We start from the raw sequence: 576716 nt of genomic DNA on the forward strand, positions 1-576716 counted from the left end.
CCCCATGGTTATCATGGCAGCCATAAAGTCCTGAACCACCCCAGAGCTAATCACTTTGGGCCTTCAGCATGGATGCTAAGTCCCCCAAAACCAGCAGTCTGGGAGTCGTCAACACTGCCTCCAAGATCAGCTCTGACAGCTCTGTCAGGGAGACTGCTGGGCAGTGGGGTGGGTGGTGAACCAGCAGAATCCCTAATCTGCCCCGATTGCCTAGTACCAAGAACACACACTCTAAATCCCATCCCAAACTGGACACACAGAGAGAATCTCTATAGAACACAGAAACTCTGCCTACCTTCCCCTCAAGTCTGCCTTGATGCTACCCTGAGTACTTAGAATATCCAAAGGTGCACATTTAAAAGAAAGGAACTACATATGTGCATGTGCAGTGAGGTGTTATGTCATTTCTACCAATGTTTGCAGGGTGTGGAGGTGACGCTGCTGCACTACTTCATAAACATGCCCATGTACATGTATTGGGACAATGCACTGTAGGCAACTTCCTTACATGAAGGTATGCTCAATTTCAAAGGCTCTGCACAAAACTGTTCTGTCAAAAACCTCAACCCTGTGTATTTCAAACCCTATGAGTATACATAGCCCTAATCCACAAAACTGTAACCCACCATAGGTTTGCTAACCTTTAGGGTGCCCGGAGATGCTTTGTTGTTGTTGTTTTGCTACAATGGACTAATGCAGCTCCTCTCCTGGAAATTCAAAAGAAGAGTTTATTAACAGCTGTCAAAAGTGATACATGATCAGTAGCAGTATATCTATGAGTATTGGATGCTGGAAACTGACAACTAGCCTAGGTGGGTTAGTTTCATACTGTGAGGCTTGTAGGCTTCCCTGAAGTCAGTATATTGTGGAAGTGATGTGAGCACATACTGAAAATTTAGGTTTGCACAATTAAAGTGGATTGAAGTGATCTGTTGCACATTCAGAACAAATCCACAGCAATGCACCTTTTGTAGCTAGGAATGCAACAGGGAAATGCAGTGAGCAAATGTGGAATGGAAGTATGATGAACTAGAAGATATATAGACACAACACAGGCAAATCAGTTTGCATGCTCAGTGTCATAGCGAACATAAGAAGATCAGGCTGGATCAGCCTAATGGCACTTCTAGTCTACCCTCCTTTCTTTACAGATCCCAACCAGATGCCCGTGGGAAACCTGAGTACAAGAGCACTCCCCTCTTCCTGGTTTCCAGCAATTTGTATAACCTTCCTGCAAATGCTCAGTAAAGCATGGGCATAGCCTAACCCCATTTGAGCTTTTGCGCAAGGAAATCAGGATGAATGCCCAATAAACAGCTTGCCTTGTAAGAGACTCTGGAAGCATGTAGAAAGGGATAGGCCTTTGGTTTGGCCTGGTATGGCATTCTTATGCTTTTACGTGCTAAGAAAACACTGGCGGATTTACAATACTATGCAGATTATGTATGCCAAACAATGGTAGTTTTCTCAGGCCACCCTGCCTAATGCAAACCAGCATCCCAAAATTATATCAGTTACATGAACCCATTTGTCAGTGTGGAGCTGATTGCAAGGCTAAATGGTTAAGGAAGGTTGCTCTGCTCCTTTAAAACCCTCAATTTTCCCCTTGCCTGGCTTAAGTGCACATTTGCATCTTCAGAACCCCCCCTCCCTCCCCTCCCTTCTCCAATCTGACATCTCTAAATAAAAACTCTCTGCTTGGACTAGTTGCCTCTTCTCCTGCCTTGGGAAAAATCTGTCCCGGTGCTCCGGGAGATATTCATTGCCACTTTAAATCATATTACAGCGTGCAAAGCAAAAATATGTGGGGTGGAGGGGAAGAATAAATAAAAATAAACCAGTGGTCCCCTTATGAGCTGACTGTACTTTGCATCAAGGGGATGAAGAATACTAAGGAGGGGGGAGAGTGAGAAGCTGTATATTTATGTGTTAAAAATAATATATAATTGGTTTCCCGCCCCCCCCCCCATCATATTGCAGCTGTTGCCTAGGCATAAAGAGCAGAGCGAGAGGTGGGATATATATATATATATATATATGAATGTGTGTGTGTTGATATTGTGTGTGTATATATATTCCTCCTTGCACAGATAACCTCTTTCTTAAAGGGAAAGAGAGAGATTTTTCAAAAAGTTATTATTGGGAAATAGGAAAGCGGCTGGTATTCTCAGCGAACCGAAGTCTGCAGAATTGCTCCGCCCTTCTCAGCTTGTTGGAAGGGGTGTTAAATTCTTGAGCATTGGGAATGGGAGCAGAGGCTTCACGCTCTCCTTTCCTCCTCTCTCCCCCAGTATCACTACTGACCCCGCCTCGTTTTCTAGTGAGATGCGGTGCAGACACTAAGCCTTAAAGCTCAAGAACGTGCCCCCCGAGAACAAGACGGACTAGTCACCTAGGTCAGAAGGACTGCTAGAAGCGTTTTCTCCTTCTCCTCCTCCTCCTCCTCGTTCGCCCCCCGCCTCGCCTGCCTTCCACTCTTCTCTGCATTACCTGGACGCTGAGCATCGCTCGCTCTCTGTGCGTTGGGGGGGGGGGTCCAGCTCCATCAGAACCTCCAGTGATCCATCTCGGGATGACGCGACAGGGATCCCAACTCCTCGCTTAAAGGCAGCTTCGTTTAGGAGGCAAGCGGTGGGCTCCGGAAGGGCTTTCCCGCACCCACATCTTCTTCCTATTTATTTTTATTTCCACCATCTCCAGCTGGCTGAGTAGGAAACTGGACGAAGGTACGGTGGCACTTCTCCCTCCCTCCCTCCCCCGCCAAAAAAGCACCCAAGCTAGGAACGGCGCGGTTGGTGGGGTGGTTTAGCGGCGCGTATTTCTTACTGGTATGGAGGACAGGGGTGGATCTGTGCCTGTGATTATTTTGCTTCTCCCTCCCCGCCAAACTAGGTATTCGTCTTTTTTCGTGTATTAAGGGATAGAGAGAGGTGTCTGGTGTGGGGGAGTGGAGTTATTATTATTATTATTATTAGGAGTATAAGAAGTATATTCGGTTGCGTGGACGAGGTCTCTGGGTCTTGAGGTTTCTCTGGACTTTATGCAAAAGAGGATTACTCAAAGCGCAGAGGGAGAGTGCGTGAAACTCTCCTGCGGTTGGACTGACGGACCTAGAGCCGCGGGCTGCCGTCTAGGTGGACCTGCTGATAAGCGGCTTTTGTGTGTGAGAGAGTGTGCAGGGGGTGGCAGTGTGTGTGCACGACCTCCAGCGGCGTGTGGCTCACCATGCGCCCTTCTCTCCAGGCCGTGCGGTCGTGAGAACGCGCGATCCTCCCGTGCAACGTGTGGATATATATTTTTACCGGTGTAACCTTGGGGGGTATGTGTGTGCGCGCGTGCGCCAATGTCTCCTCGCCTCCCCTCCACGGTTCGTGTCCCTGCATTAGCTCGGCGTATATGTGAGAGTTTTGCATGGAGGACTGTCGGTCCTGTTTCTGTGCGTACGCGTATCTTCTCTTGCACTGGGGCTGTAGCCTGTGGCTCGCGCGCATCTTAAGCGCATCTCTGGGCTGCGTCTCTCAAGTGCGTTTTGGACGCCGGGCGCTTGTGTGTGTGTGTGTGTGTGTGTGTGTGTGTGTGTGCGCGCGCGCGCGCGCGCGCCTTTGCGCACCTTCTGCTCTCCCTGCCTGCTGGTGTGTGTGTGTTTAGCTGGTTCCTTTCCTGATCCGTGTGTTTGTGTGTGTGTGTGTGTGTGTGCGCGCGTGTGCGGGTGCGCGCTCGTGCGATTCGTTCTCTGTGTGCCCTGCGTTGTGTCGCATGGAGAGCTGGCGCTGAGTACGGGGCTCCGTAGCCTGCTTGGGTCTCGTGTGTGTGTGTGTGTGTGTGTGTGTGTGTGTGTGTGTGTTTTGGGGTGGGAAGAGAAGAGAAGAGAAAGCAAGCACACACACACACACAAGTCCCCATCACGTAGAGAGACAACCCCAGAAACTGCATAGCAGAGAAAGGGGGAGAAAGACAGAGGAACCAGAAGCCGCGTTTGGGTAGCTTGAGCCGGCTAAGCAAGGTAAGGATGGGGGGGGGGGGTGAGAGAAAAGGGGTAGGCTTCTGCCCAAGATAAGAAAAGCGCGCGGGGGATGGAGATTGCATGCATTTCAGCAATGGGGGGGAGTGTGTGCAGAGGGACGGTTTCTCCTTTGCAAATGGATCTTTCGCTTGCAGTTCTCTGTCTCACCCCCTCCCTATTTCCTCTGGAGATCCACGTGAAAGGGGTTTGTTTGGTGAGAAAGAGAGAACTGATTTTGGGAGCGACGGGGTGGGGGCGCTTGACACTGTCTTCCACCCACCCGTTTCCCCGCCGGCCCTCCGCTCTGATATATCTATCTATCTCCCGGGCGGGCCGCGAGGGTATGAAATAGAGGAGGAGGTGGAAAGAGAGACCCTCTTCCGAGCGCCCCGAGGGAGCTGCCCGCACGCCGGAGGCAGGCGATCCGGGAGCGGCAAGGCTGCGGCAAAGCATTGCGGTGGAGCACCCCCCGCACCGCACCGCTGCCGCCGTCCCTAGGGAGAAACCGGGCAGGGAGCCTGCCAGCTTCGGATGGGGGGGGGGAGGCGGAAGGCAGCCCAGCTGTGGGTTCTTCCTCCTCAAGTCATAGCCTCCCTCTTCCATCTCATAGCAGTCAGCTTCTCCGTTCCTCGATCCTGCCCCAGAGGCCTCCTTCAGTGCCATGGGAAGGGTCCTTCTACGAATTTTTCAGACCTCCGTCCATCATCCATATTCCCCACGCCACCACTTTCTCTTCCAAAGAATCCCAACGCTCCCTCAACCTCTCCCACGTTGCCCAGTCCTCGCTGTATCCGTCGCCCCCAAAAGATCCGAGCCTGCATGTTCCTCCCTCTTCCATCCTGCCTTTTCTACTCTTCTTTCTGATTCTCTTACCCCCGCTTCCGTCTGCCACACTCTACCCCTATTCATCCCTGATTCCCACCCTCCTCTCCATTTTTCTTCCTTTCTGGTCTCCCATGACCTCCACCTTCTCTCCAGGCTCAGTTTTTCCTTACTCACTTTCCTTACACACTCCTGTCTTGGTCTAATCACACATATACTTTCCTTTCTTCCCCACCGGACACAGATTTCTGCATCCTTTTCATCCTTCAAATTCTCCTTGGCCTTCCCTTCCTCCCCCATTTCTTTTCCTCCTTCCTTCTTTTTCTAACACCGCCCGCCCCAAGTTCCATTCTGTGATCTTCATTGTTCTCCAAGACAACTCCTGGACTTCCTTAGCAACCCATTTTATTTTATTTTATTTTATTGCAACTCATTTTTCTTCTCTTCTCTCCCTCTTCCTCTCTCTCTCCTTCATAAAGAAGGCAACCCAAATGTTTAAATGTCACAAATGCGGTTCAGCAACTTCTTCCCCCAGGAGGTCAGGCAGGGTCCTGTGTTGAAATAAAACTTGAATGCACATCTGCTGCCAGATTAGGCCATAGATGTGTGTGTTTGTGTATGTGTAAGATTCATGGAATCCACCTCCTGTGAGAATGCAGAGGTTTGGGGCAAATTATATAAGGTTCTGCATGATAAAAGTTGCCGGACAGTTTGGATGGATTTCAGCCTAGTGAATTATGACTTTGGTTTGCTCTGCCGATTAAGGTGCCCTTTTGGGATGGTGGATGCTCGCGCACGCATACACACACACCGATAATAAGCACTGTTAATTTGTAAATGTAGAGAGCTGTAGCCTCTGGGTTATGAGGGGGAGTAGTTAATGTTCCTGGGTTGCATTTTTTTTGGGGGGGGCTTTTTAGCATAAATCTAAAAAAAGAACAGGAGGCACATATCAATGGCTGGCACAGAACTCAGAATCAATAGGGGGACAGCATGCATTTGCAATGAGCATTGTGTAAGAGCAGATGACCATCTTCTCTTCCCTAGATTCATTCCTTGCTCACTCCCGCTTGCATCTTTGCCTTTCTGTGCTAGATTGTCTCTCCCGCGCCCCACACACTGCCTCTCTTTCTCCTGCCTTTGGAATGGATTATGCATTGCTTCCAAATACGTGATCCAAATCCTTCTCACTATGTGCAAAATGACCGGCATTGGAATGCTAAGCATACATTACAATGGAAATGCAGTTTAGCGGGGGCTCATTCTGTTTTGGTATTCACGCCGTACACAAGACAGAGTAATGCACTGTATCCATGTATTGTGTGTATTTGAAAAAGAGAGGCTGAAGCTATGGATGGATAGACACTGATCAGAGTTATAATTTCAAATGCAAGGTACATCTGTGCCCTTTTTTGAATTGCCGCAATACATTTTATGTTGTCCTTGTACTGTACCTATTCTTGTTCAGCAACAGTAGCTCAATGTGTGCTGTTCACCTATTTACTATTAGTACTATTTTTATTTTTTATTCCTGGAATTATTACTACTGAAACATATTCTATCTTTGTCCTCCTTCTTTTGTAGATTATCTGTCTTTGTTCAGGAGCAGTAGGCTTGATTGCTGATCCTAAAACAAAACAAAAAAGATGCTTCTGTGGTTCTTTCTGGTGTTGTCCAGCCCAGCTTCTTCTACGGATCCAGAGACTGACTCATCTGTGGAAATTTGCAATGTTTGCTCCTGTGTGTCGGTGGAGAATGTACTTTATGTCAACTGTGAAAAGGTTGCAGTCTACAGACCGAACCAGCTGAAACCACCTTGGTCTAATTTCTATCACCTCAATTTTCAGAACAACCTCCTCCTCCTCCTGTATCCAAATACATTTCTTAACTTTACTCATGCTGTGTCCCTGCAGCTGGGTAACAATAAATTACAGAACATTGAGGGAGGAGCTTTCTTAGGTCTCAGTGCGTTAAAGCAGTTGCACTTGAACAACAACGAATTAAAGATCCTCCGAGCTGACACCTTCCTTGGCATCGAGAACTTGGAGTATCTCCAAGCTGACTACAATTTAATCAAATATATTGAAAGAGGAGCCTTCAATAAGCTTCACAAGCTGAAAGTCCTCATCCTTAATGACAATCTGATTGCCTTCCTTCCTGATAATATTTTCCGTTTTGCTTCTCTAACCCACCTAGATATACGTGGGAATAGAATACAGAAGCTGCCGTACATTGGAGTTCTGGAGCACATTGGCCGCATCGTCGAGCTGCAGCTGGAGGACAACCCATGGAATTGTACTTGTGATCTGTTGCCTTTGAAGGCATGGCTGGAGAACATGCCCTATAACATCTACATCGGGGAAGCCATCTGCGAGACTCCCAGCGATTTGTATGGGAGGCTTTTGAAAGAAACCAACAAGCAAGAGCTGTGCTCCATGGGAACAGGGAGTGATTTTGATGTGCGCATCCTGCCTCCATCACAGCTTGAACCTGGTTACAGCACACCTAATGGCCATGCAACACAAACATCCATGCACAGATTGGTAACCAAGCCTCCCAAGACGACAAACCCTTCCAAGATCTCAGGGATAGTCGCTGGGAAATCACTCTCCAACCGTAATCTCAGTCAAATAGTAAATTTTCAGACCAGAGTGCCACCTCTGACACCTTGCCCACACCCCTGCACTTGCAAAACACATCCTTCAGATTTGGGATTAAGTGTCAACTGTCAAGAAAGAAATATTCAGTCACTGGCTGAGCTTACCCCCAAGCCGCTGAATGCTAAGAAACTCCATGTCAATGGCAATTATATTAAGGATGTGGATACGTCTGATTTTGCAGAGTTTGAAGGGCTGGATTTACTCCACCTGGGCAGCAATAGGATCATGACCATTAAAGGGGAGGTTTTCCGCAACCTTACAAACTTGCGGAGATTGTATCTAAACGGCAATCAGATTGAGAGGCTGAGTCCCGAAATGTTTGCTGGCCTCCACAATCTCCAGTACCTGTATTTGGAATACAATGTCATCAAGGAAATTTTAGCAGGCACTTTTGACCTCATGCCAAACTTGCAGCTTCTCTACCTGAACAACAACCTGCTACGGAGTCTGCCAGCCTACATTTTTTCTGGGGCTCCCCTTGCTCGGTTGAACTTGAGAAACAACCATTTCATGTACCTGCCTGTAAGTGGTGTGCTCGATCACCTGAAATCCCTGACACAGATTGATCTGGAAGGGAATCCGTGGGACTGCACTTGTGATTTGGTTGCTTTGAAGCTGTGGCTGGAGAAGCTCAATGATGGCATCGTGGTGAAGGAACTGAGATGTGAGACACCCGTGCAGTTTGCTAACATGGAGCTGAAGACACTAAAAAATGAGATCCTGTGCCCCAAACTTCTGAAGTCTGCTGTTTTCACTAGTCCTGCACCCTCTGTCACATTTACAACACCATTGGGCCCCATTCGTAGTCCTCCAGGTGGTCCTGTTCCATTGTCTATCCTCATCTTAAGCATATTGGTAGTGCTCATTTTGACTGTCTTTGTAGCTTTCTGTCTTCTCGTCTTTGTCCTCCGTCGCAACAAGAAACCGTCAGTGAAGCACGAAGGTCTGGGGAATCCAGAATGCAGCTCCATGCAACTTCAGCTTCGGAAGCATGATCACATGTCAAACAAGAAGGACACTCTGGGGGCAGAGGCCTTCATCCCCCAAACCATTGAGCAGATGAGCAAAAGCCATGCCTGTGGCTTAACGGAAACAGAAACAGGCTTCATGTTTGCCGAGCCATCAGGGCAGAAGGTCATCCTGCGAAACAACAGTGAGAAGGATAAAGATTTATTGCACATGGATAGCAGGAAAAGACTTAGCACAATTGACGAACTTGATGAGTTATTCCCAGGACGGGATTCCAATGTCTTTATTCAAAATTTTCTTGAAAGTAAAAAAGAATACAACAGTATAGGGGTCAGTGGCTTTGAAATACGGTATCCAGAGAAACAGCAAGACAGAAAAAACAAGAAATCTTTAATAGGGGGTAATCACAGCAAAATAGTCGTTGAGCAAAGAAAGAGCGAATATTTTGAGCTGAAAGCGAAACTTCAGAGCTCACCAGACTACTTGCAAGTCCTTGAAGAACAAACAGCACTGAATAAAATGTAGGTCATGCAATCTTATATCCTGCAGAGGACCTGTATTTAATGATGCAAGTGCCTTTTGTTGACTTTTAATTTCCATATAGATATTCAACCAGTAGGCATAGAGGCAGGTGATCTTATGGGTGTGTGATAAAACTTGCTCCAAACAGATATTATTTCATGAAACTCTTGCGCTGTGGAATCCTGTAGGGGTTTACTGCAAAACTCTATTGCCAAAGTGTTGCTTTATACACGTATTACACTGAATTTAACCTCAAGAGGCATATATGTTTTGTACCCTAGTTGCAAAACTCTTCATCACTTTGTGATTTGTTAAAGCAAATGCAAAAGTGAACAGGAACGAAACTGGTACCGCTGTTAGTGTACTCAGCTGAGTCATCCATCTGCACATGGATTAAAAAGTTGGTGGAGGAACTGGAAATAACCATTCCCTATGGTGTGTGATGTTGTAAGCAGCACTGTTTTAGAGAATACCTGAAAAAAAGTTTTTACAAAACAAAAAACTTTTAAAAAGCATGCAAAAGAAAGAACAGTCGATAGTATGTGTAAAATTGGTTACCTTTATGGCCTGCATCTTGAAACCGCTGGATTTATAATGTTAAATTGTGCAGAGATCTTTGTTTAAAATATACCATGCATTGCATCCCTACAAATCAATTTGACCATCTGACGCATACCACAAATTGGCATAAGATGGAACCAACTCAACCCAAGCTGATGAACAAAACAAAAATGGTGGTGTACACAATTGGAAGAAAATACTTGATGTGGGACTACTCTGTGGCTTCTCAACCCCTGTTAACCCATTCTCAGTGATGTGAAACTCCTTTCAAACCCCTAGAGGTTATCCAAAATTTTCAAAAAGATTGCTTGCTGTGTGAGCGTTTCAGAAATTATTTTTGTAATATAATTCATATTTATGAAATACTTTGTATACTAAATAGGAAAAAAATTATGTACTCCTCAATATGTATTTAAATATGCCTGATTTGTTTTCCTGGTCACAAAGGTGCATTAATCATTCAGTATAATTTAAAAAAAGAACAATATACCAAACAGAAACTGTTGATGAAATGTATAGATTTATTTGAAAGTCAATGTGATCAGGTCTAAGACGAATAATAATAATAATGATAATAAAATTATGTTCTGTACTACGCTTGTGAAATTAGCAGGTGATCTTACTTAAGATTTGTTCCAAGAGAATTGTACAGAGTTAGGTAGATTTGCTCTAAACCTTTTGATATATCATATGCTTCTGGTTGCCGCTAGTGGTTTTGAAACACCCGGACTCCATTAGGTTTTCATTTTGTTCTTAAGTCTACTCAGATTGGGTGTTGGGGAACTTTAGCCCTGCAGATGTTGCTATGACTCCCATCATCCCTGGCCATTGACCATGTATACAGTATGAAGATTTGCAGGCAGATGGGGAAGATGTGGCCCTCCAGATGTTGTTGGACTTACTCTCATCATCCATAACCATTTACCAAACCGACAGGGATGATGAAAACATCTGGAATCAAACAAAGGAGGGCCATGACTTCCCCATCCCTATTGTAAAGTGTAATGTTGATTGTAGTTTGTCAGATGTCTGTAAACCATCACTGGTTGTTTTTTTCCAGCTTCAGGCTGGAATCAACAACAGGAGGTTTTCCAAGACTTTACTCGGAGGGTTGCACACAACCATACATGTAAATCGTGTGCACATAGGTCAAATAATCCTATGAACTGTAGTTGTTCATGGTGCTGGGTTCTGTGAGGGGTAAACTACAGTCCCCAAGATTCCTGGGTGGGTGTGCTTTAAATGTACAGTGGGTGTGCACAGCAATTTCCCAGGGACAGTGCTACTCTGTTTTCCAGTTCCCGAGAATCACTTGGCATGTCTGTGTTCCTATTTTTATGTCGTTTGGTGGTGCTTTCTTAAACCTTTAGTTAGTGTCAGTTGCTAAATATGTTCAGGGTTCTGCAACCTATCCTGATCAGTAAAGTTCTGTAAGTGGAAGAGGGATACTTTTTGCCTCTAGTGCACATTCATGTATGTGTGTGTGTGCATCATCAACCACTGCACAATGCAGCTACCAAGGTATGTTTTGAACTGTTGATAACCTAGTTTAGGACAGCCTTTTAGCATGCACTTAATGCAAAGGACAATTGGCTTTCAAATCAGTGGAGCAACTGTAGCCATGCAATGTTGTTGGTCTCTATCTCCCATCATCTCTGGCCATTGGCCATGCTGTTGTCCAATAATATCCGAAAGGCACCACAATGCTGGCTACCTATGGTCTAGGAGGATTGCTGAGACACACTGAGCCCATTATTTAGCTAGCCACTGTTTGCAAAATGAAAAAGAAAGTTGGGTTAGATGAGGGACTGGGAACTTGTTACCCTCCACATGTTGCTGGACTACCAATCCTATCACCCTTGAGAACTGATCATGCTGCCTGGACTGGAGTTGATGGGAGATGAAGTCCAACATCATCCTTTGAGAAACAATTTGCTCAATCCCAAAGTCAAGCAATTGGTGAAGACCAAGGTGCAGTTTTTGTGTTTGTGTTGGGGCAGTTCTTAGGTACTGATCTTTTCTCCATGGAATTGTTGAAGGATATGCAGTTTTCTGTGCATCCCATGTGAGTCACATTCCACTTGGTAGGCCGCCATTTGTGCAGGCTGAGTTTTGAGATATCACTAACTTAGCAGAGTTGGTGATATGCAGTGGGTTTTAATGATAATTTTGTAACACAGAGGGTCTGCTCCACCATTAAGCAGAGACAGACCCTTGAATGGAGCAAGCAAGAGGAAAGACAGCCCAGGCCATGCAGTCTATCACACATTGTACATGTACATGCACTACTCTGCTCATGCAATGTATGCTTCTATTGCCACCAGCTTGCAGAATTAGTTTGATAGTGTAGCATGCAGGTGCCAGGTAGAGCAGTGAATGACTGACAGTGAAGTATTGGAGGACAGAGCTGTGTATGTTTCAGGCAGTTTGGACTACAGTGTTAAGCTAGCTTTCATGTTGTTTTGGTCAACATTTAACTCAGGCTTCCTCAACCTTGGCCCTCCAGATTTTTTTGGCCTACAACTCCCATGATCCCTAGCTAGCAGGACTGGTGGTCAGGGATGCTGGGAACTGCTGTCTCAAAACATCTGGAGGGCTGAGGTTGAGGAAGCCTGATTTAACTGCTCATCTGCTCAGCTTCTGTATGTGGAATGGGTTGCTATCTGGGTCTTTGCATTGAGCAACCAAATGTAGTTGGTCAGCTTCACTCAGGTTCCTTAGTAGGCTTCTCATGGCGTGGGCTCTATCCCATCAGCTGTGTTCCTTAAGAATGAATGACATTTTAATTCTATGCCTAAAGCCACATAGCAGGCATGAAATGTGCAACCAGTATACAATTGTAGTCCACAGTCTACAAGTTTAAAGTGGTGTCACACTTTTGGTCAGATATGTTTCAGCTCAATCTATTCCTGAACCTGCTTTCAGTCCCTGTGATGTCTCAGGCCTAGCTGAGGTAGTCAAATTTGAATCATATTTTGGACGGATGGGGCAGAGGAGATAATGCAAATTTTCTGTTGATTTTTCCTCTGTGCTTAATTTGTATTAGCATAACAGACTGAGCAAAGAGCTGTAGAAATGTTAAAAGATGTTTTTGATAGCCAGTAAACAGGTATTGGTGTGTCTACAGAAGAGAGACTGTCTTGCATTGTAGCACATGCAATCTTTTTAACGCACTGCTTGAATTTCTTCTGGTGTCATATTATGGTGTGGAGAGTGCAGGTTAGAAGGATGCATGTTGATGCAAGGAAGGTCCTATCTTTGGAGAAAAGTTTTGAGCAGATGGCTCGTTGATGACCGGGTTGTCACAAACAGTAGATGGAATGACAATAAACCTGTGACTGGCCTATATGCCTTCAAAATGCAGGTGGCAGCCCACAAAGACAGAACCTTAGAATTTCAGGATGAAGGCTTTGCTAGATCCTTTTCTCCTGGCATCTCATCAGCTATATGCAGCAATTCTGATTTTAAAAGTGTCTGTGAAGGAGCATCCCATCAAACAAGTGGTACCCTCCAGACACAGCATTAAAACTCCATCAGCTGTTTGTTGGAATTAGGTCTACACAGAGCTATTTTCTGGTGATTATGTGAAAAAGAGAAGACAAAGTAGATGAACTGTATCTTGAATATGTGTTTGTGGGTTTCCTGGACCTCCCTACCACCACATCTTAACGGAGCTGGCCTTGATTTTTGCTTTAGCAGAGCTCTCCACAGCCTGGATCCCTCCAGATGTTTTAAGACTGTTTCACCCCTGAGCATTAGCCATGATGGATGGAACTGGTGAGTGTTGCAATTGCAAAATGTCCACAGGGCACCAGGTTGCGGAAAGATGGGAAAGTCATCAACAGTTGAGTGATCCAGAGGAATCAAATGATTAAAGGTGAACGTGAAACAGTACATAGATAGCACGGCTTCATATTCTCTGTGATCCTTCACACAGAGGGGCCCATGGAGGAAGCAACAGATGAGCTGGTGCACCCACATTGAAAGGCATTTTCCATCCTTCTCACTTGCATACATTTCTCTAAAGAAATGTCAGGGGTCAGTCCACATTTCTCTGAGCTCCTAGATTGCTTCTCCATATGACTAAAGTCCACCAGGCTGTTCTGCATCAGGGGTTGGCTCCAGTGGTTGGGCATCACTAGGCACTTGTCAAGGCCCACACCCTTATAGGATGCCCTCTGCTGACCCCCCCCCCAAAAAAACCCCTCTTTTTCATGCTGTTTCTGCTCCTTGGTTTCCGTTTGCATCTCTGAGCATTCAGTGAGAACGAGGAAGAGATGGAGCAGGAACACCTTGCCCCCCCCCCCCGGATGAGACCGAGGGGGAGAGGGCAAGCAAATGGAGAGTGAAGGCATTGGGGCAGTGGAGATTAGGGCAATTGTCACAGGTTTCCAAATCCTGGAGCAAGCAATGTTCCTCTCTTCATGGAGAATTTTAGAGTATATAATCCTAACCACTATCCATGGTCTGCTTTATGCATGTAAACATTATCTGTTACTTTATTGTTTGCTACTTGGTGGTTTTTCCAACTGTAGGGGTATGGACATTTTGTGCAAGTTGATCTGATACATGCTTTGTATCAGGACCTTAGGCTCAGTTCCCCAACATCTGCAGGTAGGGTTTCTGAATGAAACCCTGGAGAACCATTGCAAGTCAGTGTTGAGGAATACTGAGCTAGGTGGACTAATTAGTTTGATTTGGAATAAGGAAGCTTTTGAGATTCTGACTGATCTGAAGGCCCATTCATGAAAATCATCACTTGATGTTGCAGACATCAAGAAATCGGCATGTGTATATAAAGCAGGACTGAACCCCACTTGATAAATGCATGAGTTTCACTGCACACTTTTTGAACAATAAATGGTACAAACGAAAGTTTTTCAGATTAGTTTCTGAGACAGAATTTATATTTTGTCTTCATTTTGATTTATCCATATGAGTTGGGGAGATGATGATGATGGTGATGATGATGATGATTTATTATTCATACCCCGCCCATATGGCTGGGCTTCTTGGCCCACTCTTGGCGGCTTCCAACAAAATATTAAAATACAGTAATCCATCAGACATTAAAAGCTTCCCTAAACAGGGCTGCCTTCATATGTCTTCTAAAAGTCTGGTAGTTGTTGTTCCCCTTGTCATCTGGTGGGAGGGCGGGTGCCAGTACCGAGAAGGCCCTCTGCCTGGTTTCCTGTAACTTGGCTTCTCGCAGTGAGGGAACTGCCAGAAGGCCCTCGGCGCTGGACCTCAGTGTCTGGATAGAACAATGGGGGTGGAGATGTTCCTTCAGATATACTGGACCGAGGCTGTTTAGGGCTTTAAAGGTCAGCACCAACACTTTGAATCATGTCATATGCTCTAAAGTCTAATGTTTAAATGTACCACAGCCATGTACATAGCAAAATGTAAATATTAGAAAAAATATATGTTGTATAAGAAATGGAAAAAGAATAGATCCCCTTTGATGTGCATGAAAGAGATTATATCTCAAATGAATAGATCTAAACAAGTAAATCAATCCCAACAGAAAATCCATTGTAGGTTGAAGAAAAACCTATAGCCACCAACAGTTTAAATGAATTTCAATGGATTTCAGCTCAGGCTTTGTAGATGTTCATCCAGCATAGTGTCTTGTTGTATCTATTGCTCATGGAATATTCAGGTAGTGCAGAATGCAGTGGCTAGGCTGCTTGTGGTGTCAACCTACAGCCAGCATACACCTTAATTATGGGATTTGCATTTGCTGCCAGTTTGCTCAGTTCCAAAGATATCAGAAGCCCTTTCCACAATAACGTGGAGCAAGGCTTTCAGTATTGTTGCTCCTGTTCTGTGGAACAACATTGCTGTCAAGATACAACAGTAGAAACAAAATTTTAAAAATTCCTTCCAGTAGCACCTTAGAGACCAACTAAGTTTGTTATTGGTATGAGCTTTCATGTGCATGCACACTTCTTCAGAAACACTGAAACAGAAGTGAAACAGGTGCCCACTCTCAGCACTTTTGGAGGGGAAAACTAAATACAGTGGTACCTCCGGTTACAGACGGTTCAGGTTACAGACTCCACTAACCCAGAAATAGTACCTCAGTTTAAGAACTTTGCTTCAGGATGAGAACAGAAATCGTGTGGTAGTGGCGCAGTGGCGGCAGCAGGAGGCCCCATTAGCTAAAGTGGTGCTTCAGGTTAAGAACAGTTTCAGGTTAAGAATGGACCTCCAGAATGAATTAAGTTCTTAACCCGAGGTACCACTGTATACCCAGCATTCAGAGATATGGCATTTGATATGTTTGCATTGGTCTCATGAACCTAACCCTCCAGCCCCATATAGGGGTATAACTCTTTTTGCTAGCCAGCTGTTAAGAAATGTAAAATAGGCCAAAAAGTGGGGGTTTGACTTCCTTTATATCACTTGCTTTGGCAGGGGAAGTTTGGAAAATTTTGTAATTTTGTTGGTACAAATCAAAACTGAATTAGGAACCTTCATTTTCCGTGTAAACAACTACCTTCCCTTTACTAATAGTTTGCCACCAAGATTTGGTCAAATTCAACATCCCCACTGTAGCAGATCCGTCATAAATTCCCAACACAGCATTTATATTTCTTGGTGGGGATTTTAAAGCCTGAACTGGGGCAACTGCTGAGGGTCTTTTGCTACTTTTAGGCTTAGACTTTGAATATATTTTCCTGACCTCTCATTGTTCTTTGGACAATAAATATAATGTACAGGGCCTGAAATGGCTGGAATTTGTATTCTAGTGTAATGTATTTATGTTTCATGGGAGTCTTGTAGACATTTCTATGGGGTCAGTATACTAACATACAACACCCCCATATAGTTTGGGACCAGGTAACCTGAGAGGCCACCTTGCTCCTTATATGCTCAGAAGGTCTCTGTGTTCTTCCAGGGAGACTCTCCTTGAAGGCACTAAAATATCAGAAGCTGTCTCCACAGCAACTCAGGCAAAGACTTTCAGTGTGGCTGCCTCTGTTTTGTGGAACGGCATCCCTGTTGAGATATGACAGGCTTTGACTATTTGAAGTTTCTGGAAACAATTGAAGACATTTTTGTTTCAACATTTTTCCACCTGGAGGAGGAAGTGAGGGGGATGAAGATCTCTGCCTCGAGAGTTTATTTGTATTGTTTTAATGTTATTTTTAGTTTTTATTATGTAGTGGTTAATCAACTAGAGACCTAGTTGACCTTATTACAGTGATAGCTAGATAGCTAGATAGATCAAGTTGCAATAGAAAATAAACCTTTCATCCAATTCATGAATTTCAAACAGAAAATATGCCAGTGAAGGCTGAAATTTGTTGTGGCTATGTCAGCTTTTTCTCCATGATCAACTGCTAATTTCCGAGTTTTCAGATATATGTTTCTGGGATGGTCCTGGGCAGAAAGCCAGCATTTAGAAGAGTCTTGCTGCAGAAGAGCAGCAAGTCCGTGCTAGTCCAGCATATTGCTTCTTAAAGTAGCCAAGTTAGAAAATCCTAGGTGGGCTTGAAGGCAGAAGCTCTCCTTTTGCTATCTGCCCCCAATTTTTGATACTTAAGATATATGCTGTGTCTGAAGAGGAAGGTTTAATTTAGCTGTCATGTCTAATAGCCTTTGATAGGCTTGTTATCTTGTGAATCCATCCAGACCTTCTGAAACAGAAAAGGGAAACCTGCTGTGCTCCTTCAGATGTTTCTGGATTCAAACTCCCAGTAATCCAAGCAGACAGCATGACCAATGGTTAGAGATAATGGGAGTCTACCATGATTTAGTACCATTTTGGTTTAGGTTCTGGTTTCAGAAGCAAATCAGCTTTTGTCATCCAAAGCCATCCCTGGGAAGAGACCAGGGGTGAGTGACCATGTTACTTTTTCTCAACCTCACAATGGCTTTTGATACCCTCAGTCATGATATACCTCCGAACAGCCTCTCTGGGGGTGGATTTTGGAGGAACTCTTTTGCAGTGGCTCCAATCCTGCCTATGGGGTTTGGTCCAGAGAGCAGCATTATTGAGTGTGTGTCTCTTGGCCCAATGGCATTTGTGTCATGGGGCATAACAGGATGAGATGTAACATTTATATGAAGCCACTGGGAGTGGTCATTAGGAGTTTGGGGACAAGGTATAACAAGTATGCTGATTACACAGAGCTCTTATTTCTTCATTACATCAGAGTGAGATTAGCCCATGCAACATCTGGGCTGGTGCCTAGATGCAGAGGACTGCTTGATGATGGCCAGCAAATAAAATTATATAGCTTGGCTAGAGGGAAATACTGGGAATGAGTGGTTCTCATGTTGGGGGATAGGTTAGTTGCCTTTTCTGGACAGGGTTGCACTCTGATTGAAAGAGCAAGTATGCAATCTGTGTCTACTCCTGCATCTGACTTTGCTCCTTGTGGCTTGGACTGCCTTCAGCTGGTGAGCCAGCTGTGACTGTTGCCGGTGGTTCATGCACTGGCGATCTCAAGACAGAGTGCTATAATGCAGAAAAACCTCTTAAGTGCTGGCTGCCATCAACATATAACACCTGTGTTGAGGGACTGCTCTGGCTGCCAGCACACTACCAAGCTCTAAACAACCTGGGATCAGTATATTTTTTAAAGACCACCTTATTCTGAACAGCTTTTGCATAGTGCCACTGAGGCATGTCTGATCATGCCCGGCAGCCTCTGGCTGTCCTGAACAAGAAATGGTCTGCTTAGTGCAGTGACACTGGTGTTATGGAACTCTTTACCTGATGGAATCAAGCTTGGGCTGTCGGTAATGAGTTTTACACATGAAGTTGAGATTGTGTTATTTTGGCAAGGCTTTTTATGAAAACAGATTTACTGTTTTTATAATCTGCTTGGCAGATGACCATTCAGTACTTCTGTTTCTTTGGTGTATTTTTGCTGTGATGTTGCTTGCTGTGTTCTTTTTCATTTTCGCTGAGATCTTGCATGTTGCATAAATATATATTTTATATGAGCTTGCAGAATAGAAATACAATCCTCTTTCTTTCCTCCTCCTCTTCCTCCTTCTCCTCCTCCACATCTGGTGGGCCACAAGTTCCCCATCCTTCTTTTGCTGTTGATAGCATCTGTTTATTTTATTAACTATATTCATAGGCCGTTGGACATCTAAAAATCTTTAAGTGGTGTACAAATGGATATAAGGCATGCAATGGCTGCCAGCAAATTAAATCAGCTTAGAATACAGTTCAAACTTTGCTGTGATCAGATACAGTAAAATGCATGACCAACAGCTGCTCTAGGAAAGATTGGGCAAGGGGAACATGGTATTTAGCATGCACCAAGTGTTAAAGCCTGGTAGCAACCACTATATCATGGGGCAGTGAATTCTGTAAGTGTTGTGTTGTGTTAAATACTTCCATTTAAAATCCATGGTCAGGCAATGCCTTTATTAGGACTAATCAAAATGTTGCAAACAGCAAGCAAAACATTGCAAAATAGTGAGAATATGTTGAAGGACCATAGCTCTGTGGCAAAGGGCCTGCTTTGCATGCGGAGATTCCTCAATTCAAGCCCAGGTAGGGCAGGGAATGTCCCATCTGAAATCTCAGTGAGTCACTGTCCATCAGAGTAGACAATACTGAGCTAGATGAGTCACTGAGATGTCTATGTTCCTGCTAAGCAAATGTTAAGGATAAGATAGGGGAAGAATGCTGGTTTGAAACCCAAACCAAAAAGTCTGAATTGTGTCAATGTCTCAAGGTGGAGTGTGGGAGAAAATGGCAGGTTTAGGGTACAACTCTGTGGGTCCTTGAGAGGGCATCTCAGCATACATTGGATGTTGTAGACCTCTCCTGAAGCCCCCCCCCGGCCCTTAGTGGGTTGTGGCTTTTTTCTTTCTTTCTTTTTTGGTTCAGTGATGTTGCCTGCTTTTATTTTGTGTATGTTCTATTTGTGTCAGGGTGTGTATAGGTGTTCTACCTGGGTGCTTCTTGGCGGGGGCGGGGGGAGATTTGAGCATTTACTGTTTTTCTTCTGTGAAATGAGTATTTGCTGGTGCCAACCACATATTTTTTCAGATATCCAGTTGAGCCCTTGGACCCCCCAAAAGGTTGAGGATCCCATCACTAAAGTATTCCTTTGGAGAGACTATGACAATCAAAACGAGCTCAACATTGTATTGCAGGCACTGGATAATTGCTAATTTCAACATCTTCTTTGCAATTAGGTTATCTGATTCATCTGAATTAATTGCTGACAAAACAAATTTCTGAACATTCTGGTTGTTTCTGTGTTGTTTTGATACCCTTCTGTTTCCCTGGCTGCTGCTGCTGCTACTTCCTGACATTATTTTTCTTCTTCGCCTTTACTGCCGTTGGCCTCATTAGCCTTCACTGTGCCTTCATTTGCCCTCAGTTTCATCAACAGGGCAATCCTAGATGTCTACTGAGAAATAAACTCCATTGAGCTCAAGGCAGCATACTGACAGGTGAGTGTACATAGGAAAGAAACATAAATCTGATCAGCTAGGACATCCTCTGTGATGGGATTTTTCTCAAAATCCAAGAAGTCTTGGGTTTCTTTTTTAACTGTTGACATTCACTAGTGAAAACAGGGTTGGGGAATGTTTTTTCAATCCAAGGGCCACAACCCTTTCTGAGATACTAACTGGACCTACCCAGAACATTCCAGTTCTGGGTAGGTCCAGAGGCAGGAGTGGATGGAGCAACAAATGCATATTTTACCTGTGTACAATAGACTAGTTTTCTACGCCTACCCACACACCCATCTCTTCTTGTTTGCATCTGTTGGCCACAAAAGGAAATGGAGTGCATCTCCAGGGGTGAAGTCAAACTACGGTGTTACCAACACCAAATTGACATCAGACTGAAAGCTGCCCAAATGGACATGACCCAAAGGAAAGCAGAGCAATACATCTGGCACCAGCTTGGCTTGATGGCAGGAATTGCCAGAAGGAAGCATACAATGTGCCATCCAACTGTCTTAGGGACTCTACTCTGGATTTGTGTAGGGTTTACTCCTTAGCATTTTCTTCTCCTGAAGATATCCCACAAGGCAGCAGAGGTTTAGGATCAGAGTTTTCTTTCTCCCAAATGGGCTATCTTCCCAGGTTCACAAGGTCCACCTGCTCCTGACTTCCCTCTACAGCACATGCAGAATCTGCCTTTTTGACCATCAGACCCACTATTGGTCTCATCCACTCAATCCACTGGAACCTGTCACACTCAAATATTTCACAAATCCACCAGGCAAGCAAAAGGTGTTATCAGAGTTTGAGGACACATTCCAGAAAGGCAAAAAATCTTCAAGGGGAGTTCAAAGCAAGGTAATTTGAGAGGTTTGGCATGATGAGGAAAGTCCTAAGGACTAGCAAGAGAGGCTTGAAGGGCTAGATTTGGCTTCAGGCCTTAAATTTCCCCAACCCTAAGCTGGAACATTAGCAGTCCTAAGTGAACATCTAACACTAGCATCACTGTCTGTAGCAAAAAATATCATGAGCTGGAAATACCACTGCAGCTCTGCCAAAGCTGGGGAAAGTGTTTTTATCTTTTTGTTTTAATGAGATATGTATTGAACATGGTCTGAATGCCAAGCTGCTGCTGCTGCTTTTCTTTTTTTACAAAGCTGAGCAGTTAAATATTGATCTGTGCAGCAACAACAAAATCATTCCAGAAAAGAATGTAATGCAGATATTCTAATATTTATTGCCCTACATACAGAGAGCAATAAATATGAATGACCAAATAATTCGAGGTAGAGCATTCAATATGCTGTTCTACTGTACTTACTGTTCAGCTCTTGGAGAAGGGATGGAATAATCTCTTTGTATTGGTGTCTCTTGGTGTCTTTTTTATCCCAGTCTTAAATTCACCCAATCTCCACATCAGCTTGCAATATCTGCATGCAAAGCTGTATGGTTGTTGTTGTTTTTTAAATGCAACCTCCCCCCCCCCCACCAATTTTTTGTGATCAGTTTCCCCTAATGGAATGCATTTTGTATGCTTATTCTTCCTGGTACTTGCATTTCCAGGCACACTTTCCCCTAATACATGCCTTTCTGCACAAATTTATGGTTGGAAAAAATGTTGATTTCAAAAGACAGCTGTTTCAGAGCAAATTAGGCAGGCTTGCAAAGCAAACAAATATCTCTCCCAGCTTTATCAGGAGCTCAAATTGGTTACCCTAGTCCAGGCATAGGCAAACTCAGCCCTCCAGATGTTTTGAGACAATTCCCATCATCCCTGACCACCGGTCCTGTTAGCTAGGGATGATGGGAGTTGTAGTCCCAAAACATCTGGAGGGCCGAATTTGCCTATGCCTGCTCTAATCTTTCTATTGATGGTGCTAGCAGTGGAAGTAGTGACTTGGGGAAGCAGGGTTCCAGGACCTCTTTGTTATGCTTAAATTCTGATTCAAATTTCTTCACAAATTTTAGTATCTCAAATTTCTTGCTTATTTAAGAATCTTATGTTGAACATAAAACATAGTTGCACTGCTCACTCCAGGCAATTCTCAGTACTTGACAGCCTGAATTCCAAGTGTTCTCACTTATTGTTTGATGCAATGGTTTTATGCCTTGTGAATTCAAGACGAGGGAACCAGCATATGGTCTTTAATGTCCCTTGACTTGGCATTGCTTATCTAGTCTCTTCCGCATTCAGACCTGTATGAGCAGGCACCACAGGTGTATAAACACTTCTTACTGGGTAGATAAGCAAAACATAGAGCTCCCTGACAGATTTTGCAGATAACTCAATGGAAAAAACCTGCATGAAGCCTATCTCCCTGCTCCTTGGCAGAATGGCAAGAATTCTGCAAGCCCATCATAGCATGATACCCTTTGTTATTGAACAGCAAACACAAGGTTTCAAGGGATTAGTTTTTTTGAAGTCGATTCTACCCAATAATAATTGGGTGAAAAAGAGGGAAGGAAGGGAATATGCCTCCATGTTTAGACAACTCAGAGTTCAAATGTATTTCCCCATATTTAAACCTAAAACATACACTAGGCTGTTGCACATTTTTGGGTGGAAGGAAAATGCTTTTAGAAATTTGCTAGCAAAGACCAAATAATATCTATAGAACCCCACTGCTCGTACAGAAATCTCCCTTCCTACAGCCTGATATCAGGATGCAATAAAACATAATACAGTATGTTTTAACACTGATTATAAGCCATTTGAGGAAGAATAAAATTAAAAAGTGGCCCATAAATTGAAGTAAGCAATAAAACAAAATGGCATTAGTCCTCCAGACGCTTGAATAAATGTTTGCTATTATTGCACAACTAATTCTCCAGTTTTAACAGGGGACCTTCTTCCCACAAGCAGCAGCCCTCCCTGCTCCAGCCAAATGGCAAACCAAATAGGACCACCACCAGCAGAATGAAGGATCCTTCGGCAACAGCTTATGTTTGCAGATGTTTGTTACTAAAGCACCAGAACAAAATAACATTGTGGCAATTTTATGTACCCCCTGCCCCTAGACTGCTTTTCTGCGGTACTTTATACCAATGGGTACATTGAAGTAGAGGGGAAATGAAGACAGAAATGAACTGAAGGAACGGAAGCCTGAGCTGAATTGTGCATAGGGCACTCTGGACAACACTGGGAAATCATCATTAAACTCTTCTTCATACAGCACATATTCTATAGTAATGGCCAGTACCTTATATAGCTTTAAAATTTTAGACCAATACATGGTGACTATGCTCTGCCTTGATGTCTGGAGGCATTAATGCTAGAAATTGCAGTAGTGTGGTTGCAGAAACTGCCAGTTGCTAGAAATTGCAAGGGTGCTCAGCAGGAGGGGAAAGGGTTTAAATCCTACTTGTAAGTTTCTCACAGAAAGCTGGTTGGCCATGGTGAGAAAAGGATGCTGGATTAGATGGGTCCTGACCAAGCAAGCTCTTCTTGTGTTCTTATATCATCATCATCATCATCATCATCATCATCATCATCATGCAACAGAGGAATTTGGAGTCCTCTGCTTTGGAAGCAAAAATGAATAATTCAGAGCTCCAAAATCCAGGGAGCTTTTCAGATAAGAATTTAAGAAGTATCCCTAGGAATACTTGAGGAATTAGATCTTCATGAATTCTGATATGAACTCACCTGATCTGTACCCCCTAGATTAATGTGTGGTTAGGAACATAATTACCCTTCAGATTTTGCCCTTCTCCATGCACTTCTTTGCTAAATAAAATGAAATGAAATTCCATGTCCCATCACCACTGTGAAAGCTCCGTCACAAGGAATCATACATGTGATCTCTATCAAGGAAAATATTTGGGTGAAAACATTCTCAGTACCCCCACACCCACCCAACAGAAAGGCACTAAAAGGAGATGGCATGGATATTGGGTTGGGTCTACTTTTCTTTTCCTTAGATTAAAAACTCCTGCCAAGCATAATCAAGTCCTTAAGCATACCCAGTCTGCCCATTGAACGGTAGTCAGCACTGTGTATATTTTTTGAGCCTTCAAGCAAACCTTTCTTTTTCAGCTTCAGGGAAGGGCTGTAGTTCAGTAGTGGAACATTTGATTTGCAGCCAGAATGTCCCACGTTCTATCCTTGCCACCTCCTAGTAGAGCTGCAAGAGACCCCAATCTGAAACTGTGGAGAGCTATTGCCAGTAAATGTAGCCACTCCTGAGATTGAAGGTCCAATAGTCTGACTCAGTATAGGGCACCTTCCTGTGTTCCTTGTATTCTCCACACTTTGAAATATCTTTGTTGGAAGCAAAATAAACAAATAGATGTATTTCCAATAATGGTGGTTTTGTAAGAAAGTCACTGACATGGAGAGTTGATTGACATGTACAGTGTTAATTACTCAGCATATGGTGGATGATTTCATTCCAACCATTCAAGGCTATTCCTGTAGAATTTGCAGCTTCTTCTGCCCTTGTGTTTGGGAAATCCTCATTCAACCTTCACCTTCAAGACTCAGAAAATCAAACAGGACTTTGCGCATGGATTTTTTCTTTTTGCCTTCAAAATCCATTAAATTTAATAGCTGCAAACTTTGTTGTGAATATCCATCTCAGCTCTCTTCTAATCCTGTCTCTGACACATATTCTTTCTCTCTGTAGCTTTGAGGAAGCCGGCAGAAACATCCGACATCGATTTTCCTATCTGAAAAACAAGGATAATAATGTTCAAATGCTTGAAAGAGGGTGTTGTGAGGCCTCATTTATATTTGTAATATGCTTTTTGAGATGAAAGCTCTATGCAAATCATAAATATTATTGGCACCCAGTCAGTTTCACAATAGGGATACCACTGGCTTGTGTGAGAGCATTTGCTTGTTCATAAACAGAATAGGCACAGGAGATGAATGGATGTCCTCAGCCCATTCTTGCTATACACATTTTCTTTTCTTCTCGGGGTTTAGCCACGAAAGCTGACAATGTTCCCTGTCAGGAAGAGGGAAATGCATATGCTTGAACTAGCCTGAATTGATTAAAGAAGAGCATGCAATAATGCAATCCAAACCATGTCTACTCAGAAATAAGTCCAACTGAACTGAATGGAGTGTACTCCCAGGTAAGTCAGGTTAGGATTGTAGCCCTAGAGTTGCTGGGCAACTATTCCTTTAAAAGGGGGTTGGCCAATAGCCAACAATGGCCAGTTGGTGTCACTTCAGTGGCTGAACGGCAGCCAGTAGCTACCTATCAATAAATAAATAAATAAATGCATGATTGGCCAGTAGCTGTAAATAAAGCAAACAAATGTTGTGTTTCCAGTGCTTTGCTTACCAATGGAAAAACAAAACTGGGTTGTTCTGATCCTGTAACTTTTCCCCACCACCCCAGGGAGAACACACAACAACAATATTTTGTTGGGTGGCAAAGCATCTGTCCTTAACAATTAGGGCACTTTGAACATAATTGTCTTCACTTTGCATGGAATTTGATGTATTTGGAAGTCTGTTCTATTTGATTGGCACTACTATCCCACTGGCAGCATATCAACATCACATCAGTTTCTCTTCCATCAGATTAGACGACAGGGGCTTCCAGCCATGCTGCTGAAGGTTTATGGGTGAAGGTGGTTTTGGATAATCAGCTATCACAGGAAGGAAAGAAGGAAGAGCTCTCCCATGAACATTTACTTTTGCATAATCACCAAGTGAGAGAAGAATTCAGTTGAGCCAGATTCAGAAGGACTGTAACTCCGTGTTAGAGCACCTGCATGCAGAAGGTCCCAGGTTCTGTTCATGGTGAGGAAAATATAGGTATAAAAGGAGAATTCCTGGATGTTGAGATTCAAGTGTTGGGGCAAGTACTCTTTGCTGAGGGGAAGCCCAGCAGAGATTTAAAGTCACAAAGTATGCAGCAAAGTAAAGCATGGGAATAATATGCCCTTTCAAGTTCTTTCAAAAGTTTCCATTTCCCCCTAGCATAGAAAAAGACCATACATTTGGTAAGTTAGAAATGGTTTGCTTACAAACTCCACAAAGGTCAGATTCATGTGCTTTTCCATACAGCATTCAGAAAAACTGCACAGACAGTAAAACTTAATTCCAAAGTGGCAAAAGTTACTATATTATTGGTATTGGAGCTCGAGTGGCTTGTGGGAGCAATAAGAGCTCAGCTGCACCAACCAGCTCAAACCTCTTCACACGCTGAGCTTCTCAGGTAAACTGAAGGATAACAATAGGCCTGATTATCTATTTCCTCCCAAGGTAAGGGCAATGGACATTACTAAGCCTGGCAGGTCAGCTTACTCTATGGTTTTAACCACTTCATGCATTAATTAGACTTAAGCATGTTGGTTATCCCACATGTTCAATCCGTCCAGGTTGGGCTGGGAGAGACTCCAGTCTGAAACCTCAGAAAGCTGCTGCCAATCAGTATAGACAATACTGAGCCAAAGGGTCCAATGACTCTCTATAAGGTAGTTTACCATAGGAGATCCAACAGACCACAGGCACTGATACTGCCAACTGGACAGCATTGTCAATGGGATACAAAAGGAATTTCATTTCCTTTAGCAGCAATATGATGTACAGAGAAATCAACAGGTTACTTTTTTCCACAAGAGGGTAAATATTCCCACCAACTAATGTGTGGTAAAGATACATCTCCAGGAGCCAAGTACATAAGAAGAGACTTGCTGGATCAAGTCATAGGCTCACTCTAGTTCAACATCCTGTTCTGACAGTGGTGAGCCTGCATGAGGCCTGCAAACAAGTCCTGAGTGTAACAGCAGCCTCTGTACTTCTAATTCCAAGCAACTAGCAAGCTGTTGCAAAAGTTGGTAACTCTATCCAACAAACTTTGGGCAATTCCAAATGCATCTCAGCCAAATCTGTTTTGAGTCAGATTTCTCCAAGATCTACACTGATCAGCTGCAGATTTAGGTCTGCCTAAATAAATGACTTATACACAAGATGTACTGGTGGCTATGGTTTGGAGGGCTTTAAAGCAGATAAGACAAATTCATTGGGGAAGAAGAAGTCCAATTTCCAGCTATTGCCATGGTAAGTTAATGGAACTTTAAGATTCAAAATCCATTAAGGATTATTTTATTTGGAGGTGGGAGAGAGACAGGATGGTGCTACTGCATTCATAGTGCCCTTGAGCTTCTTGAAAACATCTTCTTGGTCAATATGGGAATACCTGGAGTGGATGGATACTTGGTCTGATATAGCAAGATTCACATTATGTTTTTATTTTTCTGAATAGGTTATGAATGCATCCTCTATTGCATGCACATACATTAACATCCTCCCTCTCTTGCCTCATGAGTTCCCTTCTCTTTCCAACATGCAAGTCTGACTGCATTTACTTACATAGCTGAAATGGTGCTGTCCAGACAGTGGAGGGAGGCACCAGCAGACTCAGAGAAAGTCAAAATTAATCCATCCATCCATTCTCTCAATCAGTGCAAAACAGCTTTCCAATAATGATAGAACAATTGCTAGAAGAGGCAGGCTCAGCAGTTAAAAATGAATGAAATAAAAGACTGCCACAATAATAAGGTTCCAAATAATTAGCAAAAAAGTGGGGGGATGCAAAAAAAAAAGTCTATAGTGGGAAAACAGCCCAGTGAGAAATGAGCATGGTCTATGAACATGGAATGATGGGTGAGAATGAAAACTGGAAGGGGAATGGGATGGAGCCGCATGGAAGTCTCCAGAGTGTGACTGACATCATCTTGCAGATCTGACTTGCAGACCCAAATAGTAAGAATATTACTCAGCACAGATCACTTGTGAGGTGGTTATTATTTTGTAATGAAAAATCATTAGGCAACAGCCATCAGTGAGCTTACTAACATATCTTGCTTCAGAAGTCAGTGCACGACAAACTTGTACAGTGTAGATTAACTGAATAAATCGAGAAGAACTTTCAATGCAGTCTAAAATGGAATGGGTAGAAATTATTGGTGTGAGTTACAACAGCTTACAAATTCGCAAATACCCCTACCAGAATATGTTTATATGTGACCTGCTTTCTGCACTGCAGCTGTGAACAGGCTCATCTAGTTTACATAGGAACAGAGGAAGCTAACTTATACCGAGTTGGGTCGTTGATACACCTAGCTCAGTAACATTTACACTGACCGGCAGCAGCTCTCCAGGGTTTCAAGCAAGGAGTGTTGCCCAGCCCTACCTGGAGATGCTGCCAGGGACTGAAACTTGACCTTCTGTGTGCAAGCCAGATGCTCTGCTAACAGAGCTCCAGCCCTTCCCCAAGTTTGTTTTTTGCAAAAGCCTTGGTACCTGTGACAACACGTTTCAATGTGCAGTGGTCCTGCTCAGGATGCAACCCATCGATGCTCTTTTTCAGAATTCGCCATTCCATTCCCCTCCCTATATATTTCCATGACCACCCCAAAAGTCAGTGTTCTGTGCCTGCTGAGCATCTGCAATGGGAATTTTCCAGACTGCCCCCCTTTAATGACTCCCTAACAAATGGGTGGTGCTGTGGGTTAAACCACAGAGCCTAGGACTTGCCGATCAGAAGGTCAGCGGTTCGAATCCCCACGATGGGGTGAGCTCCCGTTGCTCAGTCCCTGTTCCTGCCAACCTAGCAGCTCGAAAGCACTTCAAAGTGCAAGTAGATAAATAGGTACCACTCTGGCAGGAAGGTAAACGGCGTTTCCGTGCACTGCTCTGGTTCGCCAGAAGAGGCTTAGTCATGCTGGCCACATGACCCAGAAGCTGTACGCCGGCTCCCTCGACCAATAAAGCGAGATGAGCACCACAGCCCCAGAGTCGGCCAAGACTGGACCTAATGGTCAGGGGTCCCTTTACCTTTACCTTTTAACAAGTTCTATTTTCCTACTGCCACCCTTGGGATCCCCCATGGTCTGCTTAAACCCACTTCTAATGCATGTAGATAGTGTTGTTTGGGTTTGGCTAAGTAAGAATCCACATTCTGAGAACAAGTTTGTTATTAGTACAGACAGAGCCCCTGGCCACACAGATGTTTAAATCAGGTAAGCCTCGCCCTCTAGTCGACCAGATTGGTCAACCATGGGGCATGATGTAGCCGGGACTCTCAATGATGCAGGTGGCATTGCCACACACACACACACCCCCACTGTACATGGGGAGTGCTCGTGGCCAGCCTGCAACTCCGCCCCCCTGGGAAGGTGAGTGGTTATACTGTACAATTCACCCCCTCAAAATAGTTTTGCTATGGAAAGCATAAACTTTCATAATGGTTTCCATAATCTAATGGTTTTCTTAACCCAGTTCTCACTGTACAATACTTTAGTAAGCACACTTGGTCCTGTTGTTCTTTTCTTAAAGCACTCTGATGTATTGATAAAGACTGGTGCAAAGAATAGAAACAGAATTCCTCTGCCCTTAACTGTTCAGCTAAATGGGGAATGCAATTAAATGCAGACCACATCATCTTTCTTTTTCATCAAATGCAAGAAAAGTTGTCATTGAAAATTGATTCCATCCTCTCTTCTAGAATGGCTACCACCACTTTTTATAGACTATATTTCTGCAGATGTCTGTGATACATCCAGTTATCCCCTCCCCACCACCACTGGAACAGTTTGGTATTCCATTTACAATCAAATGGGACAGATTCTGGATTTTCATTTCTTTCTGGGGTTACAGCTCAGAATCTTAAATACACAACTACTACTAACAACAATAAACCTCCAATGTTATGGGCGGGAGGGAGAATCAAAATCTACTTTGTATAATGCTCTGAAGATGGCACTGCAGTAACAACTTCTCCCTTAAAATGGCTACAAGATGCCAATGTTTGTTTCTGGGACCTAGAGTTTTAAAATGCATTTATTTTCTTCAGCAAAATGTGATACTGAAGGTCAGTTTTTAGTGTAGCATCAACCAATGTTGGTAGTATAATTAAGGATGCATTGATGTGGGTTTTACTTAATTCAGTGCACAAGGCTGATGCAGCCGCATCCTGTATTTCCCGTCCTGTATTTCTATACAGCTTAGCATTGATTGATTTAATTTAGTACCCAGATTATTATGTATTTAAAACACAAAGAAAACGCTGTTCTCCTGGTGGAGTCTATGGCCTAATTGCTTGAAACAGGAAATGCAATGGTCAAGTTCTGCCTGGTCTATTCCACTTCCAACTCTATGTAGGGGCTCCTGCCACTGAATGTTCCTCTATTAAAGCAAAATTAATAATAATAATAATAATAATAATAATAATAATAATAATAATAATAACAACAACAACAACAACAACAACAACAACAACAACAGCAACAACAACTGCAGTAGTAATTTCAGGTGCACAGGCAGCTAGCATGTCAAGGAGATTGTGCAACCATTCCCAATACACTAGAATTCCATGTATTTTATTTTTATTTTGTATAGAGAAGCATCCAGATTTTAAACCTCTTCACCTGCTGTTTGAAGTGGTATGATCCAGAATCTAAGAGTGAAAGTATCAATCAGTTTCAATCCTCTCTGTTTCATCCCCCCAACCTAAAATTCATTTCACCAGATATCTGCAGGAATTTGCATTTTAAAAATGCTCATGAAAATTCATTAGCATTTTAGTGCAAATTTATTCTAATGAACACAATAAGATTACGCAAGGCCTAACCCTGTTTTATTTTCCTTTGGGGAAATGCATGATATTTCTTCAAGGCCTTTCTTACTGACTCTCACATGTGGCTGGTCATTATCATAGAATCTTAGAGCTGTTGAGTTGGAAGGGACCACGGATCATCAAATCCAGCCCCCTGGACTTGGGGCAAAGATTAAGAGTCTCATGTTCTAACAACTGAGTCATGTGGGTTTTTGCTTTGCTTTACATTCATGAAAGTCTCATACCTCCCCATGACTCCCTTCACTTCTACCCCAGTGACCTCTCTGGTGGAAGCCCAGGATTCATGAAACAAAAATGCGAAATACAGTGGTACCTCAGGTTTCATACACTTCAGGTTACATACGCTTCAGGTTACAGACTCTGCTAACCCAGAAATATTATCTTGGGTTAAGAACTTTGCTTCAGGATGAGAACAGAACTTGTGCAGCGGTGGCACAGCGGCAGCAGGAGGCCCCATTAGTGGTGCTTCAGGTTAAGAAAAGTTTCAGTTTAAGAACAGACCTCCGGAACGAATTAAGTTCTTAACCTGAGGTACCACTGTACTTACTACTCTGCTCTCTCCAGTGTACCTCCAGCCAACCATATTACAACTACAATGATACTAATTATAGAACAGAGCACTGAAGATAAGTGAACACTTCAGACCTCATGCCACTATAAGGTACCAACCAACCGTGGGACATGGGTGGCACTGTGGTCTAAACCACCAAGCCCATTAAGCTGGTAAGGTCAACAGTTGGAATCTGCCTGATGGGGTAAGCTCCTGTCACTTGGTCCCTGCATCTGCCAAGCTAGCAGTTTGAAAGCATAGCAGTACAAGAAGATAAAAAGATAAGAAGATACTGCTGTGGAGGGAAGGTAAACGGCGTTTCCATGCTCTCTGATTTCCGTCACGGTGTCTAGTTGCACCAGAAGTGGTTTAGTCATGCTGGCCCCATGACCTTGAAAGCTGTCTGTGGACAAATGCTGACTCTCTCAGCCTGAAAAGCAAGACGAGCACCACAACCCCATAGTCGAATTTGACTGGACTTACCCTCGTTAGGCCAGGACGCTCCATATTTGCAACAGCTTTATGATCCCCATCTACGCAGAGCTCTTTCTCAAGCAAGATTTAACGTCTTACCATCTGCAGTTTTGCAAGTAAGATTATAAAATAACACACACCATATTCTGAAACACACTGCCCTTGTGGCACAAAGCAGGTCGAATCCATAACACACATTTTATTTCATTGCCCATTTTATGAAAAATATATATGATACAATGTGTCCTCCCTAGAAGAGGGCACATGTTGTGTCGAGACCTGGAGACCGACCTTCTGGTTGTGGGTGGATATATTGGACAGCCACAACTCCCGACTGGTAGGTTCCTCGTTGCTGGGTTTAATTTGGCTAATGGGGAGCTGTCTAGATGGGCTGAGGGACCTTTATATGCATGTGACCCAGAGCTTCCTCTTTCGGCTCATGCATCAGAACACCCGCAGACCTCTCCCTATATTTAGGGCATTTTGTGATTGACCTTGCTATGCCATCATGTATCGTCTGTCGTTGGGACAGGGGCACGGCAGGAATTTCCCCCACTTGGCTGATTGGCTGCTGCCAGTAGGGTTTTGCCTGCCGCATAGCAAATTGTCACATCTTGTAAGGTTGCGGATAGGCACTAGTTCAGGTGATAGGGATGGGAGAGCGGTCTCGCCATCCCTATGTGAAGGGTATTCTGTTAAAGGAATCCAGGGACTCAGCTTGGTTTGGTCAACCCCTGAGAGGGGGTTGTGCCCATGCCTGTGTACAGGGAAGCATCTTGGGTGTGGGCATAGTCCGTTCCTGGGCTTTCCACCTACCTCAGGTGTTCACCCTTGGCAGACCTATGATAGAGCTCTGGGTCAGCGCTACCTGCAAGGGTGCAGGGAGCTAGTCGAACCAGCGCCTATGTGTTAGGTTTCCAAGGGCTTGCTCGAGAGCAAACAGGCAAGTACCTCCCTGCTCGGCTGTGAAGCCTTGCTTTTGATGCAAATATTTGGCCTCCTTATTGAAGGAGGGGATTTATCACACTGACTCTTCCAGGGTGTCTTATCTGCTGAACAATTGTAGGAATGACATTGTGGAGAATGTGGCAAGATTTTTGACTGACACTATGAAATTATGTCACCATAGGTCCTAAAAGCCATTTCCATACCTCATAACGTTTGGACATCTCCTACTATGTTTTGTTAACTGTGTAGTGGTCTGATCCATGTGATCCATATGATGCGCTTTTTACTGGACTTAACCATCCAGGGGTCCTCTACCTTTTTTTTTACCTACCAACCAACACTTGCAGCTGGGCACCTGTTTTATTATAAAGAAAACAAGGCTGTGTGCACACCATGAATTTAAAATACAGTTTACACCTAACAGAGCTACAATTCCCAGCACCCGTAGCATGTGGGGGAAGTAATGTGCTTTAAATGTACTTTAAATTATGGTGTGTGCACAGCCCGCAGGAATAGTTGCCAATGACGACAGTTCCTTTTGTGTTTATTTAAGGAAATGCCTTAAGTACTCACAGTGCTCAGGGCAGCTTATACCACCCCATATGCAGTAGTTACAAAATAATTAATAACAGCAACCACAATAAATATGTGTGGTGCATTATTTTTGAAACAGGAAGGAAATAATTAAAAAGCGGCAAAACAGAAATAGGTACAGAAGGTTGAAACAGCTTCTATGCTTCTTGTTTCCATTTCGGAAGCACTCAGTTCTAAATTCAAATTCTAGAATGAAAATGTAATAGCTAGAAGGCATGGAGAGAAGGGGAAATGAATCTACCAAAGCAAGGGGTTCCATAATGTAGGCATGGCTACTGATTATGGGTTGCAGTCAATGTTCTACACAGAGCTTACCCATTCAAATTGATGTGCATGACATATTGATTTTGAGACTTTGTAACCCTCATTTGAATACAGCCCAAAGTCTTCTCCAGCATCCCAAACAGTTATGTCTAGGTTGGCATAGAGGCAGAGAGAAGAGCAAACAAGCTGGAAGAGGAGAAGGTTAGTTTATTTTAGTTGGCCTGAGCTGAAGCCAGCTAGAACTTTAAATATAATTGCAATCACTTGCAGCAGGAGTGGCTGCATCTGATGCATCAGCCTAAACTGGGAGCCAGGGTGTGTAATAATTAGAGTTTTAGACATAGGCTAGGAAGACCAGGGCTCAAATCCCCATTTAGCTGCAAAGTTCCATGGGTGACCAATCACTGACTCACAGCCTAACCTACCTTGCAGAGTTGTTGTGAGAATAAAACAGAGAGGGGGAGAATGGTTAAGGATTCCCTGTCTGAAACCATGGACTACTGCTGCCAATCAGTGTAAAATAATAATAATAATTGTTGTTTATATGCTGCCCACCTAACTTGGTTGCCCCAGCTACTCTGGGTGGCTTCCAACAAAGTAAAACAAATTTTAAGGACCAAGACTGAAATGAAGACTTGTCTGTCTTCATCAGGAGACAGACCACCTGTGAGTGCTCAAGGAACCCGTGTCTTCCCTCAAATGATTGTTTTTTTCTGTCCACATGTCTGGTCTAATATCTGCAAAACACCAGTCCTTTGGGGAAATAAAACATCTAAAAATCACAGGGATCTGCTTCTCAGTCATGGAACCGAATCTCTCAAACAATGGTGAATTTACAAGGGTCCCAGAACAAAAGGCAGGCTCTGGAGCTTTTCAGTTGGCATCACAGCTGCACTGCTTGGTTTGTCAGAGCTGGACTCGCTTTTCCATAAGGGCTTCCAGCTGCTCTTGAAGAGTGGCCAGCTGAACTATGTGGACCATTGGTCTGACTCAGTACAACTCAGCTTCCTGTGTTCTTGTGTTGGAGGAAAGGGGGGATATCAACATAATAAGGAAAAAAATCAAGCACCTCTGGCTGTCTTGACATCCAGTAGTAAAACAAGGCATTCCCAGACTCCAAACCTTGCTTTCCAAGGGAAGCACCATCCCATCCAAAATAGGCTGAATATCCCCCAAGACTGGTCCCTCAGATAATACCTGCTTGGATTACAGTGATGTCTCGGGTTAAGTACTTAATTCATTCTGGAGGTCTGTTCTTAACCTGAAACTGTTTTTAACCTGAAGCACCACTTTAGCTAATGGGGCCTCCTGCTGCCTCCGCACCACGGGAGCACGATTTCTGTTCTTATCCTGAAGCAAAGTTCTTAACCTGAAGCACTATTTCTGGGTTAGCAGAGTCTGTAACCTGAAGCATATGTAACCCGAGGTACCACTGTATATTTAATTGCATTGGCTTTTAGCCAGACCATGACCATCTTCATCAGAACATCAACAACTTCACCTGGAATCAGTTTTGTGAGGGGAAGGGCCCAGTTGATGTTGAACCTGGAGAAAATTGTCTTGAACAGAACCAAAGTGGAAAGTGGGGGGTAACTGTAATTCAGTGGTAGAACATCTGCCTTGCATGCAGAAAGTCCCAGATTCAATCCTTGGCATGTCCAGGAAGTACTGGGAGAGGCCCCAGCCTGGGAGAGACCCCTGGAGAACTTCTGCCAGTCCGTGTGGACAATACTATGCAGTATAGTGGTACCTCGAGTTACAAACACCTCAGGTTACAAACGCTTCAGATTACAAACTCTGCTAACCTGGAAGAGTTACCTTGAGTTGAGATCTTTGCCCCAGGATGAGAATGGAAATCATGTGCTGGCTGTTAAGCAAGAGGTCCCATTAGCGAAAGCACACCTCTAGTTAAGAAGAGTTTCAGGTTAAGAACGGACCTCTGGAACAAATTAAGTTCATAACTAGAGGTACCACTGTATAGCTTCCTATGTTCCTAACCAATTCAGCCACAGTTCAACCTGAACTAAACATTGACTCCCTGGATGAGATGCTTGTCTTCTTCCTACCTGCAGCAATAAGTATGTAGGAAGGAATCACATTTTGAAAGGAGAGTTTCTTACCTCACTAATATGCCAACAATCTCTCTCTCTCTCTCTCTTTCTACACCAGTGTGGTGTAGTGGTTAAGAGCAGTAGTCTTGCAATCTGGGGAACCGGGTTCGCATCTCTGCTCCTCCACATGCAGCTGCTGGGTGACCTTGGGCCAGTCACACTTCTTTGAAGTCTCTCAGCCCCACTCACCTCACAGAGTGTTTGTTGTGGGGGAGGAAGGGAAAGGAGAATGTGAGCCGCTTTGAGACTCCTTAGGGTAGTGATAAAGCGGGATATCAAATCCAAACTCCTCCTCCTCCTCCTCTTCCTCTTCTTCTTCTCTCTATGGCCAGAGGCAGATCTACTATGAAACTAATGAAGCTTATGCTTGAGGGTGCCTAATCCCAGAGGGACCCTAGAAGTAACTGTAGTCCACATTGCTTAATTTTTTTTTTGATCTAGTAGACCCAAATTGATTCATTTTGTGTTAATCAAATTGATATTATTATTATTTTTTATATATTTCAACAATCTCAAAGTTTGACAGTCAGCAGCACAGATGTTGTAAAGGTGTGGTGATCTGTTGTGGAACAACCGATTTGAAAAAAAGATAACAGCAGTTACCCAAACCTCACTGCTGGTTACAAAGCAGTTCCCATGACAGTTCAAGATTCAGCGCCCCCCAAATGTAGGTCCACCACTGTCTATGTCTTCTTTTTCTTTTTTTTTAGGTTGATGGATAAAATCTCCAAATACACAAAAGGTAAGAACCTGGTCATCACACATCCTATTGAATTATGTATAATATTTACTCTGTAGGGCATGAAGCTGTCATACTTCTACCTCCACTGTCAGATGCAGTAAATCACAAGTAGGGGGCGTGTCCTTTGCTCGTGCTTATGGGCTTCCCAGAGGCATCTGACTGGCTTTTATGAACAAAGTAATGCACTAGATTGACTTTTGGCATAATCCAGCGGGGCTGTTCTTATTACAGAAGAAGGGTGTGTGTGTCTGTGTGTGTGTGTGTGTGTGTGTTCTACAGCATTCAGAATTTATCAGCTTCTACCTCTTTCAAGTCTCCTCCTTGCCCAAAAGCTTAAAAAAACAATAATATATAATATTGTTGTCTTTCTTTGAAGGGAAGGTACTTCAGCATCCAAGTTGCCATGGTTGCTCTTTTCTGACTCCTGCTCCAAGCTCTCAAATATCCTCTATTTAGTCTCTTTTTTCAAATTGGAAAAAAAAAATCACTGCACATGGTTCCTGATCCTGGGGCAGTGGGTGGTATCCAACTAATGTGCCCCAGGATTGGGGGAAACCCTTGAATAGAGTTGCCTGGTTTGGGGTAGGGGGGGATCCTGTTGTGCAAGTGGAATCATTGTGCTCATGGGAATGTGACTTGGTGCTTTCTTAGATACAACCCAAAATGTGCTTCTCTCTTTTCCAAATTATAAGAATATAGGAAGAAGCTATCTGGCTCAAAGGCCCATCTAGTCCAGCAAACCAAATACTTAGAGAATTAAAAGTCTCTTGTGAGCACTCCACTTTTTGTCATTAAGTAGACATACTTGGGACGCGGGTGGCGCTGTGGGTTAAACCACAGAGCCTAGGGCTTGCCGATCAGAAGGTTGGCAGTTCGAATCCCTGCAATGGGGTGAGCTCCCGTTGCTCGGTCCCTGCTCCTGCCAACCTAGCAGTTTGAAAGCAAGTCAAAGTGCAAGTAGATAAATAGGTACCGCTCCGGCAGGAAGGTAAACAGCGTTTCCATGCGCTGCTCTGCTTCACCAGATGCAGCTTAGTCATGCTGGCCACATGACCCGGAAGCTGTACGCCGGCTCCCTTGGCCAATAAAGCAAGATGAGTGCCACAACTCCAGAGTCGGTCACGACTGGACTTAATGGTCAGGGGTCCCTTTACCTTTACCTAGATATACTTGATAGTTCTTTTTCAGTCCACCTTTTTTTTTTTTTTAGCAAACTGACCTGATCTACATGGACCTTATCCTTTTTTCTGTTTGTTTTTGTTTGTTTTTGCAAGACAACACAAAATTTTGTGTTGCATATGCCAACTCAAGAAGAAGCCTACCAAAAATATGTTTTCTAAAATGGAGATTTATATTAAAATGCACACAAATTCCTCACGAAAAAGTTGGGGATGCCTGAACACATTACGATCCAGTCTGCCGAAGTTTTGCATAGGGACAAGCCTAAAACTTGGAGTGGAAGAAAAACCACGCTGCCCACGCTCACCATACAATTCCTCACGAAAACAATATAATTGCATCAGGTCTTGTTGCTCCCAGGGAGACTTGCTCTATTCTATTCAAAATGTGCAATGGCAAGAACTGTGTGCCAGCTATGAATGGATGTATAATTTCTGAGGCTTTTTAAAAGGATTTTTGTTAATGGACAGAGGCTGGAGCACGGGAACCCTCAGACTGCCTCACAATGGGATTTACAGGACTGCAGATTCTAGAGCAGATAAAAGTGAGTTCATGATCTGAGTTATGCAGATTTGTCCTCCATCCCTAACTAAAATGTATACTGAAATATTTTCAGTAACAGTGGAGAAACAGGGATGGCGCAGAATTAAGAAGAACACACATGAAATGGATATGGTTTGGAAATAGACATATCCAACTACACCCGCTCTCGAGAATCTTTTTTTTGGGGGGGGCTTGGGTTTTTCTGCTCCATGTCACCAGAGAAGCAGCAGAGCAGAAGTAACCATGACTTCAAGTCATGTCATTAAACAGGATCCAAGGTGGCTTCATTCTTCTTCCTCCCCACCACCCTGAGTCATTGCAGCAAATAGGTCGAACTCTTTGTTACAAGAGATGCTGTCTCAGGAGCGCAGGCAATAAATCCAGGAGGTTCCTTTATTACAGCTTCTTCCTCTCAAAACACTATTGTAAAACAAAATGAGCACATATCAGAATGCCAACCTCCTGGAATGCATTTGAGCATTAAAAAAATAAATAAAGAGCTTTTGAATTCCCCAGCACTTACGCCCACAGATCAGATTTATCTGAAAAGGCTTCTTGGTTTTAAAAGGAAAGGAAAAGTCACAAACCCATTGATGGAAAACCTGCCTATCATCCATCATATAGCAGGAGAATTGAGCATCAGGCCCATCTATTTTAGGGGTGGGGAATGCTTTTCAGGCTGAATGCCACATTCGTTCGTGAACAATATTCTAGAACCTGCAGGATGGGCAGGGCCACAGGCAAATGCGGAGAGAGCAGTAGATGTGATTCATTCTTTTGTGTGATAGGCTACATTGCATCCATGCAACAGCCATAGACTTTTACACCACCACCCATGAACATGATACATCTTGTCTGCCTGTAGTCCAGAGAACATAGCTCAAAATCATAGCTCAAGAATGCCTTCCAGCCGAGAAAATAAATAAACAAAGCATTCTAGGGGTCCAGAGCAAGATCAGTGGTGGTGGGCTCAAATCATGGTGGTGGGCTCTAGGGTCTTGGCCAGAGACATGTGACACCAAACTGTGATCTTGCAGTTCATTAAACAGAAAAATATCAAGCTTCACATAGAGTGAAGTGTACATGCATGCTAACAGAGGTATAAGTAAAGGTAAAGGGACCCCTGACCATTAGGTCCAGTCAAGACCGACTCTGGGGTTGCGGCGCTCATCTCGCTTTACTGGCCGAGGGAGCTGGCGAACAGCTTCCAGGTCACGTGGCCAGCATAACTAAGCTGTTTCCAGCGAACCAGAGCAGCTCACGGGAACGCCGTTTACCTTCCCGCCAGAGTGGTACCTATTTATCTACTTGCACTTAGACGTGCTTTCGAATTGCTAGGTTGGCAGGAGTATAGTGAAGTATTAAATCTGCCACAACCATGATGCAGTGCGACCTGAAGCAAAACATACATGTGTGGGACTGAAAGTGGGCATATCGTCTTAAAAGCAACAAACCTCATGATACAATGTGTCTGAGAATAACATTGCTATCTGCTCAAACACCGAGGACCTTTAATTGAAATGAGGAATGGGCAATGTGGAGAGGATGGTAGAAACAATTTAAACACTGAATGCTCAGATAGGCAGATTGGTTTTTCACAGGAAGATACATCTGCTTCAGGGTTTGGAACATGGAAATAGAAACAAAACATCTCCTGCAGGTTTCAGACCTCACTAATTTCATCCTGCTTCCACAGATAACCACAATACTTCTCATTTCTAATCCCAACTGATCAGGAACACGCTGCTATGTGTGTATACACTGCCATTGTTTCTCCTCCAGATTCCATTCTCTTCTGGAACTTGCTTCAGCTTCCAAGGAAGGGTTTTTCATTTGCTATACCTAATTACTGTTGCAGGTTAATTGTGAAGAACAGAGATCAATTGCCCCAGTTTAAAGGACCCTTTTGGATATGTTTGCATAAATGCAGACTCTCCAAGTGTCCCTATTTTCCAGGGGAAGTACCGAATTTACAGAAGCAGTCCTGGTTTCTGATTTGATCCCAGAATGTACCACTTTTCCTCAGGATGTTCCTGTTTTCATTGAAGAAATGTTGGAGGGTATGGAGTTATCTGACTCCTAGCTTCTAAAGGCAGTCCTGTATAGGGAAGGTATTTTAATGTTTAATGTTTTATTGTGTTTTTATTTATGTTGGAAGCTTCACAGAGTGGCTGGGGCAACACAATCAGATAGACAGGATACAAGTAGTAAAGTTGTTGTTCTTGTTGAATAGGAGAAATGTTGGAGAAATGCTGCAGATGCCATCCTCCAAGGAGGTCCCTCCTGCATGATTTCAGAAATGACGGGCCTTTAGTGTAGGGACACCTATCTTTTGGAGCACCCTCCCACTGTGGAACAGAGAGGCTCCCTCTGTTTGGTCTCAGTGCCTGCTAAATATTTTCTTCCTTCAGCAAACCTTCTAACATATTTATTCCAGTTGGCAACTGAATTGAACTTATGTGTTTGCTGCTGATGTTTGAAACTGCTTTTGTAATAATTTTTGCTTATATATGAACAATTGTTTTAACACAGAGCCTAGGGCTTGGCAATCAGAAGGTCAGCGGTTCGAATCTCCACAACGGGGTGAGCTCCCGTTGCTCAGTCCCTGCTCCTGCCCACCTAGCAGTTCGAAAGCACATCAAAGTGCAAGTAGATAAATAGGTACCATTCCGACAGGAAGGTAAACGGTGTTTCCGTGTGCTGCTCTGGTTTGCCAGAAGCAACTCAGTCATGCTGGCCACATGACCCGGAAGCTGTTTGCAGACAAACGCCAGCCCGCTCGGCCTATAGAGCGAGATGAGCGCCGCAACCCCAGAGTCATCCACGACTAGACCTAATGTCAGGTGTCCCTTTACCTTTACTATGTAATTATATTTAGTAATCACTTTAGGAATGTCTCACGGGAAGTGATCCATAAATGGAATAAATACTTAAATAATATTGAAGGTGCCCATTCTTTAACACAACAACTTAAAAGAGAGACTCCAGGGTGAAAACGATGAATTACAATTCATCAAAACGTTCAGTTCTATCACCTCTGCCTTGAATTTGGATAAAGTGCTTCTCTTTTTAAAGTTTCACTAAAGGTGTTAATTAACTTGCCAGTGTTAGAATGTTTTGTGAATGACCACTGTTAATACTGTGATCATCACTGTTTGTATTTTCTGCATTTTCCTTCCCTCTGACCTTAGTGTTTTACAGCTCTTCCCACAATTGTGTGATTATATTCCCATTAACATGAAATGCCAGACTGTCACCACACAGCCCCATTGGAGGATTTGTAGTGCTGCATAGGGAAACTACATAGAATACAGGTTACACAACACCAGTGGCTATCAGATGATTTTCTCTTTAAACAACAAAGCTGTTACGATCATTGCTAAGGGCATTGGTATTTAGATATTGGGCCGTGATCTTTGGGCTGGCCCTCTAGGGTTGCTGTATGTTCGGAATTTCCTGGACATACCCAGAATACTGTGGTCGGAAGCAGTGTCCGGGTGGAAATCAGCAAAATGTCTGGGAAAATCCAAACGTATGGCAACCCATGTTGGCAGTGTTGTTGTTGCCAGTTTCCCTTAAAAATAGCTCAAAAATTGCATTTTTGGATGATTTTGCCAAAGAAGCTCAACAACTCAAAAAACATAGAAAAAAACAAAGTTAACCACCAAGATCTTGGAATTATTATTCTTTCATTAATGTTTGCATTGGCATTATAGAATAGGAGGAGGAATCAATGGAGGTTTTGTAGGTAAGAAAGGGAAAGGCTTTACAAACTGCGTTCTAAGTAGGGATTTCCAACAAAAATGGAAACAGGGTAGGAATGGCTGGTGTTGGCTTATTCATCCCATGTCCAAAACAGAATCAATCCAGTGAATATGAAATGTGTTGGCTATTGTCATTCCTTTCAGTTCACAAACAATGCATGATTGATTACATTTGCATTTTGTTTCCTTGGCATCAAGATGAATGGGGTTGAATAGTGTAATGACAATGCAATGCATTTAATTAATTAATTACATAAATATGTTAAAATGTGTAATTAATTGATTACATAAATTATGTGATTTTGCCACCACAGACAGTGAGCTATATGACATAGTATTTGGGAAAAGGTGAATTGCAGCGGCATGGAAACAATGCTGCATGTGACAAATACAGGGCGGGACATAAAGTGACACCTGCTTACATCCCTAGTTCCAAGTATGGATGGACAGGTCACTGTGTTCCTAGTCCATGTCGTCGTCATCATCATCATCATTATTCTAAAAACACTTTTATTACCAAAGGAGCTGAGGACAACAAACCAGAAAGCAGAAACAATGCAATTAAAAACAAGAACTGAAACATATTTAAAAATTTAAAAACAAAGCAATTTTTCATAAGTTCACTCCCTGAATTAATACTAAATTATTTGTTTTTAATTACAAAATGCATGTTTAAATATGTACATAAATATGTATTTTTATCACAAAATACAAATCTAAAAATACATTTTTATCTACATATATGCATCTCTAAATGTATTTTATTTAAAGATAACTAGCTTTTTAAAAAAATAAAAATTAAATTATTTTGGTACTTCCCCCGCCTTTCTTTTACTATTGAACTCTCTTGCAAAATTCAAAGAACAAAATCCAAAGAATAACATAAAGGTAAAGGTACCCCTGCCCGTATGGGCCAGTCGTGTCCGACTCTAGGGTTGTGTGCCCATCTCACTTAAGAGGCTGAGGGCCAGTGCTGTCTGTAGACACTTCTGGGTCACGTGGCCAGCGTGACAAAGCTGTTCTGGTGAGCCAGCACCAGCGCAGCACACGGAAATGCCGTTTACCTTCCTGCTATAAAGCGGTACCTATTTATCTACTTGCACTTAGGGGTGCTTTCGAACTGCTAGGTGGGCAGGAGCTGGGACCGAAAGACGGGAGCTCACCCCGCCGCGGGGATTCGAACCGCCGACCATGTGATCGGCAAGCCCTAGGCACTGAGGTTTTACCCACAGCGCCACCCCGTCCCAAAGAATAACATAGAGGTGTGCTAATAGGATTTTGTGTTTGCTATGCCATATACAAATTGAGGCTTCTAACCCCACTCCATGCAAAAGAGAAGACAAATTTGCAGAAAGCTTGCAATTTTTTGTCCTAAATGAACCAGGTTTCCCTTCTCAATTTTCTGAATCTAGAGATAATATCTAGAGTGACTCATGCATCAAGGAAGACCCAAAATCACACTTAAAATGAACCTGGGAGTTATTTCTTCACCTTCTGGAAATGACACTTCCTAGATAAGTTTTAAGCTGGTTTGGGGTCTTCCCTTTGTAGCACTAGGCAATCACAGCTTTAATTCATCAATAAGCTAAGTGATTCATCCGTAAGCTAAAAACAATGAAAGGCAGGTGTAGGCTCATGTCTCACAAAGCAATCATACTGAATGGTGCCTGCACATTTTGCTTCATAACTTTTGTTCTAAAAAGATTTACTTTTTAAAACAACAACAACTAAAGTTCAGAATCCAGGGCCCTGCTGGGTCTGGGCCCAGCACAGATGCTCCTCTTGTATCACTTCTTGGCAGTACTCCACCTGAGGCCAGGTTTTCTTTAAGCAGACAGTGCTGAATTAAAAAAATTGTGCCATCTCAGGGGAGTGTTGAGTGTGCTCTAGGACTCCTGCTCAATGTGAAACATAAATGGAGCCTGTGCCTTTGAGCACTTTCCAGAATCCTTTGCAGCCTGCAGTGGGTCCCTAGCAGACATGCTGAAATGGAAAGAATCCCTGAAACTAGAAAGTTTGAATCCTGCCATGCCAAACATTTCTACAGTAGCAGTGTTGGGAGAGAATGTTATCTCAACGTGAAACAGGGTGGATAATTTAGGGATTTAGAAATAAGAAGCAATAAGGCAAGAGCTAAAAAAAGAAAAGAGAGAGGGGGAGAAAAGCACCCCTCACATCACACATTGTGCTTACTAAATCTGCCTTCCCTTTTAATCATGTATGGCCTGCTCCTCAAAGCACTCAATTGGCATTCTGACTGCTAAGCTTTCTTGATCACTTAAAAGTGACATTGAGCAGAGGAAGCAGAAAGAAGCAGTAGGGCGGGCATTCCCAGAACAAAGCTGATCTACTAAATAACTTGTCAATTTCACTTGTGGGGAAATCATGATATACCCTCCAACATTTCTCCAATGAAATAGGGACGTCCAATTCCATAATGATAATTTTGCTATTTATACCCAACACATTTTACTGGTTTACCACTCTGGGTAGCTTCCAATTTATATTAAAACATAATAAAACATTAAACATTTTTTTTAAAAAAACCCTTCCTTATACAGGATTGCCTTCAGATGGCTCAGGGGTCAGATGACTCCACACCCTCCAACATTTCTCCAATGAAAATAGGGACATCCTGAGGAAAGGTGGGTTATTCCAAGATCAAATCAGAAACCAGGACTGCTTTTCTAAATCAGGTATGTCCCTGGAAAATAGGGACACTTGGAGGGTCTGTCATGATGTGCAGATCTATCACAAAACAGTTTCACTCTATGTCTCATTTTCCAATCATCTCTCTCATGGTTACTAATGTTGGTCAAGGCCTGCATTGATTAGCTCATACATGCACTAGATTTACAAAATGGCCCTGAAACCTGGTGGCTGAAATCTTAAAGTTTAGTTAGCCATGCTGCAAATTTAATTTGGCTTGGCAGCCAATCTCTTGCTCAAGGTGGAGGAGGGACTTGGGCTCTATAGAGAACTATAGTGGGCTAGAGAATTTAAGCAGAGAAAACAACCAGCTGTTAAAGTATGCATAACTATATTTGTCATGACTTTACTTATGGGCCCCTCTGTTTGATAGCTTTAGAAGAATATTAGATGAATTCATATACAGTGGTACCTCAGGTTACATAAGGTTCAGGTTACATACACTTCAGGTTACAGACCACTAACCCAGAAATTGTACCTTGGGTTAAGAACTTTGCTTCAGGATGAGAACAGAAATAGTGCTCCGGCGGCACGGCAGTAGCAGGAGGCCCCATTAGCTAAAGTGGTGCTTCAGGTTAAGAACAGTTTTAGGTTAAGAACAGACCTCCAGAACGAATTAAGTTCTTAACACGAGGTACCACTGTACAGGTAACTTGCAACTTAAAGTTTTATATGCATTGCCAGATCTTATTCTCTCTTTTTTTTCATGATGCAAAAATAGTGCAAAAAATGGCAAGCACAGGAAAAGGGGTGGCTGTGAGAGCAGGGGGAAAATGGGCAGAAGCCTTGGGTGCATAAGATGATACGATCAAGGCTGAAACAGTGAGTGTATGCTGGCTAAACTTGTGAAAGGAATGCATACACAATTTCAAGGGATTTCTAAGCATTGCCACTGAGGTAGAGGATATTTTACATATGGCCAGGCAAGTAGGTGGTGGTGGTTTTGTTGCCCTCATCTAGGAAGAAGTGGAAGAGCTGATTGAAGGCCAGTGGATGGTGGCTTTTGAAGATCTGGTCAGATAAAGTTCAGAATGCAAGGATGTGGATGAGGACGACGAGCATGAGCAAGATAGCTGGAACATGCAGCAATTGTTTCAGCTCTTCCAAGTCATAAAACACCCAATTTGTGTGCTTTATGACTGGTTGCAGAGTTTGAGCCCTCCATAGAACACAGCCTCAGAATCACAACCCTGAGAATTACCTGTACAACACTTGTGGGGACCACTTGACCCTCCAGATGTTGATGGGCTGCAGCTCCCTTCAGCAGGGAAATGATCTGGGATAATGGGAGTTGTGGTTCAGCAACTTCTGGATGGCCAAAGGTTCTCCACACCTAATATATGAATAGGCCTCTGAAAAGCAGCAGTCAGGTAGCAATAACACACATAACTGCTGCCTCCCGTGTTGTTTTTGCTGAGTTTGTGGTACCAAAGTGAGGATAAGGGGATTTTCTGTATGCTCTGTTTGAGGCCAGGGGTGGATGAATCTGTTGATTTTGGTTTCTTAAGTTTCCAAACTTACATACAGTTCATCCCATTTCAGAATCAGTTTGAGATTCCCCTCCACCTACAAAATCCATTTAAACCCATATGCATTTCAAGCACATTTCTCCTAAGAGACACACTTTTAAATATGTAGTTTTGCCTACATATACATTTCTACAAGCTATTTCCCCTAATATAGCATCTATTTTTATGTTATCTCCATTAACAACAAACCCTCTAAGTCTCCCTATTTTCCAGGGACAGACCCAAATTTACAGAAGCTTTCCCAGTTTCTGATTTGATCCCAGAATGTCCTGTTTTCCTTAGGATGTCCCTATTTTCATCGGATAAATGTTGGAGGGTATGGAGTTATGTGATTCCTGATTCAAGGAAATATGTAACTATACAACTTTTAGGAGACATCTGAAGGCAGTCCAGTATGGGGAATTTTTAAAATGTCTTTAATATTTAAAACACAATGTTTTGTTATGTTTTTATATATGTTGGAAGCTGCCCAGAGTTCCTGGGATAAGCCAGTCAGATGGGCAGGGTATAAATAATAGAATTGTTGTTTTTGTTGAATAGGACACCTCTGTTTTCACCAGATAAATATTGGAAGGTGTGATATAATGACTGGGCCATAGTAACCATGGATAATAGGTATTTGAGCCCTGGTCTCCCTGGTCTCCCTGGTCTAGCATTCTTGCCACTGCACAACATTGGCTCTTTAGTTTTCAGTGAAAGCACCCATTTTTTATAGTGGCAGTTATACCTGCAGTGTTTGGCACAGGAAAAAATTGCAGTCTAATCTGCTGAGGAAGGAAAGCAGCAACAATTATACAGGAAACACTCCTCTCCCACCCTCCTCCCAAGTACACACAAAGACTGTGCAAACATTACACAAACTTTTTGTTTTTGCTGTGTTCTATACTTAGAGGATTAGGTTGTTTTTGCCAAGCTACACTTTATCACTATTTGCATAATTTCTCCAAATTTCACCCAACATGTGCAAAAGCAACAAAGTTGCTTCTACTGCATTGTGCTTTAATTCCTAAGAGTTCATTAACCACAAGATGAAATTATTGGGGGGGGGGGGAATCTTCGTCCCATTCCCCCCCCCCAAACCCTTAAATAGCTTTTCAGATACAACTAGTGTGAGATTTAGAAACCTTGAATTCCAGCAGGGCAGTAAAAAGAAGAAGAAGAAGCTTACAAAAACAGCCTTTTCTTTTTCAAAACAACTAAGTTTACATCCTTTTTTCAACAGATGATCATACTGTAAGAAGGGATATCTTCTGCATAAGATCCCGGTTTCCAAGGGACAGCTTTTAGTTCTCTCCCTCCTCTGTCCAATGCTAACAGGAATGAGCTCTGATAGAGGATGGTAAGTCACGTGTTAATGATGGTTTATGTCCTCCAAGAAATGAACAAAGAAGCCCTGTGAATGATGTAGATGTGGAACGTGCTAATGTTACTGAGCAACTGTACATGTTGTTGTCAGCATAAGCATACATCAATTCTGATGAAGGGGGCAACTATCACGTGACATACAAACGAACATGACTTTTGGTCTTAATGTCTGGCTGCTGCTAATTTAAATTCCTTCAGAAACTAGGGGAGGAGAAAAAGCATATATTATTCATAGCAATAACATATTGGATTGATATAGCATTCCTTCTGCCCCCCTCTGATCAATAAATAAAGTTCAATATATCTTGCATATTCAAAAGAGCATAGATTTTCACAGCGACATCAGCAGCAGAACTCCTACAAATAGCAGCTGAAGTGGGTTTGAACCAAACTGGGCTGTCATTCAGTTAAAGAAAACAGAAGTAATCACATGTGTTTTAGGTGATTAATGGATTAACCAGCACACAGGTTTTAGTTGATTAATCAATTGTCTGCACAGGTCTGAATATAGCTAAAGCAGGGATGGGGAATGTTTGGTCTGCTAGACTCCAGTTCCTGTCACTCTCCAGCCAGCATGGTCAGGGATGATAGGATTTGTGGTCCAGGGGCAACTGGAAGGCACTACATTAGCTACTCATGACATCACTGATTAATTGATTAAAAATTGAAGCCCCAGAGCCAAGTACACACAATAATTTGAACAATTTGTACATCTGAATAAAGTCGCATAATTGAGATTTGAATGTGAGAAAACAAATGTGAAATGCACCACCAGAGATTCAGGGAATCTTGAATTCATTCTTGCCTAGTTCTCACATAGATGACTTGCTGTGTTAGTATTGGGTTGGTTGTTCAAGTTAACATAATGTTTTAGGAAATGTTTGATGCGCAAATCTGTTGGAAGCATGTTCGCACAGGTGAGAATTTACTTGATCTTACAAAAATCAAAAAATGAGTGGCCAGTCCCTATTTACCCAGAAACAGGTGTCTTTGAACGCACAACACCTTGATGGGGGTCACCAGGGACAAAGGTAGGAACTTTCAGTGGGGTAGGTGTGGTGCTCCTGCAAGGTGAGTTGCCCATGGGAACATCGCTCTGTCAGTCATGTATAGGGATGAGTGAATCTGGTAGTTCCAGTATATCTCCATTTCACATTTGTCCAGTCTTAGGTTCTGTTCTCCATATTTCCACATCAGTTTGGTTATTCCTTTATTTCAAAGTCCTCATGTTAAAATTCATCAAACGTTTCTCCTAATATGTACATTGGTGTATGCTATTTTACTCAGTTTTGCAACATATATTTTCCCTAAGGCAATGCATATTTGTATGCTATTTTCACCAATATGTGCATTTACCTGAGCATGTTACTTGGTTAGAGAACTGCAATGCAACTCACAGAAATGTGAATTTCAAAGGACAGCTGTGTTTTGGTTTGCTTATTGTTTTGGAAAGTATGAATTAGGTAAGTTTGCCTTTAAATAGAAACAAATTTTAATTTCTTTTATCTCCAGTGCTGGTTCTGAGTTATAAAGTCTTAAACAGCACACGACCACAATGCCTCAGGGACTGCCTCTCCCATATGAACTAACCTGGATCTTGCATTTACCATTTGAGGCCCTTTGTCATATGAGAGGTCTGGAGGGCAGCAAGATGAGAATGGGCTTTTTCTGTGGTAGCTCCCCATTTGTGGAATGCTGTCCCCAGGGAGGCTCACCTGGTGCCTTCAGTAAGGGCCAAGCAAAAAACTTTCTATGTCTCCCATGCCTTTGGCTGATGAACATGCTATGGCTTTTTAAGTGTGTTTGGGGGGGGGGGTTGGTTACTGGTTTGTTTTTTGTTTTATTATGTATTTTTTCATTTTGTATTTTTATGTTGTGAACCACCCTGTGCCTACAAAAGCTAGCTATTGGACTCTTTTTGGCAGGAAACTTCTTTTGAAAAATGGGGAAAAAACACTTTTGGGAAATTAAAAAGCAGGCTTGCTACAGCACTATTTCCCATCTTATGGATACTGTAGCAGGTATTTAATATGAAACATGCCTGAATAACAGAAGTGAGTTAATGCCAGGAGTTATAAAAATTCAGCTGTCATTTCCCCCTTTCAGCCTTCCATGGTCAGCTCATTAGTCAAAGACATGGTTGCTAATTGTTCAAGCTGTGTGAGCTGCAGGGACATCCATACTCCACATGGGAAAGAGATGGCAGTCTCACATCTTCAGGCTGAAATCTGCTGGTATTTTAGCGTCCTTCCTTACATTTTGTCATCCCCCCCCCTTAAAAAATTATGGAGAAAGGTATAATGCATATTCATTGTTAGATGGCTTTCTCTTTTGTACAGGGAGAGGGAAAATATCAAGCAAGCCTTGTTATGCTTCAGGCTACCATTTGCAAAAGTGCCAGTTATTACAATACACTGAAACCTCAAGGTACCTCTAGAGGAGTTCCACTGCAATCTTCTTTCAGATAGTGAATATTACACACTTAATAATTGGGCTGGAGACCTGGGAAGCTAGTTAATAGAGTTGTTATGAAGGACGCAACAGAACGTGAAAAATAATTAGTCAGTTTGACATGAGGTGTCATAGCTTCTTTGGAGATATACCTGGATTGGATGCACAGAGATGCCTTTCCCCAAAGAGAATACTAGATTGCTATAAGTATTATCCTACCTAATTCTTGCTTTTCCACAACTCTACTCTTTGTTGCTATTCCCCCCCCCTTAAATGCTCAGTTAAATTTGAAATGTTTCCAATTGTTTGCATCTTTCAGCCCAGTTCATCTGGGGAAACCTATGTGTGCATGCATTTCCTAGCTATGAACAGGTTCACTCACATACCCCGGGTCATATATCAAAACTGAATGTGTGTTCACATTCCATGTTTATATAATGTGTATATACTCAAATATATATGTACTCAAGTGGTTGAGCTGTACACTCACACAGTTATTCACATGTAGTATGCAATGTAGTATGCAATGAGAGTACAGTCTTTGGGCATAATTGTTGAGCTTGTATAGACACTTGCAGACTGAGATAGTTTGTGTTCTGTGTAACAGGTCTAGAGTTCTTAACACAGGAGGAGAGGGATTTTTGTGGAAGCTTTTAGTACACACAGGAAGTGTCTCCCTTTCAGAGGTTTAAAAGGAACATAAACAGAGGCCAAAATGTTCATCCCACTGTGAATGGGAGATACCTGGCAGGAAGGTAATATACTTGAGAAGCTCACCAAACCTTTATCTCTGGGAAAGAAGGCAATGGAATAACTTGCAGAGGAGGAAAAGAAACAGGAGTCACTTCCAGACAACCTGTTTATTGAGCATTCATCCTCAATTGTTCCTGGGGAAAAACCCTTTCCTTATCACAGAATCTCCAGATTTACGGGGAAGTGAGTTCATTGCACAAGAGCTTCCAATCAACTTTCATTGTTCAGTTTCTGAATTTGCTGGCATGCGATTGAAGCCCATCTGGGATTAGCAACAGTCTGGAGGGGCCCAGGAGTGTAACCCATCTTCCTCAAATAGGTTAATTGGCCACATTGGTTGGGAGATGCAGGAAGTTATGAGGCAGTTCAGGCTTGGTGAGTACACTTGGGTACTTTTAAAGGGGAAGACTATAGCTCCAAGACCTGGCTTCATGGCTGTGGGACTTGATTGCATCAGAATCATAGAACTGAAGAGTTGGAAAGGATCATGAGGGCCATATAGTCCAGTCCTCCACAGTGTAGGAATCTTTACTTGTGAAGGAGCACCTGCTAGGAGTGTTGTGGCCACAGTAGAGCATAGGCCAGGAAGGCCTCTCTGCTCTGTTGAGTATGGGCTGAGGCCTTTGGTTATTAGTTAGATCTTGCACCTTGTCACCCCATGTGCAGATCAGTTCTGGGTTTAAATAATTAAATAAATGTGGGCCAGTCCACCCAAACTCTACATCTTGCCTCCCCACCCATCCACCATGTGGTCAAAATCTCTCATCTACATTTATCATCACTGCCACTATCATCATTAACATCTGTATGACGCCCTTTCTCAGGGTGGCATACATAGGCACAGGCTGCATTTAACCACCAAAAAGCCCTGTGAGGTAGGTTAAACTGAAAGAAATTGATGACCCAAGGCCATGAATGGAGGAGGGGTGTTAACACACATCTCCCTGGATAAATCACCCAACTCTAGCCGCTACACTGCACTGGCTATCTGCACTACTGTAGAGTAGTGGTTAGAGTTTCAAGTCAGGCCTAAGGAGAACAGAGTTAAAATCTCTGATAGACCCTGAAGCTCTCTGGGTGACCTTGGGCCAGTCACCATCTCTCAGTGTAACCCACCTCACGGGGTCATTGTGAGGGAAGAGCTTTGTACACCACCCTTAGTTCTCCTTGGAGGAAAAGTGGGATACAAGTGTAAAAATAAATACATAAAGGGTTTGACTGGCATTCTGAGATACCTACAGTGGATGCAGGAAAGGTATGGTATGCATATTAAAAAAACAAAATGAATACATTTATTTATCTATCTTGATTTTTGCACTGAAAACTGTACTTACATGAAGACCGAGGCAGGACTTAAACAGTTTATGTTCCTCTGTATTACCTTTTTCAACTGTCTTTAGTGATGTCTGTAATTTTCTCTCTCTTTCTCTCCTTATCTTAACACCAGCAGGTGATATTGTTGTGACATTATGTTTTCTTCTTCTTCCAGGTAGTGCTAGGGATGACTCTGGGTAAAGAGCACTGATCTTTTGTTCTTTGAGTCACTGTGTTCTTTTCTTTCTCCTTCCAGAAAACAGGATTGGGAGAAAGCAAACTCAAATGAAGAGGAAAAGAAAGGATCCAACCAACACACGGTGCAGAAAATTGATTTTGGCCAGTAATGAGGGAAGCAGTGGTATCTCTCCTCTTCAAATTGTAATTAAATCAAGAATTGTGTTTGTCATGCTATTTTTGAAGCTGTCATACACTTCAGTAATCAGTGATGCTACACTGCAGGATTACTAAATAATATAAAGCTCTCACTCCAACACACGTCAGCAGCAACACCTGTCCTGGTGGTTGCTGTTCAGAAAGACTCAAGCTACTAGTTTGTTTTGTCTTTTGAGGAAGGAGAAATTGCAGGAATCAGCTAATGCATTTTTATAGGAAATATTGTTTCTGCCAATTGCACTGAAAAGAAAAATACAAAACGACTCTTACAACTTCCTTAAGACTAGTGTGGTGCACTCCCCTCCCCCAATTTTACATCAGTCAATGATAGTGAAATTCTCCATGAGTCTGGAGCACATTTTTATGATTCATTTACCTGTCTTTGGAGATGGCTAAGTCGTGTATGTGATTGTCCTGTCTTTCATTCTGAAAATGATCTCCTGCTGGTCTCTGGTTTGCAGACCTCCAAGGTGCATGCACTTTAATAAAGACCAGGGGAGGTAATCAAGAGGTTTGTCCTTGCACAGGGCTTTTCAAGATCCAGAAGTGTGAGCAGGCAAGGAGGCTGCAGAATGCTGGGGAAATCTTAAACATGTAAAAATAGCATATACACCAGCCAGGGGCCACTTAGGTACACTTAGATACACTTCTAGTATACTATTAATGCACCACAATGAGAAACAAGGGAGAAAACTCACTTCTATTTTCCCTCTTCCTGTGATTGCACTGTTGCTGCCTTTGGAAAAGGAGAAGAAGAGAAAGGATTGGAGGGCTTTGTGGGTGGGGTGGGGTGAGGGTTGTGTCTAAAAGAGTGGGGAGGACAATAATTCTTCTCCAGCTCAGAATTAACATCTTTTCTGGGGCAAGCTGTATGAACCCCCAAGGATGCATTCATGTTATAATTATTTAAAATTCTAAACCACCCTTCCTCTGAAGGCTACAGGACAGTTTGCAATATAAAAACACCAAAATACATGCCATAATAACAAACAAACACAACTCACCCCTCTCCAACAGTTAAAAAGGCCATGGGTTAATTAGCCAAAGGCCTGGGAGAAGAGGAATGCTTTTGCCCGGCACCTAAAGATATGTAACTAAGGTGTCAGGCAGTTATTACATGGCAATTTCTTCCATTTATGTAATATTCCCCTAACTGCTAATTTCCACGTTATATTTCAGCTTTCACATGACAAGAAAAACCACTCTGGAAAACTAATGGAATATATTGCACATTTAGTGGGAAAAAACCCATGTTCATTGCTTCCACAATAAATTTGATTCAATCCCTATTAACGCAGAAAAAAATTGTGGGAGTGAAATGATGTAATCTGGGGTGGCATGCAGTTCTTTCCTGCCATTTTCATGGATGACTCGTGGGAGGAGAAACACATGTGCGTGCAGGAAGCTTGTGGAATTGGCAACATTGTCCAATGATGTCCATTGTTGTGTCACACCATGTACACTGGTGTGAATGAGATTTGGTGCAACATGCAGGTATAGCCATTCAGAAAGCTACCATTCCATAGCATTACACTGTGAAAGGAACACCAGAAAATGGGACAGAAACACTAGCATTAGAATCAGGAAAACTAGCACAATATCTCCAAATGCATTCTAAATTTTGTATCTTGGTCTCGATGAAGCGAGCTTTGCCAACATCCCTAAAGGCAGCTCCTTATTGGGGCTTACTTACGACAATATTTTATGGGCATTATTTTCCTTTCCCCCTCCTTCCCCTGATATGTATTTTCCCCTTCTTTGTAATGCCAGGCTGCCAATTTTTGCCTATGATGCACGAGACCGCTTGTGAGAAAGGGTCTCCCTCTGTGTAATGCAGTCTGTCTTCTATATCAGAAGGTGCAAAATTTGCAGAGCGAATGAGGTTCCTTGGGAGTTGTTTGTCTGCCACAGTCTGGAAGACATTGCACGGAGGAAGGCTGGGGGTCGTGAAACGGAATGCAGTTAATGAGCTGCACTGAGCACAGACACAAGAGAGCAGTTTTGAAAACATTGGCCGCAACGTGGGAACGATGTATCCAACATGTAGTCCTGCTGGCTACAAAGTAATAGGGACTCAGGGGGGAAACTTTCTGGCGTTTGCTGAAAACCTCTTCATTTCAGTGTTGTTGCCAGGAGTGAATTGCGCAGAGTTTAGCATTAAATAATTCATTGAGATTTGGGTTGTTGTTGATCTTTTTAAAGGAAGGTGGGCTTTTGCAAGGTAACCTGGTGGGCTCACTTAACCTGGAAGATGAATAATAAGAAAAACCAATAAATCTAGAGAAAAAGCAAATAAGGGGAGACATGACAGAATAAAATTATGCCTGGAGTGGAGGGTGAGTTTATTTCTTTTCCCTTCCCTCATAATGCTCAACCATCAGACCATCCAATGAAGTTGAATGATGCGTGATTTGGACAGAAAAGCAAAATTATTTGGAGGTCCATGTGGTTCAAGAGGCAGACCAATTGCCTGTTCTTATTGGGGTTGCACTCCTTCTGAAAGGAGCATGTTTGCAGCTTGGGATTCACCTTGATCTGTCTTTGTCACTCCAGGTCCAAGTGGCCTCTGTGGCTAGTAGTGCCTTTTTGCCAGCTTTGGCTGGTTCTCCAACTATATGGCCATTCCTGGACAGGGATAGCTTGACCACTGTAGTTCATGCATAGGTTGGTTACTGAAATGCACTCTATGTGGTGCTGCCCTTGGGTCTGGTTCAGAAACTCCAGGTGGCATAAAATGCAGCAGCCAGACTGCTGATGGGAGCATCCTGCTGACAAAATGTGACACTATTGTTAAAGCAGCAGCACTGGCTTCCCAATTACTCTCAAGACAGGGGTGCACTTTGGACTTTAAAATTTCAGCAGTGCCTTGGGCAGCACCAACATTCAGCAGCCCCCTTGCCTTCTGTTGTTCATCATTTTTACAGCACCCCTTGAGACACCCTCTCAGCTTGGTGCCCAGTGTGGGTGAACTGGTTGTGCTCCCCTACATCTGCCTCTGTTCATGGACCTTGCATTCATGGACAACATGAGTGCAGGTTACGTCAGGGTTTACCCCAACTCTTATATCCCAGTTTGATCACTAAAGCCATCTGCAGGAGTATCGTTGGTCATTCTCCAAATTGGTGAGGCTCATTTGACAACAGCAATAAACCGAGTCTATTGTGTGATTGCCCCAGTGCTGTGGAAAACTCTGCTAATAAAGATTCAGCAGGCACCTTCTGTGCCAACTTTTAAATGCTTGCTGAAAACTTTTTGATTCCACCAGTCCTATGCAGGCAATTAAGAATGCATTTGTAGTGGACCCACCACTTAATACCACCAATTAATAATGCAGTGGAGCCACTCCCACTAACTGCCCCCAGTTAAATATAGTGCACTCACCTCACAGTACACCCATTACACAAATTTCTACAATTTACCACAGATTATCTAGTGTGGGACATGTGGGAGGGAAAACTTAATGATTAGAGTCTCATGCAGGAGTTGATTCAACAAACAAGAAAACTTTTGTTAAACAAAAGGGGCTTATGAAACAGAGTGGGTCAGGAAATGTGCTCTTTCAGGTAGAAGTTAACTTGTTTACTTTAACTAACTCTAAGATGCTTCAAGCTTAAACACACCACTACAGGCACAGCTCTTCTTAATCTTCAGTTTAAGATGATTAGCTTGACTCAGAATCAGTTCTCCTTACCTCACTCCCTGTCTCCCAACCTGACACCTGTTTAGCATCTCAAATCATATCCCTCTTCTCTAATCCAGCCCTAACTCTCATCTTAAATCCAGCCCTATCATCATCATCAACCTTTTTATTCGACCGTCAGTCAGAAAAAAAAAATACATTTGTCAATACACAGTTAAAACATCCAGGAAGATTTTAGAACTTAGCCAACACTAAAATGGGCTAAACAGATAGCCCCATATCAAAACAGTCAATTATAGTCTTGCGACGCTTAAAAGCTAAAAAAAAAATTTGGCCACCAAGAAAGGTATAGCTCTAGTGACATTATTCAGCAAGTGTAAAACCTGCTTTTCTTCGGGTAGGAAGCTAAATTGACATAGGAGTGGGTCTATAAAATTTTGTCTAAGCTCTGCATAAGAAGGGCAAGTCAAGAGAATGTGTTTGGTGGACTCAGCCACACCCATGGCACAATGACACGTTCTCTGGGCATATGGTACTCCCCTGTACCTTCCCCACAATATCACATAGTCAAGGACATTTAATCTAGCCACTGTAAGAAGTCTGCGGTATTCCACATAGTGGATTTCTGCAAGGTAGGGGGCTGTTATGGTCCGATAAATCTGGTCCCCTAGGACCTGGTTTTACCTGGGCTATGTCCTCTTGTCTGGTAATGTCACTCAGTCTCCGGGAGATCACAGCTCTAGCTTGATTGTACGTCATAGACTCAAAGTAAAGGTAAGACAATCCGCAGGATTGAACCTCGTTAATGACCTCCCTTTCCCATGATGATTGGAAATCGTCCCTCAATATCAAGGGGGCAATACCCACTGGTTTAAAACAAAGCTTGAGCCATAGCCAGAGCTTCGTCTTCAAGGCCACATACCGTAGAGCTTGCCAGCCAACCTCTAATCTCATAACCGCACCCGCTACCAAGGGGGGAATCCTAAGGATGGCTCTAAGGAATCGCGTTTGAATAGAATCCAGTTTCAAAAAATCCCTACGGGAGCCTAAAGAGATGCCCACCAAAAGAAGGGGGAGGACTTTCATTTGAAAGAGTCTCAAAGCTATCTTCACTGATTGAGCCTGATTCTTAGCATACAGAGATCTAATGTTGAGTGGGAGCCCTCTCAGCCCTATCTAACTCGCCCCCCCCCAAATGCTGTTCATCCCTTTCTGTGGCTAGCTGACTTTGCAGGCCATCAGAGAGAGGCTCCAGCACTCTGGTGGAATTTCATAGGGACTGCATCACCAGGCTCTGCTCTGGCTCTGCTGTCAGTCACAGTATCCTTCCACAGTAAACTGCAGTCTGTTTTTTTAACCCTTAATAGCCTTTTATGCTTCCATTGTATATTTTCATTGTTTTAAACTGCTTTGATTTCTTCCTTTTTTATATAAATAAACATGACTCCCTTATGTATTAATTATTATATTTGTCCACACCTCCATTTGTCCCTTGCTTAGAAAGCATGGGGCTGAGAGGGCTCCCACTCAACATGTGATTTCTAAGCCCCGCTTCATTTGCCCCACTATTTTCCCCTTGGGAAAAGCCACTCTTTACTGCTGAATTAGAGTAAATGTCAATTCACAGAAAACCTGATTGATGTTTGCTCCAATTCAGCAGGAAATAGTGGGTTATCCCTGGGGGTTGGGGGGGGGGGCGGCAAGTCAAGTGGGAGTTTTGGACCAGCCCTTCATTGCATCACAATTCTGTTCTACTGTTTTATGTTGTTGTTGTTGCTAAACTTCACTCTAGGAATGAGGGAGAAATTTGGTTCACTTTTCATTCAAAGACAAACTCACTTTAAGAAACAATACACAAATAAGTCCCCCCCACCCCCGCCATGCCCATACTAGAGTGAAGTGTGCATAGTGAGAAATATCAATATTTGGGAGAATCTACTTTGCAAAAATGTTTATTTTTGGATAATTTGCAGTAAAACACATTTTCATTTTTACAAAAACAGCAGCAGCACAAACTCATGTGGAAAGGTAAGATTTGAAAACTAATAAACTGAGAGAAACTGAAGTTGGCACAATTGCCTATTCCTTCATTGCTCCTCTGATCATCAGCTCAGAAAACTGTTGCCTTGTTTATGTTACAGCTTCCTACTGCCTCTTGACTAGTGGTTCCCAATGTGGGCAGTACAATCCCTGAAAGGTGGGATTCCCTAGGGGGGTGCACTGAGAGGCAAGGGGGCCACTGGAGATGACTATCAGACCTTGAATAGGTCACAGGATGAAATCCACAGGATGAAATCCACAAAGTTTTTTGGATTAATTAAACTCAATAGTTTTTACTAAGGTTTGAATAAATATTGACTTAAATGTTACTGTTTTGAATTTTAATGTTTCATTGTCAGCCATAGTGGGTTGTGAAAACCAATATGCTTTTGATAGGGTAGGGGAGCACTGGGGATGAGTTAATGCAACCAGTGTGGAGGTGGCCTAAGAAAGGTTTGGGAACCACTACTCTAGGCCTTAAGGCCAGTTACTCCCAGTCATGTATTTGGTCTGGGTCGGTGGAGGAGATTGGAGTATTTGCTTTGCTCAGCCGGTGTTTCCTCCTCAGTCCACCCACCTGCTTTATGTACAATTCTGACATCCATATCTTGCCTTTTGCTCTTGACAAGGATTCACAAAGATTGTTTGCTCAGCAATAAATTATTCCTGAGAGTGTGTGGGCGTGGGGGGTGGGGGGATTCCTGAGCAGCCTGGGGATCCTTATTCCTGTTTGACACTTGTTCAGACTTTGTAAGTAAACATATTCCACCTGTGACAGCCCTTGCTAAATTGTCGGCAGGAGTATCTTGTCTGTTGTAAACAGATTTTACTTGCTCCCTTGTGTGCATCGTGGGGTTTTTTCTTTTCTTTTCTTTTCTTTTCTTTTGTTTTTTGGAAGTACATATTGTTCAGGAAGTGTCATTCACAACCTGGTGCTTCTCTAATACATCCATTGCAGTTGTCAGTTACTTTACTCTGCAGCAAGGCCGCGGGAGACCCCTGAACACCCAGTACCTCCAAAAGAAAATACCACGCTGGATCCGAGGGTGAAAAGCAAAGACAGAAGTTGTTTGTTTGGTTTTCCAGAGGCCCTATCTCAACATGCTGGGGACTGAAACTGGGACCTTTTCAGAGCCTCTACCAGATTACTAGCTGGGGTTGCCTTTAGAGCTCATGCAACTCTTTCATAAAACATCTGCACTGCCTGCCAGTTTGTTTCGAGGCCCATACCAAAGTGCTCATGTTAATAGTTAAAGCCCGGAAAAACTTGGGCCCCAAATATCTAGAAGACTGGTGTTCTTTCCCTGCAGAACCTCCTGGGTGTTAAGGTCAGCAGAGGGGCCCCCATGGTAGGTCCACCTCCCTCTGAATATTGGGGTGCATGGTCTAGGAGAAGGCATTCTTTGTGGCAGCCCCTAAGTTGTGGTATTACCTCCCCACAGATATGTGTTTGGCATCTTCTCTATACAGCTTTTGATGAATGCTGAAGGCAGGGCGGTGGGGGTGGGTTGCCCCGGGTGTCATCACTGAGGGGGTGATATTCGGTGCACCACCTGCCCGTAACTCCCAAGCCTAGCCCAAGCAGTCAGGGAAAGGGGTGGAACTGTGCCTCCTTGCCCCTGGGTACACAGCATGTGCGCCTCTCCAGGTGCCAGAGCAGCTAGCTCCACCTCTTGCTGAAGGTAATCTTTCTGCTGGCCTTTGGCATCTGAGGTGTGTTTCCAAGGCCCAACATATTCCTGTGATTGTGCTCTGTTCTAGGACTTGCTGATGAAGGGCAGGTAAATCATAATATCATAATAGGGCATCTGCTAAGGATCAACCCCATAGTCAACTTCCAGATGCCACTGACCATACTACCCTTCCATCCTGCTGTTGTTGCCTTCTTATCTGCACTCCTCACACAAGTGAGCAAGGATAAGTAGCAGCAACCATGGTTTGCCCAAATGTCTTCTCCTGAGAAGTATTGCAGATTGGATCCAATAGGAAGGGGTAAGTGAATGGGCAGCCATTTTGAGCACTGGTTTTTCCCCCAAGCGTGGTTCAGCTGATTCCTCCAGGGCCTGTGGCTCTTTCTCCTACAGGCTGAATAGCTCGCTTTTGGCATTAGCAATCCACTGTGTATGGATTAACTCACTTTAGTGATTATGTGCAGGAAGGGGAACTGTGAGTTTCAGCTAGGTGACTGCCTGAGCCACATTTCAGGGTGATCAGCAGGCCCTGAGACATGCTTTCTAAGCCAGGGGGTGGGATAGGGACTATCTCCAAGATATGAGGCCTGGAAGGTGGTGATGCAAGAAGGCCTATCTGCTCACCTTTGGGGTGTGAACTGGGTAAAGGAGGTGCAGCCATCCCCCCATTGTGCATTGACAAGGGTTTCTGACTCTTTATTTTTGAGCTAGTTCTCACACTTACAGTCATCGCCTCCTCTCTCTTTGCTTTGTTTAAAATCAATAAAGTGCCCTTTGTTCAACCCACCCTATGGTATCTAACTCTTTATTAGGCCATCCGGGTGCAATCTCTGACTTGCCAAAGCTAAACACTCATACTTCTATAAGTCTCCATCATTTCTAAAGCCCATGACAATAAACCTTAATTAGGACTTGGCAAAGGAAATTCAGCACTAATGCATCATATATTTTATGAAAGAAAATCTGAATTGAGTAAAAATGATTGACGTTTTTAATCAGCTCTGTAACTAGAGACTACTATGGTCATTAATTGGCTGCTTATTGTGCTCTTGTATTGCCAAATTGCGTACCTTACTGGGGGGGATGTCCATTTCCACTGAGAAATTGATATTTCAAGACAAATATACCTTTGATTAAAGCCCCCTTTACCCAAACACTTTCTCCTTGAAACCTGTTAAATCATCTCATTCATTTCCAACTCCTATTAATATTAATGCAAGTGAGAAACCATAAAATGGGTAATTAGATTGGATCCCACTAACATGACTATAAACTAATGAAATGCACTGCAAACTAGAGTAAATTTTACTAAAAGAAATAAAGCCAATAGGATAAAACAAAATCACAATATTCCATAGGGGGGTTGAATGTCCACTTTCAGTAGTGTTTACCCATGAAATCCATCAGGATATATCCATGTTAGCAGCCATCAAATCCATAATTCATGAAGAGAAAGCAAATTAGAGAAACACACCAGCTTGTACTGAGGCTTTTAAAAAAAAACCACAAAAGCCTGCTTGTGTAATGCAACTCCCACAAAGTATTTATGCTGAATGGAGAGTGGAATAAAAGATAATCAGCAACTGATTATATCTTGCACATTCATTTCTTGTCTCTGTGATCGAAGGAAGATTTATCAATATTTTCTTCTTACAACTTTTATAAATAATCCATCAATGCCCAAACACAGCACATGGATGATCAAGATTCCTTTGATGTCAGCTGTGAATCTAGAAACAGGAAGGGGGGCGGTACTGTGCTCATAAAGGCCATAATGCTGATTATTGTGGTAACTGGAGACCATTGCAGCACAAACTACAAAAAGGTTTTGTGGAAATTTAAAGACTGATAAGTGTCTTATGGGATGTGATTTTGTGGTCTCAAGTGCGGACTGTTGGATAACTCTGATGTAAACAGAGACAAATGTGACAACTGCCAATGCCCCTCCTATCTGTTAGTGTGCGAGTGAATTTGCAATGCCCCAACTCCCCTCCCAATCAGATTCAGTTGGATGGGTCCAGGGGGGGAGTTTTGTTTGGCGAAATGGAGAGGAGAGGAGAACATGGCTGTTTAAGCCCTCTCCTCCCCAAAGGACACAGTCTGTTCCTTGCAGTGCCTGTCCTCCTTTCCTAGGAGAATGGGCTTTGCTAGTAAACCATTTGGGGGACTGAGTAGGAATGTTGAGCCAAGCCCTAATTTGATTCAGGACTCTCTTTTTTTTTGCCTACTTCATACTGTTGGGAGTCATGTCTTTCAGCAGCATAGTTTTGACTGGTGTATTTGGCTGTTAACCTGCCTTTCCTGCCTGAACTAAGGGTTGCAGGGTATTCAAATGAGGCAGTACTAAGTTAAAGGCACTGTTTGCTGCCCAGCCATGCATCAGACCCTCCAAGTGCCCTATTTTCCAGGGGCAGTCTCAGATTTACAGAAGCCACCTGGGTTTCTGATTTGATCCTGGAATGTCCCTATTTTCATTGGAGAAATATTGGAGGGTATGGAGTTATGTGACCCCCATGCCAAGGAGATAAGTAATTATACAACCTTTGGGAGACATGTATAGGGAAGTGTCTTTAAAAAAAAATGTTTAATGTTTTTTTGTGTTTTTTATATATGATGGAAGCTGCCCAGAGTGGTTGGGGCAACCCAGTAGATGGACAGGGTGTTAACAACAACAACAATAGTACCTATTTTCATTATAGAAATGTTGGAGGGTATGCTGCCTTACTTGGGATCATTCGCAGTGTCCTTTAACTTGACATTCACACTGGGGCCACAATGCATTTGTCAAAGCCATACATACATTCAAGCTGCTCAGAACAAGGAAGGGGGATTCCTTCCAATCCTTGTCTCTGGTGCCACAGGCAACACCTGTAAAAATGCTCAGTAGCATGGAGAGTCTATCCCTCCTGCATTAGGTAGCCCCCCTTCCTGGACTATATTCGATTTGGTTACTATGGATTAGATATTTTGCAGATCCTTGGAGATGTAATATTTTAATAAACATAACATTTCTCCTATAAGTTTGTGTCCCAAGTCTTTTGTCAAGGTGCTCATTTATCCCATGTCTCAAACAGAAATAAGGTTAGTATTCACTATTGTTGCTTTCGGTCCACAAATGATTGGTAATCAATTGCATCCCGCCACCATTTGCGTTGAGTTTCCTTTGCACTGCAATGAATTGGGGTAGAATAATGTGAGTACAGCATAATTTAAGCATTAATTACGTAAGTTATGCAAGTTATGCAATTTTGCATCACTAGATGAATAACTTGGTCGTTTGGCAGAAGACAAACTGCTGCAGAGCAGAAATAGTGCTGCATGTGACAAAATGATGCATGAAACCTTGTCCTGGGCAAAGATACTTGCTTCTCAATACAGTCATACCTTGGGTTGAATGTGCTTCGGGTTGAGCGCATTCGAATTGTGCTCCGCAGCAACCCGGAAGTAACAGAGCGCGTTACTTCTGGGTTTCACCACTCGTGCATGCGCAGGTACTCAAAATGACGTCACACGCATGCGTGGAAGTGGCAAAACACGGCATGCACAGACACACCATTGCTTGTTACATTTGCTTCAGGATGCGAACAGTGCTCCAGAACGGATCCCATTCACATCCAGAGGTACCATTCTTCTATGGCATTTTGTACAGCCCTTGCAAAGCGCATGGATGTAGAGAAACACAGATGTATAGTACATCTTTAAATTGCTTTCCCCATCCCTAGTTCAATGGAGAAACTAAACTTTTTTTAAAAATGCAGTTTATCACAGTGCTTCCTCCCTACTCTTCTGAACAAGAGGAAGGATTTCTAGAATTATAATCGGAAGACTTTTTCTTTGAAACTCCTCTCTTTCTCCATTGAGGAGATGGGGGGAGTCTCCTGGCCTTCTAAAACACAATGCATGGCAATTTGTTGTACTTTTGCTTCTTGGCTGAAATTAAGACATATTTTGTGATTCACAGCATGCCATACATTCTTATTACAATACAGCTGAGATTTGGGCCACCCCAGAAACCAATATGGATACGTTACATGCTTGAACGCTTTTCTCAGCACATTATCTACCCTGTTATTAAGCTGTGTACTTAACTGGAAACAAAGAGTATTGGACAGAAGAGAAACGAGGCACAGCAAGGCTGGAAAAGACGATGAGCCAAGGGGTCTCATACTGGTAGGAAATAAGGAGCTTAAATGTGATTCATTAGCAGCAGATAATTCAGAGGAGCTGAATAGTACCTACCATTGTAGCTCACACTCTGAGGATGGCTACGGATGTTTTGAACAAGCATGGGGAGAGGAACCAGAGGTTGCACTTCCCATCCTTTTATTTATCTATAATTTAAAAACATATAAAAAGCTAAATAAAACAAAGCTAATGGAGGAAATTAGAATATGAAAGCAAGCATTTTAACTGACCTTAACAGAGAAGGGTGCATACACATCATGAATGGTACCATCAACAAAGTATAAATACAAATGCAAACCTTTCAAAACATGCTAGAATCTGTAAGATTGCCAGGTTTTCCATTAAAATAGTTTTGTTTTTGCTTTTAGAAAGGATATTTACTCTTCCAAAACAATGAACATTACTTCCAATGTGTTTTAAAAGAAATCATTGCACCCTTGCAACTTGTCCCTGTGTTTTTTGACTTGTGGATAATGTATTGCTGCTTGTTTAGAATGCCCCAAACTTTAACTTTACTATTATTGTTTACATTTGAACAATGCCTTTGGGCTGGGGAGAATCAGAAGCAGGTGTTCAGCTTGTATTTTTATATTGTTCCAAACTAAGCGGATTTGTTCCAGAAAATGGGTGAGTTCTGTTTTAGATGTGCAGTGCCAACAACTGGAGATTAAATCCACTTTGGGACAGTCTTCTCCATTTGACCTGCCCATCTTTCATTCCATTGACAATGTACTGCTTCCCCATCCAGGTGCATGATCTCCAACCATTATTTGGAATCTTAACTGATCTACAGGTCTGATTCTGCTGACATTTGCATTGCCCCAATCCCCAGGACTTCACAATAAGCCTAGTCCTCATTAACTACTATTCCATTTTCAAAGTCATGCAAACATCTTTTTTTATTGGCCAACTGGGTTCCAAAGAGAACGGCAAACTTTAGATATACACCAAGAAACGTGCAGTTCAGGGGGGCAGTGAAGAAGCCAGCAGCTCTGAATTATTTGTAGACTCATTCGATGACTTCAAAATGCGCAAGAAGCATACCCAGATAGGAAAATCAATCCTGCAGCCAAGAAAGAGCATTGCCCACCAATAAAAGCCATGTTTTGTTATAGGCAATAAAAATAAAAGCTTCATAACAACTTCTTGAGCTCCCAGCCATTACGGACAACCACAATTTTCCCTTTGTGTGTCTGTCTATCAAAGCTCCTTCCCTTATCTGAACTCCAGTATCTGTATGATTTTCAGACATAAATCCTTGTCTAAAAGAGTTCACTCTCACAATTTGTGCTATTCTTGTGTAGAAAATGGAGTGTGATAAGGCCACATGCCATTATGGGGGCTTCTGTGAGTAGAAAACTGAGCTGAATTCTCAATTCTCATGGCATGCCAAAATCAATTCAAGAGACACTGTCTCCCACCCATTTCTGAAAGCTAATGTGATAGTGGAAATACTGGTTTGGATCCAAAAGAACCATAAGGAGGACTGCTGACAGCATTGTTACAAAAGATTTTGTGCAATTTTTCACTCCTCCAGGTGATCTATTTATTGCATTTGTCCTGATTTGCTTGCACAAAGCTTACACAGAAGTAAGATTATATTTTATTGTCAATGAGCATTGGTTATTATTTATTTGTTGGGAGCTGATAGGACAATGTGCATTTGCCCTGCAATAATCCACTTTGGATATGCAAACCTAAAGTTCTGGAACTCACTTCAAATCCCTCCTGCAAAATAGTGGCGGTCTGGATGCTCATGTGTTCTATAGCAATTGCTGTTCTTCACAAATTTTGGGAGTTAGATTCACTTTTCTCACACAGTACCCTAGATTGTCAAATTTGCCTTCTTGTAAGCAGAAAATTCTAGATATATCCCACCATTATTGGTAAAGTCCACCATATCCAAGCCAAAACATTTTATTAGTGCTACCAGTAGACCACGATTTCTTACATTTAATCACTGGGTAATTGAGGGGATTTGGTAGAAGCAGCATGTGAGGGAGAAGCAAAAAAGGCTGGACCTGCTGAAAGTCTGTGGAAGTTGTTAAATGAAACATTTATGACAGGAATGGGGAATCCTTTTTGGTTGTAGAAACTCAACAAATGTAGTCCTGGGTCAGGGTTGGAGAGCTTTTTGCAGCCGTGGGGCCACATTTCCTTCTGGTCATCCTTCCAGGGGCCACATGTTGATGAGTGGTACAAGGAGCAAAAATGGGTGGGGCAACAAATGCAAATGTAGCCTTTTTACAGTAAGCTAGTTCTCCATCAAGGCAAACAAGAAGCATTCAAGGACACATTCCAATTTGGCTAAACCAAACTCAGAGGAGGGAGTGAAGCTCAGAGGTGAAGTTCTGTGAACTGGGGAGAGGAGAATATTTCACCTGGAGAGAGTCCCAACAGTCCCCTTGGCCTGAGGTTTGCCCCTTGGGCAGGAAATTCCCCAACTCCAATGAAAGGCATAACGTGAGTCAAAGATGATGCAAAACATATTTTAATCCTTCTTGGGTGTATGGATGGAGCTATTCTTATTGTAGGTTCCTAACTATTTCTGGGCAAGTGAGTTACAGACACCAAAGGGACAACTTTATTTTTCGGCTTTCTCTTTAGCTTTTCTTTGTTTTCCCCTGTTCTTCAGTGTTGTTTGTGGGGAAAGTTGGAACGTTGCTTCGATCGATCCAGAATCTGCTTCAGCAGCCAATGCTGTCTCTTCTTTCGCTATCTGGCCGCCAGCAATTATCGGCATTTATTATTATGAATAATTAATGCCTTTGTTCACTTTAATCTGTTATTGATTGCTATCCACCTTTTAAATAATGGAGGCGGCTCTTGCGAGCATTGCCAAGTTTTAGAAGCTTCCTTTTCTCCTCTGAAGTCTTTGGACAAGTTCTTTCCTTTCCTGGGAATGTCTGGTCAGTGGAGATGCTGCAGCCCTGATGCACACGTTCATGTTCATTATTGGATCACTGCAAGATCAAGGGACGTCAATGGCCTGCCACAGAGAACAACATCACTTGAACTTTCAGACTACTCACAGAGGTAAAGCTTTTCCATAGGTGTCAGTTCATACATTTATCTGCCTGGGTAATGTGGGGAAGGGTTCCTGCTTAGTGTTGGATCATTTACTTTGAATGAAGAAGGTCCCAGTTTTCATCCCAGAGATCTTCAGGTATGGAAAGACTCCTGCCTGAAACCCTGGAGAGGCACTACCAATCAGTGTAGACAATACTGAACTAAATGGACCAGTTGGTTCATTTAGCAGCGTTCTGTGTTCCAGTGAACAACTGCACTCACAGGCTCTACAGCTAACCTCAATTTGTTCAAGACTCACTTCATACATTTAAACATTCATGCTTATAATAGGTTTAGGATCTAATTTTTTTTCTCTCACATGCATTGCTATTCATTTTTTTAAAAAAATCAAAGTGGTTTGAAACCACACTGCATACACGCAATAAAAACTATATGAGATTTTAAACTCAGAGATCAGCTAACTATTACTGAAAGTTATCTTCTAAATTGCCTACATAAACTCGCTACTGTCCACCTTTATGCTATGCTGTGTTCCTTTCAGGATTAAGAATAAAAGCAGAAAATATTAAAAAATAATATTTAGTAATAAACAGATTTTTGTATTTTAGAAAACAGCATGTTTCACCCTTCCCTAGTAATAAACACCATTTACAAAAGTTTAGGCTTTTTTTAATGGTCCATATTAATCCCATGCCATTCCCCATCCACATGCATCAGCACCATATGCAGAACATGAATACATCAAGACTTTCAAGTGCATTTGGGACCAAGTATACTGAATTAAATATTACAACTCATTACATGGTCACAAGCCATCAGTTTCCCATTTAAATGCGCAAGAGAGAGACTTTGTATTTCACAAGCATGGTGGGGGAAACGTACTCATGGAAATCTTTTTTATATTTACAAAAAAAAAAATTAATCAGGAAATGGTGAGCTTCACAACCCCCTCTTATTTATGATGACGGATCATTAGCTTCTGTCAAATATTTCCAGGCGCAATCCTCAGTCTTATTTGAAAAGGCACATGTTGCTGTTTTGGCAGTAAGTGATCTCTGGTTTCCTTCCCTCTGTCCAGTTTTTATTTAATGTTAAAGCATTTTAATTTAAACCCTTTCAAATGTGATCTCCCTCTGCTCTCTGCTTGGCACCTGTAGTCCAGAGTACTTGATATATGCCTCAGATGAATGAAGGCAGACTTGAAATGTTTTTTCCTTACAGAAATGATTTCAGTATGCATAAAATGCTACATTTGAATGCATTGTAATTAAAAGGTTTGCATTAAGCACCAGAGGTTCATCTCTTGCAAATGTGGCAAGGAGAGATGTCTTATCACCAGAAACTGAGCCACAATCTCTCTGCAGGAAGATGAAACCTGAGAGTTCAGCATCTTAGCTCGTTTTGGCACCAGCAGCAATAGGAGCTAAGCTCTAAAATGATGAACAAGCAAGATGATTGCATAGGATCTCTCTCTGGGATCAGTGAGAGAAAAGTTTACTATATTAAGGATTTAAAGAAGATGGGATGACCACATTCTTTGCTGGTTTAAAATCAATTTGTTACTTTGCATTTAGTAACATTTATTTGTAACTATTTTATGACTGCTTGCAGTGGAGCTTTGTAAGTCATTCATGTGGTGAAGAGCAAAATAAATTTTACTCTGCAGAAGGTCCAGATCAGGGATTCCATTTGCAGTAGCAATACTAACTTTTTTTTTAACCAACTGTGACTGGTTAGCTGACTCTGATTCTAAGCAGAAAAGCATGGAACACAGATGAAGTGGGTTCTGCTTAGGTAGTGCATCAGGGGCATCAGGCTCAGGGGTCAAATACAACTCTACAGGTGTCTATACCTAACCCATGGGACTGTCTCCAGGCTGCACCCCTCCTGGGTCCTGCTTTGCACCCCAAGTGTTTTTGCCTGGCTGGATATGTGTCCTCGAACTCTAATAACAAGGTATCTTGCTTAAATGGATGGCTGATAGAAAGGTGTGTGTAAGTATGCAGAGAAACCAGTCTACTTACAAAGGTCAAATATGATTTCAGGCATGGAGTCTTTCTCCATCGGACCTGGAGATCCCATTGGGAATTAAACCTGGGACCTCTTCTGCTTGCAAAGCAGATGTTTGATCACTGTGAGCTACTTTTGTTAGCCACCTGTGGAGGAAAACATTCTGAAAGCTGGGATTAAAATGTCTAAAATAGCATAAATATATCACACCTGCTCCATCTGTTTTTATTTACAAGGGGGTATCTCTGTTTCCTGGAACAGGAACTCTTATTTTGTTTCCCTTGCTGCCTTTTAGAAAGATATTTTGGATCTGCTTTAATTATGAGCTAGAATTCATCATGTTTCAGTCACCTTCCATTAGACTTCAGATAGAAACATGGCTACATCTGAACACAAAATCCTCTTCTATATTCTTTCTCTTATAACCACCAAACCACACCCCCCCAAAAAAAACCCCTCCACTGGAAAAGCCCATCTAATAATAAATGCTGCTGAAATGTGATTGAACTGAGGTTTTAATAAGTAGGGCTGTGCACATCCTCACAGCTTGGGCCAACTTGGGGATCACTCATTCCAGATGTGGCCCCAAACCTATTCAGGAGTGGGGGCAATGTTTTATTAGAGTGTCTAAAACCCTAGTAAACATACGGTTGGGAAGGGCAGGGGATGAAGGGAGAGTACTGCTCTGCTTTGAAAAGGAACACCCTGCAAGTCACAGGACTGACTCTTCTGCTCACCAAATGCTTACAGCTTTCCTGGCTGATGTCCCCACCCCACCCCACCTGCACCCGCCAGTGCCATATAGCTCTGAGTGATCTGACATAGGGCAATCTGGGGATGTCTCAGCCTGTTATGGTTTGGGCTTTGGCCAAATCTAGTGCAGAGCCCTAACAATAAGTACCAGATCCATTCTGAAATTAAATACACTGCTAAATATTTTTTAATTGTAATGAGATGACATTATTATGGTGAGCATGAAAACACGTCCTGGTTCAGGAATCTATTCAGGATGCGCTCTTGCACAATAAGCAGCAAGTTAAGCTGTAAGCCAGGCAGAAAACAGCAGCCTCTGGCAAAATTAATGGGCAAGGGAAGAAGGCACCTGCATAGTGAGTGCTGTGTGAAAAATAGGTGATGGAGTTCTCAAACATCTCTGTTTTCACCTGTGAAATGTTGAAGGGGATGATATAATGCATAGTTATTGCTTTTTGCCTTCACAATGGGCTTAAGCTGTTGTTTCTAACAAGTTTAACAACAGCAGAAAGTGTGAATACACATAAAGGAGTTGAATGAAACAATTTCTGCCCTAAATACCATCTTCTCAATACCTCTCCAGATGATTTTGCAAGGCTAGCTGGCAAAATGTTGACAATTTAAGGAAAATGATCATCCCTTGTCTTCGTCTTCACACTGGTTCTCACAAACCACTTGATTGTAAAAGAACACCATAAGAAATAAAATCAAGGGGGAGGGGAATGCAACCCCACTTTGAAACATACAAAAGTTAAAATACTAAAATAGATTAAAATTACCGGTACCTCAACTTCCTAAGCATCTGGGTAGGCTTGCATAAACATGAATGTTTTTTAGCAGATGCCAAAAAGAGTACAGTGATGGCCCCTGCTTTCACTAGGCAGGGAGTTCCAAAGTGTAGATGCTGAACTTCCCAGTTTGGTGCCATCTGCAAACTTGAAAAGCCTCCCCTCAATTCCTTCATCCAAGTCATTCATACAGATGTTGAACAACAGTGAGCCCAGGGCAGAACACTGTGGCACCCCACTTGCCATTTTTTTTCCATGTGATAACTCCTTAATAACTCTGTGATTAAGCTGGGATGTGAACTTAGGGCAAACCCAACGTATTAGCCACCAGATTGCAGTATGCAGGATAAAAGATTATGATCAAATGTAACTTTAATGATTTGAGATAACTAGAAACTGAAGTGAGACAAGAGAAGGATGATGCAAGGAACTCAGTGGCCAAAGTACAGCAATAGAATCCTTCAAAGGATGCCAGAGAGGGCAATTTAATTTGGAGCTCAATTGAAAAATTAGTGATGCATCTTCTGGGTTGCCTTTTTTACAACATGACAGAGACTAGAATAAGTGCTACATTTTAATGTAAATTACCAAGATTAGGCTGCTATCAACCAGTAGTCCTTATTAGTTTAATCTCTTTGAGTCCTGTCACCTTCCATCTCAGAATTGATTTAAAGAGGGAGAAAATTGCTAGGGCACAGTGGTGAAATTTGTCATTATTCATTAGCTGATGCCGCCTGAGCGCCCCCCCCCCTTAATAGCTAATGTTGATCAGCAACATTGCACCAAGAGTCAATAAATCACTACAAAATAAACTTAATTGCAACAAGAATTAAATAAGCAACTGGTGAAGGAAATTCACTAGTTTCTGTTACTGTGGTGATCTTGATAAATAAGGTTAAGAGGGGGTTGTGTAGCTCTTGCTCAACATGCAAAAGGTCCCAGGTCTGAACCTTGATGTTTCTAGGTAGTTCTGGATCAGACTGACATATCTGTAGAGCTGCCACCAAACAGTTTAGACCAGGGGTGGGGAAACTCAGGCCTGGGAATCAAGTGTGTCCTCCAAGACTCTTCCCAAGGCTGCACCCTTCGCCAAGACCACACATCTCTTCCCAAGGCTCAACCCTTCACTAGATGTGCTCTGAGGCGTCTCTAAGTATTCTTGCCTGGAAGGAATGTGTCTGAATTGTGATGATGTCTCTAGCTTGCCTAGGTGGGATATGAAGAGATAGGGAGTATGTGTGTGCTTAGAACCATCTGGCTGCTATGTAAATTGAATGTATCCTACTATGGAAAAGTAAGTGTTACATTTGTTTCTCCCCCCCCCCCCCACTTTTTCCTCTGGCTCCCTCACCTTTTGCCTTTGATCCTGCATGCCATTCCTGGAAAACTCCCATGAAGGAATGCAACCCCCTTTCTGGAAAAAGGTTCCCCATCACTGGTATAAATAATACTGAATTAGGTGGCCCTATGTTTTGGCTTGATATAAGGCAACTTCCTGTGACCTACAGAAAACAACATGTGTACGTCACATATAATCAATATTGTCAATGGCACTTTCAATTCACACAGATGTTGAAGGTATTAGAACTAAATGTGGCAATTTTGAGCACTAACAGAATAAACACACATATGGCCAGGCTGCTATTATTCTTCCAAATGAATCTGTCTACCCCCAGCTCTATTCATGCACAAAACAAACAACTTGCATTTTGAATCGGTAGAGGACCAGCTACTGACTGGCAAATGTATATAGCACATAGTAGACAGAGGAGAGCAATTTGCAACATTCTTTGGGAGAAGCCTTGGTATGAGAATATGAATGATACAGGTGTGTCCTCATCTCACCTCTGAAATTTTGGAGGGTGTATTAATCTTTTGCACCAGCTGGTGCTACTGGACTGGGCCCAAGGGTACTCCCACCTAAAGTGCATTCCAGTAATCATAAAATGACAAACTATCTATTTGTGATTGCCAACCAATGCCAAAGGCTCAGAATGGAGTCCCTTTAAGCAGTAAACTAGTGCAGCAGTGGAGTATGAGCCCCCAAAAATGGCACTTGGGCCTTTTTACTGGATAATGACACCAATTCAATCAACTAAGCTGGCATTTGAGCACCCACATGAATGAGACGTGCAACAGCAGTTTTATAGGGAGGCAATACAACCAGATTAGTGAGCAGGCAATAAAATGTTGTTGTCAATTTTAACATTACAAGGACACACAACAACCTCATAGTGATGGACTTCATTAGCAAGGGGTTTCAGAATTGGCTGTTAGCAAGAGAACAGTACTACATTCTATCATTTTTTATTTTTTATTATTATTTTTTATTTACCACTTCTAAGAAAATTTATAAGCATAAACCAAATATTGTATTCTTTTATACTGAGTACTTCACAAAAAAGGATGTCAGAAAGCATGGCTTTCCATTCTGCCACGTATTAATTGCAGCCAGTGTTGTTTCCGTTTTGCATCAGTTCATCTTCCGCAACCCCCAACTCCCCGCACATTATGCGTCTCTCACTGTCAACTCTAACAAACTATCCCACCTCATTTATTTCAATGTAAAGGAAATGCAATGCAAATACTGGGGGGAGAAATTAATTGTGCACCATCTACAGACTTAAAGCAACACTGTGTTTCTTGGATTGATTTCTGTCCCAGACACGGGACAAGTAAGTGAACAGTTTCCTCTCCCATTTCTTTTTTTATCAAAATTGTCCAACATCCTTGTCCACATATTTTATCTTCCTTCAGCTATTTAGAAAGGACTACAATGCAAGAGTTTTGAGGAGACTCTCTAGAACCACAGTTGTTTTTCTGATGCACTGCATTGTTTTGTTCTCCTTGTTGTTTTAATGTATTTTTATCAAAGATTTCTTGGTTTACAAAAGGATGTGCAATATCTCTTTTTTTCAATTTACATTTTCTACAGATCAGTTTCATTTGTTGAGATGTTAGTGTTACATTAGGAAGAAAAGGGGGAAGAGGTGGGGGCATAGTGAGTGGGGGGTGAGGTTGGGTGGCAGTGTTTGTATTTTACCTAATGTATGTGTGGGGTTTTCTGTCAGCATCGCTTGTGCAGGTTCTCTTTGCTATTTGCTTGTGTTCCTTTAGTGGTGAGAGAGGATGGGGTTGGCCTAGGGTGTGGTTGTTTGTTTGTGATTGGCTGTGGTGAACTTTGTTTTCATGTGTGAGTGGGATGGGTGGGTGTTTTTGAGTCAGGTTAGCCATATTGATTTGTATGCTGTTGGTGGATTATTGTCATTGTCTTGTTGGGCTGTGAATGTGATAAAGGGGAGCCATACCGGGGTGAAGACGTCTTCTTCTATTTGTCCCCATGTCAGTTTCAGTTTATTGGTTAATTTTTCTAGTAAGGCTGTTTCCCATACTATTTGGTACCATTGGTCCATGCTTACTCCAGACAGATCTCTCCAGTATCTGGTTATCATGTTTCTGGTTACTGAAAGTAGGTGGGTTTTGAGTTCTTTGTGATGTGAGTGGGCATTATTGTCTTGGAAGATGTTTAGTAGGGCCAGTTCTGGGGTTATTTCTAATACTTGCTTAGTTATTTTGCATATTTCTTTTATGGCTGTTGTCCAGAATAGTTGGATTTTGGGGCATTCCCACGACATGTGGAAGTATGTGCCTGTGGAGGTCTTTGTTGTTGTTTTAAAAAACATTCTAACACATGTAAAACATTCTAAATTAAATTATGTATCTGCTGCTCTATGCTCCTTCAGGAGGAAGGGCTGGATCTAAATTAAGGACAAAACCAACGCACTACCGTTGGGCTTAGGATGGCATGAGGAGCAAGTCACTAATAAGAACCCCAAGTGTCCATTTCAAGAGCAGAAGTCCCAGAGCTGAAACAAAATTTTCAGATGTGTTCTGAACTTGGTGAACCTTTATTGAATTCGGAGTTCAATTTGCACATGTTTCAGATTTCACTTGTTTACTTCAATTCCTATGGGTATCAGAGGGAACCATACAACACCACACAAACCTTAAATGGAGGCAATAAACAGTATGTTATAACTTTCATAATCCAAAATCACAATGGGCTACTCAGAAAAGACCCATTGAAATTAATGAATCATCTAGTCACATCCATTAACTTCAATGGGTCTACTCTGTGTAGGTCCAGCACTGATTACCACCTTATCCTCTCTTCTTCTCTGCCACCCGAACGTCTGAAATCACCAAATCTATTAGAATTCATGATTTGGAAAGTTGTCAATTTAAAAAGAGGGAATATATTTAAAAATTAGCATTTGGCAAACCACTCCAAGTTAAAAGAATTAATTGCTTTTGCCATTTTTCGTTCCTCACAGTTCATTTCAGCTCTATAAAAATTTCAGTACTCTAGATCAATCTCCACACTAGAACAAAGGTTCACTCCAAAGCTCTTATCAAAAATACTAAATTAAAGATAGCAGATTAGGAGGAAACCTATGCCAAGCACATGGTAATGCTTACATGCATTATTATTATTTTTCTTGAGAAGATTGGTGGGCTATTTTTTTTGTTCTTAATGCAAATTAATCCAAAGCTGATGTTAACTCCAATGAAGCATAGCAAGTTCCAACCCCTCTAACAGACAGCTCTATACTTACCAATATTTCACAGTTTGGACACGATGAAGATTTCTAATTGGAAAATTATCCAATGTACTATGACTCAAATATTATATAATCAGATCCTTTGCAGCCTGGACTTGAAAAAGCAATGTTGTTGTTGTTGTTGTTGTTGTTGTTGTTGTTGTTGTTGTTACTACTACTATGACTGCTACTACTCAATGAGAAAACAGAGCAGGGCTTTCAGCGTTGCCGCCCCTGATCTGTGAAACTGTGCCCCATTAAGATATGACAGGCCCCACAAGTTGTACATTCCAGAAACAAATGAAGACATTTTCATTTCAACAAGATTTTCCAACCAGATGGAAAGGTTTCTGCCTATTCTGAATTGTTTTTAAAGCACAATTTCCATTCCACTGCAGTGCATCCTCTGCCATTTTGCTTTCTGCTGTAGTGGAATTATGAAGCTTATGTAATTTATATAATTAATTGTGTAAACTATGTAATTTACCTTGTCATTACAGTGGTACCTCAGGTTAAGAACTTAATTCGTTCTGGAGGTCTGTTCTTAACCTGAAACTGTTCTTAACCTGAGGTACCACTTTAGCTAATGGGGCCTCCCACTGCCACTGTGCAATTTCTGTTCTCATCCTGAAGCAAAGTTCTTAACCCGAGGTACTAGTTCTGGGTTAGCGGAGTCTGTAACCTGAAGCGTCTGTAACCTGAAGTGTCTATAACCCGAGGTACCACAGTATTCTATTCCAACCAATTCATTGCAGTACAAAGGAAATACAAATGGTGTGGTGGTGGTTGTATTATTTGCATACCATGACCATCAAAACAGTGAATATTGATCTTGTTGGTGGGATTGATTTCTGTTCTGGATATGGGATAAATAAGCCAATACTTGTAACTTCCACTCCATTTTCTGTTTTCATTCAAATTCTCCAACATGCCAAGTTAACATGCCAGGTAATTGGAAAGATTCATATCTTCTAGATGTTACATGTGTCAGTGCCTTCATAATTTGGTTAACTGATTTGCAAATCTGCTATATTTATTAAATATAATCAGAATTCCTTTACCTCTTGAGTCTTCTTCAGCATGAGTATGTTGGAAAACAACTCCCTCCCTCTTAAAAGCCTCAAATATCCAACCACAAAGAGATTACATACTGAAACAATTTCCTCAAAGGAATAACAGACAACCTTATTGCTATGTGTGTGTGTTACTTTGGGCTCCTGAAGTATTCAATTATTTAATTAACGTAGTTACTGTGAGATGCTTACAGCACTCTCACCAAACAACACTATACCTCGGCTGATGGTTTGGGCAATTACTGCAAAAGACAAATGAAATAATAAAACCAGCAGAACTTCACAATCTGGAAGACCAGAAGGCAAGGGGAGGAAAGCCCCTAAATTTATTGGGTTTGGTGAAGAAGAAGAAACTTTATTCCCAGTTGTGTACTCCTGGCTCCCTGCACACACACCATCCAAGAATTAGTGCAGAGAATGTACCTATGAGAGACTCCATATATTAAAACACCAGGTGTGCAATAAGTAAATTATAAAAGCAATAATAATAAATGTAGAAAAAGAGATCAATAAAATAAAAAGATGCATATCCACAGTCTCCCCAGAGCATCCTTAAGACACTTTTCAAAGATAGTACAACACAAAGAACAATATACAGAAAACCCATTTCTCTTCTGGAATGCGAAATACACGGGGGCTTACCAATATTTGCAACAGAGTTTCCCTGTGGAGCTTTTAAGATGTGTGCTGTGATTATGAGCTAAGAATGCTCAACAGAAATGCAACTAAATCTTAATAGGACTATTGATAGGATATTAAGCTGGCAGGAATCTGACTCTATGGCTTAGGTTTAAAGATATACTTCAAAGCCAGTGGAAATGAATAAGGAAGGAGAGAGGAAAAAAGATTGAAATATTGCACCTTATATAGGACATGCAGCAGCCATGGCAGCTGCTGAAGGTTTTCACAGTGCCTCCCATAAAACTATAGGCGGGAGGAGTCCCCACGCAAGTGAAAATAGGAGAGTTTTCATTTTGGAGGAGTCTGAAATCAAATTTTAGAACGCAAGAGGTGTTAAGGGCCAAGTGGCACATTATCAGAAATGCAGAGCTTGACACTGAATGCCATCTGAATCAAATTTCTCCCTAATATCCCTGCCAAAGTTTTCTTCTTCTTCTTCTTCTTCTTCTTCTTCTTCTTCTTCTTCTTCTTCTTCTTCTTCTTCTTCTTCTTCTTCTTCCAAAATAAGCTTTTAAAAAGGGGGAAAGAGGGAGTTCTGAAGTCTAGTGCAAAATACCTGAGGTTTGGTCCCCCTGGACCACTCCCTTAGAATGTCCCTGGACTCAGCCATAATAAAAATTGCTACTGGCCCAAAGGTGGGAGGATAAAAAATAGTCCTACAAAAGATCTCTGGCAGAATAAGCTAACAGAATATGTGGAATTAACAATGTTGACTGTAAAGCTAAGGAATCAGGATGAATCTGACAAAAGAGAAGGGTGGGAATACTTTGAGGACTATTTAAAGAAATACAGTAACCAGATAAATTTCCAAGCAGGGCTAGACATGTGAGCAGCAGTTAAAAGCAACCAGAGGAAAGGTGGTAATTAAGGAAATGCAGCATAACGAGAATTGAACAAGAAGCCATGGAGGAGTGTGTGTAGAAGTTCAAGAATGTAGGATAAATGATAAAAAACTGTATAATGGATGTATCAAATAAATAAATAATGAAAATAATAAACATTGCTACTGAAATATTTCCTAAGGAGCTCTTTATTATCTGCACTGACTATCTGGAGGTTCTGGAAATTGAACCTTGGACTTTCTGCATGCAATACGGATGCTCTACCTAGTGCGCTACGGCCTGTCCCTTTAGGTCACAGTGAGGGGCCAGTGTATTTGGGAGTCACATCCATTAGCCAGGGTCACAATCTATATCTCTTTCCCCTGCAGTTTCTCTCCTCCCATCAGATTCTCTTCCTATTAAAAATGAAAAGGATTTCCTTTGCACTTAAAGGATGAAAGACTGCCCCAGTAAAACGCAAATTCTTCAAAGCTTTAAAGGGATTTTATGGCAAGGCATTACATTTTATAGTTTTCACAGTGAGGGTTTTTATCAGCTTTCATGCTAAATCTCTGTTCTGTCAGCAGCTAAATAGGTAGTAGTATATGGGAATACTTTCTCTACCTCAAAATTAAGCATTCATCCTGAGAAGGGTAACTTGATGAATCCAGCTACTCTCTTTGGGGAAGGCTTGCAATTTGGCCACCACCACAATTTCACCCCAAGATTATGGATTATCTCTGTGCTCAAGGTTATGATAATGGGAGTAAAATGAAATGTAAACAAAATGGCATACCAAAGAGAGCCCTGGACACAAACCCACACCCTTTTATGTGCTCCGCAACACACTCTTTAAACTTGGTGGTCAATGATGCCACTAAGTATTGCCTGGAAGCAACTAGTTTCTTCAGTTTGGTTCAACAGACCTGTAAATATTTCTCTGCGTAGACTCAGTGTTGGCAAATTCTAACTATCTATGTATCAGACATAGGTATAACTGTTAAGCCATTGAGCAAAACAAGATGGGAGAGTCAGATGTGTGTGTGTGTGTGTGTGTGTGTGTGTGTGTGATGCTTTAATAGTGATCTTTGATAACCCATGCCTAAAAGGTTTACTTGGACTTACTTCCTGAATCAGAAGCACTGGCTTCTCCAGAAGGTTGGGGGAATGTGACATCATGTGGTGCCCTGCGATGTTGAAGGAGCCAGGGGGTGGAGCTGAATATCCTCTGAAAATCGAGGGGGCCCAGTTCCCTCAAAAAATACATTGCACAACATCCTTTTTTGAACGTACCCTTAAAGGTAAAGGGACCCCTGACCATTAGGTCCAGTCGTGACCGACTCTGGGGTTGCGGTGCTCATCTCACTTTATTGGCCGAGGGAGCCGGCGTACAGCTTCCAGGTCATGTGGCCAGCAGGACTAAGCCACTTCTGGTGAACCAGAGCAGCGCACGGAAACGCCGTTTACCTTCCCGCCGGAGTGGTACCTATTTATCTACTTGCACTTTGATGTGCTTTCGAACTGCTAGGTTGGCAGGAGCAGGGACCGAGTAACGGGAGCTCACCCCATCGTGGGGATTCAAACTGCCAGCCTTCTGATCAGCAAGTCCTAGGCTCTGTGGTTTAACCCACAGTGCCACCCGCCCTTACAAGCAAGCTATTAGGAAATAAGGAAGTGGATTTAAATCAGCTACAAGCCAACTGCAAGTGACCAAAAATTACCTTGCGGGCTGCAGAAGTGATGAGGGCTTTCAACAAGTTTTGATAGATGTTACTGAGATGGCAAAGTAGTTAGTAATGCAACCAAATGTGGAGATGAAATAAGTTAGAAAAAGGAGAAAGAAATGGCAGTTTGAGTATGAGACCCAAGAATAGGCAAGACCCAAACCAGAAATTCAAAGTGGGTTTCTACTACACTGTCTTACATGGGGCCAAACAATCTGTTGAAGAGAGATTCCAACAGCTACAACTATGTAATTCTCTGTTAGGCTTCTTGTATTTTATACTGTATCAGCAAGAAGATCTACCAAAGATGTACTTAAGGCCTGCAAGAAAGACAAGTTGGCTTAGTAACCATATCAGTTAAACATGCACAAGCATCTGCACTTGACCTGAATGCATGGGTGACAATACTTGCAAAGTAAAATGCACACAAAGTGAGATTTTAATATGCCTGAAATCAAAACTTTAAAGAGCCTTAAATTTTAACATCACAACTCACAAGATTATTCAAAATGATTTGTTTGCTAGAACATATTCTTTTGTATTTTTTATTATTTCATTTCTATACTGCTTTATAGTTTTAAGGGGGGGGGGAGATCTCAAAGCAGTTTACAACCTACATTAAAACACCAAATAAAACAATCCAGAATGAAAACATTACTAAAGAAAGCCAAATATAAAGTATACATCCAAAGCAGCATAAATAGCAGGGAACTTAAATATTATCTTGAAGATTTCAAAATAAAACATTACAAGGGAAGTGAAGATTTCAAAATAAAACATTACAAGGGAACTACAAACACAGCTAAGTTAACAACAACAATTATCTTAAACATTTCAAAAGAAAACATTGCTAAATGAAGTCAATTATGATATGCATACATAAAGCAGCATAATTATCAAGAGAATATTACATCGACTACCACTTTTCTCTCTAGGTCACCTCATCACCACTGCATTCCTAAAACAACTGCTTTCCTTTTCTCTTTGCTTACCATCTCAGAGCTCAGGGAGGGGCTCCCCCATTTGCCAATAGGGCCAAGGATCCAGAGTGCAAGTGGTTGCCCTGACTGATCCAAGCACCATGTCCACATCCTTGGCCCTTAGTACTTGAAACTCATCCAACACAACAGGACTAGACAGTGCTCTGGACATCGTTTGTGATTCATCTGTTACAACAACAGAGTCAAGATCCCAGTGGATGCAAGGATTCCCCTCCCCCAGAAAATTTATTTTGCAAACAAGTAACAGAGAACTACCACCTCATATTACTTATTCTAGCAATTTAAAATAGTTAATTTATTTAAATTTAGTGTTAATTTTTCGTAATAAACACATCTTTGTATGCAGTTCTGACTAATGTACCTATTTTTGAAAGCAATTTTCCCTTACACCATGCATTGTTTTATGTCATTTTTACTAATGTTTTCATTTCCCCATAATATATGCATTTTTGTAAAGACATTGCAAAATTCAGGGAAGTTCAAATTTCTAAGCATAGATGTGCTTTGGTTCTTCAGCCATAAAGTGTGAATTAAATAGACCTGTATTTCTCCTCCAGTCTTAAGAGGGTCTGGTTGTGTTTGTTCTCTACAAAAAGGAAATGAAACAATCTCTGTTTCCAAGTTGTTTCAGCAAATTCTTACAATGGGTATCCATGCAGCACATCACATAAGAACACCTTCTTCAATGTTCCCTGCTGCTGATTTAGAAAAGGTAGGGGAGGAGAAATTAAAACTTTGCCTTACTCTCTCTCATATATATAGAAAGTCTTTTTCTCAAACAGACTATATATATAGTTTGAGAAAAAGATCCATCCTCAGTAAGCTTTGCAGAAAAACTCAATTCATCACCCTCAGGAAGACAAAGAGCTGAGTCAACTTGGCTGTGATTCCAATAAAGGAGCTGATCGAATCATCAAAATTGTCAGCTTCCAATGTGCAATGGTAATGTAATAAAGTAGGGACTTCTATAGCACTGTTGTCGGCTTGGAAACCTCAGAGCTTTATGAAAAGATACAGAAGCTATTTATAGGGATTCCTTGGTCTACAGATGGCACAGAGACATCTACAGGGATGAACTGTGGAAACTGTAGACATTATCCGTATCTTCCAACAGTCCTTGCTTCTCTTTCCTCCTTGATGGGAGAGGAGGTGCACCTTGGATCCTGATACTTTCTACATCAGGCAAGTCATAGAAAGGTGGGTCAAATGAATACTGAGAATAACTTCCATGACCTTAAAGAGACAGGCAATGCCTCCACCAACCATAATCCAGGTACAGTGGACATGAATTAAGTTAGGACAATTGACATTCAATGGATGGGGTCTTGAGTTCCATAAGTCCATTTTACATTGCAGTTGCATGGGTCCATCTCAGTGCTTCTGCCTAGATTGTGAAACAAGCCTCATGAAATCCAGGCGGCACCTTCCATCACTGATTTCAGCTGACAGCATCCTCAGGTGCCCAGCACTGTTGATATCACAGCACTTCTTTTTCTCAGGCTCCGATGAACAATAGATGAACAATATTTCAATGTTCTGCAGTGTCCTATAGCAATGCTTTGTTTCTCTGTTGCTTTGGTCCCATGGCATGATCTGAAAGCACATGCTGCAGCCACATTGTTGAGGTTAAGCAGATCTTGGTCACAACAGTATCTGGATGGGTGACACAAGTCTTATAGCAGAAGATACAAAGGATATAGATGTAAGGAAAGAAATAAGTTCACACAGTTACAATGGCAGCCACCTGGTGCATCTCTAAGGGACGCTACACCACTGCTGCCATAATGTCAGAGAAGTTCCTTCACTGACACATAATGTCATTTTCATCCTCTGCTAGACTCTTGTCTTTCTCTCATATCTGGTAAAAATGGCCTTCGCTGTGCTTGCACCCAGATTATGGAATATGCCTTATGAAGTGTGCCAGGCACTTCTTGTAACTGTTTTTGGAGACCTTTTATTACAATTATCCCAGCAGGCTTTTACTTTATGAGGTAAACAGCTGTTTTTATGATTTTTTTAAAACTGCTCTTTTGCAATTGTTTCCCTATGTTTTAATGTAAATATAATTTGTAGACACTGTAAGATGCCCTGAACGGTGTAATTATTACACTACAGGGGTAGGATACAAATGTGCTGATAAATAATATAATGAAGTATCACTGGCTTTTCCCTGAAGGGGATTTAGTCATTGACTTTTGCGTTTGTTTGTTTGTTTGTTTGTTTGTTGTTGTTGTTGTTTTCCTCCCCTTTAAAAAATTATGGGTTGGCTGGCTGTTTCATTAGTTGGTGACCTCTTGACATTTTATAGTGAATAAATTGTATTTGTTTACTGGTGTTTTATTGCAAAGCACATTAAAGGAGCCTGCTCTTAAGGGTGGCATATAAGTAAATAAGCAAAAAATAAGTGGTGCAGCATTACATAGGAGAGAATTGTCAGTTTCAGAGCAGTATTCAAGGAACCCTGTTAGACTGTGAGATATGGAACAGGTATCTCTACTTTTATTATTCTTAATGAAATTATTTAGGTTTATTTAAACAATTCCACTTGAGCAATGCTGGGGGACCTGTTGCTCCCTCTATGACATTGAACTGCATCTCCCATCATCCCTGATAATTGTCCACACTGGCTGGGGCTGATGAGAGTTGGAGTCCAATGACTGAAGGGCCACACGTTCCTTACCTCGGCTCTTGAGGAAGAATCCTGAATATTGTTTCACATTACTGTCTGGCTGGAATGTGGACAGCGGGATGTAGGGCAGGTGGGGGAGCACCTTCGGCCCTAAAGATGTTGCTGAACCACAACTCCCATCAGCTCCAGCCAGCATGGCCAGTGGCCAAGGATGACAGGAGTTGCATTTCAGCAACAGCTGAAGAGCCAAAGATTTCCCACACATGCTGTAGGGGAAAATATATGATTTTGCCCTCTGACCATGCATTCAGAAATACATGAATTTTGCAAATCCGTGCTTAATGCTGTGGGTTGGAAAAATGTACTGAATCCATGAAATATTTCATTATTATGTCATTGCCAGGATATGTATTATACATCATATCCTGTTGGACTTTGCGCTATAAGCACTGCCAAGAGAGTTTTAAAATTGTCTTGTGGGCTGGCTACATATTATAGATGAATGTGTGTAACAGAGCTCTTTTTTTAATGTTTTGCTTTAAATGAAGAGGCTTCAGCAGGAAGGGATGTAGGATAAAGTATAATAAGATAGAAGGGAGATGTTTAAGCTGCATCCTCTCTTTCCTCTGTAACTGTCACAAGGATCAACCAGATTCTTGACATCTTAAGTGACCTTTGAAGCATAACAGTGTACTTTGTCTCAATGCTACTTTGCCCTGCTTGCAATTCCTTGTTCTGTCCCCCCACACTGTACATTTGAAACAACCAAAGAAAGGCAGAAAAGACAGGAGCGTTACTGAGCTTAGTTGAGGGCAGGAAGCCATCTCACCCAGAGGTGCCTTAGTACCTCTGGGGGGAACTCATTGCAACTCACATCCCTCGACTCTGGCCTCTTCAGACATCCCACTATGGTGAAAACAAGTTCTGAGGTTCCCAGAAGTTTGGACTAGAACTCAAAGGGTTCACTGGAAAAGAACATAATAAGCTGCCTTATAAGAGTTAGGTCATTGGTCTAGCAGGCTCAATATTATCAACACTGACTGCATTGGTTCTCTGAGCTCTACATGGAAGGATCTCTCCCAGTCCCACCTGGAGATGCCAGTGATCAAAGCTGAGACATCTGCGTGCAAAGCAGATGCTTTCCTGAGCTATGACCCTTCCCTGGAGCTTTCTCCTTCATTGTTTGATTAGAATTCCAGTGCCAGTATTATTATTTCCATATGGACCTCCTGACCACTGACCAGACCTTTCACAAATTGGCCTAAAGCTTGTGTGCTTCTCATGTTCATGAACTTCCTCTTGCATTTCCTTTGTTTTGTTTTATCTCTTTAAAATATGATTCATTTTTATTTCTCTGAGTCATGAAGGCATTCTGAGTCATGAATGATCTGTTACAGCTTTATCTATACTTGTGCTGAGAGGTGGCATCCAGCTGCCCAGCCCGTTCCCTGGTCTCAAAGAACATGTTGTGTGCCAACAACCCCCAAAGGATGCTGCCATCATGGACTGGATATGTTCCAGCTGCTCAGCCCCACTTCTGTGTCTCTGAGAATCCTGGAGAGATCTGTTTCCTGGCATCTGCCACCAACTAGGATGGGTGAAGTGAGATCCAACTGCTCAGCCCTGCTCCCTTGCTTCAAAGTGTTCTGATGGGAGCTTCTGCCTAGCATGACACTAGGAGAACAAAGACCAAAATACTGCCCAAACCATTGTCTTTTCACCTGAGTACACACCATTCATTTACAGCACATTTAAATCACATTACGTCCTCCCAAATAATCCTGGGAATTGTATTTTTTGAAGGGTGCTTTTACTGTGTGGAGGGGGCCTACAGTTCCCAGGAATAAGCTGGGGTTGGCAGGTGAGGCTGTGTTGGCTGCCATTGGGGGCTGCTCGATTGGCACTGACCAATGACAGGACCTTTTTAGTGGTTGTTTCACAGTTGTGGAATGCCCTCCCTAGTGAGGTGCACTTGTCTCCATCATTTTTTTTAATGTTTAGGGGGAACATGAAAACATTCCTGTTTAACCAGGCACTTGGTGGCTGAAGAATACTTTTCCTGGCAATCCCAAAATCACTGGATGAAAGAATGTTTAAAGAGGCTTTTAATGCTTTTAACTCAAATTGTTTTTAGAATGCTTTAACTGTTTTAGAATGTTTTACTTTTTTGTAAACAAGCAAGCAAGCATGCAAAAAGTGCTATAAATTCTTGATATTTATGCAGTATTCATAGGGACACCATGCAACTTTGGTTCTCCTACCAGATTTGAGTGTGGTTTTCTTTCAATAATATTTTGTACCCCTTTCAAAGCCTCTCAGGGCTATAAAGTGAGGTATGAGCATTCAAAATGAATGAATGAATAAATGAGTTATATTGTGCATAGTGGCAGATTAGCTATAGGAACACAGTGGCAGATCATTAATTTCATGAATCAAAAATCCCAGGCAAAAGATTCAGGCTCTGATCTTCTTCTTCTTCTTTTGGAAGCAACAGACAATTTTGCTGCCTTTTCTTTCCCCTGTAACTGTCACAAGGATCAACCAGATTCTTGGCATCTTAAGTGACCTTTGAAGTATAACAGTGTACTTTGTCTCAATGCTACCTTGCCCTGCTTGCAATTCCTTGTTCTGTTTTTCTTTTCTTTTTTCCCACCGTACATTTGAAACACCTAAAGAAAGGAAAGGAAAAGGGGAGAGGGGAGAACACCATGCAAGCACCTTTATGGCAAAAGTGAGATTTCTTTTGCTGTCCTTAGCCATCCACATCAGGTTTAAAACTGATGGATGTATTTGTCATTTAAAGTTAGTTAGAAGAATTACTCATGCACTGTCTCCTTTGATTAGCAGATATTATGATAACATTGCAAGCAGAACGGTGGGGCATTCCTGAAGGCTAATGTGATTCTATTTGAGGGACTGGCACACTTTTCTGTTGTTGCTTTATCAAAAAGCTGATCGGCATCACAGAAGAAAACGCTATACTATAAGGAATGCATTGCTGTTGGTGCATACTTTTCTTTTCTTCGGCATCCCACTTTCCCTCCTGTTCTATTCTTTCACCCCAGATTATTACTGATGTTCAGGAATTCTGTCAGGGGCTGCCTTTTTATATCCCGTTCTGCAAGCGGAACACAAACAACATGACAGCTTTCAGGGCTACTTGTCACAGTGCTCATACTTTGCTCCGGGCGATGCCATATACAGAATATTACATCTCACCTCCTATTTGCATCAACCGAACACTTTAACAATAATGCAAATCATATCAGGGAAGTGTTGATTTCACTCTCAGCACCGGAGAGAGCAGAATAAAATTATGTTCCCCTTTCGCCTACTCATCTGCACTTGGCTTCCTAGCACTGACGGCTACAGAGAATGGCTGCAGTCACACGGCTTTGCACCAGCTGAGAATCTGAACAAGTCACAATTTCTTTCTAAAAAGTACTGTGACATGATCTCCCCACCACCATCACCACTTGTTACTGCTCACATAGGCAGTTTGACAAGAGACTCTGTGTAGGAGGTAGGACTTCTAGCTAGGGCTGACTTCATCATTAGATAACTTGCCTTTTTGCCAGCTAGGGATTACTGAGGGGGCCCAATCTTTGTGAATTCTGGTGTAACAAGGGATGGGAAATCTGTGGCCCTCTAGATGTTGTTGGACATCAGCTTGCATCAGCCCTAGCTAGCATGACCAACAGTCAGGAATGCTGTGAGTTGTACACAATTTACATCTGGAGCCCCAAGGTGCCCCATCCCTGCTATAAGGACTCGCCTAATTCTCAGGTTCTGGATTCATGTGTGGAGCAGACCTTATTTATCCCCTGGGTTCTGCCTTTCTGATGCAATTTTCCTCTATAAATAAATAAATGCATGGTATTTTGCGAGGAAATGTTTTTAAAATTGACTCTTAGTGGCAGGTTTTTTGAATGTGTATATGTGGGTGTAAACTCTAAACCACTTTAGGAGTCCTTTTCAGCTTCAGACCAGTGTGCGTGTGTGTGTGTGTGTGTGTGTGTGTATTTAAATATATACAATGTATGTATTTAAACATGAATTTTCATCCAGGTACTGCAGTGACCTGCCCTGACAGAAGGAAGATTCCTCCTTCCCCACTCATTCACACTTCCTAAAGAATTCCTTTCACCTTTAAGAGTGAATTGTGCTCCCAATTTTAATGGGGGGGGAGAGAACATGTGTCACCTATATGAAGTTTGGAAAATGCTGAGTAAAGGTCACCAGGGGAATCAATGCTCCAGAGTTTGAAAAGATGGGCAGAAGCCCAGAAGGTGCTGCAGTAGGGTGCCATTCATTAGCCCTCCTGCTCTCTCAGCACAGATGCAATTTGTTAAGTTAGATTCTGAATGAGTGAAGGTTTGTAAATAATGCATGCACAGCTTTGCCAGGGGCATGATAGCGAACAAGTGAACAACTAGGTAATTTCCCCTAGGCCAGCAGCTTCTTGTTGCAAGAATAATGTGCAATAGATAGATAAATAAATAAATAGGTCACCAGGCAGATGCTGGTGCCCGATCACATCACTGCTTACACTTGGGCTGGGTATTGATTCTGGAGGATTTCCAGCCTGAAATAACTGAAAGTTCAATGGGATTTACTTCCAATAACAGTATGCTTAGGATCGCAGTTGTCATTGCCAATTACTGTCCTGTTCTGGTCACAAGGAGCAGCTCATGGAGCAAGACAGTAGCCACCACAGCACCAAGGACAGCTCCTATTGAACGATGTGTTCAAACTACATCTGCAGCCGGACTGAATGCTTTGACATCCAGGACCCTCTCTTAGGTATCTTCCTCTCCTAGAAGAGGAGATTGCCTTAAACGGGTACAACCTTGGTCTGGAGCCAAATACCCCATCATCTCTCAATGAGCTCATCCTGGGTCACCTGTCTGAGGTGATGCATTGGCTCTGTGGAGTATAAGTCATTCAAGGAAAGTCTAATCTCCTTGCACAAAACCCTTGATGTCTTCTGTCTCTAATTCATGAGTCATTGGCATCTCAGTCCCAGGGGTCTGCAGCTCAGTGGGGAGGTCTGGGGCCTCTTCTGTTGATGCCATTGGCCCCTTAGTCTCTAAATATGTCTTTGGGTCATTGCTGACCTCCAGGGTCATGACAGTAACAGAGTTCTGTTCCCACCCCAACACAATTTCAAGTCACATTAATCAAGCACCAGTCATTTTATTTATGCACGTTGTCTTGCCCTTTGTCCCCAGGGACTTCCTGATAAATTCCCAAGCAACTCCAACATTCCATGACACAGCTTGAAAAATGCTACATTATTGGGGCTTAGTGGTTGATTTTTGAATGCACAATGTCCCAGGCTCAATGCCTGGCATCTCCAGGTGGGGTTGGAAGAGATTGCTGCCTCCAGTCCCAGAGAGCCACTTACAGTACAGGCAACGCTAGGCAAGCAAAACGTCTGAATCAGGATAAGGCAGCTTCCAATGTTCCTATCTGAATCTGCTTCCAGTGTGTGCAAGTTCTTGTAAACATAAAAGATAAAAGGGACTATCCAGTATCCTGTTCTTCCTCAGGGTACCAGGCCTTGTGCTGGTGCAGCTTGTGATCTGAAGCTGATTCAGCTGCTGGAAAAGTGATTTGGGGAAAGGTGGGCTAATCTTATGCATCTGAAGGAGCCCCTGGGAAATCTCATCTCTCAGAACAACAAATTATAAGCATCCCTGTGGCTTCTTTAACTTCTGCCATAAGGAAATCTTCATTTTTTCCCCTCTGTCTCTGGAAACTGAGGAACTGTAATGATGGCTTCAAGCTACATTTGCCTCTTCTTTGCTGTTCTTACAGATTTCTTTTAAGAAATAAGAGCCCTGCTGGATCAGACTAAACACCCATCTTGGCTGCATTCACATGACACTTTATTAAATTTTGCTCACATTTCCTTGCTAATTCCCACATTGTATTTCAGCTTTCAGACAACATGAAAGCCACTTCTGAAAAATTAATGAAATGTAGGATATGTTTAGCGCTCAGTTCTATGCTATTTGATTCTCCCAAAAAAATCTGTTCGCATCCCCCTTAACCCAGAAAATCATGGGAGTAAAAGTGGCCAAATTTGGAATGGTTTACTGGCATATGTTTCCCCCCTGACATTTTCCTGGGTGAATGATAGGACAGCAGAAGTGCACATGTGTGGAATAGGTAGACGATTAACAACGTTGCTTGATGACATTTGCTGTTGTGTCCACTGGTGTGAATGACATTTAGTACAACATGCTGCTATATCAGTAAAAAAGCCACCATTCCATAATGTAACAGGTACTGTAGTGTGAAAGAAATGTTAGAAAATAGGACAGAAACACTAGCATTATAACCATAAAAACTAACACAATATTCCACACATCTGAATGCACAGTTAATCCATCATCTTGTTTCCCACAGTGGCCAATCAGATACCTCTAGAATGTTGTTCTTCCTCATAGTGAGGGGCATGCCGATTCTGAGAACAGAGGTCCTGAATGGCTCCTGAATGTATGACATTCATTGCCATACCCTCCATGAATGTGTTTCATCTAATCACTTTCAGAAGTCATTTAAACTGAAGGCCGCCACATATTGAAATATCAGGTTCCATAGTCTAGCAATGCACTGAGAGAAGAATTACTGTCCTTTGTCTGTTCGAAATCTGCCACAATTCACCGGGTGACTCCAAGCTCTAGTATTCTGAGAGAGGAAGAAAAGCTTACATTTATCTACTTTTTTCATCCCATGCATTATTTTATTGATAAACCTAACCTCCCCTGTTAGAGGCAACATACCTCTGAATACCACTTGATAGGAATAAAAGGTGGGAAGAGAGCTGTTGCACTCAGGTCTTGCTTGCGGGCTTTGTATGGACAGCTGGTCAGACACTGTAAGAATAGAAAGCAACATCTGGAGGACACCACATTGAGTACCTCTGCCTTAGATCAATTTGCTAAATGGTCTTCTGTAATCATCCCTACAATCCATATTCCCCTTTTTTCCCTATAGTGAGTATTGCCATACTTCATAATGGGTTGGCTGGGACCGAAGCTCTTTGAACTAAGAAACCACCCAAGAAAGCCATAAACTGCAATTCTGTAATACTAATAATATATGTCTTTAAAATATTATCTAGCACTATATGATTTGCATAGTGATTTATATTGTCTCGTTCCTCCAATGGAAGTCCATCTTCTTGAAGAGTTGCTTCAAATCTTTTGTTCCTCCTAAGCACAAATATCAACCAAACCAAATGAGTCACCACCCACACAAAACTCTTCTCCAATCCCACAGTTCATACAGAATATCCATAGTTGTAAATCACCTGCCTTGTTCCCTTAGAAAATACATATATTCAAAGGAGGTTGTGTGTGCAGAATAGGATTTCTTCATAATATCGCCAAACAACTTTATCCATTTGTGCTTACATTTAGCAACCTATTTATCTACCATGGGAGTCTTGCCCAAGCAAGCCATTTCTAAATGTAGAATCCTGTTCATTTAATTGCATCCTTGCTGTACTTGTTACTTTTATCTATCATTGAGAGCAAAACTCTATTTACTCTTTAACCTCTTCTCAAAGGCCTCTAAGCATGCAGAATATATAATGTGATTTAAACAAAAAGTAATGTTGTATGATGGCAGAGAGATGTGTAGAAACAGTAGTGATTGGGGGAGTTTCAGCCCAATACATTTTGCTGAGGTAAAGGTCAAGATCCAGTTCTTCCCTGCTCCACCAGGGTGCCAACTTGAATAAAATATTGGGGGGGGGGTGGATAGCCCCACCCTGCATAAGCAGTCTCATGACACAGTGCACACACCCCAATTGAATAGCAATGCCTATGAACTCTGCCCCCCCTTGCCCCCTCAAATATTTTATTGGGGGCATGAAGGGACCTCAGCCCCTAGGAGTTGGCTTTGATGCCCTCCACATCCTATTTGCAGAATCTGACCTGACTGCTATTGAGTCTTGCATCAACACTGGCGATGGGACATCGTTCTCCACTGTACCTAAGGCTAGCTTGGAGATGGAAAGCTGGATAGCCCACACCTGCCTGTCTTATTACCTGTCCAGAGGCTGGCACTGACAGATTGCTTCCTCCTCCTTGGCCTCAGTGCTGCCCTTGTGGAACTCACCAGGGAAGAAGATGGGGCCAAACCTGGCTTTGCAATGCTGCACACTACTGCCTAACTGTTTCTTTCTCCCTGATTCCATGAACTCTAGTGGTTATATAATGGGAAGCAATATTGCGTGGAAATCTGGGTGAATGACTGATAGGGTAGTAGTAGTGGTGGTGGTGGTGTGTGTCTCCAGCCCATTTAAACCACCGCTGTTTTTGTGTGTGAACATATACCTAATGCTGTGGATAGATGTTTGTCACAATTTGGAAGGAAGGAGGGACAAAAGAGTGGGGTTTCAGCTGTGAGAGAAAAGGCTACATGAACTAATAAATAACCAGCAAAGTAAGACAGGAGTACACCTGGCTGTTTCCCACCCAAGCCTCTACTGAAATGGACAAGGGTGTTTCTAGGGCCTCTATTCCAAGGGTAGTCCACAGGGGTTCATGATATGAGACTCAAGCTCCCATCAGCCCCAGCCAGCCTGGACACTGTCAACTGAGCAACATCTGGAGGACACACAGTGTATTTTCCGGCTCTGTACATAATAATAATAATAATAATAATAATAATAATAATAATAATAATAATAATAATTTATTTATACCCCGCCCATCTGGCTGGGCCTCCCCAGCCACTCTGGGAGGCTTCCAAAAGAATATTAAAATACTGTGATACATCAAACATTAAAAGCATCCCTAAACAGGGCTGCCTTCAGATGTCTTCTAAAAGTCTGGTAGTTGTTGTTCTCTTTGACATCTGGTGGGAGGGCGTTCCACAGGGAGGGCGCCACTACAGAGAAGGCCCTCTGCCTGGTTCCCTGTAACTTGGCTTCTCGCAGTGAGGGAACCGCAGTGAGGGAACCCTCGGTGCTGGACCTCAGTGTCTGGGTAGAACGATGGAGGTGGAGACGCTCCTTCAGGTATACTGGACCGAGGCCGTTTAGGGCTTTAAAGGTCAGCACCAACACTTTGAATTGTGCTCAGAAACGTAGTGGGAGCCAATGTAGGTCTTTCAAGACCGGTGTTATATGGTCTTGGCAGCTGCTCCCAGTCACCAGTCTGGCTGCTGCGTTCTGGATTAGTTGCAGTTTCCAGGTCACCTTCAAAGGTAGCCCCACGTAGAGCACATTGCAGTGGTCCAAGCGAAAGATAACCAGAGCATGCACCACTCTGGCGAGGCAGTCCGCAGGCAGATAGGGTCTCAGCCTGCGTACCAGATGGAGCTGGTAAACAGCTGCCCTGGACACAGAATTGACCTGTGCCTCCATGGACAGCTGTGAGTCCAAAATGACTCCCAGGCTGCGCACCTGGGAGCACAGTTACCCCATTCAGGACCAGGGAATCCTCCACACCTGCCCACCTCCTGTCCCCCAGAAACAGTACTTCTGTCTTGTCAGGATTTAATCTCAATCTGTTAGCCACCATCCATCCTCCAACTGCCTCCAGACACTCACACAGGACCGTCACCGCCTTCACTGGTTCTGATTTGAAAGAGAGGTAGAGCCGGGTATCATCCGCATACTGATGGACACCCAGCCCAAACCCCCTGATGATCTCTCCCAGCAGCTGCATGTAGATGTTGAAAAGCATGGGGGAGAGGACAGAACCCTGAGGCACCCCACAAGTGAGAGCCCAGGGGTCTGAACACTCATCCCCCCCCCCACTTTCTGAACACGGCCCAGGAGGAAGGAGCAGAACCACTGTATGACAGTGCCCCCAGCTCCCAGCCCCTCAAGACGGTCCAGAAGGATGTTATGGTCGATGGTATCAAACGCCGCTGAGAGATCCCGCAGAACTAGGAAACAGCTCTCACCTTTGTCCCTAGCCCGCCGGAGATCATCAACCAGTGCAAACAAGGCAGTTTCAGTCCCGTGATGAGGCCTGAATCCCGACTGGAAGGGATCCAAATGGTCCGCTTCTTCCAGGCGTGCCTGGAGTTGTTCAGCAACCACTCACTCAATCACCTTGCCCAAGAATGGAAGATTTGAGACTGGGTTATAGTTGGCCATCATGGCCGCATCTAAAGATGGTTTTTTAAGAAGCGGTTTAATAACCACCTCTTTCAGCGGGTCTGGGAAGGCTCCCTCACGGAGGGAAGCATTCACCACCCCACAAAGCCCATCGCCCAGCCCTTCCCGGCTAGCTTTTATAAGCCAGGATGGGCAAGGATCAAGGAGACAGGTGGTTGGTTTCACTCGTCCAAGCAGCCTGTCCACATCCTCGGAGGTAACAGATTGGAATTGATCCCACACAATTTGACTAGACAGGACACTAGCACTGTCCCGCCCCGGCCCTGCTCCCACGGTGGCGTCTACCTCTTCCCGAATCTGAGTGACTTTATCTGCAAAAAACTTTGCAAAATCATTGCAGATTATGTGGCCCGTACTGGGCCCCAATGTAGCAGGTGGTTCCGCTAAATTGCAGACCACCTGAAAAAGTCACCTGCTGCTGTTTTCTGCAGATGCAATAGAGGCGGTGAAGAAAGTCTTCTTCGCCGTCGCTACCGCCACTTGGTAGGCTCGACGTTGAGCTCTAACCTGTGTCCGGTCAGCTTCATAATGGGTCATCCGCCACCGGCGCTCTAGCCGTCTCAATGATTGTTTCATTGCCCTCAGATCCGTGGAAAACCACGGGGCTGTCCGGGCTCCATGCAATCGGAGAGGGCGCTTCGGAGCCAGTCAATAGCCCTGGTTAACTCCACATTCCAGCGGGCCACCAGGGAATCAGCTGAAAGGCCATCAACATGGGATAAAGCATCCCCTACCACTCTCTGGAAGCCATTTGGATCCATTAAGTGGTGGGGGCGGACCATTAGCGTGGAACCTCCTGAGATGATTAATGCTCTCATCAGTTTTTCAATTCCAATTGAAATTCCACTTCCTGCTTCCCAGAAGTTGCAGCAGTCCTCCTTGGCTGGCAGCTATCTCATCTCTCATCCCCTTTCTGCCTCTCCAACAGCCTTCCCAGTTAACCATTTGTTTTTGAGAAAGTTTTCCATTTCTGGAAAAATACTTTGTCCTAATCTTTCCTGGTTATTTTACAAGGGCACTCCACTGCCAAGGCTACACTACCCAAGTTACTCACATTGTGTCCCTATGCATTAATCAAATATGATAGTTTCTGGACTACTCTACCAGACTGACAGCAGCTGTGCTCCAACAGAATAGTGCCAAAGCTGCAGTGGGAATTGGTTCCCTTCTCATATTTGAACTAAATTCCCTGTACTTGTTCATGTTGTAGGAGAGCTTACCCCCTGAACACAGAGCAATAGTTTGCAGATATGTATAGACACATGTTCTGAGCAAGTAAAAGATGCATGAGAATATTTTTCATTCTATGAAATAATAGAATCAAGACACTTTTATAAGGGGTTGGAACCTGTCAAACCACAGCCTAGCATAAAAGGAGGACAATGTGTTCCTCAAATTTGTGTGGGTTTTTTTCTGTAGAAGCGGAAGCATGTTAGAAAATTTTGATGTTTGTGATTTTCCTCCAGGTATAAACAAATTTTAAAAATCAACAAAACGTCTTTTAAATTCTACATTGCACTGCTCCTAGAAACAAAATACTTTATTTTTCAAACAGGAATAACAGGTGGAAAGGAGGACCTGTGTAGCAGGTTAAGCTGTCACTCAGAAAGAGGAGCTCAAGGCCAAATATTCTGCTCTCCACACATTTTCCATATATATATATATATATATATATATATGCAGGTTTTGGTGTCCTCGGGTGTCTTCCCGTGTAAAAGTTGGGGTGTCTAGGCGACGTTTCGACGAGGTCTCACTCGTCATCTTCAGGCTGGTGCTTTCGGCTTCTTGTTACTGGAACAGAGCAGGATCTCAGTGTTTGAGTTCCTATAAATACTGTTGAGGGGGTGTGGTGTATAGCCTCCAATGTTCTGGGCAGAGAGGAAGTTCCCAGGCTAGTGTGCCTTTTCTTCTTTTGTTCCTTAATTACTTGAGGGATATCTTGAGTGATTTCTTGAGTGATATCCTGAGTACCACTTAGGTGGGTCATTAGGTGTGGATTAGTTGCTAAAGTCCACACCTAATGACCCACCTAAGTGGTACTCAGGATATCACTCAAGAAATCACTCAAGATATCCCTCAAGTAATTAAGGAACAAAAGAAGAAAAGGCACACTAGCCTGGGAACTTCCTCTCTGCCCAGAACATTGGAGGCTATACACCACACCCCCTCAACAGTATTTATAGGAACTCAAACACTGAGATCCTGCTCTGTTCCAGTAACAAGAAGCCGAAAGCACCAGCCTGAAGATGACGAGTGAGACCTCGTCGAAACGTCGCCTAGACACCCCAACTTTTACACGGGAAGACACCCGAGGACACCAAAACCTGCATTCCTGTACCCGTGAAAATCTACGAAAGCAAATATATATATATATATATATATATATATATATATGCTTTCGTAGATTTTCACGGGTACAGGAATGCAGGTTTTGGTGTCCTCGGGTGTCTTCCCGTGTAAAAGTTGGGGTGTCTAGGCGACGTTTCGACGAGGTCTCACTCGTCATCTTCAGGCTGGTGCTTTCGGCTTCTTGTTACTGGAACAGAGCAGGATCTCAGTGTTTGAGTTCCTATAAATACTGTTGAGGGGGTGTGGTGTATAGCCTCCAATGTTCTGGGCAGAGAGGAAGTTCCCAGGCTAGTGTGCCTTTTCTTCTTTTGTTCCTTAATTACTTGAGGGATATCCTGAGTGATTTCTTGAGTGATATCCTGAGTACCACTTAGGTGGGTCATTAGGTGTGGATTAGTTGCTGAAGTCTTTGTGTCTTGACCTCTTGAACTTTGTGAAGAGTTTTTCTGAGAAGATGGCTGTACTGCACTTAGTTGTGCTCTGGCTTGGCTTCGTGTATAGGGGCGAGCTGACACCAGATCCAGAGGCACACAGAACGCCATCACCAATCAACCACACCAGACCCAAACCCAGACCCTCTCCACAGATAAATTACAGACACCATCCAGTAGCCAAACCATGGTGGCACCTCCGGATGCTGCACCCCCCTGCAATCCCTACACAGATCTGGCTGACACAAGCCACAAAACCACAGCTCGCCCCTATACACGAAGCCAAGCCAGAGCACAACTAAGTGCAGTACAGCCATCTTCTCAGAAAAACTCTTCACAAAGTTCAAGAGGTCAAGACACAAAGACTTTAGCAACTAATCCACACCTAATGACCCACCTAAGTGGTACTCAGGATATCACTCAAGAAATCACTCAGGATATCCCTCAAGTAATTAAGGAACAAAAGAAGAAAAGGCACACTAGCCTGGGAACTTCCTCTCTGCCCAGAACATTGGAGGCTATACACCACACCCCCTCAACAGTATTTATAGGAACTCAAACACTGAGATCCTGCTCTGTCCCAGTAACAAGAAGCCGAAAGCACCAGCCTGAAGATGACGAGTGAGACCTCGTCGAAACGTCGCCTAGACACCCCAACTTTTACACGGGAAGACACCCGAGGACACCAAAACCTGCATATATATATATATATATATGCTTTCGTAGATTTTCACGGGTACAGGAATGCAGGTTTTGGTGTCCTCGGGTGTCTTCCCGTGTAAAAGTTGGGGTGTCTAGGCGACGTTTCGACGAGGTCTCACTCGTCATCTTCAGGCTGGTGCTTTCGGCTTCTTGTTACTGGAACAGAGCAGGATCTCAGTGTTTGAGTTCCTATAAATACTGTTGAGGGGGTGTGGTGAGGCACCCGAGGACACCAAAACCTGCATATATATATATATATATATGCTCTTCTCGTTCCTTTCATCTCTCTCTCTCACTCACTCACTCTCACTCTTTCTGTGTGTGTGTGTTAGAAAGAGAGGGAGAAGCAGAGAGAGGGAGAGGGAGAGAAAAGCGTGGAGCAGCACTTCTTGCAAGGTCAGATACGTCCCGTCACTGACAGCGGCTGAGAACGCTGGCAAGCAGGGAGAAGAGATTAGTCTGGAATGCGGAAATGGACAAGAGGAGGCAAGCTGCAGTAGTAACCTGTTCTCCGAGAACAGAGAGCAGGGATGGGGGAATCCAAGGGGGAAAACACAGTCTGTCAGTTTAAGCTCGACTCAAAGTCGGGGAAACCGGAAATAGCCTATCCAAAAACTCATAGGCTCGAGATAGTTTGCGGGAGGCGCGAAAGGGAAAGAAAGCGAAAGTGGGGGCTTTATTGTTGGAGAAGGAAGGGGCAGATCTCAGTCTCAGCAACTACAAACTCGGAGGAGGACGCTGAGTGACTAAGCTCTGTAATGATTTGTGTGTTTGAGTAATAAATCTGAGAAAATCACTGCCGAAGTTGTCTCGCGTCTGTGGGAGAGACCCAAGCCATTACAGTTGCTCTGGATCTCTTTTAGGATTCAGTTAATCTCTAAATTAATGTTGCTGTGATTAACAAAACAGAATATTTCTTATTTCTGTGGCAAAACGTTTCAGTTTCTGCCTTCTTCAATCCACTGTGGTGAAATTTTACATAATTAATTATGTAACTAATTACATTATCATTACATTATTCTACATGGTTCATTTCAGTGCAAAGGAAATGCAATGCAAATGGGAAAACGAAGTAATCTATTGTGTATCATTTGCAAATTGAAAATGACAGCAACAGTGAATTCCAGTTGCATTCACTGTATTGATTTCCATTCTGGGCATGGGATGAGTAAGTAAGTGGCATTGCCTAATTCCAATTCCATTTCTGTTGAAATTATCTGACACCCCTACCTATCACAGGTATAGTACCTTGCAACTTTCTGTAGTTTATTTCCTGCATCCTCTCTGCAAAATGACCACCATGCAATCAACAGGTGACCTTAGATTGCCTCTATTACCAAGGGCTCTATAAGGAATATTAGTGGGCAGAGAAGAAAAATAAAAGAACTCATTCAAAATCCATTGCAGGAAATCCTGAGGCTAGAGTAGATAAGCAAACATGAGTTATTCAGTCTTGAGCCTCCTACTTAAAACCCAAAGACATGTTTCAAAGCATGGTATTTGACCTTTCAGAGTCAATATTTGACACCCCAAATCCATCATCAGATTTCAAATGAACAGCCACCTAGCAGCAGCCATACCACCAGGCTGAAGAGCATAAGGAAAGAAGTGAAACAAGGCATCCCATCATCCATGTTGAGAGTCTATTTCCATCTGGCTTTCCCTCAACAGTCACCAGGGGACAGCCATTCTCCCTGAATGGTTGACCATTCTAAGAACTGTAGGTTTAAGAACACGTGCCTGTGATTGATATTCTTCCTTCACCCAGACCAGCCCATTTTCCTTTTGTACTGTGTATTTTAGATTTACAAGCCTGAGAGCTGGGACTGTTTTACTATGTTTGTTTGGAAACTGCTCAGGGTGACTTTTCAGTGAAACAGTGGGGTAAAAATGCTTTTGGTAACTAACTAAATAAAACTAAATAAACAGGTAACTAAATAAATAGTACAGTGGTACCTCAGGTTCAGTACTTAATTCGTTCTGGAGGTTCGTTCTTAACCTGAAACTGTTCTTAACCTGAAGCACCACTTTAGCTAATGGGGCCTCCCGCTGCTGCGCCACTGGAGCCTGATTTCTGTTCTTATCCTGAAGCAAAGTTCTTAACCTGAAGCACTATTTCTGGGTTAGCGGAGTCTGTAACCTGAAGCGTATGTAACCTGAAGTGTATGTAACCCGAGGTACCACTGTATTTATCATATTGTTCTGATGTGATGCATGGGTGTAGCCAGGATGTGTATATTTAGGATAAGTCACAGAATCACAGAATTGTAGAGTTGGAAGGAACCATGAGAGCCATGTAGTCCAATCCCTTGCAATGCAGGAATCCTTTTGCCTAAAGTGGGGCTTGAACCCACGACCCTGAGCCTCATGCTCTTATCAGCTGAGCCATCCTGTGCATTAGGATTTTTTAAAAGGAAAATCAGAAATGGGGTGATCTGATACAGAAATGTGATGAACTGCAATTAAGATTGGAAAAAAGGAGAAACTGAGATTGAGTGATTCACCCATTCCTAAGGGTTACCAAAGGCCAAACTGGATGTCACATGCATTATGCTATAAGTTGATGAACAAGTGGTAACTGCAGTTAGGAAGGGGCTCTGCAGATTAGCTTTGGGTGCCCTGCTGGAAATGAGTCTTGGCAGCTTCCTGACACTGCTGACCGCTGATGTAAAATGAAGTATGCCTCTTACTTAGCCAGAAGAGAGGTCCAAAAGCTGAGATTGGCCCTGTGGAATAAAAACCTGCTGGTTTTTATTAAATAAAATCTCTATATAAAAGATAAAGATAACAAGCAAGGTTGCATGGCTGTTTGGAAAACAGTGCATTCTTTTGCTTAGAGAACAATAATTGTGTTTCCTCCCCCCCTTCTTCTTTTTTTTACTAGCGTCATTAGTAATAGAAAATTCTTAGTATGTAGTCCAGCTGAACAGGAGTTATTTGAGCAACGGGTTTAGATCATTTAGGACCCCAGAATGAAACCTGCATATTAAGTATCCTGAAAGCCTCCTGTCCCCTCTCTCCCTCTCTCCATAGCAGGCTGTAACCACTTATAGAAGAGTGGAGAAATCTCCCTAAACACATATTTGCATAATATATCCTAATAGCTTTGAAGGCCTATTAGAAGCCATTGGGTTGCTAATGTTCACTTAAATATCCATTCCAGAAAATAAAACGCAAGGGTGAGATAAAGGCTCAGGACACTGATGAAGACATCTAGACATCTGTAGGATGGGGAGCACTGTCTAAGCAGTTTCTGCCTTTACCACTGCAAAAAGATAGGCCCCTCACATTGTAGGAATGAGTACAATTAAGAGTTTTGACTCATACATTTATGAGCCTTCCTTTCCATTTGCTCAATTATGAATGATCACCATATTTTTTGCTCCATAAGACACACTTTTTTCCTCCTAAAAAGTAAGGTGAAATGTGTGTGTGTGTTATGGAGCGAATGCAGGCTGCACAGCTATCACTAAAGCCAGAAGAGCAAGAGTGAGAGCTGTGCAGTTCCTCTTGTTCTGCTGGCTTCCCAGTGAAGCGGGAGGAGGAACGGAAGGGAGCCCCTTCCTTACGGAGTGCCTTCCATCCCTCATCCTGCTTTGCTGGGAAGCCAGCAGACCAAGAGGTGCTGCACAGCTCTCACTCTTGCTGTGCTGGCTTCAGCGATAGCTGCACAGCGCCTCTTCAGCGAAGTGCGAGGAGGAACGGAAGGGGCTCCGTAAGGGCTCCCTTCGGTTCCTCCTCCCACTTCGCTGAAGAGGCGCTGCACTGCTCTGCTGAACCCAGCACAGCAAGAGTGAGAGAAGGTACAGAGGGCAGCCTGTCAGTCCCTTCTCCCACCTCCTGGAAAAGCTGGGAGCTGCGCCGAGCAAGCGTGTCTGTGTCTCTTGCTGGCTTTTCTTGTTTTCCTCCTCTAAAAACTAGGTGTGTCTTATGGTCTGGTGCATCTTACAGTGCGTCTTATAGAGCGAAAGATACAGTAAATGAAAAGCTGCACTGCCCACCCAAGAAAGCTCACAATATCTCAAAAACACAGAAGGTATAAATAATCTCAAAATTGATACAGGTATCCAAATTATTAACCATTATTCAAAATGGACAGAATAAACCTTATTTTACAAAAAGCTTGAAAAAAAATAGTTTTAAAACAGGAGCAGCTGCAGTGTAGAGGCCATGTGTACCTCTGATGGGAGGGAGTTGCATAATCTGGGGACCACCAGAGTGGAAGTCTTGTTTCTTAAGACTGCCAAATGCATTGACTTCACAACTGGGCACACAAGTAAGGCTTCTGCGAATGAGATCAGTAGCTGGGCAGCTATGTATAGATGCAGTTCTATGGCACATAAGTGAGCACGATTCTACTCAGTCCTTTGCCAAACATTCTGATTTCCTATTTGCAAAAAGGGAGGGGGGACATTAAGAAATATATTATTTTCTTTTTCACTTGCTTTGTTTTACTTGAAATATTTATATATGCTTTTTAGGAGATCATCATAAAGCAGATGGCATGGGAACATAAAACAATGCATATCAATTAGAGTTATATACTATAATAGTCAAGGAAATCTGTAAGAGTTTGTGTGGCTAGGTGAAAGCATAATTTCTCCTCCCCTCTAGCCAGGATGGTTCTTGAGTGGAAGTTGAGGGAGGGCAAAGCCACCTCAACCAAAACCTTGGAAATTAGATAATGGGCATCTCTCCCTGCTGTTTGGTCTTCTCTCTACTCCCTTCAGAACAATATGGTCCTTGAGTTCCCTTCTTAGTCACTTTTGCTGCCATAGAAGTCATCTTTTCCCAAGCTGTCACCAAATCAATCTCTCCTGAGAACTGCTCCAGATGAACATATATGGTTCTCCACTTCTCCCTTCATTGTTGCTTCCTAGCCTGGCTTAATCTGATTGAGCCCTTTTAAGGAGCTCATTTACTTTCTTGAAGTGTTGGCAAAACTTGCAGGCAGTTGCCAGTCTTAACTATAGAAGTGATGAAGCAGTCAATTCTTCTTTCTGGTAGTGCAGCAGTCCATTTGTAAGCTCTTCCCATTTCTTACCACATGAGCATAAAATGCCTTGCTGCATCCAGCTAAGGGCCCATATGTCCTTCATTCTTTTCTCATATTTTCTCATAATGACCAATCAGGTGTTCATGGCAGGTCCATGAGCAGGACTGCCCACCTTTGCATTTTAAAAATTAAAAAAAACCATTGTTTCAAGATTTATTTTCAAATATAGTACAGAACACTGTTTAATTACATGTTGGTGCACCTTTCAATTACTTGAGCTCCTTTGCATTTTTCTTTCTTCTGAATTACCAATGCATACATCAGCAAGAGGCTTTAACAGAGGATTAAACAAATTCATGGAGGTGAAGGCTATCACTGATGCTGATCTTCCTCCATAGAATTTAGATAATGCTTCTGAACAGCAGCTGCTGGAAACTACAGGAGAGCAGTGTCCTCTTGTGCTTGGGTCCTGCTTGTGAGTTTCCCACAGGCTTCTGGTTGAGCACTGTGAGAACAGGATGCTGGACAAGATGAGCTAGCAGACTCTCCTTATGCTATTCATAAAGGTTATGACCGTTAGGTCCAGTCGTGGACAACTCTGGGGTTGCATGCTCATCTTGCTCTATAGGCTGAGGGAGCCAGCGTTTGTCCACAAACAGCTTCCAGGTCATTCGGCCAGCATGACCAAGCCACTTCTGGCAAACCAGAGCAGCTCATGGGAATGCCGTTTACCTTCTCACCAGAGTGGTACCTATTTATCTACTTGCACTTTGACGTGCTTTCAAACTGCTAGGTTGGCAGGAGTGGGACTGAGCAACGGGAGCTCACCCCGTCGCGGGGATTCGAACTGTGGACCTTCTGATTGGCAAGTACTAGGCTCTGTGGTTTAACCCACAGCACCACCCACATCCCTCTTCATAAAATACTGCAAATACAATAGTTAAATACCAATCTTGGCAATGATCAGATTGTGCAGAGCTCTACCAATGCACACATGCACGTCTATGTCTTGGATGGCATTCAACAAAGTTTTGCTCTGAATAGAGTGTACAGTAATTAATAGACTTAACTTAGGCATGTTCACTAATTTCAATGGGTCTACTTTGATTAAAACACATTTAAATACCACCCATTCATAGACCAACCTCTCCAAAAATGGAAGAAAAAGAAAGATAAATTTTATGTAATGGTGCAGTCACTTGCATCAAGATTCTTTTAGCGATGTGTGAATTCATGCTCAACATGCTATCCCCTTGCCCAGCAAGGCACTCCACCATGTATAATCTGTCTCAGAGAAACACCAGCCCAGAATGTTGTAAGAGAAGAAAGGAATGAACAGTCTATAAAACACAGAGCTGGGGAAGGAGTTTTGTGAGACAGTAGGTGTCCACATGAAGGATAGGTTCAAACATACCTTTTATTTCCCACATCTGGTATTTATCCCAGATTCTTGCTTTGGGCTATATTTTTAGCCCAGCATTAATAGGAGTTGCGGAAAGCTGTGTGCTTTGTGCTTAGAATACGCTATTAAATCTTATTTATGGCTTAACTCAACCACACACAAGCACTCCCTTAGAACTTCTTGGATCCTTCGTTTGCAAATGTAAGAGATGGCAGCCAATTTCTAAAGGACTGAAGTGCAAATTACGACTGCCAGTGCCATCGCTAAATATTTATCGAAGCACTGATGGTGCACTCGGAACTGCGCCTAACTTCAAAATGACACAGTTGCTGCCCACAGGGGCTTACAGCAGACAAGCCAGAAGAGAGGGAAACAAAGACAACGGGAAATGGGCAAACACAAATGGTCCTTTACCAAGCAGTGACTGATGACAGTGAGTGCTTAGCCACTTGGGGACCCAGATTATCAACTTTGTCATCCTGACAACTGATGAGGAGTCTGTAGGAGGGGCATACACCACACCTGATGGATCTGATGCTCGTGGTCCTATTTCAGATGGCAAATAGGAAGCAGCCTTCAAGTGAGCCTGCACAGTAGCCCATCTCGCTCAATAATGTGCCAGAAGACCGAACACATAGCATCCTCTTTCAGCCAATCCCTTCCTTTCCATGCCCTAGATTAGTTGTTCCTTCCCATAATACATAAGATTTTGTTATGACTTATCCCTACTTTGCACCTTTGAAACCTGATGCATTAACAGCCAAATCTGTAGCTACTTCTGGGACCTAAAATTCAATCTGAATTTTGAAATGGGCATTTTTCACCTTGCATGCTGCAACAGCCATAATTGTGAGCACACAGGCGCGCGTGTGTGCATGCACACACACACGTTCTGTAAGAGGCAAAAGAAGAAGTCCTGAGCATTGCTTGTTAAAGGAATCCCTTAAAATGAGGATACAGTGATGCCAAAGCAGAGGAAGATAAAATACTCTTGACTTATTTTGCTTCTGACAAGGTCAGAACTCTAACTTGCATGCAGTAGTTTATTTCCCCGTAGAATAAGACTGTTTCTTGACACTTGATTTGTCCTCTGGAGGGTGATCTAGCCAGATGGCTGGGAGGATGCTGCTAGGTTTGAAACAGTGACGACTAATTTAGGAGGATTCAGAAACCACAGAATGGGGTCATCTCACTATCCCAGAGATGAGTCTTTTCCCCACCCCACCCCCACCAATACCGTTATACTGCTTCACTTTAAGCAGGAAACTCTGGTTCGTCTTTCAGATTACACTACAGACTGGATGAATTTATACTGGCATGCTTGCTTGTCAGATTTAATTATGGCAAAGTGAAAGACATTATTAATACGATTCATATACCAATGCAAAGCGTTTGGAGCGGACAGAGGGAAATTAATATGTAAAAGAATCTAATTTGAGCGCAATTCCTCTGATGCTGGGAAAGGTGGGAGGGTTGCTAATTTCCAACTGCTGCTTGTGAGTAATGTTCATGATTATTTTGCTGAGGAAGGGGGAAAAATGGAGAATAAGCAGAAATGGCAGTTCTGGAAATTGTGCCCTATAAATTATGCTGATAAAGAAGGAAAATATAGTGTTCCTTTTCCTCTTGGTATTCACAATGCTGGAATAAGAAACAGGGATGGATATAAATGAAAGCACTTAGCACACAAAGGTGCAGCATTGCATTCATTTCAGGTGTCAATTTCCTTGCTTTCATTGTTTGTTTGTTCAAATATTTATAAGCTGCACTTTCATTAAAAGAAATAACAAGGCAATGTTCAAAATACTTCTACAATAACATCAATAAAAGAATGTGCCACTATTTACTGTTTTATTGATGTTTTTTACTGATGTTTTAATTTATGGGTGTGTTTTTTTACTGATTTTATTATAATCTTGCATGTTATATACAACCTTGCTACACTTTTATGAATATGCGTGCCATATACACTACTGTGAGATAAATAAATATAGAATTTCAATAAAGTCTGGTTGGTGAAACGGAGAGAGACAGAGAGTCCAAAAGCCTGTGAAACAGTACAGTTTTCAAAAGACATCTTAAAGAAGGCAGGGATCGTTCCTGCTGGTCATCTACTTGAAGTAAGTTCCACAGGGCAGGGCCACCCCAGAGGCACAGGCAGCCACCAAAGATTGACACATCAGAAGATTTCAGTTATCATTGTGGAGCATAAGGAATCAGAAGTTCCTTAAAGATTGTTTCAAACCAAGTTGCTTATGGATGTGCTTTGTGAATAAGCATCAGAACCTTGAACCTGCCCAGTGGCAAATTGGCAACCACTGCAGCAATCTCTGTAAAAAGGCACCATATCACCAGTAACCTATTCCTGTGAACAGTCTGGAATCTGCATTCTATGCTAGTTGCAGCCGCTGAACCAAATGCAAAGGCAGCCCCATTTGAAGTGTGTTATGGTAATCAAGTCTTAAGGATATCAGTGCATGTACCAGGATGCCACATATTATAAAGAAACAGTTGTAAAAACATCTACAGCCAATAAAAACATCCTAAAGATCCCAGGCCACAGAGAGGTTAGGCTGGCCTCAACTAGAGCCAGGGCTTTCTCAGCCGTGGCTCCAATCTGGTGGAACGCTCTGTCACAAGAGACTAGGGCCCTGCGGGACCTGACATCTTTCCGCAGGGCCTGCAAGACAGAGCTGTTCCATCAGGCCTTTGGTCAGGGTGCAGCCTGACTCCCTCCTCTGGCAATCTGCACAGAATTTTGCTTGATGGTTGCCATTAATTTGATCTTAATTTGATTTTAATGAATTTTATAATGAATGTTTTTAGAATGTTGGACTATTTTGATTGTTGTTAGCCGCCCTGAGCCCAGCTTCGGCTGGGGAGGGCGGGATATAAATAAAATTTATTATTTATTATTATTATTATTGTTGGTTCTCCTCACAGAAATGTTAGGTTTTATGCAGGAAGTCTTGCATTAGGGGGCAATTGGTACTGAGTAGGGGCAGTGACTTGTCTCTCACATGGGGGGGTCACGTGACACGTCCTGCCCAGTGTGCAAGCACTCATGCACTGGGCTGGGCCATGTGGGTGTCCCACCCTCATCACCCCAATGCTAGTGCTCGCAGGGCCGTCTTACCCATAGGCGCTAGGGGTGTGGGGCACCCAGGCGCCGGGCTCTCAGGGGTGCCAGGCCAAGAGTCCAGGGAAGAGCCTGCCCGTCGGTCAGAGCGCCACGGTGGGCTTTTCTGCTCCAGGCGGCTCTGCACCGCAACTTTGGGGGCGACTGAGCCAATGAGGTGCTGAGGCGGCTGGCCAGTTCCACCAGCTCCTGTGTGCCTGGAACTGCATGCCTGGGGGAGGGGGGCCCGGGCAGATCTTTACACCCCAGTGCTGCATATGCTTAAGACAGCCCTGGGTGCTCATATGCCGGTTGGGGAATGGAGAGTATGGAGCTGGGCTTCATGCTCTGCCTCCTCCTCATGCAGCATTGGGCAGGGAGTAGGAAAAGCACAGAGGGCTATTTTTGACCTCGCTTGTCCTAGCTCCCTCCCAGCTCCTGGTTGGGTGCTGGGGTGCATGGAGGGTGCCTGACGGTGGTGCAGGATGTCGGCGCCCTCAATATTGGGGCGGCTGGTCCCCCTGATTCAAAAAGCTGCAAAGTGAAGCCCACAAGGGACATGATTTGTAGAATAAAAGAAAAAGGACACTCACAATCATCCCTTGAAAGTAATGCAGGAGTAGAAAAACTCTTCACCCCACCATAAGAACCTCACCAGTCCCCCCTCCCCCACTGCTTTAATAATTTTCAAATTAATAAGAATCTTATTACTACCTTGTTAGGAATCCATTTTCACTTACTATCAGTCTATTGGAAGGCCTGTTTTTTAGGCAGAAATGGGGGATAAGAAATATAAACAAAAGGAAAGGAAACAAAATGGGAGAATATCATGTACACTATCACCCTTTGTTGGAGAAAGAAGAAGAAAAAATGAAACTGATTTAAAAACAAAACAAAAAGTTACCCATAAGGATTTTTCATAAGTATACTTTGAAATGATTATTATTATTTACTTGACAGCTCTAATTGTATATTTAAAATGAAATAGCCAGAAGGAAATTGTCAAAGGGTTATCAAACACTCAATGTGCACTTCTCATTTTATTGAGATAGTCTAAGTAATGGACGTGGGCTTTAAAAAAACAACAACAACAAACATGTAACTTTCCATCATTTTAAATTTGCCAAATACCTAAGTACCTGTTTTACCTAATTATTCCAACTATCCATGATTCCAAATACAAATTATCAGGTTGTTACTATCATCATTTTTCTCTCTAGATGTTGTTGGCATACCCAGCATGGTGATTATTTTTCAACAGCTTTTCATTTCATATTAAGGGCAAACACTCCTCTTTGATGGAACTCAGCATTGGAAACTTGTTAGACATTTGTGAATAGCCTTCATGAGAGAGGAACCGATGTGTGCATTTAAAAAAACCCACATTATTTCTTCCTTTGTGTCTTCCTTTGATGTTTTATTATGCTTTATATTTGTTAGAAGCTGCGCAGAGTGGTTGGGGTAGGACAGTCAGATGTGTGGAGTATAAAATGATGATGATGATGATGATGATGATGAATAATTTATTATTTATACCCCGCCCATATGGCTGAGTTTCCCCAGCCACTCTGGGCGGCTCCCAATCAAGTGTTCAAAACAGTACAGCAGTATACAACAGTACATACAGGAATACTTCCTGTATGGCAAATCAGAACTGAATAGACAGACATAGCGGAGTTCTGAAATCCAGATTTCACATTGAGCTCATACTGACATTATGCATTAACAGTGCTTTCCAGACAATTGTAGGTTGCTTCTGAATTTTGGATTTCAAACTGAAATCTGGATTTCTCCGAGAATTCTGCAGTCCTGAAATTAGCTGATCTGGTATACCTGTGCATTAAAAACTTCTCACTGTTCCATTGTTTATTTCTAAATTTGGCACAGGGCGCTGTATAAGTTGCTGCAGCTTTCAATTACTTACAGACTTTTCTCCCTCTAAATTGCCATTACACACATCAATAAAATACTGCATAAAAACAATATTGGCATGCTCATACACACAATCAAGCCGAGTGCTACCAATGCATACATGCGCTTGCATACATTCATGGAACACCCCCCCCCCCACACACACACACTAAAGCATTAGCTGGAGAAATAACTAAGTGGTCTCTGAACTCCTTGATGGGTTGATAATTAACTATGGTTGTTTTCTGCTAGCTAACTTGTATGTGTTTAACCTTAGACCAGGTAAGAAAGGTATTTGGTTGCAAATCTCCATTTTGAAAGTAAGTTGGCTTTAGTCTTTGTTTCCAGGCTCTGTGGAAATAAGGATGTGTAAGTGACCGTCTCTAGTGAGGGAAAAACAGCTCCAGGCAGATTGGAGTCTGCAAGGAGATACAGACCTCTGATTTTATATCTGTTTGTAGTATTTTATAAGAAGTTGAGCCTGTGCTGAACTTGCACATCAATATTTTGGATATATTATTTACTGTTCTCTGTTATGCTTTGAATAAAGTTCTGCAAGTAAAGCTTTCATTAGACTTATGGGCTTTGACAATGTTTTCATTCCAAAAGGAGTCAGTTTTTATGCATCCAGTCACTATAATCTATGTGATTTATTCCTGACACCTGCTCCTGACGTATATGCAGGTCTTATCAATAAAACCCCTCACTAAAAGAATTCCAACATAATCACACAAAGAGAACAATAAGACTGACTCTTTTTGCTGCAGTGTTTATCAGCGCTCATGTGCCCTTTGATAAAATAAAGTGGAGAAAGAATTAAATGAACTGAAAGACATGGAAACTGCAGCAACCTGTACATTCTCCAGTTCCAAAATTAATTTTATGATTTCCCCTGAGTCTTTTTGCAAGAATTCAGCCTGGGAACATGAGAGAAATAATGTTAAGGAGGCTTGGAGTGGAGTGGGGTAAGCATGTCCAGTATGTCAAAGTGCGCTTTAGTTAAACTGGAATCAAAGGCAGACCTTGGTAATATGACACTTTGAGCAAGGCCAAAATTTGATGCCTTCACCCAGCCCCAGGCTGCCTTCTCAAAGCTGGGTAAGGGAGGTGCTGGGCTTTGGGAATGAGGCACAAGGCTCTAGCAGGGTCCTCCTGCCTCCTTCTCAAAGCTGGCAAGCTGGTATCCCCTTGGCCCCTGTACTGGGGAAACCAGTTGCACTGCCCTAAATACTCAATGTGCTAGGATTCAGAATGAGTGGCGTGAAAGACAGAGCAAACCAGGGAACAAATAATACATGGTTTCAGCCCAATGACTCAATAGGTTCATGGAGAACCTTCTCCTGGCCACTTTTCAATGCTTGTGAGATCAGAGACATAGGTGAGTGGAGCAACAGCTGTGACTCTTGTCTTTCCACATTCCAACCATCAGGGGTTCTTACAGACACCCCTCTACATGCAGGCAAGCAAGAGGCATTATCACTGTTCCACACCTTAAGAGGGTCCAGAGCACAGCCAGTGAGGGGGTGGGCCCATCTAGGGAGGGAGTATTGCATAGGAAGAACTCCAAAAGATGGATACAGAGACTTGAAGAGCTATACTTGGCCCCCCTTGGCATTCAGGTTTCTTATTGCTAAATTTAGGAGTGCATCATGAGACACCCTCTAATCCTTTGAGACTGCCACATGCACATATTGATGTTTTCATCCACTTAATATTTAAAAGCATGCAAAAAGAGAATGCCTTTAAGACTAAAGGGCCATGACCATTACAAAGAGTTAAAATATAATGCGAGAATAGCAGTTTGCTACATAAAATTACCAGCTGCAGAATTTCCATGAAGTAGTCAGTGGGGTTTAACAGATGTAAATGAGAAAAGAATCTCACTGATTTCTTATCTTTCTTTTTTCTCTCCCCACCCCCTTAAAAAAGAGAGAGTGTAAAATTGTATTTGCTGGAACTGTCTCATGAGACAGACGTCTCATTTGCATTAGGGTTTATCTGTCACTATTAAATTAATTTAAAACTCAGCTTGATTAATTCAATTCCATTTCTAATTCTGAAACTTTACTTTAAAAAAAAACCCCTTTAACTTCGTCAAGTTAAATATAAAAAAATGAGCAAGGGGGAAAGATGTGTTTTGAATTGGACCTCCTTCTACACTTGTCAATTAAATGGAAATTCACTAATTTCCCAGTCATTTTAAATTAAAGTGTAATTATTGCGCAGATGACAAAGAAATGCCACAGATAATTCTCTTGGAAATGCAAGCATTGCGAGCACAGAGGCTTGCAGCCAAATGGACAATGTGTCATTGCAAGCCTGGGCCTCATTCTCTGCAGGGAAAGGATGCTAAACTTAGCTTGATATAGCCTTGGGTACAATTGCCTGCCATGCTTGCTTAGGAAGAAATATCTATGGGATGGGATTTGTCCCAAGGACTGTGTGCAACAGAGTCCATACTAGAAGCTTCTAGCAAGGAGAAGAAAAAGAGAGGTGACTAAAGTATGGTCTGGTCCCATTGTTTCTCATCTTGCCTCATTTCATCTCCAGGCATCCAGTGTCCACTATGATTAGGGATGCTGAGGAAATGCCTGTGAATTACAGGTCAAGACAATATTCATATAACTGTTTCTTGCAGAAAACAGATATTGTTTCTCTTCCTTAGGGAGAGCAGCTCTTTGCGGTTGCAGAAGGGCTCCTCACAGACTCCCCTTTCCTTATTAATGTAAAGTGATAGTTCTGCTGCATTAGGTCATAACAAAATAGGAAGCGGGTATACACTGAGTCAGGTCATTAGTCAGGGCTGGCCCAAGACATTTTGGCACCTGAGACTGACCTCAAAATGGCTCACAACTAGGGAAGGAGTAGTGAGGGAATATCTGTATCAGGAACATGGTGGGAAGAAAGATTGATATCGGGATCTGCTGCACAAGTGAATCCACCGCACCTGAGGGCAGGTTGGTGCCTGCTCTGAATAAAGATCTATATTGGGATCTGGATGTCAACTGTTGAGCAGGTCGCCGACAGTAACGTACAGGCAGATCCTGCTGCCTGAGAAGGTCATCTCATCAGATTCTTATAAACTGTTGGTGCAGGCACTGAAGAAAAATAAAATTGAATTTAGATGGGAATTTCCCGAGGGGTTATCCTTTACATATAGAGGCAAGAGGCATAAGTTAGCAAACCAGGAGGAAACCGGGAAATTCCTGAGGAAATATAAAGAGTTAAGGGTGGAGACGGATGGAAGGGGGGGAGCGGAGGGAGGAACTTCAGGAGAATCAGAAACAAAGGAGGAGGAGGAGGGGGGAGGGAGTGGACCGGACGAAGAAACAGAGGGAGAGGCAGAAGAGGAAGACCCAGGGAATTTATAAAGAAAAGGAAAACATAAGTGAGATCTAGAAACAATGGGGTTAAAAATCTGGAGTTGGAACATTAATGGGATGAACGAGAAAAAAAAGAGGAATAAAATTGAACAATATCTGAAAAAGAAAAACCTGGACATTATTTGTCTCCAAGAAACGCACATAGCTAGAAGACACAGGAAAGTATTAATTAATAGGAGGTTGGGAAATGAATTTGAGTCCTCGGATAAAGAGAAGAAAAGAGGGGTAGTACTATATATTAAGAATAAGATTGAAGCCAAAATAATATTTAAAGATGAAGAGGGCAGAATAATAGGGGTCCGTATCAATTGGCAAGGGGAGAATTTGGTTGTAATTGGGGTATACGCCCCAAATGACAGCAAGTCGGAATTTTTTAAAAAAATGGAAGAGAAAATATGTGAATATGCCGACCAGAAAATTGTTTTGATGGGAGACTTCAATGGGGTGGTATCTATAGATGCGGATAAGTATAGGGAAGGAGGAAGCAAGAACGGGAAGCTGCCAAAATCCTTTTTCTCAATGGTAGACAATGGTAATTTGATAGATATCTGGCGCCTCAAACATCCGCTAGACAAACAATTTACCTTCCATTCCGAACCAAATCAGTCGTTGTCACGCATCGATCAAATATGGATCTCGAGTGAACTATGTCCAAGAACCAAACTAATAGAAATAAGACCGAGTGTAATCTCAGATCACAACCCAATAGAGTTAGAATTAAAAAGCATTGAGCCAAGAACTTTCAGATGGAGACTAAAGGACTATCTTCTGGAGGATCAAAAAATCGTTGAAATCACGCAGGAAAAATTAAAGCAATACTTTAAGGAAAACTGCGGTAAAGGAACAAAGGCTAGTGTAGTATGGGAGGCAAGCAAGGCAGTAATAAGAGGTTATTTTATCCAGCAGAATGCAATTAAAAACAGGAATAGGGAGAAAGGAAGAGAGGAAATTCTGAAGCAGATAATGGTATACGAACAAAAATTATCCCAGAAACCCAACTGTCAGAAAGCAAAAGAAAGAATTAAAATCTTGCAAGCCCAATTTGCCACAATAATAAACAGAGAGGTTGAATGGAACATTAAAAAATTAAGACAAAAAAATTTTGAATTTTCAAATAAGTCAGGCAAATGGCTTGCATGGCAAATTAAAAAGAGGAAGGAAAGGAGCACAATAAATAAAATAAAGGTAGGAGAGGAAGAGAAAACAGACCCTAAAGAAATTAGAAGAGAGTTTCTTAACTACTACAGAAGACTTTACTCCAATAATGAGAGAATTAGTTTAAGAAGAATAGAGAGATTTTTGAAGGATAAAGGGGTGCAGAAAATCACAATGGAGGAAAGACAACAGCTGAATACCCCAATCGGAATTGATGAAATAGAAGACGTAATCAAAGAGTTAAAGAGGGGGAAAGCCCCAGGTCCTGATGGATTCACTGCAGGTTACTACAAAGAAATGAAACCCATCCTGGTGGGTCCTTTGAAAGAAACTATGGATAATATCTTAAGGAAGGGAGAATTCCCAGAGACTTGGAAGGAGGCATATATTACGTTTATCCCCAAGCAAGAAGCAGATCTGACCCAGGTTAAAAACTATAGACCGATCTCACTGTTAAATGTAGATTATAAAATATTTGCAGGGATTCTAGCAAGGAGGTTGAGGAGACTGCTATCAGAAACCATTCATAGGGACCAAGCAGGATTCCTGCCAGGGCGGCAGATGAGAGACAACACAAGAAACATAATTAATATGTTAGAGTACTTATCTGTCAAGATTAATAAACAGGTTATAATGATGTTTGTGGATGCTGAGAAGGCATTCGACAATGTCATTTGGGACTTTATGTTGAAAAATCTAGAGCATATGGAGGTGGGGAAAGACTTTTTTAGTGGAGTAAAAGCTATATATACAGATCAGAAAGCTAAACTGATCATTAACAACATAGTGACAGAAGAGATAAAGATACAAAAAGGAACAAGACAGGGATGTCCGCTCTCCCCGCTCCTGTTTATAATGACTTTAGAAATCTTATTGAACTCTATAAGGCAGAACCAAAAAATAAAAGGAGTGTTAGTCGGAAAGAATGTACATAAGATCAGAGCATATGCGGATGATGTAGTTATAATGACAGAAGAACCAACAGCTGCAACAGGAGAGATACTAAAGGAATTAGATCAGTTTGGAGACGTAGCAGGGTTCAAATTAAATAAGACCAAAACAAAAATAATAGGCAAAAATTTAGACCAGAAATTAACAGAAACAATTCAACAGCAAACACAAATAGAGGTGGTGAAAAAAGTGAAATATCTTGGTATTTGGATAACACCTAAGAACATAGATCTATTTAAAAATAACTATGAACCGACGTGGAGGGAAATAAGAAAGGACCTGGAAATCTGGGGAGGGTTGAAACTGTCATTCTGGGGAAGGATCAACACAATTAAGATGAATGTGCTCCCAAGGCTGATGTTCCTATTCCAAACTATCCCTATAATTAAAGGAAACCGAACTTTTAAAGAGTGGCAACAAGTGCTTTCGAGATACATCTGGCAAGGAAGGAAACCCAGAATCCAGTTTAAACTATTAACAGATATAAAAGAAAGGGGAGGTTTCGCCTTGCCGGATGTGAAACTGTATTATGAGGCGGTTTGCCTATGTTGGGTTAAAGATTGGGTAAGGTTAGAGAATAGGGAACTACTGGACCTGGAGGGCCATGACAACAATTTTGGCTGGCACGCCTATTTATGGCGGGATAAATGGAAGATACATAGGGGATTTGGGAATCATATTTTCAGAGGACCATTAATCGAAATATGGGATAAATACAAGAATTTGTTGGAACCAAAAACACTGCACTGGCTTTCACCTCTAGAAGTTATGTGTGTGAAGGCTATTAATATGAGAAGTAACTGGGCAACATACAGTCAGTTAATAATTAAAGAAGATGGGGAATGGAAAGTACGACCATACGATCAGGTCAAGGAACATGTTTATGACTGGCTACACCATCTCCAGGTGAATCAGATGTTCAGGAAGGATCTTAAAGAGAGAGGTTATGTAGAGAAGGAATCTAAGTTCCAGATGGAGATCATAAACAAAGAAGAGAAGATTGTATCGAAAATGTATAGGATACTGTTGGATTGGCATCTAGCAGATGAGGAAGTTAAGTGCGTGATGACTCGCTGGGCAGAGGATGTGGGACATAATATACTATTTGAAGATTGGGAAAAACTCTGGAAGGAAGGATTAAATTTCACGGCGTGTGTAACGATAAAAGAGAACATAATGAAGATGTTCTATAGATGGTATTTAACACCCATGAAACTATCGAAAATGTATAAGGTGGATAATAAGTGTTGGAAGTGCAGGGTTAGTGAAGGCTCCTTCTATCATATGTGGTGGGAGTGCGGAAAAGTGAAACAGTTTTGGGAAAAAAATTATATAGAACTGAAGAAGATTCTAAAATACACGTTCTTAAAGAGACCAGAAATTTTCTTACTAGGTATACTGGGTCAGGAGATAAAAAAAGAAGATTGTAGATTAGTGTATTATGCAGTCACAGCAGCAAGAGTTATGCTTGCCCAGATGTGGAAAAGGAAGGAAACACCAACGGTGGAGGAGTGGAGATCTAAGCTGTTAGATTATATGGAACTGGATAGACTTACAGGTAAAGTAAGATATATAAGAGACCAAAAGTTTACCAAGGATTGGGGAAAATATGTTGATTATCTGGAATTTATTAGTCAAGGGAAAATAACGCTAAAGGGATTCAGAGACACACTGTGAAAAAAAGCATGAGTTATTGTTTAAAGACAAAAGGAGATTAAATAATGTATAAGGATAATGTACATTAAGAAATAAACACAAAGAGACACAATGACAACATATACTAAGAAATGTGTAATTTAAAGTATTACTGCGAATGATTTTCGGGAAAGCTAAAGGAAGCCTTGAAAATGAAGACCAAACAATGTGGTTAATGTGAAAACTCAAGTCTGTGTATACTTTGTATGTATTTTTCTTTTCTATTGTAACACCATTCTTCTCGGTGTAACACTTTCAGTTGTGTTTGTCTATATATGTTCTATTCTTATGTCTTACTTTCATGAAACAAAGCAATAAAAAATAATCGTGAAAAAAAAAAAGAGGTCATCTCATCTTGCCTGATGGGTGGACCGGCTGTCATTGATCCATCTAGTTCAGTATTTTCCACACTGATGGGTTGCAACTCTCCAGGGAGCATTCCCAGACCTACCTGGAGATGCTGGGATTAAACCTCACTCAAAAAATTTACTGCCTTTTGATAAATTTCCAACGCAATTAATTGAATGGGATAAATTCTTGACACGGTGCTTAGAAATTATGGAAAGGGGTGTTTTATATGCTTGTGTGCTCCATCTATGGAGCCCCTTCCAACTCTTTGGTTCTATTATGCCCCCTTACTTTGGAGGTCTAGAATCATACATCATCATCATCATCATCATCATCATTATTTATAATTATTAGTTATACCCCACCCAGTCACCCTGGGCGTCTTCCAACAGAATATTAAAATACAATAGTCTATTAAAGATTAAAAACTTCCCTGAACAGGGCTGCCTTCAGATGACTTCTAAAAGTCCTCTAGTTGTTTTCCTCTTTGGACATCTGGTGGGAGGGTGTTCCACAGGGCAGGTGCCACTACTGAGAAGGCCCTCTGCCTGGTTCCTTGTAACTTGGCTTCTTGCAGCGAGGGAATCGCCAGAAGGCCCTTGGCACTGGACCTCAGTATCCGGGCAGAACAATGGAGGTGGAGACGCTCCTTCAGATATACTAGACTGAGGCCATTTAGGGCTTTAAAGGTCAGCACAAACACTTTGAATTGTGTTCGGAAACGCACTGGGAGCCAATGTAGGTCTTTCAAGACAGGTGTTGTGTGGTCTTGGCGGCCGCTCCCAGTCAACCAGTCTAGCTGCCACATTCTGGATTACTTGTAGTTTCTGGGTCACCTTCAAAGGTAGCCCCACATAGAGTGCATTGCAGTAGTCCAAGCGAAAGATAACTAGAGCATGCACCACTCTGGTGAGACAGTCTGCGGACAGGTAGGGTCTCAGCCTGCATACCAGGTGGAGCTGGTAGACAGTCACCCTGGTCACAGAATTAACTTGTGCCTCCATGGACAGCTGTGAGTCCAAAATTATTCCCAGGCTGTGCACCTGGTCCTTCAGGGGCACAGTTACCCCATTCAGGACCAGGGAGTCCTCCACAAGTGCCTACCTCCTGTCCCCCAAAAACAGTACTTCTATCTTGTCAGGGTTCAACCTCAATCCGTTAGCCACCATCCATCCTCCAACTGCCTCCCTACACTCACACAGGACCTTCACTGCCTTCACTGGTTCTGATTTGAAAGAGAGGTAGAACTGGGTATCATCCGCATACTGATGGACACCCAGCCCAAACCCCCTGATGATCTCTCCCAGTGGCTGCATGTAGATGTTGAAAAGCATGGGGGAGAGGACAGAACCCTGAGGCACCCCACAAGTGAGAGCCCAGGGGTCTGAACACTCATCTTCCACCACTACTTTCTGAACACGGCCTAGGAGGAAGGAGCGGAACCACTGTATAACAGTGCCCGCAGCCTTAGCTGATGAGTGATCCCATGATCTACAGAGGTCATTGGGTCTCCAGTTATAAAGATGGTCCACTTAGCACCCCTACACTCTAGGGAAAGTATAACCCCACCCGAGATGGATACTCTTCACACTTAAGCTATGAAATTCTCTCCCACAAGAAACAGAGATAGGCACCAGCTTGGACGGCTTTAAAAGAGGATCAGGCAAATTAATGCATGATAATTTTATTAATGGCTGCTGGCCACAAAGCTATGTTCTGCCTCTGCTGTTGGAGTCAGTATGGCTCTGAATAACAGTTGCTAAGAATCAGACGGGGGCAGAACACTCCTGCACTCAAGTCCTGCTTACATGCTCTAGCCTGGTTGGCTACTGTGAGAACAGGATGTTGGGCTAGAAGGGCTATTAGCCTGATTCTGCAGGCTCATCTTATGTTCTTATGAGGTTCCTCGGCTGTCAGCATGACTGAATCACCACCTTCCAAATTTAAGGCCAGGAGAAAAGGATGTGTTTACTATCTTCTAATATAATGGCTTAAAGGCTTTGATTCTTTTCTGATCAAAGAGCAGAGCTTAATGCCATTTGATGAAGCATGAATTCATAGATATAATCAGCAATGTGCTTTCTTTTCTTTTTCTTTTTTTAGTGTGCTCCCACAATAAGCGTAAGTTTCATTTGTGCTGCCGAGGGCTTTGGTACGTCATGCTAAATTTTCTGCGTGCTAAAGCAGGACTATTCCCCACAGAGTAGAAGAAGCAAAAGAGGGAAGCAAAAGAGAAAATGTTCATGCCAGAACTAAACAAGAATCAGGTTGTAAGCAATATTTGCAGGGTGGTGGGGGGAAAGGTGCATTATTAACAAGGAACAGCAATAGAGGCACCTTGAACAAATGGCAGAAGAAATTAGCTTTTCAACTCAGGTAGCGATGCAATGGCAAATACCAAGGGAACTACCAGTCTCTGCTGAAGTGTGTTTGAAAAACTGAAATAACAGAAAGAAGGAAACACAGTCGACTGGTATTTGGAAATAATTGAACACATTATGAGGGTCGTATCCTCAGCAGGTGTAAAAGAGAGTAGCTTTGGGGTGTTAAACAAGTTTATCATGACATCAGTGTTTTATTTCCTTTAAACAGGGCACGTAGAATGTCATCTTCACCCCAGGTGTTGCTTGGTAGTAAATTGCTTGACAATTTTCTATTTTTGAAAAGGGGGGTATCTTTCAGCAGGACTATCTCTACTATTGGACAGAGTGAGATAACTACCTTGTATGGGATGTGGTGGTGAGATATTGGTAGATAGAGCTGCATTTGTCATGTGACCTGCCTTGCAGTCCCTAAGATCACCTGCTGCTTTCAGGTACTACAGAAGATGATGCAATATAGTCAGTGTTGAAATGAGAATCAACAGCCCCCACAGCTAGCTTTTGTAAATCAAATTGGTGAGGGGTGCTGTTTTATCTTTTGCTTCAGGTAGCAAATGTCTTGTGCCATGTGCTTCTATAATGAATAATACCTATTGTGGAAAAAATGGCGATCTAGATATGTTTCTAACTATACAGCCTCGTAATTTTGACCTAGGTACAACAAAATCATGGAATTGTGGAGTTGTCGTAGAGTTGGAACAAACCCCAAGAGTCTTCTAGGCCAACCCCCTTTAATGCAGGAACCTCAGCTAAAGCATCCATGACTGATGCTTAAAAAGCACCCAACCAATGTTTAAAAACCTCCAAGGAAGGACAGTCTACAACCTCCCGAGGAAGACTGTTCCATTGTCAAATAGCTCTTACTGTCAGAAAGATTTTTTCCCATATGTTTAGTGGGAATCTCCTATCTTTTAACTTAGAACCAAGATGCAAGCTCCTCCATTAGGATTTCTTTCTGTATTGACACTCCAGCTTGACCCACCCAAATTCAAGAGGCCTCACTATTGACCCACTTAAACCTGTGTAAGGCATCAGCTTGCTCATGCTAGAGACCTTGCACCATACTCTTTGCATCACTGAGAGATTTCACGGGGCATAGGATTGGCTGGCCTGTTGCTCCACAGAGCCTTACTGACAGTGGCTGGAAAGAAATGTTCAACTAGTCAGCCAGGAAGAATCGGGTGAACTGGGTTGCTGATAGAAACCCTGCTGTTCTTACGTAAGCCATGCCTTACTATTGTAACATGAATTTGGAACCGACATATATTTTGGCTTAAAAAAAGCCCTGCACAAAACCCCTTGGCTTATTTGAACAACATCTTTGCCCTGGAACCTGCTGCGTTCTTCATGCAATCCACCCAAGCTCATTTTTTAAAAAAGGTAAATAGCAAAAGAAAACAGAAAGAAGAATAGTGCTTTGCTGAAATCAGTCTCCACTCCACCCCACATTTCTCAATTTCTACCTCATTTTCAAGGAACTTCAGATTTATTGATTTATATTATAATTTTTCCGAGTGTAGGGTTTTTGGACTCACTGTATCATTGTGGGGTGGCCAAGGTTAGTTTGTGTTTTTCTTTCAAATAAATATAATCCCAACGCTATGGAAGCCCTCTGGCTGCCTACTCTTTCTGATCTGCATTGGAGGCAACAGCTCATGATGTTTTTCCCGGGCTTTAATTGAATCCCAACCACCCAGGAGGGCAGAGGAGTGCAAATCAATGATGAGGAGATGTGCTGGAGAAGAGAAAGGACACCCCTTGACCATCTCAGAAGTAAAGTAAGTGCAACGAAAAAGCCCAGTGCCTCACCTTTGGAAATTTCAAAAAATTATCGCCGTTAGATAAATTTTCAATGCAATTTATTTTCGCATTAATTGATGCAGAATAGTCAGAGGAGTGGGAATGGGAGGAATTCTTGACACAGTGCTTAAAAAAATTATGGAAAGGGACGTTTGATATGCTTGTGTGCTCCATCTATCAATGATGTGCCTACTGAGATTTAGCTGCGAGCTGAACCAGATTATAAAACTTTAATAATTGTCTGCCATTCCCTCAAAGCACTGAAGAGGCCACGTTGTACTCCAGTTTATATTTGATGTTCGATGCTGCTGAAGTTATTCCATTTTCAATCCAACTGGGAAGTCAGTGAGAAGAGAGAAAGTAAGCGAGGCTTTTCCCTTCTACCACGGCAATTAATGTCAGCTGGAATGATTACAGTTTGGAGTGCACTCTGGATTCTGCTTCATCTAACTAACATATCTGCACATGCTCTCTGCTAAAATAATAACTTCTGCAGCTTGCTTTCCCAGAAGAGCCTTCCTTCAGCACACTCAGTAAACTAAAAAGCCAGTGTGCAGAATTACAGGGCCTTTTGTTGTAGGGTTGTCTCCTTGTTTATTTTGCATGCAATTTACATGGTTTAACATGTATACCTAGTGTTCAGGAAGATTCATGGCCATTGTCAGAGTGTAGTAAAGATTGTGGCCCCTTCTCTTCAAGGATGGAGAGCAAATGTCTTGGGCCCGGTCTTATTCAACATCTTTATCAACGACTTGGATGATGGACTCAAGGGCATCCTGATCAAATTTGCAGATGACACCAAACTGGGAGGGGTGGCTAACACCCCAGAGGACAGGATCAAACTTCAAAATGACCTTGACAGATTAGAGAACTGGGACAAAACAAACAAGATTAATTTTAACAGGGAGAAATGTAAAGTATTGCACTTGGGCAAAAAAATTGAGAGGCACAAATACAAGATGGGTGACACCTGGCTTGAGAGCAGTACATGTGAAAAGGATCTAGGAGTCTTAGTTGACCACAAACTTGACATGAGCCAACAGTGTGACGCGGCAGCTAAAAAAGCCAATGCAATTCTGGGCTGCATCAATAGGAGTATAGCATCTAGATCAAGGGAAGTAATAGTGCCACTGTATTCTGCTCTGGTCAGTCCTCACCTGGAGTACTGTGTCCAGTTCTGGGCACCACAGTTCAAGAAGGACACTGACAAACTAGAATGTGTCCAGAGCAGGGCAACCAAAATGGTCAAAGGCCTGGAAACGATGCCTTATGAGGAACGGCTAAGGGAGCTGGGCATGTTTAGCCTGGAGAAGAGGAGGTTAAGGGGTGATATGATAGCCATGTTCAAATATATAAAAGGATGTCACATAGAGGAGGGAGAAAGGTTGTTTTCTGCTGCTCCAGAGAAGCGGACACGGAGCAATGGATCCAAACTACAAGAAAGAAGATTCCACCTAAACATTAGGAAGAACTTCCTGACAGTAAGAGCTGTTCGACAGTGGAATTTGCTGCCAAGGAGTGTGGTGGAGTCTCCTTCTTTGGAGGTCTTTAAGCAGAGGCTTGACAACCATATGTCAGGAGTGCTCTGATGGTGTTTCCTGCTTGGCAGGGGGTTGGACTCGATGGCCCTTGTGGTCTCTTCCAACTCTATGATTCTATGATTCTATGATTCTAAGGAATGAGTAAATAAATGCAAGCAAACAAGCACCAACCAACTTTGGTTGCTGTAAGGTTTAGGAATTCAATCTTTGCAGATTCTAATGTGTAGTGACCTGATCCACACCTCATTGACTAATGGGCTTATCAGAACCAGCTTTCACACTCCCTGAATATTCCAATGCAGTGCTTATCTCTTTTTTAAAAAATGTAATGCATATTTTGAGAGAAAATGTTTTTAGAAATCTGTATATATTTATTATTTTTATGCTGTCAACACACTTGGGTTGTGGGTTGGTATGTAACACATTTTAAAATATGTATCTAAATGTAATTTTGTGCTTAAAAAATGAAATTATAAGTTAATAAAGAAAGAGAACAGATGAAACTTCTGGGTGAACAGATGTGAATGTGACATGGGTTACATGACTTACTTATGAGTAGACAGGATTAGGATTGCACTGACAGTCTATGAGAAATGAACTGATTTTCCCATTCCTAAAAGCCCGCGTGTTTACACTCTGTCTCAACGATGTCTACACTGGCTAGGTCATGTCCACAGAATGGAAGATGGCAGGATCCCAGGAACCAGGGCTTCCAGGAACCAGGCCCATTGAAAGACCAATTCTGTGTTACTAAGATGTCTGCAAACATGACATGAAGGCTAACAACATCAACCCCAGTATGTGTGAATCCCTTGAAGGTGGTGGCAGAGGAAGGGGGTGGGGGGCGGTCCGCCCCTGGTTCCATCTCTGAGGGGGGTGACAAGAAGGCACCCTGCGGGGGGCTTGCCCCACCACCCTGGGTGAGGAAGCATGTTCCGCCATTGCACAGCCACAGCAGCGTGAAGAGTATCCCTCCACCGCTGCAAGCAGAGGACCGTGCCGCTGCCACTACACCCATGAGTGGAGGATTCCGTACAGCGCATGCGTGGCACAGCTGTACATAGTGGTGCACGTGCATGCACTGTACATAGCTGCACATGCGCCGCTGGGCAGTTTGATCCGCCCCTGTGGGCTGTTTGCCCTGCCCCTCAACACCTGCATCAGGTGCCAGAGAGCCTTCCTTCGCCTCTGCTTGAGGGTGATCATAGCACCTGGAAACAGACAGTCAGGTTGTGCATCCGTAGCAGTAACCAGAGCATGAATGAGTGCTGGGAGGAGCACAGAGAGAAGAAACACTGTGGTGCATCTTCAGCAGCACAACTGGGCACCTACATCTGTCCCAGCTGCAACAACACATGTCTCTCCTGTATCAGTGCCTACAGCCACGGCAGGCACTGTAACACTCCGGTCTGAGCTCACCTCAAATGCACACTCCTCCATTGTCTCCCTAGACAGATGGATGCCTATCTATCACCAGATACAAACTGGGGGGGGGGGGGAATCTTGACTTAAAAGGCTTTCTGGGAAAGGAAGGGCATCCCGTATATACAGAGCTCATATGGTTAGAGCATGGTGCTGATAATGCCAAGATCATGGGATTGATCCCCATATGGGTGCATATTCCTGCATTGCAGGGAGTTGGACTAGATGATCCATAGGGTCCCTTACAACTCTATAACTCTATGATTCTATTTATCATTCTATCAAAAAGATAGTGGGAATGGTACCTGTTTGATATGTGGTGGGAGTTACAAAGAGTAAATGCGGGCATGCTAAAGACCCAGCTATATCATACAGAAGGGACCTTTTGGAAGAAATTATATCTGCAGGAGGCTATCTTCACAAACAGCAGTCTCCTTCACAAATTGCAGTTCTCAATATTCTTTGGGAGAAAGGCATGCATTCCAAATCTGTGTTGGATGTGCTTTAACAATATGACGCTCATCTGCAGATTGTCAGGATCCAGTCCATTCCTTTTGTTGCTCTCCGGCACTGTGGTCTAAACCACAGAGCCTAGGGCTTGCCGATCAGAAGGTTGGCAGTTCGAATCCCCGCGATGGGCTGAGCTCCCGTTGCTCGGTCCCAGCTCCTGCCAACCTAGCAGTTTGAAAGCACGTCAAAGTGCAAGTAGATAAATAGGTACCGCTCCGGTGGGAAGGTAAACGGCATTTCCATGTGCTGCTCTAGTTCACCAGAAGCAGCTTAGTCCTGCTGGCCACATGACCTGGAAGCTGTACGCCGGCTCCCTTGGCCAATATAGCGAGATGAGCACCGCAACCCCAGAGTCAGTCATGACTAGACCTAATGGTCAGGGGTCCCTTTACCTTACTCTTATAATATTGTATTCTTCTGTTTACATTTTAGCAGCAGCTGTGGGCAGACATCCTGCAGTAACACACCTTATAAATAGTGAAATAAATACCCAAAGAAGGATGGGGGGGGGGGCTCCAGCCTTACTAGCAGAGATTTCTAGGCAGCAAACACTGAAGGGAAGAAAAGAAAAGAAAAAGTCTGATCCCCCCCCAAAAAAAGGCAACGCGCAATCAAACCTCATTTCCTTTCAGAACTTTGAGAGGCTGCTTTAAAAGCAGGTATTTGAAAACCCTTTCGTCGTTAAGCTTCCTTGATGGGGTCCCGTTTTAAGCAGACAAATGGCTTTAGAAAGGTTTGAGGAGAAATGTAAATAGCTAATCTTGCCGATCACACAAGAATGGCAGCAGGCAAAACAATGAACTACACTGCAGGGCCTTCAGACCTGAGGAGAAACCCAGACGAGGGGAAAGCTTTGTGGACTGAATTAATGAGCAAACACAAGCTTGTTTATGAACAGCTCAGGCTCCTGAAGAACACTCAGCAAGTCAATACCCAGCAAGTGGGGATACTTGAATAGCAAAGGGTTGAATAGCCATGGAAAGACAAAAAAAGTGCCTAAGACTTCTCAAGAACAGCAATGAGGTGCTAAACCTGCTTGACCTGAATTTCTTCAGTTCGCAAGGAAGGGGTTAACAAATGGCTTGCTCCCCCATGGAAGGGTGGCAGTGGTGGAATTGTGCACACAGAACATTTCAGTCAGTATGAACAATACAGAGCTAGAAGGGGGCAGTGGTCTTTCTCAGTATAAACTATTCCTTGTCCTCTTAAGCATCCCACAGTGTCCCTGATACACCATAGCCCCATGCCATTGTGGGAAATTAGAATAAGGACTACCAGAACTGGGGGGGGGTATGCTCAGTTCAGTTCCCATTTAAAGGCAAACCTACCTAATCCACACTTTTCAAAATTATCTGCAACCCAAAAGGCAGCCATCTTATGAATATTCACTTCTTTAAATTCTACTATGTACTTTTCAGTCATGTGGTCTGAACAAAAATGCATATATTAAGGTAAGGTGTGAAAAGAAATACACTTTCCCCCCTGAAAATGCATTCTATTAATATAAATTATTTGCAGAAACAAGAGCATTTAGTACTTCTTGTCAATGCGTGTCAGTTGGGAAAACACATGACATCACCATGCTTTGAATATGTGCATGAAGTGACATCACAATATGCATCGTCCTGCCCCAATTCCAGTATTTATTATTGTTTAGATTTTATCTTATTTTATTTTACTTTACTTTATTACCTACCCTTCACCATAACATCAAGACTTGTTTACTACAATGTACTCTATGTGAGGCTACCCTTCTGCATGATAACAGAAGCTCCAACTGGTGCAAAATGTTGTGCCTGGATGTTTGGTGGCGACGTACTACTGCCAGCACATGACTGTGGTCCTTGAAAGCTTGTACTGGCTGCTACATGCTACCAGTGCAGATTCAAGGTCCTTGCAATAATTTACAAAGTCATTAACAACTGAGGACATTCCTTATAACCCTGCCTAGTCAGATGTGTTAAGCCTGTCTGTGACCCCCCACCCCCATGTCTCAGATGCATGGGTTGTATTCAGTATTGTAGGCCAGCAAGGATTAGCCAGGCCTCATCCATGGTGAACTCCATTTTAGGCACTTAGAATCACAGAATTGTAGAGGTGGAAGGGACCCTGAGGATCATCAAGTTCAACCCCCTGCAGTGCAGCTGCCCTGGATGGGGATCAATCCTGCAACCTTGGCATTATCAGCACCACACTCTAATCAACTAAGCTCTTTCTATTTCAGGCATTTGAAGGATGTTTTCATGATTAACTGTAATTGATTTTATCTATAGTATGGTGTGTGTGTTTTATAATCTTTATGTGCATCACCTAGATTAGAACCTTTGGTGATTAAGTGGTATATAAAAAGCTGAATTTGAAAAAGTGCCAAGGAGGCTTTACATTCTAAAAATGCAAGGCTATAGCTAATGTTAGTATTACTTAGAGTAGACCCACTGAAATTTATGGACATGAATAACAGGTCCATTAATCTCGATGAATCCACTCTGGGTAGAATACAACCCCTGAATACAACCCCTTATATTAAAATTATTTGAAATAATTCACAATCAGAATAGGATGGGTCCAATTATTCACCAGGTGTCAAAGGCCAGGGTATTGAAGTGTGTTCAGCATATGACAAAAGCCATGCAGATAAAGTGCCAGGGACACCTCTGTAAAAAGGAAATTCCACAGTTTAGGAATTAGGGTCAACACACACATGGGTGGTACCACTATAATGGGTGAGAAAGTACTGAATCAAAATCTGAGTCTTGGTTCTAATGTCTTCTAAAATTCAGGCAACTGGTTAATTAAACTGAAAGAACAACTCAGATCTGCTTAAAAATCTGATTCATTGTTTGTTTTTCAATTTCAGTTTGGGCTTGCTCTCATTAAGATAATAACTGTTTGCCACTCATTTCTTCACTTAATACATACAGTCTGTGAAAGGAAAGCTTCTGTGATGAGATGCTAGTAATTCTAGAAACACACACATCCACAAATGCGCACGCATGTGCGTGCGCACACACACACGCACACACACACACACACAGAGAGAGTTTTACATAGATTGGCAAAAACTAGTAAGCCCTGCCTGCACTGTAGGAAGTTCAGGAGGTTATTGTAAGAATCACAGTGAGCTATTTGGCTCAGCAGGTAGCCAAAGGTTGTGCTTTCCATAATCCCTTCAAACTGACCTAGCTCTGTGGCCATTGAAGTCAATAGCAAATCTTGAAGAGAATCACTACAAACTTTGGATCTTTTCAAATGTTCCCTCCCATATAGAAATAGGCAATAACTTTTGTACTCAATGTGAAAAGCATTCCAAAATAGATTTGAAAATGAATGGCTGCCTGCTTTGATTTATGGCTCAAGGCTGCTGCTTCTCTAGAACGTAAAGGTAAAGGGACCCCTGACCATTAGGTCCAGTCGTGACCAACTCTGGGGTTGCGGCGCTCATCTTGCTTTATTGGCCGAGGAAACTGGCGTACAGCTTCTGGGTCATGTGGCCAGCATGACAAAGCCGCTTCTGGCGAACCAGAGCAGTGCACAGAAACACCATTTACCTTCCTACCAGAGCAGGTACCTATTTATCTACTTGCACTTTGACGTGCTTTCGAACTGCTAGGTTGGCAGGAGCAGGGACCGAGCAACGGGAGCTCACTGATGTGCTTAATGTTAAACAGTGGTGGTCAGTGATGGGCACATTTCCCTCAGCTCAGTTTGAAGTTGGGCTTGACAAAATGAGGAGTTTTGCAAAACCAAAAGTGTCACAACTCTAAATTCAGAACTCCTGTTGATCTTATCAGAATGGTGAAGGAGTCCATACCCTCCAACATTTCTCCAATGAAAATAGGGACATCCTATTCCATAATGATAATTTTACTATTTATACCCCACACATGTTACTGGGTTGTCCCAGCCACTCTGGGCAGCTTCCAACATATATAAAAAACATGATTAAACATTAAATATTAAAAAACTTCCTTATACAGGATTGTGTAGGGTATGGAGTTATACAGGTCAGATAACTCCATACCCTCCAACATTTCTCCAATGAAAATAGGGACTTCCTAAGGAAAAGTGGGACATTCCAGGATCAAATCAGAAACTGGGATGGTTTCTCTATATCAGGGACACTTGGAGGGTCTGGGAGACTGAACACTTCCACTCTGTACAGCCAAACACCCCAGGCCACTAGAAACACATAAACCCCTCTTGCTTCCCTTCTCATCTGCAAAAGTAAGCCAGCAACAGTTGTGACTGGCCAGTAAGTGCAGTGAGGCTGCAATGTGATTTCTCTGGAAGTTTCTGTCCTGTGCCTCTTAATTCCCTCTTCCTGGCACCTAGAATACTGCAGTGGCAGCACCCCAGGTGCCAGGAGCCTTAGAAAATTAGTTTGAGGGACTATGGTACCTAGAGAACCACTTCTCCCAGACTTCCCAGTGCCTGGGATGCTGCCATTGTAGCATTCTAAGGGAGGGAAAAGAGAACTTTCACAAAGACCTCAGGCAACTGGGGCTGCATTCATTTTTATATGACATTTTACAAAACTTAAAAACCCCTTCTGAAAATGTAGAATGTAGGGGAAGTTTAGTGCTTCTTTCCATGTTATTTGCTTCCATAAAACACATGCTTATATACCCATTAACTCAGGAAATAGTGGGAGTTTCATTTTGTAACTTCATGTGAAGAAATTTGGAGTGGTATTCTGCCATCCAGTTATTTCCTGTCATTTAAAATTTTGTGTGGAAATTATCAAGTAAGGACATGTTGGGGAACTGGAATTGCATCTTGAGGCCCCAAGCTAGCCCCCCATGAAATAACTACACATGGACACAGAATTAAGGTTGATGGGTAGCATTAAGGTCACAACTTTATTGATTGCATATTAAATGTGATATAAGACTATAACAGACTATTGCCCCAGTTGACAGAGTCTATGTAGGTAAACCCATAGGGGCAGTAACATTGGGGTTTTGGCCAACAGAAGCTTACCGCGAGGTTCCTGTGACCCGGCATGGCCCTAGCCCATCAAGCGGACTTCGGATGAGATGCGGGGGGCCCAGATTCCTTTAACGGAATACCTTTTGATCATTGAGGGGCAGGTGATGGCCACACCTCCCCTCCACACACAAAATTAAGCCAATGCCTAACCATCAAACCTGGAAAGTTGTGACGATTGCTAAGGGGGTAGGCGATAAACCAAGTGGCCAGTGCCAATTTTCCAAATGGATAAAAATTCCTACCCGTCCCCTGTCCCAAGACAGGTGATTCACACAAAGTCCAAAGCAAGGCTGAGAACGTGCACTAAGAGTGGGAGGGCAGGTGTTAAGCGGTGCCAATCCAGTGCCTAGGGCACTCTTGCACTGATCCTTATATAATTCTTTAACCACCCCTACTCCTTTCCTGATTGGCTGTGACCCGTGATACCTATTTAGAGAAATGAAACTTAGACCTAGAAACGAAACCTAATTAGTCAGGGGTGTGTCCAGGAGCCCAGTCGCAAGGACTGCCTTCTAAGGATGATCCCATTAAAGCACTGTCTGAATGCAACCTATATTCATTCTTGAACTAGATAGCTTTTTGAAGAAATGACTCCTACAAACAGAGGGCTCTCTCTCTGTAAAGTGCAACTCAAATCAAATCAAATCAAATTTTATTAAATGGTCACAGACCAGATTAACTCGTACAGCTAGTCAGCGAAGCATAACACCGGAAAAACAAAGGACAATTTCAATACAGATTAGGCCATAACAGCAATTTAAAATTAGACAGCATAAATAAAATTAAGTATTTGCCTTCGCCTGCATATTAACATTGGAAACTCTTGTTTCCTACGCCTAATAGCGGCTACACAGAATTTGGCAACATTGATCGTAATTTCAGGAACCTTATCTTCTACCAAGGCTCTCATACGTTGGAGTTCTGGTTCATTTTTAAGCTTTTGTAGAACTGGGGCAATAAAGGTCAGGCGTAGATCCTCGTAGTAACTACAGTGCAGCAATACATGCAGACTTGTTTCCACTTCCGATGAGCCACATGGGCAAACACGTGACTCATATGGTTTGCCCTCATATCTGCCTAGCAGCAGGGCAGAGGGCAGAACGTTGAATCTGGCCAGGGTAAAGGAGTGTCTGTACTTAGGTATTTGTAAATCAGCCAGATAATTTGCGGGTGAAAACCCTCTCCCAAAGTCTCTGATTGTGGCATGTTTATCCATTTTGCCCATATGACATTGCAACTCTATGTCCCTAATGCATTGAAGCACTTGACTTTTGGCTCTCTCATATCCTGCCGCTATCAAGATCTGTGGGGAGAATCCCAAGCTTCTTATCTTTTCAAACAGGGAAGCTTTCCAGGTAGAATGAAAGGTGTCTAAGAGTGTTAAAGGAGCCAAACCGGCCGGGGGAAAAATAAGTTTTAACCAATAGTGTATCTTTAGAATCCACAACCGCGCGTTAACGGGTGGTTGTCCAACTTCTAAGTGGACAGCTATATTAGATACACAGGGGGGGGGATCCCCAATAGACACCGATAGAATTTTGTTTGAAATGCCTCCATAGGCACAAAATTTTTAAAACTGCAAACCTGGGATCCATAAGTGAGTTGTGGGAGTATTTTTGCAGCAAAAACCTGGGAGGCTGCCAGAACGTATTTACCCCCTTTCCCGTGAAAAAATCTTGTAAGGGCTTTACTGGCCCTTCCTGCGTTGGCAATGGCGTTTTTCATCTATTGGTGCCATGAGACCCTTTCCTGAAAAGTTATTCCCAGGTATTTGAAAGTTGCTACCTGGTCAATAGGTTGACCGTTTATTCTCCATTTGTGTTTCCTTCTCTTTTTTGAAAACACCATAATTTTAGATTTGCTGTAATTTATTGATAGTTGTTCCTCTTGACAATAGTCAGCAAGTGATCTCAAAAGCTTCCTCAGGCCAACGCAGGAAAATGAGAGTAGGACTGCGTCGTCTGCATACAGAAGCACCGGGAGGGCAAACCTGCCAGTTTGGGAGGGTGGGCATTTTCTTTCGCCATATTAACTGCTAGAGAGTTGATGTAAAAATTAAATAGCGTTGGCGTGAGGACACATCCTTGTTTAACCCCATAGTGCGTTTGAATTTCTTTAGTTAGATGGCCTGACCGATCGCATCTTACCCTCACCCTGGTGTTTTCATATAGACCACGAATAAGGCATAATAAGCATTTATCTATGTTTGTAGCGCCAAGCTTTTCCCAGAGTCTATCCCTTGGTATTAGATCAAAAGCTGATTTAAAATCGACAAAAGCTGCATATAAAGACCCCCCTTTTCTAGAGTATTTATCTGCTAGGTGTTGAAGGATAAGGGCCTGGTCTATAGATGAACGCTTTGCTCTAAAGCCAGCTTGAGCTTCTGATAGAATATGCTCTCTTTCCATCCACTCCACTAATTTATCACATAAATGAGCAGCGTACAGTTTACTAATAATACTTAATAGACTGATTGGTCTATAGTTAGCTGGCTCAGTTCTGTTTCCTTTCTTGAATATTGGAATGATGATGGCTAAACCCCAGTCCTTGGGGATAATAGCCGCTTGATTTATACTAGTGAACAAGGCGGCTAGCACAGGGGCCCACCATTCAACATTTGCCTTAAGAATTTCTGGTGGGATATTATCAGCACCCGGGGCTTTCCCTGATTTAAGAGATTGAATAAGGCCAGTAATTTCTTCTGTGGTCACAGGGGGCCAAATTCACTTGAAGCAGGAAGCAGAGCTGGGACCAGTTGATTTGATGAATATAATGAGAGGAAGTAGTCCTCCCATGCTCCAGCGGGTATAGAGTATTTGATTTCAATTGGGGAGTCTCTCCAGCTTTTTGCAATTGTTTTCCAAAACGTGGCAGAATCTTTCCTTCGGGAGGCCTCCACTAGGCACTGCCATTCCTCCCTTTGTGCCTGGAGCTTTTTCTTGTTAATCAAAGCTTTATAACTGTGTTTTAACTCAAACCAGTCTAATGGAAGCGAAGGTAAGTTCGCTGCTCTATAGTTCCTGTACTTATCCAGCAGGAGGCGTTTCATAGCCATGCATTCTTGGTTGAACCAAGGTTTGGATTTATTAGAGTGTAGAGATTGCCGTGGCGTTTTTTTGTTGGTCAGATAAGGTTGTAGGGACGAAATCAGTTCCCAGAACATGTCTAATCTAGCCTCAGGAGTTGGGGAATTAACGAGGTTCTCCTTTCTAGCAAGAAAAGTATCTGAGTGAAGTCTTTCCGATATTTCATCACTCAATTTGCTGGACCATTTGATACGTGAGTATCTTAGCTCCATGTTTTCGAAACATGGGGCTACAAGTTTATCAGAGCAAAGTAAATCTTTTCTTACATCCAGTATTAAACAGAGCGGTAGATGGTCGCTGTCAACCCTCTCCACCACTTTACATTCCCGTGCTCTGCTCAAAAGGTTAGATGACACCAGGACGTAATCGATAGTGGAGGCTTCCATGTTGGATATAAATGTAAAATCCCCACTGGGTTCTCTGTCGACACGACCATTTAATACAGTCAGATCCAGATTGTTGTAAAAACGTAGAAGGCATAGGCCTGCGTAGTTGCAGCCCTTGTCTTTTGAGAGCCTTGGGGGAATAGAATGGGCTTCTTCAGAAATGGGAGGTACGTCATGGAAATGAGCATATAAAGCTTCGTCTGATTGGCCAATTCTGGCATTTAAATCCCCAGCCAGCAGCACTGCCGCTGCAGGAGTTTGATTCATTAGCTCATCGACATATGATTCTAGCCTATGCCAGATATTTTTGATAAGCTGCTTGCCTCTTTGGGGAGGGGCATATATATTAATCAATAGAAGTGTGCAATATCTGCATTTCATTAATAATGCCATGGCCACACTGCTCAGAGGCTCCAGCTCGACGAAAGATGCTCTCAACTTTGTGGCCCTCCCTTAACTCATCCCCCTTTGTTGCTTGGTGAACCTGCGAGCGAAAATGAGGCAAAACCATTTACATCTAAGTCCCCTGTTAGCCATGTCTCTTGCAGGAAGACTATATCATGATCTTGAATAAAATTGACAAATGATTGGTCAGTCGCCTTGTTGAGCCAACCAGCAATGTACCATGATAAAAATTTAAGATTGGCTTTATCACAGTTGAGTCTTTGTCAATTATTAGCTAACGTACTTTTAGGGTTTGTCGCTCTATGTATTGGTCGCCTATCGTCTTTGTATGGCGGGCTATCCAGCCGCTCTATGATTTCAATAGGTGGATGCAAAGTGCTCACGTTTGTGAACACCGGATCTTTATTATGCATAAATTCCTTCTGTGGATATTCTGTTGCGGCCTGATTTTGGCCCAGTTCTGTTTCATCTAGGTATCTCATTTTGTCCCATACGTCTGGTGGGGTCACCTTAGGGATATTTCTCCTTCGGGGGGGGGGGGTGTGATGGAGTGCTCTCCTTGAAGGGTGGCACATTCTCTCTTGGTGGAAAGTTAATCTCCGCTTTAATCTGAAGGTTACGTGTTGTGGTCTTTTTTTGGTCCCCCTTAATAACCTCATTGCCTGGAGCTCTCTCGGCCAGCTTATCTCTTAGCTTGTCTAGTCTTCCCAAGATGTTAGTTTGTATTAATGGTGGGAACATCCAGAATTGGTCAATTAGGATATTTTCTTCCATAGTAAAGAAATCCTCACCTTTGTTCACAAGGCATTGCGGGTTCTGTTTGTCAGGCCAGAATTTTGAGAGTTGTTTCCCCTTTCTAAGATTTGCCTGCTTAGTTTTCAAAAGGGGGCTCAAAGGAGCCTTATTTTCAAAGAGCCTAAGTATTGTTATCCGTGCTTTTAAGAAGGCAGGTCTTGACCTAAAAATAAACTTGGCCAGGTTCTGATCCCTAAAAGTGGTCAGTGCTCTCACTGAGTGACCGTCATAATGTAGATATTCCACCAAGGTGATGTCATTAAAATTAAACATTCCTGGCAGTATGTCATTTAGGCTAGATACAAAGTTTGTTATTCGCTGTTTCAGTGCAACTCTGTAATTGTGTTTAGAGCAAGACTTTTTAACAGGCCTTCCTGTAACATAAGATCACACAGCAGCAGTATTCAGAGAAAACTATATCTCTCATATTCACATTACTTTAATTATTGTTTTCATTCTTATTGCCAGTTCATTCATTCATTCTTGATATTTCAAGAATCCCAAAAGGGCTTGAATGAAAACAATAAAGTTTTGGAGTGTGGAAAGCCAATGAAATAGAAAAGAAGACAAGATATTCACAATAAAAGCAGCAATACACCCAACACCTACCTCCCCCAGCTTGAACATTAAAAAGCCTGCAAATATATAAGTATGCCAGGCATATGTGTGCTACAATGATTATTCAAAAGTATGGAGTTGGGCTGATGAATGTTGACAATGACCAACGGATGGTCCTTCATCTCCATTGACCTATTTCTGGGTGATTTTTCACCTGATGTATGCAAGAATGTCAACCTTCCATTGAAACTGCTAATATTTTTGGACACTCACTGCAATCCATAATGGTGTCGTGTCTGAAGCACCACCCAACTGCATTTAAAACTGAAGTGGCCAAAGAGTAGAAGCATATGGCCTCATTTATTCAAAAGATGTGGCTCTCTTTTTCTTTTTTTTAATGACCTGTGCTACCGGGGTTTCCATAAAGCAACATCTCCCGAGCGTCATATTTTACACTGCTCTGGTGTTCCTTGCTTTTCCTGATGATTTAGTACAGCTGCAACGAGGCAAACAAAGACATCTATTTTGTTGTTATGAATTGATCACCCAGTGGATTTTGATAAATCATTCCTTTCTTCTTATATCATGGAATTACTGGATGCTGAATATGCTCATGCCACCGAATAATGCCTTGTAATATATCTCTTGTGTTAATGCTAATGCAGACTAAAGAATAATTATTTGCTCTTTTTATAAAGCAAAAAAGCAAAAAGCAAGCTGTCTGTATATAATGCTTTATTGTCATGGCAAACCATTTAGGTTTCAGATTATGGCAACATGCTGAGCTTCTTTTCTCCAAATTACTGAAAATACCTTAAGAATTTAAGCTATTAATTTAACAGAGCTAATAATTCACAGTTAATCAAGTTCATGGTAAGAAATTAACTGCCATTTTTAAATAAAAAGGCTCGGTTGAATATGCATGTCTATCTACATGGGTGATTCCTATTAAGTGCAAGGGGGGGGACACACCATGGAATTATTAGTTAATGAGTCAGTATTTCTAGATGCCTTTCCAAAAGGGTGAAAGAAAGAAGAAAAAGCCCTAAATTTCCAGTGAGCATAATTACCAAAAAAAAAGTGCTGTGGCAGAACAATCATCTTTGGAAAAAAAAGACTTGAAAATAGGTCAATGCAATTCAAAAACCCATTACAATGAAGCACAGATTTAATATTTCAACTGTAACTCGCAAGAGATTTGTTCAGAATTATGGGGTGGTAAAAGACAAGCTCTGGAGTGAGACCAAATAGCTAAGGACTCTACTAGTGATGTCAAAATGATGGAATAATATGATATAGGTGTATCATGTATAGGGAACTAATTTGGTTCAGTTTGCATTTTAATGTGAACATCCCACAACAATATGTAAACTGAAAGACAGCTTTTCTTTGAAATCTGCACTTCTCCAAATATTGTAATGCAGTCCTCCAAACAAATATAGCTGTCAATTTTTCCCTTTTCATGCGAGGAAACCTATTCGGAATAAGGGAATTTCCCTTTAAAAAAGGGAAATGTTGACAGCTATGCAAACAAATAACATGTATAAATATGTGTATATTAAATTTTGCTATAAAATGCTTCTGTTAGTGAAAATAACAAAGAGACATGCATTATATTAGGTTGCTTGTGTATCACAAAGGGGAAGTATCTTCCAGCTCGGAAAAACACCAGGATTTGCAAAAGTACCCCCAAAAAGGGAAGGAAAAATAGCAGTGGCAGACTTTGATCTCAACGGTGCCTTGTGTGGCACTAAAATTTGAGGGGGGGGGGAAGTGCCTCTCATACACCATTCTACAGCATTGATGTGGCACCCCCTGCAGCACAGCACTCATTGTGACCACACCAGCCATACTACCCTAAAACCACCTCTGAAAATAGGCAGCTGGAGTTTCTCTGACTTCATGCAAATTCAAGATTGTGATACAGCATGACAAATCCTCTAGTCAGGGCTGTGTAATGACAGCCATGTGTGTGTATACACAGTTACAAAGGTTCTCTGTCACTCCACAATCTCTGCTGAGCTGCAGCAAGATTCCAGGGGGGTTCCATGAGCTCACCCAGAACTTGTGTTCCTCCGATCATCTAGACACAGCAAAGACTGGAGTAGCTTGAAGAAATATGATTTATTCACATATTTCTGCCTGAATTTAGATGGAGGGAGCCCAGATCTTAAAGCGTGGTCTTCTCAAGAGGGGTTCCAGCAGTGTAGCACTGGAGTCCAAGGCATTTTCTCTTAGCTTCATGAATTTATGAGTTTGCTCAAATTCTAGCTCTTTGTTAAATCTAGAGAGTCTGCCCCTCCCCCAAACACTCTCTCTCTCTCTCTCTCTCTCTCTCACACACACACACACACACACACACACACACACACACACACATCCAAGTAGCCTTTTTAACCACCCAGCTTAAATATTATGGCTCAAGTGGTAATATTCTTACAGCAGTACCAATGATCTAGAAACTAATTCCTTCCTGTGACAGTGATACATCACCTTTCTGTTCCACGTTACCACAGGACTGAAGCTATTAATTTTTCAGGCTACAATGATATTGAATCATAGCAAGACTTTTGTATGGAATTCTCAAACATCTTAATTATTTGCCAGGTTTGTGTGAGCGAGTCACTGCTTTTCCACAAGGATTGGCAATCCCCTCTTTTTTTTCTTTTTTTTTGCAGGATGAGGATGGGGAGTTGCATATGCATTTGGAATATCCAAGCAACTTCACATGCCCACTCTGGAGATATACCGAAGCAGCTCTGGAGAAACCAGACTTTCAATAACCTATGGAGTTATTTATTTGTTTATTTTTGCAGCGCTGGCGATGGGACAGTATCATCCACCATACCTGAGGACAGCAGGCTGTCTTAGAGCAGAGGTGGGAAAGTTTACTTCTGGGAACGAGCTATCAAGGACCACATGCCAACAGGGGGTGGGGCCAGAGGCAAATGTGTGTAGAGCTAGAGAGACAAATTACCTTTATTCAGAAGGCTAATTTCTACACACACTTTCACATCCTTTGCTATTGTCTGTCCTTGCAACAAAAAAGGCATCATCAGAGTTGAACAAAGCACAGTTTGGTTCTCCATCTCTCAAGTTCTGAATCTGTTTGTGATCTCCTCCTCCTCCTTCCCATGAAAATTCATCAGCATGTTTGTGCAAATTTCTCCTAATATGCACATTTTTTGTATGCACTTTTGCCTAATGTACAGATTTCCTTTGAAAACATTTCCCCCTAACATAATGGGTTTTCTGTCTGTTCATTAATATAGTATGCATTTCTATGCACACTGTATACTTTTTTCTTTTTCTTTTGGTACACATTACTTGGTTGGAGAACTACACAGCGTCTCCACCCCCATTGTTCCACCCAGACACTGAGGTCCAGTGCCAAGGGCCTTCTGGCAGTTCCCTCATTGTGAGAAGCCAAGTTACAGGGAACCAGGCAGAGGGCCTTCTTGGTAGTGGCACCCGCCCTATGGAACACCCTCCCACCAGATGTCAACTACCAGACTTTTAGAAGACATCTGAAGGCAGCCCTCTTTAGGGAAGCTTTTAATGATTGATGCATAACTGTATTTTAATATTTGGTTGGAAGCCGCCCAGAGTGGCAACGTGTCAGTTATGAAGTGTTGTTTCCATATTGTTTCATAAAGTGTGAATTAGGTAGGCTCATCTTTAAATACTAACTGAACTGAATTTCCCATGTATCTATCCTTTCCCCACTTGGGATTCCCAGCAACTGGCATTCAGAGGCATAAAAAGAATGAGTACGACTTCTGACCATGGTTGGGGAAGAATCCAACCAGATGAGAAGTGTGCCTGGTCAGTCTGTTGCTCAAGTGCTTGCTGCTAATGCAGCTCCCACTTCTTATGGTACTTTAAACTGGACTTGGACTAGACATGGGGTACCTCAAATAGAGGGCAGCTGTCTATGAAATAGGACACAAAGCATTCTATTTCTGTGGCATGTACTCTGTAAAACCAAGAACAGCCCTCTTTCCACTTGCAGGCACAATAAAAACTTCAGGGAAATTCTGTACAAAGATGTCTCTCATACACACTCACACACCTCCACCCCACACTTTTAGACAGCATCAGTTAAGAATAAGGCATTTTGTTTTGCATTAACTCTTATTATTGCTATTTTTCTGCTAATCTCAAGCAATTTATTTTCTTCACAAGTAACTCTCTGGCTTTTAATAGACTAAATCCAGCACTCGGGAAAACCAACAGTTAAGTACTGTGGTGCAGCCTGTGAAATTCAGCAATATATTCAGCATTAAGACTCTTCCTCTACCACTTGTGCAGATTATCAGCTTTTTAAAAATATGTTGTCATGGTAGTTGCTGAATGCAGAAATGAGTGAACGAAAGGTTCTGTAGTGCTGCAGTCTTATATTCCGCTATCTGGGACCTGGAGTAAGCCCCATTCAACTCAATAGCACTTAAATATATAGAGAGCGCTAATAAAATATTGAAAACTGTTTACAAAATCAATAATGGAACAGACTCCTCTCCCTCCCCCCCCAAACACCCCTACCTTAATTTTATGTGGTTTCTTTTATTTTTGCAAATTCACTGAATACATTAGGAGATGAAGAGTGGGATTGTGTTTAAATTATTAAGGGTGGTCACATTTAAAGGGTAACTGATTGATTGTGGTTTCTGTGGGCTAGGAACCTACTTTATCATTTGTATTCGGTGTGCATACTCCATGTGGGACTTAATGTTCTCAGAGTGATTTAAAACAAAGGCAGGCAAACTAAGAAACATGATGCAAAAATGGAAAAGAAATGAAGAACGAAGGTGGGAACCAAGCAAAATCTAGGTACTGATGTCAATGCAGCAAAAAAAATATTGGCAAAGAAATGCTATTTGGAATGTCTCCCAATCTACAGCAATTTTCTGCACACCCCTTCACATCAGGGAAAAGACTTGAGATAGTCTTTTCAAGAGAAGGGTGTTGAGAATCACATGGCCTTTGGAGCACAGTGGGAAGGGGCATGTAGCTGACTATTTAAGCTTGTCCCACCCCTAATGCCTCGTGCCTGTCCTCTGTGGTGCCCTCCCTCCCCTGCTATACTATATGGCTTTGCTAATTGCCTTTTGTGGGGGATGTATGGGAATTTTGGAGGAGCCCCTTCTTGACTTTTGGGCCTCATCTTTTTTGCCTACTCCACACAGTGGGCCTCCCACCTTGATTTGCTTGATTTCCTATTCCTATTGTGTTAATTATTTGATTTGTTTGGCATTTAGTGTAGGCAGGGAAAGGAAGTTAAAAACCTAATGGACTGGCACCCTGAGGCATGATTAGCTTAAATGCATTATTAGGTCACCCTTGACCTGATCTGATAGGGTTGTGTTTTTTTGGTAGTGTCTTTAGGCCTGGTGTGGGCACTTTGCTGAATGCTGAACTGTGAGGCCTGTGGGTGTGAGAATCCCACCCCACATCTTTGTCTGGGAGCCCATAGAGTGCAGCTCATAACATGACCAGTGGATTGAAGGGGTTCTCCCCTCCTAGATCTTTATTCAAACACATCAGCCTGTATTGTAATAAGTTGGTTAAAGAGCTTTACAGATCTTCCATTGCTATATTCTGTAAATATAACCATTTAACCATCTTAGTGTCACAAAAGAAGTTCAGAAACAACATAACGATATGAGGTTTTGTGGAGCCCTGATCTAACCGCGGGGTATTGAGATCATACTTCAGCTGAGGATAGGGGAAAGATCCATGAATGACATCGATTCACTAATTATTCACTGCCTTCAATCCATTGTTAATTAATCAGAATAGAAAATTGAAATAGAACCATTTTCAACGACAGGGAGCGCATTGCCAACATAGCAAGATGTCCATTGTCACTTTTTAAAATGCATTAATTTTCAAGAACATATCCTTCCACCTTCCACCACCCACTCGATGGAACAGGAAAAAAATGCCTGCCATTTGCACTAAAGAGGTAAATTACCAGAAAGGTGTGTTAATGCCATTCTTCCCAATGTGTTGCAGATGAGTACCTACCATTAATCTAAAAGACTTAATGTTGTTGTTGTTGTTGTTTAACTTTCTCTTCTTGGGTGGTCAAGAAAGCGGTCCTCACCAGAGTAAAACCTAAAATGCTGGCATCTGTGAATTGATTTTCTTTCATTCCCCTGCTGCAGCATAACTGTTAATGAAGTCGCTGGGTCTGTTGAGATTCTGGAGATTTATTTGTTGTACAGAACTTAATGTCAAGATGAAGTGTTATTGGTAGCTTTACTTTGATGGTTTTATTCATGGAGCAGAATCCTGGAACGCATGGCAGTGGAGCTCAGCTCCATATATCACTCCTGAAACAGTTAAGCGCCTAATTTTAACTTCACTTAAAAGGAAACAATTACATTTAACATGCAAATATTTTGTAATAAAAATGGTTTTAAAGATAATTTACAAGAATTATTCAGCCGTATAATCGCAAAGTGAAAATTAAAGGACTGTTTTCCAAACCCAAATAATTGGATCTAGCAGAAGTTGATGCAGTGAATCAGCTTTTTGTGTTACCACTCTCTCCACAACGCACACATAACCAGTTGTGAATATACTTGTAAATGCTGTGTTTTGATTTGAATGCCCAAATCAAATCGTATGTGCGCTCTCTCTCTCTCTCTCTTTCATTCAACAGTTTTACAACAAGCAGAAATCAATAGGGAAACAATTCCCTGGTTTAGAAATGCAGTGACAGGAGAAACTTCCCTTCTTGATTTCTGCCATCCCTGTTAAAGGAACAGATCTTCAGTATACAAACAATGGCAACTTGAAATCAAATAAGACATATTTAAACTACAGTGGCACCTCGGTTTAAGAACAGCCCTGTTTACGAACTATTCAGTTTACAAACTCTGCAAAACCAGGAGTAGTGTCCTGGTATGCAAACTTTACCTCGGTCTAAGAACAGAATCTGAACGGTGGAAGGCCTCATTAGGGAAAGCGTACCTCAGTTTAAGAATGGTTTCGGTTTAATAACAGACATCCGTTACAGATTAAGTTCATAAACAGAGGTACCACTGTACTTCATATTCTTTCAATAGCCTAAGACTCAGATATACATCTGCAAATAAAGCATTTTAAATGTGTTGTAAAGTGCAATGCACAAATATTACACTAGATGACGAAACTGAGCTATGCAAAATTCAATGTATTTTTCAAATCATTTTTTTAAAAAGCATTTTCACAGTGTTTTTTTATATGTGTGTAGTTTCCACCCTAGTTTTTCATGACCTCTCGATCTCTGGTCATTTTATGGAGGAAAATTAAGATATGGTTCACATGTGCATGCATTTCAACTAAAACAAGGGCACAAAGTCTCTAATGATGGGGTCTGGAACCAGTGGCTCTCTGAAAATTGCTGGACTGCAACTCCAACCACCCATGTCCTTAGGCCATGCTGCCTGGGGCTGATACGTCAACTATTATTGGGAGTCAAATTACATCTGGAGGCTTCTTGTATTAGTTTGTAGCTTGTAGAATAGGGATGTTGGAGAACTCTGATGGAAATTAGAGCAGAAATGGCCATCGTCAATTTATTCATCCCATGTCCAAAATGGAAATCACTCCAATCAGTATTCACTCTTGTTGCTGTTGTCATTGCTTTCAGCCAAAAAGCAATGAAAAATTGATTACCCCTCCCCCCCAAATTTGCATTGCATTACTGTACCTTTGCATCAAAATGAATGGGGTGGGATATCATAAGATAATTTAAATAATTAGTTATGTATTTTACATAAATTGCATAATTTTGCTGCAGCAGACAGAAAGATAAATAAGTGAAATTTGCCGTAGAACATGAACTGCAGCAGAATGGAATCAGTGCTGCATGCGACAAATCTGATATTTGAAGGTGCTGCTCAATTCAGTATTCTCACTGGAGGCCCATTTGGCACCAGTGGCAAGGAATGTCTTTTTCCAGCTTCAGCTGGTATGCCTTCTGTGGCCATTCCTGGATTTGACTTCAGTACATTGTAATTTTTTTTCTACCTCTCCAGACCAGTATTCTGAAACGCTTTCCCTTCTCTGTTCAAATGCATTACTTTGATACCAGGGAGAAATAAATGAACATAACATTGCACAAAATAAGGACATCATCTTGGCCTGACTACTTTTTTTTGTCCTCTTAAGAATAAACAAAGAAACAAAAAATACGTAATTAGAGAATGTATATGCTATTTTCACTTGTGTGATGAATTATCTTAGCAGTGTTCCTATGAAACACAATACAATACAATATAAGCTCCAGTCATTAAAACAAAATCAAAACAGTGGAGGAATGGGAAGCACAGCAAAAATGGCCAAGAAAATGCTGGAACACTTCAAGATCTGATCTTACCTTTTTTTTGTAAAGGTGGCTGGGGATAGGGCTGGCGCAAGATACTTTGGCATCTGAGGTGAGCTACAAAATTGTGCTCTCCCCATGAGAGAAAAGGAGTGAGTGAAGATCTACATCAGGAAAAATGGAATGAATGAAAATCTACATCAGAAATAAGTTGGGGAGGGAAGAAAAGCTTACCTGACTGGTAGGGAGCTTGGTTGTAGCCAGCCTCTCCAGGTTCCCATGCCCCAATTAAAAGTCCTGGGGAAGACATTATTTCAGTTTTAATGCTCAGGGGCTGGGATGACAGCAGAATACTGTAGAAATGCTTAATGTAGAGTGGAAAGATACAGTGTCAGCCCCCCCCCCATGAGGCAAGGTGAGGTGACCATCCTGAGTGACAGAATCCCCAGAGTCAGCAAATGGCCCCCAAAGGAATACATCGCCCACTGCTCTTGCCTTTGCTGTGGTGGCAGAAACTGCTGAGGAACACTCCTTGGAGGCTGGTTCTGCCTCCTCCTTGGCAGCCCCCTGCCATGCTGACTCTAGGGATGAAATGGTGGGAGCTGACCTCTGGGGTCCCCTGGGCTCTGCAACCACTCAGTGTAATTCAGAGCAGCCCCAGTTTCCCCCAGTTTTAAATTATGTATTCCATACTTTGTGCTTCAATAATCATTTTTATTGTAATTTCCCTTGGGTTCCTGTGCCTTTGTCTCCCCCCCTTACATTTGGTCACCCCCTCATCTGTTTTTTGTTCCTGTATTGCTATAAGATAAGGCAAGGCATCATATCCTTCCTTCCCTCCCACTAATCTGTCCTCCTCCATCAATTTTATTGTAATAAACTTTCTGAATTTTGCTTGCTTGGTAATGAAATTCTAGATGCTGCAATTGCAACCACCAAGTTCCTTCCCATTTTTAACACACTGTATAACTATTTAGTAGCAGTCTATTCAACAATCTTCTGAGAACCCACCAATCAAAGCCAAAAGCCACTTACAATGGAAGAATGAAATGGAAACTCACCTATGCCCAGACCTTATGCTATGCTATATATATTTTTTAAATTACAGAAACAGTTAAGCCTTCAGTGGTAGCCAGACTAGAGAACTATTGACAGCTGATAGGGAAATTACTTTTGCACAAGCTCTGTAGAGTTCTCTCACCTATTAGGCCTTGGTGGGAAAAGGGGATAACTTTACTTAAAACTCATTCTGGGCTTTGTGCCAGAGTTTGACAGAGTTTACTGGAGAAAATGAGTCCTGGCTTTCCAGTTATTCAAATTTGGATTTGGTGTTTGACAATGTCCTGCTGTATGTGAGTGTGGAAGGAAGGCAGGAGGAGGGAACAAGAGGAATCATTGACTTTGATAACACAAATCCTCGAAGGGTGGTACCTCACCAAGAAGCAACTTAACAGGACAAAATGTGGACATTTCTGGAGATGTATTTCACTGGAAAGGAGCAGTGAAGGTCAATTGAGGTTGGAATCCTACACAAAGTCATCAGAATATACTAGGGGTCAGTTCAGGTAAACAGCCCCATGATCATTCTCATATTCTAACCCAGACTTCATCAACCTGATGACATCCAGGTTTTCTGGACTACAACTCCCAGCCAAAACACCTGGAGAACATGAGGTTGTCAAAGGCTGTTTTAGCTCAGCCCTTCATTCTAACCCAAGAACTAGCATGGTGAAAAGGACGAAAGAATTAACTTAATGAATAAATTAGCCTAGACTGCATGCTTAAAGGGTCTCATGTGAATACCTGCTACCTCTCAGACTCAGTTTTAAGACTCTTACAAGATGCAGATATGGGTGGCTTGAGCAAGAGCCTTTTCTCTCTCTTCATCCACCTTGCCTTTTTTTAAAGAAAAACAAACATATAACCTCATGAAGAGCTTTGTAAAACTCACTGCAGGTTGCATCCAACTACTCAGAGTAGACTCACTGAAGTCAATGGACCAAAGAGATTCATGTTCACTAATTTCAAGGGACCTCTTAGTAGGTCTTGCATTGGAAGCAACCTTTACTGTCTGACCTTATGAAGGTATTGCACTAACGTGTTTCGGATTTTCTCTAATGGGACCAAACCATTTGCCTTCACCTTTCATATGTATTTGTTGAAATAATTGCAAGGCTCCAGCAATTGCAGGTAGAGGGAACCATGTCTATCTGTGTCTAGGGATTCTAGATTTCAGCCCCTAGTAGATTTCATATCATATCATAAGTTAAAATAAAGTACCATGCCTCTTTCTTCATATCAGCAGGGCCACCTTCTAGGAAATCAGATGTAATTTGTTTCTCTGTTGACAGAGGAAACAAAAACATATTGGGAAGCTTGTCATCAATAATGTACTGGATTCCCCTAGTGGTGCTGTTTCTTGTCCTGCCATGCAGAATGTTTACAGAGCTGTATACATGTACGGCAGCACCCGCAGTGGAAGTGGGTTGCTGTGCATTGCTTGCACGGGAGACAGATTTCCGTAGCTAGTACCTTTATATGCTATGCTTCATTATTTCATACCAGCATAGGGAGAGAGAGGGAAAAAGAATAACTCTCTTGGGAAATTACTCTCCTTCGAAACAACATAAGTAGCACTCACTGCACTGCCAACACATTTATAAGCAGACACGGCCAACTTCTTGACATGCGGGCATTCCATTCAGGTCGGCATGTGGTGATTTAAAATGGTCTCCATATTTCACCAGCCTCTAACAATGGAAGCTGAATTCACAGTGTATCCTCTGGGTCTCAAACAGGTCAGCAGAACAAGGAGGTACAGCCACATGGGTAGTAGCTTGGTCTCTTCTCATAAATCAAAGGGACTCAAGCCAGTCTGAGGCTGTTTTATTGGGACAGACAAAACACCATTGGCCTTTTGTGCCACCTGACAAGCACATGACAGTAGATGGTGGCAGTTCCTGCAACTAGAACTCCAGCCTAGTTCAGCCCTCCCTGACCTGGCAGCTTTCAGATGTTGAAAGACTACAGCTCCCATCATTCCTCACCATTGGCCTTGCTGGGTGGGGCTGTGAGCATTGCAGCCCAAAAGCATCCAGAGGGCATGAGGTTGATGGAGGATGCCCTATGTAGTGCTTCATTGTGGAACAAGAACAGCCAAACCAGTGATCTCAAGATGTTGTTGGACTATCGTTCCCATCTGCCCCAGCCACCATGGCCAATGGTCAAGTGTAATGGGAGGTATTTTCCAACAGTTCCTCAAGGGAACCACGTTAGCTACTCCTTGTATAGTGGATAGCAGACAAGCACCTTCCTCTTCTGATGAGCTACCTCAGTACAAAGAGAGAAGGGAGAGCACCAGTAAATGAGGGAGAGGAGCTCTCCAAGGTACAGTGAATAATATGTATTTGCCTCATGGTGTGTTGATTTTCTTTTGTTTTGTTTTGGCAAAGTATTGAAGACTGTATGATTTACACTGGGCAACAATTTTTTACTTTTTTAATGTTGTCTAGATTTCTACAACTGATTTAGGGTATTTTTGCACTGCTGAATCAGGAAATGGCATCCGTTTCTCTCCATCAGGTCAGGTTTTCTGTAAACTGAATGGTGGGCATTGATAAAGGTAAGTACACGTAAATTGCATGTTGCTTCACCATTTTTCAAACTTCAGGGCTTGAACTTCCGTTTCTTGGAACTCCTGGAATGCTCAGCGGCAGGGAGTCTCTCTTCAGAGTCCAACAGTAGTCAGCCATCATGACTGCATCCCAGCGACCCTGATACCTGGTCTCCATCTCTTTCATGTCCTGATGGAATCTCTCCCCCTGCTCGTCACTCATTGAACCCAGGTTCTCAGGAAACCGGTCCATATGTGAAAATAGGTAGTGCATCTTGACGCTCATGTTGCAGCCCAGGTTTCTGAAAGCAGTCAGCATGTTGTTGACAAGTTATGCGTAGTTTCTGGCCTTATTGTTGCCAAGAAAGTTCTTCACTGCCAGAACAAATGCCTTCCACGCTTCCAGTTCCACTTCGTTCATTGATTTTCTGAACTCTGGATCTCTGATGAGCTGACGGATCTGAGGAGCGTCAAAGATGCCAGCTTTCAACTTCTCCATGGTCAATCCTGGAAAAGCCTGGCACAAGTAAGTGAAACAGTCACCATCCTTGTCCAGAGCCTTGGTGAACTACTTGATTAAGCCGAGCTTGATGTGCAGCGGTGGGAAGAGTATTCTGTCTCTGTCCACCAGAGGGTCGTTGATGACATTCCTTTCTTTGCAAGGCACCAATTCCTCCCGCACAGGCCAGTCCTTCTTTGTGTAATGCTGAGCACAGTCCCTACTATCCCACATGCACAGAAAACATGGGTACCAACAAAAAGTTCACCATCTTCAGGTCAACACAAATAAACCACTTATGCTGATCATAACCAATTTTCTCCAGCACATACTTCACCGCTTCATAGTTCTCCTTCAGTGTACTCGAGTGAGCCAGGGGTATAGAGGCCAACTGGTTGCCGTTGTGTAGCAGAACACATTTCAGTGATCGCTTGCTGCTGTCAATGAACAGTCTCCAATCTTTGGGTTCGTACTGTGGCACTCCAAGCTTGAGCAGAAGCTGTGCAATATCTGCACAGTACACCAAGTCCTTCTCTTCCAAGAAAAAACGGAAGTACTCTTGATGCCTGTTGCGGAAGAAGCTGATGCAAGCAGTGTCAGATAGGAGGTATTTTTCCTTCAATCTGGATGCCAACAGTTCGGCAGAGTCCTTTGACAAGCTGAGGTTGCGAATTAGATCATTCAACTGCTTTTGGGGAAATGGATGTGGAGCATCATCTTCAAGAACCACTTCTTCTTCTTCATGTCCTTCAACACTGGAGGCATCTTCGTCACTAATGGCAGGAAGTTCTCCAAAGATAGGCACTGGAATTTCATCACAATGAGCTACAGGACGACGTGCTGATTGAAGATCAGGATACTTTGTGGGGCAGCTGCCCCATTAACTTAGTTTTGATCCCCCAACTTTATGCTTTGCCGCACCAATTTATGGAAGATTTCGAGGTTTTATGACTTCAAACTGATCCCTTTTCGACATAATCACCCAGAACTATTGGACCTGAATACTTCTTGTCATTAAAATAATCATTTCCAATCAAAACAATTATTTGACATGGCATTTTACCCCCACCAACTTCTTCTAAAATGCTCCACACAAGCGTACATGTGAACAAAAATGTAAAAAAAGACATGTGGCCATAGCTCAAAAAACTTGACCTGATTGAGCAAAACCAATGTGATTTTTGGATTCAGCGCATCAGATTCATCCTAAATCAACTGAAAAAACGCAGACAACAAATTTGTTGTTGACCAGTGTTATCCTTTGAGGAAGGACTGGAGCAGAGTGGTAGAGCGCTTTTCATACAGAAGGTCCCAGCATCTCCAAGCAGGAATGGCCCTTTCCTGAAACCTACAAAGCTAAACCAGTCAGAGTAGATAGTACTTAGTAAGATGGACCATTATATAGGACAGCTTCCTATGTTCCATTAAATGGATTAAACCAGTTGTTGGAATTCATTGGGCTAATTGATTATTTACGGTGTCACCCAAATATATCAAAGCTGCCTTACTCTGAATGAGGCCATTTGCTATCTAGTTCAATATTGCCTACTCTGTCAGGCAACAACTGTCCTGGGTTTCTTTCCTCCATATTAGCTCTATATTACCATTTTATCAGTCTAAAAATGGTCTGGTGCAAACAAAAAGTTACCACTTTGGAGAGAATTAAATTTCTGGCCCTGTTTTCATCGGTTACATGTTGGCAGGTCTGACAAACACAACAATGCTATCCATACATAGCTGTCAACTTTTCCCTTTTCTTGCGAGGAATCCTATTCGGAATAAAGGAATTTCCCTTTAAAAAATGGAAACTTTGACAGCTATGTATCCATATACAAAACAAATTTAAGGAAACACACACACATTCACACGGTCTGCCCCTGTGACTGTTTTCCAAAACATTGGCTTATACAATGATATGAACTGTAAACCTGAAATCTAAAACCTGTCAGAAAGATGAGTTGTTCCCGCTGGGGAAAATGTTGCCACTGGAGATTTCATTTTAACAGGGTCCAGCACCTTGATTTGCCCTGTATCAAAACAATAAAACTGTTTGAGCAATGACTCGTCATGTCATTACCCTGGGCCTTCTGAGCCACCATGCAATATTGTCTCATAGAACTCCACATCTAGAAAGTATGCCTTATTCTTTCAAAGTTAAAAGTTAATGCCATTTGAAGCTGTTTATCTGTTTAAGCTAAAGTGACATGAAACATTTTTTCAATATAAGAAGATTTAGACACCTATTTGTGACCACTGTCAAGGAAAATTCCTGCATTGTCAGTCTGAGACTACGTGAGAAAGCCAAGGCCCCAGTGAGAATTTCCTGCCACTAATAAAGAAGTATATTTCCATCGATTGTCACTGTGTGTCAGCCTTTGAAATATTTCCCAACAAACCTTTGCTATCAAGTCAACATAGCACAGGTAAGATTTGTGCCACTGTGAGCAGCCGTCTTAGAGATGGATTTTATTATTATTATTATTATTATTATTATTATTATTATTATTATTATTATTCTGTTCCTCTCCACCCCCATCCCCTAAATACGGCAGCTGGCTTCTACAGAGAAAAGAAAACCCACTCTTTTCACTGCCAACAAAAGTGTCTCGGGAGATAGCTTGTATTCACCAGTCCCAGGGCTTGAATCCCTTTCAAGGAGAAAGAGAGAAACTCAAAGATTTAAAATTAATTATGTAAGAGAAATTGACAGTGTTTAAAGTAGGACCAACTTGCATAATTGGGGAAGGGGGATTCATTCCGGCTAATTTACACTTCTTGAAACAATAAATGGACTGAAACCAAGTTATCCTTTGAAATTTACACTTCTCCAATTTCATAATATGGTTTTACAACAAGAACAAAAGCCATGCAAAATGTAAATATTAAAAGAAAGCGTGCACAAGAATGTTTATATCAGGACAAGGGAAGCTAATGTTGTGCCCTCCAGTTGTGTTTGGATAACCCCACTATTCTTGGCTAACATCTGGAGGGCACCAGGTTGTCTATCCTTGATAGTAGAGGAAATCATGTCTAAAAATAAATTGCGTGACCAGGCAGCGACTGCCCCAGCCCCCAGGGACCACCAGAAAGGAATAATGACTCATGACGTGTTATGGAATTAAAATTTGGCCACAACTTTATTAAACATTCAAACTTAGGAAGACATTGGCTTAGGCATTGAGCGTGTATCCCTCCCAGTCCCCCAGCTGGGGGGGGGACTGGGGCTCATAAGGGTGAATGGGATATGGGGGTGCACTGAAAGATGTGTGTGTATGCAGGCAGACCACCCCATTTTCCCAGTGACAACCTTTCAGTGTATGGCCAGAGACGCCCATATTATAACCTCTATAAGAGGGGACCCTGGAATCAATGCACCGGGGGGGGGGGGTGAGTCACTACTTCACACACACACACACACACACACACACACACACACACACACACATTTTACAGAAGAAAAGACTAAAGGATTCCACCAAGGCCTTAAACCACCAAAGTTGTGACAAATTGCTACGGGGAAGACAAAACCTTCCAATGCAGGAAAATTTCTTCCCGGCTCTTCAACAGCAACCAGTCAAAAGACCATAGCAGTGCCCACTAAAAAACAGGAAGTAAAAGGTTAACCTGTAAACAAGAAACATAAAACAAAGGGAGGGTTGGGTGGTTGAAGCTCCTGAGCTGACTACCTGGATGCTGCCAGCTCTTCCCCCTATTTATGGGACTGGGCCCCCCTCCCAGCAGTGTAACTTGACTACTGAGGCTGGGTGTGAGCCCCCAAAGAATAACACTGAGAGGCAGGCCAGCCCACACAAACTGGTAAGTTCTCTGAGGTCCGAAGCACCTTGCGCGATCCCGCAAAGGGCACCCACAGCATAAAGTGTGAGTGCTCATTATATCAGGGAAATTGCTTGCAAAAAATGGATATATTTGGCAAAATTGTGTGCAAAATCAAGGAAGAATCAGGCTATTTAAACAAGCACCACCCCCACATTTCCCTCTTCTACTGGTAGCCACCCCCTTGCCCCATAACTTTACAGTATGGGATTTGCTAGCTGCTTTCTTGGGGGGGGGGGCTGAGTAGGAATTGTGATTGGGAGTCCCTGATTGGCCCATAGGACTCTCCTTTATTGGCTACTTAACATACTTGGGGTGTGAGACTGGAAAAGCATTTGTTTTCTGAATTTGGTGCAAATTGCATTTAGGCCTGGATGGTGAGGTTATATAATAAATGGCTGCTTGAACACCAGAGGCATTATTGGGTTAAGGGCAATCTTTAGTTACCCACCCCCATTGAATTTCCTCTGGGGTGGGGCCCTGGGGTACCCTTTATTCTGGCCAACAAGGTGGATTCTGGCCAACAAGGCCATTGTGTGCATGTTAGGTTCACATTCCCACGCTTTCCAAACCTTGCTGTGTGGCCACAGAGTGCAGCTGTTAACATGCCCAAAAGATGAAAGGACATTATTCCCCCGCTACCTTGATAATTTATCTACCTAGATGAATTTTATTTGGTTAATTTGCTTTTTATGCAGCTCATCTAATTTTGTTACATTTTTATAAATATAACCTATTTGCCCATTATTGGTCTTCCTTTGGATGCAATGACAAACCAGAATTCAGAGCCTCACTTGCAAACCCATTCTATCTCATTTTCACATTAGTTAGACATATACCCAAAGAAGTGCTTTTCCCGATATCCATTTGCCTGTGTCCTAGGATCTGTGGAGGAGCAACTTCACACTCCACTGCTAAGTTTGTTGAATGTTGGTGCAGGACAGTATATTCTCTGTAGAGTGTTTTCTCTTTTATAAGCATATCAGGTACCACCATTTCTTTTTGTTTCCGCGCCAACTTAAACCTTACTTGTTTGCTGGGCTTTAAAAATATTTTTTAGTGAGTGTGAAGACTGTCCTGCTGCTTTTAGCTGCTTTCATTTTTGTTCCAGTAGTGGCACCTGCTCTTTTGAATTCCTTCCTGTTGGATATTAGTCAGGCATTCTCTATAGTCTCTTTGGCAACTATGGAAGATGTTCCTTTTCCAAAAAGCCTTTTATGTGGAGAACCTTCCCCCAATCTGCATCTACATTGGATTTGAAATTGGTTTTACATGTGGGGTTGTTTTTAATTGTATCTAATGGATCACTAAGTAGAAGTCACCAATGGTGCATTCCAAATCAAGATCACACTAAGCATCCTACCCACAGGTTCAGAGAGGAGAAGACTTGTTCCTACAGCCAGCAAATTGGGAGGGTATAAGAACTGTAAAATATAAGCGCTATAGACTGTTGGGGTACCTAATCCCCCTTGGATAGAATCACCACATATTCTAGGCCTTGCCTTGCCTGTCAGCAACATTCTGATGAGCTTGCAGATTCCATATTATCCATCCGGCACCTCTGATCAAGGTCATTCCCCAATAAGACCAACCCGCCCTGGCCTAATCTGGTGGCTACCCACCCTGGCACAGATCCATCCCCAAAGCAATTTGGAGACCAGAGCTAAGGCTTTGTTCTGTTTTCCTTTTTTTAAAAGCCTACCATAAATGTGTGTTTGGGATGAGACAGTGTCTCCTCCTCCCCTTTCCATCCAACTGATGAGTTCAGTCTGGTGTGGTGCTGTTTCAAGGGGCAAAAAGGGAGTCCTGGTGGGAAAGGCATTGCCCCATCCCTAACGTCTCCTGCAACAATGCATTTGTCCAGTTGCCTGTTCCTTTCCATACTGTCTCCCTCTTCCCACCCATGCCTGCCTCTCCTTCTTGTCTTCCAGCCCTAGATTGCTCTGGAACACTCAGCCCAATCCACAGTGATCTGGGGCTATCTCAGCCCAACACAGACAGTGCCTGGATCCCTCCCAATAATCCCAATTTGATTCAGGCCTTGACCAAATTTAATGCACAGCTATATTTATTATGCTTATGAAATTCTTATTTATCTAAACCCGTGTGGACTTGTTCAGGTGGCCCTCAGTGCTATAGTCTATCCCCTGGCTGGTATTCCATAACCTTTTTGGATAGGCCAATGACAACAGAACCAGCTCCCTGTATAAAAAGTGTACAGGCATGCATCAAAGTGGGTGCTTGACAGAGAGCAAAATGAAAGCATGGCTGCAGCATGCATCGCTGAAAAGGAGGAAAATAAAGTAAATGAATGAGAAGTAAACAAAGCTATAATTGGAGGGAGGAGGGATGAAATAGTGATACATGTTGAAGGGAGATTGAATTAAAGGAGATGAGTAAAATACATTGATAGGCAAATTCTGGTTAAAAAGGAGAAACTCCAGAGCCAATGTTTGTGCTGAGTTTGAAGAAAGCTGAGCAGTGAGACTCCCTGCCACAAGCAAATAACTTTGGCAAAAGCATTTACCGTAGCAATTTCCAAAGAGGGATTAGATAGCAATAGAGAAGGATGAAGGATGGAGAGTGGTGTATGTCTAACTACACACATTTTTGCCTCAATTACCCTTGGCCCCATAAAGATTGCCCTGAGTGGGTATGCAGTCCTCATACTGAAAAAGTTTCCCTACAGTCCATTTTGAATGAATGGTAGAGTCTTTGAAGTATATGGATACATCAGAACTTTTTTCACTCATAAGAATGTGTTGGTTTATATTCTTTATGATTTACCCCACAGGGTGTTGTTGTTGTTTAGTCGTGTCTGACTCTTCATGATCCCATGGACCAGAGCACGCCAGGCACTTCTGTCTTCCACTGCCTCCCGCAGTTTGCTCAAACTCATGTTAGTAGCTTTGAGAACACTGTCCAACCATCTCATCCTCAGGATAACTGGGCCATTTTTAACGCCCACATCAGCTATATAGGCAGCACATGATAAAATGAGGCTGCATTGAATTTTCATGAGATCCATTTTTCACAGGAGGAAAACAGACATTTCAGGAGGCACATTTTTTCACTGAAAAAGCAGAAAATATTGCGCTTTGCAGCAAAATTAAGGATACACACACACACACACACACACACACACTGAAAGAACATGTGAGGTCATGGCACCATGTGTGTTAACCTCACCACTGCTATCAGCCATACTCCTGCCCACATATTACGCACATACTGATGAAGACAAGTAGAACTCTTCTACATGCAAGGGTGCTCTGAGTGGGCCAGAGTCAAATGAGGTGGCTCTAGGTGTTCACATTGATACGCTTGCAGAGTCCCTTCACATGACATCTAAACATGTGAAGACAGTGGGGCAGGGGATGTGACTAACCTTTAAATCCTCACAACCCAGGGGTGACCTGAGGTGTTTCAGCACCTGAGCTGAAAAGCCACAGTGCTATCCTTGCAATGGGGGCACAGCCTTTGTAAAGTGTGTCCCTCACTGGGCTGAGGGGTGTAGATCCTTTTTGAATTCCCCCCTCCCACCCACAAGTGGGGCTCTGCATCAGCCCCTCCCTTCAAGAGAAGCTGGTGAAAAGCCACATAACTGGGCAGGGGGAGATCTCCCCCATGCTGGGCGACAAAGTTCATTGACTCAGCAGGAGGGGAGTTGTTCTATCACCCAGATTTGCCACCAGTCCCTCTCCATCCTAGAGGCTGTGGAGACTGGTGGCAGAGGTGGGCACTGGAACAAGCATACTACCTCTTGGGGAGGTGCCACCTGAGGCAGCTACCTCTGCCACAACCCCACTCTTGCATAGTTTCAGTGAATAGGAGTGGGTGTGTTCCAAGCTTCTTTAGCTGTAGTAATGCAGTGTGCTCTTGAGATGAGTGTGTGCGTTGAGAGACAGAAAATTGGGTTTTTGTGTTGAGTGCATTTTGTGTGCTTTATATCAGAAGCACAGTTTCCAACAGCAATTGCCACACAATAGATAATTTCTTTTGGCCTTCATGGGTTGTTGTTGTTGTTGTTGTTGTTGTTGTTTTGCAGTGGGTTAAGCAGAGCATTTCAAAGATGTTCTTCTCAATTCTAGTCTTGTCTCTTTCTGTCCCTTAATGACGGTTCAGCAAGCATCTTTAGAAAACAGGGAGCAGGGCAAGGAGAGAGATCCCACAAAGACTATAGCAACTATTTGTGATGAGATGCTTTTAACATTTCCTAAACAATGTAAATGGATAAGGCAGAAATAAAACACCCCTCCCTTTAAGGTGGAATACAGTTGCCCACACATATCTTGCTTGCTTCTTGAAACTGGTAGGGCATAAAAGGTACTTCCCTTGCTAGGCTGTGCAATATGTAACCTATCTATAATGACCCCCCCCCCCAACAACAACATGCACAACATTGCTGGATGATTGGAAGTGACTTGGGTGTGTTGTTGTTGTTGTTGCTGCTGCTGCTGTTTTTGTTTTAAAGTAACTTTCTAATGCTTATTGACTTTCCTACTGTTATTCTACTACACAGTAACAGTTTTTTTTTGGGGGGGGGAGGTTGATAGTATGTGTTTTTCCAGTCTTTAAAGGACAAGGAATCATTCTGAGTATTAAGATGGAGGAACCTTTATTTAAGAAAATTAAAATATTGAGAAGTTGCTTTTAGAAACACACCTGAATAAAACACACTTCTGTGAAACAATGAAACTCTTTGTTGTGCCCCCGGAAATGCCACTGATGTATAGCTGAAAAAATAAGTGGTGATTGAAGCATGAACTGTTGCTCCAGGAGCAGTGAGACACTTCCCTGTCCTTTATCCGGCTGTCTTGCATGATGCGCCTGCACCTGAACATCTTGACAGTTGCAGAGATGTATGTTTTCTCTCTAGCCCTTCCAGGGTTCTTCCCCCCTACACACAGCTGCAAAATCTGAATTGAGAAATTGAAGATTGGAACTAGCCTGTCCATCTTTATTTCCTGTCTTGTAACCTGAGATGTGGCCCTAAAAATCATTCCCAGCTCAATTCTGGTTGTTGGTGGCTTCCTAAGAGTGCCCTTCTTAAATTGTGAGACCTGCTTAAACAATCATGTTTAAGAGAAGGAACATGAGTTATTCACACTGTTTCCTCCATTTCATTGTAACATCCATGTGATACAAGTTGCTGCCTTATAGCAGCTTAAGACTATTTGCCCATTTGGCCTAATATTGTCCACTTCAACTCACAACAGCTATCCTGGGTCTCAATCAGAGCAGGAACTTTCCCATAACTTGTTTCCCATGCCACTTTTAGCTAGAGATACTGAGATGCTACATTTGACCATTCTTTATGCAAAACATGTACTCTGCCACAGAGGAGCATCCCATGACCTAGGCCCCATTCACACCTAAAACTATCATCCCACTCTCATGGTTTCCCCCCAAAGAATCCTGGGGAATGTAGTGTCTTAAGGGTGCTAAGTGTTCAGAAACCCCTCTTCTACTTGCAGAGCTACAATTGCAGAGTGGGTTAACAGTCAATCCCTCTTCCTGGGGAACTCTGGTCATTTTAGTTCTGTGAAGAGAACAGGGGCCTTTTAACAGGGCCCTTGGACTCTAACTCCCATCAGCCCCAGCCAGCTGATGGGAGTTAGTCATGAATGAAAGGGGTTGCTGGGACACAGGTTCCTCTTTTCCTGGTGCTGTGCTATGGTTTGAGGAGAAAGAGGCAAGGTTAATCTAAGGTTTTTAGGCCATGGTTAGCTACAAGTGAGCAACCTGATCTAACAAAGGTGTGTGTGTGTGGAGGGGTAATCTGAGACCTTTTAAATGTCTCTAGACTACCTCCTCCAAGCTGCATCCCCTTGTTACAGAGCCTTAGAAGGCCAACCCTCTGGCCTGAAGATGAGCACTCCTCCTCCATTCCATAGTTTCCCTCCTGGTGTGCTCTCTGGCACTGGGCCAGTAAGGTAGGAGGCACATAGTTCTTCAGGTCTGGGCTCAGGTGGTCTGGGAGATTCATCTGGGGCTCCTGTTCAACAGCCTCAGTTGCAAGGGATTCCCAAAATTCCATAACCTCTGGGTCCTGAACCTGACCTGCCTCCCCATCTGGTCCTCCTCAAGCCTCTGACTCTGAGTCTAAATCACTGATAGATTCAAGGGTCATGACACCCAGTTTAAAGGTAAGAATGACTGGGATGGGAGGAAGTGGCTTTGTGGCTAGGAGGGGTAGAAGCAAACTTGAATTTTCTGGCTCAGATTTTAATTCAGGCTAAAGGAGTGAGGGGAAGGATTCTAATGCTCTCTGAGATGAGAACATTGGCTGCCTGCCTGCCTATCTCTTAATTACATTTATATCCCACCTTTCCTCCAAGAAGCTCAAAGTGATGTAATTGGCTCCCCACTTCCCATTACATCACCACAGCAACTGTGTGATGTCAGTAAAGCTGAGAGACAGTAACTTGCCTAAGGTCACCCAGTGAGTTTCATGGCAGGAATGCTGACACAAAGGATCTTTCTGTCATACTGGCTTCCAGTACTGAAAGAGAATGCTACTCACCACTACCAAATTAACTGTACCACTTGGCATAATTGCTTGGCCCAACAAGCAACAACAGATACCTCCACATGAAAAGCAGCTATAAAGTTGTGTTAACTATCGCTCAGCTTACTCTCTCTTTTCTTTTTGTAATCTAGATAGATACTCTGATAGCAACCATAATGAATAATCCAAGTCATGTTCATTTAAAACCAAAGACGAGTCTAGCTGTCCAGAGAATTGGAAATGATGGACTGATCCCAAAAGCCTTGAAATAAGTTAATTAGCAGGACAAATGCCACCTGGCAATGCGGTCTGGATGCACTTGTTATGATACCCAGCCTTGTATTTCAGCTTCTTAATAATTAGTGATTGGTAGTTAGCCAGAAGCAGGTCAGGAAAATAGTGGCACACCACAAAATTATTCTGTCCAGCTGGGAGAAAGTCCTGAGCAGTAACTACATAAACGTTTGTGCACAGAATATTGATTAAGGGAGCTATCCTATGGCAAAATCCACCAGGATAGGAAGCTGAGGATGCGGTGGATCTCTGGCTCAGCTAGGTGATTCCAAGCTTAGCTAAGTCTCCAGCCCTAGCTCAGCTGAAAGTAACACCAACTGAGCCAAAACTGGCTGAGCAAAGGCTGGTGCAAGCCCCTGAAAGGGAGCATGGTGTGAGTGGGGTCAGAGAGGAGGGATTTAGTCTGGATCCTAAGCAGCAGGCGTCTTTGAATGTGGACTATATATCCAGATCATTAATGGTGTATTCTCCAGCTCAGGAACAAATACATTGGTGCCTCGGGTTACAAACGCCTTGAGTTACAAACACTTTGGGTTACAGACTCTGCTAACCTGGAAGTAGTACCTCAGGTTAAGAACTTTGCTTCAGGATGAGAACAGAGAGTATTGATGTAAAAAAGTGAAGGGTTTCTGGCAGATGATCTATAATGAAATGAAAAAGATGTTAAAATATACATTTGTAAAGAAACCAGAGACCTTTCTTTTAGGAATTACGGGGAATGAAATTAGAAGAAAAGACTGTAAACTTTTCCAATATGCAGTCACAGCAGCAAGAATTCTTCTGGCCCAGAAATGGAAACAAAAGGAGATACCGACAATAGAAGATTGGAGAATGAAGCTGACTGACTATGCAGAGTTGGACAGATTAACCGGAAAAATTAGATATCTTCAAGACCAAAAGTTCATCGAGGACTGGGGGAAATTTGTTGAATATCTGAAAAGATCATGTGATGTGCAAACAACACTGGTGGGGTTTCAAGAAGCACTGTGAAAACAGAGATATATTGTTAAAAAAACAAACAGGAGTGGGAGGGAAGTTTAATGGCAATATAAACAGAGAAATGCGCAAACTGAGAAGTAAATATGGATGATTATCAGAGAAGCCGAAGGAAGTCTAAAATGTAACAAATTTGTAAAAATCTGTGAAAATTTGGCACAAGTGTATTTTTTTTTTGTATTGGAAAATAATGAAAATTATATTTAAAAAAAGAGAGAACAGAGAGTATTGGAAGACACAAGATTTACCCACCTTGGAAGAATGGCAGATGAAGGTGATAGACTATATGGGACTGGCAGAAATGACTGGCAGAATCCAAGACCAGGGAAGAGAGACGGCGGAAGAAGATTGGAAGAAATTTAAGGATTATTTTAGGAAATATTGCAAAATTATTGAATGTTAGAATGACGTTGGTTTAGAAATTAAGTGGTTTTCAGCTGTAATGATTAAGTAAAAAGAAAAGAAAGGCTAAAAATTAAATGAAAAATAAGGGAGAGGATTTGCTGAATTAATAATTAGAAATTGGAATACAGAAAGGGGAGGTATGAGGAGGTCGGGGAAGTAAGTTATAAGAAAATAAGGGATTGAAATTATACTTGCTTTTGTTTGCATTTTGTGTGTATTGTTGTTTTGTTTTTATATAATTTTTGAAACTTTAATAAATATCTAAAAAAAATATGAATGTGGACTATATATCCAGATCATTAATGGTGTATTCTCCAGCTCAGGAACGAATACATTGGTGCCTCGGGTTACAAACGCCTTGGGTTACAAACACTTCGGGTTACAGACTCTGCTAACCTGGAAGTAGTACCTCAGGTTAAGAACTTTGCTTCAGGATGAGAACAGAGAGTGCGTGCCAGCAGCACGGCAGCAGCGGGAGGCCCCATTTGCTAAAGTGGTACCTCAGGTTAAGAATGGTTTCAGGTTAAGAACGGACCTCCAGAACGAATTAAGTTCGTAACCAGAGGTACCACTGTACTGCCGCTGAGAACAGCCCTAGAGGGAGAAAGCCAAGTGAAGAGGCAGCCAGTCTAGGCCACACACTCCAACAAGCATCACACATGTGTACATGTTGTTGTGTTCACAGATGTGCTACTGCTCAGTGCAGCATTTGTTTGAGGGGTTAGCAAACAGGCTCCAAGTAGGCTCGTGAGGAAGTGTGGTGAGATATTCAGCAGTAGCTGATGCCCATTGCGATTGGTTGGGGGGAAGGCAGGGAGCCCAAACAGTTGATGGGGCCAGAGCCAATAAGCGGCAGAGCCAAATAATTCTAGTTTTCTTCCAACCTCCTCTTTGCTGCTGTGTTCTACAATGGCAACACTGAGGCCAAGGAGAAGGAAACTGATGACTATGCTCTGCCTCTACAATCCGAGGCAATGCTCTTGTGTTTGCGCTTGCTGGTTTCCCACAGGCATCTGGTGTTGAATTAGATGAGCTATTGGACTGCAGGCTCATCTTATGTTTTGTTTTTGTTTTTATGTTCTGATGTTTGGTGTTCTGATGGTCTGGTGTTCTGGATGTTTAAAAGAAATAAAGGTTGGGAAAGCCAACACTATATGTCAGATACCTTCATGTTTGGAAGAGCAACCCATATGCAAATGTCTCTATGGTTCAGGATGCTGAAGTGATTTCAGGAATAAGACAATAGATTAAATGTTCCCTTTCCTTCCTTCAACAATCCTGAGAGAGAGGGAGAGCTGTGAACCAGAAAACTAAGTAAGGTACTGTTGGGTTGAAGTCAGCACAGAAGACTTTTTTTCCATTTCAGTTGCTCATGAGTGGTTACTTAAGGATTCATAAGATTGCTAAAATGGGACTCTTGAAGGAATAAAGATCAGTGGGAGGAAAAAATGATGCTTTACACTATCAAACCTGGAGAGAAAAGGACACCATTTATTGTGTCTCATAACACAAACTGTAAGAATGTAACATAGGAAGGCTATTAGAGATCTGTTCTAGTAAATGAAAAGTTTATTTTTGGTGAGTTGAACCCTCTTCAACTGCAACATAAAAACCACATCTGTATATCCATGCTACAGACAGGACTTTTCAGGAAAACCCCTTTTCAATCAGCTTCTCCTTTGCATTTCTTTATATTTTTTGTGCAAGTAAATTAGATCATCAGGAAGTGCTCATTGACTCAGAGATTGCCTTGTGCATCTTATTTGTACTGCTTTTCTTGATATTGCTAATGAGTCTAAGCAACACCTTGAGGCAAACCCCGATTAGCCTGTTAATTAAGAGGCTCCTAGCAGGCCTCTTTAGGTGATAGTTTTACTCCCATGAACCAAAGATTTCTTCTTCTACTGCTATTTGAATGAAGATATCAAGTTGAACTCTCTTCCCTCAATGTTCACTTCTTCTCCTAGGACACTGAAAACTAGCTGATGCTTGCTTCGCACCATCATTCACTTGTTAAAGCATTTTAACCAGAGCTGAGCCAAAACTTCAGCTCAGCATTATTAACCCATGTGTGCCCTAGATAAAAATATGAGCATATGAGGTGCTGGGGTGCAAAGATCCACCCGGTGCCCCCCTCCAGGTTGCCCAGTCCCAAGCACGCAGGAGGGCCGAGCCAGTCAGCCGCCTCAGCATCTTGCTGTCTTAGTCGCCCCTGAACTCGCAGTGCAGATCCACCCACAGCAGAAGAGCCTGTCATGGCATTCTGACTGAAGGGTGGGCTCTTTCCCGGACTCAACTCTTGGGCCCCAGACTCTCAGCCTGGTGCCCCTGAGAGCCCGGCGCCTGTGTGCCCCACCCAGCGCCTGTGTGCCTATGGGTAAGACGGCCCTGGAGAAGACCATGAAATTTTGACTATCTTTTGCAGAAGAAGGAATGCCTTATCTTGAAAAATAACATAAGAAGTGCTAAGGACTTACTCTTGCTTGCTTGCAAAAATGTAGATACACGTTTATGGATCGATGAATCTGTCCATTTTGATTTTCTTCTTTGCTTATTTTTCCAATCTTAAATTCAGTTCCCCACATTTCTACAGTAATTTGTGATTTATTTTTTCATTTATAAAAAACCCTAATGAACATTTTCTAGTGTTTTAATGAGAATTTCTCCTAATAAGCTTTTTTTGTAAACAGCTTTGACATATACTAACCTTTTGCAAGCAATTTCCCCTAATACAATGTATTTGGTGCTATTTTCACTAATATGTGCACACTTTATACTAGTATATTCTACTATAGTTACCTTGTATTATACTTACGTTTTTTACTGTTTGCGTTTGTTGTTTTATTTTTCTTTTCTTTTCTTTTTTCTTTCTTTGCGTATTCAGCAGAAATGCCTGTATTCTTTTTTGGTTTGTATTTGCATAATAATTCAATTTTTAATAAGGGTATATACTAGTATATTCATTTTTGTACTCATTGTTTGGTTGGTCCCTTATCTTTCCTGCCCCGACCTGGCCAAAGGGATCCATGTGTCAGTCACCTCCAGGCTTGACTACTGTAATTTGCTCTACGTGGGGCTGCCCTTGAAGCTGTCTCAGAAACTCCAGCGGATGCAGAATGCTGCAACAAGGCTCCTCACGCGGTCCCTCCATGGGAGCATATTCACCCAACTGCACTGGCTCCCAGTGGAGTACAGGGTCAGATTTAAGGTGCTGGTTTTGACCTTTAAAGCCCTTCACGGCCTAGGACCCTCGTAACTACAGGACTGTCTCTCCCGGTATGCCCCACGGAGAGCCTCAAGGTCCATAAATGGCCACACCCTAGAAGTCCCAGGCCCTAAGGAAGTCTATGGACAGCCTGGTGGACTGTCCCTGCGGGATCTGATTTCTTTCCGCAGGGCTTGTAAGACAGAGTTGTTCCGCCTGGCCTTTGGCTTGGAATCAAATTGATCCCCTCCCCCTCTTCCCTTTTCCTTTCTTCTTCTGTGATGGAACTCCTATTTGGGGACTTCGCTGGCTTTTTCTAGCCCATGTAGGACCAGTCTGGATAGTTGGCCTTGGTGAAGACTTGATGTTTTCATCCCCCAAAAAGTTTTTGATTTGAGTTCCTACTGAAATGATGTGGCATTTCAATGTTGTATTTTAATCTTGTTTTTAGGTTGTATTTCAATCAATTGTTTTTATACCGGTGTTAGCTGCCCTGAGCCTGGTCTTGGCTGAGAAGGGTGGGGTATAAATAATATTTAATAATAATAATATTAGGAAACTGCATTACAAGATTCATAGAACTACAAATTTTGAAGGATGGCTGTATTCCGGTTCCCATCTTATGTCAGAAAGGAGAAATTGGGTAGGTTTTCATTTAAATGCAAATTGAGTCACATTTCTCCTTCACCTCCAGCCACTGCAGCTCAACACCACAAAGATCAACAACAGTATCTGTGCCTCCATGAGTTCCACAGAAGAAGGAGGGGGGAATGTAATGTGATAAATAAAACAGAGTGGGGTTGTTAAAATACTATTAGCCTCTCTAGGAATGGGCAAGGCTAAATCAACATCTCTTTAAAGACCACCAAAAAAGGCAGTCACATTTCTTCCCTGCCTTGTATTCTGAGGAATCAGCAGCGGTTTCCAAACAAGCTGAAGCAAGCTTTGGTTGCACTCTTGAGCAATTTATATTCTTAGCGGTAGCCCTGGTTCTTAGGGAAGAGGCAATTTTATCACTGTCTTCCAGAATCTTCATGAAACACCCTTAAAAAAGAGAAGAAAGGGATTAAAAATGGATTATCCCCCACTTTCCTTAGTCTCAGATGTTGAAGCTACAGAGGTAATAGTGGAGGTGATGATTTTGTTTTCATCACATTATTTAAAAACTCCTCAAGATGACTTAAAGCAGGAAGTAAAAAGCAAAGAGCAACTAACAAATAAAATAGAAATTTCTAAGAACAGTAAAAATAACCAGGTACCAAAATGCCATCATTCCGCTAGCCCACAACTTCAGAATGGTCCCTATTATAATAGCAAAGCTGACAACTAGCACTTAAAAGAGAATTAATTATCAAATGCCTCAGAGGTAAGGAAAGGCTTGATCTTGTGCCAAAAATTAAGTGAAGCTAGTGCCAGGTGGGATTCCCTGGGGAGAGCATTACAAAATAAGGAACCACAGGTGAAAAAACCCTCTCCCATGTTTCCACCTCCATACCTTTGTCATCAGGAGCAGCCACCTCCGAAGAATTCCATAATCAATGGTCCTGAAAGCCATTGGGAGATGCTGGAGACAGTTTCAAACTTCTCAAGTTGCTTGCCCGACAAAGTTAATCACATGGAGCAACCAAGGTAGTTTCAGTGCAGAATGAATTGCTGGTGGAAATGGATCCAGAAAATCAGTCTCATCCAAAGAGCAGAATCTGGCTGGCAACCATCTGCTCCACATTTTGCCCAGAAGTGGAACAATTTTGATGGGTCAAAAGTTATTCAGAGCTTCTGTGCCAAGCATGGTTGTCTTTAGATGTGGTCTCACTGGTGACTCTTTCAAGTTCCTAGGGATCCCTGCCGGTCTCATAAGGAGGTACTGATTACTCACTTGACCCAACCAGAGGTTCCCTCCCTGCTAGCAGAGGAAAGAGACTTTCAGTGATAATGCCTTGACTATGGACTGCCCTTCCCAACAAAAGCCAATTGGCACCTCTTCACCACTATCCATTTTGTGGCAAGCAAAATCTGTCATGCTTATGAAAGCCTTTGGTAGTTAGTTTTAATTGAATTTAATGACTGAGCTGTCAATGTTTGTTTTGCTTGCTTGTTTGTTTGTTTCTAATCAAGATTCTGGTTTTGTTGCAGTGGTTGTTTTATTTGGGAAATTAATGAACCTTTCAGCTGCAGTTCCCTGGGTATAGTTAAAAGATTAAAATGATGCAATTAAAAAAAATAAAAGAGAGAGAAAATGTTATTTATTTATTATTTATTTAGCTTTAACCCACCTTTCCAAAAATAGTCAAGGCTGCTGAACTAATGCAAAATTGGATAAAACATCTTATGTAAAACAGCAATGAAAAGAGAACCAACAGCATCCATTTGATAAGCCAGATTGAACCATAACACTAATTAAAACAAAGTATTGTACCTGAACAAAGGAATACAGGAGGATGCCTGACACCAAGTCAGGCCATTGGTTAGTCTAGCCAAGTACTGCCCACACAGGCTGGCAATGACTCTCCAAAATCTCAGGCTGGGCTCTCTCCCAGCTTAGCTGTAGATGTTGAGGTTTGAACCTAGGATGTTTGGAATGCAAAGCAGATGCTCTGCTGTTGAGCTATGTCCCTTCCCCCGAGTAGGGGGATGAATTAATCACTCTTTTTGTTCAGGGATGGTCAAAAGAAAGACAACTGGTCAAAACAATTCCCATTTATTTTACAAAAGGTAAGGATGAGTTGCTGTTTCCTTAACACCAATGTGGTAGAGATCACAGCACTGGGAGCTGGGCAATCTCTATCTGTGTTCTGCAGCTGTCAAAGGGCACAAGTCAAGGCAGTAGGAGCAAGATGTGAAATGAACAGTGATCCATCTAGCTGGACAGTGGAAGCAGAAAGAGTCACACAGTTCAGGCTGATTTATACATTCTAAGTCTTGGTATGTTGAGTGGGGTGTGTGTGGGAGATTGAAGGGAGAGATAACAGAGACCCAGAAAAATAATGGAGGTGGAAGACAGAAAAGAAATAAGGTTAAAGGAAAATGCGGGCAGCAGTGCAAGAAGGACAGACAGAAAGAAGGAGGGAAGAATATTATTTTGAGCAGGAATCCATATTATTTTAGGCAAAATAAAAATGGCAAATTTAATTAATTATGCAGTATCCACGTAAGTGCTGCTTGTAGTGCTAGGATTTCTGCTTGTGCAATTAACTTCTCCCTCTTCTCCCTCGATGTGCCCTCCCCAAATCTGCACTGGAGGTTTTGGGTGCTCTATGGGGTCTCTTAATGTGATGATTTTGGGGAGACTAAAAACAAGAAATGTATTTTGGACTCAAAGCCTGCTTTCTCTAATTGCATTTCTAAAGGTGTCTAAGCAAGTAGCCAACACAGCACAATATGCTTCATGAATAAATATTTTCTCTCAAGCTACTACTGCCCTTCTATTTCACTGTGGATCCTGAGTTCTGGAGAGAGAAACAACCCCATGAGTACCATGTAAACAAATGCACACAGTAGCACTTGAAAAAATACCTAAAACACAACTTGTGATGTCTTATGCACTCAGATCTGTACCATGCAATCCTTTGAATGTTTATTCAGAATGAAGTCCCATTCTGTGAGTGTGTGTAGTTGCTCCATAATAAGTGTGTTTATTGAATTTGGATAGCCTGAAGGATGTAAACACTGTCAACAAAAATACAGCACAATCAGTGGAGCAATACAAAGTTTCAGTTGGGTCTACATTTTAGTTAATGATGTAGACCAGCAAGGGGCAGTACCAAGGGAGGGGGGTACTGTTATTTGGTTGTCTAAGGACCCAAAAAAACTAGAGATGGTCCTGTCCTTCACTCAGTTTTTAATAGATCAGCTCCCCCAACTCCTAAGATATCTGCATTAAACAGATTCTGAAATTACAAGATGCAAAAGAGTCTGGGGAAAATTGCAGTGTAAACAGTTTTTGAGATTTATCACAAAGTGAAGCAGCTACAGTTGTTTTTGACGAAGATGGTACCATCAGATGCTTTTATTTGAGGGAGGGGGAAGGAGAGATGGTGGTATCTTGCCAGCACTAAATTCCATGCTGCCATTGCAAGCACATCCAGTGAAATTTATTTAATGCATTAAATTCAGGTTAGAGAGGAAAAGACTAGGGAGTTAGTGTACTTAACTTTAAGAAATATGAACAGTGGTTAGAATATGCAATAACCTTACCTTCCCAAATGACAATGTGAAATAGCATAGTGGCTGGGAATAGGGGAAGAGAGAAGATTATATCAAAAAAATTCATTCTTGCTATTAAAATCTTATTTGAACACTTCAATAAGAATCAAAATGACTCCTCTGTTTCCTTTCCAGACAATTGGCAGAGTGGAAAAGAAGTCTAGCAAGTTAATGGGGCATGGAGAGATTGGTAGATAAGTGGGAACGAGAATCATCCAGAAGGATATTAAGGACAGATCTTTGTCAAATATAGTCCTGCTTTGATTTTTTGGGTCTGAAATCAGCAGTCACACAGAGACACACATGGCATGTCCTATTGCTTCCACTTGCTAACTGCAACTGGTGTTTTACCACAATTTCTCTACCTTTTATTCATTTTTTATATATATATATATTTATAAAATATTTGTGTGCCTCTTTGCATGTGTGTGTGTGTGTGTGTGTGTGCAGTTTACAGCAATAAAAACATGAAATCATTAAAAAAAACCATAAAAAACAGACACCAATTAACCATTGTGGAAGAATGCATTCTTAATTGCCTGTATAGGCCTGGCAGAATAGAAAGGTTTTCAGCAGATGTTTACAAGTTGGCACAGTATATATATTGGAACAGTATTCCACAGGATTGGGCCAGTTACACCAAAGGCTCAATTTCTTGTTGTCAGATGAGCCTCACCAAGTCAGGGAATGCCTCAAACAATTCTCCTACTGGTTATCTCAGTGACCAAGCTGGGGTATGCAGATTCAGGCAATCACTAAGGTACGCTGGACCTAAGTGGTTTAGGGCTTTGCAAATTAATAGAGGAACCTTGAACCTGGCTTGGTAGTAAGTAAGCAGCCAGTACACCTGTTTCAACAATGGTGTCACATGTTCTTGACCAGAAACTCCCATCAGCACTCTGACGGTTGCATTCTGTACCAGCTGGAGCTTCAACCCAATTCAAGCAATGTAATCAAATCAAATATGCATGGGCAGGCATGTTTTAAGGGTTTTGATTGCCTCCTTCACACTGGTAATTTCTGAAAGACTGGTTATTTCTGAAAGACAATAACCAGATCAAATATTATTAGAGTCACATGTAGTTTATCCCACATATTTTAAAGAAAGGGGGCACTTTCTGCCACGAAATGCAATAAGGAATATTGTCAGGGTAGAATCCATACCCATTTCTTCAAGACATCATTAGCTCCCTTTCATGGAACTTGAATGCCACCTGGAAGTGAATTGAAGGAAGAGAAATACACCTGCATCTGTTCTGATATTCATGTGGAGCAGCTGACAGAATGATTGTTGGTGCTCTTGACATCTCCCCAATGTTTGTTTTGTCGTGTTTGTCAAGGATTTGTCGCAGTTGAGCAGTGGTAGGAATAGCAGTGCTCTGACAAAGCATGGCTTGGTCATTGTGGTGCAGTGAAAGTTTCCTTAGCCATGTCAGAGAAAGCAAATATGTAGCCAAGGCTTGTTTGCTGAGAACCGGCTGGTAGAGTTTGTCCTAGGAAATAGCACATAGAACATTTCAGCACTTAAAATTGAGGCTGAAAGAAGTCAAATACACAGTTCTTCTGAGTTTCTAGGAAGTAGAGGTAAAGGTACCCCTGCCCGTACGGGCCAGTCATGACCGACTCTAGGGTTACGCGCTCATCTCGCTCAAGAGGCCGGGAGCCGGCACCATCCGAAGACACTTCCGGGTCACGTGGCCAGCGTGACGAAGCTGCAACTGGCGAGCCAGTACCAGTGCCGCACACGGAAACGCTGTTTACCTTCCTGCTATAAAGCGGTACCTATTTACCTACTTGCACTTAGGGGTGCTTTCGAACTGCTAGGTGGGCAGGAGCTATGCAAAAGCACTGGGCCAAGGAACCCATCAGAGAAGGCCTCCAAAAGAACATACCACCTCCCCTGCATCTTATGAACAGGCTTCCTCCACAGAGCCAATGCTTCAGGCACACCTTTCTGCACATAACTACTGTATATAAACCTGCAGTTGGCTTCATACTAGTGTTCCTTGCTACTCAGTGAACATGATAGCTCCTTTTTGTTTTGCATCCTGCTCCATAGGGAGCTAACCATGATCCTTGCCAGTTGCTGCCAACTAATACTGTTCTCATGTTTAGCTAGAAGGCACCTATAGGCCTCAAGTTGGAATGAGAGAAATCCAAACCACAGCAAATAGTTTTGATTTCATTAACTTAAATGGAAAAGGAAACAAGAAAGCAAGAGCAGTGTTGGTTTCTGTAATAAGCACCACCCAAACTGAATGCTTCACCACTTCACTCATTCAGTGGACAATTACATTACAGGTCAGTTCTAACACGACACATCGTACTTACAGTTTTGGACTGATCATGTCCATCCTACAACTGTAAACAGTTGCCAGCAACCAAGAGGAAGTGCATATTGCTGAAGATGACATGTTCTTGTCCAGATAAAAAGTGGGGAGATGACAGTGGCCCCAAAGAGAGCCAGAGACATGGGCTAGCCATAATAGCATTAGGCATGATGCTTCATGTCACACATCCTGATTTGGACAAATAACCAAATAACCAAAAGCTATGTGAAGAATGTATTTAGACAGCCATATCATATTGCAAGAAAAGCACCTTAAGGTAGGATTTCGCTGTACAAGTACAAACACTACAGTGGTACCTCAGGTTAAGTACTTAATTCGTTCTGGAGGTTCGTTTTTAACCTGAAACTGTTCTTAACCTGAAGCGCCACTTTAGCTAATGGGGCCTCCCGCTGCTGTCGCGCCACCGGAGCATGATTTCAGTTCTCATCCTGCAGCAAATTTCTTAACCCGAGGTAATATTTCTGGGTTAGCACAGTCTGTAACCTGAAGCATATGTAACCTGAAGCAAATGTAACCCGAGGTACCACTGTATTATCATGAGGACTTAACATTTGTATAGTGTGTTCAAATGTTTTACCGGGGTCAGCAGCCTTTTGGGGATCATGGACACATTTGTGGACATGAGAAATAGTTGTGGGCACCACGCACAAATTGCAAGTACACACCCTTTAATCACTTGCAGCTGAAACATGTACACTCATTGCAAAAAGACTTGTAAACAATAAATCATTGTATTTCTGGTGAGGGAGGGTAACACACTGGAGGTAACTTTACCCCTCCCAGGTGAAACCTTCCGCAATCTCCCTAAGTTCTTTAGAAGAAGCTTCTATTAGTTAATTTCCATTGGAGTGAGAGGATGGATTAAAGGGAGCCCACAGGAGCCCCTTGAGCTCAATAGGACTCCCTCCTGAATAGCCATGCAAAGACTGAGTTCAATGGGACTTTACACCCAGGTAAGTGGGTATAGGCTTGTATCTGTGGTGAGTTCATTACAGAGGCAACTTCTTGATTCACAGCTCACCTGCTATTTCTTCCTAGTCAGGTTCTACTCTAGGCAAATCAAAGCTATCTTGTCTTGCTCTATCTCATGTACAATGCAGAGGTTGCCAAGAAGATGATTTTCCCCCTCTTTACTAACACCATTTATAATTTTTCACAAATACTTAGCAAGTGTCCTACTAGCTCATTACCATCCAATTTGTTATGCCTCCAAGTACCTGTTGGCCTAGGAATTGGCACATTGAGACTATTAGAGTCAATTCATTTCTTTTCATGATGTGCTTCAAGGACGCTTGTGTGCTCTCAACACTCACATGCTGTCCTTACAGCAGGAATGTTTGAAATGCAGCATTCAGTCCCAACAAAGCAAAAAAGGGGGGGGGACAGAGGCTCAGTCGACATTAATCAGCTCTGCTCCTTCGAAGTTAACAGACGCTAGGCCCTTTGGTGCTGAGAAAAAAACTGACATGAAGCTTCTAAAGAGTCATCATACTGTAAACAACTTTTAGGTTGATCTTTAAAAATATTCAATAAAACATTAATGAAAGGTGTATTTTTAGCTATCGGGAACAGGATAAGTGAACTGATTTTAAATCCCCAAACATACGAAATGAGCCCTGCTGGACCCATCATCTGGCTGTGGTTGCTGGTCAGATGGCTCTAGGAAGTCAACAATTAGGATATGGTGGTAATAGTCATCTTCTCATGTTCATACTCCAGTAACCAGAGGCAGAGATGAGTTATTCATGAGAATACGTTCTCCATATTCTTCCCCTTTCATTTGTTGGAAATGGAGAGGAGCACTCAGAATTAAAGCAAGGAGAAGAATCTATGTCAGAAATCTATTTTTAAAAAACCCCAAATTATTTATCATTACCATTGATTAATTGCCTTGTAAACAACAGTTTTGAGATGATTTACGTGTAAATTATTAAAAACAGCTAAAAGAACATTCAGCTTCATTGGATGTCCATGAGAGAGGGAGAAACACTCTTCTCAAGCCACTTGAGTTGCATCACATCGTACCTTTTCTCTAAACAAAAAATCCCAAACACTGCAGACTTTCTTTATAGTTGCTTGATCCCCTTGATCATTTTGCTTGCCCTTACCCAAACCTCTTCCAATTCCACAATATCCTTTATGAGATAGTGCAACCAGAACTGTACACAGTATTCCAAGTGTGGTCACACCATAGATTTATGTACAGTGGTACCTCAGGTTAATTACTTAATTCGTTCCAGAGGTCCGTTCTTAACCTGAAACTGTTCTTAACCTGAAGCACCACTTTAGCTAATGGGGCCTCCTGCTGCCGCTGCACGATTTCTGTTCTCATCCTGAAGCAAAATTCTTAACCCAAGGTACTATTTCTGGGTTAGCGGAGTCTGTAACCTGAAGCGTATGTAACCTGAAGCGTATGTAACCCGAGGTACCACTGTAGTGGTGTTATGATATCGGTAGTTTTATGGAAGGGATTTCTCCTGTTTCACAGATGAGGAACACTGAGACTGAGAGATAAATAATTTGGTTAGGTAGTTGTAGCATTTGAGAGTTAAAAACCACACCTTGCAAATCAAGAAGAGATTACCAGTAAGCTTCAGTAGTTAATAATATAACTACAACATCTAGATTCCACAGGGCATAATTGTGCAATGAGACAGAATATGTAATATTGTTCTGTATGTAATGAACAGATTTCCTCCCTGAACAGTTTTACTGGGTGACAACTAGCAACATGCTGATGAATGTGCAGGAACCATGTTTCCAGATGTCTCTCCCACAGGTTGTGTCACAATATATTTACTAAGGCTTCTTCTTTATTACAGAAAGAAGCATTCTTCCCAAGCAGGGAATGTCCTTGACAAGCACTGAAGAACAGCCTTGTCTTCATAACAAATGACATGCTGAGACGGCTTTCACAAGAAACAAATTGATTTTTGTTTGTCACAACGATGTGCATTTGGCATGTTCAAAATGTGATCTTTTAATGCTCTTGGAACATTATGCCTCCATTAGCCAGTGTAAGAGAAGGCAGACAGGAACAGGGAAGCCTGGAAGCTCTGTTTGGCAGTGGCAAAAAAATGGCAACCAGCAATGCTCCAGCATGATGGGCCCTATGTCTGGCAGCATTTGGGGCCACAGGATTTTTTGGATCTCCTTCTCTGCAGTTAGAGGGGGATGTCTGCTGTCATAAGTCTCCTCCTAGCCACTGTTGTTTTGACACTGGAGAGGGAAAGGAAGTGGGGAGAATTCCAGGAACATGTCAGGGCAGATCAAGGGTGGCTCCTGACCTAGCATCTTATTTCCTCTCTCACTGAATATATAATATCACCAAATTGTGGAGGGAAATGGGTAAAAACACTTTCTTTCTTACTCCCTTCTGCATAATGCCAGAAAATCTGGGGTTTCATGGTTCATCTACCATAGCAGCTCCTTCCCAGACTCCATAGGGTTGCTCTGGCAGTCTTAACAATATTTTCCACACCCACCCTTATTACTTTAGACCATCTTTTTCCAAGATAGCTTCCTGTCATTGGGACTGGTACAGCAGAAGACAGGAAGCCCAATGGTAGACAGAGGCGGTGTCAATGACAGACAGAGCCAACTCATTTTAATTTTGCTTCCATCTCCTTCTCTGTTTAGTTCTACAAGGCCAAGACTAAGGAAGATGACAGTACCATTCCCTGGACTGGAAAGATGACAGTACCATTCCCTGGACTGGAAAGCAGGCAGGTTGGGCTGGCTATGAGGAGGCTTGAAGTACTTTATTATTTTATTTATTCCATTTATATCCCGCCTTTCTTACAAGGAGGTCAAGGTGGCATCCATGCCCCCACATTTTTATTCTCACAACAATCTAGCATGTGAGGTTTGTTAGGTTGAGAGACAGTGGCTGGCTCATGATCACCCAGTGAGTTTAATGGCTGAATTTGAATCCTGGTCTTCCAGGTCCTAATCCAGCACCGTAACCTCTACATGCTCCCATGCATTTCTGTTCAGTGTGTGTTTGGAAAGGCAGGTATCTTGAGAAAGATGCTGCCAATCATTTATATAATTTTAACTATCCTTAGGCTGCCTTTAAGTCATTGGACAAGAATATAATTCTACCACACACCTGGAGCTCCACAGAACAACCAAAGGCTAATGAGAACAGGTGGGATTTATGACACTACATCCAAATGCCTATATGTATAAGGCCTAGGAAAAGCCCACTAGCAATTCATTCTGGGGATGTAGAGCCACCACAGAAATGGCTGTCTCCCTCATGTCCACCAGTCTAGCTACTCTCATAAATGAGTCCATGCAGAGGGCCTGCACTCAGTGTGCAGATAGGTTGGTATTTTAACATTTATTTTCTTGCATTTATTTCCTGCCTTTCTTCCACCATGGAACCCAGGGCAGCAGGCATGAAGACTGTCCCAGGTCGTAACTCATCTGGTCGCTGACCAGACCAGACCCAGTAAGGTGGTAGCCTGAAGGAAATTCTTCATATAGCTTAGGACCTATCATTATCAGACAATACTAGGCTAGGCTGACCAATGACCACATTTATTATCCCATTTTAATCATGTAGCATGTTGGAAGGAAACCTGTCTCCTTTGCATACAGGCAATAACTGCATACAATGCTACTTTTCTAGAAAAAGAGGTTCTGGAACTCACCATGAATTCCTCCCTTGTTCTCTTATAATGGCAATGGTGCCTGCTTGAGAGGCACAAGAACTGAGTTCCAGCGAATTGTGGCTGAAAATAAGCCCTGACTGCATATATTTAATTTTGCTTCTATACAATTAGGCAGCTTCTCTCCGCCCTGCTCCCATTCACCATGTTCACTCTACGGTGAATTGCAGATGGGTTAAATTGTGGTCAATTACAATTATGTACTTGTGTCCCCCAGATCAAGATAACTCACATGAATCCTTTCAACCCGTTTATTACTTAATTTGGGTGTCAACGTGTCGTGTCAGAGATGTAATTCATTCATGCAGCTTTGTGGGTTACTGGCAAATAGCTCTGCCTTTCCCCCATTAACTTGCAGAATTAAAAACCCTGATTTATTTACTGCAAATATTTGGTTTTATTCCTCCTCACCCTTATCAGCCAATATTTATTTTTCTTCCACTTGCACCACTAACCTGAATGTACAATCAGATGTACTGCAGCTGGACGTAGCAGCCATTCATGCAATAAGAGGTATAATAATATGCAATCATTATGCACCATGCAATCTATTTGAAGTCTTTTAACAGATCTCATGAGGGAGACCAAAGACAAATAAAAAGAAATTTGCTTCCTGGCATCAGAGTAGTTTTTTGAGATGTGTTAAACCTTGCATGTTGCCATAAGAATTAACTTTGCATGAAATCTTGCATTCCAAGTCTAAATCAAGACACACACCCCTCCTACCAGCCTTGTCAAAATTAGCAGACCAGTAGGGAATATAAACAAGGGAGGAGAGAAACATCACATGGTATTTAATATTGAAATCTATTTAACATCTTTAACAAGTCTCTTTCTCTTACCAAAAGGAGCATAATAATTATATTGAAAAACCCTCTTTGAAAAATGCAAAACCAAGAAGAGAATAATCAACTGAGCACAACAGAGTTTTCCAAAAAATGTTGGGTTCACCCCTTAAGGGCCCTACAATGTTTTATGATCCTTCCGTTTTCTTCTGGTTGTGCCATATGCTCAGAGTTGTCTCTCAAGACATACCCACGACACCATCACATTTCCTTCATTTAAATCCTTCCTCAATATCCACATTTTCTGCAAAGCCTATGGCATAACCTTCTAGATGCCTTTTCCTACTTTAACTTAGCCTACAGTGTACACAGAGATGAGTGCTGTTTCCATGCATTTACTCTGAGGGGAGGGACATCCATAGAGCTGAGTCGATTAAACTAAAAACATGACTCCTTGTTGACATGAGTTTTGTTTCTGATCCATAAGTGACCATTAACAATGCTTCCCCAGATGAATTCAATGATTGACTTGCAACAAAGTGAGTAAGGTATCCCATGCTTTAGATGTTCAGGGCTCTAGTACAATAACCTTGGACCTGGCACAGCAGCAGATGGTGGGGCAGAAAGCCAGTGCAAGATTTTTAGAAATGTTGTTGTTTGTTTAGCCTAGCTAAAAAAAAAAAAAAGTATTCAGCGCCACTTGGAAACAGGAAAGAAGGGACCCCATCATAACTTGCTAGGAAGGGCATCCGAAAAGTTTAGCCCCTCCACACAAAAAATGTACACAAGGTGCCACTAATGACCACCAAGATGTTTAACCTATACAGTATGGTCCAAAATATGGCTAATCAGGGTCTTGCAGTTATACAAAAGTTCTGATCTGTTCCTGAATTCTTAATTCCTCTTTGATTTTCATCATGGGCCTTGTCCCGTGGACAGTCTATTATGCATTCAAAGAGCATCACAATGATGGCTGTTAACAGTTTCCTAAACCACATGTCTATAAAGCACTCAGCTGGAAAATAGCAGGTGACGATACAAAGGGAAGAGACAAGGTGTTCCTAATCCTCAAAGTCAACCTTTAAAAACCAAGGGAGATCAGATATATTAAAATGTCCATTAAAAGAAAGCAGAAATTTTGCAGCCATAAAACCACTACACTGGGGCATTTAAATGCTGTTTCTTTTTTTACAACTCAAGAAAAAGTGACTCTCATGTAGCATACCACACGGCTATAATTTCCTTTCTTCATTTTAGAAGGAGAGCTATTAATGCCTTAGAGATGATCGAAGTACTTGGTTCAATTATGCATTTTAAAACAACTTCTTTCTGATGGGCTTCCCCCTCCCCTTTCAGTCTGATCACTCAGATGCTGCAAAAGCCTTGATGTTTATCTTAAAGACCTACTTGGAGAAAAATAGGTGAATCTGGGGATTTCCGCCCCCCCCCCTCCTTCAAAAAGAAAGTAAAAATTTGGAACTGTCATTCAGGCTTCCATCTCCTCTGCTTACAAGACTAAAAAAAGTGCAGTTGTTGAGCATTTGCTTTAAAAAAACAATGACAAGGAGCCATTGAGAGCAAATAACTATATTTGTTACCATATTTTGAATAATTCAAGGACTTTTTTAGGTTGCATAGACACTTGACATGATCATTTTGAAAGAGCTAAATTAACTACTATGTAAACTCTCTGCAGGGAGACAATGCGAGAGATGGAATCTTTATTAGCTTCCTTGTATCCTTTGGGAGCATTTGGATCCTTCTATCAATGCCTTAGCTCATATCTAGCCCAGAGATCAGTGAATATTTCGGTTTCTGTTTCTCATTTCTTCAGTACTAAATCCAGTTCTTCCACATCAATTTGCATTTAAAAACAAACAAACAAAAGAGTTAAAACAAAAAAATTCCTTCCAGTAGCACCTTAAAGACCAACTAAGTTAGTTCTTGGTATGAGCTTTCGTGCGCACGAAAGCTCATACCAAGAACTAACTTAGTTGGTCTTTAAGGTGCTACTGGAAGGAATTTTTTTGTTTTGACTATGGCAGACCAACACGGCTACCTATCTGTAACTGAAACAAAAGAGTTGTCATTACAAAAAGTCATCAGCATTTTGTACAAATTTTTCCTACTAGAGGCATTTTATAACCAACTCTGCACATTTTCCCATAATAAAATATGTGTTTGTATGTTATTTTCACTAATATATGCATCAGCATGCACACTTTAAATGCATAGTATATTACATGGCTAGAGAACTGTTTGCAAAATGTGGAAAACTGTGAATTAAAAATGTGAATTCAGTAAGTCTGTCCTTAAATGTGAAGTGAATCAAATTCCTCCTTCATCCCTATACTCTCTCCATATATGCTTCCCAGAAACAAGCAATCAGATGCTTTTCTTCCCCATTCTTATTTTAGACAGGATGCTGCTGACAGTTGATGAAATGGATACAAGGCACCTTGGTCCACCATTTAAATGTTGGCTCATCAGTTGGCAAATGGTGATGCTGATGTGTGTAGGTAAGATACAGCTGTTTTGACCTGAGGTCCACATTCCCCTTTGACTAATCCACTGGAGACTATATGCCAGTGGCAGATATGACTGAATGTCCCACTTATGTGTTTGCGTTTTACTGGTGGAGTTACTTTTAAGTTCTCTTTGGGACTTTTTTCTTTACTGTGTAATTGCTTTGAGAGAAAATTATGATGTTACATGGGACTGGAGGAAGCATGACTGTCAGCAAACACATCCTAGCTGTCTCAAAAGTCATGCTTTGGATATTTTGGTGCCACTTCTTGAGCCTCGTAGTCCAACTGCCATTTCTTTCTGTCTCTCTTTTGTAATGTTTTGTAACGTTGGTAATATTTCTAGCCCCTTTGCAATCTCAGTAGCATCTTTCACAATTTGTTGAAAACCCTCTTCACATATGTAGCCCACAAGGCAATTCTTGGTCACTTGCAATTGGTTCATAGCTGAATTTAGATCAGCTCCCTTATTTTGTAGTAGCTTGTTTGCAAGATTGATTTCAAAAAGGATAGTGTACCATGTGCCATAAACTTGATCTTACACCAGCAAGGGTGTTAGCTTCAATTAGATAAGCATTTTCAGGCCTGTGTCATCAAATATCTCTATCAAAGCATCATATATACTACCCATAGGATATCTCAGTGGTTTCACTCCCAACTCTCCCACCTTGCTTTGTTCTATGGCTTAACAGTTATACCTATGTCTGATACATGGCTAGTTAGAATTTGTCAATGCTGAGTCAATGCACAGAAATAATTATCAATATTTTGAACAAAACTGAAGAAACAAGTTGTTTAAAGAGTGCATTACAGAGCACAAAAAGTGTGTGGGTTTATGTCCGGGACTCTCTTTTGTATCCCATTTTCTTTACCTTTTATGTTACTCCCATTAACATAACATTGACCATGCAGATTCTCAACTGATAACCCCATTTGCTCAAACTGCCCAGGAAGAGTTTCTGTAATAAAGCAGCTTTAATCTCTTTTATGTAGGGGTGCATTTAGATACCAGGAAAGGATATATGGTTTAGATTTTATCCTTCCTTGCTTACATTTGCGAGATCAGCAGAGTACCATCCTTTTCAGCTTAAACTTGGAAGATAATGTTTATTTAACCTTCTACAAAAATAATCCAGGATGCTTAAAGCAGATTTTTTTAGCTGAACAATAGATAGCAACAACAACAACAACAATTTTTGAGGTTGAATATATCAGCCATTGATGACACAATTTGCTAGTCTCCTCTCATTATTTTGGTAAACAAATATTCTGTTCCTTCAGTCTTTGGGGAAATCATGTGATACAACCTGCTGTTGTCCATGTTGTATTATAAACTGCCACAAATTATCACAGCAATAGTCTATTTAGCAGGGTCCCTGTAATTCGAGTCAGGCACAATACCATCTTCTTTTTAGACTTTGCAGTTCTCTCATTTTTCTTGACATCCTCTTTTTCCTCTGGTGTTTTCCAGAAATGTCTCTAATTTGTGAAACTTCTGTCTTATACTTTATATCATTTGTAGTATTTCAGGAAGAACCCTCCTTGCTTTGCTCCTTTGCCTCTTCTGCCTTTCATTTGTGGTAGTGAGTTCAAGATGGTCATTCTTTATCACCTGTAGCTTACTAGAAAAATGAATATATATTCTAAATAAGAAAAATATATAACTGAAAGATTAAGCAGATTTTCACTTTTTGTGTACATAGATATAGATATTACATCACCTCCATTCAACTCTATGGTATATGTATTTCATACATGCATAAGAACAATTTTGATGTCTGAATTACATAAGAAATGATAAAAAGGTATAAAATAAAAGTAAATTATTATCATAAATTTATAAGATATAACAAAAACCTGTCTGCATAAAACTGTGCCCTTCAAAGGTTAGTATTGCACCCTTCTGAGGTCAGCAGTCTAGGCAGCTGCCCAGTTGGTCTAATGTAAGCACTGGCCACGTGAGTACCTCTTTAACCAAATACCAACTTTCTTTATAAAGAAACCTGGGAGTCAATCAGCAACATGATGTGAGATGAGCTCAGAACTTTACCAGTTCTTGCTGTTTTGGGAGACAGACTGCAGAAAAATGAACCCACATTGTGCTACATGAAGGCTCCCAATGCAGCAGGAAAGGTGAAACAGTTGCATGCACTGTGAGGGTAAGCCTACTGAGATACTTTTAGCCTGAGATGCAAAGCTTATGCAGCAACTGAGTGAAATAGAAGCTCAGCTTGAAGAAAAGAGAGAGAGATGAGTTGGAAACTCCAGATGAATTTCCTGCATTGGCTCTTCATGCAGGGTGAATAATTAACTCAGTCAGGTGGACCAGGGACCAGGACATCAAGATGTGATGCTAATAAACCCTCCCCAAGTAAAATTATTGTTTTGTTTTTTAAAAAAAGAACTGTGCATTTGTAATTTGAATTCCTTCCAAAATGAAACTCAACACTTATAAAGTCATTAGCGAAAATATTCAAGTTCACAATTTTATCAGCAATATCATCTTCTTTTCTTCCATCTATATATATTCATGCCTTCTGCTTTGGAATATAACAAAAGTGAAAACAAAAGCATTGTTACTTTCAGTCATTTTTTTTTTACTTTTGCCACCCATTTACAATTATTTTTTTTATTCACTTACCAAAAAAGGGTATCATTCAGCTTAGTTATGGTTCAGGATAAGCATTCTAAAATTACATGTGGGTATTGTAATTCAGAAACATTACCTCACCTTCATATTAAATCTAGATGTTGAAACATCTCAATATATTTGCATTTAGATTTTTCACTTTATACTATGATTAATATAATCCTATTGATCCTTTAGCTGGTTGAATTATTCTCCATTTTCTGCCTGCAGTTTCACCTAACATGCATCACATTTCATTAATGGTCACAGTTGAATTCACAGGCTTGTCTGTCAGTGAAATATACTCTGGGAACAGTTGCTTGAGCTATCCAAAGCCATTCCCAAGGGGTTCCCTTACATTGACCTTTGCTGCTTTCCCCTTGCCCCCAAACCCTGTGTCATGGCTCCCATTGCCTGATGCAGTACTCAGGCTCTCAACTCAGTTTATGTAAAAGGCTGCAATGCATTGGTCACTATAGTACATAAGCCAGGTTACAAGCCACAGGCTACACCAGGTGCAACAGAGGTTAAGATACAGTACATGGCTAAGTACAAGGCAATACTTTACAGTCCTCCTAAGCTCTTTTTTTGAACAGTGGGTTGGGCACAGTGGATATCTCAAGTCATGGGAGCAGGCAAGCCAACAGACACTCCTTCGTGTAAACTTGATTTTCTAAGTATGATAGTGCTGGCACCATCATCTGCTTGGCATCGGAGTTGACAAAGCCAGTTCCTGTTCTTGTTGGAGGGCACCTTCCTGATGAGAAGAAGCTCTTCGGGGGCAGGTGGCAGCCCTGACACCACAACAAGCTGCTTTGATATACCACATGAAGTGTCTGATGGCACCAAGCCAAGCTTCTGACCTGGCAGTCCACTTGGCCCCTACTGGGGTGTGTGTCAGTGCTCTTCAACCTGATGTTGCCTTCTCCAGAGTTCCATTACTACAATTCCCCTTCATCCCCTCATTCCTTCCTTGCCCTCTGACCAGTCCCACCAATATATCTCCATGGGGTTCATGACACCCTGTGCCCCAGCTCCCCAGCTCAGATCTTCTGGGAGGACAAAGAGATGCCCTATATTTTGTAATAATTTATCACAACCAACAACAACAATAGCCCAATCCCCACCTTCTGTGGGCAAGGCAATTTCATAAGTGGAACTCCAATCAGCTTAAAAAAAAAATTGGGGGGGGGGGAGAAGAAGAAACGTTAATGGAAGGAGGAAAACAAGAATACTCCTCCACAATAGGGCTTTGGATAATGGGGAAGTGCCACTTTTGGTTTAGTTTCCCATTCTCCAGATCATGAGAGTGCAGCCGTCAGAACCTTTCCTACCATGTCCCAAAGGCTCAAGTGATCGGAGTATACTAGAATATATGTCCTTTCTTTTCTTTTCTTTAAAAATAGCGATAAAATAGAGTGCTAGTTTCTACATAAGCTTTTCCATATAAGCTTTATAAACTAGAGTTTCTCAGCTCATTCATTACAGCCCATGAGAGGAAATTGCTGCAGATGTGAAGAGGTTAATGAGCATGAGTGACACAAAACAGCTCCAACAATGTCAAAAGAGGACACCTAACTCTGTCTCCTAAGCAACTGAAACACACAGAGAGTGTGAAAAATCATTAACTTTATAATAAGCCAAGGTGAAGAAAACCCCTAATTATTACACTGAACATGATGCTATTAGGCAACACATTTATTCCATCATTTAATTGTTGCAAAATCTGCCCTGCTTCTCTTGTTTTTTAAATCATGCTTAATATCCAGTCTCTTTTCATATAGGTCCAGTTGAGAACTCTTTCCATATGCTCCTCAAGATTCGCTCAGAATTTAAATTCCTGTAGGCTACTTCCTTTTGGGAACAGGATGTTATAGAATGTGCAAAATGCATGATTTCTAACAATTATCAGTCCTTACCCCCAGAGTAGGCATGAGATGAACAACTTCTTCTCACTCTAGGAATGAAATTGTCAATCTTGTTTCTCCCAATTTCTCATTTTTCCAATCTTAAATTTAGTTTGCCACATCAGTGTGATTTAAAAAAAAAAAACTTTTTTTTTTAAAGTCATCATGAAATATTGTCAGCATTTCAGTGCACATTACTCCTAATATTTTCATTCCCTCTCTGAAGGCAGCATGTATATCCTCACCTCCTCCTTTGCAAAGAGGATTCCAGACTTCTATTTTCCAGCCTTGTGTACCCATCTGGATTCTCTCCTCCTCCTCCTCCTCTTGTATCTCGGACCAGCAAATCATATTTGGTCATGCCAAGGGTCCCATAACAACCTACTGCTTTGGGTTTGAGCTGTTTCTTTGGGTGAGCTTTGCTGATTATCACATACAGATTGAGGCCCAGTCACACCCTTTTGCTACTTGCCTGTGTGTGGCAATGAGCATTGGAGAAGTACCGGTATTCCATTTGCATCCCTTGGAATCTTTGCCATGCTCTGTGTGGGATAATTCAAAACTATCAGAGCACAATTTAATTTCCATTGACTCCAACAAAACACTTGATATAGTCACTCTTCTCCAAATCATCTTATAACTCAGACTGACCTCTGAGGTGCATCATAATAAGGGGTGTTTCTTTCCTGGTTGTAATGTAATTCCAAGTGACTTACTCCAGCCACCCATTGCAATATAACTAATCTCCTTCTCGTGTCACAGTAATTACCAGTGACGTCCCCTGCATATCTTAATATCATTTCTGTGCCATGCTGACATTAGGCTCATTATCTTCTGGCAGATTATAAGATGAGGAATCCTGCTTCCAACTGTCCCTGACAAGAACTTGTTTTTGAATCCATATGTCAATGCCTAGAGCTGAGACAAGGGGTCCTTCTGACCTCCTGAAGTAGAAATACGGCAGACCTCCTTATTAGTGCTTTGTATAATGCACAGATACTCAACCATTTAAGCAGGCTCCTGGTTTCTGAAGTGAAGGCGCATGAGTTTGCCACATTGATTAAGGTAAGCAGGTCCATGTCTGGTGAAAGCTTGGATATGTAACCATCTGGTAGTCAAATCCATGTTGCTTTGGGCTCTATGACAGAAGACAGTCAGGACATGAAATAATGAAATAATAATGATAGAAATATAGCTAATTGTTCAATGGTACAACACTGGTGTTGTCAATAGCTCTTACATTTTTAAAATGGAACTCAGATCAAATATTACAGTTCCAGTACCTGTTCTGAAAATGCTGGCAACCAGGCTAAAACCTACCAAGGTGAACCTAGTGTATGTTATCCATTTGCCATGAAGATTCTACTGCTGTCATACAAAATAGCATGGTGTTATGCATTTTCATGATAAGCTCATTCTAACCACTCCCATCAGTTTCCATGATAGCTCATGTCCTAGATTAATGAGGATGGTGTGGTGTGCTTTTTGCTAGCATCATCCTATGCTAGTCCAGTAAGATCACTGAACAGTGTGATCAGAGTTTGAGCACTGGCCAATACTCACAATGATTCTATCTATCTACCTGGCAGAGACTGGCAGGAAGTCAAGGAGACAGGGGATGTGTGGACAGAGGAATGGGAGTGTGAGGAGGAGAATATTGGGTGAGGGGCCAATGATTCCGTGACTCCAGTGAGGAGAAACCTTCAATTCCTTCTCCAACACTGTCAATATCGACAGGACAGTTACCAGCAGAGGCAGGAGAAGTGGAGTGGGAGCCAGATACTGGTCAGCAAGAGCAAGGATGAATGGGAAGGTTCAAGAGATGTGAGATGGGGCTCCAGGGATCCCTGAACTCTTAATTTGAAGACCCAGTTGAGACAAAGACTTCAGAATCTCCTGGAACATCCCCGCTGCACCTGCTGTCTCCTCATTAGAGAGAAGTTTGAAAAGATGAAAACAATTAGAGCAGCCCCTAAGAGGCTAACAGTTACTCAAATGTAACATGTCAGTCAAGGGCTTTCAAGAGGAGTGACTGGTGGGAATAATCTGTTGCTCCAACTCTCCAGGACTGGCACATATCTCCAGTAGCAGTTTGCTTAGAGAGTTAATCAGTCAGGAAATTTGCTGCATATCACGTGAACATTAGGAGCTGATGTAACCCAGTTATTCACCAATAAAGAACCATAAAAATACAGTTTCTTGTCCTTGTTGGTCCAGGTGTGGGTCAGGAAACAATCTATGAATTATATTGTCTGCTTCCCCTTACCCTCCCCCCCAGAAAAAACCATGACAAAGCAATGCAGAGTTATACACAAAATATAATCAAACAATTTCATAAAACCTTTAACCAATTGAGATAAAATCTTAGCAGGAGAATATTAAAACCAAGAAAATTGCACACAGAAAAACACATTCCCTACAGCCTAAACAAAGCTGTGGAACAAAGCATTCAGCTATCTCTCAATGACTGGCAGAGGCCAGAACCAGCTCTATCTTTGACGGGCAAAAGACTGGACAAAGTACATTCTGGTGGACTCTATTGGATCCAAAACTCTCCCCTTCCCCCAACACCTACCACTCACAGGGATGGGAGAAAGTATGGCAGCCGCGGAGCTTGTATACTTCTTTTTCATCCAGCCTCCCCCCTCTGGGTCCTGATTTGGCAGTTCTACCACCAAGCATCTGTAAGACAAGTACTGGAAATTAGAACCTGATTATTTCCTTGATTACACTTCCATATTCTTTGTCGTTGTTAATTTACCTCCTTTTAATTAAGCTAGTGTGATTTTGATTGGTGCTTGTGTGTGTATGTGTGTCCTGATAATTCATATTTCCTTCTTCATTACTACCTTGGATACAACCAGGTTTCAATATATGTTTTTAGCTTGCTATGTATATATTTATCATCACTATGTATGTTAGAATTGGTATATATTGGTATATATGTTGCACACCACTTTTAAATACTAAAGTAAAATAAAGTAACTTAAAAGTAAGATTGTTCTTTGATGCAATAAACAGTGACAACTGTTTATTCTTCTATAATTTTAGAGTGGTTTAAATTCCAGTTTATTTTATTTTATTTGTTTATAAATATAAAAACCCCATAAAACATAAAATTAAAATAACATAAATCTAAACCTCAAAACTTTCTTGGGCTCCATGATCATTGCAGATGGTGACAGCAGCCACAAAATTAAAAGACGCCTGCTTCTTGGGAGAAAAGCAATGACTCTGGATTTGTTTAGGGTGCACTTTTCTTCTCCTGAAGAGGTCCTGCAAGTCAGTGGAGGTTTAGGAGTTTTCCTTCTCCTAGGTGGGCTACTTTCCCAAGTTGACAAGCCCCATCTGCCCTTCATTTCCCTCTACAGCGTGTGCAGAAACCAACTTATTGGCTGTTGGACCCACTATATGTCTCACTCACTCAGTCTGTAGACCCATCAGCTACCCTCACCTGGTTCAGCTCACTAGTAAAAGCTGTTCCTGAGGTGTGGCTGCTATCACATGCTGACAGCTTCTAGGAGGCCCAGGTGAGAGATGAGTGCAGGGGGGCAGGAACCAAGGCTGGACAAATTACTCAAGAAGGAGCCTAAAGTGTCCTCTACCAGATGTACTACCCCTCCCCTAACACCCCATACATGGTGTTTGAAGTAAAGATTCTGAAAATAAGTCCCAGAATATATCACACAGGAATTCTCCTGTGATAGATGCATTTGTTTTCATCTACTAAAATATGTATTTCTGCTGTGGAGTCCCAGGAAAGTGATTTCTTAAAGCTAACAGATAAGAATCTCTCCTCTTTGCTGCTGAGAATAGAAAAAAATGACAATTTTAATTCTTTTCTCTCAGTTCTCCTTGCAATCAAAAGGTTGACATTCACAGTGTTTTATTACCCAGGTCCCCTTATTAAAATGTGCCCTCTTGTGTGTTGCAGGCTATAATTCAGTGTATTTGTTTATTGAGAAGCTTGAATAAAAGAGGGCTGTTTTGAGGAGGGTTTTTTCTTCTTCTTACAGTGATGTCCTTTATGTGTCCTTTGTTGCAATCTAAACTGATCATGCTGAGGGGAAGAATAGAAAAGGTAATTTTCAGATAGTTCCGTCTCAGAATGCCTTAAAAAAAACAGCTTCTGGACTGCAATATTAGTTTTCAAGATTCATAACCTATAAACACATTGTGGTAGGACAAAGTAGGTATTTCAAGCCATGTTTTCCCTGTTATTGCTCATATTTTGACAGCTCTGATCAAAGGGCTGTTTTACATGGGCATGTTCATCATTTGTTTTCTGTGACATCCAAGGATTGTTTGCATATGTCTCTGGTTCATGTAACCTATCTAACCTTCACATGGTGGTGTGTGGAAGGGGGGAGAAGTGCTCCTCCACACCACAAAATTTTCACAAATAGACTGTGCCCATGTGGACTGCCCCCCCCCACACACATAATATGAGCAGGGCCACTATTGATACCAAGCTCAGGGCTCAGGAGCCTATTTTCTATGAAGCCCAATTTCCTACTTTCTGTGCCTTTGTGAAATTAAGCCTAAGGGATTGTTGTGCACCCCCATATCTCTGTATGGTGAAATACTTCAGGTGTTCCAGTGCTTACCCACGTTTCGGGTTCCTTGGAATGAAGGTCACTGGTGTCTTTTGGATATATGGTTTTTATATATGTATGTGTGTGTGTGTGCGCGCGCGCGCAACTTGAGCATAGGATAGAAGTGCTCACAACATTAACCCTCCAGCACATCTTGCCTCCCTATTAGTTTCCCAGGGGGAATAATCAAGAGAGAAGCTTGAAGACACAGAAGAAATGAGGTAGAATGAAGTAGAACTTTATGAACCTACCAATGGGTAGAAGGCAGTTTGCAAACATATTGGAACAGATAATATGTGCATAGGAGATGTGGAAGGGAATGTCCAAGTTGTGGTGGGTTCCTGCACATGGTATGTGTCATGGCATACTTCCAGAACTGTACCTGTCTGGTTGCTTATTTGCATATATGTACAGATCTCTGCATTTAAAATCATTCAGTAGCCTGCTTACAAGTACATGTATCTTGGGTGAACCAAGTCTGCTGACTAAAGAAGATTTTAACAGGAGCCTTAATTGCTACAAGCACCGCTGGTATGAAGAATTAATGTGCGAAGAGCTGTTTCATTATGTTTAAGCTTCCATTGTGTAATTGAATTAAAAGATGTTGCATCAAAACAACACGCAAAAATGCTGTACTGAGCAAATCTGACTTGACAGCTGATGAAATAAGTGACAGACTCATATAAAATACAGCAGTTATGGGTATTGGCATTCTGTAGTAATTTGCATGTGCTGTGCATATTTTGTTTCTTCCAGATTTATTGCGTAGGAGGTAGGGGGAAATATACGAGACCGACAGATGTGGTGCATGAGAAGTCTTCATTTATAAAATGCTAAGCTTAGAAGACTCCAACACTCTCTCTTTTTTAAACAACAACAACAACCTGTCCACCCCCAGCCTCTGCCATTTGTATTTTGATGTGGCTGTTGGTGTTATCCAGGTCTCTGCATCTGGTTCCCAATGTTGCCCTGAGGGTGACTCACAATTGAAGAAACTTAAGGTTACTTTCCTCAAGTGGAAACCATCTACACCTACTTCCAAACCTTAGTGGCCTGAGGACATTGTCTTCCCATTAGCCTCAGAATCCAGGGATGATTCCCTGCAGCATCTCCCACTCCATAGTGGGGTGAATAAGCGCCTCTCTGCTTTTATGATTTTTTAAAATTGAGTTATTATTATTTTATTTTGTTGGAATGAAAAATGCAAACCGAACATCCCACCCCACTCTCTTTACCCTACCAGAAGGCACAGTACCTGATGGAGAGATTCTGAAAGTTGCTGATATAAATGAAAAAAACAAAAAAAATTCCTTCCAGTAGCACCTTAAAGACCAACTAAGTCAGTGCTTAGTATGAGCTTTCGTGTGCATGCACACTTCTTCAGATACACTGAAACAGAAGTTTCCAGACCCTTCTATATAGTGAGAAGGTGGGGAGGGGTATTACTCAGAAGGGTGGTGAGAATGGGTGATTGGCAGATAGCTGTGATGAGCCTGTTGACGACTCTTAACGACTGCAATAGGTCTTACAGGAAAAAGCAAGGGGTGAAAAGGTGAAAAATGGCTTTGTCATGTATAATGAGATAAGAATCCAATGTCTTTGTTCCGACCAGGTTTCTCCATGGTTTTAAGTTTGGTGATAAGTTGTAATTCAGCAGCTTCTCTTTCCAGTCTATTTCTGAAATTCCTTTGTAGTAAAACAGCTACTTTGAGATCTTGTATAGAATGTCCTGGGAGATTGAAGTGTTCTCCTACTGGTTTCTCTGTCTTGTGATTCCTGATGTCCAATTTATGTCCGTTTATTCTTTGGCGTAAGGTCTGGTCTGTTTGTCCAATATAGAGAGCTGAAGGACACTGTTGGCATTTGATGGCATACACAATGTTAGACGATGAGCAATTAAATAGTCCCGAGATGGTATGTGTGATGTTGTTGGGGCCAGTAATGGTGTTGTCCGGGTGTATGTGGCAGCAAAGTTGGCATCTGGGTTTATTGCAGGCTCTGGTGCCAGTGTCCGTGTTAGGTCTGGTTGTAGTATTATTGTGGGTTAGGAGTTGTTTAAGACTGGGTGGCTGTCTGTAGGCAATGAAAGGTCTTCCTCCCAGAGCTTGAGAAAGAGAACTGTCATTGTCCAGGAGAGGTTGTAGATCTCTGATGATGCGTTGTACTGTTTTAACTTGGGAGCTGTATGTGATGACTATATTGGACAAACAGGCCAGACCTTACGCCAAAGAATAAACGGACATAGATCGGACATCAGGAATCACAAGACAGAGAAACCAGTAGGAGAACACTTCAATCTCCCAGGACATTCTATACAAGATCTCAAAGTAGCTGTTTTACTACAAAGGAATTTCAGAAATAGACTGGAAAGAGAAGCTGCTGAATTACAACTTATCACCAAACTTAAAACCATGGAGAAACCTGGTCGGAACAAAGACCTTGGATTCTTATCTCATTATACATGACAAAGCCATTTTTCACCTTTTCACCCCTTGCTTTTTCCTGTAAGACCTATTGCAGTCGTTAAGAGTCGTCAACAGGCTCATCACAGCTATCTGCCAATCACCCATTCCCACCACCCTTCTGAGTAATACCCCTCCCCACCTTCTCACTATATAGAAGGGTCTGGAAACTTCTGTTTCAGTGTATCTGAAGAAGTGTGCATGCACACGAAAGCTCATACCAAGAACTGACTTAGTTGGTCTTTATGGTGCTACTGGAAGGAATTTTTTTTGTTTTGACTATGGCAGACCAACACGGCTACCTATCTGTAACTGGATAAATGAAAAAGTTAGCACAACTATATATTATGGAATGCAGAAGGTACAGTAGAGTATTTGTTCATGTGCTGGCCATTATACAAGTCTCTCCTTTTTGTTCTGTTTTTGCCCTCTAGCCATATAAAGTTTTTGTGTCAGTTTTTCAAAAAGTGCTATGTCCCAGTTTTCATTATACCATCTTTGGACTTGCAAAATTATTTGCTTATTTATAATTTCTAGCTATTAATATTCTTGCTACCATTAATAAGTAACTGATTGAATGTTTATATAACAACCCTTGGTTGTCTCCACTGAATATACCCAACAATGCTATTTTGAGAAGATTTTAAAAACAAATTTTCCCAGTATTTATTATTATTATTATTTCTACAAATATATTGTCCCAGAACTGGGAAACTTTGGCAGTCTCATAACACATGTGAGGAGGGACTATGAGGTCTACTCCCTCCCAGCATGCAGGTAAGATTTATCAATTTAACTATTTTTGTGGACATTAAATGGCATTTCTGTATTATTTTCAAAGTGTTGTCTTTTAACCTGGCTGAAATTGTTTTATAAGAATTCCCACTACCACATGGTTGCCCAATCTTCAGCCATAATAGTTATATTCCAGTCAAATTCCCACACTCATTTCAGGGCATCTGTTGATCTCATGACTGCTTTAAGTAACATTATATATATGATATATAGTGATATCACACTAATCATGAATAGATGTATGTTTCTGGGTAATAGTTTAGCATCTATAGAAAAATATTGCAATTCATTTAAATTATTTTCTTCTTAGGTGTCAGAGCTGCCTCCAGGTCCCAGCTCACAGAGGACCAACGCTAGCCGGTTGTAATGTACAAAAGTCTTTATTGAAGTTCAGTTTCCATTTACAAGCCGCAGGGTGCAGCTCTACGTCTAGAACCTAGACCGGCGAAGCTCCGTCTGAGTCTCTGCCCCTATACACCAGTTTAAGACCCTGGCCTTACTCCACCTCTTCCGTTGTTCTTTCCTCCTCTGGGTCCGTCTGCCCCCCGGGGTCTCCTCCTTCCTGGACTCCTCTGATGCTGACCCCCCTGACTCTTGTCCCTCCTTTCGGCGGGCTTTAGGACCTGGTTCCCTATCCGGGCTACCTGCTGTGCCGCTCGCCTGTACATTTGAACTTGGCGCGCGCGCCCAGTGAGCAACCTTCCTCTTGACCGTTTCCGCGCTCTCCGATGGAGGCGTGGTCAATCCTGACTCATCTCCTCTCGCTGGTGGTGAACACCCTGGTCCCGATACCTGGGACTCCTCCCCCCCACTGCGCTCTGGTGGGGAAGCTGGTCCTGATTTCCAACTGCTGCTCTCTGAGTCCCCTCTGGCCCCTTCCTTCTGGGGTGTCCCCCTTGGCACCCCCCTTGCCCTGGCCATAGGCGCCCCCTTCTGTGAATCTTCCGATTCGCTGGAGAGACTCAGGGAATCCCTAGGACCACTGTCATCACCTACGCTCCCCTCGGATTCCTCCCCCTCGCTCTCCATTTCCTCCCTCTCCTGTGCCTCTGCTCCTGAGCCCCTGACATTAGGCATTAATGTTTATTTCCACATTAAGGAGCTACTTTAAGTAGGATGGGCAACCCTCCCAGCAGAAGACAATCACTGGAAGGGAAAGCTCTGTTTTTAAAGCCTTCAGATGACTCTAGTGCCTAGCCCTTTGCTGAGACAACATTTTTCTCTAGCTCAGCTAGCCAAGTGCACTTGGCAATATCTATGTTTCTCATCGCTGCTCTCTGGAGGCTTCAGTGACTAATTCAGTAGCAAACTGACTTTCCTTAATTTCAGCTGAACCTGCCTGACTCAGCCTGCTGCTTCCCTTGTGATCACCTGCTGCTGGCATCCATCTGTCTCAGAAGACAATGAAAGAGTGCACCTTAAGGGGTGAAGTGAAACCACTGGAGAGTTACAGCACCTGCTGTAGCTATAGAGACTGATACAGGAAAGATATGTTTTGTTTCAGCTGGGGCAGATGAAGACTTTCTCTCAAGAGCAGTTACAGATCTTGCACTACAGATTCCAGAGCCAGAAGTGTCTCGGTATCTCAGCAACAGATCTGAGAATTGGCCTCAGCCTTGGTACTCACCTACAAACAAATAAAAATGGTTTCAAAATCAGTGGATGACATTTAAACAAACCCAGAAATCACAACAGAACAGGATAGCCAAGAATTTAGAACAGGTTTATGTAACTACAACACAAGTAGTAGAGAGCGGAAACTCAGTTTTTGGCTTCTAGGCTCATAATGAAAGGGAGTTGCTCACAAATAAACTGCGTAAAGACCCTGACTGCCACTCATTTTCATCAATAGTGGCTTCCTAGTTTTAAATATGGATCACAAATAGTGTGTGTCTGTTCTTTTGAGGGAGCAGGTAAGGGCATATGGTATTTAACAGATTAATACTTTTTTCAGGCAAGTGCAGGAAAATTGTTGTACACTTTCTGTAAATTTGGCCTAGACCACTGAAATAGCACATCATTATAAACTGCGATGCTCATTTTCCCCCATTTGTTTGCACAAGAACTTGGTCAGGCAGTTTAGGCTGTGTTTCAGGAAGAATTAATTTGACGCTGCATCTTTCTGTATTGACGCAATAGGTATGTTTCCAACATGGCATCGTGTTGTGAAGATGGGAGGTGCTAGAGAAAGGAAATAAACGGAACATTAATAGCACAGAGGTGTATCCAGTAAAGTCATTGTGCAAGTAGAACAACATCCACTTAAGCAAAAGAGTACTCCCTCCCTCCCCTTTCCTCCCCAATGTCCCTGCATTTCCTAAACCTGCTCTCCTCATATACTCAATCCCCACCCCATATAATGCATTTATGTACATTGTTTTCATGAGCATATGTATACTTTCCCAAGTATACAAATGTTTATATATCTATTTGGGGTTGGAGAACTGTATCACAAGATTTGGAGATGACTGGGTTTTGAAAGATAGCTGTGTTTCAGCTTGCAAATTCTTTGGGAAAGTGCAAATAGCAGCAGCAGCATCAAAACAACAACAATTTACTCACACATCAACTTCAGGTCCTAGGGTGTGTCACAACAAATAAGTCACAATATTAAAAACAGCTTAAAGCTACTTGCAATCACAGAAATAAGGTGGTGACCGTAAAAGGTTAAAAATATGGAATAGTTCACAAATTTGGGTAAAGGAAAAATAGCCAGATGTCAAAAATCCAGGGTAATCAGGTGCAAATTAAGCATTTGCAAAAAGCAAGAGTGTCAGGTGCACCTCTATGAGGAGGGAATGCCACAACTTAGGAGCTGCCCCAGAGAATGTGCTCTTGTAGGACACCCCCTGAATGCCTTAGGGTGGTGGAACAACCAGTAGGGACCCCTCTGCTCACCTCACCCCATGAGCCTACCACCTTGTGGAAACTAATCAGGTCCAGGTATGGTCAATACCTGGATAGAAGGTTGTCTTGGTTTCCAACATTGAGAGGGGGGATTTACATATTTGGGTGTTGGGTTGGGTTGTGTGGGTGTGTACTACTAATGGGCAGCATAATTGGGATTTTGGCACACCAAAGATGAATGTCTTTGTGAGGAAACAATGGCTCAGCCAATGTGGATGTAAGAAATGAAAAGCTGCCTCTCTCTCCATTTCTCAAGAATCCACCCTCCCTTTTATCTGTACTCCCTGCCTTCTCTTCTATTTTCCTCCTAACTTTTAAATTACTTGACAGAGATGTGGATGAAAAGAAACTGAATTGTGTCTCTCTGTGTGAAATAGAGTATGTATGTGATTGTGTGTCGCTTGTGTTGTCTATTGCATTTGGCAAAGGAAGGGTTAGCCCATCCAGGCAGGTGGCAAGCATTTAGGTCTGCTATGCTGCCACTAGCAGACAGGAAGCTGATGTTCAAAGAATTAGACACAACAGGTAGCACATTTTAAAGGGATTAGTCCATGCTTCAAGTACGCCATCATACCTTGGGGCTGAAGGTCAAGTACTGAGAAGAAAAATAATCCCCCCCAGAAGAGCATCACCTGCAGTGATTTATTGCTAGTCCAAAAAAGAAATTATTCAAGAACCATTGAGAGGCATGGGGAGAGTTCGATATATATTACATGGGATGACATTGCACACTGCAAGTCAAAGGTATGCAGAAGCTAGCATTCAAGGCTTTTTAAACAAAACACCTCTCAGAGCTGATGTCCCATGGGGATATGGGTGATTGAGTAGGCAATCAAGGTGTTTAACCAACAATGAAGCCACAGATTGCTCAGATCAAGTCAGCATCAGCTGCTTTAGATGGCCCGTAATGGGCAGACCACCATCTGGCAAAGTTTGGGTTGGTAGTAGCAATTTTTCCCTGCAATGTTGGTAGGTCCATTTTGATGATCCATCCACAGAGACTGGTGGAACCTGATTGATTCCTGAATGCTCTGGAGAACTTTCCAGTTGACAAAGCTGCTGATCCTGGTCTTGCTGTGGAATGACTGGGAGAGATAGATGACTGACTCAAGCATCTTCTCCATCACTGCAGGCCCCTAGTGGGGAAAATGCAGGCTCCAAAGCAAGCCGGATGAAGTCCAGAGTGCAAGTGGGGCAAGTCTTGTTAAGGAAAGTGGGAAAGGGTTATTTCTCCATGAGTCAGAAGAAAGGCCCCAACTCCCAGTGCAGCTGCAGACATCTTGCAACTGTCTAATCTGTGTTGCTCGGCACTTTAGCACAAGCACTGAGTAGATAAGATCTCAAGTTATAGTATTCATTGTTGGGAAGTACAGGAGAATCTGTTGGAGATGTGAAGATTGTTGGAACAATTCTTTCAAATACTTTGTGAAGAGTTCATCCGAGGAAAGTTGGACAACTTGCAAGACTTCTGGACTCAGAGAGCTCTGGCAGTTGCAGGACTTTGTTAGCAACTGGACTTTGCACTTGCTGGGTAGACTTTGTCTCAGCAAGGACTTTGTAATCTTGAATCCTCTCCTGGCTTAGAGAGCGAAGGCTTTTTTGTAGCAATTGTAAATAGTGAGTGTATATAATGTATTTATTTGTTTGTATGTGCCAAGTGAAAGCTATCTCTGCTACACAATTATTTCCTATGGTGAGCTTAACCACTTAACTGAACTTCTGTGATGCATATACAACACCCAACAAGTCTCTGGTCAAATGAACAATGGATAGTTCCCATAATTTTGCCTACCATGAGGCAGTACAGATGGCCATGGAGGCATATTTTGCAGCCTGCATTATATCTTCAACTAGCTGGCCAATGGGACTCTTCCAGATAGTTTAGAGGTTAAAAAGGTAAAGGTAAAGGTACCCCTGACCGTTAGGTCCAGTCGTGGATGACTCTGGCATTGCGGTGCTCATCTCGCTTTACTGGCTGAGGAAGCCAGCGTACGGCTTCTGGGTCTTGTGGCCAGCATGACTAAGCCGCTTCTGGCGAACCAGAGCAGCACACGGAAATGCCATTTACCTTCCAACCAGAGTGGTACTTATTTATCTACTTGCACTTGACGTGCTTTTGAACTGCTAGGTTGGGAGGAGCTGGGACTGAACAACGGGGGCTCACTCTGTCATGGGGATTCGCACCGCCAACCTTCTGATCAGCAAGCCTTGGGCTCTGTGGTTTAGACCACAACGCCACCCACGTCCCTGAAACCAATTGTGTTTTAAGGAGTTGTGGAGGCCCAGAGTTCCAACGTGCTGGACAGTTGAAGAGAGAGTCACTCAACTTTCAAGAAACCTTAACTCTTCATTTGCTGCAGTTCTAAACAAAGTGCCCAGTGCCACAGTAAGCAACGTGTTGGAACCACTTCCAATTTATGCAGCCTGATGATGTAAGCAAGACCCTGTCGGCATATTACATTTCTGTCTGCCAATTTGTTACCAGGCCATGCTCATGGTATTGTTATTAATATATAAAGCCCTCAACAGCTTACGACCAATCAATGCATCCCATAGGTTACGCCATAGATATCTCCGTAGTGAAAGAGGTTGTGGGACTGCGCATTTAGCCACTAATCACAGTTGCACTATTTCTCCTGCCCCTATTATTGCCATTGCCCTATTAAACATAACTTCTGGGGGAAGGGGACTTATCCCTACAGCATTTATCCCTGAGCAATTGAGAGAGAGAGAGAAAGAAAGAAAGAAAGAAAGAAAGAAAGAAAGAAAGAAAGAAAGAAAGAAAGAAAGAAAGAAAGAAAGAAAGAAAGGCATTTGATTTAAAGGTGGGAATGCTGGCTATAGCAAAGTTTCCTATATTTAAATTTACTTCTCCTCCCCTCCCACGCCCCACCATATCCGTTCTTACTTTCTCTAGATGGGAGTCTTGAACACATTATTAGCTGGTTTTGCTATTAGCATGCCATATGTGTGCTTCTCTCCAACTGTCATGCTAAAAAGGTAGAAGAATAAATTAAACTGCAAAGACAACTTTATTTTATTTTTATTTTTTGGTGATAATCAAATAATTTACGTACAGTATACTTAACAATGACAATGTTTTATGTACTTTCCATTTTGACTAAACTTAAACAGCAAGGTACTACATTTTGATAGATTTGTTTTATCATGGCTTTCTTTCTTTTCTCTCCCCCGCCCCTCCCTTTCTTTTTTATCAGCCAGTTGGTTTAAATAGGCTGCCATGGTTCCTTCCAAATTCTATTTATTTATTAGTTTTATATCCCACCCTTGCTCCCAAAGGGGAGGGGAGCAATAGAAGCAGCTTCAAAACAGTTTCCATGCATATCCAGACTGGGAAAGATCTCAACTTAAAAAGCTTGTGGAAGGAGGAAGGACTACAGTAGGTGCTGCAAGAGCAACAGAGATGGTTCCTATTCCAAAGAGGAGATGCCACAAACCTAAAGGCACAATTCCTGCATTGTGTGGAACAGACCTCCTGATAAGATCTGCAGAAGGCTCTCACCTGCAAAGTGCAATGATGGATTTGGTCTATAAGAGGTGAGACGATCTTTCAGGCTTCCATGTGCCAAAATTCGTAGGTGGTTATACACCTAAACCAGCACCTTGAACTTAGCCCAGTAGGAGTTGGCAGCCCGTGACCCTGTGTTGCTAAGTTAGATGAGATGAAGCTGAACAGGCCTGGATTTTGTCACTATGTGGGTGGGAGGCAACTCTATGTACACTATCTCTAGTTCTGCAGAAGAAAGAAATGAATATGTACAATATATTTAATATCTACTATATATTTTGGAAACTAGTTAGTTGGTTTATCCATTCATCCATTTGTTTTCTATAGGTTCAGCCACCTCTTGAGATATTATCAACAGACTTGGAACAAATGTTCCCAAGGTGGGGGCAGTATGCTTCATCAATTTTTTGATGCTAGTCTCCATTTTTAAATAGAGATGGTAGGATGAAACTTGACTGCGGTGTAAGTGACTTGCTCCATTTTTATTTTTACATATGTTTCTCCACCTCTTGAGATATCATTGCTAAACTTGGCAGAAAGATTCCCAAGGTGGAGGTGGGGTTCAGCCTCAATGTATGGGTGCTGGGTAACATTTTTTATTCAAGATGGCAGGCTGAAATGTGACTTTGGCATGACTTTTGAGATACGTTTGGCTGCTTCTCAAGATACAGTCTCCAAACATGGCACGGGGCTTCCAAGTTGGGTTTGGTAGTCTTCACTGATGTGTGGAGGTAGCAGGCCAAAATGTGAGTTTGGCATGCCTTCACCCCATCTTATGGCATGATGGGTTCAAACTCACAAATTACACTAGGCATTTAAAAATCACCCCCCCACACACACACAAAGTATCTCTGGGCTATGCTGGGAACTTCGTGTGTGTGTGTGTGTGTGTGTGTGTAGGAATTCTGAGGCCTGCTGCTGTATTATATTATCTCCTGTGTTGTCTTGGTTTCTAAATAAATAAATGAATAATCTCTGAACAAATGTGTGCAGCATATCAAAAGTAACACACTTATTATTCCAGGCCATCTGTAGACTTGAACAGAAGTTAATAATTATCAAGCTACAGAACAGATGCATTTAGTTTGATTTAGAAATAGGACCCCCCCCCCCCATTTAGACTTTAGGTATTCTATTCTATTCTATTAGCAATAGTTTTTTCCCAACTGACTTTGCAACAGAAATTCTAAACAGACAACTATTCAGTTTTAATGAAGGAGAATATATGTATCAATAGCCTTATTTGCCTATTGAGAGACAGAAAAAGTACAGCCATTGTTGGCTGAGACCATCTGCTGGAGTTTAATGTTCCACACTGCAAGAAGAAAAATAAGAGAGAGAGAGAGAGAGAAAACTGTCTTCCTTACTCTCAAATTCGCATGCCACAAAGTCAACTTTCAGTGCTCTGTCAGTGAAACAAATGAAATTGACCACCAAATTGAAATCTTCTTAAAATGCAATACACAAATTGTCCCCTAAATGAGGTAAAAGTCCCTGTGAATTCTCTTGATATCTTTCTCCCGTGATGTGAAGTAAGACAACTATTATTATTTGAGGGTGGTGAGACAGGGGCGTAGTGTGGGGGAGAAGGAGCAAGATTTTTAGGGGGTGTGAACCAGGTGCCCCCACGTAGGGAACCCCATCCTGTCCTGCCTGCCTCCAGGGGTCTTTGGGCCTAGGAGCCTGGCATGGTTTCACTGCCAGCCTCCGAAGCCCATCGCTGAATGGCTGCCCAGCCAGCGTTGGGGAGATTTGCCTGCCAAGGGCTGACGGGGCTCCTCCCTGCATGCGCTGGCGGATGGCACAGCGTGACCCCACTTGACTCCTGTGGTGAAGTATGGGCTGGCATGCAGGCTCCGTGAACCTTCCATGCCATGTATGTACCCGCCCAGGGTCATTGGTGGTGAGGGCTGTGCTGGCATGTTGGATTCTGTTCACCCTCCATGCCCTGCCCTCGCCCAGCATTCACCTGTAACCATCTTCCTCTCATTCATTGAACCAATGCCCAAATCCCCTGCCTCCTCCCTAGACACCCACCCAGCAAAGATTATCTAAACTGCTTCCATTCCCTCCCACCCATATGTTTGGCTTCTACTGTTGGTCTGGTGGCAGCAGCAAGCGGGTGTAAATAGAAAAGAGACATTTCCCCTTTATCAGCCTCTCCATCACTAGTAGACCTGGGAAGTGTAGTTTCGCAGTGGATATTGTGAATGTTGCTCTAGAGGAACATTAAGGAAGAGATGGCAATCATTTAACAGCCAAAATTCTAATAACTTTACTATTGCTAACTCCTTTTCTGGAACCAAATGAAGTAGATTAAGGTTTACTACAGCTTCAGGATAAATAAATTCACAAATTCATCATACATATTATCCTCAACAGTACTCAATATAAATCCTGGTGTGTAGAAAACAGCTGGATGGACTTTCCTGTGTCCATTGTGTGATGAAGCAAATTATCCAAATTGTGCTTAAAAACTGAGGGGAGGCATCTGCTACATCCTCAATTCCATTGCCAGAAGCAAACCTTCATTGATCGCACAAGAAGTGCCTCTTGAGAAAAGAAATGTTGTCGGCTTTGGAATGAATCCTTAGATGGAAGTGGAACATGACAAAAGTCCTGGAATGATGCTTCCCACACACAACCAACCAACCTGGCTTGGTATGTTTACTTGTGAGTCTCCTGGGCTCTTCCACACACTTTCCAACAGCAATAATCACACAAATTGCAATTCACCGATTTTTATTTCTCTCAGCTTAATTCTATTTCCTCTCAGTGAATAATGCCCCTTCCATATTTTCAATCCACACTCATCTTTTACTCTTGTCTATAATTGCGCTACCATTAAGCTTCCCTCAAAATCTCTCAGATTCGTTGCACAGAAGGAGCATCTGAAATCACCATTTTTGCTTTGCCAAATTTTAAGCAGGGAATCTAGCAATGCTCCAGCCTGCTTGGAATGCACTCATCTTGCTGGTAATGCTGAGATATGCAAGAGTCTTGTGCCCACTCCATCCTCATGATGCCCTTTCCTTTCATGCATGACAACAGGACTTCCTAGGATAATCAATCAATGTTTCCCATGACATGCTAATCAAGAAACCATGGTTACTAAGATCAGAACAAACCAGGCTCTGAAACTGTCATTGGAATTTAGTTTCAGTGTCTGGTTTATTCCAAACCTCGTAACCATCATTGCCCTTTCTTGATGTCTTGGGAAGCCAAGGGTAATTAACCCAAAATATCCTCTTTTTATGAGGTTACTGCACTGTGGTTTGCTGCCCTCATTACCTTCAAAATCCTCCATAACCTTGCCCTATACTCTTTCTATTCTCATATTTACTGTATCCTTTCCTGTGTCCTCCAAATGACCTCTTTATTGACCATCCATTCTAATTTGCTTGCCCACAGTTTACGCAAAGGTTCAGTCTTTATTCAGCATTCATTGTGATTTTCATATACCATACTTTTCCGTGTATAAGATGAGGTATTTTTTCTCTAAAATAATGTAAAAACAGTGGGGTTGTCTTATATATGGATAGTGCATGGGGGGGGGGACTGGTGATTCGTTGCAGCTGTGTGCTGCAGCTTGTCATTGCTGATTTGGTGGATGATTGGTTGCTGCTACAAGGTCTGCTTTGGATTGGCTGCTGCTGCTGTAATTGGGTGGGTGATTGGTTGTTGCATCTAGGGGTGCTGTGGATTGGCTACCACTGCAGGAATTGGGGCTTCTGCGGAGTGAGTGTCAGCGTTTGTCTGTCAGGTTAGTGATTCTCTGCATTCACCCCCCCCCCCCAAAAAAAAGCTCCACAACTATGGTCAATCCTCCCCCCAAAAAGCTCAACAACTTTGGGTAATCTCCCCCAATTTTCTTAAATTTTAGTCCCCCAAAATAGGGGGCATCTTACACACGGGGGCGTCTTATACATGGGAAAATACAGTAACTTCCTCCTCAAACCAACCAGGGGTCATCTGGATCTTCTTGCATGGTTTTTATACATCCTTCTGTTAATCATTTATTCATTGCACACATTTCAGTGCCGATCCCCTTCACTTTCCTAACCCAAGATGTTCGTTTTTTAATTGGATTGAATGCATCTGTTTACATGCCCAGGGGAACAGAGGGATGCTTCCCTCAGATATGACAATTCAAACCCACCTGCCCATACTTAGATAATTTGGTTGTTGTTTGGCAGATCTTCTGTTGTTATATTTGAATTGATACAGCCTTTCCAACACTACTCTGTCCCTTGAGCCTTCTTACGTGTTATGTTGGCAAAGTGTGAATTATGTAGGTTTGCCTTTAAATCTGAAGTGATCAGATCCCCCCCCCCCATCCCCACTTCTGCCCCCATATTCCATGCCAACATTTTACAGGAAACATCCAAGAAAAAGCCTTCTGGTCCCGGGCCATTGCTTTGCTTTCCTAATCAGATGAACAGATCCTCCCCACAAAGAGCTGCTTGTCTTTTATAAGCAATATTTCTCCATCTGTCTCCCCCACTCAGTAATCTGCATTTGGGAAAACAGATGCAAAGAAGCAACAAATTGCTACCAGAGCATAACAACAGAAGGAAGACTTAATGTCTCAGTGTTATCCATGTGTCAATGCTTGTTGGAGGCACATGGATTGCAGATCTGACCTTTATTGTCTAGGACACTGGCATCTTTATCCTTCTTTGTACTTCAAGCTAAATGGAGCTGGGGTGTATGTGTGTGTATTGCACCATTCCTGGAAAAGGGTATCAATATACAATAAAATAAAAACATTCTATAGTATATTATATTACAAGGAATATACAGAATATTGCAGATATCGAGAGCTCCTGCTCTGGGGTCTGAGAAAGCTTATACCTCAGTCATTTCTGCAACATCCTGGGTCTGGAATAAAACTCTACAATATAGGGGGTGAGGCTATCAGTGGCTATTAGCTACACTGCCAGAGACAGTGTGTCTCTGAATAACAGTTGCTGGGAGTCACAGGTGGGCAGAGTGCTGTTATGCTTGTGTCCTGCCTGCCTGCTTCTTACAAGCATCTGGCTGGCCACTGAGAAGACAGGATGCTGGACTAGATGGGCTGTTGGTCTGATTTTAGGTATGTTCTTAGGTGCACTCTCTGCCAGAAATGTCTAGTTCCTTCCTCTCTATCTTTCAGACATATAGTACAACTTACACACACCCTGACACCACTATGCTATACATTTCCCATCGCTCACGAATCAATGATGTGGAGCAAGTTGTATCCACAATGCATAGCATCATGGCATGGGCTGAAAGCACACATGCAGAAACAGTGCATTGGATTTGAAATGTCACAGAATCATATAAGTTTGTGAGCGCCAAAGCACACTCCCCTCCTGAATTTTCAGCAACTGCCTTCTATCATAGAGACAGAGCATAGCCATCATGACTGGTAACCATCAATAGTCTTCACCTCCCCAAATTTGTGTAATCTTCTTTTAAAGCCACCAAAATCGGTGGCCATCATTGCCATCTGCGGGGACGAATTCCATAGTTTAGCTATGTGCTGCATGAAACACAGAGGCATTTTTCTTATTGACACATACATATTCATCGTAGAACAATACCACCTGCCCTGATCTAGAACATCATACTGCTGTTGCTGGGTCCTTTGAAAAGCCAGAGAGAGGCAGGGAATGGATAAGTGGAAAGAATATCAACTTGCCAATTTCTTATTCCAAGATAGCAGATGAGCATGTTCTGTTGTGTGGGAAGGTGTTGGGTGTTTCTTTCTTTCTTTTTAAAGTCATAGGGATGAAACTGATTCCACTCACATTTGTGTCTCAGCTGGAGTGCATGCATCTCCCACTGATAACTCATTTCCAGATGTGGACAAGGTCTGGCCTTAGGAAGTGTTTCAGCAGACCACACTTCCCCTCCCCCTCTTCCCTGTCTGCTCAGTGAAACAGAGTGAAGCCGCAACAATGCAAAATATGATCCATGGGGAACAGCATCGCTTCTGATTTTGAAACTAAAAAATAGTGTAGGTCTTTCAAATGCATGATATGCAAACCATGAGCAGCACACAGCTCCAGGAAACAAATGCATGAGCACAGCTGATATCTGAAGTCAGCTGTTAAGATCCAAATACACTGGACCCCAACACTGATGTTTACCCTGGGTCATCTGGCTTGGACCTCCAGGATGTGTCAAACTTGTTTTCTGCTGTTTGTTCAGTAGGTCTTGAATCAACAGATTCAAAATACAAGGACGATTATTCTGATGAAACATTGGGAATAACATTCTGATGGCAAGAGCTGTGGTAAGGGAAGTGGAACGGACTACCTCAGAGGGTGGTGGATTCTCCTGCCTTTGTGCCTTTTAAACAGAGGCTGGATGGTCACCTGTCAGGCATTGTGTAGCAATGATTCCTGCATTGAAGAAGGTTGGACTAGATTACCATTGTAGTCCCTTCCAACTTTGCAGTTCTATGATCCATAATTCCCATGCTGAGCCATTGCATCCTGGCATTTCTGTGCTGAGTTTCCCACAGTGTCCCAAGGCAACATCATCTCTGTCCTGTAAAAGAATGGCTGTAGTTCGCTGGAAGAGCTTGCCCTGGGTTCAGTCTGCAGCAACTCCAGGTAGGGCTGAGAATCAAGTCTCTCTGAAATCCTGGTGAGCCATTGCCAGCCAGTTTTAACCAGTAGTGGGGAATCCTTGGCCCTCTAGATGATACTGAGCAACTCTCATCAACCCAGACAGGCATGGCCAATGCTTAGGGGTTGATGGGAGCAATAGCATCTAGAAGACCAAAGGTAGACAGCACTGAGCTACATGGACCAAAGTTTTGACTCAATTTAAGGCAGGTTCCCACTTTTCTGGGTCCTTGGGGTTATTTGTGGGAAATTCAAACAATGCCTTATCTGAATTTGCCAGGTCTTCATGACTGACTTAAGCAATGAAGCCTTTGTGTACACATATGTATTCCAGGTTTTATAGAAGCCTGCATGCAGTGACACTGCCCCACCAACCCCAGTCTGTCATCAGTCAGCCTTCATCTGCCTTGCTTCTGCTTACAGCCAGCCGAGGGCATGGCCCTGGCAGTCATCTTCCTCCTTCTTTATCTCATTGTTGTAGCGGAAAGAAGGATGGGGACAAAACTATGAAAAGTAGGCTTTATCTGTCACTGGCTGTGGGTCCACCTACTGTTGAGCTTTCTTCCTTCCACCCTACTATTCCCAATGTGTGCCAGCTACCACTGCCTACATGCATACAAGTGTGCACATGGAGGCTGCATAACTATAGATGACACACTGTTTGCATGAAGAGTTCAGGGTAAGGTCACTCAGCCTGCTCCTTCTCCTAAGCTGACCAGCATAGATTCCCAAATAGGGCTACTATGTCTGAAAGAACTGCCCTTGATCATGCAGTGTTTCCTTCTTTCATGCTGTCTCTCTAGACTGTGCACCCATGTTGCTGTAAATAAGTGCTTGATGTAATAAAATTTTGCAAAAGGCAACAAGTTTTTAAAACAGGTTTCACCAGATTGGTGTATTTTCTGTCCTTTTATTTCCCTTGTGGAAGGCATATAGTTTGACCTTGTGAAATAAAATTATACAGTTCCAGGTAGAATTTTTCTATCCCCTTTTCTGACTTAAAGAAACCTCAAGGCTTTTATGAACCCTGTTGTGTTTAATTCTATTTAAGCACTTGCATTTCGTGACAAATAGATTGCTAGTGATTATGTGCCAGCCATCTTCGGTGCAAAACCTATGGGCAAATTATTAGCTTTTAAGGAAAATTACTTACCTCACATTGCTTTAAATAGTGAGAGGTTTGTTTATGGAGCATACTTTGGGTCACAGAGGTGGCATTGACCAGAACAGGAAGGATTCTAGCAGCAAATGCAGAATGCAAATCAAAGCAGAATATAGGGCATCCTCTATGGGGTTTCCTAAAGGAGACGCTCCAGTTTCCAGGTAGTGAAAAGCATCAGCAGAAGATAGGAGTGGCAAAAACAAGGTTGAAGGAGATGCGGCTGTGTATACTCCCAGAAGTAGATACTAGCAGAAACAGTGGCATACAATGATATTGTGTTGATAAAATTTACAGGCACCTGTAAAAGCACTGAATGGAAATGATAGGACAACTGGAAAATGCTGGCATTGATTGAAATAAAGAGAAATGAAGAAGTTGATATCAGAACAGGAGGTCACCTTCTTTCCTTCTTTTTGGTATCAACTTTTTAAAGGCAGCTTAATACTAAATCATTTTTAATATAGATAGTATTACAATAAAATAAAAGAAGAAGTTTTAAAGCTTGCTTCGTTTCCAGGAACAATCTGACATTTTATAGAGAAATGGCCCAGGTAATAATAAGTTAACATGCGTGCTATATTGTCTGCAAAAGACTAAGACAAACATATATTCATCATTTGTGACAAACAGGAATTGAAAAGAAACTCTGGAATGGAGAGATGATAACCTAAGAACTTTGAAAAGCAATCTTCTTAATGAATGCCCTTGGAACTCATGTCTTGCCAAGACCCAATATTAATGTTAGAGTTTGACAAGTGGGGTCAAACGTTAATGATAAAACATCACTAATCCCTTTGCCCCCACCATCACCTTCTCCCTCTCTGCAATCTGGAATCTTGCCTTGGATTCCTGCTTTGTGTAAACATGACTTGAGAAAGAAGAGAAATAGCACTGAGAATGTGTCCATAATGAATTGCTGTTATTGCTGCTGCTGTTTTATTTTATCTCTTTCCATAACATCGGTGTGCTTGGTACTATGCAACAACCCAGGAGGAAGGGTTCAGAGTGGATAGATGACTGGATAGATTATTTGTCAGATGGAATGGACCCTCCCAAGCACCCACTGAAGCAGGGATGTGGGAGAAATTTGATTATCTTTGCATTTAAAGACAAACCTACGTAATTCATATTTCCTGAAACAATATGTAAACCACAGCCATCCATCAAAATTAACTAAACTGTGCATTAAAAATACATATGTTAATGAAAATATCATGCAAACATGCATTACATATGGGAAAATTGCTTTGCAAAAAAAGTATCTATTAGGCAAAAAAAAGTGTATATTAGAAGAAATTCACATTGGTGAATTTCCATGAGGATTTAAAAATAAAATGGCAAACTGATATGAAAATGTGTTAACCCAAGTTAAGACTTGAAAAAATGGGAAACTGAAATTGATAGATTCTTCCATCACTAACCATGGCACAGAAGGTCTAATATAAATGTTGTGCATATGAATCAAGGATTCCAGGGCTTTACTTGGGGACTCCAGATTAACCTTAAATCTTATGGAAAGCTCCAACAGCTTACTGGAGGGAACCTGGGTTGGGTAACACACTCCAGAACAGGGCTAAGATTGAACCCACTCATGGCCCCTAGTTGCACTTGACAGTATTCTGCAAAGTCCTGGTTTTGTAAAATGCAATGCATATTATGCACACATACTTTAATTGAAAGAAAAATTGACTTCAGCCTTGCCACATCAGACTATTAAATATGTTCAGAGGGCTGACGGCTGCCAACTCTCTCTTTTTGTAATCATATTTCACGGGCCGACATCAAAATCTATCTGAATTCAATCATAATCTTTTTTAGAAGGGTCCAATTTCCCAATATAGCACAGAATCCATACAAAGAAAACAGTTGGAGTGCACAGTGTGTCTATGTGCGTGTGGCATAAATGCAGTGTGAAGTTTTCACTGACCTTCATCCACTTGAAGAGATATTGGAAAACATAGATCCCCTCTGGCTGTTTATAGGTGAACTTTGAGGACCTGAAAGCAGCTTCTGCAAAATTCAGCTAACAGTGGTTTATACGCATCTCAGTATCATTTGTGTATCAGTATCTTCATGCAACGCTCAAGATAAGGTCCAGTGCCGCAATGGAGAAAGATTAAGTGACCTGCTTCAGAAAGCACCGCAATGTAATGCTATGGAGGAGAGGGAGTTATTATTAAAATTACAAAGAATCTTCAATGAGAATTACATATTGCTTAACCAACAAAAACCTCTAAGCAGGTTTATTTTCAAACAATATAAAAAATACATAAGGGGCGACTGATAAAATCAAACTTTAAAACAAGCAGACATAAAATATATCAAAATATAAACAGGCTGGGAGGGGAGGGGGAAGCACATAAGATTACATGTCTGGGTAGGCTTGCCAAAACACAAAGCTTTCAGCAGGCACCAAAAACAACACAACTGAAGTATGCCAGGGGTGTAGAGAAAGGTGTCAAAGAGAAGTTTCTCTCTCTCTTCCATAAAAGTAGAACATGGGGTCATCTAATGAAGCTGAATGATGGCAGAATTGGGACAGGCACAAGAGACTACTTCCTCACACACTGCATTATTAAACTATGGAATTTGCTCCTACAAGATGTAGCGATACTACTAACCTGGGCACCTTGCAAGGGGCTTAGACAAGTTCATGGAGGACAAGGCTTTCAATGGATGCAGGGTTCCTCTTATGTTCTTATGAGGAGGGGATATTTGAAGACAGGAATTGTTATATGAATGGTGTCACACTTCTGAAAAGTGTGATGACTGTCCCCCCCACCCCCCTTTAGAAGGCCAGGACTGCAACAGATCACAAAGGACAGACTGACACTAGTTTTGCTTGTTTTCTTTCAAGGAATCTCATGGGAAATGTTGTTTGGAGGAAGTTCTTCTCATTCTACACCATCCACCTCATCTCAAAATATGTGTGAGTCCTTGTTATGTCATTATATTCAGACATCTGGCTTTGCAGTTGTGTGTGGGGGGGGTATTTTGCAGCAATGGTCCCCATCATAGAATTCACCAACTAATCAACCAGAAGAAGGGCAACACAGCAAATATGCTTCCCCAAACAACAAACAGGAGGAAAATAGAATCAGTCTTTTGAGGGTTTTGTTTTTTTTAATCTCTAGGGCATGCAATATAACTTCTTTTCTTTTGTTTTGGTTAATGCTTATCATTAATGTATGTTAACATGTGGCGGAGTGTTATAAATTCAATTAAATGTTAATGTGAGCATCTGTTCAGCTTCACTTGCATAGCGAGAGTGAGAAGTGTTACATTTTAACACTAACAGGAAGAGCTTTTCTCCCCTCAGAAAAAAAGCTCAGGGTCAGGTGCACAGAGCAGAAAATGTCAGTCCTACTGGGCACCTGGAAGTCTTGGAAACTACTGGAATCACTGAAACTTAAAAAAAGAAAGAAAGAGGAAACTGTGACCCAAACAATTGCTGTCACAAAAAGCAATGGCTTGGAGAAACCGTTGTCAGAATACCAACAGCTATTCAAGGTACAAAACAATGACACTTACAAAGGGGATGTGCTGGGCATTGTAATAGGGGTGGGGAAAGAAGAAGCAGAAACTGGTAGAAAAGGACGAGAGATATGTGAAACCTTAGGGCATGTCCCACTTGTCAAACTATGACATTATTATCTGATGGACTCAGGACACAAAGTGTCTTCCCCCACAACCTGGAGATATTATCAAAAAGGGAAGAAGGTGAAAGCAGGAATGCCTTGAATTGTGTTCCCTGCTGCAAGAGGAAGAAAATGTAAATGGCAGCACAGATGGTAAAACCAACCAAATGAGGCTTGGAAACATGTTGAAATGGTTTAAAACATTAACTGGGATGCTTAATACCTGCTCTGTTGTTTGGGGTGGGGGGTGAGAGGAAATTAATCACCAAAATGGCTTCTAAGTGGCTTACTACTGTAAAACCAATTATATATTACTCTATGAGGTGTTACTACCTTTGCTGGGGAAAACATTGTAGTCTTTCTGGGGTAGTTTCTCCACCTTTGGTCCCCACCCTGCGCTCAGTTCTCACCTGTGGTGCCAAGAATCTGTCAGCATGCAACAGCAGCCACAACTCGGAAACGGCTTCAACTGGTTGGCTAAACCAGGTGAGGGTAGCTGATGGGTTTCAAACCCTCAGTGACTTAGAGACTTTTCTTGCATGTGAGACAGGTTTTGGTGGATTGAGTGGACAAGATCAATACAGTGGTACCTTGGGTTACAGACGCTTCAGGTTACAGACTCCGCTAACACAGAAGTAGTACCTCGGGTTAAGAACTTTGCTTTACGATGAGAGCAGAAATCATGCTGCGGCACAGCAGCAGTGGGAGGCCCCATTAAGAACAGTTTCAAGTTAAGAACGGACCTCCAGAACGAATTAAGTTCATAACCAGAGGTACCACTGTAGTGGGTTCAAGAAGGCGGTTTCTACACATGTTGTAGAGGGAAATGAGGGGCAGATGTGGCTTGTCAACCTGGGAAGGTAGTTCATCTAGCAGAAGGAAAACTCGGATCCTAAACTTTCCTGCCTTACAGCTATACTCATTACTTTGGGAGTAAACCCTGAAGAAAACTATGTACCCGCTGCCTTGTGGGACAATTTTGGGAGAAGAAATGGCTCAGGAGTAAACCCTACACAATTCTGGAGTGGAGTCATTAATGGTTGAGTGGCACCTTGTAGCCTCCTTCCAGCAACTCATGCAGTCAAACTGGTGCCAAATGTATTTCTCTACTTTCCTTTGGACCACATCAGCTAGGCTGAGAGTGGGATCTTGTCATCTGGGCAGTCCAGGACTTCCATGCACACTGCCAAGGCTTGTGCCCCAGGGAGGTCACTTCGGTGCTTGTGATGCAGCAAAAACAATGTAGGAGGCATCAAGTAGAGTTACCTGTCTCTGCAGTCACAGCAGGCACTGTGATTCTCCAGCAGTTTGACACCCCGCCATAAACATTGTCTCACACGACAGCCAGTTGCCAACAAATATCATTTATCTATCAAGATGTCTATCAAGATATCTATCTATCTATCTACACACAGACACAATTAAACAATTGTATTAAAAGATCAAAATAAAGATCTGCAATTAAAATGCACAATAAAACAAGCCAATTGAAACAGCACAACAATTAAAACAGGAAGCTTGTTCAAACAGGCACATCTTCAAGAGCTAGAGAATTGCAGGTACTGGTGGGACTTCTTTTATTTCAGCGAGGAGAGCATTCCACAACATTGCTACCACCAGTGAAAATGTTCACCTCTATGTAACCAAAAGCTAGGAATAATCATGATGCCAAAAGATCATGACACCTAAATAAACAAGAGAATAAAGTTTGGGAATTGACATGGGGAAATACCAGAACTGCCACCTCAGTTACTCTCAGCAGAACCTTCTGATCCAGGACCTTCTGCATCCTACATAGTAATTTGGTGTGGAAGTTGGAATGTCCCAGGGGGCTGTGTAATTAGTAGGATTAATGGCTATGTAAACTAATAGGATTAATTAGACTCTAACAGGATATTTCCTTATCAACCTCAGGTTTAGACAATAGGAGGCTATGCACAGGGCTCTTTGCTTGGGCCTCCTCCACAGGGAAAACATGATGGTATCTATAAACTGGGAATGCTTTGAATTGTAAGTTGCACTGTAGTGCAGTGACTAAGAGGCAAATCTATAAACCAGCAGTCCTGGTTCAAATATTTTCCTCTGATGTGAATTCACGAGGCAACATGCCATGCTCTCACAATCAAGAATAGACAAATAGTTTATTTTTGTTTCTCATTTCTTTTCAAGCTTATGTTCAGTTTGTCCCATTTACACATTGGGCTGCATTCCCCTCCCTCATTCCGTGCACATTTCTACAAATTTACATATGCAAGCAATTTTACTTAACATTTTAATGAACAACCCCCCCTAATATAATGTAGTTTTGTATTCTATTTTTACTAACACATGCATTTTTGTGCATCATTTGGGGTTGGAGAACTGCATCACAACATTTAGAGAAGTGTGCATTTCAAAGGATAAGTGTGCTTGTTTGTTTATTGCTTTTGTAGCCCCCATTTTTCTCCATGGAGCTCAAGGTGGCACACATGGTACCCCCCTCCTCATTTAATCCTCACAACAACTCTGTGTGGTACGTTAGGTTGAGATGGAGTGACTGGTGCAAGGCTTCATGAGTGAGTGGGGATCGGAAGCCTGGTTTCCCAGATCCTAGTCCTAATCCAACACTCAAATCACATTGCTTGGGTTTGCTTATTCACCTGGAAAGTCCAAATTAGCTAGGTGGGAATTTAGGTTGCTTGATGCCTTAGTAGAGCAAGTATGAAACTCTTCATCATGGAAGTGTTAATCTTCATTGCAAAGTGAAACTTGTATCACTTTAATAAATCCTCCGAACCAAATGGATCAAATGGCATTAAGTTCATGGCAATGCCAATAGTTTTGACAGTCTTTTAACCTTGACCAGCCAGATATATGATGTTCATTCTGTTCTCTCTCCCTGTCTCCCTGCAAGCATATTCAGGGTGGATATTAAAGTGTTCTGTACAAGCAGGTCCTCCTGGCAGAGGAGGAATGAATGAAAACAACCAAATCTGCATGTGGATCTTTTATGTGTGGGTGCTCACACCCAGTTCCTCTGGATCACAGCTGCAGTCATTCGCTCACATAAAAGTTTCATCCTGTACTCTTATGCCCTTACTGAGGTGTTGTTTATGCAGAAACAACAGCACTAACAGCATGCCAGTTCAAAAGGTCCCTCTTATGATTATGCTCCATTCCCCCTTCAGCTATTTTCCAATCCATTAAACCATAGTCCTTTTTCTTCTTCTCCCTCAGCTGTTCAACTTGAACATTAACTTTTGTAGCTGGCCACAATCTGTTAAATACATTATTCCATGCAATGTGCTCAATCCATGTTGCCAAAGTATCCCCCCACCCCAATCAAAAGAGATTAATCCTCTCCGGGTTTCTGGGAGTTACATCCCCAAATAGAAGAGGGATGCATCTTCTAGTGTACAAGGACATAAATACACATTCATGGACACTAAGGCACATTTCCATCCTGAGCTAATATTCTTATATTCAGAGAGGAAACATTGCATGATTTGCTTTATTCATATATATATATGAATGCACCAAATATTTAAAGGAGGTAGTGACAACATAGGAGCTAGTCCAACCCAATGGATGCCAACATGGACACCAGTCACACTGCCTTGCCATCATGTGTTTGGTGACAGTCTGAAGGGGGCCTACATGAGTACCAATGAATGTTCACTCCATGCTAAGAACATGGAACATGTGGACTTCCAGATGTCATTAGACTACACTTGCCATCTTTCTGCACCATTGGCTATGGTGGCTGTGACTGATGAGAGTTGGAGTCCAACAACATTTGGAATGCCATGAGTTACCTATCACTTTCCATTAGGGATCAGAACACTGATCAGTCTCTTTTGATGTTGCAGAGGAAGCTGCCTTATACTGAATCATGCCATCAGTGATGGATCTACTATGAAACCTATGGAGCTTATGGGCCACTAATCCCAGAGGGACCACAGAAACGACTTTATTCATGCATTTCCCTAATTTTCATCCTTTGCATAACTTGAAAACTATAAGGCATAGGAAATATTTACTCACACCAGTTACTTTGACGTGAGATAATTCAGTACAGCAATTTTAATCAAAATCTGAGTTATTGAAGTTAATTTAAAAAATAAGTAAATGTGATCTATTAAGGAACCCTATTAAGGAACACCATACTGAGACCTAGATGATGGGTATGATGAGGACCCCATAAAAGTTCAGGGACCCCAAAATATAGGTCCACTACTGCATGCCATTAGCCTATCTAACTCAGTAATATGCAGTGGCTCTCCAGGCATCAGGCAAGGCCTTCTGCATGCAGAAAAGATGTTATACCATTGAGCTTTGGTCCTTCCCAAGGATGCAGCATAATGGGGACATTTGAAATGGTGAGAGCCATTTCATGGTCTGAGCCACGGTTTCCAGGGAAGCCCACTGCCATAAGGGTGAGTGGGCAGCTATTGGTGGGCCCTTCTAGCATGCCTGGATGTCAGCACCTACCCTCTTTCGATCTCTCTCATGTACATGCACAACACTGAGAAGCTGAGAAGTAGGTGTGGCAAGCAAGGAGGGTATGCTGTCTGAACTGGTACAGTCCAAAATGCAGGTTGACCACCTCAACTGCTGCTTGTATAAAATGGGTCAGTCATCTATGCCCCAATGTAGAGCTGAAACACACTTATAAAATGCTCCTGTAATTGAAGCAATAAAGAAGTGTCTCACATATGTGCAGTGGTTGGCACTTTCAAGTGCTGCCTTTTGATGTATATTAGATCTCAGTAAATAATAACGGCATCTTCAAATTCAGTTATTGTTCTTCTCTTGTGTGTCTGATTGAAAAAGAAGAAAAAGGAGGAGGAGGAGAAAGCAGCTATCAGGAAAATCGAGTTTTCCAGTTTATTTGTGAGGGGACTCAAAGCAAATCAACCCCAGTCTTGTGCCTTTTGCCTGCTGATAAATCGAATTGACTCAGACAGAACTGAATTAAAATGTAAGATACAGACAAAACAAAAAGGCTTTGGGATAATTAAGAGTAGTGGCTTCAAACCACTAGTCTTACTTTTTAGAGTTGTTTGCAAAACCTTAATGCAAGCTCATTAAAGGGGGGGTAGAAATGCTTATTTTGGTACACTGTGATGATTTTATGCTCATTCAGAGCTGGAGTATGATGTATGACAAAGCTGCATGGATGCTGTGACTTTGTGTGTTAGTGTTTATATGATTTAGGGCACCTTTCATAGATGGCACACAGACTGGCTTCTTTGTGGAGGGTAGAGTTGTTTGTGGATGTGGTTTGGAAAACACCAGCTTCACACCACTTCCCTCTGACCAATGTGAACTGTCAGTTTGCAAAGTCAGTTTGGGGGGAAAGATCTGGCAAGAGATGATGGGATCTGTTCAAAGTACTGCCTGTGACAGCAGTCAATATCTGCAGGCTAACTTTTATCACAATAAACCAATTTTGCCATAACATAGGGAGACACATAGTTCCTCTTATCCCCTATATCAGTGTTTTTCAACCAGTATGCTATTGTACCCTCGGTTGCCTTGAATGATCATCGGGGTGCCGCAGGCAGCACTGGCCTCTGTCCCTCTTTCTTTCCCTCTGGGGCTGCGATTAAAGCCACAGAACTTTCTGTAATTCAGGCAAAACCTTGCACTAGTTTGGAAGGGACAACTCACACTCACTTTCTAAGTGCAGTGACCTATGGCCAAAGGTGTGGATAATCAGCTACAGATTCACACTTAAAATGTCAGATCAAACAGCAACTATACAACTGCAAGCAGTAAGTGCAGAAAGGGTGTTTATCTTAATTTACCCATTTTGCTCCGATAAGGCTGCCAACATTCCACACATAATCTCAAATCCAATACTGATGGTAATCACAGAAACTCTTGCTGTCATACCATTATCACTTTCTCGTGTGCAGCCATCACATCATAGATCAGTGATTCCATTTCCATCACAACCAGAGCAGCCAGTCGTCCATTAATGGTTCCTAATTCTTTGTGATATACATGAAAGGAGCTAATAAGGATAAGGGGAAGGAAGTCATTCAGAGTTGGAGGGGGGAATCTTTTAATCCTTTCCTACATCATCTGCATTCTATGAAAAATAAGTGTGCCAACCTCTCCCTCACTCTCGCATGCATGCACACATCTTATATTTCACTGAATAATTCTATAATTACATTAATGCACACTTCAGGCTTTGTCAACTTTTAAAGCAACATTCACCAGACTTTTTCTAAGAGGGTCACTGACAGCATGAAAAATTGTTCAGAAGAAGAGCCCTGTTGACTCATGCTTTATTCACTGTTAGTGTGGGCTTGTTTGGATCTTGTGTGCACCTTCATGTCCACACTGCATCCTCATGAGGAAACAGTTATATTGTGCACACTGGTAGCATTCCCTCTATTAGCAATGATTGGGGATGAGTGTCAGTGATCTTGTACCCAAAACAACACCACCACTTCACAAGAGTGAATTGTCAGCATACTCAGAGGAACCCGGGATTTGCAGAAGTAAAATAAATAAATAAGGAGTTCGGACAGCCAGATGAGGACTTGTGTATGCTCAGTGGGCACATAATGCTGAATATCTGTCCAGGTGTTTGCGTGGGGCAAGAGAGATAACTGAGGCTGGTCTGTGGAATGGACTTTTTTGAGGCAGGGCAGGAATGGCTTGCCAGAAATTGAACAGCAGTACCCTACATGGAAACATGGGCAGAACATCGCCAAAATTGCCAATGTCCTGCCAAATGGGGTGATCTTCAGAGGTGTCCAAGTCAGTGTAGTTTAGCACTGTTACACCAAAATTTGGGTGAAGTCATTCCAAAGTCATGTTTCAGTCTTAATTCAAAATGTTAGCTGGTGGCACAACATTGATGACAACCATTGCTCCCACCACAATAACGCTTGTGTCAAGTTAGAAGTCAGCACAGTCAGCCAGCAAAAACTGGTTGAAGTCAAACCAAAGTCATGTTTTGGACTGCCATCTTGATTCTAAATTGTTTTTGGTGTCCCTACATCAAGGACAACTGCCACCTCAACCTTGAAATCTCAAGAGATGTGCAAATTCATAGAGAACAGATAGAATTCAGAAAGAAAACTTGTTTACATGTATTTTTCCTTGGGAGCTGGTCGCTATTTTTGACAAACACAGTTTTCTAAACTATATATTATTGTGTTGTTGTTGTTGAATATGATGACAATGTTGTTGCTGCTGTTGCTGCTGCTGCTGCTGTTGTTATTTAACAGTAAGGCTCAGTGTGCTGAATGATGCACCGATTAGTTGTTCAAATAAGCATCTGGTAGGTACGCCCCTGCCCAAGCAGGTTTTTAATATAAAAAGAGAGCTTTTAATTGGTTTTGCAAACTGTTGCTACTCCTATACTGTGAGCTGCAAAATCAGATCCAACTAAACCAGGGCTTGGGGACCTGAAGCTTGGGGGCTGAATGTGGCCCCAGACCTTTCTATCTGGCCATTGGGTCTTTGTTCAGGTCACATCCCTCATGACTGTATCCTGTGCCCTGTGTGTCCCCTCTAGTGATTTTATCTGTTGTGATATCTTTTATTTGTCTGGATGGACTGTCATGCCCATTTTTGCCACATCTGTGCAGCCCCCTGAAAGTCATTCACAAAGGAATGTGGGTCTCTGACTGAAAAAGGTGCTTCCATCCTTAAGCTATACCAGGCTTCGCACTGCCAAAAGACTGCCAGTCCTTCTGCTACCTGAAGAAAGCCAAAACCATTATGCTCCATTTGCAGGTCAAGGACCCACCCAAGAAATTAAATCAAACATTCAATCCTTCATTGGAGCTATCATCTGCATGCAAAAAAACCAACAAGGAAAGTGGCAAGCAAAACACACAAAAACCAACAAGGAAAGTGGCAAGGAAAACATACAAAAACCAACAAGGAAAGTGGCAAGGAAAACACAGAGCGAGAGCAATAAACACAACAGGAACAACTATGTCTATTGGCAGGAAAATTATGAACGGGTTGGTTTTCAAATAAAACCTTTATATGTCTGTATTCCCCAGGGAAAGCTTCCCATGCTCTGATCAGCATAAAAACTGTGTAAATATACACACAAACATTCATAAACATGAATACAAATAAAGCAATCGGTTTAAAAGGAAGGGAAAGCATTCTTAAATTAACTTTTCATCTCATTTGGAAGAATTCTTTGTAGGAAAAAAGCAAGGATGGATGGAAAGAAAGAAATTTCTTTGGAAGAAGTAGAAGATGACAACCCCCCCCCCCAAAAAAAAATAGACACCCACACATTGTAACCAAGATTTTCTATTTTAAGAATAAATTTTTCATTTCCTTTATCAAGTCTGGAGAAATATAGATATTTCAGATGAAATTATATATTAGCATAGATATTTTTATAGTCCCCCTCGACTGAAATTTCTACAAACAGGGAATATAAGGCCATAATGCTCTAAATGAAAGATCAGAAAGAAAAAGTAGGAAGACAAAGTTGTGGCAGTTGCTTCTGGAGGCTGAGAGAGGTGGTACTTTCCACACTCGTGTTGTAAAGGCATTTGTTTCCAGCAATTATTCTTCCTCCTCTGCATAAGCATCACAGCCGTCACTGTTAGCTACACACAGGAGGCGTCTTAAGCACCAAATGCCTTTCCAAAACAGCTTGAAGGTTACTTGCCTGATTCACAATAGATTTATATTAGGGACGGAACATATATGCAGATGTTACTATTAGAGTTACATTCACGTGTGGACCACAGTTTGGTGGTCCAATACCTATACCTTGCCCTTCACTTGACATTGCTGGACATCCCTTGACCCACTTTACACCTTCCTCTGTCCACTATTACCTGACCCCTCTCCCTATACTGGACTGAATCATCATACAATTTGTTCAGCAATTCCTATCCTCTTTTCTTCTAGATCAGAAGACTCAAGGGAGAAAATAAAATAGTTTTCAAGCTGTCTCCACTGCAACCCTAATGATGTTAACTATAACCTTGGAACACCCCAACAAACACTGAATAATCAAAAGCATTATCACAGCTCTCCTCTGGTGCTAAACAATAGGAGATTCCCCTCCTCCGCTCCCCCCTTACTAATACTGGCAGGTAGAGAATTGGCTTGGTGTTAACGTTCTTTGTTCTGTTCTTAAGGGTGGCAACAAATGTCTTAACTCAGATTCATTCCAAGAGAGCTAAAGTATTATTGTGTGGAGAGAGGCGTGGAACAGGAGGAGAGAAATGTTTACTTCTCCACAATAGTGTTGCATAAGGATTTAACTTCGGCTATCTCTTTCAAGCACATAGAAATATAGCTACAGGTTAAAAGCAGCCTAGTGTCAGGTGTCAACATGGTAGGACACATGCCCAGGGCCCAGGGGGCACTGTCTGGTACCACTTGCGCCTACCACCCTTGCTGCCATAAGCATCTCAGATGATGGTGATGGTGATTAATCACTCCAATATATCAGGGCATGTTACAACATTTAAACCGCAACATAAAAAGCAGTGTTAAAAAAAAAAAAGAACCTTATGATCACAATGATAAGCTGGGTCTTTAGAATATACACCTCAGGTTCAAAAGGGTGTATCTTCAGTGTTTGCCCAAACCTATACAATGAAGATGTCTGTGGAGAAAGACATGGCTTAGGGGCTGCCACAAAGAATGCCCTCTTCTGGGCCACCTCACTCTTGAGCCTCTGAGGATCGTGGAACAACAAAGAGTGCCCCTTTTGCCAGTCATAACACCCAAGGCCTCTAAGGAAGGAGGCACTTCTTTCAAGTGTTTGGGGCCTGAGTTGTTCAGGGCTTTAAACCCTAATGTTAGCACCTTGAATTAGCAGCCCATTGGCACAGCACACCTGCTGCCACCCTTACCACCCTTACCAATAACTCACGTAACTCCCACCCACCTATTTGACACACCCAACTAACATGTTTTATTATTTATCATTAATTGCATTTATATCCCAACTTTTTCTCCAAGGAGATGAAGGTGGCACAGATGTTACTCCCCTTTCCTATTTTATCCTCACAACAACCGTGTGACGAAGAATAGACTGAGATGTTGCAACTGATCTAAGGTCACCCAGTGAGCATCATGGGATTTGAGTCCTGTTCTAAGCATGGCACTACATTGGCTCTCCAGTGTGTTTGGTGGGCAGTGGCAGCAACACTTCTGTACAAGAACTGAACTGGAGCATATCTCTACATGTAATACAGTGGTACCTTGGGTTACAGACACTTCAGGTTACAGTCACTTCAGGTTACAGACTCAGGCTACAGGCCCAGAAATAGTACCTCGGGTTAAGAACTTTGCTTCAGGATGAGAACAGATATCAGGAGGTGGCAGCACTGTGGCAGCAGGAGGCCCCATTAGCTAAAGTGGTACCTCAGGTTAAGAATGGACCTCCAGAACGAATTAAGTTCTTAACCCGAGGTACCACTGTAAAATGCACCACTCTGTCCAGGTGAACAAGAAGACTCAACAGAGTTCAAGGACACATGTCAGCCAAGGGATTGGGAAACATATAGGGTGAAAAGCTAGGCCAATGAAGAGGGTGCCATGGGGAGATTTCTGATGGCCAAACAGAGAAGCCTCAGGGCCACATTCACCTTTTGGGGCCTGAAGATCCCCACCCCTATTCAGATGGAGACCAAAATACTCCTACAACCTTGTGCGAAGGTAATCATAATCATAATCCTGTACTCAAAGCAAACACAAAAAGTCAGTTTGATCATTTTTTTATGTTTTAATGATGCAATCATTATGTCAGCAGCTACTGTATTGCTTCAGATTGTAGAATCTTATCCGACCACCATAGTGTATGATGCAATCATTACATCAGCAGCTACAGCATTTCATCAGCTTTTGATTCGACCACTGTTCGAGATGGATGTGACATCTAGGAAAAGTACGAAGATTGTAACTCTGCACAAACACACAGCTAAGATGTATCAAGAGATTGCTTCAGCGGTTGGTATGAGTTTAGTAACTGTCAGCTGTGTCATCATGTTGAAGCAGGAAACCGGATCAGTTTCTCCTAAATGTAAAGGAAAGTGTGGTCATAAGAAGAAAACAACTCCTAGTGATGTCGCTTTCTTGCTTCGACAAAGCAAAAAGGATCCCCGCAAGACGAGTGACGCATTGAATACGGATTTGAAGGAGAAAGGAATTCAAGTCAGTTCCCTTGCAATTCACAGGCACCTTATTGCAGTTGGACAAAAAGCTAGAAGACCTGTCAATAAAAAGCTTTTAACCAAAAAAATGAAAGAAAAGTGGTATAAATGGGCAAAAAAGTACAAGGAATGGATGAAAGAAAAGTGGAGAAAAGAATCTGTGGGCTATATACAAAAGTCGCCTCTGTGCTGTAGACTGTACGATTATGGAGAAGCTCATTCAGGCACTGATTCAAGTGTGGTAAAGGTAAAGGGACCCCTGACCATTAGGTCCAGTTGTGCCCGACTCTGGGGTTGCAGCGCTCATCTCGCTTTATTGGCCGAGGGAGTTGGCGTACAGCTTCTGGGTCATGCAGCCAGCATGACTAAGTGGCTTCTGGTGACCAGAGCCGCGCACGGAAACACCGCTTACCTTCCCACTGGAGTGGTACCTTTTAATCTACTTGCACTTTGACGTGCTTTCGAGCTGCCAGGTTGGCAGGAACAGGGACTGTGCAACGGGAGCTCACCCCGTTGTGGGGATTCGAAGCGCTGACCTCTGTGGTACAGGGATCCAAAAATCAACAGTGACTGTTCGAAACTAGTAGACTCCATGCCAAACTGTGTTCAAATGCTGCTTAAAAATAGCAGAGGTCCTATCCGTTACTAATTTACGTATATGTGAGCTTTGTACATGTATATGTGAATTTTGTACAATAAACTACTAAATTCATTGTTTGTTTCAATTAATTCGCACAAGGCTGTACACTTGTGTTGCAGCTCACCATCTGCTTTCCTTCCTGCAAGGACTCCCAATAAGGCTGAATTGTTTGATAACTTAGAGAGAGAGAGAGGGAGAGAGAGAGAGGGAGAGGGAGAGGAGAGAGAGAGAGAGAGAGAGAGAGAGAGAGAGAGAGAGAGAGAGAGAGAGAGAGAGAGAGAGAGAAAGAAAGAAAGAAAGAAAGAAAGAAAGAAAGAAAGAAAGAAAGAAAGAAAGAAAGGTCTGCAAATCATCCAGGTACAATATTATCACAGTCCAGACGTGTGTGGATTAAACAGGGCAAAGTGAACAAAGATTCTTTCATTTTCAAGGTCTTTCATTCTAGTAAATCTAAGCAAACATGAATTAGATTTCCCCATGGTAAAGCTGTACAGAGAGATATGCCTGTTCACACTCCTTTTTCTTTTGTTCCTTCAAAATATACCTGGATTCTAATTGTCTAACAGGCTATTCAGGATAACTCAATAACAATAGTAATAACAACAACCTTTAATGCAATTTAGTTCCTTTGTTGTATCTTTCATGCTGAAGTTGTGCACTTAACTGCAGCATGTGCACATCTTAGCCTGCCCAAGAGACCCTCTCAAACCCATGTCCCACTAGCATCCCTATTATCATCCAAGAAACTTTAGAGCAAATTTGGTGCCCTCAAGATGTTCTTGGAAGCCAGCTCCCATAATGCTTGACAATTGGTCATGCTGGCTGAAGCAGATGGGAATTGTAGTCAAACAATATCTGAAGGGCACAGCTATGGCAATCCTTGATTTTGAGCTTCTCTCTTAATGAAATTGCATGTGGTCAATCTGCAGAGCAAACAAATGTAGAGCTGCTTTTTCAGATTATCAGGGACTAATCCATAATAGTTCAATCTTTCATCATTATTATGATATTTATCATCATATTTATTTATTGATGCTGGTCTAAAATTAGACCTAGGCACTGCACGATATGTCAGAGAAAATGATGGCCCATCCAACCGAGTTGCTATCTAAAATGCTTTAACAAAATTTATATGCCTCTTGATTGTACAAAAGTTTACAAAAATATAAAATAAAATACTAAAATTTTCAATAAAAAGATTAAAAACTGGTATTTAAAAGACTTTGAAAGAATATTAACAAAAAAAGATAAAGCACTTCTAAATGTCTGAATAAGCTTACCCAAACAAAAATATTTTCAGCAAATACTGAAAAGAGTACTGTGAAGATTCATGTCAATCAGCAGGGAGTTCCGCTGTATATCTTCTGTCATGTGCTGAAGACACACCAATTTGCCTTGACCTTTAACATTATATACATTGGTACCTCGAGTTACAAACACCTCAGGTTACAAACGCTTCAGGTTACAAACAACGCTAACCTGGAAGAGTTACCTCGAGTTGAGAACTTTGCCCCAGGATGAGAATGGAAATCATGTGCCGGCGGCGCAGTGGCAGCAAGAGGCCCCATTTGCGAAAGCACGCCTCTAGTTAAGAACAGTTTCACATTAAGAATGGACCTCTGGAACGAATTAAGTTCATAACTGGAGGTACCACTGTATTCCTCTGAGTGTAAACTGTTTAAGCTTTTTAATATTGTATTTTAATTTTGTTGTTAGCTGCCCTAAAGGGTGGGTAAAAGTAGTAGTAGTAGTAACACAGTAATACCTTAGGTTGAGAACTCTACGGGTTGTGCGTTTTCGGGTTGCAGACCGCGCCGAACCTGGAAGTACCAGAATGGGTTACTTCCGGGTTTCAGTGCTCGTGCATGCACAGAAGCGTCGACTCATGTCACTTGTGTGCGCAGACGCGGTGCTGTGGGTTGCAAACGTTGCAGGTTGCAAACGTGTCTGCCACAGACCACGTTCGCAACACAAAGTATGACTGTAATAATAATAATAATAATAATAATAATAATAATAATAATAAATAAATAAATAAATAAATAAAAATAAAAACCCTCATGTTGTGAACCGTTTCCTGTTTTCCCCACTAAGCTCTGTGTTAGTGAAGAAATAGGAGCCAATAATTCAATGAGATAAATGCTTACTTTGGCATGTTCATATGATAGCTTATTATTGCAAGCTCTTTGGAACCAAATCTGAACTTTCATTTTGTGTTTGTACAATATTTGGCAAGTAGGAATCTTGGCTCATCTATGCAACATTCCTGGACAGTTACATACAGTAGTCTAAATGGTCTAGGGCTTATAAATGCATGTTGGAAATGCTAAATCACTTACTAGCCCCGCCTCCAGAAGTGAGTTTGGGTTCAGAGGCTCTTTACAGGTGCCACCACTGTCAGAGAAAATGGAATAATTCAGCATAGCACTAAGCTAAAGTCCCTTCACAGAGTTTTAGTTGTGCTAAAATTTGGCCAAGGAATAACCAAATCTACTTGCTATGGTATCTCTGTACTATCTCTGTGCATGATTTGCTGGCCATCTGGCAGTCTACTGAATGGTTTCCATATTTAACAGTATGCAGAAAGGAACAATATAGGAACCCATTATTTTGAAATAATGGCCATGTAGTGCCCTTCAGATATTGTTGGACTATGATAGTATTCACATGGCAGTTTATCAATTTCCCTGACATTTCAACCTACTGAAGGAGGGAAGGAGTAGCATTATATGTAAAGGAGGTGTACTCTTGTGAAGAGATCCATGACATGGAGCATGGAAGGCAGGCTGAGAGTACATGGGTAAAAAATGGTAGGAGACGAAAACAACAGTGACCTTTCTGGGAGTGTCTGCTATAAACCTCCAAGCCAGACTGAGGACTTGAATTATGCCTTCCTAGAGCAAGTTAACAAACATTTAAAAAGGAGAGACATAGTTATCAGGGGAGATTCAACTACTCCAATATCTGCTGGAACTCAGACTCTGTAAGGAATGCAAGGTCCAACAAATTCCTCCATTGCCTCACTGACAATTTCATTTTCCATAAGGTGGAAGAAGCAACAAGGGGGTCATTTCTCTTGGACCTAACAGGGAGGAACTGATAAATGAAGTGAAACTACTGGGTACTTTAGGAGGAAGTAATGGTGTTCTCTAGGGTTTCATTATACAGAGGCAAGGAAAAGTTGAGTGCAGTTGGACATGCACTCTGGACTTTAAGAAGGCTGATTTCAAAATGCTTAAGGAACTGCATGGTCAGAAATATTCAAAGACAAGGGAGTCCAATATGGATGGGAGTTTTTTAAAGGTGAAATAAGGAAGGCAATTCCAACAAGAAAGAAATGTGGGAGGCATCTAAAGAAAAGGATGTGCCAGTTCTATGATACTATTATTGCACAACTCCCATTATATTTGAGCTGGCAGTATGCATGAAAGATAAAAACATCAATAGTTTACTTAGTAAGGCCAAACTGATTAATCAGTTAAATACATACGTGTATATCTGGAACAGAAGTCTCACTTTCAATTGGGAAAGCAGATTTCAGTGCAAGGATATATCTTTGTTGTAAACCAGGCTTTGTTATCATGCAAGGATTTCATTGTGGACTTCACTTTAATGTGAGGGTGATAAGTTCCTGGCAAAAAGACTGGATACAACCAATGGGCTCTACATTATTGATGATTCTTTAATTCCTTGCAAGAAAACCAGAACACATATTGTGGCATTTAAGGATTAAATGAATATAACTTGGCATGAGCCGGGGTAGTCAACATGGTACCCTTCAGCTGTTGTCTGGCTACAACTTCCATCAGCACCAGAGATAATGGAAGTCTGAGGCTGCATTAACTAGGCCGTTTTTGTCTCATTTCCCCAATGTTTCCCTGTCTATTAATTTTTATATTACGTTGTACTGCAATACAGTTCTTTTCTGCTGTTTTCAAGGGTAAATCACAGGGGGACAGAAGACTGCATGTGCAGAAAGAGTAGGGGCGTAGCAACACTGGTAAATTACATTTGTTGTTGCATCACACTATGCCCGCTGGTATGAACAAAATCTAGTGCAATGTGCTGGTATACCAGTGAAAAAGCCTTGTTTCACAATTCAACAGGTGTTGCAGTGTGAAAGGAATGTTAGAGAACTAGCATTATAATCAGGAAAACTAATGCAATATTCCCCATGCATCATTCCTGAATATTGGCCATACTGTCTGGCACTGATGTATTCCATAACATCTTGATTGTACCCTGTTATCTCTCCCTAGAGTAGACCATGCAATCCACAAAAGGCTTTAGTTTAAAATGGACAGCTCGACGAGATGGACTCTTAAACTTGACCAGGAGTGCAATTCACCCATTCTTACATCCCAGCTTTTCACCCTCACTTCCTATTAAACCTAAAGAATGAAGCAGCATTTGGGCTTAAAATTATGATGTCTTCTTCCTTTGGATTGGCTTGCAAAATATATTAGCCACAAAATATATTGCTGGGAGTTGGGAACCCAAAGGCGTACACAATAGGCTACAAACATTGACTGTCATATAAATGATAGTCTGGGAGCTCATAGCTGTAGATTGTGAGCTATATACTGCTACTTGCTGATGAGATAAGTAGTCTCAAAGGAGGGCAGGAAGGGAGGCACATAAGTTACCTAATTGGTTATGTGGAAAGGGTTTTTTTTAACCACCATGCTCAGAGGTCTATAAATGATGTGGCTGCCATGCAAAGGTTGTTTGCTTGAGTTGCTAATATATATCTTCTGGAATGATGATACCTTTGGAGAAATTGTACTCCAGTCAAGAACGTTTATCACACGTTCCTTAGTGTTAACAATGGGCAAGTTTCTGTCAGGGGCTAGAAATCTGATTGCTCTCCATCAGGTGATGGAGCTGAGGAATCAGAACCTGAAGAGGACTTGCTATCAGAAGAACTTGTGGGGCCCCTGCCTCCTGCCCCAGCCCAAGAATGTGACTATTCCTCTGACTTGGAGGACTTCACAGTGTAAGACTCTGAATGAACTGAGTCTCCCTTGCTCTGTGGCAGCAGGAGATTGCTATAATAGCCTGGGCCCCTTTATGGCAAGCAGCAAACTACAGTAGAGGTAGTGGTAACAATCAGACTGCATCTGCTGCTATTACAGCACAAGAGCTCAGCTCCAACCTGCTCCTTGCTTCTTCAGTGCTCTTTGTTGAACCCTTTATTGTCCTTTGTTCGGTCTGAACCTCACCTTGTCCTGAATCTTGGTTGAGCCCTGTCATATAGCAGGGCAGGGCAGTATCTGCTGTAAGGGTCCCACAGCAGAAACTTAGGGTCCAGTCCTTACACCACCCATCTCCAACAGATTGGAGTCCAACATTATCTGTTGGGCACTGGTTTGGGAGGAAGGTTGCTGTGCAATAGAGGTAGGAAGCCTGCTGTCCTCTTGAAACTGCTGGGCTGCCATCAACCCCAGCCAGCATCACCAATGTTCAGGGACAGTGGGAGTCAGATTCCAACAACCTCTGGAGAGCTAGAGATTCCCTTCCCTTGCTGAACACACACTCACCTGGGAGCATGTCCCGTTGAAGTCAGTAGCGTTTACTTCTAGATAGACACATATAGGAAAGCACTGCAAATCACTTGATTAAGCCCCCAGATCTTTCTCCATGGGCAGAGTGACCTTAAGGCAGTGTTTCTCAAACTTGGGTCCCCACCTGTTGTTGGACTATAACTCCCATCATCTCTGACCACTGGTCCTGCTATCTAGCGATGATGCTAGGAGTGCTTCAGCAGATAAGCCAATGAGAAAATTCTTCCCCAATCTTAGACAGTTGGGGAAGAATTACAGTTCCTAGAAAGTTCAAAATATATCTGTATTTGGAAACAAATGCTCTGTTGAAAAATAAATCATTAATGACCACCACCACTAAGCAAAATAAAATAAAAAGGTCCTTATTTGTTTATTTATTAACCCCACACAGCAGAGATTTGACATGCACCCTTGCTTTGGACTTTCAGGCATCTCTGGAAGACCCCTTTATGCTGAAAATTCCTGGTGCAGCAAAGGACAAATTGTCCTGATCTGGTTGCCACATATTGCAGCCACAGGGTACAGGCAGAGTGTTTCTGCACAACAATAGTTTCCACATCCCACCTTGAATCCCACAAGACTGAAGTACTGCTTCTGGGGGACAGAGGGTGGGCAGGTGGGGGGGGGCTCCCTGGTCCTGAATGGAGTAAATGTGCCAGTAAAGGACCAGGTATGTAGCCTGGGAGTAATTTTGGACTAACAGATGTCCATGGAGGCGGAGGTCAATTCTGTGTCCAGGGCAGTTGTCTACCAGCTCCATCTGGTATGTAGGCTGAGACCTTACCTGAATACTGTCTTGCCAGAATGGTACATGTTCTAGTTATCTCCAGATTAAAGGTAAAGGTAAAGGTACCCCTGCCCATACGGGCCAGACGTGACTGACTCTGGGATTGCGCGCCCATCTCGCTTAAGAGGCCGGAGGCCAGCGCTGTCCGGAGACACTTCCGGGTCACGTGGCCAGTGTGACAAAGCTGCATCTGGCGAGCCAGCGCAGCACACGGAAACGCCGTTTACCTTCCCGCCAGTAAGCAGTCCCTATTTATCTACTTGCACCCGGGGGTGCTTTCGAACTGCTAGGTTGGCAGGCGCTGGGACTGAGCAACGGGAGCGCACCCTGCCATGGGGATTCGAACCGCCGACCTTTTGATCAGCAAGCCCTAGGTGCTGAAGCTTTTACCCACAGCGCCACCCACGTCCCATCTCCAGATCGAACTACTGCAATGCACTCTATGTGTGGCTACCTTTGAAGGTGTCTTGGAAACTACAACTAATTCAGAATGTGGCAGCTAGACTGGTGACTGGGAGTGATCATCAGGACCTTATAACACCAGTCCTGAAAGACCTACGTTGGCTCCCAGTATGTTTCCGAGCACAATTCCGAGCCTTGGCCCTGTATACCCGAAGGAGCGTCCACCCTCATTGTTCAGCTTGGACACTGAGGTCCAGCTCCAATGGCCTTCTGGCAGTTTCTTCACTGTGAGAAGTAAAGTTACAGAGAACCTGGTAGAGGGCCTTCTCAGTAGTGGCATCCACCCTGTGGAATGCCCTCCCATAAGATGAGTAACTATATAACATTTAGAAGATATCTGAAGGCAGCCCTGCATAGAGTAGCTGGGGAAACCAGCCAGATGGGCCAGGGTATATATTGTTGTTGTTTGTTTTATTATGTTTTTATATATGTTGGAAGCTGCCTAGAGTGGCTGGGGCAACCCAATCAGATGGGCAGAGTACAAATATTATAATTACTACTACTCTTCCTCCTCCTCTTTTAAATATGAACTATGGTGCACTCGTTTACCTTGTTGGAATGCCAGGATTGCATATGCATATTACTTCAGGGGGGAGTGGTGTATAATCCCATCTGCAAAAGTGGTGCCAGGTTCTAGGTGGCACATTCCTGTTCAGGTTTATATTCAGTTGCTGTTGCCTCATGGTCAACCTCCCTTCTGCACTGCTCAAAGCCCTCCACAGCCACCACTGAGGTTGTCTGCTTTGCTGGCACACTGGGGGCAGGAGCCAGCATCCCTACCCTCACTTCCAAATCAGGGTGGAAACACCTCCTCCTCAATCCTAAGCCCCCACCATTCAGTCCACCCTCAGTTTCTTCAGACACTGCCGATCCAAGCCTGATCCCAACATCTCTTCAGGACTCATGACAATGTCCAAGTTTTTGGCTTTCACAACATCATGTGGATCCTACCTTTGTGGTCGGGCACACTTTTTACAAAAATCAACCTAACATGCATGAGTAAACATGCATGGGATCAGTCTGCATATTTCCCTGAAAGCAATGGAGTTTCAGCTAGTCAAGACCAAATTATACCATTATAGTGGTACCTCTGGTTACGAACTTAATTTGTTCCAGAGGTCCATTCTTAACCTGAAACCATTCTTAACCTGAGGTACCACTGGGGCCTCCTGCTGCCGCCACGCAATTTCTGTTCTCATCCTGAGGTAAAGTTCTTAATCTGAGGTACTACTTCTGGGTTAGCAGAGTCTGTAACCTGAAGTGTTTGTAACCCGAGGTACCACTGTAGATTCAACTGATCTTAGTCCCAACTAACTTTAACTGCACAAGGCTCCTATAAAACTCTGAGATAGCTAGCTGGATGATTTTGCTGCTATTAAAAACAGACAAAATTAAACCAGTTTTTAAAAGCAACAAGAGAAAGATAAAGGCAGAATCACAGTAAGCTCTAGATAACAACAATCACACAAAGGAATCCAAGGCTGGTCCCCAAATGACTTTTAAAATTATTTGTGTCTACAGGCACATGAGATCTGCAGCGGTAGCAGGAACTTGGGTGTAAACCAGCTCAGGCAGTACTTGTTCCCTTATGAACTAATTCTGAATAGTTGTGAAATACTTTTGATCCAGTTCTAGATTATGGTGAATCTGATCCTACTGGTGGGTTATATGGAAGCCTTATGTGTGGGTTGCCAAAGTAGGAGCAAGCGCTTTTGTGAGGGACAAGTAAGACAGAACCCAAACAGCCTCACTTGCAATTTCTTCTAATTCAGATGTATAAGCATTGCTTTGAAACTCAGAGACTTTGATTTTGCTGATTAATGCCTACTTCTCCTCTCAACATTCACCCACAGGGCTTCATATTTGCTTCCAAGTTCAAAACCTTTGAGTCTTTGCTTGCAGAATTGTGCCATCTATGTTTTCCCAATCTAAATCTGAGTCTTTTCTATATTCAGTTCAGTTCAGTGCACTAACTGTAAGGGGGGATGCAGCCTGCCCTAATGTAGAGCTTGTAACAAGAGCTGAAACATCTCCCAAGAACTCTCTTTGCCTTCTAGGGCTCTGTATGATTCAACATAAATTATCTTCTCCAGTAATGCCCCAGATATCTGTGACTATGCAAGCATATCTGCTAGTATCCTCCTGAACCACTTCATGAGTATGGGCAGAAAAGGGAATTCAAGGCTCAGGAGTAGAGGAAGGCACTAGAACAGATTTGAAGAACATGTGAGTTTTCATCTGGGGCAGAGACTCCCTCTCATATGCCACTTTCTGCCTCCAGGAAGCAGCAAAAGCTCTCTCCGTGCAGATTTATTTTTGAAAACAGCAGTTTGAATAGCCATATGGGAAAGGCTCTTTTGTGCAAAGCTAACAGTCACTATGGGGATGTGGGTGGCACTGTGGGTTAAACTACAGAGCCTAGGACTTGCCGATCAGAAGGTCAGCGGTTTGAATCCCTGCGACGGGATGAGCTCCCGTTGCTCGGTCCCTGCTCCTGCCAACCTAGCAGTTCAAAAGCATGTCAAAGTGCAAGTAGATAAATAGGTATCGCTCCGGGGGGAAGGTAAACGGTGTTTCTGTGCGCTGCTTTGGTTCGCCAGAAGCAGCTTAGTCATGCTGGCCACATGACCCGGAAACTGTACGCTGGCTCCCTCGGCCAGTAAAGTGAGATGAGCACTGCAACCCCAGAGTCGGCCATGACTGGACCTAATGGTCAGGGGTCCCTTTACCTAACAGTCAGTGCTATGTGTGACTTCAGTGCTATGGACAGCAGCACAGAAAAAGGCTCTCTTTCAGTGGAGGGCTAAAGGAAAGAATGGACAGATTTATTAAAGCCTAATCCATAGAAATTTCTTACAGGGGACAGGATTATGTCCACCCCAGCAGGTTTTCTGGTAGATTTTTAATGAAAAGTTCCTTAAAATTGGCCTGTAAGCAAACCCTAAAATGTACTAATGAGTCATGATGTGGTCTGAGGGTTGGACTCTTCCTCCATCACCCCACAATTTCCCCCTTCTAAACTTCAGAAAGAGTCAACCCAGCCACCCACAACATAAGTAGCTGGTGTGTGGGGCTTCTTGCTGCTTCACTCTTTGATCCACCTACAGCAAGCCCTGCTGCCCGAGCTCCAAGACTTGATGAGTCTCCATTGCTCCCAGGGAAAATAGCATGTAGTCTGGTGGGTTCCTTGTAATGGAACCCACCCGACTACAGAGTTTAAATTGAACATTGGTCCAACTGTGGTCATGATCCATCTTGGCCATTTCAAAGGAGTTTGCTTTTGAATCAGAGTTAGGGTGGATTCCACCTGCATCCCTAGTTAAAGGTCATTATGACATTAGCAGCCGTTTTGCTCTGACCTCTGCTCTGTTTGAAAATCCAAGCTGAGAAGGGCCAACTGAGCCATGCTGAAGTATTTGAATGTTCTCACTATTGGATGAGCATCTCTGTATTTCTGGAGGGCTCTTTTAATTTTAGAAGAACATGCTAGATTCAGTTACCAGAGAGTGCAAACACTTTGCCAGACAGATGCTTGGCCATTCTCTTGATTTACAAAGGGTAGCTAAGGGACCACATTCTGTTTCATTAAGGGCATCTGGGAAACACAACGATGGCAACACAGAGACAGAAACAATCATTTCAATAATTGATGAATGTCAACAAGAACTGCACAAACATTTCCAAGTCAAAAGAACTAAGTGTCAGGAGAGGATAACTTTTTTAGTTTGAATATTGAAATGCCCCCTTGATATACATTTGGAGATCTAGAAGAATTTCTTTTTGAAATTTGAACTAAATTTATTGCTTTAGTGATTAGGCAAATATTTCCTAATGCTAAATTTAATTATCGTAGAGCCCCCAAACCCCAACCTAGTCTGAACTCATAGCTGGCTACATAGGGTTTGTGTGTGTGCGCGCATGCACGCGTGCACAAGAAGAACATAGACCAAGAACAGCCCATAGGAAGAAGTGGTTAATGTTTATACCAAATCTCCCATACTAAAAATGGCAAGAAATTTGTAACTAGGGCCTAGTGCCTGAGTTTGCTTCTTTCCTCTTTTCTACCAGTTCCTTTTCCTTTTGTGCCGTAACTTTTAGATTGTAAGCTTGAAGGCAAGGACTGTATTAATCATTCTAAGATGCTCTGGCAGCCTTTTATGGCTGAAGAGGCATAAAAATCCATAAAAAGAGGGGGGGTGTTAGGTGGTGACAGGTCAGAACCTAACAGCTAGAAATTGATCGTGTATATGGTGACCTAAGGCTTCATAAACCATACCACAAATCTTGTCAAGACCCCGAGACAGGGTTGTTGTAGGCAGTACCATGGACACCTCAGTGTGAAAGAGCTCTGAAGGCTAGTCGTAGTCAGCACCATGGGCAGCTCAATGTAGACATTATTAGAAAGCCAAGGGAGAGGACAAAAAAGTAGCTGACAAGCTGCAAGGTTGGATGTTCTGTTGCTCTAGCAATAGCTTAAGTCCCACAGGGAGTTTAGCTATTCTTCAGAAATAGCGGGTTACTCATGCTCTATCTCCTCAGAGGAATACTAGATTTAAACAGGAATGCAATATTTCAGTGATGGAGAACCTGTGGTCTTCCGGACACTGCAGAACTCTAAACCCCATAATCTTGAACTAGCTGGGGCTAAGGTGAGTTGGAGTCTAGAAACATCTGTGTGGCTATAGGTTCTCCATGCCTGTATTATGCTAAAAGTGTTCATTCTGATTGAACTGCTGTCCTGCATAGGCTCCAACCCATAGGAGTATCTGATGGGATAGTTACTTCAGAAACTCAGTCCCAAGGTGGTTCCTGAATCCAAACCTTCCCAACTTTCATGACATGGCATTCCTCCTTGGATAATTGGGATCTTGACAATGGAAAGTCTTGCTCATTGGGGGAGAAGGTATGGGTATTAATGGGTCAAAATGAATAAGGATAGCACCTGAAATGTTATGAATGGAGCCCAATAGGATTTGGTAGCTCCTCTCAAGTGTTGCACCTGTTGGATTCTGCCATTTACTGGCTTTTCAAACATCAATAATGCTTGCTGGACTGAACATGACTACTTCTGCCAGACCATTAAATGTCCAACTGACTGGTTAGCAATTCTGACAAGCAACTGATGGGGTGGGGGATATTTTCTTAAGTCACGCATGCATCCCATAGCAACTTGCTTAACTGACTCATATTGTCAAGGTGGCTCAAATCCTGCTAAAATTAGAAACTGCTTATGTAGGCAAGCATTCAGTTTTTCAGCTGCTAGGATGATCATCTGCAATTCCACCCAGTGGAAGACAGAGACAGGACTGCTCAGAGGCAAGGGGTTGGTGCAAAGATGTCTCTGGCTCATTTTAAATATGATGCTCTCTCCTATTTTAAATCAGAAATACACTATTTCTGGTTTACAGAGTCACCAGTTCTGTAAAAACACACATGTTCAGCCATAGAAAACAGAAGGCTTATTGCCACACACACAATTTGGCACTACTAATTATTGGGAAAGGGATTATAAACAAAATTTGCTGGTATTGTATAACTAGGATGCAGCAACATTTAGAATATTGGTTAACGTTCTGGTTGACCTACTTTATATTTTTTTTTAAAAAAGCTGTTGAAGATATAGAAAAAGCATAATTAGGCTTATTGGAAGGAATTCTGAAGGATTTATGCCTTTTCCATATAAAAAGATGAAAAGAAGTTGAGTAAATGCATGCAGAAATGATAGGTGCTTGCACAAATATGCCTGATATTGGTGGGCACATAGAGAGGATTCCCAACTTCCTATTTCATCTTGTCCTGCTTGCAGGCTTCCCATAGGCACCTAGTTGGCCACTGTAAGAACAGAATACTGGACTAGAGGGGTCATTGGCCCAATACAGCAGAATTCGTCACATATTTTGTAGGAAACTTGATTCAGGACGAATGAAATTATATACCGGTACACCCCCAGTTGTGCAATGGACCCTACCTCAAATGAATTGAAAAGAGGGTTGGACAAATTCATGGAGGATAGGTCTTTCAGTACCTAGTAGCCATGATGGAGATGTGATTCCAGAGCTGTGAATAACAGTAGCTGGAGGAGGATAAGAAATGGAAGACGCCCATTGCTTACAAACCTTTCTGATGGACTACCTGGGGATTTGGTTGAACTCTGCAAAAAAGAGGATGCTTAATGAGATGGGCCTTTGATTTGATCCAGCAGGGCCCCATCATTAATCAAGACTTGCTATATGGGAGCTGCTTTGGAATAATTTATGATGTAAAGTTGTGTATACCGGTGTGCAGAACCTCTGCTCATAGGCCAAATGCAGCACCTAAGTTCTCTCTATCAAATCCTCATGAGGACCATCCCCAGTACACATCCTCTCCCCAAACCACACTTCTTTTTGGCCAAAGTTGTCCCACCAATGAGGTAGGGTGAAGCACATGTCCCAGGCAGTGGAAGTACAAGAGTCGGGACCCCACCAACCCCAACACTTCCATCGCATTGCAGAATGCTTCCTTTACTCACCAAGTTCCCTGGGTTGGGAAGACAAGTGGGAATGCCTTGTGGAACACTACACACACACACACACACACACACACACACACACACACCAAGTTTGGCGAGAGGCAAGAGCATTCCAGAACATGTAAGAGGTGTGTTGGTGGGGAGCAAGGGGGAAATGGGTAGCACATTCCCATTTTGCCTCAGGTGGTGAAAAAGAATGGGTGACCCCTGTTACTGGCCTTGCTGCACATTCTCACAACCTCCTTAGATGGAATCCAAGAGTTCCATGAACTCTGACAAAAGCCTCTTTCTTGTCTTGATAGAGGATAGAGAAAGGTATGAGTGTGTGTGCAGGAATTAGCCTACTGTACAGAGGTACAGCCCACCACCAGGATTTGGCCCCTGGAAGGGAGTGTGACCTTCAGGTTAAAAAGGTTCCCCACCTCTGGTGCATATGAATATTAATAAAATTAAATCAAATCAGTGCTTGGACTGCATTTCACCTGCCGGACCATAGCTCTCTTTGCCAGAGCAAATTTGAAAGCCCTATTTTCACAGTTAAAAATAACCACCTAACTCTCTCCCAACTCCTCAAGTTTGGAAGCAACTTGAACCAAATATTTGAGGGGCTGTCGGCAATTTTTAGCTTTATTCCTCCGGGCTCCGAGTGTGTTTCAGTTGGTTCACGCGGAGGAACAAAACAAGGAGTGTATTAAAAATTCAAGCACTGGAGAAAATTACTGCGCTAATTATCTAAATGAGTTTATTAAAGCTGCGGGAGGCTCCTTCTGTGAACACAAAAGAAAGAAGGAGTAATATCCTGTTTAAAGAAGGCTTATACATTATTAATGGCCGTTTCTCAGAAAGTAGCAGTAGCAGCAGTGACCTTCTCGGGGGGAATATGGGGGGGGGGGAGAACAGAATCGATATTTACACATACATTACATACCAAAGTGGGCTAAGAAAAAAAGTAATTTACAAGAGATCAGGCTCAGAACTATTTGAGGGAGGGGTAAACTCAATACAACAAGACTTGTTTATTTAGGACACAGGTCCTTGGGACTTTCCTCAGCTGAGTAAAACTATGAGAATGCCTCTTACTTGCCTGGATGCAGGACAGAAAGTGTGTGTGTGTGTGTGTGTGTGTGTGTGTGTGTGTGTGTGTAAACTAGCCTCCTGACCAGAGGTAAAGTGTGCATTCATTGCTCTACCCACTTTTGCCTCTGGAACTGCCCGCCACTGGAATGTGGCTTCCAGGAGTTTGCCCAGAATGGAATGTGGTCCTTGGGTTGAAAAAGGTTACTCATATTTGATTCAGATAAAGGGTGGGGAATCTTTCTCAGCTTGAAGCCCACATTTCATTTTGGGAAAATCTCTAGGGGTGGGGAAAATCTAAGGCCTTGGGGGGAGTGTATATGCAGGCACAGTTTTAATCCAAACTGCACCTCCAAATGTGCAGTTTATAAAGGAACCAACAAGAAGACTGTGTGGATGGACGGTCCCATATCTTCTGTGAGTAGACAACTAACATACCATTGCAAAATTTCAGTTAAGAGACTAGATCTAGTGATTTTTAACAATGTCATACTTACTTTTTAACACAGAGGGGGAGTTCTGCATGCTCAAAAGCTGTGCCTTTAGGAATACTGAAAATGTAAGGTGCCTCTGCTTCAAGAGAATGGTATGCAAGTTCTCTTACGTACTATGGAACTTCAATGAAAACATAGCATGAGTCACTCCAGAACAAGTTATTGGATATCCAAATAATGTTTTCCATGTACGTACACAGAAAAAAGTAGATCTTGCAGAAAGGCAACATGGAGAGCTGCAGTGATAGTTGAATTGCATCCCTGATTATAATTATTGCATAATAAAGGGCATCACTATGAGGGGCCATGGCTGTGGCTATCGTGAAGGGACCCTGAACTTCTGACTTTGTGTGCACACCTTACATTGTGTGCACACAATACTGTTGTGTGCACACCTTACATTTAAAGCATACAAACCCTCCAAGATCTCTGGGAATTGTAGTTTGTTGAGAATGGTGGGAACTGCAGCTCTGTAATGGGTACACTACAGTTCCCAGGATCTTTGGGGAGAAAACGCACTTTAAATGTACAGTGTGCATTCAGTCTTATTCTTTGGGGACACTTTTTTCCTGTAGAAAAAGACTCATTCCAACCCCTCTCATCCATTATAGTTGATCTTATTATGTCATCTCCAGCAGACAACAGAAGCTCAGTAAATAGGCAGAACATTCTTTTGGGAAATGGGGTGCAAAGTCCAAAGCACTGTATATGCCTTGCCACACAGTAGAGATTTTCATTCAACCACTGCAAGCTTATGAAACAGTCATCCCCTGCCCCCACCTCAACACACACCTTCTCTATTCTTCAAGCTGCACAGATCATTCAAATGTCAGTTCACTTTTACACTTAAGGAAATAGTGGGTTTTCTCAAAAGAAAAATAAAAAAGATGATGGATCACACTGTAAACATGTGTTTGTTATGCCATCTTTTCAGACTGATGCCAAGCTGCCCTCCACCTGCTTCACTGTCAGCGAGAGCTCAGAAAGAAACCTCATTTTGAGATGGTTTTTGTCGTTGTTGTTTTAGAAAATGAAAAAATAAACTTCTTTTCTTAGACACCTTGGGTTTTTTTATATACTTTGGCTTCCCATTTTAACAGCCCCTTAAGGGAATATATAGCTCAGAGCCTCCAGACAGATGCCAGATGTAGCTGGGATGGTGAACAGATTGTGCTGCTGCTCAGAATATGGCTCAGTAGAGTTTTCACGCTGCAAAAACGGTCAGAGGAAAAAATCAGAGATGCCATGTGGGATTGTTAAAAAAGTTTCTTCTGCCACAGAGAGGTAAACCCCAGGCTGACACATTCACTCAGTTACCTGCTGAGTTTCATGTAGGGGAGGGTCCCAGAGCTTAGTGATGGAGTGAATGCAATGCCCCGTGTTCAGTCTCCAGTCAAAAAAATAATAGTGGGCTGCAATGCTACCTGGGAACACCTAATGCACAACACTCTGAATTCCATGATGTTATCCTGAATTCCAGGATAAAAATGTGAAATGCCTATTTAACTTGTATTCATGTATTTTGAATATTCATATCCCATCTAGGCCTCAATCGGCTTACTACAATTAAAAAAAAATAAATCAAAATTCAAAACTTAAATTAAACTAGCACGCCAGAGCAATACCTTTGGCACCAGCTTGGTTGCAGGTATTGCCAGAAGGAGGTGTACAAGACAGCATCCAACCACCTTAGGGATTTGTGTATCAACACTCCGGGTTTGTGTATCTACAAGAAGACAGATTCATAGAAAAACAATGAAAACAATGAAAATAGGGCAATGAACAATTCATTATGGAACAACAGGCTATAGATCCAATACCAGATCTGAAACCAGATATGTCCTAATTAGTCTTAAGTCCTTGGTAAAGGTTTTCTCAACAGTCTCCTTGTGGGAATGTATCCAAATAATTCCTCTTTATACATCAATGGCTGATAAGAAATCTCTTAATTGAAGAGTTTTATTGTTCTTGTTCTTGTTTGAAGGTGCAGACTAGTCTGAGATGCAGACTAGGTGTTGGGGCTTTTGCTTTGTTTGTTTTTTTATGTAAAAAATTGCCGTTCACCTTTTCTTCTTAAGACAAGATAGGCTGTGAAGCTGCTGAAAGTGTCAGGTCGAAGCCTTTCCAGCTTCCAATACCATTCCCCCCCCCAGCTGGGGCATCTGAAGCAGCATCTACTGAGATGTGTGAGCTCAGTCAAGGCATCAGACCGTCCCATATCATACCCCTCCAGCCAAGCTATGCTACACGGGTCTGGGCATGTAGACCAAGGTGTCGTCCCCATAGAATTGTTGAAGCATATAGCTGTGCCCAGTGCACAATGCTGTGCCCGCAGATGTACACTTTCTTGCAAGCAGCACCTGAAACAGACCAGCACAGGGGAGGGGAGATAAGCTTTTAGGCCATTCCAAGGAGGACATAACTCTTGCAGGCAGAGAAGTGCCAATGACCCAGATCTTTATCTCAGCTGGGGAAAGACCTTACTTGAAGGCTGAGGTGGCTGCTTCAGTGATGAAACAGTGGGCAACACAATCCATGGGGTAATGGCCACAGGCAAGGAGGGCCTTCCTGAAAACTGCCATGAGCTGACCCTTCAATAGGCAGGCTCCATTGGTGTGCATGAAGAGGGGGCCAGGGTCGGTAGGCCTACAGGCAAGAATCTTCCTTGTGTCAGTCACCAAAGAAGGTCCAGCACCACCCCCTTGCCATACAAGTTGGTTTTGGAAAACCATACACACATCTTAAGGGAAGTCTTGGAAAGCTGAAGGTCATTTAACCTCAGCCCCCAGGTGAAGAATGACCCTGGGAATCTGTCCATGCACTCCCTAACTTGTTGGGTTCCCCAAAAGGCCAGGGAGTAAGCAGCCTGAGAAAGTTTGGTCCTGTATTTTGATCAGCAGGTGGAGCCTATAGATTCCCAGATTTCCCAGGGAAGCTCATATGTAACTAACCTCCTACTATCTAGGACTGGAGGGTGGCACCTACAGCAGCCCACCAGCAGCTTTCATACATGGAAAAAATCACAGGGATTAGGGAACCAGAATAATTTACATGCAAGGACATGGTTTCTGCAGCTAACCCCTGTTCCTTCAGGGGTACTGCAGAACTCCTTCCTCTGATGTGGGGTGGGGTGGGGTGGGGTTGCAGGAATCCAAGCCCACCCTGACACAAAACCTAAAGGCTTCAGAGGATGTCCATGCCTTGGAATATGCTTGAAATGTGGACAGAGCAATGGGTTGTAATACTCCCTGCATCGCAAGATGCTTCCAAGTGCCCACAGGTCCTCATGAAAGCAAACCTCCTGAAATCAAGACAGAACATTTGCTTTGCTGTTATTGAGGCATGGAACAAAACTGGCTGAAAAGGAGATGTTAGCCAGCAAGCACTGGAGCACAAATGCCCACAACTTCTTGTCATCAGCCTACATGCTGCACAACCACCACTGGACACTTTTGGCCTCTTCCTAAACCCTTCTCATTGCTGCAACCAACTCAGACACTGCCATCTTTGGCTGCTGTGGAGGCCTCTTCAGAGGCATCATCACTCTCAGAACCCAGCAATGACTGAGGATAGGGCTTTGCACTGTTGGACCAGAGGGACAAAGTCTTCCCTCTGATCTGCTCCCCAAGCAACACCCCCTGGATCACCTGCAATTGGTTACAACTATGGGTGAGCCACAGCAGCCAGTACAATAGATGAAGTGACGTCCTCCCCCTTTGTCGCGCCAGAGCTAGGAGGTGGCTCCAATACACCACAGTTGTGATATCCTGCAACCCTGCTCCCCCTGCCCTCAAAACTGGTGGTAAGCAAACTATTCTGCAGTATAGACATTCTAAAAGTAAATATATGTTTGGGTGAGGAGGTAACATTGGCCTCTGAGTCAGATGAAACCGTGTCTCAATTTCCTCACCAGGCTAAAGTAAATCAGAAGAAGAACTGAATGAGGCACACAATCATATTTTGCTGGCCTTCTATATATTCAAGCGAGGCCTGCAAGTTCTGAACAAACATCTCCTTTTGCTCTCTGCTCTTTGCATTGGAATCCAAAAGGGCTCCTGCATTGTGAAGAAAGAAAAAGAAAAAGAAAACCTTTCACAGGACTAGGCTGAAATTAAAGAGATACTAAGGAGAAGAAGAATAAAACAAAGAATCCACTATTTTATTTTATTTTGAGTTGGTTCTGAAACACAGCTTGCCCATCACTTCCCCCAGAAGCACAGTGGAATGGTAACATGGGTGATCAGCAGAGAAGCTGCCGGGAGCTGTCAGAATAATCTCCTATGGCTTTTAGCCACTGACAGATATGACAGGTACAATTTCTCATAGCTCCCCCTCCCCCCGCCCCATTACCACCGAATAGAAATGGGATAGAATGAAATTCCCCAACCATCCTTAAGTTGCCTGTGGCACCTGGCTAAGAAACATCTTTGTGCAAGCAGGATGGGCAGGCAAGGACAATGAGTGGAGAGGAAATTTCCTGTTCCGCCACAAGCCAGTGCAGGCAATTGAGAGCACACACCCCACAATGGGCTATTGATGTTTGCTTTTAATTTCTTTTTTTGCTTTTAACTTTTAATGATTTTATTGTTCAGTTTTGTGGGGTTTTTACAGTGTTGCAATCTGCTGTGATATATCTTTATGATACAGCAGAATTGAAATAATTTTTAAATTTTAAAAAAATACTTTGTTGGGAGCTGCCCAGAGTGGCTGGGGCAACCCAGTCATATGTTGTTGTTGTTAAAATGCACTCCAGACATTCCAGCTCAAAAGGGATCTGTATCTCAGTGACAAAACTTGGAAAAGTGAGCAAAATGCACCCACTTGCCTTTGAATAAGGGTGTGTTCACACATTCCATTTTGCGGGTGCATGCCTGAGATGTCTATAAGATATCTAGGAAAGTGGTTTGTCTGTCCATTTTCTGTGCACTTGGAAACCTCTTACGATATTGTAACCAAATTTTGCACAATGGTTCCTGAGATCAAGGGGCAGATTTTCCTATTTGTTTGGATACAACTGGGTGCTATTTTGAATGAAGGTGGTAAACTAAAGCTTCCAAAACTGATTTTAACCAAATTTTGCACAATAGCTTTTGAGTTCGAGCGGCTGACTTTCAACTCTTTGTATACAACTGGATGCCTTCTTGCATCAAAATTGCAGACTAAACCTTTCAAAACTGTACTGATTACAATCATTTGTTTATTTTTAACTGCACTGAGTCTTCTGCTTCCTTAGAATTCCCAAGCAGCACCAGGTAGAAGGCTGCTAGTAAGAAATAAAGAAGAGTCTGGCTGTTGGGAAAGGCCCAAGTTCTACCTGGTCCAGCATCTTGTTCTTGCAATGGCCAACCAGATGCCTGTGAGATGTCTACAACCTTGATCTCAGTGAGATGGTGCTCTCTGCTCTTGTGATACTGCCTTGTATCATGGGCTGAGAACAAAAATGGCCCATTATCCTTCATTCAATCTCAGAAAAGAAATCTCACTAATGGTTTTGGGAGTTTATATCATACTTCAATGAGATTTCCAATGCCTTGAGGGTGTGTGTGTTAGAATGCAGACCCCAGATACTATTTGTGTCTGTGATGTCGGGTGAGGTGTGCTTGACAATATTAAAATGCCTAGAGCCAGAGGAAATATAATTTTCCTGTGTGATTTGCCCCTACATATTGAGCAAAGAATACAATTTTCATTCCTTTAATAAGGTATGGTTTTTATTTTCGATCACAAACAATTACAAACAAGAAAAAGTACATTTTAAAGTAAGAATGAAAATACTGTTAAAAAAATGAGAATTGTCTAGAAAAAACAACAACTGTATTTAAGCTGAAAAAGAACTTTAATAGTTTTTCTGGGGGTGATTCTAACTCCATTTCTGAAAACTGTTCTTCATTAGATGTTGTTGTTTAGTCGTTTAGTCGTGTCCGACTCTTCATTAGATAGCAGCCCCCAAATCATGATATATGGTTTGTGCCAACTGACTGAAACTTTCCTATGGAAAAATATGGGGTGTTTTACTATACCAATCCAATAACATTGACTGAGATAAGAAACACACCCTAATGACAAAACCCAATGCATTTTAGGGGTATTTAATTTCATATGTGTTTTTCTTTTTTATTTCCAGTGGTAACTGGCTGCAATTTGAGGATATTGTACAGCTGACAATTAGTGAGAATGTCCTGGAAAGCCAACCCAGTGGGTCTGCTTATGGGTTTGAGTGGCTTGCCGCAGAAAATTGGACAAAAATTAAACATAGGTCTATACCAATTCCTGAAACCACAACACTGAAGCAAGGCTCTCCCTATTTGCTCAGGGACAGAGCATCTGTTTTGCATGCAGGTGAACACTTGTCAAAGAAGCAGGACTGACTACAGCTCCCAGCTGAATATATTCAGTAAGAATGTTTGGTTCAGGACTCTATCCAGGGCTGAAGAGACCCTTAGTAAAGCACCACCTACTGGGACTCCTCCTTCCTCAGTGACTCTCCGGTTGTAGATTTACATGGCATCACTGGTGAAAGTTGGGAATAACTTCCATTGTAAATACCCCCAGAAGAGATAATTTTCCAGCAAGCTACACCTTGCTAAACACCATGATTAAAGCTCCTGGATCCCTATTCTCTTTTCCATCTGGTTGTCCTAATTTGACCTGGGGGAAGAGCCAGCACTTGGCTCTGTTTTGCTGCCATGGAGCTGAAAATGTGTCAAAATAAAATGGGTGCTGTTATGTGTGCCGGCATGGTTGCTTGAGAGCAAACAGGCAAGACTCCCCGTTGGTCTTTTCAAGGCTTTATTTTCTGTCCAAAATGTTCACAATGCAGATCAACTCAATTCCATGTCTGCTCAGTCGCTAGCAGAATCTGGGAGTGGGCGGTCCTTAAACCTTCCCCAGCAGAGTAGTCTTTTGACCCCCATCCTACGCCTCCCCTCTCTGCATGAAAACCGTCTGTGCAAAGAGGGAGTGGGCAGAGGGGGACCTGACTCCCCCCCGCTTTGTTCATGCTCAGTGCTGTGTCTCTCCCTTGCACCCTCTGAGCCCTGCACCCCTTCCCCACTGGAGGCGTGGCTTCCCTCCTCCGCGGAGGAAGTGCTGCCTCTCATGATCTTTGGAGGCTCCCTGTAACCCAGCTGCCCTTCCACCTCTCGCCTCTGAGCTGATGGCAGTTCCCTGACAGGTGCATTCCCAAGTCTTTTTTCTTTATTTCAAGCAGACATCCTTCTTATAAGCAATTGAATATGTACCACATTGCTTTTTAGGTAGCAGATGCACCAGACAGGCTGAAGGGAGGATGGAACAGACTTTTAACATTGAGGGGATAATAAATTAGTCAGTTTTGGGTGGAGTCTCCTTCTTTGGAGGTCTTTAAGCAGAGGCTTGACAACCATATGTCAGGAGTGCTCTGATGGTGTTTCCTGCTTGGCAGGGGGTTGGACTCGAAGGCCCTTGTGGTCTCTTCCAACTCTATGATTCTATGATTCTGTGTTACAAGGAGTAACTAACTTTACCGCTGCCTAAAAGTCCAGGGAAAGAAGTTGGCAATCCTCACAGCAGATGTTGAGAGATCACCTACTAACTATCAAGTGAATCGATGCTCACTCCCATACATATGTTTTCAGTGGCTCGTGGGTATCTGACTGTGACCTATATATCAGAGCTCTTTAAAAATGATAGCATTGCCATCTGCATTGCTTAAAGTTTCTGAACTTATTCTGTGAAGTCAAGTTTATTGACAGAAAGCTTTTGCTGGGCTACTAGGGAGTTGCAAAATGATGCCTTGGTGTTTTCCAGGCAAGTAGCTTTAGATTAATTTATCCTACAAGACACAGCAGCATAAACAAAGTAAAGCACTACCAGGCATGAAAAGAGAGTGGTTGCCCAGGCTCCTGCCCAAAATCAGTAACAGGTGTGTTTACTTGCAAGTAAAAAAGGAAACCTTTATCATTTATGAAATTCATCAGTCGTTTTATCTTGCCCAGGGCAACCCAAAGTGACCTAAAACAAAACAAATAGACAACAAACCCCACAAAGATACAGCAAAATCAATAGGAAAAAAGAAATGCCATAAAAACATCTCACTCACTTCTAAAAGGCCACAGATAGAAGGCCAAAGGCCTGGTTATAGAGGAAGGCTTTTGACTGGTGCCTAAAGATATATAACAAAGGCTCCAGGTGAGTCTCTCTGGGGAGAGCATGCCACAATTGGGAAGCCACTGCAGAAAATGGCTGTTCTTGTGTTGCCACCCTCCAGACCTCTAATGGAGGGAACACATGAAGTAGAGTCTCAGAATGTGAGTGCAGGGTCTGGGTTGGTTCATATGTGCAGAGGCGGTCCTTGAGATATTGTGGTATTGAGCCATTTAAGGGTTTATAGGTCAAAAACTGCACTTTTGAATTGGGCCTGGAAACTAATTTGCAGCTAGTGTAGCTTGTCCAGGATTGGTGTTATATGTTCAAACCGTCTTGCCCCAGTGAGTAACTTGGCTGCTGAATTCTGCACCAGCTGAAGTTTCTGAACTGTCAGAGGCAGCCTCATATCTAATATGTTGCAGTATTCTAATCTATAGCATTCTTACCAGAGCATGGACAACATAAGTTAGATCATCCCTATCCAGATGGGGTGCACCTGGGCACATTTGGAAGGTACTCTGTGCCACAGAGCATCAAGGGGCAGCCATGGATTCAGAAGTATCCCCAAGGTGCATACCCACTTCTTCAGAGGGAGTGTAATCCCATTACAAATAGGCAACCTCCCACCTATCTGGTCTAGGGAACCACCCACTATTATAAACGGTCTAATGGTATAAACTCTGTGGCTAGGAAAAAGCAGAATCTACTCAAGGTCTTGTTACAAAGCAAAGGATTAGCAACAATCAGTTTGATCCAGGAGCAAGGAGCAAGGTTCAGGAGAATGACTTTAGGAGAAAGAGTTCTAAGGCTGCATGGGAGCTGTCAAGTTCTTCCAACAAGTTTCCCTACCTGCCAAGTTTTTAAACGGAGGCAGAGAATGTTCAGTTACTTATGAAAATCACTGTGGGAATCCCTGGTCTGCAGGCAGGCACTCTGTCTATTGAGGCGAGTCTCCTCTTTTCTCTTGATGTGCTGCCTCTCCCTGGGAGACAGAGCTGGACTCAGCTTCTCCCATGCATATGCCAGAAGAATGGGCTTCATCAAGGGAGCTTTCCTGCATAGTTTTACCACCCCCCCCCTTCCTCTCACACAGATTCCTTGTTCTCCCACTCCTGGTCTGAGACAGGAGTGCTCAGCAGGAACCATGACAGTGGCTGTGGTGGATGTAGTTAGCTCCTCTATCCAGTGAATCCAGGCTTTTTTCAAAGGAGGACTCATCATTTGCTGGAATGCCAGGGTAATTGGCAGACCTTCATTGCCCTGGTAAATGAATGAGGTGATAAGGAGGCTTTCAAGTTTATTTGTAACAGATTTGCACACAGCAAGTCGTAAAATAAGAGCAATTGTCAAGCTGAGCCTGGGTTCAGCTTTCCATTCCTTTGATACAGTTCCTACTTCACACAAGCAACTTAAATAGCAACACTTCTTCACAAGACTGATTTCATTTCTAATTAAGAGGTTGCATTTCAGTGGACTAAAATAGGTTTTGGTAAAGCTCAACATCTTTTAAATGTTGAATTAATGCTGTCAGAAATATGTTATCTGAGCTTACTCCCAGAAAACTGTGTATAGGCTTGATATTTTGCTGCTGCTGATAAATTGAATATTAAGCTATGAACAGCTTCCCTTTGATGCGTGTGCATGTGCAAAAACAATAGATCAACACAGCTGCTTGATTTTTGGACTTTCCCTGGAGATGTGGTGATAGGGAATATGAAGATGAGCTCCTACATGCTCAGATTTACGAGCACGGCACTGCTTATAGGTGTTCCGGAAGCTGGTTACAATATCCCTGTCTTCCTTATTATCCTCATTGTATTATCTATAGAGCAATACACTGTGTGCTTTCAAAGTGCTGATGAAGCTTTCAGCAGTGATTGGCTGAACTGCTTGATGCACTCCCTTGCATTTTTCATAATCTGCAAATACAGCATAGATGAACAAATGGGATTTGCCCTGAACCCCACTCTAGATCTCCCTTAAGCTGCTACCCTGCACCCTCCTAATGATGAAAAGAGTCCCCCAGATGTGCATTATGCAATGCCTGCATGCTGCCCCTTCAGACAAAAATACAATAGGTAATGTCAGATATAAAAGCCCCGAAATCCCACCGCTTAGACACACACTCCCTCTTGTGCTGTAACTCTCCCCCCAACAAAACATCCTTGTGTGTCACTGGGATGTCATGCCTCTATCTTCCAGCAATTCCATAACATAGTAGAAGGCATATTCTGACTGATGTTTTGATGTCTCTTTATGAAAGAAATAAAACTCCTTTTTTTAAAAAAAGCAAGCCGCAAAACCCCAGAGCAAGCCTCCTAATCTTGCCCACACATCCTTCCTTCTGTTCCCCAGAGAGTGTCCCTGGGAGAATCCATACACAAAAATAGACAGCAAAGCTTCAAATCCCACTTCTAAGACCGGCTTGGCTGCCAGTATTTAATGATCACTACCTCTGCCACCATGGAAATTGAATGACTCATCAGTTTATCTTTGCAGGTAGCACCAAATTCAAAAGTCTTCCTGAGATCAGTAAAGTTTCCTACTGGTTTCAGCAATAACAAAATCTGGGGATGCATAACAAGCAAGAAGCTTATGAAACTCCTTCTGTGTTACAAAGTACTTGTTCTCAGTGAGCAATATAATCAATAGACCGAGTTTAGAGTCTATTCCGCTTCGTTTTGAAGGTTGCTCTATTTCAAATTCATCTTAGATTTTCCAAAGCCTGTTTTAATTTCAGCACCTTAGCATAACTCGGCTATTTGTGACTGTGTCAGTTAAGCCCTTGTGGCTGAGTTTTGCAGAGAGAAAGGAGATGAGGAACTCAAGTCTCAGCTGTCCCTTAAGAGTGGGGTTTAACTAAGGATTTAACTACTGGGGAGGGCCATAGCTCATTGGTAAAGCACATTCTTTGCATGCAAAATGTCCCAGGGTTCGCTTTGCTTCAGGCTGAGTCTCAATTTGGTTTGCTGAAACATCAGGTGTCTGTCCGCTACGCAAGTCAGTAGAAACTGTCCTGTCTTCATGGGTGTATAAGGGAAGAAATAAAATATGCACCCCATATAAAGCCACTAGGGGGCAGCAAGGACTCTGATACCTCAGTGGTGTTTGGTGCCTCATTGGTCCTTGGTAGAAGGTAGACTTATCCTTCACCAGCCACTTTGGGGGGGGGGTACAGTCCCTCTCCCACCTTGTGCAAGGTGATCAAATGATTTCTAGTTCCTTATGGACATTAAACTGTGTAGATCCTCAAAGCCTGAGTAGCCAGTGAGCAGCCATTTAATTTAATAATTGCTCAGTGTTGCTTTTACATGTTTCTATGTTGCTGTATACTGCCTCAATATTTTGCACTAAATAAAATATAATTTATAAAAACTTTATGAAGCCATTGGTTTTCCATTTCATAGAATCATAGAATTATAGATTTGAATGAGACCCCAAGGGTCATCTAGTGCACCCCCCCTGCAATGCAGAAAACTCAGCTGAAGCAGCCAATCTCTTCTTAGAAACCTTCAATGAAGGAGAGATCCCAGCCTCCCAAGGGAGTCCGTTCTACTGTCAAACAGTGTCATGAGACAAACGTTTTTGAGAGCAGAAGCAGTAATGCCTACAAGGCATAGACAATCATTCAAACCTGCTAACTGCTAACTGTTAACAGCAAACCATAGCCATAGTAGCATTTGAAGGCATCATTTTCCATTCATTGTTTCCATTCTGCTGCAGTTTGTCTTCCACCAAGGCCTATGCCATTTGTCCCACTGTCTGCTGTGATGAATGTATGCAATTTCATAGTTAATCCATAAATTATGTTACCGCATTATTCCTTCTCATTCATTTTGAAACACAATGTGAGTGCTGGGAAAACATAATAAATTATGTTGCATTTGTGGATGGAAAGCAACAGCAACAGCAAATACTGATTGCATTCTCTGGCTATCTATTACAGATGTGGGATAAAGAAGCAAACATTGGACATTTCCACTCTGACATCCCTTTTCTTTATGATTCTCCATTGTGTATTCTGTCATTTTTGAGCCAAACATTTTGCCTTAGCAGGTGGAGTGTGCGAGACAGCAGGCTGTGTTCTGCCTGGTGCCTTAGTGTCTACGAGCATTGACTTGTGTGCATATGTGCTAGGGACAAAATATTTATTTACTCCCCTACAACAGATTTCTGTACCAATGACACAGAGGAAGGTCCTGAGTCTTGAACACTAACAATGGTTTAACAAGGCATCTCAAAATAGGTTTAAAATGAAGGTAGTGAATTACAGAGACCAGGAAACAAATAAAAATAAAAATAGACACTGTGCCTGGTAAACAGAGATGGCTGGAGTGCATGGCCTTCATACAAGGCCCCATAAAAATATTCTGGCTGCTATAGCATCATTCAAAAAGGCAGCAGGGGAGGGGATATCCACTTCACAATAAACATGTTGCCATAGACTGTTTCCAGCTACAGCATTCGGTGGGTAATCATAAATACACACATACCCACTTTGGGATTGTGTGTCCAACAGCAAAGGTCAATGCCGTCAGAAAATAACTTGTGCCATGTTTTTCTAGAGATTGATCTCTTGGCATATGGGAAAATAAAACTGCACAGACCGAAAGAAGCAAAGGAGGAGGAAGGAGGGGAAGGAGGAGAAAATCCAAAGTAAATGGATTTAAATCCAAAATTAAAATTTAAAATAAAATTTAAAAAGAATAAAATAAAAACAGCAGTCTCACATTACATTAGCCGCAAGTCCACTCACCTTTTCTGGTGGGCTGCATTGCAGCCAGCAGCCTGGACTCTGCAGTGATCTGGCAGGGGCTGGAGAGTTGACACCCCCTTCCATGTTATCCTGGCCACATCGCTGGTGTTGGGCGATGGCCCTCCTCTCTTGCCCTGTCACCAGATCTGGTTGGATCTCCTGTGTTATTCTGCAGGCTGCATTTACTCAGATAACCAATAAAGTAGCCAATAAAGTTGTGGCCTATTTGAACCCATAAACCAAAATGCTTGTGCCCTTGTGTTTATTATCCATTAGGGAACTGTGAGTTATGGGTCGTTGGCATGCAATCCATCTGTACCCTGTAGCTTTTAATGAAATATTCTTCCTTGATTCTCTTTTTTCTCAAACCAGCTTCCATGTGATTCAGAAATGGAAACCACAGTTCCGTTGTGGTGTGAACAGTTCAGACAGCTTTTGCCCACAGGTGGATGAAAACGTCGCTGAATTGGATTTCAGCAGAGGTACAGACAGGTGCTGTTATCCTCGCCCCTGTTCTGGTGTGGAAAAGTGACTTGGAAATGGGGGGGAATGTTGAAACATTGCAAGCTGCTAATGTGAACATACCCTAAGTCAATCTCAATTTAAGCCTGTGTTAATGGGTGAACTTTCAAAAGGAGAGGTGGGTTGTTTTTAGTTAATGTTGCCTGTGTTATTCCTCAGCACATTTAATGGAGGTGAAGGGTCAGTTTTGTTAACACAAAAGGCCAGGGATTTGCTCCCATTTTCCAATTTCATAGTTACAATGCCGATTGATGTAAGGTAATAAATCCCCTAGAATCTTTTGACATTTGCTACATTATACAGTACTTAATCCTCCTTCAGGCTCCCTTACTATTTCCCCCAGAAGCTATTTTCCTGCTAGTGCAGTCCAAGACTTGAAAAGTCAGCTCAACCACCCAGGTGTTACAACTCGATAATGGATGGGTGATGTGCTATAATAAATAAACAAACACTTCAGAATTCTATTTCCTTTACAGTTAAGGCCAAGACATCTATATAAAGACCTTTGGATCCAGCAGATTGGTTCACAAATGTAAGTATCACAATTACCCAATAACTTGTGCAATAGGCAGAAGGTTGTAATGCAGTGCAAATATTTCAAAACACATCCTAGCTACTGCGGGGGGGGGGGGTGTCTGAAAGCAATACCCTTTCCTATAATCTTTCAGCTATCAAGGTATGAAATCTGCCCGTAACAAGAACAGCAAATGGCCAAGCACAGAGTACATCAGGACCCATGTGAGACAGAAAATTGAAATGGAATCCAATACAACCTCAGAATGGGTGATGGAAGATTTGCAGTGGCAGCCAGGAAGGTGATTCTTCAAATGAGTCAAGTTACACATGCATGTGACACCTTTCATGCATTGAACGATCTTGAAATTAGCAGAGGATATTTTTTTTTTCATCCCTAAGAACATAAGAAGAAGCCTGCTGGATCAGGTGAAAGGCCTATCTAGTCCAGCATCCTATTCTCACAGTCAACAAACAAATGCCAATGGGAAGTGTGAAAGGACCTGAGCCCAACAGCACTCTCTTCATTTGTGATACCCAGCAGCTGGCACCAGTTGCTACCCGGAAAGTGTGTAAGAGGGCAGGACACTAATAGACATAATCAGAGAGGCTGAAGCTAATGGAAATGAGCTCACACAGAAAATTCCCAAACTTGATGGGTCACAGCTCAGACTTTCATGGGTACATTGCCCTGAACTTGAGTAACCAAATGTTTTGATAGGACCTCATTGATCCAACACCACAGGTGGAAGCACACCAGGTGGGAGACTCTGGAAAAAAGGCCAAGTGTCCATCTTCAAGGTAAAGTGATGTTCATTTAAGAATCTTAATTTAGCAACAAAGAGTTAATCCTGGTATAGCTTGTCTTGGGTTCTATCTGCTCTCAACATTTGTTGGAGGAAGTTGCTCACCCAGAGCTATATGTGATCCTGTATTTAGCACATTCCTATGTTCTGTGACCTGAATGTTGATGAAAATCCAACACTGAGAGCAACAACAAAAGGGACTTCTAGGAACTGAGAAGCCTGGTGATCCCATTTCCCCTGTACCTTAACAGATCAGAAGTTCTCATACAGAGCTGTTGTGAGAATAAGTGAGATAATGAAAGGTTGATATAGGTTCTGAACACTATCCACACCAAATTGCTTGATTACCTGGTTTAAAAGAACTAAAGTATAAATCCTGAGCCCACTGACGGCCACACTTGTGGTAGTTGCTGAATTCTGAATATCACTGGAGCTTGTTGGCCAAGCTTTGTGGTACTTTGAGTCTAGTGCGAGAAACATTTGAATCACAAGTGAACACTGGTTTGAAATGGTGTAGCACAATAGCTAAGAAGCTGAGGAGGTCCTTATTTTTAATTAAACCTCTCACCAGGATTGAATTTACAAAACTGGATAAAGCAAATTACCCTTAAAGGTAAAGGTAAAGGTACCCCTGCCCGTACGGGCCAGTCTTGCCAGACTCTGGGGTTGTGCGCCCATCTCACTCTAGAGGCCGGGGGCCAGCGCTGTCTGGAGACACTACCGGGTCACGTGGCCAGCGTGAGATCGCTGCTCTGGCGAACCAGAGCCGTACACGGAAACGCCGTTTACCTTCCCGCCAGTAAGCGGTCCCTATTTATCTACTTGCACCCGGGCGTGCTTTCGAACTGCTAGGTTGGCAGGCGCTGGGACCGAGCAGCGGGAGCGCACCCCGCAGCAGGGATTCGAACCGCCGACCTTTCGATCGGCAAGCCCTAGGAGCTGAGGCTTTTACCCACAGCGCCACCCGTGTCCCTGAATCGAGGGTAAGCAAATTACCCTTGCTTACCCTCAATTCTACCACTCCTGCAGTAAAGCTAAAATGATTGTGACCTACCCTATGGGATAGTTGTAAAGATTGCAACATAAACAAATATACATGGATTGCTATGAACACTAATCACAAAATATAAATGTTTGATGGAATTCGCATTTGTTTTATTTTTCTTTACTATATTTTTGCCTGCCTTTGATTTGAACTCTAATCTCTGCAGTTCCTGTGGTTGATCAAGCACACAGTCCTGTTTGTTCAAAAATAGCTTGCTGGTTTGGTTGTTCTTGCAGATTTTGTGCAGATTATTGCCTGTCACATAAGTACTAAATCAACACTTTCCCATCTTTTATTGTTTTAACACAGCAGTTTATGCTGATTTTATTATCCCCCCCCCCTTGGATCAATATGAATTCATTCTTGATGGAGAAAATGAGTCATGTCACAAGGTTTCTGCCAGCTAATGACGTTGTCAAGCTCTGAACAATGCCTTTCTTCATACATGGAGTGAGCCATTGAATATCCTTAAATAGACTATTTGAAGTACAGTGGTACCTCGGTTTATGAACTTAATCCGTTCCGGAAGTCCATTCTTCAACCAAAACCGTTCTTAAACCGACGTGCACTTTCCCTAATGAGGCCTCCCGCCACTGGTGCTCTTCCACTGTTCGGCTTCTGTTCTTAGACCGAGGTAAAGTTTGCAAACCAGGAGTTTGCACTTCCAGTTTTGTAGAGTTCATAAACTGAGTTGTTTGTAATCAGGGCTGTTCTTAAACCGAGGTACCACTGTATACTCAAGTGTGAACTGTACAGGCCTTAGTCTTAATCGGAGGGGAGGTTGCAAGCCTTTGCCTGTCCCTTTAAGGAAACAAGGTATCCCATTAAATGAATTATTTAAGAGATGCTCCTGTTTGGACATCCAGTTGGGGTCTGGGGCCATAGCTCTCCTTTTAGGCAATCTCTGTGTGGAGTTCTTCTTTGATGTATGTCATAGGTCTCCCTAACCATTGAATTTAACCCCTGGGAGAATCAACCAGCAGATGGGCTGGTTATGCCCATCTGTTATGCCCAATACCTAATCCAAAGACACTTATATATGTAATCAATGACACTGGAGCCTAATTTGCACCAAAAGAAGGTTGTGTGGTCATATAATCCCTATTGCGGGGACGCAAGTCCCGGCACATGGGCATGCAAGGGATATTCCTATTCTGTGAGCAGTTCCCATACTGTGTTGGCTACAACCCTATGTATTTAAATACATAGTCTGGGAGAAATTTTCTAATGCAGATTAATGCAGAAATGGAATGTAATCGAATTATGGGCAAAATGTACCAAAATAACGTGAAATCAGAATAGCATCATCCAGCCCTGTTTTGTTTTTTGTGGCTCCAAAATTGCTCCTCTGCCTCTTCAACCTCTTTGGTATCTCAGGATATCAGGATACTTACATTTAAAATATTTCTTCTAGCAATAACTGTACAAATAAGACCCATTTTATTGGCTTATTTTAATGTTTTGCCTTTATAATTTTTCTAGAATACCCTTTATAGAAAGAGGCTGTCCATGCAAAGACTCAAAGGTCAAATAAGTCTCTGATGTGTTCTTTTATTGTACTTTCTGCCTTTAATCAGGAGGTTAGAGAATGCATAATTTAGCACATTATGAGCCAGTTTCTCAGCTGATCTTCAGTATTTTCCTTGAGAGGAACCACTGCATTATTTCTGAGCAGGTGGTCAAATCTCTGAAATCTGCCATGCTTTGCCTTAGGTCTGCTAGGATTGTTAGTTCTTAGCTAGAAAGAAAGAAAGAAAGAAAGAAAGAAAGAAAGAAAGAAAGAAAGAAAGAAAGAAAAGGAGAGTTTTCTTGAGTCTGTTTTTTTACACTTTGTTGTATTTTGTCTTATGGAACAGCTGACCAAAAACACCTGACTGAATGACTGACTAGTTAGTTAATTAATTGCATTAGTCAATTAACTGATAAAATATTTATAAAACTGAAAAAGAGCTCTCCCTTGCTAGATCCAGGCAACTTATTATTACTGCTTTGGGGTTAATCAAAATTATGGAAAATCCTTTTTATAAAACACTTCTGCAGCAAATTCTAATTTGCTTTTCCTGTTTGGGCAACAAGGTACCAATAACAGAACTGCTAAATTGCTCCCTGGTGTTAATGTCTCAATGGCCTTTTCACCTGCAGATCTATCATGTTATTCTTTATAAAATAATGTATTACACTGTCCTCTTTCCTTTTTCAGACATGCTAAATTGTTTTGTGTCATTCGCAGGCATATTTCATGATTACATTATCAAACTGTTGATGCCTTTGGAGGAATCCCAAAGCCATGAAAAAGCACACAGAGATGTTCCTTTCCTCTCTCTTTTTTTTTAACTGGTTATGTCAAGTGGTTAATACTGCTGTTACTCAGATAGCATAAAAGCACATATTGTATGAAGCACGTACTGCATATGATTGAAAAGTGTAATGTTTTTATCTTGGTTTGCAAACTATCAGGAGAGAATATTAATAAATGGGCATATTGGTCTTTTAGAAAACAACAAGGATGAAAAAGGCTGAGTGTCTCTCTCTCTCTCTCTCTCTCTCTCTGCTTGAAGCTAAGCAAAAAGAATGGGTCCAGCATTTCACTAGAGCCTACTTGGAGCCTTGCCAGATTAATACTGGAAAACTGAGTTTGCTATGCAGTAAATCTTTTAGGGGAAATTTATAGGGTCTTATTTCATTCTTCTGGGATTTCAATTGGCACATATCAGCTTGTCAGCAGAAAAGGAGTTTGGGTTACCTGTGTGATTACCCCACCTTACCCCAGAATTCACAACTGTAAGGTAGAAAACCAAACAAAAAGCAAATGCCTAACTTTTTTATATCAAGGTTTGGCATGAAGAAAAGAAAAGAAAAACCTTAGGCAGGGCAAAAAAGCAAGCTGTGGCAATTTCAGACAGGAAGATGACCCCAAACCAAGAAAGCTTTACTGACAGGGAGAGAGAAAAGAGAATGGAATTCCAGGTCCTGGGAGAGCAGTTCTTTCAGACCCAACAAACCTCATAAACATTCTTTTTTGAGAGCACTATAAATATGAGAAATATGGTGTGTCATCATTCCCCCCCCCCAAAAAAACCCCCAACAACCCCAGAGAGCATTAACGTTAACAATGAACAATACCTTAATGGTCCAAAGCAGAATCCTACTAGAAAAATAAAATCCTGTAACACCCTAATTTAAATGAAGCCTTCTGAGGAATGGTTGAGGAAATTGGATATGAGTCTGGGAAAGAGGAGGCTGAGAGGAGACATGATTGCCATCTTCACATGGAAGAGGGAACAAGCTTGTTTTCTCCTGCTCTGAAGGGTAGGGCCCAAACCAATGGCTTCAAGTTACAAGAAAGGAGATTCCAACGAAACATCAGGAAGAACTACCTTACAGGAAGAGCTGTTTGGCAGTGGAATGGACTCCCATGACAGGTGGTGAACTCTCCTTCATTGGGGTTCTTCAGCAGAGGTTGAATGGTCATCTGTCATGGATGTCTTCATTGAGATTCCTGCACTGCAGGACGTTGGGCCCTTGGGGTCCTTTCCAACTGTATGATTCTATGAAATTGTGTTATTCTCAAAGGACTGATACTAAGTCAGAGGGGAGAAAGCCAATAAGACAGGAAAAAAATATCAATTCCTTCTCCCCTCTGAGTCTTGAATTATTCCCTAGAACCAATAGTTTGGCATATTACAGGCTGCAGCAATTAGGGCAATTCTTATTTGTGATGAGCAACTTGATCATGAAGGAGAAAAGCTCTGCCAGAAGCATGGAGGGAGCGTCTAAAAGATAAATCTCTGCAGCAGGCCATCTCTTTAAACTTGAAGAAAGGCATTTTAGTGACATGTCACTGCTGCTTGCATGAATGTTGCATGCAGAACATAGAGTTAATAAAATATACAACACCTGCTTTGGGTGAGGCTTGGTATTCTTAGTTCTGAACCGTTCCAAAAAGGCTGCCAAGTGACCAGGTGTTCTGTAAGTGCTGCAAAATTGGTAAAATTATAGCCTCTCTATTTTAGCAAAATAAAATATCCTAGGTACATTTGGAGTGGAGCACTTATGAATCTCATCTAGATGAGTGAGTAGACCCATTAAAAGCAGTAGACTTCATTTGCTCATGTGCATTGATTTCAATGGGTCTTCTATGAGTGTGAGTTATTTTGAAACAGCCTACTGTTTAAGATTACATTGTTGAGGGGATCCATTTAGGGTCATCTTCTCTCCAGGGTCAACTTCTCTCCAATTAGTTCCAAGATCAATTCTTCTAGGTTCCAGGTGTTAGACAGATAGATAGATTTTTCCTTTTAGTATTTAGCATGTGCACTTACCCAAACCATGTGAATGCAACTGATGTCATTCATGAGTGCAGCATTGTATCATTTGAATGCCTCTCTGATTTCATTTTCCATCTAATGAAAACCCTGAGCATTTGAAGAGCAATAATATATATTCAGTATTAAAATGCCTACAGGGGTATTTGGTGATGGAATTTGCTACCACAAGATACAGTGATGGCCCATAAATTAAAAGAGAATTCAAATTAATTGCTACTAAACCTGATGGCTATATGTAACCTCCAGGACGTGTGGCAACAGGAGATGTCCACTGCCAGTGTGATGCAGTGGTTAAAGCATTAGACTAATACCTGGGAGATCAGGGTTCAAATCTCCACTGAATGACCTTGGGCAAGTCACAGTCTCTCAACCTAACCTACATTATAGGTTGTTGTGATCAAATGAGTAGACAAGGAACCATGTATGCTACCTCGAGATCATTAGAGGAAAAAGTTGGGATATAAATGCATTTTTTAAAAATAAAATAAAATGTATTGCTTGTGAGCTTTTCCAGAGACTACTGGCTGGTTCCTCTGAGAAACACAAGGGTGGGCCTAATTGGCCTTTAGTCTGACCCAACAGTGCACTCTTATATACTTTTATTCTTATTCTCTGAAATATATTTTCTTTAGCCATATCCTTCTTAATGGCTTCAAGAGAGCAGGAAAGGAGGGGTGTGACCTTGTTCCTGCTTCTGGATCTCTCATTGACTTTTGATACCATTGACCATGGTATCCTCCTGGACTGGCTCTGGGGAGTGGGAATTGCACTGCAGTGGTATCAACCCTAACTTCACGACTGAGTCCAGAGAGTAGCATTTGGAGAATGCCTTTTGGCCCCCTTGTGGCCATGCTATGGGGTGCTACTGGGGCTATCTTATCTCCAGTACTCTTTCATATCAGCATGAAGCTATTGGGAGTGGTCAGTAGGACTTTGGGGGTGAAGTGCCAGCAGTATGCTGATGACACTTGGCTTTATTTCTCCTTAACGCCTGAAACAGGAGAGGCTGTGCAGTCATTGGGCCATTGCCTGGAGTGAGGAAATGGAAGAGGAAGAACAAGTTGAACCTGAATCCTGGCAAGACAGAGGCACTGTGGATGAGTAGCCTCCATGTCTGAGAAATTGGCCAATTGCCTTCCCTAGATGGCGTTGTGCTCCTCCTGAAATACTCTTAGTAAATAAATAAGTGATCTGACATTTCTGATTTGAAGGAGTAATCAAATCAGCCATGAACAAGTATTCCAAAGGCAGAACGCTTTTACTGGCTTACCTCCTCTTCTTTTTTAAAAAAGGAACTCTCCTTAATCGAGTCTGTCTTCCCCTATCTAAGCTGATTGATTATATGCATTTTTCTTATCACTGGCTTGTGTATGAACACTGGGCTGAATTGTGGCTACATTTAATGAGGCAGAAATGCCTCTCATAATATATCAACTTACACCTTTTGGCTGCTCTTATTTTATGCAAAGCTCTCTCCCCTGCCCTAGCACACTGACTGGTCTTGCTGTGACAAAACAGTATCAGATGCAGGAGTCAGCATTTCTTTTATTTCATTGGGGTGGATGTCTGCATTTCAAAAAAACAAAAATCTAGTGCCACAAATGTAAAACCATTACCGGTATATTACAGCCATCTGAGTTCCAAAAGGCATTAAAAAAAAAAAAACAATGTTCACCATTGCTAGTGTCCTTGCAGGATCTAGGACTGGGCTTCGGTCAATATGGTGTATAGATGGAATAACCAATATAGTGCTTTCCAAATATTGTTGGATTACAATTCCCAAAATTTTTGACCATTAGCCATGCCTAACCATGGATGAGGCAAGGTGAGGTGGGGACCTTGAACAGCAGAAGCCCAGGAACAAGCATCTGCCTCATATGTGCAGTTCATTCCCAGTGGCCTTCATCCATGAAATCAGTTACCTGGACTGAAAGTCCCGCCTTCCCACCACCCTCTAAGTCACCTCCTCTCCAAGGCATTCCCCAAGCAATTGGAGGCTGTGCCTGCATGCAGCCTGTCACTGCTCCGCCTGTTTCAGCCCTCTTCTGGTTCTGGGAGATGTCAGGAGGAGCTCGTCACAGCAGAAGGGGGAGACTCATCTCTGCCTCTTTACCTCTCTTCTCCCCTGCTTCATCTTCTGCCCCTGATTCTTGACTTCTCCCTGCCATAGCCTCTCCCAGCTCACTAAGCCCCTTCTCCCTCTGACCACTCTTTATTTTCCCACCACCAATCCCTGGGCTCTGAGCCTTCTTCTCTTAGTGATTCACCAAGTGGTTCTTCCCACCATTCCTCTGTATCCAACCAGTCCCTGATACTTGGCTGGAATGTGTCCTTGGACTCTGATAATACTTCTTGTTCACCTGGGTGGACGATAGAGAGGGATGTGTGTGTGTGAAGAAACTAGCCTCCTAAACAAATGTAAAGTTTACATTAAGAATGATAGAATTGTACAGTTTGAAAGAACCCAGACGGTGATCTAGTCCAAGCCCCTGCAATGCTGTGCCCAGTTTTGCCTCTGGCTCTGTCCATTACTGCTATGTGGCCTTTGGAAAAGAATGTGGTCATTGGGCTGAAAGAAGTTTGACATTCCTGCAACAGAGTTCCAGCTTCCCAGTGTAATCATGAAACCAGGTTCCCCCCTTAACTTGGTTGACTTTTAGCAGCCTCCAACATTATAGATCCTTCTCCATCTAGGACAAGGTCACCTCAGACATCTGTGTCAGTGAACCTTTAACGTGGAACACAACTTAGAACATCACACTCCAGGTTAATTCAGAAGCTTATCAGTACATTCATCTTTGGCTTTAAAAGACAATCTTCTGCCCTCTAATAATAAATTTAATTTTCTTTCTTTCTACAAGAGATGTCATCTCTGGGGGGAGGAAACCCCTAAAGTTAATAGAAAAACTGTCTGTCAACTAGTACAGAAATCTCAGCTGAGCTGCAGGAGAGCAGATATTTAAGGAGGCATATTCCCTCTCCTCCACCTCATACAGTAAAAAGTGGAACGAGAAAGAGAAAAGTTTTATGGCACCAAATTTCTATGAGGTTCAATTTTCAGTGGGAGGAAAAAAATGCCATTGAGGTCACAGGAAACATCACACAAATTCACTACCTTCAGAAATGGGGGGGGGGATGAATGTGGCCATACATCTTAATGGAATGATTGACAAAGCAAGCAGTAAGAAAAACTAACTTAAGAACATAAGAAAAGCCTGCTGGATGATATCAGTGGCCCATCTAGTCCAGCATCCTCTTCTCACAGTAAGCAAACAAATGCCTATGGGAAACCTACAAGCAAGACCCCATCAGAAGAGTGCTCTCCCTTCCTGTGGTTTCCAGCAACTGGTATTCAGAAGCGTTCTGCCTCTAACTGTGGAGGCAGAGCTTAGTCATTGAGCTATTGATAGCCCTCTCCTCCATGAAGAAGATAGGAGAGTTGGACAGGTTCATTTTGTTATCAAGAACTAGTGTAACTGGGGCCTCAAGAAGCACCAGCTTCACAATAACTTTCCTGGAGGCACTTGATATGTTGAGATGGAACAATGCATTGGTCTTCGCATTATATTATGCAAATAGGTATAAGGACATAGAAGGCAGCACTACATTCCAAGCAAACCAAAACAAACCTAACATGACTTCTATGTATTGTACTTTTTTCTGTAGATGGTGGTGGCTCAAAACTATGCAGTGCTGCCTGTGAGAGGTGTCCTCTGAGCCAGAGAAGTGATGCTTTGGCCTGGAGAGACTGGTAATGAGAGTCACCAGCTCCATACATTATACGTTCTCTTTTTGCTGTACTCCATGTCGTATATTACAGTTACAGGAAATGTATCTAAATTTGCAGCTATACATATAAATATGCATATGCAAATGCAAATGACATGCAAATCTGAGTCCTCTCTTTCAGTTCTGGATTTTGTGTGTGTGATACATTAGTGGCTGTGTTGAAGGGAGATTTTTTTCTCCTTTTTGCAACACAGAGGGGGTAGTGATTATTTTTAATTCCCCAAATATTACATTTGCACAATCAGCTGCATTTTGCAATCACACCACTTTATATTAGCCCTTCTTTGGGCAGACCAGTCTCTTTTCTTTTCCCACGAAACCTGCTACACTCCAGCAAGTGTGACTTTACCTCATCCCCTTGAATGTTCATTGTTTGGATGTGTGTTGCTCCCCTCCCCTCCCCTTCAAACTGTCTCCTTGCTACTCACTTTCTCTGCCACTCATTGGCCATGATAGACTCTAATCGGTTTTGATGACCAACTTCTACGTTGCGTAAGAGAGAGGCAAGGTAAGCCTGTAATTTGGACTACTATTGCAGAGTGATTGTAAATGAACAGCATGAGAGTAGCAAGAAAATGAATGCTGCTTTGGGAAATCTTGCTATTTGAGCACAAGAAAAAGTTTAGTGAGATGAAGGGAAGGCAGGAAGTTTAATACAAACAATAACAATAATAATAAACCAATTTTCAAAAGGAAGCTTTTGGGCTCCATGTTGTCTTATATTCATTTGTTTAACTTCTATCCAAGTTTCATGTGTCTTGCATTGAGTTTCCAAGCATCCTATGCAGGAAGATACACAGGAACCTGCCATATACCAGTGCAGACTGTTGGCTCACCTAGTATAGCACTGTTTACACTGACTGGCTCTGGTTCTTCCAGATTTCAGACAGGATCTTTCCCAGCCTTAGCTGGAGATGCTGGGTAGTGAATCCAAGATCTTCTGCATGCAAAAGCATGTGCTCCAACACTACCATATGGCTCTTCATCACACTTCACAGTATACAATTTTTAAAAGCATCTGTCCTAATTCTTCTGCATTTCATAATCTAATAGGAATGGAACACTTATGAACTACTGTAGAATCAGATGTTCATGTTCTTTTGCACTGCCCCTTGTATCAGACAATTCAATTCAATCTGTTGGTTGTTAGCAGGGAGTGGCAGTCAAATGAATGCAATGTGGCCTTGCTAATGTTTACCCTGGATGGGGATAAGATGGAGATAGCAGCCAGGTTTCTGCAACATGCAATGAGGATTTGTGAATGTCACACAACAGTATTTTAACTGTTTGATGCAGATTTTGTTGAGTGATTTTATTCTACTAAATCTTTCTGAATTTTGTCTATACAGTGGTACCTCGGGATGTGAACAGGATCCATTCCAGAACCCCGTTTGCATCCTGAATGGAACATAAGACGCAACTGTGTGCGTGCGCGGGTTGTGTTTTGCTGTTTCTGCGCAAGCATGTGATGTCATTTTGAGCGTCTGCGCATGCGCGAGCAGCGAAACCTGGAAGTAACACGCTCCATTACTTCTGGGTTGCCACAGAGTGCAACCCGAAAGCGCTCAACCTGAAGCACATTCAACCTGAGGTATGACTGTATACCAATAAAGGTTTGAGACTAAGATCGAGCGACCTTCTGCATGTTCCACCAGTGAGCTGTAGGTTCTCCCTTAGGGTTAGGTATCAAAGCAAATTGATATTGAGATTTCATAGAATCGTAGAATGGTAGAGTTGGAAGGGACACTGAGGGTCATCTGGTCCAATGCTCTGCAATGCAGGAATCTCAACTAAAGCACCCATGACAGGTGTCCATCCAACCTCTGCTTAAAAACCTCCAAGAGAGGAGAGTCCACCACCTCCCAAGGGAGTCTGTTCCATGGTTGAACAGCTCTTACTGTCAGAAAGTATTTCCTGCTGATTAGTTGGAATCTCCTTTCTTATAACTTGAATCCATTGGTTTGGGTCCTTGTCTTTGGAGCAGGAGAAAACAACCTTACTCCATCTTCCATTTGTAGGATTCCTTGGGAGGAATTCAAGGTAGCGTTAAATTAAAATTGATTTGTGGCATATGCGTTGCCCTAGTGGAATGGCTCTTGTACAGTAGGAGGCACAGGAAGCCAGTGTGATGGTTCTCACCCATGCTTTTTCTCTTAAAAAATGTTTAGGGGTATTCTCATTTTCCTATTCATATTGAAATACTGCCCCTCAATGAAGTTGTTACAGTAAATGCCACATTGTTAACATGTGGGGGGGGGGTGTTGGTACTGTGGATCCTTGGGTACCTTCAGAATAACAGCACTGCTGGCACCTAATTAAAAATGCTGATAAAATTTATTAGTACATCTACAGTCTTACTTTTGATCAGGGCCAGGATTTCTTGCACTTCCTTGCAACTGGAGAAAAAGCTCCCATTGATACCAATAGGAGCTTTCCTCCTATTGCAATAGGAGACATGGAATGGCAGAATTCAGTTTGGGATCACAATGAGGACAGTTGAATCTCGCCTCCCTCCCTTCCATAGTCCCAGCCCAGCTCTTCCCCACCTCCCATGAAAACTTCTTTAAAAAAACCTAAAAACCCCGACCCATCTCCTTCTGCCCTTACTGAAAATAACATCACATCTAGTTTGACCCTGACATGCCTATGGTTTGTTCTGCTTTCACAAAAATGATCTCTTTGCCTTACTAGAGCAAAGGGAAAGGTAAATCTTTAGAGGGGATCAAAAACTGAAAAACAAAAAGGAGATATAATATAGAGACATCAGTGAGAGAAGTGGTAGTTTGCCCCACCAAAGGCAAAAAAAATAAAATAAAAATGAAATGAAACATTGCGCGACCCCATCAACACAGAAACCATGCCTCCAAGCGGAAGCTAGAAATAGATCAAAACCTTTGACAAATGATCAAAGCGATCACAGAACGAGAAAGTCATTCATTTAACTGGCGAATTCCTAAACTGGCAATCTTTCGCTATTTGTAGCAGATGAAAATCTTGGTAAAAGCTTGTAGCAGCCCAAATTGTAGATGGTTTTTTTTCAGCCTCAACACACAAAAAAGGGGGATGAAGAAAAGACTATTTCTCTTTGTTGTCGCCACGCTTTATTGCTTTTGACATATCAATGAGCTTTTCCACAACTTGCTCATCTAATAACATTGTCATTGTGGAGACCTGACAGAATAGAGGGGTAGTAAAGCACACACATACACAGACAAAAACACACATACCAAAATATGGTAATGTAAATAAAACTGGGTCATCTTGAAAGGCACCACATAGAAAATCTGAGCTGTGCAAGATTTCAGGTGTTCCAGGTGGTTACCCAGGGTTCATATTTCCTTTTGGCAATGGGGCTCAGTGGAGACTGTGGTATCTTTCTGATATATGGTTTATTTACAGATATATACAACCTGAGCCTGTGATGGAATGGTTCAAATCATCAGCACCCCCAAAGGGTCTTGTTTCTACCATAGCAACAGCCTTGGATTGAAGCAGAGATCCAGCATGGTTCTCTCTCTCTCTCTGCTTGCTGCTTTGCTCCTTGGTCACACCACTGCTCCAAAAATCTACTTCAAACAGGCTTTGTCTGTTGAGGGAGGGGGTTCCACCCATTTGCCATCTCACACTGAGCCCCTTGATCCTTCGTTCTCTTAATGACTCAACACCCAGGTGATCTCCGCACCAGGAAGCTAGCTTGACTTGATTAGATTTCAACACTTGCTGAATACAGGTATTAGAGGGGTCTGGCACCCACAAATGCATACTAATAACACCCAAGAAGCATCTGTTGGACCTTTGGACATTTGCACTGATGTAGCAGGGCTCTTCTTGTGTTTTTAAGCTTAACTCAAAACACTACTCCAAACACTACTTTTGGAGCTAGATGAAGGCCTTTGTCTATGCATTATGCACATGTAGCACATAGTTGCGTATTGTGGGGTAAATAACTTCAGGCTTAGGGACAAAGTGTGACTCCCTTGGCCTCTCTCACTGAGGATAGTGGTGATGTTCAGGCAAAATTTGCCCAACCCTCAACAACAGGAGTGTGCTGGGCATTGCAAGGATTTCCCCATTTACATGTAGGGCTGAGCCAAGAATTTGTGGCATGAGAAAAGGAGATTTGTGGACCCTCTCCAAAAATAATTGGTTCTGTGAGATCACATACACATGCCCTGCCTTCTCCTTGAATGATAGAATATTTTAATTCTTCATAGTCTCCTGTTCCCCTCCCAGAGCTATAGTTTCCAGAATGGCTTCACTCACAATCTAAGCTTTTCACAGGGAACACTGATTGTTGTAGCTCTGGGAGGATAATGGGAGGGGGCTTCTCCTAACAATTATCAGCACCCTTAACAAACTACAGCTCTCATAATTCTTTGGGGGAAGCCATGTCTATTCAGAGTGGTATCATAGTCCTTTAATTCTATGGTGTAAATGTGGCCTTTATCATATTCTGTTTATTTTCTATAATATATATTAATTTCATTATGCCTACTCTTGAGTAGAATTAGCATTGGCTACAGCCATGGAAAACTGTAATAATGATTTTTTTAAAAAGCAAGAAAGGAAAAAGAAGTGGCTCTTTGAAAATAAAAAAATGACTGAAAAACTAGGAGACGTTAAATATAGGAGAATCTATGGTGGAGCCTCTAAAAATACCTGGAGAACAAAAAATTCTTTGGGTCATTTAAAATGTTTCAACTTTCCCTCCTGCCTGCATAGCTCACAAAGCAGCCACATCCCCCAAAGCCAAATACATGTGGGACTGATAGCCAGAAAGGGAGGGGAAAAAATTGTCATCCTTTTATTAGACATGGGGAAAGGAAAGGGGTGTGTGCGGAGAGGGAGGGAAGAGAGATCAGACTTGTCAGATCAGAAAGAACCTGAATGGAGAAAGAAGTCTGGGAGAATCCTGTTTGAAGTGCTTAGATGCTTTATAGTAAGTGTTTGGTTTCTTTCTTCTTTAATGCTAAAAATGATGCAGGTTGAATAGCTGAAGGTAGAACAGGACAGTGACCAAGTAAAGAAGTTTAAGGGCATAAAAAAACTCAAACCACTTTCTGGGGATCTTAAAGGGATACACACCAGAATAGTAAACAGCTAAAACAGGCATAGGCAAACTTGGCCCTCCAGATAGTTTGGGACTACAATTCCCATTATCCCTGACCACTGGTTCTGTTAGCTAGGGATGATGGGAGTTGTAGTCCCAAAACATCTGGAGGGCTGAGTTTGGCTGTGTCTGATCTAAAACAAGTTTCTAACAAGACTTATTATAGACACTGTCAGGAAAACTAGGTGAGGAGGTGATCAAAGAGAGTGGCTTTAGCTTTTTGAAGCTCATCTTCTTTGATTACCGTCTTTAATTTGGGAAATAGTTTTGTTTTCCTGTCAGTTTGCAATGAAACCTCAGAGAACTTGGGTGTGAAAGGGTATAGATCAAGATCTCTATTCTTCCTTTGATTACTTTAAGGACATAAGGATATGCCATAGATGTAGATCAGCTCCATATACCAGTTTATCATGGCTTCCCCCAAAGAATCATGGGCTGGAGGAGGAAACTGAAGATTAACTGTTAAATACCTTTACCCCATACACAGCTACAGTTCCAACTATCTCCTGATAATGGGTGTGGGATGTAAAACACAGGAGCAGTCAATGACAACATTCCTAGAGTGTACATGTTAGAACATGGGGAGGGATGTCTGTCCAGCAAGCAGGTAAACTTCCTGGGGACGGACTTCCTCCACATGTGACCAGAGGTGGGTGTGGCCTCACCTGTGCAGGTAAATGATAAAAGCACAGGGCAGGCAGCCATCTCTCTCTCTTGCCTCTTGCCTCTCTCTCTTGCCTCTCGCTGCCATCTTCCTTCCATGAGGAACATCTAAGGATGCTCTCTTGGCTCCCAGCCAAGAGAGGAGATAAGGACTATCTTGCTACAAGATAGATTCTAAATGTATTTTACCTTTTTAAGTCTGTGTGCCTTCTGGGATCATATTGTGAACAGAACGTGAGTAAACTCTTTTATACTTTTATAAAGACTGTGTAGTGTCTTGTATTTTAAGAGGGATCAAAGGGGAAATTACCAGAGTAATTATTATAGAGGTTCTAGCGAACCTGTGCACACGTTACCGTTGCAAACTAAAAAGGGAATGTTTATAAACTCTGCTGATATTTTGGGAACTTGTTAGCACAAGTTGGATTAGGATATAATCTTACAATATATCCTCTCCTGCACCCCAGAACATTCCCACAAAGGGTTATGGGCCCAGTATTGCATATTTCTGCGTATTTTTGAAGGATTGCTTTGGATTGTGATTTTGAGTTGAGTAGTATTTTTCTGAGTTAACTTCCTGGTAAGCACATGGTCCTTTGTTCCATTGTGCAGTGGGGATTAAGCAACCCCCCCCTTCCCTCAGAGTTCACAGTGACCCAAGGCAGTGAAGAATTATTTTGAGATTTTTGAGATTTTGATTTTAAAATTTTGAGAAATTTTGAAATTTTGAAGAATTTTCAAATTTTTGGATTTTAAGATGGCTAGAGCAGCTTTTGATACTGATGCAAAGCTAGGAATGCCTGTGCTGAATGAACACAATTTCATACACTGGAAGCAGCGCTTGATAGCATGTTTAGATTATAAGCACATTTTGGAAGCTTTAAAGCCTCAGCCTACAGGATCGTCTGAGGAGGATTTAGCCAAGATAAGTGCTTGGAAACGCATGAACAGCGAAGCTAGACACATAATTTTGAGTGGACTTCGCGATGAGCAGCTATCATTAATAAATAGTACAGACGATGCATCTCAAATCTTAAGAGATATTGAGCGCGTGTATGGAGAATCTAGCATAAACTGCTTCAGAAACTTGGTGTGTAAATTAACCAGATTGAGGATGAATTCAAAAGAGGAATTCACAGAGCACATCAACAAGTTTACTGAGATTATTCAAAGAATTGATTTGACTCCCAAAGCTTTTGATGAAGATACAAAGATAGCATTTTTGTTATCATCACTTGGACCACGCTTTAGCGCATTTGTAAGTTTGATGGATCATAGACAAGGTCTGACTTTTAAAGACTTGATTGGTTATTTAAAAGAAGAATGCAGAGATAGAGCTGAATCTCCAGTGAGAAATGCTAGAAGCAAAGACAGTAGTTATGCATCTAGGCAATTTACAAAGTCGAAAGAGATGCCTAAGAAAGTGATTTGTTTCAATTGTAACAAAGAAGGACACATTGCAAAGAATTGCAGGGCTCCTAAAGCAAAGAAACCCCACCCCTTTCAGCCAAAAGGAGAAAAGAAGGGGAAATGTGAATGCACATGGCTACTGCAAGAAAGGAATTTAACAGTCCAGAATCGTGAGAATAGACGTAATAAATGGATTTTAGATTCAGGTGCCAGTTCACATTTTTCATATAAAAAGGACTATTTTAATGAGATAAATGATGAAGAAGGATCTGAAATTGAGATTGCAGATGGCAACATTGTTAAAGCAAAAGGTGCAGGTTCCATGAGTCTGAAATGCAATATAAACAATGAATGCATTGAGAACACAATCTCTAGAGTTTTGTATGTTCCAGAGCTGAGCTGCAATTTAATTAGCGTGTCCACTTTGGACAAGAAAGGTTTCCAGATCACATTTGGAAATGGAGAATGTAAAGTGACTAGAAATGGCAAAGTGTTTGCTCAAGCAAAGCTAATCAATGGTGTATATGAGCTTGATCTTTCAGAGAATCAGTCTGCAAAAGTGGCACATTCCAGCCAGAAGGATGAAGCAGATCTGGACCTATGGCACAGAAGGCTTGGACATAGAGACACCAACGTCATTCTGGATCTACAGAAAAGAGATCTTGTAAGAGGTTTGCAGGTAAAGCAGAGCAACAAAGCTCCAGCAAAGTGCATAAGCTGTATTACTGAGAAGGCTGTAAAACCTTCATTTCCACGTTGTGCAGAACAAAGAAGCAACAAAGTGCTTGACATAGTGCACACTGACATATGTGGACCCATGAATGTTCCCTCACTGGGAAAGAATAGATATATTTTAATATTTCTGGATGACTTTTCAAGATTTTGTGTTGTATATTTCCTCAAAGAAAAGAGTGAGACAGTGGACAAGCTCCAGGAATACATTGCCATGGTCAAGAATAAATTCCAAAGAGCTCCAGCTGTGCTAATGAGTGACAATGGAGGTGAGTACTGCTCAAATGAAACGCAGGCTCTCCTGGCCAAGGAAGGAATTGCACACGTAACCACAATTCCTTACACACCACAGCAGAATGCCATAGCTGAGAGAAAGTTTAGGTCCATTATGGACATGACAAGGTGCATGCTAAAGGATGCATGTTTGCCACAGAAGCTGTGGGCCGAAGGAGTGTACACGTCGGTCTATTTGCAGAATAGACTGCCAACTAAAGGTGCAGAGCGCACACCATTTGAACTTTGGCATGGGAAAGCTCCCAATCTTTCGCACATACGTGTGTTTGGAAGTCCGTGTTACTTCCACGTGCCCAAAGAACACAGACACAAGCTTGACTCCAGGGCAAAAGCAGGTATCCTTGTGGGATATGCCTCTGGAGGCAAAGGATACAGAATTATGGACTTACAAACTGGTAAGACAAATGCATACCATGCGGTTTATTTTGATGAATATGGAAAAGTAGACACTAAGAACACTGTTGTGGATTCTTCAGATGAGTCAGAAAGGACTCAAGAGTTTGTATATTTCCCTTTTGAGACCCCACAAAGTAATAATCTGCCTTCGAGTATTACAGCGCCCCCTACAGGCAACACACTAGAAGACGCAGAGGACCAGAACCCTGGCGGCACCAGAGACGAAGATGAGGACTCAGATGGGGACATGCCTGCGTTGGAGGAGGATGAGGAAGCTGATGCGGTTGCAGAACCAGAGGTCAGACGCTCGTCCAGAACCAACAAAGGTGTCCCACCATTACGGTTGTCCTACTTTGCAGGGTCGGCGTTTCCACAGGAACCTTCCACTTGGGAAGAGATACAGGAGATGCCAGCTGCAGAAGCCAGTCTCTGGAGGAAGGCCGCGCAGGAGGAGATGGATGCACTGCATCAGAACAAGACCTGGACACTCACTGAGCTGCCTCCCGGTAAGAAGGCCATTGGCAGTAAATGGGTTTTCAAGGTTAAGAAGGGGTCAGAAGGAGAAGTGCAGCGCTACAAAGCTAGACTTGTAGCACAGGGATTTTCACAGCGTTTTGGTGAAGACTATGATGAAGTTTTTGCACCAACCGTGAGGTACAGCAGTGTAAGAATGCTTTTAAGCATTGCAGCCTCCAAGAAAATGAGAGTGAAACACATAGACATTGCTACCGCTTTTCTACATGGGCAGATTTCAGAAGAAATTTATATGAAACAGCCCAAAGGTTTTGTGAAACCACATGAGGCGCATTTAGTGTGCAAACTCCAGAAAGGACTTTATGGACTTAAACAGGCTGCTAGAGCCTGGAACCAGAAGTTGCATAAAATGCTGACGCAACTTGGGTACAAGCAAGGCGACGCTGACAAGTGCTTGTACAGTAAGTCAAATAATGGACAATTCTCATATATTCTAGCATTTGTTGATGACCTGATTATTGCCACAGCAAGTGAAAAAGACTATACACAGATAGTAAAACACCTTAGCAAAGAGGTGGAGGTCAAGGAGCTAGGAGATGTCCAGTACTACCTCGGGATCCAGGTGGAAAGAGAAGAGGACGGTTCATTTCTTCTCAGCCAAAGACAGAAGATCCACGAGCTAATTGAGCACATGCAGATGCAAGACGCACATCCAGTTGCTACACCGATGGCTACTGACTTCCTGAAGAATCAGCAGGATTCGAAGCAGTTGCCAGACAACAATGACTACAGGTCGGCGATTGGTAAACTTTTGTATTTAGTTACCACATGTAGACCTGACTTAGCTAATGCTGTGGGGATTCTTAGCAGAAAAGTGAATTCTCCCACTGAGCATGATTGGGCAGGTGTAAAGAGGGTGGTGCGATATTTGAAGGGTACCATGAATTGTAAATTAAGGTTACCAGCCGTCAGAGACTCTAAGTTGGTTGGGTATACTGATGCGGATTGGGCTGGGGATAATGCTGATTATAAATCAACAAGTGGTCATGTTTTCATGTTTGGTGATGGACCTGTTGCATGGGGCAGTTATAAACAGAGCTGTGTAGCATTATCTTCCACAGAATCAGAATACGTTGCAGCAACAGAAGCCTGCAGAGAGATCGCCTGGCTTGATCAACTCATAAAGGACTTTGGGTTGGTGAGAAAAGGGCCTGTCAGCTTGCTGGAGGACAATCAAAGTTGCCTGAAGCTGACACAGAGTGAGAAGTTCCTGGCCAGAACAAAACACATTGGGGTTAAATACCACTACATACGCCAGATGATCCAGGATGGACTTGTGGAGCTATCCTACTGCAGAACCCAAGAGATGACTGCTGACATCCTGACGAAACCCCTACCAAGAGAGAGTTTCCAGAATCTACGTGTCAAGCTGGGACTCTGGGTGGTTGAATAAAGTTGTTTATATTTTGTGTATGTTGTATTGCCTGAGAAGGGGTATGTGGGATGTAAAACACAGGAGCAGTCAATGACAACATTCCTAGAGTGTACATGTTAGAACATGGGGAGGGATGTCTGTCCAGCAAGCAGGTAAACTTCCTGGGGACGGACTTCCTCCACATGTGACCAGAGGTGGGTGTGGCCTCACCTGTGCAGGTAAATGATAAAAGCACAGGGCAGGCAGCCATCTCTCTCTCTTGCCTCTTGCCTCTCTCTCTTGCCTCTCGCTGCCATCTTCCTTCCATGAGGAACATCTAAGGATGCTCTCTTGGCTCCCAGCCAAGAGAGGAGATAAGGACTATCTTGCTACAAGATAGATTCTAAATGTATTTTACCTTTTTAAGTCTGTGTGCCTTCTGGGATCATATTGTGAACAGAACGTGAGTAAACTCTTTTATACTTTTATAAAGACTGTGTAGTGTCTTGTATTTTAAGAGGGATCAAAGGGGAAATTACCAGAGTAATTATTATAGAGGTTCTAGCGAACCTGTGCACACGTTACCGTTGCAAACTAAAAAGGGAATGTTTATAAACTCTGCTGATATTTTGGGAACTTGTTAGCACAAGTTGGATTAGGATATAATCTTACAATATATCCTCTCCTGCACCCCAGAACATTCCCACAATGGGGACCATAGATTATAGAAGTCCTTTTTTGTTCCTTCCATTGCCAGGACCTTGAATTAACTAATCCTCCACTCCTTCCTTTCTCTTTGCAGAGAGCATTTTAATAAATTGCTTTTAGCTCCAACAGAAAATTCCAATTCCTGACTCACATTCCCCACCCCCTTCCTTTTGTACTTATAATCTATAGGGCTCAAGGGATGGGTGAGAAATTAGTTTGCATTTAAAGGTGAATCTCTCTAACTCACACAGTACTAAACAACCCGAGAACTGAAACACAGCCACATTAGATGTATATTAGGGTAAATTTACACTGAAATGTTGATAACTTTTCATGAAGATTTCTTCCCCTGCAGCACAAATTGCTGCAGAAATGTGGAGAACTGAATTTAAGACTGGGGAAAAAATGAAAAATCGAGGAAACAAAAAACCAGAGGTACTCCCAAGCTACCTACCTGCTGCTTCAGATGGTGTGCTAGAGCAGGCAACCTCCCATCTATCTGGTCTAGTAAACCACCCAGTAACAGCGTCTCAGCCTTATCTGGGCTGAGCTTCTTTTTTTTGCTCTCATCCAGTCCATTACCAAGGCAGGACAACAGTCCAGCACAACCACTGCCTCACCTGCAAATGTACAGAAGTAGAGCTGCGTGCCATCAGCATATTGCTGAAATCATACTCCAGACCTCCAGATAACCCCACTCAAGATTTCATGCAGAAGATAATCAGCATAGGGGATAAAATTGAACCTCGAGGAACACCACACTGAAGGCTCCACGGGGCCAAAGAACAGTCCCCAAGCATCACCCTCTGGAAACGTCCATCCAAGTAGGACTACAGTGCAAAGTGGTGTCACCCACCCCTAAATTGGACAGTTGCTCCAGAAGAATATCATGGTTGCTGGTATAGGAAGCTGCTGAGAGGTCAAGGAGAATTAATAGGGACACATTTTCCAAGACTTTCTCCCGACAGAGGTACAGGGCAACCAAAGAAGTTTCTGTGCTGAAACCGGGCTGAAACCCTGTTTTAAATGGATCTAGAAAATCAGTTTCCTCATGAGCTCCTGGGTCTGGTGCTAATTAAATAACCAACAGTTGTAAGGAAGTAATGCTACTCATTATGCATGGAAGTGGTGTGTGTGCTCGTGCACACACACGTGCATGCATGCATGCATAACAACCCACACTGCAATCTCCAGGAGAATTCTAAATCAATACCACCCAGAGGAATGGAGCGTGTTCACACACTTCATCTTTGCTTGGCAGCAGTCTCTTGATCACCTTTTTGATCTGCTCACCCCACCAGCAATTTCCTTGATGCCTTTATTGATTTTTTAGCAGATTTCAAATCTCTTTGGCATACACAACCTCTAGAAAGTAAAGCCTAGCATATTGCTCCCCTCTATATCGTTTCCACTTGCACTCCATATGTGTCTTATATATTGATACTAGTGCTGAGTTGAATGGTGTCCAGGTTCGATTTTTCCTTTTAAAGTAGAAATTTGTGTGTGTGTGTGGGGGGGGTAATCTTGCTTTGCTTTATGGGTGTTTATAGTCACTATTTTCCTTCTCTGCTGTTTCTTAAGTACCCCTTTCCCCCTTCATTCATCCTCAAGTATCCCAGCCAATCAAGGAGAATCTCATAGATGTGATAGTTTTTCTGGGACTTCCCTCCAAGGTGCATGGAATGCAATTCTTCTGCACTGGGGTAGCTGCTTCTACAGCATCCTGGGGGTTTTATGAAGAACAGACAAAGGAATTGACTGCTAGTGTTCAGGTGTAGATAAGAAATATGTGCGCCCATCCCAGGGACATTCTGGTACCAGTAATCTTTTTGGGAGCAGGTTTGGCTCATTGGGCACAATATTATGCACTGTGGTAGCATCAACTTAAGACTTCATCTTAGGCCCACATGTCTTGGGTCTCTAGATGGTCCAAACTGCGTCCCCTGATTGAAAAGCAGATGTGGCATTGTGAGCCCCATAAAATGCTGGTCATCTATCTGGAATAAAATGACCTGTGTTCCCACAAAGGTGTGGCCATCACAGGTACTTCAGGAGCCTGACCAATGGCCAGTCACATTGTTTGGTCATTGTGGATGCAGTCCTGTCAAAGGAGGGGATCTTGGGAGCCCCACAAAGTGGATGTGGCTTGATGGCAAGTCAACAAAGTGGTGGTATGCTTTGCCTTGTGATCCATCACCCCCTGTTCAAGCCTGAGCACATGGAGTACACCTCTTGAGTAGCAGCAATGATACTTAGTTAGAAGATATTTGTTCAGGCCTCCTAGATTGGCTGCATAGATAGGTGGGGTTGGTGTCAGACTGTAGCACCATCCTTCCTTTATCATGGAAATGACATTGGGCAGGATGAATGTAGTAAATAAGGCCCCCCATAAGGGACCCGAGGAGAGGATTTGCAATGGCATGCCCTAAGCTTGAGTTGGAGTCTCTCACTCTTGTCATGCTGTGAGATCCTGCATGCTTGGCTTGCACCATGGCAGGGTTCAATTCCCATGGAGGGAGTTTTGATGCTTTCCAACCACAATGGAGTGCATTCCACCAATGAGCAGCTAATCTACTACTGCCATGCCAATCTCCCTACTGCCATGCCAACCCTTCCTGCATGCTGCAGTCAAGACAGATTTAGCTCAGTTTTCACTCAGCTCCTGGTGTCCTGCTCCAGTTATTGTCCCCACTCTCACAAGCTACAGAATGCACCTGCCAGGGCAATACAAAAGTGTGTTATAGTAGGGGAAATAATCTTCAATAACATGTATATTAGGCAAACTTGCCTACAAAATTGTGTACATAAGGAGCTATTTGCAGTAAAAGGCTGATTGATTTTAATAAGGACTTCGAGTAATAAAATAAAAAGGTAGACATGTGGAAAACTGAACTTATGGTTGGAAAAATGAGAAACTGAGAGAACCCAAAATTGACACATTTACCCACCTGTAGGTCATAATAAAGTCATTTCAGTTCAATCCTTGCCATTGTGTTTTAATTAAATCTGGCGAATGCATGGCAATCAAATAACCAGGAAAAAGCAATGATATACCCCTGAATTTGATTTTAAGCATTGAAGCTGTCTCCTTAGCTTGAGAAGCAGTCATCGGCAGTGCAACACAATGCATCACACATTTGACACTCCTTGAAGAGTGTGCTTCTAAGAATGACAGCAGAGGGACATGAATTATCGGGAACTCTGAATCTTTGGGGACTGACAACATCTGTAGGAGTCAAGCTCCAGCTCCTCAATTTGGAAGGAAAGCAATTAATTAATTCAAAAAAGGGGGGGTGGAATCTGACAATGTTGATGCTTATAGATTATGGTCCCACTGGTTTTTAAATGGATGACACATCAGAAGCCTTCTGCCAAAATATGCAAAAATATGTATAGGAGATAAAGTGAGGTCACCTACTCAGCTAGTGTGATTTGATGTTCTCTGAATGTAAGACTTGCTTATAACTACTGCAACAAAGCAATTTATTAGAGGCAGTTATTGCTGCTAGTAGCTCAGATGCCTTGCAAAAATGCAGTGTGCATAGATCGTAAACTGCAGGTGTGCATATTTAATCTAAATATTAGGAAGAATTTCCTAACAGCAAGTGCTGTTGGGCAATGGAACAGCCTGCCTCAGGAGGTGGTGGTTGGTTCTTCTTTGCTGCTTTCCACATTTAGTAGAAAACATTAATATTACTGAAAGCACCCTTCTGCTTTTGCACCTTATTACCCTTTGTCTTTTCATAAGTTTTTCTACCAGGGCAAGAAATCAGGCTTTGGATGACTATCTCTGCAATGAGAACTGCATGTACTTCCAGTGATGGGCTAACTCAAGCCAAGTAGTGACCATCGAATACAATATTAGTTCTTTGTAGACATCTGGTTGACCACTGTGAGAGCAGGATGGTATCCCCACCTCACAGTATGCACACCTTTTGTCCTTTCTTTTTCTTTTGGTTAGAGATCTGCATACAAAATTCACAGAAGCATGAGTTTTAAAGGTTAGCTGTGATTCAGTTTGTGTATTGGTTCAGGAAGCACCAATTAAGTAGGTTTGCATTACAATGCAAATGGGGGGTGGGGAATCCCCTATTTTTATCTCAGCTTACTGCTGGCAAATCCATTCTGGGTTTCTGAAATCTACTACTGGAGTTTTGCTGAAACAAAATAAATTCATTCCACGCAACACTTTCTATAATTTTGGGCACAGCCTTGGAAGCTGCCTAAGATTGTACAGAGAGCTTTTCTGTTTCAGAGATTCATGGTCCACACGTACTTAAGTAACTTAACCAATATTTCAGCCAAATTCATTAAAGCATATATGGTAAATGGGTCAACATAAATGAACAACTTAATGAAGCTGTTGAATAAGAAGGAGAAACTGGCACCACAAATTATATTAAGTACCAATTAAACAATTTAAGTCAGGAGTTCCGAGGCTTACCCTGGATAAAATATACCTTTTTTTGCAACAGCTCCAACCCAAACTAAAATATTGCCATTTTATAACGAATTGGTTGAAAGTCAGATTTCTTGCCTAAGTAGTTCAGAAAATGCAAAGTGGAAGAAGCAGTACTTGGGGGGGGGGAGGTTCTGATATTCATATACAGTGGTACCTTGGTTCCCAAATGGCTTAGTTGTTGAACAAATTGGCTCCTGAACACCACAAACCCAGAAGTAAGTGTTCTGGTTTGTGAACATTTTTCGGAAGCCAAACGTCCGGTGCGGCTTTCACTTGACTACAGGAAGCTCCTGCAGCCAATTGGAAGCCGTACATTGATTGAACAGACTCCTGGAAGGGATTAAGTTCGAGAACCAAGGTACCACTGTATTGTCAAAAGAGCCACAGATGCCAAACCAAAATGGTTGCTGCTTCCACAGGAGGCAGTGATGGTGTCACCAACTTGTAGGGCACCTGCTTTTAAGTCAGAGAGACAGATTGGGAATGCAGCTGGTCTACTGTTGCCCAGCAATATCCCTGCTTTGGCTGGCTAAGGTTTTCTCTGGGGTATTGTTGGAGGACCCCAGGCAATACTCCTAGGTGACTTCAATATCCATGTGGAAGCTACTGCCAGCTAGCGACTTAATGCCCTCTATGACAACCATGGGTCTCTCTCAAATGGTCATTGGTCCAACACATAAGGCAAGCCATCCACTTGAGGTCCTATTCATCCAAGTAATATGAGGGATGGAATCAAGATAGGATAATCATAGAATTTTAGAACTGGAAGGGACCCCAGGGCCATCTCGTCCAACCCCTGAAATGCAGGAATCTCAGCATATTGTCCCTCATCCAATTTGAATCCATACCAGAACATGCTTAGCTTTGCAGATGTGCTGGTGGTTTTATTGCTGCACCACTAGGTGCACCTCCACCTGCTGATAGACTTCAAACACCATCAGTAAAGCCCCTATGGCCAGTGGATAGGAACTATGGGGGTTGTTGTTCAACAGCATCTAGAGGCACAGGGTTGGGCTACTTTAGCACCACTCTTCTGTACTATTCTCTGTTCCCAACATTTAGTTTGCCTTCTTTCCACAGCCACTAGTTCTTGCCTCTAAATTAGGGTTGCCATATTTCAATCAGTGAAAATCTGGCCACAAAAGCTGTTGAGTGTTTTTGTTTCTTTGTTTGGGTTTTTTTGTGTTGGGTTATTTTTGGGGGAGGGTCAAAGTTTTTTAGCTATTTTAAAGGAAATTCACCAAAAATGACACTGCCAACGTGGATTGCCATGTCTGGATTTTCACGGACATCCCCCCCCCAATTTCCACCTAGACACTGCTTCCAACTGCAGTATTCTGGCTATGTCTGGGAAATTCTGGACTTATGGCAACCCTATCTAAACCTCATTCATTTGTTGATGCCACAGCCCCCTGACTCTTCCAAACATAGTTCCCTCTACTACCTTGTTTTTCTATGAAACCCAGAACAACACAGTTATGGCAGAAAGGCTGAGATAATAGGATGTAGGTGAGTTGCTGGCAGTGTTTGGATGTTCATTTCTCAGCTTAATAAAGATATGAATAAGCCTTGGGTATGTCTCTGCATCTACTTCCATTCTTCCTTATTGGTGTGTAGGTCTCCTATGAATGATGATTTTACCCAAACTGGGAAACATTAGTTGCCAATTTCAGAACAAGCCACAACCTTAAACTGCAGCTTCGAGCTGGTTTAGGGTCCTGGATTGTTCCCAAGCTAGTAGCTATAGTTTGCTAGATGAGATGAAACAGGAAAATGTGGTTAATTGCAAACTTTTGTGCTGCATTCAGACACACTATAAAAGGGGAATAGAAAGGACTGCATGTACTGGCATGAGACTCATCATATTTCAGACTTTTATGGTTGTTCAAAGTGGGACATTGCCATGCTTAATATATTATTATTATTATTATTATTATTATTATTATTATTATTATTATTATTTATAATTATTTTCTTTTTACACAAATTGTAATCATCACAGAAATACCAACAAGCAGAAGGAAGCAACAACAGCTTCCTCTGATGATGAGAAAAATGCTAGTAAAGCTTACATTTTCACTCTTTTATTAGAATAATATAATAATAGTTGGAAGGGACCCCAAGGGTCATCAACTCCAAACCCCTGCAATCCATGCCTCCTTCTTAATATTCATACTCCTGGAATTTAAAAAATAATAAAATGGAGCTCCATCCTCTTGAGCTATGGTTAGCCCTTGTACTATATACAATATTGTTGTACTATTACTGCACAACAATAATGAAGTCATCATTAAGCTTATTGTTTGGATGATGGATACTGAGAGCTGCTCCTGGGCTTCCATGGAGAAGAATATACTTGTTATTGTCTATACAAAGGACATTGTCATCATTTGTGTTTCAAGAATTCAATTTGCTTTTCCTTTCAGATTCCTGGAGCAGTGGGGGGGGGGGCGGGAAACACTTGTAAGTTATTCCATTAAATGTTAATAACATCAACTAGAAGTGTTGTGAAATTGCTTTTTCTTTTCTGCTTCTGCTGGTCCTGGAGACAAATTTATCTCCATGTTATCTTGCAATCAAAGGAAGGAAGGAAGGAAGGAAGGAAGGAAGGAAGGAAGGAAGGAAGGAAGGAAGGAAGGCAAACCCCTAGCAAAGTTTCACGGCAACCAGCATCCTCTTAATGCATATTCTTTTCAGGTGTCAACTTCAGGCTACATGTCTTCAGTGAAGACAAAGTAGGGTTCCTCTAGATGATACAATGGGTATGTACCCTTTCCTGATGTTTTGTCAGTATATAATCCAACAACAGCTTTTCTTCAACCGGAACTCATCAGAACTCAGTTGCAGCACCTCTCAAGTGGGAGCTATTGCCATTATAAGAGAACAAGGGAGGAGTTCATGGTGAGTTGGAGTTCATGGTGAGTTCTAGCACCTTTTTATCTAGATAAATAACCCTGAATCCAACCATCAACAATGGTGCTTGCAATTATGGCTATTTTGCTTGTAAAATGGTAATCACTTCTGTATGAAACCTGCCCTCTATTCCCCCCCCCCCAGGTTTTCTTCTCTTTATTTTATTTTTATCCTGCCTCTTTCTTGGAGTGCTTTAGAATATATTTAGAATATCTTTATACTTTTGGCAGCTGTAGGGTTAAGCTTCCCTCTCTGGTACAATGTGGCTGAGAGTGGTGCTTACACTTTCCTTCCATTCAGCCGTTTTTCCAGGGCTTTGTGTTCTCCTCAGATGACCACACTTCCTGATCCAAGGTGAGGAAGCACACAGGAAAAAGCTATCACACAGTCTCATCCACTGGGCTTTAGTTGAAGCCCAAGGAAGCTGGTGATTCTGGTTATCAAGTGCAGGGAAGGCCATAGCTTAGTGGTAGAGCACCTGCTTTGCAAGGACAATGTTCCAGTTTCATCCACGGCATCTCCAGGCAAGGCTCAGCGCAACTCCTGCCTGCATGCAAAAGCTGGGTAACTGCTGCTAGTCATTGTAGATAATACTGAGATAGATGGATCAATGCAGCTTCCTATGCACCTGAGATCAGAGAAGTCTTTACTTTTAGTTTCTTTGGGGTGGAAATCAATCCACACTGACTTATTTGAAAGAAAAATAGAATTTCCTCAACAAAACAGCAACCAACAGCTGCCTGGAACACAACTGACAATTTCACTAGCTGCTTACAGATATGTCCTGCCCAAACTATCATAGGATTTTCAGGAAGTGTGGGCTCCTGGGAATGTTGATGAATGCAGACCACCGGAGAGATGATTTACAGAAAGAAGAAAGCAAGACCCTAAACCATTTTGAAATTATGCTATGCACACAGATAAAAACACCCCACACTTGACCCATGAGAATTCCACCTACAATTTCTCTCACCTTTCATAAGTCTCAAGCAAATTTATTTCCTTCTTAATTGAGGGAGAATGGCAACACACACCATTTTCAGCACAGCACTAATTATAATACTTAGCAGACCTTTCAGACAGACATCACAAGGATGTGAGTGGGTGGAGACTAGAAGAAGCTCTTAAAATGATTTATTGAAATCAGGGCTTTCGGTGTTCAGTTAATAGTCACAGGACAAACCTTTGACTGAATAAAGCTTTGCCAAAGTAAATCAATTTGAGTTACTGTCCTCCTTCATCTATGCCTGAATCTAGAAACATGTTGCATTCATTGTTTGAACATATTCTTTCATAATTCAACAGTTTGCTCCCCCCCCCCTTGTTTAGCTATGGATATGTGTCATCTTTTTATTTATTTTTAAAAGCAATTGCCTTAGCAGGATGAAATCTGGGAATGTTTAGTCAGGATGTTGATTGCTCCTTTTGGAAACATCTGGCCCAATTAAAGTCAGGCTGTGGATGCCATCTCATCTGAGTGGCACAGGGAGGTTAATTTGAATGTGCCCCAAAGGCAAAAATCTGTTTGGTGCCTTTGGCGGTGGGGAGAGTCTAATCAATAAGATACATATTTTTGTGATGGATGCACACTTTTTACAACTAGATAGAAACAGCTTGCCTCTTTTTGTTTTCAAATAGGCCTCTGGAGTTTGAGCATACTTTCAATAGGCCATGGCTGTGGGATTTCCAAATCCTGAAAATTGAATGATATCTTAGGAATCAGAGGTGCACCAAAGTAAGGCCTATTGCATCTAATCAGGCACCCAAGTCAGCATGTATAGGATTTCACCATACATTTTTGTCCTCGTGATTTTTAATTGCATGATAATATTTCATTATTATTGTTAGCCACCCAGAGAACTGGGCAGGGCTCTTCTTGTTTTCTTCTTTTATGAATTGGAACTAGTGGTGCTGCTCAGGGGAAGCTCATGGAGGTAAGCCCCAAGTTTTTTACAGTACCCAGATCCCATGCCCCTTTCTCTTCCTTTTGTAACTGAAAAAAAGATTTTATTCTTTATACTTCAAAGTCCACCATCTTCACTCACTGGATACATTTATTGCACATCTAATTATCCATATGCAAATTCTATGCAAATTTGACCATGTCCTTAAAGTCCTTTAAGTAGTACCAAGTACCTAAGACAGGGCTGCCACCCGTCGGGACAGAAATCAGTAAGATGTCTTCGTCAAAAAAAAAAAAGAAGAAGCAGCTCAACAACTCTGGGCAAAACTTTAAAAAGCTCCACACTTTTTGAAATATGGCAACCCTAACCTAACAACACTGGTTGGAATCCAGCTGAAAGGACGAATGGCATACCTAAGTGCAGTCTGGAGTGGAGCTATGCACTGGATGCTAGTACTTCTTTTTACTAGCGCAGGTTGTGCACGGGTGAATGGGACATTGCATTAGCTCCTCCTTACATGCAGGAACATGACTGGGATGCCAAGTGTGGATGCAGACAACTGCACACATTTTTTGTTTTGAAAGACAACCTGACATTGGGGACACAGGTAAAAGCAAGGCCCGCTGCAGTCTGCAGGAACATAGTAGCACAGTGGTACCTCGGTTTAAGAACAGCCCTGTTTACGAACTATTCAGTTTATGAACTCTGCAAAACCGGTAGTAGTATCCTGGTTTGCGAACTTTACCTCGGTCTAAGAACGGAAGCCAAACAGTGGAAGGGCACTGGCAGCGGGAGGCCTCATTAGGGAAAGTGAGCCTTGATTTAAGAACGGTTTTGGTTTAAGAACAGACTTCTGGAACAAATTAAGTTCGTAAACCAAGGTACCACTGTAGTCTCATAGTGATATAGGTTTGGGTCCCTTCCAAACCTGTTATCCTTTGTTAAAGCAATGGTATCTTAAAGAGTTAGCTAAAAAGAGATGTGTGGCCATAGTGGCAACTGAACATTCTTCCAGAAAGCGATAGGCATTTCTCCACCCACCTCATTTGGCTGGAGACCATGTCATCCTAGAAAGGAAAACAATAGGCCAATGGAGTTAGTTTTTGTGTGTGGATTTTGGCTGATGCTGGAAGCTGGAGACACAGATGCTTGTAGTGCTCTGTGATGAACCCAAAACTCTGTTTTGGGGATCCTCTGGAAATTTAATGGGGAGGCAAGATCTGTTGAAGGGTTAATGCTGTGAGCCCATCCAACTTGTGCTCAGATGTTTATACACACACACACACACACACACACACAAATAAATTCATATGCCCTAAAGACACCACATAGAATTGACCTTCATTCTATGGAAACTGAAATCTGAGTAAGTGCTAGAACCCCTGGCTCAGAGATTGGGGTGTGTGCAACAATAGGAAGCTGCCTTATACTGAGACAGATGATTGGTCCATCTGACTCAGTGCTGTCTATAGTGGCCCAGCAGCAGCTGTCCAGGGTTTCAGACAGGAATCTCTCCCAGTTCTACTTGAAGATGCCAGGAATTCAGCCTTGAATCTTCTGCATGCAAAGCAGGTGCTCTGCCACTTTGCTTTGGCCCTTCCTGTACTTGGAAATGCCCTGCCCATGAGTGACACATGCAAAGGACATGAATTACAGACCAAATGTATGCTCTTTATCTTGAAAGGCCTCTCTCTGCCCATCTAAATTAAAGTTGGTCATTTGTTTGTGTGGTTTCCCATCTCTCAGTATGATGTCATCAAGTTCTAAAAAGACATAGTCCTGACTTTCTTTTTAGGCAACAAGAATGGAGCCATCCCTCTCATAACCAATTTTGAAGCTGAAAATACCTTTAGACCTCATTGGAAACTTGCATGTAACTGGCTGTTTTGATCTTGAACATCTTTTTGACTCTGCATATCATATTCTGTTGCGCTCAGGTGCACCTATAACTAAGTTAAGTCTTAAAAGTTCTCTACCAGAAACAAAAATTGTCTGAATAGTAATCATCATCATATCATCCAAAACAATAAGATAAAATCCAGAAATCTACATTTCAGCCGCAGAACAGTGTGTGAATGTGAATGAGGGCCAATTGGCTTAATGTTCACACCTCTATTGAGGAGAATCTGTCCCCCCCCTTTTTTTCTCTTTGATGCAAGACATCCAGAGCAGTCTATGAACAAGCTTGAAGGCAACATTGATTTTGTGATCTTTTCTTTTTCCTTGAGAGAATTGCTAGTGCCAGCTAGTAATTGCATAGGGAGAAGTATTGGAACGATTTATATATCCAGAGGATTCCCTTCCTATTTGTGGCTAAAATGAACTAAAAACGTGTTTCCTCCCCCACACTTTCCCACCAGTGCGATTGCTTCACAGATACCTTAGATGATCTTCAGAAAACTGATAAACCTGAGGACAGTTCAATACAACCAGAGATGTTGCAGCATTGAAATCCATGCTGGAGACATGATACTAAGTGTGTTATGGTGCCCACAGTGCTGCACATGGAAAGCTGTCTTATACTGAATCAGACCATTCACCCATTAGTATTGTCTGCACTGACTGGCAGCTGCTCTCCAGGGTTTCAGGCTGATATCTTTCCTAGCTGTGGGGAGATGGTTAGCATTGAACCTGGAGCCTTGTGCGTGGAAAGCTGCCAGCTTTTCCAACCATTGACTGTGGAGACCATGCAGGAGTAAACCACGTGTTTTGCCCTGAGCATTCAGGAGGAAGAATACAGATACAAAACAAGAGTAATAAATAAAATTCCTTTCTATTTGTGTTTTTTTGGGGGGCAGCCACAGTCCTTCTGTAGTCCTGCCTTCCACAGTTCAAACTGGTGTGGAGATGAAATTTTATCCCATGGTTTTCCTCAACAATTATCCAGCAATTAATGGGAAAAGAAACTACATTTGAACATTGTCAAAGAAGGGGAAAAAAGTCTTGGTGAATTTTACATGGATGGGCTGCAGAATATTCATCATTCTTGCCTCACTTCCAAGGTGGTGATGTTTGTCAAGGAATGTATTTTCTTTCATTCTGCAAATCATCTCAACAGTAGTTTCTGCTTGGCAGCCTTACTGCAGTTTCCATCCCCATCATTCAGCCCGGAAACTGAGGTCCAGTGCCAAGGGCCTTCTGGCGGTTCCCTCACTGTGAGAAGCGAAGTTACAGGGAACCAGGCAGAAGGCCTTCTCGGTAGTGGTACCTGTCCTGTGGAATGCCCTCCCAGCAGATGTCAAGGCAATAAACTGACTTTTAGAAGACACCTGAAGGCAACCCTGTTTAGGAAAGTTTTTAATGTTTGATGTTTTATTGTATTTTTAATATTTTGTTGAAAGCCGCCCAGAGTGGTGGGGTAATAATAATAATAATAATAATAATAGGTGCCTGTGCTTCCTGAAGAGCAAACAAACATGCTGTCATCAGCTGTACTAGCCTGCAAGTTTATCAGGTCCTGTTTGCAGGCACTCCAGATAAATTTGGTTGGACATTGTGAGAACTGGACTAAGGCCACATTCACACCATACATTTGGAGCACTGTGATACTACTTTAAGCACTCATTACTATATCCCCAAATCTCTGAACCATACAATAATAGTTGGGAGATGTGAAGAACATTCAACACTATTTGTTATGATGCCCATTATATACATCCCCTAGACAAAAATTCCTTGATTACATCCTTTGCTCTCTCTCCAACCGACCTCCCCTTGAGCAAATCTCTATTTTGCTGGCTGGCAGTAATGTATTTATTACTGCACAGGTTGCAAAATTTGCCTTGGCTGCAAGTAAGTTGAGAGCCAGGCACCAATAAAAGTATCATAAGGGGGAGTGTGAGACGTGGAGAGCTTAACTTATGCAGGTGTGATTTTTGCATTTTTATATGTTTGCTTTGCTGTTGTTGCTGTTCAGTTTTAAATTAAATATTTGTATTTTACGCTTTGTGACCAATTGTGACAGCTTATAGCTTTTAGCAATAAAGATTTCATTCATTCACTTTAAGCAGTCACTGCTTCCACCAAACAATGCTGGGAGATATAGTTTGTTAGGGGTGCTATATTAATATGGGATTTTTTTTGTAGTGTAGGTTTGAAATGATTCCTGCTTTGCTTGTGCAGTGGTACCTCAGGTTACATATGCTTCAGGTTACATACGCTTCAGTTTACAGACTCCGCTAACCCAGAAATAGTGCTTCAGGTTAAGAACTATGCTTCAGGATGAGAACAGAAGTGCTCCGGCGGCGCAGTGGCAGTGGGAGGCCCCATTAGCTAAAGTGGTGCTTCAGGTTAAGAACAGTTTCAGGTTAAGAACGGACCTCCAGAACGAATTAAGTACTTAACCCGAGGTACCACTGTCAGACCCTTTGAGCATGATTTGTATTGGGGAGGGGAAGCAGCACACAAAGAGAATGAATGAATGAATGACTTATAGGTAAAGGTAAAGGGACCCCTGACCATTAGGTCCAGTCGTGACCGACTCTGGGATTGCGGTGCTCATCTCGCTTTACTGGCTGAGGAAGCCGGTGTACAGCTTCCAGGTCATGTGACCAGCATGACTAAGCCACTTCTGGCGAACCAGAGCGGCGTACAGAAGCGCCGTTTACCTTCCCGCTGGAGCGGTACCTATTTATCTACTTGCACTTTGACATGCTTTCAAACTGCTAGGTGGGCAGGAGCTGGGACCGAACAACAGGAGCTCACCCCGTCACAGGGATTTGAAACGCCGACCTTCTGATCGGCAAGTCCTAGGCTCTGTGGTTTAACGCACAGTGCTACCCACGTCCCTGAATGACTTAGAAGGAGGCCCTTATTTCCCCCGCAGTTCCTTGTAAAGAGGGATAGTTAAACCACTCTTTGAAGGGAACAGCAGATCTGCTAACAACTCTCATCACACTTAACAAACTTCAGCTTCCAACTACAGTGGTATCTTAGTGCTTTAAATGTATAGTGTTAATGTGGCCTTGATGGGCTTTGGGCCTGATCCAGTAAGGTTGCTCTTATGTTCATATGAAGAGATGAGCCAGACTGATGGTGTGTGTGTGTGTGTGTGTATGTGTGTGTGCATTTTCAGTTGACTCCAAAGAGGAAGTGATGCTGCTTCACGCTGATAGCTGCTTGACATGCGAACAGCTATGCTCTTCCGTGCTTCCTTTTTACTCCCTATTTGTGGTATCAGATTATTGGCAGCAGAGAGTATTGCCTATCACATGCACACATGCAGCATCCTTAAAGCCCTCTGGCTGTTCTTTTTTTCTGTCTTTGACTGAAATGTGTCAAGTCAGATTTCCCTTCTTTTCACCCCCAAATAGAAAGTCATTTTCTCTTACGCTTGGCATTTGTGCAAGTGACTCCGGGTGACATGTAACCCTCCTTGTTCCTGTCTTGGTAAAAAGCGAGCCAAATGCAATTGGTGGAGGGGGAGGAATCCTCTCCTTCCACTTTCATGTGGGAAACACTGCTCTCTCCAGCCATATTTAAGACAAAGGGTTATTCTGAAGGACTTTCACTACATTGGAGTCGTGGTTTAGTAATGGGGCCTGCTTTTGGGTTCCTCAGTTCCCTGGCCCAAATAAATATACCTTGGCTTCATATCCCCATTGACCTACCTGGTGAATTGCTGAGTGATAAATACATGCCAGCCTAGCATCTGTCCAATTGTGCTATCAATCAGCTGTGCCCTCTCATTTTATTGGTCCTATTGCACCCCCCCTGAATTATCAGCAGCATTGCTTAACCTTGCCACAGTTTGCTTCAAGAGTAGGACACCAATTGTAAGTATTTTTAGAGGTCCTTCAAGGTAGGAAGTGACTGACTCATAACTGATTGCACTGTATTAAATTGGTTTTAAAACACAACTACCTGGGCTCAAGAGATGGTGCTTGATGGACTAAAAAGCCAATGACTTAAAACAGATGTAAGTTTAAAAGTACTCTTTGCATGTGTGCCCAAGCTCTTTAGGTATCCTGAGCTGGATAAGAGTATCCTGGGTTGCAGTACTTACTTTGTCTTTGAGCTCGACATTACAACATGTGAATTCCTGCGATTTCCCTGGGGGTCCCAGGGAGAGTAAGATAAATCGGATCTACCCCTCTGACACTGCATTCAGAGCTCCAAACAGAGAGGTGGGTCTGATGCTGGACCTCCCTGCCAGCACCATCTTCTCAAACATGCTGGCCCAATGGACATTTGAGTTCTGCCATCAGCAGGGTCAAAAAAGGAGCTTCCAGAGGCATTCTGAGAAACAGCTTGGATCCAAAGTCCTCTGCCCTGGTCTCCTGACATGCTGCCCCAAACCTGGGCAGAGATATAGTCACACTGTTGAGCATGATTGTTTCCAATGGAAAGACAAACATTGTATAGCAGAACTTGAGGCTTACATCATATATCCCCTTTAGGATCACACTGTAAGAATTATAATTCCATGTAAGGAACTGTGGACCTTGACAACATTATTTCCTGCAAGTGCTCCACTCCTATGTCAGGAGCAAGCCAGTAGTAATTCACATGGAGTTAACTCTTTATTAGAAGAAGCAGGATCTGCGCAGGAGTGTCAGGTCTTCTTCAGTAGGTCTTGCCCCTACAAAGCAGTTGAGGAGACTGAAGGTATCCACCTTCCCATAACTGTCCCCTCCTCCCCAGAAATATGAGACTGTGCCTGCATGCTTTTCTTTGCTCCTCCCATTTCATGTCTCTTTTAGTTCTGGGAGATCTGGGGGAAAGGGAGCTTATTGCAGAAGGAAGGCTAGACACCCATGCCCCTTCACCAGCTGGACTCTCTGCCTCTTGGTCTCTCTCCTCTCCTGCTTCTGCTTGTTTCTGCTTCTAGACTTCTCTCTGCCACAGACTCTCCCTGCTCACTAAGGCCTCTTACTTCCTCAGCTTCTGACACCTCCTCCCCCAGTCTTCTCCCTCTGATCACTTATCATCGTCCCACCACCAACCCCTGAGCTCTAAGCCTCCTTCCCTTGGGTGTTCCCCAGCTCATTCCTCCCACCATTCCTCTGCGTCCAACCAGTCCCTGACACTATGCTCTTCCATATGAAATGCACCTGTGGTGGTGTGTCCTAAATACTGTGTGACATAACCAGTCCTCTAATTTCTCAGTAAGTTTATTTTCTCCCATGATAGAGGAGTCTATGTTTTTGCCATGTTATCAGGATGCTTTATAATCTATTCAGAATTTCAGTGGGTGTGAAACTGAGCGTAAGCTATTGTTATAAGGTGCCTATGGGTAGTGTGCATTTTCCTTCTATTAAGCATTTCTCCAGCATTCTTCAGATCCCTGGCTAGCTGTTCTTCATGATGCAAAGAAACCCAACCCCTCCACCTTTAAAATAACGTGACCACAACAAAACTCTGCATCCCACCCATGAATATTTCACTAAAAAATCATGTCCCCTTTGATAATTTTCAAAGACTATTTCAAATGCAAAAAAGGGGGGAAATTTGGGGAAGACACTAATTCTAACTCTTAGGATGAGCAAAGAACTTCCCTTATCAATCCCTGAACACTGTCTCTGCTCCTTGTTCAATTCCTCTCCCCCCCCCAGTTAGATTCCTCCGCTTTAATTATTTTTTTTACCTGAAACTGATTTTCTGCAACTTAACACCCACCCACCCCCACTTCTAATTAATTTATGTAGCTCCAATGCCCTGTGATGCCTGGAGAAGCCAACTAGAATCCTGTATTTCCTCCAAACCTCTATTCTGGCTTGAGTCAGCAGTTTCTGACATTAATTTTCAGCGAAGGTGAGGCTATCTCATTGCAGAGGCACTGCAGCAGAGCAGTTAGTTATTTGCTGATGCCCAGACCCTCTCAATCACTTCTCTGGATGGATTCCCCTTCCTCTAATGCATGCATGTCACATCTCAAGAAAATGGCAGTTTGCCATCTCCCTCATCAACAGAGCAGGCTCCTGAAATTCAGACAGACTCTTCAAGGTGGTGGTTGATGAGTTTTCCAATTCTTGGTTGAAAACTGCATTTCAAAATTGTACACTTAGGATAAACAAACACTTGCTTGTCCCTCCTGAAAACTAAAGCTTGTCTGTACCAGGTTTGCCCTTGACGACTAAACTTTACTGTGATTTTGTCTGTAGGTGAGGTAGCCCTTTTCCTGGATGACCCCGTGCCCTGTGAATCACCTGCTTCCACCTGTGTTGTGCTTCTTCACAGAGAATGCAGAATAAGTCAAGCAAAAGTAGTATTGTGTGTGTTCCCTCTTTGATGCCGGGGACTAGAAATGTTGTCCAGACATCCAGAGTTCTGTCTTGGGTAAGATTAACAGCACCAATCCACAGCCCTAGGAGTCTAGGAGCTCCCGATTGTATAGTATTGTTCAACCCAGATAGGGTTGGCCAGAGTTGCTATTCTAGCCTCAAGGCAGGTGGGTTGCTGTTGCTAAGAGGAGGAGGGTCATAGTGATGGGGAGGCTAGCACAGTGCAAATGCATCAGCAGGAGTGCTGGATTGGCCCTGCCAGTGTGCATGCACTGCACTGACCTCTCCTCCACCTCCCTCCCTCCCTTCCAATAAGCAACAGTGACCCACCTGCAAGAAAACGAGTGTAGCAGCAGTGCCCCACCTGGTGAGACACTTCTGGTTCAACCAAGCATGGACTTAACTGTCACCTGATGGGAGACCACTGGGATGAGGAGCAATTTTTTATTTTTTAAAAGTTAAAAATACTGGTTCCCTTACAAAATGCCAAACAACGCCAACTCTTCCCCAACCCAAACTCAGAATCTCAGCTAAAGCATGACAGGTGGCCATCCAACCTCTGCTTAAAAACCTCCAAGGAATGAGAGTCCACCACCTCCTGAGGGAGTGCATTCCACTCTCAAACAGTTCTTAGTTGGTAGTGGTAGGAGGAGGAAAGAGTCACAGTATGACTTCCCCATAGACAGACATGTAGCAACGGTAACTAGCAGGGATGTTCCCTCCACATGTGCTTGGGATGGGAAGGGCCATGACTCAGTGGCAGAACATCTGCTTTGTGTGCAAAAGGTCCCAGGTTCAATCCTCAGCATCTCAAGGTAGGGCTGGAAGGCAACCATATAAGAAATCCTGGAGAGAGCTGCTGTAGGCAGTTTTTGCTTGATGGACCAATGGTCTGACTCAGTACAAGGCAGCTTCCTATGTTCATTACGCTAATGGGATGCATTAGGACCCATAGAATAATAGAATCATAGTATTAGAGAGATGGAAGGGAACCCAAGGGTCCTCTGGTCCAAGGCCCTGCAATATTGGAAATCTCTACACATGGTCCCTCATCCAATTTGAAACCATACTAGACCCTGCTTTGCTTTGCTTTGCTTTGCAAATGTACTAGTAGTTTTACTGCTGCTGCGCCACTTTTGCTGAGGGCCCCTTCAAACTCAGAGCTATCTTTGCACAGTGCCACTCCATAGGAAGTATGCCAATGCTGCAGAAGTGCATTCCTCAAACTTGATTCAAGCATGACTTATGCCATGTGTTTTTCACTTATTGCCATCAGATTTACACTGGAACTGGGATGGATGACTGGAGGTCCCATCCACATTGGAATTAATATTATAGGGGATAAAACAGCACCTTATTGGGTTATATGAAGAAAGTCATGTCTGGAAAGGATATTGCCCTGATAGCATAAACACAGTGGAATTAGCAAAATTAGAGTTTGGAAGAGAATGAAAAACACCAGGTGTCCCCACCAACACAAAGATTTAAAGGAAATTGTGGAATGTGTCAGGCATATCACATTATATTTGTGGCCCACACACCTTCTGGTATGCTCTTCAGGAGCAACAGCCATCATTGATGATGATAGTGGTGGGGCTAATTACCCAAGTAGTCTTTTAAGCAGTTTATAAAGTATGAAAACCAGTTGCACAAACATTAAAATACAAACATCCATAATTAAAACAGACAATAAAACAATCCTATGAGAAACAAAAACAGCAACTAAAACAGGACAGTCAGGTTGAAAGAGCAAGAGAATGCTTGTTTAATCAGGTACATCTTCAAAAGCCAGTGGAATATTTTAGCAGGGAGTACATTCCACAACTCTGGTGCCACCAGTGAAAAATCCCACCGCCACATCACCACAAGTCCCATATCACCAAACTGTTGCAATACTAACTGGGCTACATATGTTGATCTTACTGTTCCTACTAGACAACGATGGGGAAGTCAGCCTTTCAGGTTATCTGGTCAAGAGTTGTTTAGTGTTAGATACAGCTGACTTACATAATTCCAATTCAAAGTGCTGGCGCTGACCTATAAAGCTTTACACAGCTCAGGATCTCAACACCTTTCTCCATATGAACTGACCCAGACCCTGCACTTGTCATCTGAGGCCCTTCTATATGTCCCATCCCACTCACATCCACCCTGAGAGATTCAGAAAGTGGCAACATGAGAATGGGCCTTTCCTGTGGGGGCATCCCATCTGTGCAATGCTGTTCCCAGAATCATAGGATCATATTTGGAAGATACTCCCAACGCTCATCTAGTCCAACCCCCTGCAATGCAGAAAGGCTCACTTGGCGCCATCATTACGTGTCTTTTGGCACCAAGCAAAAACATTCCTCTTTATCCAGGCCTTCAAATATCAAATAATCTATGGCCTATTAAATGGGGGTTATTATTATATTATTATTATCATTACACTGCCTAAATTAGATTTATAATGTTGGACATCACCCTGTGATCTTTAGATAAAGGGTGGTATATAAATAAAATAATATAAATAAATAAACAATAAATAATATAAAACAGAATTTTTGTGTGGGTTAGAAATGGCCACCATTTTATTGATGCTGACAATGGAATGGTTTGCCATGGCAGAGGGCAAGGATCCCAATCTTGATTAGTCTGCCTACTGTACAGTGGTTGCCACCCGGCTCTTCTGCTGGGTCACCACTAGGGAGTTGATCACTTGGGGACCTTGATTGTGTCCTGGGTGTGTTGGCTCAGTCTCCTCCTTGAGTAGCAGCTAATGCCACAGTGAGACACACACATCCCAGGACTCCTTATGTGAATCCCTCTTAGAGATCTTGCCCAATAGATCCCTGCCTCACCCAAGGTTTTTAAATAAAAGAATGGGATGTGGGTGGTACTGTGGTCTAAACCACTGAGCCTCTTGGGCTTGCTGATCGGAAGGTTGGCGGTTCGAATCCCCTCAATGGAGTGAGCTCCCGTTGCTCTGTTCCAGCTCCTGGTTAGGGTTAGGGGGTTAGGGTTAGGGGGTTAGAGGGTTAGAGGGTTAGGGTTAGGGTTAGAGGGTTAGGGTTAGAGGGTTAGCGTTAGGGTTAGAGGGTTAGAGGGTTAGGGCTAGGGGGCTAGGGAGTTAGGGTTAGAGGATTAGGGTGAGGGTTAGAGGGTTGGTTAGAGGGTTAGAGGGTTGGTTAGAGGGTTAGAGGGTTAGGGGGTTAGGGTTAGGGTTAGGGGTAGAAGGTTAGGGTTAGAGGGTTAGGGTTATGGTTATGGTTAGGGTTAGAGGGTTAGGGTTAACCCAGCTCCTGCCAACCTAGCAGTTCGAAAGCATGCCAATGCAGGTAGATAAATAGGTATTGCTGTGGCAGGAAGGTAAACGACATTTCCATGCGCTCTAGTTTCCGTCAGTTTTCTGTTGTGCCAGAAGCGCCTTAGTCCTGCTGGCCACATGACCTGGAAAGCTGTCTGTGGACAAATGCCAGCTCCTTCGGCCTGAAGCAAGATGAGCACCACACCCCATAGTCACCTTTGACTGGACTTAACCATCCAAGGGCCCTTTACCTCCTTTACTTTTACCTACCTATTGATTAAAAAATACAAAATTGAACTCATTTATACAAGGGTCTTGCTCAAAGGAAGGTGAAAATCTCACACTGGCATGGCCAGCTCACTTGAATGCAGCCCTGATCCCAATTCCACGAGGGAAACAATAAACAGAAGCTTGCTCTCGTGAGTGGATTCCCCTTTCCTGGATCAGGACCTATGCATGCAATTCCATGCAAAGATAAGTGGTGCTTCTTTTTCTAGAGCACTGTACATTTTACTGTGTCTCTTCAAACAGGAGGCATTTATGAATAAACTCTTCAGAGCAAGCAAGGTTTCGTCAGTTCTGGGGATATGAAGGGCAGATGGTCAGTGTATTAATCCGAGACAGAAAATCTGAGCACAATTCTGGCAGGATATAAAGTTCTGAAATGAGAGAACAGGAACAAGATGACAATTTATCTCAGCCAAATCTGGTTGGAGAATAAAATACCAGCAGCAATTGCATCCTCTGTGAAGTTAAAGAGATTTTTTGTAAGTGCTCTTGGAGAAGGGGAACAAAGGTCTAGCAGCTGAGAATTCTTGATTCTGGATTACCAGGTGAGTTTTATAGATAGACTGATTTTTTTCAGACCAGTGATGAATTTCATAACCTTGCATAGAATTTCCCTTTGAAGCACCAGGGATGATCAGACTAACCCAGAACTATTATCTGATATCTCACCTAAAGTTGTGACCAAACAACACATTGAAATATAAAAAGAGAAGAAAAAAAATATTTAAATTTCCTGATAAATGGTAGCAAGATAATGCACGCAAACCTGCTTCTTTCTGAATCTCTTCTCTGAGTGCATGTAATGGCCTGGGATAAAAGGCACAAAGGATTTCATTTAATATTATTTACACTCAGAATAAACAAATTAGAATTAATGGATATGGCTAACTTCTTTTATTTAAATGGACTAACCCTGAGTAAAACTTAGTTGGCTATAATCCAAGTGTCTGCACCAGTGCTCAAGCTCACACAAAGTGACTCTGGTCAGGTTGGGGCAATTACCTTCATCCCCTATAGCCCCCTATGACACCACTGATGGGGGTCTGGAAGGCTCCTGGGAAGGCTATCTGGGATGTTTAGGGGGCATGGGTGGGAGGCTGGGGCATGTCATACCCACTGTGAAAACACCATTCCACTTAAATAAGCTTTGGATCCAACCAGAGGTCTTGTGGTTCACCTTTTACCTTGGAATTTCTGTCAAAGAAGCAGATTACAAAGTTCAACAGGTGTTTCACCACTGAGCAAAATTACTTCCAGAATTCCTACCTCATAAAAAATGCATCTATTCCAAGTTTGGACCTGATTGGTATTCTAAATGTTCTTAAATGCTAGAATTGTGCAAGGCCAGTTTTCTTGCAATTGCATTTTGTCTAAATGGAAATGTTGATGCAGTTTTGCATCTGCATGCACTTGAAACATTTGCGTGGACAGGTGGAGTCCCCAAAACCCCAAGCGACCCCCGAGCGGAACAATGTGCTATGCGATTGAAATTGGCCACAACTTTATCAAGTTTCAGATGTAGGGAGACCTTGGCTCAGACATTGGGCGTTTATCCTTCCCAGTCCCCAGCCGGGGATCTGGGCGACTTCATGGTTATCCAGAATGTGTGGGGATTGGGCTGGCTCTGGAGAACATATGTTCAAACAGACAGCCCGCCCCCCATTTTGCCGCCATTGGAGGGGAGAGCAATGACAACCTCTTGGCGTATGACCAATGCCTCCCCTCAAGACCCCTTTAACGGAGAACCCTGGGAACACCTCCACAAGGGGGGTGTCACCGTTTCACACACCCTCCATTTAGGAACATAGACTAAAGGATTCTGCCCAAAGCCTGAAACCACCAGTTGTGACGTTTTGCTACAGGGAAGGCAAGACCTGCCAATGCAGAAAAATTCCTTTCTGGCCCTTCAACAGCAACCCTGACATAGCAGCGCCCGCATACCAGTGGAGAAGAGGTTAACTTGCAAAAGAAGACTTAACTGAGGGAGGGGAGGGTGGGAGAAGCTCTGGAGCCGACTGACGCTTAGCAGGTAAGATTCACCTTCTGTTGTGTGGGCAGGACGGTGCCTCCTCTTACCTGGCCAATCCCCTGGCAACGCCTCACCAGACGGGATTGGGAGATTGGCTGAGGTAGGCGGAGACCTCCAGGTATCTAGCCTGGGGAGGGCGAAGCCAGCCCGTACTACCGGGAGCCACACTGGGATCCAGGGGGGCTCCGTGCGACCACGCAAAAGGTGCCCCCATTTGATGTGGGGAGTGGTCATTGTTGAGGGAAGCATTTCTTAAGCTGGGAAGCAAAGACTGTGAGATAGGCTGTTACTTAAATTTCAAGACCACTTTAATTGTCATTATTCTCTCAGCTCAGGATTTTTACTTCATGATAACCACGTGAAAGATGGTAGCTCATCCAACATCACCCAGTGAGTTTCTTGATGATTGAATGAATTGAACCCAGATGCCTGCAGTCCTAGTCCACACCATGACCATCACTCCACACTGGCCTATCTCATGGGGAGATTAAAAAAAATAAATGTTGAACTACTTTGCAAGCCTCATCTAAGGATAATTTGGATGATTTGTTTGATGCATTTCAAATACTTTGGGAACAAGTGTTAACTTCAGCAATGTGGTGGTGATGACAATAGATGTGATCCAACCAAAACTGAGCACATTTCAAGTCTAATTAATTTTGGTGAAGTTATACACATCCTTACATGTTGTCCAGTGAAATAAATGACACTTTAAAAGTGCTTTACTTGGATGGTTCATATTTATGCACACTAAATAAATGTTATTATCATGATCTTGCTGATTTGGGCTGCAGATGCCATCTTAATATAGAAAAGGAACCTTTGATTTAAATATTTTTGATTTGCTGATGTTTTGGCACCAGAAGGGGGTGGGAAGCCTATGTAACTACTCTAATTTCACATTGATTTATTAGTTTGCAAGGAGTTAGCCTGGAGGCTGTGCCAACAAGTTTAAATGTCCCTAGGGCAAAGGGCCAATGTGCAACTGACCCCTTGTTCAACACTACAGTTTGACTCTTGGAAAGTGAATATCAGTCAATATTTCTTAGTGTCTGAACTAATGCAAACTCTTAACCCTCCTCTTGGGAGGTGGTGAGTTGAGCAGTTCATGTCTCTGTGAACCTAGATCAATACACTTTAACATGGCTGTGGCCATAAAAAGTTCAGGGGAAATTCTGCCTTTAAAAAAGTGTGTGATTACACAATCTGAACTAAATCATGCCTTATATACAGGGATGCAATCGATTGCTTTGGTTCAGGAGAACTGGATGACATCATTATCAAGAAATAAGAAGGAGATAATTAATGTGGTACTGAACCAAAAACAGGTTATTTCTTATTTTATGACCTCCCTGCCAATTTGGATACAATAAAGGAACTGGAGGCCCCTCGACTGTCCTCGGGTCCAGTATTGAACCACTTTGACCGGATATCCCCAGCCGATGTGGACAGACTCCTCCAAGCTGGAAAGCCCACCACCTGTCCTCTTGACCCGTGCCCGTCTTGGCTGATTAGAGCATGTCCAGACGAGGTGCGGGCCCCCCTGGGTGATATCATCAATTTGTCCCTTGGCACCGGGATATTCCCAGGGGAACTGAAGGAGGCAGTGGTGCGCCCGCTCTTAAAGAAAACACCATTAGATCCCTTAGATCTATCCAATTACCGCCCGGTTTCGAATCTTCCATTCCTGGGTAAGGTGATTGAGAGAGCAGTTGCTGAACAGCTTGGTAGGTTTCTGGATGAAACATCGGCTCTGGATCCATTCCAATCCGGCTTCCACGCTGGTCATGGGACTGAGATGGCTCTGGTCACCCTAACAGATGATCTCTGCAGGCAGCTGGATTGAGGCGGGTCGGGGCTGCTGATTCTTCTAGACCTGTCAGCAGCCTTCGACATGGTCAATCACGAACTCCTGGACCACCGCCTTGCCGATGTGGGGATCCAGGGCACAGTCCTTCAATGGCTGCGCTCATTTCTCTCTGGTCGGGGACAGAGGTTGGCGCTTGGGGGGGAATTGTCATCGCTCCACTCCTTGGTGTGTAGAGTGCCTCAGGGTGCGATTCTCTCCCCGATGCTTTTTAACATCTTTATGCGCCCCCTCGCCCAGCTTGTCCGGAGTTTTGGGCTGGGTTGCCATCAGTATGCCGATGACACCCAACTCTATCTGTTGATGGATGGCCATCCTGACTCGGCCCCAGACACACTGACCAGATGTCTGGAAGCTGTGGCTGGATGGTTACGTGGGAGCCGGTTGAAGTTAAATCCTTCGAAGACAGAGGTTCTCTGGCTGGGACGGAGCGATATGGGATTGAGGGGTCAACTCCCATCTCTTGCGGGGGTGCAATTAGTGCCAGCATCGTCCGTTAAGAGTTTGGGTGTAATCTTCGATACCTCCCTCTCTATGGAGGCGCAGATTACACCTATAACAAAGGCGGCATTTTTTCATCTCTGCCAAGCTAAGCAGTTGGCTCCTTATCTCTCTCGCCCTGACCTAGCCACTGTGATCCACGTGACGGTCACCTCCGATTATTGTAACTCGTTCTACGTGGGGCTGCCCTTGAGACTGACCCAGAAACTCCAGCGGGTGCAGAATGCCGCGGCGAGACTCCTTATGGGGTCTTCGCTGCGAGATCATATTCATCTGGTACTATACCAGCTGCACTGGCTCCCGGTGGAGTATAGGATCAGGTTTAAGGTGCTGGTTTTAACCTTTAAAGTCCTATATGGCCTAGGACCCTTGTACCTACGGGACCACCTCTCCTGGTATGTCCCACAGAGAAATTTACGGTCTGCAAATAAAAACATCCTGAAGATCCCAGGCCACAGAGAGGTTACGCTGGCCTCAACTAGAGCCAGGGCTTTCTCGGCCGTGGCTCCAATCTGGTGGAACGCTCTGTCTCAAGAGACTAGGGCCCTGCGGGACCTGACATCTTTCCGCAGGGCCTGCAAGACAGAGCTGTTCCACCAGGCCTTTGGTCAGGGCGCAGCCTGACCCCCTCCTCTGGCAATCTGCACAGAATTTTTGTTTAATGGTTGCCATCAATTTGATTTTAATTAATTTTATAATGAATGTTTTTAGAATGTTGGATTATTTTGATTGTTGTTAGCCGCCCTGAGCCCAGCTTCGGCTGGGGAGGGCGGGATATAAATAAAATTTATTATTATTATTATTATTATTATTATTATTATTTAGAAGGTATTCTGTAAGCAGTTGCCAAAGGCATAGATCAAACTCCCCCTACCTTTTCCATCAGCCCCAGCCTGGAAAGTTGACCAGATTGTAGAGACTGGGGATATGTAGATAGCCTGCAACCATCTTTGCTGCTGGATGTGTATTCCACAGAAACAGGATGGGTCAATTTCCAAAAGGAGGCTAGTCTCTTTAAAGTCCAAATGAACTGCATGCGTGTATTCTAAGTATTCTAAGAAATAAAAATAATAAGTGCTGTTTGGGCATTATTGATTTAATAATAATAATAATAATGATAAATTTTTATTTATACCCTGCCCTCCCCGGCCAGAACCGGGGCAGCTAACACCAGTAAAATTACAATAAAACATAATAGGGGGAAAACCAGTTAAATAAAATACAGGTTAAAATGCAATTTAAAATCCAGCCTCATTTTAGTAGTAGCCCATAAATCAAAACCATAAGGGGAGGGAAATATAAGGGTCAGAATGAGTCTAAATCAAAAGCCAGGCAGAACAGCTCTGTCTTGCAGGCCCTGCAGAAAGAGGTCAAGTCCCACAGGGCCCTGGTCTCTAGTGACAAGGCGTTCCACCAAGTCGGGGCCTGTACTGAAAAGGCCCTGGCCCTAGTTGAGACCAATCTAACTACCTTGCGGCTTGGGACCTCCAAAGTGTTATTTGTGGACCTTAAGGTCCTCCACCAGACGTATCAGGAGAGGTGGTCCCGTAGGTAAGTGGGTCCTAGGTCACATAGGGCTCTGAAAGTCAAAACCAGCACCTTAAACCTGACCCTGTACTCCACCGGTAGCCAGTGCAGCTGGTAAAGCACTGGATGAATGTAAGGAGCCTCGCCATGGCATGCTGCACCCGCTGAAGTTTCTGGGTCAGCTTCAAGGGCAGAACCGTACCTCCAGAATCAAGCCTGGAGGTAACCGTCACATGGATCACTGTGGCCAGATCAGGGCGAGAAAGGTAAGTGACCAACAGCTTGATACGGCGGAGATGGGAAATTGCCACTTTTGCTGTGGCAGCAACCTGCACCTCCATGGAAAGGAGGCACATAAAGATATTGAAAAGCACCAGGGAAAGGATTGCACCCTGCGGGACTCCACACACCAAGGAGCGCTGCGGCGACAACTCCCTCCCTAGCGCCACCTTCTGTCCCCGACCTGAGATAAATGAGCGCAGCCATTGTTGGACTGTGCTCTGAATCCCCAAGTCAGCAAGACGGTGGTCCAAAAGTTCGTGATTGACCATATCAAAGGCTTCTGACAAATCTAAAAGAATCAGTAGTCCCAACCCACCTCGATCCAGCTGTCTACGGAGTTCATCTGTTAGGGCAACCAAAGCTGTCTCTGTTCCATAACCAGGGCGAAAGCTGAACTGAAATGGATCCAGAGCCAATGTTTCATCCAGAAGTCTACCAAGCTGTTTGGCAACCGCTCTCTCAATTACCTTACCCAGGTACGGAAGATTCAAAACCAAGCAGTAATTGGATAGATCTAAAGGATCTAGAGATGTTTTTGTTAGGAGCGATGCACCACTGCTTCCTTCAACTCCCTGGGAAAGTCCCCGTGCCAAGGGATCAGTAAAATTTTGAAAGGCTCAGTCTGCCATCTTGATTCAAAGCACCACCCAGTTGTATCCAAACAGAGAGGAAAACCTGTTCCTTGGTCACAGGAGCCCTCAGGCAAAATCTGGTAACAAATTTGCTGTCCAAATGTATACAGAACAGACAGATAGACAACTTTCCAAAATATATTGCCACCTATAGAGAAGATAAAACTGTAGCAAACATGTTTCTCTCTTCTAAAAATAGTCCCATATGCAAGGTGGAAACACTGAACTCACCAACATTTCAACTCAGCTCTCATTTTCATGGTGTGTACTCAAAATTATGTGAGTCCCATTTGTCGGGAACATTGCTAATCAACTCCCCCACCAACCAGTAATAATAATAAAAATTATCATGAGGGTCACAAAAACCAGCTGCCCTTGAGACTTGCCTAGGAACTAATTACTAGTTATGTCTCTCCCTGGACCGATACTAATTCAGGAAGGTTATTTATAGTTTCAGTCATAAAAGATAATCCTCTGGATGGCCATACGGAAAACCCACTGCAGCAATTCTGCTTCTCTGGTGAGCCACCTGTGGGTGTTAAAAGGGCATATGCAACACGCAACAGACCGAAGGGACAGATCGCCAGCATGGAAACGAGACAGTTGAAATGATTGTCTCTGGATGTAATATGTCACTGTACAAGGAAGCCAGAGACACATATTCTACGGGCCTCACAAATGTGCCACTATTAATTTCATTTTAATATTTCTGCCTTTCTTGTGTTCCATTTCCTGTGCAGTGTGAAATTGTGCCTCTTTGCTCACATCTAATTCATCATGTGAGCTGGACTCATTAATCTCTGCCTCACATTTCAAAAGATATCCCAAATTTAATGGCTATATTGTATAATGTGAAGCAAAGGCTCTATTGTCGGCATTTTCCTCCCACCTCCCCCCCAAAAAAAACCTGGAAAGTCTGCAGTTGCACAACCAGGTTTATTTTGGGAGCTAGATATTTTAAAGTGCTAAAGGTTCTACCTAAACCTTTGAGAGCATTCTAGGGGTGGGGACGGAGAGAAGAAACTGGCATTGGCAAACACAGATTTTTAATTTATTAATGTACCAGCAGAATTTGGGGACACAGTCATGAGAACATAAGAAGAGCCTGTTGGACCAGGCCAGGGTCCCATCTTAGTCCAGCATCCTGTTCTCACAGTGACCAAACAGATGTCTGTGGGAAACCCATAAGCTGGACCCAAGCACAAGAGCATTCTCTCTTCTTGCAATTTCCAGCAACTGGTATTCAGAGGGATAATGCTTTTAACAACGGAGGTAGAACATTTCTACACAGAGAATACATTTCTGGGCAAGTAAGTTTTCATGACCAGAATCAAAGTTATGGAGTGGTGCCCATTTTCTCAATGAACTTGTACTTAATGGGAGATGGTTAGACCTCCCACTCAATGCCATAATTGCTTCACTTCTAATCTAATGCTTGTAGAGCATTTTGGAAAGTTCCCAGCAAAAAGAAGCCTAATACATAAAAAACAGCAGGTGTGCATTCATTATGGATATCATTATGGGGATGCCTGCTCTGAAGCAACATTCAGAGGGTGATATTATTATTATTGCTATTGCTATTGCTACATTTAGGTCTGACTAAAGAGAGGTAATTACATTGCAGTCTCTTGGCACAAAAATGGACAAGAGTGTGGCTGCTTGTTGAATGGAGGGCGATTTCATGAAATAACTATAACATGTAGCAAACTGAGGTGTCTGGTAGCTTACAGTGAACAGGGCTGTTACATTTACTGGCCATGTCAAAAGACTTAATGACAATATATTTCAAAACAATAACTCCCATGAGTAAAGCAAGCTGCTTTTACAGAGCCACCATATACAATATTCTAGCAGAGAAGGCACAAATCCAGCAAGTTCTGCCACATGTGATCTGCATTTGCCTGCCTGTGTTGCATAACCATAGTTGACTCATTGATTTTTTTAGAACTGGACAATTTCCAGAGGAGACAGGGGAACAGGAGAGCTGGTGGCAGGAGGAGGAGGAGGTGTGGAAGCTCTTGACTCTACACCAGCCTAGCCTACCTCTCCTTCCTCTTGTTCTTCCCTCTCCAATCCTACAGCTTCTACTGCCTCTGCCTCTTGTCTCCCAGCTGCTATAGGTTCTCCCAGATCACCGATCTCTTCTTCCAAGTCAGTCTCCAACCACATTTCTCCTAGTGCTCACTCATCAGAATCCAGGCAAGGCACCATTCTTCACTGTCCAGCCAGTCCCTGACACTTAAGGCCAAAGACCAAATGCAAAAGAGGTCCTTCTGGACCTCTTTGTCTCATGCTTGGGACACTTCCCAGACTACACACCCTTTCAAGCCACAGCCTTTATCACTCCTGCTTTTCACCCTCCTTGAGTGTTCTTCCCAGGCTGGAAGATGTCCTTGAAAACTCTGATAATGCCCCTTGCTTGCATGGGTGGAGGAAAGAGAGGATTGTTTGAGTATGAAGACCTTAGCCTATTGTACAAAATGCCAAGATTTCATTTGCTGCTCTGATCAATTCTCCCACCGCCACCAGTGACATGTGACTCTTGGAAGGTTATCCAGAAGGTAATGTGGTTCTCAAGTTGGAAAGGGTTCCCAACACCTGCTATGAATTTGTATGCTCTAGGTACATTTAGGAACCCTGAGACAGGGAGAGTTACTGATCATTCATACAGAGACATATATAAGTTCCAGTCATCAGATGGACACATGGAGGTCACCAGAGCCAGCAGATGATTCTCACACACTAATTGGATGTGTGTAAAGGGCTTCAAGTGTCAAAGCCACAAGGAGAATACTCTTACCCTTTGCATTTGGGTTGTGGAGTCGGAAGCTCACCCACCCATACTCTGGAACAAATTTATTTGGGGGTAGATTCTCAAAGCACCTCAACTGACTGTAGCTCTGTAGAAGCAACCTAAAAGCATGCTAGCAATTTCCCCTTGAGAACAAGGATTTCACCATTGCCCGCTAGTACTCAAACAAAAAACATAGCGAAACAGAGGAGGAAGAGAAATAAACACTTCAAAAGTATTGAAAGAATTTCCTCTTGCTTTATGAAAGGGAGGCTGACAGAGTTAATGTTCACTTGTGAAAAAAAGATTTCCATTTTGCACTGCCCCCCCCGTCCCCCCTTATCATGAGGTAACCTTGAAATCTGAGAAGCCGCTCAGTTTAAAGAGAAACAAATTGACATGGCTGGTAAAATGAAATCCAAGGGCTCTCTACCTGGTCTAAATTAGAATTTGCTCAGTAATATGTCTCGTGGCCCTCCAGCTCTCCATTGCGATGAGTAATTTCCCCAGTAATTTTAAGTAATTTTCCTAGACTGCCTCAGTGTGAGTGTCCAGCTTACAAATGCTGAAAAATGATTCTATTTCATGGCTAAACCAGAAATGATCCACACATGCCCTTTAAAAGAGGCGGTGGTGGACTTGATCATGCAATTGCAGCTCTGCAAACTAACTCAGGAATTACCTTGGAAATACCAGTTGCTTTCTTCAGTAATTAAATTTAGAATTTCTATAGTAACGTACAATGTTACTACATGGTTCTCACTATAAACCTTCACAAAAATTATAGGGAAACAAGTAGTCCTTTGTAAATCATTGCAGAAGCACTGAAATCAGACCCAGGGACTAAATATAAGGTTTAGAATACAGCCGTACTTTGGTTCTCGAAGCAATTGGAAGCTGTGGAAGCCGCGTCGGACATTTGGGTTCCAAAGAACGCTCACAAACCAGAACACTCACTTCCGTGTTTGCGGCGTTCGGGAGCCAAAACGTTTGAGTTGCAAAGCGTTTGAGAACCAAGGTACAGCTGTAGACTGGAATATACAGTCTAAAGTTTCCCCCACACACACATTTATATTACTATAATGTAATATACGTTTTGTAAGTTTTATAAGTTTTCAGATGCATTGCCTTTAATTTTTTTCAGTGCCTACAATTCATGCCATACTTGTCTTGTTCTCTGGCCACAATTCTCCATCCAGCTCAGATGCAGGAGCAGAGGTATTGCCAGGGGAATCATGGCTCACTGCTCCTAGACCGCCCAAGCTGGAAGATATGGCCTTCCCAGCCTCCACTACTGGACACCCTACCAATGCCTCACTGCCTCATCCCTCACTGCCTCATCTTTCTCATCCTAAGAGCTGCATTTCCTTCTGGTGTCAGAGGAAAAAAGAAGCAGGAGCAATCCATGTAAAGTTTACAATTACACATAGGGTTGCCATATCTTGAAGAGCAAAAAAGAGGATAGCTTGAGTCGCTACCAGGCTGACTCAGGGAAAGAAGCATGTGGGCATGGATGGGCGCATGCTGCACCCACACCCATGCGCCTCTTTCCCCAGCTCAGACGGGCAGCAGCCACAGTGTGAAGAGCAGCCGAGCCCAAGCCCCCACCCCAAACCAGGACATTTCCTTTAAAATATAAAAATCCACCCAGATGGGCATGTTGGTCCCCCAAAAGAAGACATGTCTGGGTTTCTCAGGCATATGGCAACCTTACATCATGATAGGTTATTTTACACATATTCTCAGATCCCTGCCTATCCCTAGCCAGGCAAGCAAGGTGCACGTTCCAACTGTGCAAAAGCAGTCAAAGTGTGTGAAGGGAAAGTCCTGAGAGCAATGGACCCTCCAAGCGTCCCTATTTTCTAGGGACAGTCCCAGATTTATAGAAGCCGTTCCGGTTTCTGATTTCACCCTCAGAGAAATGTTGGGGTTATCCGAAGGCAGCCCCGTAGAGGGAATTTTTTAATGTTTAATGTTTTATTATGTTTTTATATACGTTGGTAGCCACCCAGATTGGCTGGGACAACAAGGTCAGATGGTTGGGGTATAAATAATAACATTATTAGTAGTAATAGTAGCCGTAGTAGTAGCAGCATTATTGAATGGGATATCTATATTTTCATAGGAGAAATGTTGGAAGGTTTGGAGCAAGACAGAAGCACTGGTTTTTATTTTATTTGCTTAATAAAATAAGCATTGCCTTCAGGCCTGAGGTCCTCCACCACTGGGTGACAGAAGAGGGCGATTGCCCTTTAAAAGAGCAGACCATTCCTCAGGAGGTTCAGGCTGGCCAGCTTTCAGAAGGCCTCAGAAATCTTCAGCATGCTTCTGAGTCAATGGCTCTGCACAAGTGCTTTCTAGGCATAGATCCATCCTTTAAATCCCCATGTCCAGGTGCCTTTTCATTGTGTCTCCCCCACCCCCGCTGCTTTCCCCATGAAAACCCACTCTTTAATGCTGAATCAGAACAAACAGCAATTCAACTTTTCCTTGGATTGCTGTTTGTTCCGATTCAGCAGTAAATAGTCTGCTTTCAAAATGGAAGCCACCAAGAATGGTTGGGACAACCCAGTCAGATGAGCAGGGGCAGGGTAGAAATAATAAAATTATTATTATTATTATTATTATTATTATTATTATTACGGTATTATTATTATTAGAGTTACCAGCAATCCACTTATGCATTCTCTTGGGGAAAATGTTCAGCTGCCAAAAAACATTCCACCAGTGGAACAATTATACCTTTAACTGACTATAATTGTTGAACTACAACGCCCATCACCCCTAGCTAGCAAAGCCAGAGCTCTGGGCTGATGGGAGTTGTAGTCCAACAACATCTGGGGACCCACAGGTTGAGAACCACTGAACTAGAATATGAAACCTCCTATCAGGAGTGCCAACATGGCCCTGCGATTGTGGGTGCAGTGTGCATGGCCTGACACCGAAATTTGTGGGTGCCCAGGCAACCTGGGAGTTTGCACCTATGCCTCTTATAATCTATCCTGTCAAGGAGGATTCACTGGCCAGCTTGGGTGGATGGAGCATCTCCAGTCTGAAGGTCAGGGGTTCACCACATGGGGCAGTCAGATGTGCCAATATTTCTCGAACACAGTTTATGTTCCTTCCTAATATTTTGCATTTACTTCATGGCATAAGCCTCTGCCCTCAGTGTTTTCCTCTCCTCTTAAAATAGTTTATTTTTACCTATCCATGAAACCATCTTCTCAATAGAAGGAAATGTGCTAATTCAGAGGTCTAAAGTGAATGGAGAACAGGTGAGAAATAGTGCTATGTTTTAGAGCATGAATTACTGATCTGGAACAGACACACAAGCATTAATTTAAGGAAAGGGGCATTTTATGTCAAGGGGGAAAATACTTGAGTCTCATTATCTGGAGGCTCTCAAACACCAGCTTGAAAAGTGCTCAGGAGCCCTCTTTACTCAGGTGCTCTTTTTAAAAGAGGGAGAGAAAGAGAGAGCGAGAGGGAGAGATGACATTTCAGAATAAATGAGGACTAAGAGAGCTCAGTCCATTACATTTATCCCAATTTCAAGAAAATAGAAACACAAGCACATCCTAGCTTGAAATCAGTGCACTCCCAGGGTGCCAACTTCATTATGCAACTAGCTGACCGATGATGGCCTTTGAGCGTCATTCTAGGGCAGTCCAGTGTGGAGTATCTCAATTTAGTGTTGCACCATAAATCCATGAGGTTAGAAGGGCAATGTTTCTGATGGATTATTTTTTGTTGCTCAGGTGAACTGAAAACATAAAGGCATGCATTGGATTAAACCCAGTCATTACACTGCCTCTCTCTCCTCTTCCCACCCTCCTCATGTCTGTTTATTTCTTCATTGCTCTGAGCTTTATCTCAGAGGTGTGGAACAACAAGCCGGGAGATTAAATACAGCCTTTTGAAGTTTTCTTGTAAACCTTGGAAAGCAGAGGTTTGGTGACCCTCTATCATGGATTCCTGATTTTTTTTTGGGGGGGGTGGACTAGATGACCCTCAGGATCCCTTCTAATTCTAGTTTTATGATTCCCTGGGTCATATCCCCTGTCCCCAAGCCACACTTATCACTACCCCTGATTTACATGATATATATTTTTGCCTAGTGGGAAGATGTCTTGGAACTCTGATTATGCATCTTGCTTGGGTGGATAGATGGAGACAGAGAGGGGTGTGTGGGTTTGGGTGGAAACTAGCCTACCATACAAAGGTAAAAATTGCATTCATTGCTCCATTCACTTTTGCCTCTGATCCTGCCCAGCACTGGCATGTGGCCCCTTGATGGTTACCTAGAACAAAATATGGCCCTCGGGCTTGAGACATTTCCCAAGCCGTGCCCTGTCTGGAGAGTAGTTTTCCACTCTTCCTTCCCATAGATTTCATGTCACTGATCAGCATGGCAGAATGAGCTACATAGCTGCTAAGGGACATATTACCAATTTATCCCTATTCCACTAAAAAGAAACACGGGAAAATGTCGATAAACCCCAGTCTTGAAAAGGACAAGGTTTGTACTGTTGAGCCGAGGCACCAGCACAAAATAGCTTTGAGAGTTCTGTCTTGGGGAGGGTGGATATATCTTTATTTTTAACAGAAGAGTTTTATCCCCATCTAAGCTCTTTGGAGCAATTGAAAAGCAATGATGTACAGGCGTTTTTAGGCAACCTGTGGTTGCTATGGGCATTGTATTATGTCTAACTGCTTGTATCCAGTATAAGAAAGGAGGGAGAGGCAAGGAAAAGTCCCCACTGTTGTAGTAGCTTCTGTAGCAACAAGAGCTATGGTGGCCTATGACTCTGTGCAGGGTATCTCAAAAGCAAATGACTAAACAATCTGTCACATTGGGAACAATGAAAGGAAAAACCAATTTTCACTCGCAACAGTACACTTTCTGCAAATGATGACTATTCTATCTTAGTCTTGGATTGCATTCAATTTTACAGCACCTCGTAGATCTGTTTTGTTCATCCAACAATAGTTATTTTCGTGTCCTCTGGACCAGGACCAAGAACAGGTTCTTCACTGCCAGGGACTCTTGAGCTTGAAGAGACTTTGCATCTTAAAGTTGGGAATCAGCTTAGTTAACTAAGTGAGGAGGTGGAGTTTGGAGTTTTTTTCAGGCATGGGACAGAATCAGACTGAGCAGCACTGGTGTCCTGGCACGGGGAAGTTGATACTGGTCTGGTAATAAGTGCTAGGAGTTTAGTCTTCCATCCTTGCCTGGACAGCTGCCAGCAATGAGCTTATAAGCTCTTTGCAGAACAAACAGGCCAGTCTATACAGATCTGGTATCATAAACTAGGGCGGTACACCAGATTCAACTGAATGTCGAGCCAAATTGGGATTATGGGGGGGGGGGATCTGGGCTTGAGCCAAGTCAGGTTATCCCTGCATTGTAGGGGGTTAGATTAGATGACGCCTTGGGGTCCCTTCCAACTCTATAATTTTAAGACAGGCTTTGGACTGATTTAGGGCTGTCGGGGATGAGCTTTTGGTTGGGATGGGTTCTTCTCCAGTATATTCTCAAACATGCAGGTGTTAATGCTCCTTCAACAGGGCCTCCCCTGAGGGGAAGCGCTTGTGAAGGAGCATCCCATAGGATAAAATCTCTCACTCATTCTATAATGCTGCTGTGATGGCACAGCAGCTCCCAGAAGCCTGTCGTCACATTGTAGTTCATAGCACCATCTGTCAGTGGACAAGTGAACTGCTGGTTGATGACAACCTTATCTTTTGTATTATATTTAAGGGTTGGTAGTTTGAATGGTCATGGTTACAGCCTTGTAATGGGTGATACATTAATGTACAGAATATACACAGCTGCTGATTCAACCACACAGAGACAGGTTCTTCCATAAATTAAGGTGTGATCTGAAAAATACAGAGTTTTCTTTTCCTCCATTTGTGTTCTCTGTAGCATGGAAACCAAGTGTGGGTTGTATCAAGTACCCACTTCCCTGAAAATTATTTGCTTCACATTGCCCATCCCCAAACTGATTTTTGTTTTGTTTTAATGAATTAAAGGCCACTGATATGAGTATCATGCAGTTGCATCTAATGTCTAATTAATTAACTCTGTTAATTTTTTCCAATGGGATAAAGCAGAAATGAGCGCCATCTCATTTCCTCTTAAGTAGTGCTGGAAAATGCCCCTTTCCTTTCACATTGGCCTCAGCCCCAAAAAGCCACTTTATCCACATCCTCAGCCACTAAGTGATGCTGAAAATGCCCACAAACCAGATAAAATTAAGTGGGAGGCCATACCTGATTTCCACATTGAGATTCACCTATCTTTGTTTATGGCATCTGGTTCCAAATTGAGTAGGCCTGCCTAAGATGTGCATCAGTGGTTACAAACCATGTGTTGAAGTGATATACTCTGCAGCAATTATGCATTCAGCTGTGTATCAGTGTGGGGAGGGGGTGTAACTAAACTACTGTGAACACTTAACACTTCTGTGGCACTTAACATCTTCAAATCCTAGGTGAGATCATTAACTAGTAATTAACAGAGTGCTTCAATTATTCTCACTACAAATAAGGCAGGTGATACAGTCCTCACCGCCAGTCCCTGATAACATTTCTTTTTAATGACTTCTCTCTGCAATTCCTTCAGAACTGCTAATTAATTTACTATCTTCTACACAGTTATGTTAGAAGATACATAGTGTTCTTCCACATGTATGGTTTTCTAGCTAACCTAGGATGAATGAAGATATTGGCAGATACTCATCTAGGATAAATGAAGATACTGAGTATGTACTCAGTAAAGAGTATCAGCAAAGCACATCCTCCTTATGAGCTGTACCTACACAATATTTCCTTCTTTTTTGCAAATATGTTGGTGACATTTGCACCATACATTTTCACATATATGGTAAAAAAACAACAACCTTGAGGTGTACATTTCATAAAAATGTAATATGTGAAGTGGCTCCCTGCGCCAATCTGAGAAGCTCATACAACCTATAACATATTGTTACAGAGAAGTGATGCACTTCAAATATGAGCTTTGCAACTGAACAGGTGGTTTATACAACAGTGACCTACCACAAATTGAAGATGAAACATCAACATTAGTGAATATGAGGGACACCAGGTAGCCGAGCTGAAGGCAATTTTATTTCTTAACTAGAACTGTGATGTGCCAGAGCCATCTTCAGAGTGTTGGGAAAGTAATTACCAGAAGGCCCGTCCTACTCTCATTTTGCTCCAAACGTGAAAATTAAGACATGTCAATCGAACATGTACAAAGTGCTTTTCCTTACCAGTGGCATATCCATCTCTAGAAATCTTCTGGCTAACCAAGATGGCAGAAAATTCAATTCAGGCACGTGCATTCATTGGAATTAATTTACCCAAACTTAATTAATACACATGCAGCAGTATGTCACACTCTTTAAATGGAGAAAATTGTGTGGTATATATTTGGGCCTCGTGGCTCTACATTGCAAAGGATGAAGAAATAAATTGCTCTTGGGAGGATATTAAAATAAATTTTCAAATGTGGAATAGAATGAAACTTTCATTACTGGGTAGAATGTTGACCATTAAAATGAATTTATTACCAAGGATGTTATTTTTGTTTCAACCAATACCAGTGATTGGCAACACACTGTTTCAACAAATGGCAAAAAGATATTTCTAAATATGGGTTGACTTCCAAATATTATAAGACTTTAAAAGACTGGTTAATACAACCTTTGAAGGAAGTCTGTAACGAAATTTTGGAGGGAAAGAAGCACCTGAAATGTGGAAAGAGGCTTTCATTACGCTTATACCGAAGACAGAGACTGAAAAGACTCAACTTAAGAACTACCGCCCAATTTCTTTATTAAATGTGGATTACAAAATATTTGCTGACATTTTAGCTAAGAGACTGAAAAAAGTTTTGATGGGGGAGATTCATAAGGATCAATCGGGCTTTCTCCCGAGAAGACATCTATCAGATAATGTAAGGAGTATAATAGACATTTTGGAAATGCTAGAAGTAAATATAAATACAAAAGCTGTTCTGATATTTGTGGATGCGGAGAAAGCCTTTGACAACATTTCTTGGACCTTTTTGAAGAAGAATCTCCATGGGATGGGGGTAGGCAAAGGTTTTGAAAATGGTATAGGCGCAATATATTCTCAACAAAAAGCAAAGTTAATTGTAAATAATGTAGTAACAGAAGAATTTAAGATAGAAAAAGGGACACGTCAGGGGTGCCCAATTTCTCCACTTCTTTTTATTTTGGTCCTGGAGGTTTTGCTGAACATGATAAGAAAAGACCAGCAGGTTAAAGGGGTGCAGGCCGGAGCGAAACAATATAAACTGAGAGCATTTGCAGATGATTTGGTACTTACATTACAAGAGCCAGAATCTAGTACCAAAAGGGTTTTGGAATTAATTCAAGAGTTTGGTCAAGTGGCAGGATTTAAGTTAAACAAATCTAAGACTAAGGTATTAGAGAAAAATCTAACAGCAGGGGAGAAGGAGAGGTTTCAGAATGAAACAGGTCTAACAGTAGTTAAGAATGTAAAATATTTGGGGATTAATATGACAGCTAAAAATATGAACTTATTTAAAGACAATTATGAGAAATGTTGGAATCAAGTGAAAAAGGATTTAGAAATTTGGTCAAATTTGAAGCTTTCCTTGTTGGGTCGAATCACAGCTATTAAAATGAATGTATTGCCTAGAATGTTATTTTTGTTCCAAACATTGCAAATTGTTGACAAGATGGAGTGTTTTAAGAGATGGCAGCAAGATATTTCTAAATTTGTCTGGCAGGGCAAAAAACCCAGGATAAAATTTAAGATTTTAACTGATGCAAAAGAAAGGGGGGGATTTGCCCTGCCAGATTAAAACTTTATTATGAATCAGCAGCTTTCTGCTGGTTGAAGGACTGGTTGCTTCTCGAGAACACAGACATTCTAGATTTGGAAGGCTTTAATAATCTTTATGGGTGGCATGCATATTTGTGGTATGACAAGGTTAAGGTTCATAAAGGCTTTAAAAACCATATTGTCAGAAAAGCATTGTTTAATGTTTGGATTAAATACAAAGATTTGTTGGAGAATAAAACTCCAAGGTGGCTGTCACCAATGGAGGCAAAGGCACTGAAAAAACTTAACATGGAGTCTAAATGGCCAAAATACTCTGAAATTTTAGAACAGGAGGGTGATAAGTGGAAATTGCAGAGTTTTGAGAATCTAAAAGATAAAGTGCGAGACTGGCTCCACTACCATCAAATAATGGAGGTTTACAAGCTGGATAGGAAAATTGGTTTCCAGGTGGAGAAGTCAAAATTGGAAACAGAACTGTTAGAATCCAATACTAAGAATTTGTCAAAAATGTATAACTTGCTGTTGAAATGGAATACGGAAGATGAAATGGTCAAATCAGCTATGATTAAGTGGGCGCAAGATATCGGTCATAACATTATGTTTGCGGACTGGGAAAGGTTGTGGACCACCGGTATGAAATTCACGGCATGTAATGCCTTGAGAGAGAATATTATGAAAATGATTTATAGGTGGTACATGACCCCAGTCAAGCTTGCAAAAATTTACCACTTATCGGATAATAAATGTTGGAAATGTAAAGAAAATGAAGGTACATTCTTTCACCTCTGGTGGACATGCCCGAGGATTAAGGCTTTCTGGGAAATGATATATAATGAAATGAAAAAGGTATTTAAGTATACCTTCTTGAAGAAACCAGAGGCCTTCCTCCTGGGTATGGTTAGCCATGTGGTGTTAAAGAAGGACAGAACTTTGTTTTTGTATGCCACAACAGCAGCAAGGATCCTTATTGCAAAGTATTGGAAGACACCAGACCTACCTACCTTGGAAGAATGGCAGATGAAAATGACAGATTATATGGGACTGGCAGAGATGACGGGCAGAATCCGCGACCAGGAGAAGGAGACGGTGGAAGAAGATTGGAAGAAATTTAAGAACTATCTTAATAAATATTATAAGATTAATGAAGGTTAGATAGACAGTGGTCTTAAAAATAATATGGTTTTTCAGATATCTTGATTAAGAAAAGGAATGGAATTAGCGGAATTTTTTGGGAAATATGGGAATGGATTTGCTGACAGGATAATGAAACTAGAATACAAAACGGGGAGGTACGAGGAAGTCGGGAAAGATAGGTCGAGAAAATAAGATTTGAAATTATACTTGTTGTTTTTTGTTTGTGTTTGTTTTTATTGTAGTTGTCTTGTATTTGTATGTTTTTTAATGGAAAATTTAATAAATATCATTTAAAAAAAAAGATATTTCTAAATATATATGGCAAGGGAGAAAAACTGAGAATAAAATATAAAATGTAAAATAGTAATAGTAATAGATGTGAAAGGGAGGGGAGGTTTTCCCTGCCAGATATGAGATTATATTTTGAAGTATCTTGTCTGTGCTGGTTGAAGGAATGGTTGTTATTGAAGAATTCACATATTTTAGACCTAGAAAGTCATGATGATATTTTTGGTGGCACACTTACTTGTGGTATGAAAAGGTGAAAGTAGTATAATTAGGGAAAAAATTGTGTGGAGTATGGGCTAAATATAAAAACTTGTTGGAGACCAAAACACCACTATGGCTTTCACCTTAGGAAGCCATAATGGTGAAAAATAAAAATATGATGGAAAATTTGGTAACTTATAGAAATTTGTTAAGAGAAGAAGGTGGAGTTTAAATTAAAAGAATTTAAGGATTTATCAGAGATGTTAACAACATGTTTACAAATATCATCATCTAAAGGAAGTACTTAAAAAGCAAGGGTCTGGGGAACAAACATCACAACTAGAGATGTGTTAAACTGTAATGTTAAAGTGGTAATGTTAAATGGGAACATTTATGGAACGGGGATATAACATTTACAGAATGCTATAGTTTAAGAGAAAACTATATGAAAATTCTATATAGATGGTACCTAACACCAAGTAGATTGGCAAAAATGTATAAATCTAAATCAAATATGTGCTGGAAATGTAAAGAGAAAGAAGGTACCTTTTTAATATGTGGTGGTCTTGTAATAAGCTTAAAGCTTACTGGGAAATGATATATAACGAACTGAAAAAGATGTTTAAGATAACATTTATTTTTAAAAAACCAGAAGCTTTTCTTTGGGGAATTATGGGATCCGAACTACCTAAACAGTTTAGAAATTTATTTATGTATGAAGCCACCACTGCAAAAATGTAATTTCCCCAATAATAGAAGTAAGAAGAGGTTCTGACAAAAGAAGAATAGATACAGAAGTTAATGGACTACGCAGAAATGGCGAAACTTACCGAGAGAATAAGAAACCAAGATAACAATTTTTAAAGAAAGGAATGGAAATGGTTTATTGAGTATTTACAAATAAACTGTAAAAAGATTAAGAAATTGACAGGATTAATGTAAAAACCTGCAGTTTCAATATGTATATGGGATATATACGGGAATAGATATATAAAGTAAAGGTTAAGGTACCCCTGCCCGTACGGGCCAGTCTTGACAGACTCTAGGGTTGTGCGCTCATCTCACTCTAGAGGCCGGGAGCCAGCGCTGTCCGCAGACACTTCCGGGTCACGTGGCCAGCGTGACAAGCTGCATCTGGCGAGCCAGCACAGCACACGGAACGCCGTTTACCTTCCCGCTGGTAAGCGGTCCCTATTTATCTACTTGCACCCGGGGGTGCTTTCGAACTGCTAGGTTGGCAGGTGCTGGGACCGAGCGACGGGAGCGCACCCCGCTGTGGGGATTCGAACTGCCAACCTTTCGATCGGCAAGTCCTAGGCGCTGAGGTTTTACCCACAGCGCCACCCGCATCCCTCAGATATATAAAAGAATATGTTAATTTGGAATATGCAGGAAGATGAAAAGAAATGTAAAGAACCACAGAAGGAGGAGGAAGGGAGTCAGAGTTTGAAATGTTAAAATTATGATTGAATATTTGTTGTAATATATCTAAATGAAAGTTATAAATAAAATCTTAAAAAAGAAAAAAAGAAATTGCTCTTTGCTGGGCTTAACTAGAAACTAGAATTGGATGAATAAGCAAAGATTCAGCACTGTCTGTTAGAAAGATGTAGTCACAAACAGTGCACTTTTAACCTTATTAAAAAGAAAGGAAAAAATGAATAGAAAGCTGAAGCCAAGGAAGTTTGAGCTATTTGCTTAGGACTAAAGGAAGAAAATATTGTTACTGTGTCAGCATATGGCCAGCTGTTAGTTTCCTTAATTTAGAAACTGAATCGTCAGACATAATGGTTCCATTTTGAGCCCACTCAACTTGTCCTTGGATGATTCATCAGACAACCCTGTATTTTCTTCCAGAGAAACTTGTACCATGAACAAGAAAGCCTTTGAAGAAGACACCTCTGTTTATAAGGAATAGAAAAAAAATCAAAATTATATTCATGGTGCTCTGTTAAAAGTATAGGACACTGGGGGAAGTATTGAACTGGAACACCCAGCAACTTGGTTCTGGAGGTTTGCCATCTATGCGACCAATATTGTGTCCCTACCCTAAGTCACACAGGTTGAGCTTTGTTCTAGGGTGGCACCTACATTGCAGAACCAGTTTTGCCATTTTCCTAAACCTTCAGTCAGCTGGTCTCAAGCATCCGACCTCCAACAGGTCCTATAAATCCCTTTTGGGTATGCATCTGCTCCCTTCAGAGTGAAAGGGTTAATTTGCTTCGTGTAACATTTCAATGCAAGCCTCCTGTAATCTGCACTTCCCAAAAAGAATATACAAACCTAAATGCAGCTTTAAAAATTGTGCTTCTCTAAATTTTGTAATGTGGTTCTCCAACCCAAAAAGTGTGATAGACAGACAGACATTTTTGTATGGATTTGTTCAAATAAATTAGGCTCATCAGTGGCGTAGCGTGGGGGGTGCAGGGGGGGCCCGGCCGCACCGGGCGCAACATCTGGGGGTTAGGGTTAGGGTGCGCAAATCCACAGGTTAGGGGGCGCAAATTCACGGGTTAGGGGGTGCAAATTACTTGCCTTGCCCCGGGTGCTGACAACCCACGCTACTCCTGAGGCTCATTACACAACAAACAGTTCTATGCACACTGGAACTAGCTCTGTTAACTCCTTTTCATGAAGACCGAAAGAACTTACAACATAAGGAACATAAGGAACTTCCTGTGGAGGCCTGCCAATTTATACCACAGTATTGGAAGAACTTGGATCATTTGCAGCTTATATTTTGGAGACAGTAAATACGGATGATTGCTTTGATGCAAAAACTTATTAAACGGCACTGAACGTTCTCAAGACACTGATGACTAAATGGAAATATGGTATCCATTTATAACCTGCTCAAATAAAATAATAAAATTTGGCACCCACCACATGGCTGGTTATGGAACAATGTATCCTCACTGTTAAAACCATCTTCTCCTACTTGAGTGGGCTGGGAGTGGGTAAATTTGTTACTGTTGGTGGTTTAACTTCATAACATGTATTTAATGAATAGATCTTTCTTTTAAAAATGAAAATGAATATTAGGTGATAGTGTGCATGCATTAGGAAAACTGTTTGCAGGAAGATTTGAATATACTGTAAGACATTTGTTGTTGTTGTTTAGTCGTTTAGTCGTGTCCGACTCTTCGTGACCCCATGGACCAGAGCACGCCAGGCACTTCTGTCTTCCACTGCCTCCTGTAGTTTGGTCAAACTCATGCTGGTAGCTTCGAGAACACTATCCAACCATCTCGTCCTCTGTCGTCCCCTTCTCCTTGTGCCCTCCATCTTTCCCAACATCAGGGTCTTTTCCAGGGAGTCTTCTCTTCTCATGAGGTGGCCAAAGTATTGGAGCCTCAGCTTCATGATCTGTCCTTCCAGTGAGCACTCAGGGCTGATTTCCTTCAGAATGGAGAGGTTTGATCTTCTTGCAGTCCATGTAAGAAATGCTTGCCTTCAAAAATGTGTATGAAGATAATGTGTCCTGAAATTTATGAGGGCTTAAAAACACACACCATAAATTGATGTGGAAATATGGTGAACCGAAATAATTTTGGGGGGAGGGGGGGAGAAAGTGAGAGGAACTTAAACTGGCAGATTCGTCTATTCCTAACAGAAACCTAGGATGGAAGGAACAGCTTCTACATGAAGTCACTTGTCTTACATCTGTTGGTATATAGAGGGTATGAAAAATCCAAATAAATAATTCTAAATACTGTCTTAATACAACATAGGATTAGAAATCAGGTCATATCCTTTCTCAATATCCAGATAAGGGGTGTGTGTGTAGTTTTATCTGTAAATCTGTCTGTATGCCACAATTCATAAAAAAGTTTAAAAAACAGGTAATACATCAACACATAAAAGCAATATTTCAAGAATATAAATCCTTAGATTGATTGCATTAGTACCCCATGATCAATGTTTAAGAAATGAAAAGCCATAAATCTTTCTGGAATATTATAGAAAGGTCAAGTGGGATTAATTCAATTGCACAACTTATTGGAATTAAAATTGCAGTTCACATGGCTTGCTGATTAAGAAGAAATGTCCAATTAATTTCAACATATCTGCCTGGATCTACATTCCAACCTCAGGATAATTAAAAAAAGGAACATGCCACTTACAGCTTTGAGAAGATACCATGAGTTGCACCCAATGTTGGGCATGCTCAGACCCACTGAAACGACATTTTGTAATGGGTTTTCTCTGCTTTAGATACAAGTGCATGCCATTACAAGTCAACACACAAGAGGGTTCAAGTTCAACCTAGGCTGCCATCTATGATGGATACACTACAGCGGGAAGAGAGTAAACTCTTATTGAACAATATTTAAAAATAGAAGGTTTGATATGGACAAATAAATTATTCTACTATATAGATTTAGGTGCTCCTTTGGGCACTTAAGTTCTCATCCACATCAGACTTTAAAATGTAAGAATGTACACAATAAACTGAGACAGGAAGCAAACAGGCAGTCAATTAAGCTCTTTTAAAAATTGATGCGATATTGGTGAACTGGGTAGTGCTTGGAAAAATGGTGGCAGCCACTTCCAATATGAAGGAACTTCCAATTATACCAACGACCGCCCATAGTATAATGAATCACAGCAAACATTTATTGTCTGTCTGTCTGTCTGTCTGTCTGTCTTGTTTGCTATATTTAGAGACTGTAGTTCAACCATCTTCAAGAGTAACTCCATCATAGCCTGACCTGGAAATTGCCAAAGCAGAAGGGTAGGCAGATGTCTGAGCCTGGGAGATTCAATTTACATTTCAGTGTGGATTCAGCAGTTTTAAGGCCCTTCGAATAGCAATCTGGAAATACATTATGACTGACACATGAGCCTGTAATGTATACTTGCAGGGGTTTTTCCATGTACAAGATGGAGACATCACACACCCTGCTGGCCCTGCTTCCTTTGTATTTAAGGACATACAAAGAGTCTGATGGATCAGGCCAATGGTCTATTCTTACACCCTCCAACATTCCTTGGATGAAAATAGGGACCGGCCTCTGAGCTCAGAGTGGAGACATCTGCAGCAGAGTGATTACATGTGAGCAGCAGAGATGAGCAGCTGCTCTTACATCACATATGTCCAAGCTGAATGCATGGATTTTAAGAGGACATGGTGAACTGGGAAGCACAGCGTTGTTCCACTTTGTGCACATGAAATTCCCGCAGTGTATAGCATGTGGCCATACAGACAAGCAGAAACATCAGCCCTGTTAACACCTACTTCTGGTAGGATCATAATTTGTCACTGATTAAATATAAATCATGGTGAAATCTCTACCTGATACTGGTGGCTCTGACTGATAACAATCCTGGATGTGCAGATAGTGCCTGTGCTCCCCCAATGGAGTCTTCACTATGTAAAATACCCCCCATCCTTCCCTATACATCTTGCTCGTCATTAAGATGGCCATCTGGCTAGTAAATAATGGTAATGATTATGCCAACACAGGAAAGGATGCAAACATACCCTGATTCCAAGCGATTGCTTTACCACTTAGGAAAATAGATTAAAACCATAACTCACTGTAAGTCATGCACAGCCACCTGTTGCATCAAAATACAGAATATTCTCAAGCCTCATCTGTTAGCTTACTGAAGTCACATTTGTCCGAATCAAATGGATGTCCTTGCTGTACAAAAAAAGGTATTTTCTCCCTTTTTGGCATTTGTTGTTACTCTGAAACCTTTTCTCCCCTTCCCCTCTTTCTCTTTTTCAATGTTTTCTAAAGCCAGGGCTTTGTACCTTAAAACCGAGTTGAGTAACACTGTGAGCACCCTGTAGCATCACTAGGACTGGACCACAGGGTGGAGATCTGGGGCCCTCTGTGCCATGGGGGGTCCCCTAAATGATGACACCACAGCAGCACCCCTTGAAGGTTCATCACTTGCAACTTCTTTGCAATGTATTGGCAGGTAGCTAAAGATCCAGCAAGTTACTGTGAGATGTAAAACTGCAGTCAAGTACAAAACAAATTTTTTTTCCCTTCCAGTAGCACCTTAAAGACCAACTAAGTTAGTTCTTGGTATGAGCTTTCGTGTGCATGCACACTTCTTCAGATACAACATTCCTACGGCAGACATGTTAGGGGATGTTTTGTACCACTCAGGAGAAGACTTCCTAGGACAGACTTGAAGAGGGTGTGGTCTGTTGTGCTACCATGGAGGAGCACACGGCCTCCATGTTCTGATCAGTGTGTCTTCTCCATTTTGGATGTTGCTGTGTGTTTGGAGAAGTGACTGCTTAGTTGAAATCACTTGGGACTAACTTCTTTATGGAATGGTTCTAGTTGTTATGTAACCTAAGCCTGCCTTCAGGGATATGTCTGTGAACCTGAATGAATCTGTGAGTAAACTACTTTTACAGTAACGTTAATCAGATTCTTGTGTTTATTCTTTTTAAGAGGGATTAGAAAAGATTTTTCCAGGAAGGAAAATAATAGTAAGACTCAGATGAGTCAGCAACAAGCTGATTGTTGCATAATTTTAAAAGGGGGATGTTTGGAATTCTGCTAGAATATGAAACTTGCTAGCACAAGTTAGGAAGGATATCATGAAATAATATATCCTCTCTTGCCTCCCTAATCATCCCCACAGTTACCATGGGGGAGGACTGCATGCAAGGCGGGGTTGCAAAAAAAGCATGAGGATGGAGGTGGGGAAAGTAGGTGCAAAGAAGAACTGAATAACAGAAGAAAAAGCTTCAGAAATGGAGTTAGGAAGGTGAAAGAGGGCCTTAGTAGATGCATGGGGTTGAAAAGGGAAGGTTTAGGGTGTTGTGATGGGAGGAGGTGTGCTGGTCCCAAGGGTTAACCAAGCGGCGAGGTCCGAGTCCAGTCCAAGGTTAAGGGTGCGGTATGGAGGCTGTCCAAAGCTGAAGTGGGGTCCAAGGCAGGGAGTCGGGAGGGGTCAAGAACTCTAGCAGAAGAGCAGGACAGGGTACAGGCAGAAACAGACTACCAACAATGTTGCTCCCACAACCTGGGACTGGGGCTGACTGGCTTTTATCTGCCCCGAGGCATAGGGCGGCCCCGGTCCACAGAAGACTCGCCTCTCCTGGCCTGGAGGCGAGCACTCCTCCTGTGGGAACTTAGTTCCCTCCGCCTCTCTGCCCTGAGCCTCTGCAGCTTAGCAACCTCAGCTTCCCTTGACAGAGCTGAGAGTGGAGCACCTGCAGCCAATGTGTCCTCCATCACCTCAGGGGCCAGAGCAGACTCAGCTGGTGCCTGCACCTGAGGATCCAGCACAGGTGAGGACCCTTCAGGCTCAGGCCCCAGCCCCGGCTCAGCTGGATCTGGAGGCGGGGACTCCTGTGCAGGCTGGGATTCCTCAGGTTCAGCCTCCAAGTCTGAATCCCAGGCCATCACAGGAGGTGTCAGTGAGCAACACAAGTAGGGGGTAGAGCTCCCTGGTTATTTTTATTTACAAAGCAGGTGCACTGCCATAATGACAGTGACATGGGTGGCGCTGTGGTCTAAACCACTGTGCTATTGGGCTTGCCGATCAGAAGGTCAGCAGTTCGAATCCCCACAACGGAGTGAGCTCCCGTTGCTCTGTCCCAGCTCCTGCCAACCTAGCAGTTCGAAAGCACGCCAGTGCAAGTAGATAAATAGGTACCACTCCGGCGGGAAGGTAAATGGTGTTTCCGTGCTCTCTGGCTTCTGTCATTGTGTTCCATTGTGCCAGAAGCGGTTTAGTTCACAGTGCTTTTTATAGATTGTGATTGTTTCACTGATGATTTGTTAATTATTCTATATTATTCTAGCTGCATTTGTGCTGTTCTATTATGTTCTTTCATGTTATTGTCTTTTATTGTTTGTAAGCTGCTTTGCGATTCATTTGAATGAAAAGCAGCATAGAAATATAATTAATCAATCAAATCAAACCATGCATTCTATTTACTCATCAATATAAAATCTTAGTAGGAATTAAGTGATGTGGAACTTTGGGAACTGGATGGAAAGACAGATGGACAGACAGACTTTCTGCTTTCATCCCCCTTATTCTTGTTCTTTAGTTTCTTGACGTTTTCTTTGCTTGCCTTTTAGCATTTTCAAGTTCTCCATCGTCTTTGGTTTCTTTTCCGCTCTCTCTCCCCCGCTCCATGTGCTCCTCTTTTCGTTATTCCCTGTGCAGTGACTGAAGCCAGACTTCACACATGCAGTGTGAAGTCTGATTTCTAACCACTGCTCCAGCAAGGGGGGAAAAACTATATGCTTAAAAAACCTGCACACTGAAACATTAAGAAGCATATTTATTTGAACCGTACCTCCAAGGTGTTTGAAAAGGGCTCAGCACTTGGGCCCCTGGAGAAGGTATTCAAGTGAGAATGGAAGGAGGAGAATAGCAATTACCTTTCGGAATGGAAGTTTCCAGGTGCAATTCCCAGTGCATTTCTGATTCCCTCCAGGAGGAAATGGCTCCCCCTTTTCAGAAGAATTTATTTCGTTTGGATTGCTTTTAAATCGGTGACATGCTGCTTCTCTTGGCATGACTAGTGAGCATGTATCCCCATTTTTGTAGCCACTGAAGAGTTTTTTGCAGTTTCTGAAAAAAAGAGTCGAAGGTGTCTGTTGTTTGCCCCCAAAACGGAACAGACAGTCACAAGTGCAGATCAAGGCACTACAGGGAGCTGATGGAATGTTATCTCAAAGGACCCTTGTTGCAACCTAAAACTGGAAGCTTGGTAAAGGGGGGGGGGAGGAATCACCACTGTTTTGCTTTTTTAAAAACAAATTTATCTGCATAAATGGATAAAATATACATATTCCTAAGGTTAGATTCAATCTGTGGCCTGAGAAATTTCAGCCTTAGACCTGAAAAAGCGTTTTACCTGCTGATGCATTGATTGTCCACCATATAATAGAAACTGAGCAATATTGCTCTGATGATCATGAGCTTGTGGTAACATGGAGGTAGGCTTTTTCATTGGTGGCACTGGTGTTGCGAAATGACCTTGCTGCTGAAACGTAAGAAGCCCCCATCAGTACTGGCATTCTGTCTGCTCTTGAATGCATACCTGTTACAAGGCAAGCATTCCCCTAAACTTGAACTTCCTGATCTAATTGTTTTAATTGCTCATTTAAACTCTTTAAATGGCTATGCTTTTTAAATGAGCCTGTTTTCTTCCTTTCTTAAAAAAACCCAAAAAAACCCACCCCAACAACAGCCATAAATGTTAACTAATAATTTTTAATGTTGTTTTGGTGGAATTGTTGTAGTGTGTGTTGCAGTTACGTATGGATTTCATTCCTGTAAACCTCTTAGAAGCCATTTCGTCATGAGAGCTGAATATGAGTAAATAAAGTATAGTCTAAGCTTTTAACACATGAAACATACACTATATATGCTAAGAGGCTGGTATCATGGTGTTATCCTCCTCTTATTGTCCCACTCTGTGCCATTAAGAATGCTTAGTCATTGTGCTAATACCCCACAACTGTCCTGGGGAAAGTGGGACATCCTATTTTTTTCATGTGAGAGAGTGGCGGCCACTATGGGCACCAAATTCTCACCCTGGGGAAAAAAATCTCACCCAGGAGTGCAGCCCAGAAGATGGGCATCCCGTCATGTTGGAGGATATGCTAATGTGATCTGTGTGGGGTAGAATTCCAATCCAGGGTTGGGACCACCCACAAAGAGTTCTCATGTATGGAGCTTCTCAAAAGGATAGGACAGAACTGGGCCTGTCTCAGTATTTTCAGTATTTGGTGGTAGTAGTAGTAGTAGTAGTAGTAGTAGTAGTAGCTGCATTCCAGCATTTATGCTTGAACATTGTTTCTGAACTTGAATATATACAGTGCTATTTTTCTAGAAAAAGAGGTGCCAGAACTCACCATGAACGCCTCTTTTGTTCTCTTATAATGGCAATGGCGCCCAACCGAGAGGTCACAGAACTGGGTTTTGGAGCGTTCCAGCTGAAAAAAGTAATATATCTATATCTATATCTGAATGAAATGAAATGAAAAGGTAGAGCTTCTTTACTGCAACAGTGAGTCAGAACATTTTGGCAAGAGTGCCAGTTAGCCACAGTTCGTTGGCTTTCTTGATAAAATAAATTAGCAGCTAAATACTGTCATCACCTGAATTAATTCATTGTCAGAATTAAGTTTCTGCCATCCCTAATACAGTGGGCTATTAGCGCTTCATTGCTGGAAGCTTCGTTCTTATCCTCTCCTGTTCTCATGATAAGGGCTACATCAAGTGTTTTTTAGGCTTCCTGCCTGAACTCATTCTGTCATAGTGGAACAGTTGATATTTCACACCAAATTTTTTTTTAAGGATAACCGTACTTCAAGGACAAGTCATCTGATCAAAGGGTGCCACAAATCTTCACAGAAATGACGGATGGGAAATCATAAAAAAAATTATTTACGGGAACGGCCATTGCAGATTTAAGATGCTCCCCTCTGTCCATTTTGCCATAACTCTCAACTTTGAAATAACCCCTAATTCTTAGTATTCCCATTATCACACTGCCTGCATTGTATGATAGCCTTTTTTTCTTTGTAGAGAACCTGTTCTGGCCCCTATGCAGAAAGAGATAAAAGCAAACAAATGTAAAATGTTTAAAGGCAATATGGGTTTTTTATGTTGTATACTGTATTCTAGCATAAAATCTACACACTTTTCATAATATCAGATGGAGAACTGCCAGATAGTACCAACTACTTATTTGGTACACCCTGCCAGAATTTTATCATCTGTTTTAAAATATGTTTGATTCACAAAGATGGCTCTTTTTCAAAGACAAAGTGCCCTTGAATAAGGAACACTATCCATAAGATATAGGTTTACACTCCCAGTCCCCACTTCTCTGAGTGGCATGCTGCTCTTGAAAAATTTTTTACAGGTTCAGTCTCCTTGAGAGGTGCAGAGTATGTTCTGAAGACTCAACATATATCAGCGAATTTATAAATATAGTTGTGTGGAGGGGCAGAAAAACAATCAAAGTTCTATTAAGTAAAGGTAAAGGACCATTGGACAGTTACATCCAGTCAAAGGTGACTCTGGGGTTGCTGCACTCATCTCACTTTCAGGCCGAGGGAGCCGGCGTTTGTCCACAGACAGCTTTCCGGGTCATGTGGCCAGCAGGACTAAGGCAACAGAACACCGTGACAGAAACCAGAGTTCATGGAAACACCGTTTACCTTCCTACCACAGCAGTACCTATTTATCTACTTAAATGAGATGAAAGGGAGGGTTTGGGGGAAGCATCTTAATTGACTTTTTAAAAAGCACATACTCATTTTTACATTTTTTTGTGTTTGCCTCAAAAGATGGCAAAATGACTTACTGATTTGGAAAGCATTACCCTCACTCTGAATGGGCTTCATTTGCACTCAGTGACGTCAACATATAACCAAACCTGGGACTCGGCTACATTAGTAAAAACAACAACAGTGTTTTGACCAGATGGTACTGGAGAGCAATAAAATAAAATAAAATCTTGGTGATTTTCCATAGGTTTTCCCCCCCTTTTGTTATAACAATTTGATTTCTGACTTATTTATAGTGTTTCTTTTCCTGTGCGTAGATCCACCCCTGATGTGTAGTAGCACGATGGCATTTTTATTCATTTTATTCATTATGGGATGTCTTATGATAATGAAATAATCAGAATGGGGGGGGGGTGCTAAGACAGTAGCTGGTGAAGGAATTGATGGTAGCAAACAAGATTTGAAAAGCTGAGAATCTTATCAAATTAAGAGTTTGGGGGGAACTCCTTCCACCATAGCTAAAATGGGAGAACAGCCAACAGAGCTCTGGTCTTAATGCTGAATCCGCTTCCCCAAAGCAACTATATACATGCAACTCCTTAAGGCTTATTCCCCACCCCACTTAGTCGGTCAGTCTGCCCATTCACAGTCATTTTACACATGGTGCAAAATAAAGTGGAAGAGTGCAGGACTATTCTGTTTCAGGTTGCAAGTGTGTGCAAGGGCATCATATTTTTAAACGCTCCCCTGCGGAAAGAAATCCGTGGATGTAGTAATCTAGCATGTCAAGGTAAGAGCTATTCTTACACAGGCTGGTTTACAGGGAGTTCTCAGTACTAGCTGTACTGTTGACTGAATAATAAACCACCACCAACATCGTCGTCGTCATCATCATCATCATCATTGTTATCATAATCTAGCTGTACGCTCCTATGCACAGGGATCAAATAGTGGGAGTTTGAATGGCCTCTAAAGAATTGGCTTAAAGAAAGTAAATTTAGCAATAAAGAAGTTTTGCGTGCTGTGGTCCCCAAGCCACCCTCAAATAAAACACAATTCATACAGAGTTTTTGTTTAAGGCTTTTGGCATAATTTTTTGGCCACAACTTTATTGATTCCAGAATGTGAGTGGTTGCTTAGGCATTGGTTCGCAACTATCTGTTCCCGCCTAGAGGTAGAGGCTCTTGCATGGCCCTAGCCCCTTGACAGGGGTTCGGACAAGAGTATGACGAGCCCCCAGATTCCTTTAATGGAATACCCTGGCAGCAGCAGCACTGGAGGGGCAGGCACAGCCAACCATACCCCCCCAACCAAATTTAACAAATGCCTAACTGCAACCTTACAAGTCCATCTAAAATTGGACCATGGTATATGGCACAACTCACCAGCTGAATATCAATCAATAAGGGTGATAAGCAACACCATGTTGCTCAACAGTGATATTTGATCTAACTCAATACAGGGAATGGGATTGCTTTAGGGAGAACATCACAAATTCACATTGCATGTTACGTGGAGGAAACATTTTATTTTATTTTTTTAAGATTTCAAGGCTTAGATTATTATTTTAAATCCACTCTGCTCTCTGTAGGAAAACTCTGGTTAAATAGCAAAAAGGTGGAAACGAAGGTCACAAAATACACCCTGCTTTCCTTCTTTACTGTAATTGAACTAGCTTCCAAGGAAGGGGATAAAAGACACAAAAGGAATGAAATCAAAGTCATTATGAGATTATCACAAAGTCACAGATAGATTAAAATGTCGAGGGTTTGTTTTTTTAAAAAAAATGCTCACATGGTTTAAGTATCTCTTGGCAAGATTCAAAGTTTGTTTAATTATAGGGGGCGGTCCTTTTGATTTCAGAGTCCTGTAAAATGAAACTCTGCAGCATAATTAACTTAGCAAACTTTTAAAAAATCATAGTAATGTGGGTAATGTCACAGGGGAGAATAAGTGAGGCCTGGGGAAAATGGTCCTGATAGATTGGCCTGAAGAGGTGTGCTTGGACCCTTCCCAAAATGCTGTCAAACCCCAGGTTCAAATCTTTTTTTAAAAAACAAACTGTTAAAAAATTCAGGGATGAGCAATGAGGAAGAGATTAAGTAAGTAGCATTTAAAAATAAATAAGGAACAAAACTGCATAGGGTCCTTTCATGCAGGGGCGTATGAAGTGGGGGGCAGAGGCGTCGGTCCGCCCCGTGTGCCACCTGGGGGGGTGACAAGATGGCCCCTGCCTCCCCCCCAGCTGTAGAGCAGCCGAGGGCACACACAGTCAGTATGGGCGCTGCTTGCACGGCGTCCATATGGGCTTCCGCTCTTGCACACCATCCATACAGGCGTGCCATTTAGACGGCAACCGTACGGTCTGCCTCTCGCACAGCGACCATACGGGCTGCTGCGTGTGCACACTCTGTACGGACGTTGCACATGCGCCACCAGGCGGTTTGCCCCACCCCTTGGCGTCCTGCCCCAGGTGCCAGAGAGGGTTCCTCCGCCACTGCTTTCATGGAGAATTTGTGGGGTGGAAGTGGAAACCCACTTCCCATATTTTCTTGCAAATACCCGCTTCTAGACTGTCTCTTATACCCAGTGCTTTTTTTCTAAAAAAATGTTTAGGGGTACCCTCATTTTCCTACTCATATTGAAATACTATCCCTCAATGAGGCCAAACTGAGATTCACAAAATGTTTAAGGGTATGCGTACCCCTGCTTCCCCCCAGAAAAAAATGCTGCTCATACCAACCCCCCCCCCAATCCCAATTCACACTTCTGTTTTTAGAGACAGGCTGTGCAGGGTGGGGGTAGGATAGTTATATAAAAAAAATAGTTCAACTTTTGTAAGATTGCAGCGGTCGGTGCATTATGAACCCCGTCTCAACTCCCTTGTGCCCATCCATCCTTGCATTTGCTTTTCAATCACAGACCCCCCCCCCAAAAAAACCCAGTCTGTGATGTCATTGCCACAGAAATCAGAGTTGTCTGGAACCCCCACTGCTTCAAGCAGAAAGAAAAAAAAACCTCTTGACAGGACCGAAGGGGTTGAGAAGGATTAAATCTTCAAAATCCATTTCACTCAGATAAAATTAGAGCTACCTACTGGGTAATAAAGATCTATGAACCCACAATTGTCATACTCAGCAGCTGGCTAGGCTGACAGGCAATCTGATGAGTTCATAACCAAGAGATCATGCAGGCAGCAAAGTACAAAACTCACCAAAAGAATTATCCTCCTCATTGCCTTCAAAATAAATGGCCAGTAATTTACATTATGTTTTCCTAAAGGGAGGGAGACCTCCCCCGCATCTTCATTACTTCCCTGAAATACATATAGATATGTGTGTTCGTTGTGGACTAGTGGCAAAAAAGTAATCTTTTTTAAAGTAAGAATGCACAATTTGCTTAGGTCCACAAAAGTTTGGGGTGGGACAGACCTATGATTGAACGGCAGTGAGCTGCATGGACCAAAGCTGCCCTGCACATTCCTAATTGAGAATGTAGAAGCCTAAGAATGCCCTGCAGGATTGGGCCAATGACCCACCTAGTGCAGCGTCCTCTTCTTACAGCAGCTGACCAGATGCCTGTGGGAAGCCTACAAGCTTGATATGAGTGCCACTCTCCCCACTTGTGATTCCCACCATACTGCTTCCAAGAGTGGAGGAAGAACATTCCCATAGTAGCAGCTGTTAATGGCCTTGACCTCTGTTCATTTGCTTAATCCTCTTTTAAATGCATTTAAGTTGGTGGCCATCATTGCCTCCTGTGGTTGGCGCTGTGGTCTAAACCACTGAGCCTCTTGGGCTTGCCGATCGGAAGGTCAGCACTTCGAATCCCCGCGATGGAGTGAGCTCCCATTGCTCTGTCCCAGCTCCTGCCAACCTAGCAGTTCAAAAGAACGCCAAAAGTGCAAGTAGATAAATAGGTACTGCTCCGGCAGGAAGGTAAACGGCGTTTACATGTGCTCTGGTTTCCATCACGGTGTTCTGTTGCACCAGAAGCGGTTTAGTCCTGCTGGCCACATGATCCAGAAAGCTGTCTGTGGACAAATGCCGGCTCCCTTGGCCTGAAAGTAAGATGAGCGCCGCAACCCCAGAGTCGCCTTTAACTGGATGTAACCGTCCAGCAGTCCTTTACCTTTTTTTTACCTTACCTGTGGAAGATAATTTAACTATGAACCTCATGAATCTTCTGACATTCAGCTTCTTGGGATGTTCATTGAGTTTTCTCTCCATGCTACTTTATCTTTAACTTTTATCTCCATGCTACTTTCACCACTCTATGCTTAATTTATTAACTCTACCACGTTGTCACCCTTGCCTTTTCTCTAAACTGAGAAGTCCTAATTGTAACTAATAGCCACTGGTAGATTATGTCCCTCATGGATCTCCTTAATACTCTTTTTTTTTAAAAAAAAGAATAATAGTCTAGGCTTGTTTGTTCTTTTATTATATATTTGCTTGTTTGTGATATTTATCAGTTGCCTCCGTGTGATGAGCCTCTAATGACTATCATCGGAATGTCTTTATCTCCGTTCATAAAGCCTGTGTAAACACCTCCTGCTGTGGGGAGAAAGCCATTGAAAATAAAACGGTCATTAAAATTGGTGCTTCGAATTACATGTGAGCTTAGTGAAAATGCTTGTCACTTTTTAAACATTTTTCTATTTTGTTTTCTACCATCTCCTTTTAAATATGCAGATAGATATAAGAAACTGCAGCAGTAGCAATGAGGGATATTTCAGCCTTCAACACAAACACGTTGGTGGTGACTTCTGGTTATGAACCAGTCAGCAACAGCAGACCTTGAAGTCTCAAGTTTCAGTGGTGCCCTGTGCAATGCCCAAATTTGCCCCTCCCTGCCCCAAATACTCCTTGCACTCCATTTTAAATTATAGTTGTGGTGTTCCCTGCAGCACCCCGAGGCTCCCCTAAATCCGCTCTGCAGCCAGTGTTGACTATGTGCTTCACTCTCTCCCACTGAAATCTGGGGAACATAATAGCCCTTAGCTTTGACTAAACCATGTCAGTTATTTACATTTGGAATTGAGCTGAAATATTATAGGACTCTCCCCCCCCCCCCCTCCCTGATAATATCCCTGCCACTGTTGCAAAAACAAAACAACCCTCTGAAGGCAACTTTGCAGAATTGCCTTTAAAAATTATCCCCCTTTGTATGTGTTTGTAGTGGCCGCTATTTTTCTCCCAGAGTATCGCTAGCTCATGGCCACTGTGAAGGACATAAAGGATGCAAATTTGCAACCAGACTGCAGCAGTAGTGTAGAGAAATCTATTTCATTATTATTATTTCTGAGGTAGACCTCAGAAATGTCCTTCTTCTAAGAGAATGTGTAAGGGAATTCATAGTATTACAGTGGTACTTCGGGTTTAGAACTTAATTCCTTCCACAGGTCCATTCTTAACCTGAAACTGTTCTTAACCTGAGATACCACTTTCGCTAATGGGGCCTTCCACTGCCGCACAATTTCTGTTCTCATCCTGAAGCAAAGTTCTTAACGCGAGGTACTATTTCTGGGCTAGTGGAGTCTGTAACCTGAAGCGTCTGTAACCCGAGCTACCACTGTAAATGGAAAAGGTTAATTGCATATAAACTGTCTCAATTTTTATGTATAAGGCATCATTAGGAGATCAGCAGGTGGTTGCCTGACCGTATAACTGTCACATTATATTATCTTAGAATAGAGGTAGCTCTAGGATGAAAGTTCTGGCTTTATATAAAGACTCAGGGGATTGAAAACTGTTGGGATTGGATTGATTAAGTCAGTGGACATTCTGTCTCTTTCCATTGGATGAGGGAATGAATAAATAATAAAGGAATCAGAGCTAAACTTGAGCCATATTCTGCTGTATTTCCAGAAGTGGCTTTTATGATATGCGAAAGCTCAATGATAATGCAAAAATTAACAGGCAAATGGTGGGAAAATGAAATAAACTGCCATGCCTGACATATGGCTTCTCCTTCAGCCATTCAAAATCCAAGCATACATTAAAGCAGAGGTGGGAGACATTTTTTTCACCCAGAGAGCCACATAACCACATTGGAAAAAGTTCTGGGGGCCACATAAGAGAAATGGGCAGGACCTGATGTAAAGGATGTGATGCTTTCCTTTGCATCATGCAAAACTCACACACCACCCTATCTTCTGGCAAGCAAGAGGCATTATTACAACTCAAATACACATTCTCCCAAATGAAAGCATTCAAGGAAGGTGTGGCCTGAGGAGACCCTTGAGGGCCAAACCAGAGGTCTGTTTTTGGCCTTTAGGTTCAGGTTTCCTCATGCCAAAAATGAAAAGAAAATCAGAGAGAGACTGAGAGGAGAGAGGGAGGGGACCCTTATATTCAAGGAGCAGTACATGCAAATGTTTATAAAGTTGTACAGCTTTCCTCTTGGTGATCCACCGTGGAAATACATTTTGCAACAGATAACTCATTAGCATTGGCTCGGGTTGTTTTCCCTTGGTTTTACAGAGCCACATTTGGGCCTTGTGGTGGAAGCAAACAGCTCCCCGTATTTGTCGTTTAAACTTCAAAGCAACAGAAAAAGAAGCTGTCACACAAGCTATGGTAGGGGCTTTTAAATAGCTGAGCGATGAAACACTGTTCTGTAATCAGACATACAAATCTTAAACACAGAGAGCTGTGCTCGTGGCCTGATGGTGGAATGCTGGATGGATGAGAAACTGCCTGCTCTTGATGGGGTTACACCCTGCTCTGAAGGAGCGAGTACATAGCTTAGGGGTGGTTTCACTTCTGTTGCCTATGCTCTGGTAATCTCTAGGTTAGATTATTGTAACGCGTTATACATAGGGCTGCCACTGAAGACAGCTTGGAAACTCCAGCTGGTGCAGAATTTGGCAGCCAGGTTATATTACAGATATTAATATGGCACAGTTTGAAGGGATTGGATGCATAAAAGCTGGCTCCTTTTAGAAATAAAACATTGTCAAGCCCCATAATATTGTTCAAAACTTTACTTGCAGAACATTATTTAAAAAACAGAAAAGAAACATTAAATGATACATCCAAATAATTCCAAAACTTGTACATTTCCAGCACATGTTTGGCATCTTCTTAGAAATAATTTAGAAATAATATTCCTGTTGAGACTGAGAACATAACTCTGTCTCTCCCCCATTCTAGTGGAGAGGCATTTACACATCCTGGCTTCCACAGAGCCTGTGAGCAAAGAACCCTTCCAAGATGGTGAATTTGCAATTCAATAATTCTCATGTGATCTAAGGTTAAACACTCATGTTTTAGCTAGCAGAAAAAAAAAATGGTTAATTATCAACCTATTTAGGAGCTCGGAGACCACTTCTTGCTCTTAATTTAGCGTCAGTGGAATCCTCCCTAGTTAAACCTTTTCACTAATACACAGGCATTCTCATTTCAGTCTCAATTAAATGAATTATACTTAACAGGTTGCTCACCAGGCCAACTAGTTTCTGAGCACAATTCAAAGTGCTGGTTTTGATTTATAAAGCCTTAAACAGCTCAGGACTGCAGCACTTCAAGGACCACCTCTCCTAATACAAACTAACCCAGAACCTGTGGTAATCATTTGAAGCCCTTTTTTGGGTGTTCTTCGCACAAAAGGACCAAAGGGTGATAACACAAGAACGGGCCTTTCCTGCAGGGTTCCCTTTTGTGGAATGCTCTCCCCAGGGAGGCTCGCCAGGTGCCCTTCACCTACATATCCTTATGCTCCTGGTTGAAAACCCAGGCCTTTGGCTGACAAACATTTTATGGCCTTTTAAATGTGTCTGTAGGAGAGGGGTTACTGGTTTGTTTTTGTTTTATTAGGTATTTTGTATTCTCATTTTGTATTTTTATATTGTGAAACATCCTGTGGTCTTCAAATGAAGGGCGGTATACAAATTTAAACAACAACAACAGCAAAAATGCCTGTTTTGCAGCAGCAGATCTGGACTTGTTTTACTTGGTAACAGTAATAAAAGACTTTAAGATATAGCCAAATTAACACTGCATTGGTGGACCTCAAGGTAAACCTCATCAAAGGAGGGTTTTTACAAGAGGCAGCAGTGGATGAAGGAAGTGGTTGGATAAAAGCAATACCTGAGAGAAAAGCAACTTTTGCACCTTCTCGTTGAATGTTTCCACCCCAGCAGGCCATTAAAAATGTATAATTAAGAACAGGTACCTGTATTCACTTTCTTCCTCCTCCCTCCAAATCAATTTTTCTCATATGTTCTGTTTGTTTTTAGGTTGTACGTCTGAGAGTAGGGCCTGTCTTATTTTAGTGATAAGGAAGTTGCCCCAGAAGCCTTTGAGCTTTTGCTGATTTGTGAGTTAAACATTATTTAATTGAATTAACTTCATTTGTCAAGAACCTCGTTGAATTCAGGATCAAGGATTGGCCATCCACCAGATGCGTAACTGAATAAATAATCAGCATACCATTCCAGTACAACAGCCCTCAGTGCTAAACAACAACAAGAAGAAGAACGATGAAGACAATATTATGAAACCAAATTAAATCAGCAGAAAAGCCAAGTTTGGGAAAACCTGCAAAGTTCCGAAAAAAAGTGTGTAAGCAAGTGTTATTCACAGAAACTACCTGTAGCAAATACTGCAGATGGCAAACAAACATCTGAAGAGGGGTGCCAAATCTTCAGTTTTCATCTTTAAGCCCCAAACCTGCTCCTAGCAGAGTAGACTCAGTGGGTTGGGAGAGCACTGCTGCCTGAAGCAGTGAGGAAGAACAGCACAAGAAAAATAGAGAAAGCACAGAGGAGGCAAGTGTTGGTTTCTTCTATTAATATTAGTTCATTTCTTTTTTTCCTTTCCCACTGATAGAGGACTGTCCTGTTAAAAGTGGTAGGTAGGCCTATGCTGAAAGGAGAGTCTGGGCTGGGCTTACCTGGGCCTAACCTGGAATTAACCCTGGACGCAGGTGGCGCTGTGGGTTAAAGCCTCAGCGCCTAGGACTTGCCAATCGAAAGGTCGGCGGTTCGAATCCCTGCGGCGGGGTGCGCTCCCGCTGCTCGGTCCCAGCGCCTGCCAACCTAGCAGTTCGAAAGCACCTCCGGGTGCAAGTAGATAAATAGGGACCACTTACCAGCGGGAAGGTAAACGGCGTTTCCGTGTGCGGCTCTGGCTCGCCAGAGCAGCGATGTCACGCTGGCCACGTGACCCGGAAGTGTCTTTGGACAGCGCTGGCCCCTGGCCTCTTAAGTGAGATGGGCGCACAACCCCAGAGTCTGTCAAGACTGGCCCGTACGGGCAGGGGTACCTTTACCTTTACCTTTAAAGAGGTGGAGGAAAGAGGAAGAGTTACCATTGTCCAGCTTTCCAAGAGATGCTGCAGGAAACATGCTGTAAGTACATAAGCAGACCCCTGCTGCTTCCAGCCAGTGGTCCATCTAGTCCAGCACCCTGTTCTCATAGTGGCCAACCAGATGCCTTTGAGAAACCCGCAAGCAGGACCTGAGTGCAAACAGCACTCTCTCCACATGATTTCCAGCAACTTGTATTCTCACTGCCTCCAACACTGGATGTACACCAACGTGGCTAGAATTAGCTGCTGATAAGAAGAGGAAGTTGTAGGTAGAAATAGGCATGCAATCTTGTGATCATCCTGTAAAGCATTCATGTTCCTCAAAAAATTAAGGGCTCATCCTTATTTCCACTCGTCCCACCACCTGTCCCACCATGAGCAAACCTGCTGATTACTGCTGAATCAGAGCAAACAAAAATTGATTTTCCTGCAGATTTATATTTGTTCTAAAAAGGGTTTTCCAGAGAAAGGGCAAATGAAAAACCGCTTGGACCCATGCTTTCTATGCACGGGACAAGTGGCAGTGTGGACGAGTCTTAAGTCACATGTCCAAAACAATTAAGAGAATTATCTGTAGGATTCAGCTCAATGCTCTAGATATGAGACTTTATCCCTCTACCCCCAAGAAGTGAATAACAACACTTCACCTTGGTCAATGGTGATGGGGTAGCAGCCAGTTAAGTGCTTCTGTAAAGCCTGAATAATCTAGTATGGGAGGTAGTTGTCATTTGGAAGAGCCAGGTGTTGTCTGTTCAACATTTTTGTAGGCTGAGCTCTCGCAGAAAGAAAGAAAAGGAAGAGACAGAGCTGGTACATTTTGTGATGCAATCTTGAATCCATGCCTTGTTGATGCATAGCTTAATGCTATTTCCTCTTCATTCTGATGCTCAGCTTGAAATTTCTTGCAAATGTTATTTATGATGCCTTTTATTTTTGGTGACACTTTGGAGCAGCATCATAGCACTGTGGAATTAAAAAATGAGTGTGCTTACACCCAAACTAGGAATTTTATTAGGCTCATTCTTCTGCAGTTGCAAAATGTGTTAAGATTATCACCATCAGAATAGGAGTCCCACCCCCCACCCCTTTTAAGAATGAGTGTGTTGTGCTATTAAGAAAATACCTTTACAGTGGTACCTTGGTTCTCAAACGCTGAAAACACGGAAGTGTTCTGGTTTTCTAACGTTTTTCGGAAGCCAAATATCCAATGCGGCTGTCAGCTATTGTTTCCGGGGCACCTGCACCAATCAGAATCTGCGCCTTGGTTTTCAAACATTTGGGAAGTCTAACAGACTTCCGGAATGGATTAAGTTTGACGCTTTTGTTTTTGCTATTTATTTTGTGTTTTTGTTTTTGAGGCTTTTTCAGTTAATTTGCTTTGGTGACTGTGTGGAACCCAGTTCAGCTACTGATTGATTGTGTGACTGCAGAAATGGATAAAAGCCCCCCATTCAAACAATGACTATCATCAGTGCAGGTAAAGAAAAATAACAATTTTAATTTTTATCATCTACAATACTGTTATTTATTTTATAGTTCAGTACACTGATTATTGCTTTCATTTTATGGATCAATGGTCTCATTAGATAGTAGAATTCATGTTAAATTGCTGTTTTAGGGGTTGTTTTTAAAAGTTTGGAATGGATTAATCCATCTTGCACTACTTTCTATGGGAAAGTGTGCCTTGGTTTTGGAACACTTTGGTTTTGGAACAGACTTTCAGAATGGATTAAGTTTGAAAACCAAGGTACTACTGTATTTGGCAAGATTATTCCTTATACTGTATTTGGTAAGATATATTCCTTATACGTATTATGGACTGTTCTTCATATGATACTTGCTTTGTGAATCTGTCATAATGGAACCAGATTACACAAACAGGGAACAGTTCATGTGAAGATAAAGGAGCAATTTCAAAATCCCATGTTCATGAAAAGTTGCTTCCTCTATTTCTGTTGTTGTTGTTTCAAATGTATGTATTGCTATTTTATTTAAAATGCTTATATCATGCCTTTCCTCCAAGAGCTATCAGAAACATACATTGTTCTTCCTCTGCCTTCATTTCATTTTCACAACAACCCTGTGAGGTTGACTGGTCCAAGGACTGGTCCAGTGAGTTTCATTGCTGAGTCAAGATTTGAACCTAGGTCTCTGCAGCCTTAGTCTAGCACCCAGACCACAATGTCACACTGGCTGTCTTATAATGGGTGAGTATTTTAGTGTATACATTCACATTCTGATTCAACAGATGGAAATGCGCATGCAAATGGTTGACCTCCCTGCTGTTGCTGCTCCCATCAAAAAACACATTTCAAAAGCTGTTCAGATTGTTTACTCTATTTCCAATCATCTATTGAAGGTACTGGCTGTCTTGCTGTGTCCCACAGTTCTGCTATATCCTGAGTTCCAGGTTATCCAGGAGAACTGCAAAACTAAATTACAAAACTTCCATTTGTATATAAATCATTTGTAGAATTTACCAGAACGAGGCACAAATTTTTGCTGACCTCTACCATAAATGGTCTTAAAAATGAATGAAGTCGAGCCTTCAACACGGGGACAACCAGAATAATCAAAGGGGTGGGAAGGATGCAACAGTTCAGACTTTTTAATTTAGAGGGGGAAATGTGAGTAAAAGGTGATGTGATATAAATTTATAAAATTCTGCATAGGATGGAAAAACTGGATAGAGAAAGGTGTTTGTCCCTCTCTCAAAAAACTAGAATCATGGGCATCCATTAAAGCTGAATTCTGGAAGATTCAGGGCAGATAAAAGAAAATACTTCTTTGCACCATATAGTTAATGGAACTCTCTGCCATAGAAAGCAATGATGGCCACCAATTTGGGTGGCTATAAAAGAGGATTAGACAACTTCATGAAGGAAAAGTCTCTCAGTGGCTATAGACACAATGGCTATGTTCTGCCTCCACTGTCAAAGGTCTCTGAATACCAGTCGCTGGGAACTGCAGGTGGGCAGAGTGCATTCAGGTCCAGATTTCAGGTCTCCCACAGACATCTGGTTGATCACTATGGATGCTAGATGGGCCATAGGTCTGATCCAGCAGGTACACATTAGGTTCTTATGCTGCTTCTTGGAGTGCTTTCTATCCAGAATTCCAGCTACGCCATTTGATTTCCCTTCCCCAACATCCACACCATACATTCGACGTGCAGCGTAAATTAATAATGCAGAGTTTTTAAGTGAAAGAATAAGAGCTGGCTCAGAGAGAAACTGGCTGCTAAGTCACATTTCAGAGTGACTCAACAGTTAGCAGGCCTGAATAATAATAGGTCCAAATGAATAATAGGTCCAAATGACTGTGCAGTCCCAGCATTTCCCAGCCTGCTCTGCTGCTTCTGCTCTCATGTGTCTTTGTCACATGACAACATTTGGCTTTCATTCTTTTCAGCCGGAACTCAGTTCCAGGACCTCTCAGGTGGGCACCATTGCCATTCTAAGAGAATAAGGGAGGTGTTCATTATGAGTTCCGGCACCTCTTTTTCTAGAAAAATAGCACTGCTGGGAACTGTAGTTTACACTTCACAGAGCTACAGGTTAAGAAAATGCAGTTCCCAGGATTCTCTTGGGGAAAGTCATGACAGTCAAAGGGATATAACACTGCTTTAAATGTATGTGTGGATGTGACCGCACCAAACCCTACATTATCTAGTCCTGAGTGGCATCATTATACTTTGATCGTCGTCATTTTAACTGTTTTTTGACTGTCACTGTCTTCTTTTATTAGGCTTTGTGTCACCCACAATACTCAAATATATTCAAGCAGCAAAATGTAGTCAATTATTGAACTGAATTAATCCCAAGCACTATATTCCATATATATATGGATGAAGTCTGGGAACTCAATCAATCTCCTGATTGCTAAACTCAGAGCTATAGAGGCCAGAAGGAAAAGCCTAATAATCTTCTCTGCATAGCCAGCTTTATGCTCATGCAGTCTGCTGACTACAACTTAATATCACCCTTCCTCTTTATTAAAACGTCAAATTCTATTCCACTGTAAAAAAAAACAACATTCCTACAACTCCAGGCAAGGTTTATGGTGCAATATCAGAGTGACAGTTGGACTTTTTTTTCAGGGTGTGGGAGAAATCATTCATCAGAAGCATGTGAACACTTTGTACAAAATTATTCCTTGTGTTTACCGAATGGTGAATATGTTCTCACATGCTCAGTGTTGGCTGCTGCACATTGAGGCTGATAGGGCAGAAGTCACGGAGGCCAACAGTTGGCAAAGCAGAACCTGGCACCAAACATCCAGTCCATTTTAGAATGTCTGGCCTAATCTGTGACTACTGAAAATTCACTGAAAAAGAGATTGGTTGCCAGTTTAAGCATAGCTTTTTCCATGACATGTTGTCTCACTGCATACAGGGAATCATTGCGTGTCGAGGTCCCCAGGTCCACCCCAATAACTCACACATCACACAGAATTTTTGTTTAAGGTTTTTGGCATAATTTTGGCCACAACTTTATTAAAATACAAATTTGAGAGTGGTTGCTTAGGCATTGGTTGCGACTATCTGCCCCCACCATGGGAGACAGACTGACATTCCGCACGATGCGAAAGTCAGAATGGGGGAATACACTTGGGGGTTACGCGGAGCAGGGAACCTGCCCTCACCCCAAATGCAACCAGGAGCTCATTGCTATGGCCCGAGCCCCCTAGACAGAGTGGACAAGCAATAGTTAGCCCCCAATTCCTTTAACGGAATCCCTTGCAGCAGCAGCATTAGAGGGGCAGGCACAGCCAATCCATGCCCCTCAACCAACCAAACCATAAACCAATGCCTAACCGCCACCGAGCACTCAAGCTCGCCGCCAACCACTCACAGCTGCAACCCCACCTTCAAACCCAACACAACAGAATTTAACCTTGTGTCATTTCCCAACGGGGAAAGATGCACACCATCGTCCCTGAAAAGGACGGCCTCCTTGAAGGTGATATTGGGGTGCGCAATCACAGAACCACCATGAGCAATGACTGTTTTCATTGCCACCTTATTAACGCGCTTTCTGGCTCCTTCAGTGGCAGCTGGACAGTGACTGCCACACCAGGTGCGCCTCTGCAGCAACTGGGACCAAAAAACTTTCACACCCAGTAAAAACTCTGCCAACTCAGCCAGGTCCTTTTGAACTGTAAAACGTAAAGAACAACAGTCCGTGGCAGGCAGATCATTTCCCCCTAACTGCAGCACGATAGCTGTAGGGGGCCCCTCCAACCTCACATGCTTCCGAACAAGGGGAAGCAATTCGGCCCACAGCATTCCACGCCTGGACAGCCAAGACACTTGCGTGTGTTGAGGAAGGCCAAGACTGAGTCCAAGTCTAGACTCCCTTGCTCTGATACCGGCCCAGTAGACAATGCTGTGGCCCACCAATGCGAACAGCAGCCACACCTAAGAGAAGAGAAGCAAAATTAAGTATGGGTGATCAACGATGGCTATGCACATATCCACAAAATGCATTCGACTTCCAAAGGCCCATGTTCTTAATTCTTTCTACAGACAGTCCCCAATGAGCTGCTGTAGTGGCAGCACCATTGCGGAAAGAATGAGGGGCGTAACCTGCTGCTTTCAAACCACAAGCTGCAATCGCTTTCCGCATCATCTTAGCAAATTGATGCCTAGCCAATGGGGCGCCATCCTCATGAATAAGGAATGGACCCTCCCCCCGTGGCCTGAGATCCAAATACCTGGAGGTATCCTCCACCGGGCAAGGACCCTTATTCCCAGTGGCAGGCAGCCTAAGAGTGGCACCCCTGCCTAACTGGTCTGTCTTCAAATTCCGGATAAACAGGACCACCTCCGAAGGGGATAAAGTTATGTCCTACAAAAGCAGTCCCCTTGACTCTCTGCCGCAGGTGAACTCCAATACCACCTCACCTACCCTCAGGGCGCCAAAAAGGCAGCTGAAAAAAGCCGTGCTACATATTTGAACCAGCAAATGCTCCTCAACTTTAAGCGCATGCTGGTCAGCAAATCAAAAGTTATAGGCTTCCTTACCACAGGGTATAGAGTGCCCAGCCTACCCCAGCCTTGCACACCACAAATTTCTTTATTAAAGAAATTTGTCTTTATTAAAAAAGGCTTTGCAGAAAAAGGAAATGGCTGTCGGTTGGATCCTGAGCGTCCTGGCCACTTGGCCCAATTGGAAGAGGTGCACCATCCTATGGAGTTGGAGCCTATTCCAACCGTCCAAGGCCCTGTGCACGACAAAGCTTTTTCAAGGGTCTCTGAAAATTAAGCTTCACTATAACAGACATTGCAGCAGACTGAATTCTGATAGTTTTTTCAGCACATCCAATCTGTAGCAGGTGGGCCAAATCCTGCGGGATCTGCTCAGCGTATGGGGGCAAGTTCCTCTGAAGGCCAAGGGCTGTCAACTAAAACCCTAAGAAATCAGTCCAGGCCTTCTCATAAGAGCTAAAATGCAGAAGGGGAATGGAAGCTGCTACTCCCTGTAATTACTAATTGTTGTCAAAGTGCAACAGGTGGTCCGGAAAAGTCCGGCAATAGCTGAGTGTCTGGAGCCCAGGATCTGAAGCACTCCATCTGAAAATGGGATAGAGTGTCAGCAATATCATTAGAGGATCCCGTAAACAGGTGAGCAGCAAGCACAATATTAAACCTTAAGCAGTACAGCTCAAAAGCATGAGCGGAGGGGCGGAGACTCTGCTGGAGCATGTGGACTGTTCTGCCAAGATGCTCACCACTGCCTGGTTATCTGACCAAAAGCAGATCTGACGGTCACTGAACTCCTGGTCCAGATGTGAACTGCTACTACAATGGGGAAAACTCAAGCAAAGTTAGGTCACATGGCAGCCTCACCACACTAGGCTTGAGGCCATGGCTTTGCACACCAGCAGCACCTGAAATAAAAACCAAAGGCCAAAGATCCAGCAGCATCAGCATGAACCTGAAAATCGCTGTGCAGGTTCAAGGTATCCTGCCATGTAAGCGTACACGAAGGTAAGGGGACCTCGGGCCGCAGGCAGCCTGGCCAAGTAGGAACGGAAGGGGCAGCCTGGGACAACCAAGCTGCATGCAAGATTAATTATAAATGACCCAGGAAGATCGGATCTGATGAAGCATCACTTGCTTCAGAAGAAGTATTACAAAATAACTTCATTCCAGGCAGACAGCTTCTCCATAGGCAAGCGGTATGTTTGAGCAACAATATCCCTCTGGATCCCTAAATAATGATTGGCTTGCCCTGCCAGGCTCAAGGCCAGTGTACATGATGAAGAAGGGACCCCAGGCCATGAGACAACCTGGCCAAGAAGGAACGGAAGGGGCAGCCTGGAGCAACCACCCTGCGTGCAAAATTTAACTGACCTAGCAAATGATAGGATTTGACAAAGCAACACTTGCTTCAGAAGAAGTATAACAAGAATAACTTCCTTGAAGGCAAACAGCTTCACCACAGGCAAGCAGATGTTTGAGCAACGGTATCCAGCTAACCCCCAAATACGTTACTGCCTATGAAACACCCAGCTCCTCAGAGGAATAAAGGGTGTCTAGCAAGCCTACAGAGGCTGGTGTCACATGAACCAGCCAGTAAAATAATCCAAAAAATGGTACCCCCGGTTAAATGAGTATAGACTCACACTGTTCAATCCAGAAAGGCGCTAAAGGACTTGAGTGCTGCACAGTCTATTGCGCAACCCATCGGCATCGCCTTATCAATATAAGGAGCCCCATCCCAATTAAAGCCCAACCACTTAAAATTGCGGGTGAACCAGCAGCAGCCTAACAGTCAATTCAATATAGCATATTGCTAACAAGGCACCTCTTCCAATTTTGTGGTAAGCTCAACCGCCTGCTCCTTCGCGAAACAATTCCTTAAGAATAGCGTCATTCACTGAGGTGCCTTTGGGATGCGATAAATAAGGATCAGATGGAATTATATGGGGCTTTCTTAAGGGTCCCACCATACGTTCCAATGCTTCCTAACCTTCTTTCTGGCTACCTTAGGTGGCTCTCTAACTGACTTTTGATTTGCTGTATTTCGAGCCACTGGCTAAAAAAGCCTAAACCTTGAGAAAACCCTTCCCACAAGCACAAAGTCGCTGGCCCATCTAGATACCTTTTAGCCAGGCTTTCAAGGGAGATAATTTTATGGGAATATGGGCCAGAGATAAGGAGCTATTGCTTGCCAGCTCCCAGCCCCCGCTTGGGCAGGGGGCACCTTGTGCTGCCAACATGATGTGTAAAATTTACAGGGCTGACGCTATCCAGAAACCCTTAAACAATAAAGCTGTCACCGGGCCAGCTTCCTGCACACCAGTTTCAGGTTCTACTGCTCAGGGAATTTCCATTTGAAATGTGGAGCTGCGCAAGTGGTCCACACGTCCCCATCCCTGCGATCCCAGCAAGCTGTGGGGATGATGGCAGCCCTGCGTCTAACATTCCCATCACAGTGAATTGCTACTTATAGAATCGTAGAGTTGGAAGGGACACCAACAATCTTCTTGTCTACTCAATAATAATAATAATAATAATAATAATAATAATAATATAAATAAATAAATATACCCCGCCCATCTAGCTGGGTTTCCCCTGGGTGGCTTCCAACAAAATATTAAAATACAGTAATGCATCAGACATTAAAAGCTTCCCTAAATAAGGCTGCCTTCCGATGTCTTCTAAATGTCTGGTAGTTGACATCTGGTGGGAGGGCTCTCCACAGGACAGGTGCCACCACCGAGAAGGCCCTCTGCCCGGCCCCCTGCAACCTGGCTTTTGTCCAGGTAGAACGATGGGGGAGCATGCAGCTGTCCCATACAGGGACCAATCCTGCAACCTAGGCATTACTGGCACCACGTGCTGACCCGCTGAGCTAACCAGGATGATCCTTAAAGACCTGGGACAGCCTCACCCTGACCCCATAGAGGTCCAAGGTGACATCTTAATCGTCATCAGAGCCCAGGAATGAAGTACCTGTGAGGAGTGTAAGCATCATCCCTGCTCCTTTTTGGGCTCCTCCTGGACTGCCGCCTCCGAAGAGCTTCCTTCTGGAAGAAGGCACCTGGGGCATCAGCAAGTCATCCTCTGCAGGAGAGACCAGCTCTGGAGGCATCTGCAAAGGCCCTGCCATAGTCTGCAAAAAACTAAACAATGTGAGGAACCGGTGAAACCAATGCTTTGTGCACCACATGGGGACGCTATTCAGGCCGGAAATTGCTGCCAGAGGTTATCGAATTCTTGAGCAAAGCCCTAGGATCACCTGCTAGGCCAGATATAAATGTTTCCAATGAGGTAACAGACTTGAGGCAGCCCACCACCTGTCCAGGTATCCCTGCTTGGCCTTTTAGAGGGAAGCACCCCCTCAAGAAGCCCAATTTTTTTTTTGGTTTGTTTTGTTATAACAATGGCTAAGTGAGGTATATGAACCCTGTCTCCCAGGACCCAGTCCTGCACTCTAGCCACTAAGCCACAATGGCTCGTCTCTAAAATATTCTCTTTACAATTAAATTACACAGGCTGCAATGTCGGCCTAAAATAATGCAATAAAAACAAGAGCTGCAGTACCCCAGCAAACTAGGCCTCAAAAATGGCGCTCCCGCCAAAAAGAAGCAGGGAAGGTGGTGATCACAAGGGGGCCTGCTCCCAGGCCCCAATGAGGCCATGCCTGCCTCCCTGCAGCCCTGGCAGACACCAGGCCTCGCTGCTTCGCAGGGAAGGCCTGCCAGGCTAACAAGGCCCAAAGCGGCCCTTGAAGGAATAGGGCGGGGGGAGCTCACAGCAAGGTCTCCTAAGGGCCTGGCAAGGCCGGAGGCACCAGGCGCCGCCGAAAAATGCCCGCCCAAGGCCAGGCCGAGGCTTCAACATTAAGGTAAGCTGGGGGGGGAAGGGGGGGTAGGGGGGAATTAAAAGACCAAAGGGGAAAGCAGAGTAAAAGTAAAAGAAAATATTACACAGGAAAAAGAAAATTTAATAGGACTAAAATATCAATTAAATAGAAGGTAACGCAATTAAAGCAGGCCAAAGACACAAGGTAATTTGTAGAAAAATACAACCGTCTCCCTTCGCTGTGATCAATCCGCTGCACGGGCGAAAAGAGGAAGCCCTGGCCTCGTGCAAGGAGTTTTAGCATTTCTGGCTGTCAATCAATAAATGGCAACATTAATTTCCTCCCAACAACAAGGGAAGCCCCAATCGCATCAGTGGCCAACGATCAGTTAGCCCGCCCCCAACTTTGGAGTGTCCTGGTGGCCCCACCGCAACATGTGCTCTCCATGAAGGAGAACACGCTTTACCATAACGGAGCATTGAAAAATCTGATAGGTATAGTCCAGAATTCTACTGCTTCATTCTGCAGCAAATGTAAAATGCCTGTGAGTGGACAGGGAGGCTAAGCATATATTGTCCCCATTAGAGGACTGTTTCAACATTAAGACCAGAGCTGTGCAGAATGGTCTCCCATTTGAACTATGGCATGTGTGAGGATTTCCTGGAAAAAAGCAACTATTAATTTGATAAGATGTTCAGCTTTTAAAGGTTATGTTTGCTCCCATTTGTTTCCACCATCATCTGCTATCTTAGCACAATTTTCCTCCTGAACAGTAGGTCCATAAAGTGGTCCTAGACCTAGGCAGTTAGGGAACATGTAATAAATGCAAAAGTTACCATGAATTTTATAGGATGTTTGCCTTCCTATCAACACTTTCCACCAGGCCAGTGGTCATAGATGAGTGGCAGTTACAGTCCAACATTTGGAGTGACACTGGTTCATCATTCCAGTGCTAGGGGGTTAATTAAATGAACATTTTTGCATTAGAATTGGTTCCTATCAGACTTACTTTCAAAAGCAACGAGAAAGTAGGGAAAATGGCTCTCCATTGGATTTCTTGTTATATCTTTCATAAATATTGAAGAGCAGCAGAATACTATCTACAAAGATAACTATAGGGCACAGTATATATTTTTTAATTTATTAAACGGATACAAGGATATCATACGAGCGGCATTATCTTATTGTTAATAGAAGAAACATTTATGGAGCTTCACAACTCTCCACATGGCAACAGAGTGCAAATACTATCCAATGCTTCTAGCAGATTATCTTGTGGCTTCATCTCCTAAAATTTAATGTGTTCTAAATTATGATCCAGCAAAAAAAGTCCACCCTAAAGTTTAATTACACCCCACTTTTGCCATAATCATTGCCAGGGATGCAAAACACATTTCTCAAAACTTAGTTTGGAAGGAGAAGGCCAGGAGATGAAACTTGTCAACTCATCCATCCCTATCTTGAGAAAAAGGATATCTGGCCCAGGAAACCACTATTCCTGGCCACTGTGTTCATCTGTCATGTCCTAATGAGCTTATGCCTCTTGGTTTTATTTTCAAATGATGTCTTAGGGGGCCCTTTTAACTCTGCATTGCCCACAAGAAAGGCAAACTTCCCATTAACAGTGTTGATATAGCTATGCTAACAATGTCAATAGAACATTGACTACCGTTTTGTTCTGCAGCCTGTAGCATCAATTGGTTATAAGTTCATGAGCACCAAGGGGAGGGAGAATTCACACACCATAAATAAACCAAATTATGAAGATTAGTCCCCCTCACATTGAGAACATTTATGAGGAGCCATTTTGGATAATTGTGACAATTATGTGTGTTATCTGGAAATGATGCTTCATTCATAATTGCTAAGGGAGAAAGGCAAGGAAACCTAAAGGCAGAGGGAAAAACATTTTCTGTTACCTTTTCACAATAACAGCAGGGATGACTTTTACAGGCAGATTGCTGTCTAATAAAGCTGCCATTTCAGTCGGCTGATAACCTTGCAAGCAATTATAATAAGTTTACAAACAATTACACCTTGCAAATGGAATCTGGAGGAAGCCATAAAGTCCCTCCAATAAGGCACACTCCTGTTTCCAATGCCGTTTTGTAAATGAATCACCACTAATTTATGCCCCCATGAATACAAATTATTGTCACAAGGTTCCCCCCTTTAAATTAGACCACCTGTGATTCTGTGCAATGAAACAAGAACACAGTAGATGTTAAACTTTTCCCTTATTTGTTTATTGGTTTTTTGTTTTTGTTTTTTTGGAAAAGCATTACAAATTGTTTCAAATAACATAACACTGCACTGTAGACCCCTGCTGGCAAAGCTATGGGGTAATATAATTCATCTCTCCAGAAGGCTTGGGGCAAAGCCACAATAATGAGAACACCCAGATAGAAAGAATACTGCAGATCAGAAAAGGTACCACCAAGTCTGAGAGGATGCCAGCATGGTTAATGAGCAGAATCAGTGAAGCAGTTGCAAGCAAGCAAACAAACAAACAAATAAACAAATAAAGGCTCACTTCAGGAAATGGAAATCACACCCAAATTAAAAGAACAAATAGGAACAGAAACTTTAATAAAAAATATGCAAACTGGGATGGGGGGAAAGAGTGTGAGGAGTACCGTATTTTTGTGTGCAGCTTTTTTGTGTGCAGTACCGTATTTTTGTGTCCATCTCTTCGTCCCACTTGGCGGCGTCAGGCAACTTCATGTTTTGTCACATGAAATCAAGGAACTTGGAGACCTGCAGTAACCGGCCCAGCCTCTGGAAGTGCCGTGTATGGTAGGAGAGACTCCACAGCTGCTTTGATCCCTTCGTATTGCAAGAGGCTCTCTGGCGTCTCATGCTTGAGGAGGGTTTCCACCACTGCCTGAGCCTTGAGGTAGTTCCGTGAGTTTGTGTTCCACGTGATGGAAAACTTCAACGCAGCCTCTGGAAGAAGGGGTTTGGGGAAGACACGTCAGGAAGGAGTGCAAGTTGCAGGCAGCGTGGCCACCTTGAACCAACACACCTCTCTTGCAAAGCGTGGCCAGGTCTGGGCACACATCTGACGTGCGCCTTTCTTCAAGGCAGGGAAGCAGATCCAACACCCCTCCCCACCTAGTAGAAACAATTAATGATGGGAGGGGTGACTGAGTTTATTCCAGACTACATGGCTTGCAGGAATGAGTTTTATAATATTTATAAAAGTACAACAACAACAACAATATGCATTATAATCTTTGCTCTAGTATTACGGAGCTGGTGGAGCTAATTTCAGGCTGTGTACACACCATACATTAAAAGCATTATCGCTTTTCCCCTGTAAGAATCCTGGGAACTGTAGATTACCCTTCTACCACATAGCTACAATTTGTAGCACCCTTTACAAACTGCAATTCCCAGGATTCTTTGGGAGAAATGTGCTTTTAATGCCTGTTTTTCCAGCACCAGGCATGCTCAGCTACCCCTCTGGAAGCTCAATCCCACAGAAAGCTGTGACGGCCACCAACGTGGATGGTTTTATGCAGGAAAGGCTATCAATGGCCACTAGGCACGATGGCTATGCTCTACCTCCACAGTCAGTGGCAGTAACGTTTGTGAATAGTAGTTGCTGGAAGATGCAGGAAGGGAATACAGAATGCTCTTGTTTCCACAGGCCTCTGGTTGGCCACTGTGAGAACAGGATGCTGGACTAGACAGGCCAATGTGGCCTCATCCAGTAGGGACTTCTTATGTCCTTACGTGGTTCAAGGGTAGAGATTGTGAGAAGGCATCTTCCAAAGCAATCCCACCCCGCAAATAGCTTTGGAGCCTTCTTGCCTCTAGCCTAGCCCTCACCCCTTTTCCTGTTCCCGCTGGAGTCTTCTTTTGCTTGCCACGCCTGCGGGCTCTCTTCCGGCCAACGCTGCCAATGACAGATCTTAAAAACTTCGGGTCGGTGAGATTCAGCAATCGCAGCACCTTGCGCCTGCTGAACCTCCTGAGCGGAGCGGGTTGTGTCTTGCTCCCCGTGAAGTAGGGTGAAACGTGAGGAGTGTTGGAAGCCAGTGCAGAGGCAGAAGGTCTGGCCGAGATGGTAGAGCACGGCTTCTCTGTCAGGGGCTTCTTCCTAACCCAGTGAAACACCAGTATCATACGCCTCTTAGATGGGTTGGACATGCTGAAGAAGGTGCTGGAGGCCCAAAGACCAGGGTGACTTCAAAGCGGAGGATGCAGCAGGCAGTTCCCTATCAATGGTGCCAAATCCAAGCAAATGTTAGCTCCAGTCCTGTTAAATCAATCCAGCAATTATGAACGTTAAATAAGGAATTAATTCCTCAGGCAGTATGAAAAGACTTTCTGTGGCTTTTTAATAGATGGGAGTCCCCAACTACTGCCACTGTTGACAGCCTGTTGCCCCTTCACTCTGCTTGAATGGGTTATGTCACAATGGTTCCTTCATCAGGTGTTTGTGAGCATGAAAATGCTGTTGGGAGTTTCAGCAACGAAGGCTCAGGCATAACATACTGTTTGAAAGTCTGAACATTTCCTCTTCTTTTATTTAACAATTTTTTTTACCACTTTTATAATTTATATATAAATTATTAGGAGAGTAAGTTAAAAATATACTGTAGTTTATTCACTTATAGGCTAGTTTATTCCTTCTTATACTTCCATCCCACCTTTCCTCCACAGAGCATACACACTTCAGCCTCCACCTTCTCCATTTTATCCTGACAGCAATATTGTGAGCTAGGGCCATAGCTCAGTGGTAGAACAACTGCTTAGCATGCAGAAGGCATCAGGTTCAGTCCCCAGCATCTCCTGGTGGGACTGGGAGCGCTCCCTCTGCGCTTCGGAGGCTTCGCGTTGCTATCGCTTAAGCCAAGGAGCCTGCATTCGCTCCATAGGACGCACACACATTTCCCCTTAATTTTTGGAGGGGGGAAAGTGCGTCCTATAAAGCAAAAAATACGGTACATCAAGACAAACATCAAGATCAACAATATACATGAAAAAATATTTACATATTTCAGAAACAGAAAAAAGCAGTGAGGTGGATAGATTGACAAGGGAGTTAAAGGTGCACTTAAGGGGGAATAAGGAGAGCGAAGAATTGATTAATAAATTCCATGGAAAATGTAGAACAAAAACCCATACCAGAAATATACTTTCTTCTTTCTTTATTTATTTTCCAGGAAGGAGAGACTGAAGTATATGAACAAGTAGAGGCAAAAAGTGATGAAAAGTGGTGATTAGCTGAGAGCTGTGCATGGCACTTTGAAGCCCCAATAATCAGCTGATCATCAGGGCTTCAAATTAGGAATACAAAACACAGTGGTACCTCGGGTTAAGAACTTAATTCATTCTGGAGGTCTGTTCTTAACCTGAAACTGTGCTTAACCTGAGGTGCCACTTTAGCTAATGGGGCCTCCCACTGCCACGATGCCGCCGCCGTGCGATTTCTGTTCTTATCCTGAAGCAAAGTTCTTAACCCGAGGTACTATTTCTGGGTTAGCGGAGTCTGTAACCTGAAGTGTATGTAACCTGAGGTACCGCTGTAATGTGCTCTCTGAAATCAGCCATATACAGAGTTCCTATATTCACATGCATCTTTCAAAGCTAAAACCATCAAGTTTTCATTTGAAAACAGATTTACATCAAATTGTATTGATTTTATACCACTTTCAGTCAGCAGTAGGGGGCCTACCGGTGTCAACTTTTTTTAAAGGCTCATGGCTGGGTGGGATGCTGATGGGATTCAGGGTAGTCAGGGAAGGGTTAAACTTTCCCATGCACTGTGATCCAAATTCCCCACTGTGAAAAGCACTCACCCCATGCCAGTTATTGATTTCTTTTAAAAAACCCAACATGATATCTAATTATATCTTAAACCCTCCAAGTGTCCTTATTTTCCAGGGACATCCCTGATTTAGAGAAGCCATCCTGGTTTCTGATTTGATCCCGGAATGTCCTGCTTTTCCTTAGGATGTCCCTATTTTCACTGGAGAAATGTTGGAGGGCATGGAGTTATCTGACCCTGAGCTGTCTGAAGGCAATCCTGTATAGGGGAGGTTTTTTTGTTTATTTACTGTTTTGGCCTGAATATAAGCCTCTCTCTCACACACACACACCCGCCCAAATTCCAACCATGAAAAGTTGAAGTGTGGTTTAAATTCGCTACCTTATTTTAAAAAAAGGCTTTTATGATATAGCTGCTGAAAGAGACGTATGGTAAAATGGAACGGATGTGAGTGCCTGCGGAATTTTAAGGGAGCAGCTTATATTCGGGTATTGTATTTTTTTCTTCCCCCCCCCCCCCCGGATTTTAAAGGTGTGGCTTATATTCAAGTGTGACTTATATTCGAGCCAATACAGTATGTTTTTATATATGTTGGAAGCTGCCCAGAGTGGCTGGGGCAACCCAATAAGATGTGTGGGGTGTAAATGGTAAAATTATCATTATTGAATGAGACGTCCCTATTTTCATCAGAGAAATGTTGGAGGGTGTGATATCATTAGCATCACTAAACAGTTAAGCCTTAGATAAATATTTGGTTTTTTAATGTGTTTCTAGTGACTGGCAACAATTAAGAAATGTATGTAAGATGGAAGGAAGGTGAGAGCCTTGAGATATTCCTGAAGGTTTTCTTTGTGGGTCTTCTGTTGGTTTGGAGCCCTCAACTATAAATAAAAAGAGACCTCAAAGCAGGAGTTTCCTCATTACCACTTACAGAAGAAATCAAACCCAAGATCACCGGGGATAAGAGAGACTGGATTCAGTAGTTCTTGTGCTCTGCTGGCTCAGTTGGGGCAACTCTGGTGTAAATTCCCTACCCTCCTTCAATTCAGAAATATCAATCAACCTACTGGTAAGTTTATTGTTCTAGCCAAAGGCCATGACAATCCTGCAGCAACAGTACCAATAAAACAATATAGGTCATACCATAATACGAGCCAACATCCGTAATGTAAAGAGGGCGAGTCAGAGACACCATCAAACTTAAATCCAACTTGATTTCAAATTAAATTTCTGCCATTCAGGGATATGCCAGTGTAAGTCCCTCACCCCAGCTCAGGCAGGGGCTCAGCCAGCATAATTTAGGATATATGCTCGCACAAGTCCCCAAAAGGGCGCATTGTGTTGTTGTGACAGGACAGGGCAAGGTGAGTTCTACACCTATTTCAGACCCCTTTCAGCTTGGTCACATGACCCAGCAACCTGGTAGAACTTAGTTGGCCAAAAGGGTTGTGCAAATCAAATTCCTCCTGAACAGAGTTTGGAATATGGGTAACTTTAGCTGGCGTAGGTTCTGCCAGCTTTCTGTATTTGGAAAGCTTCTTAAGTACAGGAAGCTGGCACGACTTACACTGGCTTAAGCTATCCCTATTCCAGGCTCCATTCATGAGTGGGGATACTGCTGGCTGAGATGGCCATAATCTGGCAGACAGAAAACAGCCCTTTAAAATAGAGTTTGACTTGCACTACCCTTTTTCTGGAGTATGTTCTGTCTGGTTGTCAGATCATGTGACTGAACTGAAAGAGGTTTTAGAATGGGTATCTCTCCTTGCCCCATCCTGCCCCATCCAAAACCCCAGATTACTCTCTTTTTTTGATCTTATGCTGGCATAATTTTTGCTATATCATATGAGCCAACATATCCCCCACTGAAACATGTTGAGGAAATTCCACAGGCATAGCCCTGTCTGGGAGATCAGGTCAGCCCAAGATCTGCCTATTCTAAACTCACTCATCCCAGTTGATATTGAATTTGGCTTGTACTGTTAGTTCCAAGTCCAGTATAACCATCTGTCATTTTCTTTCTCTCTTTTTCCTCCCTCCCTCTCTTGAATCAGGCAGGTTTCCACCACCACCACCCCTTCCACACAATGAGAATCTGAGGATGAATTCATGTCTGTCTAAGGACTCACTGGTAGCACTGTTATGAATGACAGCTTCCTCTTAGCTGAACAAGACCTTCTGCTATGCAAGAAAACATCCAACAAGACAGCCTTGTAAACAGCTGTAACCCATCAGCTCTCTTCTTGGTGAAAGTTTGAGAGAATAACAAAGGTGGGGGGAGAAACATTCAGCCATATGGTCCTGTGCATGTTGTTGTTGTTTAGTCGTTTAGTCATGTCCAACTCTTCATGACCCAATGGACCAGAGCACACCAGACACTCCTGTCTTCCATTGCCTCCTGCAGTTTGGTCAAACTCATGTTCGTAGCTTCGAGAACACTGTCCAATCACCTCATCCTCTGTCATCCCCTTCTCCTTGTGCCCTCAATCTTTCCCAACACCAGGGTCTTTTCCAGGGGGTCTTTTCCAGGGAGTCTTCTCTTCTCATGAGGTGGCCAAATTATTGGAGCCTCAGCTTCAGGATCTGTCCTTCCAGTGAGCACTCAGGACTGATTTCCTTAATAGGTTTGATTTTCTTGCAGTCCATGGGACTCTCAAGCGTCTCCTCCAGCACCATATTTCAAAAGCATCAATTCTTCAGCGATCAGCCTTCTTTCTGGTCCAGCTCTGACTTCCGTACATCACTACTGGGAAAACCATAGCTTTAACTATACGGACCTTTGTCAGCAAGGTGATGTCTCTGCTTTTTAAGATGCTGTCTAGGTTTGTCATCACTTTTCTCCCAAGAAGCAGGCTTCTTTTATTTTCGTGACTGCTGTCACCATCTGCAGTGATCATGGAGCCCAAGAAAGTAAAATCTCTCTTTGCCTCCATTTCTTCCCCTTCTATTTGTCAGGAGATGATGGGACCAGTGGCCAGTGGAAATGTTGAGAGGATACAGATTGGGATAGCAAGAGCAAACAAGAATCTCCCTCTAGCAACAAGCATTCTTATGATGATGATCAGATTTGATTCATAATATGAGGAAGGGCCCTATCTTACTGGTAGAGCATCAGTTTGCATGAATCATCTTCTTCTTCTGTATGCAAACAGTTGCTGGTTCAATCCCTGGCATCTCCAGGTAGCACTAGGAAAGTCACCTGCCTGAAACTTTGGAGAGCTGCCTCCAATCAGGGTAGACCAGTGGCCTGGCTCAGAATGTGTAGAATCCTCTGGAGAAAATTCTTCATTTTTAGGCAAAGCTTATTTTAACTCTTTGAAAACTCTCAAGCATGAACTTCCAAATCAACTTGGGGTTTTGCTTTAAGTGCCTATTCACAAGGCTGACCCCTCACACAGCCCTTTTTTGGGGGGGGAGAGGGGTTTTCAGTCCAAATAACAAATGCATGTTTGCTAAATAAGTATATGAAGGTGTTAAGACTCACAGAGTTCCTCATTATTAGAGAATACACTCTGTGACATCACTTCCCTTGAGTTCTTTGACAGGAAAAATACATAGCCTAGTCCTAATGCTGCAAGGGACAGTGTTTTAAACTCTGCTAACTAATTGTTTTAAGTTTAAACATTCTGCTCACAAACATGTGTAACATGGGGGATATATTGTAAATGTGTCCGCAATGCATATGATGGCATAGTATGGAACTATATGGCATGGCATGACGTGGAAACAACCTGTGACTGGGTGTCAGTGAGACAAAAACACACATTGCAGATGTTGGAAGCACACTTAGTAGTAGAGCATTTGTTTTGCATGCAAAAAGGCCCAGGTTCAGTCCTGAACATCTCTACTTGGAGATTCCTGGCTAAAATTCTAGAAGAGCCACTGCCAATTGGTTTGTTTGCTTGTTTGTTGCATTTATGGCCCACATATTCTCCAAGGAGCTCAAGGTGGTATACATACTGTAGATTCCAGCATATTAGGCGACTGGGCGTATAAGACGACCAATTGGGCAGCACCAATTTGGGGGTCGTCTTATACGCTTCGGCAGCTTCGCTGGGCAGCGGCAGTGGGTGGCGGGCTCCGCACTGGGAGGAAGCTGCCCAGCGGTGCTAAGCTGGCTTCACTGGGCAGCTTCCTCCAGGCGCTGAGCCCACCTCCCACTGCTGCTTCAGAAGCTGCTGAAGCTGCTGCCGCAGCAGCAATAGGTGGCGCACTCCACTCTGCACCGGGAGGAAGCCACCCAGGGTTGCTAAGCCGGCTTTGCCGGGCAGCTTCCTCCAGGTGCGGAGCAGAGCCCGTCGCCCACTGCAGCTATACCCAGCGTATAAGATGACTCCCAACTTTTTAACCTCTTTTCAGGGGTTTAAAAGTTGTCTTATACGCTGGAATCTACTGTAGTTTCCCGCACCACACATATTTTATCCTTACAGCGACTCTGTGATGTAGGTTAAGGTGAGAGAAAATGACCTGCCCCATGAGCTTCATGGCTTCATGGGGATTTCAACCCAGGTTTCCCAGGTCCCAGTCCAGCACTCTAAGCACTCCACTGCACTAGCTCTCTGAGAATAATGTTCTCTGACAATTCTGAGCTAGATAGACCAATGCTTTGCATCTGTGTAACTCAGCTTCCTAAGGGATGCGGGTGGCACTGTGGTCTAAGCCAGTGAACCTTTTGGGCTTGCCACTCAGAAGGTTGATGGTTCAAATCCTCATGACGGGGTGAACTCCCATTGCTGTGTCCCAGCTCCTGCCAACTGTGCAGTTTGAAAGGACGCCAGTGCAAGTAGATAAATAGCTACTGCTCTGGTGGGAAGGTAAATGGCGTTTCCATGCGCTGCTCTGGTTTTGGTGTTCCATTGTGCCAGAAGCGGCTTAGTCCTGCTGGCCACATGACCCGGAAAAACTGTCTGTGGACAAACGCCAGCTCCCCCAGCCTATAAAGCAAGATGAGCACCGCAGCCCCAGAGTCTGCGACTGGACCTAACTGTCAGGGGTCCTTTACCTTTTTTTTTTTAAGTCAGCTTCCTATGTTCTTAAGCCCATGAACTCAAGGGAGCAAAAATAGATGTAGCCAACTCTGGTAGTAAGTAATAATGTGAGTCAGGCAACTGATGTAGCTACTTTCAGGTACACATAATAGGAAATGGCTCTCCCTCAGTATGAATTGATCCAAGGTCCTTGGAGTCGCATTGCGTTATAGCCACCCAAGATGTACAGTGTCAAGAATGCCAAACATCTTCAGAGGTGACCAAAAGCAACCAGCAAACCTAGCCATTATCTGAAAAGAACTGGCATTGATGGAATTAGTACCTTTCCAGGGACACAGTCAGATCGGGCACATGGCAAGGATTAGCAAGCACTGCAGCTGATGTTGGCAGGAAGTCCATAATGAATCTTTGCATCTAAAGTAGGCATTATTGATTGTTTAACAAAGTAACATTGTTTTAAGGTAATGGGCAAAGATGGATAGTCTCTCTGGGCAGAAAAGCTTACATGCATTGAAGTTCTAAACTGACAAGAATACTTTTCTATCCCTTTACCAATGCTGTTTGAGCCAGTTGCTGTAAATCAGCACAAGAGCACAAATTAAGCCATTGCCATCTGGCCCACACTATATACCTGGATGCATAAATACTGAGTGGTAGTGAACATTATATATACAGAGTTTGCCCTTAAGACAAGAAGAAAGCAGAAGAAAACAATTTGCTAGATAAAACGACTATGCCTTACAAAGAAAATGCATAGGTTGTCCAACATCAGTGTCCAGAAGCAAATTCATTTCAAAAGACACCCCCTTTTCAACCAGAAACAACTGAAAAGAGAAGTCACAAAACCATGTGTTCCTTCTGCACTTCAGTTTTGGCTGTCAATTAAAGGAGGAAACTCAGAGATATGAGCTGAAGGCAATTGCAGGCATTCATTTCACTTTTAGGAAACAAACATGATGAAGTGAACCTCAAAAAGTGCCAAGCAATCTATTTATCAGAGCACTCCAGAAGATTTGTTATGCCTGAAGCATTTCCAGTACGATATAACTTTTCATCAGAGGTGATGGCCGTTCCATATCTCTCTGCAAGTGTTCTCTCAAGGAGAACACATCTCACGCAAGAGCCATGCAATAAGGTGACCGTGGCCTCTTGCATCATACTTGAAATGCATCAGACATAATACATTTCCGGGAGTGTTACAATCAGTAGACTTCATCACAGTTTTTAGGATAGGGTAGCTAGATACAAAAGAGGAGAGGGCTCCTGATTGTATAGATGAGAGAAATACATGCCTATTGCTTCTGCTAAAGCTCCCATTCAATCCCAGGAGATTTCCTCTAGCAGTAAAATAAGGCTGTGATGCTTCAGAAGACAATAGGAGGACCAGGACAACTTGGAGCATCTTTGCTGACTGCAGGGAAAGTGTGGGTGCATGAAGGGCAAGCTGTAAGTAAGGACAGGTGAATCTGTCCACTCTGGTTTCTTTCACTTCCTCGTTTTTCCAGTTTTAAGTTCAATTCTCCATATTTCCACTTTGATTTGCATTTTTAAAATACTGTTGTGAACCGCCCTGAGATGAACAGTGCGATATTCAAATTTAAGAAAGAAGGATTCAATCAGTCTTCATGAATATTTGTAATAATTTTAGTGTGGATTTCTCCCAGTATATGCATTATTGTGTGCAATTTTTCTAGGAGCCACAAATGAGAACTTTGACTTGCTGACTCAACCAGATGAGGGCTGCCAGTGGGTCTTAAACCCTCAGTGGGTTAGGGACCTGTCTATTCCATCAGAGAAGACAGGCTGCAGCGAATTGAATGGATAAGACCAATACCAGGTCCAATGGTCAAAAAGGTGGGTTCTGCACATGCTGTTGAAGGAGATGAGGGGCAGGTGGGGTTCATCCGCCTGGGAAGGTAGTCCATCTAGGAGAAGGAAAACTTTGTTCCTAAACCTCAGCTGCCTTGCAGCTATACTTATTCGTGAGAAAGGCTTTGGAAGTAAACACTGAGGAACAATCCATACCCACTTCCTCACATGACACCTTTGGGAGATGAAAAGGCTAATGAGTAAATCCAGAGTGGTGCTCCTATGATGGTTGAATGGCATCTTGTATCCCTTCTTCTGGCAACTCCTGCAGCCAAGCTGATGCTAAATGTATTGCTTTCCTTTCCTTTTCCTTTCCTTTGAATCCCATCAGTGAGATTGAAAGGAGGGGTTTTGTCATCTAGGCAGCCCAGGCTTGTGCCTCAGAAAGGTCACCTTGGTACTGCAAATGCAGCAAAAACATTGGAGGCAGTGCTTATGAGTTATAAGCTCAACTTGACTGGCGTATGGTACAAGTGCTATGGGTTGCCTTCATTGGTGGGGGAGAGCGTAGTATCTCACTGGTCAGCTATCAACCACCTTTAGCCAAGCAGCTTCTGGTCAATGAATGCTGACCTACCACTGTCTTGGAGCTCAGTCTGTCTTGGAGCTCAGACTATTACTCAACAAGCGGACCAAACTATTGCACCAGGCAAAAAAGAAAAGAAACAAACATGTGCATAGAAAGCTTTGTTTTGGTTCATGATTTGTTTCAAAAAGTGCCAATTTGGTAAGTTCACCCTTAAATGCAAACTAGAAATTAATTTATTCCCCATCCCTATTTGTAAGCAAGCATAATTTGTGGAATTGCATGGCACAGCATCCTTACTGATCATGAGGTACATGTGATAAGGCATTAGTCTTACCTTCCAATTTCCCAGTTTTGTGGAATGAACATAAAGAAGAACCTGCTGTATTAGGCCAATGGCCCATTTAGGTGAGCATCCTCTTCTCACAGTGGCCAGCTAGGTGCCCAAGGGAAACCAACAAGCAGGACGTGAGGACAAGAGCACTCTCCTGCCTTGCAGTTTCTAGCACTGGTACTAATAAGCATTACTGCTTCTGATCATGAGAATGCAAGTTCTTTCTTTTTCTTTTCCTTTTCCTTAAGGAAACAATGGGGGAAAACTATTAAAGTCTCATCTGGTCACCCTAGTTTCCTTTTTATGCAACAAAAATGAAATTTACTTGAGTAAAATAGACTCCACTTATGAATGTTCCACTTTACATGCAGTGGGCCTCTGAAAAATTAAATATATTAACTATTTCTGCATTTTCCTAATTGGGTCAAAATGTTAGGCCTATGTGTCCTATGTGTCCAAGAGTACTCCAGATAATTGGAATGGTGCAATAACAACAGGAGAGTAATTAGAGAAATGTTCACTTCACTGATGAACCTGTGTGGTCTTCAACAATTACCCATTAAAAGAGGTTCACTTTTTCCAGGAAGTGAGTGGCACTTCACATGATTAGCACATGAGCAAAACAAGGCAACGGCTTCCATTATTTACCATCACAAACCTCTCCTAATTAGACTAAATTAGCATTTCCCAAACTTCAGATTTCACTGACCCCTTGATTAGCTTTTAAGGTTAGCATCAACCTTGATCCAAATTGTTAGGAAACTAAATGAAATGTTGTCAAGAATATATGCAATCAATGTTTATTCATCAAAACTTTTGGGAATCATAAAATGTAAAAGATGAAGAAACAATACTTTTGGTATTGTGGAATCATCTTACTAAATACAGAGGTCCCTCGTGGACAGAAGAGGTTCAGTCTGCAATCATAGGCCGGCAAAATGCAATACTTCTTCAGATTTTGAAGTGGGGCTACTTGTCTGTAGTCTTTGATGTTATATCTGAATAATCCAGTTTATACTCCTATGTGTGGGTCAACTGAGATCCTACTCTAAAATGCAATTAGCAACTAACAGCGTGCTCTCTCCCACAAGGCTAATTGCAGCACCTGGGGCATTTTTGTCAAGACTGTTGCAGGGGAGAGAAGAGTTAAGTATCTTTACTTACTGTGGCTCTCATTAAAATCTTTCCCTCACATTAGTATTATTATTAAGAAATCTTTTGATGTGGTTGCTAATTGTCTCCGCAGGCATGTCCAAAGTCCATTCCAGGGGCCTAATCTGGCCTGTCGGATGGTTTAATCCGGCCCCTCTGGCAGTTTATTTCCAGAGTAAAATACTAAAAACCTAAGCAACTTCAATCCTAAAAAAGCTCAAAAATTTCAATTTGGTTGGCCCTTTGGTCGGCCCTCACAGCCCTTCACTTCATCAAATCTGGCCCTCTTTGAAAAAAGTTTGGACAGCACTGAAGAGTTAAAGTCAAAGAGTTCAAGAGAAGCAGAGAAGGGGCTGCTGGATGTCTGCATTCTCTCTCGTGCTGCAGAGTGTGACAAGCTCTGTGTGTTGACATTCCATTATTTGAAAGCGTGGAAACAGAAGGAACTGTGCGCCACTTTCGTCTTCTGTGTTCTTTGTTCTGTCCTGTTGTTGTTTTCTCTCGGAGGAACCCCCCCCATCCGCTACCACTGGGAAAGGGGCATGATTTAAGCACCTGGTCACCCACCCCTTCCCATTGTGCCCTGCCCCCCTCCCTGCAAGGGTTCAGGATAGTACATGCCTTGGGGCACAGTAAGCTGGGGGGGGGGGAGGATGCAATGTCAGTGGGATGATGGAGGAGGAGACAGCAGGCAGGGAAACTGCTGGGCAAGTGGGGGAGGGGAGAGACCCCCCCCAAAAAAATGAAAGGAGGTGGGTGTGCAGCTGAGCTCCCCCCCCCATTTCGAGTATTCCAAATAGCAATAGGGATGCTATAAACACATGCAGAAATACAAACGTTTCCTAACTTTCAGCTGAGTTTCCTGCATTCCAGGGGTCGGACAACCTATTGCTTAATAGGTTTAGGTCCACTTCCCATGTTCATCATAATACAATACAATATAATATAATCCAAATACCTTTATTGGCATTTCTAGTTAAGACATTTCAAAATGGCATCAGATGCAAAGTCTTTCTTTTTCCTGTTTCCGAGAGATTTGAGTGGGGAAATCCTTTCGATTCCTCAGTAATAAGAGGCAGTGGGGTGAGGGAGGCCAGGGCCACATCCACACCATTTAAAGTGCTATCAAGTCGCTTTAAACACTCATGGCTTCTTCCCCCAAAGAATCTGGGAGCTATAGTTTGAAAAAGTGCAGAGAGCTGTTAGGAGGCCCCCTGCTCCCCTCCCAGAGTTTCCTGCCAAGAAGGGAACTCTACTCCTAACCCTAACACTACTCCTTACGCTAACGCTAACCCTGGCTCTAATGCTAACCCTTAAATAGAACTACAATTCCCAGAGCTCCCTGGCAAGAAGGGAAGCCTAACCCTACCCCTGACACTAACCCTAACTCTAAGCCTTAACTAGAGCTACAATTCCCAGAGTTCCCTCACAAGGAGGGAACCCTACCCCTTAGCTCTTAACCAGAGCAACAATTCCCAGAGTTCCCTGGCAAGTAGAGAACCCTAAACCCCTACCCCTGACTCTAACTCTAACGCTAACCCTTAACCCTTAACCCTTAACTTGAGCAATAATTGCCAGAATTCCCTAACAAGGAAGGAACCCTTCCCCTACCCCTACCCGCTAACCCTACCCCTACCCTAACGCTAACCCCCTTAGCAACTCTCCGTCCCCTTAACCACCTATAGTTCCCAGAATCCCTGAGGGGAAGCCATTCCTGTTCAAAGTGTCTTCATAGCACTTCCAATGGTGGGCCTAATGTGGCCTAATGTTTCCTCCCTCATTTTCTTCTCTCCCCACTGCCCCATCACTTGCAATGCAGCAGATGTCCGCCTGCAGTCTCCCTTCAAAGCTCCTTCTCTCACATCTGGCCTTGTCCATTGCTCACTGCCAGGATTTCACGTTTATTTTTCCAATGTAAATAGGGACGTCCTGCGGTTCTCTTCATGACTTTGAAGGCTGGACTTGGGGAAAACCTCACCGGCTCCAGACATCCCTGTAAGGCAAAGGCAACCAGGTGAGTGGTTATCAGTTGCCTTCAAGTAGCGATCCCACCAGCAAGTAAACTTTGTGCTTGTCTTCTCCTTGCTCCACAGCATCCCAGCACCGGGCGATTGCCTCCTTCCGCTTGCCAGTTTGCTGCCACAGGGCAGGAGACCACCAGGGCTGAGTGCCAGCGAGCTGCCCATTTCTCTCTGGGGAGGGCAACTGCCGAGGCTTGTGCCTTGGCCCACATTTATACCCACTCAGCTGCCAAATGTTTTTGTGACATCCCAGTCAACCCACCAACAATGGCAGCAGCTGGGGAGGCATCACCCCCACCCCCTCAGTCCTCACAATGGTGAGCACAGCTCAGCAGCCAACCCACAAACACACACAGACACCAAGTTGTGCCTTATCTGTGAAGGCCACACCGGAAACCCAAGGGGGCAGAAGGATAACATTTTTCAGCCCCAGGGTTGCATTTCCCTCCACACAACACTAGTCAAATGCAGAAATGATTAGAGCAATGAAAGCAAGCCTTATCTTTGCACAAGAAGCTGCTCAAGGAATGACATTCACAGAGAAAGTTAGCATCTCAGGGAAAACAGCACTTTTACATCAATCAATCAATCATTTATCGCATTTGACTAAAAGCCATTACAAATTCAGTTACAAAAGCACCAAACCCAATGACCCAAACTATAGCTCCCAGATTCTTTGGGGGAAGAAACCAGGTGGATGCCATGTGAACTCAGCGATGTGTCAAGTGATGGCTACATACTACCTCCAGGTTCAAAGGTGGCATATTCTCACCTGTGACAGAGAAGCATAATGTTTGGAGGTGGCCTAATTCTGAATACCAGCAGCTGGGGACAAACAATCAGAGAAGCTGTTGCTTTTGTATTCTGCTTCCAAGCATCCTGCAGGCACATAGCTGGCCAGTGTCAGAAACAGAGGTGATGAGCTAGATGGCTATTTGCTCTAATTCAGCCGAGCTCTTCTGTTCCTCTCCATTGCATAAGCAAGCACTTGTTCTCTGCTGTCTTCCAAACTGGTTCCAGCCTAGAGCCAGAACATTGCTTTTCCACCCGGTTAACATTTGTTCTCCAAAAGCATGCAGCGGTAAACAGAAAACAGCTTCTGATTTTCAAGACTGTATTGCATTCCATTGCCAAAAGTGATGTTTTGGATAGGTGGAGAGCTGGTTTAAAAACAAAACAACAACAACAACAACACGCAGTTGTAAACATGTTGTTTTCCTGGCCACTTCTTCATTTGCTACTAAACCATTTCATAAGCTAACATTTCTTTAAAGTCTTTTGCATCATACAGATAACCATACAGATAACCATGAGTAATAGTTTATGCCCTGAGTTAAGGTATTTGATCCCTACAATGAAATACATGTGATAGAACATGGATAGTCTACTCTAGCTTTTTCCAACCTGCTTTCTCATACTTAGGTTACACCCAAACTGTTTTGGATTCTACCTTCCACCAGCCCCTGCCAGCACTGGCTGATAGGTGTTGTAGTCCAAAACAGATGGAGAGCACCATGTTCAAGAAGTCTGATCTAGCTGGTGTTTATTGCCACTGGAAAACTAATGGAACTAATCATGCAGGGAGAGACCTCTAAAACACATCATATATAACCATGGGCTTAGAGCCTTATGTAGCACGAACAACCACCATCCGAACGACAACTGTAAGAGCTGTTACTGTCAGTGACTGTTGCTGGGGGGAGGGGGACAGAATACAAGATGAGAGGCTAATGGCTGGGAGAACGAACAGAAACACTCCATGCTGCAAACATTTATTGCAGATCCTACTCACTGGGATTACAGCAGGAAAACCAAGCCCGTCCCACTGTGGTACAAAACATATGAGGGACATGGGTGGTTGCTCTGTCCCAGCTTCTGCCAACCTAGCAGTTCGAAAGCATGCAGCGGGAAGGCAAATGGCCTTTCTGTGCACTCTGGTTACCATCATGATGCTCCATTGCACCAGAAGCAGTTTAGTCATGCTGGCCACATGATCTGGAAAGCTGCCTGTGGACAAATGCTGGCTCCCTTGGCCTGAAACAGGAGATGAGCGCCGCAACCCCATAGAAGCCTTTGACTGGACTTAACCATCCAGGGGTCCTTTAGCTTTACAAAACACACCCATATCCGTAAACCCACTCTTTTATAATTAATAATATTATTATCCATAGATAAGGACATATTTGTTCACAGCTATGTTAAGTAACTATGGATATTACTAATAATAGTAAATCACTTCCTAAAAGCAGAGGTGGCTAGTGTCCATTGCAGCTGGTAGGGTAGAAGGTAGGGAAGCCAGTAGCCAATGACAAGCTCTCCCATCCACTCTGTCTGACCCTCAGCACCCTCCCTAGGTCACCCCCTCCTCCTTGCATCCTCCTTGAGTATTTTTGCCCGGCTGGAATGTACTGCATTGCAGGGAGTTGGACTAGATGACTCTTGGGGTCCCTTCCAACTTTACACTGCTGTGATTCTAACTCTGATTATGCCTCTTGCTTCCCTGCAGGGAGGATGGTGAAGGTTGTACATAGGGCTTAATAGAAACTAGCTAACTCTACAAGGATAAAATATACATTTATTGCTCCATCTCCTTTTGCCTCCAGCCCCTTCCACCAGTAGCACCTTGTCCTTTGAAGGTGTTGAAGGTTGTCTGGACATGGACACAGATTCCTGACACAAGCTTTTAGCTCGAATTGACACAAAGCAGTAACAAAGCAGGAGGTTGGGGAAGGGCCGGCCCACCCATGAGGCAAGGTGAGGGAATTGCCTCAGGTGGCAGAATCCACAGGGGCAGCAGATCCTGCGGTAGATCTTCATTTCTCCCACTGTTCCTCATTTAGATCTTCAGTCACAACCTTCTTCCTTGATGGGGAGAAGGTGCCATTTTGTTCTTTGTTTCATGTGCCAAAATGTCTTGGGCCATCCCTCCATTGGGGTCCAATCCAGTTCCATTTTGGGATGAGGCAAAACCATTTTCCTATGAAACTGACTGATAGTCTGGAGCTGGTTTTCAATCTTAAGCAACAGAAGCGGCCACTGAAAGTCAACAAAACCTCATCTTAACCATGCAGTAAATAATGCCAAAGCTCATTCATTATTCTTGTGGTATAATCATGGGCTGGAGTTCGTTACAGTTTCAGATAATGAGGAGTGAAAGTTGGTTGATTCTAACAAAGTGTTTGCAGTCATTAATAAGGGACGTGCTACACCTCCTGACAAGTTGCTTTAATCGATGTGTGAAGCTCAGTTGCCTCCTGGGAGAATTTCCTTCGTTTTAATACCTGCCAGCGCCCCCGGACATCCAAACCAAGAGCAATAAGAAACACAACTTCCCTGTGTTGCGTCTATAGAACAAATTGATATGATAGTCACTTCCTCACCCCAGGAACCTGGGAATTGTATTCCTGAGGGGGGTGGGGCAAGGTTTCTAACAGAACTCACAGCATCCTTGCTACCCTAGGGATTCTAGGATGTTTTGAAGGAAGACATGGCAATTAAACTGAAATGAACCTGGTGTATGTTTGTAGCTCAGGCACTTCCTCTTGTTTTGGAACGTGTCCTCAACCTCAAGCACAGAAACATAGGAAACTGCCTTAAACTGTGTTAGAAACTGATCCATTTAGCTCAGTATTGTCCACACTGACTGGCAGCATCTCTCCAGGGTCTTAACAAGGAGTTTATTCCAGCCCTACTTTGATAGGCCAGGGATTGAAACTGTGGCCTTTTGGATAAAATGCAGATGCCAGAAAGGTAGCACTAGAGGAACCTTGGAAGTTTCCCTGTATCAGACATTTGTATAGCTCTGCATTGTCTACACTGGACAGGCAGTAGCTTTCCTGATTTCTAAGCAGGGGGTCTCTCAGTCCTATCTGGAGATGCCAGGGATTGAACCTAGGGCATTCCCAATGCAAAGCAAATGCTGTACCACTGAGCTAGCCTCAGAGAGACAAGGTAAAGGAAAGCTCCCAGCGGCAGAAATGGAAATTTGAAATTCAAATAGCAGTTTTGAGAGGGTGGATTTTGTTTTTTGTTTCTGTTTTGGTAGGCACAATTGCACTCGCCCTCTCAACACTTGCAGTTCTGCCGCTGTTCAGGCTTCTGCTGGTGTTCTCTCCCTTTAACCAAAAAGGGGGACATTAATTATACTCTTACAATTAATGTTGCATCTGGTTTGGCCCCCAGAGCTACTTCATGCAAAGGCATTCACCATATGATGGTGTTTGCATCCAGAGGCAGCATGCATGTCCATATGAGACTCTGTTGTGGATTCCCTTTTTCTGACCAGCAGTGCTTTTAAATGATGTCTGAGGAAACCTTGTATCCCAGCCTTATTGTATTTCTTTCTGCCTTTTCTTCTTGAGCCTCAGGTATTCCAATTAAGTGTGAAAGATAAGCTGCTCCTCCATGTGTCACATTGTAGATGTTTTCGGTTTGCCTTTTGAACCCTGCAAATGGGTGGTGTCAACCATGCTTAGCTTCATGAGCTGGTCCTCAGAGCTGTCATCGCAAAACAGGGTGGATGCTATTTCCAACCGGTGTCGTGTGTGTCATTTTGTAAACAACACTCCCAAGTCCCCTTCACTTAGGATGATGGAGGCAGAGCTCACAGCCTGCCACGCAGATGTTTCACTGCAGTTGGAGTCAGCCGTAACACTTTTAGACATAGCCCCAACATGGACTGCATTCACACAACAGTTTAATCCGTTTCCGTAACTGTTAATGTCCACAGTACATTTCTGCTTTCACACAACTTAATACTATTACTACTATTATTAATCTATTTATTTACATCCAGCCCTTTTCCCTGATGGGACTCAAGGCAGCTGACCTATAAAAATGAAAACCACTAAAAAACCAATCATTTTATAATTATGAAACAATGCTAGAAGTAAAACCATACACATATATAAAATATATTAAATCTGTACAAATAATTACAATAAAAACAGCACAGCCCCAGCCCTTTCATTAAAAGCTGTCAGTTCTCAAAAGTCTGCTAGGGTGTGTGTTTCACCTGCGGGCAGAAAGACAGCAAGGAGAGAGCAAGTCTGGCTTCTTAAACAGAAGGGGTTTCAAAGTTTGGGAGCAGCCACTGAGAAGGTGCTCTCCTATGTTCCCATGTGAATAACTTATGTGTATATAGCTCAAATATTTTTGTACACAGGAATGCAGATTCTATACCCAGGAACATTTATTTTCCAGCACTAGCCCAAAAGAAGCCACTTCAGCAACTTACTTATGTGAGTTTAACTTTGAAGGAACAGATACATAGATGAGGATACTGTTGTTGCTTGAGGCTCAGGTGGCTTTGGTGGAACAGAATTCACTTCATCAGCTTCAGCAGGTGGCCCAACTGCACTCCTACCTAGACAGGGGTAGCCTAACTTCTATTGCCTATGCTCCAGTAATCTCTAGGTTAAATTACTGCAATGTGTTATATGTGGGGCTACCTCTGAAGATAGTCTGGAAACTTCAGCTGGTGCAGAATTCAGCAGCTAGGTTGCTCACTGAGGCGAGACAGTTTGAGCACATAATGACAATCCTGGCCCAACCGCGCTGGCTTCCAATTTGTTTCTGGGCCCAATTAAAAGTGCCAGTTTTGACCTATAAAGCCTTAAACAGCTCAAGACTGCAATTCCTCAAGAACTGACTCTCTCCATATAAACCAGACAGGACCCCGTGATCATCATTTGAGACTTTTCTTCATGTGCCCCTTCCATGAGAGGTCCAGAGGGACATGAGAACATGAGAACAGGTCTTTTCTGTAATGGCAAAAACATTTCTCAACAGCCAGGCATTCTATGGTCTTTCAAACTCTTTGTGGAGAGTATTGCTTTGTTACTATATTCTTTAGTTTTGTGTTTCTTTATTGCAGCCCTGTTGCCCTTGGATGAAGAGTGGTATAGAATTTTCGTATATAGTAACGATAATAATAAGTGTATATACCAAATACCTTATTTTTCTTGAATCTGTATTATTGCTTATTGAATTTCATGCCTATGATGCACTGCTTTCAGGCATGGTTTGTCCCTGTCATGTAAGATTATAAATATGCACACACAAATCTTATCACAATCACTCACAAAGGGGAGCTGGTGCTATCAATACACAAATCTGTAATTATCATAAGATAATTAGCTGTTGTTGTACTGGAGATTCACCATTCAAGGCTACTTGTGGGTGGAGAAGAGGTGGAACAGAGGCAGACTGGGCTTATTTTCCAGTGCTTCAGTATAATGTCTCCCTGATCACACCAGCCCCTTTGATCATATACAGCCATCCTTATTTTTTTAATACCATCATCAACAGGATGCCCCACAAATATATAAACATGCCCTTCATACCGGTCATGAGCAATGAGGAATTTCATGAGTGAAGAAGAGCCCTCTTGCTTAATCTCAGCTAAATGTTTGCTAGCCGGCTGTCACAAAAAGCAGATACTGACATTCTCCTTTTCATTGCAGCTCATCAAACGTTTCATTAGATTCAGATCGGCATGGTCCGTCAGCTCTTTGCACAGCTTTCGAATTTACTCTGCCTATAAAACACACCATCACAATTTGTTTCCCTTCCTAGCTATAACATAAGTCTTCCAGGTTTCGGCCACTGAATTTGCTCTTGCAAAGAAAATGACTGTGTCACTTTTCTTATGAGAAGCCATTTTTATTTCCATCCAAGAAACTTTTATTGAAAATATCTTTCCAAGCCAATGGTCAGAAGGAACTGCACATGGACTATACCTTCCCTCCAAAATTGCCTGTGTATTTATATTTATAGCCCACCCTCCAAAGAGAATTACCCAGACTAACATCATGTCAAGATTCAGTGATGCTAATGGTGCAGTATATAACAACAACAACAACAAACAACAACATATTAAAATCATTTGCAAAATGTAAAATGACTCATTGGGGGAGAGAATTCCACCACTGGAGTGCCAACACCAGGAGAGTTATTTCCTTGGTTAACATCTTTCATATTTGGGGAAGAGATTGACACAGGGCCTCCAGTGATGATTTCAGCAGACAGACTGATATGGAGACAGGTGATCCTTCAGGTATCCCAAGCTTAGAGGTAAGTCCTAACACTTTAAATTGGGCAGAAATCGACTGGACCTTTGCCTGATACCTTCATTATACACCTTTAGGCAAAAAAGTTCCTCTTCAACTGGGCCTTGGGCCGACTAACACCCTATATCCTTTAAAATGTGTTAGTGGAGTTATTAGTTTGCTTTGCTTTTATTATGCATTTTGTGTTTTTATCTTGTATTTTTATGCCATGACCTGACCTGATTTCTTTGGATGAAGGGCGGTATACAAATTTATTAAATAATAATAACAATAACCTAGCACTTGTGAATTTCTTTCAAGTTAGCAATGCCCTTGCCATATCAGATAAACTAAGCATTCTGCTTTAAAGGTACAGAAAACACTGGCTATGTTAGCTGGAGATGATGGGGGTTGTAGTCCAACAACAATATATGGGGACCCAAGGTTACAGAATGCTGAAGCAAAGCTACAGCAGCACCTCCTCCATGAAGAGTTCAAAAAGGCAGGAGCTGTTGATAACTTCATGCCCACTGGAGCCAGCAAGACTCAGCAAAGGGTAAATAAGGAACAATGTGTTGTTGAACTTTAGAATTGAAATATTCTATAAAATGTTAACTGCTGCCCAGTTTTGCCATGTGAAGTTTGTAGTGGAGCTGGGATAGGCAGAGGCTTATTTCATGGCCATCATTTACTTCACAGCAGGGAACAGGATGTTGCCTTCTGGGACATGTCCTTTGCCAGTCTTCTGCATACCAAATACATAGTTTTTCTCCTCTTCCTCCTCCTCAGAGAGAAATCCATTAAATAAGCAAACCTGAAGGAAAATCCCTCTTCCAAGGAAATGGTGATAATTGCAGTTCTATGAGGTGAATAACAGATTCCTAACAAACTATATTTCCCATGATTTTTTGGGGAAGACACCAAGACTAATGTGGTACTAATGTGATACTGCTTTAAATGTACAGCGGAGGTGGAATGTCTTCATTGGTCAAAAATCAACGTTGCGTTGCTTTGTCTTAGGAGCAGCACATCTGTGGGGGCTGCCTGCATGCCATAATTTCCTGCACCATGTGTCAACCTTTGTCAAAATGCTACATAACTCTGTTCTAAAATAAACACATCATTATTACTGAAACCATACAGAGCACGTCAGTCAGGAAGCCCTTCAAAGTTCCTGGGGGAGGAAATCCAATTCATTTGCAAAGAAGACAATAAAGAGAAGTCTACACCGTTTCAATACTCGTGCATATCTCAACAGCTTAACGCTTTAAATGACATTTGGCAAACCACTTGCTTCACTGTGTTCTCCTTACATTTGTTCTCTTCAAGGTAATAAATAAATCAGGCAGATGAGATCGTTAACCTTGAAAATTGGCTGCCACATGCAGAGAGCCACTGCTGTTCCAAACTAATTTTTTAAATAATATACAGCTTTGGATAAGAAGGGACACGTTGCTCCAAAGGTATGAGATGAAAAGAGGCTGGCTATTGTGGCTTCTTGTTGCTTCTTTGTTCCCTGAAGATGGAATGATGTATGACACCCACTGTGGGCTGGTGGTTCTTCATCATTTGATGACTTGCATGTATAAATGAGCAATTGCTGATATGACACTGCAAACAGAATCCAAGAGATCCTATCTGCACCATTCATTTAAAGCAATATAATTGCACTTTAAACAGTCATGCTTTCTCCCCCCCCGCCCCCTCCAATCCTATTTCTCTCACAGAGCTATGATTTTTAGAATGGTTTTACAGTCAATCTTTCCCCCCAAGGAACCCTGCAATTATAGCTCTGTGAGGGGGAGAGGGGTTCTCCTAAAAACTCTCTGCACCCCAACAAACTACAGCTCCCAGGGTGCTTCTGGGGAAGCCAATGTACAGTGTCAATATATAATGCTGATGGAGCCTTAGTTTGCTTTAGCCAAACAACCAAAAAACAAAACAAAACAAAAACCAGAGAGACTTGTGGAGACTTAAAGGCTTACTGTGCCATCTGTTTTCTTGCTTTCAAGGAGTTCAATACACAGCTGCACAAAACATGGGTGTTTGGGGTGTGTGGGTGTGCATATGTTGTGTATTGGAAAATTGAGCTATGAACCAGGAACTCCTCAGTTCGATTCTCACCTCTGCCTTGGACCCAATGGGTTGCCTTTGACCAACCTCTCTCAGTCTCAGAATACTTATCTGCAATATGTGGGAGATATTACAACTGCTGCACCTTACAGGATTGTGTTTGGATTACAGCTCTGGACACCTGAAAGCACTACAAAAGTGTTAACCATTATTGTTTCCATGGACTCAACTACATTTGTAAAGATAAAACACTTTATATATGTTATAACACTGTGACACCAGATGGAACTGTGGAGCCCTGTTTTTCACCAATGAAGTTCCCTGTATGAAGTTCACAGCACGTTTAATTGAATAGCTTCTTTTATGTGTCTAGATCCAGCCCATGTCTGCAGTTTTGCATGTTATCCTCCAGACTGCAGAGTAGAACTGGGGAACTTGTGGCCCTCCATAGGCTGTTGGACTCCAGCTCCTATTGGCTGAAGCAATCATTGCTAGTTGTCAGGGATGAGGGGAGTTGTAGTTCAATTGTAGTTCCCCACCTTTGCTCTAACGTTCTCCATCCACTTCACTGGTCCCAACACTGCTTCAGTAGAAGAGGGCACCAAGCGGATTGCTTCCATGATTGCCCTATTCATTAGATTCTAGTTATATATGATAACTATAGGGAGCATCGGACCAAGTCCATATCATACTTGCAATCCCCATGTGGTGTGGGCTGCATATCTGCAACAAGAAGCCTGCTCTGAGCAGGCTATCTGTGAAGGTAAGAAGCTTGGATAATCACCACTGCCCTTTCACAGGATTATAGTGACAGGGGAGGGAGAAAATTAGAGAACAGGGACGACTCCCTGAGCTCCTGTCTGAATAGTGATAGTCTGGCTTCAGTTGTTTGACAGCCTCTGAGAAAAAGTTTCCCTAGCTGGATGAACACATCTCTGCCATGGATGTCCACTTTGTAGTGCTCTGAAAATTCATCTTCTGTTATTTGTTTGTGATGTTTTAAACTGCATTCTAGCTCTTTTTATTGTGTTCTGTCCATGGCCGTGGGACATATGTGGAGGGCAATTAAATAATCGTCATCTCTGGGGCAGACTACAGCATTGCATTGTATGAAGGGCTGTTGCTAAAGATGGTTCAGAAACCACAGTTAGTGCAGAATGTGGCAGGTATATTCTTAATTGGGGGCTAGATCTACACAACTTTAAAAAGCACTCTGAAAATGTTCTGGGGAAAAAACGATTGTAAAGCTCACAATGGAGAATATAATTGAGTTGCGATTTCAGCTCTACAGCTCCACCTGGTGTCACAGTGTTATAACTGTTGTAACGTCGTAATTTGACCAATGTAGCTGAGTCCTGGAATGATAAGGTGTGAACTTATAATACTGGTGCTGGTCCAATAGCACTGACAATTTGGTTTCAGGCCCAATTCAAAGTGCCTGTTTTAAAGCCTTAGGAACTCCAAACCTAAAGAATACAACGGGAGGAGCATAGAGAGATGACACGCCGTAGTATCATCTACATCAGCACAACCGGAAACCTTCATCTGCCCCAGCTGCAGCAAAGCATGTTGCTCCTGTATTGGTCTCTAGAGCCATAGTAGGTGCTCCAACACACCAGTGGTTTGACTTCACCCGCAAAGGTGCACTCCTCCATTGTCTCCTGAGACAGATGGATGCCAACAACCATTTTCCCATGTGAACCTTCCCGGACCCTGAGACCCTCAGTATCTGGGGCTTTTTCCTGCATGACACCCCCAGAGAAGGTCCAGAGGGTGGCAACACAGAACAGGCCTTCTCTGTAGTAGCCCCCCCCACCCAATTTTCAAAATTTATTTACTTCATAAAATGTATACACTATTATTTATAAATTTTATGAACTAAATAAATACTACTACTTGAGTTTTTAAAAAATCCTCTCAAAGCAGTTTACAAAAAAACAATGAAATTATCTGTTTTTAAAAGGTTGAAAATCAACAATAAGCTTAAAAAAAACAGATTTAAAAGCATGTCAACATTCTCTGTATCCAGTGCTAGAAAAAGAGGTGCTGGAGCTCACCTTGTTCTTTTATAATGGCAATGGAGTCCACCTGTGAGGGGTTGGAACTGAGTTCTGGCGAGTTCCAGTTGATAAAAAATAGCAGTGTCTGGATAAGCTTGCCTATACAAACATGTTTTTAGCTGGTGCTGAAAAGAGCATAGTCAAAGCATCTGTCAATAGGCAGGGAGTTCCAGTGTCAGTACTACCCCACTAAAAGATCTCTTGCCCCACAGTGGAATTGCTGTCCCTAGTGGGCCACGGGGGAGTGTGAGCTGATTCAGCTCCAACTTTGTCAGCGTTTTTTTTACTCATGAAACACACATTTCTTTTATCATGCTTTGAGGCAGCATCAGTGGCATTATATTGCTAAATCTGTTTTTAATCTGCTTTTATCATTTTATTATTGTATATTTACTTACTTGCAACACCTTGGGGTGTGTTTAGTGGGAAGCACTATACAAATTTAATAAACCCTTTTAAGAAGCACCACAAGCATCATAGGTCACGAGAGCCTCTTAAGTTGTGAACTCTTTTCTCCCCTGGCAAACTTACTCCAAATCTAACTCTGGCAGATATATATATGCTTAAATGCTTTCAGTAAGCGTCTCAGCTTACACTTCATGTAGCTATAATCTGGTTTATGTGAGAAAAGATATCTCAGCTCAGGCTGACCGAGCCATGCTAGTTAAACAGAGATGAAAACGCAGGCTTTAGCACCATGCGATGCTAGCAAAAAAATATATTGAGGATCAAGATGGCAACAACAAATCCTCCAGGATCTCTGCCAGAGAAAGACATGTATCTTGTGGGATGAGAACTACTAACTCTGGAAGGGCAGCTTCATACATCCCAGCTTCTGTACCTGTCTCCAGTAGCAGCTTCTGATTTAACGTTTGCATTGTGGGCTGGTTATTAGGAAGACATGTCTCCAATCTCAGCTCTGCAAGTTTCAGTGGCTCAGCCTCATTCCCTTGCCTTAGGAAGTCAGTGGGAATTGTTGACTAGGAGCTGGAGGCTGGAGGGGAAGAGGAAGGGCAAAACAAATATCCTCCTGATTGCTCCTGGCACCACAGGGAGACCAGGTTATTTGTGTTCCTCAAACCAAACTTTGTTATGGCAGCCACTTGTATGTAGGAATTTAGGAAACTGACTTATACCAAGCCCACAGTCACACCATATAAATTTAAATTGCTATGAGAGTATTTTGAAGCATCCTCAAAGAATCATGGGAAGTGTAGTTTGCTAAGTGCCCCTCATTTTCACCCACAGAGCTACAGTTCCATGAGGTTTTTTTAGGAACAGGGATTGATTGTTATACCACATTGAGAATTGTAGATATGGGAGAGGAAAAAGGGTCTCCTAACAACTCTTTGCACCCTCAATAAACTGCATTTCCCAATATAGTGGTACCTCGGGTTACATACGCTTCAGGTTATGTAACGCTTCAGGTTACAGACTCCGCTCACCCAGAAATAGTGCTTCAGGTTAAGAACTTTGCTTCAGGATGAGAACAGAAATCAGGTTCCGGCGGCGTGGCAGCAGCAAGAGACCCCATTAGCTAAAGTGGTACCTCAGGTTAAGAACAGTATCAGGTTAAGAACGGACCTCTGGAATGAATTAAGTACTTAACCTGAGGTACCACTGTATATTTTGCAGGAAGCCATGACTGGTATGATATTGTTTCAGGGGCAGCCCACCCATGAGGCAAGGTGAGAAGATTTACCTCAGACGATGGGTTCCACAGGGCAGCAGATCCGGATGTAGATCGTTATTCTCTCCCCCCCCCCCCACACACACCCCGTTCGTGATGTAGATCTTCACTCACCCCTTCTTCCCTGCAGGGAGGGGAAATGCCATTTTGTGGTTCAAAATGTTTCAGGCAAATCCTGTATTGCTTCACATGTTTGGTGTACGTTAACGTATGCAGTGGTCTGTGTTTGCCTGAATTGAGTCTGGACTAGGATGCTGAGCAGGGCCAGATTTATGTTTGGTGAGGCCCTCAGCTACTGAAGGTAATGGGGCCCTTTTGTCAACAACAAATTGTCGCTGTTTTTGTGTGTTGAATATATACTATATGGTAATTTATGGACCTAATAGGTATCTAAAGCCATTTTCACATAACAAAATATGTATTTTATCAAAGTGGTTGTTATAGAAATGAGCAAACCAGTGATATTTTAGGGAGCAGGCTGGCAGGTGGGGCCCATTACTTACATCATAGGAACCTACACAACACAAAACACTATGGTTGCGTGTAGGTTTTATTTTATTTGTTTTTATCTTATATTTTGGAAATGTACATCCAGGTTTTTTTCCTTTAAATTTTTTTGGGGGCCCCAAGAGAGTGGGGCCCTAAGCTATGGCTTGTTTAGCTTGTAAATCTGGCACTGATCCTGAGCCCAATGTTTTGATTTGATACATGATATCCAATCACGTTGTATTATCGGTTTGGGACTACTGGCATAGGCTCTTAAAATCTGAATTATGAGTCACAGCTTGGGAGTTTAGAAAGCCAAACACCTTGAGAGTGGGAGTGGCCCAGGCCTTCAGAAATACATATAAGCAGTTGCTTTGCTCCTGTTTGACTGTTCTGTTTTGTTAGCCATTGGATCAATAAAATCTCTTGCTGTAATCACTGTGTCTCATCTCGTAGAAACCCACGTACACTTCAGTCTGAATGTGGTCCATGTTATGCCGTTAGCTCTGTATTTTCTACACTCACTTAATTTAACTGAGAATTGTTCCTGCCCCAGACCATCTAGGCCCAGGGTTACCCCAGTGACATTATGGAAGACAAAACAAACAGCCACGTACTGCAAAAATGAAACTCCCCCCCCCCCCGTTTGTTCACTTGCTTGGACTTCTGCTCTTGGTTATTAAAGAGAAATAACAAAACCAATACTCTTAAACAAAAGGGGAAAAAAACAGAAAGTGCAAATTCCTCTTAAATGCAATTTTCTCAAACAAAAGGAATTTACAGGATCATATTTTGGATCAGGAAATTAAAAGCTCCCTAAAGAGATTCTTAAACATTTTGACTAGGTAAAGGGCGAGAGAAGTTGCTACTGAAGAAGATCCAAATGGCTGTACACCCACCAGTGATGTGGTTGGGGCACTGCTTGAAATCACTTCCCCCTTACCCTTGCTTTTGTGTTTTAAACAACTTCCTAGGAAGATGGAAACAAAGAGGATACATAATGGTCTCTCTGGAGGAGGCATCCCATAATGGCAGGACCCTATTTTAAAACACTAGACCTCTATTCTTCCTTGGAGTTGTGTGTGTCTGCAAATACTATTTGAATTATATCATGAAGCAGAGTGCCCCAAAAAGAGGACAAAAAGGACAGAGATCCACTTGAACTTTGCAAATGTCAATTTATATGTGTAGCTGGACATTAAGAAATAATGGCTGTGATTTAAATAGACCTAGAACACATTACATTGTAACAGAGAAGACCACAAACAGCTTACCTGTGTGCCTGCTCAGTCTGCTCTCCAGATGTTCCTTGTTGATGGACAACTTCAAGCCCATCCCCCGTCTCCCTTCTTGGGATTCTTTGATTTCAAATTGGGTTTGGACTGCACAACCCTTCAAACAGAGGGACGTTTTCTGACAGGGTTGTAGGACAGGACCTGTTGCCACCCTATTAGGAAGCAACCTCAAATCACAGGGTTGATTTTTCTCTAGTTACTGCATACAAGACACTGGATCATACCCAAGTTGTACTATTCCAGTTTACTGTAAATGTGACTCACAGATGAAGTGAGTGATGAAGTGATGAAGTGAAATGCCTCAGTTGAAAAGCATTGTGTTTGAATTAACACAAGAGCCCTGTTGATAAAGCGTTTGAGTGAAAGACATTACTACTATTTGTCATATCAAAAAATGGTACAGGTTGTTATTGCTTCCTTTTGTTTTACAGTCAAACAGAGGCATCGCTTTATACTTCCTGAGGGCTTATTCACACATGCTTTTCCATGACCTGATGGCTGCTACTCAAGTGAAGAATTCAATGTGAAAATAAGCTATGATAGATATAGTGTATGTTGCCCAAGGTTGTTTGAAGTCAGAGCATGAGGCCATTACTTATCAATGGGGGGCTGTGTATGATAAAGGCACACAGTTATGCAGGTCTCCTGATTGTGTGTAGCCCCTCCTACACATGGGTAGAAGTTTGTACATTGTGAGTTCATTTTAGACAATCATGGCCAATGCATGATTATTTGAGGAAAGATCTGTGGTGTCAGGGTAAGGATAAAAGAGTCGCCTCCAATCCATGACACTTGTGATGGCTCATTTGCACATGCATATCCCAGTCATCAAGTAAGGAGATACCTGTGAGTGAGTCTTCAGCAAATACAAAGTGGTGCCCCTGTTAGTCTGTGAAACAAAGATGAGTTTCATTCTTTCCTGGCACTGCAGACAATTTGAGAGGAAGGAAATGGGAAGCAAGGAAATAGCCACCTCCAAGCAAGCTGTTAGCTTTTCCAATTTGCCCCGCTAATGAGGCTGCTACATTCTTCTCCAAATGAAGAGGTTTTGCAGCTCAGAGACTGAAGATGGAGAAGGAGTGGAGATGTTGAGAAACAGCAGTCTCAGGGGAAAAACATATAATGAAGTTGATAAAGTGATAGACTGCCATTTATGTGGCAGAAATAACTAATAGAGCTGAGGCTGCACACACAAAAAGTGTGATGTTCATCTTGAACACAGCATTTTTCAACCTGAATCTATGCATATCAGAGGCTGCTTTTGCCACTGAAGACTATGATTAAGCTTATAATTTAGATTTTTAATTGAACTTTTTTTATTGGTCTTAGTGTGATAATTCTGCTGAGCGTCTATGAATAATTAACTGCCAGAAAATAACTTGCCAAACTGAATTCGTAAATTGTGCAAATTCTTGCATTCTCTCTTCCTCTCCATTTTTCTTGCATATACAGCCTTGCGGCAACAGGTAACTTCCAGATGTGCTGACTAGCAAAATATGTGCATTTCAGATGTGCCTATGGGATGCATCAGAAATAACTCCAAACCATGGTTAGGAATGGCATGGATGGGCCTGTGCTTTACTGATTCACTCCTTTACTTTTGATTTAAAGGCAAATTATAGGTCCCAGCTGCACTATACATTTAAAGTAGCATCATAGCATTTTAAACTATCATGGCTTCCCCCAAAGAAGCATGGGAGCTGTAGTTTGCTAAGGATGAGGAGAGTTGTTGGGAGACCCCTATTCCCTTTCAAAAGATAAAATTCTCAGCTTATCGTTCAATTCCTCTATTCGAAGAGGGAGATGGGAGTCCTATCTCTACACTAGAGCCAGGTGGGATCGGGATGTAGAAGAAGGCTCCAATCTGTTCCCGCTCCCATTCCTCATCTTCCTTTACAGTCTGCCATCCTAGGGCTGAACTTGATGGTGCTGAGGGAGTCATGACAGTGTTGTCGAAACCTCTATTCATTTGTTTGAATTTTTATGGCTGAAATGTAGCTTGCTCTACAAAGAGTCAAATATGTTGCCTTGTCCACTTTGGCTCTTGACCCTAACTGCCACTGGCATGTGTGACCCTTGGGAAGGTAAAAAGTTTCCAGACTAAAAAAATGTCCACGAAAAGCCAATAGTTTAAACTACCCAATTATTACTTATGACTTTGATCTGAAAAGAACTCACTCCTGCTTTAGCAACTCAACAGGAAAAGGGCAGTTTGTGCAAGCCATAGGTTGCTGGGTTCGGAGAAGTGTTCACAAATTGTTTTGTGTTTCTCTCTCTATACAGTATATGTATATATAAGCGTGCACACAAGTTGAAACGAGCAAGGTAATCAGTGCATGAGATGGTCTGCTAGATGTGCAAAGGGGGGACTTCTAGGATCATGTAAGTTCAAAGGGTGAGTTTCATCTGCTCACCTCCTCCAAAGAGTAAGGAGCAATGCTGAAGTTAATAATTAGGGAAGGACCAATCTGGCACTGTTGCTGATGTGTTTGCACCACACCTCCTTCAGCACCTCTGAGCCCCTCCCCCTCTATCTCCTGGTAAGCAGTAGCTACACTATAAACTACAGCTATACTATAAACTGACTCCAAGTGAGCATGGGTGCCTCACCACATTTTCTGCTACTGGGTGTGTGTGAGTGAGTGTGTGCTTAACAATTCATCTGTCATCCGTTCTCCAGGCCATAATTCTCCCCTGCATGCCTGTCCTTCTAGACACAGGGCTGGTTCCCACACACATGTACACCGTTCAGTTGCTCTTGGTGAAAGTATTTGCGTGCTGTATTCACTGAGTGCACAGTCTGCGTTCCTGAGTATAATTAATAATAATAATAATTTTATAATAAAATAATAATAATAATAATATTTTTTTATTTATACCCCGCCCTCCCCAGCCAAGGCCGGGCTCAGAGCGGCTTACAAGCAATAATAAAAACAAGATGAATGATTACAACTTAAAAACAAAAATAAAATACATTAAAATAATGGAACATTAAAATATTAAAATGTAGCCTCATCGCAGGAGGAGAAGGAAAAGAAAGAAAAAAAAGAGAGGGAGGGAATCAAATTGGCTCCAAGCCAAAGGCCAGGCGGAACAACTCTGTCTTACAGGCCCTGCGGAAAGAAATCAGATCCTGCAGGGCCCTGGTCTCATGAGGCAGAGCGTTCCACCAGGCCGGAGCCAGGGTTGAAAAGGCCCTGGCTCTGGTTGAAGCCAATCTAACTTCTTTAGGGCCTGGGACCACTAGGGTGTTGTTATTTATGGACCTTGAGGCTCTCCGTGGGGCATACCAGGAGAGGCGGTCCCGTAGATACGAGGGTCCTAGGCCGTGAAGGTCAAAAGCAGCACCTTAAATCTGACCCTGTACTCCACCGGGAGCCAGTGCAGCTTGAAAAGCACTGGGTGAATATGCTCCCATGGCAGAGACCCCGTGAGGAGCCTCGCTGCAGCATTCTGTACCCGCTGGAGTTTCTGGGACAGCTTCAAGGGCAGCCCCGCATAGAGCGAATTACAGTAGTCAAGCCTGGAGATGACCGTCGCATGGATCACTGTGGCCAGGTCGGGGCGGGAAAGGTAAGGGACCAACTGCTTGATGCGGCGAAGGTGGAAAAATGTCGCCTTGGCTGTTGCTGTAACTTGCGCCTCCATGGAAAGGGAGGCGTCAAGGATTACACCCAAACTCTTAACGGAAGGCAATGGCCCCCGCAAGAGAAGGGAGTTGGTCCCTCATCCCCATGCCATCCCGACCTAGCCATAGGACCTCTGTCTTCGAAGGATTTAGTTTCAATCGGCTCCCACGAAACCATCCAGCCACAGCTTCCAAGCATCTGGTCAGTGGAAATGGATCTAATGCCGATGTTTCCTCCAGAAACCTACCAAGCTGTTCAGCAACCGCTCTCTCAATTACCTTACCCAGGTATGGAAGATTTGAAACTGGGCGGTAATTGGATAGGTCTAAGGGATCTAAAAGGGACGCAGGTGGCGCTGTGGGTTAAAGCCTCAGCGCCTAGGACTTGCCGATCAAAAGGTCGGCAGTTCGAATCCCTGCGGCAGGGTGCGCTCCCGCTGCTCGGTCCCAGCGCCTGCCAACCTAGCAGTTCGAAAGCACCTCCGGGTGCAAGTAGATAAATAGGGACCGCTTACCAGCGGGAAGGTAGACGGCGTTTCCGTGTGCGGCTCTGGCTCGCCAGAAGCAGCTTTGTCACACTGGCCACGTGACCCGGAAGTGTCTTTGGACAGCGCTGGCCCCTGGCCTCTTAAGTGAGATGGGCGCACAACCCCAGAGTCTGTCAAGACTGGCCCGTACGGGCAGGGGTACCTTTACCTTTAAGGGATCTAATGAAGTTTTTTTTAAGAGTGGACACACCACTGCTTCCTTCAGTTCCCCTGGGAATGTCCCCGTGTCAAGGGACAAATTGATAATTGATAATTAAGAAGTACAAATCAACTTGTGTACATTCTTTCATGGAGAGGGGGACATGTGCATGCATTTAGAGATACTTGCCCCTGTCTCCTTTGCAATGTGTGAGGAAGCTGTCTGTGATTACTGCACACTTGATGATCAGCCGTTGGGTGTGTGAACTGACTCCACTGAAAAAGCATCTGCCTGCGAGGGGCAATGAAAGTATCGCTGTGTGAGATCTGTGGGGTCCCATCACTCCTGCAAAGTCACTTGATGTTGCAGTCATCTATGGACGAATGTGAATGTATGAATGAGCCCTAGGAATGTCCACTATGCAAACACAGATTAGAATGCAGATGCAATACAAGAGGAGGGTTCCATTGTAGAACAGAGAGAAGACAATAGATAGAAAACAGCATCCTATTGCCATGGGGATGGCGGTCCACATCTCTATAGCAACTACGAAGCTGTTAGCATCACTCTGGTCTTCCCAAGTGTAGTAGACTTTGACAGGTAGCTCTTCATGAGTATAAGATGGCTATATTCTACCTACACTGTCAGATGCAGTTGGCTGGGAATCACAGGCTCTGCTTGTGGGCTTCCCTTGAGCATCTGATTGGCCACTGTGAGATCAGTGCTGGACTAGATAAACCCTTGGCCTGATCCACTAGGGCTCTTATGTTGCTAGGTGCCACCACCCTTTCATCCCAATGCTAACTCTATTTGATGTGGTTTCAAAGTGGTTTCTTTCTTCCTGATCAAACTCACCCCTTCCATCAGAGCAGTGTACGTCTCCCCTCCTCCCCACTCCCCATGGTTCCATTTCTCTAAATTTCCTGGGGTGGAAATGGAAAGCGAGAGGAGGAGGGGGTGAGAAATCCCTCTAAAATAAAGTTTTTCTTTTCCATTAACTTCCTAACACCTCTCGAGTGACTTTGCAGAATCTCTGCAGTGCTTTGTGAATGATGTATGAAATGAAAAAATCTCTGCCCACCCCAGTGGAAATAGACTTTACAGACAGTGCTTTGCAATTGCTTCTGTGTTCTGCTATCTGATGTAGCATTTAACTAAGACAACCAGAAAACCCTTGCCAATCTCCAAGACAGACACTTCCAAAAAGTGTTAAGCTTTAGAAGTTTACTTTGTTTTTTACTGAAAACTTGTTGTCAGTATTTTAAGTTTTAAGCACTGTAGGCCTTTGTTACTCTACTACTACAGGCAGGGGTCACAAATTTCAACAGCACGTTGTGCAGTGCCAGAATTTGGTGTGCCCCCACCTCTCACACTCCATTCGAAATAATAGCTCCATGCCCAGTGAGACCAAACCAGTAGTGCTCTCCTAACTACACCTCTCCTCCAGGCATTGTTCAAGTTTTATTTCCTTCAGCCCTGGCTCACCCTCAGTCTCTGTCCCTTCCACACAGCAAACTGTTGTTTCTTCATGAGTATGTCATCTCTCTCTCTCTCTCTCTCTCTCTCTCTCTCTCTCTCTCTCTCTCTCTCTCTCTCTCACACACACACACACACACACACACACACACACATATTCCTCCACCTGGCAAAGAAAGTCACCTTCTCAAAGAATAGATGGGTATATCATTCAAAACATTCAGCTTTTGTTCTCGAGTACAGTATTACATGGTAGGTCTTTTTTAGTGGCTTGTCAGTGTTAATAAATCCCTAAAATAAGTAACCCAAAACTCAATAGAGATCCCCAGGTGTCAGAAGACCATCTGTGATTCTATGATTCTATTTCAAGCAATTCTTTCTCATAAAGACATCAACCAACCATTGTGACAAAAGTCAGCTGCAGACCAAAATAATAAGTTTGCATCTTCAGATATGCTGCAGCATGGGCTTTGTAGTGCTCCTTATGGCTCAGAAATGTAGCTGTGAAGAGAAGATGGTGGTATTATTTCTTAAATCAATGTTAGTCAATGTGGTGTCTTCCATATGCTGTTGGACCTCAGCTTCTTTCAGCTCCAGGCAGCATGGCCAGTGGTCAAGGATGATGGGAGTTCTAGTCCAAAAAAATCTAGGGGGCACCACACTGGCAATATCAGTCTTAATGCCAGATACTTTGGGCTTTGCAGAGGAGATCCAGAATTCCAATGTGGGGTGACCTTCTGGTAACACAAGCAAAGGTGCACGCAAGCACAGTAGGTGAAGTAGTTGAGGAGAAAATGTTGAAATTTGAAGAATCCTATTCAAGAGTATCCCAAGATTATAGCACTTCTATGTTGTTTGATTATTGCAGGCTGGATTTGCATAACAGGTTTCTCAGGGCCATGATTATAAGCTGGCAATAGGAGCTTTACATAAGAGTAAAAGAGTAGGCCCATTTTGAGTAACATCTGTTGAAAGATGCATACACACCTTGTAATTAGATGGTGGGTGGGTGGATTTAATTTCATTTCATTTAGATGCCGTTAATGACACTACAGTTATTTTTGTAATGTAAACATTCTGCAATCCATTTGTGCTATGCTCAAAGGCTTGACAATGCTCTGTGAATCTCAACCTCTGCTGTGTTTAGTAGGCAGAGTATGTAGGTTTTTTTTCCAACAATCCACTGACTTTATACCCCTCTTTGCTGTAGTCCCATGCTGCAAGTACCATGGTGACCTCTTTTGAAGTTCAGAGCTGTTTATTTTAGATATACGTCTGGCAGCTTTACAATCTGGTATCAGCTTTTGCTGGAGTGTTACAAGTTATGGCAATGAAACTGAAATGGCTTCAAGTACTTGTTTTATGAAATAGGAGAGATCAGGCCACTCAAGCCCTGGTATACACTAAATGCATGGTCACCTTTCCAAAACCTTATATGCCCAGACTCTGCATTTATGTAGGACCCCTCTTAGTCCTACTCCACAACGGCAGTAAACCATCCTGCTCTTTTGAGATACTAGGATCTACTTCTCTCAGAGACCAAATAAGGTGGCAAACGAGTCCCTGGACCTGACGTGTACATGCTTTGATTTCTTTCTAAGTTTGATTGCGTCTAATGATTTGTTTTTACTGCTATTTTAATACATATTTTTTATTACATTTTCTGTTTTAGAATTTAAAATACTCATTTTACATCCTGAGGACATCAAGGACTTCCGTTCTTCTCTTTCCATGTTTCATTTTGCATATCATAAATCGCTGCATATTTTACAAAAACTATACCATTCTATACCATTATTTATTGTAAACCTCTTAGCGGTGTTGTCACAATCAAGTGGCATATAAATGTTCTTAAATAAACTATATATAAATAAATTGCTTTCAGTCCTTGTCTCATTCCCAGCTCTGGATTTACATCTGGCATCTGATTCATCCCTGACAACCTGACAACTGGATGAATATGCATGTGGACCCCACTGCAATGGCATGGGATCAGAAGCCATGTAAAGAGATATGGCCTGTACACACATGTGCTTCATCACTCCAACACTGTCGTCATACAATGTGGAGCATAGCTATGTGAATGAGTATAGTGAATGCTCTGATGCACATATAGAGTAGTGCCTGTTGTGTTATGTTGCATGGCATAGAACAACATCACTATTCCCCCATCCTTTCCGCACATGTGTGTTTCTGCTCCCCCATGACTCCCCCATGAAACTAGTAAGAGAGAACTCCAAATTTCACCAATTTACTTCTGTGGTTTTCTGAGTTAATGGGGTCGCAAATAGCTCTTTTTTCTTTTTTTTTTTAGGGAAGCAGTTAACATGAAAATGAATGCTTAACTTCCACTATATCCAGCTAGATTTCTGGAAGTAGCTTTTGTGTAGCTCAAACATAATGCATAAATTAACTGTTAGGGAAATGTTGGGGACACAGAATAAACTGTTTTGTGAGTGCAGCCTTGATGTCATTGAATTACAGCTTCTAGCAACCCCAACAGTCAGTTGGATAAAGGTCAAGGTTGTTGGGACTTGTAGTTCAGTGACACCTTGGAAGACCACAATTTCCTAATCCCTGCTCTTTGCCCAATGGTGGAGCAAGCTGGGGCAGGACACTCCTCAGGGCCTTCGAGGCATCTGTCTGCCTCCTCCCACTCAGCCACCCTACAGCTGAGGGGGAGGCAGTGGGTGGACTGTTTGGGGCAGAGTGAAGCCTGAGGTTGCCCAAGCCACTGCGTCACTCCCAGGAGAGATGCGTGGCTTGGGTGCATTGCAAGCCCCACGGTGAGTGCCACCCAGCATTTTGTCACCCCCCTCAGTGGTGATGCACGGGGTGGACTGCCCCTACCGCACACCCTTCCTCCACCCCTAAGTCTGTGCCTGCCGGGATTTCAGGACATGCAGCAGCTAATGGGACCTATAAATGTCCTTGAAAAGGGTAGCTTGGCCAGTTCCCTTACAGTCATGACAGCAGCTTAAAAGGGGGGAGGGGGAGGAACCATTATTTTTGCACACTGTAATAGGATTTCACCCATAAAACCACTGTTTGGAAAGGAAACTGATATTAGGATTTGATTTGTGCACATCCAGAAACATGTAAATATGAATCAAGATGGGAGCAGATGTTTGCTGACAAATTGCTTTGTTCTCCTCTGGCTGTCATTCCAGATTAGGGGCCTTCACCGTGCTATTTCCCTTACAGATTTCAGAGATACTTGGAAATATAGAGGGTGACTTTGTGATCAGAGAAAGCTCTGAGAAGTGGAAATTATTATAGTGAATCAAACATCTTCTCTCCCTCCTTTTTTTTTTAACAATAATGTTAATAACATTTGTCGTCATTCCTGTGTCTCAGTTCTGCAAAAGGCACACACAGAAGACAGCCCAGCACTTGCCAACCCAACGTTTATAGGCATGCAGATGCTCAATTGTGTGAGCTTAAGAAAAGGAGTTGAAGCCATCTGCAGGGAGTGGGGTGGAGGGAATGATGCAGAGAAAGGCAGAAAAGCTTTGCTGGATTAGAAAAGAGAGCATTTAGAGAAAATACTGCTAATATTTCAAAAGCTTTGCATACCACACCTGTGGTACTGCAGAAATATGTACTATCTGAATAAGAAACAGCTAATCTATACATACCAATAAAATACATAGCACTGAGTTCCTGAGCACTGAGAGTATACAGCTGCCGGAGGGTGGGTTGCATCCCTGAAGGCTTCTGCCATACTAAGAGACAAGTTCTCTGGCCAGACTGGGATGGGGGAATCTTCAGATGTTGTCAGGCTCCAATTCCCATCAGCTCCAACCAGCATGTCCAATGGTCAGGGGTGATGGCAGCGGTAACCATGAAAAGCATGGCTTGAACCCTAGGGATGAATAAATCCAGCAATTTCATTTTCTGTTTCTCTCTTTTTTTTGTTCCCCCACTCTTAAATTTGGTTATCCACATTTCTGCAGCAATTTGTGATTATTTATTTTTTCACAAGAATCTTTCCCTTTTAATACTTTTTTCAAAATGCAATTTATTTTCTTATTCACTGGTGGAGAATGGTCAAGGGGTGGGGGAGGAAAACCTTGGCACAGTGCCATTTTCATTATTCAGAGGAGGACACTGAAAATTGCCAGGGATTTAGAAAATGAAGTCCTATAAGGATGAGAAAATGTTGACGGAACCAGAAACATATGTTTATCCTGGGGAAGATGGGGGTGGGGTGGGCATGCTTATTTATTTAGATATGATGTATATTGCCAGGGCATTTTTTCAGATGGAACTCACTGGCATTCAGTTCTGGCACATTGCCATTATAAAAGAACAAGGGAGGCATTCATGGTAACTTCTGGCACCTTTTTTTTGGTAGAAAAATAGCATTGTATATGTAATGGTTCTAGGGGTTGCCCGTGCGTAAATCGGCGCCACACCTGGCTGGGTTGCCTGAGTGAACCCTTTCTGTCCGGACAGCCACTCGCCCGTGGCTTTCTCAATCGCTGGCAGAATCCGTCAGGGGGCGTTTCTTGAACTTCTTCCAGCAAAGAAGCTCTTTGACGCCTAGTCTCCGCCTACTCTCCCTGCGCGGAAGCCTTCTGCGCAGGGAGGGGGTGGGCAGCGGAGGACCTGTGCTCTCCCCGCTGGTCCCCGGTGATGAGTCATTCCCCCATCTGCCCCCCTTCTCCACTGGTGCTACGCTGATTTCCTTCCCCAGAGGATGGGCTGCTTCTCTCCCTCCCGGGACGCTCTCCGGAATTCCTCTGGAGCCCTCCCTCTCCCTCTGGCTCCGATGGCAGTTCCCTGACAGTATATGACCCACTTTTCCTCCAATGAGTACATGGTACACTCCTCTCCATTTTATCCTCACACCTTACCTATGAGATAAGTTAGGCTAAGAGACAGTTACAGCTCCAAAGTCAACCAAGGACATTAAACCCACTTTCCCATTCCAAATCTCTCTCAATAATAATAATAATAATAATAATAATAATAATAATAATAATAATAATAATAATCTGCTTTTAACCAAAGAAAAACATGTCTGGAATTCATGGCTGCCCCACATCACCTGTGGTTTGGCATTAACCTGATGCCTTCCCTTCTGAAAATGAATCAGGTTTCCTTTGCTGCCTCTCCCAGCAATTCATGTTGTTCCCCGCTCCTGCCTCCTCTCTCTGTCTCTCTCTCTCCATTTGAGAAAGTTACAGAACAAACATAAAAAGACCTAATTGACCAGCACCATCCAAGGAAGAATGACTCTGCATGTCTGGCTTCACATGCTGGGAACAACTCTAATTTGCATGGCATCTGAGGTGCCCTTTCCTTACCTCTAAACAGAACCCACCCAGCAGGGGAGGGTGTTTGGTTGTTAGTTTCTCTAGAGCACACTGAGCTAGCATCAGTCATTACACACTGGTGGAGAGGAAGAGAAGGAGGAGTGGAGGGGGAAGAGGGGGAAAGGAGACGGATATTCTCCACAGCATTGTTTAAAATGGCATAGAGAACTGCTTTGTATAGCCATGTCTGAAAAATGTAGACATTTCCTCACTGAGTGGCCATGTGTGCTATCCTACAGCCATCTCCCTGGGGTACCATTGCAAAGTGATGATATATGAAGAACAATGCAGTCGAAAAGAATTCTTTGGTGATAAGGATGCAGAGGGCATGAAACTTTGTCAACAGTAGGAATCCAGCCAAGGAAACTAGCCATTTACCCATAAATCCATTTACCCATAAAGCTTGTGAACCCTGCAGGATTCCCATTACATTAGAACTGGGGACATTATTAAGAAGCTTTAAAGCTCCTGGTTACCAAAGAAAGCCCCTATTTTCTGGTCCTTCATCTGGCAAATCAATTCATCATCTTCTACTTTTTTGTCTCTTGAGGTTGAAGATAATAGCTACTGGGGAAAGCAGTGAAGGAAGGCCACTGCTTTTACAACCTGCTTGTAGGGTTCTTGCAAGCATCTGGTTAGTTACTGCTGAAACAGGACACCAGATTAGGTAGACTTTGGTCTGATCCATCATGGTTCATTTTAGGTGGCCCCATGTCCTACTTTACAGAGAACAGTATCAGAAGAGCTGTGTGAATATAGTTCTTTATTTGAAAGAGTCCTCTGTTTGAAGGTTTGTCCAATCAGAATCTGGTTTAAGGACTGAAAGGAAGGAAAGGAAGTTGTTCATCAACAGTTAGCCCCTGAGCAGCTGATTGAGCAGGCACCCAGGTCATATGGTTACAGTCTTCCCCATTGTGGTGAGATGCATTGTAGTCCTATTGGTTCCTAGGTGAAGGGCTGTAGCTAGGTGTTAAACTGTCTGCTTTGCATGCATGCAGAAGATCCCAGGTTCAAACTACAGAATCTCCAGGTAGGATTGGAAATGTTCCTTGTCCAAAATCCTAGATAGACACTGGCAGCCAGTATAGACAATACTGGGATGGATGGACCAATGGCTTATCTTGGTGTAAGACAGCTTCCTATGGAGAGTCAGTGTGGTTTAGAGGATTGGACTAGGACCTGGGAGGCCAGGACTCAAAGCTGAGGAGCTCACTGGATGTGCTTTGGCCAGTTATTCACTCTCAATCTAACCTACTTCACACAACTGTTGTGGAGATAAAATGGGTAGGAGGCAAAATGTGAGCTCCTTGCAGGTCCAGGTGTCACGCTCTCCAGTCCCCCAACCCACATAAATGAGAGACCACTAAGACTGCTTTGGATCAAAACGGGCCACAACTTTATTAAATGCAGATGAAAGAGGTTTGGCTTGGGCATGGGGCAATCAAAATACTTCCAGCCCACCCACTGTAAGTGATGCATGGTCAATCCAGGCGGAGGTTCCTAAGACTTACATAAAATAGGGTGACCACCTTTGGCCCTGACCCCGCCTGGGCACGCGGACAGGACCACTCCCCCCGGATCCCTTTAACGGGACACCCCAGTTTTTGGAGGGGCAGATGGAGACTACATCATCCCCTATATCCAAGGATTGCCCCAATGCCCAACTAGTTGTGATGATTGCTATGAGGGAGGCAAAACCACCAGGTCAGAACCAATTTGCCCGGTGGACAAATTCCTACCTGTCCCCATAAAACGGCAACCACCATAGCCACAGCAAGGTCCTTGACTACCAGTTTAAACGGAGGATAGGTGGGAGGGTAGGTGCGGAACCTGACGAAGGACAAAACAGCCTGTGTTCCAGGTGAGGGCTGCTTAAATGGCCTGAGGGTGGGCCCGAGGGAAGCATACTTGCCCTGTCAGCCCTTCTGCTGGCACAGGCCAAGTCCCGGCCTTCATCCCCATTCGCCAAAGCAGGATGCAGGTCATGATCTGGCTCCAGATAGGCGGCAGGGGCAGATGCCCCCACTGCCTATCAAGGAGGACACAGAAGCCGTGACTCTTCTGTCAGGGGCCCAAGTGGAGCCTCTGCTGTCCTGCAACACTGCCACACCAAAAGGGGTGAGAGGACCTACAAGACAGGTGGGATAGAAATGTGAAGATAAATAAGTAAAATATTTCTTTCTGAATTATTGCCATTCTTTCTAAACATGCATTTCAACATGTAACTTTTATGCACATCCTTATGTGCATCCTCATTTGCCCTTCCCCAGCCCTCCCTTGTGATACCTTTCCCCTCTCTCTCTCTCTCTTTTGGCAATGCATACAAGGCTGCCCTCAATCCTGTTCATCTTTTTCAATCTGGTTTCGGGGTTCACATCACTGGAATGGGAGCTATAACTCATGCAGGAGGACCCAGTAAGTCTGTACTGCCTCTGTCAACCACATTCCCCACACTTAAAGACCTTATTTTGAAAAAAAGCAAGCAGCCTTGTTTTCTTGCTTGCGATTCCTCAAATCTCTCGGTGACACAGCCGCAGGATGTTTGTCAGCCACGCTTATGTTAAATTAAACAAATCTAGGAAGACAGGGCAGAGATGCATTGACCCATAACCCTGGCTAACAAATGGTCAGTATCCTTGTGAGAGAGTGCCATGGGCATTGCATGGCATTAAACTAAAAGTAAAGCAGGGAATAAGGAATTCTACCATAGCGATGGGAAAGGAAGAAATCAGGCCATCTGGGGTTTACTCTGCCGGCAAAGAACCAATAGCTATTTTCCAAAGATTCTGTAAACTTTAGCCTTATGCAGGCATTAATGTGTAGTTTTGTGTACTGTGAAGATGTAAATGAATGATTTTGCTGACTGTGTTATGTGTGCTAAAGGCAGTGCTTTGTTTCTGGAGGGACACAGGGGTACACATACCCCTAAACATTTTGTGAATCTAAGTTTGGCCTCATTGAGGGGCAGTATTTCAATATGAGTAGGAAAATGAGGGTACCCCCTAAACATTTTTTTAGGAGGAAAAAAACACCACTAGCTAAAGGCATGGCCACAGAGGCAGTGGGGTGTGTGGTTTGTGGAGAGACCTCAGGACCAGATAGCGAGGTCTGGGCAGGGGACATTCATGTTTGACCTTCCCCACCCCTCTCCTAAATCCAATGGCCCTTTTAGTAAATGGAACAAAATATCTCACTACACATGCTCATTATGTGCAGTTTAAAATATGAGGACACCTGGACAGCAACTTAAAATTTAAAAGAAATTCAGTGAGCAACACTGGAATGTCTTGAGGCTATTTGTTGCTGGCTGCCCATGTGTTTCTGGGTCAGGTTCATGGTTCTGGTATTAATGTACAAAGCCCTGAACAACTTGGGTTCAGGATACCTTCTGGATGGTCTGAACTCTTATGTCTCAGCTTGATCACTGAGATAATCTGGAAGAGCTCTGCTAGTTGTCTCATGTGTTACAGAGACCTAGCTGACCTCCATTAGAAATTCAGCATTTAGCATCACTGCTCTCATGCTGTGCAGCACTCTTCCAGCACAGGTTTGGCAGGCACCCTCACTTTTGATTTTCAGGCATCTCTTGAAAACCTTTCTATGCGGATAGGCCTATGAAACAGCATAAACTTTTTGATCAGCCAGTAATTATAATCCCTCTGTACTGTTTTTATGCTGTTAGTTATTTTATTGTACATACTTCTGTGCACAGCAATGTTATTAGCTTCATATGCACCATGCGCTTAAAGGACATGACTTCCTTTAAAGAATCGTGTGAACTCGAGTTTGTTAAGAGGTCTAGGAATTGTGTTTTAATGGTGTAACCTGCCCTGGGACCTTAGGTTGAAGGGTAATAATACTAATACTGCTACTACTACTAATAAAAATAATGGTTCTGAAGGGTAATTGCAGTTCCCAGAATTCATTTAGGCAAGCCATATGCTTTAGGTGTACTTTAAATAGATGCTGTATATGCAGTCATATTGTATGAATTGATGATCTATAGATGCTTCTATTAAATAAAATAAATAAATAAATTGCATGTTATCCCTACCTGAAAGCATCATTGGGCAGAAAAGCAATGGGATATTACTTTCCACAAGAAAACATGGCAATTGGCCATAGCTCAGTTGGTGGAGCATAAGACTCTTAATCTCAGGCTCATTGGGCAAAAGATGCCTGCATTGCTGGGGGTTGGACCAGATGACCCTTGTGGTCCCTTCAAACTGTACAAATCTGTGATTCTATTATTCCCTCTCCTGCACATCAAAACCACCCCAGCTCTCAGGACTTCGGTGGCTCACTTTCCTGGGGCTTGATTCCATGGCTGGATTAATAGGTTGCCTAGGGCTTTCAAATCTGAACATTAAAGCAGCCCTTGTAAGTCTGAAGACTTATCTAGATCATTGATCTGGGCCAGCATACATATAGTTGCCAAGGCAAACATTAACTATAAATCTCCATTTTAAAAAAAAGAAGAGGAGGAGGAGGAAGAAGAAGAAGAAAAGTCACATCCTTTTATAATTCTCCCTTAAAATGTGGAATTGAAAATAAGTATCAAGATGAAAAGCAGGCATTTCCAGAGGAAACTTTAGAGGGGTATAGCATGCACTTTTTTGCTAAATGGATCTGCTGAGAGTCATTTTTCATCAAAGGCTTTTCAGAGATCATTGCCTTCTTTTGCTTAGAGAGATTAGTTTGCTGGGGTTTATTTACTGCTCTGTACCACCAACCATTGAGGATGTTGGTTTGAAGGAATGGGGTTTTATTCCGCCTATTCTGAAGCCAGAGCTGGCCAGTGCCCATTGAGACCAGTAGGGAAAATGACAGGGAGATCGAAAACAAGGGAAGGCAGAGCCAACTAATTCTAGTTTTGTCCCCATCCTTCTCCCTGATGACTTCTACAAAAGGCATTATTGAGAGTGGAAAGGAGGAACCTTTGGGTGGTTTGTAAGAAAGACAGTGGGTTGATAGGGCTGGCTGAGCTTGGTTGGGCGGCACCCCATTCACCCTAATGGGCCAGACTGCCCTGTGCTTACCTGGGAGTAAGTCCCATTGAATTTACAATTGCAAATCATTAAAAAAAATGCATCTTTTTTTAAAAAAAATAAGAAAACAAAAGGGGATACTGGTTTGCATAAAAATCTGCATCACATTTATTTATTTATTTATCTTAATATGGACCTTACCCTTCATATAAAATGAACCACAGCAAGGCATTGTACCACATACAAAATTAGTAAAAACTGGTTGGAGCAAATAAATCCATGTCCCAATGGCCTCTGTATAACATGGTTCTCAGGAGATGTCTAAAAATAGACAGGAATGATTCCTGTTTATCCTCTATGGGCAGGGAGTTCCACGGGGCTTATGCATCTAAAGATGCAATTTTAGAAAACAATCTCTAAAATTGAAATTGCAATATAGTACATCTCACCATAGCAGGGAACCCTGTGGCCAGTTGGCCTGTGTTCCTATTCTTTCTACTAATTGCGGACAGGCTGCTTCAAGGCACCTATTCCCCCTTCTTGGGGTTTTTAACCTTTAAAATGAACACAGGGCAGACACCACCAGGCAGATGGTCATTCTATGAGCAGCTCTGTTTAAATCTATTTTCTGCCCCAGTTTCACTGTACATTTAAAGCAGTATCATGCCACTTTAAACCTCCATGGCTTCCCCAAAGAATCCTGGGAACTGTTGCTCATTAAGGCCACTGAGAGTTGTTAGAAGGCCTTCTAATGCTACAATTCCCATCATTCCTTGGGACAGGGGCGCCAACTTGAATAAAATATTGGGGGGGGGGAGGTAAGCCCTGCCCCACATAATCAATCACATGCACACTATTTGAATGGCAATGCCCATAAACTTTGGGGGTGTGGCCCCCTCAAATATTTCAGTGGGGGACCTGGCAGGACCCTGGCCTCTAGAAGCTGGCTTCTATGCCCTGGGAAGAGTGTTTGCAAAATGCTGTATTTTCTCACAGTTTAGCTACAGAACTCACTCCCACAGATGACAGTGATGACCATCAAGTTTGATGGCATTAAAAGAAAACTGGACAAATTCATAGAGGATAAGGCTATGAACCATGATGGCTTTGCCATCCATAGTAGGAATCTGTCAAGCTTTTGAATATCAGCTGCTGATCACAGGAGGGGAGAATGCCCTTGTGTTTGGGTCCTGCTTGTGAGTTTCCCATAGGTATTTGGTTGGCCACAGTGAGGGCAGAATGCTGAACTAGATGGGACATTGGTATGGTCCAACAGGCTCTTCTCACAAACTTATGACTGTGATAATTTTAGCTGTATGAGGGGAATAGGGGTCTCCTAGCAATTCTCAGCACCTGTGATGGGATAATGAGCTGCTTGTGCGTAAAAGCTTAATCCCTCTGGGGTTTGGCTGGTCAACCAAACCCAGGCACTAACGGAGCCCCCAAAGCATGGCTCCGTCAGTCGCTGGTAGAATCTGACAGTGGGCGTCTACGGAATTTACTCCAACATAAAAGCTGTTTGACGGACATGCGCCTTCGTGACTCTCTGCGTGACAGTTTCCGGCGAGGGGTGGGAGTTGCTAACGGGGGTCTTGATACCTCTGCACTATTCTCACTAGAAGTATCCCAGAGCCTTCCCTCCGATTCCCCTTCCGCTGGAACTCCTGCGCTCCCCCTGCTGGTTCCTGCTTCTGCTGTAGAGTCTCTCCTATTCTCCTGGAGCCTTTCCCCCATCTCTCTCTCTGATGGCAGTTCCCTGACAGCACCCTTAACAAACTACAGTTCCCAAGGCTTCTTTGGGGGAAGCCAAAAATGTTTAAAGTGGTGTGATCTTGCTTTAAGTGAAGAAATAATTTCACTTCAACGCAGCTGATAGTGGGCTATTTCCATCTATATCTATCATCTATCATCTATCTATCTATCTATCTATCTATCTATCTATCTATCTATCTATCATCTATCTATCATCTATCTATATCTATCTATTTATCTATCTATCATCTATCTATCATCTATCTATCATCTATATCTACCTACCTATCATCTATCTATCATCTACCGTATTTTTCGCTCTATTGGACGCACCGGACCACAGGACGCACCTAATTTTTAGAGGGGGAAATCAAGGGAAAAAATATTATCCCCCCCCCAGCCCCAAAGAGCAACGGACAGGCTGCGCACTTCCTCTTTAGCCTTGAGCAGCATCTTTAGCCTTGCACAATGGGATGGATCGTGCCCGCTGTCCACCGGGGCTGGACTAGATGACTCCTGGGGTTCCCTTCCAACCCTGCAATTCTGTGACCTCGGAAGTTGTTGGGGGTCTCCACCACTGGAGGCTTTTAAGCAGCAGTTGGGGGACCATCTGTTCTTTAGCTGTGATTCCTACATTGTGAGGGGGCTGGGCTAGATGACCCTTGGGTGACCCTCCCAACTCTATGCAGTCCTACACTTCTGCGGCAGGAGATCCACAGCCACTTCACACAATGCCCACTCCCAATTTTCATTGGAGAGACATGTGGCTTCACTGTCTAGGTAGCTACCCCCCTACCTGCCACTCTTCCCCCACCCCACTTAAGACGAGGGAATTCCTGCCCAGAGAAGCTCCCAGGTGAGGCAAGGGTTAAGATCTACCTCTGGTAAATGGCTTTGTATCCTCCCTCTTTCCCTTTTCTCTTCTTCTTCTATGCTAGTTCCTTCTCTTGTGTTTTGTTTAATCTGTTTTTATTGTATACTAAAATAAAAGCTGCAAAGTTTCCTTTTTTATAATATTCCCCCCCCCCTTCCAAACTAAAACGTTAATCTAGATAAAAACACTGATCCAGAGGAAAATAAGGGGGTGGAGAAAGGACGAAAAAAGAAAAAGAGGTAGAGATAGAGAGATTTTTAAAAAGTTGGCTTCTTTAGCCTTGTGCAGCTGGAGAGGCTGTTGGAGAGGCTGCTAGGCAAAAGAGGAAGCCCGGGCAGCGAGTGGGATGGATCGCGCTCGCTGCCCGGGCTTCCTCTTTAGCCTTGCACAGCCTCCCACGGCTGGAGAGGCGCGCATGGTTAAAGAGGAAGCCCGGGCAGCGAGCGGGATGGATCGCGCTCGCCGCCCGGGCTTCCTCTTTAGCCTTGCACAGCCTCCCACGGCTGGAGAGGCGCGCACGGTTAAAGAGGAAGCCCGGGCAGCGAGCGGGATGGATCGCGCTCGCTGCCCGGGCTTCCTCTTTAGCCTTGCACAGCCTCCCACGGCTGGAGAGGCGCGCACGGTTAAAGAGGAAGCCCGGGCAGCGAGCACGATCCATCCCGCTCGCTGCCCGGGCTTCCTCTTTAGCCTTGCACAGCCTCCCACGGCTGGAGAGGCGCGCACGGTTAAAGAGGAAGCCCGGGCAGTGAGCGGGATGGATCGCGCTCGCTGCCCGGGCTTCCTCTTTAGCCTTGCACAGCCTCCCACGACTGTAGAGATTGCGCAAGGCTTTTCTAGAGGAGGGAGAAGGGACTGACTGGCCGCGTCAGTCCCTTCTCCCTCCTGGGGAAAAGCCTGCAAGTGCCGCGCGAAGCTTGTGTGTGGCTCTTGGGGGCTTTTCCTGTTTGCCCCCCCCCTGCATTCGCTCCATAGGACGCACAGACTTTTCCCCTTAGTTTTTAAGACGGAAAAACTGCGTCCTATGGTGCGAAAAATACGGTATCTATCTATCTATCATCTATATCTATCTACCGGTATCTATCTATCTCTAACGGATATCTAATGGATCTCAGCTTCTATCTGTGAAAATGAAGACCTCAAAATGATGATGTAGAAGCTGGTTCAGGAATACAAATAATTCTTCAAACTCAATGAAATACTGTCAGCTGTTCGGGGAAAACATGTATCTTTGGCATTATCAGCACCATTATTTGAAAGTCATCCGGTAGAGTTCATCTTTATGCCCTAAGTCTTTTGTTAGCACAGGAAGCTATTAATAGCAATTTGGGGAAAAAATAAAAATACAGTATTAGTGTCTAGGTTGGGCCAAATACAAAGTGATACCCAGTGAGATTTATTAAAGGGTGATACGTCGAAGATGGCAAGGACAGAACAATTACTAGAACAGATTGCTACTCAGCCTCTTAGATCCTGCCTCTTTCATCTTTCACACATATTTCTGCTTGCTTAAGCAGTATGGTAAGTTATCTAAATGGCCCTCTCCATTGTTCTTCTATTTAGCTTCATGGTTTCCATTAAGATTCCGCTTTGCTAGGCCACATATTCTATATACTGACTTTGACTCCAGCATTATCTGTAAGTTAAACATAACCAGAAGGCAATGGTTTAAGACTCTGTTCATATGCATCTCTAGTACTTGAGTGGGAAACCCCAGATATTCTGCAGGTGTGGCCCTCCAAGCTTCTCTACATAGCCATTGAGACTCTCTCACACACCACAGCCATCCCCAGCCACACCTCCTCTCCAGCCCCACTTCTGACTGTCAAAAATGTGTGTGTGCGTGCGTGTGCATGCAGAAACTAACCTACAGTGGTACCTCTGGTTGCGAACAGGATCCATTCCGGAGGCCCATTCGCAACCTGAAAAGAACGCAACCCACATCTGTGCACGCGCGGGTCACGATTCGCCGCTTCTGCGCATGCGCGCGATGTCATTTTGTGCACATGTGTGAGTGGCGAAACCTGGAAGTAACCATTTCCTCTACTTCCAGGTCACTGCGGGACGCAACCTGAAAACGCGCAACCTGAAGCAAACATAACATGAGGTATGACTGTACTGTTTAAAGGTAAAATGTTCATTTGTTGCTCCATCCACCTTTTTCCTCTACCCCCTTCCCACCACTATCATGTGCCCTCCAGAGGGTTGTTCCAAACAGAATGTAGCCAGTGGTGTAGCCTGGGTGCAAATTTAGGGGCGCAAATTTTCAACACCCAGTGCTGCCTCAGTACAGCTGTGCGCTTCTATCATTGGGCTCTATTGAAAACAGCTTCTCCATGCAAACAAGGAAGTGACCAATCCAGACCACAGAACTAGTACTTTTTTCTTATCTCGGCAGCTTTGATCTCCCGGGTGTCGCAGACGCCCTTAGGCAGTTGAATACACATGCATAATCCCATCATTTTGCTCCTTAACACCCTCCCTCCACACAGCCCCAGGCACTGGCAACTGATTCCTCTACACCACTAAATGTAGCCTTTAGGCTGGAAAAAGGTTCCCCTATCCTGGAAACTACATCTCTGTGGCATGCCTTCCTCCAATAATCTGCATATTAATTAATTGCAGAGCCACCTGGTCAAGGCAAATGGCAAACATTCTTCCCACTTGATCATCACACACTTCGTTCCCAGCCGGGTGATGAACAGTTGGCTCCAGCAGAGTGGCCACTACCGTGCGATTTGACTCCAGTAACATTCACACCATGCATTTAAAGCACTGTGATGCCACTTTAAACAGTCATGACTGAGAGTTGTTAGGAAACCCCTATTCTGCTTCCATAGCTACAATTTTCAGAATGGAGTGACAATCAGTCCCTCTTCACAGGGACCTCTGTGAATTGTGGCTCTGTGAAAGGGGTCTCCTAGCAACTCTCAGCACCTTTAAAAAACTACAGTTCTCATAATTCTCTGGGGGAATCATTTTACTTTAAATGTATGGTGTGGATGTGGACTTCACATATACACAACAGAAATGAGGAATACATGTTCCTCAAGGGACGGTGGTCAGTGGCTGCACATCACCTGTGTAAGATAAGAGCTATGGTAACAATTGGCATGAATTGTTATTCTGGGTTGGAACTAGCATCTACAGTACTCCAGTGAGATATGAAGTAAGGTCCCGGTGTGGTAAGAATTCACCTCTACACCACCTTGTTCATTATCCAGGTGAGAAACAACCACCTTTTGAATAAAGAACAGAACCAAGGAATCTATTTTCAAGTCCAGCATCCGGGTTTAGGGACCCAGTGTTTATTATCTCTATTGCAATATGCTATAATAGTTTCCTTGGTGAATTCTTACCACACCTGGATATGTGAAGAATGAGCCTCTTGGGTACAGCTGCACTGATGGGAATGCGGTGGTGTTTCATAGACTACAACTGTGTGTCTCTCCTGTTGAGTTTTCACTTGTTAAATTAGGTTAGCTTTAAACCCTGATTAAACATGTGGTTGCCTGAATCATAGAATAGAATAGAATAGAATTCTAGAGTTGGAAGGGACCCTGAGGATCATGTAGTCCAACCCCCTGCAATGCAGGAATATGCAGCTGCCCCATGCAGGGATCGAACCTGCAACCTTGGTGTTATCAGCAACAGGCTCTAACCAACTGAGCTATGCAGGAAACATTTTGCCTGCCCAGCTTGTTCTCCTACCTCTTGGTGCTAGACCACCACCGCCCACTTTGACAGCCTCTGATTTCTCTTGGGTGGACTTTGTTGTGACGTGGGGTTTGTGATTTCAGCTCTCTTGACATAATATGCTGGAGACAGTTCTCTAGTAACACTTCTTTATTTAAGCAAACAAGACTAAAACCTGAGGAGGGGAGAGCTACATTTATAGGGACAGGGAACTAGCTAGAAAGGATACATTTTGGAGGGAACAATCTCAGGCAATCACAGTCCTGCCTTTTGGAGGAAACCAATAAGACAGAGGATCCAAATACAGCAGCTTAAATGAACCAATAGTAGCTGTACCCTCTGGAACCAAAAGGCAGTTACTTTACCCTAATGCAAATACAGACAATAATAATACCGATATAAAATCCTTTGACTCAATACACAACAGACTTGACCCAACCTGGGACAATCCAGGTTTGCTTCAGCCCTATCAAGCCAAAGTCCAGGTTGACCCAAAATGGTTCAGTTTGCTTCAGAATCTGAGATTGGTACAGTACACAGTTCACTGGGCAGTGTAAAATAACAACAACAAAACACTTTTAAAATGCTTGTATTATTTCCACTGATTATTAGGTTCCACCAGTGGAATGCGGTGGAATTTATTGTAAAGAAAGAGTTAGGGATGGAGGCACCAGTTTGCATGGGAATTTGAAGAGTAGCTGACATCACATGTGTGAACACCATGCCTCCCTCCCTAAGCCAGGCAGAAGCATCCTGGGCTTTTGGTAGCAGGCACCAGGCCTCTGGCAGGATTCTGGAGCCCTTCTGCCTTCTTCCCAAAGCTGATGGGCTTTAGGAAGGTGGTGGTGGGGCTCTTGGACCCCATCAGAGCATTGTGCCTTCCTCCCTAAGCTGGGCAGAAGTTTCCCGGGCTCTGGAAAGGAGGCACCAAGCTTTAATATTTTAATACTATAATTTACTGGGAACATTTAGGGGACTAACCTAGTCCCCCTAGTCAACTGACCACACGTCACAGGTTTCCACTAAGCCAGGGGTCACCAATGTTTTGGTACCTAGGAATCCTTGTAGGTTAAGGTGGCACCCACACGACCCCCCGCCAATTAGGCTTGGAAGCATTTCATTGTAGCTACTAAAACAGGTTCCAGAGTGTGTTTGGTTGGGGTGTATTTGTGCTCCCAACAATTTCTTTGGTTGGCAAATATGCCATTAAGTTGTTCTCTTGTCTCTGAGTCAGGAGGAACATTATTTTGGTAATAAATTGCATTGACCCTGGCAAAAAAAGAAACAACAACAACTAACCCAAGACTGAACATCTGAGTACTGAAGGGTGGAGTTGTAAGAGTACAGTGGTACCTTGGGTTACATACGCTTCAGGTTGCATACGCTTCAGGTTACAGACTCCGCTAACCCAGAAATAATACCTCGGGTTAAGAACTTTGCTTCAGGATGAGAACAGAAATCGTGTTCCGGCGGCGCGGCGGCAGCAGGAGTCCCCATTAGCTAAAGTGGTGCTTCAGGCTAAGAACAGTTTCAGGTTAAGAACAGACCTCTGGAACGAATTAAGTACGTAACCAGAGGTACAGTACCACTGTATCTCAAAAAGATAAAAGCAGCTGCTCTGCTAAGAATTAGACTCAGGCACGTTGCTCAGAATCTGGCCTGTTTGTTCCAACAGTTTGTTACTCCTGCTGTTTCTCTTTTTAGCTGACAGCTATTCCCAGCAGCCTGCAGTCCTAAGGAAGTGTATGCTGGCTGCAAAATGGGGAAATCAAGCAAATCTCACTATTTCTGCTGAACACCTATTTATCCCGCCTTCTAACCAATAAGCTCAGGATGGAGACCATGAGGGTTACTCAGATAACAATCATGGGAGGTAGGCTAGGCTGAGGGGCTGCCCAGGGTGTCAACAAATGAACCTCGCATTTGAGTTGGGATAAAACCCAAGACTCTCCCATCCAGATCCAGTGCTTACAGTCTCTTCTTGCACTTCAACCTCATCTCTGTCCAAAAACCTTGCTGCTAAAATTGTGCATCTCCTTTATAATTCTGATCAGCTATTGCCTATTCTGTTTCTCCCACTTTTTTGTTTGTTTGTTTTGTTTTACCAATCTCTGTCAATTAATGAAAAAATAAATCATGGGGGAGAGAAAATTTTGGTTAAGTTCCCATGGATGAAGTGCAAGTGTCTTGTCACTGGGTTATTCAACCGATGCAACAACTCAGTTGGATCCTGCCCTATTAAACTCTAAATGTTGTTGGACACCAACTCCCATCAGCTCTAGCCAGCATGTGGTCAGGGATGATAGATGGAGTAGCTCAAGAACATATAGAGGACCACATATTCCCCAACTCTGTACTAAAAGGTTTCAGCCCTGCTTTTTTTATTGGTTCTCAGTATTTCTGCCATTCCCCACTCCCTTGACCCATGTGAGCCCAGCAAGTCACTTTCCTTCTATCTGGTTTCTAACTTCTATCTGCTCCCTGAAGCTGCACAGACCAAGGAGTGATGTCAGCCCGTATTGTCCTCCTCCAAGTTCAAATGGAACCCTTTGTTTTCAAAGGGGAATTTGGTGCATTGACTTGATTCACTTCCTGCTGTTTCCTCCTGTTTCTCAGAGAGAAGAACTGAAGAGAAAGCTCTGGCTTCCAATAGGGCAAGTTCTTAAATCAATCAAAATTACAGGCTCCATGCACTTTACAACCTGGGTAGAGTCAGAATTAGCTGAGATAAATCCTTCCAGCTATGCACAACACTGGTGTGTCATTAGTGACCATTGATCAAAGCACTTCCTGTGAATGGAATGGAATGCAGTGGGCGGAATACACCTTAAACTAGTGGTCTAGCAGACAGAGAATGATGTTGGTGGTAAACCAGTGGTAAAGAATAACTTTTTGCTGATCCTTTTTGATAGTGAACCTTCAGCCCATGGGCCTAATTAGACCCACCTGGCCTTTTTATTTGACCTGTGAGGCCACCTTAGCCAAGCCCTGACCTTGGTGGAAAATTCTGAAGCACTAGAGGCTGCTCAATTCAGATTGGTGTCCAAGACCAAATCAGCTCCAGAAAAAAATGAAGGTTAGTTCTCCATTCATATTAGGAAGTCTAAAAATGGTTACATGTTTTGCCTTTTAATAGAAGTGAATAAAATTTTCAAGAATTGTAGCCCCTCCAGGGTGACTTAAGTTTTCAAATTACAAATAGCTCAAGTTTCTGTGTGATAGAGGTACCATCTATAACTTTTAAATTTTTGAACAAAATTGCATTATATTTGTGGACATGTTTTTCTCTTCTGAAGGGATTCATCCTGACAAATTTCAGAAGGACTGATGTAGTAGTTTTCCCACGAGGATAAGTTTTATAATTTAGGGGTGGATAAGAAAGTAACTACTTTAATTTCCCCATGTGGTTTTTGGGCAATTGGTCTGAAGATAGCAGGCCTGTGAGAGGAACCTCTTTGTGAGAAGCCTGCCAAATTGCAGACAAATCAGTCCAGACAGTTTTGTGCTGGGAACATTTAAACTTGATTTGAGAGAGAATTAAAAGGGATTCACTTGCCTCTCTCTCAAAACACTGGGATTGGAATGTCTGGGTAAAATAGTTTCCTCCAATTGCAAGCTTGGCCTGTCTGTCATAATAGAGCTATCCCTTATCCTCTATACTGTATTCACCCCCACCCTGGTGGTTTCCTTATATGGAACATTAGAGACATTAGTTTTGCATTCATCAGCAGTGTTTCTTGAGTCCCTAATTTGATTCAGGGTTTCTTGTGCAGATTCAGATTCACCTCAGACATGCCCAGAATCACCCTGTCTTGGGATTTGTCTGAAGGTGCTGCATATTCGGAATACTGTGCTAGATAGATCAACAGCCTGATTCAACATAAGACAATTTCCTATGACCAAATAAGATTAAACTTGATAAGACCGAATACAGGAGGTATTGCCCCCGCAGCTTGTACAGAGGAGGAGAAAGCCCTTCCCTCTAAATTCAAAAAGCATCAGAGAGTGAAGGACTGATAAGGCTTCCAATAACATCCAGTCCAGAGTCTATCCACCTCCCCCCGAATTATTGTTTTAAAGAGAGAGAAAAAGGGAGAATCTAGCATATTATTGTAAGACAATAGACACAGCAGCCCAAGGGATAGTGCAACTCAACCATCAAAGGCCACAGTCACACATGCTCCAACTTTCCGAGCTGTCACTGGGCCTTAGAGCATGATGAAACAGCAGGCAGACGCCCTAACTCAAGCTGTCAAAAAGAATATGTAGTTATGTCTCAGATCCTGCATAGCGCACTAGCTCAACAGTTAGGGGGATGCCTTCCAGGGAATTAGTCAAAATGAGAGCAGCGTTCTGAGCAGAAATATCCATGACGGAGTCTGAGAGGCACCAAGATCTAAAACTGGGTTGCGTATAATTTCTTTCTGACCCATAAAATAGGAATTAGACTGGCTTTCAATACTGTTATGAGTTTGGAGTGTTAAACTGGGTGCCAGACCCCTCCAATCCCTAGATCCTGCAAGTATTAAAGGGTAATTCTGGGAAATAGCCAAGCTAGCTTCCTGTTGAGGTGATGGGGGATTAAGGGGCAAATTGTTGGGAGGGCCTCCCTCAAAAGACAAAACCAGAGTAGTTTTGGGGCAATGGTGCGAAGGAGCAAGCTGGAGAGGAAATCAGAACAATGTTTGAGAGCAATGTTTGATTTCTGTTTGAATCCAAGGCTGTGGCAATGGAAGAAACAAGAGCCTTTTGCTGTGAGCCCCTCCATCACTGGCTTGGGTTGTGAATGAATGAATGAATGAATGAATGAATGAATGAATGAATGAATAAATTTATTACGGTCATAGACCAGAAAAAACATTAAAAAAACAACAACAATAGTTTACAAAGGGAATAATGGTGTCAATTAAAAATTGTAAAATTATACATAAAAGCAATACACATATGCACACACACACACACACACATATATACACATATATGCACTACAGTATATGTATAGACTTAAAAAATGGGGGGGCTTGTCCAGGGGTCAAGTCTTTTACTTTTTTACAGCTAATGCCCTCCGCTTGATCGCAGCCGCAGAAAATTTGGCCACTTTCAGTGTTACTTCTGGGTTTTTATCTCCTAGTAGGATTTTCAGCCACTGAGATTCAGATCGACCTGGAAATTTCTGAACGATAGGGGAGATAAACAGTGACCTAATATCCCCGTAAAGGTCGCAGTGTAACAACACATGTGAAGCCGTTTCCACCTCTTTCAGACCACATGGGCAAACTCGTTCAGCATAGGGTGTGCCCTCGTATCTGCCCTTTAGTAAGGCAGATGGCAGTACATCAAATCTGGTAAGGGTAAACGCCCGCCTGTATTTTGCGATTTGTAGATCCAGCAAATATGGTGTTAGATTAAACCCTTTTCCATAATCTTGGATAGCTGGATATTTATCTATCTTGCTCATATGGTCCTGAAGCTCTACATCTCCTATTCGCTGGCTCACCATCCTTTTAGCCTTTTCAAAACCTGAGGCTATAAGTTCTTGTGGGGAAAGCCCCAGGCCCTTCAATTTTTCATAAAGCGACAAACTCCATTTAGACTGGAACGGGTCTAGTAGAGTCAATGGAGCCACTCCCACTGGGAAAAATATGAGTTTTAGCCAGAAGTGAATCTTCAGGATCCATATCCTGGCATTAATAGGGAGTTGACCTACCTCCAGCCTGATGGCTGTGTTGGAGACACAGGCAGGTAACCCTAGTAGGGAGCGGTAAAATTTAGTTTGTACAGATTCCAGGGACTTGAGTTTTTGACAATTAAATATCTGGGTGCCATACATCAATTGTGGAAGTATTTTTGCAACAAAGACCTGGGAGGCAGCAGGAACATATTGACCTCCTTTTCTGTAAAAGAATCTTATGATAGCTCTGGAAGATCTTTGTGCATTTACAATGGAATTCTTAATCTGATGGCACCAAGATCCCTTCTCATCAAAAATTATTCCAAGATATCTAAAAGATGTTACTTGCTCAATAGGTTGGTTATTAATTTTCCATTTATGTCGGAGTTTTCTCTTGGAGAACACCATAATTTTTGATTTAGTGTAATTTATTATTAGGTGTTCAGCTTCGCAATACTCTGTAAGAGCTCGTAAAAGTTTTCTTAGACCCACACAAGAGAAGGAAATAAGTGCCGCATCATCTGCGTACAAAAGGACTGGGATTGGTATATTATTTAGGTTTGGGGGATCTGGCTTGGGTTGTATATATGTGTAAATAAACCATATAACATAAAGACACCACAATTTCTGCTGTGCCTCTTTCCCAAAGGAACCCTAGGGAAACTCCTGAAACCCCTCAATCACTTGGAGATTGGGGTGGCATGCAACAATATGAAACTCCTCTTCCTGCTGAAAGGAAGAAGGAAAATGTTTGAGAACCACTGCTCTATGGCATTAACTCCTTCATGAATTATTTAGACTTAAGCATGTTGGATATATTTAGCTGATTATCCTGCACAGCCAACACCATTTGAAGCAGAAGTCAGCAACTGGAATGGAAGTGGGGGGGGGGAGGTGAGATTTATATCCTATTAATTACTGAGCAGATCAGCTGTTATACAAGCAAAATAGCAGAATACACAAATTGGCCTTCATGTTGATAAAGAATTCAGGAGGTTGCCTAATACCAAGGAAGGCCACTAGTTATCTGCCTCTGTACTGTCAACACTGACTGGCTGTGGCTCTCCAGGGTTTGAGGAAGTTCTCATTCCTAGACCTGCCTGGAGTTAGGAGATGCCTGTATGCGAACCTAGAACCTTTGCCACGGAAATGATGTGATGCTCTACCACTGATCTATCACCCTTCACATCCACAAGTCTAAAGCTGACTCTGAATCTCCATCTCAGACTCACTCCTCTGCCCAGGCAAAAACTCTCTTTTCTAATCCACCCACCCACCCACTAGATGGATGGACCTGGCAAACCCACTTTCTCACTGCCTGACCCACTTACCCCCTCTTCCCATACAAAAATTCTCTCTCCGACACAGGACCAGGCCCCTGCAAACCCCCTCTCTCACTCTTCAACCCACCCTCTGCCCATGCAAAAACTCTCTCAAATTCCTTCTCCCAGCTCCACCCCACTCTCTGCCCACATCGAGCGATAAATGTCACTGAAAAACTCCCACTCAGGCTCTCACTCTCCTGTTCCCACTGTACCCACACTATGCCCACACAGTTTTGAGGAGGAGCCCGAATACCAGGAAAAAAGGTATCCCATTTGAAGTCTAGACAGGACAGGGGATACTTTAGTATATTTTTTTTAAAAAAAGATGATACTGTTTTTATAGGGACAGGTGGGTGATCCTGGGGACCAGTCACTGCCTCTCAGCCTAACCTACTTCACAGGGTTGTTGTGGGGATTAATCAAGGTGGGGGAACAATGTACACCACCATAGGGGGAAAAGGTGAGATATAAATAAAATAAAAACTAGTCACACTCTCCCTGCCTCAAAGGATTGTCATAAAACTAACAGAGGCTGGGGGAGGGGACCCCCATCACTCCAAACCTTTTGAAGGAAAAGTGGAAGCAAGAAGGCATAGATGCTTTTATTTGGGCAAAATACTTGGCCAACCTCATTTCTCAACTCCCCTTCCCTTTGGGTCTCATTTTGGGTTAATGGAAACAGTAGGAAAACATACTTCACCCTGCAGGACCTCTCTCTGTGTGCTTCCCAGGCCTTGTTCCCAATCTACTCTTGCCATTTTCATCTGGATGCAAGATGAACCACAAGGCAACAGAAGCAATGAGTGCCCTTGCAGAAAGGAAATAAGAAACCTACAGTGGGGAAAGAACATTTTGTTGTGGACTTCCATTGAACTGTTATTGGTTATTTAAAGTGACTGAATAGGAAGGTCTGGGAAGGAAACGTTACTAAGGTTACACTGAATGTCCACATCTCTCTCTCTCTCTCTCTCTCTTTCTCTCTCTCTCTGTTTCTGGTAGGGTAAAAGGAGGGTTTTTATGAAGTTAGATGCTTCCCAAACTCTTTTTTTGGCAGAATTTAGGCCACAACTTTATTGATTACAGAAAAGTGAGTGGTTTCATAGGCTCTGGTTCGACTAACTCCCTACACCCTTGCAGGCAATGCTGACCCAGAGCTCTATCATAGGTCAGCCAAGGGTGAACACCTGAGGCAGATGAAAAGCCTGGGAACAGACACTGTTCACTCACCAGATGCTCCCCTGGACTCAGGCACAGGCACAAACCCCTCTTGGGGGTTGACCAAACCAAGTCGAGTCCCTGGATTCCTTTAAGGGAATACCCTTCACATAGGGATGGCAAGACCATTCTCCCATCCCTATCACCTGAACCAGTGCCTATCCGCCATACAAGCCCTGCGCTCACCACCAACAACTCACACCTGTAACCAATCCCTTAACCCCACTGACACGGAGGTCAGCCACAAATCATTCCCAGTCACAGACAGATAAACCCCTGTAAAGGGAAGCATCACGGAAGGTGACAGATCACTATCCTGCCCAAGGCCAGAACCTTTATTGGCCACTGCGCTCTGGACACGCTTCCTGGCCCTCTCGGTGGCAGCTGGGCATCAGCTACCTCGCCACACATGTCACTGCAAGAACTGCGACCAAAAAATTTTGAGTCCAGGAATTGCTGCCTTCAACTCTTCCAAGTCCTCCCACATGTGGGTCCACAGGCTCAAGCCGGAAGCTTCCGGCAAATCGTTTGTGCCCAGCTGCACCACCAACACCGCAGGCGTGCCTTCCGCAGACACCTTCACCCACACCGTCGGGAGAAGCTTCTCCCAAAGCATTCCTTGTCTGGACACCCAGGAGACGTACACTTGGTCGGGGAGTCCAAGCCTGCATCCGAATCCAGACTCTGCTGCCCTCCTGCTGGCCCAGTGGACAATGCTGTGCCCGACTATCCAGACGTGCAGGGCAGGACCTAGGAATGAACAAAATAATATTAATATTAATATTAATAAGTGCACCTCAGCGCCCCTTCTGTACATAACCCTTGTATTCCTACCAGGATTTGGCATATGTATTTGAGAAAAAGGGGGCTGAGATTTTGCCACCCCATCGGATTTACGATTGTCCTATTGACTTGTAGCCAGGAGCAGAGATTCCTTTCTGTCACATTTATGCCTTGTTGGCCCCTGAACTTGGGGCTGTCCGAAAATACATAGAATACAACCTTGCCAGGGGGTTCATTCGCCCCTCTACTTCACCTACTGGGGACCCCATCTTCTTTGTTAAGAAGAAGGATGGTGGTCTATGTCCATGTATTGATTACCGAAAGCTGAATCAGGTTACCATCAAGAATCGCTACCCCCTGCTGTTAATTCCAGAATTGTTCAAGAGGCTGCAGGGGGCGAAGGTCTTTACTAAATTGGACTTATGTGGGGCATACAACCTGGTTCAGATCCGGAAGGGGGACGAGTGGAAAACAGCGTTCCAGGCCATTTTAAGTACCAGGTCATGCCTTTTGGACTGTGTAATGCGCAGGCCACGTTGCAGCGCTTCGTAAATGATGTTCTGCATGACTTACTGGACCAGTTTGTGGTCGCGTATTTGGATGACATCTTGATATTTTCTATGTCCCCAGAGGAGCATCATCAGCATGCCCGCCTGGTCCTGCAGCTTCTTCGGCAGCATCGGCTGTACGCCAATCTGGAAAAGTGTGCATTTCACCAGGAGCGCATGGAGTTCATGGGATACAGCACCTCCCCTGCAGGTCTCCAGATGGACCCCCGAAAGGTGCAGACGGTGCTGGATTGGAGCCCCCCCGAATGTAAAGGGGGTACAACGGTTCATTGGGTTTGCCAACTTCTACCACCGCTTCATTCAGGGATTTTTGCATGTGGTTGCCCCCATTTGTGCCCTTGTCCAGAAGGATGTCGCGTTTCAGTGGATGCCGGCAGCGCAAGAGGCTTTTGAGTTCCTGAAGGAGGCTTTTACCTCTGCCCCATCTTGGCCCATCCAGACTCACAGCTCCCTTTCGTGCTCAAGGCGGATGCCTCAGACCGGGCCATTGGGGCCGTGCTGTCTCAGAGATAGGGGCCACAGCAGTTGCTTCACCCCTGTGCTTTCTTCTCCCGCCAGCTTACTTCTGCAGAGCGGAATTATGATATTTGGGATGGTGAACTCCTCGCCATTAAAGTGCCGTTCGAGGAATGGTGCCACCTGCTGGAAGGGGCCCAGCACCCGGTTCAGGTCCTCATGGATCACCGGAACCTTGAAAATGTCCAAGCCATGAAATGCCTTAAGCCATGCCAAGCACGGTGGGCCTTGTTCTTCACATGTTTTAATTTCCAGATTGCCTATTGCCCTGGTGCCCAGAACGGAAAAGCCGACACTCTTTCCTGGAGGGACTCAGACTCTGGGGCTGATGGTTCGGAGCCAGCACCCATGTTGACCTTGACCAATTTTCTCCAGGGAACCTGGGAGCAGGGCTTTCAGGCACAGGTTCACCTAACTGTGCGCCAGGATCCATTCACCAAGGACTGGTTGGATACCAGCCTGGTGCCTTCAAGACCGGGGGGGGGGGGGGTACGCCGCTTGATGTCCGGGACAGGTGTGTGTCACGGCTGGCTCCACATTCCGGAGGGGCCGCTCCGGATCCACGTCCTTGAGCAGTGCCATGATGCGTGAACACTGTCGGACACTGGGGATACGCGAAGACACTGCAGCTACTGGCCCAAGCTTTCTGGTGGTCAGGGGTTTGGGCAGACATTAAGAAGTATGTGCGGTCCTGCGAGACTTGTGCTCCAACCAAGCTGCCACAGCAGAGACCCCTGGGGCTCCTTCAGCCATTACCCACTCCACACAGGCCATGGTCAACATTTTCTATGGACTTCATCGTGGACCTGCCAGTGTCCAAATGACAGTTGGTCATTCTGGTGGTGGTGGATTCACTCACCAAGATGGCACACTTCATCCCGGCTCAAAGCCTCCGCACAGCGCAACAGACAGCCCACCTGTTTCCTGAACCTGTGTTCCGGCTACATGAGCTCCTGGACATGGTGATCTCTGACAGGGACCCCCAGTTCACATCCCGGTTCTGGGCAGCCTTCCTCAAGGGACTTGGTATTGAGAGATGCCTCTGTTCCACGTACCACCCTCAAACAGACGGTCAGACAGAGAGCGTTAATCAAGTCCTGGAGCAATATCTCCGCTGCTTCCTGAGCTACCATCTGGATGATTGGTTGGACCTGCTGCCACTGGCTGAGTTTGCCTATAACAATGCCTGCCATGCCTCCACGGGACAGAGCACTTTGTACTCTAACTTTGGGTACCACCCACACAACCATCCCTGTACACCGGCGGCGTCTCTTGTGCCTTCTGCCAATGCTCGGGTCTCCCACATCTAGGAGACACAAGCTGACCTGGTACAGCACCTAGAGAGAGCCAAGGCCAATTATAAGGTGCAAGCGGATCGATGGCGCCAGCAGGGGCCCGCGTTCCAGGTCAGGGATAAGGTCTGGCTGTCCTTGGAGCACCACTGCACTGGACGTCCCTTGGCTAAGCTGGACTACAACTACCAGGGACCATTCACCATTTGCAGCAAATCAATCCGATCGCTTATAAGCAGGCAGGTCTCTCGGCTGCACACAGGACACGCTGCTCACTGTTCCGAGAGAGGAAGCTCTGGGACACGTGCAAGGGCTTATATAGGTCCCTCAATCCATTTAGACTGCATCCCATTGGCCAGATGAAACCCAGCAATGAGGGAACTACCAATCAGGTGTTGTAGCTATCCAGTAGACCCACCCACAACCAGGAGGTCAGTCTCCAGGTCTCACCGCAACACGTGCCCTCCTTTAAGGAGGACATGATTTATTTATTTAAAGCATTTTCCCATTCATTTGCAAAAAAAAAAAAAAAAGGTTCCCAAAGCAATTTCTTTGATTTCTTTTTAAAGACAACCCCTGCACCTGCAATCTAAAAGACATGGCACAAAAGAAGCAAAGGGCTGGGGGGGAGCATAACTATTTATTTATTTTTCATTTCCAAGCCAATCAAAGATCATCTGCTGAGCACAATATCATGATTGTGTCGTGTAGCTGTTCAGATTTGACCAGCTGATGACATCACAAAGATAATAGATTGTGTGCTCAGTACTTCTCGGATGAACACTGCCCTTTCTCAGAATGAGAAAATATCATATACAAAAAAAAAAAAAAAAACAATGTGAGAGAGTAGCTCCTTATTCAGGAGACAAAAAACGATCACTGCCTCTGAAAAGTATGATATTCTCAAAATGCATTAGTGAACAAATTGCTTTTGAAAACCATTTCCTTTAGCGTCTTTTGAGATTCATCTGTCTCATTATTATTATTTCTATTCAAATATAATTGGAGCATCTCCCCCAAATTACCATGAAGTTGGGAGGGTTATTTATTTATTTATTTATTTCACTGTGGGAAGCTTCCACGAAAACTTCTGTCTGATTTTGTCCCATTCCTAATAAACAGAGATAGTGAGAGTCATATAGATATATATTTCAGTGGCCTTTTCAACATCCAAAATCGAACTGGATTTTGACATATACCAGCAGAATAAAAAATTTAAAGGCATGTTTCTGTTTCTATGTTAGCAGAGTTATACTCGGACAGTGTCAATCTGGGAATGATACATTGCTTGTCTTGGACCCTTACAATAGGAGCTATTTTTAAGCAACTTGTATATTGACATCCTGAGTGCCCCATTAGATTTGGCTGTGCCCAATAATAGCAGTAAGTGCTCTCCCTAGAGGATATTTCATATCGTATTTTGCAAACTACCGACCTATCCTAGTATGCAGTGGGACAGTGGACTTCCTACTTTTGATTCCGGGTATCGACCTTCTAGGGCCCATTTGGTTCAGATCCCAAACCCTTTAGGGTTCGGCCCGAACTGGGTTCTTTGAATACCAACTCCCCCAGCCAGCATGGTCAATGATCAGGCGTGAAGGGAGTTGTAATCCTGCAATATCTGGATGGCATTATGATGGCTACTGAGAGGCTATGCCATCAATACTGTTGTAGATTCTGTCACCAGAACTGAATTAAAAATGGTATCACTTCAGACTAAGTGATGACATGTGGATGCTAGCCTAGTATCCCAAGTAGAATACCATGGCATTTTAAACAAAATCTAAATGGGCCTCAAACAGGGGTCATATTCACACAAGAACAGGCCAGAATGTTTTGCTGCTTGAGGAAAACATAAAATGCTCTCTCTCTCCCTCCCTCCCTCTCTCTCTCTCTCTCTCTCTCTCACACACACACACACACACACACCCTTCATACTAGCCTAATGGTGTTAGCTTTCTTGTGGCAGCTTTTTCATCTTTTTTCAATGTGCAAAGTCCGCAGTTCTTGGATAATGTGTGTGGCATCTTTAAGAGATTAATCTTATCTTTGCAAAGCCCAGACTTTAATATCTTGAGAGTTTCTCCCAACTGGCCAGCCATGCTGTTGCGTCTAATGGCTTTGCATAGCTATGTGAGTTGAGTTTTTTTCCTTCTCCTTCTAAAGACACTGATGAGATAGTCCACAGTGGAAAAGTTCAATTAATTTGGAACTGTGTGGTGAAGAAAACATTAAGAACCCTTGAAAGATCCATAAAACCAGATGCAAAAGCATCCATATGAAATCTTCATAGAGCATTTTGGATTATTTCTACTTTGTGTATTCCCTGCTGTAAGATCACACTTTGGAAAACAAAGAAATGACCCCCCCTTTGGTCAAAACTGAATAGAAAGGGAGGAGAGAGAAAGAAAATAGATTTTTCCCAAGTCCCTTTTCTCCCCTTCTAGCTTTGTATTTTCCTCCTAGTTTTTAATCAGCCAATACTGCCAGATGTGAACATGTTCTGTTCAAATTAAGGAGTGGGGGTCAGCTTCCTAGGAGGAAAATATAGATCTCACACTGGGGGTTGCAAGATGGACATGTCAGTGTGAACCTTCACTTTCCTCTTTCTATCCTTACAATTGCAGTTCTGTCCAGTTCTAAGTGAAAGTTTCCTCCTAAAGGAAATAAAATTGTTTCATACACACACAAACCTCAAACAGCTGTTTCATATGCCATTTCTGGCAACGACTGTTGCCAGGAGGCTGTGAAATGATGGAGAAGGGAAAATAAATGGGATGCACGGCAGCAGGCAGATTAACAGAAAAAGAAGAAAAGGGGGAAAGGGAGGGGAGGAGATTACAGGCCAACTTGCATATTATATTCCCAACAAGAAAATATTTGTGCTTGAATTCTCCAGTATAAAGACTCCTGTCTACCAGCATCCACAACAGGCAGACAGCTCATGAGGCTTCCTGGCTAATGGAATCCCATAGAAAGCAGCAGATTCCCTTCCACTGACAGCCACAGCAGTCAGTGATGGCTCATTGTACTAGCTCACCCCCTGGTTTTTCCCATCATCTTGAAGAGAGGCAGTTGGTGTCATTTTTGGACAGCTGTATCGAATTTTCCCTCCATTCCGATTCGATGAAATGTGTGTTTTTGACAAGGGCAGTTTATGTCACCAACAGGCCTGCAAATGATGTGAAAGCTAAACTTCCCTATGAGAAAAGATTACAACATTCAGAGTGTGTTTTTTAGTTCAGAGAACAGGCGAGTAAAAGGAGACATTGACAGTGGCGTACAAAATTCTTCATGGTATGGAGGAAGTCCGTCGTCCCCGTCCCCCCATCTTTCAGAAAGCTGAACTAATGGACATCCAATGAAGCTTCAAGTTGCAAGGTTCAGGACAGACAGAAGAAAGTACTTTACACAGTGCAAAGTCAAAACGTTGGAACTCACTCCCACAGGAGGCAGTGATGGCTACCCACCTGAACGGCTTTAAAGCAGTAGGCAAATTAATGGGAAATATGGCAATCAATGGCTAGTAGCAATGATAGTTATCTGTCTCCCTCCAATCTCAGAGGCCTCCAACCACCAGTTGCCTGTAACCTCCAACAGTAACTGGTTTCCTTATATTCCATGTATTTGTCTAATTCTCTTTTGAAACCAGAGAACACTGATAGAGAGACAAGGGTGCTTGGCCTAGTTACCAGATTCACTGTATCACCTCTGGATTTGTACTAGGGTGAAGCTCAACCCAATACATTTTGCTACAAAAATTTACCCACTACATCACACAGACTATAAAGCACCTGTTCATGTGTCCAAAAAGCCAATGGTGGCATAAGGGTTAGAGTGTTGGACAAGGACATGGGAAACCAGGGTTCAAATCCCTGCTCATCCATGAAGCTCACTGGGTGACCTTCTCAGCCAAACCTACCTCACAGGGTTGTTGTGAGGATTAAATGAGGAGGGGGGAGAACCATGCATGCCAACTTGAGCTCCTTGAAGGAAAAGTGGGCTATAAATGCAGCGTGGTGGTGGTGGGGATTCAGGGAGCAGAAGGAGACAGGAAAATTGCATTACATGAATTTGCCTTTTACCCACACAGTGTTGGATACAACTCTACATTCCTTTTAAACCATACACCCTGGTGGATAACCTTTGCACGGTGCAACCTTGCTCCCGCTTCTTGTTCTCCCATCGGCATTTGATACCATTTACACTCAGTTACAGTGGTTCCAATCCTACCTTCAGGACCGAGTCCAGAGAATAGCAGCTCCTGACCTCCTGGCAGCTATGCTTTGGGGTGCTACAGGGGATTATCTTAATCCCAGTGCTATTTCATATCTACATGAAGCTGTTGAGAGCAGTCATTAGGAGTTTTGGGGCCAGTTGCCATTAATATGCTGGTGACACTCAGCTCTATTTCTTCATAACATCTGAATCAAGAGAGGCTGTGCAGTCCCTAGGCCATTGCCACAACACAGTGGTGAAATGGATGAGGAAAAACAAGCTGACCTTGAATCCTGGCAAGATGGAGGTACCCAGACCTTCCAAGTGTCCCTATTTTCAAGGGACAGTCCCGAATTTACAGAAGCCATCAAAGTTTGTGATCTGATCCTAGAATCTGTCTTTTCCTTAGGACATCCCTATTTTAATCAGAGAAATATTGGAGGGTATGGAGTTATGCGACCCCCGAGCCAAGGAGATAAGTAACTATACAACTTTTAGAAGACATCTGAAGGCAGCCCTGTACAGGGCATCTTTTAAAATGTTTTATTATGCTTTTATATATGTTGGAAGCTACCCAGAGTGGCTGGGATAATATAATTATGACTAATAATTTTATGGAATAGAATGTCCCTGTTTTCATTGGAGAAATGTTGCAGGGTATGAGGCACCATGGGTGAGTAGTTCCTGTGTTCAAGAAATTGGAAGAAACAGGTGCAGAGTTTGGGGGTGTTTCTGGGTTCAGCTCTGTCACTGGGGACTCAGGACCCTGTCAGCTAGACAGGGAAAGCCTTGCCACAGTAATTCATGTATTGGTTAATTAAGACTGGATTACTGCAATGGACTCTATGTGGAGCTTTCCTAATGCTTGATCCAGAAGCTGCAGTTCATGCAAAATGCTGCAGCATGATTGCTTATAGGAGAGAGGCCTTGTCAGCATATAACTCCTGTGCTCAGAGATCTGCACTGGATGATAGCCCCAGATCATTAATGGTGTACCCAGTCTGACCTGAGGCAATCTATGAGTGCCTCTAGCCTTGTTATTTGACTCTTGGGTCAACCCAAATTTGCCCCAATTGGTTATGAATTCAGCCAGTTTGCAGCTAGACCATTCACCCAGTGAATGGTAGCATTCTGGAATCACCTTTCTTTCACGAAGGTTATGCACGGGAGGTTATAAATCTGGGTGTTGTGGAAAGACAGCATCTCTACACATCAGCAAATTGATTTAGACAAAATTATTTTTAAAAAGAAAAGGAAGTGTCCCTCTGGGGATGGGTAACTGGATTCAAATGAATGGCTTCATGCCAGACCCAAATTTGCCTCATCAGGCCTGTCTCTCAGAAGCAGAAGGTGGTTGCCTGATGAGGCTAATTTAGCAGTGATGCACATGGTTTAGCCATAGAGGAGGACATCTGGGACATCTGATGTCCAAAGACTGCAAGGGTCATGGGTGATGTCCTGATGCACTAATCTGTAGGACTATGCACAGACTTTACACTAAACAGCTTAGACAGCTCTTGCCAACAATGGAAGGAAGCAAAAATATTGCAGTCTACGGGGAGGAGGCTTTAAATTCAGTCAACAATATTGAAAAATGTGGCATGCTACTCAATGGCCAAGGTAGTTTATGACTTCAACTACTACAGAAATAATGCCAAGCAATAATGCACACTCTCCAACATGCTGTGGAGGACAATCGGGATGTGCATTGAAGCAGTGAGCAAGGATGCCTTATAGCACCGGAAGCAGAATTTCCCTTTCCATGGTGGTCTTGCTCTCCTTGCCTCACAAACCTGCCTCTGACCAGAGGGCAGGCAATGGGTAGCTGCTGGGGACCAGAAAGAGGAGGTGGGCAATGCACAAGTGTGGCTTCCCTCACAGTCACCTTCCATCCTTAGGAGGGGCGGTGAGGGAGGGTTGGCAGGAGCCAGCTGACCTTTGCAAAAGAAGACACACACACACCCCCGTGTCTTTTGGTGCTGTGCTGTCTTGGGAGCCAAAATGGGACATCCCGGGATCCAGTCAGAAGCTGGGCTGGCTTCTGTGGTTCTGGGACATTCCAGTCAACTTGTGACAGTTGGAGGCATGCATTTGGCACCAGTGTGGCTGCAGGAGTTGCTGGAAGGAGGCACACAAGATGCCATCCAACAGCTTTGGGGACTCTAGAATGGAAAATAGCAGGATGCCCAAGGATGGGCTTTACGGAGAGCTTGTGTCAGGCATGAGGCCTGTTAGCACACCATCTCTGCACTATAAATATGTCTGCAAACATGACATGAAGTCTGATAACATTAACCCCATTGCATGGGAGTCAGATCTTGTATCCACAGCAATGACCAGAGGAGAAATGACCTCACAGAGAAGCAGCCAGACATCTTCATATGCTCCACCTGTAATAAAACATGTCTCTTCCATATTGGTCTCTGCAGACACATCAGCGTACAACACAACACAGGGAAGAGGGAGTGATGAGAAAGAAGTAGGGCCAGGGGTAAACAAGCAAGCAAAAAACTTTTGAATCAATATGGCAGACCAAAGTGTCACTTGGCTGTGTCTTTGCCTATTTTCAAGCACAGGTTTGGCTGCCTCTTGAGTTATCATTGCCAAACTCAGCATGAGGCTTCCTGATGCGGGGGTCTTTGTAGACTTCGGGGTGTCAGGCACCAGTTTGAATCAAGATGGACGACTGAAAAATGATTTTGTCATGATTTCACCCATTTATTTTTTTTTTTTGAATAAATTTGGCCACTTCTTGAGATATTGTTGCCAAGTTTGGCACAAGGTTTCCTGAGGTGGGGGCCTTCATTGACATTTCATACTCCCTGAATTAGGTTAGAACCCTGGGTTGGGGTGTGTGGGTGTGTACACATGTGCAGCCCCCAAACTCAAAAATTATAATGGCCACTTAATAATCACAATATTTTTTCTTGTTTCATCCAATTCCCAGCTACTGCTAGGTACTCCCTGCTGGTCTACATTATATAGAGAGAGGGGGAAGGAGTTTTTCTGGAAGCTTGGAAAATGTAGCATTTAACATCCAGAGGACAAAGGGTCATTGTTTATTTTCAACTATATGTCACACTCCCCCTTTCATCACACAAACAGTGAGGATTGGACATGTAACATCTAATTCCTTAAAAATCAGCACTGGCACACCACAGGGATGTGTGCTAAGTCCCTACCTGTGTTCATTGTATACATACAATTGTGTATCATCTGACATGTCTACTGCAATTATTAAGTTTGCAGATGACACCACCATAATGGGTTTAACAGCAGGTGGAGAAGAATCAGCATATAGAGGGGATGTCCAAAAAATATCTACATCGTGCCTAGGGAACAACTTGCACCTTAATATCAGCAAGACAAAGGAGATAGTGTTGGACTTTCGGAGGAAGAGAGGAGAACTAGCCCCGCTGTACATCGGGGAGGGCTGTGTGGAGAGAGTCTCTTCCTTTAAATTCCTAGGAGTTTGTCTCAGTGAAGACCTTACTTGGAAAATAAATACAACCCAGGTGGTTAAGAAGGCCCAACAGATACTCCATCTCCTCAGAGTTTTGCGGAAGAACGATGTCAATCAACACTGGATGATCTCCTTCTACTGGTCAACAATAGAAAGTGTCCTTTCATACTGCATCAAGGTGTAGTACGCTGGTTTGACATCAACTGATAGTAAGTGCCTACAGAGGGTGGTGAATACAGCACAAGATATTATGGGCTGTCCCGTGAATCCGCTGGATGAAATAGCGGAAGAACGTTGCCCCAGGAGAGTGAGGAAAATTCTCAGGGATGATTCACACCCTGGCCAGCACTTTCTTGATCTCCTGCCCTCAGGCAGAAGATATAGAAGCAGGATTAGTCACACCAACAGGGTAAAGAACAGCTTCTATACCTGGGCTGTTAGGCTGCTAAATGAAAAGATAAAAGCAAGGCATCTGACTTTTGGGTTTGGTGGGTGTGCGTCAGTAAACAAGGGGAATTAAGACGAAGAGAGCTGAGTGGGGGGTGCTTGTGTAATCTCACTGTATACGAGTTGTACAGTGACAACAAAGCTCAGTGACGAGAACTTGGCCTCAGAATGGCTGCTATGCTCTTCCCAGGCCCTTGCAGAAACACACTTCCCATCTTGACGTTTTGCTGTATATTCAAATGATAGCCTACAGACGCTCCAGTGGGTCAGAGTGCCCTACTTCTTTAATCAGTAGTAAATGACTTTTATTTATTTATTACTGATTGCAGCAAGTGATGTTCCCGAACCAGCATTTCTCCACTGGGGCATGTGTGTTCCATTCCTAGCCTATAATGTAAAGTGAATTGTCAGATTTGAGCTCTAGGCATCCATTGAGTTGTACTGAACAGCCAGTACTGTAGTCAGATTAGGACAGGACAGAGCAGAATTAGGATAGGACAGAGTTTTGTTTGTTTTGTCTTTTGTCATTACGCTATGTATTTTGTTTTGTTTTTATACTGTAAACCATTCTGTGATGAAGGGTGCTATATCAATTATTTATTTATTTATTTATTTATTTATTTATTTATTTATTTATCTATAATTAAAAATAAACCAGGTATAACCAGTGCACTGCCCTCAAGGTATGGTTGGATTCTACCAGTGCTTTTTTCTAAAAAAAAATGTTTAGAGGTAACTCTAATTTTCCTACTCATATTGAAATACTGGCCCTCAATGAGGCCAAACTTAGATTCACAAAATGTTTAGAGGTATACATACTGCTGCATACCCCCAGAAAAAAGCACTGGATTCTACCTTCTGTCAGCACCAGCCAGCTTGGCCAACATTAAGGGAAGATGGGAATGGTGAACACAATACTAGCCAGCCGTGCAGTAGACTACAACTGGCCAGTCTGAACAGGAAGATTTAATAAGTCCTCTCGTTGGGCTGGAATGGATGGAGTCACTCACTACCCGGGAACAATGTACAGCCACAGGGGAGATGCCCTGAAGGTTTACTGTGGTGTACATCAGATGTCAAAGAGATAAACAACTACCTGATGTTTAGAAGACATCTGATGGCACCCCTGTTTAGGGAGGTTTTAAATGATTGATGTTTTAATGTATTTTTAATATCTGTTGGAAACTGCCCAGAGTGGCTGGGGAAACCCAACCAGATGGGTGGGGTACAAATAATATATTATTATTATTATTATTATTATTATTATTATTATTATTATTATTATTATTATTACCAGTTCTATCACTGGCAGCTCCTAACATAAAGTGGAAACTCAAATGTGCAAAGGAGTTTCCATTGCTGCAGGTATGTGGACCTATGGTCCTCCTGATGTCCAACAACATCTGGAGGCAGGAGTGGCTGTTGGGATGGAGTGGAGGTGCTTACCTGATCTTCCAACAGCAGAGTTGTAGTCCATCTGTTTTGGAGTTGTAGTCCATCTGTAGTCCAGATGTTTTGGGACTACAATTCCCATTATCCCTGACCACTGGTCCTGTTAGCTAGGGATTATGGGAGTTGTAGTCCCAAAATATCTGGAGGGCCAAGTTTGGCCATGCCTGGTTTACACAGTACTGACCTCCCCACTACATCGCCCTCCCCTTCCAGCAGTTAGCAGTAGTGACTACACTTCCAGGATGTCAAGTAACCACTGCTGCCCCCACCCAACTGCTTCTGTCTGGAGGGACACAGCCTCCCCTTTCTGACAGTACTGCTTCATCTGCTGTCAAATAGGCTGCCACATTTCAAAACATTTCAGTGACTCAGTCTTCCCTGCAGTTTTGAAAATGATCTCCTCACAGACAGACCCACTTGCAATTCCTATCCCCGTAATCGGAAACCCACTTCTGAAAGTGAAGGCAACAATCATTCCTGTTCCATATTCTTTTGCTATTAACAGTATGACATACCAGAGAATTTTAAATAGGCTAATTCCATGCACTGTTGCATGGAGATTACATGCCTTTCCTGTGTTCATCATTCAAAGGCAAGAGAAGAAGAATAGATCAAAACCAGGGAAGTCTTTGCCTTTTGTGTGCCTGTGCATGTGACTCATTAGGTCCCTTGCTACCTATGTTCAAAATAAATGACAAATTTTCTGCATAGCCTATAGAGGCTTTTGCTGAAAGAAAGTCATTTCCCAATCCTAAAAAAGAGCAAATTATGCCTATTCAAGGCACAAAGTTGAAAACTGAATTTCAAATAATTTAATTACAGGATATAATTACTTTACCAAATCGGTGAAGTATTCATTAGACAATGGTAATTTCCACTTAATTCCCCATGATACATATCCTGCCTTTGATATACAAAAGGTCTTAGATACTTTCTAATCCCCAGGCATGAAACGCATCAAATTACACTGGCAAAGGCCAATGAAGCAACCGAAATAATAACATCTAACAGATGATGAGGGACAATAAGCTATGTTTAGAGAAGGTAAAACAATATTAAGTAAGTTGCTGGGGCATGAATACACCCAAATGAGAGAGTTCCTCTCAGTGGGCTGTGATGCATTAACCAAAAATAATAATAACAATCTGATGCATTTTCTCCTGCCTTTATTTTGTAATCTATCCATCACATAACAGTTTTCTACTGTAAACAAGTACAGTTCACAGTTCTTGGGGGAGGCTTACCCATATGTTGCTAGGCACCTTGAAGGTTCTTGCATTTATTGATGAGGTCTTTAACAACTAGCATCCAGGATACCTTAAGGGTATTCTGGTTCCTTATATCCATGCACAATAGCTCAGTTGGTAGAACATGAGGCCCTTAATCTCACGGTTGTGGGTACGAGTCCCACGTTGGACGAAAGATTCCTGCATTGCAGGTTGTTGTACTAGATGATCCTTGTGATCCCTTCCAACTCAAAATTCTATGATTCTGTGATCCCTCAATCCCAATGTAGCAGTACAGATCGTTCTGCAGTCACTTCTTTTTCTTCAGATTGTTTGCCCTGATTTCCTCCATCTCTCACTGGTTGTGTGATTTCCTTCCCATCAGTTAAACATCAGCACCTGCTGACTTCTGGGCTGTAAATTGGATGAGTTGTCATCACAGAAGAACACTACTATCGAACTAAGCATGAACCAGGGCAGAGGGAGACACTAAACTTTAGGACACTCTCATGCAGGGAAACAGCAGAATCTGGAGTGTGACCTAATGTGCCCCAGCTGGACTCATCAACTCCTAGTTCTGCCCCCAGAGCTCAAACACAATCTCCTCTAGGTCTGAAGGACACTGATGGCAGTGAGTCGCAATAAAGTCCTGTTCCCAGTAGTAAATCACTACACAGCCAGTGGAGACTGGCCTGTTATGATGAATGGAGCACCATCCTCAGTCATCACTCAGCCAGTCCACAACTGCCTGGCTTTATATGGTCTGGGTTAGCTATCATTGACTGATTCTACCTACCTTTGGTCTTCCTGCCTTCTGCCCTACCTGTTCTAATGGCCATCATTGCTCACAGCACAATGTTTGAGTTCTGCCTGAAAGGAATGCAGCCTCATAAGGTTGCATTCAGCTTCAGGGTCCCAGTTAGTGCTCCAGGAACAGTTGCGGAAGTCAGGATGAGTCCTTAAACAACCAGCTGCATACTAGGAGCTGAAGACATAACAATTTCCATAGGTTTGATCATGGTTTATGTCTCATGCAGTGCTGTTTTTCAAAAAAAAATGTTTAGGGGTACTCTTATTTTGACTCAAGAAAATCACCATTTTATAGTTCAAAACGGAAAATAAATACAGTAAATGGACAAAAGTACAAAGATTCACAAAATGTTTAGGGGTATTTGTACCCCTGCATACCCCCAGGAAAAACAGCATTGGTCTCATGTACTCAGAAGTGGAAACAATTGAGTTCCTTTTCCTGATTATAATACTTGTGTTTCTCTCCTGTTTTATAATGTTCCTTTCTCACTGCAGGACCTGCTGTGTTTTTGAAATATGGCTTTTTCACTGGTATGCTAGCACGTCACATACCAGCGAGTGTAGTGTGATACAACAAATGTCACTGTATAACATCACTACAAGCCCACTCTTTCCACACATGCTTGTTTCTGTGCCTCTTCCCCTGGCCCCAATATTTCCAACAAGAAAATGGTAGGAAATAACTGTATGCTGGTATACCACCCCAAATTTTGTCACTTTACTCCTGGGGTTTCCTGGGTTAATTAAATTTCAAATGGATTAGTTTACTGGAACAGAAATGGAAATGAGTATTAAACTTCCACTATAGTCTACTGTACTTCCAGAAGTGGCTTTTATGTCATGTGAAAACACATATATAATGTGGAAATTAACTGCTAGGGAAATGCTTCTTTTCCAATGGTAGCCTTCCATTTCTCTTGACAACACCAGATCCAACATCAGATCCAGCTTATTAGACAGCATCAGTGGAAGGATTTGGCCTTCCAGAGAAATTGCTTCCTTCAAGAACTTCAATGTTCAGAGTTTTTTTCATTGCAATTGATAATGCTGTGGTCCATGACTGGGTGGGATCAAATTAGCTACCTCTGATTCAGCGAGGAAAAAAGTAAGTGTGGTGCACCTTTGCTCTTCAACCAAAAAGAAACAAAGGCTCCTGGAGCAGCTTCTAGATCATTAAGAAAAGACAGTCACAGCCCTCAGATTTACAATCTAAAAAGACACAGCATAAGAAGAGAATGGGTTGGGAAAGAAGAGGAAATCAGCAAACCCAGATACTAGTTCTTAACTACAAGTTTTTCTAATGACCATCTTGGGTGAAAAGAGTTCAAGGAAAGGAGGATACAAAAGTTGATGGTCTCTTATCCATACCAACTGAGTGACCTTGTCTCCCTCTTCTGCTACAGCATGTTGTAATAATAATAATAATAATAATAATAATAATAATAATAATAATAATTTATTTATACCCCGCCCATTTGGCTGAGTTTCCCCAGCCACTCTGGGCGGCTCCCAATCAGTGTTAAAAACAGTACAGCATTACATATTAAAAACTTCCCTGAACAGGGCTGCCTTAAGATGTCTTCTGAACGTCAGGTAATTCTTTATCTCTTTGACATCTGATGGGAGGGCGTTCCACAGGGCGGGCGCCACTACCGAGAAGGCCCTCTGTCTGGTTCCCTGTAGCCTCACTTCTCGCAATGAGGGAACCGCCAGAAGGCCCTCGGCGCTGGATCTCAGTGTCCGGGCTGAACGATGGGGGTGGAGATGCTCCTTCAGGTATACAGGACTGAGGCCGTTTAGGGCTTTAAAGGTGAGCACCAACACTTTGAATCGTGCTCGGAAACGTACTGGGAGCCAATGCAGATCTCTCAGAACCGGTGTTATGTGGTCCCGGCGGCCACTCCCAGTCACCAGTCTAGCTGCCGCATTCTGGATTAATTGCAGTTTCTGGGTCACCTTCAAAGGTAGCCCCACGTAGAACGCGTTGCAGTAGTCCAAGCGTGAGATAACTAGAGCATGCACCACTCGGCGAGACAGTCCGCGGGGAGGTAGGGTCTTAGCCTGCGTACCAGGTGGAGCTGGTAGACAGCTGCCCTGGACACAGAGTTAACCTGCGCCTCCATGGACAGCTGTGAGTCCAAAATGACTCCCAGGCTGCACACCTGGTCCTTCAGGGGCACAGTTACCCCATTCAGGACCAGGGAATCCTCCACACCTGCCCGCCTCCTGTCCCCCAAAAACAGTACTTCTGTCTTGTCAGGATTCAATCTCAATCCGCCATCCAACCTCCAACCGCCTCCAGGCACTCACACAGGACCTTCACCGCCTTCACTGGTTCTGATTTAAAGGAGAGGTAGAGCTGGGTGTCATCAGCATACTGATGAACACCCAGTCCAAACCCCCTGATGATCTCTCCCAGCGGCTTCATATAGATATTAAAAAGCATGGGGGAGAGGACAGAACCCTGAGGCACCCCACAAGTGAGAGCCCAGGGGTCTGAACACTCACCCCCCCACCACTTTCTGGACACGGCCCAGGAGGAAGGAGCGGAACCACTGTATGACAGTGCCCCCAGCTCCCAGCCCCTCTAGACGGTCCAGAAGGATGTTATGGTCGATGGTGTCAAAGGCTGCTGAGAGATCCAGCAGAACTAGGAAACAGCTCTCACCTTTGTCCCTAGCCCGCCGGAGATCATCAACCAGCGCGACCAAGGCAGTTTCAGTCCCATGGTGAGGCCTGAATCCCGATTGGAAGGGATCCAAATGGTCCGTTTCCTCCAGGCGTGCTTGGAGTTGTTCAGCAACCACCCGCTCAATCACCTTGCCCAAGAATGGCAGATTTGAGACTGGGCGATAGTTGGCCAAATTGGCCGGGTCTAAAGATGTTTTTTTAAGAAGCGGTTTAATGACCGCCTCTTTCAGCAGGTCTGGGAAGGCTCCCTCACAGAGGGAAGCATTCACCACCCCGCAGAGCCCATCGCCCAGCCCTTCCCGGCTCGCTTTTATCAGCCAGGATGGGCAAGGATCAAGGAGACTGCTGCCAGGTGACATATGACAGAGGGAGACAAAAGGTGTCTCAGCAGAGCTGACAGTGGCCCTAGTGACTAAAGGTACAATAAAATATGGACGATAAGTCCAAGCCACACTCAGTTGGGGTAAGTCAGCTCAGAAGACCACTTGCAGCTCAGAAGAAATACGACCCTCCCAACATAAATTCACATTCGTCCTTGATATTTGCAGCACTGGTTCTTCAGAAGCAAGGTGCTCTGACAATTACTTCCAATCTCAGAAGATTCAATTAGCTCATTATGCAAATGAAGCATCAATCTGTGAGCTAATCCTGACACATCTTATTATATAAAATAATGAAGGCACAGGGTGAGATGAAATACAAATTAGTGTTACAGTTATGTGGAAACTCTAGTCTTACCTCCCCCGCACAACCAATAAGAAGGTCTTAAATTGTGCATTACCAGAACAGGCATTATGAATCCACACATAAATGCATGATTATGGATAATTTACAAAATGTGAATTCTGTTCTTATTCCCTTAAAATGTACCAGGTTGAGGGTGCAGTTTACAGTGGTTGGTTGGCTTACTTTTTTCCCTTTATTCCAAGCTGCAAATGGAAAGGGTAAGTGAGGCAGAACAGCCAAGCAAACTTTAATTGAAAATTTATTAATACTTTAATGCACAGCAGTTTGATTCATTCAGTTTATAGGCTGATAACATTTAATACATTCTAATTTTTTTAAAATTAATAAAATAATCTCCAATCTGCCTCGCTCACTGGCTTTTTCTCAACTGCTTTGCCTTTATGTAAAGTTCTAGCCCCGCTGGGTAAGAGGAGAGGAAGGAAAGAAGCCAACCATCAGCAAATTACATCTCTCCCGAGATCCTTATCTGGTCTACTTATGACTTTTCCCCTCCCCTCCTGCTTTGCTAACTTTGTGTACAGCATATCTTGGCTCAGAGCAGAGTCCATATCATCGTGGCATCCCTTTGAAATGTTTTATCTAATTGCATCTTCTTTATTAGCTTGGAAATGGGCAGCCCTCATCGTCTGTGCTTGAACTCACTGTAAATACTTCTATCCCTGGGGTTCATTGTTAGCTCTCTCTCTCTCTCTCTCTCTCTGTGTGTGTGTGTGTGTGTGTGTGTGTGTGTGTACGTGCACTCATATGTTTAAATTTCTTGGCCAGATCACAAAAATTATGCAGCTTTGCCAACCCTAATGATTAGATCTGTGCATTCCAAATATTGGTCCTCTTTGCAGTGGAGAGGAAAGGAAGAGGGGGAGCAGGCATTCAGTTCTGGGAGAGCGCGGCACAGCTGGGGCAAATTATCCTTTCTCATTTTCTCAAAGGGATCAGGAAGCCCAAATAACAACTTGCTAAAGCAGGGTGGAGAACCTCCAGCCCTCCAGAGTACAACTCCCATCAACTCTGGCCAATGGCTATCCTTGCTGGGGCTGATGAGAGCTGCAGTTCAGCAACAATGGGAAGACTGAGGTTTCTCCACCCCTTCTATACACAGTCACCAGGAATTTGTGACAAAAGCCCTCTTGAGGCTGTACTGCTTTGGGACAAAGGTGATGAAGGAATTCATGTCTGAATGCTCACTGCCTCAATGTTTGATTTCAGCTCCAGTAAAGAGATAAATGAAGCCTATCTCAAAATGTAAGAGGGCCATTTGAAGATGCTCCTCGGTGTGGTCCCCCTCCCCTTTGTGTCAGTGCATCTATAAGACCAGAACCCAGAGAAAGGCTTATGTGAGGATTATTCACTCCATAACCCATCACAGCTGCCACAGTCCATTGTGCATCCTGTTCCCAGTCCATGCCAAAACTGATGAAGAGAAGAAGCACTTTTATTTCACAGTCCATTGAATCAATGGATGGAGCTGTTTCAGTCTGTTGAGTTAATGTGGGTGTCTCCAAAAACACAGTAAATCCATTTAAAGTATTTACCCCCCAAATAAAATAAAATATATATGGCATTGGCATGAGGGAAGCACATTGCGTGGTGATAGCATGGCCTTCTGCTAAGACCAGACATAAGAAATTCCTGACACCTGGGTTCTTTTCATGTATACATGTCCCGTTCAAATGTTATTGTTTGTATCTGTGCAGAGGATCCTCTTCCAAATGCCGTGTTTGCTGGGTTGATTTGCTTGCACAAAGTTTATTGAGAGGTTGGCCTATGTTCCATACTGAACTTGCATTCTGATTTGTTTCATATGACAATGAACATCCATCCTGCATCTATTCTGATTTGCATGTATGATGCTTGTGCACCTTCCCATTATTTATTCACCCTATACTTTGCAGTGCATTCCTCTATTCCTGACTGTAAAAAGTCCAGCGTATGTGTGTTTTTAAGTGGATTTGTTGTGTTAGGGAAACAGGGTGCTTCATTCCACTCTAATTATACAAACCTACAATTCTGGTATGGCTATCAATCCTTTTCACAAAGCGGTGACACTCCTCCACTGGCGGAGGAAGAGGAGTCGGGGAGCGCACCACCTCGGAAGCAATTCCCAAGGTGCCATCGCGGCTGCCCCCCGCCCACATGTGCTCCACCCCGGGACACACATCAGCCCCGCCATGCCTGCTCTCCACCCCCCCCCCCAGTGCCGGAGCATGAAGCTCCGCCACTGTATCTATCAATGTTGTCCTTCATGGGGGGAGGTAGGTGATAAAGCCATTTTAGAATGGCCAGGCTGTGGTCATTAACTACACAGCTTCCTTGGACAGCTACCTGGCTCTATATCTAATGTCCACTCTTACAACTCTTTTATTTATTTACAAGGGGTTTCAGTCCCTGTTTGCTTCACTCTCCAACCTGCCTTTGCCTTTGCTAACCCTCCTTCCCACATACCTGGTCAACCCTCCCTCCTCTTCCACCTGACCAAAAACCCCTCCCTTTATACCCCATTCCCCTTGCCTATCCCCTCATAGAGGCCACACAAAGTGCAGCACAAGGCCACACAAATGCCTTATGTTTTTATGTATATAGGAAGAAACATTTCTATCATCTTGTGTTTCAGTGACTGTCAGTCAACATTTTCATTTTCACACGGTGGTCCATTTAATTCCAGAATGGGGCATTATGGGGCATTCTTGCTGCTGATCACAGATCCAACAGATGACAGGCCACCCTTCCAAAGTTATACCAAGAGTGGAGGGTGGGGAGTCAATGACATAGGAGGGAGCACTCTTGGGGGGAAGGATTAGGTGAAGGACCCAATTAAGAGACAAGCCAGCCATGAGATGGCTAAAGCAAACCCAAACATAAGCACCCTTCGAAATTCATGCTTCGTCAAATTATGCAATGCAGTTGTCCCACCAAAATAATGCGTACAAAAATATACAATCTGGAGTAAAGTGTGTACATAAACACACATGTATTTGAACATGACATAAACTGAATACAAAAATGGGTTTCTTAGGATAAATTCTCACTAAGGTGCTGATGAAGACTTTTCTAAGAAGAAGAATGCAAACTGATGTGGAAATGGAGAAAACTGGGAGAAACACAACCATGAGAAACCTAAATAGACAGATTTGCTAATCCTTTGTCCCAGGCTATGAGACTGATGATAAATTGAATACCCTTCCCCATAGTTACTCCACCTCATGGATGCAAACTTAAAATATGTGAGTCAGATTATTGGGAGGTAGAGATAGCTATCAGTATGAACAGCTTTTTAAAAATGGATTAGATGAATACATTTACATTATTAGGTCCATCAGTCACCACTAGCTGTTGTTTATTTATTTATTTGCATGTTTGAGGGTGCATAATATTCTTCTCCGCCAAATGAGTTCAGATTGGAAAACTATTAAAAAACAAAACAAAAATGTATACATTAAAGTGGCCTACACCCGGGGGGGGGGGGGGGTTGTGTGTACAAAATAAATCAGCAGCATTAGCTTCTCAGCAGGGAGAATTATACAAACAAAACTCAACTCCACCACATATGGAAGTTAAAGGACTGCTTGAAAAGCTAAGTCTTTATAAGTTCATATAACTGAGCCGTGCTCTTGAGTTTGCTGGATCTCAAGACACAATCATTTCCATAAACACAATGCAGCAAGGTATTAATTGTTGAATATGATTTTGGGAGGTACAGATGTGTGTAGATGCTCAAATCTACCCCAAACAAATGGCTAATTTAATAACTAGCAGCCTATTGTCAGATACAGAAGCTGTCCATCAATTTTTGTTTGTTTCAACTTCCCAGCCCTTCCCTATCTTAGTTTGCCCCGTTTCAACATCAGTTATCTGTACTTTTAAAAAATGCCCATATGAAAATTCATTAATATTTGTGTGCATTCTCCCTAATATACACATTTTTGCAAGCAGCTTCCCCATTTCTCCCCCAGAATTATATGGCTCAACAGATACTATGTTCTTGCCAGCTATTGGGTTTTTCATCTGCAAAACTTTGATTCATTCATTTCCTTTTGGTTTCTATTCTCAGCCCTTTCAGCAAGTAAGTGTTAATGCTAAAGAGTTTGCAGCAGCTACTTGCATGCATCTAAAGCTTGCAGCCCTTCGCAAAGACTGTTTAATGCCAAATATTTTCTATTCAGTGAATACAGAAAATTCTGGAATAAACAGATTCTTTCATTTCTGTCTCCTTGCTCTAGGCTGATGCCTGCGTTTTGTAATTTGTCATGTTATCATTTATCATCTGGCACTTTGGCATTGCCAGGATGTGGTCAGCATTTGTGAGAAGTAGTGTGCAACTCTACCAACTCTTTGCTGACCTTTGCCTTATTCCTGGGAGCTGTGCCTTTAGATTATCTATTAGTTTTTCCTCGCCAACAGACACAGAGGATTTCTCTAGACAAATTTCCACCCCACCCCACCATGCTTGAAATGTGGTTAATGCATTTTGTCTCCCTTGCACTTTCCATCCATTTATATCACTACCTCAGGATGGTGGATTCAAAAAGCTAAAACAAATGAGCCTGTAAATGAACAACAACAAAAAGTCTTTTGGTTCAGAGGAGACACACCAAGTTACCTTTATCTTATGATCTCTGCCAGACAGCAGCAGAACACACTTATTCTCCCCACCCCCTAATGTATTTAGAGAGACAGAAGTTATTAGCAATTCATGTTCCTCCAAGATAACAAGAAGAGGGAACTTCATTAGCTGATCTGACTCTGATATGTAGGAGTCTGCAGAAAAGCAGAAATACATGAGCTGTGCCAATTGCATTCATTGCACAGGTTGTAGACTACACAATAGCAGGTATGTGTGCATGTGCATGTGTGTGCATGCATGTGCATGCATGCATGTGTATAATGAACACTGATGAACCAGGCTGTGCTCTCTCTCTCTCTCTCTCTCTCTCTCTCTCTCTCTCTCTCTCTCTCTCTCTCTTCATATTAGTTTTTTGGCTGGTGTCAATATGTGGAAGTGAGGCTGCCAGTCTAGCCAGTAGGCCATTTAGTACAAGTCTTTCCAGGTTTCATTTAGATCTGTAGGCTTCATCTTGGAAAGAATCCAATGTCTGACTTCATAAAGCAGCAACTATGACTCACTGCCAAGGAAGCAGAGAACCAGGAGTTATTCTACAGCAGCTTGCCCCAACTTGGTGTCCCCTAGATGTCTGGGACTGCAACTCCCATCATCCTCAGTAGGCCTAGCCAGCTTGGTTAAGGACGATGGGAGTTGTTAATCAGGTAATTTGGGTGATGCATCTTCATGTGAAGGGAGCACCTCTGAAGCTATGGGATGGAATGGAAGCAAGCTTTCGTCAAGAGAACTCTGTTGCATGGTTTAAGCAGGCCCAAATGTCTGCATTAAGGGCAGCAACTATATAATTATGAGTACCAGAAACACCGAAAGGGGATAACTGGGTAACATTCAGTTAAGCTCAGTGGGTGAGAAGAGCTGGGGAATGGAGCTGATGGGGACAAGTGCTTATGAAATGCTCAGAATATCACTGCACATTCCAGGGCTGGCCCGCCCATGAGGCAAGGTGAGGCAGCCATATCAGGAGGAAGAATCCACAGGGACAGCAGATCCCAATGTAGATACAGTGGTAACTCGGGTTAAGAACTTAATTCGTTCTGGAGGTCTGTTCTTAACCTGAAACTGTTCTTAACCTGAAGCACCACTTTAGCTAATGGGGCCTGCTGCTGCTGCCGGAGCACGATTTCTGTTCTCATCCTGAAGCAAAGTTCTTAACCTGAAGCACTATTTCTGGGTTAGCGGAGTTTGTAACCTGAAGAGTTTGTAACCTGAAGCGTATGTAACCCGGGGTACCACTGTATTTATTCCCTCCCCACTTCTTCCTGAATTAGGTCTTCACTTACCACTTTTGTTGTTTGCCTCAGTTGCCAAAATGTCTTGGGCCAGCCTTGGCCCTTTCCCTTTAACCATTGCAACCATCTTAATTAAACAATGACCCAATAGGTATGCTGAGGTATAGCCTTCTAAACAGAAGAGAATAGAATAAATTTTTTTATAGCCGTACACACTTTGTATAGTCCAGTCTGTTTTTGTGGGCTTTGCAGTTTCATAATATAGTTCCAAAAGAATCACCATTTTCACAATCTGTGGCCGCTCCTCTTTAGTCACAGAATCATTTTTCTGGTGATCATCTTTGCACAGATATGTGCTCATTAGATGAATGATAAAGAGCTTACAGCTGTCAATGATCCAGATCACTTATATGGGATTGTGGGTCAGTGGTGGAGCATCTGCTTTGAATTCAGAAGGTCCCAAAGTCAATCCCCAGCAACGGCAGGTTGGACTAGGAATGTTCCCATTCTGAAACCCTAGAGAGCAGCTGCCAATCAGTTTAGAAAGCTCTGGACCAGATGGACTTAAAATCTGACTCAGGGCTTGTCCACACTTGTACTGTGTCTAGAAAGCATGAGTCTGAGTGGTTTCCCCATTGGCTGCTCCTTACCACTCTTTAGCAATAGATTGAACCAATGTCAACCCAGGGAAAACCCAGTTTGCTGTTTGATCTGACTGTCGAAGTGCTGTTTTCCCAGAGGAAAGTGTGGATAAACCCTTAGCTTCGTTTGCTCCTATTCAAACCAACCCATTATTTTGAAACAAAAAATGAAATCTTAGTGCTATATTTAGGGGAGGAGCCATAGCTCAGTGATAGAGCATCTGCTTTGTATGAAAAGTTCACAGGCTCAATTCCTGGCGTCTCCAGGTAGGCCTGCCTGAAGCCTTGGAGAGTCACTGCCAGTCAGTGTAAGCAACCCTGAAGTAGATGGACCAATGGTCTGAGACAATATAAAGCAGTTCATGCGTCTCAGAGATCCGGCCCCACAATGCAATGTCCCAACAGAAGAGTGTAAGAAATTTAAAACTGCATACTGACTCTATACTCCTTCTACCTGCTTCAGCAATGATACGATTTTTATTATTTTTTATTTTTTAAAAACCTCCTCCTCCTCCTTCTTCCTGAATTCATTTCATAATCAAAATGCAGGTGCTATTGAATTAATAAGATGTTCACCTGCAATTTGACACAGAGGGGGCTGATTTTGCAGGAATCATCATGCAGGCTATGGGACGCTCTCCCTGAATGCAAAATACCTAATTTACTTCCCTGGAACACCAGTACGCTGACATTTGCAGGAGGGATGCAAAGAAATACGAGCTGAGTAGCTCATGATTAACAGCCGTTTATAGGCACAGATTGCGATAGAAGGATGCAGCCCTTCCATGACAAATACATTAGAAATCCTGAGATCTGTTTCCAACATAATAGGGTGACATGTCAGACAGGACAAGGAAGATAATTTCCCTGTTTCTGCCTTGTTTGTAAGTAGCAGAGTTGTGGTGGATTGACCTTTTTTCAGACTGCGGGCCACATTCCCTTCTGGATGACCTTTGGGGGGGCCACATGCCTGTGATGGGTGGGTCCAGAGGCAAAAGTGCAGTAGTAGCTGGAAGGCTTGTGGCACTCAATTGATCTCTGGTCACCTGGATTGCTTCTGCATTTTAGGATGCAAAGGTCAGGAGAAGTGCCAGAGCCAATGCAGTGCTCCCATTGATACATTTACACCATTATGATCTTGCTGGTGCCTCACCCCCTCCCTTCCACTCTTTCTTTCTTTCTTTCTTTCTTTCTTTCTTTCTTTCTTTCTTTCTTTCTTTCTCTCTTTCTCTCTTTCTCTCTTTCTCTCTTTCTCTCTTTCTCTCTTTCTCTCTTTCTCTCTCTCTTTCTCTCTTTCTCTCTTTCTCTCTTTCTCTCTTTCTCTCTGTCTCACAATCCCACTATGCAGCAGTGATGTGGGCCACCAGAGTTCAGGGCAGCCCCACTGTCGGCTCCCACACAACTTTGTGTAGAAATGAAGGTCCGTTTTACCTTTGTACAATAAACTAGCTGCTACACACATTAATGCAAGCCTTTCTGTCCTCCTTTGAGGCAAGCATTATCTGAGTTCAAGGACACGTTCCAGCCTTGAAGAAAATATTTGAGGTGCACAGCTAGGCCAATGATGGGGTACTTCCTGGGAACAGTTCCATAGGCCAGTCTACACTAACTGGCTGCGGCTCTCCAGAATTCCAGTCAAAGGACATTCCCCAACCTTCCTGATGACACCACAGATCCAACCCTAGTGTCTTTGCATGCATTGGACATGCTGCACTATCTCTGACCCTTCCTAAGCAGCCAAGGAGTTGCACAGGACTCTGGTGGTAAGATCCAGGAAGGAGGAAGAGGACCACAGGTGCTTTGCTAATCCCTTGTTGTCTGATCATCAGGTTTTGACTGAGAGTGGGTTGGAGGAAGTGGTGAGGTTCAAAGATCCTCCTTGAGACACCTCCTGCCCACAAAGGTGAGGTGTATGAGAAAGCGTGTGATTCCCCACCATCACCACTCACTCCCAACCGCCTTGGCTTCAGGGAACCCAGCATAGACCTAAAGATCACAGAACTGTTTTGAAATTCAAGGATTGAGCCCTGAGGCTGCCAAGCCCTTCCCCAGTAAATAAATTCAAACAGACACATAATTTTAGTTTAAGTTTTTGGGCAAAATTTTGGTCACATTTTTATTGATTACAAAATAAATTGAGTGGTATTGGCCTAGGCATTGGTCAGAGACTATAACTGACTCCTGCCTTTCTGGCTGGCAGTCTGAAAGGGTAAACACCGAACGAGTGTGACGGGAAAACAGTTGAATCTCTTCCTCATATAATGTTCAACTGTCCCTTACATAGCATAGCTAGGACTAAATTCCTGGGTCCTGCTTTACTGCGCTTGGTTGGCAGACCTGTTGAGTCACATGCCGCACTGCTCTTGCAGGATACAGATCCTTCTGTAACTCTGCAGGTGGCGAGATTCCTGAATGCGGTTATCTCACACACAAAAACCACCAAAAATTACAACAACAACAACAAAAACTAATCGGACAGTCCTGATGAGAGTGCATGACGGATCTCGTCTCCAGTTCTCCTTTTTCTGTGAACCGTCCCTTGGATCTTTCCGGGCCCCAAGCCGTTACTGTCACTGTTCAATGACCACCCCTGCATCGTGGTGTCCCCCTTCTGTTGTTAGATGCACCGGTTTTTATGCTTCTGTGTTTTTATGTTTGTACATATTTTATGGGCTAATAGCCGTAAATAAAATAAATAAAATAAAATAAATAAAAATAAACACCAAACGAGGGAGCAACATTAGTGAAGATCGATTGAAGCTCACCCAAGGGTTCCTGTGGTCCTGGCATGGCCCTAGCCCCTCAAGCAGATCTCAGATGAGATCCAGGACCCCCGGATTCCTTTACCGGAGTAGCCTAATTCTGGAGGGGCAGGTTATGGCCACACCTCCCCTCCCGCACATTTCTAGAAACCAATGCCTAACCGCCAAACCTTACAAAGTTGTGACAATTGCTAAGGGGGTAGGCAAAAACCAAGTGGCCAAACCCAATCTGCCAAATGGAAAAATTCCTACCCAGCACCTGCTCCAAAGCAGGCAGCCCAATCCAAAGCAAGACCAAAGCAGCAGAACCAAATGGGGGGGGGTGCAAGTGCCCCGCCCACATTGCGCTGCCGCATTTATAGGACCCCAGGATCACGCCACCTGCCCCAAGTGGCCCAAACAGCCAGGCACAATCCCAGGGCCCAACTGACAAGGCTTAGGCCACGCCTAGTAATAACTCACTCTGTGGGGGTGGCTTAAGGGGCTCTAGCACAACCAGGACCCTCAATTTAGGTGGATCTCGTTTTTTCAATGGAACAAAAAGGAATCCAAGGTATGAAACATCTAGAGAGAGCTCACATAAAATGTAACTGTAAATGATCTCAGAGAGACTGGCAGATGTTATGTTACTTGTTCAACCAGGCTCTTTTGGACAATTCTCTTTTATCTGGGGGAGTTATATTCTACCAGCCAGCTACACAAAATGAATCATTTCATTGAATATTATTTACTACATTGAGGATGGAATCTGCTCTATGTGAGAAGTGAAGGTGTTTCCTCTGTCAAATGACAGAGCTTTTATTCAACTGATTAGGCTACTTTTCTACACAAGGCACGTAGATCTCTGCTACTGTTGGGAGGCAGAAGCTGTAAATCAATTTAGGAGTGTTTTGGGCATCTTTTAGTGGGATTAACCTGCCCACAATTCATCATTCACAAGTTCCACATGTGCTGATGCATCAAGACGAACTCTTGTCAGTTACATCTTTTATCAATAATATTTCCAGCATTCAAGATATCTGGAGGTTTTTGGCAACTACCTTGCTACATAATCAGCATGTTGCATTGCTTTTGTTGTTTTGTTGTTTGTTTGGGAGGATGTTCAGGATAAAAATACAATAAACACTGTCATTATCTTTATCATCATCATCAACAGCAGCAGCAGCCAGAACAACAAATTGAACCTCTTCTTATTTATTCTTGGGTGTAAATACTGTGACACAATTGTCCTGATAATTTGAAAGATAAAAAAAACCACAGGTATTAATGGAGTCTACAAATTCTGAAGATAAGGCCCTATCTTGTATGAAACCAAGCTAACACAAAACAATCACTGTTCATGATTGCTATGCTCTGCCTCCATGGTTGGAGGCAACATGTTTCTGAATACCACTTGCTAGGAACCTCAAGAGGGGAGAGTGCTGTAGTGCTGGGGTCCTGCTTGTGGATTTCCTTGAGGCATCTAGTTGGTCACAGTGAAAACAGGATGCTGGTCTAAATGGGCCGCTGGCCTGATCTTCTTCTTATGACCTTATCGAAAGAATTTATACCCTGATTTCTATATGTGTCTCAAAGTGCCAGCATAAAACATTTTTGCTTAGGCAAGTCTACCCAGACATGCAGAATTTGCATTTGTTTAATCTTTTCTTAGCTACTGTTGTTTTTAGTTGTTTCTATCAATCATTTTAAGGGTTTTATTTTATATCGTTGTCAGCCACTTGGAGGTTTGTTTGTGCATGTATATTTATATAGTTACTAAGTAAAGCAGGGGGAAAATCAATTAAAATATTCAGAAAACAAAAACAGCAGAGCAACATTCATGCTGCAACATTCATGCTGCAAAGACTTCTTGAAATAAGGTTGTTTTCACCTCATAGCTAAAACTTTTTCAGGGATGGTGCCAGCCTGGTTTCTAGTAGGAGGGAGCCCCATAAAGCTGGCATGACAACTCATTGACATGGGTCATGCTTCAGGATCATGGAGAGATGCTAATAGTGTTCCTCAGATGATTTCAGTGTGTTCCATAAGGTATTCTGGATCTAATTTGCTAAGGGCTTTGCACACTAGTGCAAGAATCTTAACTTGGCAGCAGTTAGGAAGTCAGTACAGGTCTTTTAACAGCAGTTCCATTGGTGGGCATATTTTATTTGGGGAAATGAAGAGAGGCCACTACCATCTTTATATGTGCAATCTTCTTTTAAATTACTGCACTGGTGCCATCACAAACTTTACTGGCTGTCCAGTGATTGAAAACCTCTCAGAAAATCATGCAGAAAAGTCACTATTTCTTGACTCCCCAGCCATCCATCAGCTCTAATTGTAAGTGCATTGGGAAAAGAGCATTCTTTAGTCAGGGTTTTTTGTTTTTTCTGTTTTCTCAAAAGAGCTTGGATTGTTCAGATGCCATTAGAAGGAAACTAAATAGCCAAGCAATTTAATTTAATTTCTTCAATACTGGTTCATGTTTTCTAAACAGGATCCATAGATCATCCACTTTTGCTGCATCTGAAGTATTGATTACAGTGCATTTCCTCTGGAGAATAAGAGGTACAATCAGGATATTTATGTCATTCAATAGGGCGGGGGACATGCTACTAAGAAAATGATGATAGGAATGCTCCCCACCCAGCTCGGTTCAGAATCAGCTTGATATTGGTAAACGTTTTCAGTGAGCATTTCTTAAAAAAACAGAACACCCTTATCTGTTCTCTTATTGAGTCATTGAGAGCCAGTGTGGTGTAGTGGTTAAGAGCGGTAGACTCATAATCTGGGGGACTGGGTTTGCGTCCCCCTCCTCCACCTGCAGCTGCTGGGTGACCTTGGGCCAGTCACACTTATCTGAAGTCTCTCAGCCCCACTCACCTCATAGAGTGTTTGTTGTGGGGGAGGAAGGGAAAGGAGAATGTTAGCTGCTTTGAGACTCCTTCGGGTAGTGATAAAGCGGGATATCAAATCCTAACTCTTTTTCTCTTCTTCTTACAGCCAGCCATTTATATGTAAGCATGTGCCATGTATTGTCCCCAGGACTGGTTGTGACCAGATCGAAGATGAGTGGTCAGACTTCAAACACACATACGCATTCTTTATTACAGTCCAAAGACCCACAAAAACAGTTTCGAAAGCAAAATACAGAGGAAATACAGGGGGGAAATTTCAAGGCAGTCACTATGTTTTATCCAGAGCATGTTGATTTCTATTTCTTATTACCTCTGAGATAAATTCTGCCATGGGCAGGGATAACCATTTGTCTTATCTTCAAGAAGATACTTGAGATAGAAGGTTTCAGAATTTCCAGGTAAATTTACCAAAAAGGGTTTAATTAATTGATCCCTGGCTTGCTTATACAGCCCACAGTGTAGTAGGATATGCTTCATACAATTGAGAGCCTGAGAACATAAGCAGAGTGGTCAGACTTTATGCTTTAGGATCAAAGTGTCTAATAACTTGGTCTTAACCATGTGTCTGTAAGTGACTGTGGAGGCCAATTCTGAATCTGCACATCCTTCCACAGTGGGAACAAAGGTTTCCGGGTGGAAGTTGATCATGATGAGCATTTGCCAAATTTCCTTTTAGCTTGTTTCTCCCTTTCGTGCAATCTCCATGAAGCCTTTGGTAAAGGTTGTTCTCCAGCTGGAGATGAATGCTTCATCCTGCATAATATTAGGTCCAGCCCTGACAGGATCTTCTTTTGAATGACTGATGACTCAAACGAAGAAAGCCAAGAAATTTATCCTAGTGGGAAGGCAAATAACGAAATAAAACCAGTATTTCCTAAGCTGCAATCCTGTACTCACTTAAAAAGGTAAAGGTAAAGGTAAAGGACCCCTGACAATTAAGTCCAGTTGTGAATGACTCTGGGGTTGCAGCGCTCATCTCACTTTACTAGCTGAGGGAGCCAACATTTGTTTGCAGACAGTTTTTCCGGGTCATGTGGCCAGCATGACTAAGCCGCTTCCGCTGAAACTAGAGCAGTGCACAGAAACACCGTTTACCTTCCCGCCAGAGCGATAGCTATTTATCTACTTGCACTTTGATGTGCCTTCGAACTGCTAGGTTGGCAGGCAAGAGCTGGGACTGAGCAACAGGAGCTCACCCCGTCGTGGGGATTTGTACCGCAGACCTTCTGATTGGCAAGCCCAAGGCTCATTGGTTTACACCACAGCACCACCCACATCCACTCACTTAGCTGGTACTAAACCCAGTTGGAGTTAGTGGGGTTGGCTTCTTAGCATGTATAGGATTGAATTGTCAGTCAGAGTAACCTGGAGTGGGGTGTTCTTTATTATCCCAATATCAAGATGTAGAAATCCACTGAAACATTGCTGGTGAGGGATAACTGCCCCTTGCACTGATTCGTCTTTCGTACAGAGCCGCAAACACATACACCCCCATGCATAGCTTTGGTCCCCACACCACTCATCAGACAGACCCATGAACCACTCTACTCACTGACACACACACATCCTGCTATTCTCTTGAGCTGTAAGATGGAAAGGGGTAATCGTGCACTTCAGTTTTACACTTCTCTGAATTTTGCGATGCACTCCAGTTGTGTAGGGTGTACAAAAATGCACATACTAAATGTGCATTAAAATGCATATATTACTGAAATAACAAACAAAAATGCATTATATGAAGAAGCGATTGCTTTGCAAAATAATCTGTATGTTTGGCAAAACTGCATGCAAAACTTTATATTAGGAGAAATAATAATAATAATTAGTATGAATAATTTCACACAAAAAAGCTGACAAGGACGTTAAAAAATTGCAACACTGAAGTAGCTATATGGAGAACTGAACGTAAGATCAAAAAGATGAGAAACTGAAAGGAACTGAAATTACAGATTCATCCATTCCCAGTAGGACCAGAATGAAAAGTGGGTAGAACCATCTCTCTCCCACCCAGCTTTTCCTCTTCCCCCCTTCCCCACCCAGTAGGCTACTATGGAACAGACAGATCACATGCAGAGGACTTGAAATTAGACTAGGGAGGTCACATGAAATTAGGCTGAGAACTTTAGACTGTTGTCTACCTCTTCTGTAGCCTTTGGGTCAGTGAGAAAAACTGGGTTACAGGCTCCTATTTCCTTTCAACCTTCAGACACAGAAGCACCAGAACAGAAATCACAAAATGTTTGCCATAAATACATCACAATCCTGATAAGATTCTTTGCTCAAGTAACTGTTCAAAGAAAGGCTATTCTTGAAATACACAGTTTTTAATAACTTTAAAAACTTTCTGTTGATCACTTTATCTCAAATATGAGCATTTCTTCCTAAAAGTAGGGAAAGAAAAAAGAGATTGCATCTGCAACTGTGCTAACATTTAAGGTTTTCTTTTTTTTTCTTTGTATGCATACCAGAAAACCCACAAGCTCAACGGAACATCACATATATCAAAAGTACCTGCCTTTACCTTCAAGGTATGTGCTGTGTGGTGCTTTTATGGCCCAATTTGCATTGATTAGGACACGAGAAAGCCAACATTCAAACAGCAAATGCTAGATCATTGCAAAGGAAAACATTTCCACAAATCACGCCGGCAAAGTAAACAACTTGAACACTATTAAATAATTCATATGCACAACTCCTTGACATTGAGAAGCCGGCTCTCCACCAACAGCGCAGCTCAGCTTTGCAGCCTGATTAATCTGCCAAAAATATATTAAGACAGAATGAAGCAGGATGACACAAGGGAAGAATGGAATTCGTGTTTTTGTTTCGTTGCAGATTTTTGACCATCATTCTATGGTCAACGCAAAGTTCAATGGATAAACCATTGATGCAATCAAAGTGAAGATTTAGCAACCACTGAGGAGAGTCCAACCTGCAGAGAGAGATACAAAAGGACTCTGATTGCCTTTGTCACCTGAAATGTCTCTGTTGGAGAGTCTAAACACTAACATGAAAGGGTTATGTGGGACAATCATTTCTTCTTTATAGGGGATGACTCCTGATATTTTGCTCCAATTTTTTGCTATTAAGGCTAACATATAATACAAGTGTCTCCCCACTAATGTGGAGATTATGTTTCTGGGTACCACATGGATATGTGAAATCTTGTATATTGGGGAACACCATCTAGAAACCTAAACTCTGCCAAACATTCATAAAAATCTGCCAAACTCCACCACAATCACTTCCTCCAAACCTCCTTTCTGAAACTCCAATTTTCCACAGGCCTCATGGGGTTGCTAGCCTTTCCCCCCACTTTTGTGCCATTTTTACAGTTTCCCTGCTCTTTTCTGGCCATTTTTGCCCTTTTCACATCTTTTTGCTTTAGTTGAGATTCCAGCATTGCAGAGGGTTGGACTAGATGAACCTTGGGGTCCCTTCCAACTCAACAGTTCTGTGATTCTATAATTCTAAGAAGGTTCCATGGTAAAGCTGTTGCTGCCATCTTGATTTCCAGTAAAGGCGTCCAGAACCAAGCAGCACTGGATGCAGTGTCTGGGCTAGGATACATTCTTCTGATGAGACAATGATTTCATAATTTCCATGAGGGCTGCAATGTAGCAAGGGAAGGGCACAAGAGGAGCTAAGAGAGATAACTTTGGCCAACCACTTGTCTCACCTTCCTACATCTACTGAGGGAGCACTGTATGAAGCAGCAGAACTCTGTTCACTAACTAGTCTTTTTCTATGACTTTCTAGACTTTTCCTGGAATGAAAATATGCTGAAATGCAGAAGGGTCCACTGTATTGGGGTAGCTCAGTTGCCCACTGATTGCTATCCTGACAGCAACTGGAAACCCAGGAAGTGACAGCAGTAGGCAGATGTGGGTCTTGTGCCAGGGCCAGCTGAGGACAACTTTGGTAGACTGTTCATGCATAAGACCAAGAAATTATGTAAAGGTGGATGATTCAGCTCTACTATTGAAGCTTAACAGATTTGGCCCTTTAAATGACCGTAATTGGAGACCTTATGGAGTCACAGGGAAGCTGCTTAAAGACAAAGGTTATGTTTTACTTAATAAATAAGACATTGATCATCTGTGTACTGTTGTTGGGAGTGAGCCTAGTACCATGACAGTGATCTTCTGTATCATGGCTCATACAATAACATTTGAACATCCCGGGAAACTCTTATTTTCACAATTCTTACTCTAGCTGTGTAGCTCAAGGTGTCTTATTGACATTGGCCTCACGTCAGTCTTGTTCCAAGATCTTAAATTTCAATTTCATCCATCGTTATTTAGAACTGGCGAAGAATGTAAATTCTTAAAGGATCAAAGACCAAACACCTGTGCATAAGGGAAGGTTGCTTCAATTACAGTCTTCCACTCCTCGGAGCAATGGCAAGTTCCAACCTTCCGTTTGCTGTAATTGAATTTCCTTATTATTCTCGATTAAATTCACATGCCCTATTACTTAAATGCAGCATATGTTTCTGAATTTACGTGCCTCACTTCTTCCTGACTTGGAAGGTTGTTCCTCAAGGTGTATTTGGTTTTGTTATCCAAGCAATAGGTTACAGCCACATTCAGGCTGCTAATAAATGAGTCTTAATAACATCAAATCACTGGAACAGAATACATGATCTGAATCACCCTGCTTCTCTAATATGGTTAAAAGATAGCAGAGCTTCAGATTTTCTCACATTAGTTCTGCCCAAATCATGTGCATAAGTAGCAAAGAAATACCACCCCTCTTCTCTTAGGATGGAGTTTTCTCTTAGTTCCAGCCTCAGGCAAATCATTTCCACCTTGATTAATTTCTGATGGAACTCACGTGCACTGCAAGGGATTCTAGATCATGTTCTAGGGTTCATATGCTAGATCTGCAAAGTCTCACTCTTGCATGACATGAACTTAGTATGGGAGGGTTACTTTGAATGCATCTAACATAAGACTCTCCTGTGGTTGCATGGTTCATGAGAAGGTCAGCTTTCTTCAAGACATTTTTCTGCCATTATTAATTTTTTGACTAGACAACTCCTGACTGATTTCTAAGGGATCCCAAGGTTCAGCAATGTATCTTTTAGTGAATTTCCTTCTGATGTACAGAAAGACAGTCTAACTTGGTTAATGGCCCCATGGAGATAAGATGCCCAACTCACTGTCAATTCAGCTTTCTTAACACCTGACTAAAATGGGAGCAGAAAGGCTCCAGGTTCTCAGTCTCTCTCTCTCTCTCTCTCTCTCTCTCTCTCTCTCTCACACACACACACACACACACACACACCCTATAACTCTGCAAACTACATCATGCTTCTGGTGAAATATACTATAGTCTATGAATTATACCTTAATAAATGTGCTTGTCTTTAAGGTGCCACAAGACTCTTACTTTGTTTTGGCTTCAAATAACTAACATGGCAGTTTCTTTGGAAATAGTCACGGTGGAAGGCACATGATTTGGAACATGCCAACTAACAAAGCTCATGAAAAAATAAAAAAATCTTGCTACTAAATTAAAGCAAATTTGCAATATGTGCATGGACTCATCTCCTTAATGCCCATATAGATCCTGCTAAATCGAGAGATGGGCAAATCTGTAGCACCGGTAACACACAAGAGCTTCTGCTTTCCCAAATCTGCTGTTGTTTAGAGGTGAGGTGATGAGGGGGTGGGGGAGAGGAGAGAGATAGAATAAGAGACTAGGAGAGAGAGCTGGCACTTCAATTGTTAATTACCTGAATACATTTTTCAGAAATGTTCATTTACAATTATGAATGCACAATGATTTATTGATGAAGCACTGCACTGCACAATATATAACAGTTAATTAAAGCCAGCTTGTGAGTCACGTTCATTAAATTTGAATGATTTCTTAATAACTAGCATCACTGTATATCTAATTCTTGTGGGCTCTGGAGAATGTTGACTGAACAACACAGTTATAGTTATTCTTGTTTTTATTCTTATTCGGAATCTGATGGTTGCTGAGATCAAAGCTATTCCAAGCAGTTATTATCCCATTAACAAGCAAATGTATCATAATTATACGTTTTAAAACCAGAATTTGGTTTATCAGCAAAATTATTATTTCTTTATTTTTTAAAAAGAAGAACGTATTCATTCCATGATGTGGCCATGTTGTTAAAGAGCTTCAGCAGGTAAGAAATGTGGGAAGTGGGCTTCAGGCTGTGTTCGCCACAAGATCAAATCATTATAATAATTGTTATAACAACAGTTGGTCCTGCGGCATGTTAAAAGGTTAATAAACCATTCACAAATCAATTAATTCAACTTAAACTGTAATCTGAAGTCCCTTCGTTCAGCAGTAGGGCTACCCAGCATTCATAGGCATGCTGAGCACAGCAACCAGGGGGAAAGCAGCTGTTGCTCCATAAGCACAAGTCTGGAGTTGGCACAGTGATCAGATTTGAACCAGGCCTAATGCCATTATGTGATGGAAGCAGGACCAGCTCAGGAGCCCACTGATCCCAGGCCAGTTCTGCCTCACCCCTCCCACCCCCAGAAATCCCTGGTCTTGGACTTCCCCCTGCAGGCTCCCCCGGCTCTTCCCCCTGCAGGCCCACTCTCTATCAGGCCAGGGGGCGGGGCCCACGCTCACCACTGCCGCAGCTTTGGGGACACTGGTGCTGCTGCAGCGGTTGTTTGAAGTGTTTTTATATGTTTTAAACTGCTTTTATTTTTTGCTTTGTTGTACCACCATAAACGGTGGTCTTTATCTATGTATTTTTATTTTGTTTTGTCTTAGTTTGGGTTGGGGTGGGGTCATTGTGAAGTGGGGTGGGGATTGGTTTTGTTTTCGTGTAATTGTTTTTTGTTTGTTTGCTTTTATATTCTGTAAATGGAGGCGAATATGAGGCTTGGGATTCCTACTGTGGAGGGGCGAGGGAGGTATGGCGGTGGGGGCAGATGTCATAGGCGAAGGGGATCGAGATACGGATATGCTCGTACCCCTTCCAATCTGCGCCCCATCCCGAGAGATGAGGGTAGGGTGAGCAAGGATTACTCACCTCCGTCACTGGTGCTGTGCAATGCCAAGTCTATAGGCAACAAAACCGCCACCCTACGAGATTTCTTCACCTCGCAGGGGGTTGACCTGGCATGTGTGACTGAGACCTGGGTGCGTGAAGGGGATACTGTTACCTTACGAGAGATGGTGCCCCCGGGCTTCTCCGTCCTCCACCAGTCGCGGACTGTGGGCCGGGGGGGAGGGGTGGCGTTATTAATCCGGGAAGATTGTTCTTTCAGGGCTCTACCATCGCCATCGATCCCCGGCATTGAATGTGTTGGCCTAGTGTGGGGCTCCGAGGTGAGCTTGGCTGTCTGGCTGGTGTACCGGCCACCTAGCGCACCAGCAGCCACCCTGTCAGGCCTGCTGGAGGCGGTGGCCGGCTGGGCCTTGGAGTTCCCTAACCTATTGGTATTGGGGGACTTCAACATCCATGCTGATGCCACTCCCTCCTCACAGGCTCTGGACCTGGTGTCTTCCATGGCGACACTAGGACTCTCCCAGTTTGTTTCGGGCCCCACACATCAAGCAGGCCACACGCTGGATTTGATCTTTGGCATCGGTATAGATGTGATCATGTTTCCTTCGATGAAGGTGCCATGGTCTGATCACTATGCTCTGAAAGCCAGGATTGACGTTCCACCCCCACCCTGCTTGGGTGGCGAGCCAATTTGGGCTCGCCCGCAGAGGCTGATGGACCCTGATAGATTCCGTCAAGCCTTGCGGGACCTTTCTCCCCCTGGCGACTCATTGACTGAGCTTGTTGAGGCCTGGAATACCCAGCTCCTGGCAGCCATCAATGAGATGGCACCTAAGCGCCCTCTGCGACCCCGTAGAAACCGGGCTCCCTGGTTTACCGAGGAGCTCCGGAAAATGAAGCGGGACCTCAGACGGCTAGAGCGAGTATGGCGGGGTGCCCGTGACGGAGCTTCAAGAACATCTTATAGGGTTTTTATGAAAACCTACGAGATGGCAGTGAAGGCTGCGAAGAAGTCCTACTTCTCGGCCTCCATTGCATCCGCTAGTTCTCGCCCGGCGCAATTATTTAGTATAATTCGGTCTTTAACGTCCCTCGAAGGACAGCCAAATTTAAATAACAATTTGACACACAGCTGTGAGGCATTTGTGAGCTTTTTTGCGGAGAAGGTCTTGTTGCTCCGCCATGACCTCCCTGCCAATTTGGATACAATAAAGGAACTGGAGGCCCCTCGACTGTCCTCGGGTTCAGTATTGGACCACTTTGACTGGATATCCCCAGCCGATGTGGACAGACTCCTCCGAGCTGGAAAGCCCACCACTTGTCCTCTCGACCCGTGCCCGTCCTGGCTGATTAGAGCGTGTCCAGACGAGGTGCGGGCCCCCCTGGGGGATATCATCAATCTGTCCCTTGGCACCGGGACATTCCCAGGGGAACTGAAGGAGGCAGTGGTGCGCCCGCTCTTAAAGAAAACATCATTAGATCCTTTAGATCTATCCAATTACCGCCCGGTTTCGAATCTTCCGTTCCTGGGTAAGGTGATTGAGAGAGCGGTTGCTGAACAGCTTGGTAGGTTTCTGGATGAAACATCGGCTCTGGATCCATTCCAGTCCGGCTTCCGCGCTGGTCATGGGACCGAGACGGCTCTGGTCGCCCTAACAGATGATCTCCGCAGGCAGCTGGATCGAGGCAGGTCGGGGCTGCTGATTCTTCTAGACCTGTCAGCAGCCTTCGACATGGTCGATCACGAACTCTTGGACCACCGCCTTGCCGACGTGGGGATCCAGGGCACAGTCCTTCAATGGCTGCGCTCGTTTCTCTCTGGTCGGGGACAGAGGGTGGCGCTTGGGGGGGAATTGTCATCCCGCCACTCCTTGGTGTGTGGTGTGCCCCAGTGTGCAATACTCTCCCCGATGCTTTTTAACATCTTTATGCGCCCCCTCGCCCAGCTTGTCCAGAGTTTTGGGCTGGGCTGCCATCAGTATGCTGATGACACCCAACTCTATCTGTTGATGGACGGCCACCCGGACTCGGCCCCAGACACACTGATCAGATGCTTGGAGGCTGTGGCTGGATGGTTACATGGGAGCCGGTTGAAGCTAAATCCTTCGAAGACAGAGGTCCTCTGGCTGGGACGGGACGACATGGGACTGAGGGGGCAACTCCCATCTCTTGCGGGGGTGCAATTAGTGCCAGCACCGTCCGTTAAGAGTTTGGGTGTAATCTTCGATACCTCCCTCTCCATGGAGGCGCAGATTGCAGCTATAACAAAGGCGGCATTTTTTCATCTCCGCCAAGCTAAGCAGTTGCCTCCTTACCTCTCTCGCCCTGACCTAGCCACTGTGATCCACGCGACGGTCACCTCCAGACTGGATTATTGTAACTCGCTCTACGTGGGGCTGCCCTTGAGACTGACCCAGAAACTCCAGCGGGTGCAGAATGCCGCAGCAAGACTCCTTACGGGGTCTTCGCTTAGAGATCACATTCATCCGGTGCTATACCAGCTGCACTGGCTCCCGGTGGAGTACAGGATCAGGTTTAAGGTGCTGGTTTTAACCTTCAAAGCCCTATACGGCCTTGGGCCCTCGTACCTACGGGACCACCTCTCCTGGTATGCCCCACAGAGGAACTTACGGTCTTCAAATAAAAACACCTTGAAAGTCCCAAGCCACAGAGAGGTTAGGCTGGCCTCAACTAGAGCCAGGGCTTTTTTGGCTGCGGCTCCAACCTGGTGGAACGCTCTGTCACAAGAGACAAGGGCCCTCCAGGACTTGACATCTTTCCGCAGGGCCTGCAAGACAGAGCTGTTCCACCTAGCCTTTCGTCAGGACGCAGCCTGACTCCCTCCTTTGGCAATCTTACAAAACTTTAGTTTATGGTTGCCATCAATTTTGATTTTAATTCATTTTTATAATGTTTTATAATGTTGTACTGTTTTAGTGTTGTTAGCCACCCTGAGCCCGGCTTCGGCTGGGGAGGGCGGGATATAAATAAAACTTATTATTATTATTATTTCTGATGGCTAATATTGGCAGGAATTCTGCCAATTCCATCTGTCAGGAGGGCTTGGGGTCAGTGGACTAGCAGGCCATGTGCATAAGGGTTGCAGGTTTGAAGAATATATGAACAAACACTGATCTAAAGATAACATGCTGATATGTTTAGACTAAGCTTGTAAGGTGACTTGATATTATACCATAATAGTGCTATAAAAGAATTACAGCAATAAATGATATGCAATGTAAATAAGAACTTAAATGACTCAAAGATGATGAGTGCTGATGGAGGGGAGTCACATGGATGTGGTACTTCATTCTTTTTTCTTTCTTACCCTTTCCCTTTACTCTTTTTGGTTTTGGGGGTTAAGTGTGTGTACCTTATTGTTTGTTTGTTTGTAAATATGCTTAAATAAAGCATTATTATTATTATTATTATTATTATTATTTCTATTATTATTATTATTTAAAAGGGTTGCAGGCCCTTAGGTAGCCAAAGGTCCATGTTGGGGCCCAGCACTGAAGGAGATAGTGGTATGGTCATGGGCTGCCTAGGAGGCCATGTGTATTGCCTAGTAAGTTGTGCCCATAGGATACTGGCCTGAGTTTCGGGGCTATTAGGCATTTCACATTTGCCAAGCACCAGGCCTATCATTGTATGCCTATTTGGGACTATTTAGACCTAGTTTTGCCTTCTTCTTGCCTTTTTTATCCATGTAGCATCCACCATCCATCCATCCATCCTTTCATTCAACATCCATCTATTTACCCATCCACAATTTATTCATCCATCCATCATTGGTGCACCCAACCTTTATTCATCCATCTATCCAACCAATCCACCAACCAACCAACCAAACAAACAAACAAACAAACAACCAGTAAACATCACACCATGTTTTCCTTCATTTAATCAGACACCATTTATTCCTTTACTCATTTAACACTTTCGTAGCAGTGTAATGTAATGATTGGCTACCAGCTAACATACAATATTTTTTCCCTCCCCCATCCAGTCATAATTGTGGGAGCAGGTGATGGTTCTAGGGACTTTTGATTTTATCTTGAAAGATTACACAAAAAAGAGGAGCATAGATGGTCAGAAGGGAAAAGGGAAGGACCATAATGACCTCCTCCCCTAAGAAGACTGGTGTGTCAGGATTCATTTTAGATGTGAGGCTTTGGAGCAGGTGGAGAACAGGAGACCAGTAGCTGGGAAGGGGCTGGCTAAGATAACTAGAACTACAGCTAAACAACTATTAATGTATATTGCAGTGCATAAGGGCACTTGGGAGGCAACAACTAGTGCAGCTTCCTCATCAGTGGTGGAAATGGCACCTAGGCATCAGGAGGGGGAAAGCCAAGAGCTGAGCATGATTCTGCAGAAACCATTATTCTCACCTCCCTTACAAATGTGAAGTTCTACTTTCAAGTTCCGTTCACTTATGATCTTTTAAAACTGTGTCAAGCTACTTGACCAGATAGATAGATAGATAGATAGATGATAGATAGATAGATGATAGATAGATAGATAGATAGATAGATAGATAGATAGATAGATAGATAGATGATAGATAGATAGATAGATGATAGATAGATAGATGATAGATAGATAGATAGATAGATAGATAGATAGATGATAGATAGATAGAGATAGATAGATAGATAGATAGATAGATGATAGACAGATGATAGATAGAGAAAGAAAGAGAGAGAGAGAGAGAGAGAGAGAGAGAGAGAGAGAGAGAGAGAGAGAGAGAGGGAGAGAGAGAGATATGGAGGTGTGATTCTACTTGCCATTTCCCAGATTGCTGCGTATTAAAGGTATTGTCCAACTGTGGATTTGGGAGCATTTTTTCTTCCATTATGGAGCAACAAAGCTGCCTTTGCTTTTTATGAGATAAGAGCAGATCAGTTATATAAGGACCCAATGCCACACACTCAGTGTACAGGCCAATTAAACCCCAAACTCTATCTCTCTTTCTCTTCCAGCTTCCAGCCCTGCTTGATTGGTGCAACTACTGAGGAATGAAAACTCACTAGGTGTGACAAATTACATGGAACACACAGTCTACGTTTCCATGCCATCCTTGCCCATTTGACCCCTGTATATTCATTTTTGTTGCAGCAAGTGGTCTCATGTGGGGCACTTAACAAAAGCCCATATTTAGTGCAATTTTTATCTGACAGTTCTATTCGAGCTTGTCAGATCCACTTCCTGACTGTGAGCCACAAGAGTCACTTGCAGGAATGGAAGTTAAATTTTGGGCTGATGGGTATCTACAGCACACCCTAGTGATACTTCTGTGGTGTCATCTACTAACTAGGGGGATGGGAATGTATCTGCCACCAAGTTATTACCTCTAGAGACTTGCAGGAAATTGTAGGAGTGTAGGAAGTGGTCTTATACTAAGTCAGATCATTGACCCATTTAACTCAGTGTTATCTACACTGACCGACAGACATGAGATTTCAGACAGGGCTCTTCCTCATCTCTACCTGGGAATGCAGAGCATGTGCTCTACCACTGAGCCCCAGCCTTCCCTACAGGACAGCATTGCAAGCTGTCTCCTACCAGATCAGATTATTTAGTCATTTGTTCTGCCAAGGGGTTGAGATTCTTTTTGGATTTGGAGCAAAATGAACACACAAATGGGGAGAAAGCTAAAGGTTTATTAAACAGCCCAAAGAAAGCTGTGAGGCATTGGCATCACTTTATGTTCCTTGAGTTGTTGGGTACTAAGTCAGCCACTGACATGTCTTCTGAAGAAAGAGATAGTACTCAACTTGTGCATGGAACTTTCTGGGTCTAGCCCAGAGGTTTTCAACCTTTTGGAGTCCATGGCTCTCTTGACCAACTGTATTATTTCTGTGGCTCCCCTGTGGGGCTCAGGAGCCCAGTTATGTCCCCTTTTGCCTACAGAGTTGGCAGCATCTCACCCATTTCCAAACACCATCCCTTGTGGTGTTCCCTCAGCCTCCTATCCTCTACCTTTCCTTGGGAGTCCTCCGGGCATCCACAGCAGTCTTCTCATGTCTTTATGGACCTTCTGCATATCCAAAATATGTGTTCCTCAGCTGAACTGTAGTGCATTTTCTCTCATGTTGAGGCAATAATCAACCATAGGAGTAGAGAACAAGAAAGAATCATGTATCAAGAAAGATTCATGTAATAATAATAATAATAATTTATTATTTGTACCCCGCCCATCTGGCTGGGTTTCCCCAGCCACTCTGGGCGGCTTCCAACAGAAATGAAAAATACACTAAAATGTCACATAATAAAAACTTCCCTGAACAGGGCTGCCTTCAGATGTCTTCTGAATGTCAGGTAGTTCTCCATCGCCTTGACATCCGGTGGGAGGGCATTCCACAGGGTGGGCGCCACCACCGAGAAGGCCCTCTGCCTGGTTCCCTGCAACTTGGCCTCTCGCAGGGAGGGAACCGCCAGAAGGCCCTCGGAGCTGGACCTCAGTGTCCGGGCAGAACGATGGGGGAGGAGACGCTCCTTCAGATATACTGGACCGAGGCCATTTAGGGCTTTAAAGGTCAGCACCAACACTTTGAATTGTGCTCGGAAACGTACTGGGAGCCAATGTAGGTCTTTCAAGACCGGTGTTATATGGTCTCGGCGGCCGCTCCCAGTCACCAGTCTAGCTGCCGCATTCTGGATTAGTTGTAGTTTCCGGGTCACCTTCAAAGGTAGCCCCACGTAGAGCGCATTGCAGTAGTCCAAGCGGGAGATAACCAGAGCATGTACCACTCTGGCAAGACAGTCCGCAGGCAGATAGGGTCTCAGCCTACGTACCAGATGGAGCTGGTAAACAGCTGCCCTGGATACAGATTTGACCTGTGCCTCCATGGACAGCTGTGAGTCCAAAATGACTCCCAGGCTGCGCACCTGGTCCTGCAGGGGCACAGTTACCCCATTCAGGACCAGGGAATCCTCCATACCTGCCCGCCTCCTGTCCCCCAAAAACAGTACTTCTGTCTTGTCAGGATTCAACCTCAATCTGTTAGCCGCCATCCATCCTCCAACCGCTTCCAGACACTCACACAGGACCTTTACCGCCTTCACTGGTTCTGATTTAAAAGAGAGGTATCATGAATCATGTATCTTCCTTTTATTCTTATTTTATTTTTAATTTTTGTATAGCTGTGGCCTGTTGGCTTTGCTAATAAAGTTTTGATTGATTGATTGAATCATGTAAGTGCTACCATTATTTCATTCAGATTCCTCTTCCCCCCTTTAGATTCTGCAAGGGAGGTTTGCCATTCCCCCATATTCTCCTCAACCACTTTCTTTCCTATGTCTCCCTCCACATTTCCTAAGCGAATTATTCTTTGGCTAGGCTACCCTACTCTGGCTATCTTTCCCAGGCTTCTTTCTCTCATACCTAATTAGTTCAGTCATTTGCAACCATTGGACCAGAACAGCTCTGCTCACAGAAGCTTGCTCATTCCTGCCTTGCTTCTCTATGACATCAGGACGCATCACCCAAATAAACCTCAAGGCTTCACCACCAACAGCCAATCCCCTCCCTGCATTGCAATACAAATACAAATGTGTAGATTTTAGGAACCCAGTTGCAGTTGTCCTGCATGAGAAGGTTGACTGTGTACCTTTCACATAATGGTAAGCATTAATTGTGGAAAATATCCATTATACGTAGGACTGATCAGGTTTGCACACAAACACACACACTTTCTCAATTGCTAGCTCTGCGGCCAGCACTTACCAACTTGATAAATTGCTCTGAGCATTCAGTCAAGTTCAAGCAGTCCTGCTTGTTTTTATGTTTTTAGTTGAATTAAGACAACAGAATAGATGGTTATAATTAACTCCTCAAGAAACAACTACAGGTGGATATCTCCTCCTATCTCTACCAACACATACACTCTCAATGACAAATATATCTCAGCCAGAGTTGCAACTGAATTCTTCCTATTTGAGCTGCTTTGATGGCTCTGCTCACACAAGAGCACTTGGAGGGAATTTTCAAATGCAGCGAAAATTGGGATCAATATTGAGAGCCAGAAGGTCAGGGACTGGGACCAAGGAGATCCAAGTTCAAATCCTGAGCCAATGAAGGAGCTCACGGGGGATATTAGGCCATTACATATAAGGGGGGAAACCCTTGCACTGAGGTTCAGCTTATTGGCTTCCCATAGGCATCTGGTTGGCCACTGTGAAAACAGGATGCTGGACTAGGTGGGACATTGCCAGAGTTCCCTTTGAAGGTAGACAGATTGTTAACCCAACTCTCAGAATCCTTAAAAAAATACAGCTCCCAGGTTTCTCTGGAGATAGCCATGGCTATTTAAATTTGGTATCATGGTGTTTTAAATGTATGATACGAACGTGGCCTTGGTTTGATCCAACAGATACATCTGATATCCTTATGTTCTTATATTTTATTGTATCCTTTATCAAGATGTGATTGAATATTTGATTGCATCAAGAGCCTTCTTTGGTTGATCCAGAAAAATGCTTCAGGTGTCCTTATTTTTTTATGAAAAATTCATTTCATTTCAGTTAATACATACCCTTAAGAAGAAAATCTGTAGCAGAAGTCATGACTCACATCGTTTGAAGAATGCAGCCCCCCCCCCCATATTTGTTATATATAAATAATGTGTATTAAAAGTTCAAGGCACTGGTTTGGGTGTATAAGGAAAGCCTTATTCAGCTTGGTAACAGGACCTTGAAACATTGTTTTACTCCTTATATATAGCTAGTCAACCAGTGTGCTCTACAGATGAGAGGATCTTCTGCAGATACCATCTTATCAGGGGGTCTGTTCCACACAATGCAGGAATTGGTAATTTAGGATTGTGGCACTGCACCTTTGGCATCCTTCCCCATCATGAATAGTAGACAGGTGCCACCTCTGTTGTCATTTCAACACGTACATTCCCAGTCCACATCTGTATTGCAATTGTTTCAAAGATTTTTCTTTTTATTTATTGTTTCATCACTTCTTGTCTGGCAACCTGGACTCCTTTGGGAGGAAGGCAGAAATAAATAATAAGTACAAACTTTTCACCAATTTTTGTCTTTGTCCTGTTTCTTCTATCATATTATCAGTTGTTTGTTTTAACTGTATCACATATTCATACAGCTTGTTGTTCCATTTAGACAACTGGGATATTATGGATAACGTCCATCATATTGCAAAAAAATGCATCCCTGCTGCAACTACAATGTGTGATATTAACTGTTTGTGAATTAGAAGTCCGTTTTATATGCTCAGGTCAATACAAAGTGGGATTAAATATTTGTTAGCATTGAAGTCCTCGTCGTTTCCAAGGTGAGTTTCATGAGGAATAAATTCCCCCATCTCTGCACACCACCCATTTCCTGCCTCTCTGTTCCTCTACCCTGCCATCTCCTTTTGTCTAGATAGGAGTGTTATTGTGAGAGCAGTGCAGAGATTTTTTATTTTTTTTAAAGCAGAGTAATCGAGGCACAGACAATGTCACACAGTTATGAACCTCCATCTAATGGAAGCATTTGAAGGCTATTTCTCCTTGACATTTTGAAAATGAAGTTCAATGAGTTGTGCAGAGTGGGAAATACAAATGTATGCATTCATCCTGTCTTAAAGGGGGGGGTCCTTTTCTTTTGTTCATCCCTACTTTATAAGCTCACCCTCATTGTCCAGCCACCCACCCATATCCAATTTTGCATCAAACCTTTTTTGTTCTCTGTTTGGGTGGGCTCATTGTGGGAAATAAATATGAACTCCATCATCATCTTAAAGACATAAAAAAACACCCATTATTTTCGGAGCCAAACTGGAATTGCTGTATTAAAAAAAAAAACAAGTAAAGGGACAAGAATTTTGTTAAAGTTCTGATTTCCTGTTCATACAGCATTAGTTCTAGGGGGAGCATTCAAAACAGAGAGTGGGGTGTTGGCTTAGACTATAAATCATCCATCAAGTCCTTGTGTACTGCTTAACCAAATCGAGATGTTATTAAACATCCTTCAAAACAGCACATGCAGTCTATGAGTCACACAAAGAACAAGCCAGCTCTGTGTCATTTGCCTTAATAAGTGTATGCACACACAGATGATGTGCTCAACTCCATTTTGTCTGCACAACAAAATGGTCCTGGAAGATAGATATCTTGACTCTACTCTCCAAAAGTATAACCACTAACCCAGGGAATTGGGAAACTCTTTTCAGCCTGAGGTCCACATTCTCTTGTGAGCAAATGTCTAGGGAACCAGTACAGTGGTACCTCGTTTAAGAACAGTCCGGTTTAAGAACGATTTGGTTTACAAACTCCCCAAAACCAGAAGTAGTGTCCCAGTTTGAGAACTTTACCTTGGTCGAAGAACGGAATCTGAATGGTAGAAGGGCACCGGCGGCAGGAGGCCTCATTAGGGAAAGTGTGCCTCGGTTTAAGAATAGTTTTGGTTGAAGAACGGATTTCCGGAACAGATTAGGTTTGTAAACCGAAGTACCACTGTAGTGGGGTGGAGTGGAGCCAGAGGCAAAAGTGGTCACAGCAGTAGGTTTGTTCCAGCCATGAAAATGTTGGTTGTTTATACCCATATCTCTACCCTTCTTTCAGGCAAGCAAGAGGCATTGTCACATTTAATGGACATATTCCAGCCAAGCAACAGCACTCAAGGCAGGCATGATCTGTGGGAGAATGTATGGCCTGGTCTGGAGAGAATCCCAAGGACCAAGAAGAGAGGTAAGGAGGACCAGAATTGGGACTCAGGTTTGACATCTCCAGCTGCTGTTCTCACATTTCACTATTGGAAGTTTGCAACACTTCAGTTTTCAAAACAAGAATTACTGCACACACTTCCACCTGCATTGTTCCATATTGATGTGCCTAGCAGATCTATATACTCTGAAATAGCCTTTCCACCACTAAATTTAAAAAAAAACCCAGAGATTGCTTCCATTTTTTAGTTAAATAAACCATAATTGCACTACAATATATTACCTGCAGTTTGTAATTTCTGGTTCAGCTGAGGGCCAGTTCCAGATTTCAGGGAGACCTCTCCCACAAAGGCCTCTTATAGTTGGGGGAATGCAAGCCATTACATTAAATTGCTCTCAGTGCTCTTGAGTGCTTATTAAGGCACTATGGATTATTAAAATACCACAATCTAGCTACCTATTGTCAGGAGCTCAGGGCAGCCATCAGTCATAAGCAGGGATGGATCAGTTGATTTCTAGTCCTCCTCAGTTTCACATGAGTTCATTCATAAGCCTGTTCCACCCCATTTCTGCATAACCCTGCAGATACTTGTAAAATGTCAGCAATTTCAACGTTTGTTTCACAAAACACATTTTCCCCCATGGGTTTCGATCTAAAATATACATTTTCAAATGCACTTTGTTACATTTTGTTAAGGAGCCTAGAACTGTATTTATTGCCAAATTCAGAAAAGTGTAACTTCTGAAAAAATAACTGCATTCTGTTTTCATGTTTATTTTACACTTGAAACAATAGCAATATTTCAAATTTTTAAAAACCCACACAATTAATATTGACTCCCCTCCCCCTCCCTTCCATGGTGCATTTTATTACATTCTTTGCCACTATATATTATGATGTTTCCCTGTATCTTATTTTCCCTCATCTTTGTATCTCAGTATTTTCAACTTCTGAATTAATTCTATTCCTGTTAACTTTTTAATGTATTTACAATGTCTCCAAATAATCAATAGAACCAATCTTCCAATCTTTCTCAAATAGTTTTTTTAAAATCCTGATCTATTGGCTTCACCTGCCATTCTTCCTTTGTCAGTACTGTATCTTCCCTCCACTTCTTGAACATACACTATTCATTTTGCTGTAGTAGCATACATAATAAGAGATTTATGCTCTCTGGGTATGTTTACATCCATTATACCTGAAAGAAAAGCTTCTGCAGTTTCGACAAATGTCTTTTTAGACATTTTTTTCAACTCATTATATATCATTTCCCATAATGTTTTAGAAAAAATGACTTCATTCTGATCCACATATTGGCTTGAGAAATGTGAATTAGTTTAGTTTCTAATGAAATGCTTGAACACACATAGTGGGCCCTTTTGGAATACTGTGGCCCCAATAGTCACCCAAGGGTGTTGGGTGTTGGCACTGGGACTGGCTCAGCAGTTCCCGGTGTGTGAGATGGTAAGCTGCCTATTGCATGGCACCTTAGGGTCCATACATTTTCTTTGTGTGGGTACTAGATATTAGTTGTGGCCACCCCTCTCTCAGAGAATTAAGTCCTAGAAGGAACTGAGCACCAATGAATGAAACAGGAAGGGCTGTGGCTCAGCAGTGCAGCATCTACCATAACTTCCATGTAAAAGGTCCCAAGTTCATGCAGAGCTGGGAAGAGACCAATGTCTGAAATTCTAGAAAGCCATTGCTCTTCAGTGTATGTAATATAGTGGTACCCTGGTTCTCAGATGTCTTGGTACTCAAACAACTTGAACCCAAACACTGCAAACCTGGAAGTGTTGCGGTTTAAGAACTTTTTTTCGGAAGCCGAACGTGCTCTGTTTTGAGTGTTATGCTTCCATTTTGAGTGTTATGCTTCCGATTTGAGTGCCACTCTTCCGTTTTGAGAGTTACGCTGAGGTCTGTCTGCTTTTGCTATTTATTTTGTGTTTGTGTTTGTGTTTTTGTTTCTGTGGCTGTGTGTGTGTGTGTGTGTGTGTGTGTGAGAGAGAGAGAGAGAGAGAGAGAGAGAGAGAGAGAGAGAGAGAGAGACACTGTGTGGAGCCCAGTTCAGCTACTGATTGATTGATTGATTGATTGTGTGACTGCATTACATTGCTTATTGCTTTCATTTTATGGATAAGTTAGTCTCGTTAGATAGTAAAAATCATGTTAAATTGCTATTTTAGGGGTTGTTTTAAAAATCTGGAATGGATTAATACATTTTGCATTACTTTCTATGGGAAAGCCCTCCTTGGTTTTGGTACGCTTTGGTTTGGGAACAGACTTCCAGAATGGAGTAAGTTCAAGAACCAAGGTACCATTGTACTGAGGAAGATGGACCAATGGTCTGGCATAATACAAAGCAGCTTCTAATGTTCCTAGCAGTAGCAACTGAACCTAACAATTATTTAGAATTAACTAGAGATAAGAGGAAGCAGGCAGGGGAGGCTACCTGCTCCATGTATATCCTTGGTGTTTTTTCTGGTGCTTTTGCTTTTTGCCGGTAATAATATCCAAATCCAGACAGTTCAATTGCAGTGTTAAACATAAAAAATAATGACAGCTAGTTTCCCCCATGCCTCGATTCATTCCTGGGCTTACAACAAGCAAAATTTGTCTTTCGGAGAGAAGGAAGGGGGGAATTAAACAAATCTTGGAGGTTTCTTGGTAGAAAAGCTTGCAGAAATTGCCTATGGTTAATTTAGCTTGTATTTATTCCTTTTCCTATTATTTTATTAGCCTCAAAAGGTCAAGACAAGTTTTCATCTATGCTGGGGGTTTTTTTAAAGATCACAGTCTGCACCAGACCCCACTCTGTTCTTCCTCAGTCATTTGGTTTTATGAAACATCAAAGATAAAGGGAGAGAAGGCAGCTGAAGCCAGAAAAAAGCAGGCTGAAACCATGGTCCTGGCTGTGTTCAATTTTAAAAAAGTAAATTCTAAATAAATTCAATTATTTCAGTGGGATTACATCCAGGAAAGTTTTCTTTTGTTAATGCATTAAATAAATTTATTTGGTGCCTTTCATAATATTTTTTTCCGTCAAGGCATATAATAAAATACAACAATAAAGTACACCAAATAACTGTCAAGGTTTTGCTACATAATGTCCCAATGTTTTTCAGAACTCCAGGTGGTCTGATGCTTGCACAGAGAATTTGGTTATCCCATTTCATCACAGGAACTCTTCCCTTGTAAATATATAGCTTCCTTATGTTCTATCATCTTCCTTTCTGGCTCACCACTGGGGTTTACAGCACCAGACTCTCCCTTCTTTCATCCCTTTATCTCTTCCAACCTAGTTCCTCAGCTCTCCATGAGGCATTAGGGAATGTTGAATTTTTCAGCTTTCAAATTCCAAATAGGTTATATATAAAGGCTAAAAGGTTATATATAACATGACTTGATAGTTCAAAAAATATCTTAGTTAAATTAATATAATTTAGTTTGCTTGGTAATTAAAATGTGTGTAATATTACATACAAATCATTACAAATGATTGCCAAGTACTAGCAATTATTTTATACTATTATTTAGCATTACCTGACATTTTCAGAAGGTAAAATTCAAATTCTTTGGTTTTCCGAAAGCAGTTTATGTGCTTCTACATCAAATGTAGACTTACCAAGCTAAATGTAGTCCAAACAGCAAAATAATACCAAATTTGAATTTCTCAACACATTATGCTGAAAACTACCTGTGAAGATGGTTTGGAAACTTTAGCTGCTGCAGAATTCAGCAGCCAGGTTGCTCACCATGGTAAGAATATATGCGTATATAACACCAATCCTGGCCTAACTGCACTGCCTGCCAAATATAAAGCCTTAAATGGCTCAGGACCACAATACCTCAAGGATTGCCTCTCTCCATATGAACCAAACTGAATCCTGTGATCACCATCTGATGCCCCCTTCCACAAGAGTTCCAGAGGTGTGACAACAGGAGAATGGGCCTTTTCTGTGTAAGTGCCTAGAACCCCTGGAATCTCACACCACTTGGGAGATTGAGGTGGCACGTAACCCTGGTATTAGAAGTGGGATTCGTGCTTCCTTGTTGAGAACCTGTGAATGAGGTATGGCTAGGTAAAGTTGAAGTGAGGATAGCAACACTCAGCTGTTCAGGTTGCAGGAAAGCCAGCCACTATGGGACAGCTTGAGCAAATGAAACAGCAGCAAAGCCAGCAAAAGATGGAGCAGCTTGAGCAAATGTTCCAGCAGTGAGGCCAGCTGCTTGACAAAATGGAGCAGCACCTTACTAGAACGGAGCAGCTGCAAGCAGATTGTGTAAGAGGCTCATTGGAGAGGAAAGTTTTCTCCATGCACCTTGTCTGATGATATGTCACAGGGGGCTGAATGTGACCCAGCTGCTGCAAGGCACCCAGGTGGAAGGGATGTCCAAAGAGGTCCAGAGTGTGGATGGGCAGCTGAAGGGCTGTGGCTGTGAAGAGATGCAGTCAGTAACTGAAGGGAAGAAAGAAGGCACTGGCTTGGAGACTGTTGGCTGACTGGATCTTAGGAGCTGCTTCTGATTTAGTTCTCTAGTCCCAGGGAGTCTGCTGTGGAAGAGAAGGTGCAGGAGGAAAGCACTCCACTGGAGAGACAACTGCAAGATGGAGGTGAAGAGCCACTGCTTATAGATCTCATCACTCTGTATGTGCCAGCAGTGCAAGAGGAGATGCAGGAGGTGTGTAGGCATGAGCTTGCATAGATTAGGATCACATTGTAAATGTATGAAATCTGTTGCAAAGACTATGGTTTGGAGACATTTGAAAAGTTAGGCTTGCGGTTCCAGGGAGACTTACTTGGAAGTTAAGCCTTAGGAGCAGGCTTCGCAGCTCAACAGCAGCTATTCTTTTCCAAGGCCACACTCCGTGTTCTCCTGGCATGTTCCCAAGCACAAATGTGACAAGCTGTGGCTTCTGGAATGGTGTCATTAGCCTATTAATCATTTCATCCTCTGATGGGCTTTTCTGGCCCTTGTGCAATTAAACCAGGCTCTTGCATCTGGCTTACTAAGCAGTAAACATAGTTTGTTATTCTTCTCTGCTGGAGTTAGGCTATTTATGTATTTATTTACAGCAAACAAAAGAATCCCTGTCTCCTGTTAATGCAGTGCTCAGGAGAAGGGAAAGAGGCTGGGCTGGGGGAGATGACTTATTTCAATCTGGGCAGATTTGTGACAGTTATTTGATTTTGATTTTTAATGGGCTAGAAAAGTCAAAGTAGCTGACTTCAGTCAAAAATACACTGATGAATGCAAAACAGTGATTGCTGGTGCTCATTGGTACCTGGTAGGGCAGAAACTAAAGAGAGCAAGTGTAGGTGGAACCACGACAAATGAAAGGCAGAGCCACCTCTAACTCAGGCCACATTAATACCATACATTTAAAGCACTACAATACCAGTTTAAAGAATCATGGCGTATTCCCCAAAAAACCTAGGAGCTGTACTTTGTTAAGGCTGCTTAGAATTTTTAAGCGGCCCCTGTTCCCCTTCCAGAGCTGGGGTTTCCAAAGTGGTGTTAACAACCAATTCCTCTTTCCAGGGAACTCTGTAAACTCTCACCTTTCTTAACTACAGCTCCCAGAATTCTTCAAGGGAAGCCATGACAGTTTAGAGTGACATGGTGTACATGTTGGCCAATTGTAAGTAGGAAGGCAGATAGGTGGGGCTGGCTGATGGAAGGCTGATGTTCATGGGGCAGTGCCCCATTTGTCCCAGATTTATGTATAAGCTAAACAGGCTATAGCTTAGGGCCCCACTCTCTTGGAGGCCCCAAAAAAATTTAAAGGGAGAAAAACTTGGGTGTACATTTCCAAAATATAAGATAAAAAACAAATAGAATAAAACCTACATACAGTTAGAGGTTAATAATTATTTCACTATTAATATACTTCTTCTTAATTGTATTTCAGTTCAACAATTACTTTGATAAAATACATATTTTGTTATGTGCAAATGGCTTTAGATACCTATTAGGTCCATAAATTACTATATAACATATATTCAACACACACAAAAAGAGGCAATTTGTTGTTGACAAAGGACAGCTAGACATATAAAGGGCCCCATTACCTTCAGTGGTTTAGGGCCTCATCAAAACTAAATCCGGCCCTGGTCCTGGTGGGCCAACCACTACTGATTAAAAGGACAGAACGCTCCTTTCTTGGAACCACCACCATGCATTGGTAGACTCAGTAGTCTAGTGCTATCATTGCTAGCCATGACTCAAAGAAGAACATATTTTTTATTAATTTGGGCTGTACTATGATTTTTTTTACTGAACTTTCATTTTACCTGTGCTTTTTGTTTGTTTACGACACTATTGTCCTTGGTAGATGGATTGTTTTATTGATTGTTCTGTAAACACTTTTGTCACAGCCCATGGTGAAATGCTTTCTATAAAGATTGGAAATGAATAAATAAGAAATGAACAGTGGCACTTTTGGGTATTTTGGTCCCAAGCCATTTAGGGCTCTGTGTTCTAGTACTAACCAGCTCTAGTATTAACGGGATGTGGCTGGCGCTGTGGTCTAAACCACTGAGCCTCTTGGGCTTGCTGATCAGAAGGTCGGCATTTCGAATCTGTGCGATGGATTGAGCTGCCTTTGCTTGCTCCTGCCAACCTAGCAGTTCGAAACCACACCAGTGCAAGTAGATAAATAGGTACCACTTTGGCGGGAAAGTAAATGGTGTTTCCTTGTGCTCTTGCACTTGTCACAGTGTTCCTTTGCATCAAAAGCAGTTTAGTCATACTGACCACGTGACCTGGAAAGTTTTCTGTGGACAAACACCAGGTCCCTCGGCCTGAAGCAAGATGAGTGCCACACCCAATAGTCGCCCTTGACTGGACTTAAGGTCCTTTACCTTTTTACCTTTACTAACCAGCTGAACTGGGCCCAGTAGCTATGTCCTTAATAGTGGCTTGCTCTGCAGTGAGGAATCAATTTACTAATTAGGAATCAATAAAATTGCAACAAGTGGTTCTTCTGGAGCGATCCTAATATTGTTTAGGTCTGCTGAGATATTGCCCTTTGCAAGAAATCCTCTTCTCATGATAACACATGCAATGGCATTGTTTCCTTGCAAAAATGCACAGGATTTTGTTTCATGCTAATATAGAAAATAGCATTATGTTTATTTCTTTATTTAAAGTATTTATAGCCCATTCTTCATTGAAAGTTTGTAGTCCCAGAGCAGGGAACAAAGTAATAAAAGTAAGAGAAAACAACAATGTACAAAAATTACAAAATTGTATAAGCAGGACCAAAAAACAACTAAGCAATTCTGTCATAAGGTAAACAAGCATCAAAAATTAATATTTCCAATTTAACCAATTGCCCAGGTAAAAACATTCAAATAGATTTAAACAGATTAAACAACCAATTGACTTAGCAACAGTTCCCACTGTCACAATTTCCAAGCACTGATTATTGACAGGTTGCCTATATGAGATTGTGGCAGGAAAGTTAGCCATGAAAAGTAGTGTGGGTGGGTGGTGTGAACAAAATAAATAGGGATCTTTCATATGTCAGTCAGAAGGCCTAGATGGCACAAAGCAGTGCTGTTGGACCAAACTCATGGTCCATCTAATTCAGCATCCTCTTTTCATACAGTGGAGAATTATGTATGGTTATGGGAACAAATAAACAGGGATTCTAACAGTTCACAGAGAAGGCCTCCATCTGCACCCCAACCAAATTCAACTCAGATGTTGGCAAAAGCCTCTCCAGAATATATGAATGGCTGAAGAGGTTCAAATTCACCTATCAGGTAGTGAGGAGATGCAGACATATGCTAAAATGGTTTCCATCCACATTCTCCTTCTGCTGCATATAGGTTACCTCCAAACCATACATTTGAAGCACATTAAATGTGCATTGCTTCCCCCAAAGAATAATGAAAATGGCAGCTTACCCTTCACAGACGTACAATTCCCAGCACCCTTAACAAACTGCAGTTCCCAGGATTTCTTGGGGAAGGCATGTTCCTTAAATCACCTTTATGGTGTGGATGTGACCTAGCTAAAGGCAGCAGAAGGAGGCTTGAGGATGAACTGTCAAAGGGGAGAAGAAATGTGACTGCCTCCTGAAAAAGCTTTTTGAAAAGTGAACATTGATTAGCACAACTTGGGGAAAAAACCTCCACAAATAAAGGATTATGTTGGCAGCCCATTGCTACTTGGAACAATTGTAGACCAAGAAACCAAAGCAAATGTCTCACCAACCTATGGCCATTCACCTGCTCCTCAAGCTAACTAATTAGCGCATTAAACCAATTATCGCACTCCCCCAAGAGCTGTTGTTGGGGAAAACCACTTAATACAAAAGATCGACTCTAGGTGTCAGAGTGCATGACTGGAACAATCTTTTGTCTCAAGGGATGCTGGTTTACAGCTTGCTTGTACTCTGCATGGAAAGTAATTGGATAAAACACAGCCCACAGGGCATTTGCTTACATCAGAAACCCATAAACCTTTGCTATTTGAGCAAGTTGACATATAAAACTTGCGAACAGCTGAACAGCCAGAATAGAAGGGTGACTGTATGTCAAGGCTAAGCAGGGTTGCCAAATTCAATACTGAACATGCTTCTCAGGTTTTTAATGGATATGCACACAAATAATTGTAGCCAGTGCCATTCTCCACCACATCAGCACTAATTTAGGAGAAGATGCAATGAAAATCAGAAATGCAGATTCCTGGGGACATCAGCTTTGATGCTCCCACAGGATTCACTTTCCATAAAGGTGGCTGTGTTAATCTGTTGTAGCAACTTGGAAACCATGACAGTCTTGTGGCAACCCAAAGAGTGAATGTGATTGTTGTGGCTCAAGGTCTTCTGCATCACAGCTCACTTCATCAGATGTATTATCAAATCAGCTAAGCTTGGAACAAGATACTTAGCAGACCAAATGTGGGGCTACCCTGGTTTCGAAGTTGCAGCCAATGCAAAATCCACACAGATTTAGACATATTATGCCATTGTTGGCTGATTTGCACCGCCTCCTTATTACCCATTGAGCCAAGTTCAATGTTTGGTTGCTGACATTTTAAGTCATAAATAACATGAGAGCAGGCTACCTAACAGACCATCTCCCTCCATGCAGACCAAGTTTACCTTTAAGATCTTCCAAAGATACGTTGCAGAGCATTCCATAAACATCCCACTTGGTGATAACACAGAAGCAGTACTTCTCAGTGAAAATGTGTACCCTCTGGAATGCCCACCTTCAGGTAATTTGTGAGGTAGAGACTGTAAAAGCCTTTAAGTGCATGCATGCTTATTCAAGCTTTCATAGACTCTGTTTCCTATTGTTTCAATACCCTGTTTTGTACATGCACAATTGCATCTGTTATGTATACAGGTGAAACTCAAAAAATTAGAATATTGTGGAAAAGTTCGTTTATTTCAGTAATTCAACTTAAAATGTGAAACTAATATATGAGATAGACTCATTACATGCAAAGCGAGATATGTCAAGCCTTTATTTCTTATAATTGTGATGTTTATGGCATACAACTGATGAAAACCCCAAATTAACAATCTCAGAAAATTAGAAAATGAAATGAAATCAGCAAAACAAGGACTGCAAATAGAGCAATATTGGACCTCTGAGAAGTAGAAGCATGCACATGTACTCAGTACTTGGTTTGGGCCCCTTTTGCATCAATTACTGCCTCAATGTAGCGTGGCATGGACGCTGTCAGCCTGTGGCGCTGCTGGGGTGTTATGGAAGACCAGGAAGCTTCAATAGCAGCCTTCACCTCTTCTGCATTGCTCGGTCTCATGTCTCTCATCTTTCTCTTGGCAATGCCCCGTAGATTCTCTATGGGGTTCAGGTCAGGCGGGTTTGCTGGCCAATCAAACACAGTAATCCTATGTCAATTGAACCAGGTTTTGGTACTTTTGGCAGTGTGGGCAGGTGACAAAGTACTACTGGAAAATGAAATCAGCATCCCCATAAAGCTCATCTGTGGAAGGAATCATGAAGTGCTCCAAAATCTCCTGGTAGACGGCTATGTTGACCCTGGACTTAATGAAGCACAGTGGACCAACACCAGCTGATGACATGGCTCCCCAAATCTCTTTTCTGATGAGAACAGCTTTTGCATCTCATTTGGAAACCAAGGACCCAGAGTCTGGAGGAAGAATGGGGAGGCACACAATGCCAGATGCTTGAAGTCCAATGTGAAGTTTCCACAGTCTGTGTTGATTTGTCTTCCACTGCCTCCCGCAGTTTAGTCAAACTCATGCTGGCAGCTTCAAGATTAATAAACTGGTTGGTGGAAAAACAAGTCAAGTTCCAAAGATACTACTGGCCTTTGTCTCCGCTAACTATCTCTCTGCAGAAGGAGGGGCTGTCTGGCAAAGCCTATACCTTCTTAATGGCCTTCTAAATGGCTCTTCTCCTTGTCTTTGTTAAGCTTGGTGGTTATTCCCCCAGGAAAACTGGATTTGCCTGTATTTTGACACTACTAAAATCAATAAAAATTATTTCACTAAATTCAAAATCCCCCCCCCAAGTACAGGCACCCCACAAACTTATAATACTATTGTCTGTAAGAGCGAAGGGAAATTTGGCTATTCAGAAGAATAAACTGACACCTGCAGCCTCATTAGCTTTGATAAAAGGTAACAAATAATATATACTGGACATGCCTAAATGCAATGTGCACCAGAATGTTCCATGTCCCTTAGACTAGCCTTCCCCAACCTGGAGCCCTGCAGATGTTTTGGACTATAGCATTGCTCTACTTACTGGATTGGATGGGAGTTGCATGTCGAGGTCCCCAAGCCACCCCCAAATAAATCACAATTCACACAAAAGTTTTGTTTAAGATTTTTGGCATAATTTTGGCCACAACATTATTAAAATACATAAATGTGAGTGGTTGCTTAGGCATTGGTTACGACTGTCTGTCCCCGCCCAGGAACAGAACTGACTTCTGGATTCCAGAGAAAGCCAGTAAGGGAAAACAATATTGGGGAGAAAATGGAGCTGAGCCCCAGGCCCTCACCTCTCCCTGCGTGCTCCCAGGGGCTTGTGTGGCCCAAGCCCCACGCCAGGGATTTGGACAAAAGCATAGTGAGCCCCTGGATTCCATTAATGGAATTCCCTTGTAGCAGCAGCATTGGAGGGGCAGGCAAAGCCAATCCTTACCCCTCCACCAACCATTTTTTAACCAATGCCTAACCACAACTTACAAGTTCTGACGATTTGCTACACAGTAGGCAAAAACCAAATGGCACCAGCCAATCATCCAAATGGACAAAATTCCTACCAGGCCCCTGCCCCAAAAGTAGATGACTCCATAACAGGCATAGCAAGGTCAAACGCAAGAGCTCTAAACTAGCAACAGAGGGGTGGCCTGTCAGACCCCACCGCAACACGTGCTCTCCATGAAGGAAAACACGCTTTGTAATCAAAACATCTGGAGGGCACCAAGTTGAAAAGGCTGTTACAGATTATCATTTTTGCAAATACCAATTCCATTTGCTGCTTTAAAAAGGGAGAGCGAGAGAGTGAGCAGTCTTGGATGATGCAGCCTCCCTAGACGTCTCCAAGTTCAGATGATCTTTTATTCATGCACGTTTGATTGAAGATCAGAAATAAAATCTCCCTAAGAAGTTTACTTGAGGAATAAAAAGAAAGAAAGAAAAACACCACTGCCAACTGCTCTTTCTTCAGCTCCTAATTCTTTAAATATTCTTCTTAGATCTCCTTGTCTTTTTCACTCAACTTTGAATGTTGTTTCCTTCAAATAACCCATGTGTTTATTCTCTGCATTCATATTTTATTTTGCTATGATTTACTCAATGGTTTCTAAATTAATAACGATGCCTGTAAATCCAATTTAAAAGATTTTCCTTCTGTTGGAAGATACATACGAACATTGAGTGCTCTTTATTTGTATTATGAGCTATGGGCTAATGGAATCTCACTCCCTTTCAGTGCCAGTAATGTTTTGTGTTCAATGCTAGTTCTAGAACTTAACAGACATGACCAGTCTAGGTCTATTGATTTTTATTGGATCTACCTAAACTAGAAATATAAATTGGGTTATTTCTCATTTCTTTTGAAAAGCATATTTTAAACCCACATGAACAGTCTCGTTGAGGCAAAGACCCCTAGAATCTTCAGCTGTGCATGTGTGTGCAATTTCCTTGCATTGTGGTTGGACTTGCAGATGTTATCATTTGTCTTCAACTAACAGGTCAAGAGCTACAACTGGCTCCCAGCACATTCTTTGCATGTAGAAAGATTCCTGGTTCAATCCCTGGTGTCTCTATGTAGGGCTGGAAATGTTCCCTATCTGGAACCCTAGACAGTGTTGGCAGTAATGAGTTACAGTAGATGGACCAATAATCTGACTCAATATAACACATTTTCCTACAGTCCTACACAGAGGCACAGGCTGGCATCTGTGGAAAAGGGGAAAAGGGGGGACATCATTTAACTAAGGGGCAAGTCAGGACCAGTCCTACAATTAGACCACTCGCTACTAAGGGGATGCCAAGAAAAGGGATTGCCTTGCAGTGGCATGAGGGCCTGACCCCTGGCCCAAGAGATTGCAGAAGGACTGCCTGTACCTATGATCAAATATGCACTTCATTTTTACTGTTACAGGTGCAGGTAGGTGAGTTGTATCTCCAAAGGAGGGGAGGGTGAGAACCAAGGAGCAGCCATCAGAGTCATAGAGGACAGAGGAAAATGTGGGGAGGGGGAGAAGAGAGAGAAATAGTTCCGTTATCATCAAAGGGCAGCACAGGCATACAGACTTTGAACCAACGGATAGATGAGGAAGTTGAATTTTACATGTACACTGTTTTAAGAGATAAATATAATCTATCAGATGCAGCCCAGTTGCAATATCTGCAGCTTCAACACTTGGTAACAACTTTGTTTGAACCAGTAGCTTTTACATTGGAGATTCCTATATTACATTCTAGACAGCATTTTATATTCTGTAGCAAAGGTGTCTGTAGATCTTCAATGATGACTGATACAACAGAAAATGATATTAAGAATCTATTGGACTCTACTATGTTTATATAGAGGGACACGGGTGGCGCTGTGGGTTAAACCACAGAGCCTAGGACTTGCCGATCAGAAGGTTGGCGGTTCGAATCCCCGCGATGGGGTGAGCTCCCATTGCTTGGTCCCAGCTCCTGCCAACCTAGCAGTTCAAAAGCACGTCAAAGTGCAAGTAGATAAATAGGTCCCGCTCCGGCGGGAAGGTAAACGGCGTTTCCATGCACTGCTCTGGTTCGCCAGAAGCGGCTTAGTCATGCTGGCCACATGACCCGGAAGCGGTACGCCAGCTCCCTTGGCCAATAAAGCGAGATGAGCGCCGCGACCCCAGAGTCTGTCACGACTGGACCTAATGGTCAGGGGTCCCTTTACCTTTACCTTATGTTTATATAGACAAGGATTGTCTAAGGATAATGCTTTTCTGAAACACTGTTTTTACAATGTCCTTTGGTTACTAAGTTTTGGAAGAAATCATTGGATTGTATAACTGTATAGGAAATGTTAAAATTTTCAGAGGGAAATATTCTTTTGAATCACATACCTACTATATAGAATTTGACAACTGGACAACGTAAATAGATTATTTGTGCCCTTACTAGGCCAAAAAGCTGATATTGATGCACTGGAAAGATAAATCTATGGTCCCTTTCTGTCAATGGACTGAAGACATGACAACACTCATAACTTATAAATGGATCATTTCCAGACTATGCATGGACAAGTATAATACAGTAGGTTATAAATAACCATATATGTATCTGCATAATAATAACCTTTACATACCTATATACTAGACAAGCATATATGGAATTGTAGCTGTTTGCATAAAAAGTGATACAATATACCACTTTTTTTCTTTATCCACTTTTTATTTCTACTTTATTTTGTTCAAATGAAATACTATCAATAAAAAACTAAAACAAAAGCTGACAACCTTCAATGGTCAAATACAGGTGCTTTTCCATACAGCAGTCAGAAGAAGAGGCACAAGCCAGTAAATGGTTGCTTGGTTACAAAATGGTAAAAGTTCCTAAACTATTGGTATAGAGAAACTCTCATTTCAGACATTAATTAGACTCAAGGATGTATAAGGCTTGTTACCCCTCTAACACAATGTCCAGAGCTTCTTTATGGCAGCTGATACTGCTGTGGTCCAGGGCTGGGTTGCGTGCAGTGCCGGATTTATGTACAGTGGTACCTCGGTGTTACAGATGCTTCAGGTTACATATGCTTCAGGTTACAGACTCCGCTAACCCAGAAATAGTACCTCGGGTTAAGAACTTTGCTTCAGGATGAGAACAGAAATTGTGTGGCGGCAGTGCAGCAGCAGCGAGAGGCCCCATTAGCTAAAGTGGTACCTCAGGTTAAGAACAGTTTCAGGTTAAGATCGAACCTCCAGAAGAAATTAAGGTCTTAACCCGAGGTACCACTGTATAAGCTAAACAAGCTATAGCTTAGGGCCCCACTCTCTTGGGGGGGCCCAAAAAAATTAAAGGAAAAAAACCTGGATGTACCTTTCCAAAATATAAGATAAAAAACAAATAAAATAAAACCAACATACAGCAACAGTGTTTTGTGTTGTATAGGCTCCTATTTGTTATGTGCAAATGGCTTTAGATACCTATTAGGTCCATAAATTACCATATAGCATATATTCTACACAAAAAACAGCAACGATTTGTTGTTGACAAAGGACAGCTAGACATATAAAGGGCCCCATTACCTTCAGTAGCTTAGGGCCTCATCAAACCGAAATCCGGCCCTGGTTGTGTGCACTTTGCTACCTGCAATATTCAGCCAGGATATGAAGGGAGTGAGGTGCACCCCCACTCTTCAGCTGGAGGAGAAGAAGGAGGAGGAGGAGGAGGAGGAGGAGGAGGTTTTCTGTAATATGAAACCTCAAATATGTGGAAATTAACAGAGAAATATTGGGGAAATGCTTAAATGCCCCTAAGAGAAAGGGGGAAGATATACACTTCTGGTGGGGTTTTGTTTTTGTTTTGTTTGTTTTTTTTAAAAAGGCTTCCAGTTTTTAATTGAGGTTCAAATCATACAGTCAAATTCTGATGCTTCTGTGGGCTCTGGCAGCATCAACTCACAGTGCATTCTCTGTGTGTTTGTACTTTGGAGAAAAGGATTACAAAGTTAATCTACCTAAGAGCTACTTTACAGTCACAGAATGTACCAATTACTGCTGGAAAAGCTCCTGAAAATTATATCCTTTTCTTCTTTTAGCGCTCTGGTGTCTAGAGATTCCACTCCATCTGATCAAAAACAGCCTCCTTAAGGATCATTTACTCCCCTCTCAAGTAGTATTCTTATGTTCAATTACGTGATTTTTTTTTTATTTCTTTGCCATGTGGAGGTGTGTTTTAGCAATAACTTGTCAAAAAGCAATATTTCCCATATCAAAAGGAATGGGGGAGAGAAAAACAGAAAAAAACCCAGATTTTTTTGCTAACTTTAAGAGAGCATGATAAATCTTTGAAATATTGCCCTCCCCTTCTTTTCTCCTCCTCCCTTATTCTGGGAGTAGATGATCTTTCAGACCTTGTGGGAATTCAGAATCTGTTCTAGAACTGTTGTCCTTATATAGATGGGTGAATGGGAATATTTATAATTTCCAGTAGATTTTCAGGAAATAAATGGATTGAAAAATGTATACTGTAGTTAAATATGTACGACTAGGAGGATTTCATATGCACCATATGTGTTGGAGATGAGCAAGTGACCTCTGGATATTGAATATTGAGAAAGACTAGAAACATACAAAATCCTTCCTTGCCACATAAATGGCCGGAACATTTTCTGTTTCATCAGGACCTCTCAGTTTAGACTTTTGACCATCTCTGTATATTTGGAAAGAATGCTTCTGCTTTCACAGCAGGTGTTGCCAATGTAACAACCTTGGCAATGTCTTTTTTCCACTACAGATGGTGCAGCCGGTGGTGGTACGCTGTGTGAGTAGCAAGCAGAATTGAGGTGTGGGTTGGGACCCACTTGAGGTACAATGTGCCCATGTTGAACGACAGTGCTTGGCTAGCTGAATGCTCACTCCCAACACACACTGTAGAACAGGGGAGCAGCCCTATTCTGAGTCAGACCATTAGTCCATTTAGGTCAATATTTTTCTCACTTACTGGCTTTCCAGGTCTCTCCCAGCCCTACCTGGAATCATGGAATCATAGAGTTGGAAGGTACCCCAAGAGCCATCTACTCCAACCCCCTGCAATACAGGAATCTAACTAACGCATCAATGATAGCTGGCCATCCAATCTCTGCTAAAAAAACCTTCAAGGAAGGAGAGTCCACAACATCCCAAGGGAGACATTCCACTGCTGAACAGCTCTAACTGTCAAAAGGTTCTTCCTGGGGTTTAGTCAGAATCTCCTTTCTTGGAGCTTGAATCCATTGGTTTGAGTCCTATTCCTCCAAAGCAGGAGAAAACAAGCTTGCTCTATCTTCCCCATGACAGCCCTTGAGATATTTGATGATGGCAAACATATCTCCTCTCAGTCTCCTATTTTCCAAGCTAAACATACCCAGCTCCTTCAACTGTTCCTCATAAGGTTTGGTTTGCAGACCGTTGAATATCTTGAGATGCCAAGGTTTGAATATGGGACATTCAGGATGCAAATCAGGTGCTTTACCTCTGAGCTGCAGCCCATATGCTTTCTTTAGGAACAAAGAAAGTTGCTTTATATGGATTCAGATCATTGGTCCATCCATCTCACTACTGTCTTTATTGACTGGCAGCAGATCTTCAGGGTTTTAGGCAGTAGTCCTTAGCACTACCTGGAGATGTCAGGTATTGGGCCTGGGTCCTTCTGCATGCAGTGCTGATGCTCTAACCATTGAGCTACAGTCCTTTCCCTTATGATGTTCCATATGGATGTCAGTGACAGGTTAGGTCCAGTGCAATGTGCTATGCTTTTTCTTTCTCAATTTATTTTAAAGTAATGTCTATCCTAGGGACATGGGTGGCACTGTGGTCTAAACCACTGAGCCTAGGGCTTGCCAATTGGAAGGTCGGCAATTTGAATCCCCGCAATGGGGTGAGCTCCCAGCTCCTGCCAACCTAGCAGTTCGAAAGCACATCAAAGTGCAAGTGGGAAGGTAAACAACGTTTCCGTGCGCTGCTCTGGTTTTGCCAGAAGCGGCTTAGTCATGCTGGCCACAGGACCCGGAAAAACTGTCTGCAGACAAATACCAGCTCCCTTGGCCAGTAAAGTGAGATGAGCACTGCAACCCCAGAGTCGTTCACAACTGGACTTAACTGACAGGGGTCCTTTACCTTTACCTTTAATGTCTATCCTGCATTTCCACCACATTAGGCCTTGAAGGCAGCTAACAACTCAATTTACAAACTCAAGATAAAATGCCACAGGAGCTAACTAAAACTTTGTAGCCTTAAAACCTGACCAAATAATAAAAAAGAGGGAACCATCCATTAAAATGAAACTCGTCAATATTATTTAACATTAAGGACCTGAGAGGAGATTGTAGCTTAAACCCTGTGCCTGATCTAGCTCCCAAAGCCATTTTTTTCTGCCCTAAAAAAAGCCCCTCTGGTTTTGGCAGCAATGTTTACAAAAATGTGTGTTTTAGGGGAGTGTGTGCAGAAAAGGTCCATAAATAGCATATAGAAATGAATTATACTAGCACAAAATGCTTTCCAAAATGTGCATATTAGTCAAAACTGCTTGTAAAAATGGGTTTATTAGAAGAAATTCACACTAAGGTGCTGACAGATTTTCATGAGGACATTCTTTAAAAAAATAAATAAATCACAAATTACTGCAGAATGGTTCAGGACTGAATTTAAGATTGGAAGGTAAAAAACTGAAATAATTTAGATAATTCCTTCCGTCCTTTGACATAATATTTTGCTGTCCACAGCCTCCCTTTCAGGTCAGCAGATCAAGCAGCTGATGAGTGGGGTGGAATAATAACCCCAAGTCCTTAGCTGATCATTATGAGTTAATGTGAGAGTATGAAGGCAAGAGGATGGGTGGTTGCACCCACTTTGGGCCATACCCACCACTGACCTATGGCTCCCTATAGAGGTGGCCAGGGACGAATGTGACTCTCAGGCATTATTAGTGCCAGGCATAAAGAGTGTTCCACAATCAGTGCATGAAGGCTCTACCTGTAAACCATTTTATCGTGTATTCTGGTGGGGTGTCCAAAATACAACCATCAGTTAGTCATCTTGTCAAGCTGGAAGTTTCAAACTAGGGAAGGTACTCCATTTATAAGAAAGAGTAGGGGGGATCTTTGAATGGTGATTGCTATTTTTTGGTAACACACTTCATTATTTTCACCACATCTAGTCCTACTATAACTACAACCTAGGGGCCATTTACCTCCTAGGTTGTGAGATTGAGAGTGGCAGGTTTCATTATCTCCAAGGGCTGCGCTGAAATACTTCTACCAGCTTTGCCAGCCTTTTCACATGCTAGACATATTGGTGATTTGAAGGGCTGTAGAACTGGAAAGAAGAGGAGTCTGCTGATTACAATTACACTCACAGGAGTTCAAGAAGCAGGTGTCTGAACCGCCACCCCCCCACCCCCCCCCATCTACCTGGAGTCCTTAAACAGGAAGCATTTCATTGACTGATTGGCTTCATGGTGAGAGATATGTGCTGATGAAACAGACAGTGGTGGCAACAGAAAAGGTGAAGATGCTGGACAGTTTCTGGAGAACTACCATCCAAAGTTCTTAAAAGGCATTTGGCTCAGCCTTGCTATTTTTGAAGCTTTTGGCCTAAGTAACACAATCTGAACTTCTAACAACTGGAACATTAGAACTACCTTAGGCTAGATGAAACCAAGGGTGTGTCATGAGGTTCCTCAGCTTTGGGGATGAGGTAAGGAATCCAAAGCAGAAGAGGAAGGGCAGACAGGGCAGTCACAAAAGTGCTCTCAGAAGTGCTCTATCCTGTGAACCACCCTGATATCCTGTGAACTGCCCTGAGACCTGTGGGTATAGGGCAGTATATAAATTTAATTGATGGTGATGATGATGAGGAGGAGGAGGACCTTGCTGGGCCAGTGCTCCCCTAGTCTAAGGATGTGACATTGCCATTCTTGCTGACTCAGGGGACTCCATTGCAGAAGATCCAGGAAGACCTAAGGCTTTCCTACTCCCTTGTAACAGGAGCCTCCTGTAGAAAGCTGAGACTTTAATTAAGTAGAATAGCATCTTGCAGCAGAGGTGGACTAACTATGAGGCTGCACCTGCTGCTCAGGACTCAGTTTCAGCTTGTTCCTTGCTGAAGTAGCTTCAGAACTCTTCCCTCAGCCTTGCCTGGTATCTGAACCTTGTCCCATCTTACCTTGAGAACCTCAGCTTGTATTACACTCCTGTTGGGTCTTTTCATGCTGCACTGAAGAGCACAACAAAGTCCCATCTCAAGCTGTTTCTGGCCAACCAGATTACTCTGGGAGATCACTACAGGGCACAAAGATAATTGGGGTTGGCAACAAAAGCCAGCGTGGTCATGCATCTAACCCAACAACAGATTGTGAGGCAGAGAAGTGAATTAAACCAGCTGCTTGGTCATTGGCTTTCTGCCTGGCAAGCAAACATCTGGTAGCAATGCAGAGGGGGTGATCAGGATCTACTGGTGACAGTGGCCATGAAGAGGCAAAGTCACTGAGGGAAGAGGCCTGTGGAGCCCAAGGGCCCTCCACAACATGGACTCAAAAGTTGAGGTCATAAATATCCAACAAGGACCACACCATCTGGTACTTGGGAGCTTCCTTCCTTTGAATTTTCATTTAGCTACCATGCAAATCACTAGGAGGTCAATGGGACTTGCTTTCTAAATAAACATTATTGGATCAAGTTTGGACATCTGGCATCCTTTGAAATGGTCCGTGTCTCATTTTGACCGCATCTTTTTTACATTTGTTGCTTCTCAGAAGTCAAATGGATCAGCCTTATATCAGACCCATCTAGCTGAGTGCTGTCTACATAAGGCATAGCAAAATAGGGTTCCCTTCAGACGCTGTTGAATTCCAATCCCCATCAGCCCCAGTCAATGGTTAGGGAGTTAGAAGCCAACTACATCTGGAGGACACCAGATTAGCCAACCCTGGTCTCAGTAACTGGCAGTGGCTCTACTTGGATATGCCACAGATTGACCAGAGGGCCTTCTTCATGAAAAACATGTGCTCTGCCACTGACCATTGCCCACCCAACAGTTACCAATATTTACCAAATTTCTGTGTGAGAATTACCTTGCTGTAGAAAGCAAATCTGGTACTGTGGTACCTCGGGTTACAAACACCTCAGGTTACAGACTCTGCTAACCCGGAAGTAGTACCTCGGGTTAAGAACTTTTCAAATTCAAATTCAAATTTTATTTACGGCTATTAGCCCATAAAATATGTACAAACATAAAAGCACAGAAGCATAAAAAACCAATACATCTAACAACAGAAGGGGAACACCACGATGCAAGGGTGGGTCATTGAGCAGTGACAAATAACAGCTTGGGGCCCGGAAAGATCCAAGGGACGGTTCACAGAAAAAGGAGAACTGGAGACGAGATCCATCATGCACTCTCATCATAACTGTCCGATTAGTTTTTGTTGTTGTTGTTGTTGTTTTTTGGTGGTTTTTGTGTGTGAGATAACCGCATTCAGGAATCTCGCCACCTGCAGAGTTACAGAAGGATCTGTATCTTGCAAAAGCAGTGCGGCATGTAACTCAACAGGCCTGCCAACCAAGCGCAATAAAGCAGGACCCAGGAATTTAGTCCTAGCTATGCTATGTAAGGGACAGTTGAACATTATATGTGGAAGAGATTCAACTGTTTTCCCGTCACACTCGCATAGCGGAGACACCAAACCCTTGGAGAATCTGTGGCTCAGCAGGTTTGATGGAAAAACATTGAACCTTGCACGAATAAATGCAAGTCGGTGTGGTACAGATGAAAGAGATGACATGTATGATGGAAGGCCAAGTGGTGGGGTTATTCCGTGATACCTGGGGGAGCAGACACCCCCACCCCTGGAGAGGTTGTGTTGATTTTCAATGTCTGCTAATCTTTGCTCGATAAGGCTTTTGGCTGAGCGTAGGTTCATCTTTAAGGAGTCCGCTGGGGAAATTCCGAAGCTCAGAAGTTTAGCATGGATTTTTCCTACCCACGGGTTAACAAAGTCATCCCGCCAGAGGCACTGAAAGAGGTAATGGTCGGGAAGCCTATGCCAGCTGGACAGCCAATAGCCAAAGACTCGCTTCCAGATGACCGTCTCTAAAGATGCAATCCTTAACTCCAGATGTATGGCTGCGTTGCTCACACACATGGGGAGTTTCAGGAGGCGACGGAGAAACTGATTCTGCAATGTCCCCAGCGATGTTAAATTGGACCCTGGGGCCCAGAGCGGGGCAGCATAACAGAGGGTGGAAACCACTTTTGCGTGGTACACCTTCAATGCAGAAGGGATGTGGGAGGCTCCGTCGACCGCAAAAAATTGGAGTAGAGTGTAAAGTATTGTTTTCCCTTTGTTCAGTAAGTACTGTATCTGTGGCTTCCAGCTTAGGTTGTAGTGAAAAAAGACTCCCAGGTATTTAAATTTGAAAACCTGTTCTAATTGGACTCCATCTAACTTCCAGCTGTAAATTTTCCGAGACCTGGTAAAGACCAGTACTTTAGATTTAGATTTAGAACTTTACCTCAGGATGAGAACAGAAATTGTGCAACGGCAGTGAGATGCCCCATTAGCTAAAGTGGTACCTCAGGTTAAGAACGGTTTCAGGTTAAGAACGGACCTCCAGAACGAATTAAGTTATTAACCAGAGGTACCACTGTACTAGGGATGGTGGAGAAATCCAGCTCAATTTGGATTTTAATGCAAACCTGCCTAATTTGTGGATTTTGAAAAAATATGCAAACACAGAGTTGTTCTTCAAAATTCACACTTCTCCTAATTCTGTTTCGTAGTTCTACAACCAAATGATGTAATGAATATGTGTGTATTTGGAGTAAGTGTGGATTAAAAATGCACACATTAATGAAAAATGCATTCTTTTCCAGGAAACTGCTTGCAAAAAGGTATTATTTGCATTAAATTGCTGGCAAATTTTCATGAGGACTTTTAAAAATAAATTCACAAACTGAAACAGTTAAGACTGGAAGAAATGGAAAACAATAAATGGAAATTTACAGATCCACCCACCCCTACTTAGGTTTAAGGCTCAGGGCTCAGCTACACTTCTGCTTGTTTCATGCCTAGAAAGCACAGGTCCAAACAGTTTTCCACTTGTCCCAATTTTTTCTAGTCATGGGTCCAAGAGGTTTGGCCTTTACCCCACCACTTTCCCCTTGAAAACCCACTCTTGAGCAACAAATCACAGCAAAGCAACACCCACTTGCTGTTTTCTCTGATTCAACACTAAACTGCAGATTTTTCCAAGGGAAAAGAGCCAGGGCAAACAGGAGTGTGGATAAGCCCTCATGCACAAATCCAGAAGGTGTGTTCTGCCTAAGGGTAGGTTGTCCTTTCTACATGCACTAAAAGTAAACATTTTTGCATGTACTGTAAGAGAGGGGCATGCCTTAAGCCAGAAATTTGGGGAGCTCTCTCCTAGGATGCTGTGCTTCAGTAGCCTCACAGCAGATATTCACACAGAAGAGCCAAAGATATGCAATTCCCTTTGCTGTGTTTTCTTTCTTTAATGTGAGGAAATCCACATTCTTTTCCATTTTACTGTTTATTTGCCTGAACAGAAGGGTGCTTAAGCACAGCTCTTTATGCATCAGAGCTCAGAGAGCCGAAATTGCTAAAATTTGTTAGAGGTGCATGGCACGCATCTAATGCCTTGATTATAAAGTTCTGGTTGATCATAAGTACTGAAGCCGAGGAAACTACTACAAATAATAAAAGAGGATATAGTTGTGTTTCTTGCATCCTAATTTTTCTCTTCTTTTTTTCTCTTCCTTCCCCAACCCTAAGTGTCTGCCTGAAGTGATGGCCACCAACATGGGTGGTTTTAAAACAGGATTGTTTATTTATTTCTTTATTTCAATCCACAAGGTGGATTGGACAAATATATGGAAGATAAGGCTATCTGTGGTTACTAGCAATAATGGCAATGCTCCACCTCCACTTTCAGAGGCTTCTAAATACCAGTTGCTGCAAATTGCAGGTGGAAGGGAGCTGTTGCATTCAGGTTCTCCTGGCCATTGTGAAAACAGGATGCTTAACTAGGTGGATCCTTGTCCTGATCCAGCAGTGCTCTTCTAATGCAATGCCAAATGTCACAAAGTGGACTTCTTGGTTGACTTGAGGCTGAGTTTCCCGGTTCAATTCTCTCCCCCTACCCAAACTGAATCTCAGTTTTAGACTGGCATCTCTCCCTTTGGATTGATGAAGCTGGATGCTGGAGGTTTCAAGACAGACAAAATGAAGTACTTCTTCACACTCTTACAAGATGTTCTGAAGGGTTTTTGTTAATGAATCATAATTTATAATGATAATTTATTATTTATACTCCGCCCATCTGGCTGGGTTTCCCCAGCCATTCTAGGCGGCTCCCAACAGAATACCAAAAACATGATAAAACATCAAGCATTAAAAACTTCCCTAAACAGGGCTGCCTTCAGGTGTCTTCTAAAAGTCAGGTAGTTGTTTATTTCCTTGACATCTGGTGGGAGGGCATTCCACAGGGCGGGTGCCACTACTGAGAAGTCCCTCTGCCTGAACAACTCTTGCAATCTGATGTGTGTGTGTATATAATCACTAACCTATTATATTTCTCCCTTGCTTTTCAACCAATGTTGGTGGCAATTTAAGTGCAGCATGCTAGGGGTGAGTGGTACACTCTGGGGTGGCTCACACATACACTTGCATTGAAAAACACCTCTAGGGATTTCAAGAAGTCCAATTAAAGCAGAAATGGGATTGGAACTTGCCAGTGCTTGTTTATTCTTCCCATGTCCAGAATGGGAATCAATCTAGCAAAAATGACTGGTATTTGCTGTTGTTGTTGCTTTCAGTTTTTAAATGACACATAATTTATTACATTTTCTCCACATTCGTATTGTGTTTCTTTTGCACTGAAATGAATGGGGTGGAAAAGCAGAAGGACATGACAACAGGTAATTAATGGGTTCAATTACAAAACTTATGTAAGTTACGCAATTTTACAACAATGGACAGTGCGATAAATAATGTAGAGGAAGAGAAACAGTGCTGCATGTGACCAATGCCTGCTTACATCCCTGCTCACCACCTATTGCCACAGTTGTGTTCCATGACCACATTGACCATGATCAACCATTCATAGTGGAAATGCTTCCCTGCCATCTTGATGACCAGTAAGCATGGAAAGGGCTCCGTGCATATATTGATGTACACATGTGCATGTGTGAAGGGTACCTTGATTGGGCCAAGTGATACAGTCTAGTTTCCAGACACTTCATCCAAAGGCAGGGGCACGAGGAGCTGTAGGTGAACCGAGGGGCTTTGTGATAGTAATAGATGGAAGCAACATAGAGAAGATACCCAGTGTGGGGTGGAAAAGGCTGGAAACTTCAAGGAAACACATGTTGTAAGGGTAGAACTGTTCCTCAAGGCAGCTGTGATCCAGTTCTTTCAAAGATAGATTTTAAAATGTCTTCTCAAAATACTCTAGGCTCTCCCCTCCCCCCAGATAGAAGGGCAGAAGGAACTGGACTTGTATTGCAAGCTGGCTAGTGGCAAAGAGACTAACCCACAGAAGCAGCTTGTCCGTAAATATGCAAACTTTTATTCTCTTGGCAGTTGATGACAAACTCCAGGTTACAAGCTCAACTCTGTAGATAGATTAGAAAATGATTAGTGCTCTCCTTCTGCAAAATAATAATTTGCATCTCTGATGGCTTTTAATGAAACCCACTTGCCAACAGTTCAGTTTCATTTAACACCCTCCCTTCAATATGAGCGAAGCTGAAGATTACATTGGGAGTACACCACCCACACTTTCATTTTTTGCATAGATGGGTCACATTAAATACCTCTAGTAGCCATGCAACGAAGTAACAAGGAAATAGACCCACAATTCCACAGCAGGGCTTTAAATGAGCAGTTGTACCTGGAGGCTGCTTGAAATATTTGTCGACCTGCTCATCTCGATCTTGTGAAATGTGTACCTAGCCTTGTAGAGGTAGACTGTATAATGTGGAGATGTTTCCTTACAAGGGATGCCTGTCAACAGGATTAAGGAAATAGCAATGGTATGTCCTAAATCCACTGGGGGCCCTGTTTGATTAAAGAAAGCCTTGAGCCAACAGTGCGAGCTGCTTAGTCAAAACAGAGTTTTCAAAGTGTGTTTCTAGGATCCCTGAGGAAACTCAGATGCTTATCAGGGTTGCTCAATGTGAAGATCATAATGGTGAACAAGCATCCCTTAAAGAAAAGGTTTTCCTGCTTTCTGATTACAGATTTCATTCCATGAACAGTAGTCATAATGGCATGATATGGGACCAAGAGGGTTGGAAAGAGATTATGTGTTGCTACCTATATAAGACATTAATTACTAAAGTGGTTGTACATCTGTTCATGGGTTCACTTCTAGCCCTCAGGTTAATACCCTGTGGGTAACTCATAACTTGTAATTATCTTACCAGCTGGTAACCTTCTAAGCTCTTCTAGCTACCCAAAGGGGGTAAAAGTTACGATGGCAAGGAACTGTGTACAAATCCGTATTTGTGATTTCTCCCCCCCTAGCCATATGCAAGAAAATCATGAGCTGGAATAATCCCAAATTCTTAAATCCCTAACAGCAAATTGGTTGATTTGATTTCATTGAGAGAGTTCCATGCAGAATCTAACTTGGAAGGAGTATTAAGCAAATTGAACCAAGTCTTCTACCCAAAAGAAAATCCATCCTCAAATCAACCTTGATTTTATTATTAAAACACTTTGTTTCGACATAATTATTTTGAATAAAATCCACATTCATCCTGCCCTGAACCACCAGCAACTAAAATGTTGCTTGAGCATTCACTGTGTCAAGTTTTCAGTCTGTTTTGAAATACTGAAATTTCCTCTGGGATTCAAATTGCATTAAACTAAGTGCTCTAATAGATATGCTTCAAGAGATCCATTTCAGATTTTACCCTATTATACATCTTTAAAAACCTCTAACATTCTAGAACTCTAGGGGAAGAAAGGATATGCACAGCGCTTATCAGATACCTGCAATTTCATGGTTTATGATTATAGTCCCATAAGATGTACTCAAGAACACAATCTAGGGAGAGAACATGGGAAATCCCTTCCCTTCTGGGTCCTAGGTTCAGTCACTGGCAACTTCAGGTGGGTCTGAGAGAGACACCTGTCTGAAACCCTGGAGACCACTGGTAGTGCAGGCAATACTAAGCCAGATGGGACAATGTTCTGACTCAGTAAAAGCCAAATTTCTATGATCTTATTAGATGTGTTGGACCATGGCTCAGTTGCACAGCATCTGCTTTGTGTACAGCAGGTCCCCAGCTCAATTCCCAGCATCTGCAAGTAGAGCTGGGAATATCTCCCCACAGAGAACAACTGTCAGTCAGTGTTGTGAATGCTAAACTAGAAGGACCAGCTGTCCATATTTCACCATATTTCATGTTTAGTACCATCTCCCGTAATCCCTGCTGAGGCTGATGGCCTCCAACAAGATACAGAAGACCACAAATTCTCCATCTCTGCATTTAGTGATGGGATTTTCTAAAAACTCTTAAAGTTGAGGACCAGTTCCTCATTCCTAAAAATATGAACAATTCTTACGTATTATCTGCATTATTATACACATAATAACCTACTCAAAGGCATATGCACCTCATGTTTCCTAAAGTAAACGGCACATAAACGGACACAGAAAATAGTGCATGTATTTTTTTTTACATATACTTTTGCATGTAATTAGTCAGGGGGTTGTTTCTGGTTTTTAATTGACAGTGCATGAGCAATTCAGACATAAGCACTCACCTGATGCAACAGGCAGACCATGGCAGGCAAATCTTGATTGGGTCAAATTTGTCAAATTCCGTGTATAAATCTATTTAAAATAGACTTCTCCTTCCCTCTCTCCCTGCCTTTCAAAAATATGATATCCTACTCCTACACATAAGCATGAGGGGGAAATTCATGCTCTCAGACCAGCAGGTGTCAAACTGGGAAAAATCAACCAGAACTTGAAGTACTGCAAAAACTAAGTTAAATTATGTTTAATCAGTTCAATGACATCATGATCCTTAATGTACTCAGAAAACATAGACTGCCATGACTGCTATGTCAACAGTAGCTAACTCATTCATTTATACATTGGTCAAAGGATTCTAAAGTACACCATTGTGGACAGCAGAATATAGGGGTCAGATGGTCTGGTGCAGTTCCACTGGTTTTGTCTCAGAAAGTTTTCATTGAAAATCAATGAGCCTGGGCCCTGTTCACAGAACTGCTTCTTGTGTTCCCTGATATAACCACTATCCACACCATATAACTCAATGCCAATTCACAGCAGGAAAGTTGTTTTCAAGTTTTGCTCCCCAGGTATTTACACTGAGAAGAAGATAGATTGAAGAGAGCATTGTGGTTGAGAACCAAGAGTTCTTAAAGGAAGACAAATGGATGGGAAACAAGGCCTCTGAGGAATAACTGAAGGAATCAAGAATGGATGAGATGATACAAAAGAATGGGCAGAGGAGGTAACAACAGTGCATAGCAGGCAATGTTATGGAAACGTTTGTGAACAGAATATGTGACAAGGCTTGGAGTTGAAGAATAACTGTACAACCTCTTCTTCAGAGGATGCAGCAGCAGATTCAGAGAGAGAGATGGAATCGCCTCCACAACCAACTCCAGATGTACCAGATAAACCAGAAGCACTTGTACAAGAGGAACTAGTTGTGAAAGTACCTCAAAAGCCCAAGGACATTGCATTACCCACCTCTTACTCTGAAGAAACCAACTCAGAAGCCCTGCTGGAACCAAAGTGTCCCTGCTCCATGGGCATCAACAACTCCTACACCAGGCTGGGCCCCTTTAAATTAAGAGGTTCATTTCACTGAAGCTGGCTACTGAGATTTTATCTGTTTTATTTATTACATTTGTATACTGCCCCACATCTGAAGAACCCAGGATGGTCAATAACAGAAAAATGCAAAATGAGAATGCAAAGTACATAATATAACAAAAACAACCCAATAGCCCACCTCACTTCTAATGGGTTTACTCTAAGCATAAGTAGCAATGGGTACAACACAGGCTATCAGGATTCTAATGACACCTCTCACCTTCTCATAGCACATGACCTCATCATCATTATCATGAGCAATAAGTAATATAGGCACTAGTATTGTTAGCAGTAAACCAGAACTGGGGAATTGTGGGGTTCTATGGTGGTGGTCGTCGGACACGGGTGGCACTGTGGGTTAAACCACAGAGCCTAGGTCTTGCCGATCAGAAGGTCAGCTGTTCGAATCCCCATGACGGGGTGAGCTCCCATTGCTCAGTCCCTGCTCCTGCCAACCTAGCAGTTCAAAAGCACGTCAAAGTGCAAGTAGATAAATAGGTCCCGCTCTGGCGGGAAGGTAAACGGCATTTCCATGCGCTGCTCTGGTTCACCAGAAGTGGCTTAGTCATGCTGGCCATATGACCCGGAAGCTGTACGCCGGCTCCCTCGGCCAATAAAGCGAGATGAGCGCCACAACCCCAGAGTTGGTCACAACTGGACCTAATGGTCAGGAGTCCCCTTACCTTTACTATGGTGGTGGTGGTGATGTTTTCCCTCTCTTACCTCTCCATAACACACCACATCATAGTTATTTAATAACCATCCAGTCTTGTTTTAAATGCAGTTTTTGCTTTGAATTGTTTATTATTATTATTATTATTATTATATGCATTAAATGCCTTGAGACAGTGGTTTGGAAGGTAGTTCATAAATTATCTGCAAGAATAACACTTTTTAAATAATAAGTCACCACAATTAGCAATGAAACAAAATCCTGGCATGGGGGGGGGGGGCTTAATCCATCAATTAGCCAATGACTAACCCGTAACTGGCCATTAATAATTTGTAATCACTTTGGCTAATATTATTAATAATAGCCCTAATACATTTTAATTAATAATGACTATTATTATTATTTCCCCTTCATGGATCACTGCCTTGCTGTGGCGAAGGGGCTTCAATAACTCAGAGAAGCTATGAACTATGCCGAGCAGGGCACCCAAGATGAACAGGTCATAGTGGAGAGTTTTGACCAAACGTGATCCATCTGGAGGAGGAACCGGTAAGCCACTCCAGTATCCCTGCCAAGAAAACTCCATAGACAAAGACAACAGGCATATAAAAGTTATGATGCTGGAAGATGAGCCCCTCAGGTCGGAAGGCATCCAACATGCTACTGGGGAAGAGTGGAGGACAAGTACAAGTAGATCCAGAGCTGATGAAGCGGCTGGGCCAAAGCCGAAAGGACGCTCAGTTGCGGATATGCATGGAAGCGAAAGGAAAGTCTAATGCTGTAAAGAAAAATATTGCATAGGAACCTGGAATGTAAGAATCATGAACCTGGGTAAGTTGGATGTGGTCAAAAATGAGATGGCAAGAATAAATATTGACATCCTGGGCATCAGTGAACTAAAATGGACGGGAATGGGCGAATTCAGTTCGGATGACTATCATATCTACTACTGTGGCAAGAAACCCGTAAAAGAAATGGAGTGGCCCTCATAGTCAACAAAAGAGTGGTGAAAGCTGTACTGGGATGCAATCTCAAAAATGATAGAATGATCTCGATACGAATCCAAGGCAGACCTTTTAACATCACAGTAATCCAAGTTTATGCACCAACTACTGGTGCTGAAGAAACTGAAATTGACCAGTTCTATGAAGACTTACAACACCTTATAGAAATGACACCAAAGAAGGATGTTCTGCTCATTATAGGGGATTGGAATGCTAAAGTAGGGAGGCAAGAGATAAAAGGAACAACTGGCAAGTTTGGCCTTGGAGTTCAAAACGAAGCAGGGCAAAGGCTAATAGAGTTCTGCCAAGAGAACAAGCTGGTCATCACAAACACTCTTTTCCAACAACACAAGAGACGACTCTACACATGGACATCACCAGATGGGCAGCATTGAAATCAGATTGATTATATTCTCTGCAGCCAAAGATGGAAAAGCTCTATACAGTCAGCAAAAACAAGACCTGGAGCTGACTGTGGCTCAGATCATCAGCTTCTTATACCAAAATTCAAGCTTAAACTGAAGAAAGTAGGAGAAACCACTGGGCCAGTAAGATACAATCTAAATCAAATCCCTTATGAATACACAGTGGAAGTGAGGAACAGGTTTAAGGATTTAGATTTGCTAGACAGAGTGCCTGAAGAACTATGGGTGGAGGCTCATAACATTATACAGGAGGCAGCAATGAAAACATCCCAATGAAAAAGAAATGCATGAAAGTGGCTGTGGCTGTCCAACGAGGCCTTACAAATAGCGGGGGAGAGAAGGCAAGCAAAATGCGAGGGAGATCGTGAAAGATACAGGAAATTGAATGCAGATTTCCAAAGAATAGCAAGGAGAGACAAGAAGGCCTTCTTAAACGAGCAAGGCAAAGAATTAGAGGAAAACAACAGAATGGGAAGAACCAGAGATCTGTTCAAGAAAATCGGAAATATGAAAGGAACATTCCGTACAAAGATTACCATAATAAAGGACAAAAGTGGTAAGGAGCTAACAGAAGCAGAAGACATCAAGAAGAGGTGGCAAGAATACACAGAGGAATTATACCAGAAAGATATGGATGTCTCGTACTACCCAGGTAGTGTGGTTGCTGGCCTTGAGCCAGACATCCTGGAGAGTGAAGTCAAATGGGCCTTAGAAAGCACTGCTAATAACAAGGCCAGTGGAAGTGATGGTATTCCAGCTGAACTATTTAAAATTTTAAAAGACGATGCTGTTAAGGTGCTACACTCAATATGCCAGCAAGTTTGGAAAACTCAGCAGTGGCCAGAGGATTGGAGAAGATCAGTCTACATCCCAATCCCAAAGAAGGGCAATGCCAAAGAGTGCTCCAACTACCGCACAATTGCACTCATTTCACACGCTAGCAAGGTTATGCTTAAAATTCTACAAGGAAGGCTCAAGCAGTATGTGGACCGAGAACTCCCAGAAGTGCAAGCTGGATTTAGAAGAGGCAGAGGAACCAGAGACCAAATTGCAAACATGCACTGGATTTTGGAGAAAGCTAGAGAGTTCCAGAAAGACATCTACTTCTGCTTCATTGACTATGCAAAAGCCTTTGACTGTGTCAACCACAGCAAACTATGGCAAGTTCTTAAAGAAATGGGAGTTCCTGATCACCTCATCTGTCTCCTGAGAAATCTCTATGTGCGACAAGAAGCTACAGTTAGAACTGGATATGGAACAACTGATTGGTTCAAAATTGGGAAAGGAGTACGACAAGGCTGTATATTGTCTCCCTGCTTATTTAACTTATATGCAGAATTCATCATGCGAAAGGCTGGGCTGGATGAATCCCAAGCCGGAATTAAGATTGCCGGAAGAAATATCAACAACCTCAGATATGCAGATGACACAACCTTGGTGGCAGAAAGTGAGGAGGAATTAAAGAACCTTTTATTGAGGGTGAAAGAGGAGAGCACAAAATATGGTCTGAAGCTCAACATCAAAAAAACAAAGATCAGGGCCACCGGTCCCATCACCTCCTGGCAAATAAAAGGGGAAGAAATGGAGGCAGTAAGAGATTTTACTTTCTTGGGCTCCATGATCACTGCAGATGGTGACAGCAGTCATGAAATTAAAAGACGCCTGCTTCTTGGGAGAAAAGCAATGACAAACCTAGACAGCATCTTAAAAAGTAGAGACATCACCTCGCCAACAAAGGTCCGTATAGTAAAAGCTATGGTTTTCCCAGTAGTGATGTATGGAAGTGAGAGCTGGACTATAAAGAAGGCTGATCATCGAAGAATTGATGCTTTTGAATTATGGTGCTGGAGGAGACTCTTGAGAGCCCCATGGACTGCAAGAAGATCAAACGTATCCATTCTTAAGGAAATCAGCCCTGATTGCTCACTGGAAGGACAGATCAGGAAGCTGAGGCTCCAATACTTTGGCCACCTCATGAGAAGAGACGACTCCTTGGAAAAGACCCTGATGTTGGGAAAGATGGAGGGCACAAGAAGAAGGGGACGACAGAGGACAAGATGGTTGAAGAGTGTGCTCGAAGCTACCAGCATGAGTTTATCAAACTGTGGGAGGCACTGGAGGACAGAAGTGCCTGGCGTGCTCTGGTCCATGGGGTCACGAAGAGTCGGACACGACTAAACGACTAAACAACAACAAATTATTATTATTTATTACCCACACTTCACCTTAAGGCCAAGGACAGGTTACATTTTAAAATACAACAACAAAAAACACAACCACAAAAATAACACCTAATAAAAAGTAACAAAATTCAAACAATTGCTTGTTTTAGATTTATATTTCCAGTTTTTCTGCATTAGAAAGCTTCAGGGCTGCTGCTCGTATTTAAGATTCAGTCTGAGAATGACTGCTGCTGAAATAACATTTGAGCTCTGCTCTAGGAAGCCTCCGGGATGCGGGTGATCCTGTGGTCTAAACCACAGAACCTAGGGCTTGCCAATCAGAAGGTCGGCAGTTCGAATCCCCGCAACGGGGTGAGCTCCGGTTGCTCGGTCCCTGCTCCTGCCAACCTAAGAGTTTGAACCACGTCAAAGTGCAAGTAGATTAATAGGTACCACTCCGGCAGGAAGGTAAACGGCTTTTTCCATGCACTGCTCTGGTTTGCCAGAAGTGGCTTAGTCATGCTGGCCACATGACCTGGAAGCTGTACGCCGGCTCCCTCGGCCAGTAAAGCGAGATGAGCGCCACAACCCCAGAGTCATCCGCAACTGGACCTAAGGGTCAGGGTCCCTTTACCTTTTAGCTAGGAAGCCTCCAATATGAATCCTTAACACAGAGCTAGCCATGGTGCTGTGGAAGCCTTTCTTTCCATTGTCTCCATGTTCATGTTGGCATCCGTGTGTCTCAAGAGATAATGGAGTGCACCTCCAAGACTGTAGTTAAACTGTTGGAGAAGCATAGCACCTGCTGGGGCAGCAGAGGCCAGTAACTCATAACTACCCCTCCCCTAACACCAGATACACCCCACTCCGTGTTCTTAGAATCATAGAATTATAGCAATGGGCCTCTGGGCATCATCTAGTCCACTCCCTGCAATGCAGGAATCTCAACCATAAAATAAACAATAACTATATTGTTACAAAGCAGCCCAATCTCTGAGTAGAGAAAAACTCTAGGGGTGCCAACGCTTATTTGGCATCCAGTTTCCTGGGAATGAAGGGCAATAGAAATTGTGGTGTCTTCAGCATATATGGTTATATTTACATAATTACCCAACCTGAGCACAGACTGGCAAGACTCAGGAGAAGGAAGCTGAAAAGCAGTGCCACCCTCTGGACTGGTTGCAGCCAAGGAGGCACGTAAGTGAGAGCTGATGGCAGCCCCATTTGCCCTAATACATCAGCCTCCACTGTATGAATGTGTTTGAATGGCTTAGGAGAGGTAACATGTTAGCCAGAATTCATTCCACAACTCTCTAAATTTCCTCAATATTGTGAAATTTGCAGCACTTGATTGCTGAGGTGAACAAGCAGAAATGAAAGCATCTTGGAAACATTCAGTGTCTTCCATTTCTTGCCTGTGAAAATGAACAAAGAGAAGCAAAGGTTCTTCATCTGTGCAGAATGCCTCCCCCAACATTCCTCGTAACCTTCAGATTTCTAATTAGGCAATCTGAAACGCCTCACATTGTTGTTTTCTCACGCTGCCTTGTTCAACTCCTTTGAAAAGGGAAATCTTTGTATCTTGCTCTTTGGAAAACAGCATTGTTGTGCCTGGTAGGAACAGCTCGAATTCATCACTGTGTTGTTTGCTCACAGAATTTCTCCTTTCTTTGCAGCTTGTTGGCCTACGACACACGCACACAATCAACTCTACAGCAAAAGAGACTCAGATCTGATATAATGGTCTGTCATTACTAATGTGACCTCTAAGTGCAGAACAAGGTCAAATCTCTCTGTTTCCCTCTCATCTCCCATCATCTAGGTAATTTCACCTGATACATATATTCTTGTTTCCTTTACTTTTGCTCCTCTTAAAAAAAAAAAAACGTGCAGAGCAAAAATTTTCATTGATTCTAAATGTCACATAAAACCATAAGACTAGGAGGAGGGGGGAGATAAGCTTCTGATGTGTAACATGACCTGCCTAACAGACAGCTCTGAATTTTGTAGTAAGCCACCCACCACCACCTACTTCAGGTAGGACACCAAAAGGCTACTTTCCCACATACCCCTCACTTCACACCCCCTATTTATGTTCCAGAACATGTTATTTCCTGTTTCCCATTGAGATGAACAGGCCCTGCTTTTACATGTTTGGGCTTACTAAATCAACATAAGTTCTAGTTACAGGTAGGTAGCCATGTTGGTCTGCCGTAGTCGAAACAAAATAAAAAAATTCCTTCCAGTAGCACCTTAGAGACCAACTAAGTTTGTTATTGGTATGAACTTTCGTGTGCATGCACAATTCTTCTTCAGATAAGTGTGCATGCACATGAAAGCTCATACTGTCCATCTAGTCTAGCATCCTTCCCCCACATTCCAGACCATTCCAGGCTGTCCACAGCCTGGGCGTGAAGAAAACAGGTGTCTTCTATTGTTGTCCAAAGCAAATCTAATTCGGTGGCATACTATTTTTGAACCTTGAGGGTCTACTGTGGTTAACAGCCATAGTGATAATAAGGAACCTGTAGCCCTCCAGATGTTCTTAGACTCCAGTTCACACCATCCCTATCCATTTGCCATGCTAAACTTGGGATGATTGGAGTTGGGAGTTTAGCAACAACTGGAGGGACAGAAATTCCCCCATTTGTCCTTTACTTGTCAGCCATGGTATCAAGATTGCACGAGGTTGGTTCCTTGGGGACTCTTTAGGACGAGGAGTATTCTGGGCAGTTGCAACTGAACTGCTTCCTGGCTTGAACAGCCTACATTCCTTCTTATAACAAGAAACCTCAGTGATGCAGCAATGGCCCACAGATTCTGACATCCAGCAACAGGCAACTTCTTACAAACAGCCCAAGCTGACACTGTTCACCTTTCTTTTAGACAATAATTTATGCATGTACAATAGCTTGGTTTCCACTAGAACAAAACAAGCCAGTGGGCTGGCTATGTTTTATTAAGGCATGAAACAAGAGAAGGAATGTGTGATACCATGTCTACTTCCAAAGAAAAGGTGATGACAGATGTCACCTCCACGTGACCTTTGCAAGAACACCTGCCACTTTGTTCCATGACTTGCTAATTGCTGGTTTTTGTAAATAAATATGGAGAAACTCACCACCTCTCCAGCACTTAGTGGTACAGGATCAATTAAAACAGCCACTAAACAGATGAAGAGTCTAATCAACAGGGCTTTTTCTTTTTGTAGCATAGTGAAATGTCCTGGGCTCCTCGCCAGTTTTTCCCCAAGCTCTCTTCCAAATAAAAGTCTTGTGGATCTCTTCCCATTTGTTTTGCTGATCTCATTTCTTGAAAATCCTGAGATCTCTATACTGTGTATTGAAAAGTAAACTGCCCAACAGGTTCTGCTTGTGGGTTTCCCAGAAACATCTGGCTGCTAACTGAGAACAGGATCCTGGACTAGATGGGACATTTGCCTGAGCCAGCAGCTCTTCTTGCATTCTTGATACCTCATGATACACATACCTAAATCACAGCTGCACTAAATGTGTCACATTTTTCTATTTTGGGTCAAATATGGTGCTTGTGTGTGATATTTCTGAGTGAAAGAGAATCACATTATGAGACTATAGGTCTGTTGTAAATCTTCCCATTGCTTGTCTTCACTGTTGCTGCTTTTGAAAATAGTTATCCAATGTTACTCCAACTCAGATAAATTAATGAAAATGACTAACTTAGTTCCACTGATTTCAGTGGGACCACTGTAAGTAAAACTTACAACCCATTTAATTATTCTTCATCAATTGGTCACATGGAAAATCCCAGGCAAATGGGCCTTAGGAACATAGGGACTTTTCTTATAATGAGTAAGACCCTTAGTCCATCTAGCATAGTATTGTCTACACTAACTGGTAGCAACTCTTATGGATTTCAAAGGGGAGGTTTTCCCAGCCTTACCTGGACATGCAGTGAATTGAACCTAGGACCTTCTGCATGCAATGAAGATGCTCTGTCATTGATCTACAGCCTAGAGATCTATAAATTAAATGATGGCTCCGTATAGCCAGTCAAAGCATGGAGCAAGATCTCGCATGTAACAGCAGACACCATGCTGCCTTTGAAATCAAAAGTTAAGCTGGTCATGCCAGCTCTGCATGACCTCAGCAAGAACATCCAGAATTTGACTTCATGGCTGGCATCATGACAACATCTCTACAGGCAAACAAAGACAATGAAGTGTGAGTGAATGCAAAATTTCCTGATCAGTTACAGGAGTGCTGCCAGTCTACAGCAGATTACATATCAAACAAGGTGGTATCCTGGAGCAAATCGGACAGCAGAGTACAGCCAGTGCGGCATAGTGGTTAAAGTGTTGGATCAAGATCCAGGAGACCAGGGTTCAAATCCCCAAGCCATGAAGCTCATTGTAGGCTAGATGAGCCTACTTAGTTCATAGGGTAGTTGGGAGGATGAAATGGATAGGGAGAAACTGTCATGAGACAAAGGTTCTTGAGAGCAGAAGCAGTAAGGCCTACAAGGCCTACACAACCATTCAAGCCTAAGCCTATTAACTGTTAAAAGCAAACTGCTAAGTCACTGTGACTTGTGACTCATCTTGGGTCATCCCTATAAAAGTAGCCAGCCTCTGTGTGTGTCTCAGCCAATGTGTGTATTGCAGACAGAGTGGCTCCAGGACTCTAGTAAATCAGTTTCCCCTAATTCTGAATAGACAAGTATTTTTGATGCCATCACCAAAACAAAAACAAAATCCACCCACATCTCCAAGGGTTAAGTTTAGTCATGATGAAGGGGTGAAGGGGCATATTACAATATAGTTCTATTTATCCCAAAATGGGAGGTTTTTCTACACCAGCCAGAAGGACCGGGTTTTTTCCTGTTGCTTAAATGTTACAGTGAAAATGGGCCTCTCTTTGGAATTTCTAGGCTTAGGGGGGTGAAAGATAAGAGCAAGGCTAGATGGATGTTTCATTCTGGCCCCAGACAGGGGGAGACTGAAGACAAGGAGGCGAACTGAAAAGGAGAAGGGTAACACAAGAAACAAAGCTATATCTTATTGCTACTACTATAAATTACATGTTTTACATTTGAACCCGCGTCAAGGTTCATGGCGTGGAAAGGCTGGTGCAGGAAGGAAAGGGGGAGCAAGCCCATGTAAGGACATAGGAAGTTGCCATAACTTTCGGTTTACAATAAATCAGGTGGTTCACAGGAAATCAGGTGGTATTCTATTCTGCAAATCTATATAAAGGGGGCGCACCCTGACTGGTTGTGCAGGTTGCGTATTTATTGCCCTCTACCTTTGTTCTGCATAAAAGTCCTGTTAATAACCTGCAAGGACGTTTTGCCGCTTTGTGTGAATCTGTGCTTCAGGGACCCAATAGCAGATGTGCATGGTCCTTCAATGATGGAAAGGCCACCTAATTTAATCCAGTTGTGAAGAACCTTTTTCAGCCCAAGAATCACATTCCCTTCTGGGCAACCTTTCTGAGGCCACAGACCAGGGGGGGGGTCAAATGCAAAAGTGAGTCGAGCAATAAACTGGGGGAGTACAAAGGGCTAGACAAAAAGACCTGGAGGGCCACTTTGGCTCTATATTAATCTAAAATTACTCCAACCTGTACGGTAATCTGTTCTTGACTCAAAATGTCTCAAATAGTGTTACCATTCCTGCATTTCTAAATTGCTTCCAAAAGTGAAACAAAATGTTGGAAATTTTAAACGTGTACTCATTTCAGAGGCTGGAACTGATAATCCATAAATTCTGGAAAATCATAAAAATGGATTTAAGCCGAGCAAATAGCTTCAGAGGGCAGAAGCCAGAGGCATCAATTTTCTTTATTTACTGATATGTGTGTGCCGCCTTTCCTAGCAATGCTCTGACACATCAGGTTAAGACTCCCCTGCTTTTCTCAGCCAGTGGTTTCCCTGGCAACCAATCCCATCTTTAAATACTGAATTTAAAACAGAGGTGATGGGCCCACTGAAGAACAGTGTGGAACTGTAGCCAGGCTTACAAATCAAGAGCAGCTGAAGTGATTGCAGTCAAATGCCTTTTGTTTTTAATGCGGCCATCAGTCCCCAGAAGCAAGCCTGCCAAAGGAGTAAATTAAATGGCTCAGCCGGATTTCTAACCTCATCATCCACTCTGGCTCTGTGCTAATGTCTGCCAATGCTTGAGCTCGAATCAAAAAGCTAAAATGGCATGTTAAGCTTCCTCCAAATGCTGTGGTGTCTGTTACTATCCTATTAGAGTCATCTTATTATTTGGAAAAAAGCACTTGGCTGAGGGAAATGAGAGTAGAGCCAATGTATAAAACAGCACAGGATAATGAACAGTTATATGTGTGGGAAAAGTTGTTCTGATGTCGTCAGGGGCTCTGAGTTCAGGGCTGGAATATCCAGAGTTGACCAGGCAGAGCCCCTTCAGGTACAGAATGAGGCAAGTGGTGGCTTGTCATTAAAATGTTGTGAGCTTTTCCAAGCCCCCTAACCTTCCCCACCTGCTGTGTTATTATATAGCATTAATTGGCTAATGGTTAGGGTTGGCTGACAGCCTTGACCTTGCGTGCCTTATTGCAATTTAGCAGGGAGGAGGGTACAGTAAAGAAAGGCGAGCTCTTTGACCTCGTTGCATGCATCTCCTCTCCCTTGTCAGATTGAAGTGACAACTTCCAATTCCTTTAGATTCCACCTGCCTCCTCACCACCCACAGGCACACCCATTTCCAGAGTAGAAGTAAGAGCTCTCCATAGAAAACAGTGAAGAAGTTCAGATCGTCATAATCAACAACAACTTGTTAGAATTCCCTCCACTTTAAATATTAGGTGGGCACCATCTATGTTCCCTTCCTCCTCCAACAAGATATTTGAGTAGAGATCTGCATATGTACTGGAATTGTTCCTTTGGGATGAAGGGTGGGATAAAAATCGAATCAATTAATCTATGGAGGTAAAAAATAGATCTGACCCATGTGGGGGTAATAAACAAAAGAAACAGCTGGGCACATAGATTTCAAAATGTGGAGCTTTGCACACTCTTCCGCAAGAGAGAGCCTGCAGCAGAGTTTTTTTTAAAAAACACCTCAGAGTTAACAAGCATCATAGTGTGGAATATAGGTTGTTAAATCCTTTTGCAAATTCTGCTTAGTCTGCCTTAAAATTCTTGCCCGTTTTCTCTACCCCTCTAGCAATGAACAGCCCACAAACTTAAGTTTAAAAGCTTTACTTACTAAATCCAAAGGTCTAATTCATGCATCCATACAACAGCAAAGGGAACACAGGTAGATTACTCTTGGTTGCAAAATACACCATATTGTTTCAAATATGGTCAGACATGACCATCCTGGTTGGTTATATGGCTGGAAGAGAACGAGGAATAGGAAGAGAAGTAGCTTCACGTCCTCCCTCACAGAGATGAGGGGGCATGAGCTAGCTGACTCTAGAAACAGAACTCTGTGGGCTTAACCCCTTTGTGCACTAACAAGCACTCATGCCAGTGTGGTGTAGTGGTTAAGACTCATAATCTGGGGAACCGGGTTCGCGTCTCCGCTCCTCCACATGCAGCTGCTGGGTGACCTTGGGCTAGTCACACTTCTCTGAAGTCTCTCAGCCCCACTCACCTCACAGAGTGTTTGTTGTGGGGGAGGAAGGGAAAGGAGATTGTTAGCCGCTTTGAGACTCCTTCGGGTAGCGATAAGGCGGGATATCAAATCCAAACTCTTCTTCTTCAAGCATAGTTATGTTTGGCTGCAATTTCCCACACAATCATCACTTTCTAAATTTTTATCCCTCCCTCCCAAGGAAGCTCAAGAACAAAACTGGAAAAAAAAAATACAAATTTAGAAGTTTTTGTTGTTGTTAACACAATCATATATCCTTACAGCTATTAATTTCAAGGTTGTCAGGAAAATTATATTTCAGCTATCAGCTGCCTAGGTGAACCAGGATGATTTAAACTTATCTCTGAATATCAATGGAGAGAGAGAGAGAGAGAGAGAGAGAGAGAGAGAGAGAGAGAGAGATGCACCTCACCAAAGAGGGCATTCCATAAATGGAAAGCAGTTATCAACAAGGCCCTCTAATGAGCCAGCACCACCAGAAGAATGAAGCACAGCAACAGCACAAGGGTGCAGCTGAAATTTGAGACCCCCAGCAGGTCCGCTACTGCTTCACCCCACAGAATCCTGGCAGCTGTAGTTTGTTAAGGGTCTCCTAACAGCTCTTAAGAAACTACAGGTCCCAGGATTATTGGGGCAGGGAACAAAGCTATGAATCCTATGAAGTGGTATGAGACCCAAGTCTTTCAGAGTCTTTTGCACATAACTCTGTTTTCTTGCAACTTTGGCTATGGATAAGATGCCAACAGCAACAATAGCTTAGTATTCTGAAGTTTGCCCATCCCCACTGTACACAAGGGCTTGTGAGACACACTCTTTGGGGGGTGGGGTGGAGTGTATACAGGGATATGAAATGGGTGTTAACAATATGTGAGTTTCTCTTGGGAGCAGCTTAGAGAATGGGAAGGTGCCAGTGCCCTCCTTTCTCCTTGAATCATTCTCCCCACATGCACCCAATCAATATACATGTACGATGTGACTTGGAAAAGGATATTTTTAAATGGCAATCTGGGTAAATCAACCGTATCTATTTCCAATCTCTAACACCCGTAAGCCACATGGAGATGTACTGTACAGCACTGATACCATCCTTATCTATGAAATCCTATTTCACAACATAAAATAAATTGGCTACAGGGAGAAAGAAGGGAACTTGCATATATATATGCAGGCTTTCGAATGCTTAATCTATATTTCCAACATAAACATTTGACAAAGATTAAAGTGGAAAATCACAGGCAATAAAATGTGTCTGCACATGAGAACAGGAAACAATATTGATATGCTCTGCACATGCATTAACAATGCTCAAAGATGTCACCAACTCTTGTTCACAACAGGAATGTGATGTGTCAGTTATGAAAAATGCTCAGCAAAGCAAACAAGCAAGGAACAACAAGGTACATCCTTATTCTTAAAGTTATTGAGCCTCAGACAGCCTTGTTCATGCACACAGATTCCTATGTCCCAGTGTGATTCTGATTGTAAATTATGACATGTGGCCATCATCTAGAGAAAACAGAATGTCTTCAAACATGGAGGTTTGCACATGATCCACAAAAGCACAAAACCTTCTGAAGCATGTATAATGCACATTAGCCTCAAAGGGTTGTGCACATATGTGACTTGATCTGAGTCATGCTGAACAATGGGTACTAGTTAGCATGACTGAATCATCCTTGCCCAAGGTGTTTATGCCACTAATCAGGCCACACTCAGATGTTCTTGAGCATGTTTAATAAACAGGAAAAATACAATAAGTGAGGCAGAAGGAACAACTCACACCTTGCAAATACTGCTGGCAGGGACATGTATCAATTCCTGTATTCTCTCTAGGGGTGGGAGAGAAATTAAACTCAGTTTTCATTTCAAGGCAAATCTATTGAAAATTAACACTTTCCAAAACAATATGCAAACCAAAACACAACCCACTTTCAAAATTCTCACTTCTCTCAATTTTGCAATGCATTTTTCCGGCCAATTAATCAGGTAAGATATGCATGAAGTAGGGTAAAATGTGAATATGCAGCTCTGTTTCTTGGAGCCTTCATTTTGACATGCAAGGATGGGCAAATGGAACATGGTGAGATGAGCTGTATTTCCATTTAAACTGCATGCAACTATGCGTCCTCATTTTTGGTGATGTGTTTCTAACTTTTGTATGGTGCTTAAGTGGCTATTCAGTTACGAGAATCTGGGCCAGTTAAGAGAGGCCTCTCTAGTTTCAAGCGAGCCCTTTCTCCCACTAGTTCTTTTTCCTCATTGATAAGTGAGATTGGCAAAGAAAGCTGACTTATCACAGAAAGTGAAACTCGATTTGTGAGTGAGACCCAAATTTGGAGAGATCTTATCCATTAATTTGATACTGCAGCTTGAAATTTTGAATTCCTGCATTTCGAAAATTCTTATTCATTGATGCTTTCTGTGAAACAAAATCAAAAGCTCTTTCACAGAACATCTGCAATACAGTGGAAAACACAAACAAGAGCTCTCAACACACGCCTCCCAATATTAGTAATTTTATCTGCCATCTGTTTGAATGCAGGCTGCCATTTCATTTAATTCCTTACAAGATGACCCTGGAATAATGGCTCATAAAATATTAGCTCTCTGTGTGTGTTGAATCATCTGTGCCTCAAGAAAAGAGTCGCCATAATACTCTGGCGCTAGCCTGGGACATGGAAAGCTTGGAAGTTGACTGCATATTCAGGAACCAGGAGATTGCTGTTTGTGGCAAGTAGGCAAACAGGAGAGAGAGCGGGCAATAGGAGAGACTTCAATCCTCTTACCCTCTACAGCTAACCCCTCCCTTCTGATAGCCTTGCACCTATTGTGCCTCTCACCATCAGGCAGGCCAGCCCCAGCAGCAGTAATCTTGAGACTTATGCACCTACAGCCAATCTGCATCTCCTGGGTGCAGCATGAGCTATGAAACATAGGCAGAGTCACTGTTACAATTGTTTTTTAATTAGTTCAACTGTTTTGTAATTTATGGGGGGGAGGTTGTTGTTGTTTGCTTTTATTGAGGGAGAGGAAATGTGTCTGGGAGGAGCAGAGCTGGGGAAAGCACCAGAGGTGGGTTCAATCACAGTAGGTTAGGATAGGGGGCAGTATGGTGCGGGAGGTGGAGCAGGTCCGGTAAGGGGCACACAGCACAGGCAGTTAGTGACTATGCCATGTGCCAACCCCTCCTCTTACTTGGGGAACTGTGGTTATGCTATCAGCTAATCTTCGGGTCTGTGGTTCCTGCTGCTGAATAATGCCAGGTTGGCTCGGAGTATGACCTGCCTCATCCTGCTTATGGATGAGGAGGTTGATCTAGTCTGTATCACTGGGACCTGGGAGGGACAACCGGGTGGAGTTGGCCTCACCTAGCTGTAGGTTCCTTAGGGTTCAATTCTACCTGGTGCTATTTTTTCTAGAAAAAGAAGTGCCAGAACTCACCATGAGCACTTCCCTTGTTCTCTTAGAATGGCAATAGTGCCCACCTGAGAGGTTCCAGAACTGAGTTCTGGTGCTTTTCGGCTTGAAAAAAAGGCCTGCTATTTCCCCATGCTGTTTAACATCTACAGGAAACCACTGTGTGGGAGCATCCAGAGTTTTGAAGCATGTTGTCAGCAATATTCTGGTGACACAGAGTTCTACCTCTTTACATCAGCAGGTGTGGCAGTGGACTGTTGTCTTGTCTCAGTAATGGGCTGGATGAGAACCAATAAACTGAATCTCAATCCACATAAGAATGAGGCACTGTTAGTAGGTGGTTCCCTAGACCAGATAGATGGGAGGTTGCCTGCTCTTGATGGGTTTACACTCCCTCTGAAAGACTGGGTGCGCAGCTTGGGGGTACTTTGGATCACTTGCTGTAACCTGAGGCTGAAGGGGCCTTGGTGGCATGGTGTGGTGGGCCAGCTGCATCACTATCTGGACAGGGATAGTATAACTTCTGTCGTCTATGCTTTGGTAACCTCTAGGTTAGATTACTGCAATATGTTTTACATAGAGCTGCCTCTGGAGGCATTTTGGAAACTTCAGCTGGTGCAGAATTCATTGACCGGGTTTATTTATCAGGGTGAGACAGTTTAAGCATATAATGTAGAGTAAGATTATTAGAGTTGCCTTCTTCATTCCCAGTTGCTATTTTTTCAAAACGTACAATTAAAAATCACAGCACTCATTCTCTTTCTCTCTTAACAGAGGGTACTTCCAGAGACCTTTATCTTACCTTACTTCCAGGGAAGGTAGGGGAAGGCAACAAGACAAAAAAAGACTTTTCCATAAAAGACAATAATAATGAAAGTAAAATACCCTAGCTTGATGGCTCCAGAACAGAACATATTAGTACCTAAATCAATCACATCAGAATAACACAAAATGGATCCAAAACAGATTGTGCTGCTCTCAAATGCTACAGATACAAGGCAAACATGATATTGCTTCACATATCTACCTTGTGGCCAATCACATTTGGCTAGGTGATGACATCAGTGGGGGCAAATAAAGTCAACTGAAGGAAAGCAATTATTCCTAGATCAGTTGCAAAACCCTGGGATGTAAGGGCAATCCCATCCAATCAGGGATTACATAGCAGAAGATGCTACAAAGCTATGTAGCCCTCCTGACTTGACTATGTAGAGACATCACAAAGACCAAAGTAAGTCAACTGAAAGAGACAAGAAGAGAGGACAATGTAAATGGGCAAGTAAAGTTCCGGAAGGGTTGTGGTGGTGAGAGTTGCTTTTTTTGCAGGCAGCACTGGGGGGGGGGGATGCTGGAACTGGGGGCACTTTTGTTGCTTTATAATATGCTCCTAAACTACAGTAGATTCAACTCAGCCCTAGTTGAAGTAGGTTATCAGCTCTGGAGGGAATCCTCATGTTCATTATTTCTTTTATGAGAGCAGACAGAAGCATGACAACAAACTAGACCACTTGAAGGTACCCAAGTAAATCCATCTGACATCCAATACCAGGCAGCACTAGATGTAAACACAATATACCTGACCCTTCAGGGTATTATATTAGAGCAATAACCAAATGCCATAATAAATAAGTGTTTTCAAAATGCAGAGAGGCCTGAGGAAAAGAGAAGTAGGGGGGGATTCATAAGGCCAGAAATTGGTGGGGGTGAGAGATAAAATGGAAAATGAAGTTGAAGGTTTGTTTGCATGATAGGAAAAGAAATATCCCTGGCACCAACAATCTGCTGTAATCAGAAACAGAAGCATCGTTTACCTGAGGCTATTTGGAAGCATGTATATCCTCCTAATTAGGAATGTTATGAGATGCAAAACAGGGGTGTATTTCACATTTTCCAAGAGGGGGAGCAAGTTGATTTCCTTGCTGGAAATACCCAACACATTGGGTTGTAACCAATGTTTGTCCTACTCAGAATAGACCCAATGGACAAGACTAACTTAGTTGTATTAATGTCTGCTCTACGCATGACTTATTTGTATACAGTCTCAAGCTGTGGCTGTCTATGCCCTTATCCCTGGTCACTAGAAGTGATGAGAAGCAGGGACATCAAGAGTCAGGCTCACAACACAATGGCCCCAATTCATGGAGCGTTCCAATGCTACAGCAGGGAAGTGGCACATAATGAAGAACAGAGTCTTTCCATGAATCTTAGGACCTGCCAGGCTTTAAACTGAGAACCACTGGCTGATATTGACTGGTTTTAGATGGTGCCCAGCTATATCACCATCTCAACAGAAGCATTTCCTTTTCTTTCTCACCCAGGTGGGGAGGGGTGGGTTGCCCCTTTTAAGATGGAGACTTCATTCCCATTGAAATCACTGGGGCTTGACTTCATTATGATTAACGTCATTTTGCAATGATTTGTGATGTTTTCATCATTCTTGTTTTTGTTTTTAATAGATCTTTTAAATATTATCTTTATTCTATTCATGCTTATTTATGTTTTCTTTTCCAAGTTTTTAGCCTTTTCTGTTTTATGTGTGTAAGCCACCTTGATTCCTAAGCTGGGGAAAAGGTGGGAAATAAATAAATATATTTATAATGGTGATTTCAATGTGCCTAAATTAGTCTGGATCAAACACTTTTGTAAGGAGGTGTATTAAACCTTTTTTTAAAAAAATATTTTTTTAGATGGTCTTGCTGATTGGCTGCTGTCGAGCACTTATTGCCTGCTTGAGTTAGTAACTCTTGTGCCTTGACTTAACAGCCTCTTCCACTCCTTTAAAATGCACTCTGATCAGATGGGAATGCCCCAGTTTCATTGGAGTGGAGAAATTTCTAAAGGGGGCACAGCCATTTATCCTTAGATCATGAAAACAAAGCATGTCATGAGATCCCTGAAGAGGAAATGTGTTTCTCTACAAGCCTCAGAGCTCTCTGAGCATATGGGGGGTGAGTGGGAGAGAGAGAGAAAGAGAACACAACACATAGCCAAAAGCTTTGTTGTAAAGCTACACCAAAGCCATCTGTGCACAGAGTTTCATTCCACATCCCAATCTGGAGAACCTGCCAGTTTTCTAAGCTTGGTGTATTTTCAGCAATAAATGAAAGACAAAAACAAAACAGAAATATTTTTGTTGCAGAGCAAATCTGTCACGGTTATTCATTGTGGCTTTCTGTTGTAGGGTGGCCATGTGCCCTACTTCACAATAGGCAGTTCTCTATTATAATTATTTTTGAAGCTTGTTTTGCTTTCATAATATTAGCAATAACAGTAACAAATATAAACAGCAATGGTATGCCAGTGGCCCATCCTGTCCACTATCCTGCTCTCACAGTGAACACCCAGATACCTGTGGGAAACCATCAAGTAGGAACCAAGCGCAATAACATTCTCCCATCCTGCAGTTTCCAGCAACTGGTATGCAGGACCATTGCTACCTCTGACTATAGAAAAAGAGCAGAGCTGCAGACCCTCAGGGATATCCCTGTCCCGGTTTCTGATTTGATCCCAGAATGTCCTGCTTTTTCCTTGGGATATCCCTATTTTCATTGGAGAAATGTTGGAGGGTATTGTAGGGCATCCCTATTCTCATTAGAGTCATTCAAGTCTGTGGTTGTCACTGTTTCCCATAGCAGCCAATTCCATAGTTGAACTGTGTGCTGCATGATTTAGTATCTGTCCTGAATCTTCCAATGTTCAACTTCTCTGGATGCCCACAAGATCTAAGTGTCATGCGCAGCAGAGGGGAAACTGCCGTGCTCAGGTCCTACTTTTGTGCTTCCCATAGGTGTCTCGGTTTGCCACTGTGAGAATGGGATGCTGAACTCGATGAGTCATTAGCCTGAAACAGCAGGAGTTACAATTTCATGTTTTGGGGTTTGTTTGTTTTCTGAGTAGGAGACACTTTGAGAAATGTAGGTTAAGCTTTGGATTCAAAACAGTCTACAAAATTGTGTGATAAACCAAGGCAGGGGGGGGGGGGGGAGAGAGAGAGAGACAAGAGAGAGAGACAGAGATATTTGCAACCCAACAAAGCGATTCAGATTTAGCATGCATCTGCTGTGCCAGAGATACACTTCCCTGCTTTTGAAACAGGAGCCCAGAAACAACTGAATGGAATCAATTAAAATTTGTACATTGCTAATCTTTCAACCAGTGGAGGGCAACTTGTTCAACACTGCAGGTCACAACAGAAGTAACAATAAATCAAAGTTTTACAGATAATCAACAGATTGAGTGTGTGTTGTTTCTACAAAACTTCAAAATCACCCATGCCATACCCTCCAACATTTCTCCAATAAAAATAGGGACATCCTATTCCATAATGATAATTTTACTATTTACACCCTACACATATTACTGGGGTTGCCCCAGCCACCCTGGGCAGCTTCCAACATATATAAAAAACGTAATTAAACATTAAAAAACCTTCCCTATACAGGATTGTCTTAAGACGGCTCAGGGATTGGATAACTCCATCCCCTCCAACATTTCTCCAATGAAAATAGAGATGTCCTAAGGAAAAGTGGGGCATTCCAGGATCAAATCAGAAACTGGGACGGCTTCTCTAAATCAAGGGACATCCCTGGAAAATAGGGGCACTTGGTGGGTCTGCCATGCTACATACATAGCACATAATTAAAGCACATTTAAAGTGTATGACTTCCTCCAAAGAATCCTGGGAATTGTAGTTCATTAATTATCCTAGGAACTGTAGCTCAGGGAGAAGTAGACCACAGTTTCCAGAATTATTTGAAGGAAGCCATACACTTTAACCATGGTTTAAAATGTATGGTATGTACACTGCCTTAGCCTAGCTGCTGCTGGCTATGCTGCTGAGAATACCTCCATAGAGCCTGTAGAAAAACCTAGAGAAGGAGGATGTAAAAGAAGCAAAAGCCTGGGTAAGGAGGAGGTATGATCAAGGGAAAAGGGTCAGGGAAGGACCATAGCTCAATGGTAGAATACTGTACATGATTTGTATAGAGAAGGCCCCAGATCGGAACCCCTGAAAAGCCACTGATCATGGTGGCTAACCAGTGCCCATGGACTTCAACCAGCCCCTTCTCCAAGAGCCCATTGTTTTGAGGAGGGGCAAGTTGGGGAAGACCACTACCACTGTGATACTATTATTCTAAAAGGTTTTTGTGGCTGTCCAATCCTTTCCAAAAGTTTCTGTTTGAAGTCCTGGAGAGTTGCTCCCAAGTATACTGAGCTGGATGAACCAATGTTAGGACTCCACTTCCTCTCTTCATATATGTCTCTGGGTGTGATTTTTAAAAATATTTTTTCTAAACAAAACAAAAAACAGGTGATAAGCATCAAGAGAAAAACAGGCATTGACAGCAAAATAATATAAATGCAAGATGAGAAAAGAAATATATATTTAAAAAATCAGGACTAAATGGACCAGGTACAATTATAAAATTAAAAATGGGGTACGAAAGCACAGTGTTCATTAGACAATGAATGAAATGGGTAAGAAGAAGAAAGGCCTTACCTGTTTACAGATGCTGCCAAATAAAATCATATTTTGACAGCATTGCCATATGTTTAATAAATAACCTCCAAATAGAAATCTGTTCCTATTTAAATAAGTTCTTTATTTAAGACCATGAGGACTGATATCTTACTTTAATTTGGGGGCATGAGCATCTGCTTTGCATGCAGATGGTCCTGAATTGAATCCCTCTGTCCTGAGAACACCCACCCACCCCACCCAAGCAGTACATGTAATTGGAAGTTTAGTTCTTTATTGGCAAAGCACTTGATTACATCAGCTCCTACAGCACAAGAATCACATGCACCACTCCTGTTAAAAAGCTAGTGCTGGGCATTTCCTCCTTCATTCCTGTGCTCCAGCAGTTGGAGCAACAGTGCACCTTGCCTCCTCCAGCACATTTAACACATCTTCTGACAACATGCTGCATGCAAGCAACCAACAGCTCCTTCTGTGCCCCAACTCCAGCTGCTGCTGTTGCTTTAAGCCCCTCATTTTCTGAGAGAGTAGAGGAGGAGACAGAGGAGATTATGACTAGACACTCTCTTCCACCTCTATGCCTCCCTGAAACTCCACACACCCCGACTCATAGGTGGCTCACAACCCCAGAAATCACTGGTCCATTCGGACTCCATCCTGAAATTCTGGAGAGCCACTGCTAACCAATGTAAGCACTACTGAGCTAGATGGACTGGTGAATCTGACATAGTATAAGTAATCCTTCTAGGATTATCTCTCATGGCTTGTTTGAAAGCCAAGCTTTCAAATACAAAAATGCTACCATGTAGTAGCTTGAAATCCCTTCCAGAATTATATGCAAAGTACTGGAAAGGGCCAGCCACTGCCCAGGAATTTGAAGAAAGAAAGAAATCTTTGATTTTTAAATAGATAGTGTAATTTGTGAGTTTGGGGGCTGCGTGCACACACACATATACTAACACACAACTCATTGTGTCCAGTGATATCCAAACATAGGAGAAAGCCACCTCCACCACCTCAGAAAACCTGGTTTGTAACTGTCACACCAAATTGGGTAAGTCATGGCACACTCACATTTGGTCCACCATCTTGATTCAGTATGACATATGGCATTCAAACATAGACTAAGACTGCTGCCTCCATCTTGGGAACACTTGTGCTCAGTTGGGTGACAATATCTCAAGAGGTTTCCAAATCGACACAGTTGCAACTTAGCACATCAAACTTGGTGACAATATTTTGAGAGGCATCCAAATTGGCACAAGTTGGAACCATCCTGCCAATTGGGCAATAATCTCTTCAGAGCCATCTAATTTGTTGTAGGTTGGAACTGTCAAGTCAGATTTGGCAAATACCCAACAAATGGGGCAACAATGTCTTCAGAGTTGTCCAAACTGGCCTAGTTTGGACCTGTTGCACTCAAAAATGAATGAAGTCATACCAAAGTTATGTTTCCATTCACAGTCTTGATTCAAAATGGTGCATGGCATTCAAATGTCAACCTTTGTACAGAGTTTGGTGATGATATCACAAGAGATGGTTGAATCTATGCTGAAAAATAGGCAAAATCACCCCAAAGTGATATTTTGGTCCACTATCTTGATTCAAAATGATGGCCAGCATTTGCACATAAACAGTAACTGCCTGCCCTGCCTCAGAAACCCTCATGCCAAGTTTGGCAACAATATTGTGAGAGGCAACAAAACCTATAGAGGGGAAATGGGCAAACAGACAGACAATCCACTTTACAAAATTTATAGTAAATAATAGATCTTATAGACTTCAGAAAGAGGTGTCGCTTTTAAGAAGAGAAAGTAAAATATTTTTACAAAGATATTCTTTTGTTTTAACACAGTTATTTTGAATTTTCTTTTTTTCCAGTCAATGTTTTGGAACAAAATATGTAATCAAAATTCATGTAGCACCTACCTTAAACCAGGGCATGCATCAGGCTTTAATTGCTTTTTAAATGCATGGCAATTATTTCTTTGGAACTTTTTAAAATACCCTTCCAACCCCCCTTTCCATGGCACATACAATATAAACATCATGCAGGAACTGTAAAGGCATAAACAACCAGTCTTGCTCGAGGTGTGGGGGGGAACAGACTGCAATTATCATTTAATCACAGTTAATTATATGCTTAATGTACCTTGAGCAAAAAATTACTGAAGCTGGGAAAAAGAATCCCACCAGACTTTGCATTACAGTTGCAAAACACTGTCACCTCCTCCTTGACAGAGAACGAGATAGATACTATACAGTATTGCACATACCCTAATGCTTCTGCCTAATTGTGCTTAGCATATCAAAAGGAAACTTAGATTCACCCTCTTTGGGGAGGTGGCAGAGGCTATATCTGTGGGGCAGGGAACAGATAGCTCCATGTTGCAGTTTCATGCAAAGGGAAGATTTATCTAAATACTTGGGTGGTAGTTTCAGCCTTTATTGAGGGCTGTACTGAATTGTTCTGTCGCAGTGGGGAGGTGCTGTCTGTGTATAGTGGAAGATGCTATTCCAAGGAACACAAAGGTTGAACTGAAAGGGAAGTGCAACCTTTCTGAAATGAACATTTTCAGAAGGAGCAAAACTGAGCTGCAACAATGAAGAGTCTGCAAACAATGTGACAGCAATAATCCTTAATTCCAGTGCCTTTGTTCCCTGTGCAGCAATGAGGATCTGTAGTTTTAGCTCTCTCTGCAAACCCCCACTATGTATCATTAGAGGTGACGCATATTTCAAGGCACCTGAGCAAGCCTGAGAGTGACTAAGGAGAGATTTCATTGCTCATTTATCTCAAAAATACATGTGCACGCAAAGAGGTGCAGGGAGCGCTTGATGTGGCACTGAAAAAATAATCTGCCCATTGTTCAAGTAAGTCTGAATAAAAATTATAAATAAATAGAAAAGCTAAGGCGGTTACACTCAGGAACCAGAAATAAAGTTGGGTAGGAGGATTATGTTATCAAGGTTCTGCGTTTCTGACATCAGGTGGCTCTCATTTGAACTCCTGATATCAGCTGAGAACTGGAGAGGATGCTGTCACTTCAGAAGGGAAAAGAGCCGAATGATGCCACCAGACAGCAGCTGAGGCTACTGATATCACAGAGATTGCAAAGGCCAGTGGGACATTTCCTTGGCCTCTGGAAGAGCACTTGAGAACCCAGTGGAGATCATTTAGTGAGCAAGATGTTCCTTTGATGACTGGTGCTTCTAAGACAAACCACAGAATACCCTTCAGCACCTTCCTGTTCCAGTGCACCGTATCCAAGTCACCCATGTAAGCCTGATGTAAACAGCATTTCTACTTAATTCCAAGTGGCTGATCAGTAATTTTCTCACTGTTTTCATGGTTCCCCAGGCTAGAGGATTAATGCAGACTCTATATTCATTTATTGGCTGTGGACTGGAGTGTGTGTGTGTGTGGAGGTGAAGGGGAAACAGTCCTTTCAATTTGTAAGGGAAAGCTTTAGCAGCAACAAAAAAAAAGTTATTTTGCAGGAGCAAGCACAACTTAATCCCAGCAGATTTGGCAGAATCAACACCTTTCTAGCACTGCATCAAATCTGTGTGTCAAATCCATGAGGAAATACTTCTTATTAATCAGCCCACCCCCATCAAAAGTAGGGAATTTTATAATCAACCCCCAGGTATTGAGTGGAGACAGGACTGGATTGCCCCAAATCTCTGCCAATCAGTGCTGCAAGTAGGCACAAGGTTTAAAGGTGCTTAGAACCACAAACCCCTTAGCCAATGTTTACAATAAAATGATGTAATAGAGCACGTGCTCTATTTGATGAAAGGAAGTATTGATGAAAGGAAGAGGGCAAACACAGGAGCATCAGAATTGGCATGACTGAGCCCTCACAGTCTTCCAAAATGGAAAAAAAGAAAAGAAGAATGTAAAGGTGACTAGCATGGAAACCCCCAGAGCTACCTATCTGAAATTTAGCAAGGTAAATTTCCTCTGTAGGAGTTACTGTACCTCCAAATATTATGACCATATGTGAAAAAGTTATGGCCATTTTCATTTCACTGTGTAAGTCATTGGGAATTCTGGTGATTCGTTATTTCCAAATTGTCATCCAGAATTGGATCTGGGATGGGTTGGAATGGGTCTGGATATTTCTGCAGTGGATCAGGTACAATCCAGATTTAAAAAATGGGGCCACAAAGCAGATTGGAATGAGTCCATGCACAGCCCTTCTACTATTAAATGTTTTAGTGGTTTTTTTCCCTTACTGATACAAGGGTGGAATATACACACATATAAAAACTGTTCTGAAAAGCGCTTTTAAAAATACACTGAATTTTCCATAAGGTTCACCATCGCCATCTAGTGTTGCATTGTATGTTGCACTTAAAACACACTTAAAAGTTTTTATTTGCAGCTATATAACTGAGTCCAGAGTGAAGAGGCATAGCACACACTAAATGGAAAACGAACTAAAGAAGAATGACAACTTAAGCTGGCAGTATATATGCATCTTGCAGACTTAACATATAGAATAAGAGAATAAGAAGAATGCACGTTTAGAGAAGCTTGGAAAACGTTTATTGAATACATGGGGGGGGAGAATTGTGTACACTTGAAATTGTTGGCAGCATTAAGATAAATTCAACAGTGTAAATAAGTTTTGATGGATGGAAGAACGGAATATTGAATGGTTTACTTTTTGCAAAAAATGCAGGGATTTATGATATGCAAAATGAACCATGGAAAGAGAAGAAGGAAAGTCATTGATATTTTAAGGATGTTTAAATGAGTATTTTAAATTGTAAAACAAAAAATTTAATAAAAATGAGAGAGAGAGAGAGAGAGAGAGAGAGAGAGAGAGAACACTGTAAAAACTCTGTTCAACATGTTTGATTTAATTGCATCGGAGAGTTGTATTGGGGAGATAGCAAACTACCTTATGGAGCCATGGGCCTAAAGATAGGATGAGGATGTTTTAATAAAAAGCAGACACAACAAGGCACTTGAGTTGGCAAATCACATCCGGCACAGTCAATATGGTGACACAAGAGCACGATGTTCGGTGGCTCAGCTTATGGTGGCAGCATGCCATGTCTTCCAAAATCAGCAACCTGTGCCAGACACTTTGAAAGAGGGAGCAAATGAGATATAAAAATTGGCAGCATGTTTGGAAAATGACATGAAACAGTGGGGGAAATGTCAAATTCAAGTTTTTGGGATTTTTATTTCTGTTTTACTTTTTTTTACATATCTCACAGAGCTAAGAAAACAGTGGGAGGGGGAGGTTCTGTGCCCCTTTCTTCCCTCAAATTGCAGAGCAGGGTTCAAGCAGAGACTGGGGTGCTCACGGTTTGAGCAGATTTGTTAGGTCTTGAAGGACAGAGACCAAGTAGGGTGAGTTTTATGGGCCCATGACTTAAATCCACCCCTAAGTAGGAACCCCAAGTAGATCAGTCCACTAAATTTGGCCAAGTCCTGATCCAGATTAGGATGATTTATGGATATCTGTGCATTGCTCAAGTTGGGCTGAGAAGCCCCAGTTTGCAACAGCTTGGCAGCCCAGAGTGAACTGCAGCTGTCATAGTTTGGGGTGCTAGGGAGGAAAGAGAGGTAGGCATCAGGTGAGAAGAAACAGAAACCACAAAAAGAGGAGGAGGGACCTACTTAAGTGGCTGTTTCTTCCTCGGAGAAGTTAAGCATCAGGAGAATGCCTTTAGATGTGCAATGCAAGATGGGGGGCAGGATTTGATGTCTTTGGGTGTGGGTTGTACACCCAACTTCTCTTGCTCATCGAGCCTCTTCTTACCACCTTGTGTTCCACTACCTGAAGCAGGTAGGATGCTAAGCATTGATTAATCCTGTGGGGTGCTGCTCCTTCATGAGTGGCTTCCACACATGGAAGGCCATCGTGAAAAAGCAGTACCTTCGGTGGGTCTGCCTGGCTCTCCAGAGACTTGGACCACCTCCGTGCCTGACCGTCTGCCGAGTCTGCTTGCAGCGGTTCCTTCGACAGCAGCAGAGCCAGGGAACTTGGGCTCAATGCCACATTTGGTTGTACCACAGTTGCAGCCACCCGGACTCTGGTAGTCTAGCAGGGTTTCCAAGCACCCAGCTTATTTAAAATACTATGTTCACTGGACAAACTGCACATGTAAACCTGTATGGTGAATAGTGCCTTACTGAAATCAATAAGGGTATTGCTGTATGTAATGGAACCACTATGATTGTAACTAATGCCTTATCTCGGTGGGGAGGGGTGTTATGTATTGAAGTTCTCACCCTGGCCACCAGGGGGGATTGTGTACAGTGGTACCTCGGGTTACATATGCTTCAGGTTACATACGCTTCAGGTTACAGACTCCGCTAACCCAGAAATAGTGCTTCAGGTTAAGAACTTTGCTTCAGGATGAGAACAGAAATCGTGTTCCGGTGGCCCGGCGGCAGTGGGAGGCCCCATTAGCTAAAGTGGTGCTTCAGGTTAAGAACAGTTTCAGGTTAAGTACGGACCTCCGGAACGAATTAAGTACTTAACCCGAGGTACCACTGTATATCGAAAAACCAATAAAAACTATTTTTTTAAAAAAAGCAAGGCTGCTGGGTAGGGTTGGTGCTCAGGCAGTGAAATGTCTGGGCTGTCCCTGCTAACGGCTCCTACAGCATGGGTAATGGTAACTGAGGCATGGGTTACCAAGGAGGAGTAGCTCCTGAGCCAGAAGAGTAAGCCAAGGCTACACCCTCTGGCTTGGACTGTCTGGGAGCAAGTGGTGATGGTGTTCCAGGTGAAGCCCCCCCCCCCCTTCCCCTGAGTCCACCTCTGAGCTAGAACCAGAATTGTGGCCCAGGTATATGACAGTTTTGTCAGCCTGTGGTTATTGGTTATGTCCCTGAAACTGTTAATCCCACCCATCCCCTTCCAAAGTATCCTCTCCAAGATGCTGATTGAATTCAGCAAGGAACTAGGACAAATTGCAACTTGTGAAGCCTGAGTATTTAAGATCTGCAGCATCACTGAGACAAAGTGCAGAGTTTACGGTACTGTCTGCTGTGATTACTTTGCCATGGAAATGCCTTTCATATCCAGATCACTAGATTAAAATGTAAAGCAATTTCTCTCCCTTTCCCTCCTTTTCTTATTTTGTCGCTGCTACAGGCAAAGGGGGAATCAAAATGATGGGACATATTTATAACTGCTCTGTTTGTTATTCAATAGAGGCGTTTTTAGTCTGGTGTTTCTTTTGGTTTATAAATTCTATGTATAGTTTAAAATGTCTATGTAACTTGTCAGGAATCTAGTCTCCCAGCAGTTATTATTACATATTACCGTACATCAGACACTGCTTTGCCTTCCTCAGGATATTAGTGTGCTGGTTCCCAGAGCGACGGCCAATGTTTGTTTCTGGTGCTTCAAAAACTAACATATTGACAGTTTCGTCCTTGGCACACCTACACAGAAGTAAGCCCTATTGTGTTCCATGAGTCTTACCCTCAGGTGAATGGGCATAAAACTGCAGCCATAATAGGCTCCCTTTCCCCTTTCAAATTAACACTGCAGCACTAATGTTAATTTCCTGGGAATATGATCCATTGAATTAAATAGGGCTTGCCTTGTGAGTATTATTATTATTATTACTACGATGACAACTATTTCATTTCACTTCTATCCCTTAAAGAAAAAAAATCCCAAAACAGTTTACAACCTATATTAAAACATCAAATAAAGCAATAAAAAACCATTACAGAATAAAACAAATATAAAATATATTGTTACAAGCCATCCCAATCTCTGCCAAGTGGTGTGAGACTCCAAGGATTTAACCAGGATTTGCGTACTTTTGGAATGGGCATGGTGGAGACTGCAGGGTCTTTAAGAAATATGGTTTATTTACACATATTTACAACTGAGTTTTCCATGGAAGGGGTGCAGAACATTGTACCCCAGAGTGTTTCAGGTTGCTCCCCTCATAGCGTCAACAAGATTGGTTCCAGAGAAGAAGTCAGCCACACTCCTTCATCTCTACATGCAGCCTCTCCCAGCCAGCATGCATGGAGTCCTGGTACCTCCCTTTTTCTTCCCAACACCTCATGCTCCAAACATAACTCAGGCCCCTTGTACAAGGAATATTCCTATGGTGACATCACACCCCCTGTAACCCTGGCAACTTCCCCTTCCTAACTTTGCTATTTTGTTTTGCTAACTAACACACAGCTGGGGAACATACCCTTCTTTCCTGACGCTGAATGTCACACCTTTTTTTCAGGTTAATGACCCTGCCATCAGCTGTCTTTGTTCTTTGATGGCACCTCTGTCAGCTGATGTCCCGACCAGGAGAACTGGCTCAGCCTATATTTTTACACTGCTCCTGGTACCTTCCCTTAATATTCCAAATATTAGCTAAATTATGCCATTTACTAAATTAAGGGTTATGGGGGATCTGTCCCCTGCAATTCATAACAATATGTTAAAAGTGATAGGAAACTAAAATATTATCTTTGTTGTTGTTTAGTCGTTTAGTCATGTCCGACTCTTCATGACCCCATGGACCACAGCACACCAACCACTCCTGTCTTCCACTGCCTCTCGCAGTTTAGTCAAACTCATGCTGGTAGATTCGAGAACACTGTCCAACCATCTCGTCCTCTGTCGTCCCCTTCTCCTTGTGCCCTCCATCTTTCCCAACATCAGGGTCTTTTGAGTCTTCTCTTCTCATGAGGTGGCCAAAGTATTGGAGCCTCAGCTTCAGGACCTGTCCTTCCAGTGAGCACTCAGGACTGATTTCCTTAAAAATGGATAGGTTTGATCTTCTTGCAGTCCATGGGACTCTCAAGAGTCTCCTCCAGCACCATAATTCAAAAGCATCAGCCTTCTTTATGGTCCAGCTCTCACTTCCATACATTACTATTGGGAAAATCATAGCTGTTACTGTACAGACCTTTGTCGGCAAGATGACGTCTCTGCTTTTTAAAATGCTGTCTAGGTTTGTCATTGCCTTTCTCCCAAGAAGCACGCGTCTTTTAATTGCATGACTGCTGTCACCATCTGCAGTGATCATGGAGCCCAAGAATGTAAAATCTCTCACTGCCTCCATTCTATTTGCCAGGAGGTGATGGGACCACTGGCCATGATCTTAGGTGTGTTTTTTATGTTGAGCTTCAGACTATATTTTGCTCTCTCCTTTTTCACCCTCATTGAGAGGTTCTTTAATTATCTTAGGCATGGATAAACCTAGAATAGCAAGTGAGTAGAATTCTATTGTAGAATTCTGTTTGCAGGCTTCCCACAGCCAATAGAATGTCACACCAGTTGGGTCACTGCCTGATTCAGGAGGCTCATTTCCTTAGGAGGTTCTTGTCCTGTGAGTCCTCTTGATTTTCAACAGGGATTGAGCTTTACAGTGCAGTCCAAACCCATTATCCACCAGGTTGAGGGCAACTTGGGCATCACTCCCTCAACCCACCTGGTGCAGCTAGGGCTCAGTCAACAGAATAGATACCAGCATAAATTCAAAAATAGGGTCATTCTGGTGACATGGCAGGGTAGGGTATAGAGAAGATGGACAGCTGCTCCAAACCTCTTTCAGCTCAGTCATATGACCTGGCAACCTGGCAGGAGTTGTGCCAGCAAAAAAATGGTAGTACCAGTCAAACTTGATAGCTCGGTTGGTTAGGTAAAGGTAAAGGGACCCCTGACCATTAGGTCCAGTCGTGGCCGACTCTGGGGTTGTGGCGCTCCTCTCACTTTATTGGCCGTGGGAGCCGGCGTACAGATTCCGGGTCATGTGGCCAGCATGACGAAGCCGCTTCTGGCGAACCAGAGCAGCGCACGGAAATGCCGTTTACCTTCCTGCCGGAGCGGTACCTATTTATCTACTTGCACTCTGACATGCTTTCGAACTGCTATGTTGGCAGGAGTAGGGACCGAGGAACGGGAGCTCACCCCATCGCGGGGATTCGAACCGCCAACCTTCTGATTGGCAAGTCCTAGGCTCTGTGGTTTAACCCACAGCGCCACCCACGCCCCTCTCGGTTGGTTAGAGTGTGGTGCTAATAATGCCAAGGTTGCAGGTTCAATCCCTGGGACAGCCAAACATTCCTACATTGCAAGGGGTTGGACTAAATGATCCTCAGGATCCCTTCCAACTCTACAATTCTGTGATTTATGATTCTATTTTAATGGCTTGTTTTTTGTCTGCCAGACTTGGGCCACTTTAGCCAGCAGTAGCCCCACTACTAAACCAAGTTGGGAACAGGGGTACCTTGTGCTGGCTTCACATAGATTCCACCACCTTCCTATCCTTATGATTGATCTGTTAAACTACACTCCTCACACCGCACTTATTATGGAGCAGCTCCTGTTGAACTCAAAGGGATTTATGTCTGAGTTAAGACTGCACTTTGTGGGTGGTTATGAAGCCTCTTGATTAAGAGAGAGACATTAAACACTGGCATATAATACACGCTCCATTGTAGAATTGGCTACAATTTTGCAATGCAAGGCTGACAGTTGTTGCCAGCCCTCTGGTGCCTGCATGGCAGCAGTGTGCATGGTCACCCACACTCTTGCACACACAGAGGGCATACACGCATAAAAAAACAGAAATACACACAGGATGCACACACACACACATATACAAGTACACACAGAGAGCCCCTCTCCCCAGCTGATCCATGCAGTTCTGCTTCAGTTATTAACCCCTCTCTGCTCATCCAGTGATCCATTGCAGGAATTGGAAACCTTTGGCTCTTTGGCTGCTGTTGGTCACCAACTCCAATCAGCGTCAGGCAATATGGTCAATGGTCAGGGAAGATGGGAGTTGCAGTCCAGCAGCAACTGGAGGGCCACAGGTTCCCCTTGCATGAGAAGGGGTGAGATAATATTCCTTGGAAAACAGTTAGCCACCTGTGTTCCTTGACTTCAGGTTGCCTTAGCTCACCAAAAATCACTTTGAATTGTTCCAGGGGCATTGCTGGGGTGGTGGTTAAAGAGGACATGAGCTCTGGGTTATTTGATATGATCCCCAGATCTTCTTCTCCCTCTCACTTTTAAAACCTCAAAAAACCCAAAACCTTATTTACAGGGTACCTGGGCATCCTGCAAAACACAGTGCGAGTGACCACCGCTTGTCTGAACCAGAAACCATATAAATTTGCCTAGACGGCACTCCATACATTTATGCACATTTCCACAATATCCTTTAAGTGCCTAGTGACACTCCTGCATTTCTTATTGTTCAGCATACACTGGGCTCAGCAGCAAGGGCACTTGCTTTTGATATTTATCCATTAATATGCATGTCTCTTCTCCCCATAGACAGGAATGAATTTAGCTGCATAAGAATATTATCTTGAATATGATCTGCAGTAAAGGAAAGGGTGATGTAACAGGTTAGCTGCAGCGTGGTCGAAAAGAAAGGGAAGAAGAAAGTACATGCTTCAGAATTAATGGTGGGTGAACTCTTCCTGTCTTGATTCAGAATGAATGGGGATCCGCAAACTGAACTACTCTCCCACCAGTAAAAAAAGTGTGTGTGTATGTGTGTGTTTGTGTGGTTTGTTTCTGAGTCCAGTTCCAAGCTTCAAACACTGCCACATCCCCAATGATATAATGGGGAATGCAATGTAATCTAAATGTTTTTCATGAGTCCCTGAAATCTTCCCCATATAAAAGTGTTCCAAATTCAAAGAGCCCTACAACCTGATGTTTGAGCTAAGAACACAGGTGCTCTGGGGAAATTACATTTCCTTGGGTCCCTGGGCGCCTAGGAATGCAGCACTCAAGTCACCAGGGAAGAAAGGAGGCATGCTAACTCAGTTTAGGATCCAAGCTAGAGAATTTTCAGAGGTGTGACACTCACTTTTTAGTGGCTGACCGCATTATAGGCCCTCAGAAATTAGTGTATTGAGCAGAGTAATGATCAGCAGCAACATTGCTAACCAGAAGTGGTTATCAAGGCTGCCTTTTGTCAATTCCAGGGTTTTTTTAGCAGAACTGACAATGGTGTTTCCAAGGCTACTGGCATAAGTCTGTCTCAGTTTTATTACCCTGAGCTTCTACTACCAGAAATAGCCTTGCAGTCTATGGTACAAAAATAAAGCTCGGCATAATATTCCCTAGTCTACAAATCTACTCCTAACTGGAGCTGGGAAGAGTGTAATGGTGGTTAGAGGTTTGCCCCTTTAAGTCTTATTCAGCAAATGCACCTACTTCACTTGATCAACTATCTCCAGTTGACAAATTGTTATATTAAACTAACTATCACAAGATTCAGTGGTGACCATCAGCTTAATTCCTTTTAAAATAGATTAGTCCATAATTTGTTGGACTACAAATCCTATCATCCCTGACAATTGACCAATGCTAGTAGAGGCTGATGGGAGTTGGAATCTCAACAATATCTGGATATCACCATGTTATATGTCCCTGGATTAGGCAAATCCTGGGAGAAAAGTTATTCCAAATGTTCTTTGCCTAGTTGGGCTATGCTCCTGCTTCTGGGGTTTCCAGAGGGATCTAATTGTGCAAGGATGCTGGACTTGAAGGTCCTTTGGTCTGGTCCAGCAGGACTGCTCTTGCATTTGAGATGACCATGATTGATTGATTTCATGAAGCTCTTAATTTAGGGTTGCCATATTTCTAGGGTTTTTGCAGAATCTGAAGAAGAAGAAGAAGAAGAAGAAGAAGAAGAAGAAGAAGAAGAAGAAGAAGAAGAAGAAGAAGAAGAAGAAGAAGAAGAAGAAGAAGAAGAAGCAGCAGCAGCAGCAGCAGCAGAAGCAGCAGCAGCAGCTATTTTAAAATGAAATTCACCAAAATCAATACTTCCGACATGGGGCCAGATTTTCCTGGACGTTCAAGCAATGTCACTGTTTCTAACGACTGATTCCCAGCTATGTCCAGATGTATGGTAATCCTACTTAAAAGTATTAACCCCTATTGAAAATAAGACTAACTAGCTGTAACTGAAATATGTGCATAGCTTAACCTTCATTCATCATTCCACCCTCTGTTGTCTCTCTGTGTGGGATCTTATATTTTAAGTGACATAAACTCCTAGCAGTGAAGAGCTTCTGGAGTCTATTAACAGGTCCCTTCACCTTCCGGGGTGGGCGGTGTTGTGGCCAGGCATATGGGCCCTCAAGGTGACCAGGCTAGGGGGCGGGAGATTGACGCCAGCCCCCACCATGTCACCCCTGCCCAGCCAATCCATACTGGCAGGAGGCATGGCCATGGTTAATTTAAACTATGGTACGGCCAGGGGTTTCCCTCTCTTGCCTCCACACCAGATCTGGACTGACAATCAAGCTGTGGTCAACGTCCTTACCAGACAATCTTCACACTGAGATAGGGTGTTACACCTTTATGCTGTTGTGTCTGAAATCTAGCATTGTTTTTTCAGCCAGATTTATCCCAGGGCTTAACAATAAAATTGCTGACACATTATCCCAGTTCCAGATGGAGCATTTCCAGTCGTTAGCACCAGAGGCCCAGCAATTACTGGAGCCATTCCTGGAGCATCTCTGGAACCTTGGAAGCTTGATGTGATACAGGGAGTATTGGCTTCTGTGGCACCATCCATGCTTAAATCCTACAAGAAGGCGTGGTCCGATTTCATTGTTTTCCACACAAAATCGCTTTCCATCAGGCATAAGTACAGAGGATCAAGTGTTGCAATACCTTGTGCACCTCTGTAGGTGGGGTTGCACGCCTAAAATGTTATCCATTCAAACCACTGCTATTGTCTTTTTCAGCAAATGCATTTATTCTGTTGACCCCTGTGCAGCATTCGTGGTGTGTAGGGTGATCAAGGGTTGGTGTAGACCAACCAAACACGGAGGGTAGGAAACCAATCACATTTGACCTCCTGTGCCATATCTGCAGAGTCTTAAGGACCATCTGCTAGTCAAAATCCGAAGGCTGATTGTTTTCTGCAGCATTTTCCATTGCATTTTTTTGGGGGGCCCTTAGGGTGGGTGAATGCATTAATGAGGGCTCAGCACCCTCTCCAGGGGACTTCTAATTGAAGACATGAACCTTTGCCCTGATGAACTGATTGTCTGCATTCATAACTCCAAAAGTAACCAGTCAGGTAAAGGAGCCCTCATCAGGCTCTCAGCATTGGAGCACAAGGACCCTTGTCCAGTAAAAGACACCAGGAGTTATCTCTACCTCAGGCCTCCTAGCCTGGACCCCTTCCTTATTCACCAGGACCATTCTCGCTTGCCTAGACATCAATTTACTCGTGTTACGCATAGGTCCATACATGCTTGAGGCCTCCTGGCCATGGATTTCACGACCCATTCCTTTAGAATTGGGGCCGCCACAATGGCTGCCCATTGGGGGTCTTCCTACAGATAGGATACGCATACAGGCGATATGTCTCTAAGAACCCGCAATAACAACACCCTGTCACTCCTTCATTTTCAGGCTTTTCGGCAATTAACATCTGGATTGTGGGGCACAGCATCCCACCCTGGGCCCACATGCACACCATCGATACTGGCATGGGTGGCAGCCTGGGGCTTCCACCGAATGTGAAAATCTCCTGGTGGGTTAGACATGGTATGAAGTAGCATGAATTCATAATCATTGTGTTGTCCACTGTGATGCGACGCAGCCTACCCAATGTACTGGTCGTTCAGATGGGCGAGAACGACTTGGTTCTAAGGAAGGGCATTGACCTGACCTGGAATATCAAGGAGACTTTGATAGCCTTGTGACCTTGTACCTAGAGTTAACCGTAATTTGGTCTCAGCTATTGGAGAGGCGTTGCTGGCGTGATTGCCCTGACCTGGTGGTTGTCAACAGGACCAGGAAGAAAGCCAATGGTGCAGTTGCAAAAAAGGTGCAACAACTGAATGGCTGTGTGCTACGGCATCCCACTATCACGTTTGACCAGGAGGCCTTGTTCTGTAATGACGGCGTACATCTTTCCAACATGGGAAACAATATTTGGCTGGAAAGCATCATGAGAGGCATGAGAGGCTGGTTTCAGGGGTGAGGGCATTGGTGGTGAGCTGTTTGGACTCAAGTGGTGACTAGGCATTGGGTAATCCTTTGTTTAATGGAGGGGAGGTTGTAGCCTCCACCTGCCCCTCCTTAATATGGGTATCCTGTTAAAGGGATCTGGGGGTGTGGATTCTCTCTGAAGCCCAGGCGTGGGCTAGGGCCATGCTACTACCACAATGGGGTCTCCTCGGCATGCCACTATTTGATGTAAGTCATAGGACTCTCCCTTCTAGTGGTTTACCCTTAGTTTGACTCCCAGCAGATGGGCAAGAGGTAAGATACAGCGTGGTTTCACCCAATACCTAAGCCAAACCACTCACATCTGTAACCAGTAAAGCTGTGACCTGTTTTAGCCCATAATCTAAAACACTCGTGTTGGTGTGTTTATTAATCCTTAAAAAAAATAATTACAATAATCCTGCCAATGTTCTTATCTGTTTACAATTTATCTGTAAATATTCAATAAACCATTTCCATTATTTTATTTAAAAGTTTGTTATCTTGATTTCTTATTCTTCCAGTAAGCTTCACCATTTCTGCATTTTCCATAAGTTTTTGTATCCATTCTTTCTTTGCTGGGACTTTACTTCATTGCCACTGTAGTAGCATACATGAAGAAGTTTTTATACAGTTTAGGTAGTTCTGTTCCTAGAAAAGAAAAAGGAAAGTGTGTTTATTAATCACTGGGGAACTACTGGGAATGGGGCCTTGGCTTGTAACTGCTCCTTGTGGTGAGCCAGCAAACTACAGCTGGTTACTTTTCAAAAGACAGGCTCTGCCCAACCAGGTTGGGCACTGGGTTCTTATGGACAGGAAGGAGTATAATAAACTTCCTGCTCCATTTGAACCTTGTTTGAGCCTAAACAGGAAGGTCTTTCTGAGCTCTGGCATGTTCACAGATTCTTGTTCAGTCCTCATTCCTGATTATTGGTGTGCTCCTAGATTCTGCCTCTTGGCTTGTCCTTTAATTCTCACATAACTATTGTCTTGTCCCGTGCCTCCTGGGTCACTGTTGCTGATGACCCAGTCCTGATACAGGCACACTTATTTCACAGGGAACTTGAATAATTGAATCAACTTATAATTATGTCATGTTATGAATTCCTTTGTAGCAACTTTGGGCATTACAAGGGGTTGGACTAGATGAGCCTTGTGGTACCTTCCAACTGTACAAGCCTATGATTCTGCGACATAGGAACCTGCCTTATGCTGAGTTAATTTGCCTGGTTCAGTACTGTCTACATTGACTGGCAGTGGCTGCCCAGGATTTACAACAGGGGTCTCTCCCACCCCTATCTGGTGATGCCGGGGTTGAACCTGGAACCTTCTGCATGAAAATCACATTCTTAACCACTGAGCTATGGCACTTCTTGTAGCATACTAGCATGCTCCATCACACTGTTTGGGAATCATTGTTATATAGGATATACGCCAGAGCAGTAGTTAAGAATGCTGTGCAATGAGATGATGTGTTGCAAGCTGCATTAATAGCCTAAATGTGCCCCAATTCTCTATATAAATTTCTTTTAAAAAAAAATCCAACCAACCCATTAGGAGGATGTTCAAATCCTGTCTGGTTTTGGCTCCATCCCAAACTCTAGTGAACTCATAATCTCTGCCCTGTTTGATTCCCTCTCAGGATTTAATTTCCTCTCCAAGAAGCAGCCTACTACTTCTATTCCATTCTTCTTTCTAGGAATGCATTGCTCAGCTTGCCTTCTTCTGCAGGTGTTAGTAAGCAAGAGGACCTGGATTCCTCCCCATATCACTTTCTCCATCTCTGCAGCGCTATTTTTAATACAGGAAGGAAGCCAAGGTTGACAAATACATACAGTTGTGTAGCTTTATTTATTTGCCCCAAAGATAAGGTTGCAGTTAATTTCCTTGCATCTGCGTTTTTCATGTCAACCCTCTAGAAATGACTGATTAATCATTTCTGTTTATAGTTTCTTCATCTGTAGCCAGACAGCTCCCCCCCCCCCCCGCTTGTGAATGTATTTACTGCGGGAGTTAATTGCACACTTACAGTTAGGCCTGCTTCCAAAGCACCTCAGCTGCAATAGGTTCCAGGGAAGGTGTCAGGCAGAAGCAGCTCACTGCATGGGACAGAGCTGCTATGCTTCCTTCCTTGAAGGTTTGTTGCTGCTATTTTCCAGGAGGGAGAGTGTCATGTGAGCCCCAGTGAGATGTCATGGAGGGAATGGGCTGCGCCTGACTGGAGTTAGGGAGGTGAAATAGGGGCCTTGAGAAATGTCTGAGGTGCTGGATGGTGCAAGTGATCAAGAGAATCAGGAGCTGGATCCTGGGAAAAGTTGTTTGAGATGCAAAACAGCACTCTAGGCAGAAATACCTAGTCAAATCCTTATTTCACTAGGGCCTCAATATCAATCAGGGTCAATAAGGACCACCAAGCTATGTCCTCCATCAGAGGCCATAACCTATTCATTCAAACTTGGAAACCACCTACTAACAGTGTCTCAGTCTTGTATGGATTAAACTACTGTTTACTGACACTCATGCAGACCAATACCAAAACCAGGCAGCAGTCTAGCACATCTCACAACTGAGGCTGAATCATTCCTTAGATCATATGAGCTGGTGACTTGAAGAATCATCATTTGGCTTATTACTTGGCTCATTAGCTTGAGCAATCATATGTTCCACATAAATTTCCAATACATATTACAAAAAAATCTTTTATATTATTGACTTCCCATTCCATTTTTCATAATGTTTTTATTATCACCCCCCCCTTTGCTGCATCCTCGCTTCCCTCTTAAATTTTAACATGAAAAATCCCTGAGCAAGTTTCAAACTATGAAACTATGAGTAACAGAAAGAATTAAAGATTATTGTGTTATGACGCTTGAGCAATCTAAATGTAATTGATGGGCAAGAATATAATGGTCAGGGTGATATTCACAGCAGACATTACCTCCCTCTCTCCTGATCCTCCATTCTGTTTGAGTTACCCACTTGGTGGTCATAGGAAAAGGAATTTGAATTAGTTAATATTGGGGTGGGGGTGACTTTGGATGGGGGGTGAGGTTTGGTTATGAAGTTTGGTTTGGAGCCATCTGAATTTATGGAGAAAGATTTATCATTTGGATAACTACAGGCTGGAAATTGATGGAGAAATATTTTACTCCCCATCTCTGTGGCGAACTAATTACCCGACTGTCTGAGAGCATGCTAAATAGCATGCGATAATCCGGCGTTTTAGAAGTTATGGGCTTATAAATTTCATTTGTTTGTATTTATATGGATGACGTTGGCAGTTTTGGAAATCCTTTTGACAGCTAAATTGAGAGGGCTTGAACATTTGCTTTACAATTTATTTCCCAGATAATGAATCGCAGCAAGACGTGATGCAGTATAAATGGACAGAATCAAGTGTCACACATACTGTGTGTTAAACAAAACAATGCTGGCAAGTCTACAGAATTAGGCAAGGAAATGTAGACTGTCAGGGAAAGCACCAATAACCTTTTCAGAAATGAACCTTTTAATGCTGCAGTAATTTATCCATTCACTGGAGCAGTTAGCATTTAGGGCTAAAGTTCCAGCATCCCTGTTAAATTCCATGATTAGAAATGTAATTTTAAAAATTAGGCATCTGCAGCCAAAGATTTAGTTGGTTATTTGAAATCCAGGTTTTCCCAATTTCATTGCATCTCTTCGCAACCTTAATCCTGTGGAAGGTTTCCCACTATGCACTTCCTCCAACGCCTCTTTCTCAGTTCCCCAACCCTCTTCTGTTGTTACTTTCCAAAGTTCTCCATCCTTTCATTCTCTGTCCACCAGCCCCTTTACTCCCTAAGAACATAAGAAGAATCCTGTTGGATCAGGCCAATACCCCATCTAGTCCAGCATCCTGTTCTCACAGTGGCCAACCAGATGCCTGTGGGGAACCAGTAGCAGGACCCAAACACAAGAGCATTCTCCCCTCACTTAGTTTCCAGCAACTGGCTTTCAGAAGCATTACTGCATCCAACTGTGGAAGCATTACTGCTTCCTTAGCCCTGCGTGCGTTTTCTTACCATTCCCAATTTCGAAACAAAAGGTCCTAGGTTCAATCCTCAGTTTTTCCACGTAGAGTTTGGAGAGAATGCTGTCTGAAACCATGGAGATGCACAGCCAGTCAGTGCAGAAATAATAAAAATAAATAAATAAATAAATAAATAAATAAATAAATATTTATACCCCGCCCTCCCCAGCCAAGACCAGGCTCAGGGCGGCTAACAAGCAATAATAAAAACAAGTTGATTAAAATACAATTTAAAAGATTAAGATACAACATTAAAACATTAGGATGTAGCCTCTTCACAGGAGGAGAAAGGAAAAAGAAAGAGGGGGAGGGAATCAAACTGATTCTAAGCCAAAGGCCAGATGGAGCAACTCTGTCTTGCAGGCCCTGCGGAAAGAAATCAGATCCTGCAGGGCCCTGGTCTCATGAGGCAGAGCGTTCCACCAGGCCGGAGCCAGAGTTGAAAAGGCCCTGGCTCTGGTTGAAGCCAATCTAACTTCCTTAGGGCCCAGGACCACTAGGGTGTTGCTATTTATGGACCTTGAGGCTCTCCATGGGGCATACCGGGAGAGGTGGTCCCGTAGGTACGAGGGTCCTAGGCCGTGAAGGGCTTTAAAGGTCAAAATCAGCACCTTAAATCTGACCCTGTACTCCTCCGGGAGCCAGGGCAGCTTGAAAAGCACTGGGTGAATATGCTCCCATGGCAGGGACCCCGTGAGGAGCCTCGCTGCAGCATTCTGCACCCGCTGGAGTTTCTGGGACAGCTTCAAGGACAGCCCCGCATAGAGCGAATTACAGTAGTCAAGCCTGGAGGTGACCATCGCATGGATGGACCAGGTGTGTGAGAATAAGGTAACTTCCTGTGTTCCTATAAAAAATTCCCACAGCACTTCTGCTCTTCTTCACACCCCGGGTCTCAGTCTCCCTCCTTTCCACAGCCTCCCTGCCCCCCCCCCTGCCCCCAGGTCTAGCTGGCCATTTCATATTCCCTAATAGATTTTCAACATTCCATGGTTGGCCTTTCCCACTAGGCAGTAATGTTCAAAGTTTTGTAGTATTGCTGAGAAAATGCCCAGATCAAAACTGGGTTATGTCTGAAATTAAAATTCTGGGACCATTTCCCTGGGAATTACCTAATGCAGACCTGAAATAGAGAGAACATCCACGTTTGAAACACCGACACCACTCCCCAGCAAATCTGTTCTCTATGCCTAATACACGTTCTAATTTGTTTTCAATGGTGAGAGAACTTTTTCAACTCAGTGTCTTAGGAAAAGCAATTATAATAAAGCTATGACAAACTCTAGCAAATGAACATAATCACTGTATCTGTAGAAGCTTTACAGAGAGCTGACATTTTGCCTTCTCTTTTGTTGTTCGCAAGGTGTATGGAAATAACAGGAAGACCTGACATTTCAGATAATTGCTCTTTTAGTGTACAGTGTTAGCAATTATTGCAAAATGTCAATTAAATGTTGGTGCCCATGAAATTCAGCTGATGGAAATGTAGGGTAAACAGTACTTTGCTACTGCATAGCCCTTCTATAGAATCATGATGCACCAATATAAAATTCAGATTTCAAATAGCATTGTTTTCCCATTGGAGGTTCTGAGATTGGTGGTTTCAGTTACTTCTTCAATGGGGAAAGACGCTCAACTGGTGTTTTGGGAACACTCACAGCCAGGTGCACTCTGTGAACACATTTGAACATTTTTTATTATAATCAGAGATATCATAGTCAAGTTCATCAACATTATTCTGCCATTACAAAAAAGGGCAGATTTCTTTCCAATCTTCCACAACTTACATTCCACCAGTATACAAAACAAGTCCATTTCTCTACCCAATTGTTGTTCTGCAATCTACCTTCTTTCCTGCAAACCAGTACAGTTAATTTATTCATTTCTGCCATTTCCAGCCATTTCAATAACCATTCCCACTCAGTTGAAGCTGCTGACATTTCCTTTTCCTAGTCTACACCGTCTGAACCTTTTGTGAGTGTGAGAACTGGGCACTAATAAAAGCTTGACTTTTTTTGTTAAACCCAGTGATAGGGGTGTATAAAATTACTCCAGTCCATTTCAATATCCATTCACACATACATATGGTATTATCTTTTCCATTGGTTTATCTTGCACAAGTCTTTATTCTATTCCATTATCTGCTGATGGAGAAATATATTTTTTTCATGTAAATTGTACTGCACAATAGATATGCATGTTTCAGCCATCAACAGATCTTTAGAAGTCATTTACCTTCTTCTGTGTTCCCTTTCAAAGTTAATGAATTTCCATAAGAGTAGACCTTTTAGTCTTTTGAAGCAAAAACAACCCCATCCAAATGTTTTGTGATACCTTAAAGTCAAAGTTAATGAAATAACTAATGTCACTAAGCTAGCTGTGACTGCAATATAAGACGGATCTAAATGTAAAGGTAAAGGGACCCCTGACAGTTAAGTCCAGTCGTGAATGACTCGGGGATTGTGGTGCTTATCTCTCTTTACAGGCCGAAGGAGCCGGCATTTGTCCACTTCCACAAACAGTTTTTCTGGTTCATGTGGCTAGCATGACTAAGCTGCTTCTGGCGAAGCCAGAGCAGCACACGGAAACACCGTTTACCTTCCCACCAGAGTGGTACCTATTTATCTACTTGCACTGTGTGCTTTCAAACTGCTAGGTTGGCAGAAGCTGGGACTGAAAAACGGGACCTCACCCTGTCAGGGGGCCTCGAACTGCCAACGTTCCGATCAGCAAGTCCAAGCGGCACAGTGGTTTAAACCACAGCGCCACTCATGTCCCATATCTACTCAGTATCTACTCAGAAGTAAATGAGTTTAGGATTTCAACCTTAATCCATTTTCTGCTGTGGATTTTAAAAAGCAATGGACTGCATATGTAGCCTATAGCAACAAATGTCCATGTTCAACAAACATCACTTAAGGCAAAAGAAGAAGAACAGTGAAGTTGTGAGGTCTGGACAACAACAATTATACATGAATGTATATGTAAATAACCTACTGTTGTGAGTTTGGGGGAGGGAGTCAGACTCCCCTAAATCACTGGATTAAGTAAAGGGTTAGAATTTAAGCAAACTTCTAAGATCTTGGATCTAGAAAGGGTAATCACTTGATAATGGCCAAGTCATTGGCGTGACAAAAGGTTGACACATGGGCTATTGAAAGACTCAGTGCCAGTTGGCCAAATGGGTGAAGCCCCTCCTCAGGACCTGGTTTTAGTTAATAAGGCCATTGTTAGTTTTTGTAGGATTGCAATTGGCAGAGATGTGCTAGCAAAACTGTGACAGGCTGTAAAAGGAGACAGAGAGCATGACTGATTTCTGTTTTGGATCCAAGGCTACTGTGCCTTTGGAAGAAGCAAGAGATTGTCTTGGAGTGTAATGCTGTGAACCCCACCATTGTAGCCTAAGGTGGTTGTTGGCATCCATCTGTCTCAGGAGACAATGGAGTGCACCTCTGGGAGTAAAATCAAACTGATGGAGAATCGCAGCACCTGCTGTGGCTGCAGAGATGGGTAACTCGTAACTGCTCCCTCCCCAATTGTTTTTGCTCTGCTAGCAGCACTGAAGTAACCTCTCTGGGGCACAAGCCTAGGCAGTGTTCATAGAGGTCCTGGGCTGCCCAGACAACACATTCCCCCCTATTGGTCTCAGTGATGTAGACCAAAGTACAGTGGTGCCTCGCAAGACGAAATTAATTCGTTCCGCAAGTCTCTTCGTCTTGCGAGTTTTTCGTCTTGCGATGCACGGTTTTCCATAGGAATGCATTGAAAATCAATTAATGCGTTCCTATGGAAACCGCCTTCCCCCGACCTCTTCTGGCGGGCGGCATTTTAAAATCGCCCGGGACAGCGGAGGACTTCTCCGCTGTCCGGGGCGATTTAAAAGCCCCTGGGAAGGCAGGCAGGGGGGACAAAGGCTTTCTCGCCCCGCCGCTCGGCTTCGGGACATCGTTCCGATGCCGGGCGGCGGGGGGAGGCTTTCCCGCCCCCCCCGCCGGGCTTCGGGACATCGTTCTGAAGCCGGGCGGCGGGGGGAGGCTTTCCCACCCGGCCGCCCGGCTTCGGGACATCGTTCCGATGCCGGGCGGCGGGGGGAGGCGTTCCTGCCCCGCCGCCCGGCATCGGAACGATGCCCCGAAGCCGGGCGGCTGGGGGAGGCGTTCCTGCCCTGCCGCCTGGCATCGGGACGATGCCCCGAAGCCGGGCGGCGGGGGGAGGCTCGCCCCGCCGCCGGGCTTCGGGACATCGTTCCGATGCCGGGCGGCGGGGGGAGGCTTTCCCGCCCCGCCGCCGGGCTTCGGGACATCGTTCTGAAGCCGGGCGGCGGGGGGAGGCTTTCCCACCCGGCCGCCCGGCTTCGGGACATCGTTCCGATGCCGGGCGGCGGGGGGAGGCGATCCTGCCCCGCTGCCCGGCATCGGAACGATGCCCCGAAGCCGGGCGGCTGGGGGAGGCGTTCCTGCCCCGCCGCCTGGCATCGGGATGATGCCCCGAAGCCGGGCGGCGGGGGGAGGCTTTCCCACCCCGCCGCCCAGCTTCGGGACATCGTTCCGATGCCGGGCGGCAGGGGGAGGCTTTCCTGCCCCGCCGCCCAGCTTCGGGACATCGTTCCGATGCCGGGCGGCGGGGGGAGGCTTTCCCGCCCCACCGCCCAGCTTCGGGACATCGTTCCGATGCCGGGCGGCGGGGGGAGGCTTTCCCGCCCCGCCGCCGGGCTTCGGGACATCGTTCTGAAGCCGGGCGGCGGGGGGAGGCTTTCCCGCCCCGCCGCCGGGCTTCGGGACATCGTTCCGATGCCGGGCGGCGGGGGGAGGCGTTCCTGCCCCGCCGCCCGGCATCGGAACGATGCCCCGAAGCCAGGCGGCTGGGAGAGGCGTTCCTGCCCCGCCGCCCGGCATCGGGACGATGCCCCAAAGCCGGGCCGCGGGGGAAGGCTTCAAAAGCCGTCCGGGGGCTTTTAAATCGCCCCGGACAGTGCCGGGGCGATTTAAAAGCCCCCGGTTAGGCAGGCAGGGGGGGCAAAGACTTTTGCCCCCCGCCCGTCTTGGGAAGAGGTTCAGGACCTCTTCCCAAGGCGGGCGGGGGGCAAAAGTCTTTGCCCCCCCCTGCCTGCCTTCAAAAGCCGTCCGGGATAGCGGGAAGCGCTTCCCTGCTATCCCGGACCGCTTTTAAAATGCTGGCGGTGGGGAGCAAAGCCTTTCGCCCCCGCCGGCCTTCCTGGACCTCTTCTGAAGTCCGGAGGGGGGGGAAAGGCTTTGCTCCCCACCGCCAGCATTTTAAAAAAGGTCCCCGAGATTTCCCTATGGGCTTTCGTCTTGCGATGCAAGCCCATAGGGAAAATCGTCTAGCGAAGCGTCGCAAAAACCGAAAAACCCTTTCGTCTTGCGGGTTTTTCGTCTTGCGAGGCATTCGTCTTGCGGGGCACCACTGTAAAGCAGAGCAATACATTTGGCACCAGCTTAGCTGCAGGACTTGCTAGAAGGAAGAGTACAAGGCACCATCCAACTGGCTTACAGACTCTCTTCTGGATTTGTGAACAGTTTACTTCTTAACATTTACTTCTTAGCACTAGAATTTCACACTGCTCAGGGCTTGGGGTGGTGTGTAACTCTACATTGCAGATGTATTCCCCATCAGCTCATATTTTAAAAAGGTGTTATTGCCACCTGTCAATGACAAGAAAGGCCACCTTCCACTATTCCCCATCAGCTCATATTAAAAAAGGTGTTATTTCCACCTGTCAATGACAAGAAAGGCCACCTTCCACTATTCTATGTCATGCTTTGATGAGATAAGAATCAGTCCACTTGAAGGTGAGCAGAATCTGCTGTCTAGGTTGACCCAATGAGAAAAGAATTACCCTTCCAGAAAGTAAAGCATTTTGAAGACCAACCTTCTGCTTTGTTAACCTTTATCAGCTGCTAAGAATCCAGGCGGTGAAGGCACCTTCTGAACTGTTTCTGTCAGCAGCAAAAGGCTAATGCATGTAGAGGGTTGCTGCTTTTGTAAAACTATTCTTCTCTTAAACCTCAAAGATCTTTCCCTTTGTTTGAAAATGTACTTAACATAAAGCACAACAGAGATAAAGACAACACCTAGACCTCAGGATTCAGAATGCAGCCCAGTTGTTATAAGAACAAAAGAATGAGCCATTCATCAGGCAAATCAACACTCCTTCTCACAGAACCCTCAAAACCTAAATAAATAAATAAAGTTGTTTTAAGCAACTCATGTGCCCCGTTTCCCCCTATTTATCAGGGAAAGACTCCATTTTTCTAGTGTGTTTTCCCTACTTTTTCCAGAAGAAGGTACCATGTTCAAACAATTTAAATTACAGGATATGTTGTTCCTTGGGGCTCAACTCCATCTTCAGGGACATTAGAAAGTACATTGCTAAACAGAAATAGTGATGGCCACCAACTTGGATAGCTTTAAAAGAGGACTAAACAAATTCATGGAGGAGAAAGCAGTTCAGTGGCTACCAGCAAGAAGTGTGTTGCTGCACCCAAGTCCTACTTGGAGGCTTCCCACAGGCACTGTGGAAACAATATGCTGGATTAGATGGACCATTGGTCTGATCCAGCAGGCTCTTCTTATGTTCTCATTTACAGGGATGGATGCAACTTAGTTTAACAATTCAGGACTCTATATCAGGAATGGAGAACCATTGGCCCTCCAGAAGTTGGATGTCAGCTTCTGTCATCCTTGACCTCTGGTTATGCTGGTTGAGAGTTGCAGTCCAACAATACCTGGAAGGCCAAAGGTTCACCATCAGCACTATACATGTTTATACTATTCATGTCAGAAGTATGTCCCATTGAATTCATTATGGTTTATTACCAGCTAAGTGGATAGAGGACTTCAATCTAGAATATGAAATATTTTCTTACATTCTTAAGCCATACACAGCTGCAACTGAAGATAATTTGAAAAGAACTGGTATTAAGGTTGGTGATATTAGAGAAAAGTCTTTTCTCAAGGTTGCACACTGAGGGTTGGATCCAAACTTACTCAGGTTAGAGCAGACCCACTGAAATATGAACTAACTTACGCCCCATTGTTTTCAGTGAGTTTGCCCTATGACAAAGTCTGGATCCAACCAAATATGTTATAAATATTTTATTATTACACATAATTTATTAATCTTCTACACCACCATCTCAAGGACATGTACACATGAAGCAATTGAAAACAATTAAAACACAAATACAACAAATTCATTTAGAACAAGATTAAAACCCTAACACTAATGGTAAAGACTCATTTATCCCGCTGTGAAAGCCTGTTGGAACAAAAATGATAGGCAACTATCATACTGAAGCAGGAATGCTATTCCACAGAATGGGGCAGCCAGACTAAAGCCCTGCCCTGAGTTACTGCAGAGAGGACTTCTGAGATATTTGGAACTCGCAGGATATATTCTCCCACAGACTACAGCAAACTACTGGTTGTATACAGGAAACAAATTCCTGGAGAATAAGGCTACCAATGTACATTGGTAATGATGGTTATGTACTGCTTCCAGTATCAGAGACATGTGCTGCTTATGAGCTTCCCCAAGGCATCTAGTTGGCCGCTGAGAACAAAATGCTGGACTAGGAAGGTCTTTGTTCTTATGGGTATCCAAAGCTGTTCAGTGCCATCAAAATTAAAACCAATTCATGGAGGATAAGCCTATTTATAACTATTAGTCATGATAGCTAGATGATGCCACCATGTTCAGCATCAGAATGCCACTCAATACCAGTTGCTAGGGAGGGCTGTTGCCTTCATGCCATGATTGTCATCTTCCAGGGGGCATCTGGTTGGCTACAGTCAGGGAGAGGGAATATGGACTAGATGGAGATTTGGCATGATCCAACATGGCTCTGTATGATTTCTATAACAAAGCGACAGAAGTTTGAATTCAGCACATTGAGTGGCATGTCAGCACATTCCCATTTTTAGCATCTGCTGTTATCTTCTTCCTCATTTGAGAATTATGACAATTACTAGACACAGCTTCCAAGGGTTCTCCACCTGTTGGTTTAATACAATCTGATATTTTGTTTATGGGCATTATATACATATATATAGCAGGCATTCTTCCCACACCACATTCCGAGAAGGCATTCAAGAAATGTTTGTTTCCTTTCAGATGCATTAATAAGGGCAAAACACTGTTCCGCCAGCAGCTCAGAGATCAAACCAGAAAATAAACACTCACATGGCATATGGGCTGTTCTGCATGGTTCTAATGTGACAGTGATGTGACTTTAAAATAACTATAATCCAGCTCGGAAGTGAGATGATAATGCAAGCGAATAACATGGTCAAACACCATCCAAAGCTTGATTACACTGTATTTCCTTTGCTTTTATTTAAGGGGATTTATACAAATAAGCTTGGGGTGTGTTTGGCATTTATCTCAGTGCACTGTATTGTGGGGTGTTTTTTTAAAAAAACTAATCTACTCACGAAGTCAGTAAACTCCCCATATTCCTCATCTTTTCGAAATAAATGACACCATATTATGTAGGAAGGATGGCAAGAGCTATGCAAAGTGAAATTTGTTATGTGGCTGACATCAGCAAGACTTGCTGGTGGGAATTTTATCTCACAACATATAAGAAGATAAGAAGAGCCTGGCTGCTGGACCAACCCAGAAGCCCATTTAGTCCAGCATCCTGTTTTCACAGTGGCCAACATGATGCATGTGAGAATCCTGCACTCAGGACCCTGAACACAACTACATTATCTCCACCTGAGATTTTCCAGAGGCATTTGTCAAGCCACAGTAGGAAGCAAGATCATGAATGAAACCAGCAGCAGACGACCTTTGTCTCCAGGGCCTAATTTATACAGACCTGCATCTAACTTCATGTGTGTGACAGCAAAGTGAGTGAAACAGAATGGGAGAGAGAGAGAAGGGGTGTATTGCCCATTTTGGCTCTGGTCATGGCCACTTTACCTTTGGTAAAGACCCCCAAAGAGAACAGGATCAAACACTTGGCTCATCAGTTGGTAAGCTGAGGGTTCAATCCTGCTGAGTGTAGCTTTGCCAGCATATTTCTTGTGGGGAATGTGCTGGCAAAGCAGACCCCTCTCCTCACTCCATGGTTCAAGTTTGACAGGTGAGTAGGACTAATTGCCTATCTGTGACCTGATTTCATCATGACATCAGATGATTGAGAGGTAGGTGGTACTGTACACCTGTCAAAGTTGATCCACAGGTATATGGAGATAAAGATCTGGCCCTCCATGCCAAAAAGGTTCTCCACAACAAATCCTGTCCAGCCCTAGCTATTGCCTGAGTTCAGAAAAACACACAAAACTGTGTATTTCCCACCTCCATCGAATGAGTTAATCAATATGTTCAATATGTTCTTTTCCTGCAAGTGCCACAAATAAGATTCCTGGGTTCTTCTTTCTCCAAAGGAAATGAATTGCATGAAAGCACTTTCGATATTGTTGGCACTTTAAAGGTTGACTAATGTTAGGAGGTGGAAAGCAGCACAGCCAGCCTAAGTGGGAAAGCGCCTCTCTCTGCCAGGTTCTAAATTGTATTGTTAGAGTGGCATGATTCAGAGAGATGAAATATGAATTCCAGCTGAAGGATTTTCCTCTGGCCCAAACTGAAATAATTAAATGTCTGGTCGCTTAGCCTCTGCCCCATGGATAAAACAAACATCTTGCAACGGACTGGCAATTCTAGACTCTGTACTGTGTCACGGGGACACTGGTTTTATGGCTGAGGAAAATGGAAGCAATTTGAGTTGCCTTCCATTCCCTCCCCTTGGCAAAATCAGAGTGTGTATAACAGCTAGCACCCATTGGTAACGTTAGCCTGTATGAGGAACCTGGTGGGTGGTGATTGACTAGGCACATTGGTGTAAGTCTCTCAGGGAGCATTTGTGCCTCAAAGTGCAGAGGTGGCGGGGAGAGATAGACTTGCTCCACATTTTATATGCTTATGCTCAGCACATGAAACAGCTGGATGGCCAAAAGAATTCTGAAACGCTGATAGAGACTGTAGTTAAGGCAAGCCTGCTAGATCAGACCAGTGGCACATCTAGTCAACCATCCTGTTCTCAGAAAGACTAGCCAGATCCCTATGAGCAGAACCTGAGCGCAAGAACACTCTCTCCTCCTGCAGTTTCTAGAAACTGGTATTCAGAAGCACTAGTGCCTCTTACCATGGAGGTAGATTAAAGATATAAGTAGCCACTGGTAGGCTTATCCTTAGATAGGAATGGACAGATCAACATACTATGAGTCTGAGAGTTTCTCCTTTTTTTCCATTCACAAGTTTCTTCCACACCATTTATACACTGAATCTGCTCTTTTAAAAAAAAGTGCTGCATAAAAGCACTGTGTTTAAATGCTTCTTTGAACATACTTTCTCACAAAGTGTGCATTTCTAAACATGTTATTACCAAATACATGCACATCTTGGTACATAGCTTTTAAGCTAAGAACTGAATTGAAAAACTCAAAGAAGTGTGAAATCTGAAGAACTGCTATATTTTGATCCACACATTAGTCACGGAGGTACGGATCAGGTCAATTCATATCAGAATTTTCAATGAATGAATTCCTCAAAGCATCTCTACTTCCAGACTTTTAACACTCCTCCTCCAATAAAGGTTTTGAGGTCTGGCTGTTATCCTGAAAGTTAAAAGCACTTAACCTGTTCTTTTGATATATTTCAGTTCAGAAATAACATTATTTCTAAGGGAAGGATTTTAGAGAGCATTCCGATTTCTGTATCTTGTAATTAGATCCTTCTCAACCATATTTTTGTTTCAATTTTCTTTCAGGTGGAAAATTATCATTTCATATATATATATATATATATATATATATATATATATATATATATGGCTTGCAAGGGTGAGATGAAACAGTTGAGGGAAGGGAAAGAGGAGTATATGAAGAACTAAATTAAGAAATGTTACTTCAAAGTGAGGAAAAAATACAGCAATTGCCAGAGATAGACTCTCAGCACTGGAGAAAGAAAAAAATGCATTCACTGTTCAGACAGTTTCTACAACATGTTATAGAGAAGGAAAGTACCAGCGCATTAAAAGAGCAGCCTCACTAATTGAATGGAAATGGAACTGCCTTCCATTAAATTGAAATGCAATTAGCATTAAATAACATGTGAAGGCAGAAGTTACTGAAAATGTTTACATCCATTTATCCATTTTGAAGTGGATTTCAACATTTCAGCTATGGAAAAGGGAAGTGATGTATTAGAATTTAAATACCTCCTCAGTCCCAATGTTCGAGGCGCAACAGAAGCAACCCCTGGACACATTCCTTTAATTTTCCACTGTTAGAGATTGTTCTTGGTCCAAGATTGTTCGAGCACAGCTCTGGGGCTGCTCACTTTAAGCTGCATGAAATAAGCTGCTTTTGTACCATTCAGGTGATTAAATTCAACCTTCCAGTTGGCTAAATACCACCACCTGGCTCTGGTTCCCTCCTGATTATCCTGATTATGGCAGCTTATTTATAGAGGTTCATATGCATCCTAAATGCTTGCTAGAAACCCAGCTTCAGGTTCTCTGCAGAAACAGGCATAGTCAGGGGGGGGGGAGCATAAGAATAGGACCTTGGACAGCTCTGATGAAATTAACTCACAAAAGAAAACAGAAAGATAGTGAAAATAACAGCAATTAGTTGAAAGCTATTAGCAAAGATGGAAGGCACAAGGAGAAGGGGATGACAGAGGATGAGATGGTGGGTCAGTGTTCTCGAAGCTACCAGCATGAGTTTGACCAAACTGCAGGAGGCAGTGGAAGACAGGAGTGCCTGGCGTGCTCTGGTCCATGGGGTCACGAAGAGGCGGACACGACTAAACGACTAAACAACAACATTAGGAACTATTTCCCAGGGTTTCAGGGAGGCTTCTCTTCCTGCCCTGCCTGAAGTTGGTAGGGATTGATGTTGCATGCAGAGCAGATGTTCAGCCATTGAACCTTGACCATTGCCCCAACCCAAGTGCTCAGGGTGGTGCGGGGCATTTATAACAATCACAACACATTTTTAAAATGAAATGACACTATAAAGAAAAAACAATAAAATTTGAGAGAAATGCAGCCTAACCATTTATTTTTCCCACAACTGAGGAAAGTTTGCTGAAGGAGTGGGATAATATTGTTTTGTTTGTTATCTGAAGTTTTTGCCAGTGTATGGTTAGCTTATGGGATCCACCTTTGCTTAGAAGGCCTAAAAAGGGGGAAATCAATGGGACAGATTCATGGAGGATAGGCTACTAGTCATGGTGGCTATTTACAACTTCAACAATCAGAGGTAGCATATATCTGGACATCAATTGCTAGGGAGCAACCAATTGCATCAATTGCTAGGGAACTTCATACATTCTTAAAACTTGTATGTTTGCTTTCGTAAGTGGGGCTCACTGGAAAGCTGGCATCTGGGCAGAATAGGCCAGCCTTCTACAACCTGGTGCTCTTTGGATGCAAGTGCTTAATTTGAGCCCTGACGGACAAAAGCCCATCAAGTCCAGCATCCTGTCTTCCCACCCAAATAACTTTAGGAAGCACCAAATCAAGACCTGAGTGTAACAGCACTGTTGCTCCTTTCTTCCACTGCCTCCTGCAGTTTGGTCAAACTCATGTTGGTAACTTAGTGGTCATTGATAGTCTTTTATTCCATGATTTTATCTAATTCTTTCTCAAAATCACTCAAGTCAGTGGTCATCGCTACAACTCGTGGGAGTGAATTCTAGTGTTTAACTATGCATTGTCTGATGTTCTTTCTTTTGTCTTCATTGAATAGCCATAGCTTTGTTGCTTCATTGAACAGCCATAGGTTCTAGTACTATGAGAAATGAAAATCTTCTCCCTACCCACTTCCTCTGCACTGTGAACACTTCTATACACCTCTCTCATGACCCTTCACTTGCCCTTATCCTAAAGTAAACAGCCCCAAATACCATATTTTTCGCTGTATAGTACGCAGCCGACCATAGGACGCACCTTGTTTTAGAGGGGGAGAACAAGAAGAAAAAAAATCTCCACCTCTCTGCTCAGCACCCCTTCAGTGAAGCGGCAGGAGAAACGGAGCCCCTTCCATTTCTCCAGCCGCTTCACTGAAAGGGCGCTGCACAGAGAGGGGGAGAATTTTTTTTTCTTCTTCTTCCCTTCTAAAACAAGGTGTGTTCTGTGCATTCAAGGTGCGTTCACCCGAAGCCTCAAGAACATAAATGTAGATTGGAAATGGCTGTGTATAGTGAATACTTATCTACTTTTAAAATTCTCATTCTTGATCTTATTTCTTTTCTTTATCTTCTTCTTGTTCTTTTCTTTTATATTTTACCTTTCATTTCTTTTCTTTATTGTGAATATTGTTTTGTAGAGGTGTAAATAATTGTAAATATGAGAAGAGGTAAAATGTTTTCTAATTTTTTATTGGTTACATGTATTTTCCTTTTTTTGTATATTTGTATTTTTTTCTAATTTGTCCTCAATAAAATTAATAATAAATAAATAAATAAAGCTCATCACGTGTCCATCTCCTCGTCCCACTTGGCGGCGTCAGGCAACTTCATGTTTTCTCACATGAAATCAAGGAACATGGAGGCCTGCAGTAACCGGCCCAGCCTCTGGAAGTGCCATGTATGGTAGGAGAGACTCCACAGCTGCTTTGATCCCTTCGTATTGCAAGAGGCTCTCTGGTGTCTCATGCTTGAGGAGGGTTTCCACCACTGCCTGAGCCTCGAGGTAGTTCCGCGAGTGTGTGTTCCACGTGATGGAAAACTTCCACACAGCCTCTGGAAGAAGGGGTTTGGGGAAGACACATCAGGAAGGAGTGCAAGTTGCAGGCAGCGTGGCCACCTTGAACCAACACACCTCTCTTGCGAAACGTGGCCAGGTCTGGGCACACATCTGACCTGCGCCTTTCTTCAAGGCAGGGAAGCAGATCCAACACCCCTCCCCACCTAGTAGAAACAATTAGTGATGGGAGGGGTGACTGAGTTTATTCCAGACTACATAGCTTGCAGGAATGGGTTTTATAATATTTATAAAAGTACAACAACAACAATATGCATTATAATCTTTGCTCTAGTATTACAGAGCTGGTGGAGCTAATTTGAGGCTGTGTACACACCATACATTAAAAGCATTATCGCTTTTCCCTTCTAAGAATCCTGGGAACTGTAGATTACCCTTCTACCGCATAGCTACAATTTGTACAAACTGCAATTCCCAGGATTCTTTGGGAGAAATGTGCTTTTAATGCCTGTTTTTCCTGCAGCAGGCATGCTCAGCTACCTCTCTGGAAGCTCAATCCCACAGAAAGCTGTGACGGCCACCAACTTGGATGGTTTTATGCAGGAAAGGCTATCAATGGCCACTAGGCACGATGGCTATGCTCTACCTCCACAGTCAGTGGCAGTAACCTTTGTGAATAGTAGTTGCTGGAAGATGCAGGAAGGGAATACAGAATGCTCTTGTTTCCACAGGCCTCTGGTTGGCCACTGTGAGAACAGGATGCTGGACTAGACAGGCCAATGTGGCCTCATCCAGCAGGCACTTCTGATGTCCTTACGTGGTTCAAGGGTAGAGAAGGCATCTTCCAAAGCAATCCCACCCCGCAAATAGCTTTGGAGCCTTCTTGCCTCTGGCCTAGCCCTCACCCCTTTTCCTGTTCCCGCTGGAGTCTTCTTTTGCTTGCCACGCCTGCGGGCTCTCTTCCGGCCAACACTGCCAATGACAGATCTTAAAAATGGTCAATCCTGACTCATCTCCTCTCGCTGGTGGTGAGCAGCCTGATCCCGATACCTGGGACTCCTCCCCCCCACTGCGCTCTGGTGGGGAAGCTGGTCCTGATTTCCAACTGCTGCTCTCTGAGTCCCCTCTGGCCCCTTCTTCCTGGGGTGTCCCCCTAGGCACCCCCCTTGCTCTGGCCATGGGCGCCCCCTTCTGTGAATCTTCCGATTCGCTGGAGAGACTCAGGGAATTCCTCGGACCACTGTCATCGCTTACGCTCCCCTCGGATTCCTCCCCCTCGCTCTCCATTTCCTCCCTCTCCTGTGCCTCTGCTCCTGAGCCCCTGACACATACTGTTTGAAAGTCTGAACATTTCCTCTTTTTTTATTTAACAAAATTTATATACCACTTTTATCATTTATAAACAAATTATTAGGAGAGTACCATATTTTTCGCCCCATAGGACGCACCGCCCTATAGGACGCACCTAGTTTTTTTGGGGGGAAATAAAGAAAAAAATATATGCCCGGAGCCCGGGAGGGCAGGCAGCTCTGTGCAACCCTCCGGAGCCCGGCACAGCTTGGCACCGGGCTCCCGAGGGTTGCGCAGAGCTTCCTGAAGCCTGGAGAGCGAGAGGGGTCGGTGCGCACCAACCCCTCTCACTCTCCAGGCTTCAGCGAAAGCCTGTATTCGCCCCATAGGACGCACACACATTTCCCCTCCATTTTTGGAGGGGAAAATGTGTGTCCTATAGGGCAGAAAATACGGTAAATTAAAAATATACTGTAGTTTATTCACCTATAGGCTAGTTTACATACTTTATTCCTTCTTATACTTCTATCCCACCTTTCCTCCACAGAGCATACACACTTCAGCCTCCACCTTCTCCATTTTATCCTGACAGCAATATTGTGAGCTAGGGCCATAGCTCAGTGGTAGAACAACTGCTTAGCATGCAGAAGGCATCAGGCTCAGTCCCCAGCATCTCCTGGTGGGACTGGGAGCGCTCCCTCTGTGCTTCGGAGGCTTCGCGTTGCTATCGCTGAAGCCAAGGAGCCTGAATTCACTCCATAGGACGCACACACATTTCCCCTTAATTTTGGAGGGGGAAAAGTGCATCCTATAAAGTGAAAAATACGGTTTGTTGCAACCTTCCCCCAGCCTCTTGATCATGTAGTCAGACTACGACTCCCATCAGCCCTAGCCAGCATGACCACTGCTCAGGGGTGACGAGAGCTACAATCGAAAAACATCTAGAGGGCACCAGATTGGGGAACGCAGTCCTAGGTGAAGGAAGCCAAACCATCCAGGTCACCATATCTATTAAGTTTCCTGTTAAGCAATAGATGATTTGCTCAGTTTGGCAGTGGATCAAATCAAACTGTTCTCCCCCTTTTAGCATCTTGACTTTGAAACACTGTTTAATTAAAGAAAAATCTGCTCCAAATGTAGTTCTTAAAGAATTAGAATGTTTCTATTTTTACCAGGGTAATTACATCCTGCTCAGAAGTGCTTGCAGGTAGAAAAAAATATTTATCCCAGCCAGAAAAGAATAATTATAATAAGGTTTTGATTCTGAAAATAAATTGCAGAGGGATCAGTCAACTTGTCTTCAAGGCACAATGTGTATATGGTTGGGGGGGGTGAGACAAAGAGAGGGTGCGTTTTCATTGCCGCCTTAGAGAACAGTGACGTTGTTGTTTTTCAGGTGCATTTCACAGCCCTCCCCCCCCCCAATCTTCACTTCAGCGCAACTTCACTGGCAGCAGGTTTCTTTCTTGTGTGTGTGAACACCAAAGCTTGCTGAGGGGGGAAGGATATCTTTACCCTAGGCAAAGGTGTTCCCACTTTGACCAGAAGTTACTTAGGAATGGCCTAAACGACTCTAACTGTTGCAAAGCTGGTTTGAGAAACAACACACAAAACAGTATTTTATAACAAAGTACAGGATGCATATGTATTTTGGATAACGCCGTGTGAATGGATTAAAAACCCAGAACAGTGGTACCTCGGGTTAAGTACTTAATTCGTTCCGGAGGTCCGTTCTTAACCTGAAACTGTTCTTAACCTGAAGCACCACTTTAGCTAATGGGGCCTCCCGCTGCTGCCGCACCACCGGAGCATGATTTCTGTTCTTATCCTGAAGCAAAGTTCTTAACCCGAGGTACTATTTCTGGGTTAGCGGAGTCTGTAACCTGAAGCATATGTAACCCAAGGTACCACTGTACTGTGAATTCAATGATTGCACAGTAAAGAGAAGTGTGAGCACAGGCAGGGAGGTTCTCATGGGGCACTGAGGAAACAGACTTTTACTAAATGTAATACAGGCAGCCCCCATTTTCATGGGAGTTACGTTCCCAGACACTGTGCATGTCAATAAAATCGCATACAGTTGAAACCCATTGAAAAAGCCTGCAAATACCCTGTTCCACCCAATCCCCCATTCCGCCCTTTAAGATACATTTCAGTGACTTATTTGTGATGTTTCCAGGTCACTTGTGATGCATGTACACATGGTCACACACATATTATACATGCGTAAATGGGGGAGCTGCCTGTATGCTTCCTGCTGGGCACCTTTTTGCAGCCATCATGTATCTGATACATCAAAGAATTTCATCCTATTGGCTTCTTCTTATGAGAAGCAAATATAGACATAATCTTGGGATAATGCAGATTGGGTTGGGAATCCGCGGTCTTTCAGATGCTGTTGGATTCCAGATCCTGCCTCAGCTGGCATGACCAATACTCCAGCAACAATTTTATGGGACTCACTTCCAGTTCAGATCAGGCAGACCCCTCACTACTGAACCTCGGCACCACTTGAAGACTTTTATTATTATACTAGAAGACTTTTGAATTGTAGTTTGGTTTTATCTGTTTAGATTATTTTTATTCTTTGCATTGTATTTTGTAAACTGCTTAGAGGCTACTGTAGTTAAGCAGTACATAAATTGTTTAAATAAAAAAAATTAGATAGGTAGCCGTGTTGGTAAAAATAAATAAAAAATATTATTTATTTTAAAATTAAAAATTGTCCAGTAGCACCTTAGAGACCAACTAAGTTTATTCTGGGTATATGCTTTTGTGTGCATGCACACTTCTTCAGATACACTTCTGAATGGCTTCTTCAGATACACTTCTTCAGTGTGCATCTGAAGAAGTGTGCTTGCACATGAAAGCTTATACCCAGAACAAACTTAGTTGGTCTCTAAGGTGCTACTGCACAATTTTTTAATGTTTTTATAAATAAACTTAAACACCAGGAGGTGCACAGGTATGCCTTCTCGTCCATATGGAAAAGGATAGGACATTCTAACACAAAATATCTCCTATTTGGTAGCGCTAGCTCCAGAGGGCTCTGAGGTTGGACAGTTGCTATCTAATCCACAAATCCACATTGCCAAAGAAGGATTTGGATAAACACAGCAGAATTAATTCCATTCTATTAAATCACAGAACTGTACAGTTGAAGGGACAATGAGAGTCATCAGGTCCAAGAAGAAGAAGAAGAGTTTGGATTTGTTATCCCGCCTTTCACTCCCTTTAAGGAGTCTCAAAGCGGCTAACAATCTCCTTTCCCTTCCTCCCCCACAACAAACACTCTGTGAGGTGAGTTGGGCTGAGAGACTTCAAAGAAGTGTGACTGGCCCAAGGTCAGCAGCAGCTGCATGTGGAGGAGCAGGGAAGCGAACCCGGTTCACCAGATTACGAGTCCACTGCTCTTAACCACTATACCACACTGGCTCCTACCCCCTGCAATGCAGGAATCTTTTGACCAATGTGGGGCTTGAACCCTTGGCTCTGAGATTAAGAGTCTCATGCTCTACTACTTGAACTAACCCAGGGTAAGGTGGGTAAGGCGAGGTGGAGTGGGGAGGAGTTAAACTAAACCCCAAGTAATCTCTGACAGATGACTGGTGCCAGGCTCTTTTTACCACCTTTTACCAGCTATAGAACCTATCTGTCCCTGCCCTCCACACAGATACCATCTCATTCTAGCATAGATATGAGGGAGAAATTTGATTCCTGTTTTAACGAAAACCAACTTAATTTGCACTTTCTGAAATACATGAACCAAAGCACAGCTATTCTGCAAAACTCACACATCTCTGAATTCTGCAACACAATTCTTCAGTCTAAAAATGTATGTATTGGGGGGAAGCATGTATAAGACTGCATATACAGTAATGGAACTGTCATACCCCCAAAAAATGCATTATATTCTAGGGAAATGCTTGTAATGATGGGCATACTGGGAGATTTGAACACTAAGATGCTAATGAATTTTCAGGAGAGATTTTTGGAATTGGTATTCACCAACTAATTGATGCAGCAATATGAAGAACTGAAGATTGGAAAATGAGAAACAGAGAGAAACCAAAACTGACAGATTTGTCTGTTCCCATTCTAGCCTTCTGTTCTTGCCCACCCCCTTGCTACAGCAACAAGTAGACTTCATATTGAAAGCAACAAAGCACCTTTCAGTCTGCAGGAAAACTAATCGATTACAATAACTTCCAAATGTCCTCTGGATTAATTCATATCATGCAGCAGCATTCACCCTGGGCTAAGAAGCCTTGGTGACTTTGGTGTTTCGTGTTGTTTCAAATGGACAGGCTGTTGTTTTATTTAAGGTCCAGAGAGGAATTGCTTACTCAGGAAAATGCCTGATGGCAACGATCCCTTGGACACCAAAGCTTCTATTGATTTGTCATTCATCAATGCAGCAAGCACAACTTACTTCAGCAAGGACTTGCATGATCAAGCCGGAAGAGGTGCTGGCTTTCTTTCAACTGGTTACTCAGTTTTGCCTTTGAGGTCTGGTTAGATCACATATTGATACCCACACCACTCTGTTAAAATAATTCTCAGAGTGGCTTTCAGTGAAAAACAACAAAAATCCTATATCTACATATATCTAACATTACATGTATAGTATAACAGTATCAAGAATAACAATCACATTGTTTCATCTGCTACTTCTTTTATTGTTTGCAGAGTGGGGGTTTGGGGTAATTTCAGTTTGGTTTGCATCTTAATGAAATCCCCCAAATTGAGCTATCTTTCTACAATCATACTTACAGTGTTTGCAGTGCGAATTTTGGAAAGTTGTTTTCCACTTTTAAAAAAGATGAACAAAAATGCATTTGTGAGGGGAAAGTGTGTCTAAAATGAATGTATTAGTGAAAAGTATCCATCCCAAAAAAATTCTATTATTGACTAATTAGGGGAAATTACTTGCAAAACTTGTACAACAACAAACTTTATTACGGTCACAGACCAGCATAAGATACAAGCATGCAAATTTTAAAAAAAGCACATAGGCTTTAAAGAGGAGAGGAATAAAAGCAAATAGTAAAAAATTACTTGCAAAAAATGTGCATATTAGGCAGAATTGCATTCACAATGTATATTTTAAGGGAAATGTGCCCCCCCCCCAATGATGAATTTTCATTATTATTTTTGAAAATGCAAATTGATACAAAAAGGTAGAGAACTAAATTTCAGGTTAGAAGCTACAGATTTATCCATCCCAAAAAGAGCATACTTTCAGTCAGATCCTACAAAGGGTAATCCCAAAGGGTCTCTTTCCCCTTTGGGAGCCACCTGAAGGCAGTAGCTCCTTATTTCTGATTTCCTTTTGGCTGACTTAGACAGCAGCTGCAAATCCTCTATAAACATCTCATTTCAACTATTAAGTTCCACAAATATTAAAGGTTTAAACATGGGCAGATTTTCCCCCCGAATTTGATCTTTTTGTGGGTTTTGTTTGTGGGTTTTTGTTTTACGCATTTATATCCCACCTTCCTTATACTGCATTTACATGAACCTAATGTGCCATGAAATCTAATGAGCACCTCAATTTTCAAAACCTTGAAACCAAAAAAGTATTTGCTGGCAAACGTAAATGCACCATCAAATCTAATGCACACCCTAATTTTCACAAAGTAATTTGGCCAAAAAAGGTATGCATTACATTCGAGCAAATACGGTATATGACAGAACTCAAGATGCTGTAGGTAAGGACACCAAGTTGTCTTTCATCCAGGCCTTGACAACATAGGGAGACAGGACTCTCCCTTATACCAAGTAACACCATTGGCAATGTAGCTGAATACTTTCTATGCTGACTGGTAGCAGCTATTGAATGATTCAATATTTTCCAGCTCTACCTTGAGAATGTGTGGGTGGAATCTTGAGACCTTTATATGCAAAACATTTACTAAACTACTGAACCATGGTGGGATATATGGAGTATTAGGGAAGGGGTAGTATCTCTCGTGGGGGACACATCATGCTCCTTCTGGGGTAGTTTGTCCACCTTTGGGCCCCACCCAGCACTCAGCTCTCACCTGTGGATCCTAGAAGCTGTCTGCCTGCAACAGTGGCCACACAGGGGTGGTCATAACAAATCAGATTATTGATTCATCAAGCTCTGACTGACAACAGCTCTCCAGGGTTGCAGACAGCCCTACCTGGATGTCAGGCATCACAGCTAAGAAAGACCCTCACCAGAGACCCTGGGCAGAGAATTCTGGGCATGATGGTACATAAGGCAGTCTCATATGTTTATTTCAGTGCTGAGCCTTTAGGGAGTCATTAATATGTTTATGCCCTACACTTTACATCTTTAAGGGATGGGGGAATGTTGAATGCTTTCACTAAGCCTGATGCACTTTTAAGGTAAGCAATGCTTCCTTCTAGGATATCAGGATGCCTGAATGCAAAGAAATTAACTGCATAAACCCCTCATTAAAGTGCAATCAGTTAAGCTGAATGCTGATGAAAGGGAAATGAAGATCCCCCCCCCACCTCCCATTAATTCAAAGAGGAGATTTGTCAACTTGGTGAAACAGAGGCCCAATTCTCCTCCCTTTTGCACCAGTGAGAAGCTCCCAAGGCAGATTATTCAAGTGCCAAAATAAATACAGGAGTTGAGTGTGTGGCCCACATTAAATCTTTGATGCATGAGGCTCTGAAATTTTAAGTGCCTCTTCTCTAAACCACTCCCTTGATAAATGCCATGGAATTGTTTTTCACTGAAATTTTCTTTAATGGGCTGTTTCTGGAAGGTGTGCAGGGGTGTATGTAGGCGTTGGTGAAAGTGGTCCCTGCTGGGGGCGCACGCCCAGAGGAGGCATAAAAAGCACCCCAGATTGCTCCAGCAGGGAAAAGAGAATTAGTATTGTAGGACAAGAAGCATAGGAGACAGATTGCCTGGATGGCAATCACCTTAGAAGAAATGTGGGTGGGGTGGGTTGGCAGGACAGCTGCTGTCCCCACTGCTGCCTTCTTTGTGCCTGCTACTTCTCTCAACTCTTGTGTGTGCATGCAGCTCTCCAGTGCCCCCACTACATGGAGAACTGACTAAGCCCTGCCTGGCTGGCTGGCTCCCCACGTGGCTGGGTGAGAGTGATATCTGGGGAACTGCATTGCTGCTGTGTGTGCCCAGCTGGGGGGGGGGAGATGTGTCATGGACCAAGAAGAGTGGTGTTGGCTCCAGTCAAAGAACCCCCAAGGGAAGCTGCAGAGGAGGAAGGCTGCGAACCAGGGGAGTGGTGGTGGGACACAGAATACTGGTCAGAGGAGGTAGGAGGGTGGGATGCCGAAGAAGCAACAGGCTTGAGGGAGAAAGAAGAGCCAGGGATCGAAAGCTATTCAAAGACAGGGCAGGAAGCGGCGGGAAGCAATTCAGGTTCAGGACCTGAAGCAGGGTAGGGGGAGGGGGCAGGAGCTATGGCAACTTCACAGGAACTGACTGGTCTCACTGTATTAAGCTCCACTCCCCCTTGTATCCAGGGATGCACAGAACTTTGCATGTAGCCAAACGAAGAGCACAGAGAGCACAAGAAGCTGATTGGAAGACATCCAGCTGAGGAGGGGCAGCCAGGAGTCTTGGCAGCTGCACTATTGGGCGCAAGCCGTGCCCTGCGGTGCCCTCTGATTGTATGCTGCTTTTCCTAAGAAAAAGCTTTACTCCTACAGCATGGGACCCTGGAGACAGAGGCAATGGCTTCAGTAGTGCCTTGGTCCTCATGTGGGACTCACTTGGTCAGTGGATACTGAAGTAAAATGATTTTAGGGGCATTAGAGGGCACCAATATAGCTCCTTGCCACAGGTGCAAAGGATCCTAGATGTGCTTCTGAAGATGTGCAACTCTGAAAATCAATCCCTTCACTTGAACCAATGCTGGGCTAATCAAGCTGAGTCCGATTAACTCTGATCAATAAGAATGTCCACAGTTTGGTTAATAGAGTGATTAAGTTTCTACACCTGGCTGGTTTTACGGATTATGTTCACCTGGAGGACTGTAATGGCTATCATCTTGGGAGTGGATGGACAAACCTTCTCAATTTTGCTTTCTCTCACTTTTTCACAATTCCAGGCTTAATATCAGCCCACCATTTTTCTGAATCAATCTGAATTCTTTTTCTTTTAAATCCTCATAAAAATTCATTAGCATTTTCATGCAAATTTATCCTAATAAGCACACTTTTGCAGGCAGTTTTAATAAACTTTTTTTTGCAAGCAATCTTGCCTAATATGATGGGGTTTTGTATGCCATCTTTTTACAATAATATATGCATTTCTATGCACACTTTACCCAATGTACACATTTTTCATTTGAGAGCTGCACCATAAAATTCAGAGACATGTGAATTTCAAATGTCTGATGCATTTCGGTTAAGTGAATTGTTTAAGGAATCATGAATTAGCTGATTCATATTAAAATGCAAACTGACTAAAGTTCCCCCCACCCCACCCCTAATCTAGGACATCAGAGCCTAAACTCATATGAAAACATATGTGGATGCTCCTGGAAGTAAGAGCCCTAGGTTTCGTGTGTGTGTGTGTGTGTGTGTGTTGTGACTGATCAAACCAGAGAAATGAAGTTAAAGATCTGCTGTATGACTCTCATGTCCCTTGGTCACTGAAAAGGTGACTATCTGGAACAGGGGTCACCAATACAATGCCCTCAGGCTCCTGTGTGCATGCCAGTACCTCTTGTGGTTCCCACAAAAGATGTCGCTACATAGTACAGCTGTGCACAGACCCAGCAATGCAGTTTGGACTCATTCCAGCAGTTAAAAGTGTCCTCAATCTGACCTGAGATTATATGGGGTTGACCCAGCTCAGATGCAGTCCCAAAACCAATTTTGGGGCCTTGTACAGTGTTTAATTAGGATCTAAAACCCTAATTAAACATGTGATTGGGGGCTGGGGGAAGAGGCTCACATGGGCTGCCTGAGCATCTCCTTAGAGTAGTGATAAAGCAGGATATCAAATCAAAACTCCTCCTCCTCCTCCTCCTCCTCTTCTTCTTCTTCTTCTTCTTCTTCTTCTTCTTCTTCTTCTTCTTCTTCTTCTTCTTCTTCTTCTCCTCCTTCTCCTCCTCCTCCTCCTCCCACTACCCTTCCCTTTCTTTGCTGCCTGACTTCCAGCTTTTTTGACAATCCCAGATCAACCCAGGGCATAGCTGTCAACTTTTCCCTTTTCGTGTGAGGAATCCTATTTGGAATAACAGAATTTCCCTTAAAAAAAGGAAAACGTTGACAGCTATGACCCAGGGCAACACAAGGTGCTTCAACCTGATCTGAAGGAATCCAAGGCCATCCCAGATTGGTCAGATTCAGTTAGGGATCCAGGATTCAGCCAGATCCAGTGCACAGCCCCACAGTGTATGAGATGCTGTTAGGTCTTCCCTGCTTCAACAGAGAATTTCAGCAGGAAAGGTCTTCAGATAAATGTTGGACCAGCTCTTACAAGGACATGCTTTTCACAGCAGATCAGGCTCTGCTATTTCAACAGAATGACATGAAGAATCCATGGGACCTAAAAGAAAGGGAGTCCTTTTAGTTCCTCAGTTACTTTGGGAGGGGTGGGATGCGTGTGTTTTTCCAAATAAATAAAGAACTAAAATTTGGTAACAGAGAGTGAAGCCTCCCCGCCAACTCAGCTGGATCTGAAAAATGTGAAGTGTCAGTGAAGAGAACAATCTCAGCCTGAGGCAACGTGTTGAGGATATGAGATTGTGGAGGAAGAAGAAAGCAAGTCCAGGAAACACTCCACAGAGTCTGTCAGGCTCCCGGCACTGAAGACATACCCAGCAGTCCCAGACGGACAGCGGGAAGCAAACTCAAACCGCAGCATTCTCCACAAATATATATATATGCTATCAGATTTAGTAGACATAAATAAGAATTTGTGTGTTGGCTAGTGGAGTGTTGTGGCTAAGCAAACGGGGAGTGAAGCAGCAAGTTACCTGTTCAAATGTTGTTTAGGTAGCCTTAGGATAACCACTTGTCTCTTGGCCACAGTAAATCCATCTACATTATGGGCATAATGGTACTTGACTTGTCTACTTTACAGGGTTGTTGTCAAGATGACAGAGGCTGCATGATGACCTATGGTTGTCATTTCCCCTCCAAGGCTAATGTTACAGATGAAGCGGATCTGGGCAGGGAAACTTATAAATCAAAGAAGCCATGTTATTATTTGTTCTCTCATCAGCATCTTCTTATATAGGATGGTATTCAACTCCATGTAAAACTGAGTGGAATACCACCCAAAATTCCTACATATATTTAAATGCTTATTGTTTTTTATGATGATACATGTGTTTTATCCAATGCTGGTTCTATCCAGAATAGATTCATAATTAATGGAGATAGCCAAATCAGATCCATTCAATTCACTGGGTCTACTCTGAGTAGAGGTTACTTGGATAGTACCCTATGTTAATATATGCCGAAGCTCTTCGTAATGGTATAGTTTTTAATCCTATTTTAGTATAGATTAATGTACTTGGTATGTATTTATTCTGTTGTTGTTTTCATTGCCTGCATATGCAAATAGCCTGATTGACTAATGGACAATAAAAATTTGGATTTTGAAAGATAAGACAGTCCCTGCCTGCAGGCCCACAACCACACAATACAAAAGAAAATAGGAATGGAGAGGGAGAGGCAAAGGAAAGACACATGACCTCCCAAAGTGTGAGTATTCAATTATGGAGCATGAAGGGCTCTTCTGGTATAACTAATAAAGTGGTTTTGGAAAGGCAAGACGTGGCTAAGAGCAGCTTCTTTCGATACAATTATATCAAGTATCATTACCTCCCTTTTGGCCTGCCACGCATCACATCACAGCGGCTCAGCTGGAGACAGAATTATTAGATGTGGAAGAAAGGCATGCAAATATCAAGTGCATCATTCTGTGTTTTTTGAGCTGGTGCCAATAGCGCAGCAGAGCAGGGCAGACCCACATCTCTGTGTGCCCACAAAAGACTGAATGAAATAAGCATGGAAGCCCAAGGACAAAGAGAGCTAGAGTTGTGCCAGAGTCAGAGCACAAGTCCATCTTGTCCAGCGTCCTAGCTGCAACAATAAATATCCAGATATCCCTGGAAAACCCAAAAGGTAACGTTCCTCCAATGTGTGCCCCTTAGATCTATTCTTCAGAGGTATACACTCACTGAACATTGGTCAACCAAGACACCTGCAGGAAACCTTCAAGCAGGACCTGAGTGCACTATTTCCACTTTGGCTCCACAACAACTGGTATTCAGAGGCATACTTCCTCTGGCAGTGAAAGGAGAACAAGGTCATTCTGGCTAGTAGCCACTGAGAGCCTCCTCCTCAAATAATCCATATGATCCTCTTTTAAAGCCATCCAAATTGGTGCCATCGCAGCCTCCCGTGGGACCGGGTTCCAGAGTTCAATTCTGTGCCATGTGAAGAAGTTATTTCTTTTGCCTGTTCTGAATCTTCCAACATTCAGCTTCACTGGATGGCTCTGAGTCCCAGTATTACGAGAATGGGAGAAAAAGTATCCCAGTGCACTTCTTACACTTAGCCTAACCTACAACCATGCCTGATATTACACACCTCTATCATGTTCCTCCATCCTTACACACCTTATTTCCAAACTGAAAAAGCACCAAATATTGTGGCATTTCCTCCCAGGGCTTTTACAGACACACACACACCCTTGATCAGCCTGGTTGCCCTTTTGTGCACCTTTTCCAATGCTACAATATTTCTTTTGAGGTCAGGCAACTAGAACTAAACACAGCGCTTCAAGTGTCAATGCACCATATATTTTTACAGTATAGCACCATCATAAAATATAGACAGAATTGGAAAGGTTTCCTAAAGACCACCTAGTCCTGCTTAATTCAAGATGCAACAATGGCATCCCTGACAGGGACGCCCCTGTAGCCAACTTATTGCAGTCCTCTACCCAGGACTACAGCATCAGACTAGCTTCTTAGCCTAACCTAACTCACAGGGATGCTGTGAGAGTAAAAAGGGGAGAAGGTGGTATATAAATGTAATAAATAAAAATAACGAATGAATAACTGCCACTGGTTCATCTTTTGCTTTCCCTGCTGATAACCCCTAGTGACTAAGAAGCTTTCGGTTTTAAGGCAGTAGCGGAATGACAATTTCTCATTGGAAGCAATGCAATAACAATTTCAGAAAACCTTTTCAGTTAAATGCAATGTCCTTCCTACTCCAGGTTCCTAATTCTCCAGTATTCTCAGGTGGAAAAAAAATCAAATATGACCAAATGTCAGAGAATGTCACACTGCCACTTTAGGTAGTGTGTACAATAATAAGCCAAAATATGTCAGGGCTTATCAACAAGGAAACCTATCATCAGAAAGCTGAGTGAACAAGAAGTGCAGCTAAGTGAAGCAACAAGTTATTACCAAGCTTCCAAAGCTTGTATCAACCAAAGGAACATAGCTGAAGACACTGGTCTCCTCTTGAACACATTATGAATGGATGGGTGTTTTTGGTGGGGGGAGCTAATTAAGTCACAGTTCTTGGAACAAATAATGCTCCCTTTGTTCCTTCAGGGGCACTGTTACCTCATTCAGGACCAGGAAGTCCCCCACACCCACTCAACCCCTGTCCCCCCAAAACAGTACTTCCGTCTTGTCAGGATTCAACCTCAATCCATTAGCCACCATCCATCCTCCAAGTGCCTCCAGACACTCACACAGGACCTTCATGGCCTTCACTGGTTCTGATTTAAAAGAGAGGTAGTTCTGGGTATCATCCGCATACTGGTAAACGCCCAGCCCCCACCCCCTGATGATCTTTCCCAGAGGCTTCATATAGATGTTGAAAGCATTGGGGAGAGGACAGAGCCGTGAGATGCCCCACAAGTGAGAGCCCAAGGGTCTGAACACTCATCCTCCAACACCGCTTTCTGGACAGGAGGAAGGAGTAGAACCACTTCATAACAGTTCCCCCAGCTCCCAACCCCTCTAGTCAGTCCAGAAAAATACCATGGTCAACGGTATCAAAAGCCGCTGAAAGATCCAGCAGAACTAAAGAACAGCTTTCACCTTCTCCCTAGCCCACCGGAGATCATCGACCTGCACGACCAAGGCAGTTTCAGTCCCATGATGAGGCCTCAATCCTGACTGGAAGAGACCAAATGGTCTGCATCTTTCAGGCGTGTCTGGAGTTGTTCAGCAACTGCCCATTCAATCACCTTGCCCAAGAATGGAAGTTTTGAGACTGGGTGATAGTTGGCCATATTGGCCAGGTCCAAAGATAGATAGATGATTGATAGATAGAGATAGATGATAGATAGATAGATGATAGATAGATAGATAGATAGATAGATAGATAGATAGATAGATGATAGATAGATGATAGATAGATAGATGATAGATAGATAGATAGATAGATAGATAGATAGATAGATAGATGATAGATAGATAGATAGATAGATAGATAGATAGATAGATAGATAGATGATAGATAGATAGACAGACAGATAGATGCAGTTTAATAACCACTTCTTTCAATGGGTCTGGGAAGACTCCCTCACAGAAGAAAGCATTCACCACCCCACGGAGCCCATTGTCCAGCCCTTCTTGGCTCACCTTTATGAGCCAGGGTGGGCAAGGATCAAGGAAACAGGTGGTTGGTTTCACTCATCCACATCCTCGGAGGTAACAGATTGGAATTGATCCCATGCAACTTGAGTAGACGGGACTCTAGCACTCTCCCACACCAGCCCTGCTCCCGCGGTGTAGTCTACCTCTTTCTGAATCTGAGTGACTTTATCTGCAAAAAAACTTTGCAAAATCATTGCAGGAGAACTTGGGGTCCTCACCGGGCCCCGACGGCAAAGGTGTTTCCATTAGATTGCGAACCACCTGAGTCTCCTGCTGCTGTTTTCTGCAGATGCAATAGAGGAGGTGAAGAAGGTCCTCTTCACCATGGCTATCGCCACTAATGAGGCTTGATGTTGAGCTCTAACCTGTGTCTGGTCTGATTCAGAATGAGTTTTCTGCCACCAGCACTCTAGCCATCTCAACGATTGTTTAATTGCCCTCAACTCCGGGGGAAACCACGGGGCTGTTGTGGCTCCATGCAAATGGAGAGGGCACTTCGGAGCCAGAGAGTCGATAGCCCTGGTCAACTCCAAATTCCAGCGGGCCACCAGGGAATCAGCTGAAAGGCCATCAGTATGGGATAAAACATCCCCTACCACTCTTTGGAAACCATTGGGGTTCACTGAGTGGCAGGGGCGGACCATCTGAATTGGTCCCACCTCCCTACAGAGAAGTCCAATTGCACCAGGAAGTGATCCAACACCTGAAATTCCAAATGTGCCCACTGGCTCATAAGTGTTAGCACCCTGTTAAGGAATCAGACTTAGGGCCAGCTCTACAATTAAACAGAATGAGATGGATGTCCCAGGCAGCTGATATTGCGGGCCATGAAAATTGCAAATTAATTTATCATTGATGTATTTTTTACTGGCAGGGAAAGAAGAGACACTTGTGGGATGTTCCAGAGGGTAAATGAGCAAGGGGCACAATTTGCTACTCTGCTTCAGGCATCACCATTTATTGGGCTGGCCCTGAACTTAAACTGCAAACTTTATGTGAAACAAAGGCAGCATAATTTCTTTTATTCAAGCTGTTGATTTAGGCACAGTCAGAGTAAACTGACAAACTGATTCATCCTCATATGAAGCAAACGTGTGAGGCTTTTGAAAGCTCTTGCAAGCCAAAAAGATGATCCAATAAATAATTATGATAATGTCATAACATTCTTCAAGGAAGCGAACTTTATTTGAGTCACTCATTCGTTCTCCATTGTTGCCTGAATGCTGTTTCCTTACCTCTCTTGTTTACAGGTAGATGCACGTTCAATTAATTCAGTATACCTGCAGAAGGAGAAGGACATAAAAATCTCACTTTGGCAAATATGCTTATATATCTCCTGAAGCCGTGCCCCATTTTTTTATGTTTTGTGTCGGCACAGAATATTAAATTGCCACCACCTACATAAACCTGGTGTCTATAATAATTTTTCAGCATTAAAAGGAAGCCAATTACATATAAAACATTTAACGTGTAACTAGATTTGCACTGTAGCAGATGGCTTAGATTTATATACTCTCAGTTCCCTTCTATATGCGTCGCAAAGCAATTTGATACAGCACCCTGATGTTCCTCCTCAGGATTACTTAAAGCTGCTGGAGTCAGTTCTACCTAGAGCTGTCTGATTATAATGTATTCCTTGCTCCTTTTGGAATTTGAAGGGCAGGATCTTGGGAAGGTTTACATATTTACACACTGAATAATGCAAGGGCTTATCTTGATTTGTGTTGCAACAGCTTATGAGTGTTTGCAATTTTTATACATTATTTTAGCTGGTGGAGCTAACCCAAAGTTGACTGACAAACTGAATAATGTTTTGCAAGTGGAAAGATATGGATTATACAAGTGCTTTTTTTTTACATTCCTACCTAAACTTCTTATTTCTCCTGTTCTCTCTTGCCATCTCTCCTGAATGTGTCTTTCCTAGGCACTACCTCACTCTCTTCCTGCAAATCTCATCTGAAAATGCATCTGTCCATAAAACACTGGGATCAATCCCATAATCTTCATTCTCTACTAAAACTAAGGCTGACATTGCCACACACGCTTGTCTGGAAGCAAGTACCTTTGAATGCATTGGGACTTTTGAATATGGACATGTATAGAATTAGACCATCATTCTAATAATAATAATAATAATAATAATAATAATTATTATTATTATTATTATTATTATTATTATTTTATTATTTATACCCCACCCTCCCCAGCCAAGGCCGTGCTCAGAACGGCTTACAAGCAATAATAAAAACAAGATGAATGGTTACAACTTAAAAACAAGAATAAAATACAACATTAAAATAATGGAACATTAAAATATTAAAATGTAGCCTCATCGCAGGAGGAGAAGGAAAAGAAAGGGGGGGAGAGAGGGAGGGAGGGAATCAAATTGGCTCCAAGCCGAAGGCCAGATGGAACAACTCTGCCTTACAGGCCCTGCGGAAAGAAATCAGATCCTGCAGGGCCCTGGTCTCATGAGGCAGAGCGTTCCACCAGGCCGGAGCCAGAGTTGAAAAGGCCCTGGCTCTGGTTGAAGCCAATCTAACTTCTTTAGGGCCTGGGACCACCAGGGTGTTGTTATTTATGGACCTTGAGGCTCTCCGTGGGGCATACCAGGAGAGGCGGTCCTGTAGGTACGAGGGTCCTAGGCCGTGAAGGGCTTTAAAGGTCAAAGCAGCACCTTAAATATAGATACCAAAGTGGCAACAATCCCTTGGGGAGGCTGAGGCCCAGTCATTTTATCTGACTGACTTGATTCTGGGCTGATATGAAACAGACGAAGCAACAGTAGAACAGTGCAAAACTTTTCAATCTCCTGTATTATTTCTGCTGCTGCTGCTGCTGCCACCAGAGGTGTAATGTTACATTTATTGAAATGTTTCTGCATTATCTATTATCTATATCTCTATCTATCTTTCTATCTAATCTATCTATCATCTATCTAATCTGTCATATTATCGCTTTTATCATGAAATAGTTGTTGCAATTTTTGATTTTGCAATGTACTGCTGTTCTCTACGTTCCAATTGGAACATACAATTTTTTTAATCCTTTATTATTTTATTCACATAATATACATTCTTACAACAAACAACTCCAAAATAAACAGACAACTCCAAAATAAAATCATATGTAACAAAACCATGTCTCATGTTTTCATTTACAATGATCTCCTCTCCGATACCTTTACTTGATATTTCTTGCTGCTTTCTGCTTTCCTTATAGAATCTTTATAGAAATTTAAATCTCTTAAATCCTACAGGTGAAACTCGGAAAATTAGAATATTGTGGAAAAGTTCATTTATTTCAGTAATTCAGCTTAAAAGGTGAAACTAATATATGAGATAGACTTGTAGCAGGAACCCCCCCACCCCAATCATTCTGTTTGTATAAACTACACACTCACACCCTATATACACCACATTTCTGTTATAAATTCATAGAAAATCAACCATACATCGGATTTGCACTGTTCCATTTTTATTTTACTCCATATGACAAGAACTAACAAAGGGGGGTGGCTTAGTCCTGGTCAGCCATAATCCCTTCACCTCTCAGCACATCCACAGGAGCCCTGCCCATGCCAACCCTGATGATCCCAGACAGAAGACAATCAAGATCACAAAGAACTTGCATATGGGAGTGGATTCAACATGGACTGAAACAAAGGACACTGATCAGATCTTCCCTCAGGGGGCAGGAAACTGCAAAATTCCTTTTGTCTCCTGGAAGTTCCTGGAAGTGACTCAGGGGGAGGGGGAAGGGAGGAACCAGCCAGGTGACAAGACACTCATGTTACCACCACAACTCCTCCCCCAACCCCTCCTTTCTGTAATGTATGCCTCCCTCAGCCCCTCCTTTCTGTAATGTATGCATGATGTTTCTGGGGGTGGGCTTGATCTAGAGGAGGGGAATTTCAAAAGTTTTTATAAGACCTTGCACACTATTCTTCTGGGTCTTTCCTCTCTCCTAGCCCTGTTGCAACAGTTCAATAAAGGCCAAGCCTACAGGCTGCTGTTTTGCTCCAAGTTATCCTGGTTGGTGTCTTTGTTTTGTCCAAGAGAACCCTCGAAGTTTCCGTTAACAGTTGGCGACCATTCTCAGGGACACTTGGTTCTCCTGCAGAGGTGAGAGGGGAGACAGAGGGGATCGGGTGCCACTGGGCAACCTTAGCCCAGGGATCCTCCTTCCTCTCCCTGCCTCCTCTTTGCGGGCGGTAATCAATCGTCACCAAAAGCCCAACCAGGGGAGCAAAGGCGAGGTCAAGCCGGCTAAAGAAAAAGGATCCCGGGATCCACGGGGGACACCTTCAAACGTGAGTATGGTTTGAAGTAAATACATTGGGAGGGGGGTGGAAAAGTAACGTCCCCACGACAGCCAGACTTTCCTTCTTTCATTTCTGGCGTAGCCCCTCGGAGTTGGCCGGGTACGCTTTAACTCTGTCCTTTTCTCCCCCGATTCTCCCCTTTCGGAGGGTGGCCAGGGAGGTCGCGGAACTTTACTGTCTGATGTTGCCTTTCGGAGTCGTCTAGGAACATCAAAACCTTTCCCTTTCTCTCCCCCAATTTCTTATGCGGAATGTGACCGGGGAAATTGTGGTACTTTTACTGTTTTCCGACGTTCCCTCGCGGGGTCGTCCAGGAACGTCTTAATCTCTTTATCCCTTTTCTCCCCCGTTTTCCGTCTTGGAATTGAGTTCGGAAAAGCATGGCTCTTTACTGTTTTCTCTGACGTCCCTCTTTCGGAGTCGTCCAGAGGCGTCCATCCAAGCTTTCTCTCTCTCTCTCTTTTCTCGTCTATTATGCAAACAAAGCCGCCCCTGCTGCCTGGCGACCTTTGTTAGGGATGACCCGGGTACGTCAGAACGCAAGGTTGTTTGTTTCCTTTCCAAACCTTCATTTTCTCGGGCCTTAATCTGGCATTGCACTGCGCAAGCGTCCAGTAGGGGTTCCGAACTTAGTCTCAATGGCTAGGCAGGAGGCTGTTGTGGAGGGTAGAGCAGGAGGTTCACAAATTGGGGCCCCACACTAGGGTTAGTCTTGTAAACAGCGCTGAGGTTCAGGTTTTTCCGGGCAGAGAGACCCGTGGTTTTGTTTCAGGTTCAGGTTTGAGATTTCCAGAAATTAATTCGTGGTTTATAGATAAGTAGGAATTGTGTTAGTCAAGGATACTTCGAGTACTGAAAGGATCCTTTTTCTGTCCCCCCTTTCTTTCCCATTGCCCCTCTTCCCTTGTGTGTGTGCGTCCACTCTTTCTGTCTCTAGCGTACTTCGTTAATGAAAAGAAAAGAAAAAAAGCCTAACAATAACATATGAGAGAATGGGAGCTCACTAAACACCCTAACTGGACTCCTCCTGGCAACAAAGCTTCCATGAAGCCTTTTTTGCCCCAGAGAGGATTCCAATATGCCCCTCCAGCTTGTCATCTCCAATCGGAAAAGAATAAAAATAAAAAATAAAAAAAATAAGGGGGCAAAAATGGTCTTTCCAAGTACAAAGTACGAGACCATTGTAACTTTTAGTGAGTGGCTTAGGCCCACCACCTGGAACCCAGGGCACAGTGGCCACCCCAGGGATCCTTTAACAAAATCAGGGTTTGAACCCTTAGGGAGAGCTGAACACATCAAATTTGTGGTGTTAAACTATAACCTAAAGCTAGAACATGAAACCGTAAATTTAATGGTGCTCAGAAGGCAGTAGATATAATAGCCCAGCCTGGGAGCCCACGCATTTGAGATCTTAGTTTTTCCAAAAAAAAGAAAAGAAAAGAAAAGAAAAAGGATAAGAGATGTACTCAAAGATTTGGAAATATTTAAAGTGTTTGTGTTTACATTGGCTCCGGCATCCACAGACTGTTCTTAAATGCACATAGTTTTTAAATTGCAAGCTTGCTTAAAAAAATTTTTTTTAAATCTAAGGCAGCCAGGTATACCTTATCAATCTTAAACAGGACAAAAAAAAATTGAGAATGAAGTGTGCAAATGTTTATTTGAGAGAGGCTCCAAGGAGTCTTCCTCCAAGTAGCTTGAGTGAGGAGTATGATTTTAAGTTGATGGTGGATAATGTTATGTTGCAACGTTTGAGTTTATGAGTTTATATCTGTGTTCCAGTATTTTTTTCCCCAGTATTTTGAAATGTGCTGAGAATAAACTAATGTTTCTGCTGCAAAAGCCTAGTAGAGCCAACTGCTCTCTCAAGCTAAAATGCAGTGTATGTATTTCATTAAGCGTCTGCCTATGAAAATGTGTTCTTTCTAAGAAAATTTGTATTAAAATTTGTATTAAATGTAGAAGCTTCCATAGCCAGCAAAATTGTCTATCTGAGTCCAGTCCTGATATCAGTCTTCCTGGCCTCTTTTCTTAAAAAAAATGCCCCTTTGTTTCATTCTGTTTCTTTCAGGGGGGTTTTTTTCCCCTTCTCCTTCTTACTTCTGTGCCAGGTAAATTTACTCCCAAGTAAGCTTCCTTTAAAGGAAACTGCAAAGGGGGGCATAGATTAGGCTTACTATTCCTCTGCAAGTTCAGGAAAAACTCACTTTTGTATTCCTTTTAAATCAAATCTATGGCTGTTTTAACTATGCCTTATAAGAGATCCTCTCCCTCTTAGGAAAAATGTTCACTTCAATCTTCCTTTAAAGATAATTTCTCTAGGAACTTGAAGGAAGCAAACTCAAACTATCTCAAGATCTGCTAAAACGGTTCTGTGTAAAGTTGGCTACTTTTCTTTTTCTCTTCCTTAGTACATGATACGAGCATAGATGTTTCCTTTCCCAGTTGAAAATCTGTACTTAAATGTATATGTCCTTTTGGTAGTGTAAATCTTGCTTTGAAATCTTGCTATGAACACTGTATTTAGGGTTGGACTAGATGACCCAAGGGTCCCTTTTAGCTTTACCAATTTGTGGCTGTGTGGAGGGCCATGTGTCTGCAAGCATGTGATGAGTTGAAATTCAGCCCAACTTTGCTCTTTGTTTTACTTAAAAAAAAAAAGGGTGAGAGGTAAAATCTGTGATGTTTTGAAGCAGAACTGGTAATTTCAAGCATTTGAGTGATTACAGTGTTTATCATTTTCTCTACTATTAAAAAAAAACAAACTTCAAAGTCAATTCAAAGTTTAAGCACATAAAATACATATGAGTCTTGATCATTTATCCTGTAAATAAAGGGCAGAAAAATTTGTCTGCAAATGGTAAGGCTGAAATGACTGAGAATGTTAAAAAAAAATCCTATAAATTCTGACTCTCTGGCCATTTTTTCCCATATATAAGGGCGTGGCATTGTTCCGTGAATGACCAGAGGGAAATCACACAAAATGATAGCCCTTTCCTGTACATAAAGGAAGCAGTCCTTTTTGCTTGGGCTACAATTGCTAACTTTATTGAATACTTTAATTGCTCCGTTTCTCTTTTTTGTTTTTTAAAAAAATAAAAAATCTAACCCTATTTTTAAATCTACTCCTTACCCTTCATTTCCTTTATTCAAATGGTAATTTAGCCAAAGGTTTCAACATTTTCAATAGTATAAAAGGTTTGCTGAGATATGAACTCTGCACATGCACAGAGGCTAGATCAGCAACAAAGGGGGGAGAGAGATAGAGAGGAAGGAGGGGGAACTGTAGGGAGTGAGAGGAGCTTGGGCTGAAGGGGGAAATTTATCCAAATTTCCTTATGTAAAAAAACTTGGAGCCACTGAGGGAAATCACCCTTAATGTCTCTTTTGCTCCAGGGGCTACGTAAGACAACAGGTGTTAAGTAGTTTCAAATCTTAACATGATTAACATGCCAAATTCTTTTCACAGGTAAATATCAAAGCACTCCCCCCCAAGGGATTAAAATCACAGACTTTGTGTGCATTTTAGGAACAGCATCTCCTGACAGACTTCTCACATGAAATAATTTTCCCTTTTAACAGGATATGTGAACCCCGATAAAAAAAGTTTTTGTCCCTTTTCTCCCACAGCAACTTTCTTTCTGTTCTGTGAAACAAGTCTGAATCCCTGCTATATAAGTGACTTCCATCTCTTTGTGGCTTTAAGTTACAAATAATCTCTTTTCATTTATTTAATCAGTTTTTCCATGATGTCTATGAAATTAATCGAAGCACAACCAAACATTGTTTGTGGAATTGTATTTGTTTACCTTTTCGCCTGAGTATTATTATTTTTGGTTCCTCATAGGTCATTGTGTGTGTGTTTTACTTTGGGGACATGTCCATCACATATTGAAAGCCATTTTTAAGCCCTTTTCCATTGTTTTCTCATTCTTTCAGTCCAGTAGTAATCTGTGGTTCTGATAATATCTTTGTATTATTTAATAATAATTCCTTTCTAAATCTGATATCTTTGTGTCAAGTCTGTTTTCATTTGACTGGTAATCTAATTTTTGGCTTTCTTTTTTATTTTTAACCTTTGTTGTATTTTTTACATGTGGAGAAATTTTTTTTTAATAATATGAAGAAAGAAAAACAAAAACAAAAAAAAACTAAGTGAAGGAAAGCAAACAAACTTAGCCGATAATAACAGTAATTATATGAAAATGTGATAATAATATTAAAATGAGTAAAATGCTTAACATGCTAAGATTTTATGATTTGCAGCTAATAACTCAAGGAGATTTTCTTGGGGAGGGGGTTTTTGCTTCTCCCTTTTCTAACTGTCTTTTAAGTCCCTAAAAAAACAAGCAAAAAAACCCTAACCCCTTACAGGATATCACTTCTACAAGTGTGTTACTACAGATCCAAGAAGACACCAAAGTTTCAAAGTGGCCACAGCTATCTCTTTCAAAGGATATAGACTGCCGGGGGAGTGGGGCTGACAAATGGGGGGTGGAGTTGAATTGCAAGGACATTTTCTGACTTTTGAACCTCAAGATACATGCGTAAAAATATCACAATTGTCTCAAGATATGTAACTGATACTTAATTAGTTTGTTTTGTATTATGTGTTATTGTGTAGGAATGTTGAAATGTGTCTGACAGTGTGTTATTTCCACAAATGGGGGGGCTATTTGTGGCTATTTTTGTGTGTAATTGTTTTTATGTTTAATGTCTTATTCCTTACACCCCAGTTGAGGATTCTCATACATTTTATGCTTTTTTTTACAGACCAGGCTATTATGTAGTCCAATGTTTAGAATTAGATAAATTTATAACCACATTTAGTTGTTTCACCTGGCACTCTGCCAACTTCCCTACCCATTTAAAAAAAAATGTGCAAAAAAAAACCTCACTTTACCAATGAGAAGCTTCTAAGATACATGAAAGTGAATATGCTTTGGTTTAGCAGGAATAATCCCTTATAGAGTTAAATTGACTTATTTGGACAAGTGCCCTTTTAAGAATGGTTTTCTTTTAACAGATTGGTTTGAAGAGTTGAGAACCATGGGGCAAGATAAATTCAAATTGGACTCAGTTTGAATTGGGCAAGTGTATCCAGGCTGCAATTAGCTTTTTGGTCCTTTAAGTGCAAGTCCCATGACTGCAAGACCATAGCCAATAATAATAAAATCCCATAGAATGGCCAGGCAAGGACATTTCACTCCTGACGTGCCCAAACCTGTGCCAGCTGTGATGAGTGCCAGGCAACATGGTCAATATGAAAGCCCTAAGGGGATTCACCAGGGATTGCTACTACTGTTACACCAGGCCGGTGTGAGACCACAGAAGAGCTACCTTGACACCTGAGAACACAAAAATGGTGGGAGGGCAAAGCAAACTGCATCTTTCAGTCATTAGTGGACCTTCCTGCTAAATGTAAAGCATATGGCACTATTGAGAAAATATTTATTCCAAGGTGCTAAAATACCACAAGTAACTGAGCAACAAAATATTAATTTTACGTGATATCCTGTGTCTAACTATGTGCACTGTTACACCATTATATTTCTATACAAATATCCTTAAGAAGCATGACATCCAAGTCCCTTTCAAGTTCACATGGACACACGCATCTGGGACGGAGAATAGCAGGTTAATATTTACCACCTTAAATTGTGCGGAGAAAAGGATTGCAAAGTAACCACCTTTGCAATCTTATCTCCGAAGGGGGGAACTGTAGCAGGAACCCCCCACCCCACCCCAATCATTCTGTTTGTATAAACTACACACTCACACCCTATATACACCACATTTCTGTTATAAATTCATAGAAAATCAACCATACATCGGATTTGCACTGTTCCATTTTTATTTTACTCCATATGACAAGAACTAACAAAGGGGGGTGGCTTAGTCCTGGTCAGCCATAATCCCTTCACCTCTCAGCACATCCACAGGAGCCCTGCCCATGCCAACCCTGATGATCCCAGACAGAAGACAATCAAGATCACAAAGAACTTGCATATGGGAGTGGATTCAACATGGACTGAAACAAAGGACACTGATCAGATCTTCCCTCAGGGGGCAGGAAACTGCAAAATTCCTTTTGTCTCCTGGAAGTTCCTGGAAGTGACTCAGGGGGAGGGGGAAGGGAGGAACCAGCCAGGTGACAAGACACTCATGTTACCACCACAACTCCTCCCCCAACCCCTCCTTTCTGTAATGTATGCATGATGTTTCTGGGGGTGGGCTTGATCTAGAGGAGGGGAATTTCAAAAGTTTTTATAAGACCTTGCACACTATTCTTCTGGGTCTTTCCTCTCTCCTGCACGTGAGGGGAACACCCTGTTGCAACAGTTCAATAAAGGCCAAGCCTACAGGCTGCTGTTTTGCTCCAAGTTATCCTGGTTGGTGTCTTTGTTTTGTCCAAGAGAACCCTCGAAGTTTCCGTTAACAGACTCATGACATGCAAAATGACGTCATGCACAAAAGCAGCAAATCGTGACCCACGCACGCGCAGATGCGCAGACATGGGTTGCATTCGCATCCAGAAGTACCACTGTATTATCCTCTCTGTGCCTTTTAAACTTTTGCATATTAATTTTTAAGTTCCAGCACCGACTTTTTTCATGTATTCCTTAAAACATTCCCGCTCTTTATTATTATTTTTTATTACAGTAGCCTCTAATTGATGTTGTTAATTTTGCCGTCTCCACAAATTCAAGAAATTTGGTTCTCCATTCTAATAATTCTGGTATTTTATCGGTTTTCCAATATTTTGCCACTATGATTCTGGCTACTGCAGTTACGTAAAGGAATACGTTCCTTTTATCCTTAGGGATGTCCCTCGATATTAAACCCAGCAAAAATGCCTCTGGTTTTTTAAAGATTGAACTCCTAAATTTCTTTTTAAGCTCTTCATGTATCATAATCCAGAATTGTTCCACCACTTTGCACCCCCACCACATATGATACATCATCTCCACCTCTGTTTTGCATCTCCAACTGAGATTTGATTGTTTTTTATACATTTTTGATAGTTTCACTGGGGTGAGGTACCAGCGGTAAAACATCTTCATTATATTTTCCTTAATCGAATAGCATGCTGTAAAATTTATATTGGGTTTCCATAATCTTTCCCATCCGTCTAAATGAATTGTCTGGCCCAGCTCTTGTTACCATTTTATCATTCGTTCTTTTATTACCTCATCTTTCAGTTCCCATTCAAGGAGCAAGCTGTATAATACATATTTTTGTGGAAAGGCGGCATACAAATAAAGCAATGCTGTTGGTGAATGAATAATTTAGTAAACTGAAGAGCGGACAAGGAGTGTTGGGGGGAAAATGTTGCACAGCGGTAAATTAATCAACGCGGAGTCTTCTTCATAAAAAGTATAAAACTTTGCTGAAGAAAATAAACTTGTTCAGAAACAGCATAGTTAAAGAGCTTACACAGAGCGCTCATAGCAGCTATCTGACTCTTCACAGAGGCACAGTCTTAGTTACTGATTTACTGGAGTCCTGGAGCCACTGTGTCTGCCTTAGCTTTACATTCACAGCAACGCATTACAACAACAGCACAGACACTACACTGGGCCTGCCTGCAAACAGGATACAAATTTATAGAGAGGAGTCATCCTGTAGATGAGTTACAATGATTCAGCAGTTTGCTGTTAACAGTTAGCCAGCTTGAATGATTGTGTAGGCCTTGTAGGCCTTGCCTTACTTCTTCTCCTCTCAAGAACCTTTGTCTCATGGCAAAAAAATCACCCCCAAAGGGGAGCATCCCCCCCCCAGCATTAAAAGAGAGGCATTTTGACTTAGCATGAACTCCAAATGTTCGTTCTGCCTGCTTTTGCTGTGACTGCTGCCACTCAGTAACTTTGGGAAGAGGAACGAGGGGGCCCCCAGGAGAATTAAGCAGCAAGGAAGTTGGAGAGATCCTTTATCCAGACTGACAGCTCTGATCTGCAATGCACGGCTTCCTTTCAAAGCAGTTTGCTGCCTGCTCCAGTAAGCAGAAGGAAAATGGGACCTCTGGCACTTCTCAGCTCCTGAGTTGGAATCCCCCTTGGGGGAAAGCTTCTATTCCTGCAGTCCTTCTAGAGAATGATCAGCAGCCTCAGGTGACCACAGCTCCTTCCTGCCCTGAAGGACTCTGCCAAAGACACTGTGATCCCAAGGGGGACCTGGAAAGCTGCCAGAAATCCCAATGCCTCTCGCCCAAAGCCAATCTGCGGAATTTATTTTCCTCACCTGTTCCATTTGCCTATTCCCTTGTGTTCCTCTCGGAGCCATCTTCAGTTTCCCTTTGCTGGCTATTCCTCCCTTCTCATCATTTTTCAGCACTTCTGTGTCACCATCAGAAACACTTGCATGCAATGACTTTAAACTTCTGAGGCTCCAGCAAAAGGGACTCCTCAAAAACTATTCAAAGTAGTTCCTGAATGATAGCTGAGGAATCTGTGAGCTTCCAGCTGTTAAAAACATAAGAAGAGTCTCCTGGATGACACCAGTGGACCATCTGCTCCAGCATCCTGTTCTCACGGTGAACAGACAGGGGCCTGCGGGAAATCTGCAAGCCCTCTCCCCTCCTGTGGCAACTGGCATTAAGAAACATTACTGCCTCTGACTGTGGTCACAAGTAGGACCTAAGGGCAACAGTGATTCCCAGCACAGGTATTCAGAGGCACAGTGCATCCAACAGTGAAGATGCTACCTAACCATCAGGGTTAGTAGACACTGATTGTCTTATATTCACTGAGTCTCTCATTGATGGCTCTCTTTTAAAGCCATCTAGACTGGTGGTTGTCACTGCCTGCTGCTAGAGTGGTTTCCATAGTCTATACATGAAGAATAACTTTCTTTTGCCTGTCTTAAGTTGGATGTCCGTGAGTTCAAATGTTATGAGAGTGGGAGGGATACAGTATTAAATCAAAGGTGGTCCCTAAATGAGGATTGGGGAACCTGTGGATGGCCAAATGTGGCCCAGCCAACATGGACAGTGGTCAGGAATAAGAGCTGGGATCCATTGAAAAGCACTTTTTACAGAGAATCATTAGAATTGTAGTTGGGACCACAAGGGTCATCCAGTCCAACCCCCTGCAATCCAGGAATCTCAGCTAAAGCATCCATGGTGGATGGTCAACCTCTGCTTAAAAACCTTCAAGGAAGGAGAGTCTACAACCTCGTTCTACTGTCAAACAACTCTTACTGTCCAAACGTCCTGATATTTTGTCAGAATCTCCTTTCTTGTAACTTAAAGCCATTGGTTTGAGCCCTACCCACCAGAGCAGGAGAAAACAAGGTCGCTCTATCTTACATGTTACATATTACATACAATTTTTTTAAAATAGCATGAAAAAATTGAAATAAAAATATTTCAATGTCTTAAAATCCAGAAAGATGTGAGACCACTGAGCGGGGGCAGTAAATAAAACAAAGAGCTGCCTTTTCCTTCGTTGCAGTACATAGATTGCCGCAGAGGAACCATTGCAGCATCCTATGTGGTTAAAAATTCACAACCATTATTGCCTGCAGTATTTGAGCTGTAAAAACCTGTGGAAGGCAAAAGGATCAGTTCAAGAGTATAGCAGACACCACTTTCACAAGAGAAACTTAAATCAGGTATTGTATTTGCCACAGGTGGGCAACAAAATGTCATAGCAACCCTACATTATGCATGTGACAATGTTAACATTTCTGTCCTCTAAGAAATGCTGTGCCTTCCAGCTTCTGGCAAAAACGGGGGAGGAGAGAGAGAGAGATCATCACCCCAAGAGAACTCCTCTGCTGACAGATTTCTCCATGACAAGAAAAATAAAATAAAAATGGTTGTCAGTAACCAGCAATTATGCCAATATCTGATTCAACAGGCCCTTCTGAATGGAATTTTCTCAGATTCAAAGTGGAATTTACTAATCCTTTCCAGAGTTCAGTTTAGATGGGGAGTATGCCTAATAAGTGGGGAACCTCAGACCTGGGGGGGCCAAATGGAGCTCTCCAGGCCACTTAACCTGGCCCCCAGAAATTGCTCCATGTCACTGGCCCAAACTCTGAGTATTTTTGCCTGGCTGAAATGTGTCCTTGAACTCTAATAGTACCTTTTGCTTTCCTGAATTGATACCACTTTAAGCAGTCACAACTTCCACCAAAAATCCCTGGTAACCGCAGTTTGTTAAGGGTGCTGAGAGTTGCTAGGAGACTCGTATTCCCCTCACAAAGTTCCCTTTGAAGAGGAATTAACTGTTAAGCTACTCTGGGCATCTCCAAGTGGGGAATGATGGGTCTCCTTGAAGCGCTTAACAACCTTTAGAAACCACACTTCCCAGAATTCTTTGAAATGGTGCTGCTTTCAATGTATAGTGCAGATAGGGCCTAAAACTCACTTGATACCCACTTGAAAGTACAAAGATAATGAGATAGGAGAAGGGCATTGAGAGTGACATGTTGATTGAATGCCCATTCTCTTATAAAGTATTGATATGGAGACATTTTGGTTTTCAAAGTTCAGATTTCCTGCATGATTATGGGTATGAAGATTTCTAGACCACTCAAATATTATCCAGGGAGGACATTAGAGAATTACATTGTCCTAGACATAGTGTCTTGCCTATGCAAAGCCATCCTATTACTCAAGGCCACTGACGATCTTATAACATTTTTTAATTAACCCCAATGTTCTGGCTCCCTTCCAGCTTAAGTAATTGAGCTCAGCCTAATATTCCTTTGTAGTCCCAGTATGAATAAGTTACTCTTCACATTCCCTCACCAAAGATTTATGAGGCCTGATTAATAAAGTAAATGCTCTTTGGCACTAAATGTTAGTGCAGAACTATGAAGATGTGCCAGGGCTGGTGAATGTTGTATTGCCCTTTCTAAGCTGGGGAAAGGATGCGCTTGATGGCATCATATATTACAGTGTTTGACTGTGTAGCAGATGCTGGAATCATGTAATATACGGGGGTGGCTGACTGCTTCTCATTCTGCTTCTGTTCTTCCCAGAGATATCTAGCTGGTCACTGTGAGAACAGGATGCTGGAGACAGGAGAAGAGGACTATGTGCAGTTTTCTGTTGGTTCTACAAATACAGTGGTACCTCGGGTTACATACGCTTCAGGTTACATACGCTTCGGGTTACAGACTCCGCTAACCCAGAAATAGTACCTTGGGTTAAGAACTTTGCTTCAGGATGAGAACAGAAATCATGCAGTGGCGGCGCAGCAGCAGCAGGAGGCCCCATTGGCTAAAGTAGTGCTTCTGGTTAAGAACAGTTTCAGGTTAAGAACAAACCTCCGGAACGAATTAAGTACTTAACCCAAGGTACCACTGTACAAAGAAGGTTGAAATTTGCTTGAACTCCACTTCTTTTTTTTATCACTGTTAAATCATCACCCCAATTTTGTCCGTATTTTCTTGCCTTTTGGAAAATTCAGGTATTTATAATCCTCACTTTCACATCAAAGCAGTTTGCAAAATACAAAGTTATAATAATATCAGTGAAATCCTTCATAAAACATCCATAAATGATGGTTGGTTAAAAACAGAAAATCATATTATGCAGGCCTATCTAAGCAATGCAGCTTTTATAAGGCAGGGCAGGACTTCCAGGGAAGGAAATGGCGAATTGACTGTCTTTCTGTCAGCTCTCTGCCCTCGGCAGAAGATAGTTATGTGGTGATTGATAGTAGTCAGAAAGAAGGTCTGGATATTAAATCACTCTTGGGAAAAGAGTGATCAAGGGAGTAACCTTAAACACTCTGAACAAAGGCATTTTCTGTTTTCTGTGTCTGAGGGGTTGGGCAAGTTGCCAAGCCAAGGAATCAACATCACGCCTAAACGCCACATAATAACCCTTCATGGGTAATAAGATCTGCACCCTTTCTTTCTGAAACATTTTTTGAGAAAGCCTGATTTCTGGTTGACAATAAAAATTAAATGAATGAGAGAATTCCTCATGTGAAAAATCTTTATTTCTCATGTGTGTGTGTGTGTGTGTCACTGAAGAGCTGAAAGTAATTCAACCATTACTTCCTCTATGGAGGGGGGAAATCATGTTTTGACTGGACTGTGAACTTAATGTAGAAATCTTAAGGTGGAGTTGGGACTTATAAAGAGACTGAGTTGTTAATAACATTAAAAACATCAAAACCGCTATGGCAAAGGTATCTTTGGATCTCCCAGTGACTGTTGAGATTCTTAGGCAGTTGGGGGCTGAACAATTGAAAATGATCAGATCAACATTTGATGAAAGGGGGAAAGAAAATGAATCAGAGAGATATGAAGTGAAAAACAGAACTGAAGATGGCACAGAGACTTCAAACAAAATTGATGAGAAGTCAGTAGGACTGGATGATGTAACAGGAAAATTAGAGAAAGCAGATGATGAAATGGAAATGGTGTTCATAAAAGGGCTTGGAGGAAAAGGGAGAAGGTGGAGAGTTATCTGATGGATCATTGACGGAGCCTGGAGAAAATGAAGGCTTGGAAAAACCTGTGTCCTGTTCTTCTTCAATTCTAGCAGACAGAAAGCATCCTGTGTATGATCTGGAGTGAAATCAAAGAACAAGGTTACTAAATGTATGGTTTCCTCCCTGGAAAAAGATTAGAAGAAGTTTTGACGTTAACATATGAGAGTGCTGGAGGGGAAATAGTTAAACAGGTTACCCAATCAGGACCCAGGGAGTGGAGTCAAAGGGACTATAAAACCAGCTCTGGGAGGGGCGAAGGGAGGAGTTCCTTGGGAGTTGGGTGGTTGGTTGGAGTGGGAGTGAATTGGGCTAGAGTTTGTGGGTAGGTTGAGTTAGTGTAGCGAAATAAGCTGAGTCAGGAATAGTTAGGGGCTAGGAAGACAAGTAAATATCTGAGAGGTGGCTTAGTGAGTGAGAGCAGGTAGCGGAAGTTATAGGTCTGGATAGGCACCCCATGTTTGTAATTGTCCGATACCGTTTATGAAACCTCACGCTTGTTAAACTGCAATAAATAAACAAAAGTTTATGTTCCAATTTAACCCTGACTAGACTCAGTATTGTACCAGGTAGGGCGTGGGTGGTGACAGCGAGAAATAAAGTGGTGGCATAAGGATCAATAGACGGTGAAATGTCTGGGGACCCTGTGTGATCACCACAGAAGTGTAAATGGAAATTCCCAGAGGAGCAGATTGGAATACTATGGCAAATTTAACAGGAAATTGAAATACAATAGCAAATGGAAATGAAATGAAATCTACTGAATATTTGGAAATTAAATATACTGAACTGGGCATGAATTAAAGGTTGTATAACAAGAAAAGAATTATGGAATATTATGTGAGTGCAGTGGAGAGACTTTTACATGGATACAAACAGCAGAATTTACTATTACTCAATAAGGAGGCATGTTGGTGGGAATTACTTGACATTAAAGAAAAAATACTGCTGACTTTTATTAATAATAAAAATAATTTGGGAACCCCTCTTGGACATTTCGTGGGAAAAGGAAATGAATGATTTTGACACACTTGGGCTTAAAAGAAAGATTGTTTAACGTAAATTGGAGAAGATGGATGTTATCATGGACTGCATGTCTCAAATAACTTTTTAATGTAAGCAGCAGGTGGAGAATAACAAGTAAAATCACCTAAAAGCTTTTTAAAGCACAAGAAAACTTTAAAACAAATTGTAAAAACAGATGTAATCAAACCAAGTGTCTGGCTAGGCTAACTGAATCAGAAAAGTTTTAAGCAGGCATCTAAAGCCGTATAATGAACAGTCAGTAGGCATATGGATAGAACCTTTAATTAATAAATTAATGAGATCCAGTGAAGCATTTCCAGTGGTTCCCCACACTTATGAGGTTTAGTTGGCCTTCTTTTGGGACTGAAACTTTCGTATGGCAGGTCTGCCCTATGGAACTGCCTGCCAGTGTAGGTTTGACAGGAACCACCTCTGCCTTCTTTTACATGTGTTTTGAAAACTGCACTGTTTTAGACAAGCCTTCACAATATGATTCCCCCCCCCTTTTAAACCAGCCAGTATCTAATGGTGTTTTATTAATGAGGAGGAACAAATCAGAAAAGTATATCTTTGAATCTTGACCACTTTTTCTTTTCCTTACAGGTTTTGATCTCCAGCTGACAAGCATGAAGAATTCCATTAAGTCCCATCAAACTCCAGATGAATTATCTGCCCAAAGTGATAATGTCATGTTGCAGAAGCCAGAAAGACTGGTCTTGAGGTGCAAATACCTAAAAAAGAAAAGAAAAGGATTAATTTATATGTTTATGGCCATGCTCTGTCTTGGACTATTGGCCTCATTTTTTCTTCTCCCTCTCTCTGTCGTATGTTCTACTTAACACAGTGGCTCCAGTCTCTTGATTACACACAAGCTGTCTCATGTGCCTTTGTAGTGCAGATTCACTGTGTCTGTGATTCACTCAAGCATTCCCTTTCAAAAGCTTCCCAAAATATTTGAACTTTTTTGTAGAGCAGTGGGTTACTGTCATATCCTGCTGGGATCTGTAGAGATCAACTCTGACATGGACTCCTCTGAAGCATTGTGCACATGCTAGACATATTGGGGGCAGGGGGTCCCACATCACCTTGATTTGCAAATCGGTTTCTTTTGATCCAGAGAGCTGTTAAAAAAACATTACTTTGACTGCCTCTAAACCAGGGGTGGTTTAGAGAACCTACATTGACCTACAAGTTCAACTCAGCTCCCCAAAACACTTTCTCCAGCTCCCGGTAGTCATGACAAGTTTTAACTGAGGTGTTACAGTAAGCAACACACACACACACCCCTTCTCAGGAGTCCTGTGAAAATCTAAACAGGGGAATTACAGGGAAATAGATATATATAAGTATGACCTGCCTCAAAATGTTGGAGAATGAAGTATTCCTAGTGTGTGTTCCAATCAATCAACCATGGCCTCTCTCAGGATACTGCATTCCACTCACCCAAGGCCAGATTTAGGTTTGATGAGGTCCTAAGCTACTGAAGGTAATGGGGCCCTTTATATGCCCAGCTGTCCTTTGCCAACAACAAATTGTCACTGTTTTTTGTGTTGAATATATGCTATATGGAAATTTATGAACCTAAATCCATTTGCACATAACAAAATATGTATTTTATCAAAGTAATTGTTGAACTTATCTTATATTTTGGAAATGTACATCCAGGGTTTTTTCTCTTTAATTTTTTGGGGGGCCTCCAAGAGAGTGGAGCCCTAAGCTATAGCTCGTTTAGTTTATACGTAAATCCGGCACTGAACCCACCCCAGGTTTCTCTCCCTCCCCACTCAACAGTCAGCCAGCATTCTGCGGCCATCAAGTTTGCCCAGTACCAAAAATAGGTGCCAACTCCAAGGGGCCCTGGGGGGCCAAACACCCACAAAATTCCCCATGAAGGGTCCAGGCACCCACAAATTTTGGTGCCAGGGCCATGCACAATGCATAGCACCCATGGCCCTGGGCATCCATGGTCGTGGGGCCAAGCTGGCACTCCTAGTCCCAACTGAGCTATTTTGGAGTCCTTAGGTTGTTGGTTTTTTTATAAAAAAATACTTCATCAAACCCTGAATTTCATCAGGCTGATCATTTTGTATGCAGATGGAGCTGTTTTGGTGGCATAAACATTCACACTCACCTCTGACTTAAGAAACGCAGACAATCCAATCAAAGTCAAGCACTTACCCCCATTTCTCTCTCCCATTGAAATAAATAGAGCTTTTAAAAGCATTCTGATTTGGCTGGGTCATGCTGTAAATGAATCTATTTAAAACAGGATATTGCCTTTGAAAACTCATCAAATTATTTCACATTAGCAAGCATTTACAGCTTTCAGAAGGACCCAGGGGGAGCAGGATCTTTCTGGAAAAAATATGGAACCTGATACCAGGGTGCTCTCCTCCCCCAGTCACCACCAATGCATTCTTCTAAGCACAGACTCCACAACCCAGGCCAGTTCACGAGGATGTTTTGTTACTGAGAGGAGCTCTTTAGAAAGGAGTTTTTCTTTTTCTTCTAAACACTTCAAGCTGATATTTGAGATCAATGATGCACACCACAGTCATGAGTCATAAAGATAAAAAAAGGAAGGAAGGAGATATAATACCCAGATGAATATTATGCACCATATGTGATTCCCATGGCAATTCACAATATGACACATAACTGGAGGTCATGCAGAGCACTTGACTTTTAAAAAACGAGCACTTGACTTCTAAGGGCACAACAGACAGAGCCAGTCAATGACAAAACTTTGGAATTGTGCAGCATTAGTGATGGGTGCTGTGATGGCATGAGTTGTGAACATTGAAGGTAAAGCAAGCAAACCACCCACACCAGTTTCCCATTCTTGTTAACTTCACTGCTGCCACAGCATCATGTTGCTGCCTCCACAACACAGCCCTTTAACTTTCTGGACTTTAAATGGCCCAACCTACGCCCAGTACAAAGTGGTGCAGTACTTAGACATGGGAATGAATAACAGGGAGGGAAGTGCTGGATTTGCATGCTTCATGAAAACAGCTATCCAGCTTTTATATATCTGGCTGGAAGAAGCCTAGAAAAGCACATACCGGTAGTCCATAGAGTTCTGTTTGATGAGACAAAAGGCCCATTTGGTCCAGCATGAGGTTCACACAGCGACCCAACAGATTTTTGCAGGGGAGCCCACAACCAGGACATGAACACAAGACATGCAAAATTGTGACTTGCAGGGTCAACTCCCCCTCCCTACTAGACAGTATAAGGCAATTGCACTGGGCAGAAGTTGTTGGGAGCAGAAAAAGATGGAGAGGTGTTGGGGAACAGAGCTGTGTATGCCATGTAAAAAGGTAAAGGGACCCCTGACCATTAGGTCCAGTCATGACCAACTCTGGGGTTGCGGCGCTCATCTCGCTTTATTGGCCGAGGGAGGCGGCGTACAGCTTCTGGGTCATGTGGCCAGCATGACTAAGCCGCTTCTGGCGAGCCAGAGCAGTGCACAGAAATGCTGTTTACCTTCCTGCCGGAGTGGTACCTATTTATCTACTTGCACTTTGATGTGCTTTCGAACTTCTAGGTTGGCAGGAGCTGGGACTGAGCAACGGGAGCTCACCCCGTCGTGGAGATTCGAACTGCCAACCTTCTGATCGGCAAGTCCTAGGCTCTGTGGTTTAACCCACAGCACCACCCACATCCCATGTATGCCATATAGCCTGCCCTTTATCTCGTAGGACAACCTCCTCTCTCTAGATATGGTCGTGACGGAATGCAAGTAAGAAGCTGGGTGAACGAACATATCAAAGACCCCAGTGGAATAGTATGAGGAGGCCATGGGGCAGTTGCCCCAGCTGCAAAATTGTTAGGGGTGCAATTTCAGCACTTGATGCTACCTCAATACAGCTGCACGCTTCCATCACTGGGCTCTATGCAAACCAGGCAGTAACTTCTGCAGACAACGGGATAACTCTTCTTTTCTTATCTCTGTGGCTGCGATCTCCTGGGTGATGTGGATGCAGTTAAGTAGTTGGATGTGCATGTGTACATCCATTTCCTTCCCACCCATCACCCCCTTCACATAGCCCTGGGCACTAGGAACCCATGCTACACCACTGCTCGCACCTAGGGTTACGGCCTTTGGAGATGGTGGAAGGATGAATGATGAAGTCTATGGACATGCTTTCTGCTGTTTAATTGGAGTGGCCATGATTGACAGCTAGAACCCACATAGGGGACCCACATAGGCAGGGAATACTGAAGGAAGAGGCAACTGGCATAAGCCTTCAGATGTTTTGTACTAAAACTCCCAGCAGCCTCAGGCAGCACAGCCATTACTGTATCGGCTTGAGAACACAGTGGGGAGAGTTTGCACATCCTTCTTGGAAGTAGTTAGTGGATTTTGGGTGCATTTTCCCCAACCACTAAACTCAGTAGATCAGCCTTTGCTAACATGGTACTATCCAGATATCACTGAACTGCAACTCCCATCAGTTTCAGTCAGCATTTCAACAATAGGGTAAATAGGAACACAATCTGAGAGGTAGAAGTCTCCAATTGTTAAAAAAAACTTTCATTTATAGATACAGAAGGGGGTATCTTTTGTTTTAGATGTAAAAAAGGTTCCATTTCTCACTCGAGTTAACTAGCAGCTGCTGACCATTAATTGCAAGTGTTCCGCTTTTCATGTAAAACCAAGCCACCTGCTTCTAATGATAATGTAATCCTCTGAGAGTAGAGTGTTGGGACAGCCAGTGTGCATTATAATATATTCTGCAGGTTTAGCAAATGTCTATAATTAGCTAGAATGGAAGTAGAGGTCTTCGTCCACTAAGGTCACCAGTCAGAGCTTGTCTAGTTTAAATGGTTGGATCTGATTCTTTAAAGCTTACCTATTCCTGTAGCTTCCATACTCAGCTTTGCTTAAATATGTTCCCTATTGCATTCCCTAACATGTCCAGAAACATGGAAAGATGGTTTGCATTGAGTCAGACCACTGGTCCCTCTAGCTCATTATTATCAATACTGACTAGTGGCTCTCCAGCGTTTCAGCCCTGCGCAACCTAGAGATGCAAGGGATTCCACCTGGGACATTCTGTATGCAGTGGACACTTGTCCCTTGGGGTGAATGGGGCTCTGCCCCACCAAGCTCATTCTGCCTTCAGCCACCCACAATTGCCTGTCCTCTTTCTTACATCCAGTGGAGAGATCAACAGTAGAGCTGGGAATCGAATGGCTCCCTTGCTGCTGAGTTGATGGAGCTGACATGGATCCTATCAACAGCCCTGGATGTTCCATCAGAAGGCTCCAATCTCTACACATTTATTAGACTGTCTCCAAGTGAGACCTGCAACAAACTGCTGCAGTGTTGGGAATAATGAAATATGAATTACCTTATTTCTTGTCCCACCTGCCTGCCCACCAGAGTTGGCTATGTTCTACCTCCACTGTTGGGGGCAGGATGCTTCTTAATGCCATTTGCTGTGAATTGCAGAGGGGGAAAATACTCATGCCCTGCTTCTGGGCTTCCTTTTGCAGCATTTGTCTGACCTGTGTGACAAGAGGATGTTGGACTAGATGGGCCACTAGCCTGATCTAGCGGGGCTCTTTTTAGGTTTCGATGTGTATCTGTCGGTTGCAGTTTCTCTCACTTTCTTATTTTTTTCCCCAGTATTTAGATCTGTTTGCCTCACTGGATAGCTCAGTTGGTTAGAGTGTGGTGCTGATAACACAAAGGTTGCAGGTTCAGTTCCCCAAATGGGAGAGCTGTATATTCCTGCATTGGACTAAGATGATCCTCAAGGTCCCTTCCAGCTCTACAAGTCTACAATTCTATGATTTCCACATCATATTGTGATTTATTAGTTGTTGCTTTCAAAAATAAAAAACCCTCCTGAAAATTCATCAGCATTCTAGTGAATTTTTCCCTAATATGCATGTGTTTGTATATAATGCTGCCTAATGTACACATCTGCAAAACAATTTCTCCTTGTATAATACACTTTTCTTATGTCCCCCCACAAATATCTGCATTTCCATGTACACATTACCCTAATATATGGGTTTTTGTACATGCTCAATTTTGTACTGCAAGACTGAGAGAAGAGAAATGCGAACTTCATAGTGTGTAGATGTTTTGAGTTGGATTATTGGACAATTGCAGAGGGCTGGACTAGATGATCTTTAGGGTCCCTCCCAACTCTACAATTCTATGATTGTCTTGGAAACTAAAAATTAGCTAAGTTTCCCTTTAAATGAAATGCCAAATTTTTTTTTCTCCCATCCCTGCTCACATTCTGAACATGGAAGGTCAGAAAGCCCACCCTGTATATCTGCAGCTGAAGAAACTAGACCAGCCCTCACTCAGTTCATAAAGAATAGTTTTCCCTATTCTTTCCTCTAGAATTGCAATTGCATCAGCTAATGTTTATGTAGCAAATATGTCAGAAGAGGAGAGGAGAGCAACCCACTGACTAGAAGCTGGTGCAGTCTGCTCTGTGCATCCTTTTTGCTATTCGCGACAACTGAATGAGAGGAACATCTGTGCAGGGGATAGCAGATGAAACCGCAAAGCGCAAGTGGTGTAGGCTGGGGGGGGTCATAGAAGAGGAGCCCGTGTGCACTTCCACACATATGGATACAGAGCTGAAGTGAGCGACACTGTTTGTCAGAGGAGGGTCCCCCATCTGCAGCTGTCTTGCTGAGCAGCATAACCTGCATCTATTAAACAAACCACCATCTGCTGAGCAGGGAGGAGGGAACCTGCACAGCAGCAGGCAGGCAGTTTTGAGCATCAGATAGTAAATCAGACTCTTGGGCAGGTTTTATTTATAATCCACGGAGTGAACTGTGCTAGTGCTTTGCTAGCTTGGCTTAGCAATGCAACTGTGCATGTGCCATGATTGTGTCCAGAGTGCAGAAACAGCACAATATCTGAGCAGCCGTGTGTTTCTTTTTTATTATAAAGGGTACATTTTGAGTCCTTATAGGTGAGTAAATATGCTTGGAAGTCTCTGCAGAAATCTCAGAAGCCAGAGAAGAGGATAAAATGGATTTCCAGAGGGGACCAGAAACTTGCCGCACCCACATCACTCATTGCCCCACCCAGGGCTTTTTTCTGGGGGGGACGCTGGGGTACACGTACCCCTAAACATTTTTAAAGGGGGGAAAAAGCACTGGCCACCTCATAATAACAACTTGCACTTTTTCAATTGTCCCAATTACGCACATTCTACATTTGCGATGAGTTGGTTGCTTAGTGCAGCAGTACCCGTACTTTGTAACTTTCTGCCTATTGACATTATTCAGTCGTATGCATCTTTGTATGTTGCTTGTAGTAATATATACCTTTTAATGCATTCCTAATATACAAGTTTTTAAAATGTACATTTGTATATTGGAGAACTGCATGGCAAAACAATTAGAAGTTTTGAAGGATAGCTGCTTTTGGATTTACATATCGTTTTGGGAAGTGTGGATTAGGTAGGGTAATACTAAAGTACAAAGCAAAGCAAGCCTCTCACTTGTTACTAGTTCTGCCATGTAATTTTCAGTGGTGCCAGTTGGCCTTTACTAGACTTTGGAAGGAATGCAGACTGTAAAAACAACTGGATAATCTGTACTTTAAAACGGCCCCACATGCTTGGATAGAGAGCTAAGGTGGCAAGGACAATGCACTGCATCCCACGCTGGCAAAAGGTCCAGAGAACACTTTTCAATTCCACAGATGCTCCCCCGAGTCACAGTCCCTTCTACGACTCATTAGCCCCAAAGACGGTGCTTCCATTTTTCATATTATTAACACGCTGGATATATTCCAATTAGTTATGGCAAATTAACTGTCCTTGCCGTAGTATGAGGCAAGGACAGTTCACTGGGTCTCACTGGAGCATTTCATCTTGTAAAGTTTTAGCTAGGATCAAAAGCATAACAATGCGACCTCCAGATCAAATGTAACGTTAAGCATGGCACGCACTCACATACATACATGCACACACTGAAACCAAGCCCACAGTCTTGTCAGCAGAGAACTGGTTTCAGTAAGTACATTTCCTTAGAATGAGCAAGCATTTATATAATAATAATAATAAATGCATAATATATGCATATGTTGTTGGTGATGCAGCATCTAGCCTTCAAAGGTGCAATGCCTCTGAACATGGAGTCTCTGCTTATCTATTATGGCAACCTACCTTCATTTGCCGTGTATGTGTATCTATCTATCTATCTATCTATCTATCTATCTATCTATCTATCTATCATCTATATCTATCTATATCTATCTATCTATCTATCATCTATCTATCATCATCTATCATCTATCATCATCTATCTATCTATATTCATCTATGAAAGTCAACATGTGGGAACTTCATAAACTGGGCAAATAAGTACTTCTCTTTGAGTGTCCTGAATCTACAGCCCATCCATCTCATTGGGTGACCATAGAAGTGGTTAGGATGCCCTGTGTGTCCACTATTATTTTTTAAAGATAAAAAGAGAACACAGATTTGAATAAATGTTGCATATATGCTATGGATGCAAATGTAGAAATGATTACTATACTTTAAATAAAAAATATAATGCATCTCACTATAGTAGGGGAAGACTATGACTTCAGGATACCAACCATCTTGGATGCTACTATCAGCAGGCAAGGTATTCAGTGGTGGCTCCCCAGTTGTGGAATACCCTCCCTATTCTTGTTTTCCTGCCTCCATCATTATTAATTTTCAGAAGGAATTAGAAAGCATTTCTGCTTACCCAGGCCATTGGGGGCTGAATAATACTGTTCTTGGCACCCCCCAAGACAATTGGATGAAAGAATGTTTTTAACTGTAATCTACCTTTTTAGAATGTTTTTATCTGTAATTGCTTTTGGGTGCTTTAAATTATCGTGGTTTTTAGTATGTTCTTGCTTTGTTTTTAAATTGCATATCTGTTTGCTGCCCTGTGCTCCTAGGAGAGGAAGGGTGGGATATAATTTCAATGAATGAAGAAACAGAAGACTTGTGGTAGGTCTGCTGTCTGAGCAATAACTGTTGCTGGGCCACTTCAAGGCCCAGGATTCTCTCCATTCTTATGGGGGGGGGGGTTGTCTTTAAACTATATGTGCCCTTCAAATAGAGGATGTCTTCAACATAGAAACTTTTGGAGAGCGGCTGCCAGTCACATGTCAACAACACTAAACTAGATGTTCCAGTGGTCTGGCGCATTAAAAGTCAACTTTCTATGTACCAGTTTAAACAAGCCATTTATTTAAAACTATGAGGACTAGAATCTTGTTCTAATTTTAGGGGAGACGTTAGTTTAGTGCTAGGCCACATCATTTGCATGCAAAAGGACCCATATTCCTGGTATCTCTTGACAGGGCTTGGAAAAACGTGTGCCTGAAACCCTGGAGAGCCTCTGATAGTCAGCGCCAGACGGACAAAGAGTCTGACCCAGTAAAATGCAGCTCCCTATGTTCCTTAACAGATGCAGTTCCTGAGTGAGCTGCCTTCTGCCAAAAGTCCATCTCAGCAAGCTGTCCGTTGCACACTCCCAGGGCTTTGCAGTAAGAAAGGTTACCACTACCTCCCCACTGGTCTGAATGACTAATTTGGAATGACAAGTTCCTTTCAAATAAAGTTGTGGTCTCTCTAATCTCAGCAGTCACTGCCTGCCTCTTTTATTTCCTTCCTGCAGCATTGGTCTATTTGTTGTGCGACTGATCAATCAAGAAGAGTGACAAAGGAAACAATCATGTGAAACAAACAGCATCTCCTTTGCTCTGTCAGATTCAAATGAGGGAGACAGGGAAACATCTGCCTTGTTAAGTTCTGTGTTTGACTCCACAGTCATCTCCTGTTCTTGCATTTGCTGTACAAATTACCCAAGCACATCACAAGGCAAAGCCCCACAGCTCTGGTTGGAACATTTTCTATTATGTTAAAAAAACCTTTCACCCTTTTAGCTCACATTAGGGCTTCCACAGAGTTGGCGGGAAGCTGAACATCATGCCTAAAGCCTCACAAATGAATCCATCCACACCACCTGCCTCCATTCCATTTCCATTTCAAGCCTGAGCTTTCTCCGTGACTTGACAGGTGAACTTCAGAAGCAGAGAATCTTCTGTACCTATGAAGACTCTCTGGACTCAACTACACATCTGCAAATAAAATGTTTTAAGCGTGTTGTAAAGTGCATTATAAAAACGTGACACTAAACGGTGATGGTGAGCTATGGCAAATTTAATGTATTTTTCAAAACTTTTTTTTTTAAAAAAAACAACCAAACATTTTTACAATTTTTTTTATATGCATCTATATTCCACCTCTATGCAATTTTCTCCTGATATTCCAGGGGGTCTAAATCACATGGGGGCAGAGCCCTCCCTGCTTCAGTGGTATACCCTCCAACTCATAGAAGTTGTAGAGAAGTGGAACTAAGCATGCTTGCCTCTGCACTTGGAACAACTGGGTGGGTTTTACACATGAGTAAAACTGTTGCCTCCTCATTCACCAACTAGCTCTGGCACATAGGGAGTTTGGGAGGAAGGGGCTGTGGTCTCAGTTGCTTCACAAATAATAGCAACCTGTGCCCAATTGTTTCAGAATTAAATTACCTTCCATGAATTTTCCTGACCTTTCCTTTAAAACTTTCCAATGCTGTCTTGCCAAAGGAATACTGTCACCAACCTTGGTTGTAATCCTGATTTCAGACTAAGGCTAATTTGAATTCTGCACCAATATCCCCTGTGCTAGAATGTGTATTTTGTCATAAAAGATTGTCTGTTCCAGTAGGAAACACCCACAACACATTGGCTAGCTGGATTTAGTTAAGGCAGAATCTTAATTGCTGATTAAATGCTTGTTTACTTCTTCTTCACTGTTAATAAGTTACATGGGGCTCAGTCAGCAATGAGTGCAGCTGGTTCTGTAAAATTAGATCAACAAACGTATACCATTTAATGAATTAAATATGCAGGGAAGAATCGTAAAAGTTGGTATCTTGAATCTCAAGTTGGTTTCCATGCATCTTAAATTGGCATAAGTGAGATGATGATAATGTTGCGGGGAGAAAGCCAAGTGATACTTGCATTGGGTCCAACTAGATGTTACAAGAGATGCAGAGATGCTTCCAATCTCTGTCTTTTTTTCTTTTTCTTTTTGCCCTTTTTTAAAAAAAGAAACAAACTTTATTTAATTAAAAAAAAACAATTACAAGCATAAAGTGTTGGCTTCCAGAACAAATGCATGTACAGAGGTTCAGTCTTGTGTGCAGTCATCCATATGGCATAAAAACAGACTTGGAACATAAGCCTCTGTCTCTCCCCCATCTTCCTCAGAACATATGGGGAAGGAAATATAGTACCCTCCAGACATCACTGGGCTACAATTCACATCCACTTTGGTTAACATAGCCAATGGTCAGGATGCTGACCACTGATGGCCATCAACTTCTGGAGAACACCATACTGCCTACTCCCCATCATTGCTTTCCCACATGATGTCTTGTGGGTCTTGGAGGGTCCTCACCCCCCTCCTTCATCCTGGCACCCCTGCAGAACATCACTTGGCAACTCAGGTTATATGGGTGTTTTTTGCTTCCATATTTATTACAGGGATTATGTTCCCTTCCAGGCACCCATGGAATCAATAGCACTGCCATCACCTACTAGATTAAGGAGCAGGTGGAATCTTATGAAGTAAGTGGCAGAGATGTGTGTGAGAAAGGCAGGGAGAAGGGAGAGGGGGGGTCTATGGAGGGTACTGAATTAAGCAGAAACTCTATTTGAGTGTTTGCCTCCATGTTTATACTTGCATCCTTTTCTGGAGAACTTAAGACATTTCCACTGGTTGAAGGAACCCTTTCATTCATAGTCAGTGAATACAATCAATTTCATAAGGAGTGGAAAACCTCAGGTCTAGGGATGGGGCAGTCCTCCAGGTCTTTCTGTTCAGCCTTGGGGAGATTAGAGGCCACGTCTGCACACCAGCCCTAATCATAGATGGCTCTGACCTGGTGGAATGCTCTGTCCCATGAGACTAGGGCCCTTCAGGAATTAACCTCCTTCCATCCGGCCTGTAAGACAGAGCTATTCCACCTGGCCTTTAATTTGAATTCAGCCTGATCTTTTATTTCCCTTCTCTTCTCCCCCCCTTCCTTTTATGAAGATTACCTGCTCTGAGACTCCACAGCTAATTCTCCCCTGGCCTCCTCACTGGCCCACATAGGACTAATTCAGCCAACTAGCCCTGGTGACTATCTAATGCTTATTAGATGGATTTCCCCTAAATTGATTTCTGAACTTTGAATTTTATTGTTATTCATGTTTTTATACTGTATTTTATGTTGCTTTTACAATTAAGTGTTTTAAATTTGTTGTGAGCCTGGTTTTTGAACCGGGAAGGGCAGGGTATAAATAATTTATTATTATTATTAATTATAATCAGGTGCTCTTGACCTGTGATGATGCTGCTTCCTTGCATGGATGGAGGACAGAGAAGGTTCCTGACATTGATCCACTCACTTTTGTCTCTTGGAGACCTACATTTGGTTGAAAGGTGGGTTATACATGATTCAAATGACATTAATATAGCAAGGCTAGACCAGCTCTAGAGGGGAGGCAGACAGCTTTGCATATTTCGCCTCCAATTTAGAGCCCAGCCCTTCCACTGAAAACCAATTTTAGATACACATGGCCAAAGGCATTTCACACTGTTTGGTTTCTGCAAATCTATTATAGGTGAGAGAGAGAAGGCATCACAGTCCAGCAATAATGCAACAGTTTATTATGAGAGCAGACAATACAAATTTGGGAGTTGGAGAGAAAACTAGGCTTTTGCATGGCTTTGTTTGGTTTTGTTGTTGTCGAGAAAGATAGTGAGAGGGGAAACAGAGCACGCTCTGCAAAGTGAATGTAATCTTGTCTGTCAAATCTTAGTTGCTTTTCCGCTAGCCACTGCAAAGAAAAGATTATCTCCGGGACAAAGGAGCACAGTGGAGTGTGAACTGTCATTTCTGTTGTGGGGGAAATAAGAATTGGATGATGGACTGACTCAAGAACCTGGGCCAGTTTTAATTGTGTTTTCATGGTGCCAAGTACTTTCAATTGGACCAGAGAGATGGGGGGAGGCAGAGAAAGAATGAGAAAAAAAAATGCTCTTGCATGGTTTTTATCAGCTAGGCAAAGAATAATTTTACACTAACAGAGTATAGTCAAGTTAGCCAAGGAAATGCTGATTTGGCATCCATATCCAGCAACAGTTGTAGTAGTAATAATAATAATAATAATAAT

The 576716-nt window shown here is 42.9% G+C and overlaps 1 protein-coding gene and 4 long non-coding RNA genes across 7 annotated transcripts; 3 read left to right on the forward strand and 2 right to left on the reverse strand.

The window, feature by feature from the left end:
- The first annotated feature begins 2236 nt into the window (after positions 1-2236).
- Positions 2237-11143, forward strand: SLITRK4 (SLIT and NTRK like family member 4). 3 transcript variants are annotated; one of them, XM_081897239.1, is made up of 2 exons: positions 2237-2726; positions 6410-11143. In XM_081897239.1, exon 2 carries the CDS (start codon positions 6472-6474, stop codon positions 8977-8979), a length of 2508 nt encoding a protein of 835 aa, XP_081753365.1. In that variant the 5' UTR covers positions 2237-2726; positions 6410-6471; the 3' UTR covers positions 8980-11143. The 3 variants fall into 3 exon arrangements, with proteins under 3 accessions (XP_081753365.1, XP_081753366.1, XP_081753364.1); XM_081897240.1 differs by lacking the exon at positions 2237-2726 and adding an exon at positions 2773-2892; XM_081897238.1 differs by lacking the exon at positions 2237-2726 and adding an exon at positions 3591-4003.
- Positions 11144-17372: 6229 nt separating this feature from the next.
- On the forward strand, positions 17373-23361 carry LOC309361942. Its single transcript, XR_014164702.1, has 2 exons — positions 17373-19971; positions 22813-23361. It is a non-coding gene; the product is annotated as an uncharacterized lncRNA (long non-coding RNA).
- A 12264-nt stretch (positions 23362-35625) lies between these two features.
- Positions 35626-428767, reverse strand: LOC309361949. Its single transcript, XR_014164708.1, has 3 exons — positions 428718-428767; positions 128145-128298; positions 35626-35805 (listed from the first exon to the last, which is right to left on the reverse strand). It is a non-coding gene; the product is annotated as an uncharacterized lncRNA (long non-coding RNA).
- On the reverse strand, positions 335429-337166 carry LOC309361703. Its single transcript, XR_014164593.1, has 2 exons — positions 336656-337166; positions 335429-336384 (listed from the first exon to the last, which is right to left on the reverse strand). It is a non-coding gene; the product is annotated as an uncharacterized lncRNA (long non-coding RNA).
- On the forward strand, positions 363350-363950 carry LOC309361371. Its single transcript, XR_014164456.1, has 3 exons — positions 363350-363413; positions 363647-363723; positions 363878-363950. It is a non-coding gene; the product is annotated as an uncharacterized lncRNA (long non-coding RNA).
- Positions 428768-576716: the final 147949 nt, after the last annotated feature.

The sequence above is a fragment of the Podarcis melisellensis genome (assembly GCF_964234715.1).
Source record: "Podarcis melisellensis genome assembly, chromosome: Z".
NCBI classification, from domain to species: domain Eukaryota; kingdom Metazoa; phylum Chordata; class Lepidosauria; order Squamata; family Lacertidae; genus Podarcis; species Podarcis melisellensis.

Bases quoted from the DNA above. Each gene is read 5' to 3' on its own strand.
- SLITRK4 (XM_081897239.1), top strand. From the start codon at position 6,472: ATGCTTCTGTGGTTCTTTCTGGTGTTGTCCAGCCCAGCTTCTTCTACG.